This window comes from Balaenoptera borealis (assembly GCF_965194805.1).
Source record: "Balaenoptera borealis genome assembly, chromosome: 8".
Lineage (NCBI taxonomy): Eukaryota > Metazoa > Chordata > Mammalia > Artiodactyla > Balaenopteridae > Balaenoptera > Balaenoptera borealis.
Genome location: NC_138865.1, coordinates 8,851,603 through 9,400,328, shown reverse-complemented (window position 1 = coordinate 9,400,328; position 548,726 = coordinate 8,851,603). Strand labels below are relative to the sequence as shown.

At 43.5% G+C, this 548,726-nt stretch overlaps 3 protein-coding genes, 1 long non-coding RNA gene and 1 pseudogene across 16 annotated transcripts; 3 read left to right on the top strand and 2 right to left on the bottom strand.

Moving 5' to 3' along the window:
• Nucleotides 1-86,981: 86,981 nt before the first annotated feature.
• MSRA (methionine sulfoxide reductase A) lies at nt 86,982-467,714 on the top strand. 8 transcript variants are annotated; one of them, XM_082402904.1, is made up of 8 exons: nt 86,986-87,450; nt 233,995-234,063; nt 271,753-271,872; nt 337,631-337,735; nt 367,604-367,710; nt 464,735-464,885; nt 467,326-467,439; nt 467,539-467,611. In XM_082402904.1, the coding sequence occupies exons 1-7, from the start codon at nt 87,315-87,317 to the stop codon at nt 467,385-467,387; spliced, it is 750 nt and encodes a 249-aa protein (XP_082259030.1). In that variant the 5' UTR covers nt 86,986-87,314; the 3' UTR covers nt 467,388-467,439; nt 467,539-467,611. The 8 variants fall into 8 exon arrangements, with proteins under 8 accessions (XP_082259034.1, XP_082259035.1, XP_082259036.1 ...); XM_082402906.1 differs by having other exon boundaries at nt 464,735-464,895; XM_082402905.1 differs by lacking the exon at nt 467,326-467,439 and having other exon boundaries at nt 464,735-464,895; nt 467,539-467,696.
• On the top strand, nt 122,109-184,307 carry LOC309633704. Of its 2 annotated transcripts, none has more exons than XR_014247670.1 (3): nt 122,109-123,871; nt 124,070-124,144; nt 182,556-184,307. It is a non-coding gene; the product is annotated as an uncharacterized lncRNA (long non-coding RNA). The 2 variants fall into 2 exon arrangements; XR_014247671.1 differs by lacking the exon at nt 182,556-184,307 and adding an exon at nt 125,186-130,849.
• A 46-nt stretch (nt 467,715-467,760) lies between the features above and the next one.
• LOC309633760 (serine protease 52-like) lies at nt 467,761-473,438 on the bottom strand (the record flags this gene model as incomplete). Its single annotated transcript, XM_082403023.1, has 5 exons — nt 467,761-468,162; nt 470,876-471,052; nt 471,886-471,914; nt 472,354-472,796; nt 473,341-473,438. The coding sequence occupies 5 exons, from the start codon at nt 473,436-473,438 to the stop codon at nt 467,893-467,895; spliced, it is 1,017 nt and encodes a 338-aa protein (XP_082259149.1). The 3' UTR covers nt 467,761-467,892.
• PRSS55 (serine protease 55) lies at nt 473,378-524,913 on the top strand (the record flags this gene model as incomplete). Of its 4 annotated transcripts, none has more annotated exons than XM_082402870.1 (6): nt 473,378-473,467; nt 475,295-475,376; nt 511,541-511,730; nt 513,427-513,677; nt 515,086-515,228; nt 524,570-524,913. In XM_082402870.1, the coding sequence occupies 6 exons, from the start codon at nt 473,444-473,446 to the stop codon at nt 524,870-524,872; spliced, it is 993 nt and encodes a 330-aa protein (XP_082258996.1). In that variant the 3' UTR covers nt 524,873-524,913. The 4 variants fall into 4 exon arrangements, with proteins under 4 accessions (XP_082258996.1, XP_082258995.1, XP_082258997.1 ...); XM_082402869.1 differs by lacking the exon at nt 473,378-473,467 and adding an exon at nt 473,479-473,586; XM_082402871.1 differs by lacking the exons at nt 473,378-473,467; nt 475,295-475,376 and adding an exon at nt 506,367-506,520.
• LOC309633759 (growth hormone-inducible transmembrane protein pseudogene) lies at nt 488,827-492,000 on the bottom strand (annotated as a pseudogene). The gene is made up of 2 exons: nt 491,984-492,000; nt 488,827-490,916 (listed from the first exon to the last, which is right to left on the bottom strand). The product of its transcript is annotated as a growth hormone-inducible transmembrane protein pseudogene (transcript).
• Nucleotides 524,914-548,726: the final 23,813 nt, after the last annotated feature.

The following is a 548,726-nucleotide window of genomic DNA, read 5'->3' as shown; positions in this document are numbered from 1 at the left end:
TACTAGGTGTTTCATAAATGATAGCTATTATTGTCATGAATATTGTTAACTATGTAATCTTGGGCAAGTTACTTAACCTCTCTGAGCTTCTCCTCTGCAAATTAGGGATATTTTTAATTTTAACGTAGTCAAATTTATCAGCCTTTTGAGGTCATGAAGATTCAAGCTTCCTATTACTTTTTTTTTTATAAGTTGGTTTATTTATTTATTTATTTTTGGCTGTGTTGGGTCTTTGTTGCTTCGCGCAGGCTTTCTCTAGTTGCGGGGAGCAGGGGCTACTCTTTGTTGTGATGCCCGGGCTTCTCATTGCGATGGCTTCTCTTGTTGTGGAGCACGGGCTCTAGGCACGCGAGCTTCAGTAGTTGTGGCACGTGGGCTCTAGAGCGCAGGCTCAGTAGTTGTGGCGCATGGGCTGAGTTGCTCCATGGCATGTGGGATCTTCCCGGCCCAGGGCTCAAACCCGTGTCCCCTGCATTAGCAGGCAGATTCTTAAACACTGTGCCACCAGGGAAGTCCCCCTATTACTTTTATATTGATGTGTACCTTTCTTGTCTCAAAAGTTTTTTATAGACATTAGCATCACATTGTAATCCAGAGTTTTACTTGCATGCTTCCTGTGATGACTATGAAATATCCAGTGTTTGTTCTGGAACCGGATGTGCCTGTGTGTCCTGTATTCTATGGGAACCATGCCCAATAGGTTCACATCATGTCTATGAAATAGGTGTGCTAGAATTATTGCATTTTATAGATTAGGAAGTTGCCTCACAGTGGTTATGTTTTTTGCTTATGGCAGACGTGTTAACTTCTGCCTTGCATCCTTTGACTACAAAAGGGCGAGAAAGCTAAATACTCATTCTCCCAGCCTCCTTTGCAGCTAGAAGTGGTCATCTGACAGTACTGGCCAATGAGACCTAAATGAGAATCTCTGGATGCTTCAGGGAAAACCCTTGTTTTCTTAATAAAATGGACTACAGTGACATCCCTTCTCCTTTCTCTTTCTTGAATGCAGATGTGATACCTGGAGCAGGTGCAGCTATCCTGAGACCATTAGACGACAGAAAGCCAGCAAACTAAGGATGGCAGAATGGAAAGATAGACCTGGAATTCCTGGTGGCATCACTGAGGTCTAAACCCGTAGAAATAACCATCTACCTCTAGGTGCCTAACACTCTAAAGTGAAAAGCTATGTGGACATCTTGTGGGGGGAGTTGTGAGAACCCTCCTTAAGCCAAGAGAGGGTCGCAGAACTTCTTGGCTCTGTCTCAGGGCAGACAGTAAGGGGCAGCTGAGCATACGAGCAAGTTTGCTTTCTTTGCCTTACTGAGAGTTTTGAATGCATTTCTAGGACAAGCTCCACAGAGGGCCCTGCTATGAGCTGTCCGCCAGGGTGGTGCTGATATTGGATATTCTGTAGCCTAGCTAGTGCAAAACCTGGGCGCTGTGCCTGCAGCTGCCACAGCATGGCAGCAGCCAGGAGAGGACAAGGGATGTGTGTGTGTGTGTGTGTGTGTGTGTGTGTGTGTGTGTGTGTGTGTTCTCTGTACCATTCCAGTGATTCGTCCCTGACAACTGGGAGAATTCACTGCCCATGGCATTTCCAAATATTCTTCACTACAAAGAGAGAACAGGAATCTGGTGGGGACGGAGGGCTAAGGGCTCTCGTGGGGCCCCAGGTCAACTGTGAGAGAGCCCGACTTATTTTCCAGCCCGTTTGGTTCAATGTGGGATACCACAGGGGGTCTAGGAAGACTGATCACGTGGTTTCATTCTGATTTTCAGGTAGGCGATGAATAAAATTCTGAAGTATCTCAAGGAACTGTCCCACCAAGGGCTTTCTGGGGCACACGCTCCTGAAAGTACATCTGGATGCCAGGGATGGCCTTCAGGCTTTGATTTTTCTTTTCAGGACCCCAAGGATTGGACCTTTTGCTCATCTTTTTCCTGTCCCGTCTTGTCACAACCTTACCAAACAGGACATAGTACATATTTTTCCCCCCTTACTTCTCATCCCTCAGTAAATGCACAATCCTAAGGATTTTTTTTTTCTGATAATAACTACAGAGAAACTGACTTGGATAAAAACAAAACAAAAACAAACAGGTCAGTTGCTAAGTTACGTGAGGTCTTAGAAGCTTTTGAGAAATAGCTGGTACTGATCTTGGTTGAAATCTAAATGGGACTTCTTTTGACTCTACTTAACCCCTTTCTGACCCTTTCACTGACCCATCTCTTGGATTTCTTTTTCATCCCTTGAATTCTCTTTTGATTCATTGGACTGGTGCTTCTGTATCTCCCAACCTCCTTCTCATTCAGCCTTGCCCTGTAGGAAGGGGGCATTCTACTTTATAGAAAGTGTGAGTTTCTGAGGATGATCTTAGATGGCTTTTGGGAAGAGGAATATGCTTGGTCCTTATCTCCTCACCCTGGGCTCTTTCTTGGAGTCCCATACCATGCTTATAAATGGATGTATCTTTTTCTTTGGGAGTCCATGACCTATGCTTGGTAACTTAAAGAGAGAGTCTTAAATAGCTATACATCTGGATTTAATTGTTTCCCTTTTTTCCCTCCCTTTCCAAATCACCAAACTTTGCCCATCTTTCAATTTCCCATCCAAGTTCCATCTTTTCTGTGAAGGCATTCCAAGAAGTCCAGCACAGAAGAACAGCTCCTTTTGGCACTTAGAGTCAGGATATGCAAGATCACTTGATTAACACTAAATCGCTTGTCTATTACATTGCTCCCAGCCAGAATGTCTCTCTACCTAGTTAAGAATTCACAGATGCCCCTCAGGTAATTGAATTAACAGAATTTTGAAACATTCTGTATACCAGCACTACAAATCTTGAGATGAATAAAGAAGGATTTCATTGTGATTTAGGTACACTCTCCAGACTTCCGGTGCTCACTCACCCTTTTTTCCGTCTGTCTCCAAGGTGCTGTCTACTAATCCATTTGCTCTCTCCTTATCAGTCTTCCACTTGCTTCACTTGACCCTTGGGTCTTAGATTCTCTTGTAGCCACCAAGTTATGTGTTATTATATCTTTCTACAGATCCACTTTCCTCAAAGGCAGGACTCTATTTCCTTTCAAGGGTGGGCTCCCTAACCACTGGGCTTTCTTTACAGAGCTCATTTCTCTGGCACACAGACAAATTGTACTCCACCAGATATCTGTGGGGTGATCTTCCAGTCACAGACTGTTTGGGAACTTCACCTTTGTAGAACTCCAGATTGAACAAAAGCTTCATTAGTGGGTGATTATCCACCTTACAAAGGATTCCTTTAGATAGCAAATTCCCAGAATGGGCTTAAAATAGGTTTAATTTAATCCCAGTCCAATTGTACACCTCGTTCAATAACACGCTGATTGTTAAAGATGAGGTACAGTTCTGCTTATTTATAGACTAATTGCTTGTTTGTCCTTTTAAACCCCCTACTTCTTACCTAGTAGATCACACTTCTGTTTTCAAAGTCTTCAAGACTCACTTCTGTGGGAAGGCTATTTTCTGATAAAAAGGAGTGCCTTGGGGGAGGCCCAGCTAAGTCCCATTGTCACTGTTGCCCATGATCAAACAGAGGAAATTACCTCCACCAAAGACCCCCCCAAGACACACAGCCTCTCCCATCTCTCTTTTCAGATTCTCTATCTCTGTCTGTCTATCTCTGTCTCTGTTTATGTATCTCTCAGCATAGCCAATCAGCAATTTTAAAGTTCACAATTGATTTTAGTCTGGGTCTCCGATTCCCCACTACCAAGGTAGTGTTCACCCCACATATGGCGTTTGAGATAGAGAAAGACTATGGTCTCATTGCCTATATCCACTAGCAAAACTAGATGAAGGAACTTTTCCTCCCTTCTGCTGAAACTTTACCTGAAATTCCACAATAGATACCACTGCATATTCCAGTGCACATGACCTGTGGTTCTCATGCTGTGGTTGTGTCTATAGCATTCTGGCTAATCTGGTGGGAAATGAAGGTAATTTGAAGAAAAAACTCAGCTTGTCTATACAAGTGTTGCTTGAGTGTTTCACTTATCAGCTGGATGTATCGGATGAGGGTCTATCCATAGGGGTTTGTTAAGAGCTGTTTCAAAGGATGGTTTAACAAATCGTTGCCATAGCCTCCTAACTGGTCTTCATAAAGTTTTATCTCTCTTTTTCATGAAAATTTCTCCTTTTTAACTGTGCACCTCAAACTTTAATGTGCATATGAATCATCTGGGGAGGTTGTTAAAATGCAGATTCTGGGACTTCCCTGGCAGTCCAGTGGTTAAGACGCTGCACTTCTACTGTTAAGGGACACGGGTTAGATCCCTGGTTGGGGAACTAAGATCCAGCATGCCGGTGGCTTGGCCAAAAAAAAAAAAAAACAAACGGATTCTGATTTAGTACATTTGGGATGGGAATTGAGATTTGTGGGGGTTTTTGTTTTGTTTTTTTATTTCTAACAAGCTCCCATGTGATCTTGATGATGCCAGTTTGTGGACCACACTTTGAGTGGCAAGGCTCTATAAACTGCTAGAGTGAACATTCTGAATGTGAACCTGACCATGTCACTTTCCTACTTGAAATCCATTAATAACCCCCATCACTTCCAAGGTTAAATCCAAAATCCTTAGAAGGCATACAAGCGTCTTTAACTTCAGCTCCTTGCCTATCTCTCCAGCTTTATCTGTCACTTGTGTTGTTTCCAGAACTAGTCAAGCTCCTCCTCACTTTGGCACAGGTTATAGACCCCACTGACCTAGCAGACTTCCACCCACCCTTCTAGATTCATCTCAGTTACTGGCTCCAGGAATCCTCATCTGTCATCTCGAGGTCTCTGTGCTCCCTCAGTGCTCCCCAAGTACCTGCTGTGTACTTCAACTACATATTGCATGCCTGGAAAGTTTTGTCTATGTTTCTTTCTCCCCATTAGACAGTCAGTTACTGTGGGAGCATCAGTTATATTCCCTTAATCTCAGACTCTCCATACCCTGGCACAGTGCTTGGCACACTTAATAAATATTTGAGTGGATGTATAGAAATGAGCTCGTAGTTTTGTCTTCTTGTTCCCTACATGGTACTTGCTCAGTCAGGGTCAACCTGTCTCTGATTCTTGTCTGCCAAGCACTCATTCTCGGAAATCCTTGTTCAACCTTCTATCTGGGGGAGATGAATCTGATGCCTAGGAGTCATGTCTAATTCCATGGTCTGAACATTAGCAGCAGTTAATTCATTGCTGTTGTTTGGAAAATGCTAATTAATCAACATGATTTGTCTGGTGCTCAAGGGAAAAAGTCAAACTGCTTTAAAAGCAGCATTTACCTCAGGTAACTGAGTTCTGTTAACTAAGGCAGTAGGTCTCATCCCAGGCTGCCCATTGGAACCACTTGGGAATCTTTCAAAAAATACTGATGCCTTGGCCCAGCCCCCAGGAATTCTGATTTAATTGGTCTGAATTGCTCTGGAGGTAGGGTCTGGCATCAGTATTTTAAAGAACTACCACTGAAATCACTGTACCAAGTTAAGCATCATAACTCTTTTCTTGATAAGGAGTTAACATTTATCTGATGGATTATCCAACTATTGTTCCTCCTGAGAAACTTTTTTTTTTTTTTTAAAGCACTGTGAACACTTGCATGACCAAGATCAGGTTTAATTATTATTATTATTTTTTAATTATTTATTTATTTATTTATTTTTGGCTGTGTTGGGTCTTCGTTTCTGTGCGAGGGCTTCCTCTAGTTGCGGCAAGCGGGGGCCACTCTTCATCGCGGTGCGCGGGCCTCTCACTATCGCGGCCTCTCTTGTTGCGGAGCACAGGCTCCAGACGTGCAGGCTCAGTAGTTGTGGCTCACGGGCCTAGTTGCTCCGCGGCATGTGGGAGCCTCCCGGACCAGGGCTCGAACCCGTGTCCCCTGCACCGGCAGGCAGACTCTCAACCACTGCGCCACCAAGGAAGCCCCCTGAGAAACTCTTGATTTAAATTTCTTCCTGACATAATTAGCAAAACTGATAAAGTTCTTATTTCAACTTATTCAGTAGCTCTCACTTAGTTATGCTCTATGCAGTCTATAATTTTACTAAGAGGCCTTTTGAATTAAAACCCTTTCTTATCAACTCTAACTGGGTTTGAATCAGAAAGAAGGGAAATCAGCTTCGGGTTGTTTTACATCAGCTCTGGAGGTGTTCACTGCTTATCTCTCGAATGGACACAGGTAAGGGAGGAGTTCAGGTGAGGGCAGGGGTACAACTTTTAAGCTTTGCCTGGCTCAGTTTGGATGGGGTGATTTCTCTGAAGCATTTTGCAGTCTTAGAGACACCAGATATGATTTTGGAATTAACTATAATTTTGAAAAATAGCTGCTAATGATATTCCTCCCTTGGCACAGAGAATTGACAATAGTGCTTATAAAACATTACCATGGAACCTTGCAGAATCAGAGGTGCTTTCATAGGGGGTCTGGTTTCTCTTCAGAGGGGATGGATTTTAATGGGGTCAGGTCTGGGAAGGTCCCCTTTACCCCCTGCTTTCCTCAGTTGGCATATATAGGTCAACAGGGTCCTGGGAGCTACCATCCCATAAAGGGGCGTTTGAAGGAGATCCATAAACAGCAGCTGAGAGCACTCTTGCATGTTTCCTAAGGCTGTAATGCTTTCCAGCAACAAACCCATTGGTACAAAGGCTCAGTGTGAGGGAGAGGACATAGGCTGGTAAACTCTTGGTCAACAATTGGCAGTTTAAAGTCACTCCTAGTGCCTAGTCTGGTTCCAAGGAGGGTTAGCTTTTAGGCTCATACATATTCCCAGAAGATTTCCCGCCTCTGACTTATAAAGGTGACTCCTGAATAAGATCAAGAGTTTTAAAGTGGTTTTGACTCAGGCTGGTAACACCTTGATAATCCCAGAAAGAAAGTTGAGAATTTTTTTTTCCTGGAAAATTTATAGGAAAACTTTAAATGTAACCTCACTAGATATAATTTCCTTGAAGGTAGGGGGCTATTTTGTTCTTTTTTTGTATTCTTCTCTCTACCCCTTCCCCACATTGCCTTGTATATTATGGATACGCATAAATGATAGTAAATAAATACAGCTAAAATTTTTGAGCATTTATTATATGCCAAGTGCTTTGTATACACCCTCTGATTAAATCTTCCCAGTCACTCTGAGAGGTAAGTAATATTATCATCCATTTTACAGATGAGACTATTGAGCCTCAGTGAAGTTAAATAACCCCAAGGCCATACAACTAGTGAGTGACAGAAAGAAGATTCAGCCTGGATTTTATGTTTATAAAACATTTGCTCTTAATTCACCTGGTGTATCTTAAATGATCCTGGGAATATCTCAGTTAGAGTCATGGGGTGGGGGAGGTGATTTGTGGAAATGCAGATTTCTGGGCTCTACTCCCACGAAATGCTGATTCGGTTGGTTTGGTGTGAGGCCCGGGAATCGTCAGTCCCGTGCTTGTTGAATTGCTTGGCACACCAACCCGGCTCTCTTGATGAGAAGGCATCCATGTCTTTGTCTCATGTGACTGTTGGCAGGACACCCCAAATGGTTCAAACCTTGCAAGCCCAGACTTTCCTTAGCAACATTAAGCCCTCTACACAGCAAGAAGAGTCCTTGTGTAATGCAAACACATTTCACCTCAGTCTCTTATAAGACAAGTAGCTTCACCTGTTTGCTGAAGTGGGCCCCCATCTCACTCACATCGGTATTAATGTATAAATCACATACAATGAGTGAAAGCTCTTGGAATATATCAAGAAGTTCCTCAATACCTCTATCACTGTAAATTGTGCTCTTGTACGTTTTTTTCAAGTGTGGCATTTCCGTCAGCCTTAAATGTTAATTCTGCGTCGCTTTATAAAGGTGTTGGTTCAGATTCTCAGGTAATGTGAGCTTCTTCCTTCCTGTGAGCTCTAGAATGTGACTTAAGGAAGAATCTTAGACTAGGAGCAATGCAAGGAAACTCTGGATCCTTTCCTGACCTCCCACCTGCCCTGTGCCTGCTGGAGGGGAATGGCTGTACTTGTCTGCTCCATTAGGGGGCGCTCACCCTCTCCAGAGCCTGTGGGTACCATTGGTTGACAACTCTAGTTAGGCTTTAAAAAAAAATACATACATACATACATATATATATATATATATATATATATATATATATATATATATATATATACATACACATATATATATATATATAAATTCAAACCGTGAAATGTATCATACACATAAAAGTGTATAAAATGTGTTGTGTACTGTTGAAGAATCAGAGTAGAATGAACACTTGTGTATATCCCTTACCAGGTTAAGGCATAAAACATGATCAGACCCCAAAGCTTGGCCTGTGCACCTCTCCAATTAATTCCCTGCCTTCCTTCCTCCCAGCGGGGTCTTCCTTCCGGAGTTTTGGTGTTAACCATTTCTTGATTTTCTTTATATGTTACCATTTACATGTGAGTCAAGCTCTTTCTATTATAGAGTCTCAAGACAGAGGTCACTAGCACGAACTCAGGAGCCAAACTTCCTGAATTCTCATCTCACTTGTGCAACACTGGGAAGGTGAGTTATCTTCTCTCTGCCTTGGTTTCCTTATCTGTGAGATCAGAGGAGTAATAGTTTCTGCTTTAAAGGGTCGTGAGAAGTAAATACATTTATGTTGCAAGCCTTTATAACAGGACCTGTTAGATAATAAATATTATGAGAATGTCATTGTTTGTTTACTTTAAGCTGATGTCTACCTTCCTGTACATCAGTGCTTCTCAGTCATCTGTGGTAAAGGACGTAAAAAAATTCCAGGACTTCCCTGGTGGCGCAGTGGTCAAGAATCTGTCTGCCAGTGCAGGGGATATGGGTTCGAGCCCTGGTCCGGGAAGATTCCCACATGTGGCCAAGCAACTAAGCCCGTGTGCCACAACTACTGAGCCTGTGCTCTAGAGCCCGCGAGCCACAACTACAGAGCCCGTGTGCCACAACTACTGAAGCCCACACGCCTAGAGCCCGTGCTCCGCAACAAGAGAAGCCACTGCAATAACTCCCACGCACCACAACAAAGAGTAGCCCCTGCTCGCCACAACTAGAGAAAGCCCGCTCGCAGCAACGAAGACTCAACACAGCCAAAAATAAAATAAATAAATTTATATAAAATAAATTCCAATCCATTGTGGACTGATAATTTTGTAAAATATAATAACACTGAATAACTGGAAAAATGGAATAAAAAACCCAAACATGCAAAATTCAAACTCCAATTTTTTATTATTAGAGTCAACAGAAATAAAATTACTATGTCAAATTGCTATAAGTGTTTTTAAATGATTACTTGCAATTTCTGTACTTACTTGTCATGAACTGGTAGCACACAACTTGTGGACGGCCACCAGCTCAGACACAATCCAAGGTGCTCTGTTCCAGATCTCTGCCCACTGATTTCTGCCTAGTCCTGCAAGAGGCCCATTCCTTGTGCAGGAAGCAAGTTCTGGCAGCCTTTCATCGTATGGTCCACAGAACGTTGTTTTTTTTCTTTCCTTTTTTATTTTTCATTTGTATTTTTAAAAATCGAAGTAGAGTTGATTTACAGTGTTTCAGGTGTACAACAAAGTGATTCAGTTATACATATAAATATATCTATTCATTTTCAGATTTTTTCCATTACAAGTTATTATGAAAAATTGAATATAGTTCCCTGTGCTATACCGTAGGTCCTTGTTATCTATTATCTTGCTTATCTATTTTACATATAGTAGCATGTATCTGTTAATCCCCAATTCCTAATTAATCCCTTCCAACATTGTTTTTCTTATATCTGGCTTTCACCTGCAAGAAACAAAAACGATTTTAAAGTAAACAAACATACTTAATAAGTGCAGATTATCACCAGAGACCACAGTTTTCTTCTTTTTTTTAAGTCAAGGTATAACTTCCGGTGTTAAGGAAATTTCCCCATAAAGACAAGCAGCTATAGGAGAAGTACAGAGCTACATTCTGAGTTTTCTGACTCAGGAATAAGACAAGAGCAAATTTTTAGTTTTCTGCATCTTGAATTTGATTGTAAACTCTTTGAAGCCGCCTGTGTCCTTTTCCTCCCCTCTCCCCTGTTGTGCCTTAAGTCCTTGTGGACACAGTGGGCATTCACAACACAGCTCTTAAGAGACTCATGAATGCTATGACATTGAACCCTGGGAGCTTGCCAGCATTCTACCATTTTTGATTATAAGAAGGCAATTTCATATGGTCCAAAGGCAATTTCATCTGGGGCCTCTCCCTGCAGATCTATTGAGTAATCCTTTCTGGGGAATGGAATCTTCCCATTTCTAGGAGCTCAGAGAAGTGTTGAGTCCTGGGTAGGGAAGCATGGCCTCATCTGGCCTCTGCAGCCGAACTTTTCACAGCTGCTGCCCAAACCCAAGTCCAAGGACCAGCCCTCCCCCATCCCAGGTATCTGTCAAGTAAGAGTCTGTTTCAGCTTTCACAATGGATAAATCCTGTCTGACGTGTGAACAGTTAAAGGAAAATTACTCATGACACTTGTTAGAGATGGTAAGGAAGGCTTTGTTCAGAGGGACTACCAGAGTGGGGTTTTACAGTAGGATAGAGAGATGGGGCCCAACTCTGAAAACAAGAAGGAAGAGTGGAGATTTCTAGCCAAGGAGCAGGGTAGGGGTCCGTGGATGGGAAATTACTAAGAGGAAACATTGGGAAGAGCTGCATTCTTGCTAAACTGACCCAACAGGATTCTTTCTGAAGGCAGGCCCAGGGGAGCCGATACCACTCAGGGGGGTGTTGGTGGGGATGAGGAAATGTGATCAGATATTGAGGGTGAAGATTCACTCTAAACTGACTTAGCAGCATTCTTGCTAAAACTGGAATCTACAAGGACAGAGGTAGAAGCCCAAGGCTGAGCCTAGCTGAGCAGAGAGCTCAGAGAAGCCTGGTTAAAGCTGGTCAGAGAGAGACTCTTTGTCTGAACGTAACCGTGTAACCGTGTTGATTGAAGTCAGGGGTCCAGGGTTCTTTCCCAAGCTCCAAGCTCCATTGTGAATTTCAGCTCGAGCTGTCCTGTCTCCTAAATACAATATTTCTATAGCCACCCCAATACATCTACACTTGACTAAAATCAAGATTTAAATTGGACAGCAGTTCAGAGCTTCTTCTGAGCTAGAAAAATCTGACATATATGTATGTGTGTGTATATATATATATGTATGTATATATATATATATATAATATATTTATTTATTTATTTATTTATTTATTTGAGCAGAGAGAGGTTTATTGCAGGGCCAGGCAAGGAGAACTGGTGGCTCATGCCCAAAATCTGATATTTATTTTTAAACTATTAATGTTCACATAAGACTAGGGGTCAGAGGCTCTGTCCATCTGTTGAGAAAATAACTGTTCTTATTTCTAGCAATTGATCAGTTCGGGAGTGGGGGGCAGTGGGTAAAAATCACAAAGGCTGTTTGAATTTCAGTCAAAAATCGTCAATCTATTGACCGTGGATTAACATGGGTGTTTTCCGGAAGGCCCCAAGAGATGAATTTTCATCATCATCCCATCTGAAAGAAGGGACATGTCAGTTTCTGCCTGCCAAAATCTGCCTTACAAAATTCATGCCTGCCACTGGCCCTCAAACTGCAGGACAAGCCACCAGAAGCTGTCCCAGGTTACTGATCCTGTGATCAGAGATGGGGGCCTGAGAGCCCGAGCAGGGCCACTCGATGGGAACCTCAGCCTCTCTCCTTTGTGGGCCTTCTGCACACACATGAGACTTGCACACATGTAGACACAAACACAGAGATCACCCACAAACATGTACAGACCCACACTCACACCAGGTGCACTGCCACCTACCCCACTGCTAGCAGGAAGGGAGTATGAACAGAAAGACGGTTAAATCCAATCTCAGCTTAATTGGCAGACAATTCTCAAATGGAGTAAAAGTCTGGGCAGTGGAAGATCTGAATCTACGGTAGCTGTGTGACTTTGGGGCAGTTACTTCACCTCTCTGGGTCTTAGCTTTTCCATCTGTAAAAGGTGAGTGTTGAAATAGCACAGTAGTTCTCAGACTTTCACTTGGGGCAGAATCACCTGGAAGGCTTATTAAAACAGAATGCTGGGCCTCACCCCAGAGTTTTCGACTTAGTCTGTGTGGGATGGGGCTCCATAATTTGCATTTCTAACAAGTTTCTAGGTGATACTGGTCGGGGGACCACACTTTGAGAAGCATAGGAGTAGAGGAACTCTCTTGTTTTTATTAGGTCTGAAATTCTTCAACTCCCGGGCAGACGTCAGGACTAAATATAACTCTAAGTTGTTGTGGTTCTCAACAAAGGCTGATTTCGCCCTGCAGGGGCCATTTGGCAAGGTCTAGAGACATTTTTGATGGTCTCGAATTAGGGCGTGTTGTTCCCAGCATCTAATAAGTAGATACTAGATCCCAGAGATGCTGTTAAACATCCTACAGTGCACAGGACAGTCCCCACCACAAAGAATCACCTGGTTTAGAATATCACTATGGCTGAGGCTCAGAAACCCTGCTCTAAGTGATCTCATTCAGCTGGGTTTGAATTTGTATAAGAACGGTAGACATTGGAATACACTGCGTGGTAAGATTGATGTTGACTTCTTATTTCTGGGAAGGAAACGGTCCACAAAAACTACCCGACATTCTCTGAGCTAGAGTTTGCTCCTTGCTTCTGGACCTCACTCAAGGCTGAGCAGGACAGTTTTGACTCTCAGGAAGCTTGCAGATCTCAGATCCCAGGGAAGCCGCCCAACAAAGCACAAGGGCTGGCTCCCAGCAGGGCATATTCCCAAAGCAACATCCATCCAGGATCCGGCAAGCCTTGCCCTGGATTAGGACAGCACTAGGTGTTGATTGCATTGTGTTCCCTTTCTCTGCTTCCAATTCACAGGCTAGCGAATGAGGGCAGCCCTTGTGGGTTCTGATTTAGGGACATATCAAGTCCCTAAATTTGCAGAATATCATAAGCCAGAAAGACTGTGTGTGTGTGTGTGTGTGTGTGTGTGTGTGTGTGTGTGTGTGTGTGTGTGGTAGAACCACATATTCAAACCATTCCCTATTTCTGCACCTCATCCTGCCAATTACAATCTGCTTGGTGGTGTGAAACTGACAGCCGGCAGCAGTGATGGAGACAGGAGAACGATGAACAAGGGCTTTGTGCATTCTCAGCTTTAGAGAGAATGTTCAGTGGGGCGGACAGGCACGTAACTGGCAGGCTTAGGAATCAGTAAAAACCAAGAACTGGAAGTCCTAATTTATCGTCTCTTTCAATACAAGGCTAGACACAGGCTATTTAATATAATGCATTGTTTACAAGTGGAGGAGAGTGGAAGTTATTGATGCATTACAAATGCAGGCAAATGCATCTCATAAGCCAATGGGTAGGTAATAACAATTGCAGAAGACTAAATTTGACTTTAATCCCCTGAAGAATGGCATGCATACAGCTTAAAATGATAAAAGCTGGAGGGGGTCTGGGGAGAGGGAAAGAGGGAGGGAGGAGACCAAGGGAGACTGAGGGAGACAGAAGGAGACAGAGGGGGGGAGAGACAGAGAGAGACAGAAAAAGATAGAGGAATGAGAGCTGATTTTCTCCTGGGATTATGCATTTCTCAATTAGGAAATAGAATGGAAACTGAAAGAAAAGATTTTTTTAAACCCTGTTTTGATAAACAAGCATCACGCTTGGCAGGGTGTTTTCGGTAGCAGTTCTGGTGTCGTGGTCAAGCAGCTCGGTCACTTGCCAATCCCTTGGATAATCCCAAAAGCAGAAATAGAAAACAAGTCTTCTTTTGATTAGTGCATGTAGGCTGTTCGATGTCCCCTTCCCAGGGTCGTTCACACCATGGCCACATTGGCTGGGTGTAAACAAGCTTGCCTAGCCTTTGTGGTTAAAATTCCCCACTGTTGACACCTAGTGCCCGATGCTTTGGACATAACAGGTGTCGCGTGAACATTGGCTGAGTGGACATGGGGTGATGCAGACGCCCACAAAGAAACGATGTAGCTGGACTTCAGATTTCAGAGTCTCAGCAGGGAAAGTGGCTTTGGAGTAAGCAAAATAGTGTCTATTTCCCACCCAAGCTGAAATCTCCTCTGCAATATTATTGACAAAGGGGTCCAAATTCTGAGTGAAAAAGCACATGATAGTGGGCTGAGGTAGCCCACTCCTTCATTGAATGGGATTAAGAGCAGTCAATGTTTATTGGGTGCTTACCACGTGGCAGTCACTGTGCTAAAACCTCCATGTGGTGTATCTCTATGCTCATCTCCAACTTAGGAGGTAGTAAGCAACATTTCTTTTTAAAGATGTGGAAATTGAGGCATGGAGAGTTTTCACAGCTGGTGCTGGTGGAGAAAGCTGACTCTGTAGGGCATCCTCGTAACGAGTGAGGATGTCCTTCCCATGTTGACCTGAAGCTTGCTTCCCATTCCCATCCAGGGTCCCCGTGGGCTGGTGTGCCCAGTGCTGGATTTCCATTATCAACATTGTTCACATTTGCTTGGTTTATGGATGTGTTTGCAGTGTACCATCTGCCTTTTCTGGTGATCCAGTGGCAAACAGAGGGAGAAAGAAGATTGGCACTGGAAGATCTTTCTGTGACAGCTTTCTGAGTGTGACAGCCAAGTGCATCCAGCCTGGGTCATGGAGCACAGAGAGTCCCTGGTCATCACCGCAAGAAGCCACTATTTGTGGATCACTCGGAGAGAAACAAATGAACTTATTCTGGAGAACAAACAGTGGTCTCTGACCCCATATGTGTGCGTAAGCTGGTTGAATCCTAAGGGGAGCCAGTAATGTCACCTCTCTAGGCGAACCCCAATCTGGTAGGCCCTGAGTAAACATTTGCTGACTATCTGATCTGACAGTATTCCAGCTGATAGTCATGCCGCCAGCCTGTGTCCTCAGAAGGGCTAAGCCTGGAGAAAGAAAACATTTTTTATTTGGGAGAATGATCTTGACCATTTGTCTATGACTTTGGGTAATTAGACCTCACAGTCTGGGATCCTATTCCCTTGCAGCTGGCTTGTATTTTTGTGCTTGGTGTTTGCCCTTGAGGTGCCCTTGGGTGTTTGCCCTTGAGGCACGATGGGGGTCTTTGCTTGCCCCTGGTTTCCTATGGGAACCTGTGGACAAGCCACTTCCTCTCTCTGGGATATGTAAGCCTTCCCTGGATGTTTCAAAAAGAGAAGCTAAACTATTCCATGATTGGCATGCCCCAACCATTTTGATTATTTCCTTTTCTTTCTGAGAGCCAGTTCTTCCTCTTTTTTTAAAAAAATTTTTATTGGAGTATAGTTCATTTACAATGCTGTGTTAGTTTCTGCTGTACAGCAAAGTGAATCAGTTATACATCTACATCTACATCTACAGTTATACATCTATCCACTCTTTTTTAGATTCTTTTCCCATATAGGTCATTACAGAGTATTGAGTAGAGTCCCCTGTGCTATTGACATATACACACTACTATACATAAAAAAGATAACTAATACGGACCTACTGTAGAGCCAGTTCTTCTAATGGCACCTTTTTGCAGTCAAACAGGTTTGAAAAGTTGGAGGAATCTTTGTCCTTGCTCCTGACTCTCACACATCCAACCAACCGCCCATCCTAGTGACTTTATCTCGGAAGTGTCTCCTAGGCCAGGTCAGGTCTTCATGATTGCTCATTTGAGCAATGGCAGGAACCTCCGAAATGGTTTTCTTGCCCCCAGCTCTCAATCTGCTTAGCTCCTGCACAGGCAGAGAGAACTTGCAAACGCAGCGTTTACTGGTGATGATTAGCAGAACACCTTTTACCGAGGAATGGTGAGGGAGGTGCGATGGAGCTATGTGACAGTATTGTTGTGTGCTATGGGATGCAGACATCATGGTCACTGCCATCATTTAATGAGCACCTACTACGTGCCAGACACTGCTTCACATGCTAGTCATACATAATTTCTAATCTTTTTTAGCAGCCTTGTGGTATTGTTGCCTGTATTATCATCTCTCTTTTGCAGATAGACAGCTGGGGTTCCGGAGAGAGCCGGAGTTACAAAGTTGGTACGTGGCAGGGCCAGGAATCAAATCCATCTTTCCGGCTTTAAAGCCCATCCCTCTTCCCCCTCCCCTTTTGCCACATCACTGTCGTTCCAGAAACAGAGTCAGAGGTGGAAAAAGGAAACAAATGCGGAATCATCTGCAAAGTTATTGACAAAAAAGGGTAAGGACTTTATTTTAAGAATTTATTTTCATTAGGATTTCATGTGGGATTTATTTTCACTTCAGCTGCCATGTGGTCATGAATATATACCTTATTTAAAGTTGATATCGTCAACAGTTATAAAATTGGTAATGTGGGGACTTCAGAGATCTCTCTTTAAAAGTGAAAATATGTATACGTATATCTTTTATCCCTTTTGGGTAATTGGCTCCTCCTAATTCCTCATTCCTACTCAGTTCGGTGAGCAGAGTATTTTCAGAATGGAGAGCGGTGGGCAGGGTGTGGGGAGCCCCAGCTGGACGGAGGTCTGAGAGGCAGAATGGTACCCAGCGCTGCTTCTGGGGTCACTGGCTCCAAACGAGAGAATAATGCTGCTGTGTGATTTGTCATGGGCGACTGTGTGCCATGCATTTGTCTATAGCCATAAGAGTCTGCTCCCCTTGAGGGTAAAACAATAAGACATAACGTTTTTAATTTTGCAGAGCTGAAAAGCCTTTTAGGAGGGTTGTCCAGAGAGCCAAGAAAAAGCATCAGTGATTTTTTTTTTTTTTTGCTCTGAATGTTCAAATCCTGGTAGCTGAATATCACGACTTTCCTATATTCCCAATGCCTAGATATTCTTTATAGGTTGTTAAGATCACGTGCAGCTAATTTAAGTCATTTGGAAATCATTTCAGGTACAGGGCCAGATATTTGGGGGAATATTAAAAATTCTCACTTGGAAATGAATTTTTATGTCCTATTTTAAAATAATTGTGGTAAACTCTACATCACATAAATCCCACCATTTCAACCACTTTATTTAATGCAGTGGCATTAAGTACATTCACCTTGTTGTGCAAACATCACCACCATCCATCTCCAGAACTCTTTTCTTCTTCTCAAACTGAAACTCTGTACCGTTTAAACACTAACTCCCCATTCCTCCTTTCCCAGCCGCCAGCAGCCCTATTCGACATTCTTTCTCTATGAATTTGACTACTTAGGTATCACATATAATTGGAATCCTACAGTGTTTGTCCTTTTGTGACTGGCTTATTTCACTGAGCATAATGTCCTCAAGGTTCATCCATGTTGCATCATGTGTCAGAATTTCATTTCTTTTTAAGGCTGAATAATATTCCATTGTATGGATAGGCCACATTTTTTATCCATTTATCTATTGATGGGCACTGGTTGCTTCCACCTGGAAATGGCTTTTACAACAATGTTTTAATTGAGAACTCATAGAGACACTCTTTTAAGCTTGCTTTATGAGACCATCAGATACATTTTGATAAAAATACTGTTTTATAGACTCAGCATCCAAACATTTCCTTTAGGTTTGTAGTCAGGTTGCTCGGATTTATATCTAAACCAAATCAGGGGCAAAATATTCTGTCATTTGGATACATTTCATTGCCAGGTATAGATTCTGCCTACGGTAACCCACCCTCAACCAAACCTTAGAAAGTAAAAGTGTATAAAGGCAAAAAAATATGATTATTTTTTAAAGCTCATGTATCCTTGAAACTTTTATGGTCTTAATTGAGTCCTTGATACAATTACAGTGTTTTATTAGAGTCAGAATGCAAGGAGAACCCACTTTAGTTGGAGGCAAATTTGGCAGGTTTGTTCTAACATAACAGAGGATGTGAAATGGTTAAAGAATCAAATCTAGGGTTGCAGGCAGGGAGAGTGTGCCAGAAGTAGCAAGCCAGCAATGTTTTTGCAGAGGTGGGGAAGAGAAACATTTCTATTTGGATTTGTAAATTATTATTCCTGTCAAAAGGAGCAAGCTTATAAATGCCCTATCTTCCTCTAGGATTTTCGGGCAACCCAGAGGTTTCAGAGATATTCAGGGAGAGGTAGAAAGCCACGGTCATGTAGGAGAAAAAGCCAGTCCCAAGGTGACAAATGACTGGCAAATAGACATTCAACAGAGAGCGCTGGGAGAAAAGCAAGCACTCTTCTGTAACTACAATAGATGAAGACTCTTTTGAAAATCTGAAGCTAAGAGACAGACATTTTCTGAAATTAGTGATAATGACACTGATATCAGGGAGTAACCATTCTGGCACAGAATGGCATGGAACAAGAACAGCCTGGGACACAGAGGATCAGTGGAACCTGGATTACATGAGAATAAAATAAATCCCCACAGGACCAGACAAAGACAATTCCCCGCCACCTCTGACTACATCTTTCCACCAGTTCCCCAAAGAGGGGAGATTAGAAGTTAACATCAGAACCTGCTGTACATTTCTTATTGTTGTCAGTTGTATAATTATGTTTAAGTTAACTGTACATTAAACTGTATGTAGCTCTCATTCCACAGGGCAGATTCCAATCAATCTCTTTGTCGTCTTCATAACGCCCTGAGTTAGAGAGCCTCTTCAGGTGTTCTTGTAGATTGATTTGTGGACCAGTTGGAACCTTCTGACTTCTGCAGGTGAGATTCTGGTCCAAGTATTGTCCTTATGGAAGATGGATTTAGCCTGGAGTATTCCTATCTGCGTGCGCTGACCTTGCCAGGCCACTGTTTATGGAAATGACAATTTAGCTGCAGTTTCCTGCCTCAATAGATTTCTGTGGTCTACCTTTTTTTTTCCCAGCTCTTTCTTTTTTTTTTTTTTAAATATTTATTTATTTATTTGGCTGCGCCGGGTCTTAGTTGCATCATGAGGGATCTTTGTTGCTGCATGAGGGATCTTTAGCTGTGGCATGTGAACTCTTAGTTGTGGCATGCATGTGGGATCTAGTTCCTTGACCAGTGATTGAACCCAGGCCCCCTGCATTGGGAGCACGGAGCCTTAGCCACAGGACCACCAGGGAAATCCCTCCATCTCTTTCTTGATGCTCCTAAAGATCTCCAGAGATGCAACGCAGGAGTGGGGAGGCATATACTGGATCAAGAACTGAGTTCCTCAAATGGTTTTGCTCTTGAATAGGAAATAAGAAGGGGAAAGGCCAGGTGGGCTAGTAATTGCCACACTGACTCTGGGAAGTGGGTAGAGGCCATTTGAAATGATAATGCAGCAGCCTGAACTCGGGGCAGAGGACATCTACAGCTGGCTGCCAGTGAGCCACTCCCTCTTGAGGTACAACCCTTAAAGCTTATTAAAGCAATTAGTCTTTTGAGTTGTCTAAATCTTCCTCCCCAACACCTGTTTACACACCCTGGTGCAGAGCGGTTGCTCAGCTAAGGTAACTGGTCCCTTCGGCAGGGCTGTCCTGTGCCAGCCCATGTTCTCCTGGGTCACTGCCTCAGAAGCCAGCATTCCTTGGTGGTTTCCATATACTGAATCACTTAAAATTATGTTTCTCCCCAAATTATTATTATTTTTTTATGGGGAGGATCAGGGGTGGGAAAAAGGAAGATGGATGAGGGTAGGCTCATTTTCCCTAAAGTAAGAACTAGCTGCCTTTTATTTTTAGTTGATTGCTCCGGGGCCTGGCTTCTGGGACAAAATACGGTTTTCGTCCATCAAGCTCTGAGTCACCGTTGGTTGATCACCTCAGATGGGACCTCTTCCTTAGCCTCTGTTTTGACATCTGTTGATTGGAAAATTCCAGGTCCTTTTTCTGTATACTTCATAGGGATATAGAACAACCAATAAGGCTGTGTTCTATACAACCAGTATTTGGGGGGAAAGAGTCTAAACTCAATTTTCTGTGACGTTTTTCATAGATGCAAATGGCAACTTGAGAACATTTACACCTCGGCACCCTCTATTACATGTGACAGAACTACAGTACAGGACTTGACAAAGGTCCTAGGGAGCTTCGTGGCAGGCTGGCTCTAGGACTCAAAGCCTCCAATTCTGAAATCATGCCCCCACTCCATTATACTTTGCTCTTTCCCCATTGCCTTTGTTTAACGTACCTTGTCAATTCTGAAATCCTAGACCTTTAGGCTCCCGTGTGCATCGCTCAAAAACGATTCTATGTAGATTTGAATGTAATTAAACTTGCTTTTCCTTAACAATGTGGTAAGATTGACATTTTTAGCAGCTTAAGTCCTTTTTTTTCTCCCCTGACAGATTATTTTCTTTATTCAGAGAAAGCTTGCATTCTATTTTGAATGCTGGGAAAAAGCAGGTTTTTTTTTTTTTTCATTTGGAGTTTGAGGCAATTAGAGCTACAGATTAATTTCTCACATTAAGAAGAATGTTTTGTCTTTGGATCCACACCTGCTCAACCCCCATTTCTAGAGATTTGTAGGTGGTAGTACTAAAGAGGGAGAGGAAATACTTAGCAGGGTCAGAGGGAATCACTAATGGCTAATCAATAATGGTGGAGTACTTCAAAACTCTACAGAGACGTTGCATAGTGTTGTGGAAAATGATGGAGCGGCTTAGTTGTGGTTTCACTTGTGTGGGGTTACCGGAAAGAGCCAGAACTGACCATCAAGCAGCAAACATCTCCACCTATATGTCTTTTAGTCCCTTCAAACTCAACAACAAATTCATGTGTGCCCCTTACCTCTCTGTGCTATCCCCCAAACTTGCTTCTCCTCTTGTATTTCCAGTCTTTGTTTTCTTTTAAAAAAAATTTATTTATTTATGGTTTATTTGGCTGCGTCGGGTCTTAATTGCAGCACACAGGATCTTTGTTGTGGCACACAGGCTTCTCTCTAGTTGTGGCATGGGCTCCAGAGCACGCAGGCTTAGTTGCTCCACGGTATGTGGGATCTTAGTTCCCCAACCAGGGATCGAACCCACGTCCCCCTCATTGGAAGGCGGATTCTTAACCACTGGACCACCAGGGAAGTCCCCAGAATGTTCTTTTCTGTATCGACCTCTGTCACACCCCAGCTCACACCTAGCACCCCCAAGCATTCTCCTCTTCATTTTGTCCCCAAACTTTCTCTCCCCCTTAACCCCTGGTTAAACTCCACACTCCCTTTTGCCACCACGATAACTTCTACTTTGGGACACAAGCGTTGCCTCGCTGCTATCCCTGGTTTACCTGCCTTTTGGTTCTACCAGAGGTGAACTCTTTGAGGGCCAGGACTAGGTGGCTTTCATCTTTAGAGCCAGAGCTTTGCCTGGCACACAGGGAGCTCAGTCACTAAGTGTGAGTACACGCACGAACTCATCAGAGGGAATAAAGGCTGAGAGGCACTTTGTAAACCTCAAAGTGCAGCAAAGATGGAAGCATATTACCACTATTTAATAAAACTGAAAAATCTAGACAGTCTTCAAATTTTACTTCCCTATGAACATCTATCTTGATGTTCCCCAAGACAGAATCAATGACTCCTTTCTTGGGACTCTCTCAGTAGGCTGTGTTTGGCACTTTTTCCAGATTGCTTTATGCAGATTACCATTTCATGCACCTGTCTCCCTCACTGGCTGGAAAAGTCCTTTAGGAGAGGGATGTGACACCTTCAACCCCAGGGATCCTGGCTTGGACCCACCTCAGCGTTTTGACCATTAATATTAGTGGATTTCCTGCCCTCCTTTCTCCCCAGGGCAATATCTTTATCTGAAACTATCTTCTTTCTTTCCTTGGTCTCAGAGGAAGAAGGCAAACCTATTCTATTCCCCTGTGCCCTTGGGAGTTGAAGATGTAGGTAGATCTAGAGCTTTCTTTAATCACGGACAGCTCGTGTGTCCACAAGTCGGATAAAAACAGAGGCCACTTTGCCTCTCTGGAGAGGCCTTTATGCACATGACTTTCTTAGCAAAAAGAATGAAGAGAAACCAGGGACCAGGGCTGGGGAGGAGCAGGACAGAAAAGAGATCCTGGGCTGTGTTGAGGAACGGACTTGGCTGGCACAGACCTCCTGAGTAGCCGCGGGAACTGGGCCAGGACCTGCTGGTGTCTGTGCAGAGCCAGAAGCACCCTTGATGGAGAAGGGGCTGGGCCTGGGATTGCCTGGACTTAATCAGATTGTGCAAAGCCTTGTAGGAGCAGCCTCCAAGCTGACCTCTGTGTCTAGCCTGAGATTCGGTGCTTGCCTGAGATGAACACGAATAGTGTTACCCTGTTTATTGGTCCCGCCTGCCCGTGATGGGGAGGCTGCTGTTTTCCTCAAGATGGAGGCCTGTGTGAGGACTGTGAACGGATGACCGGCCCAGGGAGGAGGCTGGGGGAAGCGGAAGGGCCAGGGCTTCAGCCACAAACAAAGCCCGAAGCCTTGGGGATGGCAGATGGAGCTGGCCAGCGTGGTACGGATTCACAGGATTCTGGGGGAGAAGAGAATCATAGGGATCACACAGTGTATCCTTTAAGGTACAAGCACCCTTAAGACGAGGCCCGGAGAGGTTAAGTGACTTGCCCAAAGTCATTCTGATAAGCAGAGCTTTAACGAGATTGCAGGTCTCACAGCTGACAGGCTAGTGCTCTGTCCACGCTACCACAGATTGGGCATCTGGGTACCACAGATTGGGCATGGAGGTCAAACCAAGGACAGTCTTTCATCCTCAAGACCTGGGAGCCCATGGATGGGTCAGGAGAGCAGCTGGTTTGGACCAAGGAGATATGAAGATGGGGCAGAGAGTGGGGCGTGACATCTCTCAGCGGCCCTTCTCTCCAGTGATAGATCTTATCTGTTTTATCCAGCAGCTTATTAGCTCAGTTCTACTATGACTTGCTAATTGTCTACTCAGGATGAATAAGGCTGATTTACTCCTTTCCTCTCCCCTTCCCTTCTCCTTCTTTCCCTCCCTCCCCCTCCCTCCCTCCCCCCTCCCTTCCATCCTTCCATCCATCCTTCCTTCCTTCCTGTGTTCTCCCTTCCTCCCTGTCTCTCTCCTTCTTTCCCTCCTTCTTTCTTTCCTGAGCACCACGCTCGCATCAGACATTGTGTACTGTTGATCACAGGTGGAAAAGATCAGTTTCTGTCCTACGTGAACACACAACACAATATAGAAGGGAAGAGATGGGCAGTGGTTGGGTCCTGATGGGGGATTAATCTTTGACCTGAGGGCTCCTGTACATGGAAATAATAAAAGAGAACTTCTAAGATAACTCTGGAAATAAAACAAAATGCTCTTAAAGGCAACCCTCACAATTTGATGTGAGAATCACTCACATATGATTTAATCACATATATGTTTCCCTCTCTTCCCTGATACCTCCATGAATTTATTTATTCATATTTGACCTTCATTGACCTTTCACCTACATCCATGCATTTTTTACAAACAACAAGTAAGCTGAAGGACCACACACACAGATACACGGTTACGGAGTGACAGCCCTACACAAATACACAGCCCTCCACCAATATTCATGGGCATAAATGTATACAAGTGTCAGCTTAGGTAGGGACATGTACACACAGATACAAGCAGAACTACATAAATATACATACATACATACATACAGGAAGAAAGCTGTATTAGCATTTGCTTAACAGTGTCGTGGTTGAGAAAAAGCAGGCCAACGAGAAAAACAACAACACAACAAATTTGAAGAAAGGTGGCCAGGTTTCAAATGATTTACAACTCTGATTTCCTCGATCTCACAGCAGCGCTCATTTGGAGAAAACGCTTCGGAAAAAGCTGGGATCCTTTTAAAAGAAGCAGTAGGAATCTGGTTTGTTCTCTCAGAGGAGAGGAACCCAGTGTGTGCACAGCTTTACCTGGGCTCCCTCAGCACCTGGTGCATGTCTCACTAGAAACCTGTTCTCTGCTGTCACCACCGGCTTCCTGATTTGCTTCTTCTACTAGACTGTGTTTCTTAAGGCACCCGCTGTCATAGGCATCTTGGTGTTCTGAGCCCCTAGCACGGAACCTGCTTCATAGAAGAGGCTCAATAAATATTTGTTGACTAATCAGCATGAGAAACCGAAAGAAAATGTGATACACACACACACACACACAATGGAACACTATTCAGCCATAGAAAGGAGGGACTTCCCTGGTGGTCCAGTGGGTAGGACTCTGCGCTTCCAATGCAGGGGGCCCGGGTTCCATCCCTGGTCAGGGAAGTAGATCCGCATGCATGCCGCAACTAAGAAGTCTGCATGCCGCAGCGAAGATCCTGCGTGCCGCAACTGAGACCCGGAGCAGCCAAAATAAATAAATATTAAAAAAAAAAAAAAAAAAAAAGGAAAGGCTGGCATTTGTGACAACATGGATGGACCTTGAGGGTATTATGCTAAGTGAAGTAAGTCAGACAGAGAAAGACATATACTGTATGATCTCACTTATTTGTGGGATCTAAAAAAGCCAAACTCATAAAACAGAGATCAGATTTATGGTTGCCAGAGGTAGGGGGTGGGGGAATTTGGTGAAGGTAGTCAAAAGGCACAAACTTCCACTTATGAGATAAATAATTCCTGGGGATATAAGGTTTGGCATGTTGACTGTAGTTAATAATACTGTATTATAGGGACTTCCCTGGTGGTCCAGTGGTAAAGAATCCGCCTTCCAATGCAGGGGACGCGGGTTCCATCCCTGGTCGTGGAACTGAGATCCCACATGCTGTGGGGCAACTAGGCAGGCGCACCACAACTACTGAGCTTGCACGCCTCAACTAGAGAAACAGTGTGCCGCAACTACAGAGCCCATGTGCCACAACTAGAGAGAAGCCCACATGCCACAACGAAAAGCCCGTGTGCCACAGTGAAAGATCCCACGTGCCTCAACGAAGATCCCATGTGCCACAACTAAGACCCGACGCAGCCATAAAATGCCATGAACAATTTGCCTCTTACTGGGTTGGAAGTAATATTTCTAAGGTCCCTGCAAGCACTAAGATCTATGGATTTCTTTCCCTCCTTAACTACCATGATTGTTTTAAAAATCAAATGGTACAAATACAGGCTGAACATATATTACATTTATTTCATCATGACTTGGTTAAGGAACAGTATAAAAATAAAAGAGAAGGAATTTTATTAAAATCTTTATAAGCACTATCCCAAGTGTACTGCTCTAATATGTGCTATTATCCTATATTATCCCCTTTAAAATGGATTTTCCCCTACAAACCTGCATAAATTTTGCTTTATAGCCATTTGCCTTCTATTATCTATATATCATTAAAACTTTATTGCTTTAATACAAAATTGTACACTCCTTCTGATTATAACCAATCAAAATTATGTGTTCACATGGACAAAAGCCAGAAGAGAATAAGCCTTGAGTGAGAATAGTGAGACTCAGGGTAGTTCTTTTTTTTCTCCTTTAAATGTTCCTTGAATGCTATTATCTAACATTTATACAAGACTATAATTTCCTATTGATTCGATTTGAAAACAATTTTTTTCTCTAACTAAGAAGAGTTTAAAACCCAGCAGAGCAACCCAGAGAGCACTGACCCCTTCTGGGTGCTGTTGGGTCTCAGTGAAGCAGGCTGAGGGGTGCCCTTGCATGTGCTTCACGTGCTAGAGGATGCAGAAAGGACTTACCTGCCCCAGGTGTCCCAGCCTCCGGGGTCCAGGATTTCAGCTTCAGAAGGGCCTCAGAACTCCCTGGAACTGACCTAATTTGGGGAAAGCATTGGGCAGGGAGGGCTAGGCAGGCTCAGTGGTCAGTCACTGCCATCAAGGCTCCTTTGCACCCCTGTTTATGTCCCTTATTGGCTCTGCAGACCTGATACTATCATTTTGCCATTCTCCCCCATTCCCCCTCCCCCCCCCCCCAAAAAAAGGTTTTGGCTCTGCAGACCTGATATTATCATTTTGCCATTCTCCCCCATTCTCCCCCCCCCAAAAAAAAGGTTTAACACAAACAGCAAAGAATTCAGTTCAGTCCTGGCTCTGCCACTAACTGTTAGCACGTCCTCTCAGAAAATTACTTAACTTCTCAGGGTCCCAGTTTCTTGCACAGAAAAATGGAGTTGTTAACTAGGTGATCTCTAAGACCTTTTCATTTTGGGTATGCCAAAACTCTATGATTCTAAGAATGAGAAAAAGACAGTCATGCATTTTGTTCACCAGGCAGAGCTTTGGGGCTCAATCCAAGAATACTCTGGTTGTGGAGACCAGAGAGGTCCCAAACCCAGAAACTCGATTTAGGCACCAATCCAATCAAATCAACAGGACCTTAGTATTAAAGACAGCATTACTAGATAAACTTAGACTTAGCAATTAAAAGATAATTCTATTATTAATTCACAAAGCAAGGAACTTCCAACTTGTTATGCAAATACACAGCACAAGGCATCCAACACACGGGTTTGCAAAGACAGGAAGGCAAGGCCCTCACCTGGAGGTTGGGAAGGGGTAGAGGGAGTTGGTGGATATTGGGCAATTTTAAGGCAAAGTTCCAGAAATCCAATTCAAAAGCAGACTTACTGGTGCATGCTATGGTGCGAATGTGTTGCCCCAAATTCATATGTTGAAATCCTAACCCCCAGGGTGATGGGTTTTGGAGGTGGGGCCTTTGGGAGTGATGAGGTCATAAGGGTGGAGTGCTCACGAATGGGATTGATACCCTTGTGTAAGAGGCCCCAGAGAGCTCCCTTGCCCCTTCCAGCACGAGGACTCAGTGAGAAAATTCTGAGGAGGCTGGTTTTCACAGGACACCAAATCTGCCAGCACCTTGATCTTGAACTTTCCAGCGTCCAGAACCGTGAGAAATAAATTTCTGTTGTTTATAAGCCTCCCAGTTTATGGTATTTTGTTAAAGCAGCCTGAACGCACTAAATCCAGTTCTGCACTCAGCTTGAACTAGGGGCTCTAACAAGTCATCAGACTGAGATTGTTCTGTCTCTCTGTCTCCCAATCCTGGTTCCTCCATGCAGGTTTCACTCCGAGGCAGCCCCTCCTCTCAAGGAGGCTCAGGAAGTCCAAGGTTACATCCTTCTCACTCCCAGGCTCATTCCCCAGGACAACCACTTTTTTCAACCATTCCTCTTTTGGGTTCTTTCGGTTAGTCACTTTTATAGTCTCTAAGACAAATAGTAATATGATAATATAAACAGGCTTATATCACTGCTTCTTTATTTGTCAATATCAATTTCTTTTCATGATGGCAGACCAGATCATTCTTACACCGTCTGGCCCAGCAGAGTTCTAACACTAGGCTTGGTTTCCACTTCCCTGGATAGTCCGATGAGGAAACCTCTGCTTGCATCCTACCTTCCACTTCTCCCCACTTCCTTCCACTTCAAAGTTGGTAACAGCTACTTTGTATTCTGTAACCACCGTGGACTTTTCCAAGATTGCTCTATATGTTGATTCTATAAGCTTAAAATCAGGAAACATTATTCACATTTTTATGATCATGTAAGTATTGTTCAGTGATGTTCAAAGCACCACACGTGGGTTTATTCTCTGTGGCTGTGATGTCATCCCCCATTTTCTCTCAGCGGAGATTGTGCCTAACATTTAGTTCAAACAGATAGTTAATTTTTCACACTCCACTACTTGTCTTTATTATATACCCACTTTTTTCAAACTTTAAATCCTATGTCTATTGTTGTTGTTATTATATTGTATATTATTATATGTTCTTTCTCTTTTCCTGCATACTTTTACAATCTCTTCATTCTTGGTATTCTGAAATTTCATAATGCCATGTCTAGGTAGGGGTTTCTTTTTTCATCCTTTGAGCCTTCACTCAGGGGCTCACTTTTAAATCTAAAGACTTTTGCCTTTCTTCAGCTTTGGTATGTTCTCTTATATTATGTCCTTCATAGTTTCTTCCCTCCTGCTTTATTTGCTATCTCTTTCCGGAACACTTGTTAATCTGATGTTGAACCTCCTGGGTTGATCTTCTCACTCTTAAAATTGCTCTTATATTTTTCAATATATATATATATATATATATATATATTCTTTCTATACTCTGGGAGATACTCTCAAATTTACCTTTCAATCATTCTATTGCACTTTAAAAATCTCAGCAACCATATAGCCAGATTTTTGAATTCTCAGAGCTCTTTCTTATTCTTTCATGGCTCGTTTATTCATAGAATGTAATTCTTGGTTCTACAGATTTTGTTTTGCTTGTGTTTTTAGCTCTCTTCTGTGCCCTGAATTTTTTGGGGGGGGGTGTTGTCATTTTTTTCTGCTTGAGTTTTTTCATTCACATTGCAAATATTTGTTGACATTTAATACCAAAGCAATAGAGACTGAATTGGGAGTCTGAGCAGAGAAATGGGATTGTGACCTCCAGGCTTTTGAAAGGGGCAGGTGGGGAGCAGGCTGCTGTGCTGGGGGACGTGTACACGGAATTAAACGGGGACTCTGCCCTGTGGTGACACTGCTTAGTAGGTGCCCTAATTTCCCCCCAGACAGTGTTTAAAGTCGAGAATAACTTTTAAAAAAATTAAGAACAACTGAATTTTTGGCAGGGGAGAAATGCCTGGTTGTGGCCATCCTGCTCCCTGAAGTAGGTAGGGAAGGGTTGGGGTTAGGGTCACATATCTAATAGGCAGGCCCTCACTTGCTCCTGGAGTTCTAAGCGCTAGTTCTCACTCCTGTGCTCATGTCACCTGCTGTCTCAGAATCTAGAGTCTTTCAGGTCATGCAGGTCCCTTCATCACATTCTAGGAGGACGCTTCCTTTGTTTCCTTTCCTTGGTCACCATTCTTCCATCTGCCTTACGTCTTCCAGCAATTTATTAAAGCTCTGAACCTACTGTTGGCTCAATTCTTGGTCCTTGTGGGTTTATACCTTTGAAATTATTTTACCATCTTTTCCACAGGATCTTGGGAGGGGCAGAGTTACCCCTGTGTGCTTGGCACCTCACCCTGAAAGGTCCAACTTTACACTGATGTTAATTTTGCGTAGAGATGATGCTCTGGGTTTTCTATTGATTATGGATGTGAAGAGACTTCGAGTTTACTTTCAGATGCTCTAAGGCTGGAAGGAAACTTGGGCTTTAATAAATACATCCCATCCACCTCTTACTTTCTGTATCAGTCATGGTTCAATCCGAGAAGCATGACCACTAGGTATTTATTTATTTATTATAGGAATTTGACCTCACACAATTGTGGGAGGTGACTAAAAGTTCTCTCCATGGCTGTTGTCTTTGATCCCGGGCTTTGAGTTCTGCAGAGTGGGCAGGAGAGGTACATGTAACGCAGGGGAGAGTCAGGACAAGATGGAACCCAGAAGCATGAGCTGGAGCCCACGAGGATGGACTAAAATCTGTGTCTGTTCTTGCTGCCTTTGACCTTGATGGTGTGGATGTTCCGCTGAAGAAGCTGGTGCCCTTCATCACAGAGGTCAACACACATGTAGTCAGGACACGGAGAAGCTGAATGAGGATCTGAGGAAGACAGAGAAGCTTCAGAACTGACCTCTGCCCACACCAACAAGCTGATTCAGCAGATAAACTTCTTGGTCCCCTGCACCGACCCGCCCAGCCTAAGAACAAATATGGAAGCTTCTTTAGTGCCACCCTCCCAATTCTGCAGACCTGCCCCAGTTGGGAACTTACAGGGTAAGGAATTTTAGGAACCAGTTCCGTTTTGTCAAGTTGACACACTGCAAAGCCACCACACTTTCAGATTCGAAAAATTCTGCTCAGAGAGAGGATGTGAATTATTCAAAGCTCAATAACTTTTTTTAGTGGTAGAACTTGGACTAGAAACAGGTCTCTTGATTATCAATTCAAATACCTTTTAAAAAGTTTCCCCCCTTATTATAGATATCATACATTCTTATTAAAAAATTAAAGAACAGAAAAATTGGGTAAGATAAAAGATCACCCATAGTTCCATCATTTAAACTCAATCATTGTTGATATTTTAGTGTATTTCCTTTTATTCTTTTTCCTTGCATATCGGCCTGTATTTCCAGAATTACACTATACATACATATATAAATATTTTCTTATGCATTAAAATCTTTATCACCATTAAAAAATAATTTATTTAACTATCTGTCTAAAAATAGACATTAAGGATATTTCTAATTTTCTTGCTACTACAAATAATACTGAGTATACAAAAAATGCTGAGTATTCTTGTTTATATATACTTTTATTCCCATGTTATCATTATGAGAGAATCTTAAAATTGAAAGCAAATACCCTGATGTTGCTTTCATCATAGATTATACCAATTTACCAGAATACTTGTCTTCCTAAACATTTGACAGCATTGGATGTCATCTTTTAAATATCTTTGTTATCAAATTTTACCTTGTCATTGTTTCAATTTGTATTGCTTTGGTTACTTGAGAGGGTGAAAATTTCACCTGAGTTTTTAAAGCATTTGTATTTAATTTTGGTGAATTGTTTGTCTATCCACTTGTCAATTGAGGATCTTAATTTTTTGTATTGTCTTTTACTATATTAAATATATTAACTCCTTGTTATTTTGTTACAGATATATATTTTTTTTCCTGAGTAATTTGGTGCTCTTAGTCATAACCATACGAGAACAATGGGCCCCTGGGAACAGAAGCACAGCCATGTGGAGGGTAGGGAACAAGCTGACATTTAGAAATATTCTGGTCAAGAGTTCTGATTGGTGTTTGTTGAGGCTGCTGTTGTGAAGCCCAGATGAGTCATTAGGGGTCAAAGGTAACCCCTGAGCAGATTAGCAAGGCCAGGTGGGGACCAGGGAGAGTACAGAGGGTGGTGAAGGGTACAGGCTCTGGAGTGCCCTTAAAATCAGGAAAAGTGTCTGGTGAAGTGTATGTGATGGGAACAGTTGGAGAAAGTGACTCTGACATCTTAAAGTTTATAGGCAAGGACTGTCCTCAGACTTTGGAGAGAGTTTATTTGAAAAAGCTCAGATGACAGATGGATGCAATTCCATTCCCTAGGATGAAGGAAGCTGCTCAGAAACAAAATTATGACAACTGCATATAAGAGGATCCTAAAAATTTAAACTTGGAGGAAGCAGCCAAAATATTTTGGTTTTCAATGTATGGAGAGCAGTGGGAAATATGTTTGGATAGGGATTTTATTCTTGGATGACCAAGGAATTCTCTACACATTGAATGGGAATTTGTATCCTCATCTACATAGCTTGTATATATCACATAGCTCATATATATTGCAAATACATCTTTTAAGACATAAAACATAAATGATTAAGGTGAGGGTATTCCCTTACCCTATCTGAAGAATGCTTTATTTGTTTTGGAGAGGACTGTTGAGGAAAGAGGTTCTGACCAGATTTGAAGTATTCGAGAAGTAGACAGGATAAGAAAGGGGATTTTACTAAATGTAGCTGTAGACTATGTAAATTTCCTTTAATGTTCCAATAGAAATGAGTAAATAGTGGTATCCCGTCGTGTTTTTTTATTGTCTGTTGAACCGTACCTTTCAGTAAAGAGCTCCAAAACTGAACCATCTGTGTCGCAGTTCATAAAGGTTGTGTCTTTTTTCAAGACACTTTTGGGACTTATTTTTAGAAAAAGAAACAAAAGCAAATTCCAAAAGTTTTCATTATATATGTTAAATAGGATTAGAAAGACAAATTATTGTTTTATCTTGAGATGAAAAACATGGAGATTAATCTGAATTTTGCCTGTAACCTCGTTGTATAGAAAAGTAAGGTGCGATAGTATACAGCTTTGTACTCTTTTTTTAAATGTATATATTTGGCTGTGCCGGGTCTTTGTTGCGGTGTGCAGGATCTTTTATTTGCGGCATGTAGGATCTGACCAGGGATCAAACGCAAGCCCCCTGCGTTGGGAGCGCAGAGTCTTAACCGCTGGACCTCCAAGGAAGTCCCTATAGTTTTTTTTTTTTTAACATCTTTATTGGAGTATAATTGCTTTACAATGCTGTGTTAGTTTCTGCTGTATAACAAAGTGAATCAGCTATACATATACATATATCCCCATATCTCCTCCCCCTTGCGTCTCCCTCCCTCCCTCCTCATCCCACCCCTCTAGGTGGTCACAAAGCACCGAGTTGATCTCCCTGTGCTACGTGGCTGCTTCCCACTAGCTATCTATTTTACATTTGGTAGTGTATATAAGTCCATGCCACTCTCACTTCGTCCCAGCTTACCCTTCCCCCTCCCCGTGTCCTGAAGTCCATTCTCTACTTCTGCATCTTTACGCCTGTCCTGCCCCTAGGTTCTTCAGAACGATTTTCTTTTTTTTTTTTTTTAGATTCCATATATATGTGTTAGCATATGGTACTTGTTTTTCTCCTTCTGACTTACTTCACTCTGTATGACAGACTCTAGGTCCATCCACCTCACTACAAATAACTCTTGAAGGGCTTTGCGTATTCGCTTATTTGCGCCTCATTTCATTTCATAAAGAGTTTGAGCCTTCCTGTCTTTGCCCTGCTGCTTCCTTTGCTGGGAATAATTCCCTTCCTTCTCTTCTCCATCTGGTGAACTCCTACACATAATCCACGAGCCAACTCACTTATCACCTGGTCTATGAAACCTTCCCCAGTTCACCTGAGGAGAATGAACTCCACCCTTCCTAATGTATGGCTGTAGCATTGGATTGTTAATGGCTTCTACTAGATTACAAACGCTCTGAGGTCTCATTTATCTCTATATCCCCAGCATCTAGCATAGAGCCTGCAGAGTACATGAGGGACTGAAGCACAAAGCACAGCTGAATGGACGGTCTCTTTCTCTGTGTTTCAATGTGGAGGGACTTAGAGGAGTAACACTCTGGCCTCCCCTCACCCTGCCCCCTCCCTCACGCCTCCTGTGGGAGGACGATGACTCCTCTGATAGACTTGGGCTCCTCCGTCAGCCTATTTTGCAGGCAATCTGCCTTGACTGGGTGGAGAATTTTAATTCTGGGGTGAAGTACGAGGAAGTTCAGTGTGGCCCTGAATCTGAACCAGCTGTTATCTGTAATAAGTCTGATGAATTGATCTGCATCTGGCTGACTCCCCGTGTCTCTCACCATTGGTTACTGACTCAGGAGCGGAAGAGATGCGTTATCTATTGCTCCCCAGCTAAGCCCCCAACATCTGCCATTTGTACAGTGCTTTACAGTTTACAAAGCACTTCCATATCCATTATTTCAAGGGCTGTAAACGAGGTAACGAAGGGCTATGGGAGTTTTGGGGAGGAGTGATTAATTTCAGTTGGGGAAACCTCGTGGAGCTGCCTGTTCGTGAGGCTAGTTCAGCACAGATGTTGGGCTGTAAGGTTCCTGAACTCTGCCCCTCCCAAGCCCTTACAAAAAGAAGGGAACCGGCAGAGGGCATTAGGCCATTTCCAGAATTTGCCTCATCCAACATCTAGCTTGCTTTTCTGGTCCACCGCCTACCTAGTGCATCTGCCCCTGATTTCTTACTTCTATTGGTTATGTATTGGCATTTCTGATTCTTACCTCAGGAAGTCCTGGCTTTGTCAACCTCTTTGGACATGCTATTGTGACATGACCTGGCATCCTCTGCGGGTCAGGACCTGAGGATAACTCTGGATCATGCTCTGTGACTAACGTTCCTTTCCCCTATCACACCCTCCCAAAACACACCATAAATCAGCTGACGCCAGACACCTTTGTGCTCTAATAGACTATCATCTTTGGACTTAATAACCTTAAGGCAACTGGGTCTCTTTGCTCAGTCACAGCAAAGGCTTCATGACATCAGAGGTATTGTCACACCTGAGGCGCACACCGGGTGACTTTGTAGTCACCCTCAGTTTTCCTTAGGATATGGGTCCACCAATAGACACTGCGTTGATGTGAATGTGCTAAAAGGTATTCTGGAACAAACGGCTTCCATAAAATTGCCAAATTCTAATTGACATTGTTTTTCAAAGTGTTAGAGTACAAATTGAATTTCAAGGCAAAGGGGAAAAATTAGAATTGGAAGTCAAGAAAGGGAATTTGCTAGCAGAAATGAAGCAAGTCAATCTAATTTCGAAGCCTGTCCTGAATCAAGGGTAAAATAATAAACAGCGTTTGTGAAAAAAGAGAATCTAATATTTTTATAAGGAGTTCAACATCTAAGGGATGATAAATGGCACTTGAGAGGAAATGCTGCATTAGATAAATTCTATCTTGACACCGAACCCTTTTACATGCCTGTAGAGCTGGTCTTGTACATCTGTTGTAGCCCACATACCAGTCTGTCCCTGGTAGTAACTGAAGGGTTATTTTGCTGAGAAAAAAATCTGTTTGACTTAGAAGCTAGGAGAAAGGAGAGGGAAGCTCAGAGACTGGAATCCAAATGAGTAATAGAAAAATTTCAAATGCCACCACGATGGGGAAAAGATGAACAAGTCTGTGATCATTGACACCTCTTCTTACATTCAATTCTGTTCTATATGATCTTCCCCCCAAAATTCTTAGCCGGGATTAACATCATTTAGGTCTATTTGGAATCATGATAGAGAATGTGACAAAGGAAATCTAATCAGTGGAACACACTGTTGGGTGAAATTACCTATGGAGATACAAACCTGTGGAGATGGGACACTGGTGGTCCTGAGTATCTGTAGCCCTTCCCTGATAACGGGTGCTGATGGGGCAGAAAGGATGAGGAGGGAGGGACTGAGGCCCAAGACGGGAGTGTATAGGTTTGGGTGGGTAGGGAGTAAGGGGCACATACATGTGCTATATGTGTGTGCACACTTACGCACGTGAGCACGTGTAGAGTGAAAATCAGAACCTGAAAGGTGGGGTGAGCTGGTGCGTCAGGTGATGTTCTGGCCAGTAGTTTCTGCTGCAGCATCTCCTTTCTTTGCTTCATGATTCAGCTTCCTTTGTTGGTGATTCCCCTTATTCATTAAAGCTTCAGAAGAGATGTATAAAGCAATGCAGTCTTTAGAAGTGCCACTTGCTGTTATCAATTAATGATCAGTAATGGCTGCTCAACAAACAGGCATTTATGATGAGTACCTCAGTGTGAGAAGTTGGACAAAATGATCTCTTGGGGTCTTCCCCGTGGATGTAATCGATCTAATCAAACCTTTAGACTGAGTTGGAGCACAGAATGGAGCGCTTATCCCCTGTTTTGAACTGTTTTGGAGGAACACATCTTATCTCCCCAAATGGGGGGGCAGAGACAGTTACTTTTTATCCATCTCCATAGCAGAATGGAGCACATAGTAGGTAGTCAGTAAACACTAACTGACTAATTTAAGATCTTGTAACTCCAGATGTTTATAATACCAGGACACTTAAAGTTGGGTCAGGTCAACGAAGGACTTTAAATACTAATCTTTCCGGGCCATTATAAAATGGATTGAGTGTACTCCTCCGGGAAGCTCCACAGACAACATCTACTGCTTTAGATCTAGAAGCCATTTTATTTGTCTTGTTGTTAGAATGGACTTAAGTAAATGAATAGGTCTTTTTTCTCAACTCTGATTCTGTATTGGTCTCAACCCTGACAATGTATGATACAGAAATGTGCCTTTGTCCCTAATAAAGGGAGTTTCTTGAGTTAGAAATACTAATCAGTTTTAGCAGATTTTAGAGATGTGTGACCCAGCATTAAAATTTTTAATAATTGGGACTATGGAAGACATCTTGGTACAGAAGGCAGAGTGAAACTGGATCCCAGGATCTTCCTCCCACGGTACCTAATGAACAAAAACATTCAAAAGTAAAAGCTAAATAAAACACCAAAAATTAAAAAAAAATTACTAGCAGTATTTAAACAAGAAAAAGTGTATCATCTGATACCACAAACATGCAAATATTACAGCTAAGGGAGGAGGTTCTGGCATAGAACCTAACCTTGAAGCTGTACAGTTGGCCTTCTATATACGTGGGTTCCACATCCACAGATTCAAGTAACCATGGATCAAAAACATTACTTAAAAAATTCTGGAAAAGTTTAAAACACAAAACTTGAATTTGCTGTACCAGCAACTATTTGCATGGCATTTATATTGCATTAGGTATTATAAGTAATCTACAGATGATTTAAAGTTTATAAGAGGATGTGTATAGGTTATATGCAAATACTATGCCATTCAACATAAGGGATTTGAGCATCCTGGGATTTTGGTATCCGTGGGCGTCCTGGAGTCAATTCCCCACAATTCCCCACAGTTCCCGAGGGGAAACTCTATACATCCTCCCGAAGGTGATGCTATAAATTGAAACATGCTCAAATCTGGAGATAGTCGAATTGAGGGGGCGTCTTTATACTATTACTGGGATCAGGGAAATGGAGAGAGAGAGGAAGTGAGCAAAAAGGCTCAGTCTAACCATTAGGGATACATCCCAAAACAAAACAGGCAAAAAGTTCTGCCCTCATGGAGCTTACAGTGTGGAGGAGAAAAATGCAACAAATAAAACAAATAAGTATTTTATGGTGTTCTAGAAGGTGATAAATGCTACGGAGAAAACCAGGGCAAAGAAGGGGATGACAGTGTGGGAGCTGAGGGATGCCATTTTCAATAGGGTGATGAGGGAAGGCATCATGGAGAAGGTGATGTTTGAGTGAATCCTGGAAGGACATAAGGAAGCCAGCTATGCAAATAATTACAGAGAGCACATTCCATGCAGAGGGAGTAGCAGGTGCAAAGACTGAGGTCGGAGGCTGCATGGCTTGTTTAAGAAACAGCAAGGAGACCAGCATGCCTGAAAGTGAATGAACAAGGGAAAGCATAGCAGGAATTGGGGTTAGAGAGGTAATAAGCAGCTGGATGAAGGAGGGTTCAATTTTATCCAATTCTTTTTCTGCACCTGTGAAATGATTATGTGAGTTTTCTCCTTTGATTTCTTAATGTAGAGGATTATGTTTTTATAATTGTCTATGTTAAATGTCCTTACCTTCCTGGGCTAAGCTAAATTTGATCATGATATGTGACATTTTTATAATCTAAATTTAGTTTGGTAATTTTTTTCCAGGACGTTTGCATCTATGTTCTTGAGTGGGTCTGGCCTGTAATTTTATTTTTAATACTGCCAAAGTCATACTTGCCCTCATGGAATAAGTTAGAAAGTGTTCCCTCATTTCTCACAGAAATTATTAGCTTGGATTTACTCCTGTTTATCAATTTCCTTGTTTTCATTTCCTTGCATCTCACACCTCCCTCCTAGGGTTATTTTCTTTCTTCCTAGAATACATATTTTAGGGGTCCCTTTAGTAAAACACTGTTGTTATGAAGTATCACACTTTTATTTATTTGAAAATGTCTTAATTTCACTTTCATTTTTGAAAGATAGTTTTGCTGGGTGTACAGTCCTCAGTTGACAGTTATTTTTCTCTCAGCACTTTGAAGATAGTATCAAACTTTAAATATGACACGATTCCAATTTTGTAAACAGACTGGGGGTAAACACACAAACAGTCAAGAACATAGCATCCACATGATTGAAGTCATCTGTCTGTCCCTCCTCAATCCTACTACCTTACCTCCCCAACCAGAAGGCAACTCTCTTGAATCTTGTGTTTACCATTCCCTTACTTTTTAAAAAAAGTTGTAGAACTAAGATCAAACAACTATGAGAATTATGGTGACAGAACAGAATATAGGTATTACTACATATATTTCCACTGGAAAGAAAAATAATATAGCCAACAAAAGTAAGAAGATGAAAGGAAATATGAGAATGCCATTTTCCTTAACTTTCATTAGAGACAGTATTGCTTTTGTCTAAAATTAAAACAAATATAGATCTTAAATGAAACGACTCCAACATCTTTTTTCCTTTAACTTTTTTCCTTATGATTTCATAAAATATCCCTAGTGGTGAAAAATATTTATCTAAACTTCAGCAATTCCTTACGTTTCCCTTTATTTTCTGTTCTTTCTGTAAAATGAAAGTAAAATGAAATGTAATGCTTTTTAATAAAAATAGAACTTATGATCCTATTTTTATGAAAATATTTCTTCTATTTAGTTTATATATGATGGAGAGCTGCCTGGAATGATGTGGACTTTCATATTAATAATGATTTATTTCATGTAGTGGTGTTTGGGTTAAAATATCACCTTATCTTTGTATGTTCTATGAATTCTTTGCTACTTGTATGTGTCATTAAAAAAGTCATTTTAAAAAAAAAATGCAGCATCAGCAACTTCACAGGGCATTGCAGATTTAGACAAACTCCTCCTCCTCGTCTACTCCTGTACTCATGGCCTTAACCCTCAGCTTCACTTCTTTTCTTACTTTGGAGACGAGTCATTGTACGCAGTTAATTATATCTGTAGAATTTCATATCCTCCGGGTTCTGCCCTGCAGCGTTGCTATAGACAGACTGTTGGTGACCCTGGAAATTCATATGTTGAAATCTTGACCCCCAATGTGATGGTGTTATTTGTTGGGGCCTGTGGGAGGTGATTAGGTCACGAGAGTGGTACCCTCATGAATGGAATTAATGCGCTTTATAAAAGAGACTCCAGAGAAATCCCTCACCCCTCCCGTCATGTGAGGACACAGTGGCTGGCTATGAACAAGGAAGTGGGCTCTCACCAGACACTGAATCTGCCGGTACCTTGATCTTGGACTTCCCAGCCTCCAGAATAGAGAAATAAATGTCTGTTGTTCGCAGGCCACCCAATCTGTGGTATTTTTGTTATAGTAGCCTGAATGGACGGACGCAGGTGTCTAGTCTGCCCTAAGCTGGCCTTCTGGCTGCCATTTTCTTAATGTTGGAGTTTTACATTGTTTCTGCTGAGGTTGGTGATTTTAACCTGCCATCATTGTTCTTCTACATAAATCTTTGTTCATAACTTTGATTAGATCTTGGAATAAAATCTTAGAAGTAGGGTCAAAGCATATGACTTTTTTTTTAAATGCTCATGATTTTATATAGGCAAATTGATTTTCAGAAAGGCTATACTGGGGGCAGAGTCAAGATGGCATACTAGGAGGAGGAGGAATTAGCATCTCCTCACAATTAGGGCACCTACAGGCACCCGTGGGGGACCACGGGTGGAACCCCCAGTGACCAGGTAGGACGTGGCATGTGGGGGGAGTGAGGGGGGAGGAGAAGTGGAGGCGGGACAGGACTGGCACCACTGACTGGCAGCTGGGGGAGGGGAAGGGATCCCACGCCCGAAGGGGGAAGTTGGGGGACGATTGGGAGGGCAGAGGATCAAAAGGGAGCGTGGCCAGGTTTCCCCTGCCCGCTTGGGCCCCCAGGAACCTGCTGAGATCCCAGGTCTGATCCTCAGCCCACCTAGACCCCCTCCAGCCACGTGGGTCCTAAGGGAGTGGGAGGGAGGGAAGGGGGAGCAAAAGGCTGGACCTACGGGAACAGCACTCCTGAGGGGCGGCTGGGGGAGGGGAGGAGTTCCTACACCCAGCAGGACCCACCCTCGGTTAGCGGTCCAGTGGGGATGGGGGAGACCCTGGGGGTGATGGGGGAGGGGCACGAAGGAACAGAAGGGAATGCGGCCAGTGCTTTCCCTGTCCACTTAGGCACTGGGGAGCCTGTTGGGCCCCCAGGCCTAATCCTGTGCCCTTGGAACCTCCCTCCTGCTGTGCAGAACCCAAGCCCCACCCCTACACCCCTACCCAGGGCCCCACCTCTACACTCGGAGACCCCCTCTGAGACCCCCTCCAAGATGCTCGGCCTAAACCCCACCCACACACCCTCACTCAGGGCCCCACCTCCAAACTCCAGAACTCCACACTCCAGAGACCCTCCTTTTGACTTGCTGCCTCTCTCCTTCCACGCAGGTCCTAAGCTGAGGCCCCGCCCCATGCTCAAATGTCACCCCCCCCACCCTCCTAGGTCCCGCCCAACCCTAAACCCCGCCCCTGCCTAAGTTCCACCCCTGCCTGAACTCCACCTCCATAGCCAAGGCTTTTTTTTTTTTTTTTCTTTTTTCCTCTTTTAGATTGGGGTTCTGTTTTACCTTGTTGATTCATTGTTGTTGATTCTTTTATATTTTTATTTTTCCTAATAAATCTTGTATTTTTCTAATTTTATTTTATTCTTTATATTTTGTTACTGTTCTCTCCTTTTGGCTTGTCCCCCCGCCCCTTTTTTTTCTTCTTTTTTCTGTTTTGGTTTTATTTTACCTTGCTGCAGTTGTTTCAACTGTACTTTTATTTTTCCTAATATATTTTTTATCTTTCTAATTTTATTTTGTTTTTTATTCTTTGATACTGTACTGTTCCTTTTTTCTTTCTTTCTTTCTTTTCTTTCTTTCTTTTTTTTTTTTTACCATGCCATGAAGTTTGCAGGATCTTGGTTCCCAGGCTGGAAGTTGGACCTGAGCTCCTGTGGTGGGAGCTCCGAGTCCAAACCACTGGACTAACAGAGAACCTCAGACTCCAGGGAAAATTAAGCACAGTGAGGCCTCCCGGAGGTCCTCATCTCAGCACCAAGACCCGGCTGTATCCAACAGCCTGCAAACTCCAGTGCTGGATGTCTCAGGCCAAACAACCAGTAAGACAGGAATAAAGCACCACACATCAAAAAAAAAAAAAAAAAAAGAAATGACAAAAAAATATGTTACAGACCAAGGAGCAAGGTAAAAACCTACAAGACCAAATAAATGAAGATGAAATAAGCAACCTACCTGAAAAAGAATTCAGAGTAATGATAGTAAAGATGATCCAAAATCTCAGAAACAGAAAGGAGAAAATACAAGAAACATTTAACAAGGATCTAGAAGAACTAAAGAGCAAACAAACAGTGATGAACAACACAATTACTGAAATTAAAAATACTCTAGAAGGAATCAATAGCAGAATAACTGAGGCAGAAGAACAGATAAGTGAGCTGGAAGATAAAATGGTGGAAATAATTGCCAGGGAGCAGAATAAAGAAAAAAGAGTGAAAAGAATTGAGGACAGTCTCAGAGACCTCTGGGACAACATTACACACACCAATATTCGAACTATAGGGGTCCCAGAAGAAGAAGAGAAAAAGAAAGGGTCTGAGAAAATATTTGAAGAGATTATAGTCGAAAACTTCCCTAACATGGGAAATGAAATAGTCAATCAAGTCCAGGAAGCACAGAGAGTCCCATACAGGAAAAACCCAAAGAGAAGCACACCAAGACATATATTAATCAAACTATCAAAAATTAAATACAAAGAAAAAATATTAAAAGCAGCAAGGGAAAAATAACAAATAACATACAAGGGAATCCCCATAAGGTTAACAGCTGATTTTTCAAGCCAAAAACTCTGCAAGCCAGCAGAAACTCTGCAAGCCAGAAGGGAGAGGCAGGACATATTTAAAGTGATGAAAGGGAAAAATTTACAACCAAGGTTACTCTACCCAGCAAGGATCTCATTCAGATTCAACAGAGAAATAAAAATCATTACAGACAAGCAAAAGTTAAGAGAACTCAGCACCACCAAACCAGCTTTACAACAAGTGCTAAAGGAACTTCTCTAGGCAGGAAACACAAGAGAAGGAAAAGACCTACAAAAACAAACCCAAAACAATTAAGAAAATGGTAATAGGAACATACATATTGATAATTACCTTAGATGTAAATGGATTAACTGCTCCAACCAAAAGACATAGACTGGCTGAATGGATACAAAAACAAGACCTGTATATATGCTGTCTACAGAGACCCACTTCAGACCTAGGGACACATACAGACTGAAAGTGAGGGGATGGAAAAAGATATTCCATGAAAATGGAAACCAGAAGAAAGCTGGAGTAGTAATTCTCATATCAGACAAAATAGACTTTAAAATAAAGACTATTACAAGAGACAAGGAAGGACACTACATAATGATCAAGGGATCAATCCAAGAAGAAGATATAACTATTGTAAATATTTATGCACCCAACATAGGAGCACCTCAATATATAAGGCAAATGTGAACAGCCATAAAAGGGGAAATTGACAGTAACACAATAATAGTAGGGGACTTCAACACCCCACTTTCACCAATGGACAGATCATCCAAAATGAAAATAAATAAGGAAACACAAGCTTTAAATGACACATTAAATAAGATGGAGTTAATTGATATTTATAGGACATTCCATCCAAAAACAACAGAATATGCACTTCTCAAGTGGTCATGGAACATTCTCCAGGATAAACCATATCTTGGGTCACTAATCAAACCTTGGTAAATTTAGGGAAATTGAAATCATATCAAGTATCTTTTCTGACCACAACACTATGAGACTAGTTATCAATTACAGGAAAAAATCTGTAAAAAATACAAACACATGGAGACTAAACAATACACTACTAAATAAACAAGAGATCCCTGAAGAAATCAAAGAGGAAATAAAAAAATACCTAGAAACAAATGACAATGAAAACACAACAACCCAAAACCTATGGGATGCAGCAAAAGCAGTTCTAAGAGGGAAGTTTATAGCAATACAATCCTACCTCAAGAAACAGGAAAAATCTCAAATAAAAAACCTAACCTTATACCTAAAGCAATTAGAGAAAGAAGAACAAACAAAACCCAAAGTTAGTAGAAGGAAGGAAATCATAAAGATCAGATCAGAAATAAATGAAAAAGAAATGAAGGAAACAATAGCAAAGATCAATAAAACTAACAGCTGGTTCTTTGAGAGGATAAACAAAATTGATAAACCATTAGCCAGACTCATCAAGGAAAGAAGGGAGAAGACTCAGATCAACAGAATTAGAAAGGAGAAAGGAGAAGTAACAACTGACACTGCAGAAATACAAAGGATCATGAGAGATTACTACAAGCAACTATATGCCAATAAAATGGAGAACCTGGAAGAAATGGACAAATTCTTAGAAAAGCACAACCTTCTGAGACTGAACCAGGAAGAAATAGAAAATATAAACAGACCAATCACAAGCACTGAAATTGAAACTGTGATTAAAAATCTTCCAACAAACAAAAGCCCAGGACCAGATGGCTTCACAGGCGAATTCTATCAATCATTTACAGAAGAGCTAACACCCATCCTTCTCAAACTCTTCCAAAATATAGCAGAGGGAGGAACACAGCCAAATTCATTCTATGAGGCCACCATCACCCTGATACCAAAACCAGACAAAGATGTCACAAAAAAAGAAAACTACAGGCCAATACCTCTGATGAACATAGATGCAAAAATCCTCAACAAAATACTAGCAAACAGAATCCAACAGCACATTAAAAGGATCATACACCATGATCAAGTGGGGTTTATCCCAGGAAAGCAAGGATTCTTCAATATATGCAAATAAATCAGTGTGATAAACCATATTAACAAATTGAAGGAGAAAAACCATATGATCATTTCAATAGATGCAGAAAAAGCTTTTGGCAAAATTCAACGCCCATTTATGATAAAAACCTTCCACAGAGTAGGCATAGAGGGAACTTACCTCAACATAATAAAGGCCATATATGACAAACCCACAGCCAACATCATTCTCAATGGTGAAAAACTGAAACCATTTCCACTAAGATCAGGAACAAGGCAAGGTTGTCCACTCTTACCACTATTATTCAACATAGTTCTGGAAGTTTTGCCACAACAGTCAGAGAAGAAAAAGAAATAAAAGGAATCCAAATCGGAAAAGAAGACGTAAAGCTCTCACTGTTTGCAGATGACATGATACTATACATAGAGAATCCTAAAGATGCTACCAGAAAACTACTAGAGCTAATCAATGAATTTGGTAAAGTAGCAGGATACAAAATTGATACACAGAAATCTCTTGCATTCCTATACACTAATGATGACAAATCTGAAAGAGAAATTAAGGAAACACTCCCATTTACCATTGCAACAAAAAGAATAAAATACCTAGGAATAAACCTACCTAAGGAGACAAAAGACCTATATGCAGAAAACTATAAGACACTGATGAAAGAAATTAAAGATGATACAAACAGATGGAGAGATATACCATGTTCTTGGGTTGGAATCAACATTGTGAAAATGACTCTACTACCCAAAGCAATCTACAGATTCAATGCAATCCCTATCAAACTACCAATGGCATTTTTCACAGAACTAGAACAAAAAATCACACAATTTGTACAGAAACACAAAAGACCCCGAACAGGCAAAGCAATCTTGAGAAAGAATAACAGAGCTGGAGGAATCAGGCTCCCAGACTTCAGTCTATACTACAAAGCTACAGTAATCAAGACAGTACTGGCACAAAAACAGAAATAAAGATCAATGGAACAGAATAGAAAGCCCAGAGAAAAACCCATGCACATGGTCACCTTATCTTTGATAAAGGAGGCAAGAGTATACAATGGAGGAAAGACAGCCTCTTCAATAAGTGGTGCTGGGAAAACTGGACAGCTACATGTAAAAGAATGAAACTAGAACACTTCCTAACACCATACACAAAAATAAACTCAAAATGGATTGAAGACCTAAATGTAAGGCCAGACATGGTAAAACTCTTAGAGGAAAACATAGGCAGAATACTCTATGACATAAATCACAGCAAGATCCTTTTTGACCCACCTCCTAGAGAAATGGAAATAAAGACAAAAATAAACAAATGGGACCTAATGAAACTTTAAAGCCTTTGCACAGCAAAGGAAAACATAAACAAGACGAAAAGACAACCCTCAGAATGGGAGAAAATATTTGCAAATGAAGCAACTGACAAAGGATTAATCTCCAAAATATACAAGCAGTTCGCGCAGCTCAGTATCAAAAAAACAAACAACCCAATCCCAAAATGGGCAGAAGACCTAAACAGACATTTCTCCAAAGAAGATATACAGATTGCCAACAAACACATGAAAAGATGCTCAACATCACTAATCATTAGAGAAATGCAAATCAAAACTACAATAAGGTATCACCTCACAGAGGTGAGAATGGCCATCATCAAAAAATCTACAAACAATAAATGCTGGAGAGGGTGTGGAGAAAAGGGAACCCTCTTGCACTGTTGGTGGGAATGTAAATGGATACAGCCACTATGGAGAACAGTGTGGAGGTTCCTTAAAAAGCTAAAAATAGAACTACCATATGACCCAGCAATCCCACTCCTGTGCATATACCCTGAGAAAACCATAATTCAAAAAGAGACATGTACCACAATGTTCATTGCAGCTCTATTTACAATAGCCAGGACATGGAAGCAACCTAAGTGTCCATCGACAGATGAATGGATAGAGAAGATGTGGCACATATATACAATGGAATATTACTCAGCCATAAAAAGAAATGAAATAGAGTTATTTGTAGTGAGGTGGATGGACCTAGAGTCTGTCATAAGGAGTGAAGCAAGTCAGAAAGAGAAAAACAAATACTGTATGCTAACACATACATATGGAAACTAAAAAAAAAAAAATGGTTCTGATGAACGTAGGGGCAGGACAGGAATAAAGACACAGATGTAGAGAATGGACTTGAGGACACGGGGAAGGGGAAGGGTAAGCTGGGATGAATTGAGAGAGTGGCATGGACTTATATACACTACCAAATGTAAAATAGATAGCTAGTGGGAAGCAGCCGCATAGCACAGGGAGATCAGCTCAGTGCTTTGTGACCACCTAGAGAGGTGGGAATAGGGAGGGTGGGAGGGAGATGCAAGAGGGAGGGGATATGAGGATATATGTATGCATGTAGCTGATTCACTTTGTTATACAGCAGAAACTAACACACCATTGTAAAGCAGTTATACTCCAATAAAGATGTTTTAAAAAATAAAGGCTATACTTTTTGATGCTTTCACTAGAGGTATTTATAGAAGTGCCTCTTCCATAATAACTCTCTTACCAACAGGAATCATTTTTTTGTTTGACATCTGTGCCCATTTGATAAGCAAACGTGATATTTAATTGCTGTTTTAATTAGCATTTTTATTATTAGTGAGGTTGAATGTTTTTCATATGAGGATCGAAGTTTTCACATTTCCGTGTAATTTTATAAGTGGGCAGACAACACCATCATATTTATTTTCTAGAACTGTAATTTGGGTGAGAGTGTTGCAAGTGGGTGGCTGGCGGAGCCTGATGTCAGGAGTACCAAAAGGAGACCTCGGTGATTGTCTGCTGATGGATGATGAGGGCCTAAACCAGGCAGGGAAGCAGGAGATCTGAAATCATTCCATCTCCACCTCTGACTTTTCAGGCTTCCCAATTCCCTGTTACATTTTCCACTTTGAAAAATTAGCACAGCAGTAATGCTTTGACCCAATTAATCTCACGATGCTCCCAATCTATTTAAATTTGGGGAGAGATTTTATAATTCTCATGAGAGGTCCATTTCTTCACTTCCCAGCTAGAGAATCAGTAATTCAGAAAGGAGTTTGTCTGCAAGATGATGAATTTTGTCCCCCTATGATTCCTACACTGGGAAAATGGAAAGGGATTCTGTGGATCCAAACACACTGAAGAAATACATTGATCTGCTACTGGCTTTTGCTAGTATTGGTTAGTCTCTTGGCTTTGACTTTAAAGTCCTTACATGTTACACTTTCAAAACAGAGAAATGAAACATACATAGTCAGGTTTTAGCCAGAGCAAACCCTGATGAAAAAAATGACCAGCCCTCTGTAATTCTGAGCTGAATTGTAAATCTTTGTTCTCTGCAGACTTCAGATAAAAGGATTCATGTGGGTTGGTAGATAGGGTGGTTTTAATTTGGATCAACTGGACTTACTGCTGGATTTTACACCAGCCATGCTGAGAGGCAGGGTCTTTGTTTTCAGCAGTTATCAAACTAAGCCTAATTAAACTTGCTTGGCTTTGATGTGCTGTAATGTTTTCCATAATTTTATATTGTGAACCATTTTCATAAGTCCTTGTTTGAAATCAAGGATAGACTATGGATTCATTTTACATCTGCCATGCCGTGATTTCGTATGTATCTAATCAGGTTTTAAGATGCTTACTCTGGGTTGTTAGACTTCAACATTCTTCTTCTTGTGTTTTTGCAATTTGGATGCTTGGAATTGTTTTTAAATAAAATATGCTAACATATTAAATACAATAGATATATGTGGAAGCAAAGTGCAAAGACTTTCAATCCTACCAATTAAATAAAGATCTTAAACCATAGAATACACTCTTCCATCTTGTAAAATGCAATTGATTTCCCTTTTTGTTGTGTTGTTTCTTAAGGGGACTCTTTTTTTTAAAAAAAAACTCATTTGGCCCAGTTGACTCCATGTATATTTCTTTTGTGTAGATGAGTTAAACAAGGTACTTCATTGTCTGTTTTGTATTCACATGTTGTTCATTACCCACTTAGTGGGGCTGCCATTAGATCTCTCTTGCTTTATGGGTGCTAGCATAGAAGATGAGTGTTTTTTAGAGAGAATTTTTCTTCACCATCAAATAGAAATAATTTAAAAACACATTTACTTCATTCAGCTAGTACCCTACTTGGGGTTCTTGTTAGCCTCTGTGTTCTTTGCTGCCTTTAAAAAGGGACTAGCTGTTTTTGTTATTTTACCCTAATTTCCTGTGGCTTTAGGCCTGTCAGTTGGAATGGGCAAAGGCTACAAAACCTGATCAATTATGTGGCATGAATTCCTCCTTAAGCCCACATGTGAAGGGGACTTTGATATGAAGACCCTTTTAAGCATTTCTGAACAAAGTAATGCCTCTCTCTTTGAGATTTGAGAAGTATTATTTTTATCTGTTTCAATAAAAAAATCAGGAAAACTTGGAGCTAAATTATTATCAATGTTAGAAAAACTTTGTATTGCTGGGCACACTTTGATAATATTTTTGTGTTGAAGTATAATACACATAGAGAAAAGGCATGTATTGTAGGCCCACAGCCCCACAGCTCAATGTATTTTCATAAATTGAGCATACCTGTTTAACCAGTACTCAGATGAAGAAAGAGAACATCACCAGCACCCCAGAACATCCCCCCATGCTCCTAACCAGTCATTGCTCCCCCAACCCACCCATGAGTAACCACTTTCCTGACATCTAACAACACAGCTTGGTTCTGCCTGCTTTTGTGCATTACGTATTCAATACATGAATTATACAGTATGCACCCTTCAATGTCTGCCTTTTTTCATTCAACACTATGTGTGTAAGATTCATCAGAATTGTTGAGTGTAGGTGTAGATGTTCATTCTCATTGCTTTGTGGTTTTCTACTGTATGACTATACCACAATTTATTTATCTATTTTCCTGTTGAAGGACAGTTTTACATGGTGGGAGTGAGGGTGAGAAGGCACAGGAAGAGGGGTCAAATGACTGCACGTTTAATATCCTGTACCAGTACCCCATTAGCGGGAATTGTAAGTGAGCTAAATAGATTTGTTCTACCCTTTAAGTGCTTGTTCATTCTATATAGTAAATACCTTGAGGACCTGGACCAGCTTTGCTTATCTTCCTCCTCCCCACTAACTCAGCGCCTCCTACAACGGCACTCCAGTGAAAGCTAATAGGGTTCAAAACAGCTTGCCCAAATGGGGAAATAATAAAATGCAATTAAGAGGATGTAAAACATGCGACATGAAAAAAATAGTGCAGCATATATACAATGGAATATTACTCAGCCATGAAAAGAAACAAGACTGAGTTATTTGTAGTGAAGTGGATGGACTTAGAGTCTGTCAAACAGAGTGAAGTAAGTCAGAAAGAGAAAAACAAATACTGTATGCTAACACATATATATGGAATCTAAAAAAAAAAAAATGGTCCTGAAGAACCTAGGGGCAGGGCAGGAATAAAGATGCAGATGTGGAGAATGGACTTAAGGACATGGGGAGGGAGAAGGGTAAGCTGGGACCAAGTGAGAGAGTGGCATGGACATATATACACTACCAAATATAAAATAGATGGCTAGTGGGAAGCAGCTGCATAGCACAGGGAGATCAGCTCGGTGCTTTGTGACCACCTAGAGGGGTGGGATAGGGAGGGTGGGAGGGAGGGAGATGCAAGAGGGAGGAGCTATGGGGATATACATATATGTATAGCTGATTCACTTTGTTATACAGCAGAAACTAACACAGCATTGTAAAGCAATTATACTCCAATAGAGATGTTAAAAAAAAAAAAAAGAAAAAGAAAAAAATAGTGCAGGACCTTCCAGAAGGAGAGCCTGCTAAAGGATAGAGAAAACGGAAGAAGCTATGACATAAAACAGCATAAAACAAACTTACTTATCTTGCTATCACATAAATGAGCCTAATTAAATAGACTTTGCAGGGCTCTACTAAATCCTCTGATAAAATGTATAAATAAAACAGTGCTTTGGTTTGCTGTTTTCTTGTTCGCTGCTGCATAGTAACTTCCCCTGGTCTCCCATCTTTGATCTTTTAAATGTGTGTTATTCAAGTCACATGATTTTTTTTTTTCGATGCTTAAAGTAACAACTGAACGGAAGAAACCAACAATTGTATAAAGTTGATGTTCATCACAGCAATGTAAATGTTTGGTATTTCAGTCAGTTTTGCTTTTCTAGTTTGCTTTTTGCCTCAGGCTTTACTGTGGATTCTACAAATTTTAGGGTTTTTTGTTTTTGTTTTTGTTTTTGTAAAACACATGATAACTTCTATTCTTTTTTTCATTTCTTTTATTGACTTGATTGAAGTTGCTCCACAATCTCAATAATCAGTACACTAATACATGAATAATTGTTGCCGTGTCCCAGCAAGTGGTAGTAAGATAATTGTAGAGCTAATACCAGTGCAATACATAAATTATTCATTAAAGCATATAGTGCCTATTTCAGCGTATTGCTGCACTCTGCTAGCAAAAGCATCAAATGCTTTATTGGAGTCTCTCATTTTGATTAGAAAAAATTAAGATGGCCCATTCTTTCTGACAATTTTTACATCTTATTCTCTTTGCATTTTTTTTCTGGTAAAATATTTATTAAAAAACTGTAGTCTATAGAGAATAATCAAACACTGGAAAACACCAGTAAACAACACTGAGTAGTATTCAAATAATGTAGTATTTGGCTATTCTAGTAAATTTAACAGTACTACACAGAATTATGTGTTGGCACTGCCAATTTAAGAACTTAGTTTGCTTCCAAAACTTATTTCTTAGAATATCACTTGTAGGATTTATATAATGTGCCCTATGTATTCAAACTTGGTAATAGTCATTTTGTTTGCAAGCACGATCTACTGTTAGTAGGAGACTGGTCCCATGAGCACACACTTATAACAGGGCAACTCTGGGCAGACTGATGACAACTGTGACCATTTTCCTTCTACACATCCTGTCCCGGTTCCCAAAAATGTCAACCTGATCGTGGGCTCTACCTGTCAGCACTTCCTGCTCTTGCTTTTAACTTGGTGTCAGTGGATTGCTTCAAACCAGCACCTTCCTGTCTGATGATGGTTAAGCATTAATTCTCACAGGAGAAATCCCATTTTCTTGACTTTTTTGACTGACTTTTCCTCAGACTCAGAAAAAGGGCCTTAATATACTCTCAGGAAGGAGCTCTTCCTCAAGGCAGGCAGGCGCACTGGCTGGGCCTTAGAATGACACCTTAGTATTTAGAGCGCTGGGACGCTTCTGAGCACAGTGGAACCTCTCTTGGGAGTGGTCCTCCAGCCCGGCTCTTCTGGACTCTGAGTTCCGTGGAGAGGTGGGGCTGAAGGAAGAACACAGGGGAGTGTCTTCACTGTAAGCTCTGTAGCATAGTAAGTTCTATAACACTGCAGGACCAGTGGTGGGAGGCGGGGCTGGCATTTTATGAGCATCAGGAGACGGTACACATGGTATTGACGTTCATACTCTCTTAGTGAGCCCCAGGGGTAGAGGCAGAAGGGAGACGTTAACTTCATGTGGGCTTGTGAGTAGCTAGGTCTGGGAGGCGGGTATCTCTACTGGATCAGAAAAGTATGAAAATTGGGAGAACTCCCTAACACCATACACAAAAATAAACTCAAAATGTATTAGAGAACTAAATGTAAGACCGGACACTATAAAACTCTTGAGGAAAACATAGGAAGAACACTCTTGGACATAAATCACAGCAAGATCTTTTTTGATCCACCTCCTAGAGTAATGGAAATAAAAACAAAAATAAACAAATGGGACCTAATGAAACTTCAAAGCTTTTGCACAGCAAAGGAAACCATAAAACAAGATGAAAAGACAACCCTCAGAATGGGAGAAAATATTTGCAAACAAATCATCGGACAAAGGATTAATCTCCAAAATCTATAAACAGCTCATGCAGCTAAATATTAAAAAAACAAACAACCCAAGCCAAAAATGGGCAGAAGACTTAAATAGACATTTCTCCAAAGAAGACATACAGATGGCCAAGAAGCACATGAAAAGCTGCTCAACATCACTAATTATTAGAGAAATGCAAATCAAAACTACAATGAGGTATCACCTCACACCAGTTAGAATGGGCATCATCAGAAAATCTACAAACAACAAATGCTGGAGAGGGTGTGGAGAAAAGGGAACCCTCTTGCACTGCTGGTGGGAATGTAAAATGATTCAGCCACTATGGAGAACATTTTGGAGGTTCCTTAAAAAACTAAAAATAGAATTACCATATGACCCAGCAATCCCACTACTGGGCATATACCCAGAGAAAACCATAATTCAAAAAGACACATGCACCCCAATGTTCATTGCAGCACTATTTACAATAGCCAGGTCATGGAAGCAACCTAAATGCCCATGCACAGACGAATGGATAAAGAAGATGTGGCACATATATACAATGGAATATTACTCAGCCATAAAAAGGAACGAAATTGGGTCATTTGTAGATACGTGGATGCATCTAGAGTCTGTCATACAGAGTGAAGTAAGTCAGAAAGTGAAAAACAAATATCGTATATTAACGCATATATGTGGAACCTAGAAAATGGTACAGATGAACCAGTTTGCAGGGCAGAAATTGAGACACAGAAGTAGAGAAAAAAACATATGGACACCAAGGGGGGAAAGCGGCAGGGGGTGGTGGTGATGTGATGAATTGGGAGATTGGGATTGACATGTATACACTGATGTGTATAAAATGGATGACAAGAGCCTGCTATATAAAAAAATAAATTAAATTAAATTAAAAAAAAAAAAAAGACTCTGCACTCCCAATGCAGGGGGCCCGGGTTCGATCCCTGGTCAGGGAACTAGCTCCTGCATGCCACAACTAAGAGCCCACATGTCACAACAAAGAACAACACAAAACAAAAAAAAGAGTTGCTGCCTCTCAAGAATTATGCCAAACAGTCCACCATGTTTTACCTTTGTATATAATTTTTTGGCTATAAGAGTCTGTTCAGAGCACAAGGCACCGTCTGTACCTTCTGACTTCGTTAGAACAGTTACCAGAGATGCTGTACATAGTGTAAGCAAGATGATGGAGAACTACTTTCAGGAGTGGTAGGATGATCCCCTCATACAAGGCAGTGTATGAGTAGTCATGTTGAAATCTTGTGAACGGGGCTTCCCTGGTGGCGCAGTGGTTGAGAATCTGCCTGCCAATGCAGGGGACACGGGTTCGAGCCCTGGTCCGGGAAGATCCCACGTGCCGCGGAGCAACTAGGCCCGTGAGCCACAACTACTGAGCCTGCGCGTCTGGAGCCTGTGCTCCGCAACAAGAGAGGCCGCGATAGTGAGAAGTTCGCGCACCGCGATGAAGAGTGGCCCCCGCTTGCCGCAACTAGAGAAAGCCCTCGCACAGAAATTAAGACCCAACACAGCCATAAATAAATTTAAAAAAAAAATAAATAAATAAAGGCAGAAATCTTGTGAATGGTTTAATTTCCTTAAGCAGTTTCTCATAGGCACTCATCAATATTTTTCCCTCCGCATTAATCCTTCAGGCTTCATCAGCCTGAAGAGAAAATGACCTGTGGAGGTGACACATTATAAGCCAAGGTATTCAGTAGTAAATGACTCAAGCCATTCATATTCATATTACTGTAGACAAGCATACAGGTCTAAGTACTAAGCAAACATTTCACCAGTGCATATGTAACTCACACACGGAAGGAGGCATGAGAGAGTAAAGCAGTTAAACCCCATGGGGCAACGGGTGGCTGCTTTTAACTCTAGTTGCAGTGAGGCAAGAGGCTGGGCGCGGTGAGTGAGGGAAGTTTCATGGTGGAGACAGGGCATAATCACAGGAAGAATGGCTGCTGCGTGATGGGGGAGTCTTTCAGGCTGCACTTGGAATTAAAAGCCATTACACCATCTAAGGACGTGCAGAGGCTGTGCAGAGTGAGGGCTGGTAGTAGAGTCCTTCGGCGTTGAAGGGGAATTACCTCCATAGCATTTTCTACATTTCTTGGTTTTGTGAAAGGCAAACAGGGACAGAAATCACTAGAGCAATAAAAATGCTCTTAATGTTTTTGAGGCACAAATCAGGTAGAGTGAATTTAGAGCAGTTGCAACTAGATGGCAACTAGGAGCACTTTGAAACCAGAAAGCGAATGGACTATTATAAAACCTGCAGGGAAAGCAGGCAGCAAGACACATCTATCCCCCAGACGCCCAAGCCAGACCCGGAGTCACTATTCACTCCTTCAGTTTCCTCCTCTCGCCCTCAAGTGAGTTGTTTCTAGGTTTTTTCTCTGAAGAACTATGTTGCTATGGATATTATATACATATTTCCTGGTGCATTTGTGCAAGAATTTCTATAAGATGATGCCAAATTGTTTTCAAAAGTGAATGGGCTGACATAAAAACCAGACACAATGCATGAATCTTGAATTAGGGGGAAAAAAATGTAAAAGACATATTTGGGACAATTGGGAAATTTTGAATACAGAATGAGTATTGGGTGATACTGTGGAATTATTGTTAATTTTAAAAATATGAATGGTATTGGAGTTATGTTTGAAAATGTCCTTTCCTTATCCTTTTTTAAAATAAATTTATTTATTTATTTATTTTTGGCTGCGTTGGGTCTTTGTTGCTGTGCATGGGCTTTCTCTAGTTGCGGCGAGCGGGGCTACTCTTCATTGTGGTGTGCAGGCTTCTCATCGCGGTGGCTTCTCTTGTTGTGGAGCATGGGCTCTAGGCACGCGGGCTTCAGTAGTTGTGGCACACGGGTTCAGTAGTTGTGGCTCACAGGCTCTAAAGCACAGGCTCAGTAGTTATGGTGCGTGGGCTTAGTTGCTCCGTGGCATGTGGGATCCTCCCGGACCAGGGCTCGAACCCGTGTCCCCTGCCTTGGCAGGCTGATTCTCAACAACTGCACCACCAGGGAAGCCCCCTTTTCCTATTCTTTAAGAATATTTAGGAGTGAAGTGACAAGATAGCTATGGTTCATTTTCTTTTCTTTAAAAAAATTTTGTTTTAATTGAAGTATAGCTGATTTACAATGTTGTGCTCATTTCTGCTGTACAGCAAAGTGACTCAGTTATACACATGTATACTTTTTTTTTAATATTCTTTTCCATTATGGCTTACCACAGGATACTGAATATAGTTCCCTGTGCTATACCTTAGGACCTTGTTGTTTATCCAAATGGTTCATTTTCAAGTGGCTCAGCAAAACAGTGTATATATGGAAAGAGACAAAGAGAGAAGAAGAGAGAAAATAGAGGAGAGAAAGAGAGAGAGAGAGATTGAGGGAGGGGAGGAAGCAAATGTGGCAAAACGTTGGTGGACCATTTACATATGCTTACTGATACAGCCACTATGGAGAACAGTATGGAGGTTCCTTAAAAAACTACAAATAGAACTACCATACGACCCAGCAATCCCACTACTGGGCATATACCCTGAGAAAACCATAGGTCAAAAAGTGTAATGTACCACAATGTTCATTGCAGCTCTATTTACAATAGCCAGGACACAGAAGCAACCTAAATGTCCATCGACAGATGAATGGATAAAGAAGATGTGGCACATATATACAATGGAATATTACTCAGCCATAAAAAGAAATGAAATGGAGGTATTTGTAATGAGGTGGATGGAGTTAGAGTCTGTCATACAGAGTGAAGTAAGTCAGAAAGAGAAAAACAAATACAGTATGCTAACACATATATACGGAATCTAAGGAAAAAAAAAAAAAAAAAAGGCCATGAAGAACCTAGTGGCAAGACGGGAATAAAGACACAGACCTACTAGAGAATGGACTTGAGGATATGGGGAGGGGGTGGGGTGAGATGTGACAGGGTAAGAGAGTGTCATGGACATATATACACTACCAAATGTAAAATAGATAGCTAGTGGGAAGCAGCCGCATAGCACAGGAAGATCAGCTCGGTGCTTTGTGACCACCTAGAGGGGGTGGGATAGGGAGGGTGGGAGGGAGGGAGATGCAAGAGGGAAGAGAAATGGGAACATATTGTATATGTATAACTGATTCACTTTGTTATAAAGCAGAAGCTAACAAAAAATAAATAAATAAATAAAAGGTTGTGAGAAGAAAAGGAAAAACATGTTTGAAACAGGGTCCAGTTAGGAAAACAGAAACCACTCTAGGTATTTCAAACAGTGGGATGTTAATACAAGGAATTGGTTCCAAAGGCATTGGAAGGGGTGGAAGAGCAAAAGGAAGGAGGTGGGACTGGAGGACCAAAAGGGTCAGTGAGACCCAGAGATCAGAAGATGCGTGTGCCCTGGAGCTCAGCCCGCAAGCCAGTGCTGGCTGCGGTGAGACATTCTTGCCGTTGGTTCCAGATCCACGGACGAGGCACGACCTCGAGCAGAGCTGGAACTGCTGAAAGCAGTACTGCCTGTGCCCAGGCTGCTGCCGTGCAGATCACCTCCTCCCCACCGTCACCACAGCTTCATTAGTAACTGCCCGCAAGGGCCAGAGCCAGAAGCAGAAAGCTGCCCTCTTCCTCCTGGCTTTTGCTCTCCACCACCATTCTACTACCTGCTGTTTTCTGGTTGCTCTTTCTTGTGCTTCGGGCTCCATTTCATCCTTGTCAGCAGGACCACTGTGTCCCTGCCTGTCCTCTTCTCACTAAACACACTGCTCCCAGGGTGACCTTATCACAGCACCATTCCTTTCTTTCTTTCTTTTTTACTTTTCATTGGAGTCTAGTTGATTTACAATGTTGTGTTAGTCTCAGGTGTACAGCAAAGTGAATCAATTATACATATACATAGATCCACTCTTTTTTTTTTAGATTTTTTTCCATATAGGCTATTACAGAGTACTGAGTAGAGTTCCCTGTGCTACACAGCAGGTTCTTATTAGTTATCTCTTTTACATACACTAGTGTGTATATGTCAATCCCAATCTCCTAATTTATCCCTCCCCCCCCCCCTTTATCCCCTGGTAACCATAAGTTTGTTTTCTACATCCTTGGCTCTACTTCCGTTTTGTAAATAAGTTCATTTGTACCCTTTTTTTTTAGATTCCACATATAAGCAATATCATATGATATTTGTCTTTCTGTGTCTGGCTTACTTCACTCAGTATGACAATCTCTAGGTCCTTCCATGTTGTAAATGCACAGCGCCATTTCTAATAGCAAAAACACGATTCTGAAATGACTCAAGGGTTCAACAGTACAGCACTGGATAAATATAAGTTATTCTTTAGGTGGAATACTATGCACCATTTGGTGAAAACGGCACTGTACATCTGTTGACATTGAGAGATGTTTATGGTATTGCTTAGTTAATAAACCATGTTATAATATTGCACGTATAATGTGGTCTCATTTGTGTAAAAAATAAATATAAGTGACACTTGAATGAATGTTCACCAAAATATTAACAATCTTTATCTCTGGGTGGCAGAATTCTGTGTGATTTAAGCATTATTTCTGCATGTCAATAGTTGCTAGTTTTTCTACAAGGAACATGTATTTCTAGTGGAATGAAAAAGAAATATACATGGTATAAAAAAAATCCTCTTAGGATATGAATCACAGTCAGCCAGTTGACTGCATAAAACTCTGCAATAAATATTCAACCAATCATTTCAGGTGCAGTCAGCTCCGCTCAGGGAAGGAGCCCATGCTCAGTTACCTCCCAGTCTTTAAAGACAGATTTTTAAAAATTCTGATAGAAGTCCACTTCTTTTTTTTTTTTTTCTTTTTTTCCTGGAAACTTGTACTACAGAAAAATAATAAACAGATAAGGAATGATCAGACCTTGAATATAGCATTATTTCATTGTTGCAATTATTGTAAGGGCCAACCTCACTGCAGAGTGTGGGATGCATTCAACCCACGGGAAGGCACAAGACACCAAAGCTCTCACTTTGAACTGCTTGTCCTGCCCCTGGACATATGGAACAGGTACCAGAGTTTAAGCACTTAGATGAATGTTCTTGAAGCTGTGTGTTCAATGATGTTATTTTTATTCAAAGCCTTTTTGGGGAAGTCTTTTTTTGATCAGTAATAATGGCGGTCATTTGGTAAGCATGGGCTCTGTGTGACTTTTCTATATGTGTTTTCTAATTTTAACCATCCTGTGAGATTGGTGACGATCTGATTTTACTGAGAAGGAGACAGGCTCAGAGAGGTCAAGCCACTTGCTCAAGGTCAATTAGTAAGTGACAAAACAGATTTCAGAACCTTTCTTCCTGGCTTCAAATCAGGTGTGGAAACTTGTCCAAGCTGTGTCTAGATCCACCAATCTACAATCTATCCTATATCTTTATGGCCAACCATGTTTTGACCTAAAACATTAGTGCCCAGTTTAATCACCTGCTTTATTCTCCATGTTCTGATCAGAAAGACCTCAGCGTTGAAGAGTTGCCATCAGAGGTAATAATTAAAAGAATGTACATCAGGGGATTTCCCTGTCAGTCCACTGGTTAGGACACCACGCTTTCACTGCAGGGGGCATGGATTCCATCCCTGGTGGCGGAACTAAGGTCCCGCAAGCTGCACGGCGCAGCCAAAAAAAAAGAATGTACATCAGGTTCTGAAGACCTGGATCTTTGAAGAAGCATCCCCAAAATGAAACGAAGAACAGCCAATCATCAGAACTGCTGTTTAACCTGCTAAGAAATAGCTGTGAAGAGCATCGCCTATTTGAACAAGTAATTCCAAGTCTTCTTGTGAAAGACAATTTGTTGTTTTCTTTAACACTTTATCACTTTTGAAACTAACATGACATTGTAAATCAACTATACTTCAATTTAAAAAAATCCCCCCACCCTCCCCCGCCAATTCTATCACTTTGAGAGTCTGAATGGAGTTTTTTAAAAACCCACAGCTTTGAGTCAGAGACATTAGACTCTGTCCCTTAGCAGCTGTGTGATCTTGGGCTTGTCACTTACCCTTTTTGAGTCTCAATTTCACCATCTTTGAAGCAGGTCTTATACCAACTTCATTAAGTTGTTTCAAGGATTAGTACTGGGACACCCAGTCTTTCTCACCTGCCTTTGGAGTCATTCTTCATGGAGCACGAGTGCTGAGAGGTCCTCCTACTCTAAAGTAGTTTTAACCATCTATGGCTGATTAAATCACAGAGGTAGCATATTTTAACGTAAGTTTTATATACGAAATGAGGCACCAAGTTAACAGCCCAGGAAAACAGAAGGCTTATGTTCTTCCACATAATAAACTGTGAAGAAATGAGTCGGGCCAGCTTTTCAGCCCCTCCAGGAGCACGGTGTGCCTGGAAAACACCACGGACACGCAGAGTCTTCTTTATGATACGGTGTTGCTCTGACTGAGGAATGGAATGCTCCGGATCATCCAGAAATTTGCTTGAACCTGTAGCTAAACTCTCAAATAGCCAGGTCTGTTCAGTTCAGCACTTGCACAGGAATTTTATTAGGTGCCAGACACTGGGTTTTAAAGGTTCAGAAATAAATAAGACCACTGTCCCCACCAGAGTCCTCAATATGGGGGAATGACAGAGGCACAGGCAGATCCCTTTAATTGTCCTTGGCAGAGCCAGGAGAGAAGATTGCCCAGGATGTGCTGTGAGCCCAGAGAGATGTTTAACTGATTTGCATACAAGGAGTGGGGTTGACAAAGATCAATGTTATCAACAGCAATACAAACCTCAATGAAGCTCGAAAACGGGCTTCAAGAAAATTTCACAGACATAAGACAGGGAGCAAAGACTCCTAATTTCTCCAGAGAGTTAGCCCCATCCCCATAGCTACCTCCCACATGGGTGTCAAAGGAGCTGCTCAGCCAACACAGGGCAAGGGCACAGCTCTGGGAATCTGAGGAGGAGAATAAGTGCTTCACTTCTTCTGCAGCATCTGCTATAAGACAGACCCTGAAGGGGAAAAGTGAGCAACGCATGGCCTGCCTTCCAGAAGCTTACAGTCTAGTGGAGTGGGTTAGTTCCCTAGAGCTGCCGTGACAAATTACGAGCTGGATGGCTTAAAAGCACAGAAATTTATTCCCTCACAGTTCTGGATGCTAGAAGTCCAACAAGGTATCTGTAGGGTCGTGCTCCCTCTGAAGCTCTAGGGAGATCCTTCTTGCCCCTTCTTAGCTTCCGGCTGTGGCCAGCAATCCTTGGCGTTCCTTGGCTCGAGCTGCATCACTCCAATCTGCCTCCATTGGTCCATGGCTTTCTCTCCCTGTGTCTTCATGGCATCTTCCCAGGAGCACACTAGTCCTATTGGATCAAGAGCCCATCCTACTCCAATGTGACTTCGTCATATCTAATTACATCTGCAAAAACCCTATTTCCAAAGAAAGCCACATTCGGAGGTGCTGGAGATTAGGACCTCAATAAATTCTTTGGGGGCCCTCAATTCAACCTTTAACAGGGAGGTAAGGTGAACGCACAAGTATGAGGGTGTGTCATCACTCCTCCAGAGCCCTGCCTCTTCCCTCCCTCTCTGTGCCCCTTCCCCAGCTTCTGTGTGCCCGCAGGTGCTCTGCTTACATTTTCAGAGCTCCCTGCCCTGCCTGGGAGTTCACATCCCCCAGAGCAGCCCTAAGCCCCTTGGTCCAAGAGGAACAAACTCAGGTGTAATTTAGACTCCACTGGAGATTGGAGGCTGAGACTGGGACTTGCTTGCAACTACACCTTGTGTGGCTTCTTCTCCTTCCCACTCCCAACTCCCCATCCCCTTCCTTAATAAACCAAGTGCAGCTGAGTCCTCACCTAGGGGTCTGCTTCTGGGGAACCCAACCTATGACAACAAATAAGTGTAACACTAGGCAGAATAGAGCCAGGCCAGGCAAAGTGCTGAGGGGCTTCAGGGGAAGGAGGGAAAGAGCATGTTTGGATGAAGGAATCAGGAGATTGGCTGGTAAATGGGATTAATAATGCCTAAATTACAGGGCTGGTCTGAGGAGCAAATGAGCAAAACATATGTAAAGACCTTCCCAGCACATAGTAGCTGCTCAACTAATGTTAGTTCCAGTTCTCCTTCTTTTCAAAGGAAGGATGTTGTGGATGGGCCTGGAGTGGCACAAGAGTTTGGCAGGTGGAGGAAGAAGGAGCATGGAAGGGAGTGTGTGCTTTTTTAGAAGGGAAGCAGCCTGCTTTGAAGTGAGCATGGCATCCCCACCCCCTAGCATTTGGAAGAGCCACTGAACAGTTTCCAGTGACCTCTCCAAATGCATTTCTCTGGTTGGATCTGGGTAGCCAGGGAGTTGGGGGGTAGGGGTTTTCCTCTATTTTTAGGGGGGACGGTTCCCCAAGGATGTACTATTAAGATCCACCCTGTTGTGTGGTGTAGAGACGGAAAGGCCTGGGATCCTGCCCTACTCAATAATGCTGCTTATCTCTTGGGTTTGTGTCTTGCATCAGTGAAATGAGGTGGTGGGGCTACTTGCCTTCTCTCATGTTCTGAGATCTTCAGTGAACTCTGCTCTCTCGACTGAGCTGGACTTTGATGTGCTTAGTAGAAATATTGCCCTGTATAGTCCTTTTGTCTAGTGGAGAGCACTGTATCACCTTTTGAAAAATTATTATGTTTCATCAAGTGTGTCGTCCAACTTTTACTCTATTTCCCCCTACCCCCACCTTTTGGCACCTCCTTGCCCTCCTCTTTAACCTCCTCCTCCAGCTGGAACCAAGAAGAATCATTTAGAATTGCCAATCATCGGTTGATTACTCTTTAAGGTGAAGGAATTTAGGTTAATTTGTTACCTATTCTAGACATTTGAAAGTAAAACCTTCTGACTCTGTGTGCCTCCTCTTAAAGGGATTTAAAGAATCCACAAGCAGGCAGGAACTTCCTTTATTTTTAATTCAGGAGATTTGCCATTATTTCTAAAATCACCCCTTGATGCTCATCAGAGAAACCTGGGGTTACACCAGGCTGAAGCCTACTGGGACGGCTGCAGCTGGGAGAGGCGGGATGGGCTGATCCACCCCCTCTCCTCTGTGTGGAGGAGGCAAGTTGCTGCACCTTTGATGGTCTGCAGCCCAGACACCTGCCAGTGGGGGAACAAGTGCTGGGGCGGTAGAACCCAGCTCCCATCTTGCTTGGGCCTGAGGTGGCTGGCCGCCCTCTCCCTCTGAAGCCTCCCTGGCCTAAGCCCTGCTCCTGTCTGAGCTCAGGGGCAGACCCCAGCCTTTTTCACCACCTCTCCACTCTCTGATTCCAAGAATGCAGACAGAGCCTTTCTGGATTCTCTCTCCCTCTCTATGCAACTAAAGCTGGGAAAAAGTTCTCTCCATTTCTGGGGAGGCCACCCATATAGCCTCCGGGTCCCAAGTTTCTGCTGCCCCAAGCCCAGTGCCACTCAGGACACCACGGAGAGGAAGCAGAGAGCAGCTGACTCTGCTGTTTAAGGACATCTCAGGTAAGAGGGAGGCCAAGGGAGGTACAGAAACAGCCTCAGTTCTGGGCACCTGGGAGACCACACTGCCTGAGCTGAATCCTGTACCTTGTATGAAAAAAATGTTCTCAGTATTGATGCTGACTGTAGTGGCCATAAAATAAGGAGATAACAATTATAAAAATATGTGCTGGCTGGAAGAATAATCCTCCTCATGGCCATTTACATTACTATCATTCAGGTTACACCAAAGTGCCCATAGAACATAATAATACTTAGGTATATATAATTTTTTTCCTGGAATCGGATAACTTATTTGTTTGTTTTATCTTTACTGAAGTATAGTTGATGTACAATATTATATGTTACAGGTGTCAATATAGTGATTCAAAATTTTTAAAGGTTATACTCCATTTATAATTATAATAAAATATTGGCTATATTCCCCGTGTTGAACAATATACCCTTCTAGCTTATTTTATACCTAATAGTTTGTACCTCTTAAGCCCCTACCCCTATCTTGCCCCTCTCCCCCTTCCCTCTCCCCACTGGTAACCGCTAGTTTGTTATCTGTATCTGCAAGTCTGCTTCTTTTTTGTTATATTCACTATTTTGTTGTATTTTTTAGATTCCACATATAAATGATGACATACTTATCTTTGCCTTTCTCTGAGTTATTTCACTTAGCATAATACCCTCCAGGTCCATCCATGTTGTTGTAAATGGCAAAATTTCGTTCTTTTTTACAGCTGAGTAGTATTCCATTGTGTGTGTGTGTGTGTGTGTGTGTGTGTGTGTGTCTGTATAGTCATCTGTTGATGGACACTTAGGTTGCTTCCATATTTTGGCAATTATAAATAATGCTGCTATGAACATTAGGTGCATGTATGTTTTCGAAGTAGTGTTTTTTTTGGTTTTTTTTTTCAAATATATACCCAGGAATGGAATCACTGGGTCATATGGTAGTTCTCTTTTTAGTTTTTAAGGAACGTCCATACTGTTTTCTATAGTGGCTGCACCAATTTACATTCCCACCAACAGTGTACGAGGGTTCCCTTTTTTCCACATCCTTGCCAACATATGTTGTTTGTGTCATTCTGACAGGTGTGAGGTGATATCTCATTGTGGTTTTAATTTGCATTTCTCTGATGATTAACAATGTTGAGCATCTTTTTGTGTGCCTGTGGCCATCTGTATGTCTTCTTTGGAAAAATGTCTATTCATATCTTCTGCTCATTTTTTAATCAGGTCGTTTGTTTTTTTTGATGTTGAGTTGTATGAGCTGTTTATATATGTTGGATATTAACCCCTTACTGGTCGTGTCATTTGCAAATATTTTCTCCCATTCAGTAGGTTCTTTCTGTTTTGTCGATTTCCTTTGTTGTGCAAAAGCTCTTAAGTTTAATTAGGTCCCATGTGCTTATGTTTGCTTTTATTTCCTTTGCTTTAGGAGACAGATCCAGAAAAATATTGCTACAATTTACATCAAAGAGTGTTCCACTTATGTTTTTCTCTAGGAGTTTTATGTTTTCTGGTCTTACATTTAGGTCTTTAATCCATTTTGAGTTTATTTTTGTATATGATGTTAGAGGACGTTCTAATTTCATTCTTTTGCATGTAGCTGTCCAGTTTTCCCAGCACCACTTATTGAAGAGACTATCTTTCCTCCAATGTATATTCTTCCCTCCTTTGTCATAGGTTAATTGACCATAAGTGCATGGGTTTATTTCTGGGCTTTCTATCTTGTTCCATTGATCTATGTTTCTGTTTTCATGCCAGTAGTATACTGTTTTGATTACTATAGTTTTTTACCAGAGTCTGAAGTCAGGAAGCATGATTCCTTCAACTCTTCTTTTTCAAGATTGTTTTGGCTATTCGTAGTCTTTTGTTTTTCCATACAAATTTTAAAATTATTTGTTCCAGCTCTGTGAAAAATGCCCTTGGTATTTTGATGCGGATTGCATTGAATCTGTAGATTGCCTTGTGTAGTATAGTCATTTTAACAATATTAATTCTTCCAACCCATGAACACTGTATATCTTTCCATCTGTTTGTGTCATCTCCAGTTTATTTCATTAATGTGTTACAGTTTTCTGAGTACAGGTCTTTTTCCTCTTTAGGTAGGTTTATTCCTATTTATATATTTATATTTTAAATATTATTTATATAAATTTCCTATTTATATATATATTTTAAGTGTTTGGATTAATATGATTTACACTTAACTCTGTAAACATACTCAGCTTTCTGTTGCCATTCAACCTTTTCTCCTAGCTTCATTGAAATATAATTTACATACAACAACAGTCCTTCAAGATATAGAGCATCTTCATCACCCAAAAATTGTTCCTCCTGCTGCTTTGTAGGCAAGCCCCTTCCCCAGTCTCTGGCCCAAGACAACAATGATCTGCTTCTGTCACAATAATTTACCTTTTCTAGAATTTTGTATACTTAGAATCATACCGTTTTTAGTTTTGGTGTCTCATTTATTTTATTTAGTAGAAACTTTTTGAGACTCATCCATGTTGTAGGATTTAATAATATTTCTTTTTTACAGTAAGTCCCCTACATATGAATCTTCAAGTTGCAAACTTTCAAAGACGTGAACTTGTGTTCATCAATGTCAGGCTTGAGTGACATTGCAGCCTGCCCTCCATCTTCTATTGCTGACCATCCTTCAGCTCTACCATCTCCCACCTCCTCTCCCTCCTCCAGTCAGTAACTCTTTTTGCCTGTTCACTCGATGCCAGCCCCTGTATGTCAGCTGTTGTCTGTACTACTGTACTTTCCAAGGTACTGTACTGTAAGGTTAAAAATGTTTTCTTTATTTTTGTGTTTGTTTGTTTTTTATGTATTATTTGTGTGAAAAGTATTATACACCTATTACAGTATAGTACTATATAGCCGATTGTGTTAGTCGGATACCTAGGCTAACTTTGTTGGACTTACGAACAAATTGGACTAATGAATGTGCTCTTGGAATGGAACTCATTCGTATGTAGGGGGCTTACAGTATTTCTAAGTAATAGTCCATTTTATGGATGTATCACAATGTATTTAATCCGTTTATCAGTTGGTGGATATTTGGGTTGCTTCCAGTTTGGGGGCAATGCACATAATACCTGAGCGATGCACATAATACATGTACATGTCTTTGTGTGAGTATATGTTTTCACTTCCGTTGGGTAAATACAGGGCGACTTCATGGGTGTGCACCATGGGCATCGGCCCTCAGAAGGGCCCTGCACTTGGTTTAGTGTTCCGCTTTGCTGTCTTGAGCAGTTGTACCCTTTTGCATCCCCACCAGCAACTTACGAGAGTTCCAGTTGCTCTGCATCTTCATCAGTTTCTGCTGCTGCTTTCTACCATAGTCATCTGTTCAAACCTTTAAAACTAGAGGAGGAGTTAGTATGTTGCAAGGGTCTTATTGCTCATCCATGAACAACTCCCGCCCTCCATCTCACCTTTGGACTTGGGCTTCCATGAGTTCATAAGACACTAAATAAACTGGTGGGGATAGGAATAGCAGAATTCACAGAATCATGAAGTTTTACAGTCATGGTCCTCTCTTTGTTCTCAAGCTGACATTGTTATTATGTTGTCTAATATCAGCAGTTGTACATTGGGAATTTAGGCACAGGAATGTTTTCCAAGCAAATAGACCGAGAGAATTACATTGCTTTTTACCTGTGATCAGCAGCAACTTTGGAAAAAGTTATTTGAGTTTTCCTATAAGGATAATGTATGTTTGCCATGTGGCTGTGGCCTTTTAATTTGATAAATAAACAAAGAGTTAAGCAGATAGCCCCTTTTCAAGTACAAGTTCTCCAACAATGGAGTCAGCACCAGACTATGTTTATTACATTCTTTGTGTCAGAAGCTTATTCATTAAGAATAAAGACTTCCCCAAATTCAGATGCTTCACATATAATTCTTTACCCTTATCTGAAAGTCAGCTATCCTGCTCCAGAAGAAAGTAGATTGATCTGACGTCCTGTGCTCTTCAAAAAGCACATTTGCTGCAGTCACAGCCACACTGTGATTTTGTAAGTATTTCCATAAAGCAACAAAAATATAATTTATAAAATGAGTTGCTTCTTCATAAGAAAAGATGAACCCCTACATTTTTCTCTATTTTCTGTGATTTCTTAAAATACCATAATAGAAATACTTCAGTTCTTTAAGTGTCACTCTGGCTTGCACTTTTGGACACATTTTAAGTGCAGCAAAGCTGTCGCAAAATAACAGTGAATGAACTTAATAGACCCACATACAGAAAATGCTGTAATTCACTGAGGCAGAAAAAGAAAAAAGAAGAAATGGAGAGATCTATCACTTTCATGGATAGGAAGACTGAAGATGTTTGTTTTCCCCAGGTTATGACATAAAAATAAAAAGATTCCAATCAAAAACCCCTAAGGATTTGGGGGAGCAATTGACAAACTTATTCAAAAAGCTGCCAACAAGAATGAATAGGGAGAAGAACCAAAACAATTTTGAAGAAGAATAATAACAAAGGAATACTTACCTTATTAAATGTCAAAATATTTTATAGAAAGTGCTTGGTCTTATGGAGAAAGCTCTGTTTTTTGTTTATCTGACCATGCAGGGTTTAATAAAGACAATAATAAATATTTGAGCAGAAATGTGGGGAAATAGGTATATATTTTTCTACTTTTGAACATTTCAATAAGGGAAAACTGAACAATAGCTTGTTCTGGTTGGGCTGAGGGTTTTTCCCACAAGGGTCAAATTCATTCCAATACTATCCTTGTGTGGATAGCATCCTTTCCTTTAGGATGGTCTCCACTGATTGCCTGAAAGTGACATGGACCTTTTAATGTTAATAAAGGGGCTTAGTATCTTTCCATTAGTGCATTCCTTATCATGCAAAGATGTTCCGATTGGTTCCAAGAGCAGATGTATACTGAGAGCATTTAAATGATTGAAAAATAAGTGTATTGTTGATACCTAGATTAACAGACAGACTTGGTGAATCACAAGAGCTGCATCCATAAGCATCCTTCATAATTTCTGGCTACTCATTTTCATATTAACTGGAATGAATTTCTTTTTAAATATATAAGATGGAAGATGAGAGGGGAAAATTGACTTATTGATAGAAGGGAAACAATCCTCCCCCCTCAAAGAATTAGGTAGCTTTTTAATTTAAAGTTCCAGTAGATGAATAATGTTGATATTTCCCAGGAGTGACCTTGATTGGAATTTCCCGTCAGTCTGAGGTAGCCAGGAAAAGACAGAGGTGCATTTTTCATAGCTCCATACTGGCCACTCTCATCCCTCCTCACTTTCCGTCTCGTCGTGCTGGCCGGGTCCGGGGTTCAGTGCTCTGAACAAGGGTGAAGATAAGGAGTGACAGCTTGCCCTGGGCAAGAGTGACTCAGCAGTCTGACTTCTGGTGTAGGATATTAATGCAGCTGGACATACACTTGGTGGAAATATTTATTTTTAGAACTATCCATAACATCTTCCCGAATCCAGATCTTCAGATCTCGCTCTGGGTCTCCCACCAGTCACTGGACCCCAATGTCATTTCCAGGCGCTGTTCTGCAGAAAACGCTAGGCTGGCTTCCTCCTATTCAGCCTGCCAGGTGATCTGTACATAATCAGGTGTATATAAGAATGCATATTTATTCATTTGACATTTATTTAACACACCTCTTCCGAGGTGGTTATCACAATATCTTGGTCAGGCTCTATCTCATTACCCCTGAACAACAAAATATTATTGGAGCACTTTCTGCCTAGGAAGGTCTGAGAAGGTTCCTGAGAGGCTGTGAAGTTTGGGTAGAATGTGGAAAGGTAATAGGAATTTACAGATAGATACAAGGGCAAGATTATCCTTGGTCAGGGATAAGCTCTTCCTTTCCCATGGCACTGATGCTGATCTGTTCCACATTGATATCTCCAGCCCTGATGTCTCATCGTATTTCAGATCTGTACCTCCTGCTGCCTATGGGACATCAGTTCATAAGCCAGAAATCTGGGAATCATCCTAAATTCCTTTATATATCTAATCTCTTATATCCAAGTCACAAAGACTTGTTTATTCTACCTGTTAAAGATTTTCTCAAATCCATCCCCACTTCTCCACCTGTATTGCCACTAACTTCATCTGGAAACCGTCATCATGTCTTGCCTGGAGTATATTAACAGTCACCTAACTGGCCTTCTAATTCTCGTCGTGTGTCCTTTCAACCTGACGAAGTGAGGGAAAAGGCCCATCTCTTGAGCATGTGCTGTGCCACCCTCAGGAGCCTGTGCTTGCTTACTGACTGAGCTGCAGCTTTCAACACTCTCTGTTCACAACATCCTCTCTGGCCATCCCGAATTACCTGCAGGTCCCCAAATATGACTTGTGTTTTAATACGTTGCACTGTGGCATAGGTCCCCATTAAACGGAATGGTCTTGGCCTTGTGATCTGAAAATTCCCATCCTCTCTTCCACATTCTGTCCCAACTTCACAACTTCTCAGGAACCTTCCAGGGCAGAAAGTGCTCCAATAACACTTTTCTGTTTGAGGCTAATGAGATGGAGCTAGAGGGGGCACGCTTGCACCCTGGAAAGCAGACTCTGTCTCCTCTTTGCTGTCCTACGGAAGGCTGGCAGTGAAGGTGGTCTTTGGTTAAGTTAAACGAGCACCTGAAAATTTATTTGCCAACCCTGGGGTCCCCATGTCCCTGCTGTGATCCACCTTGGGGCAACATGGCCTTAAGTGTCATGCATGACCCAAAGATATGAATATTGTTGGGTTTTGCCGAAGGTAGGAGACAAAGTTACATAACACACTTACAGCTACATTATTTTGTAATTATTATTTTGAGCTGATTCCAAAATGAACTTTGACTTTATTTTTTGGTATCCTGTGTATTCCGGGAAGGAATAGTGCCCATTTCCCGGTGTCCAGTGTGGGATAAAGGAGCCCAGGGAGGGTCTTCCTGTCTCCAACTCAGCACAGCTACTGTAACACTTAGACTTTGTATTTGTTCCCATATCAGTTTGCCTGTATTCCCTGAGAATACGGGAATTGCATTGGTTTTTCTAGCCTATGAACATTGCCTGGCACATGGTGGGTGCTCAATAAACCTTGTCTTATTATACAACTGTAATAAAATAATATAGTTTCTCTTACTCCATCACCCATAGCCTTCATTATGTTGCTCTTGATATTAATGTGTCCCTGAGGTGAAAATCATGACAATTTCTCTTGGGTTTTTAACACCTACACATTACTTAGGTATCATGTCATCATAACATCTCAGAAGAGACACAAGAAGAAAATAGTGCTCGCGTTTGTTTGGCCATTAGTTGATGTTGTAGTTACAAGGGAAAGCCACCAGATGGCTTAAGGAAATGAGTTTATTTCCGATTGAGATTTTAGCTGAGAAACCTAGGACCAAGAAGTAAAGCATGATTGGAGGGAACTCAAAAGGCTCTCTGTAGTGAACCCCAAATAACCCACAAACCCTCACTTACCAGTGTCACCACCTGACTTCAGAAATGGGTTTGTAGAGGCTTTGCAACCTTCAGAATGAAAAACACCAAACTGTGTATCATCCTTCCAGCGTCTACATGCTTTAAGAATTACAGAACAGTTAACTGAAATTCAATTTAATTCCACAAATATTTATTGAGTGCCTAAGTCCCAATTACACCTTCTGAGAGGCTTATTGAAGCATATGACACAGAAAGCACAGCTTACTCAAGACGGAAAATGTGCAGGAGACTAGAAGTAGAAATGGATGTCTTTTTCTCTTTGTGTACACTAGTGCTGGTTACAGTTTCAAGGAGAAATGCTGGCAGAAGATAATTGTGACCTAGAAAATTTTTGCATATTATCTGTAGGCAGAATAGGTAAAAGACAAAACAAAACAAAGCAAAACAAAACTTTAGATGACCACAGTATTTCTAAATCAACGCGTATTTTATATGGTATTTGTATATGAGAATCAGAGTTGAAATTGTTAGAGTAGATTGAAACATTTTAATGAAGTAATTTAAAAATAAACCTATATATAAAAAGATCTGGGATGATGTATACCAATGGTAGAATATGTTCAAGTGACTCTTTTATACTCTAGATGTTCTGTACTGTGTGAAGTTTTTGGAACAAGCACGTGTTTATTTATAATTTGGGAATGTAAAGAATGAAATATAAACCTAGTTAAAGAGAATTGCATTCATTTATTTGACAAATATACTATGCGGCAGGCACTGTGAAAGAAGCATAGCTTCAAGATAGAGTATGGGGACTTCCCTGGTGGCGCAGTGGTTAAGAATCTGCCTGCCAGCGCAGGGGACACGGGTTTGAGCCCTGGTCTGGGAAGAGCCCACATGCCACTGAACAACTAAGCCCACGAGCCACAACTACTGAGCCCGCACGCCTAGAGCTGGTGCTCCACAACAAGAGAAGCCACCGCAATGAGAAGCCTGTGCACCACAACGAAGAGTAGCCCCCGCTCTCTGGAACTAGAGAAAACCCATGCACAGCAATGAAGACCCAACGCAGCCAAAAATAAATAAATTAATTAATTAATTTTTTAAAAAGCTATGAAAGATATAGTCATGAATTAGAGATCCTAATTTCTATTTATACTCACATTGAGATAGTTAACCTTTTTTTTTTTTTAAGATTTATTTATTTATTGATTGATTGATTGCTATGTTGGGTCTTCATTTCTGTGCTAGGGCTTTCTCTAGTTGCGGCAAGCGGGGGTCACTCTTCAGCGCGGTGCACGGGCCTCTCACTATTGTGACCTCTCTTGTTGCGGAACACAGGCTCCAGACGCGCAGGCTCAGTAGTTGTGGCTCACGGGCCTGATTGCTCCGCGGCATGTGGGATCTTCCCAGACCAGGGCGCGAACCCGTGTCCCCTGCATTAGCAGGCAGATTCTCAACCACTGCGCCACCAGGGAAACCCGAGATAGTTAACCTTTTGAGACTATTTAAAAATTATGTCAATCTTCAATTCCTGCTTTTTAATATATTAAATATATTTAAATAAATAAAATAAACATTTAAAAATATTTTTAAATGCTTGCTTTTTAAAACATATTAAAAGGGCTCTTCAGAAATATTCAATATCAAATCATTTTTAAACTTCTGAACAAATTTGAGGTAGGTATAAAGGAATTCAGCAAAGATTTCTGAGGACACACACATCTTATAATTATTGTTTAGCAATTTAAAAATATTTATTTGCTAATGAGAATTGAATAAAAGAAGCCCAATAAATAGGAAACCATTCCCTTTACAAACATAACCTAAAATTGGACAATTAACCATTGAAAGCACTGATTTCTTCTGAAGGTGCAGAACGAACATTTTCTTTCTTTGATAAAGCAATTTTATCTTCTTATTCAGGTTTTGAATAAACCAAAGGAGATAAAAATCTAACTTAATGAGGTAACCCAGTATTTGAGATTAAAAGAAAAAAATTGAACTGGCTAAGATAGTTCACTTACCTTTTCTTTTTACCAATCTAGAATTTATCTTTGCTGTAATCATTTTTTTTGTTAAATAAACTGTTTACTTTCTGATTAAAAAAGTGATACATGTACAGTCTAGAAAATTTAAAAATAGAAAAGTATAAAAGAAAAAATAAAAATTACCCACAGTCCGATTACAGAGAGAAAACCGCTGTTGGCATTTGGGTTACAGGCACACCTCGGAGATACTGCGGGTGGGGTTCAGACCACCCAATAAAGCAGATATCTCAATAAAATGAGTTGCATGAATTTTTTGGTTTCCCAGTGCATATAAAAGTTATATTTACACAATATTGTAGTCTACTGAGTGTGCAATAGCATTATGTCTAAAAAAGCAGTGTACGTATCTTGATTAAAAATATAACTATACCCCAATTAAAAAAAAACACCCTGTACCCATTAAGTAATCACTCCCCATTTTCCCCTGCCCCCGACCCTGATCAACTGTAATCTGCTTTCTGTCTCTGTTTTCCCAAATCTATGAATTTGCCTATTCTGGATATATCATATAAAAGAAATCGTGCAATAAAAAAAATATTGCTAAAAAATTCTAAACATTATCTGAGCCTTTAGTGAATTGATATCTTTTTGCTGGTGGAAGGTCTTGTCTGGACGTTGACGCTGCGGACTGATCAGGGTGGTGGCTGCCGAAGGCTGGGTGGCTGTGGCGATTTCATGAAATAATACAGCAATGAATTGCCACATTGATCGACTCTTCCTTTCACAAACGATTTCTCTGTAGCGTGCACTGCTGTTGTTTGATAGCATTTTACCCACAGTAGAACTTTCAAAACTGGAGTCAATCCTCTCAAACCCTGCCACTGCCTTATCAACTAAGTTTATGTCATATGTTAAATCCTTTGTCGTCATTTCAATAATCGATTAAGTTGCCGTCTTATATGGGTGCAGTTCGTGGTGCCTCAAAACAATTACAATAAAGATCACTGATCACAGATCAACAGGACAAATATAATAATAATGAAAACATTTTAAATATTGTGAGAATTACCAAAGTGCGACACAGAGATACGAAGAGGAGCAAATGCTGTTGGATGCACGATGTCACAAACCTTCGATCTGTAAAAAAAAAGGCAATACCTGCAAAGTACAATAAAGTGGAAGACAGTAAAATGAGGTATGCCTGTATTTTCTTTCGTTCTTTTTTCCTATGACTCTAAATATGACATATATGTAACTGGATGTTGAGGGAAATCTCACTTGTTTCCCTGGAGCTGGCAAACAGGACCCAAAGCTTAGGACAGAGAGCCATCAAGACCCTATGGTAGAAAGAGATCTTCAAATAGTTGGGTTCTAACTGCTCATCCAGAGCTTATTAAGGATGACCAAACCTTTCCAGTGTATATAAGCAAAAGGCTGATAGAGGGTGAGGGAGATGCATCAGAGTCTAGAAAGGTCTGTCCCATGGGGAGGACTCCACTATCCCTCCCTCCAAAGCTAAAAGGAGTATCAGCACTTTCCCCCTGGGGAAATGATGCTGACACTCTGTCCTTGTAGACCTGCCCTGTACTTCTCCTAGCAGGGAGAAGGAGAATGGAGAGGTGGCCGAGTTGAGAGAGGCGTGGTCTCTCTGTTTGGCAAGGAGAGAATGGATGAGCTCCTATGGGACTAAAGGACAGCTTGGAAGGCAGCTTAGCTTGATTCAACTTGTCTCTACAACACCCAAGAGGGTCTCCTAGTGGCCAGGGAGTCCTAGCAGCCACACATCGAGGACTGTACCTCCAGGCCAGGAGCTGGAGAGCATTTCCTGGCCATGGAGCTCCCACGCAAGATGCCATGCCGTGATGATGCTCCCTTGAGCATTTAATCAGAGTGTCTGAGCGACACTGCTCCCCAGGGACTTCTATGCCAGTGGGCGTGAACCCGAGAAGCCAGTAGAGAAACCTCAGGATAAACACAGTGCGGTCCACTTGAGGAAGGTGTGTCCCGTTTCCCCCATCCTTCTTCCCAGTCCCCAATCCTAAAAGAACTTGATCCCAGAAAAAAAGGGAGAAGATAGAAGAATGAAAAGTGGATCCCTCGCCGCCTTCATGTCTTTTGGGAGGGAAGCCGGGTTTGTTCTGGGCTGAGAGTGAGAAAGGGAGTGAGTATTAAGGAGACGTGAGTGAAGTCTCTAAGTATGAACCAAGTGGACTGAGGTTTTAACAACTGGAAATGAGCAGAAAGCTCAGGGAACCCTGCAGGCGTCAGACAGGGCTGGGAGGGAAGAGCTGGGCTAAGACATTATGACGTAGTCTATGTCTTCTCCTTTACACTTCAGTTTTCCTCAAGGAACTACATTACTTCTACCATTAGGAAGCAAAGAAAGTTAACCATGCTTATATCCCCTCAGTTCAGACCATTCAATCAATGAGTTATAAAGCAGTCTTATTATTTTTTTCTAAGTAAAATAATACACTATAAAAGGATTGCAGAAGAAAATTAAAATTGCCTATATTTTTGCCATCCAGAGATAACTACTGTTAACACCCCAGTGTATATTCATCCAGACTTTAAAAAAGCACTCTCAAAAAGGATAGAAAATAAAAGGCAGAGCAGCACAGGTGTCTGGGTTATAGTCATGAGTGAGTAATAATTAAAAAGACAAACAAACCCAGGTTGTAAAAATGCACTTTAGAATCTATTAGGAGATAAGAAGTTCTAATTTTGTTGAATTCTGGTGAGGGCCGGTATAAAGTTACCTTGGGTGGCACTACAGGTAGCTAACATTTTAAAATATGATAAACTAGATGGATTAAATAAAATTTGTCCCCAGCCTTTTAATTTTAAGCATTAAATTCTCTGGGTTTCTTGAATGACAGTGGAACTGGAAAGTCAGCAATTTAGTCATGGGTCAGAAAGGAAAGAAAAAACTAATTCTTTTTTTTTTTAATTTTTATTGGAGTATAGTTGATTTACAAAGTTGTGACAAATTATTTACGTGCACAAACACAGAACAAAACAAATTTGCAATTATCACATGGTTACTGTAGGGCGTGTCTGAAAATGTTACTGCAAGCAAGGAACAGAGAAGTAGAAATTAACTGAATAGTACCCATGACTAATTAAAGCTTTATAAAATGCTAAAAAAAAGTTCTCTCTTACACACACACACTTAAAAATAATAAAACTCTAAAATGACTGTATTTTGTTAAAATAACATGTTGAAGAAAAAATATGTACTGTACCCTGGGTCAAAAGTGTCTCCAAGAAAGATAGGTTTAACTGACTGAATTATCTTCATACAAGTAATTAACTGAATTATTGTTGATAACGAATAGTCAAATAAATAAGTTATTTGATAATTAAGCTTTAAAAAGCCTATGTAAATCAGCTTTAAATTAGATAACACTCCACCATTCACTATCTCTTCATTTAACATACACTTACTCTCTGTGTGGCTAGAAGTGTTGTTTTCTGGACTATGAACCAGACAGTCAAGTTTATCAAACCTGGACAACTTGGCAATATCCCCTTTAGATTCTGGATGAACTTGATGAACTACCCATCAACGGACAGGTCTGCCTAATGCCCTCTCAGCTTAAAAAGTTGGTGACTCAATGCATTTCGAGAAGTTGTGACTTGTCTCCCCTCCCCCTTCAACTTCACAGATGACAAAAACTAAGAGACATTATATAACTAGTCAAAGGCCACAGAACTAGTTAATCCAAAACTAGTATTATAATGCAGCACTCCTCTTTTGTACTCACTCACTTGGCTATTTATTCATTTAATCTTCAAATGTTTATTGTCTCTCTAATGGTGGTCCAGGCTTCACGGCTCGTCATGTCCCATAACAAAGAGAAATAATAATAATAGCTATTAGGCATTAGGCACTATATTAGGTACTTTCACTTGGATTATCTTGTTTAATGGTCATATAATCTTAGCAAGCACTTAGAGAAGAAAAGATAACGTTGATAAATTACAGTATCCTTAAAAAACCTTCTGGAGGGTCAGGGTTGGGGGAGGTAAGTAGGCAGAGCACAGAGGATTTTTAGGGCAGTGAAAATACTGTGAGTGATATTATAGTCATAGTTATATGTCATTATACATTTGTCCAAATCCATAGACTGTACAACACCAAGAGTGAACCCTAAGGTAAACTACAGACTTTGTGTGATTATGAGGTGCTAATGTAAAAATCCTTGGTAAAAAAATGTACTATTCTGGAGAGTGATGTTGATAATAGGAGAGTAGTCTATGCTTGTGTGGAAACAGAGGGTGTATGGGGAATCTTTGTACCTCTCAATTTTGTTGTAAACTTAAACTGCTCTTTAAAAAGTAAGTCTTACAAAAAACATCCCAAAGAGATATCCTGGCTATTCACAATAGCCAGGACACAGAAACAACCGAAGTTTCCACCAGTGGATGAATGGATAAAGAAAATAGGGCATATACACACAATGGAATGTTATCCAGCCTTTAAAAAGAGAGAAATCCTTCCATTTACTACAACATGGATGAGCCTGGAGGACAATATGCTAAGTTAAATAAGTCAGTCATAGAAAGACAAATACTGCATGATTCCACTTATATGAGGTACCTAAAATAGTCAAACTCATAGAAGCACAGAATAGAATGCTGGTTTCCAGGGGTTGAGAGGTGGGGGAAATGAGATGTTCAATGTGTGTAAACTTTCGGTGATGCAAGAGGAATAAGTTCTAGAAATCTGCTGTACAACATAATGCCTAGGGCTAACAAGGTGTTATTGTGCACTTAAAAATTTATTGAGGGTGGATCTCATGTTGTGTTCTTACCACACAAAAACAAAACAAAACAAAATAAGACAAAACAAAGAGACATAAGAAATTTTTGGAGGTGACGGAAATGTCTGTTACCTTGATTGTGCTGCTGGTTTTACAGCTGTTTGCATGTGTCCAAACTCATCAAATTTATCCATTAAATACGTGCAGCTTTTGATATCAGTTATTCCTTGGTAAAGCTATTAAAACAAACAAACAAACAAGCAAACATACAAAAAAATTCTACCTGCATCCTTTGGGTGACTCTGGTGTGTGTGTGTGTATGCATGCATGTGTGTGTGTGTGTGTATGAAGCAGTTTAATTCATATACTAACTGGAGAACACTTAGATAACAAAGTAAGAGATAAGTCCTATTTGCAATTAGGACCCATCAGACATCGAGGAGAAGTGGTAAGGAGGGACTTCTGGAGGGAATTACGCAGTTGGTTCAAGAGATGCTATGATTGATTCATGCATTCATTCAACCAACATTGGCTGAATGCTGACTGTGACCTTGACAGGCACTAGGATACAACAAAAAGCAAAAAATGGACACAATCGCTGCCTTCCTAGAGCTCACAGCCCTAGTGGAGGAGGACAATTTTCCAACAGTCACCCAAATAAACGTGTATAATAATCATAGCTAATATTTACTCAGGGCTTCTTATGTGTCAGACATGATTTCAGCCACTTTTCCTGTATTAACTTATTTAATCATCACAAAGAAAAAACAAAAACAAAATTAAAAAAAACCTGTGAGTTAGGTACTACTATTATTATCCCCAATTATATTTAAATTATATGGAGGAAGATTTGTGGTGATATGAGATCATTCCTTGGGGAAACTAACCTGGCCTGTGGGTCGACCCCAGGAAGACTGAGAAAAGATTGTCAAAGGCTGCCCTACCTTGTGTCCAAGGTGGGCAGGGTACTCACCAAGAGGTAGGAAAGTGCTGGAAGTGTATTGGTTTGGGACATAGGTGAATTGTTGGCTGAAGGCGAGAGAGTGAAAATGAACATTTATTAAGTACTTACTACTTCTTACACGCCGAAGTCTGTGCAGTACTGAACCCTGCCCCTGAATTGTTCTCTGACCCAACTTGAGGGTTCTGATCCTGAGTTCCGTAAAGGCCGGGGGTGGGGGGGGAATGGCGACGGTTCAGAGATGAAGTGCATCAGGTTACCCGTAGGGGAATCTAATTAAAACGAGGTGACCCCTGAGCCCTGGGGAGTGGCAGCTGCATAGGGTTGGCAGTGTCAGATGCTCTGATGGTGGCAGCAGGAGAGTGGCATCTGTGGTGGCAGAAGGGAGGACACCGGTGGCAGCTGAGGTGAACTCACAAATCACCTGGGACCCTGCCAGGGAAAAAGCTCGAAGTTACTGCTTATTGGATGCTCCCAAAGGCCATCACGGTTTGGGGAGGTGTGAGTTACACACCTGAAGGTTTCCCTGCTTATTCTCTTACAGCATCTTTGACGCTTTCTGGTTTCCAAGCATTCAGATTGTTACTGCCTGTGTTGTCTGCTCAGCACTGATGCCACTCAAAAGTTTACGAGTCCCCCATGGGAATCATTTCCATCTTCAAAAATTGAGCTGTTGCTTCATGTGCTTCACCCCCTCTGCAGCTTTTGATCCTTTTCAAGATGTGCTTGGTGTAGGAAGGTGAACTACTGAAAATTAGGGCTTAATTTAATTTGACATAAAACAAACACACATGGATTAACATGTTTTTAAAGATCCAGTTATAATTCCTAAGAATGATGGATTATTACAAAGAGAAGTTTTGAATTATCTTGATTCCAGAATCCAGATTTTGAGGGTCCAACGAATACAGATGCCATTGGATACACCGTATTTCCTGCTCTCTGCGTGATTTCTGGTATGTTCCAAATCTCTTTAGATTCAGCAGTGATAGCTGTAGACAAATTAACACTGAGCTTAGTTTTAGTTTTGGATTCAGTGTGCTACGTGAAGTGGGTGAAAGCAGTTGAAAATGTCGTTAGATTTCAAACACAAGAGGCGTGTTTATGGAGGGCTAGGACAATGGGTGTACGTATCGGCCAGAACAGTGGTTCTCCAAGTTTGGTGCCTGGACCAAGTTTCAGCATTCCCTGAGAATTTATTAAAAATGCTAAGTCTCAGGCCTCTCCCAAAACTACTGAGCCCGACATTCGGGGTAGGGACAGCAGGCTGTGTTTTAACAAGCCCTCCAGGTGATTCTGGTATATGTTGAAGTTTGAGAACCACTAAGCTATTCAAAACCATAGCAGCTTAAATAAAATCCAAGTTCATTTCTCGCTCATGTACTAGCCTATGAATAAGCCATCTAGGGGTGAAATGGCAGCTCCATGATGCCGGGGACCTAGGGTCACTCCACCTGGTCACTCTATTACTCTCACAATGCGGCATCCATCACTCGGTTTGCAGTGGTTACTCCAGGCTACCTCTCATACCTGCGTTCCAGCTAGCAGGAGAAGAGTCAGAAGGAGAGCGTGGCCTGGGGATTATCACTTACTGTGGCTGTCACTTTTGTGGCTTGAGGTGCGACAGCAAAACTAGCAGGACTTTCTTTTTCCTTCTTCACAATTTTACGGGCAGAAGATTCGTTCTTACCGAAGATCTTTGCAACCTCAGCATACGAGTTTTTTCCTTGCTTTGTTAAGTCGAGAACTTTCACCTTTTCACTTAAAGGAAGTACTTTATGGCTTCTCTTTGGCACATCTGAATTGCCAACATCACTAGTCTTGCCCTTTGGGGCCATTAAGTAAAATAAGGGTTACTTGAACTCAAGCACTGAGATACCTTGACAGTTGATCTAATAACGGAGTCGGCTACTAAGTACCTAACAGATGGGATACGCTGGACAAAGTGATGATACACGTCCCTGGGGGATGGAGAGGGATGGCGAGAGAGTTCATCGTGCTACTCAGTACAGCACACAATTTTACATGTATGAATTATTTCTGGAATTTTCCATTTAATATTTTCAGACCGCGATTGACTTCAGGAAATCGAAACCTTGGAAACTGAAACTGTGAATAAGGGGGGGAACGACCGTATTGTTATTAATGTTATTTCTATTTTTCCTCTTAAAACTCAGTAAAATAATCTCTGCAGTAAATTAGCATACTTAAGACAGCTCTGAATCTTCTATAGATAGACCATAAATAAGGCCATGTGGTTTTAACTCTGCCAGTGTAAAGTGGCGTATTAAGCTTTCTATTATTCATTTATAAGGGTGTCTCTGCCTACTTAAGTGGATTTTTATAAAAAGACCAAAAAAGCCTTATCTCACTTTGAGTCCACCAGGGCGTCCCTGCAGTTATTCATGGTTCGATAAAGAATGGAGACACAGCTGATATGCCTCTTGGAGGGGACAAAGCCTCACCCTTTGCATCATTTGTCCTTGAATTCATTTTCCACACCTGTGACAGCTCTTTTTTCAGCCCTGGAGCATGGCCCCCCATATCCACGACCTGCAACCCTAGAGGTTGAGGAGCTGTTGTCCTTCTCGAAAAGCCCCAAAGCCCTTTGTGTCCAGGGCTCTGCTGTGGAGAAGAGTGAGCACCCCTGGTCTGCCGTTTGGTGCCAGGGCTGGGATGTCTCCCTACTGCACTGAGGCCCTTGGAGTCCTGGAAAGGCTGGACTCTTCCACCCGGTTGGTGTCTTGCATATGGCGTGAGTTCAAGGGTATTTACTAAACAAGGGAGGGTTTCAGCAGAATCTGCATGTAGGGGCATTACAAAAAGCACATTTAAAGCAATACATCAAAAAAAATCATTTAACATATGTAACTGAGAAGCAGGTATGTTCTCAATAACTTAGCTAAATGTCATACCCCTACCTTATATAACAAGTCATTTCCCAATTCCTACTAACTGAAAATGTCTTCATATATTATCTGACTTTTCAGAGAGTATGTTTTTCTTCCTTAGTGTTTTTTTTTTTTTAGTAACCCTGACACATAGTTTTATGAAAGAAAATTAATTAGCAAAATAACTTGGCACTGAAGTTTCTAAGTTTATTAAAGTTTTCAGTAGGTAACTAGGCTCATTTTATCAGTGATGTATACAATTTACTATTAGGATGGAGCTTAGAAATTGAGGGGTGGCACAATTTGATAAATTCTCTGGAGAGACACCTTTCCTTGCCCTCCTCTTTGTTGAGCACTAGTCTCCAAACCCTCAGATTCTTCCCCAGTCCGTGAAGATGTTTCTAAGACCCCCATCCCCACGTGCATCCGAGGGTGGGAGGAGGGAAGACCTCTCATGCCTTAAATCATGTCTTTTACTCTTTATAGTCTACCTGGGGAGAGGCGGCTTGGAACAATGTGCGGTTAGGAAAGCTGAGAGGGGAGGACAAGATGGAGCCCATGGGAAAAAGAGCAAAACTACTTATTAGGGGCTGATCTTTATGCAACGGGGGTGGTAACGGCTGGAGGGAGGACGGGGATGTCTATTGATGGAGTGACTGCTCTGTGTCAGGAGCGATCACACACGTTACCTCAGTGGTACTTGGATGTCAAGGGTTAGCAGGATTGGACCAAATATTTTGGTTTTCCACGTTCTATTTTGCCAGATGAGGGCCTTAGAAGAACAACTGCTATCTCATCACCACCATAGGAGAAGGAAGGACTTTTCGACACCAGAAAAGTCAGGGTATATTATTGTGGACTAAAAGATAGCTTTTCAAATTGAATGAATATATGTTGCTTATGAAAAACTTAAGACACTATCTTTTTTCTTGTACTTTGCCATTTAGTAGTAGATTGGTACCGTACAAGGTTTCATTTGCGCACGTGGTATCCCAGGAAGCAGGCAGCATCCCTACTCCTAGGCAGGGCAGCTACCCCTCTACATGCTTCCATAAACCCCATGTAATGAGGCCGAAATTTAAACAATGACTCAGATGTACAGAAAATGTTAACTGCCCTGTTTTCTATAACTGATCTCATCTTGCTCTTATTGTTTCTAATGATGGAGGAAAACACTTGATCTTGACAAATAAAAGTGTCTTCTTGGCGTCTTTCAGTTTTAAATAGCCTATTCGGGTAACTGGTCAGTCTTTCGGGATTCTCTCCAGGGCTTTCCCTACTCCTTTCAAGGTGCCATCTGGGTACTGGAAGAGCTACGTGTGCTCCTGGTCTTGTGGTCTTCCACTGAGGTGTTTCTCAGCCTTGGCACCTGTCCTGAGCATGTGCATTGGTGTAGCTTGGACTCCTGGCCACCGGGCTCCTGCTCGGCTGAGACACAGCTCTTCCTGTCCATCCTTTGGGCATTAGGCTGGCTCCTGCTCCCAATAACTGAGGACCTTGCTGTTGCGCCTGGTCACACGTTGCAGCACTTGGGTCTCCTTACTCTAACTCCAGGCTTTATCAGGGTCATGGGTTCTCTCTGTCCTTCCACACCCCTGCCCCTCATGGGAGACCTGGCAATGCCCTCCTTCTTTCCCCACACCCAACACAATTGTGCAGGATCCTGTGAGGCTGCCCTCTGGTCTGCCAGCCTTGGCCCTGCCCTCAGTCACTGTTCCTCTGCACACACACACAGCATTGCACGCCTTGCTGAAGGCAAGAGCCTTCGAGAATTTATAGTCTCTTTAGACCATGGCTTTCAAACTTCTTTTGACCAGGAGCTACACTAAGAAATATATTTTAAGTTTAGACACAGTGTATGTACAACACACACGTGTATGTAAGAGAAATAAAAAATACCCCCAATTATGTAGATCCTTCCTACTTGTGGATGCACTCTGATATTTCTTATCTAGTCTAAGTCATTAAAAAACACATTGTTCCAACCTACTACACTGATATATTTTTCTTTTTTTTTAATGTTTGTTTATTTATTTATTTGTTTGGCTGCACCAGGTCTTAGTTGGGCACATGGGGTCTTTAGTTGTGGCATGTGGGATATAGTTCCCCGACCAGGGATCGAACCTAGGCTCCCTGCATTGGGAGCGTGGAGTCCCAGCCACTGGACCACCGGGGAAGTCCCAAGACTGATTTCTTTATGCCCCGATGGCTCACTGTCCTAGGATATGCCCCAGGAAGTGAAGCACTGGCTCCCAAATCTTCAGATTCTTCCCCAGTCCATTTGGAGGTTTCTAAGAGTCCATCCCCAAATTCATCCCAGGGTGGGAGAATAAGATAAAGTTGTTTGATCTTCTTTCTCATCTCTTAAGTCATGGCCTTTACCCTTTCTAGTCTAGGGTTTATTTTAAGGCCAGTCCTCTAGCTTTGGTTCTTATTATGTAAAATCAGTTGTGGGAGTTCCAAGAAAATCCTTTCAACTCTGATAAGCCCTGTTTTCAAGAATATAGTCTCCTTATCTCACCATGAATTTTAAAAACACTTTAAAAGAAACAACAAGAATTTTTTTGTCTAGTGGTTTCTGTGGGTCAGGAATCTGGAGGCAGATTAGCTGGGTGGCTCTGGCTCAGAGCCTCTTATAAGGTTGCAGACAAGATAACACCTGAAAGCTTTACTGGGTCTGGAGAATCTGCTTCTAAGATTGCTTACTCACCTGGCCGTTGGCAGGAGACCTCCATTCCTCACCATGTGGGCTTCTCCATTGGGCTGATTGAGAATCTTCATGATGTGACAGCTTGCTTCCCCCAGAGGGAGTGATCCAAAAGTGAGCAAGAAGGAAGCTGCCTTGCCTTCTATGGTTTAGTCTCAGAGGTCACACACCATCACTTCTGTCTTATTCAATAGAAACAAACACTAAGTCCGATGAAAATGTCAGGGGAGGGAAACTGGACCTTTAAAAGAATTTGTGGGAGAGCGGAGTCAAGATGGCGGTGTGGGAAGAAACCGGGTTAGCGTCTCCCGGCAACTAGGGCGCCTGCCGGCTGCTGATGGGGGACCCTGACGCCCAAGGAGATGGGAGGAACCCCCAAGTGAACTGGTAGGATATGGGGGGACAGAGGGGAGAGGAGAAGTGGAGGCCAGACAGGATTGGTGCTCAACATAGTTTTGGAAGTCCTAGCCATGGCAATCAGAGAAATAAAAGGAATACAAATTGGAAAAGAAGAAGTAAAACTGTCACTGTCTGCAGATGACATGATACTATACATAGAAAATCCTAAATATGCCACCAGAAAACGACTAGAACTAATCAATGAATTTGGTAAGGTTGCAGGATACAAAATTAATGTACAGAAATCTCTGGCATTCCTATACACCAACAACAAAAAATCAGAAAGAGAAATTAAGGAAACAATCCCATTTACCATTGCAACAAAAAGAATAAAATACCTAGGAATAAACCTGCCTAAGGAGGCGAAAGACTTGTACTCAGAAAACTATAAAACACTGATGAAAGAAATCAAAGATGACATAAACAGATGGAGAAATATACCATGTTCTTGTATTGGAAGAATCAATATTGTGAAAGTGACTATACTACCCAAAGCAATCTACAGATTCAATGCAATCCCTATCAAATTACCAATGGCATTTTTTACAGAACTAGAACAAAAAATCTTAAATTTTGTATGGAGACACAAAAGACCCTGAATAGCCAAAGCAGTCTTGAGGGAAAAAAGCAGAACTGGAGGAATCAGACTCCCTGACTTCAGACTACATTACAAAGCTACAGTCATCAAGACAATATGGTACTTGCACAAAAACAGAAATATATATCAATGGTACAGGAGAGAATGCCCAGAGATAAACCCACTCACATATGGTCACCTAATTTATGGCAAGGGAGGCAAGAACATACAATAGAGAAAGGACAGCCTCTTCAATAAGTGGTGCTAGGAAAACTGGACAGCTACATGTACAAGAATGAAATTAGAACACCACTTAACACCATACACAAAAATAAACTCCAAATGGATTAAAGAGCTAAAAGTAAGACCAGACACTATAAAACTCCTAGAGGAAAACATAGGAAAAACATTCTTTGACATAAACCACAGCAAGATCTTTTTTGACCCACATCCTAGAGTAAGGGAAATAAAAACAAAAATAAACAAATGGGACTTAATTAAACTTAAAAGCTTTTGCACAGCAAAGGAAGCCATAAACAAGACAAAAAGACAACCCTCAGAATGGGAGAAAATATTTGCAAATGAAACAATAGACAAAGGACTAATCTCCAAAATATACAAACAGCTCATGGAACTCAATATCAAAAAAACAAACAATCCAATTAAAAAATGGGTGGAAGACCTAAATAGACATTTGACCAAGGAAAACATACAGATGGCCAAGAGGCACATGAAAAGATGCTCAACATCACTAATTATTAGAGAAATGCACATCAAAACTACAATGAGGTATCACCTCACGCTAGTCAGAATGGTCATCATCAAAAAATCTTGAAACAATAAATGCTGGAGAGGGTGTGGTGAAAAGGGAACCCTCCTGCACTGTTGGTACGAATGTAAATTGATACAGCCACTATGGAAAACAGTACGGAGGTTCCTTAAAAAAGTAAAAATAGAACTACCATATGACCCAGCAATCCCACTATTGGGCATATACCCTGAGAAAACTATAATTCAAAAAGACACATATACCACAATGTTCATTGCAGCACTATTTACAATAGCTAGGACATGGAAGCAACCTAAGTGTCCATCGACAGATGAATGGATAAAGAAGATGTGGCACAGATATACAATGGAATATTACTCAACCATAAAAAGAAACAAAACTGAACTATTTGTAGTGAGGTGGATGGACCTAGAGTTTGTCATACGGAGTGAAGTAAGTCAGAAAGTGAAAAACAAATACCGTATGCTAACACATATATATGGAATCTAAAAACAAAAAAAGGTTATGATGAACCTAGTGGCAGGACAGGAATAAAGATGCAGACGTAGAGAATGGATTGAAGACACGGGGAGGGGGAAGGGTAAGCTGGGACGACGTGAGAGAGTGGCATGGACATATATACACTACCAAATGTAAAACAGATAGCTAGTGGGAAGCAGCTGCATAGCACAGGGAAATCAGCTCGGTGCTTTGCGACCACCTAGAGGGGTGGGATAGGGAGGGTGGGAGGGAGGCTCAAGAGGGACGGGATATGGGGACATATGTATGCATAGGGCTGATTCACTTTGGTGTACAGCAGAAACTAACACAGTATTGTGAAGCAATTATACTCCAATAAAGATCTATTAAAAAAAAACAATTTGTGGACGTATTTGAAACCTCCATAATAATTAGTATATCTTTTCAGATAACTAACAACACAAGATAGTACAGGCTATGTGCTACCCGAGTGATGCAAGTGGTGAGTGCTATGGGGCAACCTAGGCTCAATGAATAACCCTGTTTCCTTGTGCAATCAGGGAAGGTTGCACAGACAAGATGAGTCGTGAATTGAATGGTGAAGAATAAGGTCGGAAAACCAGAGAGAATCAGGCAGGCATTCCAGTTGGTATAGACAGAGTGAAGAAAAGACAATGTCCTGCTCAGTGCTCTATTTCTGGATCGTTACATAATAGAAGAAATAAACTTCTATTTTGTTTAAACTGATGTATTTTGGGTCTTTGTTATACCAAAGAGGATGCTTAGACTGCATCCTAAAGAACATACATTGTTAGAATCTGTTGGAAAATCAGAGCATAATCACAAAAATAACACTTCAGAGCAGTGCGTGCCCAATGGGGAATATGGACAAAAAAAGACTCTCTCAGTGTGGAGAAGCTCAGAAGGTTTAGGAGATTCTGAAGAAAACGAAACCTTAGTGATGAAAATGGCATCACTGAAGGCAGGAATATTAATTCTCTCCTAAACCAAGCAACCAAGCAACCAACCAGCCAACCAAGTAACCAACCTCAATGTAACTTTTCTCTCAACTATTCTGGTAAATGAGATAAGAAACCCCTGTTTTATGAAAAAAGGTATTTTTTCTTTTAAAAATTAAAAAAAAAATTATAATAAAAGTAACACAGCCATGGGAATACTTGAGAACACTGGAATAATATGTACCATTTCAAACCAGAAGTTTAAAGAAAGTGAAAACCAGTCAACCATTACCATGAACAACAACAAAACTGCAAACATTTTTTCTAGTCTTTCTTCAGTGGGTGTGCAAGGGGAGGTGTATGCACTATTATATGTGTACTACATACTACACATATACATACTGTAGCTTTGTTGTGGTTTCTTAACATTATGTAAGTACTTCTCCTTGATATGAAAAATTCTTTGGTTTGTGTGTGTGTGTGTGTGTGTGTGTGTGTGTGTGTGTGTGTGTCACGTGGGATCTTAGTTCCCCGACCAGGGATGGAACCGGCGCCTAGTGCACTGGAAGCGCAGGGTCTTAACCACTGGACTGCTGGGGAAGTCCCCAAATTCTTCAGTTCTTAATTTCATACAATCAACCACAAAACACAGAAAAAGAAAACACAGACTATTTCCTTTGACAGAAGAACAATCTTACGACCTAGAAGGGACACCTTGTAAAGCTTTCAGGAAAGGCCTGTAGAACCTACTTCGTATAATCTCATAGCAAAACCAAATAAATCGGAAGTAAAACCCGAGGCACACTACCCAGACAGAGCCCGTATTACAAAACAAACACTTTGACCGAGGTTTTAATGTTACCTGTCTGGCCATATTCTACAATACAGTAGGTCTAATCCTCCTGTCCTCAGGTTACAATCCAGACCACATGAGCACAAAGAGGTAACTAAACAACATAGAGAGGTAACTAAATCCACCGGGGAGGCTGGCTCAAAGCCTTCTCATTTCTCTGGGTGCTAATCTGAAGTTCCTTCCTTCATGAGACTATCCGCCCACTTTGGCAGAACATTCGTGTAAAACCAAAATTTCACATATGCAACTCCCAAGTCACCCATCTGCCTCCACCCACCTTATTTTTGGGGTTGAAAATCTGTCACAGGAGCAAATGTTACGTCCCATGATTTGAGAGCCAAGAATGATCCAATAGAACCCTTAAGTTCACCTCAACTGCGTTAATGGGTTATCAGTGCCTTGTTCCTATTTTTCCCCTTTGTGTTTATCAGTATATTATTTCCATGTGTGTGTGCATATATATATGTATATATAAAACATTATATTGAATTATCTTCCCTATTCTTAACTTTTTGAAAATTGTGCTTAGTTTTCACTTTGGATAATCATCTTTTTGATAATTTATCATCATAATGGCGCCAGTGGAAACAGATATAGTTACTAGTTTGTAAGGTAGGTAGTCGTACAGTTTACTGGGCACACCGAGCAATTGCTAAGGAGACTGTGAAATGCGAACGAACTTTAAAGTCAAAAGCCGGGCATTATTTTTTTGGCCCCTGCCGCTTCACGTACTCTATACCGCCATTAGTACACTTGTCTTCCGCCCGGGAACTTTGCACCGAAGGGGAGCAAGGAAAACTCGCAGGTGCGTCCCCGGACCCGGCCCCACGCCAGGGCGAGAACACGCCCTCGGTCCGGGCCCGCCCGGCCCGAGGCTGAGGTAATCACTCGATTCCGGTGCGGGGGCAGCACAGCCGGCCGCGCACGTGCCCCCGCTGACCCGCCCGCCCGCCGGCCAGTGCACCCGGCTCCCGCCGCCCCGCGCCGGCCGCCCACTCCGCAGCGGCGCCTCGGCTCCCGACCGCGCCGGTCCGCCCGGCGGCCCCTAGGCCAGCCACCCGCCCATGCTCGCCGCCACCAGGACGGCCCACCAGCTCTTCCAGAGCCTCTTCTCCGTCCGGAGAATGGGTAACTCCGCCTCCAACATCGTCAGCCCTCAGGCGGCCCTGCCGGGCCGGAAGGAGGCGATCGCCGTAGCGGGTAAGGACGCGGGCACGCACCGAGGGCGCGGTCGTCGCCGCTATGCACGCGCATCCTCTGGCCGCCGGAAGGGAGCCGGGGGCCAGCTTCGGGAGGGTCGGCAGCCGGGGTTCTGCGCAGGCGCGGAGAGCGCTGGCAGGGGAGGGGGCCAGGGTTAGCTACTCTTTCTTTGTTTGGGTTCTTACCAGCTAAAACAACGCGAAACGCGTTGACTGGACCTACTACGGTGGTGTAATCCACCTACAGTGCAAATACCCCGGCGGCTTCAAACTTGGGGCGGGAAAAGCACTGACCCAATTTTCGCCCTTTCCCACGGTGTGCATCCCCTTTCTTTTTGGCACCGGCCGCTGGGATGCTGGCCACTTGCATCGGTGCTGCGGTGTTGTGTTGTCACTGGAAGCAATGGAATGGTACAGAACGATGAATACTAAAGTTTTGAAATTGTTTCTCACTTCACTGTTCTGGTTGTAGGAATTATCCTTAGGCTACCATTATCCTCCAGGACTGCCCGGTTTCCCCCAGTTGGCAGGAGCTGCCCCTGGCCCTGTGCTCCCGGGTTCGCCTGTGTGTGTCAGCCACGCAGAAGAGCTGTGCTTCCCAAACTTAAAAATAATTTTCTAATCTCATACCAATACTTCTGGAGAATATAATAAAATATGATAAAAATGGAATGCTAGAAACTACCCTAAAAGTTTCGAAAGCATAACTCTAATTTATGTCCCAGCCCCTTAGAAGGTCGCAGATAGCACGTGTCCACCAACCTGAGGACCATACTTTGAGAAGTATTACCTTGGTGCATTGCTTCTCATAGTGTAGTCCCAATGATATCTTTTAAATACGCCCTTCCGGTGATACTAATGCACTCGGTAGTTTGTAAACGGCTGCCTTAGAGGTGTTGGAGGATTAAGCGGTGATTAATCTTTTACATATGGCTCGATGCCAAGATAAATCCTGCATTTACAGTTTTCTAGGGATTCTTCCATCTTTCTTTTCCTTAAAGAATTGTTGAGTATATATAGGAGGAGGTCGTTCTGAGGGTCTGTGTATCATACACAATACTCAGTATGAGAATGGAGAAGGTAGAGGTTTTTGGATTTGAGGCAGTTTAGGAACTGGTGCTGTGTGACCTGTTTCTCATTCACCTACATTAGCAGTTCTATTTCCTGTGCCCCACATCACTTCACTCCCAACTCATTGATAGCCTTAAAAAGCTTATTTTTGACTCAAATTCAGAGAATGAGTTTTGAAAAAAAAAAAAATCCCGATTATCTTTAACTCTGTCTCTAAATTACATAACCCCATTATCTAAACTTTATCTTGAAAGAGAATTCTCTTTTAACAAACAAGGATTCATAAATGGATATTTAAAGGCAATACTTCTCAACGCTGAACTTTCCCAACTTGTATGAAACTTCCTCTTTACACGCTACAGTGTCTGTGGTATGTCCTCCTAGACATCTAAAAACAAACAAACCAAAAACTCCTGATCAGATTTCCAAACTGGTTCAAGGTTAAAACTGACCACAATTTAGTTCTCCTTTATCTTAACCAAAGTCTTCCCACTCAATTCTTTAGTATATAAATGACACTTTTGGTAAAAGATTAACATGACAGAAACAAGCCAACGATTTCTTTTTCTATCCATCTAATAACTCTGACTGCAAAACCTCAGGACTTGGTGCTTGTCCAGGCTCTTCTGCCTTTTTATATAGCCATGCATACATTGCTGTATCTGGACCAGTGAACTGTTTTTTTTGGTGTAGGGCCAAGCCTATAAGGCACATGTCCTTTTTGTTCAGCTGTTGTAACTTCCACCCCCACAAATACTTAAATTTTAGATTGTGGCCTTTCCTATCTCTACCCCTGGTACTGCTGCCTTGACAGGTTGCCGAAGGTTCTGATTGGCCCAAGAAATGGGCAGTGTTACCTCTTTGGTGGGTTTTCAGTGGCTGTAAGATAGAAGCTTAGGGACTTAATAATATTGTTTTGAAAGTTAAATTCATCTCTACTCCAACCTCCAATCTGTTTAACAGCTTTTCACCTTTCTATATTACCTCTGTTTATGTCTGTTGTTATTTGCACCCTACCCTAAGTTAATTTATAAAGGTAACATGGTTTCAAGAAAAATACTAATGATATTTTTATTTTATTCTAGAACAGGATGCACTAATTTAAAAAATTCATATGGAAAAATAAGCAGGAATAGTTAATGGTAACTGTAAAAGAAGAACAAAGAGGGACACCTAGCCCTTGCACATAGTAAAAGTGAAGCTTAATAATTTAAACAGTGTGGGACTGGTCCATGAATAGATAGGTCGATAGAAAGATCAGAAATTCTTAAATATGTATGAGAATGTAGCATATGATACAGGTGACCTCTCAAATCAGTGGGGAAAAGATGGAATATTCAATAAATGGTTATGGGACAGCTGAGTAGCCATATGGAAAACAAACAAACAAAAAACCAAAAAAACCCCCACCAAAGTTGGATCTGTACTTCACGTCTTAAACCAGGAAAAGTTCCAAAAGATATATGTTGATAATAGCTCACTCTTATTGAGTGTTTACTATATGCCGGACACTGTAGTAATTGATTTACATTTACTAATACGTTTAATCTTCACAACAACCTGAGGAGGTGGTAACTGTTATTATCCCCACTTGTAGGTGTGGAAACTGAGGCCTATAGAGTTTAGGTGACTTATACAAGGTCATATAGCTAATAAGTAGTGGATCTGGGATATGAATATAGGCAGTTTGCCGCTAGGGTTTGTGATCTTAACTACTATATGTACTGTTTTTTCATTTAGTTAAATGTACAAAATGAAATAATTTAAGGATGAGCAAGGGAGAATTCCTTTAGAAAGGAAAGCCTTTCTAACCATGACTTGAAAATCAGAAGACTTAAAAAACTGATAAATTAGATCACAACAAAATAAAAATCTTCTGCAGGCAAAAATTACCGCAAGCAAATTCAAAAGACAAACTGGGGTAAATATTTGCAACTCATATCGTAGGTGAAGGACTAATCTCCCTAATATATAAGAAGCTTCTAGAAGATAATAAGAAAACACCAACATCCATTAGAAAAATAGACAAAGGTTATGAGCAGTTTACAGAAAAGGAAGTATAATTGGCTCTTAAACATATAAAAAGATGCTCAGCTTCATTCATAATGAGAATGCAAGTACCATTTTTCATTCTTCAGACTGGCAAAAATCCAGAAATTTGATGATATACTTTGTTGGTAAATCCTTAAGGAAGAAGACACTCTTGTACATAGCTGGCAAGAATGTAAATTGGCTCAACTCTTATGGAAGGCAATTTGGCCATATCTGTCAAAAATTTAAATGCGTATACCTTTTGACCGAGGAATTCAATTCCTGGGAATTTATCCTACAGATATACTTGCATTCGTGCCAAATGATGACTGTACCAGGTTATTCACTGCAGCTTTGCTTGCAGTAGTCAAAGACTGGAAACAACCCAAACGCCCATCAATAGGGGCTAGTTAAATAAATTATGGTTCGTCCTCACAATGAAATATGCAGCTGTAAAAAAGAACATGGAATATCTATATGAATGGGTATGGAGAGATTGCCAAGATATAGTGTTAGGTGAAAAATGCAAGGTCAGAACAGTGTTATATGTTAACTTTTGTGTGAACAGGGAGGAAAGTAATAATATTTATGCACAAAGAAACTTTGGAAGGATAGATAAGAAAGTAATGGCCACGGAGAGGGCAATGCAGTGAGCTGATGGTGGAGGGGAGACACAGCTGGGAGATTTGACTCCGTGCTTTTTTTTTAACTTTTGGTTCTTATAATGTGACTGCATTATTGAATTAAGTAACTCCACTTTGAAGATGATCTCTTTCTGCTGTTTTTAGTCTAATTGACCACCTTTCTATCATCTTTTTTCATCCCTATTTCAAGTTCTTTTTTTTCCTTTTTAAATTTTGCTCTCTTTTTCATGTCAAGTTCTGTTTTTCTTCCCCAACTTGCTTTTGTAATCAAAATCCACATTTTGGCCTGATTTAAAAATCTAAATTTAGAGGGTGAAATTGGAATAAGTTAATCCAAATCATTTTACATTTCATAAATATTCATTTTTATTGAAGTGTCAATTGTGGTGGCATCATTTATACAAAGAAAAGATCCTTGGGGACAAATTCCTTCCACTATTATGTAGAAGGCATTATGTGTATTTCTTTTATTTTGAGTGATGTACATAGACTTTTAAAAGAAAATCATAGAAAACAAATTTCCTTTTAGAAAAATTTTCACCAGTGTGTGATTAACTTCTAAATTGTAGGACACAGAGCTATTATCTCTCCTCTTTGCATCCTGTCTAAAGCTCTTTATTTTACCCTCTGTTTCAGAATCCTCAGTACTTCCCTGAAGTCCCTGGGATAAGGGTATTCCATATCTCCCACCATCTGACCGTTACCTTCCCAGCCTTTTTTCCTACTGTGCCCCTATAGAACCCCATCTTCTGGCTAGCATGTGCTTCAGTGTTTTGCCTCTGGAAACGTTCATGTGATTTTACCCAAGTGGGTTCCACACTCTAATCTTTTCATTTAGTCATTCATTAAATGTTTATTAAATGCCTGCTTGGGTAAAATATTGTGTTTTCCATATATCCTTATCCTGCTCTTCCTCAAAACTTGCCCTGCTTGAATTCCATTTCTGTTATAAACCCATCCTTTTCCTCTCCAACCTAAGCAATCCCTTTCTTCTCTACTAGACAAATAATTTTGAACTATTTTATGAATCCTTCTATCAGATCTTGCGTTGCTACTGAGGTGCTTTTTTGCTACCCAAGTTATTAAATCTCTGTCGTATTGTAGTAGGGGCGGGGTGGGTGTGCAGCCGTTATCATGAGCCCTTTAGCGCATCAGTTAGAGGTCCCGCTCCGCCAACAGTCGGCCTGCCAGTGGTCCTCAAGGCAGACAGTGCAGTGAGAGGCCGATCGTGGCCGTTTCCCCGGAGCCCTCCAGGCCCTCCCGCCTCGGGGCTGGCGGGTGAGCTGGGGGCTCGGGGACAGGCTGAGGGCTATGTCCCGCAGAGCCCCAGAGCCCTCGCCACGGCTGCCTGCTGGCCGGGCCCAGGCCTTGAGGCAGCAGCGAGCCTCTCCCCCGTCCCCACCTCTGCCACCTAACGGGGGTGGCTGTCTGCATGGGTGGCAGCCCACGGAGGCCTCAGCCACTGGAGTATACGGACACTGCCATCCAGGTAACCGCTTCAGCCAGCTTCAGTCTCTCTGTTCAAGTTTCAAAAATTGGTCCAGCTGAGATCAGTTGTCTACCCCTAGGAGGTGGCCAGAGGTCAGGGTTAAGTTGCAAGGACATTGCACGGCATTACTTCAGGTCCACCTCTGTGGTGGGGCTATTCTCAAAGAAGGGCAGTTGTTGTGAGCTGGGAATTCACCTGATGGGTATTTGCTACAAGAGGTATTACGTTGATCCTACACAAATGATTTTCTCCAGTTTAAATGCAAAGCCTGAGGGCCGGCTGGATCCTGGGCGCCTTGCCTCCTCAGTGATGACGGCTGGGCAGGGTCTGGGGACCTGGCCCTGAGGGCGACGCCAGCTGAGATCTGCCTCTTTAGCCTGGCCTGGGCACTGGCAGGAGGACCCAGACTGGGTGCTGGGCGAACGCTCCCGGGCAGGGTAACCGGCCCGCGCAGGGACCCCCTCCTCTTAGCCAGGGCCTGGGCCTTGGAGGGCGGAAGTTGGGCCTTGGGACCTTGCCCTCTCTTGTCAGGGCAGAGAATAACATTTGTTTTGGTGAAGGTTTACAGGAATGTTGTGACCTGACGTGACCCAACCTCAGGAACAAAGGATCTGACACCAAGAAGTTTGCAACAGCTAACCACGCGCCTCCCTCACCTTTCCTATAAAAGGGCTTTGCCGAAAGCGTTCCGGGAGTTCGGGGTTTCTAAAGCATGGGCCGCCTGTCTCCTTGCATGGCCCTGCAGTAAACCTTTCTCTGCTCCAAACTCTGACGTTTTGGTATCGTCTGGCCTCATTGTGCGTCGGGCACACAGACTTGTGTTTGATGACATTATCTCCCCATCTGAGTGTGAGCTCCCCGGAGGGATGTCTGTCCAGAGTGGGGAGCCGTGTTTCACTCCTCAAAGGGTGGGGCTGGACCGTGTTTGATACTTATTTTATCCTGTACTCTGGAGCGCTTCACAAAGGGTCCTGCCTGCCTGCATCAGACACTCAGTAATGTTTTGTGGATATTGGGGGAGAGTGTGGTTAATGCCTGAAAACAAAGACCAAAAAGGTGGTTTTTTTATGTGACCATCGTGTGACCAATGGTGACACAGAGAAGCTAGCAAAAACATAATATGTTTTATCTATGGGATACATATTCTGAATTTTTTTTCCACTGGTGGTGGTGGATTTGTGCTGATTTCAGAATTGCCTCTCAGTCACTCTTGTGACCAGTGGTAAACTTTTCGACTGGCCAGGATGGATGATGGGAAGCCCCTTGTCTTTAGTCTCTGAGCAGGGACGTGCTAGGGACCTGCAGCGGCGGTGGGGAAAAAGGTGGCATGCGCAGCGCAGCCCCTGGGGGGTCCCGTCCTGCTCCCCTCTGGTTCAGGGGACACAGCGAGCCCCTGTATCCGCTGGGGAGGGAGGAGAGTGACGACAGCTGGGTGAGGAACGGGAAGCTGGTTGGGTGAGGAGACTCAGCCTGTGACATGGGTCCCAAGAGAGCCAGCAGCCTCCAGGCCCTCAGCAAGGACCAGAGTGAAGGCCTCTTTGCCGAGCTTGGTCTGGCCCCTTCACAGACCCCAGTGGCCTGGGAGCCATCACCCCTGCTGCCTTGGCAGATGACCAGGCCCCTTCCCATACTACAGCAGCTGGCTGTAGCCCCTGCCATCCTGTGCCAGCCCGGATCTCAAACTCCGGCACTGTACGAAAGACTGAATTCTGCAGAAGATGGTTTCAGGGTGTCAATGTGAGGAAGAAAAGTTGTGGATCTTCTACATCCTATTCTTTCATCTTTCTTCCCTCATAAATCTGTAGTTTGTCTGAGAGCATCAGAATATCTAATGTTTTATGAAATAGTAGCATTAGAGTACAAACTACTTCAGGGCAGGATTTTGTCTTATTCCTTGTGTCTGGAACACAGTAGGTTGACAATAAATATTTGCTGAATGACTGTAGCATATTATGTTGTGAGTTCTTTGATGGGCAGGCCCCTCAAAGCCATACCTGTGTTATGATACAGAATAGATAGTCAATAGCTGTTTGAATGGGTTCTAGGTACTTTCTCCATAAGCATCTTAGCTGTAGACATCTTTGCTGCAAGCATTTTTTGCTGCAGAACTAATTGGCAGTTTTGCTGTGAAAGATAAAATAACTGGTTGACAATTTTTGGTTTGACAGTTTGGTTTTAACTGGTTGAAATGCGTTAGCATTTCTTCCACTTAGTGACATTATTGATGGCTTTACTGAGCTGACAGATGACAGTGATTTGCCCCAAGAGTAGGTTTTTTAGTTTGAAACACACTGCATTGGAGGAGGAAGAGGCTAAGGACCTCAGAGGTGCAGAGTTGAACCCACGTTTCCCATAGAACTTTGGAACCTCTATCAACGGACGTGTGACAACATGCTAAGGACACACAACAGAGTAGAGACTTTCACAAGGAAACACAGAGCTCAGTTACAAATACGCATCCTAGTGTTTGGAAACTGATACCTCTCTTAATGAAGGAAGAAATTTTAGGGAAAATTTGTCTGATGCTGAACAAGGAAATGAATCAACAAGCAAGAATAAAGTATAGAACGCAATGAATGAAAGACTTGGAAGACGAGTTTTCAGGTACAACCCACAAAGTAAAATCAGTTATCTGGGCAGTATCGCCATGATTCTACACTGCTCATGTTTTATTACGTCCTTTTTAATGTCCCTCTTTTATTTTTCATTATTTTATCTTTCAGGGCAAAATTGCCTTATGTCCAATTAGTTAACCCAGTGGAAATGTTTGTGGCAAAAATGCATCAGGCAGCGTTGTCTCTGGCAAGAATGCTTATGATGAAAGCACTAGACACGGGTTGAGTAATGGAGAGGAGAATAGCACATTGAAGAAGACAGGAAGGGTGGGAGCCTGGGGACTTGGGATTGCCACTGTTTGCTGGTTTCCGTGTTAATAGTTTTTCCTATCATACCAGAAAACTGTATTACCTAGATAGCATTTCAACAGCCAAATGGAAATGTATGTGATAAGGAGTGGGCCATATTTGAAGAATTGGGCATCAGTCCACCCTTGGTACGTGATGGCAGCCTCCTTAGCTGTCACTTCTTCCTTCCCGGAGTTCAGAGCACCAGCCCAGGCTCGGCTGCGCAGAGCTGAGTTTTCTCCATGCTGCCCAGACCTTTGGTTACGTCAGATTTCTAGTAGGCCGTGGGTTTGTCATCATGGGGTAGTTCAGTCATTTTAGCTTGTGTCTATCTCCTCACCAACTTTTTTTTTTTTTTAATTTTTATTTATTTATTTTATATATGGCTGCGTTGGGTCTTCGTTTCTGTACGAGGGCTTTCTCTAATTGCGGCAAGTGGGGGCCACTCTTCATCGCGGTGCGCGGGCCTCTCACTATCGCGGCCTCTCTTGTTGCGGAGCACAGGCTCCAGACGCGCAGGCTCAGTAATTGTGGCTCACGGGCCCAGCTGCTCCGCGGCATGTGGGATCTTCCCAGACCAGGGCTCGAACCCGTGTCCCCTGCATTGGCAGGCAGATTCTCAACCACTGCGCCACCAGGGAAGCCCCTCCTCACCAACTTTTAAGCTAAGAGATGGTGAGAGGTTGGGAGAGTCTGACATCTGCCTTGTCTTTGAATAAGTGGAATTGGCATTTGCTGGCATCACCCCTGTCGTTGCCTGCATTTTACTGCTCTACTCTTTGTACCGTCTTCTCCTGGCTGGCTGGCTAGCTTCTTCCCAACCACTCTCATCTGTGCATAGCTCCTGAAAGCTAGATCTCATCTTGCAAAAGTTCCGCTTCCCATTTCCAAATTCTTAGAGGATATGTATGTCCTGCCATAACCCCAAACTCAGTTCTAAGACCAAACTTACCATTTTCCCTTCAAAACACTGGATACATATTTTAATTTCCCCATTTCTGTCGTGGCACTACTCTCCCCCAAACCTTAGCCACATTCATCTTCGATCCTTGCCTCTGTATTTAAACTGGTCCTCTTCCAGTAAGTCTTGATTGTTCCTTGCGTTCTGTATTAGTCAGGGTTTTCCAGAGAAACAGAACAATATATATATAGTATGAGGGACTGGAGCACATGATTATGGAGGCTGAAAAGTCCAAGATCTGCTGTCTGCAAGCTGGAGGCCCAGGAGAACTGGTGATGTAATTCAGTCCAACCCTGAAAGCTGAGAACCAGGGGAGCCAATGGTGTAAGTTCCAGTCTGAGTCCTAAAGCCCGAGAACAAGGAGCATCCGATGGCAGGAGAAGATGGATGTTCCAGCTCAGACAGAGAGAGTGAATTCACCCTTCTTCCGCCTTTTAGTTCTAATCCGATTGGATTGAATGAGCACCGCCCCCCCCCCCCCATATTGGTGGGATCATCTTCTTTACTCAGTGTACCAACTCAAATGCTAATCTCTTCCGGAAGCACCTTCACAATGCACACGGAGGTAATGTTTTACCAGCTATCTGGGCATCCTTTAGCCCAGTCAGCTTGGCACAGAAAACTAACCATCACACTTTCCTTGTTCGCTGCTTTCAGTCTTCCCAGTCTGTCGTGAGCACCACTACGAGGCATCTGTTTAAACCTCAGATTTCTGTCACTGCTAAGAAAATAGCGGTAACTGTGTGATCTGGGTGATGACTTTCTTCATCCTGGGGTTAGACACATTCTTTGACTTGCTGCTAATCTCAGTGTTCCTGATCTCTGCTTCCACCGCTGAGGCTGACTCCTACTCTTAGTACCTTCCTCTGGGAAGCTTGCTTTTTTCCTCACAGCCCATCTCAATCTTCCTGGACCTTTCAAGGCTAATCTCAGTTCTTCCCCTTCCATGCTGCCTTTTTGGGGACTGTTTCAGCATAGATTGCTCTTAGAACTGGAGGTGGAGCTAGGGCTTTGAGGCCCTGTTTTACACTTTCATTCCAATGTGTCTTCTTTGGGACGTAAAGGTTGAGTTCCTTTAATGTATTTGGAGCTCAGAGATTGCCATTGTACTCCCTTGCTTTTCCTGAACTTCTAACCTGGTTATGGTGCCCTGTGCGCATGACCAGAGCTCTTGGATTACAATGGTCAGGCTGCTTGGTCTTCTGGTAACTTCCTCTCTGGATGTCCTATCAAAGCGTTCTTCCCATTTGGTGAGATACTTGACTACTTTGATCATGATGCTGTTAAAATAAGCTGAGGCATATTAAAACTTTTAAGAGTCTATTTGAGCAAAAACTGATTCGAATTGGGCAGCATCCAATCTAGCTGAGAGAAAGGGGCTCTGAGGAGCTGTACAAAATGAAAGATCTTTATAGCCAGAAGGAAGCGGGAACAAGGAAGTTGTACTAGGCAGGGTGGTCATGGCAAGCTTACTTTTCTCTAGGGGATGGCAGGAGGTCTGTCAGGCAGATTCAGCTAGTGCTCATGAGGCGATTCCTGATTGGTTCTTAAACCATTTCTCTCTCATTTCTGGGAGACCCCAAACTGTAGCCAAGGTAAATCTTGGTTTGGTGACGTGGGGCTTAGCATAAGTGACTTTATTTGGGGTCTATTTTTTGTTTTTTTGTTTTTAAACAATGCCAAATGCTTGATTTTACCTTGACCAGAGACTGCCATAGCCTCTGAACCAGCTGGGACCTCTTCTGTAAGCTGGATCGCTTCTAAAATGTTGAATAAGGTTATTGCCCTTCACAGAGAAGGACATGGTTCCTTACATTGCTGTAGGACTTCTGTACCATTTCATGAGAGCATATCTACAGAGTTTCTCAGCAGGGTATATTTCTCATCCACTAGCTTGTTGAATAAGTGTGGTAAATTTACATTATAATAGAGCAAAGACTGGTAATAGTGAAACTGGAAGAAATGTAGAGTTACAATATGTTTTGATGACTATATTATCATTATATTTTTAAAAAATGAGGAATAAAATTCAGAAACATTGAATGTCTTCCCAGAGCATGTATATAAAATGAATTCTTTTGAAAATATTACCATGGTAAGGTAATAACGTTAGTGTTGAATTTTCCTCTGGAACTTTTTCATATTTTAGCTTTAATTTTTTTTTTTTTAATTTGTAGTTTACTCTTAGGTAATTTATAGTTTGCTTAGGTCAAACGCAATGTGAAAAATTAAAAAGCATTGTTCACACGAGGCCAAAAATTATTCTTTGGCCAACTGAAGAGAATTTGATATTTTAACAGACGTACTGCAGTTAGCAGATGAAAAGAAAACCACATTAGGGTTTGCCGAATGAATCAGCCAGCTTTCCAATAGAGTCCCGGAGAAAACACTGCACGGCTGCAAACCTCCATTTCCTCATCTCTTCTTAAGAACCAATTCTCGAAGAGCTACGTCATCTAGCAGGAAGCCCAATGTAACAACTCCTGCTTGGTCCCTGGGGTTCCTGGCCCACCACTTAGCATTCCTCGCACACCGAGCTGTGTGCATTGGCACGAAGCAGCCACACGGAGCTGCCCGCTCCCCCCACCGAGGCTGCAGCCGGCCTGATAACAGCCCTGCTCACCAGCTCACCAGGGTCTCTCCCTGACAACCGGAGGCAGGTTGCCGGGAAACCACATCCCTCCAAGAGGAGACCCTGCACCCAACTGCCTCTGCATGTAAAAGAGGTTGGAGGAGCCCCTTGCAGATAACTTTATTTTCAGAAATTTAAAAAAATATATATTTTTTTCTTTTTCAGGATTATGCTCATCCTAAGAAGTGCTGTGGATTTATTTTGATAAATGGAATAAAAGGGAATAATTATTTTCTGATTAGGTGTTGGATGAGTAAGATTATATAGCTGTTTGCTGCAGTAGTTTGGGGGAAACATATAGGAATAAGCTATATAAATTTAAATATGAAGTTCCAGGGGCAAGATATGAACCAGGGGATTTATACGAGTATGATGGAACTTAAGCTTTAACTATTTTGGTTCATTGAAAGCCCGATGATTATTTATTTCAGAATAAGGAGATTGATTAAAGAGCTGAAACCTAGGTTTCTTTTTCTGTGTATGTTTGCTTTGGAACTTGTAGGATGGTTGATAAACTAAATTGATATAATTAATAAAATGAAGATTCTCTACTGTATACTCTCTTAGAAAGGAACCAAGGGGTCTTTGCTCTCAGCCTCTGGTTTCTCTTCCCAGGAAGTCTGGTAATAGGCTATTCTCGCTGGTCCTACCCCCAGTCTTGACATGGCTTCTCTTTGCTTCAGGGCCTTTTTTACTTAAACGTTAAATTTTTATTCATATTTTTGCTCAAAGTTTGATCTGTAAGTTTTTAATCATTTTTATCCTCTTCTCCCAACTTCCCAAGTAACCACTGTCCAAAACCAAGAGAGCATTCTTCAGTGCCTTTCTCCATATCCATAAAATGATATGTAAACACTCACATTATTTATTGTTGGTATTTTATAAAAATGAATCAACTTATATTCTCTGTATCTCACTTTTCTCACTTAATAGTACATTATGGAAATATCACCAAGTCACCTGGTATATCTTAACATATTCTTTTTAACAATATTAATAGGCTTAATTTTTTGGAGCAGTTTAAGGTTTACAGAGAAATTGAGTGAAAAGTACAGAGAGTTCCCATATACACATGCCCCTCCTCCCCAAGTTTCCCCTGTTGTTAACATTTTGCTTTAGATGGTACATGTTACAATTGATGAGCCAATATCAATACATAATTATTAAGTAGTCCATACTTTACATTAGGGTTCATTCTGTGTGTTTTGACAAAATGACAGGTATCCGCCATTACAGTATCATACAGAATAGTTTCACTGACCTAAAAATCAGCGTGTTCCACCTAGTCTTCCCTCCTCCCTGATGAACCCCTGGCAACCGCTGATCTTTTTACTGTTTCCGTAATTTTGCCTTTTCAAAAATATCATATAGTTGGAATCATATAGTATGCAGCCTTTTCAGGTTGGCTTCTTTCACTTAGCAGTAAGCATTTAGGGTTCCTCCATATCTTGATAGCTCATTTCTTTTTAGTGCTGAATAATACTCCGTTGTATGGATTTATCACATTTTGTTTATCCATTCACCAGTTGAAGAGCATCTTGGTTGCTTCCAAGTTTTGGCAGTTATGAATAAAGTTACTGTAAACATTCTTATATAGGTTTTTGTGTGAACATAAGTTTTTAACTCCTTTGGGTGAATACCACGGAGCACAATTGCTGGATCATGTGGTAAGAGTATGGTTAGTTTTGTAAGAAACTGCCAAACTGTGTTCCAAAGTGGACCATTTCACATTCTCATCAGCAGTGAATAAGATTCCTGTTGATTCACATCCTTGTCAGTATTTGGTTTAGTCAGTGTTTTAAATTTTAGCCATTCTAAAGGTATGAAGTGGTATTTCATTGTTGTTTTAATTTGCAATTCCTTAATGACATATGATGGACATCTTTGCACATGCTTATTTATCATCTGTATATCTTCTTTGGTGAAGTATCCGTTTATGTCTTTTGCCTACTTTTTAATTGGATTTTTAATTTTCTTATTGTTGAGTTTTAAGAGTTCTTTTTATATTTTGGATAGCAGTCCTTTACCAGATATGAATTTTGCAAATATTTTCTTCCAGACTGTGGCCTGTCTTCTTATACTCTTGATAGTGTCTTTTGCAGAGAAGACATTTTAAATTTTAATGAAGCCCAGCTTATCAATTTTTTCTTTCATGGATCACATTTTTGGTGTAGTATCTAAAAATTCATTTCCAAGTCTAAGGTCACTGGTATTGTCTCATGTTACTTTCTAGAAGCTTTATAGATTTGCATTTTAAATTTTGAGTTAATTTTTGTGAAAGGTGTAAGGTCTGGGTCTAGATTATTATTATTATTATTTTTTTGCATGCGAACATCCAGTTGTTCAAGCACCATTTTCAAAAGACTATCTTTGTTCCATTGCATTGGCTTTCCTCCCTTGTCAAAGGTCAGTTGACTATATTTGTGATTGTTTCTGGGCTCTTTATTCTATTCTGTTGATCCATTTGTCTGTTCTTTCACCATTACCACACTGTCTTGATTATGGTAGTGTTATGGCAAGTCTTGAAGTTGGGTAGGATCAGTCCTCTGTCATTGTTCTTCTTCAATATTGTGTTGGCAGCTCTGACTCTTTTGCCTCCATATGAACTTTAGAATCATTTTGTCCATATCCACGAAATAACTTGCTGGGATTTTGATTGGGATAGTGTTGAATCTATAGATCAAGTTGGGAAGATGTGACATCTTGGCAATATTGAGTCTTCCTATCCATGTGCATGGAATATCTCTACATTTATTTAGATATTCTTTGATTTCTTTCATCAGAATTTTGTAGTTTTCCCCATATAGATCTTGTACATATTTTGTTAGATTTAAACCTCAGTATTTAATTTCCTTTAGTGCTAATGTAAATGGTATTATGTTTTTAAATTTCAAATTCCAGTTGTTCATTGTTGGCATATAAGACAACATTTAACTTTAGTATATTAACCTTATGTCCTGTAACCTTACTATAATTGCTTATTAATTCTAGGAGGTTTTTTTTTTCAATTCATTGTGATTTTCTACATAGACAATCATGTTATCTGCAAACAAAGGCATCTTTATTTCTTTTTTCCCAATCTGTTTACCTTTTATTTCCTTGTCTTATTGCATTAGCTAGTACTTCCAGTATGATGTTGAATAGCAGTGGTGAGAGAGGACATCCTTGCCTTGTTCCTGATCTTAGTGGTAAAGCATCTAGTTTCTCACCATTAATTATCATGTTAATGTAGGTTTTTTGTACATGTTCTTTACCAGGTTGGGGAAGTTCCCCACTATGCTTAGTTTGCTGAAATTTAATATGTTGTTTTTAATGGTTGCATAATGGCTCATGGTATGTATGTACCACAGCTTATTAAAATAAACAAAGCTAATCTTTTTATCAGTTATTAAGGGTTTGGCTCCAGTAGCGCTGTAGATATGTTTATTAATCATGGTATGTGATATACGTACTGTAAGCACTTATGAATACCTTCCCTGTAAATCTAGCCAAAGGAGATAAAGTCGGTGCCAGGTTATGCAGTGCCTCAAAGTAAGGAGTTTGGATCAGAATGGAAAATGGGAAAAATGTAGGTTCTGTGGTGATGCATACTCTGGGGGGAAATCAGAGGTTCAGACACGCAGATGCTTACAGTCTGTCTCTGAAGTATAAGCATCCTATGGGTCTTGGATGCTTGCTAGTACAATTTGGATTGGTTTCTAGATACAGCTGGGCAGCCAGGTTGTGGAATTGTTTATTCTGAGAACTTAAAGGTCAGTTTGCATCTAGAGTTACAACCTGGGTACATTTAATGAACTGGACTACAAAGTTTTATACCTTTACTATAAACCAGGGGTTGGCAGAATATGATCTGTGGGTCAAATTTGGCCTATAGTCTGTTTTTTTAAAAATTAAACTTTTTATTTTGAGATAATTATAGATTCACGTACAGTTGTAAAAAATAATACAGAGAGATTCTGTGTAGCTTTTACCCAGTTTCCCCAATGGTAACATCTTGGAAATCTGTTGTGCACAATTAAGATATTGACAATGATAGAGTCAATATACAGAACAGTTTTGTAACCACAAGGATCCCCTGTGTTGCCCCTTTATAGCCACTCCCACCTCCTTCCTTCCCTCCCCACCCCCCATCCCTAATACCTGGCAACCACTAATCTATTCTCCATGTCTATAATTTTATCATATCAAGAATGTTATATAAATGGAATCATACAACATATAACTTTTTGGGGTGGCTTTTTTCAGTCAACATAATTCCCTGGAGATTTGTTGAAGTTGTTGCACGTGTCAGTGTCAATACTTTGTTCCCTTTTATTGCAGAGTAGTATCCCAGGGTATGAATGTACCACAGTTTGTGTAACCATTCACTCACTGAAAGACATCTGGATTGTTTCCAGTTTTTGGCTATTATGAATAAATCTGTTACGAACATTTGTGTACAGTTTTTTTATGTGAACATAGTTTTCATTTCTCTGCGATCAAGGCCCAAGAGTGCAATTGCTGGATCATACGGTAGTCACATGTTTAGTTTTATAAGAAAATGCCAGAATATTTTCCAGAGTGGTTGTACCATTTTACATTCCTATCAGCAGTGTCTGAGTGATTCAGTCTCTTCATCCTTGCCAGCATTTGATGTTGTCACCATTTTTTATTTTAGCCATTCTGATAGGTGTGTAGTGATATCTCATCATGGTTAAAATTTTTATTTCCCTCAAGGCTAGTGATGTTGAACACCTTTTCATGCGCTTTCATGTCATTTGTGTATCCTCTTCAACGAAATGTCTTTGGTAAAATGTTAGACATTTCTATTCGGATTATTTGCCCTTTTACTGCTCATTTTTTAAAGTTCTTTATATATTCTAAGTATTAGTTCTTTGTCAGATACGTGGCTTGCAAATATTTTCTCCTAGCCTGTAGCTTATTTTTTAATCTTCTTAGTAGAGCCTTTGCAGAGTAAAAGTTTTCAATTTTGATGAGTTCCAATTTATCAGTTCTTCCTTTTATGGATCGTGCTTTTGGTTTTAAGCCTAAGAACTCTTTGCCTAGCCTGAGTCCAAAGATTTTCTCCTATTTTTTTCTGAAAGTTTTATGGTTTTACATTTTACATGTGAGACTGTGATCCATTTTGAGTTAATTTTTGTTTAAAGTTTGAGATGTAGTTCGAGGTTCCTTTTTGTTTTTTTTGGCCTATGGATATCCAATTGCTGAAGCACCGTGTTTTGAAATCCTGTGTTCCAAACCTTAGGGGAAAAGCCTTCAGTCCTTCATTGTTAAGTGTGACGTTAGCTGTAGATTTTTTGCAAATGCTCATTATTGTAATTCCCCTCTATTCCTAACTTGCTGAGAGTTTTATTATAAATGAGTCTTCCACCACCCGTTTTTGTAAATAAATTTTTATTGGGACACAGGCATGCCTATTGGTTCGTCTGCTGTCTATGTCTGCTTTCACAGTACAATACCGGAACTGAGTATTTGTGACAGGGATCATGTGACCCTCAAAGCCTAAAATATCTATTATCTGGCCTTTTATAGAAAAGGTTTTCTGACTGCTGATGTAGTTTCACGACATCTTCCTTTTGGTTCCTCCTATCTCTTGATATTGTAAGATGGTTACAAACTCTTAATTACTCTACACATGCATCTTCCATTGCCCAAAACTTAGACCCTGAGTTGTTGGCAGTGCCCACCTCAAAAGAAAGCAGAGTATGGATGTGTGTAGATCTGGCTGACTTCCAAAGGGCTCCCCTACTGTAACATGTCTGTATTTCTATCAGCAGTAGTATTTTGGGTAGTTCTTACCTGGTAACTACTGTTAGCTCCTTACCTTGACCATCCACCTGAACAAATTACTTGCGTTGCACTGGCCCTTCTTTCCTGCCCAGATTCCCTGACTCTTACTGTATGTTGTCTGCATTGCTGTGTTTGAGAATGTTTACACGATGGGATGAATCATGACTTCAGTGATCTCTAAAGGGTCCAGTGGAGCGTGGCATTCTAAACTCAGTGACTCTTTCCATTGTAGGTACATATTTATTATGTTCGTTTTTCTAAGGGAGTTTTAAAGTTTTGACAAGTTGTTGCTTTGGTTGAAAATGAGGACCTGGATAAACGATGACCTGAGTCCTTAAGTTAGGAGATAAGCGAATATGTTCCTTTGATCACTGAAAGGTAAACCACTGTGGTTTTGCACTTATTGATTATTAATCCTGCATCTCTGCATACACATTTTGGTCAATTTCCTTCACCTACTCTCTCTAGAACATGCCTTGACCAATAATATCAATACCTCTGTTTTTTCTCTTCACCAAGCTTCCTTTTACCTATTACCACCTCTGCCCTCAGCAGTGTCTTCTCTTACGCCCCAACACATTTGACCCTCATCTCTTAGAACCTTGAGCATTTTTTTCTTTACTATTCATTGGGTTTGCAGTCTTATTCTTTGAAGACATCTTATATTGTTGTCTTATTGTTTAACTTTATAATACTGATTTAACTTTATATATTTCTCTATAACAGTATTTTAAGTTTAGTGAGGGCTTATTTACTTATTCATATAAGTAGTATACAAATTTGTTTAAGTAGTTTATTTGTAAAGCTCTATACCTGTGCATGTTTATGTTACACATTAATTATTAGTTAAATGAATGAAAGAATGATTGAGCTAATATTCTGTGTAGTATTAAGTTTGCAAGTTGTCTGTTCAATAAAATCCTTTTAGTATGGTACAGGTCAATAGATAGTAATATTAATGAATCTCAATAAATGGATGTTCTGTTTTTAACTTACCTTCCAGCACAAACTATCCATCTTTAGAAATTTGATTATGACCGCTTGTGAGGACCCAGTGGCTGACTTTCATAATAGTTGTTAGAGGAGATCCGAGCTCTTAGCTGCTACACTGTGATTTGTGTTTAATATTTATGGCAGAGAAGTGTCTCTGCAAATATGTGAAAATATTGGTGGGTGAAGGAAATGGTTCCCAGTGTGACAGAGGAAATATCTTAAAAAGACCTGAAGTCATCTCCACTTTTCCCAAGGTTGTGTTTACATAAAAAAGGCATTGTATTATGTTCTAGAATCAAGAGATGATTTTATGATTTAACAAGTTCCACTAAGAGCTTTTGTAAGGTTATCAGTACCAGCATAACTACTACAGAGTTCACATAGCAATTTTAGTCTCTGGATTTATTGAGCTTGCGGCATTCCTTTAGTATCATTCATATTTTTCTGCCAAGGGTACCACTTTCCTCTCTTGACTTAATCCCAAGATATGGAAACTCATTTACGCTGCAGCGTATGGTGCTGGGAAATGAACGCCTGTTTATTATCTCTCTCTACAGGACCGTTCATGACCATAGGTAGATGTTTGCCACCTCGCTATCAATAGGCAGTATTCAGAAATGTATTGTTTAGTGAGGGGCGAGTTGGTTGGGTGGAAAGCACAGGCATTTAACTTTCGGACAGTGACTCTGAACTTCACTTCATGTGCTTACCAGCTGTGTGACCTTGAACAGATTTGCCCCAGTTTTCTCATTTGTAAAACGGAAACAGCGGCACCTGCCTCAAATGGATGTTCCTGGGAATAGATGAGGTCATGGGGAAAGAGCCAGCGTGCTGGCCGGCTCTCGACAGATGCGCAGAATGCTTCGTTCGCAGTAGGATGTTCCAGTGGGGACGTTTAGGGAACAGCTTCCTGCTGTGTCGCTGCCCCTGTCCTGTAACAGTGGCTGTTGGCTGTCTTATCCGCATGCTCACCAGAAGAGCTGCGGTGTGGGTCAGGGAGGCTACCCCGGCCACAGGCCCGTCGTGACCCCAGACTCGACTTCATTTCCTTTCCTGGGCCAGCCTTCCTTCCAGAAGGATGGGCGCTGGATCCACCTGTGAGGCAGGGAGGTTGATCACTACTTAAGGCCATACACCTCTCAGAGGACTTTGGGTGGCCAGCACGGGCGTGCGTGTACCCAGCCTCCACCCCCCACTCCCTGGAGATGCATCCTTCCTGACTGCCCGCTCCGGCCTCTCACAGGTGACCTGCTTTCTGGTCGACGAGCTCCCTGTCAGTAGAAGCGTTCGAGCAGAGCCTGGGTGATCCATTTATTTATTTATTTATTTGGCTGCACTGCACAGCATGTGGGATCTTAATTCCCCGACCAGGGGTCCAACCCATGCCCCCTGCCTTGGAAGTGCAGAGTCTTAACCACTGGACCACCAGGGAAGTTTTTTTTGTTTTTTTGTTTTTTTTGAAGTACAGTTGATTTACAATGTTGTATTAGCTTCTGGTGTACGGCGTGGGTGACTCTTTATTGGGGTGTTTGTGGAGCCCTTGGCAGCAGTGGCGGCTGCGGTTGTTGCTGTTAGAGTGCCTCCCAGCTCTGTGTTCCCTCTTGCAGAGGCCAGCGCCTTTCCCCAGGGTGTCTGCACACAGCTGCTCCGAAGTGCGCAGCGTCAGCAGGAGAGAGAAGAGGGACTTGGGATGGAGTGTGGTGGAATCCCAACACTTAAGAGCAGAGGAAGAAGAGCCACTAGGGATACATTGAAAAGGTTGTTAGAGAAGAGAAAGGAGTACTCAAGAAACCGAGAGGGCAGAGACTATGGAGAAGACAGGATGGTCAGCCGTAACCACTGGCTTTGCTGGGAGTGGGGACGGGAGGGCAGGAGCTGGGGACTGGGGTTCGGTGGTCAGGAAGTGGAGACTAGAACGGATTCCATCTTCTCTTTCAGCAAGGTTGGCTGGAGTGGAAAGGAAATAGGGCAACAGTTAAGTTCAAAAGGGAGGTAGTTTTAAAAGATAGGAGTGACTCAAGAATGCATACATTCTTAAGGGGGAAGATATGGGAGGATGTTAGAGAAACGATGTCCACTTAAATTTGTGCCGCTTTTTGTCATTTTACATGTGGCTTCTTATCTGCTTGACGACCACTCCTCTTTTGTTCTTTTATTTCATGGTATTTTCCTGCTTCCTCTTCCTTCCTTACTCCCTCCATCCCCCCCTCTTTCCCCCTCTTTTCCTCTCCTCCTCTCTCCCCTTGTGAGGTTTGTCTGTTAATGGATTGCTTACAATCCTGTCCTTTTGGGTTTCGTGAGTACCACGAGGGGTCTGGGGGTGGTGCCTTCTTATTGTCCATTTAGGAAGAAACTCCTGTTGGCCATTGGGCCCAGCCATCCATCTGCAGCTTTGTGTTAATCCTTCCTAATGCTCTTTACCTTGTAACTGCATGATTTACATGTATCAAGCCACGTCTCAGGGCATTGTATTCGCCCTGTGTTGTTACTAAGTTTTTCACTTTCATGCTTAGTTCTTTGAAGGTTTTGGGATGCAAGCCCAACCAGTTTTTATCAAGAACAGTGGCACAGGAAATGAAACACACAGAATAGTTTTTTGATTTAGAATTGATACAAGGCCATTGTGGGAAAAGTTAGTTACCACTTTCCAGTAAGTATTTTGTAACTGTCCTCTTTGGAGGGGGAGAGGTGAGCAATGAAGATGTCTCTGCAGTTTCGTTACTTCCTCTCTGTTCCTCTCCTCCCCCTCTCCCTTTCCTCCTTCTCCCCTCCCTCCCTCCTCCTTCCTTCTCCTCCTCCTCTTGTCAGCCGGCATGATATTGAGTGTAATAAGCCATGTTGGAGACAGCAGTGGAAGCCATAACATGAGAGATGCTGGGTATGGGCAGTCTTTGTAGGCATATGCTACGTACACCTGGTGCCCTGGGTGAGAGTGATAGGGTGGGTGCTGTATGCTCACCAGGGGTCATCTCCCCCTGCACCCTTGTCTAGGAGCTGCTTCAGCCCCCTTCACAGGGCTCCTGCCAGAGCTAGACTGTCTACTGTGACTGCCCTGTCACTGCTGGTTCCCTGGGGTAGGATCTGACCTTCCCAGGGCTTGGGTGCCTCTCTTCTAGGGACAGGAGGTGGAAACTGCAATTAAGGAGCTGACCGGGAAGCCCACCCTGCCACAGGGCCCTGGGAGGCTGTAGATTTGCTTCTCCACGGCCTCACCCACAGACTTTGAGCATTTCCCTCCAGGCATGTGGCATGTATACATTTAGGTTTTGAGAACCAGATGAGTGGTAGAACCTGGTTCAGCAATCTGGTCTGGTTCTTCTTCTTCTTTTTTTTTTTTCTAGAAAAATAAAGCTCTCTATTAAAGTAGCATCACCAGTTAGAGCATTCCTGGCTAGAAGAGATGATATTTGCAGAGATCCAAGCTCCTGGTATAAACTGACAGCTTTGTTGTTAAGCCCAACTATTATCGAGTATTGCATCATAAAAGCTTGACCTTTTCTTTTTTCCTACTTCAAGGAAAACTTTTACTAGTCTTCTATATTTTGCATTTCTGAAGTTAATAATCACAGGGTTTATGGCTTATACAGCGACTCCCACGAGCCAGCTAAAGCTTTTCTCGTATGGCCACTTTTGTTCTGCTCACCAAATCCAAGGTGAGAAGCCACTGCAGCCCCTCGGAGTGACCACTGAAGGTAGGCTCATGCTTTTGGGGTTTTGGCTATGCCACTAATGCGCTGTGTAACTTTGGGCAATTTACTTACCTTCTCTGGCCGCAGATTGGCTTATCTATAAAAAGGGCTTGGAAGCAAAGTTCCTGGAGGTTCTTTTCTATTCATGCAAAGACTTACAGTGCTTTCTTTGCATTATGCTTACGATTTCCTCTCTTACCTTCAGAATTAATCTCCTTCCTCAGAAGCTTATTAACTCCAGCTCTGGGCCCTGCATCTTTCTTGCATAGTTGTACTTGCATTTTGCCCCTTTTCTCTTCTGTTCTTTTTTCCCCTTGAGGAAAAGGCAGAGAAAGGGAGAGAAAATGGAGCCATGCAACATGGTTGCAAATACAGTTACAATGTTTCCTGATGGCCTCTTTCTCAATCTAGAGGAAGTTACTTTGGCAACTGTGAATCCATCTCTCTGCCTCCAAACTAACTTTATCCTTCCTTATTTTATTTTGGTGGGACAGCTTCTTACAGAGTAAAAAATCTATATATCTGGTTTTATTCTTGAAAATTCTTAGAGACCAACCTTTTTTCCTATATCTGAATATTTGAAAGTATAGTTGAAGCAAACCCACGGGAGTTTAGAAGTAGAAGTACACCGTGGTTTTCTTAATGAGCAAAGTCCTTCCCACACAGACTGAATGTGGACCTTGTTCTTTGCAGACTGTTGGTCCTGTAGTCGCCTGTAACTCTGTCTCCTAAATGTGAAATTTGTCTACAGTTTTTCCTTCCAAAGTCTAGTGCCCTCTAATTACTGTGGCCAGGTCTTTTGCAGTGCCCATGTGGCCAGCCCTTGTCCTATAAACTGTCAGTCTGGAAAGAGAAGTAGTTAATGGGCTGCAGAGGCAGGTTGAGGTTGGGTGCTGGGGAAATGCTTGGGCAAGATGTCACAACACAGATCGAAGCAGAAGTAGCGCTGGGGCAGGATAGGGCCAGGTCAACACTGCAGGAGGTGGCAGACCTAGGTAGGGCTGTGCACAGATCCAGTCTGAGGGCAGTCCCAGATCACCGTCAGGAAGGGGTTGATCAGGAGGCATCACCGGGGCTAGTCTGAATGAGACCATGTGTAGGGGTCCTCCTTTGAAGCTGCTGGCACCCCTTTGGTGGTCTGAATCTCGCCTAGCTGACTGTATAACTACTTGCATTTGGGGGCCTCCTCCTCTTGACTCAAACCTCAGTTCCAAACCACAGAAGTCCAAAGCCATCCTTAAGAGTCCTCTAAATTCTGTAGTGTGTGTGGGATGCTTGTGTTGTCTTGGTTACCTCTGCCTCCCGGTTCCTGCATCCCCAGGTACTCTCTCTTTTTCACACCGAATTGACCGCTTTAGCATTATATCTACGGAACCCCACATAGCACAGGTGAGGATGTTGCAGACTTTACTGAAGGTTGGGGCAGAAGCGCTGGAGGAGGGTCTGACTGCACAGGGCAGAGCCAAGGGGTGAAAACCCTGTGCACGGTCCAGCTCCCCAGCACCTTTGGCCAGCCCTCCAGGCTGCTTCCCGACGCAGGGCCAAGCCTACACCTTTCTGGTTCCTCTCGCTTCCCCCACTGCTCATTCCTCACTTCTTTTTTTCTCTTTTTATTAAGATTTTTTTGATGGGGACCATTTTTGAAGTCTTTATTGAATTTGTTACAATACTGCTTCTGTTTTGTGTTTTGGTTTTTTGGCTGCAAGGCATGTGGGATCTTAGCTCTCTGACTAGGGAGCGAACCCGCACCCCCTGCATTGGAAGGCGAAGTCTTAACCACTGGACCACCAGGGAAGTCCCTCATTCCTCACTTCTTTCAGCCTCTTTCTAAGAAAATGTAAATCTTCTCACACGGAACAGATCTAGCGCTTCTCTGTGACATGGGTTCCAGCTAATATCCAGATCTAAGGGTCTCACCTTCTCTTTCAAAAACCATATCACGTTGTTTTCTCAGAGACCAAGGACTTTTCCTGCGTTGATCTGGGATTAAATTTTGTAGTATTGGAGCTTCAACTGGCTGCCAAATGAAGTAGATTTGAGACTGTGGAGAGGGGATGGTAAAGAGCGATTGGGTCTAGAGGGCCCTTCTTCCCACTGAGGGGTATTTGTGAACCTCTTAGTCTTGTGTACATTTTATCAGTCTCCCCACCTCCCTCTGGACAGTAACATCTTTGAAGGCAAGGACTGTTTCCGCTTCATTACCTTATTGCTGTGTTGCCAGCAAGGTGCCTTGAACATAGTAGGTATTCAGTAAATACTTACTGAGCAAATAGATGGGTCAGTGTGGTGCTAATGGATGATTTAAAAAGTTAATAATTTCTTCTCTTAAGGAGTTTATAGTTCAGTCAGGAAGACAAAGATAGCATAGATGAGAATAGTTAAGCCAGGAACCTTGTGGCACTGATGCGAGAGTGAATTTTTTAAGAATTTGGAAGTGCTTACTGTTATTTACATTCTTCGTTGTATATATTGTATTTATTTATTTTTAAAAAAATTGTTTATCAAAACAAGTTTTAGGGCGAAGAAGTAACCTTTCAGATTTTTAAAAAGTAACTCGAGTAGAAAAAAATAATTTATATTGCTGATTAGAAAAAAAATAACAAATATATAGCTACCTGCCCTAGTTTAGCTCAATTTAAATTAAAAATAATTAAAGCACAAATAGAAAGCTTTTTAGAAACAATATTTTGTGTCTATCTTGATATTAAGGGAAATTTGTATTTTATTTTATTTTATTTTTTATTTTTTTTTAACATCTTTATTGGAGTATAGTTGCTTTACAATGGTGTGTTAGTTTCTGCTTTATAACAAAGTGAATCAGTTATACATATACATATGTTCCCATAGCTCTTCCCTCTTGCATCTCCCTCCCTCCCACCCTCCCTATCCCACCCCTCTAGGTGGTCACAAAGCACCAGATGAGCTGATCTCCCTGTGCTATGCGGCTGCTTCCCCCTAGCTATCTATTTTACGTTTGGTAGTGTATATATGTCCAGGCCACTCTCTCACTTTGTCCCAGCTTACCCTTCCCCCTCCCCATATCCTCAAGTCCATTCTCTAGTAGGTCTGTGTCTTTATTCCCGTCTTGCCACTAGGTTCTTCATGACCTTTTTTTTTTTTCCTTAGATTCCATATATATGTGTTAGCATACTGTATTTGTTTTTCTCTTTCTGACTTACTTCACTCTGTATGACAGACTCTAAGTCCATCCACCTCGCTACAAATAACTCAATTTCGTTTCTTTTTATGGCTGAGTAATAATAAAAAGAAAATTCAGACTCCTATCCAACTTATCACTAATTCAGACACATTTTTTTTTCCAGATTAAAAACAGAAATGTAAATGCATATTTCCAGGGATTTTTAAAGTGCACCAAAGATTATGAATTTCATCTTAGCATCAGCAAATGACGATCGAGTTTTAATAAGGTATTTTGAACTTAGTACATCTAAAACTCAGGTTAGTTTTGTTTTCTGGCTAATTATTCTAATGGGGAGATATTTCCATGGAGGTATTCGGATAAAATATTGTTTTGGGGTGTGTGACACGTTTCCTTGTATTTTTAAAATCTCTTGGGTATTTTAAGGGAAATTTAATCCATCTAATTTTGATCTAAAGATAATTTACTCACAATAATGGAGAAATATTTGATATCCAGAGAAATCTATTGATACTATTAAAGCTTTTCTCCTGGGAAATAAGAAATCATATTTTTTCAAGAGTAAATCACAAACCTACAATGTTGAATTTTTCTACTTTTTAAATGAAGCCTGAGTTTAGCATCAAATCAGTCAGTACAGATCAGTTATTTTTGTTCTTAATTTTTTTAGTCTTTCTTTTTCCATGCATAGAACATTTTCTTCAAGGAGGTTTTCTTTTTTTCTTATTCTGACAATTTTATCTGCTATCTTATTTTTTTTTCAAGCAACGCTTTTGGAAGATTTAAGGTAATAAAACAATTTTGATGTCTGTGGATGACTGGTGTCTGTGTTCAGGATATTTCAGACCTGTCAGAAGCTTGGAAATGCCATTTGAATGTGTTTCTTAATTTTAATTTTAAAACACTTTGTCTGGGAACTAGATACCAGTCCTAAATGCATATTTTGAATTTAAAGAAGGAGGTTTAGGGCAAGGTACAGCCAAATTTCCTACTCTTGAAAGACCTGAAATCCATTTACAAATAAAAAAAAAAGAGGTCATGATGTCACTGTTACGTTTGGAAGTGAAATGTGGAAGAACTTGGACCGTGTCAGAGTGTGAGAGGGTCTTCGGTGGCAGCCCAAGAACCTGGGGCAGGGTCTGGTGTTTCAGCCACCTGGCCGCTCTGAGACGCTGCTTCTCCAACACCTCTGCCTTCTCTCTGGGCTTGTCCTCACATCCAGGGGTGACTTCTCCTGGTCCCCTATGGACGGTGGTGTCCCCAGCTCTGCTCTTTCCGGGATAGGCTTTGCACCTCTGACTTGGGCCTTAGCCCTGTTTCCCTTCTCCACTGGAAGCCCCTGGCCGGAAGTCTGGGTGGGGGGCCCAGCTCTTCCTCCACAGCCCTCTGCTGCCCTCTGCTGCCCACGGCAAATGGCAATTAAGCCCCCAGGCCCAGCTGGCCCATGGGCTCTGATGCCTGGGCCATTGCAGTAGTCTCCTGGCCTCTCTTTCCTTTAGTTCAGCAAACAAATCATAGCCAGATAAATCTTCCTGAAATATCATTTCGCATGAGAATCAGCTCAATTGTAGTGGTTAAGTTCATAGACTGGAGACAGACTGCCTGGGTTCAGTTCCAGCTCTGCCATTTATTTATTTATTTATTTTTAAAAAAATTTATTTTATTTATTTATTTTGGCCGCATTGGGTCTTCGTTGCTGTGCGCGGGCTTTCTCTAGTTGCGGCGAGCGGGGGCTGCTCTTCGTTGCGGTGTGCGGGCTTCTCATTGCGGTGGCTTCTCTTGTTGTGGAGCACGGGCTCTAGGTGCGCGAGCTTCAGTAGTTGTGGCTCGTGGGCTCTAGAGCGCAGGCTCAGTAGTTGTGGCGCACGGGCTTAGTTGTTCCGCAGCATGTGGGATCTTCCCGGACCAGGGCTCGAACCCATGTCCCCTGCACTGGCAGGCAGATTCTTAGCCACTGCGCCACCAGGGAAGTCCCTCTGCCATTTATTAACTATGTGACTTTGGTCAAGTTGTATGACCTTGGGCAAGTTAGTTAAGCTCTGTATGGCTCAGTTTCTTAGCCTGAAAAATGGGTTGATAATACCCTTATGAGGTAGTATTATTATTATGAGGATTAAATGAAATAAAATGAGAAGTGTTTAGAACAGTGTCTGGCATATAGTAAATGCTAAATAAATATTAATTATTGTTATCATCCCCTCTATCCCCCCTTCTAAGATTTACTGTAGACCAACATTTTCCACAATGTGGGACTCCTAACACAGGGTGATATTAAATGGTTCAAGGGTATGGCAGTAAATGACACTGAACCACGGTGAGAAAACTATTACTTTTTTCAACTATCCTGATTGTATCAAGGTGAAAGTGTCAGTTTGGTGTTTGAATGTTGACTGTTTCTGACCCTTCTCCAGCACTTGTTAATCTTTCTTCTTAAAAGAGATAGGCCTCCAGCTTAGGGACAGCTTCAGGCTTCCGCAATTTAATAACACCCATTTTTACAGTATTTAGTATGTCTCGCAAATAATGCTGGTTTTCATTGTCTAGTTGTATTATAAAGTCTCCTTTAGGAATGAATCTAGGTAAAATAAGCGAGTTTAAAGAACGTTAAGCCAATAATGCACAAGTCATGCTATAATTTTAAATATGGCAGAAATCATAAACGTGGTGCCCAGATGCCTGAGGTTTGAGGAAACACCATGAGAGGGCACAGGCTTCGGGCTTCATGGCTGTCAGGACCCTTTCTGTTCTCACGGGCCTCTGTTTCAGCCAGACTGCCTCACCGATTGCTGACGCGTCTCGCTCATTCCCGCCTTTGGGTTTTTCCTCAACACTGCCCTCCAGGTTCCACTTTTCTGATTATCATTCATCCTGCAAAGGTTAGTTAAAACTAACCTCCTCCGTAAGGCCTCCCCAACACCTCACTCCCCGTCTCTCTCCTTCCTCCAGACTTCATCACGTTCATTGCCTGTTCCAGGTATTGGGCAGTCATTTTTTGATGTGTGATATCTGTTACGTCCATGTGCATCTTCTGTTTCTGCAACTGGAAGAAAGGGGCTGAGAGCTCCTTCAGGGTGGGGACAGTGTCTTGGTCAGTCTCCCCTTTGGGGCCTAATACCGTGTCTTGGATGCAGAAAATGTTGCTAAACATGTGAATTGTTCCGTATTGAGGTATCATTTATATACCATAAAATTCACCTGTGCTGAGTGTACAGTTTGATGATTTTTAATAAATTGATACAGTGGTGAAACAGTCAATGCAGTTCAGGTGAAAACACTTCCATTAGCCCCCAAAGTTCTCTCCCGCCCGTTTGCCGTCAATCCCCTCTCCTACCCCAGACCCGCACCGCAAACGATCTGCTTTCTGTTTCTGTAGGTTGAAACGTTCTGTCTTTTAAATGTGTTCCACAGACATGGAGTCATGCTATGTGTAGTCTTGTCTGGCTTCTTTCCCGCAGTACAGTGTTTCTGAGGTTCATCCGTGTTGTTGCGTGTGTTAGTAATTTGTGCCTTTCTATTGTGTGGTAGTGAAAGGTAGACCGCATTTTGTTTATCCGTTCCCCACATGGTGGACTTTTGGATTGTTTCCAGTTTTTGTCTGTTAAGAATAATTCTCCAGTGAATATTCATGTGCAGGTCTTTGTGTGGACGTATGTTTTCTCACCCATAGACTTAGGGGTGGAAATTGCTGGTTCCTGTGGTGAGTATAAGTTGAACTCTTAAAGGAACTGTGAGGCTGTTTACCATTGTACGTTCCCATCACAGCGTATGAGGTTTCGGTTTCCAGCATCCTTACCAGCACCTGCTGTAATCTTTTCCCCCTTAGCCTTTCTAGTGGGTGAGGGAGGATGAATCAAGGATGACTCTTGGATTTTCAGTGAGCAACTGAGCGTTTGGTATTGTCATTTAATGGAGGCTGAGAGAGGAATGAACTTTTCTGAGAAAAATCAAGATTTCTGTTTTGGCCAAGTGGACTTTGAGGTGCCTATTAACCATTCAGAGGGATTGTTAAGTAGGTAGTGGGATGTATGAGGCCACCTGTGTTCATTGGGTCTTCCTGAGTTCCTTAAGTAATGGAACCTGGAATAGTTGCTTCAGTTTTCTGTACTCTAGATATGTGTCTGATGGTCTGGACAAGTCACATAACTTCTTTTGATGTCAGTTTTCTCATCTGTAAAGTAAAATAACACCTGTCTTCCTCCAAAGGTTGGATGAGTGAATGAATTAAGGAATGTGAAAGTGCTTATTATCATGATTATTATTATTAATGCATGATTACCTTTTGTTTATTTCATTTTTGTGTTCATGGTGGCTTCTAACCCCATAGTTTGTACATAAGCAAGTGCTCAGTAAATACTGACTTAATTAATCAATGAATGCAGGTAACAACTAAGTGTGTAATGTTAGAGAAGGGAGAGAGAGGAGAAATAAGAAAGAAGGAGAAAGAGAGAGGGCAGGAGAGAGGAAAGAGAGAGTGGTTATAATTTGGATTGGCTTTAGGAAGGATGGCCATCACAATTTCACATTCGAACTTTGTAGAAAGGCAATTTATCTTTTATATCATGACACCAGGAAGGAACATGGAAGAGTTAGGATTTGGGGAGATGTTTAAATAATATTTATCACGTAAAGTGTAATATTTTGTAAGTGTCTTATTTTCATACTAGACTTTAAGCTTCTTGAGGGCTGGGGTGATTTGTGATGTGCCTCTGGATTCCCCAGAGTGTTAGCTTACTTCTTCAAGCATAACGTGAACACAACAAATGTGTATAAAATGATTGAGTATACTTTTTAAACTTCTCTCTTCATTCTAACTAGAGTAAAATGTATTTGACTTTTTGTTGGTGGGTAGATGACCCTTCAGCACGTTCTTTCTTTCCCGTGTCTGTAGGATGTTGTGGACATACTTCTCTCATAGCTGATGGATGACCTGAAATTTTACATACCAGCTGTTTACATACCAGCCCCATGACGGCAGGGGCTCCATGTCCTCAGCACACACCTGGCACGTAGTCATTGTTCAGATAATGCTTGAGAGAGTTAGTCCTGAGTGGATGACTGTATTCAAGACTTAATGAATAGCTGGGAAAGAAGACCAGATTCATGCTCTTTGGGGTTTCAGATTATAGATCTAAAGATATAAATCTAGGGAGCAAAGGGAAGTAGGTAAATGGTCCAGTAACTCAGTTTTCTATCTTGTGGACAAGGTAGATATAATCTCGATATGGTTAGGCTGTAGCTCCCCATGACTGTCTTACATTTCAGATGACAACATTAGCTCATACTGTAAATATTCTGAGAGGGCTACAACCTTAGAAGTTATTGTTACCTTAGCTCATTAGGGAGTATTTTCCCAGATTGGCTTAAAGTAAAGGATTTTAAATTTTTTTTTAAGAAAAACTTCTTTGTCAAACAAAATCTGTGTGAACCCCATATACACACATCACAAAAGCAGAACGACTCTGGTCGATGCAGGCGTGATGCCCTGGAACCTTGCCTGTTTATCTTTTCTTTGTCCTCTGTGAAAGCCCTGCAGCATCTCCAAGGATCCCTGCAAGGAAGTTTGAAAAACCACAGGTTTAGAGGAAGTCTGTGCATTTTGACCCCCTGTTTCTTCTGCTACCCTCAATATACTTCTGCTGAGTCTGTAGAAAGACTTAACCATGCTACTATCTGCAACCACTAACTTGTAGGTTAGATAAAACTTCTGACAATCAGTCCCTTCTGACTGTACATTCTATCTGAGAGCTTGAATCAGTAGAAGATTTTGAGGCCACCAGTGAATCAGATAAACAGTACACACATGATCAATATCTCGTGTGGGTGCAGAGAGTAGTGTCCTATTTAAGTGGGTAGCTGGGAGAGGGAACCACAAGGAGGTGGAGGAGAGGCAGGGATTAAAGGGTTGAGTCAGATCATGGGTTAGCACTGAGAAGGCCTTGGTAAGACCTCTGGGATCAGACTGCATGGGAAGAGCTAATGTATAGTGTTTCCTTTATGTAAGGGGCTGAAAGGGTTTTTGAGGGTTTACCATGGGGTATAATCATTTACAACACTCAGAAATACTGGAAAGATGGACTGCACCTTTTTTGCTTATCAAGATATAATTCACATACCATAAAATTCACCATTCTATAGTATATAATTCAGTGGTTTTTAGTCTATTTACTAGGTTGTGCAACCATCACCACTAATTCCACAACATGTTCATCGCTCCAAGAGGAAACCTTGTACCTATGAGCAGCCACTCGCTGTTCTTCTCGCTGCCCAGCCCCTGGCAACCACTAGTCTTGTGTCTATGGATTTGTCTATTCTGGACCTTTCATATAAATAGAAGCATACAATATGTGCACTTTTGTGTCTGGCTTCTTTCACTTAGCATAAATTTTTCAAAGATCATCCATGTTATAGCATGTAATAGTGCTTCATCCCTTTTTATTGCTGAATAATATTCCATTGTATGGATAGAACACATTTTGTTTACCTATTCAACAGTTGATGGACACTTGGATTGTTTTCACTTTTTGGCTATTATGAATAATGCTGCTATGAACATTTGTGTACAAGTTTTTGTGTAGAAATATGTTTTGATCCACTGTGACAATCTCTGTCTTTTATTGGTGCATGTAGATTATTGATGTGCAAAGTGATTATTGATATAGTTGGATAAATATCTACCATATTTGTTACTATTTTCTATTTGTTGCCTTGTTTTGTGTTCCTGTTTTTGTCTTCTATTCTTTTTCCTGCCTTTTGTGGTTTTAATTGAGCATTTTGTATGATTCAGTTTTCTTGCCTTTATCAGTATATCCGTTATACAACTAGTCCAAATCCACTTTCAAATAACATCATACTCCTTCATGGGTAGTGCAAATACCTTATAATAACAAAATAATCCTAAATCCTCCTTCCTGTCTCTTGAATCATTGCTGTCATTCATTTCACTTATATTGTACATTAGCATACATCAGCATATATACATATATGTATATACATAAGCATATATAATTGAGTACATTATTGCTATTATTTTGAACTGTTATCTGTTAGATCAGTTAAAAATAAGAACAATATAAGTTTTTATTTGACCTTCACTTGTTCCTTCTTCAGTGCTCTTCCTTTCTTTATGTAGATCCAAATTTCTAATCATGAAAGGTGTTGTTTTTGGTTTTGTCAGATGCGATATAAGTGGTTTCTGTCCTTTATTAATATAGTATATTACCTTGATTGATTTTTCTCTGTTGAACCAACCTTGTATTCCTGGTATAATCCTTTTTATGTGTTGCTACATTCAGTTTGTTAGTATTTTGTTCAGAATTTTTCATCTGTATTCATAAGGGATATTGGTCTGTAGTTCTCTTGCAGCATCTTTGTCTGATTTTCTGTATTGTTTTTCTATTCTCTATTTCATTTATTTCCACTCTAGTCTTTATTGTTTCTTCATTGGTTATTTAGGAGCATTATTTAATTTCCATATATTTGTGATTTTCCCAATCTTCTTTTCCTGTTATTGGTTTCTACTTTTATTCCACTGTGGTTGGAGAATTACTTTGTATGATTTCAGTTCCTTTAAATTTATTGAGGCTCGTTTTATGGCCTAACATATTGTTTGTCCTGAAGAGTGTTCTGTGTGCATTTGAGAAGAATGTACATTCTGTTGCTGTTGAGGACAGTACTGTATAGATGTCTGTTAGTTCTAGTTACTTTACAGTGTTGTTCAAGTCTTTTATTTCCTTGCTGAATATCTATCTAGTTATTTTATCCATTATTCAGTTGTGTACTTAAGTCTCTGACTCTTTTTGGAGAATTGTCTATTTGTTGAATTGTCTATTTCTTTAATTATTTCATTTTTTGCTTTATGCATTTTGGGGCTCTTAAGTGTATTTATGTTTATAATGGTTGTATCTTCTTGATTAACTGACCCTTTTTATCATTATAATTGTCCTTATTTTTCTCTAGTAATAATTTTTGTCTTAACATTTATTCTATCTGATCTTAGTATAACCACTCCAGCTTTCTTTTGGTTGCTATTTGTTTGGTATATATTTTTCCATCCTTTTACTTTCAACCTATTTGTTTCTTTAAATCTAAAGTGTGTCTCTTATAGAGAGCATATAGTTGGATCATTTCCTTTTATTCATTCTGCCAGTCTCTGTCTTTTAATTGGAGACTTTAGTTTATTTAAATTTAATTAAATACTAATAAGGTTGGGTTTACTTCTGCCATTTTGCAATTTTCTATATGTCTTTGTCTTTTTTGTTTCTTTGTTCTTCCATTACTGCTTTCTTTTGTGTTAAATAATATTTTTCCATGGTAACAATTTAATTCCCTTGTTGTTTTCTTAGTGATTGCTTTGGGCATTACAGTTAACATCTTAATTTATAACAATCTAATTCAGATTAATACCAACTTAATTTCAGTAGTATATAAAAACTTTGCTCCTTTGTAGCTCTGTTCCATCCCTCCTTTATTCTCTTGTTACAAATGACATCTTCATACATTATGTGCCCATCAACATAGACTTATAATTATTGCTTTATGCTGTTGTCTTTCAAATCGGATAAAAGAAAAAAAAAGTTACAAGCAAAAAATATATTTCTACTGTCTTTAACATTTGCTTCTGTGGTTACCTTTACTTGCGCTCTTTATTTCTTCATGTGGATTTGAGTTGCTGTCTAATCTCCTTTCTTTGCAGCCTGAAGGAAAAGTTCCTTTAGTATTTCTTGTAGGGCAGATCTGCTGGTGATAAACTCTGTTTTTGTTTATCCGGGAATGTCTTAATGTCTCCTTGATTTTTGAAGGAGAGTTTTGCTGACAGAATTCTTGGTGGGTGGTTTTTTCCTTTCAGCACTTTGAATGTGTCATCCCACTGCCTTCTGGCCTCCATGGTTTTCAGTGAGCAGTCAGCTGTTACTCTTATGGAGGCTTCCTTGTACTTGAGTCACTTCCAGCTGCTTTCAAGATTCTCTCTTTGTCTTTAGCTTTCAACAGTTTGATTAGAAATCGCAAATCCACCGTTACCCTGCCCATCAGTCCCTATCTGAAAGGATAGTATGGAACACTTTATCGTTAGTACTTTAATCTGACCCTTATGATATCTCTGTAGCATTTCTCTCATCTATCAACTTTATGATTTAGTAGCATGTGGTTTTGTTTTTCATTATTATATTTCATAGTTTTATAGAACTTCAGAGTGATATTTATGTGACTGATCCCCATAATTCATTCACCTAACAGACTTGTTGAGCCCCTGAATATGAAGGGCTCCATGCAAGACTTTCAGTTTTCTTAGGTAGGTGACAAATGGTCCTGCCTGTGAGGATGACACATTTGATTGGTAGAGGACACATACTCAACAAATTATTATACAGTTAGCATGAAGGTGTACCAAGTATAAACAGAGTGTTTTGGGAGCGCAGAGGAGGAAATTACTGATTTTTATATTTGATAGAAGAGCAAACGAAGGATTATATAGATCAAGCAATTTAAGACCTTGAGGTTACCTAAGTTAGAAGGACTGAGCCAAGGACTAGAACCTACTATTCTGGGTTCTTCCTATGAAACCATGTATAGAGTTTGGCTATTCTGTATTTTCAAGCATCAGAGGTAAAAATGATTTCTTAAGTGAAATATCAGAAAATGATTTGGTAGATGTCAGTGCTGTTGGTGCCCAGATTTGGATACCATACCCAAGTTTCCAGTTTTCAAATATATTATTTGATCCACAAAGGACAGGTACATGTGTGAAGCACAGACCGGCTGTTTTGCTTCAAAAGATGTGCATGCTACAAATAAAAATAAACAGTATTTATTTATACTTATTAATTGTACAAGTATGAATTTAGTTAACAAGTGGCTGTGTTGAAACTTGATTTCAAAATATGAAAAGATGCTTAATTTTACTCAGTCCACTCTTTTTTTCCCTTTTAATTGTGTTTTGAAAATAATTCTTTCCCCCCTTCATCTCCAGTAAAATTTTGGATAAGTACAGTTTATATTAGAGTTTCCTTGAGCATAGGAATTGCTGATCAGTCAGAACTCTGCTCTTTTCCCTTAGGATAAAGCATGACTTATTTGGGCATACAGTTTTAATTTCAGTCTGCATGCCTCCTTTTCTGTTCTCCCATGATTCTTTGCCGCAGGGCAAGGGAAAGCAAGCCTTATAAAAAGAAATACAGTATGTGGTGCTTATTAAAGTTACATACATCTCTTCGCACAGGAGAATTTTAATTTACTGCAGGTTGTGCATATGTCGCACATGGACATTTCTAGGGAACAGATTCCTTATCGCTGAACAGCGAATGGCTTCTAGTACTCCATTATTGCTCCGCGAACATGTTAGTGATGATGATGAAAGGTAGGCTACCATGAAATCCGTAAGGTGATTTGGCAGAAGTCGATGCTGTTGGTGCCAGGATTTGGGTACCGTACCACAGTTTCCTGTTTTCAGATGTATTAATCGATCCGCAAAGGACATCTTTTGGAGACAAGAATTCCGACAGGCTGGCACAGGCTGGACCTCCGCCAAGACTGCTCGGAAGGTTGCCATACTGGGAGCAAAAGAGTGAGAGGGAGAAAGAGAGAGAGGGAAGGGGGAGAGAGGCAGAGGGAGAGCTGAGGAAAGAAAAAAGGCAAGACTTGGCACAGCACAGTCAAATCAGCTTCTTTTGTCTGCTTTCTCGGCTTGAGCTTCAGGAAAGAAAACCGTCCTGGGGTACAGAAAACTCAGAACTTTTGGGTGTTCAAACTTAGAAGGCTTTTTAAGTCTCTTGGGCTATTTGAAAGTGTTGGCACATACAATGACGTTTAGTCACCAGTATTAAGGGAAATAAAAGCCTTTTTCAAAATGAAGCTTCCACAGTGTCCATGCATTTGGGAAATACTGTATTTGATTTTTTGGCATGTATGAGATTATACTATGAGAGACAGGATTGACAATATAGAAGATGGCAAAGGCAAATTTCTAATTAGAGAGACTTAATTTTCTACAAAATAAACTTTGTTCATCAGTACAAACCTGCTTTCAAATCCAATCAGACCTCCTTCGGAATGTGTTCAGAACGTAAGTTTTTAGATTTTATTTTATTTCGTTTTTTCCCATTTGTAGACATTCACTTTTTAAGGACCCTTTCTAAGATTTTATCAACACAGCCAGGAAGTCAGAGTCAAAGTTGTTTTATCCATGTGTTTAAGAAAACGTTTTCTTAAAGCAACAGCTTTTATTTCTGCTGCTTCATGCTGTCCTAACTACATCCCCCAGCAATGAGTGACAACACCGAAGACCAGAAAGGCAAGCTGAAGACACCAGACTTCGCTTGAAGGGCAAACAAGAAATGTGAGCTTGGTCATTATTTTTGTGTGTGTCTTTGCTCTGAACCAGTTTTTGGAGGTGGGTGGGGAGGTGGGTGGGGAGGTGTATGTGTCTAAAAGATGTGTGCGATTAGGGAATTCTCATTGTGAGAAGGAAATGATAAAAGGTAATTTTTATGATGTTGGCAGAAATGGCTGGGAATGGCAGAGAATAGCAATTTAAATCTTTGGGATAAGAAGTAGTGAGCTGTGTTTGCAATACTTGGAGAAAAATTCTATTGTTTTTAGCTGATTAGATTGTATAATTAAACGATGACTATAGCCTGCCTCTCTCAAAATGTTTTAAGTAGAAGGAAAATCTAGAAAGTTCATCAATTTTCTTTCCAATACTACCTGGTGTTTTACTTAGGTATATGCCTGATATCTAATTTCTCAACAATAAATACTTCCTATTAGGCCTGGTTATGGTTGGATTGTGATAGTTCTGCTCTTAAAAATCAGCATTATTATAGGAGAGGTTCACTGTAAGGCACGTACTTTTGTCGACCACCCTCATTGTCAGTGAGGATTCTGTTTCTAAAGAAGAGAGTTTGAGTGGTAGGATTAGGTTCTGACTTCCTGTAATAATATATTTTCTTTTACATTTTATATACTAAAAGAATACAGGAAATTCATATATATTCACATAAGCACTAATCATTTTGGGCAGTATAAAACACTGCTTCAGGATCCATGCTTTTGTTTTGAGTATGTAATCATGAATCTGTGAATCCTTTGAGAAAAGAATTTATTTTGTTGTTTATAGCTTGATATTACTGTACGCCTTAGACAATGAATTGTTTTAAATGGTTTTTATGCTATTTTCATGACAACATCAGCAGTTCTGAGGATGGCATTTAGTATATAAATACGATTTAAAAATATGTGAAATTCATTACAGGTGTTTGCATAGTCCAGCTTAAGTAGTTCCTTCAACTTTTTTACTAATCAACATTTTGATCTTCATTTTATTGAAATCACTGGATGTTCATGTGGGTTGCCAAAATGACAACCTTTGTTTTCTAAGCTTCTTTATACACCACCTCGCTGATGCTCTAAAATGGACGCCAAGACATAAAAGACATGCTGATAGGCACTGGAAGGGATGTTTGCGTGGCTATGGTCTTCCCTTTTGAACTGATCACAGGATCATTCACGCCTACACTAAAAACCAACGATATAGGAAACAAAAGGAAAGTTCAGTAAATAAGTTTAAATTAGAGCTACATTTTAATACAGACCGTCTTATTACCGATTTATATTTACTTTCATTTACTTCTTAAACGTTTGACATAACCCCTGGTCATTTAGGTTTGCTAAATGTATAACTTCTTTTGTTTATTTAAGACTATTTTCCCTTTAAGGTAAAAGAATTATTTGTTAGAAGTTATTTCATAACTTCTTTACAGCGAACTCAGTAAGAACAAACTTATATCCAGACTATTTTATGTCCAGCTATTTTCTAACAGTATAATTAAAAATTAGTGAATTGAAAAACAAAGATACCAGAACATACCTTAAAAATAATAAATTTTTCGCTACTCGTAAAGTTACATGTTATAGTGTTTATTAGACTTAAGATTTGATAATAGATATTAGCTGTTATACCCAGTAAAGTTTCTTACTAATATATTCTCTGTGGCCTACTTGTTATATATCTTAAAGTGAAAAAAGTCCTGTATTAAGATGCTCCGTGTTAATTGGATATAATAGAGACTCTTTGTATAACCTTTTTTCAAAGGTGTGTTTAAGAAGTGGTGTTGATTACATTGTCAACACGTGCATTTAAAGTTTAATGTAATGTATTCTTCTTTACATTTAGACCTTTCATTTTACAAACACGTTGACATTTAGGTTATAAATTATTTCCAGATTAGTATTAATATTTCAAATCTTATTTTAAAGTGTGTAAATACTAGTGATATGATTGTAAGTGAACTCTATCTCAGCGTTTATTTGTTGTAGTTTGTATTATATCATATTTTGAAGTAGAATTATTAAGACAGAAATAGATTAATATTTAACTGCTTCTTGATGCCTATTATTAAGTCCCATTTAGATATACCTGAACATACAAGTGCATAATGCTGTAAACTAATGCAAACCTCTCAGGGGGCTTTAGTCCAACATTTTATAATTATTCACTCATTTATTCATTTATTGAACAAATGTTTATTGAGTACCCACTCAAGTATGCTAATATTTTATTGATTTTGGGTAACAGGGAAGGAAGCCACATACATGGTTGGAAGAGAGAATAGATTTCAAATAGAGCCACAAAAGCCTAGGGAGAGAAGAGCACTACTGTAATGAGATTTATTTCACTAGGTTAAAGTATGTTCACGTTTGTCGTACAATATACGTAGTGTCGTGTTTGTTGTAAAACAATCAGGAGATTAGTGGTAGGTAGTCTGTACAGCTGTGAGAATTCTGTTTTACAATTATTTAGGTTTTTGCACCTTATTGACCAGAAACCTTCAGTTGTTCAAGTCTTTGATGGACGTGTAAAATAAGCAATTCAAATGTTGAGAGGAAGAAATTAAATAGGGACGATTGAACCACCGGTCACATGCTAGAATTTTATATATGTCCAAGCAGGTGTCATTGAACCTTTGAAGATGTAGCTACAACATAAATAATAGTCGCTTCTTTATGAGGGATTTTTTCCCTTTCCTTTGTTTTCTTTTGTGAGAAAGAGGAAGAAGAGGAGGCCAACCCCACATCCGTAAGCCAGCATGGTCCTTAGAAAGTAAGTTTGCTAGAGGGCGGTGTACTTTAAATGGACCAATCAGTTCACGTTCTGTGTTCTCTAGTGTTTCGTTTTGTTTCAGTTTTTTCCTAAGCTTTGTTCACTAACATAAAGACTCATAGGCATAAAACATCTCGTGACTCTAGACATAGGGGAATATTTAACTTAGTGGTCTAACTTTATGCCACGCAGTTGGTCTCCAGTATGAAGAGAAGGTATAGGTTCATATTCTGAAGAGGAGATAAAAGTCCCATGAGCCAGGGAGCTGAGCTTGGAGGCGTTTGTGGTGGCCACGACCTGTGTCAGGGCTGGTGGCCGATGGAATGGAGATGAGAAATGTTTCAGCTGCAGGTGTGCGCTGCTGAAGTCATTCCGCGAGTGTTCCCAAAGGCGCTCTGAGCCGGGCACCATGTGGGATGTAGGGGATACAAAGATAGACTCTCTCTGCCCGTAAGGGATTCATGGTCTAGTTGTGGGGAGGGGGGAGATCAGAATAACTGACAACTGTATAGCCCTTCACAGTTTACCAAAGGCTCTCACCCGTTATCTCGTTTAATCCTGGCAACAATGCCCGGCACAGGAGCCGGTACGTAATGGCCGCCCCAGAAGGATTCATGGAAGGAATAAGCCAGGTTGTGAACCAGTTAATTGTCTTCTTGAGTCTTATTTGATGAAGAGAATTCTTCCCCTTCATGCTTTTATCTTGAGTCTGTGTTGCTGGTTACAGGTTTAGGGGGGTGAAGTGTAGGGCTGCATTCTTCGTGACCAAGTTAGAATCCCCGTGTTTGCCACTGCGGACAATACAGAACAAGGACTTGACTGGTCACAGCGGCCCTGACCAGTCCTTCCGAACAGCTCTTCCCTCCGCCAGCCCTCCATCGTCTCTCACTCTCCCGCTCCTAGTTTCCCCGAAGCTCCCAGAACCGTAACTTAGGCCTTGGTGGAGTGGCCTCAGCATGGAACAGACCAGCGTGAGTGTGGGAAGAAGGCTGGGGGCACTGCTGAGTGGCTGGCTTCAGTCCTGTCACTAACTTTACTAGGCGAGTGAGGGTGGATGTGGGGTCTTGGGGTTAGACTGGAATATCAGAAACGGCCAGCTTCGAGGGTGTGTGAGACATGATGAAGGGTTGCTGAGGCCAGTTCATGTTGAACAGCATCTTTCCAGGTCTTTCTCCAGGGGTGTTTTGAGGCCCAGGAGAGGGAGGGGCAGGTCAGGACCATTGTGAACAAGTGTGTACTGCAGGGGTGCGCCCTGTGCCTTGGTCGGCCAGAGGAAGGTACTAAGTCATTGCAGGTGTGAGCAGTAGCCCTGGAGAGAATGGGCATGGGTTGAGTCCAAGCTTGGAGTTGGAATAGCAGGAATGGTAGAAGGTCTGAGGGTTTGGGGTGGGGAGGGCAGCATTCCAGCATTTGATGTTGGGGTCCAGCTGGGGTAGGAGATGTGATTGGAAGAGCTCCAGAGAACATGGTGAAATAGGGAGAGATGAATATATAGAAATTCTGGTAAAGTGAAAGAAAAGGTTCAGAGAATACTGAAGTTAGTAGTTCTTTCTGCAACCCAACAGGTTGTGACTAATAATAATAATACCAACTGCAGATCCTCTCTTAGTTTGGTCATTGGTTGTGTTAAGGTTATTTTATTTCTTTAAAAGCAAGGGTAGAGAAGGAAAAAGTTTACCTGTTTGTGTTCTGTATTCCACAAGGTTATAAGAATTTAAATTCTCTCTTCTATTTTACAGTTACGAATCTCTTGGTCCTGTATAATCAGAATACACCTAATGTGTGGATCTTGACGTTTTATGGAAAATATTTTGGTATTATAGTTCGGCTTTTGAGGAATTAGCCCCTCTATAGTGATGCCATCCTTTTCATCCCATATGTCAGAACCATTTATATCTCTTTTTTCATTAGACACTGTAAGTGATTTTCCCCTACTTGAGAAGATCAAATTGTTCTCAGACTCAGGACTGCTTTATCCTGGTGCCTTTGAAACAGTCCTTTACCGTCATGGCTTAGAGGGAATGGGGTTCAGAGTCTCACCAGCCTCAGGTTGAAGTTTGACTCCATTTTATACTTGTTGAACTTTGGTCAAGGTATATAAATTCAGCTTCTTCATGTATAAAACAGGGATCATGCTACCTTCCTCAAAGGCTGTTGGGAGGAGAGATAAGGAAATATATGCAAAGCTCTTAGTATAATATCTGGTACATAGTAAGTACTCAGTAAATGCTAGATATTGTTATTTTTTAAAATTGTGGTAAAAATACGTAACATAAAATTTACCATCTTAACTATCTTTAAGTGTTCAGTTTGGTGGCATTAAGTATATTCATTTGTTTTTTTTGGTGCTGTCACCACCATAATCCATCCACAGAAATATTTTCCTCTTACAAAACTGATACTCTGTACCTATTAAACAACAACTTCCTGTTCTCCCTCCTCCTAGGTCCCTGGCAACCCCCATTTTACTTTCTGTCTCTATGAATTTGACTTCTTTAGGTACTGCATGTAAGTGGTATCATACTGTATTTGTGACTGGATATTTCACTTAGCATAATGTCCTCAAGGTTCATTCATGCTGTGGCACGTGTCAGAATGTCCTTCCTTTTTAAGGCTGAATAATATTCCATTGTATATATATACCACATTCTGTTTACCTGTTCGTTTGTCAATGGACACTTGGGTTGTTTCCACCTTTGGCTATTATGAATAGTGCTGCTTTGAGTGTGGGTGTACAAATATCTGTATGAGTCTCTGCTTTCAATTCTTTTGGGTATATACCCAGAAGTGGAATTGCTGGGTCAATAGGCAGTATTAGTCCTCACAGCAGTTGATGCTTTTTGAAAAGCTTATTGTAAACTGAAATGCTGTAAGTTGAAGTAGAATTTCCAGCATAGATAATGGTAAAATATTAGACTTGACTTAAGAGCTCATGACGTCTAACTTTTTGTGGAAATAACCCAAACACCACATTCGTCATCTGTAAATTATTTTATAGTATGGAGTTTTGCATGGTGCGTTAATCAGGACAATGCTCTAATGACTCACATAAAATAGTATTTGTACATTATCATGGAATAAAAAGTCATATTTCATTTTTAACACAAAGTATTAACATTACCATTAATGCATTCTTACCATTTCTTTTTTTTTTTAATCGAAGTATAGTTGATTTACAATGTTGTGTTAGTTTTTGGTGTACAGCAGAGTGATTCAGTTATACCTATATATATCTATTCTTTTTCAGATTATTTTCCATTATAAGTTATTACAAGATATTGAATATCATTCCCTGTGCTATACAGTAGGACCTTGTTATTGCATTCTTGCCATTTCTTTTTAGAGATCTTTCTTTAGCCATTCTTTTAGGACAGGTCTGCTGGAAACAAGTCTCTTGGTTTTCCTTCATCTGAGAACGTCTTATGTCCCTTTTTTCCTGAAGGATATTTTTGCTGGATATAGAATTCTGGGCTAATAGCTTTTTTTTTTTTTTTTTCCCCCCCCAGCACTTGAAAAATGTTGTGCCACTTCCTTCTGATTCTGTGGTTTCTGATGAGAAACTGCTGTCATTCCAGTTGTTTTCCCTTCTAGGTAAAATGTTTCCCTCTCTCTACTTTCACAGTCTTTCGCTTTGTCTCTGATTTTCAAAGAGTTTGATTATGATGTGTCTTGGCATGGATTTCTTTGGATTTATCCCACGGTTCACTCAGCTTCTTGGATATGTAGGTTTATGTCTTTTGCCAAATTTTTAGGGTTTTCAGCCATAATTTCTTTGAGTCCATTTTTAGGCCTGCCTTCTTTCTCCTTTCCTTCCTGGACTTGGATGATACGAATGATAGATTTTTTTTGGTTATGGTCCTACAGGTGCTTGACACTGATCATTTTTTTTTTTCAGTCTGTTCTTTCTTTATTGTTCATATTGGGTAATTTCTATTGTTCCTGTCTTCAGGTTCACTGATTCTTTCCTCTGTCACTCTCATTCTGTGATTGAGCCTATCTAGTGAGTTTTAATTTGTATTTTATCTGCCATTTCTTCGCTGAGACCTTCTATTTTTTCATTTGTTTAATGTGCTTGTTGAAACAGTTTTATGATAGCTGCTTTAAAATCCTTGTCGGATAATTCCCGCATCTGTGTCATTTTGGTGCTGGCATCAGTAATTGTCTTTTTCCCATTTGGGTTGAGATTTTCCTTGTTCTTGGTATGATGAGTGATTGTGATTATATCCTGGATGTTTGGGGTGTTACGTTATAAGACTGTGGATCTTGCTTAAGTCTTCTGTTTTAATAGAACTCCTCTGAGTCTCTGACAGCAGGGAAGAGGAGGCACTCCCTCATTACTGCGAGGTTGGGGAGGAAAGTCCAGGTTCCTCATTGGCCTTTATTTACAGCCTGGGTGGGAGGGGTACCTTGTTAACTGCTAGTGGTGTTGAAGTTCAGGTTCCCCTAGGTGATACTGTTATTTATATCTTTTTGTACTTGGTAAAATAACCTGAACAGTCCCTGAGCTGTGTATTCCTTAAATTTAGCTTATATTGTTGGTGCTACTTATATTTGATAATTTATTTAATGATATTTAAATTCTCAAATTAAAGACTAGGTCCTCTCTAATCACTAGCTTCCCTAAGATTGGTATGTGTTTACCATGAGCACACTGAATAAAAGATTTTATGTGAAGAAACAAGATTATAGTTTCCAGTTTATTAACTTTGAAAATTTATCTTTAAAAGGAGGGAAAAGCCTGCCTGTGCAAGGTTTCCATTTTTCCTGTTAATAACATGCTAGATTTTATCAGACTTCTGTAACTTATTTTTAGAAGAGGTCAGTATATTAGAAATAGAATAAATGGATATGACTGGTGGCTTTAAAAATTTCAGTGGTAAAGTATTTCATTTCATTTACTAACTTAACACCTGTGGTTTCGGGTAGATAATGCAGATCTTGAGGATGATGCATTTGTCTTTAGAAAAATAGATTTTCAGGGTTCTTAATGGTCACCTGAGGTAGAGTAATGACAGTACTGAAGCCCAGGACTAGATCACTTACTAAGTAGGTGATCTTGGGAAAATCTCCAGAACTATAAAGGTTGCCTTTTCTTCTCAGAAAAATGGATGTCATAATACCTAAATCAAAAGGTTAAGAATATTAAATGAGGCAATATGCCTGAAAGCAATTTAACTGATAGATATTACACAAATATGAAAGATAGTTATCTAGTCAAGCTACTTCAAGCATGTGACTGATGGGTAAAGATAATGTACCTGATTCTGTATGATTTCTAGCTCTGTGTGCCAGTAGACCATGGGTTACACATATATTTTTAAAATGCTTTAAAAAGTTTTAATTATGAAAACCTTTCGAACACACAGTTAAGTATTTAACAAAAAGAATACCCATGCACTCATTATCCAGAACTAGCAAATGCCATATTTATTTGCTTCAGGTTCTTTTTTTTTTTTAAAGAGAATGAAACATTAGGGATATAAGTAAAACCTTATTCTCTCATCCCTGAAATGGGTGTAGAACATTTCCATGTACATTTTTGTAGTATTATTGAATACATATATACTAAATAATGTACGAGAAATATATTTATATATATATAGCCATAAACAATGTAACTTGTTTTACATAATTTAAAATGTATATAAATGATTTTATACTGTTGCTATCCTTTTGCAAATGAAATTGGATATTTTTGAGATTTATCCATGTTGCTACTGTAGGTCTGATGCTGCAGAGTATTTCGTTTTAGTTTATCCATTCTTCTGTTGATGGACATTTAATTTTTTGCCTTGTGCTGACTGTGCTATAACCGCCAACTGGCACATGCCTTTTACACATATTTGTGATCTCTAGGGGAATTACCTAGAAATGGAGCTGAGTTGCCAAATATGTCAACTTTACTCAGCATTGCCAAGTTACTCTTCAAAGCATTCATACCAGGTAACATCCCTGCACTAGGGCATCAAAGTTCTCATATCTCTATATCACCAATACTTGGCGGTATCAGACTTTGAAAATTTTATCAGTCTAATGTACAAGAAATATATTGCTGTTACTTTTGTTTGTGTTGCTGATTACTTATGAGATCGAGCATCTTTTTATGCTGACAGTCTAGATTTCCTTTTCTGTACATTCTCTCTTCATACCCTTTGTACATTTTTGTTTTGAGCTGTTTTATTCTTATTAATTTGTAGTCTATTTCATATACCTTTTGGGGGGTACATTTTATATACCAAAGTATATACCAATCCTTTATTATATGGGTTAAAAATATCTTCTCAATGTTTGGCTTGATTTTTAATTTTCCTTATGGTGACTTTTTAAAAAATAATTAATTAATTAATTAATTAATTTTTGGCCGCATTGGGTCTTTGTTGCTGCGTGTGGGCTTTCTCTAGTTGCTGCGAGCAGGGCTACCGTTTCTTGTGGTGCGCAGGCTTCTCACTGCGGTAGCTTCTCTTGTTGCGGAGCACGGGCTCTAGGTGCACGGGCTTCAGTAGTTGTGGCGCACGGGCTTAGTTGCTCCGCAGCACGTGGGATCTTCCCGGACCAGGGCTCAAACCCATGTCCCCTGCATTGGCAGGCGGATTCTTAACCGCTGCGCCACCAGAGAAGTCCCTATGGTGACTTTTGAAGTAAACTATTGGTATATGTTTGAAAAATTGGAATGCTTTCAGTTTTCATTTTCAAAGATGATTTTAATGATAATATTTACACCCCTTGCTTTTGGACATGGCAGAGAGGGCTAGTGGGACTAATGTCTCTTTGAATGTTCCAGAATTTTATCCCTTTAATTAATATTTAGAGGATAAAGTTTTTATTTGTGGTGTAGATTTTTGGTCAGTGGAAATCTTTGGCCAGATTCCCAGTTCCTCAGCTCCAGTTCTTGAATTAGTGACTGCTGGGAAGTTTTATTTTGCTGTTTGCAGATCCTCCTGAGCCCGCCGGTAAGATGGGCACGTTCCTGTTGCATCAGCAGCATCACCAAAGAGGAGCTCTCAGACCCTTAGAGAGAATGTTCTGTTGATCTGCTTACACTGATTTCTATACAGTGAATAATCTCGGTGCAATAAGCACTTTCTCCTTTCCCTCACCAGTCCTCTTGCTAACAAAATAACTTAATTGAGAAATTCAAACTGTTGGGGCAAGGGAGATTGAGTTGTGGCTGAGGCTCCTTGTGTATCTTTTGTGGTGCAATCAAGTAGCACTTATTCCCCAACTTTCCATAGCCACCCCGCCTAAACAAAACCCACCTAATCTCCCAAATCGCTTTGCAAAACAAAAGAACACACAGAAGGTCCAGAAACCGGGAGGACTGAGGCGGATGGTGAGTGTCGTGTGTGTGACACGCCCTCTCCTTTCCCTGCTCCTTGCGATTTACATGGAGCTGTTTGGAGATTATGTGTCTGTTTTAAAATCTGCTTGTGAAAGTGTGCTCCCAGGGCAAGCTTGGTTGTTCAGGCCATGTGGCACCGCTGTCTGTCGGATGGTGGTTCATCCATAACTGAGGGTAAAGTTCTAGGTAGCAGTTAACAGCAATACTGCACTTGCAAATCCAGACCTTAAGGCAAGCATCCCGACCTGGACTTTTCAGCCTTGCTTTTTTTTTTTTTTTTTTTTCCTTCCAGTTTTATTGAGATATAATTGACACTGTATCAGTTTAAGGTATACAGCATAATGATGTAACTTACACACACCATGAGATGATTACCGCAGTAGGTTTAGTGAACGTCTACGATCTCATACAGATACAACATCAAAGAGATAGAAAAAATATTTTTCCCTTGCGATAAGAAGTCTTAGGATTTACTCTCTCAACACCTTTAATGTGTGACATACAAGTGGCGTTAATTATATTTAGCATGTTGTACATCACAGCCCCAGTACTTACTTATAACTGGAAGTTTGGGCCTTTTGACCGCCTTCATCCTGTCCCCCTCTCCCCATCATCCCCCCACACCCACAAATCTGATCTCTGTTTCTGTGATTGATTGTTTTTGAAGTATAATTGACCTACAACACTATGTTAGTTTCTGGTGTACAACACAGTGATTCAGTATTTCTATACATTTTAAAGTGATCACCACCAGACTCACCTTTCTTAAGGGCAGTGGCCACGTGCTTTGCTCAATGCATGTTTGCCTTATTACACTTGTGAGCTATTTAGTGCAGTGAATGAGCCTCCCAACAGCACAGAGGGAAGCCAGCTACATGTCCTCTCGTTGGCTAAGCTTTGACATTTCTTCCTTCTCCCACTTACTGAATTCTTCCCTGGAATCAGCATTTGACACCAGTCACCATCTCTGTGTCACTTCTCCACTGTTTAGAAGTTTGGGGAAAACTTTAATAAAGAATATGTGAAAATAACGACTATCTTTTGTTCAGTTAGAAACTTTGTTTTCTCTACATCTACAGCCTAAGTTACTGCAACGGTGTGAGACACACACACACAGTACACACAGCACACCCATTTCAGGCGTGCAAATTGAGGCTCAGAGAGGTGAGGTGCAGTGCCTGGCCTAGTTAATGACAACACTAGGGCTCAATCAGGTCTTCTGCCTCCAAATCCCTTGTTCATTCCATTATTTGGCATTTGTTCCCTCTGTGATGGGGTCACTAGGCGGAGAGTAAGCTGCTACTATTGTGGTAGCTCTTCCATATACCACTTGGGGCTGTGTACTGAGGTTAGTCCTCTGCCCTTCATTCATTCATTCATTCATTCAAGCACTCAATTCATCATTCATTTAATATCTGAGTGTCTGTGAGAGCTAAGCGATGAGGATACAGTAATGGATAAAACAGAAACAACACCCTCTGCCCTCATGGAGCCTGTAGTAAAGTGGTGAAGAAAGACCACAGACAAGTCAATTCAATCAAGTGTAATGATGGGTATGACAGGAGAAGAGGGTCCTGTTTAAAAAGTCTTCTTTCCCTCTTCAAATAAAGGGAGAATAATTAATATCCATGTACTTTAAAGAACATGGACCTCTTCAGATGTGAGACTCTTCTGCCTTTTTAAAATATGACATCGAGTATGGAGCCATAAGATAAACAAAGACGTCAGAATTTTAGAATCCTAGAGGTCATTTAGTTTGCCTCCTTGTAGCCAAACCAATGGGAATCTCCTTTCTTAGCCTCCTGAGAAGCAGATCCTAGACTCTCTAGGCTGTAGTTTCCCATGCTAGACAGCACCTAGCACAGAGGTGAATGATGAATTATTCTGTGTGTCTCTGGCTCAGAACCTTCTCCACACTTAATCTCCATCTAGATTCCTTTTAATGCTTCGGAATCACAGATCAGTGTAGATGAACTTTGTTTGGTTATTTCTGGGATATGTGTTAGGAAAAGAAAAAAAAAAAAAAAAAACCACGAAAACGCAACTTGCAGTTTAAATAAAGAAAAATGAGTTTTACTTCCAAGAGAGCTTATGCCATTTTCTTAATGCTTATTCTTCTTTGGAGAGCTCATTATTGAACAGAGCGTGACAGTAGTTTACTGAGGTGCATGTGTCGTGTCCGGGCCAGGGGATGAGTTAGAGCACTGATAAAGGCCAGAGCAGTGGGCAGAACTGTACCTGAATTACCCCCAGATAGTTGCCAAGCTATTCTGCTTTTTTTAAGACCTCCAGAGAGCATCCCTAATCGACTCTAGTTTCCCTTTTCTGTGTTTAATAACCTTCGCTGTCAGGAACGTCTTCCTCCTATTTAACCCAGTTTTCCCTTGCCACAGTTCAATCCCATTTCTCTTGTTGTCCTTGGTGGCGAAAGAATAGCAGGTCGTTATCTTCTCCATAGTATCCTTAATGTTCTTGAAGGGCCTGGGGAAGTTTTCCCTAAGTGGGCACTTCTCCCAGTGAAATAAACATACTCCTGTTTCCCCTCCCTGACCCCCCTTCTCTGGGGTCCTATTTGGAAGTATAATCTCTGACATGTTGCTCTGAAGTGTCTGGTCCAAAGAGTCACATCAGGCCTGTCTTGAGACATCCATCGATTCCGTCTTTACTCAAAGAGCAAGATCCTTGTCACCTCCTGGGCTATGCGTTCATTCGACGTGGCTGCGGTCTGTTGTCCCCCCTCCAGATGTGAGGTGTGAAGGGGGCAGAGGCTGAAGGGGACGTGACGAGGAGTTCCCCTCTCTGACTTACACCTAGAGGGAGGGACCAGAATGCTTCTTGCCCCTCCTGGTCCTTCTGATAGTCTATCGATTGTGCCTGCTGGTTTCTCTTTTCCACAAAAATGTTTTATTCTGATTGACATTTTGGTACATTTTGGATTTCCGTTGGCCTCATCCCGAGAACAATATGGCACATCAGTAAAGTTGGCATTATCCTGTTACCCGTGCTCTCCTCACTCTTGATTCAGTTTTACAGATGCCGCAAGGGAAGTTGGAACATAAACTTTGCTATGTAAGTGATGAGTGAAGGTGTCTTTCCCATCAGGTTCTGTACAGTCCTCATGAGGGGGTGAGATTGATTTTGTATCTCCCCAGCACTCAGCAGAAATGCCTGATGCGTTTTAAACAGATTTCGTGACTCTTGGTTGGTTGTCAAATGAGTTACTGGGAAATTGCCTTCATTTTGTGTTTTTAGGTTTCTGTCTCCTCACCCCTTCTACCTAAACATAAGAGCAGCTCCAAGCCTTCGCCCGGCTGCCGGTGCAGGCAGCCTCCCACCTCGGCTGCCAGGCTTTTAGCAGATGAAATAAAAATCTATTTATAGCTGGTCTCTGATGGATTTCCTCCCTACCTGTGGTAGTGCTCCATCAGCAGGTGTACTGAACAGATGGAGAGGGGTTTTCATTTTTTTCAGTTCAATTAGATCAACTCTCTGGGTTCAGACCAGTACACTCCCTTCCTCACTTAGTTTCTTCTTCTTGGCATTAAAATTGTTGAGCATGGCAAAACACGAATTAAGACCAGGAAGTAAAACGCGTATAGCGCCTGCCTTTCAGATAAATACTTCGGCAGAGAGACTGCATTTGACATCAGATGAAAAATCAGTTTTAACCCCTTTCTTCCTAGTGCTCAACTTTATCGTTATTTAAGTTAATATTTGGAGTGCTAAAATGCTGGAGTATAAACGCTTTCTTTTTTCTTACGATGTACTTTTAGCATTTGAACTTAACACATTTTGAAATATACTGTTTTTGAGGTAACACTTTGTCTCTGATAGTTCAGTGGATATTACAGAGAATTTTAATGAGAAGCTGAAGTCGCTGATTTCATGAAGCTCATTTGATATTTTATGTCATTGACAGTTGACTTGTCCAGGATAGTTAGTGATCCCATGGTAACATGCAGTCCCAAACCAGCCTGAATGTGACCTTACCTAGCTCTGGGTTTTACCGTCACCAGTCCGTGAAAGATAGGTCACCACAGTTTCTGGCTTCAACATATCCGTAAGTCCCTTCTACTTACCACGCTGGCCCCTGGTACGTTGTATCATCTCTTGTTCCAAGGATCCTAGATTTCAGTTCATTCCTGGCTCTCAGATGTAAGGCCGGCCTGACTGCCTCGTTCACAGACTTTACTGAGCTCCTGCCCGGGGCTGTGACGTTGCCTGCAACGAGGACCACGTGTCTGCCCCGCTTTGCTCCCTCAGCGCCATCAAAATGATGTAGTTAATATCCATTGGAAGCTGGGTTTGAAGCAAGCAAAATTTGGCCTATTTCAGTGTATTTTTTGTTCAGATTCTAATAGAAGCAGGTTCTCCCTCTCCCCCTCTCCCCCGCCCTCCATTTTATTTTACTCAATTCTTAATTATTTCTGGATGAGTTTTTCAAGGATATGCATTATCCAAATGTGTGGCTCATTCTCTAGGCTCTCTCCCATTTTACTGCTCACTAAGATTCATATCGGAGGGTGTCTGGAGCCAAAAAGAAATTCAAATAAGTCATTCTCATTGTTGGCTAGAAGTGAGGTGAGCAGTTTAGATAGGAGAACTGATATGAACACGAGCCACCACTTCTCACCCGCATCATTGTCTGATGCGTCCATCTGAAGAGTCCCTTTAGTTGTGTTAATATGCGCTCATATTTGGATGATAACTGAAATGTTATCTAGCAAAACCACTTCTCTGATCCTTCCACATCCTTTGCAGAATCTGTGTCAAATGACTGTCTTGGTTTTCACAGTAAAGATCTCACTTTCTCCCTGGCTGGCTGACCCATGCAATCTTTGGTTATTCTGTTGAGCTGTGCTGCTGTGATCTTTCTTCCTATACTTTCACCTGCTGATACTCCTTTTACCTCTTGGGGTCATACAGAACAGAATCTAATTCCGACACATGGCAGCCTTTCACATCTTTGAAAAGTGTCCCTCTGTATGCAACCATTTATATATGACATGATTTAGTTACATGGCTTTCCTCTAACCTGCTCCGGCTCAGCTACCTCTTTATTATGGAGTGTCCTCAGGAGAGCGACATCTTACCCAGGTGCAGTCTGACAAGTGCCGAGAGATCCGGACCATCGCTGTGCTCGTTAGAGGTTAAGCGAGTCTGATGGCTTCCTATTTGCTTGATTTGACTCAGTAGAGCCTCTTATTCCCCCAGCAGGACAACGGGGTCTCTGCCATACCCAGGGACAGGCGGGATGTTTCTGCTCTGTGACAGATTCACTTTGATCATTTGGGCCTGGCTTCAGTCATTCCTTGGTACCCACTCCGTGGCCGTGTGATTATGGTGCATGAGTGTATGGCGAATGGTGTCGGATGGGTGCTGAATGACAAATTTGGGGCCGTCGTGAATGCTGATGTGGCCTGTGAATGTGACTCACCCACCTCCCCGCTGGCTCCTTCCCTCACTGCAGTGCCGCACCACTGCCTGTTTCCTCTCCCACAGGACCTCTAATCTTGTCTCCTTTTAAAGACGTTGCGAAAGCCCAAACAGTAGGATGCTAGGCTCTCAAAGTATATAAAATAGATCCCCAGATTGACTCCATTTATGATTTTTCCATCTTTTCTCCTGTAGTGAGTAGTGTCGTCATAGGGAGGGACCATCAGACAGGTTTTGGGGGGATTTTTCTTCATAGCATTAATGTGCCATGGCTTATTTCCAAGGGGAAGGGTATGTGGTTGGGTTGGAAGTGTCTGAATGTGGGAACGCTCGGTGTCCCCAGAAGTACGTGGCACGTGGTAGTCACTCAGTATGTGTTTGTTGAATGAATGAATGCAGGAGCTTTGGTTCCACGCTGTTGCCGCCATTGTTTCAAAAGCTGTTGTGCCACAAGAGTGGCAGAGTTTCCTCATTCGGGGCCTCCTGATGGGTCCCCACCTAATGACTGCACTTGGGTGGCTGTAGCATAAGGGTCTCTCAAATCTCTATTAATATGTCAAACCCCTAAGCTGTCTTAGGTGAAGCCATCTCGCTCTTAGACAAATAGTTGCCTCATGTAGATTCAGTCATACTTAATGTACATCAAATAATATTCCTTCAACAGATATTTTTTGAGTATTTACCGTGTGCCAGAGCTGGGGGGTACAGTGGAGAGCAAAATATTCAGATCTCTGTCCTCAATATAGTGGGAAAACAGACCAAATGTATATTATGTATGTGTCTCTGTGTGTGTGTAATGTATCACTACCAACTGTAAAGGCCAAGTGCAGGGTGCTGTGAGGACATTTTATTTATTAAGCTACTACTATGTGCCAGGCATTTTGCTAAGTACTAAGATTAGACAGAGCAAGTATGTAAAAAAGAAAGAGAAATTTAATTAGATGTAGTTTGTCATCAGGAACTCAAAACCTAGCTGCAGAGAAATATAAACAATTATGATACCATGTGAGATGTCCTATGAGAACTATTATGAGCAAAGAGTTACCCAAACACAGAGGTAGGAGTGACCACTTCTGTTCTGCGGTCAAATTGACATTTGAATTGGATCTTAGATGATGCGTAGAATTGCATCAAGTGTAGAAACCGGAAGGAAACATTCCAGTCAGGAAGCAGAAGCAAAGACACAGAGACAAAACTACTTGGGGTATCAGGCCTAACACACAGTCCTGTGTGGCTAGAGTATACATTGATGGGTGGAGTTCTAGACAGAGATGGTGTAGTTTGTTGAAGACCTTGCTGTACAAAGTTGGGATCCTTGCCGTGGAGGCAACGTCAGATGCAGAGGACGTAAAAGAACACTATGTGAAATGTTATAATTTGAAAATCTTAGGTTAAATGGATGATTTACTAAGAAAATAGAAATTACCAAAATTGCCTTTAGAATAGGTAGAAGAACATAAGTAGATCAAGAACAAGGAAAGAAATTGAGAAAGCCATTAAGAAATTAGGCTCTAATGTGCCATTGGGATCTCACGTGGTTTTAAAAGCAAAGTGTATGAACAGAGAAGGCCTGGGTTATTTAAAATCTTCGAGAACACAGAGAAAGAAGGGAAACGTCCCTGTTCATGTTATTAGACTGGTATAATCTGTTAAGGGCAGTTAAAATAAAAGCCCAAATGAGATAGTAGCAGTTTTTAAAGAGAACTTCTTTTAGTTCCTCTGTGGAGCCGGTGCTGTGCTCATGCACTGGGTGTTTCACACACGTCATCGCATTTTAGCCTCACATTAGTGAGGTGCATAGTCTGTGATTAAAGAGGGGAAACTGAGATTTAGTGAGTGCTCCCTGCCTCTGAGTGTACAGCTTCTTACACCTAACGTTGTGTTGGTTGTCGTTTTTTTCTTGGTCAGATTTGCCAGAAATTTGTCTGCTTTATTTTTCTTCTCGAAGACTCAGTTCTCAGTTTCATTTATTCATCCTAATAGATTTTTTCTTTCTCGTTTGCATTTTGACTGTTCTAGAGAACAGTCAAAATTCATTAGTCAGTTCTGACACCTAAGTCCCAGCTTTTATCCACGATCCTAGACTGCCCCTTAATTTAAAAGAATAATTCACCACAATTAGGTAAAGTTTACTCCAGAAACACAAAGAGAGTTCCATATTAGGATAGCTAGCATTTTAATGGATCACATTAATTTGATAGAGAAGAAACTCTGTATGATCTTCCTGGGAGTTTCTCAAAGCCATTCGATTTAATTCAGCATCTACTTTTTCCTTAAAAAAAGAAACAACAGCTCTTTGTAAGTGAGATATAGAAAGTGACTTCTCTCACATGATAGAGAGTATCTACAAAGAGCCATTAGCAGTGCCATTTATTTGTTGGTGAAAAAAAGCATTCTTACTAAAGTCACGACAAGATAAAATGCCTGCTATCACCATAGTTATTCCACCATGTTTTAGAAATTGTAGCCAGTGCCATTAAACAGTATAAAGAAATAAATACAAATATTGGAAAGGAAACAAAAACATTATTTTCAGATATAACCATCTGGAAAGCTCATGCAAAGATATTTATTGAGCATCTATTTTTTTTATTTTTTATTTTTTTATTTTTAAAACTATTTTTGGCCACACCACACGGCATGTGGGTCCACCATGTGCTAAGCTCCCTGTCTTGCAAAACTTATGATGTATTGGGGAGGACATTTAATTAAACATACAATTCCAATATAGTGTTTTAAATTCCACAATGGAGAAGACACAGAGTACTATGGGAACTATCCTGTAGCTGGGGTTATCTGTGCCTTGGGGGATTGGGGAAGTTTTTCTGTTCTTCAAACTTGCCAAGTTTATTCCTGCCTTTCACTCCTGCCATTCCCTCTATCTAAAAACTCTTTGCCTTGAACTTTTATGGTGGTCCCTTTGAATCACCCAGGTCTCAGCTCAGGTGTCTTCTTCTCAGAGAGGTCACTCCCGACCACCCCGTCTAAAAGCAGCCCCTCAACCACACCAGTCACTCTTTCACATCAGTCTGCTTTATTTTATTCACAACAGGGTCATCCCCTGCAGTGGTCTCATCTCTTTGGTACTTGTTTATTTCATTTTCCACTCCCAGCACCTAGGATGTAGGAACATCACAAGAGTGTAGGTACCTTGTTGGTCTTGTTCACTGTTGTAGCTTCAGAATGGAGAAGTGTATCTTCACCTAGTATTTAGCTTACTAAATATTTGCTGAGTGAATGTGCAGGAAGAGAGCAGGTGTCGACAGCAGATGGCAATTGGCCAAGAGGACAGGGCCTGGGCCAAGTGGGTCTCTGGATGTGCTATGGACTGAATATTTGTGTCCTTCCAAAAGTCATATGTTGAAGCTGAATTCCCAATGTGATGGGATTAGGAGGTGGTGCCTTCGGGAGGTGACTGGGTCGTGAGGTCGAGGCCTCTCCCCATGCTGTGAGGTCGGGAGGGATGCCATGGGCTGGGTTCCAGGGTTGGGTGGCCTGTCGGCTGGCCTTAACAGGGCCCCAGGTGGACTCCCTGACTGGGTGGGGTGCTGACTGTGTTCTGCAGTCAGGTGGGGTCACTAGTTAGACTCTGTAGTCACCTCTGATTGCACGAGGTCGCAGGCTGTGTATCACAGGGCGGTATCACTGGTTGGACTTCGTGATTGCGCAGGGCTGCGGGTTGGGTTCTGCAGTGTTCCTGTTTGGGTAGGGTATCGGGTTGTGCTCCTTGCTGGCTGGTGCCGCTGGCTGGACTCTGTCTTTAGGCAGGGCTGCAGCAGGGCTCTGCGGTCGGAAGGGGCCTCAGGCTGTGCTGTGCAATCAGGTGGGGGTGCAGGCTGTGCCCCAGTGTTGGGTGGGTAGCAGGCTGGACTTGGAGATCAGGGAGATTGCTGGCCATGTTCTGCTGTTGGGCGAGGTCACTGGCTGGGCTTTGTGGTGGGGAGGGGCCTTAGCTGTATCCTTCAGCTGGGTGGGTCTAGGGACTGTGCTCCATGGTCAAGTGGGGCCCCTGTCCAGGCTCCTTAGTCCAGTAGGGCCACAGGCTATGCTTCCCGATGGTGCATTGGCTGGGCTCCCTGCCCGGTAAGGCTGTAAGCTGTGTTAGGCGGTTGAGTAGGTCCGTAGGCTGAGTGAGCTCTGCTGCAGGGCAGGGCAGAGTCACTGTTCAGGCTCCCTGGTTATGCGAGGCCAGAGGCTATACTTAACAATTGGGTGGGGCTGCTGCATTCTTTCCCCGCCTCACTGGGGCTGTCGGGTGGGCTCCGTGGCTGCCTAGGTTCTCTGCCCGGGCTTCCTGGTTGGGTGAGAACGGAGGCTGTGTCAGCAGTTGGGCAGGGCTGCAAATCGGCTCCCCTGCCTGGGCGGGGCCGTAGAACAGGCTCCGTAGCCAGTCCAGCCTATGGCCTGGTGACCCAAGTCAGGTACAACTGCCAAGCAAGCTCCCTGGCCAGATGGGACCATGGCCTGGCCCTGCAGATGGGCAGAGCCGCTGGTTGAGATGTCTGGTTGGGTGCCTCTGTGAGTAGGAATGTGGTCTCCCATGATATGAGGGCTGATGGCACCATCTCTCTCTGGTCTCCAGTGGTCAAGCCCTGCAGATTACCCCAATGATCCCCCAAGAGGTGAGACCCAAGTGGGCCTCCCAGGAAGTGTCCTCCAATGCTGGGGGAGCTGGATGTCCACCTTGGGCTCTCTTTTTACCCCTGGAGAAAACTCTAGGCCCAGGGAGCCCTCTGGGTGTGGTGGTGTGCCAGCCAGGGGGAGGGACAATGTGGTTAAGAGTGTAGCTGCACCTCCTACTCTTATTTATTTTTTTAAATTAATTAATTAACTTATTTTTGGCTGCATTGGGTCTTCGTTGCTGCGTGTGGGCTTTCTCTAGTTGTGGCGAGGGGGGGCTACTCTTCATTGTGGTGCACGGGCTTCTCATAGCGGTGGCTTCTCTTGTTGCGGAGCACAGGCTCTAGGCACGTGGGCTTCAGTATTTGTGGCACATGGGCTCAGTAGTTGTGGCTCATGAGCTCTAGAGCGCAGGCTCAGTAGTTGTGGCGCATGGACTTAGTTGCTCTGTGGCATGTGGGATCTTCCCGGACCAGGGCTTGAACCCATGTCCCCTGCATTGGCAGGCAGATTCTTAACCACTGCGTCACCAGGGAAGCCCCCTCCTACTCTTCTAACGTGGTCCTTCTTGGACTCTGTGGTCCAGGGGGTGCTTCAGCCTCACCCCTGGGTGCTGGGATTTTCATAATGGTGTCTTGTCTATGGTTAGTTGCTAGCTGGTCTTCTTGTGAGGGAGACTGAAGTCAGGAACAACCTGTATCTCCTTCTTGATGATGTTACTCCAGTTTTGTTTATTTGTTTTACGTGGGATAGACTTGAGCTGGTTTTAGTGCTGAGCAAGAGGTTGAGGTTGAAGATACAGAAGAGGGGATGGAGGGATAGTCTTTGGAGAACTGGGATACAGAGCACAGGGATTAGCCTGAAGGAAATGCAGAAACAGCTCTCCCCTGTAATGGGAGGGTAGGAAGAGGGAATTGGTGCAGAAAGTGAGGTTTATAGGCTTGGTAAAAGGAAGTGGGAAAGTCTTCTTCTTTGTGATGATGTTATCTTCTAAGAGTGAATGGGAGGTGGGAGGGTTGGGTTTGAGTAAAGTAGTGCACAGGCCATTAGAAAGAGAGATCTGACTAGGAAAACATGGGAGTTAGCTGGGTACTCAGTTAAAGGTGGAAGGCCATGAATTTATAGTGACAGCAATCTGTGGGTGCAGGTGATTCTCCCTAGAAGCGCCTAGCTGCCCATGTATATGCATGTTTTTTAAAAATTGTTTTTTGTTATTTTACTGAGATATAATAAAACATATTATAAAATTCACATATTATAAAATTCTCCATTTTATACAATTCTGTGATTTCTTAGTATATTCACAAAGTTGTGCAGCTATCACCAGTATCTAATTACAGAACATTTTTATATCCTGGAAAGCAACTGTGTACCCCTTAGCTGTCATTCCTCATTCTCTGCTCCCCTCAACCCTTGGCAACAACTAGCCTTCCTGTGTCTTTGGATTTGTTTTTTCTCGACTTTTCATTGAAATGGAATCATAAAGTAAGTGGCCTTTGGTATCTGGTTGCTTTTGCTTAGCATAATGTTTTCAAGGGTCATTCATGTTGCAGCATTTATCAGTACTTCATTCCTTTTTATGGCTGGATCATATTCCATTGAATGGATATACCACAGTTTATTTATCCATTCATCAGTGGATGGACATTTGGATCGTGTCCACTTTTTGGCTATCATGAATAGTGCTGCTGCGAAGATCCATGGACAAGTTGTTACATGGACATATATATTTTCAATTATCTTGGGACTATAATTTGGAGTAAAATTGCTAAGCCACATGGCAACCTATGTTTAATTTTTTGAGGACCTTCTAAGGTCCTCACAGCAGCTGCACCATTTTACATTCCCGCCAGTAACGTACAAGGGTTCCAATTTCTCTACAGCCTTGCCAACACTTGTTACTGTCTATCTTTTTTATTATAGCCGTCTTAGTGGGTGTGAAGTGATATTTCATTTCAAGTGCATGTTGAAGGTGAGCACTTGGATCAACCCATGGTTGGGATTTTTCTAGAAGACTCCATGGAAAAAGAAAGGCTTCATGCTTGAGAGTGATGGCAAGTGGATGGTTGAAGTGATGGGCCAGGGAGCGAATTATAGAAATGTGCAGGACTTATGGGAAGGAAACTATAAAACTTCACTAAAGAGTGTAAAGGATGCCTTAAATTAATAAAAGGCTCAATATTGTAAAGATGTCAATTCTCTCAAAATGAAATATAATTCCAGCAAAACTGCCAATGAAAATTTTTTGAAGGTTTTACTAAAATAGTTATAAAGTTTAACTGGAACAATAAATGCATGAGAATACCCAAGATATATTTGTAGAAAAAATATGTATTTGGAGGAAAAAAAAGGAACAATAATGACGACTTATATACCAGATATTAAAACATATTATAAAGTTAGTGAGCAATGTGGTTTTAGCAATGGAATAAGCCAATGGTTAGATGGAAAAGAAGAGGAGATCCAAGTTCATATGGGGATTTATTATAAGACAAAGATGACATTGCATCATCAGAAGTGAAAGGATGGTTGATTTCATAAATGGTGTTGGGGCACTATATTAAAAAGGTAAAGTTATGCCCCTATCTCACACATTATAGCCAAATAAATTAGAGATAGATTAAAATTTATGAGAAAAAATGTATCCATTACATAAGAAGATGTATCCAGAACATTAGAAGAGAAACTTCGGCAGTTGTGTGGGGGTTACAGTTTGTGGAATGGTCGGAGGACCAGAGACACAGAGAAGGTCATGTGAGGACCCACAGGGAAGAGGGCCACGTGAAGACACATAGGGAAGATGGACCATTCAGAGACACTCAGGAAAGGGCCATGTGAAGACAGGGAGGATGGACCATGCAGAGACACACAGGAAGGAGGCCACGTGAAGACACATAGGGAAGATGGACCATGCGGAGACACAATGGAAGGAGGCCATGTGGGGATGGAGGCACAGATTGGCGTGATGCAGCTACAAACTGGGGAGCGCCAAGGATTGCCAGGAGCCACCAGAAGCTAGGAAATCACAAAGGAAGGATCCTTGCCTACAGCCTTCAGGAGAAGCACGGCCCTGCTGATACCTTGATTGTGAACTTCGGGCCTCCGGAACTGCGAGAGAATAAATGTGTTTGTTTAAGCCACCAAATTTGTGGTAATTTGTTACTGCAGCCCTAGGAAACGAATGCAGTGACTATCAGATTTGGTTTGACGGAGGGAGTAGTCAGAAACATTACTGAGTTTTCTAAAAGATTAATACCAGAAGCTGTGTTTGATTATTCAGTCCTCCTAAGGAAGACTGATGAATTTGAAGAGTCTGGACTGGTCCCAGAGGGGCAGGAACCTTGTCTTAGTCACCACTTGTTTCCTCAGCATTTAGAACGGTTAGAACAGAACATAGCTGACACTCAATGACTCTTTAATGAATGAATTAATAAATGGAAGATATGCAAAAATACAGTGCGTCAATTTTTAAAACAATGAAGACACTGATTTAAAAAAAAAAATGAGGCTGTGGTGGGACAGTAGGGCCAGAATAGCTGTAGTTCCCATAGATCCTTCACCTTTCTTTAATCTGTGACCCACGGTGACAATAGAAGGAGGAGGTGTCAGTTCAGACGTGGAGCCGCTGCTGTGACCCAGTGCAGCTGAAGTAGTAACCTGGATCTCTGCTGCCATGGCACATGGCTTACAGCCGTGTGTCCGAGAAGGAAAGAACCATCCTCGCAACCAATGACATTAAAGCCCAAGTTAGATTATAGTATTAATGTACCAGATAATAGTTCATTAATTTCATCTATTGAGTAAAAATGTATTCAGTTGACAAGCAGTTACTGAGCACTTACTGTCTGAGTACTGTGCTAGGCTCTAGGGTACAGAGATCAAAGCTATAGTCCCTGCCCTTAGGTATCTACTGTTTGTTGGGGGCTAGAGGCCAGACAACTAAACACATAATTTTGATAGAGTGTGATAACATGTCATTGTTATAAGCCTGGGATGCCACAGGAGCCTAGAGCAAGGTGTGCCAAGGTGCAACTAGGCATCTTAGACTTCAAAAAAGATTAAGTTCTATTTGGGCTGTATATGAGGGAAAGGCTTGGACATTGGCAAAACAGTTGGTTCATTTGCCTCATGGAATAATACGAGAGGTGCTGAAAACACACACCTGCCCCAAAGAGCTCTGGCTGAATAATGCCTGAAATTGTACCTTGGGCAATTATTTTTTTGTCTTAGGCTTTCCAGGAGTCCTCTTTCAGAACACGGATTCCTCTGTAGGACTTTGTGAGGTATTCTAACCAGGCATTCCTGCTTTGTTGGGAACTGATTTCCCAAGTTGGTTTTCAAGGGAAGAGCCAGTGACAAAGGATGGAACACAGTGAGTCTAGAGAAAAGGATGAGTCTAGAAAAAGGATGGAGAAGAGGGCTCCCTGGACCCAGAGAGAGCACTGGGCATTTCAGGATTTAAGAACTGCCAGGGAAGAGAGGAGAGAGCGCCTGGAAGGGGCACCAAAGAGAGTCTGGAAAATCCATAGCCTTCCCTTGGGCTGGGTCTGCCTGGCACTATTTCCCAGCACTCTGGACAGCTGCAGTGTGCATGGAATGGAGAGCGTGGGCTGTTCTGTCCTGTGTGTAAGTGTGAACACATGGCTCTTCTCTTTGGGAATGGAGAAAGAGACTGGCTTTCTGTAAATGTGAGCTTCTATATTCTGGGTATTAGAATGAATCTTAGTTATTGGGATCATGTCTTTTATTAATCCAAGAAAGTGTCTTGTATATATGGATAGCCAAGTAATTTGACAGTGCCGACGTGAATAGAATCAATACCTGTACTCACCCAGTTGTCTTAAGATCGAACAAATACATTTCAGGGTTTTTGGTCGTAGTTGTGACTGTTACTTGCTGGTATTAAAATATTTTAATTTTTGATACCTTGGACTCTCTTTGCTCTGATGAACCAGCTAGAAATGGTGTCAGAAGAAACCTAATTTTTTCCTCTTTTTCAGTTGTGAATGAATCTCTGATTGCTGTGATAAAAGAAAAATCTTGGCTCCCAACTTCCTTGCTTGAATGAACATGAATGTAACATTCCATCTTGATCAGGAGAACCAAAGGCTGAATGTAAACAAACACATGCGAGCACTTCACTCAGGGGAGATGTTTAATTTTCACCAGTCAGGAAAGATGCAGACACCAAATCATAGGTGTTTACAGAATTTTAGTGAAAGTTTCTGGTGATTTTATTTTTACTGGGTTTTAACTGTCCCCCGGGGCTAAGTTGGTTGGCAGATTTGAGCTTTAACTTTAGCTTTTCTTATTCCTCACTCCTGCGTTGGAGTAATGTTTTTATTTCTTTGCCTATATAGCCTTGGCAGGTATAATCTGCCACTGCTGCACATCCTTGATTATAGGAAAGACTTTAGAAATAGTGACTCTTTTGTTCATTTATTCAGCAAACACAGACTGAGTATAAGTTATGTGTAGTGAACTATGGGAAATGCTAAGGGGAAACAAAAGTATGTAAATCCTGGGTCCAACAATGTATAAAGGACCCTGGATGACATAAATAATCACAGAAGACATATCTTCACCTCAAGTGATTTATAATCTCATGGAGGAAATACTATAGGCCTTAATGTCTCTTCTTTCTTCAGAGACCTTCAGCAGCTCTCCGTTTTCCCCACAATCAAGTCCAGACTCTTCCACCCAGTACTCAAAGTTCTCTACAACCTCACCCCAAACCGTCTTGATATCCTCACCTCCTACCGCACCTCCCCATACCCTGTGCTTGATCTTTCTGCCCTTTCCCCAGATTCTACGCTCTTCCCTGCTCTTGTGCCTTTGAACCTTCTATTTCCTTTGCTTAGACTGCCCTTTTTTATTTTCACTAGCTGGTGAACTTCTACACATTCTTTCAAATAGCTCCTCTTGTGAAACTCGTATCTAATTCCCCTCTCTCCCTCCAATGGCAGGGTTGGTCTCTGGGCTTGTGCTAGGACATCTGGGCTGTAGGATCACTTTTTGTAGAAGTCTTTGGCGCCTAGAATATCGGAAGGCAATGATCCTCGGCTTTCCTGGCTCATCCCAGCCTAATTTGGCCCCCTCCAGGAGAATATCAGTCTTTATGAAGGCAGGTTCTAGAGACCCTTGAGGAGAATCCCCCTATTCCTAAGACCCCTTGAATCCCCTGTGGATGTGGAGGACCCGGAGTGTGCCTTGTAGCTCTTGTACATTTGTGTAGGCCCTTGTTCTGCTTCGTTGTAGTTCATGGTTTGTGTCTACACAAGCATTCTATAAGAGCAGATAGTGAATTACAGCTCTTAACTTCATGGCGATCCATTATCCTGGATGTTATTTCAGGTGTGTTTTAGTATCGCTGTATAATTTGTCCATAAAATGCATGTTCTCATAATAAAATAGGAATGGTGTCTGTTGAAGGAAAAGGATTTCTGATGAACAAGATGATGACAGGACACTATTGGAGCCTGTTATTTAAGTCCTTGTTGGTCACCTTCATTCACGTCTAGAGGAGGGAGTGAAGGCCATTTGGCTAATTGTGCTTTCTGTTGCAACCTCAGAGAATGGTGATTCATCCTGTACGTGGGAGTGGTCTGCAGGGGGCTGAATGATTGAAGTGTAGAGTGACTCTAGCATAGAAAAACAGGCATGGCAAGGTATTTTCATATGTATTTGGTTCTCTGATAAGCACTCAGGTTACTGAGATGATTAATACAAAGCCTTGCCCTTTTGGAGAGAAAAACATTCAAATAAATGTGTGAAAAAGGTGTTGAGTGCTCTCATAGAGGCTTGTGCTTGACTGTTGGAGAGTATGGAGCTGTCAGTGAAGAACAGCCTTAGGGTAGAACAGGAGATGGCGTTGAGGGGAGGACTTCCCAGAATTTGGGCCTTGAGTAGAATACCGAGAACAGTAGAGCCTTGCAATAATCTCTCTGCGTAGTGGACGAAGGGACTGTCTCGGTCAGAGTCCTGGCAGAAATACAGTCAAGGTGGATAATTGGAGAAAGCTGAATGAAGGTACTATTTACAAATGTGTGGGCAAGATGATTAAAAGCAATCAACAAGGGATGGTAGAGCCCCCAGGAGCTAGCAACAACTTTACCGCTCCTAGACCCAGAGGGGCAAGAGGAGGGAGCAATTAAGAGGATGGAACTGGGGTTGTTGGAGAGGATCACCCTACAGGAATGTGCCCTTCAGTGCCCTTCAGGAGAGGAACATGGCCACTGCCAAATTCTGGCCTGGCAGGGAGAGACAGCCAGGGGAATACACTCCCAGCAAATCTCTATGCTGTCCAATCTCCCAGCAATGTCTCCCATTGGCTAAACTCAACTAGAAGCCACCAATCAAGGGAGCCCATTGATGCATAGTTGGTACAGCACATGAACAGGGTAGAGAAGAATGGAGAGTGGTTCTGGAAGAGCAAACAATATCCAGCAGAGGAACTTATTTGGCACAAATGAAAATAACATTCAGCAACATTGATGGCTCTGCTCACAATTGACACCATGAATTTGTTGTACCAAATAGGAAGGAGATGGACTTTTCAGTGAGCAAGGTGAGCTTTCTCGTCAATTGGAAGAGATTTGCACTAAGACCTGTAATCTGCCTGTTGGTTTCTGACCCTAGCACTATGGAATGTGTACAGAGGGATAGTGACACAAAGGGTTAAGGACCCACCTCTCTATGTATAGCTCAATCACACCAGAAATGCATCTACAACTTTTTGGATGCTATATGTTTTAGTCAGTACTACCTCAGTTCAGTTCAGTTCAATTCAATTAAATTCAATCCAAAACATTTGCTCGACGTCTATAATTTCCTTGAAACCGTGCTAGATCTGCTCAGGACACCAAAATGAGAAGGCATAGAACCTTTCTTCAGGGAGTTAGACTACAGTAGGAGAGATGATTATGTAAACAAATTATATAAATAAAGCATGAGGAATATAAAACAGGACAGTAGAACTCTCTCAACTGATTTCTACCTAAAAGACTCACTGTATTAATTTATAAGGCTTATTCTCTCTTAAACTATTGTGGCTGATGTATTGCTAGACTGAATGCTTTCGGTTGGGTGTCTGTGTCTTCATGTATCTGTACACTTCTGTAATTTGTGTGCTTTACCAAGAGTCTGCTGTGTTTGTTCCCAAACTTTTTTATGTCACTTGTGCTTGTTACTATGTTTATGCAATTTAATTATATATTAGGCAAACCAACAAAATATAAGTGCCAAAAAAGAAGGTTTAGTTTGCGTTAAAATTAAATCAAACATTTTGGGAAAAGTTAATAAAAACTAGGCACTTTAAAAAATGCCATTGAAATAGGTATGGGTAGGATAGCCCCTCGTCTCCTGAACCTGGCAGCGAGACGAACCTGGCCCCTCGTCTCCTGAACCTGGCAGCGAGGATCTCTTGACACAGATAAGTTTGTTGATGATGAGCATGATTAAGATAGTATCTTCTTGGGTTTCTAGATTTTTCTGTGAGGTAGGAGTGGGCAGTGACATGAGGGGGTGGGGGCTTGGGGAGGGTGAAGAAGGTTTGAAATAGATAATGTAGACTGTGGGAGAGGGAGCTCATTGGAGACATATGGAAAGGTGGCACTGATGGTCCGCCTGAGGCTGGAGACCATCGCATTGTCCTGGCACCAACCTAAGTGACCATGTGACCTCCTCCAGCAGTGGCCAGGAGCTGGTGTAGAAGTGGAAAAATAGATGCTTGTAGCCATCCAGGTGTGGGGTCTTGTGGGGCAGTTGTGGCAGAAGTTTAAAGGGAAAAGATGGTTGGACGTCAGGGCAAAGAGTGATGGAAGCCTTTCGTTGGGAGGTGCCATCTTCTAGTAACTCTCAAAAATGACGAACACAAAGGCGTAGAGGAGGGGCACCTGCTCTGTGTTCTCTAGGCTTTTTAGGAGACATGGACTTATCCCCTGGGCAGCACACAGGTGTGTCTACAGGAAAGGGAATGAGCATTGTTCAAAAACAGCTGGCCCACAGCTGTTATCATGGCCAAACTGGGAGCGTCTGCGGTGTACCCAGCACACTGTTGTTGGTGGTGTAAACAAACATGTTAAGGGCAAGGTTATTGCCAAGATGTTAATGTACGAGTTAAGCATATTAAGCACCTTCAGAGCCAAGACAGCGTCGTGAAATGCTTGAAGGAAAATGACCAGAAAAAGAAGGAAACCCAAGAGAAAGATACCTGGGTTCGACTAAAACACCAGCCTCCTCCGTCCAGAGAAGCACGGCTTGTGAGAACCGATGGAGGAGAGCCTGAACTGCTGGAACCTGTTCCTCATGAATGCCTAGCATGATAGGTGTGCATTAAAAAAGACTTCTGAAAAAAAGTGATTTAAAAGATGAATTGTGATGTATATAGTCTTCTTAGGAATGAAGTGGATCCAGAGGATACAGTGAGGCCAAGGGGATGGAAGTCTTGATGAGGTTAGAGAGCACGTGTGATGAGAGGGGATGTTCTGTGAGGCTGTGGTCCGAGGATGGTTCACTGGCGCTTGGGATTGCAGGGATGGAGGACTTTCCGGCTTGGGTGTCGCTGGGGCGCCATGGGTGATGTAACTGAAGCAGCGGTAAAGGTCAGTGGAACTGAAGTCATCTAGGAATGTAGAGGCAAGGGACTTACAATTCATTCTTTGGAGACAATTGAGAGCACCTCAAATGATGCCAGGATTTGGGGTGGAAGGGTGGATGGGGAAACAGTTGGCAAAGCCATTGACAGTAGTGGGAGCAGTTCCAAGGAAGCCAGTAGGGAAGAGGCATGGACCCCAAAGGGTTTTTCACTAAGGAGGGGAATGATGGTTTCACACTTCTGATCTCTACGTGAAAAATCAGGTCTCTTCTTCTATAAGTGAAAAACTTATGCCTGTAATTGGGCAAGGTATCTGCTCCCCTTTGAGCAGGCATCGGCCTGATATATGCGTGCATCTTAACAGAAAATCTGGAAGTGACTTTCGTGCCATATTTGGAACTAAGGCTCACTTCTTGCTCCTGTGATTCTACTTTGATATTAAATAAGTTTTCCTTTATAAGACATCAGTCAGTAAATAGAACAGAATGTATGGTTAAATAATTAAAATTACTTTCATCATTACAGTTGTAATATGCCTTGCCATTTCAAACCAAATATCCACTTAGCATTCCTGAAATTTTGCAAGAGAGCTATTATTCAAGGGTGCAGAGATGATTTTTTTGGTTGAGTTAAACATTTTTATGGATTAGATATGAAGTAAAAATAATTGAATTAAATTGGACGGCATGAATAATTCATGACGTGTAATTTCATATCAGTTCTAGCGTAAAAATAAGGCTCTTGGTTTATGTGCTGGGAAAATGTATTTTATTATTTAGAAAGGTAGTGAACATTTATTATTTTGGAAGATAATTCACTTTATGATTAAATAGAGATATTAAATTGTAAGATTGAAAGAAAGCATACAATTCGAACTAAGGCTTTGATGCAAGTCACCACTTCCATCTACTTGACAAAACACTAGTTGCTATGTGTTGGTTGTTAGTGATTTCAGAAGATCTGCCTCCATAGCCTTCTAGATCTTAAGGATAAGTCCAGTAATCATGCCAGAACATTCTACGGAGTGTAAAGGCTGCCAGGTGTTTCCTTTGAAGAGCAGAGCACAACTTTCTGGCTAGGTTTGTCTTCTGGGGCTGGGCCCTCAGACCCTTGACTACATGGGAGACGTCCCTCTCCTTCGTCCTGCTTCCCTAGTTGCAGGCTGAGCACCTCTCCTTTTCTGGTTACACTTTAAACCCTTGCCAGGGGAGAGCATGCAGTTGGGCCACTGGGCTGGCTCCTGCTGTGGGTAGAGAGCTGGCCTTTTGCGATTTGAATCTGGTACTGCTTGGGGACAGCTTGTTAGAAAACCTGACTGTGGGAACCGTCATTCCCCTTAACGCGGAAAGTCATTAGTTAACGGCATCACTCATTCATTCAAACACATTTGCTGTGTGCGTACTCTGTGTGTAGCCCAGGATACTGGGACATCTGGGTGAACAAAGCTTGGGGAGTTCCTCACAGGGTTGGACGGGGTCGTATTGTGGGGCTGGGGGCCAGGAGTAGGGAGGCACAGATAGAAGTTTCAATAGAAAAGTGAACCTGGATAGTCCAGCACTTGGCCTGAGCCTTGAAGGGGAGTAAGGAGTTAGCTAAGAAGAAGGAGAAGGGAGCGAAGTGGGGACATCCCAGGAGTGGGAATAACCTGCACAGTGGTACCGGGGAGAGAGGGGATTGGTCTGGACCTGCTGGTGGTTGCTGGAGGGAAGTAGCCTGGGGTGGGGTGGGGTGGGGTGGGAGACGAGGCTGGAGAACTTCAGGGCCGGGTCATGAAGGACCTCAGCTACCAGGCTAACGAGCTTGAACTTGGTTCTGAAGGCCAAGGGGGAGCCATTGAGTGACACTGAATGATAGATACATTCTGTGGGCTTCAAAGTCATCTGAAAGACTCTAATGAAAGTTCTTCCTCCTAAACATTTTTGGCTGTTCAAAATATCATTTGGTCCACAAGGTATTATATTTTATAATAGACGATGTGGTATCTGCCATGATTTAATGATGACCAGATGTTCATTCCCAGAAACTGATACCAATAAGTGTCATTATTTATAGCAATGTCCCATCCTCTATTAGGTTACTAGAGCTTTTTGGCCATTTTTATAGTAAGACAGCCATTATCTCCTTCAAAAGGCCTTTGCCACAACTTGTATGATTTGAGATTAATCAAAGGGTCTGGTTTCCTACAGAACTTGGCCAAATTTGGAGGAAGCCTCTGTATTTATATATCTTTAAAAGGAAAGAAAGGAAAATCCTGGAAATCATGCTACTTCCGTACTAAGAGGACTATCCCCTACGTAGGAATCCCAGGTTCCTGTAATTAATAAATTAACAAATACTGCTGTGAGTGGAGCTGTGTCTTAGGTTGAAGTTGCTGAAGCCAGACAAAACAGAGGAAGATGACAGACAGAATGGGCTCCATTGCCCAGTGTTTTAGTCACTTTTTCTTTTTTAAATAACTGCATTGTTTTTGTTAAATGATGCATGCTTACTCTGAATGAAGTCAAATAGCACCCCAAAATGCAAAGAAAGTAAAAATCACTGAAAAATCCATTCCCTAGAGATAACCACAGATGATACGTTGGTGAATGTGACTTCCAGACATTGATCTAGGATTCATAGTGTTGTGTTCTTAGTCACTCACAGTTTGTAAATCCCAGCGTGCTTTGTCCCCTCTGTAGAATATCCATTGTGATTTTCTAGATTTTTTTTTTAAACTCCTCAACTTCAAAATGGAAAACTATTTTCCGTTTTGTTTCTTCTCTTTACAGTGCTTGGCTTGTTTTATAAACAAAGAAATAATACACACACACACACACACACACACACACACACAGTATGATGACAGGGAAGGATAAACGGAATTGTTTGTAATTATCCTTGATTTGGATAACCCACTTTAAAAAATTTATTTATTTATTTATTTAATTTATTTTTGGCTGTGTTGGGTCTTCGTTGCTGTGCGCAGGCTTTCTTTAGTTGCAGCAAGCGGGACTACTCTTTGTTGCGGTGCATGGGCTTCTCATTGCGGTGGCTTTTCTTGTTGCAGAGCACGGGCTCTAGGCTTGCGGGCTTCAGTAGCTGTGGCTTGTGGGCTCTAGAGCGCAGGCTCAGTAGTTGTGGCACACGGGCTTAGTTGCTCGGCGGCATGTGGGATCTTCCCGGACCAGGGCTCGAACCTGTGTCCCCTGAATTGTCAGGCGGATTCTTAACCACTGCGCCACCAGGGAAGCCCCAACCCACTTTTTTATTGTGGTTAAATATACATAATACAAAATTTACTGTTTAAAACATTTTAAGTGTACAGTTCAGTGGCACTAAGTATGTTCACAATGTTGTACAGCCATCACCACTATCCATTTCTAGAACCTTTCATCATCCCAAGTGGAAACTATGGCCATTAAACAATAACTCCCCATTTCCCCCTCCCCTGAACCCCTGGTAACCTCTGTGTTACTTTCTGTCTCTATGAATTTGCCTATTCTAAGTCAAATAGGCAAATAAGAATCAGTGTTTGTAAGTGGAATCATGCAGTGTTTGTCCTTTTGTTTTATTTCATTTAGCATAATGTCTTCAAGGTTCATCCATGTTTTAGGATGTAACAGAATTTTATTCTGAATAATATTCCTTTGTATGTATATACCACATTTCATTGGATAACCAACCCACTTTTTGAATTTGGTTTAGAGTTCACGCTTGTGCTTAGTGGACCTTTACCAGGGTAAATTTGTTTCACAAGAGTAGATGTCACTAGATGTCACCCAGAAGGCATGGCCAGAGGGTGATATATTAAATGCTATTCTTAGGGAGCCTTCCTGAAGCTTACTATTTAGCATTAAAACAATCAATGCAAATTTGATACTGGGTTTGAGGACACTTGTTATATTTATTGGTAAAAGAGAATTGAGTAAATTAGCAAGTATTTTAGCTAACTTGATTAAAATTCAAAAGGTTGTTAAGTAGAAGAAATACATAATTTAAAAATGTCAGAGTTAGAAATTCAGATATGAAAACTGAATATTATTATCTTTATGGTGTTGTAGAAATTCAAATCTTACTTAATGTCAGATTTCTTTAAATCCATTTAATCCATTCAGGAGGAACGGATTTTTATTGCCCACATGTGGAATGATTTCTCTTTGCATGTGGGCATGCTGCCAGCCTAGTCTTTTCATCTAGGGCAGTGTCCCTCAAACTGGAGTGAGTCATGGACCCTTCCGTGGACTGAGGTGCGGTGGGGAAGAGGAGGAAAGCAGATATATTCTTCCTCTTGATGCATTCTTCAGGAGATCTTTGAGGCATTTCTATTTTAATTCCAATGATAGTAAAACCTTAACATAAACGTATTCAGGATCATGTGGCATTACTGGATTTGCTGTTTCTGATTTTTACTATCTTTTAGTATATCCATCCGTGACTTGTATTAATTTATAATTCTTCTGAGGCATAGCTCTTGAGGCTGGTGTGGTTCCCTTAGCTAGTAGCTGAGCCTTGAAAACTCAGCATTCACCTCTCGGCTTGGCTTTGTTGTCTGTACAGGTACATTTTATGAGGGAAATTCCGCCTCTGGTGATATTCCAAATTTAGGTCAGTCTCCAGAATGGGAAGGGGGTTACTGTATCTTATCTTTTTCCTTTAGACAGTGCTAAAGACCCACTGAAAAGTTCTTTGCTCTCCAACTCTTCCTGTTTATCAGAGATACTGTTCACCACCTCACTTATTCATCCAGCAAATATTTATTAAATGTTCCCTATGCAATGGACATGTTGTAACAAATCAAATCAAAAGCTTGTTATGTTAATTATATTTACATTTATTTTTTTCCAGGACAGGAGTTGAGCAAGACATTCAGGGCTCCTTGGTAAACTTCCATATGCCTTTACTGTCAGCCCTTCTTAGGCAGCAACAATGTATTACATGTGCTTTTTCTAAGTCTTAATTTTCTCATTAGTTTGCAGGGGCCTTCCACACCCCCAGGGGGAGAAGACTGCATTGTAACATCCCAGTTCTATTCTGCGCAACCAGAGGGGCTTTGCGGCTAATTGGCGGGTTCCATCAACCAGAACGTCCTGTGCTTCTAGATTCTGGCTGCCTGAGACTGTACCTGTAAACAGACAGTCAGACACGAATTTGCTGCAGGTTCTTTCCTGCCGTGGACACGCCTTGGCGTTACAGTTACTCTGTCGTTGTTTTAGCGTGATGCTGGCTCGGCATGGCCTGGTGGAGGCACAGATGTAGAGCGCAGCCAGCACGGCTTTGGCGTGAACAGGCTGCCTCCCCGGGGAACACTTACTTGGCCTTAAAAGAATTAAAATATACGTCTTCCATGGTAGTTGAGAAAATTAAAGGAAATAATGTATGCGTAAAATGATGAGGTGAAGAAATGGCTGTGGCAGTAACTCAGCACAATCATTTTCCTTTGTTTGCCCGCAAGCCGCTGCCTGTTCCCCCGCCTTGAGCACCAAGGAGCAGGACTTGGGGGAGGAGACAGAGAAAGACCAGCTGAGATTTTTATCACAGAATTAGAACACAGAGTTCACTGGGTAGGACTGTGCACGTCGGAAGGGGTAGAAGTGCCGTTATTTGGAGATTTTAGGTTTTTCTCCCACCGTGCCCCCATTTTTGAGTCCCAGGAAGCTCAAGAAAAGCAAAGACACTGGCTATTAGGAAAAAATAAAGACCCTCTGTATTTGTAAATGGCAGAGTTGAATCTGTGTCCATACCTGCCCTTACCTGTGAAGGCAGCGCACACCTGGCTAGCTCACAGTCACCGGTGACAAATGTCCATTCCACTCTCCACATCTCCCGTTTCTTTATTTCGTTATCTCGCTAGTGACCCATACATATGTGTAACCCATGACATAGAATATGTAGTTGCAATGTGGATTGTAAAGCATGTGTATCCCCATTGGTCCATGCCCCAGCAGCACTCACCTCCCTCAGGAGAAGCCGGGTGACGGGAATGTTGGAGGGTGCCTTTCTGGTCATCACAATGCCTGGGGATGGCTACTGACTTTATCAGGGATGCAGGACATTCAGCAGAGGGCAGGACAGCCCCCCGCACGAGAGAACCATCCTGCCCCAAATGCCACAGCACGCCCTCTGAAAAACACTGTGTGTTTACAGTGTGGGAAGACTCCTCAGCCACTCTGTGAACTAGAGACTGTTTATAATTCTATCACAAAGGATAACACATTGTCAGGGGAAGTGAGAGAGCCTGTGCCTCGACTGATGTATTACTTGGGTGACAATAGATTGACTACATCTTAATCTCTGCTGTGAAATTCTAGAGATGTTAATTCTGACCTATATGGGAATATTATTTCAGATTTTAGGGCGTTGCTCTCACTGTTCTGTTAATATAGATATGGGTGAAATAAGGGTTGTTGCTGTTTGGATTTCTTCCCCCCAGACATTCTTTCATTGGGAAGCCATTAGATAAAAATTGGGTAGGCTTTGTGGACAAGGCATTTGACCAGAAAAATAATCTTAGCGTCACCGTGAACACATACAGAGACGGCACACACAAAGAAACTTTGGAAGGCTCTTTTGATACGACATAGGGAAACCGACAGTGCCAATAATAGCACAGGGCTATATCTCTCACAGTGCTTTTGAAGGCATAGAAAGCAAATGACAATTCCAGCAGTAGCTAAGATATATTTTGCAGTGGCTGGAAAGAAAGTGGCATTCTTATAGGAGTCCAGGAAATTGTCTTTGAACTTTCGAAGGCACACAGAAAGCTAATGACACCTCAGAGGAATAGCGTTCTCAGGTTTCAGATGCCACAGATGCCAGCGATGCTAAAGCCAGAATATAAACCCTTTCTTATAGGGCCTTTAAGAATCCTCAGTGTGCTTTTATTAGCAGGCTGAGTGTGTATATAGAAATGTTAATGGTCTGTGGAGCAAACTCAGCTTGTTTTTGCAAACTACAGAACTGTAAGAGTTATCCGAAAGGACACCCATTCTCCTTCCTTCCTTTGTTCCTTTGTTTCTTATTTGTTTCTTTCTCTATATAATAATAGAGCACCTATCATGTGCTGGGTGCCTTGGATACAAAGGTGAATCCAACGTGGATTTCTCTCTGCAGAAGCTTGCCATCTAATATGGGAGAAATATGTGTGTTAATATCTACCACGCAAGGTAGAAGGCGATAATGATGCAAATAAAGCACAAATTAAATGGAAGTTTAACCACAGAAGAAATTACTTCTGGCTGATAGGATCAAAGAAAGTGACAGAGAGGAAAGAGTGGAAATGGTATTCAGCTGTTTTCAAGCATACATAGGATTTGGGCAGGTAGCAGTTAGCTCGCAGGGAGAAAGAAGAGGGTGTTGTAAGGGAGGGCACCCCAACCGGTGGAAGACCACTGCAGAGGTTTGGGCAGGCGTGGTGTGAAATGGGCGGCAGCTAAGGGTTAGGAGGGTCCTGGCATATACTTCTGACCATTCAGAGAAGGAGCCTGTATTTGCTGTTATTAATGAATGATTTGGAGTTCTGGTTCTCACATTTTGATGTGCCATAGAAATTCCTATGGAACTTGTTAAAAATTCCAGTGCCCGGGGGTCCCTCTGCACCTCACCGCTTAGAAGAGCTCAGGGATCCTGCCATCCCTCCTGCCGTGGCCAGCGTGGGCCCCGCAGCCAGCCGCTGGAGCCCCTTGCAGTGTGTGTCACCGAGCTGGGACACAGCGCTGGGATGCCAGAGCAGGAGGGAAGTGGAAATTACTTTTTTTTAAGAAGTGTAATCCCCCAATCTCCTCTTAAGCAATTACAATAACGTCTCATATTTTATTTAATTTTCTTTTAATGGAAAAACCAGTTATACTAAATGAAAGCAAATGACTGGTAAAGAAGATCTGAATGATGCCTATAAGCCTTTTATATGATTTTTTTTTATTGAGGTTTTTGGTCTCCTAATTGATGAATAAAGGGAAGATGGGGAACACTGGCATGTGTTATGTTCTGTCAGGGTTCAGAGAGAGTGGAATTATTCCCACCTTGCCAGTAAAATTCTCAAGGTTGATTGCTGTTTTTAATTGACCTGAGCGGTGCTTTTCAGTGAAGTGACACTGGTCCTGAGCATTCTGTAAGTAGGGAATTGTACCTGAGGAGGTGAAGTGTCCTTCTTCACAAATAAATCTGGGCTTTCAGATTGCTTATTTGATGTCAGTGATGGCAGATCATGCTCCACTGCGGTCCTCCCAGGCCACTGTCTGATGTTTTTGTCAGTGGGTACCCTGTAGCATCTTTGGCCCTGATTGGGCCTCTTGCCCCCAAGCCCAGGGTGTGGCTGTCATGGTGTATGTTGTGTGACCCACCCGAGTATGGAGAGCATTCTGCCAGCCAGTGAGCCCTGCACTCACGTCTGAAACACCGAGGGCTGCTGTTCCGATAGCTTGAGTTAGAAATCCTCCGCTCCTCAGCCTGTTCCAGCCCACCTCGCCCTGCTGACATGTCCAGACAAGGCACTTCCCTGTACATGTAAAAGCCCAACCACAATCCTGTGAGTATGTAATAGTAATAAGCATACTACTTACTGTTTACCGAGTGCCTGTTGTTTGTCACAGACTGTGCTAGGGTCAGAAAGGTTTAATGGTTTACCCAGAGTCAGAAAGTAAATAGGTGGCAGAGTCAGTCCACTAAGACATGGCTTTTGACTCCCAGTCTGGATGAATCCCACCCTTAGGGGAACGAGGCCTTGGCCATTTACTCTCTGCCACGTGGGCTAGGATGCCGGAAGTCTCCACAGCAGGCCTGGCCTCACATAAATTGTACTTAAAACAGGCGGAATGTGGGATCCTGCCTTGGAGCTGAGTCCTACAGGAGTGCTGTTTAAAAGCGTAGAACCGTCCGGCTCTCAGGGAAGCAAAGCCATACTGGCTGTTTATATTCTGAGAAGATACCCATGATCCCTGGGTCTGTGTCAGCAAGACCTACGTTTTGAATCCTGTTTTTCACGGACTGTGTGGGGAGGGGGCGAGGGTGGTTGGAGGGGAGGGGATTACTGTTGATTGAGCACCAGCTGCCTGGGGCCGAGTGCTGTACATTCCGACCCGGCTCAGCGTGGCCTCACGACCACTGTATAAGATTCGCAGTATTCACACGTTTTAGAAATGAGCCCTGGCTTCGGGGCTCCCCACTCATGGAGGCGCTTCACTTGGTCCACAGCCAGGCCCCGCTTTGCTTGCTCTGGTACTTCAATGCCAAGGTCCTGGCCATGGGCATGACTGGGTCCTAGGTTTCTTCCCTCTGACCCTCCAGGAAAGATGTGTTAGAGACACACTGTACCAGGGTCAACCGGCCTAGGTTCAGACCTGGGCTTCACTGTTTACTAACCATTCGGCCCTGAACCTATGCAAACCTTAGTTTTATTATCTCTAAAGGAGGAAAAAATACCTAAGTTATAGGATTATCATTAGGCTTCAGTGAGAAAATTGATGTGAAGTAGGATGCCCACGGTCTGGCACATGGTGAGTGCTCAAGAAATGGTGATGGCAGTTATAACTGTGATTCCTTGAGGCTGAGAATATATATCCTGACCCATAAATCCACCTCTTTGGATCCTGTCTGCAAAGAGCATATGTGATGATAAATTATAAAATGTCTTTCCCACGCCATCTGGTTTCCTGCGTTCACTCTTGTACTCTCTCTACCTTCCCGTTGTTTGGTTACAGGTGAGTTTCACAGACGGCCAGATGCAAATCTGTAGCTGTTACCATACAAGAAAACTGGCAAAAGAATAGCTTGCCACTTCCTGGTGGTCACGAGTTGGAAAACCCAATACAACGCTTTAAATTTTTCAGCATCTCCTGTGTAGTCAGCGTTCAAACTGGAGGTAAATTCTTTTCATGGCCAGATAGTTGGTACAAAAAGGGAGTTAAGAATTTTTTTTTTAATTTTTATATAATTTTTAAAGGTTACTTTTCATTTACAGTTATTACAAACTACTGGCTGTAGTCCCCATGTTGTATAAATCATCCTTGAGCCGATCTTATACCCAGTGATTTGTACCTCCCACTCCTCCACCCCTAGATTGCCCTCCCCTCCCCACTGGTAACCACTAGTTTGTTCTATCTATGAGTCTGCTTCTCAACAAGGGAATTTTAATCGTTACCTGTGCTGGCCTTGCTCTCAAATACCGGTGACATTGTGACATATCCATGCCTGTGTCACACACTCCAAGTCACTTTCAGGGGTCCTCTGGTTCGAGGACCCTTTTCTAAGAGGCTCATTTTTTTGCACAATCTCTGGTCTAAATTTACACACGGCCCACGGTCATTTCCTGGACAGCGGGTTAGAACTCTGAAGCCGGTGGTCCAGAAAGGGCCCGCTGCTTTAGAGAGGTCTGAGTGAAGTGCAGAGGAGGGAAGGCTTTTCCTGTGGCAGAACAGAGCAGCAAAACCAAGTGTTTGGTTGAAATATGTCTGTGATGAACCCACTTTAATTTTTGTTTAAAAATGTCATTACATTTTCTGTTCAAATGTTTTACAAGCTGTATTCTGACTACAATGGAGGCTTTCTAAGAAATCAATCCCAAAGAACTCTTGCTGGAATATTCTGTATCCAAGGCAGGCTATAAAAGTTAGAGCTGTTGCTAAGGGAACCAACGGAGGAATTTAAATGTGTAAATCTCGCTATTATATTTAAATTTCATGTAACATCTGGCCCGAGCTTTACTTTGAGGTGAAGAGGAAAACGGAGTAGGAATTATAACAGACAAAGACTAACGAGATGGGCACCATCATTTTTTTAGAACTCTCTACCTTTTGTGTTTATATTTTACTCTTTTAATAAACAATTCTGTTTTTCTTTTTAAAAAGGGCCTAGATATGCTCTCCCTGGAGAGGTACCCTGCCTTTCAGGCCAAGGCCCTCAACGAAGGCAGTTTCTGTTGCTGGGGGTTGCTTACCTTCAGAGAGAGGCAAAGTGATGAGGAAGAAGTAGTTCTCCTGTGCTTTTACCATTGAAGCCGAAATCTCTAGAGTGACAGAAGAAATTCCACAGTTTACTTGCTGTAATTTTTTTCTTTTTTTTTCGCCAGTTCCATTCTACCTAAAATGGTCTTTTGGACTCTTAAAATACTAGATAGAAAGAAGTAATTTTCTTGTGCTGAAAAATAGAGCAATTCCAACAGGTAATATTAATGATTAGTAATACTGAGTTATGACTAATATGCCGGGTATTATCCAGTTGACCCTTGGACAACGCGGGGCTTAGGGGTGCTGACCCTCTATGCGGTTGAATATCCATGTATGACTTTACAGACGGCCCTCCACATCTGCAGTTCCACATCTGTGGATCCAACCAAGCAAACGCGGACCGTGTAGTACTGTATTTCTATTTATTTTTTAATTTATTATTTTTTAAAATTTATTAATTTTATTTTATTTATTTATTTTTGGCTGCATTGGTCTTTGTTGCTGTGCGCGGGCTTTCTCTAGTTGTGGCGAGCGGGGGCTACTCTTCGTTGCGGTGTGCGGGCTTCTCGTTGCGGTGGCTTCTCTTGTTGCGGAGCACGGGCTCTAGAGCATAGGCTCAGTAGTTGTGGCACGCGGGCTCAGTAGTTGTGGCTTGCAGGCTCTAGAGTGCAGGCTTAGTAGTTGTGGCACATGGACTTAGTTGCTCCGCGGCATGTGGGGTCTTCCTGGACCAGGGCTCGAACCTGTGTCCCCTGCATTGGCAGGCGGATTCTTAACCACTGCGCCACCAGGGAAGTCCCCTGTAGTTCTGTTTAGTGGAAAAAGTCCATGTATAAGGGGACCAGCACCGTTCAAACCCGTATTAGGAATTTAATATATATTATTGCACTTAAATTTATACTATGATAAGACAGAGGTATGATTCATGATCCCAAGCATATAAAATGCACACCAGCTGAACAGAAGATGACAGCAATGTTCTCCACATCTGTGTGCCCCTATGCTAAAAAATATTTAGACTGAACCATATGAAATTGCTGTTTTGTGAGTAGAAAGTGTCAAATATCGGCAATTTCATGTGGTTCAACACAGCACGCGTTTCCTTGGGTTATATCTGACGTTTCACAGGCATAAAAAACGTGGGGTTTTCCACAAATGTATAACCACGCAGGAAAGAAAAAACTCTTAAAGATTCTATCTGGTAATCACGGATCTGAAGAGCTAGACAGTTCCCAGGGCTTGTGTGGTGGCCCTGCCTGGCTTTACAGAAGTGGGGTCCCGGGAGGTAAGGAGACGTGCCTGCTGTCAGGGGTGAGTTGGTGCCGAGTGTGAGGCTGGGATGCGGGGCCCATGCAGAGTCTGTAACACCTGCTCAGCCTTCCCCTATTGATTCTTAATTACAGGCCATCAAAGCTAACATTGCCAGTGATGTCTCTAACTTAGAAGTAAACTCCCTGTGGTTGGTTGTACCAGGCACAGGGTTCTAGGCAGTAGGCTGTCCTGTGGCGCAGAAACGAGTGCGGGGGAGGGAGTTCGACATCCTGTGTGGAGGTGACAGAGGATGTCAGCTGACGGTCAGGTGAGGAGGGGGCAGCTAGCCCGGAGCAGGGCCTGTGGGTGCCCTTCTGGGAGCGCCAGCGGGATGGACGGCGTGCACATGAGTGACCAGTGGTGTGTGTTAGCCTGAGAGGAAATCCGCTCCCATCTCAAATCCTTGTTGTACACTGAAGAGGGTACACACTTAACAACCAAACGCGTCCTCTTTGCTGGGATTCCGGGTATCTCAGTAAATCATCAGTGGTGTCTTCTTCATTTTGGCGCCAGCTTTAGGAGATAGCATTTCTGCCTTTACTTCCCACTTTTACTCAAAAGTATATTTTTTAAAAATTCGTTTTCCATACTTGTGTGTAAAGAAATTGTTTTATGGTTTTGTTCAATTTAGGACGTTCGAGGTGCCTGCCATTTTTCATGGCAGTCATCTGAAAGATCCTTTTGACATTCAGAAGTCAAGTGCCTTCTCTGAGAGCCAAAAAAAATACATACTTGGAATCAGCATTAAAAAAAAAAATCCTGTGCCTGTTTCATTATAAGAGGATGGTGGTATACTGGGAAATGAAAGAATTCAGTGAAAACTCATCTTATCGTAAGTGAGTTAAGCCATTAGAAAGAATTGACCGTCAGCTTAATAGGAATTAGTCATGTGACATTGGAGCTAACAGTTAATGCAGCAGTTTTCAATCTTTTATAAAGTGGGAAAACTCTTCTCAATGGACATCTTGGAACCTTATGCTTAACACAGACAGAAGCAGAGTGGCGATTGCAGAGGAGGAGGGAGACCAGAGTCTGGGCAGTGCAGCCCGCCCCTCTCTTCCTTAGGTGATCTCCTCCTCAGAAACTTGCACACCATTGTGCTAATGCATTCATTACCTAGATACAGTAATCCCGTAAGTAAGCCTAAGTGTTATAATTTTCTAGGCATGTTTTTATACATCATTTTATATGACTCTGGAGAACAGACAGCGAAGGCCGTCTTATCCCCGTTGTCCCCATTTTTCGTAAAAGGAAATTGATGATCAGAGAGGTTAGTAACAGGTCCAGGGCCAGACAGCTAATATGTAAGGCAGCAGCGTGTGGAATGTAGTTCTTCTGACTCTTAGTTTAGGGCTCATTTCACTGAATCATATAGGGTTGTACGTGGGCGAAATAAAAATGTGGGCTTTTCTGAATTGGTTAAACTCTTTCTAGAATGTTCTGTTCAGTGGTGGATGGTAAACAGAGGATGCTGAGACTGGGGCGACTGGGCTATAGCCCTTCTCATCGTAGATAGAAGGAAAAGATTGTAAAAATGGACCTCGCTTTGAGAGTTCATTCATTGGCATGAACTGCTTTCAGTAAGTGCACGAGATGCTCAGCAAGGAGGGGTTTGAGGCCTGAAGGCTCGGGAGCCGTCACACAGGGTATGAAAGTCACAGCGAAGGGAGAGAGAGAAGGCAGCCAGGCTTGCACTTCCCGTAGCCCCAGAGATGAGCATTCCTGGCTGAGGGAACACATGCAGCCCACCAATTTTCAAGATACAGCCTTTGTTCCTTTTTCAGGATAAAAATTAAAGGCTGCTTTCATGTTTCCACTTCTCAAATATGTCAGTTTTTTCAATGACAGTCTTTCATTCAATATAGTAGGTAATCTGAACTGTAAGAATATTGTCTATCTCCCCATGGGACCAAATTAAGCTATTTGCCTTTTGAATGGAATAAAAGGCTCTAAAAACATTTTTGTTCCCCTCCTGAATCATTTTTGGAAAGAGAGGTTGCTCGCCATTGATCTATTTCATAATATTATCTGGGTAAAAGCCACTTTGCCGAAAACACACCTACCTGAATGGAACGATGCTAGCATAGAATTCAGCCCAAAGGGTGGAAAATTTAGCGAGAGAGATTTGGGTTCAACCTGACAGCAGCAGCAGCAGCAAAGTCCCCACAACAACAGAGCTAGTCACCAGGAGCAGGTGGCCTTGTGGTCCCAGGCTTCCCATCCCCGGAAACGCGTAGAGGATGCACGCTGCATCCACAGTCCTGGATCAGTGGCGCGTTAGACCGCTCCGTTCTGTCGCGATCCGAGATTCTGTTATTTTAAAGGTTTTCATTGTGCTATCCCTTCAGAATGAGTGCTTTGACTTTCTTGCATTTGAGTAGATGAGGCTGAAGGTTACTTAGGTTTGAGTTTCTTATGTTTCATGAGTTTCTCACTTTTGGAATTTTCTCAGAAATAATCTGAGAACATTATGATGTTAATTGGACCAGGTTTGCTAATATATTTTAAGAGCATGTAATCCGCGAATTAAAAAAAAAATTGATCTGAATATTGGATCATAAAACAATAGTCTATATACTCTTTATTTTAAAAATATCATTTTTAAGTCTTGGAATGACACTGGTGTGGATAAATTTGTCCTCCTTGTAAAAAGTAGAGAGGCGCTGCTGAAAGTTGTGTAAAGTGCCCGTATTTTCTACTGATTTGCATAGGTTTTCAGAGACTTTCTATTTTTATTTTTGATTCATTTTCAGATTTCAAGTAGTTTTCCTAAATGTTTAGTTTTGCCTTTATCAGCTTTAGTCCTTAATGGTCTGTAATAAATTCATGTTTCAACGTACTAAGGGCACAGTATTACAAACAACAACAAAAAAAGAACAAACAAAAAGCCCCTAAGTGAACTCTTTTGTAATATATGTAATTTTTCAATTTATCTATTTTTTAGTTTGGATTTTCTTGCAGCAAAGGTAGAGAGCACTTATTCTGCCGTAAGTCACTGATCCACAAGAAGAATGAATCAAGGTCTACTAAGTAAAGAGAAATTTAATTTCTTTAAGAGAGAAGAGCATTCTACTTCTCTGCCTTAAAAAATAAGAACAGGGAACATAAAACTCTATTTAATAAATGCTAGAGATTAAAATTAAGAGAGATTGAGGATGAAAATAAAGAGGAAAGAGAGGGATCACAGAGAGAAACACGTATACACACACACACACACAGAGAAACAAAGGTAAAAATGAAGACCTAGAGTGAGAGTCAGAGACAAAATGGAACAGACACTGAAAGATGAACGTACAGGGACATATACAAGGCTGGTAACCTGGAATCCTTCTTGGAGGCCAGGCAGGCAATGGTGTAACATAACGAGAGGTGTGGCAAATGCGGGGAATTGTGGAGAGCCTGTCCTGCCTAAAGACACTCAAATCCAACAAAACAAAACATTAGGAAATCCTTCTGTCCCCTGCTGGCCACCAGGTTAGACCCCTGGGTTATGAACACCCGCAGAAATGAGAGCTAACATTTACTGAGGGCCTACTCTGTGCCAGGCCTTATTTCATGTGCCTTACTTTTAATGACTGTCATCCTCCTAACATCCTTTGGAGGCACATGCTACTGCCGTTATTCCCATTTCAAAGGTGAGGAAAGTGAGGCACAAAGAGGTTGGGGACTTACACAGCTCGTACGCAGAGGAGCTAAAGTTTGAACTCAAGGAGTCCGGCTACAGAAAGGGTTGTGTACACAAAGGAAAATCCACATAGACAGAGACGTGCAATGACACTCATATAGGCCCAGCCATCAGCCCTGTGCCTTCACCCAGCCTCATAGAAGTGCAGACTTGGAAATGGCAGAGACAAAGAAAGCATCTCGGAGAACACGCAGGAACCTTCGAGCTAGGTTTTCATGGAATAACATCCCAACCTTCTGACTTTTGCCATGCACATAACTTGTATCATGATTTTAAAGTGGTAGGTACGGCTGTATACCTCTTAAAGGTATACAGATAAGTGGGGCCAGGGTAAAGGAGTCACCCCCAGCAAATGCCTGCCTTTTAAACAATTTTTATTTTTTTATTTTATTTTTTGGCTGCGCAATGTGGCGTGTGGAATCGTAGTTCCCTGACCAGGGATCGAACCTGTGCCCCCTGTGGTGGAAGCGTGGCGACTTAACCACTGGACCGTCAGGGAAGTCCCACTGCTTTTTTTTTTTTTTTTTAATTTTCTTTCTTTCTTTCTTTCTTTCTTTTTGGCTGTGTTGGGTCTTCGTTTCTGTGTGAGGGCTTTCTCTAGTTGTGGCAAGCGGGGGCCACTTTTCATCGCGGTGCGCGGGCCTCTCACTGTCGCGGCCTCTCTTTTTGCAGAGCACAGGCTCCAGATGCGCAGGCTCAGTAGTTGTGGCTCACGGGCCCAGCTGCTCCGCGGCATGTGGGATCTTCCCAGACCAGGGCTCGAACCCGTGTCCCCTGCCTTGGCAGGCAGATTCTCAACCACTGCACCACCAGGGAAGCCCCCCTTGCTTTTTAAATTAAAAAAAAAAATGTTTTTGATTTGTTTGCCTGTTTTGACTGAGTTTGTTAGAGATGATAAAAACTCGGCAGCGTTTTTTTTTTTTGCCAGGTGAAAATGGCGTTCTAGAGGATCATCATGGTTGTGTTGTACCCAGCATGTGGTACACACTCAATAAGTGTTGAATAATCAAATCACAACGTTTAGCAGTTCTTTGACCACAGCCGCCCTCACAATTTTCAGGATGTATTTACATGCGGTATTTACTAATTATCGCAGAAACTTCTTGAGGTAAGCAAGGTAGATGTTGTTATTCCCATTTTACAGATGAGGAAACCAAGACCCTAAGGGCCAAGAGACTTGACCAAGGCTCACAGCTGGGGAGTGATGTAGCTGGTACCCAAGGGCTCTGCCTCTAAATCCAGGTTCTTTTCACGAGGCTGCACTGCTCTTCAATGATTTAAACTGAAAGCCATGGATAAATCTCGAGGAAAAAGTGTTTTCTTCTAGAGTTGTAGCATTTCTGAAAAATGTGAAGCTCTGATTTTTTTCCCTCTGTCTTGGAAGGCGGAATAATAAATATCTGAAGTGTTTAAATTTCCTTAACCCCCTTCAGCCTTTAACCCCCTTTTATTTACTTTTATTTTTTTTAAAAATCTGATTTTATTTTTTATTTTTATCACTATTTTTTATTTTATTTTATTTATTTATTTATTTTTGGTTGTGGTGGGTCTTCATTGCTGCGTGCCAGCAACGAGTGGGGCTACGCTTCATCGCAGTGCACGGGCTACACTTCATCGCGGTCGCTTCTCTTGTTGTGAAGCACGGGCTCTAGGCACGCGGGCTTCAGTAGTTGTGGCACGTGGGCTCAGTAGTTGTGGCTCGCGGGCTCTAGAGCGCAGGCTCAGTAGTTGTGGTGCACGAGCTTAGTTGCTCCGCGGCATGTATGATCTTCCCAGACCAGGGCTCGAACCCGTGTCCCCTGCATTGGCAGGCAGATTCTCAACCACTGTGCCACCAGGGAAGTCCCCTTTAACTGCTTTTAAGAGGATGTTTAGGACGATGATCTCTCTATTTATTTTAAATGTCTCTCTTTTTATTCCTCTGCAATTGAAAGAGAACATTGAATATGATGTTTTCATGCTGTAGATTTTTCCTAGGCTGTTTGATAAGATTTGTTTTATAAAGGTTCACCACCAAAATCAATTGTAGTAATAGCCACAAGAGTTTTAAAGTGATATGGACCAATGCAAATTTTTCTATTGCACAGTTTTGAAATTATGTTGAGTAGGTGTTGGAAGGCAGCATTATTTTAAAACTATGTTCTTATTTTTCAAAATCTTAATTGAAAATTAAACATCATTGGGAACAAAGGAGATATTTACCTTCTTTTTCCTGACCCTCACTCTGCTCTTTTATTTGTTCATCTCTCCTGCAAATTCAGAGAACATTGTTATTTGGAGAGGTGAGTATCATACTGGGACATGCTTCAACGCCCCCCCAACTCCCTAAATCAAGGAATTAAGCATTATTTTATCAAAAGACTGATGTGAAAGGAAGATTCCCTTTGCCGTAATTTTATTTTGTCCTCTCCTTTCAGGGGAGAGAGGGGCTGCAGCGTGCTTACTTTTTTTTGCTACATCTCCTGTGCATACATATCTATCCCCATATTATCTGAGACCAACTGAAGAGGGAACGTTTAGAAAAAAGAGAGGAAAGCTAATACAAGTTGAAAGTAAGATGCTTGCATCTTAATTTTAAGAGAACACAGAAAGCCAAATGCTTTCAGAAAAGGGCCCCTTCATGGAGTAATTTGCCTGGTATGGCATCAGTTTGTTGTATAATTTCAGCCCTGTTACTATGGAAACCTGCTTTAGTGTAGCAGTGATTGTTAATCAGGATTTGTCGTTATTCCCCTTTCATCAAGAGGCTCTATATCCTTATGGATTAAATCACAGTTCTCATTGACAATGGCATAGATCAAACATTATTGCCACACATAAAACCCTGGGCCGCTCCCTGTCATTTCCCCCCATTACCGGGAGCCTGCATGCCAGCTGAAGTGTAACTTTTACAAGGGAATCAAGGCTCCTCTTGGCTCCTCTGCTATCTGCCCTCATGACAGAATGCCAAGTAGCTGAGGAAGAGGGCTACTTTCATTTAAACTCACCCTGTGTCGACGGGAAAGGCAAGCACCGCGTCATGTCTTTGCAAACCCGAGTCTGCAGACATGCAGACCCAGGCAGGAAGTTGTTTCAGGGTGACCGCCGACTTCTCCAGTCGTTTTCCCGTGTTTGCACATCGTCAGGCACTTAACTGAACTCTTCTTCTTGGAGCAGCCCGCTTTCCCTTTCGTTGCCATTGATTTTCTAGAGTCCTAGCTGCGGCCTTGCTCTAGGAAAACTGTGTCAGGATGGGGAGGCCAAGCTGCTACCCCAGTTACTATGGCTATTCTGTGGTAAACACCGGAGAACCCCATGAGGCTGTGGCATGACCTCTGCCCTTCCCACTGTGGAGAGTTGGGCAATGACATTATCTGGATGGGGAAGTTCACAGCCCTAAGGTAGAGTGCCTGACTTAGGAGTGCCAGGTGGCTCCCATCCCTGGGCAAGTCAGCTTGCAGGAATATGGGAATGACAGAGCTCTAGCTACCCGTTGTTCTGGTTTCAGAGCCCTCACCAGCCACTGTGTGCCTTCTGATTGCTAATTGATTTGTTTGGGAGCAAGAACCTTTCAACGGTGCTGGTTCACACATAGCCCCTGGAGCCAGTCTGCCTGGGTTCCATTTCTGGCCCTCCCATTTACTAGCTGTGTGGCCTCGGTAAGCTTTTTAACCTCTCTGAGCTTCCGTGTGTAAAATGAGGATAATAACAGCACCTCCCCCATGGTCGTGAGGATTAAATAAGCTAATGTTTGCAAGGCGCTCAGACTAGCGGCTGGCACGTCATGAGTGCTGAATAGATGTTTGTACATAAATGGAAAAGAAACAACATTGTGCTTATGTGTATTCAAAATATATTCCAGATCAGATTATCCAAATATTAGTAAGGTGTTGAAAACAGGGCTCCCCTCCCCCTCTCCACTCATCCCCCACTTCCCGCGCCCTGCTTTCTCTCTTTCATCTCTGCAATGTGCCCAACCCCCAAGTATAATTCTGATTGGCTAAATTAATTCTGCAGCATCCTGCTGTGAATAATTATGTTGATCCAGTATGTATTCTGATGCCTTTTTTTTCCCCTTAGCCTAAATTATAATGTGACAATTGCAGCTCACAGCTGGCTCATCAGAGGTGGGCAGTTTGGGAATTGGCGCATCTGAATATGCTTCTCTGTTAACCCTCTGCCTTGATTGCTTAAGACAAGACATATGTAAACCCCATGATTATTGCCATTTGTTTGGACTTTGCAAAGGCTCTGCCTTCAAACATAAAGCTGCTAGGTTTGTTTTGGGGGAGGGGGCATATAGACGTCCCCTCCCTCTTTCCCCTCCCCCCCTTTCCCTTTCAGACAATAAATAGCTGTCAGGCTTATGTCAAGGATGAAATTATAGGTGCACATGAGGCCTTGATTACATTGTTTTGGAGAGATTGCTATTAGCATACTGAAATGAAGTCTAATTTTTCACTGACGGAGCTGAGTCAAAACTCAAGTGACAGAGGCAGGGCAGACAGTGTGAGAGAAGAAAGATCCAGTCTGAGCTCCTGTTCCACATGGGGGGGGGGGGGCTTCTCCTTATGGGACCAAACAATAAACACAAAATAGTTAATATGAAAAACATCTCGTTGGAAAAGTAAGGCTGACTGATCAAGGACGAAATAAGACATTTGGGTTAGATAAGGTTCTCTGTGAAATTACCGTGTGTGATTTTCAAGTGTATTTAATCCATTTTAAGGCAGCGTTGAGATTATCCAGTCAGCCTGTGTGTTAGCTGAAGAATGTACCGTCTTGATTTTTTATTTTGCTTGCTGCCCGCGTAATTCATTTCCTCCTGCTACAGTCCCCATGCACGCATCCTCTGAACACGAACGCTTATGAGCACCCGATCTGCAGGGTGAGTGCCCTTGCTGTACTTTTGCCATTTTTATCCATTCTGATGATGTGAACACGAGGCTTGTTCGTTTTCAAAATCCTTTATTTAAAGAAAAGTTCTTTGCGTGTGGTTTCCCTGAGATGTTTGAAGGACTGGTGCCTCATCTGAGGGTCGATTAATAATTATATGTGTTTTATTATCACTGTCTCTGCTCACTGTGGTGCAAATTTTTTTTTTCTGTTTTATTTATTTGTTTTGAATTTTTGGATTTTATTTATTTTTATACAGCAGGTTCTTATTAGTTATCTATTTTATACACATCAGTGTATACATGTCAATCCCAATCTCCCAATTCATCCCACCACCACTACCCCCCCTCCACCACTTTCCTCCCTTGGTATCCATACGTTTGTTCTCTACGTCTGTGTCTCTGTTTCTGCCCTGCAAACCAGTTCCTCTGTACCATTTTTCTGGGTTCCCACTGTGGTGCAAATTTAAAAATCACACACACACATATAAACCATGTGCATGTATGTGTGTGCATATAAAGATTGTGGCATTGTAACTGGAAAGGTTATTCCATACCGTTGTTTCATTATTACTGTTATTAAAGGGAAAGAAATGGAGATTTAGTGTGGATGGGAGAAAGAAGAGGGTGTTCTTCAATTTGAAATCCTGTAACAGCGGAGAAAATGTGTAGACAGACCGAATTTTTATTTATTTGGAATATGTATTTTAAGTGCCCATCAACTGCAAGACACTGCGCTGTAATTCTTACTTGGGGTTCAGAGGTGGATTAGAAATGGTTCCTGCGGTTCCGGAACATGTGGTCTAGACGGGGGAGAATGCTTTTGCCCACATAGCTCTAGTGGAGCCAAGAATAGTGGGGCTGGAGAGGAAGAACTGAGGTTTGCTTTGCTACCTACTGTTCAGGCGATGCCAAAGTAAATTGAAGAAGAGGAGGAATCAATGAAAGTTTAATGGAGGAGATTGTATTAGAAGTACGGGGGGAATTTTAAATAGAGAAACGGAAGAAAAACCTCCCAAGCAGAGTGAAACATGTAAACTGGTGAGAGGTCTGGTTTGGCTGGAGGTTCCCACCCTGGCTATGCTTTTGCGTCACTGGAGAACTAGTAATACTGCCAGAACATGGATGGACCTAGAGATGATCATACTAAGTGAAGTAAGTCAGACAGAGAAAGACAAATATCACATGATATCGCTTATATGTGGAATCTAAAATATGACACAAATGAATTTATTTACAAAACAGAAATAGACTCACAGGCGTAGAAAACAAACTTATGGTTACCAAAGGGGGAAGGGGGGGCAGGGATAACTTGGGAATTTTGGATTAACAGATATACGCTATTATATATAAAATAGATAGACAAGGGGACTTACCTGGTGGTCCAGTGGTTAAGACTTTGCCTCCCAACGCTGGGGGTGTGGGTTCCATCCCTGGTCAGGGAGCTAAGATCCTACGTGCCTCGCGGCCAAAAAAACCAAAACATGAAACAGAAGCAATATTGTAACAAATTCAATAAAGACTTTAAAAATGGTCCACACCAAAAAAAAAAAAATAGACAACTAGAACCTACTGTATAGCACAGGGAACTATATTCAATATCTTGTAATAACCTATAATGGAAAAGAATCTTAAAAAGAATATATGTATGTAAAAAAAAAAGACTGCTGCCTGAAATCTATAGAGACAGAAATCTAGAAAGTAGATTAGAGGCTGCCTAGGGCAGGGGGAGCTGGGGGAAATAATAATGGATATGGGGGTTCTTTTCGGGGTGATGAAAATGTCCAAAAATGGTTGGATGGTTGCACAAATCATTAAAAAAAATCGAATTGTGTACTTTAAATGGATCAATTGTATAGTATGTGAATTTAGGCTCACTAAAGTTGTTATAAAAAATAACTGCAGCCTGGTTCCCATGCTGGACCAATGAGCTCAGAAACTCGGGCGTGGCGGGTCCTCAGATGACTGTGTCAGGTCCCCCTGGGCTGCAGCGTAGGGTAGACAGAGGAGCTAGCCACTGGGGGTGCAGGCTGGAAGGCTGGGTGGGCTTATCTTAGAGAGCCTTGCAGGTCCTGCTGAAAGGTTTGTGTTTCTACCAGCCAAAAGGAACCATTGACAGTTTTGAAGTAGGGCCTTGGTGCCTTTAGACTGTTCTTTAAAAAGCCGCTCACAGGTATGTGGAGGATGGTTTCTGGAAGCTGGGAAGCCAGCTGAGGCTATTTTAGCTTGCCAGCAGAGAAGCAAAGCAGCCCTCACCTGAGCGAGGTGGGAGAGAGGCTCTGAGGGATACGCAGTTTTCCAGGCTGTGTTTCTGGAGGGACTGGGGAACCAGGCCAGACGAGGAGGTGGAGGTGCAGGGAGGTGCAGGTTTGCAAGAGAGGACACGCAGAGCTTTACACATGCCGGACTCGAGGGAACAGCTGTCCATCCACAGCAAATGCTCCGCAAAGAGTTGGAAATATGGCTGTGACCCCAGAGAAGAGGCTGGTCACAGAGAGTTGGGAGTCTGCAGACAGGGGCCTTGGACCATCTGCTTCCACAGTGACTCACTCACCTGGCTGTGGGCAGGAGGACCCAGCCCCTCACCACGGAGGCCTCGCCCTTGGCTGCCTGCGTGTCCTCACAGCGTGGCAGCTGGCTTCCCCCAGAGCGAGCCACCCACGATCCAACAAGCAACCGAACGAGGCAGAAGTAAGTCACAGCGTCTTTAGTGACCTGGTCTTGGAAGTGACGCTCCATCGTTTCTGCAGGATGCTGTTGTTCACACAGACCAACTGTGATGCGGGGTCGGAGGGGACTGCAGGAGGTGTGAGAACCAGGGGCCGCTGGGAGCCCCCCCTGGTCTGGCTACCGCACCCCGATTCCCTGACAGTTGTAAAAGGAACAGCGTGGTCACTGACACTGAAAACTGTGTGACGAGAAGGTCCCTCAGGTGTCAGGCAGGTACAAGCTCAGTGCAAGGAAGCCTGTGCTTCTTGGGGGCACCCCTATGTGCAGAGGCGGGAAAATAAAATGAACAGGGCCCTGTCTCTCTGGACTGTCACTCCTGGGAGTTTATTGTCCCCCAACTCTGAAGGGCCAGCAGGGCAGAGCAGAGATTCCGGACCCCAACAGTTGTCCCCAGTGGCCGGCCATGATGCACAGCTCCAAACGGAAGAAAAATAACTTTGGAGAGACTGGAAAAGGAAGTAAGTTCTTCCATTGTCTGAAGTATTGCCACCAGTACCTGTCCGTTTTGCCACATTGCGAAGTGACTGCCACTAAAAACGCTGCCATAGCGGCTGCCAGGAAAGGCTGAGTGAGTGATCCCAGGCCGACGTCAGATCTAAGCCTGGTGAACTAGGGTGGGAGTGGACAGAATGAATCTTTTCAGCTCTATGGCATGTTCAGTTTTATCCCATGAAGCTGGAAAGGAGAAGTCTTTTTAGAATAAGGGTTACAGATTTATTTCCGGGGACATAGGGATGAGATGAGCCTTCTTAAATGGTGTGGCCTCTGATCCTTTAAAATGTATGTGAAAACTTAGCCCTAGTGAAATTCACCTTATTTTTTTTTTTTCTACTTTCTATACATGTTTATTCTACTTCAAGTAACAAAGCTACGAAGTTCCATGTTGAAGTTCACCCTCTTTTAATTTTGGGGTCAGGGCCGAAGAGTTTGTTCCTATTCAGAAATGAAAAGTGTTGCTTTTAAAATTAACAATAGGAATTTGTTTGTATTTAAAAAGTAGTGGGGGTCTTCCCTGGTGGCGCAGTGGTTGAGAATCTGCCTGCCAATGCAGGGGACACGGGTTCGAGCCCTGGTCTGGGAAGATCCCACATGCCGCGGAGCAACTAGGCCCGTGAGCCACAACTACTGAGCCTGCGCATCTGGAGCCTGTGCTCCGCAACAAGAGAGGCCGCGATAGTGAGAGGCCCGCACACCGCGACGAAGAGTGGCCCCCGCTTGCCACAACTAGAGAAAGCCCTCGCACAGAAACGAAGACCCAACACAGTCAAAAATAAATAAATAAATAAATAAACTCCAATCTCTAAAAAAAAAAAAGGTTGTTAAAAAGTAGTGGGGACTTCCCTGGTGGCGCAGTGGTTAAGATTCCGCCTGCCAATGCAGGGGACACGGGTTCGAGCCCTGGTCCAGGAAGATCCCACATGTCGTGGAGCAACTAAGCCCGTGCGCCACAACTACTGAGCCCACGTGCCTCAACTATTGAAGCCCGCACACCTAGAGCCCGTGTTCCGCAACAAGAGAAGCCACCGCGATGAGAAGCCCGCGCACCGCAATGAAGAGTAGCCCCCGCTCGCCGCAACTAGAGAAAGCCCGCACACAGCAATGAAGACCCAACACAGACATAAATAAATAAATAAAAATTAAAAAAAAAATAGTTGTAGATGGAAAAGGGAGAAAGATAAGAGTGGGTCTCAGAGAGAGGGGACTCGGCGCAGTGAGGAGCCGGGGGCGGGGGCGGCCAGGAGTGCGTTCATCTTCGGTAAATGGTTGTTTACGCCACCTCTGTCCTGTCTGCCTTCCTAGACCCCCAGGTCCCCTTTGGTCCCTCTCCTCAACGAAAGGAGGTCTCACCTTCACTGCCACATGAACACCTCTCTAGTACTCGCTAATTTCCATTTTTTATAAAGAGACAGGAAGGCTCAGAAACTTTGAGTAGGCTAACATTTTAATACCATTGTTTGGTTTTCATTGTGATGTAGCTATGTGAGACCTGCTTTCTGTTTCTGGTCGTGGAGAGGAATTCTCTTTGGAAGATAAATGTGTATACATCTCAAAAGTGGTTTACGTGACAGGTATCACATAATATTACAGCTGGCAGAAATCATGAAGGTGGCAGTGAAATGACTGAAATTTAGGAAACACCACCTTAGATCCTGTTAGTTTGGCTTCATTCGTTGAGTCACAAACAGGTTGTCCCAGGCGGCTCCAGCTGCCACAACAAAATAACACAGAATGGGTGTCTTAAACACCAAACATTGATTCCTCACAGCTCTGGAGGCTGGGAATTCCAAGGTCAGGGTGCTGGCATGGTCTGGTTCTTGGTGATGGCCATCTTCTGGTTTGCAGACGGCTACCTTCTCACTGTGTCCTCACATGGTGCAGAGTGAGCGCTGGTCTCCTCCTCTTTAGAAGACACTCATCCCATCCTGGGGGGCCCCACCCTTAGGGCCTCATCTAAGCCAAATCACCTCCCAAAGGCCGTACCAACTAATACCATCACACTGGGGGCTGGGGCTTCAACATATGAATTTTGGGGGAACGCAAACATTCAGTTTATAGGACGGGGGTTGCGGTATCTTTGTGTCATGGGAAATGGCACTCTGTAAGAAGCACTGGGGTTGGTGTCATCACATCTTAAGTGTGTGGCTACTGACAGATCATTCAGCCTCACTTTCCATGTCTCTAAAATGGTATCACAACACCTGTTCAGGATTGTTTTGAGGCACAAATGAAGTAACACTTGTGCAGGTTGCATCACTTAAGGCTGGTAAAATGCCCCTCTATTAAACTTGGTTTTTTTCATATATGCAAGATGACTGTTAGAATAAGCTATTTTATATTTTTAGAGAAGTTTGGAAAATATTTTAAAATACATTTTAGATCTAAAATCTAAATCTAAGATGCATTATGGAGTGATATCAAATTGCCATATTTTAGTTTTGTCTTCTTGATTTTCAGATGATACTACTGATACCCAGATCTAACTCCTTTTCGTGTAACTTAAGAAGGAGTTATGGACTCCCTTCCTCTCCCTCCCCCTGGCTTTTTCTATGGTTTGCTTTTCATTCTGGCCAATCATGTTCCCTTCCCCCTCAGTCTTTAACTTTATTAAACTAGGAATTTACTCACGCTTGCTCACTTGTTTTATTTTTATGTTGGAGAAGCAGTGAGTCCGGGATTGGGGCGTTCCTAAAATGTGTTTGTGTGCAACCTGGGCTGCTGTGGCCCGGGAGCGGGCAGGCCACCCTTCCTCTGCTCTGCGGAGGGTGACGGTTGGACACTGGTCTGCACCAGTAAATGGTGTCACTCCTTTCTTCCAGCTCGGTTGCCTTTGAGTTCCCACCCTGTGCTGAGAGAGGGGAGGGATGAAGGCAGAGAGACGGACCCGGGCGCAAGCTCAGGGCAGTTTCTCTGCTAGTATCTGGCTGCCCCTCGGGAGATGCAGCAACAGCCTCTGCAGTGCTCACGAGGTGGGGGAGCCCCAGACCACCACATAGCTGGGACTGCCAGGTATTTCTGGAACCCAGTGGGCGAAGGTGACAGGGCAGGGTCTCCCAGGAGACCTCAGTCTGTAACAGCAGTTTTGTTGATGGACAGACAGGCAGGCTGTTAAAACTGAGCCCATAGTATTCATGATTATTTCTCATGAGTTGGGGATTTTTTTTTTTTTTTTTTTTTTGGTAAGGAGAGCAGTTTAAAAGAAAACACTGAGTTTTTTGCCACCTTTCTCTGTTATTTAACTCAGCCCATTGGTAAGTGCTGTATTTTTCTACTGAATGTAGTTAAACCACTATGGGAGGCTTTCCCACTCTTGGATTATGATTACTCTGCTAGGCTGGGGAAAGAGTACCCTAACGATAGAGGAATGCTTTAATACAAACGTTCAGTTTGGTACTGTGGGAATGTCGAGAGCCAACGGAAATGCAGAAAAGCTCTCTGAGTGAGTAATCGGCAAAGAGGGAAAAATGGAGCTCGATGTGGCTTTTAGGATGTCCCCGGCTTCTCAAAGCTCTATTCAAATCCAAGTGAGAGGATGACACAGAGATGTTGTTAATTACATCTGTGAAGGAAGTGAAACAGTGCAACCAGCTCAGAGCAAAGACCAAAGCAACTTCAGAGAGAAAATCAGTCTTTCATATTTGTACAAATATGTGTACTTCAATGATAATTACCATAGTCATTGTTTACTATTGCTACACTATATTAATTATCTATTCAATGATAATTAAATACAGAATTCTAAACATCATCCCCAAACAAATTACCTTTTATCAATTGAAACAAACCAATTAAAAATTTCAAAATGCAACCATGTAATCAACAGCTTAATACATGTTAATTATGACCAAAATTTCAATTAATGCGTTAATATATGACCTCAAATCTCCGGGAACAAACAACAAAAAAAGCAGCCTCACATAGCAATTATGGCCCAGTTTGACTGACAGATATCTGTGAGTTTGTTTTTGTGTCTGGCTTGGTAATTTGACTTATATCAAAAAAACCCGCCTGTTCCCTGCTCTATTCTGAAGCCACTGCATAAAAAGCTCGCAGGGTTGGAAAACACAGCTCTCTTCTCTTCAGCCCCTGCATCCTGTCTTCCTGGCACTTGCACTGTCAGTTGTGTCTTTAGAGCATCGTTTCAGCTGCCCCAGGAACCCGCGGAGGGGGTGGCACAGGCTGTGATCTCTTCATTTTGCAGATGAGTAAGGTGTGGAACGGACAGGTTCATGGCACTACCTGAACACGCTGGTGTAGGTGGTGTCAGCGAGCCCTAGCTAGCGTGTTCACGTGTGAGATTGCAGGGCAGAGGGGGGACAAGACGTGGCTGGGAATGCATCGCATGCTGTTTGTTCCTGTTGGGAGCCGCCGTGAGGAAGGTTAGAAGAGGTAGGAATCACGCATGGCAGCTTGTGAGGGTGTCAGGAAGGGCCTCGTGGTAGAGGCTGGTGGATGGAAAGTGTTTGGACAGGAACAGATCGGGAGTGGAGAACATCCCACCAGAAGGAAGGATTGGGTCAGGATACAAGTTTGACTGGAGCTTACAATCGTTGGAAGAAAAGCGGTGATGAGATAAGTGTGCCTGGGAAGATGAACATATCAATCTTATTTCTTTTTCTGCATGTGCCACTTGATGAGAAGGCCTGAAGTCAAGGATGAGGTCACTTAAAATGTTACCTGGCCTAGGGACTTCCTTGGTGGCACAGTGGTTGAGAATCTGCCTGCCAATGCAGGGCACACGGGTTCGAGCCCTGGTCCGGGAAGATCCCACATGCCGTGGAGCAGCTAAGCCCGTGCACCACAACTACTGAGCCCACGTGCCACAACTACTGAAGCCTGCGCGCCTAGAGCCCGAGCTCTGCAACAAGAGAAGCCAGTGCAATGAGAAGCCCGCGCACCGCAACGAAGAGTAGCCCCCGCTCGCCGCAACTAGAGAAAGCTTGTGCGCAGCCATGAAGACCCAACGTCGAAGACCCAATGCAGCCAAAATTAAATAAACAAATAAATAAATTTATTAAAAAAAAAAAAGTTTACCTGGCCTTTTTATCTGACTTAAAATGTGTTAACACAACTACACAGCATCAGTGTCCCATCATTTGCCCCCTATTTCCTTGGTTTCTTATGACCAATTTATTGTGAGACTATGTTTTATTCAAAAGAAATCTGGGGGTGCTTCTAAAATAGTTCTTTTAGTATGTACATACTTCCACTCTGAAACATGGCTCACTTAACCGCACTGGCAATCTTATTATGTGAAGTTAAATTGTGAGCATATTTTTTTGTGTATTGAAGTGGAAAATCCCCCTGGAAATTCAGCAAATTGGACTTTAGCTTGAATAGGATAGATGAAGAATAGAACTCAGTATGTGTAAATAAATGTATATTTGTGTGTGTATAAAATGTTATATACATACACATACACAAACACATATGCATACATATGTGTATGTAAATAAAAGAAAATTGGATTGAGTCATAAAAGTATAAATATGTCAAATATAAAATCTATTAGAGAAGGAGTTTGTTTTTATGACTCAGAAGGGAGGTGTAATAAAGAAGTATTTTTAAGACCAAGAACTAGTGTGTGTCAATTTCTTTTTGCTCAGTTCCTCATCTTTTTGACAGGAAGATGAGTCACTGGATTTGAATCATAAGGCTGTAAAGAATGCTGGGGCGAACTTATTTCAGGCTGGATATTTGAGTGGATTGGGGAATCATCAAAACAAATATTTCTCTTCAGTTTTTCAGATTCTGTGTATCTCCTGCTGGGTACAGAAGTATCTTTAAAATAATTAATAAAGAGATCATGCCATCTGTACATTCTATAGGAGGTTGTTAATAATGAGTGGAGGAGCATGAACGCCCACTTTCATAGCAGCATTATGCATTGTGGCCAAAAGGTGGCAATGCCCAGGTGTCCGTTGAACAGATCTGTACATACGATGGTATATTATTCAGTCTGAAAAAGGAGGGACATATTGATGTATGCTACAACATGGATGAACCGTGAGGACATTACGCTCAGTGAAATAAGCCAGTCACAGAAGGATAGATATTAGATGATTCTCCTTTTATATGAGGTACCCAGAGGAGTCAAATCCATAGAGACAGAAAGTAGAACGAGGGTTGCCAGGGGCTGGGAGGAAGGAGGAATGGGGTGTTATTGTTTATTGGGTACAGGGTTTCAGTTGTGAAGATGAGAAAGTTCTGGTGATGGTTGCACAATAGTGTGAAAGTACTGAATGTCACTGCGCTGCACACTTAAAAGTGGTTAAGATGGTACATTTTATGTTATGTGTAATTTACCACAATTGAAAAAGTGAGTGGAACATTTTATTCAGGACCTGAGAAAGCGGAAGCCTGAGAAGGTGGCGTGGCTAGATGGTTGTCTGGGATGGAAGACACTGGGTCTTTCTTCCAATGAAATCATTCTTTTCACTATGTCTTCCACTTTCATTTCCCTCCTAATAACTCATCCTGGCTTTCACCTCTTCATTTACCCAAACGATCTTACTCCCTCACGTTTAGTCTTCTTTACCCTCAGTGAACACGCACACCAGTATCTTTCTTCTGCTTCAGTCTCCTAGTCTCTTTTTCCCTTCTTAAGGCATGAGACCAACAGTTGGGTAGACATCTAGTGATGATTCTTTTGGCTGAAAGTTACGGTTTTGATGTTGGTCACTTCCCAAAGCGACAGCAGCTGGTAGCACCGGTGAGGATATTGCCCACGGTCAGAGAAGCACACGAAATGCATTGGCTGCTTTTCCATTACTGAAAAAGTATGGAAACATCCTTGTTGCTAACCATCCTTGCTAAACATGCTTCTGGAAGAAGCAAGTGAAACAGACTTAGAAAAAATTCGAGAAAGGGCATGAAATTGGTTTTTGAATCTTGTATTCTCAATTGCAATCTAAAATTCATTTTTTTTAGGATCAAGGGTTTAGGATGTTTCTTGTTGATGTCACTAATGAAAAATTAGGTTTAACACCATACAGAAGGAACACAGCAGTGTTGTTTTTTTTGTTTTGTTTTAATGATTTATTTATTTATTTATTTTTATTTTTGCCTGTGTTGGGTCCTCGTTTCTGTGCGAGGGCTTTCTCTAGTTGCGGCGAGCGGGGGCCACTCTTCATCGCGGTGCGCGGGCCTCTCACTGTCGCGGCCTCTCTTGTTGCGCAGCACAGGCTCCAGACGCGCAGGCTCAGTAGTTGTGGCTCACGGGCCCAGTTGCTCCGCGGCATGTGGGATCTTCCCAGACCAGGGCTCGAACCCATGTCCCCTGCATTGGTAGGCAGGCTCTCAACCACTGCGCCACCAGAGAAGCCCAGCAATGGTGTTTTGACCATTTTCTTGTGGGTAGTCGATGCCTTGTAGTCAAAGTTTAAATCAAAACTACTATGGTTTTGGCCTAAGAAATCTGTACTTTCAGAGATAGTCATGGAGGAGACGAAATAATAGTCTGGGATCCTCAACGCATATTATATGTTTTATTTGGTGAAAGTAGAATGCAAGGAAGGATAAGACCTGATCTTCAGGAATGAGAAATGGTCAGAGCCCACTCATTAATTAAATCTGTATGGGTGGGGACACATGGTTTCCAACCTTGCAGAGGAGTAGCTGTGTTACCAAGGTCACAGTAGATGTGACCACCCAATTAAAAGCACTAGTTACCAAGATGCTACCAAAATGTGCTTCAGTAAGACGTAAACCTCAAGGCTATGTTTGTGTTTTATAGGAACAATAAATTCCCATTTTAAATAGAACAGTTTCACTTACTTCTTGTGAAAGAATGTTAAAGCATGGGTCAGACTTATTAACTGTTTGAAGGTCATCTTAAGAAGATTACTTGTGTATTGAAAAGGTTTTTAATTTTTTTCTTGGAAATAGTGATCTATTGTTTCGATGGAAATTGGATCCATGGTCTTTAAAAGCTCTGTAATGTTGACTCACAAAAGCTTAACATTACCTATTTAAATATCGCAGGTACTGTAAAACTTAATGTGAAAGCTAATTTTCATAGAGTTTGATTCTTATATGTATATATGTATCGGTACTATCTTAAATTCATATTTTGAGAGAAAAAGTTAATTTTATGATTAATAGAATCATTGAAAAGATCTTTTTTATCCCAAGCTTGCCAAAGAGCCCTATATTTAAAGAATTATACCCACACTGGATGCAGTTTAATGACAAAAGGACTTCTGTTGGTAGGGATATTGGTGATGAAATTCTGAAACTATCATGTGTTTGTTTAGGAGAGAGCAAATGAGTAAATGTACTGATGTGCTGGAAACCAGAATTTCTGCTGCAGATGAGGGAGGGACACAAATATGGAGAAGGGGGAATGTAAGGAAGGGTCTCATGGTATTGGATTTGAGTTGAAAGTATCAGTATGAACTCTTGTTAGACAGACAGACAGACAGACAGACAGACAGACACACACACACACACACACACACACACACACACACACACAGCTGTAGCTACTGAAAGAGCCTAGAAACCATGTCATGCCAGTAGTAATGAGCAACTCTAATGCCTGGGTCTTGGTTTCTAAATCCATATTCCACTGAAAGAAACCACGGGAGAGAATGCAAGCCTGAGACATTTGGTTGTGCCAGAAGCAAGAAAGTGCTAAAAGACTAGTGAGGTCATGTCAAGGGACCAGCTGAAAGGGACACTCAGGAGCCAAACTTGGCACTGTTTCAGTTTCCAAAAATTTTTTCATGGTCCTGGATTCTAACACATTACATTTGTAAAAAACAAACCCATGAGTTAGCAATGATGAGAGAGGAGCAGGAAGGTGGGAGTAGGGAGAAGCTCTACTTAGAGGGGAATGTTAGCTAACAAATATAGAAGGGATTATGGAATTGCAAAAATCATCATTTTGTAACACCAGTGTCATCACTGACTCAGGATGGATACTAACGCTGCTGCAAGAAAGGTCGCTGATGTTGAAGAACAGCGTGTTCTCCTGTCCTCCACGGAGCACTGAAGTGGAGAGACTGGCTGTCAGCACCTTGACCAGATGGTCGGGCTTGACATCGCGCATAGCGAGAGCCCTGACGTGATGGAGTGGGGGGTACACGACTGCCGCAGGACTGGCCTGGACCCCTTTAACGATTTAATGTCTTGAAGGACAGAGGGAAGTGCAGGAGCTGTTTTCGATCAGGGAGACTGAAGAGAGATAACAGCCAACAGCAGTGAATGAAACTTGGTTGGATTCTGGATCAAACAAACAAAATAGCTATAAAGGACATTTTTGAGGCAACTGGGGAAATTTGAGTATGAACTTTATATTGGATGATGATAGTGAGTGAATGTTCACTCTTTAAAAGTTGTGGTTAGATGGGAGAAGGTCCTTGTTTTTGAAGGATGACTGTTGAAGTAAATAGGGTGAAATTTCATGATGTCTTAAGCCCAATTTTGGATAGTTTAGCAAAAGGAAAACTTGTATATATTCATATCAGAGAGAGAGAGATAGAGAGAGAGACAGAGACAGACAGAGACAGAGCGGGGCAGGGGGAGAGAGGAGGTTTGCCAGGATGTGAATAGCTGATGAATCTGGGTGAGGATATGTGAGTGTTTAATGTACTATTGTTTCAGCATTTCTAGTTCTGTTACTAATGGTGTGACCCAGAGGCCTTAGTCTTCTTGAATATAATCATTGGTTGGTCTAGTTGATATCTCAGTTGGTTCAAGGAATTAAGATAGCATCATGACACTTTCAAAGAATTTTTAAAAAGATCACTGTGGCAGAAATAGGGATTGGGGGCAGGGATGATAAGGAGGGCTTGGGAGGAGAGTCGTGGGAGATGGCTTCAGAGAGAGGCGGGGCTAGGTGATTAGGGGTCTGTAAGCCATCTCAGAAGTTCCAACTTAATTATAAGGGCAAGTAAAAGTTCTTGTAGGGTGTGTGTTTTTTTTTCACTTCAGAAATTTGAGAGCAATTCTCTAATATCACCAAATATTAGAGTCAGTGTCAAATTTCCCTCACATTTTCTTCAAATCAGGATCTAAAGAAGGTTCATACACTACAATGGGTGAGCAAGTCTTTCTCTCTTCCGTTCCCTCTCTCCCTCCCTCCTTTTTAATAACAGCTTTATTGAGATATAATTCACATACAGTTCACCTATTTAAAGTGTACAATAGTGGTTTTTAGTATAGTCACACAGTTGTGCAACCATCACCATGGTCAGTTTTAGAACATTTTTCATCACCCCCAAAAGAAACCCTGTACCTGTCAACAGTCATTCCTCATTCCCTCTCAAATCTCCCCCAGCCCTAGGCAAACGCCAGTCTACTTTCTGTCACTATGGATTTGTTTTCTGTGGGCATTTCATATAAATGAAATCATATAATACGTGGTCTTTCGGCTTCTTTCACTTAGCATACATTTTCACAGCTTGTCCATGCAGTAGCATATATCAGTGCTTCGCTCCTTCTTATTGCTGAGTGATATTCCTTTGTACGGATATACTGCATTTTATTTATCCACTCATCAGTTGATGGACATTTGGGTTGTTTCTACTTTTCGTGTATTATGAATAATACTGCTGCAGTCATTCATGTACAGGTTTTTGTGTCTTAAAGTTGTTTTAATTTCTCTTGGGTAAATATCTCAGAATGGAATTGCTGGGTTATGTGGTAGCTATGTTTATTAAACTTTTTGAGGCATTGCCGGACTGTTTTTTTTTTTAAGTCTGCTTACCCCTGCACCATTTTACAGTCCCACCAGCAGTGTGTTCCATCAGCAGAGGGGTCCAATTTCTCCACACCCTCCCCCAACATTTATTATTATCTGTCTTTTTTTTTAAAGCCATCTGGTGGGTGTGAAGTGGTACCTCTCTGCAGTTTTGATTTGCATTTCGCCGATGGTCCCTCGGAGGGTTTTAAGTGGTGGAGTGGCATTATCTGATATGGAAATTAGAATGTTCACTCTCACTGCGTTGTAGAAGATGGGTTAGAGGGGTAGAGGAGATAAGCAGGTGAAGCAAGCCAGGAGACAGACCAAGCTAGTGAAAACGAGGACGGTGGGAAGTGCATGGATTACAGGGCTAAGAAGTACAGGAATTTGGGGTTGATTGGATGTGGGGCTGGGGAATGCTTGCAACTGGATTCTCCTGCCTGGGCAACTGGGTGGAGTGTGATGGCGTCCACTGATGGCAGGCACAGAGCATGGTGGAGAGGGGAAAGCGGTGGATGGCTTGAGTTTGAGGTGACGGTGGTTACTGTCGGGAGGGCAGATCAGGAGCGCTCTCTGGGCTGGACATATGCACTTGGGAATTGTTGTTTATCAGAAGTAACTCAAGACCTGGGAGTGGATGAGATTGTGAGAATGAGAAGAGGCCAGGGTTTGGACCAAGTGTGTTGTTCTAGAAACACAGAAGGGAAGGGAAGAAACATTTCAAGATGGAGCGAGTGGTCAGTACCCTTCAATGGTCGAATAAAAGAAATGACGATTAGGACCTTCCCCGGCGGTCCAGTGGTTAAGACTCCGCCTTCCAATGCAGGGGGCTTGGGTTCTATCCCTGGTCGGGGAACTAAGATCCTACAAGCTGCAGGGTGCAGCCAAAAAAAAAAAAAAAAACAAATTACAATTAAGAATCCACTGGATTTAGCACCAAGAAAGTTGGTGGGTGTCATTTGAGTGATTAAGGAGAGGGAAGGCGAGGAGGGCCTGGGGTGTTAGTGTAACCACAGCAGGGAGTGTAGTGAGACAAGCCCTTTGGAGAACTTGGCTTTGAATGAAGGAAAAACAGAAGCTGCAGCTGGAAAGAGGTGGGTTAGTTTCTTTTTAAGTTGGGGTTTGTTGGAGAATCAGTTGATAAGCTGATGGGAAGAATCTAGCAATGAGGGAGCCGCTGAAGATACAGGAGAGAGAAGGCACCATCCACTGAGATGGGCCCAAGGGAAGGGAAGGGGGTGGGTGGCGTCCAGCACCCAGGTGTTCTGAGGCAGCAGGAAGGTGCCTTTCATTGTCACAGTTTAACCAGCAACCACAAGTGTTTTGCTTTGGCATACATGTAGGCTATACTGGTCGTATAAACTACTAAGTGTTTCAAATGGTGGGTTCTGAGTATGCTGAAAGCTACTGTCTTGACAACTCAGATTAGCTGATTTCCTCTGGTGAAGCAGGTGAATCTCCTATACAAACTAGCTCCATAATCTCAGTGCAACACTATTTAACTAAATCCTTTTTATAAAAATGGAAGCTGAATAGATGCTCTTCATTAGAAATTGAAATGAAATCTAAAATATGCACTCAAATAGGAGTTTTTCTTTTTTCTACCCCAAAATATTTGTTCTGCCTGGAGCATTTCGAATGAATTTGACAAAATTTGTGATGTATCTACTATATGGTTGAGGAAGTGCAAGGGAAACTGGAGGTGTGAGACCCTTTCCTTACCCTCAAGGAGGGGAGATGTGGAAAGGAGAGCAAGGCATTGTCTGTGCCAGGTCCCAGTCCTTGATGCTGGAGCACAGCAGTGACAAGGACAGGATGCCTGCCTTCAGAGGTCCATAGCATTCTAATGGGAGGGAGGGAGGGAGGAAGGGAAAGAGAGAGGAGGAGAAGGGGAGAGGGAGAGATACAATTATGGCTTGGCAACACAGCATCTATCAAAATTCATTATTCATTTAATTAATATTGAGTGTCCACTCTGTTCCAGGTGCTGTTGTATAAGTACTGGGAATCCAGCAGGGAATAAAAGATAAAAAATTCTGCCACCATGGATTTTATATTCATCTGGGATGGGGGCACCAGACTACAAACATTAGGCAAATTACGTATTATGTTGGAAGGTTATAAAACAAGGCAAACCTAAAATCATAAGGGTGGGATTGTGTTGCGGTATAGTTGGGGGGTGGTACAGTTTTAAATAGGATGGTCAGATGAGAAGACGAGGCATTTGAGCAAAGACTTGAAGGTAGTAGGAGAGAATGTCATGCGGCTATGTAGGGGAAGGACATTCTAGTCATAGAGAATGTCAGTGCAAAGGTCCTGAGGCAGGATTATGCCCAGTATGTTCAGGGAACAGTCAGAAGGCCAGTGTGCCTGGAGAGAGTGAGGGAAAGGTAGAGTAGTGGGAGATGAGTTCAAAGAGGAGATGCAAGGAGTTGGGTGGGGGAGGGATGGGGCCTGGTTATGTTGGTTACTGAAGGCCATTGTAAGGATTTTGGTGTCCACTCCGAGATAGGAACTTACTGGAGGGTTTGACCCAAGGAGTGACAGGATATGACTCAATGGCTTAAAAACATCCCCCTGGCTATTGTATTGAGAATTTACTGAACTAGAGATGGCAGAGGTGGTATCAGGGTGACCAGCTGGGAGACTAGAGCAGTCATCCTGGTGAGAGGTGATGGTGGCTTGGGCTGCTGAGGCGAGTACTGGTTGGATTCTGGATTTATTGTGAAGGTACAGCCAATGGGATTTTTTGACAGATTGGTTGTGGGGTTGAGACCCAAGGGAGGAGTCAGGAATGACCCTTGATTGGTCGCCTGATCCAGCGGAAGGAGAGTGGTGGTATTAATGAGTGAGGATGGCTACCGACCTGGAGGTTTGGGTGGAGGGTCGGGCCTGTAAGTTTCCAATGTCTGTTAGAGACCTAAGTGAGGATGCTGAGCCAGGGGTGTGGACTGAGTAGTCAGCCCATGGGGATGAGGAGTTCAAGGCAAGGTTTGAGCCATAGATACAGACGTGGGGCACACTCCCACCCCTGCAGGCAGGGGGATGTGTCAGTTGCACATGGAACACACACCCTACAGGAAAGGAGTATTAGAAGGATGACAGAGTCAGCTCTTTAGTCCTTTTCCTCCTACTACATCACCAGGTCAGAGACAGTTTCAGGCTGGCACGGGGTCGGATGACCTCTCCATCCTTTCCAGGTCTCAGATGGAAGAATCAGGGAAGGGGCGTGAAACCTTCTGTCCTGGGGTATGTGTGGAGGGACCTTAACTCACTTCTAGAGCCTAGTGATGCTTTCCCCCTTCTAAAAACTGCATAGAAGCGCTATTCTCACTCAATACAGAATACAGTGACAGAACTGCCTTTCCTTCAATTTGTTGAAATTTGTTCCAGGATAACATCTCTGTCAAAGCTTTCTTGTAAGTAGATTTGTGTGTGTGTATGCTGGTGGGGAGACGGGAGAGAGGTTGCCTCGTGTAAGGCAGAGTTTAATTGGCATTATCTCTTAAAATCTTATTTCCAGAAAAAATCTTGTAAACATGCTGTTTGGATTTAAATGACGGGTGGACCATATTTGAAGAAGAGGTACACTGAGAGAAAACTGCCTCCAAATACTTAACTTTTTTTTTTTTTTTTTTTTAGGAGATACAGTCCTAATTTGGAGGATATTAATTCTTAATGGACATTTCGTTGTTAAATTTGGTAGAAAATGCATATAAAGTTTCCCTTGGTTTTCCCCAGGAAGACACCTTTATGACTTGAAATCTTTTAAAACCCTTAGAGACACTAGTCACTATAATGCTGAGCAGGGTGTTGAAATCAACTGCTTTTCTTTTCATTCTTTGCACTTTGTCAGTTGAAAATGTGCGAAGAAGTCCATTTGAAATTCTCTTTGGGCCACTTAATTCAGCTTCATTACAGTGGAAGTGGGATAAAAATAATATCAAACAAACCCAATAGGTGACTAGAAATACAGCTGGAGTGAATCAATGGCTTTATTTTTCCATGTCATGAATTCTGCCAGAGAAGGTCCTTTTTAGCTAAAACTGTAGACCACCTTTTACCTGTGCAGGGTTAGTTAGAGTGGAGGGGCAAATAGATTTTAGTTGTTAAAAGTGTGACTCCAAGAAGTCACTTGAATTCCAAATAAATAAATTTATAAATTCACTTACGTTCTAGAATAAATGGAAGTAATTATGACTGCATTAGTGCAGCATTAATTAACATTGCTAATTCTTTGTATGCAATTATGTCAAATAATAACACTCATAAAATGTAAATATCAAATGAATAAGAGAGGCGCCGCCCTTCTCTTTTTAACGCCACCGTATTACAGCGTCAGATTATGAACGCGAAATATCATCAAGCTTCCAGACACCTACTTTCTAAACACAGGCTGTGTGAATTCTAATGAAAACATGAATTCTGCGGTATAAATTTTCTCTGCCGCCTGGTTCAATGAGGGGCTTCCCAGAGCATTGCTGAGAATATTTATATAATTAAATATCATCTGTTTCCCCATTTAATTCCTGGTGTCTTTTTCCCCCCCTGGCTGTTTTTTCGCTGTTTCCTTGGGCAGGAATGGCCGCAGCTCTGATGGATTATCTTCATTAGCTACTTGGGGTGATGAGTCCCCGAGTAACGCTGAACTTGATTTACCGTGTGCGAAAGCCGAACCTCTTGTGGAAGCTCTAAGTAGGGCAGGTTTTATGCAGCCTTAAACTGGGGTATTTGAAGAAGAGAAAAAAAATAAAGTTGTTCTTTTAGGAAACAATTTTGGGATGTACTTTGGTCTCCCAGGAGAGCCTCCTTTTACGTGATATCAATAGACTGCTGATGTTGAAAATGCTTTTTGATAAAGAAAAGGTGAATGAAGAGCATCATGTCCTACCGAGGAGAACATAGGGGGCCTGGGCTCTGAATCTGGGGGTGCTGCGGACACGAGACACAGATTCTTGGGTCTTGGGAAGCAGGGGAACTGGACTGGAGACTCTAAGGCCCCTTCCGGCAAGAACTCGGCTCCTGGGCAGGTCACCCAATCTCTCTAAGCCTCAGGCTCCGCATGGTGAAAATGGGGACACACCACTCATTGCAAGTTACTTGTTAGAGGATTGTCGTGAGGATTAAATAGGAGAACGTGCTGAGAGCAGCTGCACAGCGCCCGGCCTCCAGACAGAGGAGTGGTCTGCCGTGGAACAGGGCCCCGGTTATTCCTGTAGCTCTGAGCCAAAGCTCTCATTCAGTTTACATTTTTGGAAAGGGTGCTGGCAGAATTAGGCTTTGGGGGTGTGGTGTGTGATCTTGAGTGCGTCCTGCTATCATTATGGGTATTTAAACACCCATGGGTGCCAACATTGCTTCTCCTTTAATTCATAGGTGTCTGCTTTCTGTGAGGGCCCGGGTTCTGCTGCGAGGCCCCTGCTGCTGGGCTGGGCATGTGCTGGGTGGAGGGATGGGCAGCTGCCAGCGGCCAGCTCCCTGGAAGGGGACGGAGGGGCTTCTGTTGCCGGCCTTGTCCCCCTGTGGTGAAGGGGCATCTGGAAGGGAAATCTGTAGTGAGGATGGTTGGCCTTAAGTACCAAGTGCAAGATAAGACAGACCAAGAGAACAATTTCCTTTTATACCCCCAGGCCTGGACCCAGCAGCCTTAATCTCCCCTGTGGGTTGAGAATACAAGGTATATTCTAGCACATGAATAATCCATTCCTAACCCTGAGGCTTCCATTGCTCTAGGAAGAGTTGCTCTCTTGGCACTGCTGCCATCTCATTGGCTGCAGGATGTTCCCGTTATTTCCATGGTTGTGCCCTGCGCTTCTTTCCCCAGAGACCTTGGAGAAGGGGAGGGAGATGGAAAGCAATGGCCTGGAGGTGGGATTTTGGGCGCGGGGGGAGGCGTGGTGGGCACAGGGGCTTCTGAAGAACAGAAAAGACGGAATGCAGAATTCAGTAGCCTCCTTGGTCAAGGCCACTTGTAAATGGCAGTAGTGCAAATGGCAAGAAAGATCTCCAGAGAGCCTGGCTAGAACCTGTGTGCGAGCACATGTATACACAGATGCACCCATAAAGTGAAGGTAATAATAGCAGCAAGGGTGGCTTATATTTATTGACCAAGTTCTATGTTTTAGACATTGTTCTAAGTACTTTATATACACCATCTCATTTACTTCTCACAACTCTCTGTGGGTAGGTACTAACATCATTCCCATTTGTAGATGGGGAAAGTGAGGCTCAGAGAGGTGTAGTGACTTGCCCAAGGTCACACAGGTCGGGAACCAGGATTCAAAGGCAGGCACTCTGAGTGGAGCTCTCACTCTCTTAACCACGACTGAAGTGCGAGTCATGAGAGTTCACAGTGTCATGGTGCCTTAGAACCAGGAGACTGGTGTGCTAAGAACCTAGGCTGAATCTTTAGGTGTTACTTAATTTCTCCAATGTAATTTCAGTTTTTTCTTGGATACAATAGTACCCACTTTACAGGGCTGCTGGGAGAAAGAAGCGAGGTCAGGTGTAGGAAACTGCTTAGTATCCTTTTAAGCAACTGCAAATGCTTGTGCCATTTAAATTGTCATGAGGCTGATGATCCTTGAACCGCGCAGCTGGTTATCCTGCCCTTTACCTTGGGGGGTGAGGTGTTAATGCCTTACGTAGCTGGAGAGACAAATCAGATAAAGCCAGTACGTACCTGGAAGTTGGAAGAAGTGTGAAATCAGTATGGCATTGGGTAGAAACAAAATTCTGTCGCATCCTAGTGTACTCTGAGATCAAAGGACCATCTATTTATTGATAGGAGTGAGACACAGGATGCATAATGTGGGAGCCAGAGGCGTCATCAAGGGGGAAGGTGGGCCTGGGTAAGAACCTTCAGCACATTTCCTGGGGTCTGTGTGCAGCCCTCCTGCCTGCTGTGTGGCCTGCCTGGATCTTGGACGTCTGCAGAGCCCAGAGACTTACTTCCAAGTGGAACCCTGGATGCATGTTAAGGTCACCTGGGGCTGGTATCCGTGTTGCTCCCAGTCTCCTTGCCCCCTAATTGAATCAGGCCCTCTGCCGGAGACACTGGGTCAACCTCGTGTGCTCCTAGGGTTGAGAAGCCCTGGCTGTATACACCTAACCTATGTGAAGAGGACAGGGTTACGCAGAGAAGTCAGTCTCATAATAGCTGCAAAAGAGCGGCAGAGCCAAATTCCTTAACTCCTGGTTATCAAGCCTTTTCCATTCTCCCCTTTCTTCTTCTCTCCTCTCCATCCTCTTCCAGCATCGCCCTTGCCCCTAAGCCCCCCTCTCTCACGCTAGGAATTAAAATGTTTTGTCTGGAAATAAGCAGACTTAACAAACACGGCCGGGGCTCCTGCTGCAGCTGCGTTCAGTGTATTTGGATGCCAGCAATGCCAGCTTTCACATGGAGATTGGTGTCCAAAGGCACCTGATATCTCTGTGTCCGTTTCCATTGTGCTGAACATCACGTGGAAACCAATCAAATAAAGATCTTGGGAATGAAATATTCAACATACGATGTTATTAACATATAAAAGACTTATGGGCAAATCACTTTTAAGTATGACAAGGCTTCAAAATGTGTTTCATTTGAGTACAGGGAGAAGGATTTTGGGGGGGTTGTTTATCAGCAGTGCCATGAGGAAGGCTTATTTCTTCCCTTTAAATCTGGGTGAATATGCATGTGTGCGCTGCATGATAATAACAATCACACAGCCAGGAGATTAGCTGAGCTTGTGCTCTAGTGATTCTCTCATGCAAATGCAGAGTGCGAAGAGCGGGCAGGGGAGGTGCGTGCAGCACCCTGTGCTTGTCTACTCCCAACCTTCGTGTTGTGCCCTAGGTGTGTGTCAGCGACATCTGAACGTGGAGCCTGGGCAAAGTTAAAAGCCTACATAGCTGGAACCTTGCATGAATGCTGACCCACTTTCTTTTATTGTGAGACGTACAAACAGAAAGAGTACATGAAATTTAATGAGTAATTATGGCTACCCATGGAACTACCCCATCCCCCCAAGGAAGAGAACATTGCCAGTGCCCTAGAAGAGCCCCCTATGTCCCCTGGTGTTGTTTAAGAAAACTGGGCATATAGAACGGGCACATAGGTGGCCAGGAATGGAAAAACTCTGTTAGGACTTGGCAATGCCACTTCTTGACCGAAAGATAGGTCCTTTCTTTTCTTTAGAGGATCTTTAGGAGGCAGTAGGAAGTCTGGAACCCAGCTGTGAGTTTGAATCTCATCTTTGTGACCTTGGGCAAGACACTTATCCTCCATGTGCCTTAGTTTTCCTGTCTGTAAAATGGGGATAATAAAAGTGCCTATTTCACAGAATTGATGTGAGGATCAAGTGTGTTAATACATGTAAAACGCCTAAAACAGTGTCAGGTACATATATATTTATAGCTACTGCTATTACTCCTTTTGTTAATAGTCTTGGTTCTATATATTTGTGTAATTTTATGGGAATTCTCAGTCTGGCAAATAATATCAACGTATGTAGATTGCTGTGTTATTCTGGTCTATCCACATCACTGGGGTGATATCATCCCAAGCCAGCTCAGATGTCACTGGGTAGGCCTCAGGCATGTGCATTGTTTCTCCCTCCACTCCCATGCAGAACATTGCAGCTTGGCACAAAAATAATTTCTAAGAGAATTCTAGAGCATGAATGTGATTGTTGGGAAATAGGGAGGAAAAAACTAGATATTGATTGAATAGCTAAACGGTGCCATTTAACCCTAGAGAAAAAAATCCCTGTAAGATAAGGTACTTTTAGTTCATTTTACAATTAGGAAAATGAAATTCAGAGAAATGAAGCAACTTGCTGAACCACATAGCTAGGAAGTGGTTCAGCTGGGATTCGGACACGCGTCTATTTTCAGAGACTTAGGGGGCCTGAAGCTCACTCAGTCCAATCTCCCACCCATGCAGGAATACTTTCTTCCACATCCCTGCAAAGTGATAATCCAGGCTTTGCTTGAACAAATCATAAATTTAGAAGAGCATGACATCTTGACTATGCTAAGTATGTATCAGTACACCTGATTTATTGTTTCCAGTCACAGGAAAGGCTAATTGACTTCAAGGCATGTATAGATATTCACGATCAAAAGATGTACAAATTATTTGCTATTAATTACTATGTGGTATGGGCAGGATGTGAGGTGGAACCGAATACAGGGAATATTGTAAGTATACTTTTGCATTTGTATGATTTTTCTCATAACCTTCTCTCATGGTGGCAGGAGATAGCTCTCTTATCTGGATGCTCAAATTGAGACATCAGCCGTAACAACCTACTAGGGCTTCAAAGTGCTGTAGAGAAGACAGTGGTGGAATCCTGAGTCTTTGTGGCTATCGCTGGGGACTGATGTATTCCCTCACTTCTTTATTAGTCTGACTGTCCAACGGAAGAATTTATACAATAGGAAAACTGGCAAGAACCTTATCATATTCATCAACGTGCATTACTATGTAAATCACAGCTCTTTGCCTCAACCGTGGGATGTTAGCAGAAAGATTGATTTAGCTGTGTGTGTACCCTCTGATTTTCATCCATTTCTCAGTTTCCTGTGTTGGTGCCACTTTAGTTTATGAGAGTTTGCTTAATTCAGAAATACCCTATATGAAAATAACTGAAAATGGATCATGAACCTCAGTGTAAAACATAAAACCATCAAATTTCTTGAAGGAAACATTGGAGAAGATCTATGTGACCTTGAGTTAGGCAAATATTGCTAATTCTTAGGACACAAAAATCACAAACTATAAAAAAAAAAAAAAAACCCAAATGCTAAATTGGACTTCATAAAAAGAAATGTGTTCTTCAAAAGAAATTAAGAAAATGAAAAGATAAATCTTGCACATATTTATTCCTAATCACTTCATTTTGTTTGAGGCTGTTATAAGTGATACCTTAAAATTTTTTCACTTTCTAACTTCTCATTGTTAGTACATAAAAATTAACTTGATTTTTATGTATTGATCTTGTATCCTGAGGCCTGTTAAACTCACTTACTAGTTCTAGTAACTTTTTTGCCTATTCCTTGGTATTTTCTATGTAGTCTATCCAGTCTTCTGTGAATAATGATTTCTTCCTTTCCAATCTAAATGCATTTTATTTCTTTTTCTTACCTTATTGCACTGGTTAGGACCTCCAGCAGATGTTGAATAGGAATGGTAGAGTGGATAGCCTCACCTGGTTTTAGATCTTAGGGGAAAATTATTCACCATTAAGAATGATGCTGGCTGTTTGCTTGCTAGCCTCTAGCTAGGTTTTCTGCCATATACTTTTACTTCAGGCATCTCAATGGAGACATTGTAGCCTCCTAACTGACTTTTCCCTGATATCTTTAACATTCTGCTGAAGGGTAGTGAAAGGGAAAGGCTGGACCACATGTAGTCTAGTTAGAAAAAGCTGCTACTTGGGAGTCAGTTTTAATTTGTTTTAGAAATATTTGATCTTTCTTTCCCATGGACCAGTGCAGGCAAACTCCCCTCGGTGTGTCCTTGTTCTTTTCTCCCTCTTCTCACTAGCCCTGAAAAAACTTTGAGAGCTAACATTTTATGAGTGTTATTCCAATTTAAACCTTAGTTTTTGAAAATAGAACTTAAAGAAAATGAACAGTTCTCTACATTTCCTTATATTTGTAATAAGAATTCCTATCAACTTTTAACCCTCTAGTTTCTGTGAGAGAAAACAAGGGCCTTATATATCTTTGTTGATAATACCATCAAGTAACTGGTATTAATGAGCAAAACTGTAAGAAGAAATATACTTTTTAAAACAAATTAATTAATTAATTCATTTTTGGCTGCGCTGGACCCTTATTGCTGCGCACTTTCTCAAGTTGCGGCGAGCGGGAGCTACTCTTCATTGTGGTGCGCGGGCTTCTCATTGCGGTGGCTTCTCTTGTTGTGGAGCATGGGCTCTAGGCACATGGGCTCAGTAGTTGCGGCACATGGGCTTAGTTGCTCCGTGGCATGTGGGATCTTCCCGGACCAGGGCTCGAACCCGTGTCCCCTGAGTTGGCAGGTGGATTCTTAACCACTGCGCCACCAGGGAAGCCCCAAGAAATATACTTTCTAATTTGTCAGTGTTGTTCTTCCCCCAGTGACTAGATTGCTGCACATTTGACAACACTGGCAGCAACAGCAAACTACTGCTATGGAATCACCCAGTTAATTAAATAAAGATTATATTACTGGGAGAAGCTAAATCATCAGCTCAACCACGTGAAAACACTTTTAAAATAATCTTAAAAACGTCTTTGCAATTTGTTTAGCTTGTAGTAGAATTTGTGCAAAGTATCAATCATTGGAATAGCATTATAGTTCTGTTAGCAACTACTTGAAATCAGAAAGTATTTTATCTATTGTTTAGATTTTGCCAAAGCATTTCTTTTATAATGTTATTAGGTGTTGATGTGATTCTTATGGGAAGAGACAACACGGTATCTGAAGTCTGAAGTAGGCAACGGAATCAGAGGAATTTAGGTTATGGGATGGGGGTATATAGATAATGTCCCAAATATAATGATAGTAATAGTAGTAGTGGTGGTGCAGTAGTAGTAATAATAAAAATAATAATAAAGTTGAGAAACTCCCTCCCAGATTTCCACCTGGACTGGGGAGTACCCTCCAAGGTGGGTGGGGTCAGAGGGATGGAAGTACAGCAGAGCTAGGGACATACATTCTTCCCATGCTAGTGTCTGAGAAGGTGACAGGGACAAAGGCAGTGGGACCTGGGAGGAGGGGTGGCTGGAGTGACAGTCACCCTGCATGGGAGATGATGCTGGGCTACTGAAGGAGCTCATGGGTTTCAGAATAGCAAAGGAATGACATTTTAGGAGCGCTCAGAAGGTGTTGGTTGAGGTTGGAGGGACAGAATAGGCAAGAAGTGGGGCTAGGTGGAAGGCCACAGCTGCTGGACTCATTTCTGGGGTGGACTTTGAAGCCCGAGCAAAAGAGTTCGATTTTGGTCATTTGGTGGGGGTGGGGGGATGGGGAAAGAGGCAAGAGACAAGGATAACACGAAGCTTGTAGCTTGGATCACTGGTTGGATGGTAAAGTATTAACTAAGAGGCAGGGGTTAGGGAGGGTGCCAATTAAAGAACCACTTGATGGAGGGAATAGAGGATGGGCTAAAACTCGGGCTAAGGAGGCAAAAGAAATAGGCCAATTTGGTACTGGGAATGGACATTAGAATGGACTTCTAGAAGAGAAGCTAGGGCCATGGTGTTACTTGACAGGAAGAACTGGTTCACCAGAGAGGGGAAACCAAGGAGCCTTGGAGGAATAGAGTTGTATTCTACTCAGAGGCAAAGGTATCAAGCAGCAAGAGACTCTGGATGTCTGCACTCACCTTCTCCTTAAGTGGAATCTTTTGCTCATTAATCAGGCCATACATTTCAAGCACCTATTTCCTGTGCCAGGCATAGTTGCTTTGTTACAAAGATGAATAAAAGAGTCTCCATGGTATGTGTGAGAAGGGGACAGACTGAACAGCTAATTACAAATAGAATATACCAAGTGGAAATTACCCCAACAAAGGTAGGAATAAAGGGAGCTGACATTTGAGTTGGGTCTCTAAAGAGCTTGGAAGGTGAAGGGGAGAGAGGAAGGGGAAAGAAGAACATTCTAGGCAGAAATAAAGAGTATAGAAAGGCCTTTTAAAAGAGCATACTACTTATGCAAATAGATGAGCGTGGAGGGAGAGTTACTTTTTTCTCTCAGCAAACTCTGTCCCTCATGAGCCCTTTTTCTACGCACAGTCTTCCTTGATACAAACTGTTTTATTTAAAATATTAGTACCTTTGGTTTATGCATATGGTTTTCAGCTTTTCAGAGAGAAGGTGGTAAAATGCCAGGGCACCTCTTGAGCTGAAGGGTCTCTGTGCTTGACTATATGTCGTCTTTGTTCTCTGGCCTGTGAGAGATTAAACATGGTACCAGCAATGCCACACCTGGTACTTTGAAATCAAGAAGTCACTCTGGTGAAGAATCTGAGGGTATAGTTTAGACAAGTTGAAATGGCCACTGTCATAGCTTAACTTGGTCCAGCAAAGAGAGGGGTCATTGTCAGTAGTTGGTGTCGCCTTGTTTCTACACTGGGCCAAGTAGTCTCTTTCTGTCCCTGAACTTGAAAGAGTCACCCCTCGGCTGGTTCCAGGCATTGCCCACAAATGGAGGCTACAACTGCTCTCCAGCATCTCCCTGACACCTCAGACTGAGCCCTCCTTGGGCCCCATGCCCAGGAATCTTTCCGCTTGTCTCTTTTCTGGGCTTGCAGCCAGGCTCAACTTTTCAAGATGCTGTCTTCCAAATCCTGCCTTGATTAACTCAATCTGCAGCCCCTTCTTTGTCACTGTTTTCTTGTCACTCTTTTAGTTTTTCCTGCAGTCATCTGTGTTCATAGTCTGTCCCATTTTAGGCATTTGCATTTGCAAATGACTACATTTCCATCTAGCTCACAGGAGGCGGCTTCTGTCTACTGCAGAAAGAGGCACACCTGGACCGCGCAGAAAGCTGAGGCGCTGGGCGAGTCGTCCCAGGTGCTGCGGGTCTGATTGCCTGGGCTCAGCATCCGAGCCGAAGAGGAGTAGTCTGGGCAGATTTCCAAGACAGGCGCTAGGATGGAGGACTCCCAGCCCCATGGTCGTCAACAGAAGATTTCATTTCGGGGAAAGGAGTTAGAAGCAGCTGGAGCCCTCTGCACATTACTAAGAGGGATTTGGGTACTTGTTAACGGACATATTGGTGAGGGTGTGGAGAGGTGGAAGTAGAGAGCTTGTGCCCAACCCTGTAAGAGGGGAGAGGGTGTGAGGGAATGCAGATGGCGGAGCTTATGGTGGCAGCTAGAAAAGGGAAAGCAGGCCAAGTAGTCCCAAGTAGTGCATGGGGCGTATGCGTGAGAAAAGAGATGACTAGGAGTGGACTCAGGATGGAGGAAACCCGGATTGACCAGTAGCAACCGATGTGTTCGGCGTTCATGCAGCCATTCTTTCCCACGGCGCTTCCTTCTTGGATCTTATGACCTTGTCCTGGATCTCCTCTTGCCCCCGCTGATTGCTTCTTCTCCGGGCACCTTACCAGCTCACCTCCCCCTCTTGCTCCCTTTCTTGAACTCAGACCCCAGCCCGAAGTCCTGCATTCTTCTCTGTCTTTCAGGCCCCCCATCACCTATGCTCCTAGCTTCAATTAATACCTTTGTGGCCACAGACGCCCAAATCTGTGTCTGCATTCTTGACCTCTCGTTTAATCCTGCTCCCAATCTGCATTGCTTATTGGACATTTCCACTGGCTGCCCCACTGTCATCTCCGACTCAGTGTGCTGTACTCAGACATCTAATGGGAGGAGTCCAATTAAGTGACCTCTAATATCTCTTCCAGTTCTCAATTTCTGTGGCTTATGTCAAAAAACAAAGTCATCACCTTCACCTCTTTAAATAGCATTTTCTTCTGTTTTCTGGTTTCTGTCAGTAGAGCTAGCGTCCCCAGACTGGTAGACTGATGTTTTCTCTCTCTTCACTGCCTTGTTGATCTTGCATCTAGCTCTTCCCCTTGGGTCCACGTGCTCGCCACCAATTCTGAGCTTTTTCCTAAACATCTGATCTCTGACTCATCTGGTCTTCTGTGATCCACCCTGTTAGCCCCAGCGCCCGTCAACACTGCTTCCACCATCCATGTGACTGGGTCTTGTTTCCTATTTAGCCCTTGGTCCTGCAGCTTTTCCGTACTTATCTGGCTATACTCCAGCCACGCCAGAGTGCCTTCCACACTGCAGAAACAGGCCCTTCTCCTCAGTACGCATGAGATGATGCCACGATGGTCACAGCTCACTTCCTCCTGGAAAGCTTCCCAGCCTATATTGATCATCCCATTTTTTCCTTTGTTATTCTAGAACTGATGATTTCTACTACACAATTTAACATGAACAATATATGTTCATTGTTTTCTATTTCAAGTATATTGGTCCTATTTCTCTAACTTGAACATACACTATTATCAAATCAAATCACAGTGATCATTTTTCTTGTCGTCGCCCAAATGCCGAGAATGTGAAATAGGCTCAACAAATGTTGGTTAGTTGACAAGTGATCACTGAGATTCTGGGTTGAAGAAAAATTTTAGTCTAATGAGCTTAAGACTCTGGGTGGGAAGTCTGGTGGAATATACCCACCGTTTGGGGATGGTTAAAATGACTGTCTTGAATCTCTCTTCCCCTTTCTCTCCTACATTTCTCCCATATTCCTGCCAATGGCAGTTAATCTCTTTGTCATCAATCTCATGTCCTTCCCACTCAGATTAGTAGATATAATTAGTAGATACTAATTAGTAGAGTAGTATCCTGTAAACCAAATGTTTACAGGATACAGTCTAACTCTTTGTTATGGTATTTAAAACCTTCCACGATCTGGCTTCTGCCTTCCCACTTTCTCCAGCCCGACCTCATACTTCTTGCCCAGCCGTACTTCACGGTGACCCAGCCTCCACGTGGTCTCATCACTGTGCACACGTGGCATCCTCTGCCTGGAACGTTGGTAGCCCCTTTCTTCACCTGGCTTAATGCCTCTCCCTTTCAGGACTCATCTCTGGCAGGCATTCCTTCCAGAATTTTTCCATGACTCCATCTCCTCTGGGTTAGGTGCTACAGTAGTACCCTGGTGTGGTCCAATTTCACTCTGCATATATTTCTATCAAATGTGTACCACATTGTGTTATACTAGTTGGTATACTGACTTATCTCCCTAATAGTCCTAAAGCTTCTGGCTGGTAGGGATAGTGTCTCATTAATATTTGTATCCCCAGCACCTAGCGCGGAACCTGATTTATTGAAAAAACTGTTGAATGAATATCTGTTTTAGCTTTTTATGTTGAAGATGTTTGGTACCGTTTAGATCCAGTCCTTGTACTTAGATAAGCATCGTAACTGACGATTGAAGGTCCTTCAAACTGGTGATGTACTCAAGGAGGCATTTTGCTTTCCCCTTTAGTCTAGGTAGACAAAACTCTGTTTTGTATTTTTAATATTTACTTCTGGACTTATCACTCTATCAAGTTTATTTATATTTGATTCATTCCTTACAACTGCTGTAGCAGAATGGGATAAGGCAGCAGCATTTCTTCCGTTCCATTTTGTCTCTTATCAGCATTTTGTTCTTCACGTATAGCTTTGCCTGAGTCATCAGTATTGGGCTAATGGACTGGAAAGGCACAAGTTGAATGGTAATTACTTACTCTGTTGCTGATAGGCCAGATGAGAATAGGACTTATTAGATCTGTAATAATGGAAATCTGTGTTTAATGCAGATCTTTTAAGCAGTTTGAAACGATCTCAAATCCATCTCTCTTTGCCATATGTTAAAATGTCACATTATGGTTTTAAAATTCAGGAAGAGAACTGAAGTTTCAGAAGAAGGCTGCCTGTGGAAAAGTTCTCAAATCTGTCCTTTCTAAAATCAGAAGGATTTGTTCATCTCAAAGCGAGCCTCCACAGAGACCAGCCCTGTCTGAGCAGCCCCCCAGGGCAGGGCGGTTCCCGGAAGCAGACGGCCTCAGTTCACGAGGACCTAGGGACAGACAGGGTGGAGGGGAAGCAGATTTAGAGGCTCCTGGGTGGTGCCTGGGGGCCCTCCTAGAGGCATAAGGCTTGACTTCAGAGAATGTACCCAAGTCAAGAGTTCCTTAGCCTCAGTGCTCAAGGTGGGCCCCAGATCTGAATGCTCACACTTGTGTCATTAGCCTATCTCCTGTTTCAGCTGTGGAAAACTTGAGCATTTCTACCAGTACTGATTTCTTCTTTCTCCCTCTCATGTGAAGAATAAAGACAAGAAGACGTCTGACCCAAGAAACTACCGCGACAGGTGCTTAGAAATCATAGTCCGTCCTCTTCATTTTGCAGACCCAGAGACCAGATCAGTGACGGCAAACGGCTCACCTGAGGGCCTGGGCCATTAACGCCGCAACAGGGTGGAGGCAGAGTCTAGCCCCTGCCCAGAGGTCCTGCTGTCACTTTTATTTTATTGTCTTTTATAAATTTATTTATTTTATTTATTATTTTTGGCTGCGTCGGGTCTTCGTTGCTGCATGCAGGCTTTCTCTAGTTGCAGCGAGCAGGGGCTACTCTAAGTTGCGGTGCGCGGGCTTCTCATTGTGGTGGCTTCTGTTTGTTGCGGAGCACGGGCTCTAGGCGCGCGGGCTCAGTAGTGGTGGCTCGTGGGCTCTAGAGCGCAGGCTCAGTAGTTGTGGAGCACGGGCTTAGTGGCTCTGTAGCATGTGGGATCTTCCCGGACCAGGGCTCGATCCTGTCTCCTGCATTGGTGGGCGGATTCTTAACCACTGCACCACCAGGGAAGCCACTGCCATCACTTTTAGAAATATGTTCCAACAGGGCCTTTGGACCAGCCCAGCAGCTGTGTTTTCAAGTTATTTCCACTAAACTGTATCCTTCTTCTTGACTGGGAAATGGCCCTGCGTAATTTAGCTTCCTCTCTTAGAATAGAGTCTTGTCTGGAGACTTATGAATGGGGGCTGTAACCTCACCGTATTTCATAAATGAAGCAGGGTCTTAAAGGCGTTATTGTTTCTCAACAGAGACCTTAGGAGTGAGAAATGGTTCTGCAGACTGGTCCGGTTTATCATGTGCTGCTTTTCTCTTTGGTTCAGTGAGTCTCATGCCTCTTTGCAAATGGTAGATGTCCTGAGTGGTATTATTATGCTGTTGGAGAACTTGGTGCTGGTAAATTGCAACAAGCATCTATCTCTTCTGGTTTTGAAAACTTCACAGCATTCTCAGACAAAGACAGGTTGATGCTGATTCGTTGGTGAGGGATTGCTTTGGATCCTGTGACTCTAAATTACTATGTACTTCAACAGCTTGATAGACTTGATGTAACTGGTAAGGTACTCTGATGGATATAGTGGGGGATAAAAAATAGGATTTTCTGAACTCAAGGTGCTCATACATACTATATTTACTTGTGTACTTTTCTTTTTATTCTTGAATTTTGATACTTTTTGTTGAAAAGTTTTTTTGAGTTCAGTGAGCTTGCTAGGTGCACATTGCTTTACAATTTTTAGCAACTCCTGCTTTGGGAGAAAATGGTCACATTTTAGTACTTACTCTAATGGCTGTAGAAATAATGGTGTGATGTGATATATCAGCATTGACTTAAAAGTTGCTCGAGTGTATTTGCCCCGTGTTTTGGTGACACGTGCACAATTAGGGAAATTTGAGGTCTTTTTTGGTAACAAAGTTCTCAGCTTATATCTGGTATTTGTTGATGAACTTTTTCCAGCAGTAATCTATGAACAGCCCTGAAATTTCTTAAAACCAGTCTTGGAAAGAAGAAAAGCTATGGATACCTTGGATGCATAGTTGAAAGTTCATGTTACCTGCATAGTATCTTCCTCATTTGTGAGGAGGTCTGTCTATGGCTGAGGTCGATGAGAGTTTTGAAGAACTAGAGGGAGTCTTCTGGGTGCCCAGCTGAGAAAACAGAAATAAAGAGGCAAAGAGACTTCTCCAGAATCACTTAGAACTAGGTCCAGAACCTGGGTCTCCTCACCTCTGGGCCTGTGTCCTTTCCACCACTTCACCCACTTCTTCTATTCCAGAAACATAAACAAATATTTTACATCTGATCACCTCCTAATGAGTACATCTATTCCCGAGACTGGCAAACTTTGTGATTCTATCAGAGCAAGCAATCTTATTTGTAAAGAGGCTGGCTAATTATCCATGACATTTTAACTGTCTGCCTTGTCCTTGAGCTAAGAGTGTGAAAATCAGAAGACTCAGGGGTGTATATACTTAGTTTAACACACTCTGACAGTAAAAACGAATCTGAGCTGTTCAACAACAATAACATTCCAAGCAGGAAAGTAATTTTAAAAACCTGTTAACTGCATTATTGCTAATTTGGTATCACAGGAACTACCAGAGTTGTAAGTATAGCAATGAAGATATGATAGACATATTTTGTCTAAGAAAAATGAAAAAAACATACATTCACTTTGCATAGACATCGATGACAGTAATGGTCATTTTAGTAACTCAGGTTTTGTTTCTTCAGCTGAAATTCAAAGTAACCCAGGGGGATAAGAAGGCTATTATGTTGAAGGATTGGGAGCTCTTGATTTTATCAAGGATTGGAACTAAGTTGAGATACTGCGGGAGGTTTGACTAGGTAAAGCGGTAGGGGAGATGCCTGCTGTCTGTGATTTGAGGAGAGCAGGATGGCACCAGGATCTGTACCCAGTGCTCAGACGTGCTGCCCAATGAAAAGATTCCTCCATGTAGGCTTCTGTTTCCTGGTAATTCCGCTTTCTGTTTTTAGTAGAAGGACACATCTCTTAGTACTTACCCCTGGTTGCAGGTTTCTGGATGTTCTGTTGATTTAGGGACATTAGAAAGCGTTAAAATCCCTTCTCCATCCCAAGCTCTGCCTTGGCCATATCCAGTTCACTTTTATGTCTGTGGTGAGTCTGTGCCCCACCCTTTGTCCATTTGTCATGGTTGCCCCCCAGGTCAGCGGTATCTTTGGTTAATTGAAAAAAATATATTATTTTTAACTCTATAGTATTTTTATTCTATAAAATGATTATTATTTTTTGCCTGTATAGTAATGTGATGATAAGACAGGATCACCATTTATTTTTAAAAATATAGCAACATTTTCAAGTTTGAATCAATCAAATCTTGTAGGAGCTGCAAACGTTTAGATCTGCACACTGAATAGATAGCAAGGACAGAAGCCCAGGGGTTCCACCTGGGCCTGAAGCCCCCCTGGAACCTGTCCGGGACTGGTTTCCAGCATCATTTCCTCTCCCCAGGGCTCACTCCTACCCAGCCACACTGCAGGCTGTCTTTTGAACATGTCACGACTGTTACCCTCACAAGGTCTTTCCAGGAACATTCTTCCCGCAGATATTTGCTTGACTCACTCATTTCACTCAGGTTCACTCTCTAACTGGGGGACTCTTGGCTCTGGGAGATGGTCTCTTCACCCTTCTGGTAAAGGGATAGGGCTGAGTGGTGTCTGTGGTTACTTTCAGCTCACACAGCCCCTCATTTATAATCACAACGCTCGCTGCATCTGTGCACTTCAGTCATTCTGAAAAGAAAGAAGGTTTTGTCTTGTCTTGGCATATCTATTTTTGTTGAATGGCTGCTTTCTGCCTGGTTCTGGTATGTTCTTGTCTCGCTTTCTTCTGTGTGGACATTCCTGGTTTCTAGTCCAGGCCCGAATATGCCACCCAGCTGATGGGACACGTTAGTTAGTAACATGGGCTTGTTAAATCCTGGTTTCTCATACATGTAATGGAGCTGATGCCGACTTTGTGGGTGGACGTGAGATATTGGCAGTAGAGCCCTTGGCACAAGGCCTGGTTCCTAGCCAATGCCTGCCTCGTTCCCTGTCCCCTCCCCCAAGGAAAGGTTTCTCTATGCAGAAATATGAACCCCTAAGTTGTGTACATTTAATATGTTTGTTTGGTTCATATCAGATACTGTTTGAAATTATTTTGTAGCTTCTTTCTGTTGAATGCATTGAACAAACGGACAGGAAACCAGATGTTTTCAGAAGACATAGGATCAAGAGTTGTGCTAACTTGCTCTGCATGCTTCTTTAACACTTCCAAAAATTGCTGGGTTTTCGAGCCTGTCACATCCCTTCTCTTTAGCTGACTTCCTGAACTCAGTCTCTTGTTTGTGACCTCTACGTTTCCATGCTAGTCTTCCTCTATGGGCTTCGCTATCAAACTCACAGTTAATCCAGTAAATATTTATTGAACAGTAGGTGCTGTCCTAGGTACTGGGGATAAGTGAGAATAAGATGGATAATATCGACACCCCCAATAAACTCCATGCAGATGGGAGGAAGGCAGAACATAAACAGAAAGCAAATATACAATTTCTTACAGTGCTAGATGTTACAAAGTAAAATAATGCAGGAGAAGGTATGAGCAGAGGGGATGCTCTTGTAGAAAGGCTGGTCAGGGAAGGCCTCTCTGTAGAGGTTGGATTTGAGTAGAAACCTGAGTGAAATGAGTGAGTCAAGCAAATATCTGCGGGAAGAATGTTCCTGGAAAGACCTTGTGAGGGTAACAGTCGTGACATGTTCAAAAGACAGCCTGCAGTGTGGCTGGGTAGGAGTGAGCCCTGGGGAGAGGAAATGATGCTGGAAACCAGTCCCGGACAGGTTCCAGGGGGGCTTCAGGCCCAGGTAAAGACTGAAATGTATCCTAGACATGATGACTAGCCTCCAGAGACTTTGAAGCTGGGGATGATGTGATTGTATTTACATTTTTTTAAGCTGAGATATAACATTGTGTGAGTTTAAAGTGTACAGTGTGTTGATTTGATATATTATTGTAATTAGCTAACAACTCTATCATGTCACGTAATTATTATTTTGTGGTGAGAACAATTAAAATCTACTCTCTTGGCAACTTTGAAGTTTATAGCACCGTATTGTTGACTATAATCTCTATACTGAGCGTTAGATCTCCAGGACTTATTTATCTCCTAGTTGCAAGGCTGTACCCTTAAATAACATTTCTCCAATTCCTCCACCCCGAGCCCCTGATAACCACCAGTTCTACTCTCTGTTTTTATGGCTCAGCTTTTTTAGATTTCACATATAAATGATATCAAAATTGTATTTACGTTTAAGACAATTACTGTCTTAGTCAGTTTGAGCTGCTGTAATAAACTACCGTAGACTGGGTGGCTTAAATAACAGACATTTATTCTCCTAGTTCTGGAGGCTGGGAAGTCCAGGATCAGGTGCGGGCAGATTCAGTTCCTGGTGAAGATCTCTTCTTGGCTTACAGATAGCCACCTACCTTCTCATTGTGTCCTCACATGGAAAAGAGAGAGTAAGCTCTGGACTCTTTTCCTCTTCTTATAAGGACACTAATCCCATCACAGGGCCCCCACCCTCATGATCTCATCTAAACCTACTTACCTCCCAAAGGGCCCACCTCCAAGTGCCATCATACTGGGGATTAAGTTTTCAACATATGAATTTGGCGGGGGTGGGGAACAAACATTCAGTCTATAACAACTACAAGGTTTGCTCAGTAGAGTATAGACTGGGTGGGAGAGCCCACAGAGAGGGCAAGAGTGGAATTGGCAGGCGTTTTTCTAGCAGAGGAAATTAGATGAACTAGTTGGGTAGTGACGGAGCTGATGAGATGTGGTCATTAAGCCGGTGGGACTTCCTGATGTCAGATAGAGATGGTCTTTCTAGAGCATCAGTGCCCTGGAGGCCTTGCTTCTCTCCTGTGCATCATGCTTTTGCATGGGAATGGCCTTTTCTCCGTGCCCATCTGTCTTGGTCTGACAACGTGATTAGTGTGCATTTTGTGTGGGTGTGGGTAGGGGAGATTAACGTAAGAAAATACTTTCTCTGCTCCTCAAAATATAGATATGTAGGTGAAATGCAGTGTTGCGGTGGGGAGAGGAGATACAGTTCTCTTGGCCCATGACCCCATCTACAACTTCACAGCTCTTTTCTCAGCCCCTACTCCAATTCCAGGTGATCCTTCATATGATGTAGAGAATTCCATAAGAACATCCAAAGTGAGAGGCAGAGATGCAGTCTGTCAAGACCACGGATACAAACAAAGCTATGTGGATTAGTTACCTATTGTTGTAATAAATTATCCCCAAACTTAGTAGCTTAGAACAACACACATCTATTATCACACAGTTTCTGTGGGTCGGGAATGTAGACGCAGCTTTGCTGCATCTTCTGCTTCAGGGTCTCTCACAAGGCTGCACTCAAGATATTGGCCAAAATTGAGATCTTGTCTGAAGGCTCAACCAGGGATGGTTCTGCCTTCAAGCTCACTTATGTGACGTTTGGCAGGATCCGATTCCTCAAGGGTTGTTGGGCTGAGGGCCTCAGTCCCTTGCTGGATGGAGGATGCCCTCAGCACCTTGCTGTGTTGGTCTCTCCAGCCTGGCAGCTTGCTTCAACAAAGCATGCAATAGAGAGATAGTCTTCTAGCAAGATGGGAATCACAGTCTTCTGTAACTTAATCACAGAAATGATATCTCCTCAATGTTGCTGTATTCTATTAGTTAGAAGCAAGTTACTCAGGGAGAAGGGATTACATAAAGCCGTGAAGACCAAGAGGTGAGGATATTTGGGGGCCATCCTAGAGGCTGCCTGCAACAGCTGTATATTGTGGCTTCACTCAGTATATTAGAGCGGAAAGGACCTTAGAGATCATCCTGGACCCTCCTCATTTTTTATAGGTGAGGAACCTGAAACTCAAAGAGGTGAAGTGACTTACCCAAGGCCACAGCGACTCCGAGGTAGAGCTGGGACTTCTGACTTTCAACCCAATGAACTATAAGTGGGCAGATTGTGGCTTTTAAGTTTGCAGTTTCAGCCTCAAGAAGTTTTATCCTTCTGTGCATTTTAAATGCACTGCCACTGCATGGTGACCCCAGGCCTGGATCTGAATGGGATGTAAATGGCCTACCTTGGACTTTGTTTGAAACTCAAGACATAGATGCTCTGCCTAAGCTTATCCAGCTTAATTCCTGTGTTTTCTATTCTTTTTCTCCCCTTTACATCAACATGTCTAAACTATATAACATAGTTTAGAGGGAGTCTTTAAAACAACATGCTCCATGATCCAATTAGCCATCTCACCTGTTTTTAACATTTCTCTTATAGTCTCATTTAATGCTGTAGACCATCATGTTGAGAACCCTCAATTCTATAGTTTATCTTGAATCTTAACTCTGTGTTTGCACTTAGCTCTTGAGGCTGCTTGGCTCTCTAAACTTGGCACTGTGTTGGCCCCTTGAGTCTTGGCTGTGAGTGTGTCATTTTAGGCTGTTGTCACACTAGGATGTAGGAGGCCATGGAGACAGGTTAGTTATGCTCAGGACTAGGATTGCATGAGAACTAACGGAAGACACCTGAGGCATGTCACCTGGAACTTGCAGGGTGAAACGTGAGTGATCGGTCAGGAAGTGGGAGGTTCAGAAAATGGCTGTGGTGCTCCCTGGGATCTACTGATGAGAGCCAGGATCCTACAATGAAGAAGTCAGAGCAGTGCTTGGGAGTCTATTGAAGCATTAGTCACAGCAGACCAAAAGTCTGGGAGCTTGACACAGCAGCAATCAAGGCAGAAATGGTTTAAAGTACAGAAGTTCAGATTGAGCAAAATAACCATGCTGATGAGCAGAGAGCAAGAGCCAGGCCAATTCATAGCAGGGGTATTTGTCCCTCGGCTTTTTTCCCTTTTCTTTACTTTTTATTCTTCAGTGGAAGCTCAGACATAGATGTAGAGGCCTTGTGTCTTTTCTGCTAAGTGGAGAGGAGGAAGGTGTGGCATCAGAGGAGGCAAAACTGAGCCTGGTGCTGTTGGAATTGGTAGTGTTATTGGTGTTGGTGTTGGTGTTGGTGGTGATGGTGGTAGAGGTGGTATTGGTGGTGGTGCTGGTGGTGTTGGTGTTGGTGGTGATGGTGGTGGAGGTGGTATTGGTGGTGGTGGTGGTGGTGGTGGCGGTGGAGGTGGTATTGGTGGTGGTGCTGGTGGTGATGGTGGTGGAGGTGGTATTGGTGTTGGTGTTGGTTTTGGTGGTGGTGGAGGTGGTATTGGTGGTGGTGCTGGTGGTGATGGTGGTGGAGGTGGTATTGGTGGTGGTGCTGGTGGTGATGGTGGTGGAGGTGATGGTGTTAGAGTTGGTATTGGTGGTGCTGGTGGAGTTTCAGTTTCCTCACTACTCTCTGAAATGATTCCCAACCTCTAGGTCCCACCACTCCCTCCTTAGAGATTTATAGACTACAAACCTCTTTCCATGAAGTAGAAGGAATCAGTTTCCTGTCCCTGGGAACAGCACACCTTGATAACTATGTTCTCTCTAGATGTGGAAGGTTTGCTTACTATGTTATATTTAGTGAAAATAGCAGAAAAGCCCTTATCTCTTGCCAGGCTGGGATTAAATGGCTTGGTTTACATTGGATTCTAGGGTTTTTTTTTTTTTTAATACTTCCCTCCCCTTGCCAGTTCTTTTAGAAACTGGCGAGAAAATCTTTAAAGATGAAGACATAATTAAAGAAGTATTGGAATCCTTAGATTTGTCTGCTGCTTTAAGCTTACCATGTCCATCTTCCCATACGTTTTCACCTGACCCACTTAACAACCTTGGTCAGCAGGTAGAGCAGGCATGGCCCAAATGTGATGGATGAAGAGATCTAGATTCAGAAAAGTTAGGTGATATGTCAAAGGACATACACAGCTGTAGGCCATACAAATCATAATTGTATGCAGCCAAGATTCCTACCTAGGTCTTCCCGCTCCAAATCCCATGCTCAAATCACACAGAAAATAGCCAGAGTTTATCACCCAGCCTATGAACGAAGAGAAAGCAAGGATGAACCAAGGGAAAGACAGTAAATGATGTTGAATAAAACATGAGAATAACAGTTTGCATACATAGCCTTATGATTTTTATTGCAGGGCTAAGACCTGATTTTTAACTGTTCTTTCCTTGTGCCTTCTGCTTTTTCTAAATATTCCCGACATTTACCATGAAATCCTCTACCTGAAGGCTGCTGTTCTCTCCTGCATGGCCCCTGTTCCCCTCTCATCTCTGGAGATTGGCTGTGCCCTTAGTGCATGGGAATCCCCCTGTGGACAGTTGGTGATTGAGGGGGTACAGCTGGCTGCAAGGGCCGGTTCATCAGAATGCATCATGACCGGGGCCTGCCAGTTATTAGAATTCATTATAAACTATTCAGAGTCCCAGGAATCTCATTTAGTTCTCACTCAGCAGCTGGAACATGCTACCAGCTGTGGATCTAGGGTATCCCCCAAGGACTTTACCTAAGCGTGGGGGACAAATAGGTCAAATGATCTGACGATGACTGGGTGAGGGTAAAGCAGGAAAGCCTGTTTCTACCTTAGAATAGATGTTTTGCAGATGCCACTGAAGGAATTAATTAGAGCTGTGGGCACAGTTTAGCCCTTGGCCTCTGATGGACCAAGGAACACTCCAGAGTGTCCTTGGAGGTTATTGGAGAGAGGGAACAGAGAAGGGAGAGAAGTAAACAAAGGGAGAGTGAAGAGAGTTGTACATGCTACCTTTTCCATCAAGATCTGGCCCCTGATTGCCTTCTCTGTTTCAGTTGCTGTGACACTTTTCACTGAATCCTAGATGATGGCCTGAACTGACCATTCACTTATTCCTCTGGACCTTTGGGCCCTCTGTTCTCTCAATTTCAGACATTTCCTTTCTTCCCCTGTCTTGCACTTGTGGAAACCTGCTCTTTCAAGGCTCAACCCCAGCAGGCCAGGTACTTTCATGTGGATTTTCCCCTCACAATTCCAGACATGATTCCCTCTGATTTTTTTCAAGTAAGGAAATTGAAGCTCAGAGGGGTTATGTGACTTGCTCAAAGGCACGGTTCTGGTGGGGAGTGGAGTCCTCCGGCCATGGCTTTTCCGCATAATACTGCACTTGTGTCTTACTGGTGCTCCCCTTCTTCTTGATATAATCCTGTACTGGCCCTGACTCAGTGGCGAGGTTAGCCACTTTTGACTTCTGTGCTCCTGGCCCTTCATCATGTAGCCCTTTTCCTGTATATCTACCTCTTCACTAAAGAAGGGTAAAAACCACGACCTCACATGTGGTCCTCGGGTGCTCTGCCTCTTAGAGCTTTGCTCTAGGGCAAGGGTTGGAAAACTTTCCTATGAAGGTGCGAATGGCAATATTATAGGGTTTGCAGGCCTTACAGTCTCTGTCACAACTACTCCTCTCTGCTATTGCAGAGTGAAAGCAGCCATAGACGACAAACAGATGAATGAGTGTGGTTGTGTGCCAATAAAACTTTATTTAATGACATTCAGTTTTGAATTTCATATAATTTGCATGTGTCACAAAAATTTTTTCTTCTTGATTGTTTTTCAGTCATTAAAAAAATATAAAAACTACTCTTGGTTCATGGGTCACCCCAAAACACGTGGCAGGCTTTGGCTGGTGGGCCTTAATTTGCCAACTCTTGTTCTAGAACTAATTGGGTAGCAGTCGTTTACATTTTGGTAATATTGTCACTGTGTCGGTTCTCCCGGAAGCACTGACAGTATAAGCCTTTAACTTCAGGTGAAAGGTTTTGTCACCTCTTAAAGGGATTTTGGGCAGCTGTGGCCATGATGGTGGTGGGGTGGGAGAGGTGATGCCAGGGGAATACCTGCCTCCACGTAAAAGAAGGTCAGTCCTGCTGTGCTCCTGTGTCTCCTCAGTGAAAATGGTAGATTTAAATCCTATATGTCGTTTATCTTTGAGCTTGGTATAGAGAAAAAGGTCTTGCTTTGGTTTTTGTAAAAATACCAGGCTTAGATCTTTTTGTGTGAGCTGTCATCAGTCATTGTGATTGTTGATCTTGTAAATTCATGCTTTTTAGTGCTGGCAGAAGGATTGCTTTTGTTTCTGAACAATTTCATGCAGTGTTTCTTTCAACAGGGACTTGCATTGAATTTCAACTTTAGCTATAGTTTTCATCTCAACTGGATTTTCAGGACATGGGCAACTGCCGTTATGCTACAGAGGAGTGCTTTGGAATCCTTTTGGTGTCAAAATAAAAAAAAATCATCACCAAGACCAATGTCAAGTGGCTTCCTCTAGGAGTTCTATGGTTTCAGGTCTTACATTCAAATCTTTAATGCATTTTGAGTTGATCTTTGTGTATGGTGTAAAATAAGGGTCCTGTATCATTCTTTTGCATGTGGCTGTCCAGTTTTTCCAATACCATTTACTGAAGATACTATCCTTTACCTAGTATATATGCTTGACTCCTTTGTTATAAATTATTTGACCACATATGTGTGGGTTTATTTCTGGGCTCTTTATTCTGTTTCATTGACCTATGTGTCTGTTTTTATGCCAATATCATACTGTGTTGATTATTAGAGCTTTTTAATGTAGTTCAAAATCAGGACATGTGATGTCTCCAGCTTTGTTCTTCTTATTCAACATTGCTTTGGTTGTTTAGTCTTTTGTGGTTTCCATACAAATTTTAGGATTGTTTATTCTATTTCTGTGAAAAATGCCTTTAGAATTTTGCGAGAATTGTAGATTGCTTTGGGTAGTATGGACATTTTAGCAATATTAATTCTTCCATTTCATGATCATGAAATATCTTTCCATTGATTTGTGTCTTCTTCAGTTTCTTTCATCAATATCTTAAAGTTTTCAGTGTATGGATTTTGTTTTGGCTATTTTAAGTCTTTTGATTTTCCATATAAATTTTAGAATTAACTTGTCAATTTCTACAAAAGCTTCCTGAGGTTTTCATCAGCATCATGTTGAACTATAGATTAATTTGGGGAGAATCGACATCTTAAGGATACCAAGTCTTTCAATCCACAACCATGGTCTAGTTCTCCATTTATTTAGATATTATTTAATTCTCTCACTGTTTCATGGTACAGGTGTTATACATATTTTGTTAAAAATCTACCTAAGTATTTCATGTTATTAGATGCTATTGTAAATAATATTACTTTTTTCATTCTATTTATTTGTTGCAACTATATAGAAATAGTTTATTTTTGATATTGTCCTAGTATTCTATGATCTTGATAAACTTAATTATTAATACAAAGAAGTTTCTTGATAGATACCTTGGGATTTTTTATTTACACAATTACGTTGTTAGCATATACAGATAGTTTTTTCTTTTTTTTTCCTTTTGGTATGCTAGGTGTAGATTGCTTGTAGATATTCTTTATCAAATTCTCTTCCTAGTTCACTGAGAATTAAAAAAAATCATGAATAGGTGCTGAATTGTGTCAAGTGCTTTTTTAGCTTCTGTTGAGATGATCATTTTTTTTCCTGTTTGTTAATATGATGAATTACATTGATTGCATTTTTTTGAATGTTAAAACAACTTTCAATTCCTTGGATGAACCCCATTTGCCATGATTATTATACTTTTAAAATATAGTCCTGAACTAAATGTTTATTAAACATATTTATTATTTTTGAGCCTATGTTCATAAAGGGAAATTTGTCTATAGTTTTCTTTTTTTATTAAGTTTTTTCATTAATCTATTTATTTATTTATTTATTTATTTAGGCTGCACCAGGTCTGCCTTGTGGCACGCGGGCTTCTCTAGTTTTGGTGTGCGGGCTCTAGAGTGTGTGGGCTCAGTAGTTGTGGCACGTGGGCTTAGTTGCAGTACGTGGGATCTTAGTTCCCTGACCAGGGATCGAACGTGGGCCCCCTGCATTGGGAGCACAGAGTCTTAACCACTGGACCACCTGGGAAGGTCCCTGTCTATAGTTTTCTGTGTCTTTGTCTGGTTTTGTTATCAGGGTAATGCTGGACTCATAAAATCAGCTGTGAAAGTTCCCTTCTCCTCTATTTCTTTTTAAATTTTTTAACCATTAAAAAAAATTGAAGTATAGTTAATTTACAATGTTCTGTTAGTTTCAGGTGTACCTTCTCCTCTATTTTTGAAGGAATTTACGTAGGATTGGTATTGTCTCTTCCTTAAATGTATCTAGAATTTCCCAGTGAAACTATATGAGCCTGGAGTTTTCTATTTCAGATTTTTCCATTTCTTTTGTCAGTTTTGGTAATTTCTAGCTTTCAAGGTATGTTACTAATTTATTGCCTCTTAGCTCTGAATACATCATTCTGAATATGCTCTGTGATGAACAAAGAAATTTCTGTAGTATTTTTCCTTTACTGTGAGCATGGTGTTAAGCTGTTTCAGTAGAGGGCGCTGGGGAGACTTTGTGGAAGGAGGGAGCCTCTCCTGCTGTTTCTGGTGTGTGGCCTGGGTTGGCGGGCTGTGTGTGTGGGCCTCTAGTGGCGCCTGCCTCAGCCACCGGCCCAGAACTCAGTTCTTCTGTGACTTTATAGTCTTGGCCTGGTGATGACTTTTCTGCAACCCTCTTGACAAGGAAACCAGAGCCTCTGTGCTGTCCACGTACTCTTGAGTCCCTGCAGATGATCTGAGGCTCCTGCGTGCCCAGGATCCCATTGTGCACTCACGCCACTGGGTTCTGATCGCTTACATTCTGAAAGGTAGCCTGTTGTTTGCCCTGTATCTCCAGATAAGCTCTGGCCTACAAACCCGTGAACTTCTCTGCTATCCAGTGGCTTAACTGCACCTTCTCCAAGGAAGTTTGAATCCTTCCAAGTCTGTCCTTCCTTAGGTATGTGCAGTCCTCAGGTAGCATAGAGTTTCCTTAGATTATATAGTTACTTTTTAATTATGATTAATATTCTCTATGTTAGACTTCCACTGTTTGACCTACTGTGTGGTTTCCATCTCCTGATTGGACCCAGACCGCTACACAGGAATTTCTTGTAAGCACTACTTGGGTTGAGACTTTTTGTGATCTGTGGATTTTGTCCTCATTTCAAGAAGGGTAGGAGATATTGCTATGTATTTAACTGGTATTTTTCCTCCTCCCCTCACTCACCTCATCCCCCCCATGTGCTTTAATCTGAGATTTAACTAAAGTGACAGGTGGGGGAGACCAAGTGTGTGGTGAGTAATATTTCTGTAAGAACTGAAATTCAACAAACAATGAGCCAGGAACATGGTTTCCTACGTCACTGAAATGACTAGCTCAAGCTTGACCCTTCCCGTGTCTCATGGTGGTTAGCAGAGATGTTTGGAATTTCTTTTTTATTTTTTTATTTTTTGGCTGCACCACACAGCACGTGGGATCCTAGTTCCCCAACCAGGGATTGAACCCGCACCCTCTGCATTGAAAGCGTGGAGTCTTAACCACTGGACTGCCAGGGAAGTCCCTGGAATTTCTTAATGCACAGTAAGGATCCTTCTATTTTGCTGCTTGGAATAGAGGTACTATGACCTTAAACTGCTATGGATGAAGTGTCCAAGGCTAATTAAAAACCAGGTTTAATATCAGCAACAATTTTCATTTTTAGCTTTTATTTTGATTCCCATAGAAAAGGGGAAAAACTGTGTTTTTTATAGGTACCACCATGGGTAAAAATAATCCAGCTGTCTTCTTACTTCCATCTAGTCAAAGAAAAAAGCCCCTCAACTCAAGCAAACAACCAATCAAACAACCAAGCAAAACCCCATCAAAATACAGAAGATTTTCTCCATTGCAATTAAGGCCTTTGGCATGAATTTAACTTTAGCTTCCCTGGGAATTTTGGAAAAACGTTTTTTTTCATTGTTTTTTTAAGCCCTATGAGGCAAAGGTATAACTTCCCCAAACAAAACAGCAGGAAAAGCAACTAACAATCCTCTGGATGATGCAAATGAATAAAGATTGCCTGAATTATTGCAGAAGTGCTGAAAGCCTTATTCTGGTATTTTAGACACTATTCCTAGATTTTAGTGGTTTAGGAACACCTGTTTTAGCAATCCCAGCACACTAGAGAACAAGTTGGTGGAAAAATAAAATTACATATAGTCTCCAGGTTAGAAATAGATCATCTTCCAGGGGTTGATTTGTAAATCAGTTAGACTGGAAATACCTTTTTCCTTTATAAAGGTGAAAGTTCTATATAGCTTTATAAAAGCTGGTTTGAGTTCCTGCCGTATAATCAGTAGTTGTCCTTTGCTAAAACTTACATTATTTCCCCTTTATTAGAACATGTTATTAGTTATCTACTGCTATATAATCAATTATCCCCAAAGGTAGCAGCTTAAAAGAACAATCATTTATTATCTCACAGTGTTTTTTGGGGGGGGCTGGTGGGTAGGGAATCGGGGTGTGGCTTAGCTGGGTGACCCTGAAGCCGGGCCCCATGAAGCTGGAATCAAGATGTCAGCTGTGTTGCGTCTTCTGAAGACTCAACTTCAGGAGGATCTGTGCTCTAGCTCGTGGAGGCCTGCCAACAAGTGAGCTTGAGAGCAGTCCTTTCCCAGTTGAGCCTTCAGATGAGACTACAGCCCTAGCCAGCACCTTGATTCCAACTTGTAGGAGACCCTGAGCCAGAACTACCCAGCTTTACATCCTCAACTGTGATGAGACCACTGAATTTAAATTGTACTTAGCGTTTGAGCAGTGAGATTTCCTCCTCTTTTGGGAGAAAAAAAGTCTCCTTTCTACAATGATGAATAAAGTGGAGATTTCTTTCTATGGTCAAGTTAGTAGCTGGACAGGTTGGGGAAGTAGGGAAATGTTTCCTTTGTCCAGATGTAGCTTACAGCCAACTTGGCTGGTGTGAAAGCGTGTGTTCTTAGTGTTGCAGGGTAGAACTTAGAATATATTTTCGCGCTGAGACAGTATCTCATAAACGGTGGTTAGAATCCTAGAAAGAGTTATATTTGAGACTCATTATAGGTTGAGTAGGCCCTTGTGGGCTAGCTCACCACCATTTATAACAGCATGTTCATGAGAAAATGGATTCTATATCCCAGATGTCCATCTCTTAAACATGCTTTTGAAATGTGACTCATTTTAAAGTTGGGGACTTGCCTGTATTTCATTAGCTCCTCTCCAGCTACCTTCCACACAATAGTTTACATTTTGAGTTATCAGCCTTTTGGGAAGATAAAGTGGCAGAAAATAGAGATGACTATAATTTACTCTTAGCACTAAGAGCCTGGCAGACCTATCAAGGCATAATTTTACGCAAAATCAGGTTTTCTGCAGGGCCTGCACTGAAGTCCCTTTATAGTTGAGTTATACCAGGTCACAGTCATCTCCTTTTGTAGAATTCTAGGGTCTTAATCAGGTCCCTCCACAATCACTCGATAAGATTTAGTACATGAGAATGTACTAAAATGAGAAATATTCTTGTCCTGCTTTATATCCCCACCACCCGCAACCCATATCTCTACGAAGCTGATGGCCTTCCAGCTGGGAGAGACCATCATTCAGGCCCTGGGTGGGCTCAGTGGAAGGCTGCTTGCCTTGGCCTCCCACGTGCTTGATATTTTCAGACACGACTCTCATTTTATTCAGCAATGCTCCAGTCAGTCATTAGAGAATTCATCTCGGAATCAGCCCATCACTTGAATATCCAAGGATATGCTTGAGCCCATATTCAAGGACGATTACCCAATAGGCTGTGCTCTGCCCTCTCTAGTCCCTGTCCCTCCATTAAGTCAGGTGACCAAAAGCATGCTTGAAGAGCCACCCTGTCTCCACTGAGCTTCCCTGAGTTAAGATGTTCAGTTTTATGTCACTCTTTCATGGTGGACAAGTATAGAAAACATCATAAAATGACTTTCTGTGTCATTTGTAGAACTGTACTTGAAGATTTTGTCCATCATATTTCCTAATATGAATATGCACTGGGTTGTCAGATGTCCCTTAATCAGCCATGTGACCAAACCTGCTCTCTCAGGATGCCAGTCCTTGGGGGACATCTTCAAAGTGGACTAGCTACCTGTGCTGTTGCTCTAGTAAGAGCCGGATTCAAGAAAATTTCACTGGCTTTTTGGAAATCAGTGGAAGGTTTCATAGTAAAAACCTGATTTATCTTTTTTTTTTTGAGGGAAATATAGGATGTTTCAACTGCTTTTAAAATTATGAATGGTGAGCATAATTCCTGTTCAGTAAATCTAAAATAGTTTTTCAAATACCCTTTTCTTCTGTTGCGGAGAAAAGTTACAAGGGAGAGAGAAACAGAAAGGATGAGGGACAGGAGGGACAGAGAAATAATTAAAATACATACCAAATTCCAGAAAGGCAAAGTACTGCTGATGTACCAGTCTGCTTTCCTCCCTCCCTCCCTCCCTGCTTTCTTCCCTTCCTCCCTCCCTTTATCTTTCTCTCTCTGCCTCCTTCCCTCCCTCGTCCCCTCCCTCTCTCTTCTTTGCTGTAAAATAAAGTCAAACCTAGAAATACCTTTTATTTTTAGATAAATAATATTTTAATACCATCTAAAATTTGTAGTGGTTGATCCTCTTAAAATCCTTTTCCTTTTGAAAGGAGGACAATTAACATACTGCTTGGAGAAGGCAGATCAATTTCAGAGAGGAAATGGAGTGATAACTCTGTCTTGAGGCCTTTTAAGATACTATGAACTACCCAGAATTTTAAAGCCTGGTAACAGTTCTGCTGCTTTGAGATACAAGTGGAATCATCTTGGGTGTTTGTCCTGAGCCTGGATAAAATGTAAGCATCAGGCTGATCTGAGCCCAGGGGCTGCTTGCCCGCCACTGGCCACTCCTGTGTCTCAGCAATGCCCTCAGCCCTGGGAAGAGGCTCTCAGGCCGCAGGGGTAATCACGGGGTAGCAAAGACTGGGGACATTTAAAATGTTTTTTATTTCTATTTTCAAGAAAGTAATGCATCACATGGAACAAAATTCAAAAGGTAAAAATAGAATATTAAAAAAAGAAATTGTAGCATATTATACACATTACCTTGCCTGTTGATTTTTCCCCCCAATTAACAATGCATCTTGTAGATAGTTCTATGTCTTTACCTGTAGAGTTACCTCATTCTTTATAATGGTGCATATTGTTCCACATTATAGACTATTTTATGTAAAAGGTTGGTACCAGTCTCTTTACAAACAATCCTGAAATGACTATCTTTGCACATGAACAAAATGTATTGTAGGAGCTAATCGGTGATGGATCTTGTTAATGGTCAGTGTTAATGTTCCATCTCCTTATCAATATTTTATTCCCCTCAGACTCTTCTGTCTCTTTCTCCTTACCACCACCAACAGTAATAACTTAATAAATTGAAAATGTATTGATTTAAATGGAAGCCAAATTGACATCCATGTTTATATCCATGACTGTTCCTCTTTCTTTCTAATTAAAGTCCCGTATTTAGCTGTATCTCCTTCATTTCTAATGTCAAAAGATAATTGAGACAAGTTCCCTGTAAGGCTCGTAACAACATATTCCATTTTTGATTAGGAGCTTCCACTTAGAAATAAAGTCATAATTCGTTTTCATGAAAGAACAGTCACGGAAAGCAGATAGGTCTGGCCTTACCCTGGTGCCGGCCTGCGTGGTGCGTTGAGGAGGATCTTGTGGGGGGAAAGACTGGTGTTGGTCTGGGACAGATTGCAAGGGGAGGTCTGGCCCGTCAGGCTCAGCTGAGCAGAGGGCCCCATCATTTATCACTGTCACGGGGGTGGAGACGGGGGTAGGGGAGTCACTGGACCATTCCTGCCCATCGGCGGCCTGATAGCAGACGCGCTTCACTCAACCTCCAGGCAGATGCTGTGCCATCAAGGGGCTCCTTCCTGCTGGAGGCCGCTGACCCGGTCACAAGGAAGGAGGAAGCAGACCACTGCTTGCTACGGCGCTTTGCTCAAGCCCTGCGCCGCTTCCTCTCAGGGTGTGTATACAGTGTGTGTAAGAGCGTAATCAGTGGTATTAGAGGCATACACGGAGGCTCCAAAGTGTTACTAGACGCTGATGATGGGATGAGAGCATACCTCTGTGGGGCTCATGCTTTAATTACATTTCCAGGACTTGGATGCTCTGCACGGCGCTGATCATTTTCATACGGGCAAACGCTGTCGTAGACGTGGAGGGGACTAAAGCAGCCCAAGCCGGGGACACCAAGTCTCTGAAGGGCAACGGCTTTTACAACAATACTAAAAAGTATGATCTCTGTGTGATCCTTTATAGATACATTTAACATTCATCTTCAAAATCTAAAATATGTTTTAGGATCAATAGGAAACGTACCTTAGAAATCATTTTGGTGTACAGCCACCTTTATTTATTTACTTATTTATTTATTTTTGGCTGTGCTGGGTCTTTGTTGCTGCGCCTGGGCTTTCTCTAGTTGCGGCGAGCGGGGGCTACTCTTCGTTGCAGTGCGCGGGCTTCTCATTGCGGTGGCTTCTCTTGTTGCGGAGCACAGGCTCTAGGCGCGCGGGCTTCAGTAGTTGTGGCTGGCGGGCTCTAGAGCGCAGGCTCAGTAGTTGTGGCACACGGGCTTAGTTGCTCCGCGGCATGTGGAATCTTCCCTTACCAGGGCTCCAACCCGTGTCCCCTGCACTGGCAGGCGGATTCGTAACCACTGCGCCACCAGGTAAGTCCCTACAGCCACAGATTTTAACACAACTGTTTTCAACACTGTTATTCACGGAGATGTCACATTCATCAAGCTGACATGTGGATTTTAATTCTTCAAGTAACCTTATTTTAAATGGAATTTCTCATCTCAAGACTGTCTAATTTTGGTAGTCATTAGGAATTACATGTGTTAAGAGGAGGCAGGGAGATTTCATAAAAGTCAGGTGGAAATTTTTCCATCAATTAATATTATATACTTATCACAGATGCCTAAATTAGACATGGTTCTTAAATGTGGTAATTAATAACAGTATTACACGAGTGAAAATGGAATTCTTCTAAAAATGAAATGAATATTGACGGAATGCTTTTCTTGGGATAATGCAGTGTGAATTGGGAACTCATGCTCGTCTGATAATCATGGGGTAACAGGGGTACCCTGTGTTAAAGAGCTGTAGGCAGTGCCGCTAACACAGGAGCCTCCGTAGGTGTACCTGGTCAGCAGCTCTGACAAGTGCGGCAGGCGCATTGCTGGTCAGTGAAGGATGAAGAGAAGGCAGGCGCTGTCTTACTATCTTACTGTATGACCGACAGTAAGCCCGGTGCCTGGCACATAAGCGATGTTCAATCATTGTTTTCTGAACTGTGATGTTATTTGGATGGAATATGGATCCCTGTGCCTGGACTTGCTGGAGCAGCTATGTCCCCCCAAGTCCCTCTGTCAGCCTCCTTTCCTCCTTCCCCCACACGCCTGCCAATGGGTTCATAAGCTCCGGAGCCCTGCGCATCTCGGCAACAGTGCCCTCGTCAGGGGATTTAATAGGGCAGTCATGCAGCTGGGTCGAGTTGGTCCTGAAGTCCCTGAGCGTCTCCAGAGCTCTTCACCCAGGGGGCCTTGTGTTAAGGAACAAGCGAGAGTTCAAGGTACTCAAAACCCTGGAAAGAAAAGGGTCCTTATGCGACCAAGCAGGAAGTGATCTGCTCATCGGTTTTTCTCACTTAAGAGAGTTTCAGTGGTTTCTCTTGCTCTGTCTCCTTCTCAAAGAAAACAGAGGAATGGGACTAAAAGGAAAACGTTTAGATTTGTACAACTTGAAAATATACCTAATAGGATCTAGATTTCCTCTTTTTTCTTGCTATTCTCCACTTAACTCTATATTATTACTATTTTCTGACGCCGTGGAAGAAACCTTTTTATGATCATACTTTTAAAATTATGAGGTAATATTGCATCTGAGGACTGTGCCACAATTTACTTCATTATCCCCCTTTTGTTGGGCCATATAGGTTTTTTACGGATTTTCACTATTATAAACAATTCTGCTATAAACATCTTTGGAAACCTTTGCCTCCCTTCTGATTATTTCCGAAGGTAGAAATAATTTAAAAGCTTTTGACATTCTTGATGCATATTGCCAGACTACTTTCCAAATAGATTGTAGCATTCCCACTTCCATGAACAGTATATGAGAAAGCCCATGTCTCTACACCCTCACTGGTACTTGGCGTTGGTTTTGTAATTTTGCCTTCACGAATTAAAAATAGTATCTCATTGTGTGGTTGAGCATCTACTCATGTATGTGTTTCTTATTGACATTTAATTTTTTTTTTTATATATTTAATTTTTTATGTGTAATCTGTCTTCCTATCATTCTCCACTTTGTCTCTGGCCGTGGAATCACTGTCTTTTACAGAATCATGGAAGCCTGCTTGGGAACGTACAGAAATAATTCTGACACTGGTTTCTAGGGCATCTGGTCTACCTCCTGGCCTCTCATTGTGGGCATCCCTGTGGTCACTCTGCTTTACTCTCCTGTGCCGTCTTGTGGGGACACAGCAGGATCATTCTGGGCCAGTTTTTCTTAGGAACAGGAAAGGGCTGATGTCTGAGGCCTTGTGCACTTGGCGTTGCTGTTCCGGGTTTAGAGTCACACTTGTGGTCTTATGCCCTGAGCAGACCTCAGAAAACACAGCAGGCACATCACGAAAAGTAAAAATGTCCTCTGCTTGCATAATGCTTTATTTTTAAAACACACTGTCATCCTCAGCTCACTCTTCTGGCCAGAAATCTCCTCTTAGGCTTTCTCTCAATAAGTTTGTTGATTAGATGGATCTCCTTGAGTGTAGGGTCTATGGAGTTTATCTTTCTTCCCACAGCAGCTAGTACCTGGCACGTACTAAACACGTAACTGCTAGTGGGTCTGAGCCGTAATAAGCTCCACCGTTTGGAGCTGATGCCTCACCAAACGTGTCCTCACTGGGGCTGAGCCCAGCCTTGCTCTGCCCTGTCCTGCACTGTCACTGTGCCATTCGGGCTCTGCTGCAGGGGGACCCCGGAGGTGCAGGGCTGCCTGAGCCCGAGGAATCACCACCTTCACTGGCCAAGAGCCGGTCTTCAGTTTGTTGTTCCTGGAGCAAAGGGAAAAGGCATTAACTGGAGGAAGGACAGCGGCTGGGGCATAAGGATAAAATCCTCAATGACAGGTGAATTTTTGTTTCCGTGCTACAATCTAAGATGTTCTCATCTGATCTTCCTGCCTTTTCCATCACGTGTTTTTTGCTTTTAGGGCGGCTCCCACTTAGATACACGGTCACCGGTCACCATGGGAGGCAGACAGTGCGGGCTGGCCCTGCGCTCCCCCTGCAGCCCTGGGGGAGCGCTCGCCTCTGGGTGTTCCAAGCAGGGGGGCACCTTCGGCTCACTCCCGCCATTGCCTTTGCTGGGGGCGCCTCTCCAGCCGCTCCTAGCCACGACTCCCCCTGCCTCTAGTCGCCTGCCTCACCAATCGGTAGGAAGGACTCCAGCTTCCTTGGGCACAGGATGGGTGGAGAGCAGAGGTCGGCCCTCCCCGTAACTTGCCCACCGCCATGGAACTTCCCCCCTCCCCCTCCTCACATACAGAGTACGCCCTGGATTAACGTTCACCTTAAAACCCCATAGCCAAAGTAACAGGCACTGTAAGGAACAAAAATATGATAGAAGCACAGTGCCTCTGGGCAGAGGGGGCCGGAAGCATCATCACCTGACCTCTCCCGGTGCACCTGCCCTGTATCTGGGTGACTGGGCTTCAGCTGCATCCTCCGGACTCCTGCTGCCCTTTCTTTACAAATCAACAGTCGTCAGTTCATCCTTACAGCGCTGTGAAGGGCACCTTGGCAGGACCGGGGCCCAGGATGCTTAGTCAGTGTGATCAAAGGACCCTCTGCTGGAGACAGAGCCTCGGCCAAGGCTCGGGCTTGTGGGCCAGATATGAACCCGCCTTAGTTCCAGTCTGACTTGTCCTTGAGACACCAGGGATTTGGGATCTAGAGAAAGAGCCACAAGGAAACAGACAAGGGGAGGGGCTGTGAGACCATGTTTGGTTTTGGGGCCTGACAGATCTGTGTTACCTTATTCATGAAATAAATGCACTCTTACTCCAGCCCCAGACTGAACCTAATCGCCACCGATGAGCTTCATGGCGGCGTGAATGACTGATAGTAACACAGGACGAGTATGCGTTGGGTTTTGTGGGGTGACTAACACGACGGGGGGGCAGGCACCACTAGATGGTCTGCAGCTCTGAGGCTTCAGTCCGATATACAGCTGTTCCAGTCCTGGGATGATTCTGCGCCCAGCAGTGGACCCGGACTCCCAGGACAGCAGCAGCAGTTCCTGGGATCTCCAATTAGGTGGTGTCGCCATGGTCACCCAGACTGGAGGGGTTTGGCCCTACAGGAGAATCCTGAGGATCTGGGGGCCCACCCTCCAGTCCCCCACTTCCCTGCCATTTACCTGTAAGTCCCCCCGACAACCTTACCCAGAAGATAGGAATTTTAGCTCTCAGCTTGAGCACAGGACGTGGTGCTAATCACCGGTTGGTTTATGTCTGCATTTGCATTACTGCAGGTGCATTATTGAACTGTTTTATTGTATTTTTCTGAAGGAAGAAAACAGTCATAAAGTCTGAAGTGCATTAGACATTCATAAAACAAAACAAAACAAGAAACAGCGTCAGCCTCATCTTCTAAAGCTTTTGAAGTGCCCCCCAAATCCCCTTCAGAATCTCTCTGATAGTTGACTTTGACCCAATCGTGCTCTAATTAACCTCGCTGCTCCTCGAGCACTGGGCTTTCAAGATAAATGGAAATCTGTTCCTCGTTCTCACATGCCCTTGACTGAGGACACGTCATGGCCATCAGTAGAGGTTGTCCTCCTGGAGCGTGGGGCTTTAGAACATGCTCGCACGGAGCCCAGCCGGCCAGATGGGCGGTATCCAGCCTGCTGTGGCCAGGCAGCAGCTGTCCCTGTCACAGACCCCCTCCTGTTTCTGTGTCATGCTCTGCTGGTAATCAATAGTTTGTGCCCAATCAATGAGTGACTTTTCTGTTTAGTCAGTTTGATTGTTTCTGTGGTGAAATGTGCCACCAATTTTGAAAAAAAAAATTACAAATGCTGATTAGGTTCCCAGGTGAGTCTCCCCACCCCCAGTCTTATTTGACCTTTAGAATATGTTTAAAGGGTCTCTGGTTCTTTGGCCCCCAAGTCCTGTACTTGCCTCAGCAGAGTTTCAATGGGAAAATGCCCTCGGTTTGCAGGACTAGCACTGCCATTGCTTGGTTTTTAACAACTCCCCGTTCTTTCCTCATGGAATGGAAGGTAGCACTCAGATTTCCCTCCATTCTTTTATCCGTAAAGCTGTATAGAGTTTTGGAGATTTTCAAAGCATCTTTTTAAAAATTGCAATGTATTATGTAGAAATGAGAAAGAAAATGGCTTTTCTTTGTACCATCTTTCTGTTTTATTCACTTAGACCAGGAATAACAAAGTGATTTCACCACACATGCCCCCCCGAAGGAATAAGAGACCCTGTGGGGTGCTAAGTTGAGAAAAGATTTTGTGGTCATATTTGGGGATCATGAAAGTCTGCTGTGATTGATTAATGATGTCTGCCACGGGCATGAAGGTGGAGGAGAAGTAAATACGTGCCATGTATTTGTCATTCCTGACTCAGATCTTGTGAAAAACAAAGTTCACGTGTAGATGGTAATACTAGCCTGACAGTTAAGTAATGTGTACTGCATGCCAGGCGCCGTTCTAAGTGCTTTGCATATATTAACTCATTTGATTCTCACAGCAACCCACAAAGTAGGTACAAATGAGGAAACGGAGGCACAGCGAGGCTAAGTTGCTAAGCCAAGGTCGTACAGCTAGGAAGTGGAAGGGCAGAGATTCAGGGTCAGGCAGTTTTGTTCCTTAGCCCTGGATACTGTGCTGTCTCTCCTTGGCTAATGCTGTGTCTTTGCTGTCCAGGGACTGAGGTAAGGCTCAGCTCTGGTTCAGGAGAAAATACAAAATCAAGTTAACAGGGCGTGTTATCTTTGGGCCTCAGGCTCTAGAATGAAAGATAAGACAGAGTCCCGGGTAACTTTGGCACTGAGGAGAGAGTTGCATGTGAATCCTCCTTCCTCTCTGGGTAGCATTTCCAATCTCTCCACATCCATTTTCTCAGATGAGAGTAGGTGGATGGGAAGGGAAGAGGAGTGGCGTTTAAGGACTAGAACAGAGGAGTTCCTTGATCTCCAGGCCACCTGGCTGGGGAGACTCTGAGTGGCCATTTTCAGTGATCATTTTTGTGTGAGGGACACATGTACATATAAAGAGAGATATATGTTTAGCGTATCAAATAATATATCTTTCATAATGGCTGAAGAGAGACTTTTTAGTAGTTTGTTTTCCTTCGTTAATTTAGCAACTATTTATTGAACACCTATGCTGGGTCCCACAGTGTGCTGTAATTGTGGAAACAGTGAACCAATATGAGCCCTGCCTTCTCTGAGCTTGTAGTCTACTTGCTGGAATAATGACTAAGTGTAAGGTGCAGCTCTGACTGTAGTAGAGGTAATGAGGGACTGAGGTGGCCAGACCATGTGGGTTTTTGAAGCTGCATTAAGGAGTTCTGACTTTAGCCTAAGAGTGGGAAGCCATGGAAAGTGGGGGAGAGGGTCGGGGACTTTGTGTTACATAATCAGAGTTAGACATATATACACTACCAAATGTAAAATAGATAGCTAGTGGGAAGCAGCTGCATAGCACAGGGAGATCAGCTCGGTGCTTTGTGACCACCTAGAGGGGTGGGATAGGGAGGGTGGGAGGGAGGGAGATGCAAGAGGGAAGAGATATGGGAACATATGTATATGTATAACTGATTCACTTTGTTATAAAGCAGAAACTAACACACCATTGTAAAGCAATTATACTCCATAAAGATGTTTGAAAAAAAAAAAACTACTTAAAAAAAAAAAAGATAATTGTGGCGACACTGAGAAGAATGAATTAGAAAGGGGATGTGGAAGAGCTAGAGGTGCTTGTAGGAGTCCAGGCAAAGAGGCCGTAAGAGTTGGGACTAGGGTGGTTTGGATGGTGAAGGGAAGAAGTGGAAGGATTCTAAAGGTATCTGGAAGGCAGAATTAGCCAGATTTGGTGATAGATCAGATATGGGTAGCAGGGAGAGAGAATGGCCAAGGATGCCTAGAAAGTAGGAGGATGGTGGTCCTATTCCCAGGGGTAGGGATGCTGGAAGAGGGTCAGGTTTGGAGTGGAAGGATATCCTGCTGCATTGGAGGTGCTTTTGAGCTGTCCCAGAGGAGATGTCAAATAGGCCACACTCTTTATGGTAAGTGTGTAGTGTTTCGACTGGACTATACTTAAGTCCTGATGGACTGTCCTGGGAAACTAAGTACTGCAGAAAAAATGTTAGAAATCTATAATTTTGTTGACTTTAAAAATCCAAACAAACATATTTTCATCTAGGAAATAAGACTCTGACAATGACAAAGACAATTGATAGAGATAAATATCTTGCATAATCTTCCTAGGTATTTTTGTTTTTGCATATTTCTCTGCCAGTCTTTTCCCATAAGCATTCATATTTTTGTTAGTTGTTATTATAGTCTACATTCAGCGTGTAATAGGATTGTTTTCACTTACTGTTATCCCAAATATTTTTTCACATTCAATATATCTCTCAAATTCTATATTTAAAATGTTGCATGATATTCCATGCTTGTGATAAATCATGAATTATAATTTTCTAAGCTATTTCTCTGTTTCTGGATATTTAGTTGCTTTAAAGATTTCTTTATTGCCAGTAATACTTTAATAAATATTTTTATGTCTACCACCTTTTTTTTTTTTTCTCTTGCATTTTTCCTTAGATTAAATTTTTATGAGCGGGATTAGTGGGTTAGAGTTTGAAAGGGTTTACACCTCTTGATATGTGTAAAGGCAAACGTTTTAAAACCTCCGACAGGGGCTTCGGGGTCCTAACTGCAGAACAGAGCTGTGGCCTCCACGTGGAGCCCCGTCACGTTCCTTTGGATTCAGTAACCAGTGGTCCTAACCATACGTGAGCACTGGCCAAGGCCCCAGGGCCACCTGTGACCTTCCCTCTTGCATCTGCTGGTGGTGCCAGTTAGAGCCTCGAGGCTATGAGGCTTGTTCTCTGGTTCAGCCTGGCTCCTCGCCTTCTCCCAGCTATTCTGTTCTTCAGGTAGTGCCACCATCCCTCAAGAGTCCGGGGAAGCCGCTGAACTGACGGTACCCTGAAGGGATCGTCTAGCTAGGCTGAGCCTCGTAAGCCTTCAGGTTCTAACATACTTGCAGTGGTGCCGCGGAGGCTGCCTAGGGTCCCCATGGATTTGGGTGGGGTTCTCAAGACCTTCCATGACCTGGTGCCTGCCTCCCAATCCATCCTGAAGCGCCATTGCTTCTCAGCATGTCTCCTCTACTGCGCCCAGACTAGACTCTAGTCTGGCCCAGGATGCTGCCTTGGTTGCACCTCCTCCTGGCTCTCACTCGAGTTGCTCCCTCACCCTCTGCCTTTCCAAACCCTGCTCCTCCTTTTAGACTCGACACTAGTTGCAATTCCTCCAGGCCCTGGCTCTGCCTTGCAGCTTGCTGTCCCTCTGCTGCAAACTCTTACAGAACCTTTAGTCCCCACTCCAGGACTTAGCACACAATGGTAAGCTTTCCGGTAAAGTTCGCTCTTGAAATTTTTTACCTCTTGAAGATAATTGTACACTCCTCGAGGGCAAGGACCATGTCAGTCTTCCCCTCTAAACGCCTCAGAGCCTAGCTTTGGTGCTGAGCCCTGTGCCAGAGCTCAATAAATCGAATGTGACCCATGAAATCAAAATATAAGTGCACCATGATGCAGTGTCAAAGTGTTTTAGCCATTCTTTTCTTATGTATTTTCAACATAAATGCCCATATTCAAACATTCCTGAGGATCTTCTTAGACTACTCGTAGATGGACCATGCTCAGATCTTCTCTATCTGGTTGCAGTTTGGGGGTTATAAAAATAAGTTAATGTTGGAAAACAAGCTGGTCACTTTTTTTTTTTTTTTTTTTTAAGATTTTTAGAAATTTCATGTAATGTCTGAAACATTTATATTAACATATTTCCATACATATTTCCATACAAATACAAATATAAGATTTTTAGAAATTTCATGTAATGTCTGAAACATTTATATTAACGTATTTCCATACATATTTCCATACAAATACAAATATAAGATTTTTAGAAATTTCATGTAATGTCCGAAACATTTATATGAACATATTTCCATACAAATAACCCAATGAAAGTTTAGTATTAGTTGTTTTGTTTTTTTATACTGCAGGTTCTTATTAGGCATCAGTTTTATACACATCAGTGTATACATGTCAATCCCAATCGCCCAATTCAGCACACCACCATCCCCCAAACTGGTCACTTTTTATTTCGAAGTCCTTGATACGCACTCGGGTGGGAAGGATGATTGGTGGAGGTGACGAGGGTGGATGACGAGTAGTAAGAAGCACTGGAATGAAAGTCTGTCTGGTCTTTAAAAGGCAAGCGTCTCTGGCCCCTGGAACAGTGCTTGACTTGTGAAATGATGTCGTCTGCTATCCCGGTTCTTGAAAAATTGGTCCCAGGCTTACCCTGCTGTCTTTACAGCTCACTTTACTTCTGATCATCAGGAGTCCTCAGGGGAAGCCACCTCAGTGCGCCCTGGAGTCCCGAGCTCTCCTTGTTCTCCAGGGTACGGCCCGGCACACAGGGGACCCTCTGGCCAGGAGTCAGGAGCTTCCAGGCTGGGCTGGCTCTGCTGCCCCCCCCCGCTCTGCTGCACGGCTCTGCACGTGCTTGGGTGTGGGCGCGCTCACTTGTAAAATGACATGCCTGAATCAGGCCATCTCTAGGCTCCTTTGTAACTGAGATTAAAAACAAAATAGTTGAAACTCTCTTAAGAGGGTGAGCTTGGGTACCGTTGCTAACTAAACATGAGAACTAGGCTCTCTGACACATTTAATGACATGTGTTAGTATGTGTGTAGAACTTTACACTTAACTTGCATTTCTTTCTTTCTTTCTCTTCTTTTTTTTTTTTTTTTTTTTCTAGCCAAACATCATGTCAATGGCAACAGAACAGTTGAACCTTTCCCAGAGGGAACACAGATGGCTCTATTTGGTAAGATAACAACTCTGAAAGAAAACCCAAATTGTGTGCAAAGCCTAGTGCCAAGTTTCTGAGTTTTAGCAAGTGTCCTCAGGGCTTCAAAATCTGGGCTCTTCTAGATATTTACAAGTTGTTGCAGCCAAAAAACTATCAAGTTCTTAGTATATCTGGGATCAGAAAAGCTCATTCTATAGAATTTAGTATGCTTTCCTTTCTCACTTTGCAAATCAAATATCAAACTGTGTATTTACTATTTCTTATGTCCACACTGTGAATTAACCTGATAATTTAGGAGTTGAGTTTTTCTTTCTCAGGAAGGATTTTTTTTCTATATATATGTATATCTTTATTAAAGCTGGGATTCAAGGAGTTTTGAGATGTTATTCCACAAAAATCAATAATCAATCTAATTGAATGGTCTCTTTCTCTTCCATTATGAATTGAGCATATTCCTTTTGTTTGTTTGTTTGTTTCTTCTGGTTCCTTCCCCTTAGCCTTTAGACAGATTCTATGATCTCTTTCATCCTAAAAACCTGAATTCCCCTTTCTTCATGCCCCCCTCCAGCTTCCATCTTCCCCTGGTCCTGATGGAAGCCTCCTACAAGGGTTTTTGATGTAAAACTGCTTTAGGCATTCAAGTGTCTTTGAGCCAGAAATTAGCCTCCTGACAACACTGTCTCTAAATTAGCATATTCAGGATAAAATGTTTCCCTAATCCCAGAGTTAGTCATCACTGATGATTAACAGTTGGAGAGTTATGAAACAGGGACCCACTTCTGCCTAGGTGTTTGTAAATCTTGCTCTGTATGGGCCGTCACCTTTTAAAATGTACTGGTCAGTGATTAGGAGTTATTATGTTCAGAAATTTAAATGGAGAATTTGGTTTTTGAAGAAAAAAAGCATCGGTGGTCACTATAAGATGTCTGCTAACTATTTGATTTGTTAACTTTCCTCTGAGAAATTATGTTCAGATGATGCCATTTTACCTAAGTTGTAGGCCTAGCACAGTGTCTGTTACCAGGGGACAACAAATGTCACATCAATGTTCAAGGGTTCTTTTGATGATTTTTTTTTGTCTTTCAGATTTGTGAACCCCTAGAAACTAGGTTAGAAACTAGGTTCCATGTCATACTGGGAAATGTAAAATGAGACTGACCTGTCATAGATTTCCCCCTGTCGTGGTATTGGAGGAAAGCCTCCTTCCCAAAGGACTGATGACATCGTTTGCCACAGAATTGGAAATATCAGTGAATAAAGCTCCGTGGCGAGATTATTATTACTATTATTTTGTCAAAGATTTGGTTTAGAGTGGCTTTCCTAAAAATCCTAACCCAAGGCCTTTATTGTTTGACTCTGGGCAAGCGACTCCCCCCTCCAAGCCTCAGTTTTCTCACCTGTAGAATGGGAAGGCTGACGGGGTGCTCTGAGACCCTTCCCTTGGCTTCTGCATCTTCCATACTTGGGGCTGAAGGCTCATCTGGCCTCAGGCAGCCCTGGGAAGCCCACTGTGAATGGCCAAGGGGTGTGGTTTTAAAAGAAATGAATTCTGTGCATAATTTCTACCAATGCAGAACTATACAGATGATAAAATAGAATATCTCTTGACATCTAAGGAATTTTGCCTTATTAGAACTGCTGTTTGGCTCTTCCAGATACTTAAATGAAGGCCTCTGTTTTCATTAAGTGCATGCAAGCATTTTATATTTGTGTTTTCAAAACTGTCCTCACTTGATATGGCTTGTCCACCTGGCCTGCAGTGGAGTGAGGGAGTGGATGGGTTTTGGGGTGAGCTTCTGTCATTTGGGTTGTTTATAGCTGTACTGAAAAAGTCAAACTAAGTGCACCTCTTTGACGTATCTTGGGCATTTAATCCTCTCAGCACCTTGTAAGGCTGGTAGGATTACATAATCCCCTTCTCAGAGAGCTCACATGATTTATCACAGGTCCCTCAGCCAGAGATGGTGGAGCTTGAATTTGAGCCCAGGTCTAACTGACCGGAAGTCCGTGCTCTTTTTACCATGTCCCCTGACTCTTGGCCTGGTTACAGGAGTCCTGGGAGAGTCTGGTAGAGTCAGAAATGCCTTTCAGCTGGATCCATGCACAAAAGCATGATTTCCAGCCGAGCCAATTTAGCAAATTGATTTGTGAATTTCTATGCATTCCCAGAGTGCTCTGAAGGACTCTCGAGACACAGCTTTTGCCAGGAAAATACTGCTTGGAGTGACGTCTCCTACTATTTATCGTTTTCCCCCATTTGATTTTAGTAGCAGGTATTAATGTGCAGGAGAATGTCTTACATTGACTTGACTGTGAGATCACCAAAGCAACAGTGGCACTTTCTGCTTGTCCAGACTCATTCTTCAGCCTGGGAAGTCAGTATTTCATGCCAAAGGAGTATCACCAGTTTCAATTTCATTATCTATTGGTTAATCATTTGAATGTACCTTACAGAATGCTGTCTGAATAGAAACTTTTAAATTTAATCCACTCTGAAAGTGGCCACTGAACGAATGGCCATTAGCATTGAGCTTAGGGTGGATGATATAAGGAAGGGTAGAGTGAGGGTCAAGGGCAGGCTCCGTTCTGAAAAATGTATGAATGTGTTATTATACCAAGTGACCACAGAATATATAGACGGCTCCTTAAAAGCTCTTTCTGGCATGTAATCTTCACAGATTATTTTTAAAACAAAAAGACGTTCATTTTTTCAGGTTTTCTTTCATGGCCCAGTCAGTTTTATCCCTGCCTTGTTTTCCTGTGATCACGGTTCTTCAGCCTTTCTGTTGCCCTTTTCTCTCCTCTGCACTTTAGGACAATGGTAATGAGGGTAATAGGCCTGCTGTCCCGGTGGGCTTCTACTCGTCTGTGTGTGATGCTCTCTTTCAAGTCAGTGGGAGCCCCTTTTTTACAGGCCGGAGAAGCGGAACCGAACATGTTGCAATTACTGAATGTCTTTGTTCCGGGTGGCTGAGTGCCCTATGTCCGCCGTCCCTCTAATCCCACCACAGCCCTGTGAAGTGGGCATCACTGTGCTCTTTTAGAGACGGAGAAACTGAGGCACCCAAAGATGAAAGCAATATGGTCAAGTAGAGGGAATGCTTTCTCTCTCCGGCACGAGGACATCCACGTGACACTTGCCAGCATGCCGTGCCTGACCTAGAAAAGTCCTCTCCGGCTTGAGATAACTTCAGGACGGTGACATCCTGTTGGCGGAGGGTCCCTCCGTCCTCGCAGGGAGCAAGCCTCCGGCCTCTCTGTGGTGGTCGTTCTTAAGCACGGAGCAGCTATTCACTTTATTAAAAGTACTCCATAGTCAGGAAGATTTATCATTTCCAAGTAAAATAGACATTTATTAATTGAGGAGAGTGCAGAGAAGTCAGGGGTTGGGGGCTCCAGTCTTAATTGGTGAAGATTTTTAGTACAGTTTGAAAAAGTGAAATACAGTTTTTTAAAACTTTCGAGTTCAGTACTTGACCATAATAACACTTATCATCCAAACTAGGATACTTTTGAGAGTGAAAAGGGTGCTGGTAAAAATTATGTTAAAATAATGAGGTACACACCTGGAGGACTTCAGGCACATGGGATATAATGTCGCCCTCTAACGAGAGTGTATATTATAAGACATTGTGTCAAGAATAATAAATACACATTGAGTAAAGTTGAAATTGAAAAATAATGAACTTAGAGATATAAAATGAAATAAACAAATGAAAAAATTCCAATGCAGTAGACTTACATTATGTACCGTATAGCATCAACACCAGTAGTTACACAACTTCCAGGATTTTACTCAGTAAATACTGTTATATTCTTTCTGAATGACTTGAAATGAACAGTTAATTCATATTTATGAAACCTGGCTGGTAGCACTTCAATAAGAGATGGGGAATTATCTGATTATACCCTTGCAATTCTAATATTGTACTAATACTGTCCAGTGATGTAGGGTAATGAACTCTCCATCAGTAGAGGTATTCAAATGAGAGATCGTTCCTACCCAGTTGGGAAGTGGAAGTAAATAGCCTTTAAGATCCTTTCTTCTCAGTTAACGAGAATTTTCTCTGTTTCAGAGTGTTAAACCTTTTTGGAAAAATTACTCCTAACTCTAAATTCTTTGATCGTATCATTTAGAAACCCATATCCAGGCTGTTTAGTGAGAGGTAAAATTCTGCAGTGAGAAGCTGTAGTGGTCAGGAATTGGTGGGTACCAAGCAACCACGGCAGAGGTACCTCTGCGAATTCTTAGGGTCGCGGTAGGGTTTAGGCTCCTACTAGCCTGACAGCGATGGCTCTGGGAACGCAAACCACTGCAAAACCTGTTCTCTGTGTCAGGTTCTCTTGGGCTCTTCAAACAAGAGGGAGCAAAAGACAATCCAAGACATCATGAAAGTGTGCTATGATCTTGTTACACTTCTCTGTTTTGAGCCAGGGGACCAAGAATTCGCTAGACTCTTTCCTGACTAGCTGTGTGGAAGGACTGACTGATCCCAGGGCAGAGGCCAGTGGCTGTCAGAGGCCCATAGGCAGGTCTCACGCTGGGGGACTCACCTTCTGTACCCCAAGGGAGAAGAGATCAGTGTCTGTAAGATGAACCAATCATAAGATATTCCCCCCCCCCCCCGACTTGAATTAGAGGCGAATTAGAAACAGCCACAATTACTTTGTCTGCCAGCCAAGAAAACAGCATTGAAAGCAGCAGGCAATACGTCCGACTTCAATGGAAAATATATTGGTGTCTCATTGGCTAGGATCCAACATTATGTTGGTAAATAATCAAATCCCGGTGTGGCATATTTCTCCCTGAACCTTGACTGAAAACTATTGAAGACCATTCTGTGAGCTGTGGGGCTGCAGTCACTCATTCTAGGAAAAAGGCCAGAAAGAATGACTTTGAAATGTGTTTGTAATTAACTAAACAGTCTAAATTCACAAGATCGTTAGAACAGCAGGTTGCTCACTGGCGCGAACTTCTTAAGTGAGGAGGCATTTGGGGAAACAAAAATAGGCCTTCCTTCCATGGTGATCTGAAGCACCTTTAAGGGAGAGCAACAGGTCATCTGGAGACATGTTGTAGGACACATTTTATTTTATGTACCTCTTTTGCGTGTGTGATGATCACATTTCCTTTTTGAGTATGGAAAGGTCTGATGATAATATAGGCAAAGGGGAAGAGACTTTCCAGAGCCTGTGTTGAAAATTCCTTTTGGTTTGTGTGGCACTGCACGGGATGGCCCTGGTCCTGCTCGAGAAGGCACAGGCGTTGTGTTGGAGAGGGTGTCCTGGAGTGGAGAGGGTGACAGCGTGGCAGCAGGAGTGCGGGAGGGGATTTCTGTGCCAAGAGAGAGGAACTGCACCCCTAGTAGGAAGGAGTGGGTCAAATAGTGTCTGACAAAGTAACACTTGTCTGCAGAGCACGTATCCATCAACCTCAACTACGTGGAATGCTTGTAAGAACCAGAAAGTAAGCACGCCCTGCCCACCAAAAGTTGCGGAGAAGTCCCCAGAGAATTCAGAATTCACTGAGGTCTTTGGAGTCAGATAGATCCTGGTGCGTGACTTGAGACAAGTTTCTTGGGCCTTGCTATAAAATGAAATAAGGGAAAATTAAAATATATATAAGAAATGGCAAAATAACATACATTAGAATTAGGTGAATATTAGACCAAAGAAAAATAAGAGAAGTAAAATATGCAAAGAGGGCATGCTATAATACTATATAATTTATAAAAATTGGCCACAAATGTGGCTCTGTATTTCCTAGCAGCAACGTGAAGATCAGTTGGTTGTATGATTGGTTTCAGTTTTTTAGAATTGTGGTAAAATATATATAACATAAAGTTTACCATTTTAACCATTTTTAAGTGCACAGTTCAGTGCACTTAAAAAGTGCATTCACATTGTTATGCAACCATCACCACCATCCGTCTCCTGAACTTTTTGTCTTTCCAAACTGAAATTCTATACCTATTAAATAATAACACTCAATTTCCCCTCCCCACAGACCCTGCAGCCACCGTTTGACTTTCCTTCTTTATGAGTTTGACTACTCTAGGTACCTCGTATAAGCAGAATCCTACACTATTTGTCCTTTTGTGACTGGCTTATTTCACTTAGCATAATGGCCTCAAGGTTCATCCAGGCTGTGGCATGTGTCAGAATTTCCTTCCTTCTTAAGGCTGAGTAATATTCCTTTCAGTGCACATACCATATTTAGTTTATCTATTCACCTGTCAACGGACACTTGAGTTGCTTCCACATTTTGGCTATTGTGAATAATACCATTATGAACATGAGTGTACAAATATCTCTTTGAGACCCTGCTTTCAGTTCTTTTGGCAAATACATCCCGAAGTAGAATTGCTGGATCATATGATAATTCCCTGTTTCTTTTTTTGAGGGACCCCTGCATACCATTTTCCACAAAGACTGAACCATTTTGCATTCCCATCAGCAAAGCACAGGGTTCCAATTTCTCCACATTCTTGACAACCCTTGTTATTTTTATTTGTTAATAGCCAGCCTAATGGGTGTGAAGTGGTGATTTTCAGTTTTACTTAATGATCCTGAAAATCTACATGATTGGGGGAACCGTAAAATTTCTTGATTCTAGAACCAGAAAGAAATTTCTTTCAGGGTACTTATAAGGAGGACACTGTGATGTAAGACAGTCAGCAGTACTGCTGACAGCGCCCTCAGTGTGAGCACTGAGAGGAGATTCATGAGCCCTTGGTCGCACCACTCTTGTCTTTGGGCTCCTGACGTCCACCAGGAACAATTCTGTCCACCTTCCCCCACGGGTGCCACAGTGTGCTTCCCTGGCTTAACCCAGAAAGGAGTTACTTGTATTGTATCTAAAACAATCGATGGACTAGATAACTTTTAGGGAATTTTCTGTCAATATTATTTCTTTCAGTGGAGTTTTAAAAAATATTTATTTTTTCATTCTTTATTGTGAAAAATTTCAACCATACATAAACGTAGACTAATATAGTGAAGCCTCACTAACTCAGCTTCAGCAGTTATCACTCAGGGCTAATGTGTTTCATCTCTAGTCCCATTCACTCTCTCTTCTTCATCCCAGGTTATTTCAAAGTAAATCTCAGATATCAGATCATTTCATCCAGGAATACTTTGGCACATACTTCTTTTTAAGAGCAATTTTTAAGAAAACATACCACAACGCCATTGTCACACCTAAAAAAATAGTTCCTTAGTATCATCAAATATCCCATGAGTCCATATTTCCACTATCGTCTCATAAATGTTTTTTCAAACCACCTGTTTGAATCAAGGTCCAAATAGAGTCCATACACTGCAATGGGTTGATATAAATAGTCTCTTTTAATCTCTAGGTTCACCTCTCTCTCTCTCTTTTTTTAAAAAATAAATTTATTTATTTATTTATTTTTGGCTGTGTTGGGTCTTCGTTGCTTTCTCTAGTCTTGGCAAGTGGGGACTACTTTTTGTTGCGGTGCGTGGGTTTCTCATTGTGGTGGCTTCTCTTGTTGAGGAGCACGGGCTCTAGGCACACGGGCTTCAGTAGTTGTGGCATGCGGGCTCAGTAATTGTAGCTTGCAGGCTCTAGAGTGCAGGCTCAGTAGTTGTGGTGCATGAGCTTAGTTGCTCCGCGGCCTGTGTGATCTTCCCGGACCAGGGCCCAAACCCGTGTCCCCTGCATTGGCAGGCGGATTCTTAATCACTGCCCCACCAGGGAAGTCCCTCTCTCTCTCGCTCTCTCTCTATTTTTCCTTATAATTTATTTGTTTAAGAAACTAGATCATTTATTCTGTACCGTCTCCTTCAGTCTGGATTGAATGAACATACTTGAAAAGCCTCTGTATTTTCTACAAATTGGGAGTTAGAGGCCTGATCCGAATCTATAGGTGGGGTGTGTAAGCCGTCCAGGAGGCATTTAATAACTGGTTCTCTTTCTTTTGGTGAAGTTAGCAGCCCCTAATGATCGTTGCCTTGACCTATTATTTTATTAGAAGCTGCAAGATGGTGACATTTAAATTCTTGCATTTCCCTTTATTTATGAACTGGAATATTTCTAAAAAGAGAAGTTTCTCTTTATCAACTATTTGGTTACCTTGACCTCCAGCTGATTAGGAAAGCAGCTTTGTTTTTTTCCTGGGTTTACCGTTTTGCTCCGTGTATCTGAGCATGGGTTAAATGTATATTCATGAGTCAGAAGCATATATAAGTATAGTTGCTTAAGTGATGGAAACCTCTTTAATTTGACTGAATGACCATTTTCACTTGGGCATTTAATCAAATTGTTGAAATTTGTAACCATTTGGTCAAACGTTTGAAAATAGAGTCACAGTAGACAGATTGCCTCTACAGATTTGGGTAAAACAAAGAAATAGGCACATAGTCAGGTGACAGAAGGTTATGTCTCCAGCAAAGCTGGATCTAAGGGGCAGACATCTTCTCTCCTGTTCTCGCCCCAGATCTTGTGACCAGGGGACGTGCTCCCGTGCGCATTCCAGTCTTGAACCTCAGCAGCCCAGGGTGAAAAAGCAACTCCAGAGAGGGCCTGAGGGCTGGGGGCCGGCTTGCTTCTGGATGTGGCATGCTTTCAGAGTATCAAAATGATGAAAATGGCTAAGCAGCCAAGAAATCACGAAGCCTCAGGAATGCTGCCCACTGCAAAGACGTAACAGCTGGGCTCTCTCACCTGGAGCTCTTTCTCATGCTTTTGGCTTAATATTGTGAATGCGTAGGATGGTAGCAGGAGACATGTTTATCAGAGTGCGTTTTCTCTGCTTTCCAGTTTTCACAGACAGAATAGGTAAAACTATCTGTGGTTCTCACTGCCAAACATTGTGGAATTCAAGATGGGAAACTATTTACTGGCTCACTTATGTTTTTCTCTCATTTTATTTTCATTATTTATTACTTCATGTGTTTTTGTTTGTTTGTTTGTTTTTGGTAAGTTGTCTCAAATTCTTTTGGAATGATGCAGTGTATAAATAAAGTAAATAAAAGTAAAGTAATTCCTATGAATGCAATTTCTTACGTCCAATACAACGTATAGTTTTTTTAAGGAAATCAAAATGAAACAGTGCCAGTTCTGTTTTTGCCAGGGATAACTGGAAATGTTAGCACTGAAACCCTAGGAAATGAGATTCAGTTGAAGTGACATGTTTGATCCATGCTGAGAAACGATCGTTTAGCTTGGCAGGCCTTTGGCCAAAATAGTGTGAGCAATGATGAGAGCCCCTGTGAACTTTTCCTAAATTCTTGTGTCTGGAGGAACAGCAAAACCCCCGGTGTCCATATACACCAGGAGCTATTCCACAAAATACCTTTCATTTTCCCCTTGTGTCATCAGTGCCCCAAGACTTAGATAAAGATCGTAGTTGACCAAGACCAAGTTTCCTTGTTGAGCCCAGTGACACTGGGACCAACAGTGGTGCTTGCCAGATGGATATCCTTCTGGTGTACATCCCACCATATATCCTTCCAAGTCTCAGCTGTGATCCCAAGACTCATGATAATATGGAAAGAATTAACTGATAGCTCATGGTAGACCTTATCATGAACAAATGTGGCTTTCCAGATGTGGCTTTCCACAGTCATGCCTACTCAGGAATCAGTGCTGTTTTGTTTGTGGGAAAAAGACATTTTATTTTTTTAGCCACATCTCTGGTCTCCCCTAAAACCCCCTGTGCAGTCCATTGAATCTCGAATGCCTTTCTATGTGATGACCCTTTTCCATTTTCTTAATTTCCATAAGATGGTCACTTGTCAGGTCAAGATGAAAATGTCTCCATGTGGAAGGCTGCATTCATCTTGCTTCTGACCACCCATGTGTCCATTTAGTACTTGGGAGAATTTCTTGTCACCCTCTTTTCCACCAGGCTTCCTTTTGTTGGTGTATGACCTTTGTCTAGGTGGCAGTGACATTTGCATTGGGAAGAGCGGAAGAGTTTGTATTCACCTCGTAGGGAACATTAAGGGAGGGTGGATTTGGGGCGGGCCATCTGGGGAAATTTCAGGAATATGATGGCACTAGGAGCTTGGAGTGAGAACTGCCAGTGGCCTGTCAGGAACGCATGGGAACTGCTTCCTAGCCTTCCTTTCTTCTGGCTGAATCACTCGCGATTGGCAAGTATGTCCTTTGGCGAGGCCTTACCTTAATAGCTTTGTAGTAGAAGTGTGCAAAGGTGACCTCAGGACGGAGAAGGCCCTGTAGGCACAGGTTCAGCATCCGGCCTTGCTTTCCCACATGGAAAAAATGAGCTGGATTCCCAAGCAAATAGTACGTGCTTTATTCCTGGTGCCAATACAGAGGCCTTCAGTGACCCACACCAACATCTGGAAACAGGTGCACCAGCTGAATGGCAAATAGCTCTCCAATTGCTGTTAATGCATTGGTAACTGGACTGAAATTTCATCCCTGTTTTTTTTTCTTCCATGTAGGACATTTTAAATCTACCTAGTAATGAAGTGGCTGTAAAAACAATGCCACCACCAACAGCCAACTTTTACATTTGGGTAGTAAATTTCATATTATAAAGTGTTTTCATATATATAATTTAATTTTTTTCTTTGTGTTTAATTCTGAGAAGACTGAGGCTCAGAGAGATTAAGCGCCTGTCCCAAGGTCAGGCTACTTAGTTAATGGTAGAACTAGGTCTAGCGCTCAACTAATTTATTCACTTACTCATCACATGATTTATTGTAGCAGGAGACAAACAGAAAAAATACCTCCCTTCAAGGAACTTACACTCTAGTAGGGTAGGACAGAAAACAAGATAAATAGGTAAAATATTTGTTGTGGGATGTCAGATGTGGGATGTGCTATTGATTAAAATAAAGCAGGGGAGGAGAAGAGGAAATGCCTGGTTGGGGGTGGGGTGAGGGATTGCAATTTAAAATAAGACAGTCAGGGAGGCATGAATGAAATGGTAGTCTTTAAGCAAAGACCTAAAAGAGGCACGGGAGGTTACTATACCGAGATCTGTGGGAAAAAACATTCTAGGCAGAAGGACTACAAGTGCAAAGGCCCTGAGGCAGGGGTGTGCCTGGCATGAGGCCTGTGTGCTGCAGTGTAACAAGCAAGGAGGGAGCAGTAGTAGCTGAGGCCAGAGATGAAGAGGGAGTTAAATCATGAAGGGCCTTTGGTAACTGTGGGGACTTTGACTTTGACTTTGACTTTGCATGCCAAGGGGAGCCTTTACAGGATTTGGGGCAGAGGAGTAACGTCATATGACCTATTTTTTAAAAGAATCACTTTTGCTGCTGTGTTGAAGATAGAATGTTTAGGATGGTGAGAAAAAAAGCAGGGATGCCATTTAGGAGAGTGTTGCCTCCTAGCCTAGTACTTCTGGCTTGAACACACACTGTCTTTAATTAATAATAATAATAATAATAATAATAATAATAATAATGATGATGATGATAAAGCTTAACTTGCACTTGTGTATCTTTCTTAAATGCTATATCTTTAGACTTTTAGAATTTTTCTATCCCCATATATTAAACATTTAAATGGTCCTTTAACCTGATACATTAGCTAAAAACAGATACAAATCCTTTGTAGAGAATATTTAGATATTATTGCTCTACTTATAGATCCATATTACTTGCATTTCTAGATGGAATGGATTGAATTAAACCATTCAGAATCATGTTGAATGTGTGCATTGGATTGCATTCAAAATGGGTTGTTCCACAATACATTAAACAGTTTGTTTATTTATTTATTTATTTATTTTAATTTTTGGCTGTGTTGGGTCTTCGTTTCTGTTTCTGTGCTAGGGCTTTCTCTAGTTGCGGCAAGTGGGGGCCACTCTTCATCGCGGTGCGCGGGCCTCTCACTATCGCGGCCTCTCTTGTTGCGGAGCACAGGCTCCAGACGCGCAGGCTCAGTAATTGTGGCTCACGGGCCCAGTTGCTCCGCGGCACGTGGGATCTTCCCAGACCAGGGCTCGAACCCGTGTCCCCTGCATTTGCAGGCGGATTCTCAACCACTGCACCACCAGGGAAGCCCCACTGAACAGTTTAGAAGCACTTCAAATTGTACTTCTGGTATATGCAAAGTGTGCAAGGGAGCGCAGGTCCAGGGACTGTGGTGATGTGATTTAAAATGTGAAATCAATGCTTAAGACTAAAAACTTATCAACGAAATAAATCAGCATTTACATAAATCTCTTAACTCTTCCATCTCCCAAAACTCTTGGGATGGAATGTCAGATATTTGTTATCAGCTGAATTTGGGTTTAAATTGTAAGTCAGCAGATTTCTGAAATTAAGTTTCTGAACCTCCAGCTGATAATAATTTTATCTCTAGACAAAACATTTTTTAAAAATTCAGCTGTCTGAAGGGACTGGAGAGCACCCAAATGTTGGATCTCTGGGCAGCACCTGGAGGGAACACAGTTCTTGAAATAAGGGAAACAAGCTTGGGAAGCACCACATTTAACCAGCCTTTTCCCTGAGGGCACTTCCTAGTTCACAGTTGCTTATTTAAAAGAGAGAGAGAGAGAGCGCAAATAGAAAGTGGCTAGCGTACTAGGCTGAAGAAGCAGGGGTTGAGTCTAAGGGCTGCTAGAGTAGCTGTAAATCAATGGGAAACATTCTGTAAGGAAGGAGCAATAGAGGGGGGGAGCCCCAAACTCTCTGTACCAAGTCCCCTCAAACCTGTGGCTGGCTCTGTGCATGTACAGGGTGAGACTCCAAGGAAACCTTGGAGAAAGCAACCGCTAAAAGGCTGAGATTTCAGCAGGTGCTTGGTTCTATGAGAACGCTGGAGTTCAGGTCCTACTAAGTTAGAGAGAATTGTAAACACTTTAGGCTTTTCCTTGGAACTCTAGGAAGGCCATGTCTTAGGAGTAAACCCAGGATAAAGGGTTACATCTTAGGGCTAAGGGGAAAAAGCAAAATAAACCCATTCTTGTAAAATCTAACACTAAGCTTCCACAGGATCAAGATGACCCAGATTTAATTGCTTGCCAGGAAAAAAGTCAACATTTTTTGGAGAAAAGTTACAAAATTTAGCACATATCATCCACAGTGTTTAATATGCAATAAAATTATCAGACATGAAGAAACAACAACAAAAAAGATTAATAGTTAAAGAAAAAAAGTCAATAGACGCAGGCCCAGAGAAGAGTCAGATGTTGAAATTAGCAGACAAGGACTTAAAACAGATATTATAAGTACGTTAAACAATTTACAGGAAAAGATGGACAGAATGAGGTAATAGAGTAATATAAACTATACTAGAGAAATGTAAACTATAAAAAAAGAAATAGAATTTCTAGGACTGAAAAATATAGCATCTGAAATTTTTTTAAAAAAGCTATTATTGGATGATCTTAACAGAAAGGACCTTACATTAGAAAACTGATCAGTGAACTTGAAGACAGGTCAATAGAAATTATTCAAACAGAAGGACAGGGAGAAAAAATATTTTTTTAAAAAATGAAGAGAGCCTTGGTGATTATGAGACAATGTCAGTTGGTCTGATATATGTGTCGTTGGAGTATCAGAAGGAGCCCAGAGAGAGATACTGGGGCAGAAATATATATTTGAGGAAATAATAATTTTAAATTTGATGAAATGTTATTGGGAGGTAATCAAGATGAATACCAAATATGGAGGGTCAAAGGCAGGGCTCAAATCAGGACCAAGGAATAAAGAGTTTTGAGTGGGCATAAAGATTAAATAAACATAGATGACTATACAACAGGGAAGGTCCATTTTGCTCAAAGACCACCGCTGTTTCCACTTCCCACTCCAACTCCTTTTAGAAGGCATTGTTCCTTCTCCTCTGGTTCCATGGTGACAATGTGTTGAGATGGACTTAGACCTAAGTTCAAACCCTAGCTCTGTTTCTCACGAGCAAATCATTACAATCTGCATCCTGGGATCATCATTTATTAAACGAGAATAGTGGTAACTTTCTCACAAGGCAGGTCTCAGTGGGATAGGGCGTGTACATCTTATAGGGTCGTGCTGGTCGTATAGTCGGCACTCAACAGATAGTAATTTCTTTCTTCTGCTAAACCTTTTCTCATTGTGGTTAGCTGGCATCACTACCCACCCAGTTAGCTGGGTTAAGGAAATTATAGTTTATCTTAAGAGCAACAAGAACCATAGAGATGATAGGACCATGGTTGGATTTTAGAGAGATCACTCAGGCTTCAGTGAGAAGAATGGATTAGTATGATGTGTGATAAGATTTGAAAAGACCAAATTGGAGGCTATTGCACACACCCCCTCTTTATATCCTTCCCAAACAGCTGTATTATCTCCTTTTCTGTCACAAGAGACCCTGCTTTGTGCATTAAAACCATAGCCTCAGTCATTACCAGCAAAAATAAAATCTGGTTCCCCTTTCCTCAAGGGCAGGGATGCTCTTCAAAGGGTGAGGGATGATGGTGGCCTGGACCAGAGTGAAGGCAATGAACATGAAGCCCAGTGGACAGATCCAAGAGTCCCCCTGCTAATCTGTCATCGTCTTTCTATCATCTTCCTAGGGGATTGGATTACATCCCTGACAGAGATGCTTCTCAAAGTATAGATATGACCACATCATTCCTTTGCTGGGAAATCTTTGTTTTAGAAGGGTAATCTCCACTCCTTAGTTTAGCATTTAAGACCTTGTAGAACCTATTTCCGATCTATTCAACTAGCCTTTTTTTTTTTCTTTTTAAATACAACTTCTCACCCAGCTGTGGGGGGCCTCATCCTAGTTTTCTAACCACTTCCCACACTTTCACACCTTCAGCTGAAACCCTGCTCATCTTGGAAGCCTCAGCAACTTTTCCTCAATCTTTCCCCACAACTCCTCTTTGTGCCTTTGTTCATCAGATAAGATTTACCACCTTGCGTTATGAGTAGATATTGAATTGGTTATCTCCCACTGTCTGCCTGCTTTTTGATGATGGGAACTGTGTCTTATTGTCTTTGGGTTACCAGGGCTGAGTCTCAAATATAGGCCCTTAGTATACATATTTGTTAGATGAATCAATGGATACTACTCTGCACATCTGCAGTGGAAGTGGGAGAAACTTTTTTATATTCTGTTATTTAATTTACACAGAGTTGAGTAAGAGATGTAGAGAGAGACTTTCAGAGGAGGTCTCAGGGGACTTGTGGAAGCTTTTGAGGGATTTAGCAGTCAATGGCCCAGTGCATTTTATAGAGGATGGTTTCTCTCCTCAGTGGTGTACACGTGTCACCAGCCCAGTTTTCTGGATACCTGCTGGATGAATGACATTCACGGGGCTCCGAGAGGAGGTGGAGAGGACGGAGGTGCTAGGCAAAAGGAACTAATGTTTATTGACTGTCTGTTGAATGCCAGGCAGTGCTGAAAGGAAGATATTTTCAAGGCAGAAAAAATGGTTGAGAGATAGGAAAGTGAAAGAGGAAGCAGTATATCCATGCCAGAAAGAAAAAAATGTAAATGACAGTGGGGCATGCCAGAGGAAAGATGCAAGTTTCCAAATTCCTCAGATTCACTGGACCAGTAGCCTAGGGTATAGTCTATGATGCCATTAGAATTGCCTTGTTGTGTCTGGACCCTGTGGATCTTGCCATGAGATTTGGTGTAAGCTAGTGGCCGAGATTCACAGCTTCTGCTACAACAGAAGTCTTCTGGTAACACAAAAGCCTTGGTTTTCACTAACTGCCCTCCCAGCTATACCATACCATTCCTTCTTGATGAAATGGAATGATCCAGGCTGACCTTAGCTTCCCTATGTTTTTCTGCTTCTCCGGAAAGGTAAGAAGCAGGTCATGTTGTACATTGTGGTTGCAGATTATTTGGGGGACCTTTCAGGAAGACTTCTTCATCTGGGATTTCTTTTCCGCCTCCACATGTCCTACATTTTCTCTTAGGAGTCAGCTGGAACTGAAGGCATTCTGCTGTGTTAATCAACACCCACTGGCAAATGTCATGGTCATTTGTTCACTGAAATTCCATCAATCTCTTACCCAATGTAGAAGGGAAAACAAAATTGCAAGTACCTAGAGAAGGCAGGGCCCATGAACAGATATATGTAGGAGATAGAGAAATACTAAAGGATGCTTCCTAGGAAAACTGAATGCTATTTTTTTTCTTAAGGCTTTCTTTTCTTTGCCCCAGGAGAGCTGTTGAACGTATTTGTCAGGCCCTGATAAAACGCACAGCTCACTCTAAGCCAGCTTTGTCTTCAGCCTCACGTTCCCGTCCTCGGGAGGAGTTTGCTTCTCCTGCATTGAGGTGCTGCTGTCTGTCAGTCATCGGTCATCCTCTAGTCCAGCTAGCAGCCACTTGCTTTCCAGCAGCTACGAGAACTGTGCTGCTTCCAGTGAGCTGGCTTGGTGAAGCCGGGGCTTTCACAGCGCTGGCGTGGCCACGGTCATCCTGTCCGGCGAACCCACAGCTTCATCAGCCCATACTTGGGGAGCGGTGTGGCTCCGCTGTCCTTGAAGGGGTCCAGACCCACTGGGCACACTCTGAGGAGAGCCGATAGTGAGTGGATTCAGAAATATGTGTAGTGAGGAGCAAATGAAGAAGCTTGTAATCAGCTTACAAGAGCTGTCTTCAGATGATCAAAGGGCTGACAGGTTGTCACGAGGAAGAGGGGCTATGTATGTCCTGTATGACCTTGAGAGAGAGGATCAGAACAAAGGAGGGAAAACTCTAGGGTTTTGGCTCAATGTAGGAAAGAGCTTCCTAACCGTCACTAGATCTGCAGAGGTGGACTGGCCTGCTTCCAAGGTTGAGGGCAGTTCAACCATTTGCCATGATGCTTTTAATACTAGCAGGGCATTTAAGCGAGATGAGAGGTCAGGTCCCTTACAACCTTGGAATTCTGGTTCTTGAATCCTCTTGGTGAATAAAGACCTACTACTCTTCAGAGGCTATTCCTAGGGTAGAGGGTGAAACACAACAACATGTATAAAGAACTTGGAGCTGCATTAATCACAGTACAGAGGCACAGTGGAGCATATGTGTCTATATGGGCATGTTTTAAATTTGGGAAGAGACTGCGAAGAATACTTAATAAAATTAAGGCAGCATTAGGAATTGATGTGGACAGAAGGTAATTGTCACTAAACACTGAAAATATCAATCGGATTCTGATTGCTGTATGGTTTCTTTTCTAGCAGAAGGTATTTAAAAATTTTGTAGTTTTCAAGTAAGTTGTGATAAGGAAAGCATCTTGTTGAATTATTTAATATGATGTAGGTTTGCTAAAAAGCAAAGCTAACATAGGAAGTGTATTGCGACTTCATTTACATTTCTACCTCCTGTATTCATCTTCTTTGGGAGAGTCATGGTGTTTTAGAGCTGAAAATTATCTTCAAATCCCCCTTCTCCTGCCCCCTTCTCTGCTGGACAGCTGACCAGCAGTGATTTACCCCAAGCCATGCACAGCCAGGGTCTGTGAATGTGTGTCTGTGGCCAGAGCCTGGCCGCCTCTTGTCTGTCTCAGGTCTTCTGAGTTGCCTTTCTAGAATTCAGCCAAGCACGGTCCCCATCTCTGCCCAGGTTCCACCTTCTGATAAAGGGCTCACACCTGTCCGATTGTGGCTGGAATTTGGGTTTCAGTTTCTTGCCCTGGTGGGAGCTCTCATCTGGACCAGATGTGACATCATCAGAGTCATAACATCTGGATGTCATCCCTGTGCCTTTAAAGAGGACAAGGAGCCACAGAAAGGAGTGCCTTGAGAACGTGTTGGGAGTAGTGCACTGTGCCTTTGCTGTTGACTCTCCGTATACTTTATTTATATACAGTAAAATCCCGTTACAGAAAATGTAATTCCAGCAGAGTGCTCCATAAAATCATGCTGTTTTCACGAGATCCACATGAACTGCCTCTTATTTACCAGGTGCCACTGAATTCTCTGTAATGGATAAAGTGATGCAACAGCATCACCCTTCAATCCTGCGTCTGTAATCGGCAGGCTCTTAACTCAGGCTGCTCCACAGTGTCCCACGCAGACCAGCTCCTGACATTGTTGCTAGGGGCGCAGCATGGCGCAGCGGAAAGAACATTGGCTTTGAATCCCAGGCATGCCTGAGTCGGAATCCTAGGTCTGCCTTGGTTCCGTGTCTCTGGGCAAGTGACCTAACCTCTCTGAATCTCCATTTTCTGATCCTTCAAGTGGGGCTAATGCCATCTTCCTGGTAGGGTTATTGAGAGATTCCACGTGCACACAGATACTCGTACAACATGTGGCTCCCAGCCACACTTGAAAAATGTAAACTCCTTTGTACCTTTCCCTTCCCTTTCTTCCTTTTTCTTCTTATAATGTAAAGGATACCAGGTTATGTACTGTTTGTAGGAAAAATTTTATTTGCTCACCGATCACAGTCACAAAGTCACATTTAAAGTTGAGGAGAAGAAGAAAAGAGGAAAACAGTTTTCAATTCTTATTATTATTCTCTCCAGAGAGCCCTCAGACCATTCAATGACCAAGCTGGATGTTAGAAGTAACTTAGTTCTACTCATTTTTTCAGATGACACATTGAGGCTTAAGACACCCCTGTGAGCGGTCAAGAGGCACATAACTCGCAGTACGTTCTTTGTGGGTCTGGAGTGACAAAGACTTGGCTGGTGACATTGGGCAGGAAGGAGGCAGTGAGAAGGCAGGAATGTGAAGGGCCGTTAAGCTTTGAAAAAAGTGATGGGCTGAGAAGTAGCTGTTAGAGAAGGGAGGTCTGAGTTGAGTGGTGGTAACCAGAGAGTTATATGCTCAGGAAATGGGGAGACTGGCTCAGAGAAGTTCTGAGAGCTCTGGCAGAATCCAGAGAGGCTGTATATGAGACCATGAGGCTCTCTGTTTCATTTGAGAGTGGAGGGGATGGCTCTCGGGTTCTCCCACAGGACAGTGTGACGTCTCAGAGACCAAGGGTGACAGGAGAAGCAGCTCTGACCTTGGGTGGACTGAGAGAGGGAGTGTTGAGTGTGTGCACGTGTATGTTGGGAGGGAGAAGGTGGAGCAAGCAGGGAAGGTGAGAGAAGAGAATGGAAATGAACACTTATTGAGTACCTACTGTATGCTTGACACTTTTTCTGTGTTATTCATGAAATCCTTTCAGTGACTCTGTGATTAGTAGTATTTCTATTCCTAGTTTATACATGAGGAAACTAAGACTTAAAGAGTATAGGGCTACAGCACAAGAATCTAGCCAATATTTTATAATAACTGTAAATGGATTATAACCTTTAAAAATTGTGCATCACTGTATTGTACACCTATAACCTATATAATATTGTACATCAACTATACTTCAATTAAAAAAAAAAAGAAAAGAAAAAAGAGTATCAGGAGCTTCCCTGAGGCTGAATAGGTAGTAAGTGTTTGAGTGTATAGGCCTGGCTCAAACTGACCGCCTTCGGTGCTTCTGAACCCATGTCTCCAACAGCTCAGGAATTTGGCAGAGCAAGGAAACAAGTGAAATGAGAACTTTTTTTTTCTTTGTTCAGCACTACATTTTCCCTCCATATAATCATCGGGTTTCCACTTCAGAAGCCTCAGGAAGATCTGAGCTCTCCATAAACTGGCACTATGGTTTCTAGGAGTACCTCCATTATAAAGTCCACCATAATTATAAAAGATGGTCCATTCAATTTTCAAAGAATTCCAGTTCAATTCATTAGACACCACCCCCGCCCCCTGCCCCATGCAGCCTAATACGGCAAGGTGCCATGATAGGTGATAGAAGGAAAACCAGGTCCAGAGAGGCGGGCCCTGTGTTCTTAGTTCATGGTGCAGGGAGCCAGCAGTCATCCCATCAGGCAGACCGTGTAAACGGCCGAGTGCAGAGGCTTGGACATGCCTTGGGGTTCCAAGAAGAGACACTTTATGTCTGAATGGCGTTCTGGAAAGACTTAGGGAGAAGGTGATATCTGAAATTACTCAGGGCGGGTCGGCAGGGTTTCCAAAGGTGGAGGTGGGTGGAAGATGCAGAGCGTGAGCGGATGACGTGACGGCCAGCGAGGGTGGAATGGCACAGAGTGTTCTGGTTTGGCTGAGGAAAGGGTATAGATGTTAGAACTTTAATAACCACCTTAATCGTGTTGGTTATAACACACGCGCATTAGAGAAAATTTGGAAAATATATAAAAACACAAAAGGGAGCAACCAGAGGCAACTATTATTCTAATATTTTATTGCATTTCCTTCCAGACTGTGTATCTATCAATCTGTGTGAACATTTAAAAAAAACTTCTTTTTGATTATGACAATTGGAATACATACTTCTTGTGCAGAAATTTGGAAAATACTGGAAGACTATAAAGAAGAAAATAAAAGTCACCTGTAATCTTACTCAGAGTTAATAACCACTATTAACATTTTGATTTATCCCTTGAGTCTGTTTGTCAAAGTGTAAACAGACTAAACAAAACATGAACGTATTCTTCATACAGTTTAATATTTTGCTTTTTCCCCCTCAACATTATTTTGGATATTTTTACATGTAATCAGATAATCTTAGAAAAATGGATACATAGTACTGTACTCCAGATTACGGGTGGACCGTCATTTATTAAATACTTTCTCTACTTTTGAATGTTTAGGTTGTTTTAAATTTTTTATTATTATAAATAATGCTGTTAAAATATTTCTGGAAAATCAATATTTGCCAATTGAAAAATTTTTCCTACAACTGCTTCATAGGAGTGGAATCATAGGATTAAAAGGTGTTATTAATGCTTAAGACTCTTGCATGTTACCTACTCATGGTTTTTTTTTCTTTTTTTAAAAATTTATTTATTTATTTATGGCTGTGTTGGGTCTTCGTTTCTGTGCGAGGGCTTTCTCTAGTTGCGGCAAGCGGGGGCCACTCTTCATCGCGGTGCGCGGGCCTCTCACTGTCGCGGCCTCTCTTGTTGCGGAGCACAGGCTCCAGACGCGCAGGCTCAGTGGTTGTGGCTCACGGGCCCAGTTGCTCCGCGGCATGTGGGATCTTCCCAGACCAGGGCTCGAACCCGTGTCCCCTGCATTGGCAGGCGGATTCTCAACCACTGCGCCACCAGGGAAGCCCCCTACTCATGGTTTTAAAGAAGACAAAGGACACGTTGGAAAGTGTCTGTGACGGAGATTGACCTGAAAGCAATGGGTGGGAGTCAGGGAGCAAAGCTGAGGTGGGAGGACAGTTGAAGAGGCAGCAACTGGCCGGAAGCAGGCTGGTGATGGGAAAGGGATGAGAATATGAGGGACAGATAACAGGACACCAGGAGACTGTTGAGGCTGAGACACATAAAAGGGAAGAAAAATGGTGATTCTCGCCTTTCCTGTTAAGGGTCTGGGAAAATTCCAGTGTAATTAAAACAGAGACATCAGATGAAGATGCTGGCTTGGTTGGTTAATTAGGTATTAGATGTTTTGAATTCAAGGTGTCAGGGAGCCTTCCAGGTGGAGATACCCAGCAGGGAGTTGGAAATGCGTCTTTCTAAAGCTTTCTTAGGTGGATGGTCAGGGGTTAGACCTATGGGTTAAGAGCCATTTCCAAATAGAGGATATGTGGTTTGAACTATATAGAGAAAGGCTGCTTTAAATGCAGAAAAAGGAAAGTGTACCTTACAGCAAGTTAAAACGGGCAAGGTGACTTTGTGAGCTTGAGCTGTCAAACTGCAAACGAGTTGGGGAGGAGGGGTAGTATGTGATCTCAGAAGTGGGATGGCTGTGTCACACTCGCTCTCCCGTCTACCTTTCCGGGATCCTAGTCGTGGAGGTAACCCTGGAAATGATTGCGAACGTGGCTGTGTTCTGAGTAAAGTCTAAAAGTAGGGAAAAGAGCTGGAAGAGAGGGAATATTTGGACAAAATGTGAAAGGAACATGGGTGACTGCACACGTACTGTTGAAAGCCCAGCCTCCCTTTCGGTTTGCAGTCTGACGGGATGGAGCACTCTTCCTAACCCACCTGATGTCTGAAGGCTGTTACTCAGTGACACCCGTCGCAGGCAGAGCGGGAGAAGGGGGCGTGCTAGGGAGCAGAGCATAGAATGTACTAGGGAGCAGAACTTGTTCTAGCCAGTTTATGCAGAGTCCTGAGGCAGGGAAGTAAGACTGCCTTCAAATGTGCCAAAGTTGTAGTGATCAGCTTCTCATTTATTTTTAGAAAAACAGCATTTCAAAAATCACAGATCTTTACTCATCAGGTCAAAAATTGCAGTGTGAATGCAAAGGGCTTTTTGAAAATTTTGAAGTTTCTTTAAAGTTCTTTCTGAAGATTTCAGCTGAGCATCATAAATGCTAAGGGAAAATAAAGTAATTCCCAAAAGTATTAAAAAATCCCATAGCCACAGATAATATTCATGAGAAATGACTGGTAAAAAGTTTGAGTATAAATGCAGGAATCTTAAAGGTAACTCTAAATTTTAAAAAATCCAGCAGGAGTTTGGAAAATTTTTATCAAGTAACAAGTTTTAACGATTGTAGTCTGCAGACCGTTGGCATCAGTATCACCTTGGGATGAAATATTCTTTAAAGAACGATTTGGTTATATTCTGTAAAAGACACCTCTTATGCTCCAGGGCTCTGGTTCACCCGTCTCTTGCAGTAGGCCATAAAATAAGTCTCAACAGATTTCCAAAGAACACAATAAAGACCATGTTCTCTAAGTACAATGCATCAAAATGAAAAGCTAGTATAAGAAACAGGCCATATATTAGGAAACTAAATTGTACACCCTTAACTAATCCTTGAGTTAAAAGGAAGTAACTTGGAAATTATAAAATATTTTAAAAAGAATGATGAGGAAAGTACTGCATATTTAAATATGTGGGATGTATTTAAAGCAAAACTTAGAGGAAAATATATAGCCTTAAATACATTTATCAAAAAACAAGAACACTTGAAAATTAAATAAGCTAAGTATTCATATCAAGAAAGTAGGAAAGGAACAGACTAAAAAGTAAACTGTACAACAGGATAACCATAAAGAAAGAGCAGACATAGAAAACAAACCAAAAAAAAAAAGAGGATCAGTGAAAGCCAAGATTTGTTCTGTGATGAAAACGTCTAAAAACAGAAATAGAAATAGGAAAACTTGAATAAACACATAACAATGAGACAGTTAGTTTTTCCTAATCCCTGCCTTCTCCTCTCCAAAGACACAAGGTGTAGGTGGTTGAGAGAGTTTTACTGTAACTCCAAGGAACAAATAAATTTTTCTAATGCAACATTACATAGGAGAAAAAAAAAGAAGAAAAGAAATGTTAACCGGTCCATTTTATGAGGCCAATATAGCCTTGATTCTAATTCTGGACAAGATAGTATAAGGAAATAAAATTACGACGTATTTTCCTTATGAACATAAATGAAAAAAATTGAAATAACATATTAGGAAAAGTAATTCTTCAATATTAAAATGCATCATGAGTAGGTAAAGTTTACCGAAGGATGGTTCAGAAAAATTTATAAATGTAATATATTACTTTAAGAGATTACAGGATTTGGAAACCCTGTGATCATCTCAAAAGAATGCAAGCATTGTTAACACTCAAATCTCATTCATGGCAAAAAGCTCTTTCTTTACTACTAGGAATGGAAGGAAACTTTCCTAACCTGAAAAAAGAGTATCTGCTGAAAACCTACAGCTAACCTCATCCTTCTTGGAGCATTCTCTCTAACATTAGGATGAGACAAGGCTTCCCACCATCACCCCTGTTTTTCAGCATTGTGTGGAAGGTCCTAGCCAATGCAGTAAAATGAGATAAAAGAAGGAGAATAAGAATTGGACAGGGAGATATAAAACTGTTAAAATAGGTTAGAATCATCCTTGTCTCTCTGTTTCTCTCAAACCCTGCTTCCGACCTGTCAGGAAATCCTCTTGGTTCTACAAAAAGTATCCCAAATCTGATGCTGACTTGTGACTTCCCCAGCTATTCCCAGGTCTGACCCACCAGTATCTCTCACTCGGGCTATAGCAGTAGTTTCCTGAGCATTCCCTGCTTCTGAGGTTAGTCCACTCCAGTCTGTTCTCAGCAGAGAACAGCCAGAGTGAACCCTGTAAAACATGAGTTATGTCATTCCCCTCTCCTGCCCAGAACTCAGCCATGGCTATTCATTTCCCTCAGAGTAAAATCCAAAGTCCTTACAGTAGCCCCCGAGGCCCTACACGAGCCGGCTTACCTGATCTATGTCCCGCTGCTTGCCCCTGCTCACTCCACCCAAGCCATCCTGGCTTCTTTCCTGCCACTTAAGCATAGCAGGCATGTTCTTGGTGCCTTTGTAGTGATGCTTTTCTCTGCCTGGAACACCGCGTACCCCAGATAACTGAATGGGTGACCTCCTTACTGCCTTCAAGTCTTTATTGAAGTCACCATCTCTTTGAGGTCCACCCCAAGACCTTATTTAATATTGCACCTTCCCCAGCACTCCTGATCCCTCTGACTCTGTTCTACTTTTCTTTTCTTTTTCTTTTTTTTTTCTTTTTCTTTTTTTAATAGCTCTTTACCTCTTACTTGCTATATCGTGTGCTTATTTATTATTTTTAGTGTATATTATTTGTCTTTTGCCACTAGAGTGTAAGCTCTGTAAGAGGTTAGGATCTTTGTTTTGTTCACTCATGTATTCCATGTGCCGAGAGCACTTCTTGGCACATGGTAGGCAATGAATAAATATTTATTGAATACGTGAATGAAGGGCAGTGTGTTATTAGTGCAGGAACAGACAATGAATGGAATATAACAGATAGCCCAGAAACAGGATCACTCATAATGATGTAGGATAGAGATGACATTAGAGATAAGTAAGGAAGTAATAGATTATTTAATAAATAATAATTTATTTTGGATACTTGGCTATCCATATAGAAAAAAGTAAATTGAATTCCTACTTCATAACGTACACAAAAAATTATTTCCAGATGGATTAGCAACCTAAAGTGAAGATCAAAACTTTAAAAGTTCTGAAAATATAGGATACTGTCTTTATGACTTTAATGTATAGAAAGAGTTCTTATGCATTATATACAAAAAGCACAAATTATAAAGGAAAATATAGAGAAATTTAACTACAATTAAAATTTTAAATACTTGCACGACAGTAGGCATCATAAATGAAGGTAAAAGGCACATCAGATACAAGATGATATCTGCAAACATAAAATTGACAAAAGAATTAGTGTTCTGAATATATAAAAACTCCAACAAATCAACAAGAAAAATATAATAAGCTAATAGGAAAATAGACAAAAGCAATTTACAAAAGAGAAAACATGAATGGCCAGTATACAATATGAAAAGATGTTTAACCTTACTGGTAATTAGCCAAGTATATGTTAAAATCACAATGAGGTAAAATTCTGAAACATCTCATTGGCTAAAATTTATATAACTTGTAACACCAAATGTTTTCAAGGCCCAAGAGAGATCTCCTACACTGCTTGTGGGTCAGTTCCACCTGGCAAGCTCTTTTTGCTTGCTTGTCCCTGGACGCAAGGAGCCAGAGTGCCTAGGCGACAGCAGCAGCATATAATTCAGTGGACTCTTGCTGTGTCCCCTGATGAACCTGTACCCTTTTGGGGACCAGGACCTCTAACTCTACCTACAGAGCCAAGAGTTCTGGGACAGGAAGTACAAAGTCTCCCAATGGGTCATTAGGAATGATGGTAAGTGGAGCCAATCCTGTTTTCACCCCTTTTTTCTAATACATGTATTTTTCTTTTTTGGGACACAGTACCCCAGTATCTTTGGGGTCATTGATTCCCTGCATATTTAGTGTTCCGAAAGTTAGCACTGTACCGTCACAGAGAATTGTCCCTGAACTGGTGCTGCAACTGTGCCTCGGGGATGTTCCAGTGCTTAATCAGAACGGCAGCTTCTGGGTGGTGTGGTATATAATAAGATAGGTGGAAACTGTAGTCATGGGTTCATTGCTGCATCTTTTGTGCTGTAAACCGGGTCTCCTGGTCTGAAACAGTGTTATATGTAACAGTAGTTGGCTGAGATTCTGAAAGCAGGAGAGTGAAACCCACACTTGGAATATGTCTGTTACTGTGAGAACAAACCACCGGCCCTTTCAGCATGGAAGGAACCCAGGGTTTCCCCTTTGCCACCTAGTGGTTGGTTGTTCCCCTTGAGAAATGGTGCTGTACCAGGTGCTTGGAGATGATATTTGGTGATGGCAATAGTGCATAAAACTTGGTAAGTGGGAGTCCACTGTTGTGCCAATGTTGACTCCATCTCTGCCACCATGGCCACTTTGTTCCTGTGCCCATCATGCCAGTACTGGGGTGGCCAATGGAACAGGCTGACCAGGCTGACCAACAAAGCCAGGTCACTTTGTCAGCTTTGTTGTTTAGTGCCTCTTTCTTGGTGGGTGCCCGCTGACTGGCTTTAACATGTGATGCAGATATCTTCATAGCACATACTCACTCCTAGGTCCATCCACATGTTTCTACCTCAGATTTCCTTGTTCCTGATCTTTCAGTATTTTTGTTTCTGGATTCTCACTAGCCAGCCAAGCCATTTTCTAAAGGCTTGATTTCTAAAGTTGGGCTATTTTCCTTCCACATGAAGTGGGTAACTGGTGCACTGTTTGAAGGTCACCAGTTGGGAGGATTTTCCTTTATCACTATTTATTATGGCCACTCCTGAGTGAGACTACATTGTGGCTGCTATGAATTTTTGGCTTGCATCTGTACATAGTAAGCCAACCATTTATAAACCAAAATCCAACCTTTTTCTTGTCCTTCAGCTGGTTGTATAGCATCCCCTTACATCCATAGGTGTGAACTGAGGGAGTGGTTTTGGTGCAACCCTGGTGGACGCTGTGGGAGTCTGGCTACTTATTCCTACAAGACCACTTGGTCCTGCTTATGTATGATTCCACACGCACAGCTTCTATCTTGTGATGGATTGCTGTTGCACTCTTTTGACATTATGATTTGGTGGGTCTCACAAGACTTAGATTTCGGTGGGCAGTTTTAGCCACATGGTCTCATAGCTGGGCACTCTGCAGTAAGTATCACTAGTACCCAAGTGATGGTCTTGAGGTACCTATTCTCATTTAAAGAAATGAGCCTTCTTGGAGAAATGGCTGATTCCAGACATGGGGTAGGAAATATACAAGCCTGGAACATCCTGTCATACCAGATAGCTAGGAAGCAATAAGAGACTATTGAGAGTATTTCAAAAGGGACTCAGGAGACAATTTGAAGAGGCTCTCCCTAGCCAAAGATATGACAGGTAGAGCTTACAAGAGAGAGGTAATTGAAAGGGTGAAACATATCAAATATGTTTAAATAAATGCGTTTATAATGATGTTTTAAAAACTAGTTGGTCGGACTTCCCTGGTGGCACAGTGGTTAAGAATCCGCCTGCCAATGTAGGGCACACAGGTTCAAGCCCTGGTCTGGGAAGATCCCACATGCCGCGGAGCAACTAAGCCTGTGTGCTACAACTACTGAACCTGCACTCTAGAGCCCATGAGCCACAACTACTGAGCCCGCATGCCACAACTACTGAAGCCTGTGCACCTAGAGCCCATGCTCCACAGCAAGAGAAGCCACTGCAATGAGAAGCCTGTGCACTGCAACAAAGAGTAGCCCCCGCTCGCTGTAACTAGAGATAGCCTGCGCACAGCAACAAAGACCCCATGCAGCCATAAATAAATAAAAAAAATCTTTAAAAAAAAACCGAATTGGTCAACCTTGGAGTGGGCAAGTTCATCATCTTGAAGACTGCTAAGTAAATGGACATACTCCAACATTTATCTTCCCTTTATTTTATGAACTGTACCACTGAGTAACAAAATAATAGTTGAGGGGAAGCTTTTCACTATAAAGGTATTTCAACTAATGAATGAAAAAGAAGTGAGAGAATTGAAAATCACCATTTTGCAGCTCTCAAGGAATTAACACATCTAAGCATTGAGCATCAGTAGATGCTAACATCACAAAAAGAGAGACGGCCAGACATTATGTGCTTCCTGATCAAAGAACATAGAAACCAGTCTGTAAAGACTGGAAGAAGTGTTTGCTCCTTCAAATGCACAGACCGTAGAATGTATATATGTATAACTGAATCACTTTGCTGTACAGCAGAAATGAACACAACATTGTAAGTCAACTATACTTCAATAAAATAAAATTTTGAAAAATGCACAGACACTAATGCAAGGCTACATGGATCATGAAGAATCAGGCAAACATGACACCGCCAAAAGAAATGAATACAGCTCCAAAGGCAAAGAAACGGAGATCTGTGCTTTGCCTGACAACAAATTCAAAATAATCACCTTAAAGAAATTGAATGAAATGCAAGAGAACACAGGTAGACAACTAAACAAAATCAAGAAAATGATGCATGAATAAAGTGAAAAGTTCAATAAAGAAATAAAACCATAAAAAGAGCTAAACAGAATTATTGGAGCTGAAGAATACAATGGAATGTTGAAGTTCAGTAGGGAACTTCAACAACAGATTTGTTCATGTAGAAGAATGAATCAGTGAACGCAAAGACAAATCATTTGAAATTAGCTAGTTAGAGGAACAAAAAGGACAAAGAATGAAAAAGAGTGAAGAAAGCTTATGCGAATTATGTGATACCCTCAAGTGTTTGAAAATTTCTATCATGGGAGTCCTAGAAGGAGAAGAGAGAGAGAAAGGGGTGAAAAGATTATTTAAAGAAATAATAGCTGAAAACTTCGCAAGTCTTGGGAGTGATAATGACATGCAAGTATAGGAAGCTCAAAGGACCCCAAGCAGGATCAACCCAAAGAACATTACTCTGAGATACACTGTAATTAAAATGTTAAAAGTCAAAGGCAAGGATAGAATTTTGAAAGCAGCAAGAGAAAAATGACTTGTCCTATGCAAGGGGATCTCCATGAGGCTATCAGTGGATTTCTCTGCAGAAACCTTGCAGACCAGTAGATGGTGGGATGGTATATTCAAAGTGCTGAAAGAAAAAACTGCCAGATAAGAATACTATACCAAACAAAACTGTCCTTCAGAAATGAAGAGTTAAAGACATTCCCAGATAAACAAAAGCTATGGGAGTTCATCACCACTAGACCTGCCTTACAAGAAATGTTAAGAGAGTTCTTCAAGTCGAAATGAAAGGATGCTAAGTAAACAACGTGAAAATATATAAAAGTATAAAACTGACTGGCAAAGGTAAAAATGCAGTCAAATGCAGAACACCCTAATTCTGTAATGGAGGTGTGTAAATCACTTTAACTCTAGTAGAAAAGTTAAAAACCAATAATATTAAAAATAACTATAGCTGTAGTAACTTATTACCAGATGAACAATATAAAAAAATGTAAAGTGTGACATCAATAGCATAAAATGTGAAGCAAAGAGAAGTAAAAGTATAGAGTTTTTGTACGTAATCGAAGCTAAGTTATCAGCTTAAAATAGACTATTATATCTATAAGATGTTTAATGTAAGCCTTATGGTAACCACAAAGGAAAAAACCTATAGTAGTTACACAAAAGACAAAGGTATTAAAGAATACCATTACAAAAGACAAATTATGAAGGAAGACAGTAAGAGAGGAAAAAGAAAAAAGGAAGTAAAAAAAAAGGCAGTCAGAAAATAATGAGTAAAATGGCAATAGAAAGTTCTTACCTATCAATAATTACTTTAAACATAGATGAACTAAATTCTTCATTCAAAAGACACATAGTGGCTGAATGGATTAAAAAAAAAACAGTATTCAACAATATGCTGCCTATAAGAGACTCACACTAGCTTTAAGTACACAAATAGGTAGAAAGCAAAGAGATGGAAAAAGATACTCCATGCAAATGGTAACCAACAGATAACAGGAGTGACTATACTTATATCAGATAAAATAAACTTTCGTTCAAAATTGGTCACAAGAGACAAAGAAGGTGACTACACAGTGGCAAAGGGATTAATTCATCAAGAGGATATAACAATTGTAAATATGTTTATACAGCATTGGAACATCTAAATATTTAAGGCAAATATTAACAGAACTGAAGGGAGAAATAGGCAGCAATAAAATAATAGTAGGAGACTTCAATACTCCTCTTTTAACATCCGGTAGATCACCCAGACAGAAAATTAATAAGAAAACAGAAGATCTGAATAACACTAGAAACTAAGTATAACTGACAAGACATATACAGAATATTCCATCCAACAGCACCAGAATACACATTCTTTGCAAGCACACATGGAATATTCTCCAGGGTCGATTATATATTGGGCCACAAAGCAAGCCTTAACAAATTTAAGAAAACTGAAATCACATCTAGTATGTTTTCCAAACACAACAGTATGAAAGTGGAAATAAATAACAGGAGGAAAACTGAAATATTCAAAAGTAGTGGAAATCAAACTGTACACTCCTGAGTTAAAGAAGAAATCAAAAGGGAATTCAAGAAAGTATTTTGAGACAAATGAAAATGAAAACACAAATACCAAAACTTATAGGATGCAGTTAAAACATTCCCAAGAGGGAAGCTTATAGTGATAAATGCATACATTGAAGAAAAAGAAATATCTCAAATAAACAACCTTACTTTACACCTTAAGGATTTAGAAAAAAATAATCTAAGCCCAAAGTTACCAGAAGGAAGGAAATAATAAAGATCACAGCAGAAGTAAATGAAATCAAGACTAGAAAGAAAACTGAAAAAAATCATTGAACTTAAGAGTTGGTTTTTTGAAAAAGATAAACAGAATTGATAAACCTTTAGCTAGACTAACCAAGAATAAAGGAGAGAGGGCTCAAATAAACAAAACTATAAATGAGACATTACAACTGATAGCACAGAAATACAAAGGATCATAAAAGACTGCTGTGAAAAAGTATACACCAACAAATTGGATAACCTAGAAGAAATGGATAAGTGCCTAGAAACATACAACCTACCAAGACTGAATCATGAAGACAGAAAATCTGAGCAAACCAATTAAGGAGACTGAGATAGTAATAAAAAAACCTACCCCTTCAGAAAGACCCAGGACCAGATATCTTCACTGGCAAATTCTGCCAAACATTTAAAGAAGAATTAACACTAGTCCTCAAACTCTTCCAAAAAAACTGAAGAGGAGGGGACAGTCTCAAACTAATTTTATGAGGCCATCATTACCCTGATATAAAAGCCAGATAAAGATGCTACAAGAGAAGAAAACTGTAAGCCAGGATCACTGAATAATGTAGATGCAAAAATTCTCAACAAAATATTAGCAAACCAAATTCAACAGCATATTAGAAGGATCACACACCATGATCAAGCAGGATTTATCCCTGGGATGCAAGGATGGGTCAACAGCTGCAAATCAGTAAATGAGATATATCACATTAATAGAATGAAGGATAAAAATCATGACTCTCAATAGATGCAGAGAAATCGTTTGCCAAAATTCAACACCCTTTCATGACAAAAGCTCTCAAACAAATTTGAGAGGTATAGGAGAAACATACTTCAATGTAATAAAGGCCAAATATGACAGACCCACAGATAATGTCATAGTCAGAGGTGAAAAGCTGAAAGCTTTTCTGTTGGGATCAGCAACAAGACACTCTCTATACTCCTATTCAACATAATACTGGAAATCTGATCCAGGGCAATTAGGCAAGAAATGGAAATTAAAGGTATCCTATCATAAAGGAAGAAGTAAAATTGTCTGTCGATGACATGATCTTATATATAGAATACCCTAAAGACTTCACCAAAAAACTGTTAAAAGTTATCAATGAATTCAGTAAAGTTACAGTAATGCAACATATGAAAATCAGTTGCATTTCCATACAGTAAAAATGAAATATCTGAAAGAGAAATAGAGAAAACAATCTCACTCACAATAGCATCAAAAGCAATAAAATAATCAGGAATAAATTTACCCAAAGAAGTGACAAATATTTATACTGTAACCTATAAGACATTGATGAAAGAAATTGAAGAAGACACAAATAAGAGGAGAGATATCTCATGTTCATGGATTGGAAAGATTAATATTGTTAAAATGTCCATACTACCCAAGGCCATTCTATAGATTAAATGTAATTCCACATCAAACCCAATATCAAAATTCCAATGGCATTTTTTACAGAAATAGAAAAAATAATCCTAAAATTTGTATGGAACCAAAAAAGATCCCAAAGAGCCAAATCAATTTTGAGAAAGAAGAACAAAGCTGAAGGCATCACACTTCCTGATTTCAAATTATACTACGAAACTATAGTCATCAAAACAATATGTTACTGCAATAAAAACAGACACATAGACCAATGAAATAGAATAGAATAGAATAGAATAGAATAGAATAGAATAGAGAGCCCGAAAATAAACTCATGCATATATGGTCAACTAACACTTGACAATGGAGCCAAGAATACTCAGTGGGGAAAAGTCTATTAAATAAATGATGTTGAGAGAAATGGATATTCACATGCAAAAAAATGGACCCCTATCTCACACCACTCACAAAAATTAACTTGAAATGAATTGAAGACTTGAATGTAAAGATCTGAGACCATAGAACTCCTAGAAGGAAACATAGAGAAAAAAAACTCCTTGACATTGGCCTTGGCAATGATATTTTGGATATGACACCAAAAGCACAAGCAGCAAAGTGAAAATAAACAAGTGACATTACATCAAACTAAAAAGCTTATGCACAGCCACAGAAACAGCAGAATGAAGAAGCAATGGAATGGAGAAAATATTTGCAAACCATGTATCAGATAAGGGGTTAATATCCAAAATATATAGGGAACTCATACAATTCAATAACCCCCCCTCAAAAAAAAACCTCCAAATTATCTGATTGAAAATGGCAGAGGACCTGAATAGACATTTTTCTAAGAAGACTTACAAATGGTCAAGTACATGAAAAGATGCTCAACATCACTGATCATCAGGGAAATGCAAATCAAACCCACAATGAGATATCACTTCACATCTGTTAGAATGGCTACTGCTGAAAAGGCAAAAGATAACAAGGATGGCAAGGATGTGGAGAAAAGAGAACCCTAGTGCACTGTTGGTGGGAATGTAAATTGGTAAAGCCATTATGGAAAACAGAATGGAGGTTCCTCAGAAATTAGAAATAGAACTACCGAATAATCAAGCAATCCCACTTCTGGGTATATATCCAAAGGAAATGAAATCAGTATCTCGAAGAGATATCTGCACTCCCATGTTCATTCCAGCATTATCAGCCATAGCCAAGAGATGGAAACAACCTAAGTGGCTATTAACAGACTAATGGATAAAGATGGTGTGCTATTGATGTGTATATAAATATGTATATGTATGTGTGTGTGTGTATACACACACACACACACACATATAAACATAATGTAATATTAGCCATAAAAAACAAAGGAATTCTGTCATTTGTGACAATGTGGGTAGACCTTTAGGGCATTATCCTAAATGAAGTAAGTCATACAGAGAAAGACAAATTCTGTATAATTTCACTTACATTGGAAGCTAAAAAAACAGACAAATTCATAGAACAGAGAGTAGAATGGTGGTTTCCAGAGGTTGTTGGGGAAATTGTTTACAAACTTCCAGTTATAAGATGAGTAAGTTCTGGGGATCTAATATTCATCATGGTGACTATAGTTAATGATACTGTACTTTATAGTTGACAGTGGCTAAGAGAGTAGATTTTAAATATTCTCACTACAAAACATTGTAATTGTGTGAGGTGATAAATGTGTTAACTAACCTTATTGTTTTAATTATTTCACAGTATATATGTGTGTCAAATATGTGATGACGTTATAAATGTCATATGTCAATTATATACCAATAAAGCTGGAAAAAAACTTTTAAAAAGTTAAAAAAATTACATAGTACCACCTATAGTTTTGCCAAAGGATGAAACCTGAGGTTGATCACGCCTCTGGATCCAGCAGCAAATTTGCAGGAAATATTGAGGATAGAGGAACAAGTTGAATTGCACCACAAGAATGCAATTGGCAAAATCCACGCTGTGGGAAATTCTGCAGGTCAAGTGGCTCATGTTTTCTTCAATAGAGAAATTAAAAGGAAAAGAATGGGGGAACCTGTCAATTGAAAGAACTTTAAAGACATAATCAGATTTTTAAAAATGAGCAAGACCGAAGTATAGTATCAGGATGGATAACTTGAGTGATAAAAATATAAAGAAGCATAAGGAAGTGAATACTATAAAATTCAGACAGTGGTTAGTTTTGGGGGGAGGAAGGGAGTTGTGACTGGGGTGTAATACAGGGAGGTATGTCTCGGGTGGGTGGCAAAGTTCTAAATCTTGACCTGGGTGGTGGTTAGTAGGCCATCTGAGTAATAATAGACATTGAATTTTGCATCTGTTTTGTGTGGTTTTTCTGTATCTGTTTTACTTTATAATAAAAGGTTAAAATATAAAATATTTTAAATAAAATAGTGCACACTACATCTTCTTTGATGATATTCATGTTGTTTACTAGACTACTGTAAATTCTGAGAAATTCTGCCATTAATAAACCTTGCTTTGTTTAAACACACACACACTCGAAGCCAAATAAAAGAATGCTTAGGTTATACTGGAAGCCACTAGATAAAACATCTGATTGCTTCAAGGAGGAGTTTTATTCTTAGAGCTACTGCTTATCCTAAGTTAAGTACCTTTCTAAAAATTTTGACATTGGTTATATAACAGTTCCCTGGAGGATTATTTCAGCCACACATGGCCCCCCTTGGAGACCTTTGTCCAGCTGGAGCTAGTTCATTCTCCCTGCTATCAGAGGTCTTATCTTGATCCTTATTAAACATAAAAGGGGGTTAAATATCTCTCTACCTGCAATAAATTTTTGTTTGGTCATTTTAAGTTTTATATCACGAGGATGTAGTGAAGACGTAAAAGATACAGACTGGGGCTGTCTGTGTGGTACTGTAGACAATGGTCAGGATAGGCTGGTTGCTAAAATAGCTCGTTATATACCATGTGTGGAGAATACTGAAGGCGTGCAGTACTCTTCGGTACCATCACTTAGTCGCTGTGAGATACAGAAATATTTTATTCGGTGAACTCCTCATATTTCTGAACTTCAGGGGCTACGGTGCCTCAGCTTGGCACACCGCACGGCTCCTGGATGCCTTTGTGGCCTTTTATGTTCAGTAATGCTGCCCAGCTCCTTTTCTACCTGTCCTTCTCCAGAGATGCCCTGTCATCATTCCTGTGATGGTTAATTTTATGTGTCGACTTGACTTGGCTAAGGGATGCCCAGAAAGCTGGTGAAACGTCATTTCTGGGTGTGTCTGTGAGCGTTTCTGGAAGAGATTAGCATATGAGTCAGTACACTGAGTAGATCAACCTCACCAGTGCGGGTGGGCATCGTCCAGTCCACTGAGGGTCTGCACAGAACCAAATGGCAGAGGGAGGGTGAATTCACTCTCTTTGCTTGAGCTGGGACACCCATCTCCTCCTGTCCTTGAGCGTCAGTGCTCCTGGTTATCAGGCCTTCAGACTTAGACTGGGATTCACATCATTGGTTCTCAGGCTTTCAGGTTTGGACTAGAATTATAGTACCACCTTTCCTGGGCCTCCAGCTTGCAGACTCATGGGACTCCTCAGCCTCCGTAACTGTGGGAGCCAATTCATCATAATGAATCTCTCTGTATATATATATTTGTATAAATCCTGTTGGTTCTGTTTCTTTGGAGAACACTGAATAATATGATTCCTCATCCCAGGAATGCAGGGAAGTAAAATGAGCAGTGAATCCTTGTTTCAGAGACTTGAGGATAGTCAATTTTTATAAATACTCAGTAAATATTTAGTTATATTCACTAGCAGCAAACAATTCACTTGTAAACAGGAAAAATGGTATCTAGTGGTGTGTAACTTGAACAATGCATATGCTTATGTTTTTCCTTGAATTTTTTTCTTTCCCTTAAAAAATGTATGTATTTTTTGTTCTTAAAGTAATGTAGGGACTTCCCTGGTGGCACAGTGGTTAAGAATCCACCTGCCGATGCAGGGGACACGGGATCGAACCCTGTTCCAGGAAGATCCCTCATGCCACGGAGCAACCCAGCCCGTGCACCACAACTACTGAGCTCACGTGCCACAACTAGTGAACCCCGCGTGCCTAGAGCCCATGCTCTGCAACAAGAGAAGCCACCGCAATGAGAAGCCTGTGCACCACAATGAAGAGTAGCCCCCGCTCACCTCAACTAGAGAAAGCCCGCACGCAGCAATGAAGACCCAACACAGCCAAAAAAAAAAAAAAATTCCTGGCTTCTGAAAAAATAAATAAAATAAAGTAATGTAAATCTATTACATACAAACTTGAAAAATGAAAAAAATATTTGTATATTCTCACTGCTGTAATATAATCATGATTATGATTTTATATATTTCTTTCTAGTCTATTTTGGTATGAATTTTTTTCATAGTTTTGTAATAAAAACATGCATATAACTGTGATTTTCCCTTTTAAATTTAGCCTTAGGTAATTATGATATAATTATATACATATTTCCATATTGCATTGTTATCACAATAGTAATTTTTTTACTGCATTAAACTTCATCATTTGGCTCCATCATATTTTTTAACTGTTAACCTACTTTTGGTTAGTATGTTTCCCATCACAGTTGAGCAAATATATTTTTTATAATGTATAACATCGTGCACATTTCTTTTTGGTTGTTGCTCTGAATTCTTAAAGTAGTATATTAACAAGTGTCAAGAATTTCAGTAAACTTCTATCTAATTTTTCTTTTAGCTCTGTCATCGAATCTAGCAAATCTAGTGATTGTTAAAGTAGGAGGAATATATTAATTTGCCAACTGTTGTTCTACCCACGATCTTAATTATATATGACTTAATAAAGCCATGTAAAACTTGAGTGAGGCAGAAATCTTGTTTACATCTAGGAATTGACCACAGAATAGCAGTTGTGGACAGTTTAGAAACTCATGGTAGAAAAATGAAGATTCTTTATTTGGAGCCCAGGAAAAGTAATGCAGCATTTTAGATGTGTGTAAGTACGTGCATCCTTGGGAGGTGGTTCTTAGTTTTCATCATATGTTCAGAGGAATCCAATAACTAACCACTGGTGTGAGCACGATGTTTGCTAGGTGAATGGAATGCCATTTTTGTGAGTTTCTTTATCTGTTGTTCCCTCTTTCCCTGCCTTCCCCTGTCTCTCTTTCCTTATTCATTATGTTCAGTACTCGGACTCAGAAAAAGGTTCTTTTTGGTGAGCAGTGATTTATCCCATGAAAGTTTCTAATGACTTCAAAAATGTAAAAAAACTGAACACATGTGAAATCGTTAATCAAATACTGTGTCAATCTGTTTTGATTTGGGGAAGTTTTCCCATTTAAATCAGTAATTTAGTGTTACCTTCCTTTGTTAGAATTTTTAAAGAAAGCACGACCAGGATGCTGATCATTAAATAAATTTCTACTATTCCTACAACTTACTATGTTTTGACAAGTCCATAATGAACTGAGTGTGGAAATCATTCATCAAATGCAGTTATTCTTTTGCTGTGTTATTTCAAAAGGTATAGCTTTACTAACTCCACTAAAATTTGAGGCTTTCTAAGTTTTTGTACAACTAAAGCAAAGAGACATTCTGTGAAAATAACTTTAAATAAAATTCTTTTTAGATGTTAAAAACTCTACTTCTTTAAAAGATAAAATCTTAGTCATTTTTGATTACCAGATGACAGGAACAACTTCTCTTTTCTAGTGTAACAGGGCTTCTGATATGCAATGACCACCTTGTTTTTGATAAAGGACTAATCAGTATCATATTTTTTCTTAGGAATGGGCTGTTTCTGGGGAGCTGAAAGGAAATTCTGGACCCTGAAAGGAGTATATTCAACTCAAGTTGGTTATGCAGGAGGCTACACTCCCAATCCTACTTATGAAGAAGTCTGCTCAGGTAGGAAGAATTTGCTGTATCATATAAGGAACAAGGACGGACTTGTCCCTGTTGGCGGATGACAGGATCTTTAAAACGGAAATAATTTTTTTGTGTGTTTTCTCAGTCTTCTCTTGCCCATTTCTATAAATATACTTGCTGGCCTTTCACTTCATATTTTTAGAAGATAATAGCCTTCCTACAGAATGTGTCATTTAGCTTTTGTTGCAGAAAAATCACCCTGAAACTTAATCGCTAAAGCAATCATTTGTTACCTTATGATTCTGTGGGTCAGCAATTTAGACTAAGCTCAGCCTGGTGGTTCTTCTGCTGGTTTCATCTGGGTTCATTCATGTGATTCCAGTCAACTGGTGGGTTGCCTGGGGGCTAGTTGGTCTTTGATGGCTTCGCTCATACATCTGGCAGTTGCTGCTGGCTGTCACCTCCTCTTGCCTGGGGTGATGGGGATGATGGAACGTATGTCTTCACACACTGGCCTGGGTGAATTCACGTGATGGTGGATGCAGAGATTAGGAGCAGTTAAGAGAGGACAAGCACCATTCTGCTAGTACTTTTCAAGTCTCTGAGTCACATTTACCATTGGTCCCATTGGCCAAAGCAGGTCACATGGTCTAGCCCAGAATCTGTGTGGGAGGGACTTCCCAAAGGCAGGTGTACAGGGAGATGTGAAGAAATTGGGACCATCACCACATCAGTCTATCACCTGGGACAAATATGTCATATACCAGACTTGTTTTCTTGAGGGAAAGACACTAAAAATCAGGCTATAATGAAGGGATTGGCAAACTGTGGCTTGCAGGCTAAATCCTGCCTGCTGCCTGTTTATATAAAGTTGTTTTCTTTTTAAACACAGACATGACTATTTATTTATGTTATCTGTGAATGTTTTCATGCCACAGTTGCAGTTGAGTGGATGCATCTGAGACAGTATGGCCTGTGAAACCTAAAATGTTTATGACCCGGCCCTTTACAGAAAAATATTTGCTGACCGGGATAGGCAGTTGCCTCCATGGCAAATTCTAGCTCAATTACCAGATAACCTTTCTGGAATTTGTTTTGTTTTGTTATTTCTGGCCTTCAAGGATTTCCTTTTACCTTTCTGCCAGCTCTGGTCACATTTAAAACACATTATTTTTCTCTTAAATTTTTTTTTTCATTTTAAATATAAAAATGGTATATATTTAAGGTGTACAGCATGATACTTTGATATACATAGTGAAACGATTACTAATAGTCAAGCTAATTAACATACCCATCTCCTCATGTACTTTTTTTGTGTGGTGAGAGCACCTTTGATCTACTCTCTTAGCAAATTCCAAGTATACAATACAGTATTATTACGTACAGTCACCATGCTGTACCTTGTATCTCTACAGCTAATTCATCTTACATAAATAAACGTTTGTACCCTTTGACCAACATCTCCCCATTTCCCTGGGAACCACCATTCTACTCTCTGCTTCTGTGAGTTCAATTTTTTTAGACTCCACTTATAAGTGAGACCGTGCAGTATTTTTTTTCTGTGTCTAGTTTATTTCACTTAGCATAGCGTCCTACAGGCTCACTCATGTTGTTGCAAATGGCAGGATTTCCTTCATTTTTTTAGGCTGAATAGTGTTCCATTGTGTATGTGCCACGTCTTCTTTATCCCATCATTGATGGACATTTAGGTTGTTTCATACCTTGGCTATTGTGAATAATGCTGCAGTGCACATGGGAGCACAGATGTCTCTTTAAGATACGGATTTCACTTCCTTTGTGTGTATACCCAGAAGAGAGGTTGCTGGATCGTATGATGGTTCTGTTTTGAATTTCTTCAGGCACATCCATACTGTAAAACACATTTTTTTAAAAAAATTTTATTTATTTATTTATTTTTGGCTGCGTTGGGTCTTCGTTTCTGTGCGAGGGCTTTCTCTAGTTGCGGCAAGCAGGGGCCACTCTTCATCGTGGTGCGCGGGCCTCTCTTGTTGCAGAGCACAGGCTCCAGACGCGCAGGCTCAGTAATTGTGGCTCACGGGCCCAGTTGCTCCGCGGCATGTGGGATCTTCCCAGACCAGGGCTCGAACCCGTGTCCCCTGCATTAGCAGGCAGATTCTAAACCACTGCGCCACCAGGGAAGCCCAAAACACATTTTTTAAAAGAATATTTTATTTACTATCTTAAGAGTTCTTAATAGGAGAGTTTATCTAATATACAGTCCACCACATTGACAGAAATGGGATTTTTGAAAAATATGTAAATAGTTTTATCGTTTAAAAATAAAGGTTTGCATTGGTGTTATTTGTGGAGGGCCCTCTCAGCTCTTTGAGGGCACTGCGAATGTAGGCGGGGGGGGAATTGGAGTTTGGGAGTTTGTTCGATAATGAGCATGTCGATTTGTTTGCTACAATATGAATTCTGATTTTGAAATGAAATTTGAACTGTGCAACAATGAAAATATCATGAAAATATACATATTCTTCTTTTTCTTGCTTCTGGAGAAGAAATGAAATATTCTGATCGGTGTTGAGAATGTGGAATATCGAACAAATACGTTAATGGTTAATCCATTTTTTTCCTCTGCTTCTGTTTCAAAATTAAACAAATGCTTATGCAGAACTATAAATAGAGAGATTCAGATGAACCCTGGAGATTACCCAGGTGTATCCTCTTAAGTCTTAGGAATGGAAATGAATAGATTCCTTCCTGTAATTGCAGACATGACTTAATAGCCTAAGAGAAAAAGTTGCTAAGAAAACCTCCAGATATCTACTGCTTATACTGTTACTGTCTACCAGCAAAATGTTAATCATCAATTAGAATATCGTGGTTGCTGGTTTGCTCAGACTCTCTCCAATTCAGTTCTTCACCGTAACAAGAACAACATGATAATTGGCCTTTGTGGAACTCCTACTATGTGCCAGACACTGTAACAAGCACTTTTTGCATCTTTGCTTTTTTCCATCTAATCTTTCAAACAGCCCCATGAAGGGCCTCAGTTTCTGCTTTTTTACAGGGGGAGTGTTGAGGCTCAGAGAGAATAAGTAACTTACCCAAGGTCATATCTCCCGATCTCATTAGCTCTCAGCTCAAAACTTATGCCATTGACTGTGGTGTAAGTCACCCAGCTGTCATCACGGCCCAGCCATTCTCCATCCACCTATTTATGCTTCCCTCCTCCACACATTCTCTTTCATGTATACTTTTGAATCTATCGGTATGCTTTTTAATGATTACTGTAAGGAAAATACCAAGCAGTTTTTTTGGGTCTTTCTGATGTTTACAAGGAAAAAGGAAAAAACCCTTTTAAGATACAGTTCATGCAGACATCTGGTGCGTTAGAGGCCTGTAGCAACAGTGAAGTACAGAAACCACGGAGGTTGGTAAAGAACTCTCTATTTGATGTGAACACTACCTGCTAAGTTAGCGGTGGCATCCGGAAGCATGGTTGTCATGGAAACTTGTTCCTGATTGGAAAAAGATAGTTATAGGGTCTTATCCAGACTCAGAAGGAGAGATGATTTCTTTCCCCAGGCTTTTTTTTTTGTTCTGATCATGAAAGGGAAAAACAAAAAGGCAGAGAGAAGCTGTGATAGAAAGATCTCTCTAGCACAGAAGTGGTGGAGCCTTCAGATCCCTGGGAATAGCGGGGAAGGAGAACAAACAAGGTCCCCAGCTAATTAAAGATTTTTGACCATGGAGAGAGATGGGGGAGACAGAAAGCAGGTTATACTGGCTAGGCCTCCCTACTGGGGCCTCGGGTGCTCAAAGCCTTGTTGAACAAGTCAGCCCTGGAGGGGTCTGCCTTGCAAGAAAGAAAAACCCAGGCTCTGCTAAGATGTATAATCGTTGCTGAGGTTTCATGTGAGAGAAATACTAGTCTATGCTCCAGTATTTGCATTAATTTCCAAATTGCTTACTCTTGTGTTTGCAATTAAGCTTATAAAACTTTGGTCCCAACCAGGAGTCTTTTGTAAAGGTATTCCTTTCTTCCTTCCTTCTTGCCTTCCTTCAAGAAAAGAAGCCCAAGGACCTGGATTGTGTGGCAACTGCCTTCTCTCACGGAGCAGGACGCCTGAGCCTGAGGTGCCATTGGGTTTTTGGGGGGCACGTGCCAGAATTATAGGGCTAGCACTCAGGAAGGGGTTCTCAAAACCCACTGGGCTAGCTTTACCACTCCCTTCTACCCTGACCGATCATCTGGGAGATGCTTCCAGAGTCAGACTTGTGTCAGAGCTTCCACAAGTATTGTCTTGGTGAACAGATTGGTGATCACAAGCCATGGAACCAGAACCATTGGCTGAAGTTGGTCATGCCTGCTTGCTAGTGGGTATGCATGTGAATGTGAAAGCAGGTGTGTGTCCAGACAGGCTGCATATTAATGTCTGAATGGTGTTTCTGTGTGGCTACAGATGGGCCAGCGATTGGAGTTGTGCTTAGGCACGTGGAAAAGACACATGACTTCTAGTAACAGCCAGGAGAGGAGGTGGCCCCCACGGTGACATTTATTAACGGCTCACCAAGGGGTCTGTTACATGCTGGGTGATCTGTGTGAGTCTAGAGCCTAACACATGTAGAAGACCCATGGGGAAAACAGTTCCTCAAGCATTTGCAAAGTTGCCTTTTGGGAATGAAGTATAAAATAAGCCTGTAATGCATCAGAGCCAAGATAGGCAATCACTTAGAAGAGAGCTTGGCTTCTGGGTCTTTGGGACCTCAGAGTAACCTGACGGAATGCCCTGACGTATGTGAAAGGAAAAGAAGAGAACCTTAGCAGGGAGGCTGGTCAGCCAGGTCCGCCAGGCCGGCCTGGGAAAGGGGAGGTCCTGCTGGCCCCCCACGGGTTGCTCTGTAAGGTTTGGCTGCTGGACAGACTCCCAGAGCCTGACACCATGACACTTTTAAGTTCTATCACTAACTCGTCTTGTTCTGATACACACTCTGTAGAAACTTCTCATCTTTTGTCCTCCTGTGGAGGTTATTTACAGGAAGAGAATGCAAGGAGACCAGGTCAGCCAGACAGTTCTACTTCTCGTTTCAAATTCAATGAAATGCTATTCTGAGATGTATATCTCAGTCTATTGTGAGTTTAGTCTACACAGGTCATTCTCTCCATATTCAGTTAACCTTGGGTTACATTCAGTGTAGAAATGGAACTTGACCTTCAGAGCTGGGAGTCAGAAGCCTGACTGCCATGATTTTCCAAAGGCTGTGATTGCCTCCTTGCATTTCCCTAGAGTCTCCGCGTCCCTCACATGTCCATCCTTTCATTTAAACCTGTTTTAAAAGTGACCACCCTCCTATAATAGGCACTTAAACTTCCTTTCCTCAGATTCATCAATTAGTGCTGGAGCCCCAGACTGAGAAACTTGCATCTCTCAGGTATTTTAGGCCTGAATTCTGAGTCCTCTGAGAGCTGCCCACCACCAGCTCCTGCACCAAGAACCCAGTCTCAGCTTGCATGCAGGGTCGCGCTGCTCACAGCCACTGTTCGGCTGTTTCTCGTTGTGCCTCAGATCTGTCTCTAATACACGGGCTGAGAAGTAATTTAAGTCTTAGTGGCCATCATTCTGTTCCTGAAATGATTTCCAAGGATTCATTCATTCACATGGTATTCCTTAACAGCTCAGTGTATATGCCTGGCACTGGAGAACCCATAAAAACCTGGAAGGGAACAGCCAGGAAGAGCCTAAATTTCGTGTAGGCTTTCCTGATGAATTAAATTCACCATTGATTGGGAATGTACTGCATGCAAGACATTGTACTAGGTTCTTCATATCGTTGTATGTGATAGCAAGTTGAAAAATGCTAGTACCTGTCTTCCAGAATTCTTTCTCTATAGTTAAATGAAAGCTTGATCTTTCACATTTAAAGAGTTGTGCTGACCCTGGCTTTAGATACATACACACACACACACACACACACACACACACACACTCACACACTCACACAAACCACACATTTGTTATGCAAACCAACTGATTAACTGGCATGCTGTTGCTCTCCTACGTTCATTTTAGAAGTAATTGAGCTATTCAGTTTCTTGAATACCCTGATAGAGAATTATTCTTACATTTTATAATAACGACTACACAGATGAAAATATGAAAAGACATTCTGCAATGGATAAGCATTCTGGGTTAATTTCAGTGCATTAGCCTAATACACAAATAACCCCATTTCTGGCAAGAAAACCCAGGATGTTCATTCACTGGGTAATATCTTTTCGTATTTTGCTTACAGATGTTCAGAACAATTCCATGTTTATCAGTCTATTCAAAAGCTTTTAGAAATCTGCACAGCCAAGTGGCACCAAAACCAGAAGCATGAAAGGGACTGTACAACTTTCTCTCATAAGAGAGATTTATACAGTCACCATGGAAAATCTTGAGGCCCAGACGCTTTTCTTTATCAACAGAATACTCTGGTGGATTTTCATGCAACGTGTTCGGTAGAAGTCTCGAGCAGGAGCCAGGGCCTGGGAGGAGCAGAGGGTGGGAGGCTCCTGTCACCTTCCGGTGGTGTCCATGCCAAGGCTGTACCACTCTTTGGACTCAGCTGCCTCTCTTGTAAAATGGGGGCAGTGCTGCTTTATGAAGCCCATAGGTTTGTGGTCAGGTTCTTATTTGAAAATAAAATTATTTCATATTGGGAGTAGGAAATCCAGGACATAAGCTTTCTATCACTCTAGCTCTTGTGTATATTAAAGATAGAAGTGATGGGTCAGGAAGCATCGCTTGGCAGGGGCCTGGGCTCAGCCCACAGAATGTGCACGTGGCGCAGCAAGCAGAAGCCGTTTTCTTCTTTTCCTCTTCTGTGTTCTCAGTAGGTCATATCCACCCCCCTCTCCAAATGCAAATCCTTATTTCCTCGATGCTTCAGAGCTCTAACAAAGCATTGAATAATTTCCCCACTAATATAAAAAAAACTCAATATACTTTTTTAGTTTGACAATTTCTGAAGTGTTTGGGTGGATGTGCATGTCTATGTATCTTGCTTGAGATTAATGACCCCATTCTTTTTCAAAGTAGTGATGAGTTCTGTTATTAGCAGATTTTACCAAGCAATGTAAAACTCTTTCTAAATTCCTTGCAGACTACATTAAATCTCTCTTTAGTGCATAGTAAGTCTTATTGTACTCTTTTCAATGTCAGTCAAGGTAAATTACTAAGTTATTGACATATCCCTGAAAATGCCAGAATTCTGGTGTTCAGTTCTTGCTATAAGCAATTTGATCACTTTTTGCTCCTCTTATATTAGACATAAAATTAACCTTGAACTTGTAGCAGGCAGGGTGAAAATGCTTACCTCTCTCAAACCACCAGGCAGAAAGCAAGCCCGGAGGTCAGGGGTCCTGTGACTCCTAGTTATAACCTGGGTTCTAGGATCAAGTACAACTTCTCCACGCATCATGCCCTTTTAAGTGAGGATGGCGATCAAGAATTCAGAGTGGAGGTGGCTGTTGAGTTTGAATTAAGATTTTGAGAGATCAATTATCATTTCAGTTAGGCTGGAATTTTTTTTTTTAATTGAGTACTGGGGTTTTAAAATAGTTCTTCTGTCCGCTGGATGCTCTCAGTGCTGTGTGCTGTAGCCGGGAGCCGAGCTCAGGGTGTGACAGCAGAGCGTGCTGGAGCCTCTCTTGTTAACCAATGTGCTGGCATCTCTCGTTTCTCCTGACCTCGGAACCAGAAAGGAAGTCATTCGACCAGCAGGTGTTGTTGCCTTGCCCTCTTTCAGAGCTTCTGCAGGTCTGGTTTCCAGCCTGGGCTGCGGGCCGTGGGGCCTGCAGAGTTGGGAACAGTCTGCAAATTGATTTGTCCACCAGGCAGGTCCTGAAGGTCTGAGAAACCATCTCGCTCACAGCTACTTCGGATTTTCAGTCTGTAAGGGAGATGACATTGTGCAAATGAAAGACACATTCATGCAGTCTTACTGAACTCAGAGCAGCTTTTGGTCTTCACCAGTATGCCCTTCATCCCTGGATTCTAGAACCCCAGAACGCCTGTACTTGTGCAGAGGCCTGACAAAATCACGTGATCTCTCGTGCTCACACAGCCGTTGAACCACCATGCTGATGGGTTGTCCAAAGTTCCCAAAGCTGAAACAAAATAGACATGTGTGCCCTTTGCTAGAGATATTTTGAGTTTGCTACAATAATTCAATACAGCATTAGACATCACAGAGGAGGAAGAAGATATTTCTATAGCTTCAAAGGGCTGACAGCTGGCAAACACCAAAACATGAGGCAGCACAAGACCTCCCTCCTCAGGTGGTGAAGGAAGCATTCATGCCTTTCCTTCCCTGTCGGGTTTAGCAGCCAAAGACTCCAGTATGTCAGTGTCTGTTGTTTGTCATTTAAGAGAAGAGGTGGCAAATGAATTTTGATTCTTTGTGGAGTCTCTGAAGATATTGCACGTTTAGTATATTCTTCATATGTCCTTGATGTTTTCATTTTCTCTAGGTTGTTTAGCTGTTCCATCACCTCTCTCCTTGAGCAACTTAATTCACTGCTGGGAACAGGTGTAGTGGTCAAAGATCAACAGACTTGACAGACTCTAAGAAGTTAAATGTGTCAATATTTCAGCATATCTGATGGTAAAATTCGAATAGTCCAATTAAATGAAAAGGAACAATAATAAAAACATTCTTTATACTCATCCAGTGCTAGAAATAAGTTGTTCTTTCATTGTTTCGGGATTATATTCTCAAGGATTTAGGAGGGAGGTGAAGAGGACTTTGCTATAGCAAGCAGTTCTTAAAACATAACTGCAAAAGCAATTGATGAATGTGCCTACACTGTTATTTTCAAATCGCATATAATGGAGCCATAATATAGTATGAGAAAAAAACCTTATAGGGGGTTGAGCATCTCTAGGAATTTTATGTGACACTTTGGGTCTTAATTACTTCATAATGACTGGCAATTTTTAAAGCCTGAGAATTAGTTTTCGTTCTTTCTTTTTCCTTTACTCCTTTCTTTCTTTCTTTCTCTTTCTTTCTTGTCTAAGTTACATTAAAAATAAATATCTGGGTCAATTGCTGTCCCATCTGCCAAGTTGAAACTGCAAGGGACTCGTATGAAAACACAGTCACCCATCATGTGAGCGAATCACCCAGTAGGAACGGAGCAGCTTCGGAAGAGGTCACTGCTGTGTGCCAGGCCTGCCTCAGATTTGCTGGGGCCTCATCAGCATGAGAATCAGTCACAGGCCACTGAGTCCTCTCAGCTGTGGGCCAGGCTTTGCTTAATAAATCCTGGGCTCTGATGCGTGGAATTGCAGGGTCTGTCGGGGGCGCCGAGGGACAGAGCTGACCTCAGCCTCTTCAGACTTTGCACATGGGAGCCAGTGCCCCGTCTCTGGGGCAGAAGCTTTCTGAGGAGGATGCCTGCCCACAACAGGGTCGGGCCCTCTTACTTGTAGCTGTCTCCTTCCTCTTCTTCTTGTCATATTCTCTCCCCACTTCTCCGTCCCTTCCCTGTGTTTCTTCTTCTTTCCTGTGGTTAAGGATACATTGCTTTTCTACTCCAGTACTATTATAATTACAGTAGTCCTAGAAAATCACAAGAACTGGTGACTTACATGTTGCCCATCTTAGGTTTAGAACAGTTTATAACACAAAACTCTCAACAGATATTATTATAATAGTAGCTTATGTTAATTGCTAGTTTATAAAATCTACAAAACATTTCCAGAGGCTGAGCTTTGTCACAGGCCTGTGAAATAGGGCAGCGTTGTTGCCTCCACTTACAAGGGTGCCTCTGGAGCAGAAAGTTACTTGGAGTGTCACCCACTAGTTAGAGGTCCCAGCCGTCTCTTCTGATGGCATTTCTTTTGAAGAAAACAGAGTTTGTATTTCAGACTGTGTCCTTCTAAGCTTTTTCTTTAAGCGTTTCCAATAACTGCATTTTCACATGCCTTTCTTGAGCATTTTAGGATACTTCAAAAGATATTAAATTAAGCAATGAAGTTCTTGTAGGAATAAACTAGATTTTAGAGAATGGTTTATTAAAAAATGTCTGGTGGTCTGAAACTATTTAGATGAACTTGACCTATAGAAACATGGATAACACGGATTTCTTTTTCTTTTCATTGGATGTATCTTAGAGGTCATCTGTTTCAGTAAGTCTTGAAACTTTTGGTAAGCATTAGAATGTTTTCATCAGATAAAGATTTTGCACAGAAGTCTATTATTAAAACACAGTGTCCAAGGTACTCTGATTAGTAGAGGGGGCTCCCCCTACACTGTCCTTGTTCTTCAGGCCAAGGAGGTGCTTCCTTGGGGCTAAGTCTAGAAAGCAGTTGAGGACCAGGGACAACTTCACCCTGGGCTGAAACATACATTGAAAAGGAGAAGACCACCTGACCACATTACGCACTAAAGGAGAAGACCTCCCGACCACATTATGCACTAAAGGAGAAGACCTCCCGACCACATTACGCACTAGGGAGAAGACCTCCCGACCACATCACACACTAGGAAGAAGACCTCCCGACCACATCACGCACTAAAGGAGAAGACCTCCCGACCACATCACGCACTAAAGGAGAAGACCTCCCGACCACATCACGCACTAAAGGAGAAGACCTCCCGACCACATTACGCACTAGGGAGAAGACCTCCCGACCACATCACACACTAGGGAGAAGACCTCCCGACCACATTACACACTAAAGGAGAAGACCTCCCGACCACACTACACACTTAAGGAGAAGACCTTCCCAACTGCTTCATACACTAAAGGAGAAGACCTCCCGACCATGTCATACACTTAAGGAGAAGACCTCCCGACCACGTCATACACTTAAGGAGAAGACCTCCGGACCACGTCATACACTAAAGGAGAAGACCTCCCGACCACACTACACACTTAAGGAGAAGACCTCCCGACCACGTCATACACTTAAGGAGAAGACCTCCGGACCACGTCATACACTAAAGGAGAAGACCTCCCAACCACACTACACACTTAAGGAGAAGACCTCCCGACCACGTCATACACTTAAGGAGAAGACCTCCCGACCACGTCATACACTAAAGGAGAACACCTCCCGACCACGTCATACACTTAAGGAGAACACCTCCCGACCACGTCATACACTAAAGGAGAAGACCTCCCGACCACGTCATACACTTAAGGAGAACACCTCCCGACCACGTCATACACTAAAGGAGAACACCTCCCGACCACACTACACACTTAAGGAGAAGATCTCCTGACCACGTCATACACTAAAGGAGAGCTCCCCTCTCTGACCACATTCCACACTTGTGCCTGCTTTAAGGCTGCATACTGGAAGTTACAATGTCCCCAGGATTATCAGGGAGACCATCCAGAGATAAAGTGCTGAAAGGCATGAGAATGGGGCCTTTTATTCTCTACCTTCTCAGAGATACACCCAGGTGCCAAGATGTACCCAGGAGCCCTAAGCATAAGCGTTTTTGTGTGAGTCCTGGGTCTCCCATCAGAGGCCCAGAGCCTCCAGTTTCTCCTAATCACTTGTCTCTGTCCATTTTGTTTCAGCTCTGTGCCTTGAGCATATTTATTTTAAAGCCCTCCCTCCCCTCCTCCTTTCTGGAGGTAAGGAACTGTTGGCTACTGTCATACCCAGGCCCTGTCCCTGAACCTGCCTTGCTGCTGAAGGGTGGGTTGACAAAAAGTCATAGGTGCCTGAACTTGCGTATCTTTGTGCAGAAGAAAAAAAATCTGTCACCTTGTTTAAGGCCTGTTGAGTTGTGTTTGGTAGTTTGAAAATGCTCCAGGGAAAACCATCTGTCCACCTTGGAGAGTCAGCTTACATAATGGCTAAGCCGCATACTGGGGGTGCAGGTGGGGTCGGCATGGGAAGAAGCTATCTGTTTTTGGCTCTCCAATAACATTTTTTAATTAATAAACTTTATGTTTAGAGGAGTTTTAGGTTCGCAGCAAAATTAAGAGGAAGGTACAGAGATTTCCCATATACCCTCTGCCCCCGTCCCATGGTCTCCCCTACTATTACCATCCCCACCAGATGGTACATTTGTTACAGTTGATGACCCTACATTGACACATCAGTATCACCCAGACTCCATAGTTTGCATTACGGTTCACTCTTGGTGTTGTTCATTTTATGAGTTTGGACAAATGTACGGTGACACATATCACACATAGTATATCTTATCTTCCATTCTCTGACTTTGCCTTTGCAGACTGTGACTGCTACTGTCCTGGGTTTTTCTCTTTGGGTTTGTAGCTTTGCTCTGCTCCCTGGTGTTCCTGATGTTGGCGCTTTAGGCTCTGCCTGCCTCACTCATGGTTCCGCTTTGTTATACTCAGGTAACCTCAACACAGAAATTCCAGAAAGGGGTCCTGGACCTGTTTCCCTGAGATGCTGTAAGATACAGAAGTTCCAGAAAAGAAAAATATAACCTCGTTATTTCCGTTTGTTTCCAAATTTGGATTGGAGACAAACACTGCCCAGACAAAGTGGACACGATAACTGTAAGATCTGTCAGAATAAATGGCAAGGAAATGGGAGAAATCAGCGACTGTGTGTAGGCGAGTCACTGATGAATGAGGCTCACTCTGTAACTTGGACCAGTTGCAGCAGAATGAAAGCTCCGCTTCTAAGTGAAGAATCACACATGACAAACAAGCAAAAACTACTGAGTGCCACCGTGCCTGGGCCAGTTGTACGGGGCACAGAATTCTGGTTAGTGATGAAAGTGGAGTGAAAAAGCTGCATGTAGCCCAAGATCCATGGAATAGAGAACCAGCAATGTTTCCTTTGCTCCTTAGGGCGGAGGAGGGGAGAGGGAGAACACCTCACAGCGCTAGCTGCACAAGCACGTACGTGAGACAGCTCCTATGTCGACAGGCACAGATGTGCTGGTCACGTAGCCTGAACTTAGGGCAACAGATGGACGATTCATTGCATGAATTGGATAGCCAGGGACCTCAGTGCCTGCTGGGAAACCCAAGGACGCATCAGCTTGACCTAATGACACCACACTTGGGCAGAGGTAGAACCAGGGTGCCCACCGTTTAAAAGGGAAGTGAGTAGCCATTTGCACTGGTGGGGAGAAGAACAAATGAAATTCAGTAGGAATAAAGGAAATCCCATCATCAGTGTGTATGTTTATAAAGCGTTTTTTGTACGAGGACTTATTGTCTTTCATTTGTCTTTGCAAGACCTGACCTTTTCATGTCAGTTCCGAATGTTGTAATCATATGACATTCAGAGCCCTGGAAGGGGAAATAATATTTGGGTATTTGATATATATGCAAACTATATTTGAAATAAATTTTCTTAACACTGAATTTTTACTCTAAGCACAAAGTGAAAAATAACTTTCTTGAAAAGAATTACAGAATGTGGTTCGGTTTTCAAAATACAGTATAAGATGTAGAAAAGATGAAGCCTTCATTTAAAAACCAAATAGTATTGAACTAAAACAAAAAATAATTCTGTGTGACTCCTTTTATGTCACTTTAATTGTGTACACAGTAGCTGTAGTCAGCTCTGATGGTACTAACCTTTTCATTTGATGATAAAATGAATGAATTGGCACATTTTTAAGCTGCTACACACTCAGCACTTTTATATACATTTAGTAGGTGTGCACACTCATGTTAGGGTCTCCGCTGAAGGCATTTAAAAACTCATCACCTACTCTGCGAAGGTCCCTGTGCCAGATACAGTGGGAGGCAGGAGAGATTAGTTGTTGTTTTCATGAAGGTGCACATACATTGTAATAGGGAAGACCCTTTGTATTCTGTTACAAGGTAATCACTAAAGAGATGTTGCCTATAAGCTTAAATTATACATAATGGCCCATGTCTGGGAACCCTGCCTCCCAGGTAATGAGCATTCAGCTAAAATACCTGTGTTTAGCTCCCAGGAAACCTCCTGAGCAGGCCCACCTGTGAAGGACTGCAGGGAGGAGGAAATGAACACATCCCCTCCGGAGGCTGATGGGAACCAGGAAGTGTTTGACTTTATTCCCTCTGATTTTAGTAGAAAAGAAACCTGCATTCAGGCAAGATGTTTCTTTGGGACCTGAGTCCACCATCTTCTTGGTCTGCTGGCTTTCCGAATAGAGTCCTGTTCCTCTCTATTGACCTGTCGTGCAGCAAGCAGTATGAGCTTGGACTCGGTAACACCATTACTTTTTTAGAAAACAGACTTCAAACTTAGGGATAACTTCAAAGTTTTGACTAAAGAGCTACTCTTCTAGAAGCCAATCCTCTATTAAAATTCACCCTCAAACTATATCTATACCTAGAGTATACTGTTTGCCCTCAGACTATACCTGTGTCATTAAGTCTCTGCTAAACTGGGCTTCCCTCATGTCCAGTAGCTTATGAGAACTCCAGCTGTTAGCCTGTGGCAGCTCACCTTGTGTAATAGTATGCCACTTCCTTAATTGTCCAAAAAATCTTATCGTAGAATGAAACTATTATCAATTATATGCACCTAGTTTAAAATAATTGTAAGATATATTTGATTCTAAGGGTTTTTTTTCCCCCAGAAACTCAGCATTGAATCTTTTTCAAAGTTTTCCATTCTGCAACGTTTCCAGATACATTTTAACTTGTTTGTTGGAACTCTGGCTGTCTGGGCTAGAGCCGGAGTTGCCAGGCAAAGCTGCTGCAGGTTGGGCCCAGGTGGGTGCAGCAGGGAGCTGGCTGTCGGGCTGGGCCTGAGCTGCTTGGACAAGCAGGAGTGAACAGGTGGGTAGGCCTAAGGGCATGGCTGGACTGCTCAGGGTGAAGAGGGAGAAGGGCAGGTGGGGTGAAGGATACCTTCTCGAATACATGGTTACTGAGCTTAGATGACTGATCAGTGAGAAACCTTTAGCCTCGATGGATGGGCCAGGGGTACAATCTTGTATATCAAGTCCAAGGAAATAAAATAACCTGGAATAAAGTCAGAGGCCAAAGGAGAGCATCCTAGGAAGTCAGTTAAATGGATAGATAGGCCGGTGTGTTGAAGAGATTGAAGCGAGAGCCAAACAGGGGAAGTAGGGGTCAAGTCGGCCCTCAGAGGGAGAGAAAGCTTTAAACCCATCTCTGAGTGTGTGCTGCCACTGAGCCGGTGTGAGGGGTGCGTGGGTGAGTCAGGGCGGCTGCTAGGATTAGGTCATGACAAACTGAGGGTTTTGCCTTTGATTCAGGAAAACAAGAGATGGAGTGCCATTGCTCACTTTTCACCTGTGGCTGATTTGATGCCGAGTCTGAATATCCTGCTGGTGTTTACCCAGTTAAGTCCTGCATGTAGGAGAGGCCAGTCTATACTCCAGAATCAGACCTGAGCTCAGGTGCCAAGTGGCTGGCTGGCGGACACTTGGCCAAACACAAGGTGGTGGGGAGAGAAGAGAGAGACAAAGGGTACAGGCTGGTCTGGAGCAGCCACATGGAGTCAAGGTCGATTCTTGACTCCGGGAAGATCACGGTGCACACTGGATGGTGATTTGGACAGAACAGGGGCATCACTGGGGTCTTCTAGGCAGGCATCAGCTCAGGGCCCTTCCTCTCAGCCAGGTCTGTAGGCTCACTGAAAGGTCCCGAGGTCGTCACGAACTGTGATGACTGCTGGAACGAGTGACCCATGGCTCAACCAAATTGGCAGAGCTGGAAGGGCCTTTGGAATCATCTCTTTTTACACAGTGGGAAGTAGAAACTCCAGAAGGTTAATGACTTAACCACTGTCAGACAGCTGGCCTGCTGGCCTATAGCAGGGACTTGGTCAGGACCCTGGTCATTTTTTTTTTTTTTTTAATATACTAAATTTTTAGAAACAGTTCTATTGTGATATAATTGACATATGGTAGACTATACATATTTAAAGTATACATTTTGATAAGTTTTAACATTTGTAGACACTGTAAAACCAACTCCACAATCAATATTGAACATATCCATCACCCTCAAAGTTTTCTCATGCACCTTTGTAATTCCTCTTTCCTGCCTTCCTTATCCCCCCTTGCCCCCTGCCACCAGCACCCTAACCCCCATGCCCAGGCAACCTCTGATCTGCTTCCTCAAATTTCTAGATAAATTTGCATTTTGTAGAATTTTATATGGAATCAGACACATATGATTATCATACTTGTCTGGCTTCCTTTATTCAACACAGTCGTTTTGAGATTCGGTGGTTTTTGTATTTATCAAGGGTTTGTTCCTTTGCATTGCTGAATAGTATTCCATTGTGTAGATATACCATCAGTTCACCTGTTGGTTAATATTTGGATTGTTTTCAGTTTGGCTATTACAGATAACACTGCCATAAACATTCATGTCTAAGTCTTTGTGTGGACATATACCCTTATTTCTTTTGGATAAATACCTAGAAATGGAATGACTCAGTCACATGGTAGGTATATGTTTAACTTTTTAAAACATTGCCAAGCTGTTTTCCAAAGTGGTTGTACCATTTTACATTCCTTCTGGTTATGTGTGAGAGTTCCAGTTCCTCCACATTTTCACCAACACTTCGTATGGTCAGTCTTTTCAATTTGAGTCATTCTAATAGATGTGCATTGATACAGCTTTGTGCTTTTCACATGCATTTCTCTAATGACTAAATGATATTGAGTATTTTTTAAGGTTCTTGCCATCTGTATATCTTTCATAAAATTGTCTATTCAAATCTTTCATACATTTTTATTGGATTATTTTCTAATTTTAGAGTTTTGAGAGTTCTTTATATATTATGTTTACAGGTCCTTTATCAGATATATGATTTGTGGATGTTTTCTCTGAGTCTGTGGCTTGTCTTTGCATTCTTTTAACAGTATCTTTTGAAGAGTAGAAGTTTTCAGTTTTGATGAGAGCCAATTTATCAATTTATTATTTTGTGGATCGTCCTCTTAGATATGACATCATATCTAAGAAATCTTTGCCTAATCCACATTCACAAAGATTTTCCTATATTTTTTTCTAAAAGTTGTATAGTTTGACATGTACATTTAGGTCTGTTATCCATTTAGAATTAATTTTTGTTTATGGTGCAAGAACCCCACAGTCTTGACATATGTGCAATATAGTAAAAGGCATGTGGTCTCTTTATCCACACATGGTTATAGGAATCTTCTACCAACACCATCATGTTTAAATGCAAAGGTTAACCATACATTAAACATGTACGACACTCAAAAAACACCCCACTAAAATACATTGCCCAGTTTTCATAATACATTTAATGAAAGAATAATAAGGTCATTAAGGGCAATCAGTGTTTTGTTATATTCTTGATTATATTCTTGATTATATATATTTCTTGATATGAACATAGTTGGGGTAAGAAGTAAGCTTCTTCCCTTTTAATGGGGACCAACATAGTCCTGGACTCAAGTTTAAAACCTTGACAGCAGCAATGATTACCCATTGTTCACCCACCACCCCCTCCTGTTGTGGTGATTATGGCACTTTAGAATTCCTGGAGAGGATGCAGTGCTTAATCACGTAATTATGTCCCAAACAACGTGGGCACTCTCTCTGCCATTCATAGGAACAGTGCAAAGAGAAGTTTGTTTGGATTCTTATTGTGAAGACCCAGCGGGAGGAGAGGCCGCAGTGGCTGAAGAGAGCAGCTCATAGACAGGGAAAGAGTTGATTTGGAGACTAAATAGGGCCATGTAAGGATATTGGGGGTTTTGTCTGTGCTTGTCAGGTACTTATGAGAGGAGGAGGAGTTTTTAGCACCATTCCATCAACCTTAGTATATAAGTGTATGACTCAGGTTCCACGACACAGGATTGGAGCCGGTCATTTCATCTCTGGGGATTCTTTATGGGCCCTAGTGTTCTGCCTTCCACTGTGCTCCTGACCCCAGGGATGTACTTTCTTTCTGAAAAGCAGTAGAGGCATACAGAAAGGGGCATTGGAATAGAAGTCAGCAGATGGAGGCGTTTGTGTTCTGACAGTCCCTTACATCTACTGGGGGACCAGGAGTAAGGCGTTTAGCGTCTCCTAACACCAATTTCCTTATCTGCCAAACAAGGAGAAGAGTACCTTTTAGTGGCCTCATGGGCACGCTGGGAGAATGTGCTCTCTATGTGTACAGCATTACTGTTAGTGGATGGGCCATGCACTCTTTCATCCTTTCATACAGAAAAAAATTACTTGCACATTTTTTTTCTGGAGGCACCATGAGAACTGGCCTTCCCTCCTCCAGGAACCTTCCCTCACCCCAAGCCCAGGCCCCGAGGCTAGATCAGCTCTCCCTCCATGTCCCCGTCCCCCTTAGCATATTTCCCTCGTTGCACTTAACCTATCACAATGACCGTTTTTCTCCATGCCTGGAGCAGGAGTTTCTTTAAGGGCCAAGACCTCTAATTTATCTTTATAACCCTAGTGCCATTTAATAAATGTTTGTTGAATAAGCAACTAAATGGGTAAATCTGAAGATGAGCAGGACATTCCTGTGTTAAAGGAGTTCATCTTGGATGAATGGAGGAGATGGACGTGTATATGAGTACTTGCCTTCCACTGTTCCAACTACAACAAGCAATTCATTTATTCATTTTTAAACCAAATGGGACCACTTCATTCTCATCTAACAGAATAGCTTCTATTGGCACTCTAGACATTCGGGGGGAGAGTATGTGACTGACAGATGTTTTCTAGAAAGAGTAGAAGAGACAAGGGGAGACACTATTCTTTCATTCCAGTCGTCACTCGTCTGTAATATTTCATGTCTGTGGCATCTCCCCCTCCACTCCCTAGATTAGGTTGCCCCACGCCCACGCCCACGCCGCCCCCCCCCCCGCACTGTACATTCTCACAACACCATCCTTCTCTTTTCTGACAAATTATTTGTTTACTATGTACCTCGGCAGCTGTCTTATTCACTACCCTAGCCTCATCATCTAGAGCAGTGCCCAGCAAATAGTAAGATCTCTGCAAATTGCTGTTGAATAATTAAATACATGTGCAAACAAGTTCTGCACCGTAAAGAATTTAAAAAAACAACCCTGACCTCAAACATTTTAAGGCCATGAGTTGTTCTTTCAGCATCATGGGCTTTCAGTATGGCTCTGTGACCCAGTATCCTTCTGAGCAAGACTACGGGCTGATCTTCTCAACAGGTTACACTAAGCCATTCAGTGGATCTCCAGATACCTCGCTGAGCTGACCTAGTGCATAGAATTATTTCATGTTGTCCTCCTGGAATCCAAGTACAGCTTAGCTTCTTTTCGTTATCACACAACTTTATAACAGAAACCTTTTCCCACCTCTTGGGACCCTTATCTTTAGCTTTCTGGAAAAGATGCAGCTTGGAATGCAATGGCACAGGCAGAGAAGGCAAACCCCACACGCATTTGCAGGTGCTCTGTGTTTCCTCGCATGGTCATTTGTCTTCAGGTTTGAATGTTTCTCCATCGCCTTTATTGGCAGCTGAAAATAGAGTTCTTGCCAGTGTAGATGCATTGTTACCACAAAATGCAATTTGCTGCCACACGTTGTGTTCAGATAATGGGAAAGAGTAGAATTCATCTAAACAATTGTGCTCAAAGCAGTGATACCACAGAGTGAGCCATGCTTGGTTTTTCTGAATCATTTATATGGTTTCATTGTAAGATATCCCTTTGTCAACTATTTTTCAGTGGGAAAATAAAGGCTCAAAGGAATTTCTTTTCTTAAAGAAACAGAACTTAGAGCAGAATCAGAAATATGTCATGTTATATAACCATTTATGAAAAAAGAAACATGTTACCAATGATGACAAGATCACTTTTGTCAAGTTGGAACAGCATTGTTAATTCTTTGAGTTTTCTGGATGCATCAGGCATAGACTTGTGTGGACCACGGGGAAGTGTTACCTGTGGGGAAGCAGGGATACAGTGACAGAAGCATGGAATTTGGAGGCAGAAGACTAGGCTATCAGCTTTGTTGCTCCCACTTGGTCTTTATGCGATCGTGGAAAAATTATCCTCTCACCTACCTTGTGGGTTTGTTATGAGTGTCAAAGAAGATAATGCAGATGTGTAGAGTATTGTTTGAACAGTGAAGGAAAGAAATTTTTTCATTCCTGTAGAAGTAATACATTCTTGTGTGAACTGGAAAACTTGACATTCAAGTTTCACATTGGAGGTTTGGTCTTTCTTTAATTAGATATTATTAGATGGGAATATATGTATATATGTACCTGATTCACTTTGTTATAAAGCAGAAACTAACACACCATTGTAAAGCAATTATACTCCAATAAAGATGTTAAAAAATTAGTTATTATCAGAAAAAATTGTTTTGTTATGTATCTATCTTTGGTAGTTTTACTTGTATAGCAGATTCTAAGTAATAAAACATCTGCCTATCAATAGCTATTTTTGCTTCAAGATAATTCACTGAGCTGCAAAATTCTATATAAAAGGCAACATGATATCCTTTGGTAGAGGGCTATGCTTCTATTTGTTTTCCATAGAAAAGACAGCAAGTATGTCTCTCTTTTTTTTTGAAGAAGAAGACACATAAAAAATAATGTATAACTTACCTGTTGCCTTATTCATGTAATGGAAACTTTAGCCCAAGTTTAATTATAAAAAAATGGTAAAGCGAATTTTGCTAATTAAAGACTGGAAGTTTGAGCGTAGCCCAAGCAGGATCCTCCTATGGATGGCTAGAGGAGGGAGGGGATGGCCCAGGGGCTAGCATAGGGTCACTCAAACCACGTCAGACCAACTTTACTTCCAAACACTTGTGAGGGACGCTGTACAGGGAATCAAGTGTCATAAGGGTGGGTGTATTGCAAATTCTCTGATTTTATGAGCATCTTTATGGAATATTGACACAATGTATGTCATTAGCTCATTCAGGTGTGACTCCATGAAGAAATTAGGAAAGGTTGATTCCATGATCTTTGGGCTTTTTCTTCGGAAGGAAAGAACTGTTCAGTTAGGCTGAAGGTATTGCAGTACGGGAATCTGTGCAGCAGAAGATGGGCATCCAAACATTATAGAAAGCCAGGCGTCTTTCCCCACCCCTTGGCTTCACCATCACTGGAACCTTGAGTTGGCAGAGATCTCATTTCATCCTTGGAAGAGGGCTTTATTTTATTTTGAACCCCCAGCTGCCTGGAGCAGTAAATAACTTAAAGCTCATTTATGAGCTCTCTCTCTCTTTTTCTATTCCATAGAAGAATAAAAGGTTTTATATAAAGAACTCAAAACTCAATAATAAGGAAACAAACAACTTTAAAAAAAGTGGGCAAAAGATTTGAATAGACATGTCACCAAAGAAGACATACAGATGGCATATAAAAACATCTAAAGATTCTCAAAATCATTAGTTTTTAGGGAAATGCAAATTAAAACCACACTGAGCTACCATTATAACCTATTAGAATGAATAAGTTAAAATACTGACAGTACCAAGTACTAGAGAGGATGCAGAGTGACTGGACCTCTCATACATTGCTGGTGGGAATGTAAATGGTACAACCACTTTGGAAAGCCATTTAGAAGTTTCTCATAAATGTACTGCTGGTTCACAATGTAAATGTAAATGTACATTATGAACCAGAAGTCTCACTCCTGAGTATTCACCCAAAAGAAATGAAAACTTATATTTATACAATAACCTATACAGGAATGTTTATAGCAGCTTTATTCATAATAGTCCCAAATGAGAAACAACTCAAATGCCCATAACAGGTGAATAGGTGAATAAATTGTGGTACATCCATTCAATGGAATACTACTCAGCAGTAAAAAGGAATAAATCACTGATACACACAACAACATGGATGCTGAGTAAAAGAAACTCAGTTATGTTCACTCAGTTATGCTGAGTGAAAGAAACCAGACAAAAAAGAGTGCACACTGTATGATTCAATTTATATAAAACTCTAGAAAATACAAACTAATCTGTTGTAACAGAAATGGTTGCATGGGGATGGGGCCAGTGAGGGGTAAGAGGGAAGAATTAGAAAGGTGAACAGGGAAACATCTGGGAGTGATGCTGAACTAAGTTCATTGTCTAGATTGTGGTGATGGTTTTAAGAGTGGATACATATGTTAACACTTCTCATGTACATTTTAAAAATGTGCAATGAACTGTATGTCAATTGTAGTGACCTGTTTCATATATTTTAATTCCCCAAAATTAAAATTAGTTTATCACCAAGTCATCTCTATAGAAGAATTTTGGCTATTAATGCAGAAATAATTGTAGAATTAGAAAGATCACCATTTTGCAATCTCTAATGAAATACAGGCCTACCTCTTTTTATTGCTCTTTACTTTATTGTGTTTCGAAGATACTGCATTTTTTTAAAACAATTTGAAGATTTGCGGCAACCCTGCGTCAAGCAAGTCTGTGGGTGACATTTTTCCAACAGCATTTACTTACTTCGTGTCTCTGTCACATTTTGGTAATTCTCACAATATTTCAAACTTTTTCATTATTATTATATTGTTATGGTGATCTATCTTTGATATTACTATTGCAGAAAGATTACAACTCGCTGAAGGCTCAGATTATGATTAGCATTTTTTAGCAATAAAGTATTTTTAAAATAAGGTGTGTACATTATTTTTTAGACATAATGCTATTGCACACTTAATAGACTATAGTATAGTGTAAATGTAACTTTCATGTGTACTGGGAAACAAAAAAATTTTTATGACTCACTTTATTGTGATATTCGCTTTATTGCATTGATCTGCAACTGAACCCGCAGTACCTCAGAGGTATACCTGTAGTTTCTTTAGGCAGTGCTCACCCTGCTGAAACCATTAGGATAAATGTTGCTGGGAACAGGTTAGATGGCTGTCGCCACCTGAATCCACTGATCAACCTTAGCATCACTAAAAATAGAACAGCCACACATCATTATACATCTCCTGTAAGATGAAATACATAGCACCGTCTTGAAGAATTCTTGCTAAAATAGTTGAATTTAAATAAAGTCAAAACCTTAGATCCAACATCCAGTTAATGGGAAATAAAGGGGATAGAGAAACACCTTGCATGACACATACCTTGAGGAAGCAGTAGGGCATATCTGGAATGTAGGATATGCTGAGGACAGCTGCCCTGGTTTCTTAAATATGCCCATAAGTTACAAAAGCATTGCCGATTACATAACATTTAAGAGACATATCAAGTAGGATGTGTGGATCATGGATGGAAATTGATTTGAAAACAAAACAACCACTTGAAAAAGACTTTTTTGGGCAGTAGTCAGGGAAATTTGAATATGGACTGGGAATTAGATGATGCTAAGGGGTGACTTAATTTTGCTAGATGAGAGTATTGCAGTTTTTGCAGGTATGAACAGAAATATCCTTGTTTTAGCAATTATATATGAAAGTATTTAGGTGTAAAATGGTGCAGGAAATTTGCTTTAACATACTACAGAGTAAAGGAAAAAGGAAGGAAGAAAAAAAGAAATTGATGAAGTAAGTATGTTAAAATGTTGGTAATTTTTGCATCCAGAGGGTAGGTGGGCAGGTTGGGTTTATTTTACTGTTATTTTTCTTTTGTGTATGTTTGAAAACTTTCATAATAAAAATTCTTTATAACTATCTTTCTAGGAATTATGAAGACTATAAAATATAAGTAAACAGACACATAATTTTAGGAATAGATTACTGTGTGTTTTACATGCAAGAAACACCTGCCCATAAATTCAATTAAAAATGGTTTTATCTCCATTAAAAATTTCAGATCTATCAACTGTCTGTTTGCATTACAAAGGGGATTGTTCCTTTATAAAATAGTTTACCATGGAATTCCACTACATGATTTAATTTCTGTGAGTCATCTTTTCTAAATCCTCACAACTTAACTATTCTCTTTCTTCAGTCTCTTCTATTTTCCAGTCAAGCATGCTGAATCCTTTCATGGCTCCAAAGCTTTATGAAAGCTTGCTTCCCCTATCTGAAATGATTTTTCTTCACTTAAAGCTTATTGTATTTATCAGGGTTCCCCAGAGAAACAGAACCAATAGGGTGGTGGTCTGTCTGTCTATCTATCTATCTATCTATCTATGTATCATCGATCTAAGGAATTTATTATAAGGCATTGGCTCATAGGATTATGATCACTAAGAAGTTCTAAGATTTTCAGTCGGCAGACTGGGTACCCAGGAGAGCTAATGGTGTGAGTTCTAGTCCAAAAGCTGGTAGACTTAAGACCCAGGAGGAATGTGTAGACATTCTTCAAGTCCCAGCTTGAAGGCAGTCAGACAGGAGGGGTTCCCTCTTACTTAATCTTTTTGTTTACTCAGGTCTTCAATTGATTGGTTGATGCTGACCCACCTTAGCGAGGGCAATCTACTTTACTCAGTCTACTGATTCACATGTTAACATCATCCCGAAACACCCTTATGGATACACCCATGTTTGAACAATTATCTGGGCACCCTGTGACCCATTCAAGTTGACACAAAATTAACTGTCACACTTATTCATGCTTTAAGACCTAGCTCAAATACAAATTCTGTAGTAAAGCCTCCACATGTCTGTTTTGTATAGACTTACAAGCCTGTATTTTACTCTAAGCTGTAAGTTCCTTAATGCAGAGGTTGTGTCTTATTTGTCTTCCAATCGCTAGAGACTAGTCTAGGACCTGGCATAGAACAGGTATCAAATAAGTGTCTGCTGAGTAAATTAATACATGAGTGATTGCATCTGCAGTAGATTTGGGAGAAACTCTACAAGTTAGAAAGTACCAAATTTTAATGTTCTAAGGTTAAATATGACTCTAGTAAGATTCATATGGGTTTTAGGATTGATATAAGTAACCATGAAGGATGATGGTCTATTCAAAAGTAGACTAAATAAAAGCAAAATAATCAGTTCATTCTTAAAAACAATTCATGTATAGGTTTGAGATTATAGATATGAACAAGTTATTTATTACTCAACAGAATCTATTTACATTTTGTTTTAGTCTAAGTTTTAGTGAATTATTTTATCAAATTTTATATGAACTCCCAACAAACAAAAGTCCAGGACCTGAAGGCTTCACAGGCAAATTCTATCAAACATTTAGAGAAGAGCTAACACCCATCTTTCTGAAACTGTTCCAAAAAATTACAGAGGAAGGAATACTCCCAAACTCATTCTATGAGGCCACCATCACCCTGATACCAAAACCAGACAAAGATACCACAAAAAAAGAAAATTACAGACCAATATCACTGATGAACAAAATCAGTGCAAAAATCCTCAACAAAATACTAGCAATCCGAATCCAACAATACATTAAAAGGATAGTACACCAGGATCAAGTGGGATTTATCGCAGGGATGCAAGGATTTTTCGGTATCTGCAAATCAGTGTGATACACCACATCAACATATTGCAGAAAAAAAACCATATGATCATCCCAATAGATGCAGAAAAGCTTTTGACAAAATTCAGCACCCATTTATGATAAAAACTCTCCAGAAAGTGGGCATAGAGAGGACATACCTCAACATAATAAAGCCCATATATGACAAACCAGCAGCTAACATCATACTCAATGGTGAAAAGCTGAAAGCATTTCCTCTAAGATCAGGAACAAGACAAGCATGTCCACTCTTGCCACTTTTATTCAACATAGTTTTGGAAGTCCTAGCTACAGGAATCAGAGAAGAAAAAAAATAAATAAAAGGAATCCAAATTGGAAAAGAAGAAGCTAAACTGTCACTGTTTGCAGATGACATGATACTATACATAGAAGATCCTAAAGATGCTACCAGAAAACTGCTAGAGCTCATCAATGAACTTGGTAAAGTCTCAGGTTACAAAATTAATACACAGAAATCTGTTGCATTTCTATACACCACCACCAAAAGATCAGAAAGAGAAATTCAAGGAACAATCCCATTTACCATCACATCAAAAAGAATAAAATACCTAGGAATAAGGAGACAAGAAACCTGTACTCCAAAAACTATAAGATGCTGATGAAAGAAATTGAAGACGACACTAACAGATGGAAAGATATACCATGTTTGTGGACTGGAAGAATCAATATTGTCAAAATGACTATATTACCCAAGGGAATCTACAGAGTCAGTGCAATCCCTATCAAATTACCAGTGGCATTGTTCACAGAACTAGAACAAAAAATCTTAAAATTTGTGTGGAGACACAAATGACCCCGAATAGCCAAAGCAATCTTGAGAAAGAAAAACGGAGCTGGAGGAATCAGGCTCCCTGATTTCAGACTGTACTACAAAGCTGTAGTCATTGGGACGTCCCTGGTGGTGCAGTGGTTAAGAATCTGCCTGCCAATGCAGGGGACACGGGTTCGAGCTCTGGTCTGGGAAGATCCTACATGCCGCAGAGCAACTAAGCCCATGTGCCACAACTACTGAGCCCGTGTGCCGCAACTACTGAAGCCCGCGCGCCTCAACTACTGAAGCCCGCGCACCTAGAGCCTGTGCTCCGCAACAAGAGAAGCCACCGTGATGAGAAGCCCTCACAGTGCAACAAAGGGTAGCCCCCGCTCGCAGCAACTAGAGAAAGCCCACGTGCAGCAATGAAGACCCGACGCAGCCAAAAATAAATTTTAAAATTAAAAAATAAATAAATAATTTAAAAAAAAACTATAGTCATCAAAACAATATGGTACTGGCCTCAAAAATAGAAATGTAGCTCAATGGAACAGGATACCAAGCCCAGAAATAAACCCACACACCTACGGCCAATTAATTTACGACAAAGGAGGCAAGACCACACAATGGTGGAAAGACAGTTTCTTTAACAAATGGTGCTGGGAAAACTGAGCAGCTACATGTAAAAAAATGAAATTAGATCATTGTTTAACACCATACACAATAATAAGCTCAAAATGGATTAAAGACCTAAATATGAGACTGGATACTATAAAACTCCTAGAGGAAAACATAGGCAGAACACTCTCTGACATAAATCGCAGCAATAATCTTTTTTGATCCATCTCCCAGAATAATGGAAATAAAAACAAAAATAAACAAATGGGACCTAATTAAACTCAAAAGTTTTTGCACAGCAAAGGAAACCATAAACAAAACAAAAAGACATCCCACAGATTGGGAGAAAATATTTGCAAATGATGTGACCGATGAGGGATTAGTCTCCAAAATTTACAAACAGCTCATGAGGCTTAATATCATCAAAACAAACAACCCAATCAAAAAATGGGCAGAAGACCTAAATAGACACTTCTCCAAAGAAGACATACAGATGGCCAAGAAGCACATGAAAAGCTGCTCAACATCACTAATTATTAGAGAAATGCAAATCAAAACTACAATGAGATATCACCTCACACCAGTCAAAACAGCTATCAAAAAATCCACAAACAATAAATGCTGGAGAGGGTGTGGAGAAAAGGGAACCCTCCTACACTGTTGGTGGGAATGTAAATTGATACAGCCACTATGGAGAACAGTATGGAAGTTCCTTAAAAAATTAAAAATAGAGCTACCAGATGACCCTGCAATCCCACTCCTGGGCATATATCCAGAGAAAAACATGGTCCCAAAGGATATGTGCACCCCAGTGTTCATTACAGCACTGTTTACAGTGCTTAGCCAAGACATGGAAGCAACCTAAATGTCCATCAACAGAGGAATGGATAAAGAAGGTGTGGTATATATATATACATATATATATATATATATATATATATATATATATATATATGTGTGTGTATATATATATATATATATATACACAATGGAATACTACTCAGCCATTAAAAAGAATGAAAGAATGCCATTTGCAGCCACATGGATGGACCTAGAGTTTGTCATACTGAGTGAAGTAAGAAAGACAGGAGAAAGAGAAATACCGTGTGATATCCCTTATATGCGGAATCTGAAAAGAAATGATACAAATGAACCTATTTACAAAACAGAAACAGACTCACAGACTTAGAGAATGAACTTGTGGTTACCAGGGGGGAAGGGATAGTCAGGGAGTGTGGGATTGACATGTACACACTGCTGTATTTAAAATGGATAACCAACAAGGACCTACTCTGTAGCACAGGGAACTCTGCTCAATGTTATGTGGCAGCCTGGATGGGAGGGGAGTTTGGGGGAGAATGGGTACATGTGTATGTGTGGCTGAGTCCCTTTGCTGTGCACCTGAAACTATCGCAACACTGTTAATCGGCTATACGCCAATATAAAATGAAAAGTTTAAAAAAATTTTATATGAACATGGTTAAAAATCAAAATAAAATGAAAATAAAATATAAAGTAAATCAAAATAAAAATCAAAGCAATATTCCTTTTCCTTATTCTACTCTACCTTAAATCCTGCTCTGCAGAAGTCTGTACTTTATTTTGGCTGTTTCTTCTACTCCATGGGTTAAAATAGTACATTTATACAGGCACACCTTGCTTTATTGCACTTTGCTTTATTGTGCTTCATGGATACTGCATTTTTTACAAATAGAATGTTTGTGGCAACCCTGCGTCAAGCAAGTCTGTTGGCGCCATTTTTCCAACAGCTTTTGCTCACATTGTGTCTCTGTGTCACAATTTGGTAATTCTTGCAATATTTCAGACTTTTTCATTATTATTACATTTGCTGTGGTGATTTGTGATCAGTGATCTTTGATGTTACTGTTGTAATTGTTCTGGGGCACCATGAACCGTGCCCATACAAGATGGCAAACTTAATCAATAAATGTTGTGTGTGTTCTGACTGCTTCACCAACCAAACAATCCCTCTCTCTCTCCCTGTCTTCGGGCCTCCCTATTCTCTGAGACACAACAATATTGAAATTAGGCCAATTAATAATGGTACAGTGACCTTTAAATGTTAAAGTGAAAGGAAGAGGCAACGGATGAGGCACACTTCACTGTGGTCTTACTTTAAGCAATTGTCACGGCCACCCAGCCTCCAGCACCCACCTCCCTGATCAGCCAGCAGCATCAGCATCGAGGCGAGACCCTCCACCAGCAAAAAGATTAAGATGCACTGAAGGCTCAGATGATGGTTAGGGTTCTTTAGGAACAAAGTATTTTTAAATTAAGGTGTGTACATTGTTTTTTCAGGCAATGCTATTGCCCACTTAATAGTTAATTATTGCACACTTAATACTGCTGTTTCTTAATTTACCCATTTTAGATATTAATTCTACCCCCCAGTAGTTGTACAGCATTGGGTAAGTTATCTAACTTTGCAGTGCCTCATTTTCAAGTTTTGTAAAAGGAAGAAGATAATATTATTTCATGTCACAACATTTCTGTAAGGACTAAATGTTACTAAATGTAAAGTACTTGTTATGTAATAAGAATCATGTAACTTTTAGCTGTAATGATGATAACAATGATAATATTATCAGCATCAATAATAGATGGAAACAGCCTTCTTATACCACCTTCCCCCTTCCCACCATCTCATCTTCCCTCATTCTTCCTATATAGCTATATCATAATTTTTCAGTAAATCAACAGACACTTATATTATTATGACTATGTCAGTTTATTCTCAACGGAAGTAGATAATAAAACTGTGTACGTTAGGGTCCGTTTGCACATAACACAAACTATTGAAATTACTTTAAGCACAACCTGATAAAGAGGGTTGGGGGCTGAAAGTATGATCCCAGAGCCAACAGCTGGACTAACAGCTTCCTGTCTGCGGATGAACCTGCATGAGCCTTGTGAGAGGAATCTGCTGGGCAGGAGGTGAAGGCTGGAGAGGGCAGCGCCCTGCAGGAGACTGGTGAGGGGGGCTCAGGGGGACCTGGCAGAGGAGACCGTTCTTCCTCTAGTGTCCCTCCCGCGCTCCCTAGTGACGAGGCTTAACATCATGGCATCTGGCAAAGCAGGATATTTACAGAGCCCACCTTCTTTATCACAGAGTGGGAAGGAAGGACAGATTTGGAACCGAGGGGTAATGACTTAATAACTGCTACATCTATTAAACCCAGGAGCCTTCTAACATACTATTACGGTTCAATTCCAAATGCTAAGTCAAAGGCTTAGGTGCCTGTGTTGGGGGATGGGGAGCATGTTAGCTGTTTTCAAATAAAGACCTGTCGCATGAAGTAGAATGTCATTATTGTGTGTTGCTCAGAGGGAACAACTAGTGAAAGGTACAGGGAGGCATATTTTGGCAGATTCCCTGAGGAACTCAGACACTTATCTCCAAATGTTACAGTTATCCTGACACTAAGAATGAGGAAACACAGGCTACGGTGATTCTCTGTGAAGTTGTGAGGGTTCAACCAGGGTAGGAGGTGGAGCCAGACTATCCCCAAGGTCTGTTCCGATCTGGAGAAGGCATGAACTTTTCAGGAGTACCTCTGTTACTAAAGTGAGGCGGGCCTGTATGTCTATCCATAACTACCCCCACTTATTTATCTATCTGTGCATTATCCATCCATCTGTCCATCCATCCCTCCTCTTCTGAGTTGTTTAAAACTCAGTGAAGTTATTTCACTCAGTCAAAACTCATTTGGGCCAACATTTATTGGTTTGCTTCTTAGGGCTGTTACATTAATATTGGAATTAATCGACATTACATATAAATGCATTATTTTCATTTGGTTTAACTAGTGGAATAATTTTTAATTGCTGTCTTTCTATTCCAGGTGTCCTTTTTCTAAAAGTGTCCTGTAATATGCCAAAAAGACAGGAGTAATCTCAGCAGAATATTACTGTTACCAGAATAAAACCACAAACACCCAAAGCACTAAAATGAGAAAACACAACATATTATACAATAAACCGAGTGACTCCAAGGTAAATTCCACACTGAAGTTTCAGAAATGTAGCCTACAGTTGTCTAAGCAGAGGAGCTGCAACCAACGAGGTCGTTGTTGTCTCCCAGGCCTTATTTCCTTAGTTCAAGCCTGGTCTGAGAGAGTTAATAGCGTGATTTTACTGTTTGAAATTGGATGTGTTTTCTTTTCTGACATGTGGGACTTTTAAAGAGTTGGAGAGCTATGACAGATGAAATCAGGAAAAGCTTTACCTTGGTAGGGCCTCTTTGTTGCTGAGTGGTGAAATAAGTAGTAATAATGATAATAGTAACAGCAGTGAGGGGCAGAATTAGTATTCAAACCCAGACATTTTGATTCCAGAGTCCCTGCTACTACCGTGCTATGGCATCTCCTAACACGGTGGAAAATGTGCACGTGTGGGTGATGTGGGAAGTTTGGAGTCGGTCAGCTGTGTTGTTTGCAAGCTGTGTAACACTGAGCTGGAATCTTGGTTTGATTCATGAAGAACGTAGGGCCCAGAGAATAAAGTGAATTGCCCAGCATCACACAGCCAGAGTTGCACATCTAGGATTCGAAATTAGATCTCTTAATTCACAACCTAGAACTTGGGTTCTGTTTTTGACCTACTTTTTCATTTTGTTGCATAGAAAATCATTCAGATAATTGCTCAGGAAAATCAAATCCCCCTGCTGCAAACCTGTTCTCGGAGTTCAGCCCCTTCTGGCTGGCAGATACGGGCAGTGTTTCTTTGTTGGTGCCTGTCCAGCCTCTCTGTCCGTGTCTTGGTCAGTGCAGCCACCATGTCTGTGGAGGAGATAGGAACGTGTGGAGGGTGCCCTCCGCCTTGGTGCTTACGGATGGGCCTTTTTCTAATCGCTCACCCAAAGTAGCGGTCCCTGACTATGCTTCATGCAGCAGCTGTTGGGGGCTCAACGGCTGGGGGCAGAGTCGCAGTGAGTGCACGCCACCCCATCCCGACAGCGAGAGTTGGTTAATCATATACAATCCGCCAACAGTGGGCCGCCTTGTAATTGTTACAGGGCCCTTTCAATTTCTTGCAATTTCCTTTGTCTCAGCAGTTTTGGTCGCATCCTGAAAACTGTCAGGCTTCCTTGTTTCTGTAAGGACCTGACAATTCCGGCCTCACAATGCAGCTTAAATTGGACCAGCTGCTGCCTCAATGCAGCAGTCTGCCCATCTCTAAGGCATTAAGCCCAAAATTATTTCGAAAATGGAAGCCTTTGACTTGCTCTGGATTAATGTGATTAAGCAGGGCTTGCTTTAATTTGTAGCCATCTCTTCCTTTATTAATAACATTTCATCAATTGGAGCAGCACGTCTGTATGCGAGACAACAGAAAGTTAGGTTGATTGCAATTTGTAAGAAAAGTCTTTCATGTTTCAGTAGCAACTGATACGAGGCTTGGGTTGTGGGCAGATTTAGATCTGCTTGTTATTCTTAATTTTTTATGGAAACCTAATAAGCAAATGAGCCCTCCCTCCTTCTCTCCCTTTGTCCCGATGCCCCTGAGGTCTACATTTGATTTACAGCTCCCTTTAGGTAATAAAGGAAGGATCTTTTTTTCATCTGAATTGTATCAGCTGGTGAAATCTGGAAGAAATATCCTTCAGGGTTAAGAAAGGTAGAATTAAAAGGGATTTGAGTTTTTTCTCTGTGTAATTGAAAATGTATAACCAGTATGATGATTAAAAATAATCTGTTAGCTTTGCTAAATAACAAAGTATATACCTCATTACTTGAGACCTAGATTTTTATAATAACAGTGGTGGGTGATAGTAGAAGAAATTAAGGGCAATGTTTTAAAGATGTCTTTAATAATTTTTTTAAGCTCAATGAAATTATTCTTGTAAAATGTATCCTGGCCAACTTAAGATGGTCTGAATTCTAGGTCGCATTTCTTGTCCCTATGGTATAATTTAGCTATTCGAAAGTGTAGTTCAAGTATTTTTCTGAGGTTAAGTTTGATCTTCCTTCTATGTTATCAGAGCCAGGGAACCCAGGTGTCTGGGAGTCAGCAAACCTGGAGTTACTCCATTTTTTTCTCGCCAAAAAGCTGTGTTATGTTGGGAAAGTGACTCAACCTCCTTGTGCCTAAGTTTTCTCATATATGAAATTAGGAAATTGAGGAGGAGGCTTTCTAAAATCCTGTCTAGTCCTATTACTCTATAGATCCAATTTCTAAGGTTCCTTCCCCTATTTAAAAAATAGGATTTACTGAGTCTGATTCCAGTGTAGTCTTTCCCCTTTACAAAGTGTAAAGTATAAATGACCAAATTTACTGATATTTGTGTCAAATATGGTAATTTCTGGAAGTCAAAGAGCCTCAGATAACTCAGTATCATTGCATGTACTTTTTTTTAAATAAATTTATTTATTTTATTTTATTTATTTTGGGCTGTGTTGGGTCTTCGTTGCTGCGCGGGGGCTTTCTCTAGTTGCGGCGAACGGGGGCTACTCTTCGTTGCGGTGCGCGGGCTTCTCATTGCGGTGGCTTCTCTTGCTGTGGAGCACGGGCTCTAGGCATGCAGGCTTCAGTAGTTGTGGCTCGCGGGCTCTAGAGCGTAGGCTCAGTAGTTGTGGTGCACAACCTTAGTTGCCCCGCGGCATGTGGGATCTTCCCAGACCAGGGCTCGAACCCGTGTCCCCTGCATTGGCAGGCGGATTCTTAACCATTGTGCCAACAGGGAAGCCCCTGCATGTACTTTTAATTACTTTTTTTAATTACTTTTTTTAAAATCTAAACCCCCAGATGTGTTCCTTCCCTGTGGTTTTCATTTCTTACACACATACGTCCAGGTTCTTGTGCCTTAGTCTGGTTTCATTTGAAGGTATATATCTAAAACAATCTTTATTTTAAAAAACTTTAAAAATGTAAGAGGATTTAATACCTAGAGTCATCTTTCTTGTAAATGAATGGTCATCTTATTTGTACTTCTTTGGCTACTTACTGAGATAAATTTTGTTTGCATCAAGAACTCTTTAGATGGGCAATAAAAACTGTGTCAAGGAGTAATATTATGCTAGGGCCAAGTTCTAAACCCTTTTGCCATTTTTCCCTCTTATTTTGCCCAATATTTTGCTATCCCTTGTAGCTCAGATGTTCACTGTCTCCTTTAATACTTAGCTATCAATTGAATCACTCATTTGCTTATTCTTTAGATCTCACTTCCAGAAATGCTTTGTAGTAGTGCCCTGGACTGAAGGAGGCTGGGCCTGTGAGCCGGGTTCAGCAGTGGCCTTGGTCTTAGAAGATGTGCTCAGAGCCCCAAAGGAATTCCACAGCACCCCTGCTTTTTGGCCTGGTTATGCTGCTATCTATGGGATTAGACTACCGGCTATAACAAATAAACCCCCCAAATATACAGTGGCTCAGACACAGTGCAGATTTACTTCTTGTTCATGTAACAGCTGACAGTGGGCCTTCCTGGTCAGTGGGCAGCTTTCCTCATGTGGTGATTCAGGGAGCCAGACAGCTTCCTGTCATTTTGTGGCTCTGTTGTCCCCTCTGACCCTGTTGCCATCCACACCTATCAGATGGGCAGAGAGCGCGTGAAGAGGGCACCCCTGCGGCTGAGAGGCCATGGCTCAGAAATGGCACACATCACTCCTACTCACGTTCTTCGTAGAACTCGATCACGTGGACACACTGACTGCCAGGAAATGCCGTGAAGGTGGTGGGCTTGTGAAGACAAGGAAGTACGTTTCTGGTGAAGAGCCTGCAGAATCTGCTGCAGTCCTGAGTTACTTTCAGCTCTACCTTCCTGCACTTTTACGGGAACTCCTGGAAGGAAGTGCTGAAATGGTTATCACTTGTGAGTGCAGCTCTTTGTGGAGACTTAGACGTCTCAGGTGGTCTTTTTAAGTTGACTTCAAAGGACCTAAGCATCTCCAAACCCTCTTCTGACTAGTTTGACTTCTGGCTTGGTCTTTGAACTTTATTTGAGCTCTAAGTCTTACTGGTGCCATTTGGGTAACAAACAGGGCAGTTATGGTGGCCTTGTTGAGCATGTTTAGTAACCAGAACAGATTTTTGCCTTAAAGTAGAATTAAACATTTTTTTCCGGTGGTGGTTGAGGTTTTTTGTTTTTTTGTTTTTTAAACATAGGGCATTTAGGCCATTTATATGGGGATCCTGCTGTTGTTTTCCTTCTTATTTCCTACCATAATTTTTTCTAGGCTCTGCTACTAAATGGCTACATGATCTTGGGTATCTTTTTGAGCCACTGTGTCTTCATTAGTAAAAGTGGGGATACTAATTCTCACCTTGATGGATGGGGTGATGATTAAAGAGTGCATTACATGTCTTCCATATAAACTACTCAGTGTAACGCTGTTAAAAGAATTAATTAATATAAAACAGCTGTCTTTCCAGACGTGTGATGGGTAAAAATAGGAAAGAGTATGAGCATTCATTTAGAAATACACACCTTTAGAGGTTGAAGAGATCAGTCACATCAAAGCTACTTCCCACTGAGAACTCAGTTTAAGCATCTCCTCTTTTGGGCAACCTCCCCTGACTTCACAAGTCTGGGCTCAGTGCCTCCCCCCTGTGCTCTTTCCCCAGCCTGTACATGCCCTCCTATTGAGCACTTGTCCACTCTATCGTTACTGAGGTTTACCTCTCTGACTCTCCCACTACATCAAATGCTTTCTATTTTCTGCTGTATCTCTGGGTCTACCAAAGTTGAAACACACAAATTGCCACTTTTTTAGTAAAAAAAAAAAAAAGGTTGGATATTAGCAATTTCATATGGTTGAACCTAATACATAGGAGGCATGAGATATTTTGTTGGCTCTTGAGTGATGTGTGACACCTGAACGTGGGATCCGTACTACTTTTGAGTCTCATGCTATATTTAGCATCTATTGTGCTATTGTTGACATACAGGCTAATATATGATATCGTCCTTACTGTGTTTCTTTAGCTTTTTCAAGTACTGTCTGTGACTTAGCTTCTCAGGTGAACAAGTTCCTTTCTTTAAGGACAAGCTAGCATTTGGTTTATGGTGTATCTCCCAAAATGCCAAATAGTTGTGGACAAATGGTTGGCACTTAATGTTTTTGGATTTGTCTTGAAATTGCTTGATTTAAATTAGAGTTAAAGAATATAAGACTCCTAATTGAGAAATGTTGAGTGGTTTAACCATAATCCCAGAGTCTTTGACAGAACTAGCATTTGCACTCAGTGGCTAGTCTATTTCCATGATGGCACAGTTTGCCTTAGACTTGTTAAGAATGTCAGGATGATTTGACAGTATGTTTTCTTGCTCTAGGCTTTTTGTGTGTGTGTCATCAAGTTTCATGGGAAGAAACACCAAATTTGGAATCAGACCTGGTTTCAGATCCAGTTATGCCATTTATAGATGTGTGACCTTGGCACAGAAGATTAACTTTTTGCTATTTCGTTTGCTTCATTTGTAAAATGCCTGTTTCACACCATTGTTGTGAGGATTTAATGAGATCCAATATGTGGATTATTTAGGATACTTTTGGTGGCAAATAACAGAAATCTCAACTAAAATTGGCTTAAAAATAGGAACATGTACTCTCTCATAACTAGAAGTCAAGAAGTTCCAGGGTAATTGATTCAGTGGCTCAAAAACAAAATCATCAAGAATTTAGGTTCTTCCCGTCTTTCTACTCTGCCGTTCTGAGCTTTGGCAGCGTCCCTCATTGGTCCTGGGTGGCTGCCAGAATTTCATGCATCAAGTCCTCAATTTCAGGATCCACTGTCAAGAAAAGGGGGTTAATGCTCCATTTTTGTGTCCTTTTTGTAAGAAGGAGAAGAAGAGTTTCCTAGAAGTGCTTCAGAAGACATCCCCTTAAATCTCTTTAGCTAGAATTGTTTCACGTGCCTGTGCCTAGACCAGTCACTGAAAAGAGGAATGCAATGGCCATAAGGAGTTAGAACAGTCAAAACTTACACCTGGTAAGTCAGAGGGGCCCAGCCTGCCCACAATTTCCTGACTGCCTGGCTCCTGAACTGACTTGGTATTCAATAGGCAAGACGTGGATGGTTGTTGGATAGACGGCAAACAGTGTGTGCAATACCATGGGCCAGTGCTTGGCCAACCATGAAATATGATGTAAGTGCAAGTTCAGGATTATAATATTTAACTGGGTGGTTACTGGTGTGTATTTAAAACCCAGATGTGTTCCTTCCCTGTGGTTTTCATTTCATACACACGTAAGTCAAGGTTCTTGTTCCTCAGTCCTGTTTCATTTGAAGGTATATGTCTAAAAATAATCCCTATAAAAAATAGAACTTTAAGAATGTAACGGAATTTTAATACTTAGGGACATCAATTTGGACAAAATGTGTGCTTTCTGGGATTTTGCAATAAGAATAAACAAGCAGCTGTATAGGTGTTTAGACATTCCATTCAATTACATACAAAAGTAAACACAAAATAAAAATAAGATAAAACCTTTGTTATGAAGACTGGGCTCATAAGAGAAGTGTTGCCATAAGATGCTCAAATTTCTCTTACTCATTGTTGTAAACTTGGTATAAGATATCGTTGGCTAATGGGAGAATGGCAGATTTTTAAAACACGTTTCTAAGTACTTCTATGTACATTTTTACTTTCTGAAAAAAGGAAGCCATAAAAAAATCATGACTTTGTTTTACTGCAAAACAACTGTAAAACCAAACCTATAAATCAGACCTATAACTCATACAAGTTAACCCTCTTTGTCAGTCTTTCCCATCACTGAAGAATAAATTATGTGCATTGTTAAAACACACGCATGTTATACAAAAATTCTTTCAACACTTGTTGAGTGCCATCCTATGGTACTTGTCAGCGTGGGTGCTCTGAGGGGTACAGAGGTCCTTATGACATAACCGTATTGTAATTCAAGAAGCTCATCATCTAGTAGAGCAGAGAAGATAATTCTAATTTAAGGTAGAAAGTGCTCAGGGGCCCCAGAACAGATCCAGGTAGACAGCTCTGAGAACTCGGAAGAGCAAGAGGTACTTTCTGGCTGGGACTCAGAAAGGTGTCATGCAGGAGCTGACAGTGGGCAGATTAAGAGGCCGGGAAAGAAGGTGAGTCCAGATTGAAGTCCCCGAGTGTGTGTGTGAGGAAAGTGTTAGGAAAGGGTGGCCCTTGAGTAGAAGTGGAGGGAAAGGCTGGCAGGAAAGGAAGATTGAGGAAAGCTCATATGGCTCACATGCAGCATAAACCTAATAGTCTGGCATTGACTAATTCCCCACAGATACTAAAATGTGTTTTAAAATCGTCAAAGGATAATAAAAGTCCATCAGTTGTCTTCAGTTTTCCCAAGTTTTTCCGTGAACCCCAGCCTAGTCAGGCTCCCACAGGCCTGTGTGTTTAGAACTCAGTTTAAGGAGCGTTCATTGACCATCTGCTGCATAGAAGGCACAGAACTTAGATGCTTGGGGTTCAAAGGCAAAGTGTGACTCAGCTCCTGCCCTTATGAAGACTGGGCCCCAGCGTTTTCCCATCAGCTAATCCCAGGCTCCACCACCCCCGACCTCTAGGGTTCGTCTGAAACTTCTCCCTTCAAGAAACAGGCTAATTCTTTTACCTTGTTACATGGGGAGTAGGAAACAGCTACACTCTCTGGGGATAAGTCATCCAGCCAAACAGTTCAGGGGGACCAGAGCTGCAGAGAACAAGAAGACGTGGAAAGCCACCCGGGCGTGCGGCCTTTGTCAGCCCGTAGCTGGCTTCTTCCCAGTCACTTCTACTGGTAGAGTCCTCCGTCTTGTTACCAAGTCCAGGCTTGTACTGCTTGCGGCACGACAGGCCAGTAAATCAAGAGACGAGGTGTTGGAGCAAGGAATACGACTTTATTTGGAAAGCCAGCAGACCGCGATGATGCTGGACTAGTGTCCCAAAGAACCATCTTACCCAAGTTAGAGTTCAGGCTTCTTTTACTAAAAGGGGAGTGGGTGTGGTTGGTTGTTGCAGACGTCTTGGTGTCAGAATCTTTTGTTTTTGCATCTCTCAACCTCGGTCAGGTCACGATGTTCCTGTAAACCTTCAACAAGACAAATATTATTCTCTGTTCAGCAACTTTTAATCACTATGTGAATGGAAAATTGTTATACCTTTAAAGATCAGAGCCTTGAGAACGGGCTATCCTGTATATTTCAGGTTATAGGCAACATTCTTAACTTGTAGCAAAAGCAATAGAATACAAAGGTTAAAGTAAAAGAAACAGTTCTAACATGGAGTCAGATTTGTTCTTCCCTATTACAATGTCATCTAGGGAAGTAAGCAACAGGAAAGTCAAGTGGAACTGGGTGTTAAATTCTACTCACCAGGGGAGTTCCCTGGTGGCCTAGTGGTTAGGATTTTGGGCTTTCACTGCTGTCGCCCGGGTTCAGTCCCTGGTCGGGGAACTGAGATCTCACAAGCCACACAGCGCGGCCAAAAGAAAAAATAAAAATTCTACTCACCAATGTCAGCAGAGCCCCAGAACCTAGAACAACGCAGGCAGTGCCAAGCCCCCCCACCCCGGGTTCTGTGGGGAGGTTTTAGACCATCTATATAGGACATTCTAGGAAATTGAAAATGCTTTATACCAGCGTTAGACAGAGGGGGTTAGAGTTGAGAGAGAGGATTTCTTGGGAGGAGTTGCTGGAGAATGAGGCATCCTCCCCTACCCAATACCTAAGGAAAGCCCGTAAAGTGGATACTTTATTGTTACCTCAAGCCAAGCGAAGGCGGCCTCCAGGAGAGTACCTCCAGGGAGAATTTCACATCTGCTCCCGGAATCTGGGAAATGTAAGGATTGGTGTGTAATTGCTGCCCGTGGAAGGTAAAGGCTAATAAGGCTGCGGCAGGAGCTGCCTGGCCGGCGATGGAAAGAAGACACAGCCAGCCTGGGGTCTAGTGGTGCTCTCTCCATGGTGGGGCAAAGGTATGTGCTGTCCAGAATTGGACCCCGTGCTAAGGAGGCAGCCTGGGATCTTTTCCAAAGTATCTCTCGCATGAGGACCACGTGGAGGGGCCAGCGGACTCCCACAAAGAAAAACTATGGGGCAGACTGCTGGAAGCCCAGAGGTTACGGAGCAGGTAGGGCAGCTGTGAGTAGCCAGCTGGAGCAGACGGAGAGAGGCCCTGCCCACCTCCAGAGAACAGTGGCCCGAGGTTCTCAGAGGGAGGATCCCCCAGAAACCCACAAAATTACCCAGTGAGGAAAAGAAGCCTTAATTATCCATCTACCACATATAGAGATAACCACAATAGCAGATGTATTAATTTCCTAGGGCCGCCATAACAAAGTACGTCGACTGGCTGGCTTAAACAACAAAAGGCAAAAGGGAATCATGTTTCACTTCGTAGCAGAGACCCTCCAAGAGTCACTGAACAACCTCCAAGCCACCTTTTGGGTTTTATTATTTACAAAGCTTCTGAAGAGTAGCTTTTAATAGAATAGGGAAAAAGAGGTTTGAATCATAGCCTCTGTAATGAAAATGATTATTTTCAGTTCTAGATTGACACAGTATAACTTAAAAAAATTTAGTTGACTAGTAATTAACTCGTGTACTTGTATGCATAATTAAAGTGAAATGCCTAGGAGAGGTGTTTGGGATAACTTGCTCTTAAATGAAAAATAAAAGTTAATATCCATAGTTTCTTTTAATAAAAACAGATATAAGGCTGATGTTCTAGGGATATTATAGGTGTTCCTTTTTAAATAAAATTAAATATATGACCCCTGAAAGGGATTATATAAAGTGAATTTAAATTACAAAGCCTAATAATAAAAGGAACCCATCACTCAAGTTTAAGAACTAGAACTTTACCAATAACGTGGATGACTTTAGCATGCCCCTGCCCTTGCCCCCCATTGCACCCCCAGGCCTTCTTTTTAGCATTGCCCACTGTCTGAACAATGGTGTTTATTGTTCCTTCGCTTTTCTTGGTAGTTTTGCCACAAGCTTGTGCATCCAAAAGCAATATATTATTTAGTTTTGCCTGTTTGGACCATTTTATAAGTGGTCTCGTACTGTATGGATTCTTGCATGAATTATTTTTCTCAGTCAACAGTTTGTTCCTGAGATTCGTCCATATTGAGCCACACAGCTATAGTTCCTCACTGTTTTTCTGCTGATGGTATGTCATTGTATGGCCATGCTGTAATTTATTTTTTCCTTTTCCTATAGATGGCCATTAGGTTGTTTATATTATTTTCCTATTGTAAACAGTGCTGCTTTGTACATCCTTGCATGTCTCCAGGTACCTGTGTGTAAGAGTATCTCTAGGTTCCTTCTGGAATTTTGAATTGTAGAGAACCATAGTTTTTGATTTCCAAAAAGTAGGATGGGCCTATTTCAAGGTATAAAATTTTTGCCGATTCTGTGAGTATGAAATGGCGTCTTGTGATTTTAATTTGCATTTTGATTACTAATGCGATAGAAGTAATTTTCGTATGTTTGTTGACTAATTGTATTTCTCTTCTGTGAAATGCCTATTTAGATCTTTTGCTAATTATCCTATTGAGATTTTTGGCTTTTTCCTTCTTGATTTTAAGGAATTCTTTATATATTTTGGATGCTAATCCTTTGACAGTTATATGTATAACAAATGTTTTTCTTGCCTTTGATGGCTTTTCTTTTAAAAATTCTTTATTGTGTCTTTTGTTGAGAAGTTCTTAATTTTAATGTGGTGGAATTTATTTATCTTTTTCTTCATGGTTTGTGCATTTTGCATCTTGCGTAGATTAACCCAGGATTAACCCAGGATCCCCTCTGTTGGCTTCTAAAAGATAATAAAGGAGTTTTGCCTTTTACATTAAAAGTTTTAATGTAAATAGAATTGTTTTTTGTTTATTTTGCAAGGATCTGAATTTAGTTTTGTTTTTATGAATAATCAAGTGTTCGAGGGATCTATAATGTAACCTCTGTCATGTAGTAAGTTTTCATACTTGCATGGGTCTCTTTCTGGGCTCATTGTTTTATTCCTTAGCTCTATTTTTCTGTCACTGCACCAATGCACTGTCTTAATTATTAATTACATCATTGGTAAGACAAGTCTTTTCAGCTAGTTTTTGAGGAGAGTCTTGGCTATCCTTAGCTCTTTGTTGAACTTTCATGAGAAATTCCTGGTCATGATTTTGATTACATTTTGAGATAAACCTAAGTTAGCCATGAAGTTTTAGTTTTTTAATATATTGCTGGGTTCACTTTGCTGTTAATTTTGGTTTGGAGTTTGCATCTTGGTTCATGAATGAGATTGGCCTATAAATTTTAGTTTTTTTATACTGTCCTTGTCTACTTTTAGTATCAAGTTATACCAACCTCACAGAATGTGTTAGGCAGTGTTCACCCTTTTTCTACTATTTTAAGAGTTTGTATAACGTTTGGATAATCTGTTTCTTGACTATTCTATAGAATTTACCTGTAAAGCCCTCCAGACCTCATGCTTCCCTTTTGGTAGGATTTTTTTTTTAACTAACAATCCAGATTTTTAATGGCTATTGAAGAGAATTCAGTCTTTTTCTTTGTGGGTCAGTTTTGGAAAGTTACCTTTTCTAAGCAGTTTATTAGTATGGGGTTATTATAATGTTTTTCTCATCTTTTTAATGTTTGCTACATCAGTAGTTAGGGTCCCATTTTATTTATAATAGAATTTATTTGTGCTTTCTCTTTTTTCTTGATCAATTTTTGGCTTTGTGATCCTTTCTATTAAATGTTTATTTCATGTTTCATTAGCTTATGCTTCTCTCTTTTACTTCCTTTCTTCAAATATCTTTGTATTATTCTGTAGTTCTCTTTTTGACTTGTTACTTTGTTCATTGATATTTTTACTTTTTGCTCCTTCCTTATAATATAATTGAATTAAAATGATAAATATCCATCAAAGAACCACTTTTGCTGCCTCTCAATAGTTTTGAAAGTAGTGTTTTCTTTATAATTTGGTTTTAAGTATTTAAAATTTTTTATTGTGATTCTTCTTTTTGAATTATTTATTTTCAAAATTACTTTTTGATACTGATATCTATTAGGTCAAAAAAACATTTGTAACCCTTATACATTGCTGGAGGGAAGGGAAAATGGTGCAGGGAAAATGGTCCCTTTGGAATATAGTCTGGCAGTTCATCAAAAGGTTAAACATAGAGCTACTATATAATCCAGCAGTCCTACTCCTAGATATATACTCAAGAGAAATGACAATGTATGTCCACACAAAAGCTTATGCATGAATGTTTATAGCAGCAGTATTTGGCTATTTATAATAGCAAAAAGTGGAAGCAACTCAAATGCCCATCAGTTGGTGAATGCATAAATAAAATGTGATATATACATATAATGGAATATTAATTGGCAATAAAAAAGAATGAAATACTGATACTTGCAACAACATGGCTGACCTTGAAAACATTATCCCAAGTGAAAGAAGCTAGTCACAGAAGACCACATAGTATATGACTCCATGTATTTGAAATGTCCAGAATATAGAAATCTAGAGAGAGAGGAATAAACAGATTAGTGGATTCCTAGGATTGGAGGGGATGGAGGGTTGGGAGGATAAGAGTTAAAGGGTATGGAGTTTCTTTTTAGCATCATGAAAATGCTTTGAAATTGATTGTGGTGATGGGTGCCCAACTCTGTGAATATACTAAAACACATTGCATTGTACGCTTTAAATGGTTGAATTGTACAGTATGTGGATTTTTATCTCAATAAAACTGTTACCAAAGAAGGAAGCATTTTCTACTGAAATCACCAATAAATTATAATAGCTCTTAACTAGCGCTTAAATTTGTATGTGCCAATTCTCATTATCTCTCCTCCCTCTCCATCTCTCCCCTTCCTCCTCCTCCTCGTCTCATTGGAAATGTTAAATAACAAAGTGTAACTTATTTATCAAAAAGGATAAACTTAATGGAAATTAATGAGGAACACTGACATGAACACAGTTTTCCAATTTCCACCCCCATGGACGATCGTATACTAAGAGACTGCGATGGTGCAACCTTGAGAATCTGGTGGTGCTGACTGAGTAGCACAAAGGCTTAGACTATATGATTTTGAGAAAGCAGAATCTTGAAACAGTACAAGTGCAGAGAACATAGGAGCAAGTAGGCTGTATGTAACACACCTTAGAAAATGCTGTAGATGAGAAACAGTCTTTAAGAGACGATTTCTGGCATGTGCCACCGGGGAACATGGTATCAAATCTACACAATGACTGGATTGTGTGGAGTGGCTCCTCTGTGGAGGGTTTTACTTTATTCTCTGTGCCAGAAACCCTGACCCCCCCGCCCGTCTGTGAAGTAGGAGCCTGCTTTATAAAGGGGCACTGATCAAGAAGATGGCCATTATCGAGCTGGGAGCCAAACATCTGAAGCTTATAACCAAGCACAATGGCCAAGGCTTCTTATCCACGTTTCTAATTATATTTTTTCCTGCTTTTAGATAAAGGGACAAAGAAATCTGGGACTGACTTTTCAGGTTTTTCAGGCTGCTCTGAAGCATTCCTTTTTAAGGTAGAGGGATGCAGTTTTGTTTAATAGCAGTGCTGTGAACGGGGTGTGTTCTCCAAGACTGTCCTCTTGTGTACAATAGCATGTGGATGTCAGAGATGCATTAGGAGATAAAATAATTCATTTGTTCTTTCTAATGAATAGTAATAATTTATAATTTGTACTAATCAAAAACCTTTCATCCACAAAAACCAATAGGCTTTACAAACATTATCCTCTCACCAACCTCTGAAGTAAGTGTCTGGCAAGTACAATTATCCCTAATTTGCAGAAGGGCCAGGGTACAGAACATAGTGCAGAAATAGTTATTGATGTATCTTCAGCTTGAAATTTGTATTTTGAAAGTCACTTTGAACTTATTTTCATTAGTTGTCTTGGTGGTCAAGGAATATAATTTATACTAACCTACGTAATGGATATCTACCAGGGTGAAAACTATAAAATCCATGTATCCAGATGTTTTTCGATATTAGCAAACTTAGAGAAGCGCGTACTTTCCAGCCGCTTGGGGGATAGGTGTTCATTCTGTGTCCCATTGGTGTCTAGTCCAGTCGCCTCCGCAGCCCAGTTGTGTCTTCGTGATGTGAGGCAGCCATGGTTGGCAGCACCTGAGGCTCCAGTTAGAATGAATACAGGAGAAATGTCTTATCCACTGCTTTTCTCGGATGATAATTAGTTAATTAGGAAAATTGGTTAAAGGGAGGGTGAATCATTTTTTTAAAAAAGGTTTACAGAAACCTAAAATTCTTTCTTAGCTAAACGTACCTTGTGGCACCCTTTAGATTCTGGGTCCCTGTCTTCCTTTGGTGGCGGGTCCTCTCCCAGGAGTGCCTGCTTGTCTCTTTTCCCTAGGACAGTAGGGATGGGGAAGAGTTCACACTCTGGGGCTAGACTCTTCAGTCTGTATTGCGAGTCTGCCTACTGCTGGTGTTGTGATCTTGGTCGTGCCATCTAACCCCTGTGCCTAATTGTCCTCATCTTTAAAATGGGTATATTAATAGTACCTCCTTATTGGCTTGTCAGGAGGATTAAATAATATATGTAAACCGCTTAGTACCATGCCTCATACAGAGCAAGCTATAAGTGTCCGCCATTGTTATTATCAATGATTTCTGATTTTGCCTTCTTTAAAATCAAGTGAGAACTTAAAGACAAGTGTGAAGCAATCTGAGCACAGCATTTAACCGGATTTTAATGCTTTCCTTCCCAATCTTCTTTTTCTTTTTCTCTTTAATTATGGTAAAATAAATATAACATAAAATTCACCAACTTAATTATTTTTAAGTTTACAGTTCAGCAGTATTCATTCACATTGTTGTGCAACCATCACCACCATCCATCTTCAGGACTCTTTTCATCTTGCAAACCTGAAACTCTGTACCCATTGAACAACAACTCTCCATTCCTCACTTCCCCCTGCCCCAAAAGCCACCCTTCACAATCTTATGTAGTAGTTGTGCCCACACCCAATTTGTTGTATTTTTTTTTTGGCCGTGCCACACAGCTTGTGGGATCTTAGTTCCCCGACCAGGGTTTGAACTTGGCCCCTCGGCAGTGAGAGCACGGAGCCCTAACCACTGGACCGCCAGGGAATTCCCATAATTTGTTGTATTTTTGAACAACTTCCTTTTATTGAGTTTCCTAAAGCATTCAACTTAATTCTTAACAGAAATGACTCTATTTTCTTCTATATGTGATATTTAATGAAGTTTTGTAATTACAGTTTAAGGTACAATTGGTCTAAACAGGGTTGGGAACAAAGGCAACTAACTTGGTAAGTGTATCCCTAAACTGGTGGGAGCAGAAGGGCATGTGTGCCAGAGAGAGCGGGGGGTGTTCTGGTGCTCTGGGCATTGGCACCATGTTTGCCGGAAGGAATGGTGTGGATGAGTCAGTCTGAGCCGTTTGATTGGTTTCCCTTCTCTGCACTATGGTGCTTGTCCGTTTTCATCATCTGAAAAACACTCCTCCTCAGCTCTGTGTATCTAAATTGCACCCAGTTTTCAATGTCCAGTTCAGCTGCACCTCCTCTGAGACCTCCCCTGTTCTCTTCCCTTCCAGACTCGGGAAGCTTACCTGTACTTCTCCAGTGGCACCTCGTACCTTCTATCTTGTGTTAGCGTTTGCAGGAGTCCCCCAGGAGCAGGCCCTGTATCACATGTCTGTGGATTTCTCACATCTTCATTTTGTGCTGTGCGTGTAGCCATGACTCAGGCTTATGGTTATTGAGTTACTGCCTTACTGGGATGGGATGGAGAGAATGAGAAGAGGGAACTAAGTCCTGGAGCATTTTATGGTTAACACAGCCCGAGCACTGTGTGCGTGTGTGTGTGTGTGTGTGTGTGTATGTGTGTGTGTGTGTGTGTGTGTGTGTGTAAAACCCTTCCAGTGTGCCTTTCTGGCTTGACTGTAACTACTTTGCAGGCGAGGAAGCTGAGACTCAGAGAAGTTATGTAATTCATTCAATTCAACTAGTCTGACTGCACTGGCATTGCCGTTGGCACAGTGTCTCAGTGCTTCATTGTTGAAACCATTTGGTTTGTTCCATAAGGCACATTTCTGGGCACCTAAAGTAATTACTGGCTGTTGCCAAAGACCTGCTAATCAAGGCTAAAAGATTTCCAATATCAATCAAATTCCAGCCAAAGTTGGATGTATAGGCAGCTATCATTTCGTTGTTACCCTTAGCCCCATGTTTATGTGAAAGAACTTGAGGTTGTGGAGCCTTGGCTTAAACCTACTGTGCTTTGCCACCTACTGAGTGACCTTAATTCAGCAAATAATTTGACCTCATTGAGTCTCGGTTTTCTCATTTGTAAAATGGACATACGATACATGGAGTTACTCTGAAGACTTAATAGATACCTAATGCATATGAAAGTGTTTCCTGATCTATAAAAGTATTGCCATCATCATCCCACACTTACTGAGTAACAATTCATCTGAAGGTATAAAAAGCCCAGTGCAGAGTTTGTGTTAATGTGGAACAAGCTCCCTTAAGTCCCAAATTAGGACTCTAGTATTAGTTATTATAGGATCCCCTTTGGGACATATGCCCTTTTAATGTGATGTGCTTGGTATTAGTGTCCTGGACTGATCCATTTTTTTGCTCAAGGCCTTGATTCCCTTCATAGGTTAAAATAACTACAGGCAAAGGCATGTGGTCTAGATAAATGCTCCCCATTTTTGTTTTGGATTGCCTGGATGTCTGACAAGTATGAAGTTGCCTCTCAATGAGAGAGGCCTAGGGGTCAAGGGACGCGATTGTAGAGCTTAGTATTAAGAGCACTGGAGTCACGCTCTCCTCTGAGAAGTCTTCCCTGACTCTTCAAGGCTGGCCTTGGTGCTCCTCCCATGTGCTCCTGTGTACCTGAGCACACCCCACTCCTAGCAGTAACTGCTTTATCCTGTACATTCCATTTTACATGTTCCTCTGCCCTCCTGGCCTATGTGCTCCTCTGGCCAGGATCGGTCTTATTCATTATTGTATTAGCTGCACCCAAGAGAGCACCCAGAGCCCATGCTAGCTTCTCCACAAACACTTGTTGAGGGAATCCCATCTCTGGTGGTCCTATTTCAAGCCCCATCCAGAACTGGAAATGAGGCAGGAGATATGGTAAGTTGTGTTGCCATTTTGGTTATACTGATGTATTAACTGAATTAATCAGACCACTGTTTCGCAACCTTTCAAAAATTATAGCCACCCTAGGGAGCCTTTTTAGCCATTTCTTTCTTTTTTTTTTTTTTTTTGAACATCTTTATTGGAGTATAATTGCTTTACAATGGTGTGTTAGTTTCTGCTTTATAACAAAGTGAATCAGCTATACATATACATATATCCCCATATCTCCTCCCTCTTGCGTCTCCCTCCCACCCTCCCTATCCCACCCCTCTAGGTGATCACAAAGCACTGAGCTGATCTCCCTGTACTATGCGGCTGCTTCCCACTAGCTAGCTATTTTATATTTGGTAGTGTATATATGTCAGTGCTACTCTCTCACTTCATCCCACCTTCCCCTTCCCGCTCCCCCTCCCCGTGTCCTCAAGTCCATTCTCTACATCTGCGTCTTTATTCCTGTCCTGCCCCTAGGTTCTTCAGAACCATTTTTTTTTCTTTTCAGATTCCATATGTATGTGTTAGCATATGGTATTTGTTTTTCTCTTCCTGACTTACTTCACTCTGTATGACAGACTCTAGGTCCATCCACCTCACTACAGATAGTTCAATTTCATTTCTTTTTATGGCTGAGTAATATTCCATTGTATATATGTGCCACATCTTCTTTATCCATTCATCTAAGTGTCTTGATGGACACTTAGGTTGCTTCCATGTACTGGCTATTGGAAATAGTGCTACAATGAACATTGTGGTATGTGTCTCTTTTTGAATTATGGTTTTCTCAGAATATATGCCCAGTAGTGGGATTGCTGGGTCATATGGTAGTCTTTAGTTTTTTAAGTAACCTCCATACTGTTCTCGATAGTGGCTGTATCAATTTACATTCCCACCAACAGTGCAAGAGGGTTTCCTTTCCTCCACTCCCTCTCAAGCATTTACTGTTTGTAGATTTTTTGATGATGGCCATTCTGACTGGTGTGAGGTGATATCTCATTGTAGTTTTGATTTGCATTTCTCTAATGATTAGTGATGTTGAGCATCCTTTCATGTGTTTGTTGGCAATCTATATATCTTCTTTGGAGAAATGTCTATTTAGGTCTTCTGCCCATTTTTGGATTGGCTTGTTTGTTTTTTTGATATTGAGCTGCATGAGCTGCTTGCATATTTTGGAGATTAATCATTTGTCAGTTGCTTCATTTGCAAATATTTTCTCCCATTCTGAGGGTCGACTTTTCATCTTGTTTATGGTTTCCTTTGCTGTGCAAAAGCTTTGAAGTTTCATTAGGTCCCATTTGTTTATTTTTGTTTTTATTTCCATTACTCTAGGAGGTGGATCAAAAAGGATCTTGCTGTAATTTATGTCATAGAGTGTTCTGCCTATGTGTTCCTCTAAGAGTTTGATAGTGTCTGGCCTTACATTTAGGTCTTTAATCATTTAAAGCTTGTGTTTCTGTATTTATTTTCATTTTGGATGATCTGTCCATTGGTGAAGGTGGGGTGTTAAAGTCTTCTACTATGATTGTGTTACTGTCGATTTCCTCTGTTATGGCTGTCAGCATTTGCCTTATGTTTTGAGGTGCTCCTGTGTTGGGTGCATAAATATTTACAATTGTTATATCTTCTTCTTGGATTGATCCATTGCTCATTATGTAGTGTCGTTCTTTATCTCTTGTAATAGTCTTTATTGTAAAGTCTATTTTGTCTGATATGAGAATTGCTACTCCAGCTTTCTTTTGATTTCCATTTTCATGGAATATCTTTTTCCATCCCCTCACTTTCAGTCTGTATGTGTCCCTAGGTCTGAAGTGGGTGTCTTGTAGACAGCATATATACGGGTCTTGTTTTTGTATCCATTCAGCCAGTCTATGTCTTTTGGTTGGAGCATTTAATCCATTTACATTTAAGGTAGCTTACTGATATGTGTGTTCCTATTACCATTTTCTTAATTGTTTTCAGTTTGTTACTGTAGGTCTTTTCCTTCTCTTGTGTTTCCTACCTAGAGAAGTTCCTTTAGCATTTATTGTAAAGCTGGTTTGGTGGTGCTGAATTCTCTTAGCTTTTGCTTGTCTGTAAAGGTTTTAATTTCTCTGTCAAATCTGAATGACATCCTTGCTGGGTAGAGTAATCTTGGTTTTAGGTTTTTCTCTTTCATCACTTTAAGTATGTCCTGCCACTCCCTTCTGGCTTGCAGAGTTTCTGCTGAAAGATCAGTTGTTAACCTTATGGGGATTCCCTTGTATGTTATTTGTTGTTTTTCCCTTGCTGCTTTTAATATTTTTTCTGTGTATTTAATTTTTGATAGTTTGATTAATATGTGTCTTGGCGTGTTTCTCCTTGGCTTTATCCTGTATGAGATTCTCTGTGCTTCCTGAACTTGATTGACCATTTCCTTTCCCATATTAGGGAAGTTTTCAACTGTAATCTCTTCAAATATTTTCTCAGTCCCTTTCTTTTTCTCTTCTTCTTCTGGGACCCCTATAATTCGAATGTTGTTGCGTTTAATGTTGTCCCAGAGGTCTCTGAGACTGTTCTCAATTCTTTTCATTCTTTTTTCTTTATTCTGCTCTGCAGTAGTTATTTCCTCTATTTTATCTTCCAGGTCACTTATCCGTTTTCTGCCTCAGTTATTCTGCTATTGATTCCTTCTAGAGAATTTTTAATTTCATTTATTGTGTTGTTCATCATTGTTTGTTCTTTAGTTCTTCTAGGTCCTTGTTAAACGTTTCTTGTATTTTCTCCATTCTATTTCCACGATTTTTGATCATCTTTACTATCACTACTCTGAATTCTTTTTCAGGTAGACTGCCTATTTCCTCTTCATTTGTTTGGTCTGGTGGGTTTTTACCTTGCTCCTTCATCTGCTGTGTATTTCTCTGTCTTCTCATTTTGCTTAACTTACTGTGTTTGGGGTCTCCTTTCTGCAGGCTGCAGGCTCGTAGTTCCTGTTGTTTTTGGTGTCTGCCCCCAGTGGGTAAGGTTGGTTTAGTGGGTTGTGTAGGCTTCCTGGTGGAGAGGACTGGTGCCTGTGTTCTGGTGGATGAGGCTGGATCTTGTCTTTCCGGTGGGCAGGACCGCATCTGGTGGGGTTTTTTGGGGTGTCTGTGAACTTATTATGATTTTCGGCAGCCTCTCTGCTAATGGGTGGGGCTGTGTTCCTGTCTTGCTAGTTGTTTGGCATGGGGTGTCCAGCACTGTAGCTTGCTGGTCGTTGAGTGGAACTGGATCTTAGCATTGAGATGGAGATCTCTGAGAGAGCTTTTGCTGTTTGATATTATATGGGATTGGGAGGTCTCTGGTGGACCAATGTCCTGAACTCGGGTCTCCCACCTCAGAGGCTCAGGCCTAACACCCGGCTGGAGCACCAAGACTCTTGTCAGCCACCCGGCTCAGAAGAAAAGGGAGAAAAAAAAAAGAAAGAAAAAATAAATAAATAAAATAAAATAAAGTTATTAAAATAAAAAATTTAAAAAATTATTAAAAATAAAAAAGTAATTAAAAAAAGAAAGAAAGCAAGAGCAACCAAACCAAAAAACAAATCCACAATGATAACAAGTGCTAAAAACTATACTAAAAAAACAAAAATAGACAGACAGAACCCTAGGACAAATGGTAAAAGCAAGGCCATACAGACAAAATCACACAAAGAAGCATACACATACACACTCACAAAAGGAGAAAAAGGAAAAAATATATATATATATAAACGGAAGAGAGCAACCAAATCAGTTAACAAATCTACCAATGATAATAAGCTCTAAATACTAAACTAAGATAAACATAAAACCAGAAAAAAATTAGATGCAGAAAGCAAACCCCAAGTCTACAGTTGATCCCAAAGTCCACCGCATCAATTTTGCGATGATTCATTGTCTATTCAAGTATTCCACAGATGCAGGGTACATCACGTTGATTGTGGAGATTTAATCCGCTGCTCCTGAGGCTGCTGGGAGAGATTTCCCTTTCGCTTCTTTGTTTTCACAGCTCCCGGGGTTCAACTTTGGATTTGGCCCTGCTTCTGCTTGTAGTTCACCTGAGGGCATCTGTTCCCCACCCAGACAGGACGGGGTTCAAGTAGCAGCTGATTAGGGGGCTCTGGCTCACTCAGGCCGCGGGGAGGGAGGGGTACGGAATGCGGGGTGAGCCTGTGGTGGCAGAGGCTGGCATGACGTTGCAACAGCCTGAGGCGCACCGTGTGTTCTCCCTGGGACGTTGTCCCTGGATCACGGGACCCTGGCAGTGGCGGGCTGCACAGGCTCCTGGAGGGGAGGTGTGGGTAGTGACCTGTGCTCGCACACAGGTGAAGGCCTTTCTTCTAAGGTGAAGAACAAGATGAGGAGACCCACTCTTGCCACTTTTATTCAAAATTGTATTGGAAGTCCGAACCAGAGCAATCAGACAAGAAAAACAAATAAAAGGAATCCAAGTTAGAAAGGAAGAAGTAAACTGTCACTATTTGTAAATGACATGCTCTTATATATAGAAAATCCTAAAGACTCCCTCAAAAAACCGTTAGAACTGATAAATGAATTCAGTCAAATTGCAAGATAAAAAAATGAATACAGAAAAAGTGTTGCATTTCTATACACTAATAACAAACTATCAGAAACAGAAATAAAGAAAACAATCCCACGTACCATTGCATCAAAAAGAATAAAATACCTAGAAACAAATTTAACCAAGGAAGTGAAAGACTTGTATGTTGAAAACTATAAGATATTAATGAAAAAATTCAAGAAGACACATAAAATAGATAAATGGGAAGATATTTCATGCCTGTGGATTGGAAGAAACAAAATTGTTTAACTGTCCGTACTGCCCAAAGCAATCTGCAGATTCAGTGCAATCCCTATCAAAATTCCAATGGCATTTTTCAAAGAAATAGAACAAATCATCCTAAAATTTGTATGGAAGCACAAAAAAAAAAACAAAACACCTTGAATACCCACAGCAATCTTGAGAAAGAAGGGAAAAGCTGGAGGCATTATGATTTCTGATTTCAAACTGTATTACAAAGCTATAGCCATTAAAACAGTATGGTATTGGGCTTCCCTGGTGGCACAGTGGTTGAGAGTCTGCCTGCCAATGCAGGGGACATGGGTTCGAGCCCTGGTCTGGGAAGATCCCACATGCCGCGGAGCAACTTGGCCCGTGAGCCACAGTTGCTGAGCCTGCGCGTCTGGAGCCTGTGCTCTGCAACAAGAGAGGCCACGACAGTGAGAGGCCCGTGCACCGCGATCAAGAGTGGCCCCTGCTCGCCGCAACTAGAGAAAGCCCACGCACAGAAACGAAGACCCAACATAGCCATAAATAAATAAATTAATTAATTAATTAAAAACAAAAAACAAAAAAAAACAGTATGGTATTGACATAAAAACATACACATAGATCAATTGACCAGAACAGAGAGCTCAGAAATAAACCCACACATATATGGTCAATTAATTTATGACAATGGAGCCAAGAATGTACAGTGGGGAAAGGATGGTCTCTTCAATAAATGGTGTTGGGGAAACTGTACAGCCACAAGCAAAAGAATGAACCTGGACCACTGTCTTATACCATACCCATAAATAAACTCAAAATGGATTGAAGACTTGAACATAACATCTGAAATCATAAAAGTCCTGGAAGTAAACATAGGGGAAAAGCTTCTTGACATCAATTTTGGAAAAGATTTTTTGAATCTGATACCAAAATCAAAAGCAACAAAAGAAAAAAATAAGTGGGAATCCACCATACTCAAAAGCTTCTGCACAACAAAGGAAACCATCAACAAAATAAAAAGTCAACCTACTGAATGGGAGAAAATATTTACAAACCATGTATCTGATAAGTGGCTAATATCCAAAACATATTAAAAAACTCTTACAACTCAATGGCATGAAAACAAACAATGTGATTAAAAAATGCTCAGAAGATTTGAATAGACATTTTTCCAAAGAAGACATACAGATGGCCAACAGGTACATGAAAAGATGCTTAATATCCTTAATCATCAGGAAAATACAAATCAAAACCACAGTGAGATACTACCTCACACCTGTTAGAATGACTATTATCAAAAAGATAAGAAATACAGGTGTTGGCGAGGATGTGGGAAAAGGGAATCCTTGTGCACTGTTCGTGTGAATGTAAATTGTGCAGCCACTATGAAAAACAGTATGAAGTTTCCTCAAAAAATTAAAAATAGACCTACCATATGATCCAGTGATTCCACTCCTGGCTATTTATCTGAAGAAAATGATAACAGGAGTTGAAAAAGATACATGACCCTCCTATTTGTTGCAGCATTATTTACAATAGATATAGGAACAACCTAAATGTCCACTGATGGATGAGTGGATAAAGAAAATGTGGTAGACATATACAATAGAATATTATTCAGCCATTAAAAAGAATATAATCTTGCCATTTGCGACAACATAGGTGGACCTTGAGGGCATTATACTAAGTGAAATAAGTCAGAGAAAGACAAATACCATATGATATCCCTTATATGTGGAATCTAAAACAAAAACAAAAACAAAACAAAACAACAACCAAAAAAACACCAACAAACAAAATAAGCTCATAGATACAGAGAACAGAATGGTAGTGGCTGCCAGAGGTGGAGGTGGGGTGTGAGAGAAGTGGGTGAAGGGGGTCAATGGTAAACAGAAAAGAAAGAATATTAAAATTTATATACATTTCTAAAACCTTCTAGTGACCAATTATGAATCAATAGTTTTAACTGATATTTTATAATAGTGATACCAAATGCAGAAAGACATGAGGTAATATTTAAAGCCATTGCAGGAAAAATCATGTGTTTGAACATATTTGACAATGTATTGAAAGGATTTTAATGTTTATTTATTCTTAAAGAGAAAGTTATACAGATCTAGTGTTTGGTGAGAAAGAGAGGGAGAGCAGGAGAGCGGGCGCCAAGGGAAAGCAGTACATTCAAGCAGGTAGAGTTATCAGTTTCAATATAAATATCAAAGTGTATGTCTCATGCACTTTCCTCTGAGGAAAAAAAGCAACTGTAATGTGGTGTGTGTGCAAAATGAATAGGCAATTATTATCTTTGGGTGACTTAAAGTAGCTCTTCTGGAAATTCTGCATAAGCAGTGGGAGTTAGCAATGTTGAGCTTCGTATAGGGGTGCCTTTTCTCATCCATGTTATTATGAGTTGAGTGTAGTTTTAGAATATGGAAAAATTACCTGACTTGATTTTAAAAATGCCTTCTGTTGTCATGATTTCAGGGGTTCTCTATCTGTCTTTTCACTCTGATTTGGAACACTTTTAGAAAACCTTGGCAGCTTACCCAAAGAAACCTATCTTTTCTTGGAGAGCAGTCCATATTGTTCTGTTTGTATTAACCCAGATCCTGAATGTTTGAAAGCTTCTGGCTTTGCATAGTGAAGTTCTGTTATGACGGCATATCCTTAGTAGTGTTACCCAATGCAAGTTTGTATGCCTGACACACAGTGAGGCCAAAAAAACTGGAATGTCGAAGTCTGGAGCAGAGGTAGATTTATTGCAGGGCCGTGCAAGGAGAATGGGGGCTTGTGCCCCCAAAACCCTGAATTCCCTGAAGGGTTTCAGCAAAGCATTTTTAAATGCAAGGTGTGTGTGGGGGCGTGTGGCTGGTTGTTGCAGACTTCTTCCTGTGGAATCCTTTGTTCTTGCAGCCGTCCACATGGGTCAGGTCATGATGTTCCTGTAAATTTCCAACAAGACACATGTTATTCTCTGTTCTGCCACTTTCAATCTCTATGTGAATGGAAAAGTGTTACACCTCTAAAGGTCAGACCCTTGAGAATGGGCTATCCTGTATATTTCAGGCTATAGGCAACATTCTTAATTTGTAGCAAAAGCAATAGAATACAAAGGTTAAAGTAAAAGAAGCAGTTCTAACATGGAGTCAGATTTGTTCTTCTCTATTACAATAGTATATGGATATGGAAAGACTAGTTGTGATATCATAGAGTTGATTACTACCACTCAGTTCCTTTATGTCTGTTATTTAGGGCTTTCAACCATACTCCAAGATTGATGGGACAGGTGTTAGTTCCCTCATTTTACAGGTGAGGAACTTGTGACTAGGAAAGGTTAACTGGCTGTCTGGCAGATTATGCCCTCAAGTTCAGGTCTTCTGACTTCAGAGTCAAGGCCCAGTTAACTACCCCACAATATCCTACACCTTCAGCCTTCTCAAGAGTCATTGTGGAGAAGTAAGTAGACCCCAAAAGGTACAGCCTGGACCTGTGAGTAGGAAGAGGTAGATTTGACTCAATAAAGACAGGACATTCCAACAACCTCATGGACTACTTCATGAAATCCTGTACAACCTATCACTTGAAATGGTCATTTGGATATTGCAATGGGGTAAAACATAATATAGCATTTAGCTAGGTGACCTTTTGTGTCCCTTAAAATTCTGAGACTTTGTTAAAACAAAATCTACTGTCTGGTTTCCTCTCCCTTGTTATAGCCACGTATATCAAATGCCCAGTTTCACGATTCCCTTTCCTAGCTTTCCATCAGAAGTACCTGTCAAGCTTTGTGAGGATACATATGACCAGGCCTGACCCCAGACCTCCTGTATCAGAATTCCAGCGTGGGGCGGAGTGGGAGGTGTGAGAGTATTTTTCCAAAAGTTGCACAAGTGATTCTAAGATGTAGGGTTGTGAACCACTCTTCTTGTGTAGCCCACTAATTACAAGGTACAAGCAGGCCTCATTTTGGATTTTTTGGTATAATTTGTCAGCATCAAGGAGTCATAGCTTCTCAGTGTGCAATACCGTTTTTAATAGTAATCAGGCCATTTAATAACACTGTGTTTGTTCTCTCAGCTGCGAGGATACCATGGTCTCCACTTGGCAGGTTAGTTTTGCTGATATCTCATTATGCCTGCCTATCTCATGGTGGGGTGGGAGTTGGTGCTGGTCTAGGAAATAGACATTGATCAACCCAACCACATAGGTCCTTTCATGTTCTGGAAAAAACAGTTCAAAGGGTGTGAGGGCCAGCCTCAATGACCAGCAGGTTGGATAGAGAAACTAGTGAGCCGCTCACTCCTAGACTAGTTACCTACTATTTAGCTTTGTAGTAGTAAGAAACGTCCAGTAGCATGAAGAATTAATGGTTGTAGGGTATTGTTTTCCTGAGGAATTTTCTTGATAAAGTACTTCACCGTGTTTACAGCACTCCTCTGAGAGAATAATCACTGAAGGATAAGACACCCCCCCCCCCACCGTGTCTCCCCATGGTGGACCAGAAAAAAATTACAGTTGCTCTAACAGTATTTTTTTCTACTTTTCAATCAATAGGATGCTTTTTAAAGCTTACGTTTTCTCTTTGGACACTTTAAGTGACGATGAGACAAAAGAAAAAAAAAAGCCAAGATAAAATGACAGTATAGACACTCCTCAAATCCTATAATGAACTCCACAGGGCATCCAATTTTGATGTATTAGGATTTTTTTTTATAATGAGTACATTGTTGGAAATCACATTTTCTATCTGCAGGAGCTGGAGATGAAACTGAGCTGACATCTTACCTCTTTGTAGTTAATTAGCAAGAGGAAAGTAGTGGTTTGAATCTTGTATGGGAAAGGGTGGTACTAGTCATCCACCTTTCCCCTTCAAACACCTGGATCTTTTTCTGTGCTTTTTGATTTGGTTTAACGGTTTGGTCTTGTTGGCTGGAAAAGATGAGGGAAATTGAAGAACAGTTATTATTTAATGAAAAAATAACTATAGCTCACTTCTCCCCTCCATCTTGACTGTAGGATAAATAAAATAGAGCAGGTCTTTTTCCTCCAAAGAGCAGTTCTTTACCTGTACTCACACCGTAAGCAGCACTGGCGCTGCAAGAGTCTTTTGTTGTCACTGTATTAACATTTGCCACCTTCGAATCCCTAGCACTTAGCACAAGTACTGGAACTTAGTAAGCATTCAGGAAATATTTATGAATTAATGAGTAAATAAAACATCGTGTTGACCCATATAGTAAGGTGTTCAAATTGCATCAATTGTGTCTAATCCCTTTCTCCAGGTAGTAGCTACGTCTGTTCGAAGATGTATGCTGAGGTTTACATAGAACTCAACGGTTAGGGACAGAGGCAGAGCAGGGCATAGAGGTATGTCTCCATTTAGGGCACTGGTCCTCTGTCAGGTGGGCACGTCTGGGGCTGGCACGGACGCTCATCCAGATGAAGGCTAAGTAAGTGGCAGAAACACTTAGCACAAGACTCCTCTGATCTGAATGTGTTTATTAATGTCACATCATGTGCCTGGTCCTGGGGGATGACAGAGAAGAGCCACTTTCCTGGTTCCTCCTCTCAAGGAGCCCGCTTTGTACGTGGGAAGGCTAAGCAAGCACTTGAAAACAGCCAGCACCCAAGTGTTAACACTGTGTGTGGCTGATCCCAAGTGCAGTTAAGAGTCCAGGGGGCTGGGTCAGTGGTGCTTGGTGGAGAAAGATCAGTTTTTTGAGTCCCCTCTGTGTGCTAATTGCTGGGCCCTCTCGGCTACATCCATCATCTCTCTTCATCACAGCGACCCGGTGAGGGACCTCAGGGGACCTGACCCAGTCGAGGAGCCTGAATCTGAGCGCAGTAGATCTGCCGGCATCCCGCCTGCGGTGCTCTCCCCCGTGCATCATGCCTCTTCTCAAGGTCCCGTCCTCAGGCAGGGCTTCCTGGAGGAAGCAGCACCTACGGGGACCTTGAGAGTAGGAGAGGGCTTGGGTTGCAGGTGGCTGGAGGGAGGGCACTGCAGGCTGTATGTGGGCGGGGCAAGAGGGGCTGGGGGCTGATGTGGGGCTGTGGAGTGTCTGGGTCAGGGAGATGGCGTGGGGAGATGAGGTTGGCATACTCCAGCTGTGGAGAGAGAGGAACTCCGGAGGGCAGAGGACAAGTGTGGGCAGCAGGGACGGGGGTGCGGTGCGCTCTGGCCAAGCCCAGTGCGGAAGCCCCGGCCCCGTGCCCCCCAGCCTGGTGGAGCCTGGCCGTCTGGCTCTCGATGGGCAACCTGTTGACTGTGAGGTGTGGCCCAGGGCTGGGCCTTGACCTAGAGAGGGGCGGGCAGGCCTCGAGGTCTCTCACTGCCCTGCGGAGACAGCAGAAGCCCGGCTCACGGCAGAGGGGCACCCATTTGGTGCAGCTTCTGCCCGGGGACCGGGTGCTGTCTCCACGGTCTCCCGCCCTCCGCCCCCGCCATTGCAGCAGCAAGGGCCCCAGCCCCGGCAGGTGTGCACGGTCTCCGTCTCTCTCTGCTTTTGTCTTCTGCGTCCCCACCAAGCCCCCTCCCAGAAGGCAGGCTTCCGCCGCCCTGGCTTCCGCTCTTCCTCACACGCTGGGACCACGCAGGTCTCGGCTGCTCCGCTGGGTGGCCCTGGGTCCCCCCCTAGATGAGCCCACCCCCAGGAGCCCCTCGTGGGCTCAAGCTGCCCTTGGTGCAGGCGGCCCTGCTCCTTCTCCTTCTGGAAATCTCCTGGCCTCGGATTTGCCCACCCCGTTGGGGAGGAGCCAGCACTTTATAGAGAGTTTGGAGTGTAGCTCTCACCTCCCGTCTCGCTGGCTCCGCTCAGCGCGCTCGCTGTGGGATGCTGACCGCCCACCACTGCTGCCCGCCAACCTGCAGTCGCTTGGCTCTGACCAGAGGGAGGTGGCCTCCCGGTGTCCCAGCCCAGGGCGCAGTGGAGGCTTCTGTTCATCTCAGTTCGGCAGCTCCGTGCTGTCTCCTGGCTACACCGACTCTGAGGGACAGAGGTTCTCGTAGGAAGGACAGTGTCGACAGCCACAGGGTGGTAGGACACAGCTTCTCCAGGGAGGCAAGATCCCAGCCCCAGCTTCTCCTGGAGCCCTGCTTCTGGAGGTTTCTTTTTACCCAAATTAAGCACCCTCTCATTAAACCCCTGTCCTTTTATTTCTGATTCTAAAGTGGGGACTCACGCTTGAAAAACACAGTGTTTCTCCACCACCCTACACTTCATCGAAAGAGTGACAATCTGGGTCCTTTATGGTGTGGACGAAGGCCGGACCACAGTCCCCATTGGGGCCGGAAGGCGCCGGCTGGGAATGCACCTCAGCACCCGAGTCAGTGGTTGTAGACACTCGAGTGATATTTGTATCAGTCGAATGGATAAATAAAATCAGAATTATCCACTTACAGAGATATGTGTTTTCTCCTGCAGTTTAGTCCTTATGGGGAGGGGTCCATGCTAAGGAAACATAAAAGGGTGACAACAATAGAAGCGTCACATTTGTGTATAGAGAGCTGGCATTTTCCCCAGAACTTTCCCACATATGACCTCGTTTAATCTTTGTGACTCTTCTGTCACAGAGGTTATTTTTTATTCCTGTCTGAAATAGTAGGAGACCCTGGATCACAGTCGAAAAAAGTGTTAAACTACTTGTTAGAACTATGGCTTAAGTTACGTCTAGTGATGTTAATTCTCATCTTTTCCCACTCCATCACAGCTGAGTAGAGTATAATTCTAATAATTCAGCTTATAATAAGACATAGAGACTTAGACTCCTGTGTGCCAGGCACGGTTCTGACTCCCCATTTTGCAGGTGAGGAAACCGAGGCATCAAGTGGTAAAGTAGTTAAAGGGCCTTTGATAGTGGGTGTGGGCCCCCTAGGTAAGGCGTGGCTCATAGCCAAGGAGCTGTGATTTGAACCAGCATTTTCGTCCCTCCCTGGCCCTGCCCGGGTCACGCGGCTGCCAAGTAGCAGAGCCAGAGCACAGCCCAGGCAGCCTGGCCCGAGTATGTGCTTCTCACCAGAGCACAACACTGCCCCCTGCTCTCGCCCCCTGCCTTCCTGTCTCACCAGCTCCTGGCCTCTTGTCCAGTCTCATCTGCTGGGTAGGCCACCTCCCTAGTTTCTCTTCTCCTCCCCAGCCCACCGGTAGTAAAAACTAATCATGCTGACCTGGAAGAGTTGAAGATCGCATTTTCCCCATGGGATGGATGGAACGCTGTCACACAGCGTTGACTTAAAGAATTGGCTGATTTGTCTTGGGGTTCTCTTTAAAAACACCTGGTTCTGCGGATGACTTGGCTTCCACAAAGCTCTAGCTGACTCTAGATGTGTGATTTTTCTGCCCCCAGAACACTGCCATGTGTGTCTTCTGGGATGTTTTGTCTTGTAAGGAATGACTGACCATAGCCTACCCCTCTGTGTTCCTTCACCTCCCTCTGGGGTCATGAGATAAAGTGACACGGGGGAAATGCTCAGAGAAGACATTCATCCTTTGCGTTTTTCCTTTCAGGGTATTTTTGAATGACAGTGTTAAAGCACCTATAACACTGCTGTGAACTGTTAACAAGCACATTTGCACATCACATCTATCATGCTATTTGCACGATGTTATGTGAAGAAACAGCTCAAAGTATTTTTAAGATATAGCCTTTTATCTTTGGAAGCACCAGAAACTATTTGCAGATTGGTCTTGGGAATCAAATTAGCCTAACACATCGGTGAGTTCCTGGAGGTGCGGGCATTTCTCTAAGTGGTTCCTGGCCCCTTAATCCTTCTGATCATTTGCACTGTGTATTTTTATACAGGCTCTTGTACTTTGGAGAAATAAAATAAAGAAACTTAAAGGTGAGTTTGACAAGGGCTTCTCCACACTGTTTGTCAATGCAGATGGATCCTGAATTTTAATGGTAGTAGTTTCTTTTAAACAACCAAACCTCTTTAAACCTCTCCACAAATAATGTCAGTGCGCAGATTATGTCTAAAAGTGTTTGCTGGTGAGTGGAAGTCTTTCCTGACCCCATACTGCAACCATGAAAGAAGAGCCTAATCCTGGAAAATAGTCTTGACAGCCTGGATGTCAGTTACCTCCACAGCTGTGTTTTCTCATCTGGGCCACTGCCTGTGTGATATTTTGCTGTCACTTGATGACTTCGGGTGTCTACATTCAGGGGCCCAACTTGGGGTCATAGAACGAGCCAGACCTTGCACCTCCAGTTGAAACCTGGTCGGCTGCCGCTTACCGGCTGTGGGATGTTTATGTGAAAAAACTTGTGGAGAGGCCTTGGTTTCCTCACCTGTAAAATGGGGATGGCATCCCTGTTGTAAAATTGTTGTGAGCAACATCTGTGTGCCCATGTTCATAGCAGCTTTATTCACAATAGCCAAAAGGTGGAAGCAGCCCAAGTGTCCATTGACAGATAAATGGATAAACCAAATGGGGCACATGCAAACAATGGAATGTTATTCAGCCTTAAAAAAGAAGGAAATTCTGACACGTGCTTCAACGTGGGTGAATCTTGAGGACATTCTGCTGATGAAATAAGCCAGTCACAACAGGACAAATACAATATGATTCCACTGACATGAGGTACCTAGAGGAGTCAAATTCACAGAGACAGAAGTAGATTGGCAGTCACCTGGGGCTGGGGGAAGGTAAAATTGGGGAGTTAGTGTTTAGCGGATATGAAGTTTCAATTTTGCAAGATTAAAAAAAGTTCTGGAGATGGAAGATGGTGATGGTAGTACAATGATGTGACTGTACTTAATGCCACTGAATTGTACACTTAAAAATAGTTAAGCTGGTAAGTTTTATGTTTTGTGTATTTTACCTCAGTAGAGAAAAATTGGGGAAAAAAATTAATGAGCATTGAAGAACACCCAGTAGGTAAAGTGCCTGCCATATTATCAGTGTTCAGTAACTAGCAGCAGCTTTTACTAGGGTTTGGGATTATAACTAATGGTTGTGTGATATCTCATCATGCGGCTGTACCATAATTTGTTTCTTTTTTGTTTGACTTTTGGATTTCTTATAGTACTCCACCATTGTAGCAATGATGGAATGAATTTTCGTATTTGTGTATGTCTTTTCTATTATTTGGGGTTTATATCTTTGAGGTGGATTTCCTGGGTCACTTAATCAAGGTGAATTAATCTTAGTCTTTGGGGCTCTTGCTTCTTATGCCCATGGGGTTTCAGAAGGGTGCTGTCGTTTTCAGTGTCACCACCCAAGTAAGGGTGCCAGCCTCACAGTGTCCTCATCAGCACTAGGCACAATTTTAAGCAGTTTTACAAAATGAAATGAGTAAGAGATGGTGTTTTAATGTTTAATATACATTTGTTTGCTTTTATTTGATCACTGAAAATGTTGAGAACTTTTCATGCCTGGATCTATATTTATTTTTTCCAATGTGTATTGCCTGTTTACATCTTTTGCCTATATTTCTAGTGTGGTTTCAATGCTTTTCTTATCAAATGTTTTTTTGTCATGTTTGTGACACATTGTTGCCATTTTTAATATTCAGACAGTCTTACTAGTTATGTAGTTAAATCATTCATTTAAACATTTCAGAACACAAAATTATAAGATTTTAAAGTAGATCAAAAATGGTTTTGCAATAACATGGTTATTATACTTAATGAATCTTCTTCCCATAATTCCCTTATCATTCTTTTCATACCTATTAGCATAAAATCTGTTTAGATGTTAACTTACATGACTATAGTATTTGAATTAAAATTATGTAGGCTGACCAATTGAGAATAAAATATTAATAACCCAATATAAAGAACAAAAATTAGAGAAAATAAAAAATTAAAATTATTAATAAGCATGACATTTTTTACCTCACTAATAATTAAATTCATTAAAAATAAAATGATAGGATACTATCTTCCATCTATAAATTTGGTAGGGATTAACAACATTGTGATGGTGACTGAGGCTGACCCTCAGATATGCTGCCAATGGGGAGAGAAAATTGGGTCAACTTTAATGAATAGCAGTTTAGCACAAGGTATCAAGTATCTTTAAAATGTTCATAAACATTGATTTAGAAAATTCCCTTATATAACTAAGGCTAGAGGCAGCCTCAAAATGTAGAAAAAATATTTACATTCATAGATAAAAATAGGATTCAATACAAATGCCCAATGACAGGGAATGATTGAATAAGTAATAGTACGGCCATCTTTGGAGTGTTATATAGTCATTATAAATGGTATTTCCTAAAAATTTCAGTGATATGGGAAAACACTCACGATATGCTAGTAAGTGGAAAAAGCATGATGCAGTGATTACAATAAAACAAATTGTGTGTCACAGTGCGAGTTTGTGTGTGTTTTGTGTGTGTATGTATTTCGTACGTATCTAGAAAGAAGTGCGTAACAAGTATTGATAGTACTTATGTGGTAAGCGTATGGGTGATTTTTATTTTCTTTTCTATATTTCTGCACATTTTTTAAGCTTTGTATTGTTTGCAAATCATCGTTTCTACAATCAGAAATTTTAACTGCTAAGGAAGACTAAAGATAATAAGTAGATCTCTCTCCTTTTCTGGATTCATGTTCCCTTTGCTCTCTTCGCTTTGATATATTGGACAGAACCCTGGACAAGAAGTCAGAAGGTGTTTTTTCAGGTTATGGTCCAGAAATTTGCTAGCTCTGTGACCTTGGGAAAAATCTAACTCATATGTACCTGTTTGCCAGTTTGTAAAATGGGGATTTCTGCCTTCCCTGCGTGTACAATTGGAGGGTTGTAAGAATTAAGGTGAGATTACCAACATAGGGGAAAACACTTTTGCAAACTAACATGCAAGTTCAAAGGATTCCCCAGACCACTGGGAGGTCTGATAATTTGTTAGAAGGACCCACGCAAGTCGAGAGCTGTTATCCTCACAGTTATAGCTGATTACAGGAAAAGGATACAGATCAAAATCAGCTAAAGGAAGCGTCACATAGGCGGAGTCTGGAAGGGTTCCAGTGCAAAGCCTCTGTGTCATCTCCCATGCAGTCAGGATGTGTTACCCTCCTGGCCTCCACGTGTGACGATACGCAGAGTATTGCCAACCAGGAAGCTCTCCCAAGCTTTGGTGTCCAGAATTTTTAATTGGGCCTTCATTACATAGGTATGATTGATTGATTGTCCACATGGTTGAACTCAGGCTCTCGGTCAACCGATACTGTGTTACCCAAAGCCTCCACCCTCAGTCACATGGCTGGTCTTTCCGACATGGCAGCCTCTACCCTAGGACTGTTGGCAGCCCTACCCTGGGATTCAGTGTGGCTAGCCCCACCCTAAGAGCATAGGCGTGGCCTCTCTAAATTAGGACACTCCTATCAGGTATGACCTAGATTACCTACCAGAGCTAAGGCAGAGGCCAGCTACCTGTTTGGGCAAGGCTAAATTCTTTACTACACACAAGGTGACTGAAAGAGATGGAAAACAAATTTAAACATAGAGGTGATGTTAGTATGGAGGGGTCTATTATTTACCGTGTTCTAACACCGTAAAATAAGAGAGGGCATGAATTCCACAGGTACAAGTGGTACTGCAAGTACCCGCTTCCCTGATCCTTAGAACCTGGGGGACCACCTTTGAGAAGGGAGTGTGCTAACAGCGGGGGCCGCAGAGAGGCTTTTGCTACAGTAGTTGTTTACCACAGAGACGAATTAGGCTGAGAAAACACTTAACTGTCCTGCTGGGTGTATGAACCTGACCCTCGCCTCAGTGTTAACAGCACAGCAAATATGTCTCTCTGTTAACGAATTTATCTAATGTGAACGAGTTATAAGCCTGTTTTTTTCTTGGGTTTCTCTATCTGGCACCATCTCCCTCTGTAGTGCAGCTGAGCTTACTACGCACAGAGAAGGGGGGGGTTGATAAAAATAAATTGGCTCGTTCCCCTTTGCAGAGTTTCAAATCTCTAGCACCATGTCAGGTTGGATCCATAAGGCTTTGTAAGAGTGAGATTAGAAAAATGAAAACCCGAGTTTATTTTCTCATGGAATTAAAAAAAAATTAGAGCACAATGAAGAGAAATCATCATCCTCAGGAAACTTGCTCGAGGACAACCGTGTGCTTTTATGGAAAAAGAACCAGCGACAGAGGCTTAGGATGAAAGCATTAAAGTACAATTGTGCTCCCAGCCTGCCTTCAGAGGGAAGAATTTCAGCCTTTGTCTAGTGGTTTTTTGGAAACAAATAACTTGTCATAAATTGATGTTGTCAGTAAATTTGGGTTGTACGTTCTGTTTCTTTCAAGGCAAAACTGGCCACGCAGAAGTAGTCCGAGTGGTATACCAGCCAGAACGCATCAGCTTTGAGGAGCTGCTCAAGGTCTTCTGGGAGAATCATGACCCGACCCAAGGTAGATGAGTGAGCCAGTATTTAATTATCTTACTAATTACAGCTGAGATAATTAGTGTTTGAGCTGCATGGAAGAGATGAACCTTGAAATCACACAGGAGCTCAAGAATATGATTGCAGACATTTATTGACAGAGAAGGGGAGGGGCTGGGGAGAAAGAGGGCGAGAGAATAAAGGCACAGCCACTGTCTGCGCCCCTCCCCCCTTTACAGCTGTCAGGGGTGGGAAAATTCCCACAGAGAAAGACACCAGACAATAGAGATTCGTTCACCTTTGATTATTGCATTATTCCTCCTTAATGCAGTCTTTTGTCTACAAAATTAAAGTGTCTTTCTAGCAGCTCCAAAGTTTTCCTGATTTATGGTTCCTTTATTTCCCTGAATTTATTTAGCCTTTCTCATCTTTTGACATTATCAGCCTTTTTTTTTTTTTTTTTTCTTTTAAATGTCTGTGGGTGATTTAAAAAAAAAGAGAGAACATAAAGGTAAAATGCAGTATTCAGTGGTTCTACAATGCTTGGGTTATTTAAATATTTCATTTGTCTTCTTTGGAATTTATTATATGGAGATATTAATATATTTGGGCTGTAAACAATGGTGGTCAGGAATTTTATTTGAATGCACACACAAGCAAAAATCTCATGTTGGCAAATATCATTGTAATATTCAATAATGGAGTAATTTCCAGATTTCATCTTAACAGCCTTACAAGCACTGCTTTGCCAGTGTGATGATCTGATATTATGAGGCTTATGAACTGAAAAGTCCTGTATATTCGATGTGATTTTCATTTAGCAATCGGTCTATTTAACGGAAATATTTTCCCTTTGGTGTCAGATTTTGGGGGAGTGGGTACGCCATGTTGGCTATTTCCTGATGAATGGATGTGTTTTTCCAAATGTGCATTGTGCTTTGGGGTGGGACCTTACCAAGACCCCAGCAGCATAGGTTGGTGAGTCCTGAGTTCTGGTTCCACCTAATGCCAGGGTGGTTTGCCAGAGGGCAAAGGTCAGAGCTAAGGCAAGAACAGCAAAATGATCGATGAGCCAGGGTCAGGCAGGTCCAGGATCCAGGTACATCCAGCAGGGTGGGTAAAGGCCGGGAAGGAGGCCAGGAGCAGGCTCTCCATGACAGTGAAGTCTGGTTGACATGGGGGGATGAGTCCCTGGTGGGGGAGCAGTGAGGTATGGGGCAGGGGAGGTAGAGGACTGATAGGGCAAGAGTACTATCATCAGAACGTTCTGATGCCACCCCCGTTTGGACTACTGGACTGTCACATCATATGAGAACGGCAAGCCTAATGGCTTAGACACGCATGGCTCAAAGGGAAACTGGTGAGCATCATAAATAAGGGTAGTGACGGCCAGGAACTCATGCCGGGAAGCCTTTGGTCCAGATGGAGCAGCCATTCAGCCTCTTGGCTCTAAAAACCGAGGGTCAGGCAGGATGCTGAGGGCACCAAAGTTCTAAGTGGAGACACCTATCAGGAGCCCAGGCAAGCCTGAAGTCATGGAGGAGACAGGCTCCCCGCAGGCCCACAAGGCTGGGTATGTGGCCTTGGCCTGGCCACCCGTAATGCCACGTCCCGATACAACCACCTTATGCTCGGCCCCCGCAAAATTTCAAAGAGGGTGAAGTCTGTCATCCACTTCTCTCTCCTTACTTCTCTTAATGTCTTACCCATTTTATCACATCTTTACTGGCACACCTCAGTTATTAGGTCACTAGTTCTGGCCCCTGAATCTCAGGGGAATTCCCTCTTCAAAAGAACTTTAGGAGAACCTCTTGTTCTCCCCATCCCATGGGTCAGATTTGTCTCAACTTTGCCTGAGTCCTCTTTGAAATTCTTGGTTTACTATCTGTATTAATCTGCTAAGGCTGCCATCATAAAGTATCACAGACTGGGTGGCTTAAACAACAGAAATTCATTTTCTCACAGTCCTGGAGGCTGGGAGTCTGAGTTGAAGGCATTGGCAGGGTTGGTTTCATCTTGGCTTGTCGATGGCTGTCTTTTCCTCATACAGTCTTCCCTCTGTGTGTGTCTGTGTCCTGACCTCCTCTTTGTATAAGAACACCAGTCAAACTGGATTAGGGCCCACCCAAATTACTTCATTTAATCTTAATCTTTAAAGGCTCTATCTCCAAATGAAGTTACACTCTGAAGTATTGGAGGTTAGGGCTTCAGCATGTGAAGTGTGGGGAGAGGTGGGACACCCTTTAGCCCATAACACTGTCCAATAATGTAATAGGTTGATGTGCTGTGCTTCCAGAGGTATTTTTTTTTCTAACAGGGTGTTCATAGGCTCATAGGCTGGAAGAGACTTTAGAGGTCATCTGGTTCAACTCCAGCTTCAGTTCTATGAGTCAGAAGATGAAGTTGGTAATGATGGAATGATGGGGGTCACAGACAATGGGACTGGAATGTCGAGTGACCTATTTTTTACACTGATATTTTGGACAAATTATACATGTAGGAGGAGAGTTTTTCTACCCTTGTGTATATTTGTTTCTGCTTAGAATAGTGCTTCATGTAATATATACAGTCACACATATTAAATCACAAGATTTCTGATCTTCCCGCATTATTATTAGAATTACTTTTTTAGATAGTCCAGTGTAATGGGCCATGGTAACAATCTTCTTCTGCCTTGTAGGGTTTCCTAGGACCCTTCTGGAAATAGGGCCAATGGAGTGATCATATGATCCAGGCCTGGTCAATCAGTATCTTTTCCTATTGTCAACAATGTTTGATCCAAAGAACAGGCATGTGACCCAAGCAGACCCAGCTAGAGTCCTTCCCTGGGACTGTCGTATGTTCTCAGTTTGTTGCGGCTGCCGGGGTGGGTGCTCTGTATGGGGAATGACGTGCCCACCAGAGAAGCGAGGGAGGAAGATGAGCAGAGACGCTGAGAGATGAGAGATGCGAGGAGAAAACCCTCAGGAGGCTCTGAGGCCCTGGGACTCCTCATTCCTGCAGCTCCTCCTGCAATTCTGAGAGCTCGCCTGTGAGCTCTTCAAGCTAGGACAGCTACTAGGTATTCCCTTCCTTTTTTTAACTTGAGCTAGTTTGTTGGCTTTCTATTACTTCCAACAACAACAAAAACCCTAACTAATCCACTTACTCAATTTAAACAATGAGCATTATGCTCGATCATTATATTCAGTAACTGTTAGTTAACCATGTTCATCTGGCTCCATAAATCAGAGGTCTAAAGCCATTTGAATGGTTTTATCATTGACTCAGACACCGAGGGGCGGACACTAGAAATTGTTTCTTCAAGACCTGTTGGTGGTTTGATTGGAGGTTTCTTGGTAATTCAGAATTAGGATTTAGGATTTGGGACATATGGCCTGAGAACATATCAGATGCCTTTTCAATATTTCTGAAGTATTGTGAAAGGCAAGCATTCATTAATGACATTTATCTTGTGTCTGCTCTTTTTGCCAGGTATTCTGCTAAGTGGTGCTAGATCACTAAGTGGTCTGGAATAAGCAGCAGTAGCCAACATTTTGGTTAACACACAGGGAAGATACATTTCTATAGGAAGAAAATAGTTAAATCCCAATAAACTGAGATCAAATGAGCATTCACATAAATGTGTATAAGATCACAGACCAAAATGTTAACCTGAAATAATTAAAACAAGTATTGGTTAACGCTGGGAGATTAAAAGCAAAAATGTAAGTTCATAAGAAGTCTGGTATCAATGGATTTAATATTTCCAGGGAACTCTGAAGGTCTAAAACGTGTAATCATGTAATTTTTCTGAGGTAAGAATTTGAAGTCCACTTGCTAAAGGATGGGCATGCAGCAGGAGATAGCTGAGCTGCAGGTGAACTTGGCCATCTGAACACAACTTCTTAATTCTCTACCTGAAGTCACATGGTGACTCTTATCGCATTTCACAGTGAAAAGTGGCCCAGAAAAGAAAAGCACCCAGTAGAGCAGGTGGGGGAAGTAGAGGCGTGTAAGACTGATTACTCTTACTCAGAAAATGGACGTTTGTAAGGACAGAAGCATGTTGGCTTTGGTGGAGACTCTGGTCTGTGAAGCAATAGTCCATTGTAGGTTCTTTTCAGAAACAAGAGTAAGTGATTCCTCCACCTGCATGAAGAATGCTCTTACCTGTACCAGAATTACTTATCAACAAACAGACAAAACTTAAGTAAAAGTTGAGATGGCATTGATCTTTGATGTGATGATAGGCCCGCCCCGGACACACACGATTCTCAACAGCAATAGGCCTCAAGAGAAATGTATTTTAATTAGCATGTTGAAAGGCTTTACTGCCTTGTTTATAAAGTTAGGAAGGATTTGCAGGGGCCACTAAAAATCTTTAGTTATAATTTACTTCATTTTGTGGGAGAAGCAATCTCCTAGAGTGGTATTAGCAAATGCGGGCTTCTTGCTAATGACAAGGGTCTAATATAGTAGAAACAGCAAGGATTGAAGCTTAAGTTCCCTTTCAATTAAATCAGATCTTCACGGTATAGACCAGACAGAGAAAATCCTGCACGTTCTTCCCTGCTTGAGGGTACTAAAGCAGCTCTCACGGCATCTGTCCCAGTGGAAAGGAGGAAATCCCCGTGGTCTGCCATTTTGAAGGGAGCAGAGCTGGTAAGAGCTATCAGAAAGTGTGGGCTTGGGCTTCCCTGGTGGCGCAGTGGTTGAGAATCTGCCTGCCAATGCAGGGGACACGGGTTCAAGCCCTAGTCTGGGAAGATCCCACAAGCCGCGGAGCAACTAGGCCTGTGAGCCACAACTACTGAGCCTGCGCATCTGGAGCCCGTGCTCCGCAACAAGAGAGGCCGCGATAGTGAGAGGCCCGCGCACCGCGATGAAGAGTGGCCCCCGCTCGCCGCAACTGGAGAAAGCCCTCGCACAGAAACGAAGACCCAACACAGCCATAAATAAATAAATAAATAAATTTAAAAATGGTCCACATCAAAAAAATCTTTAAAAAAGAAAGTGTGGGCTTTTAACGATATAGGGGGCCCAAGACCCGTGATTCCACAGTCAACAGGCAGTGAGTCTTGAGAGGGGGCTGCTCAATGGATTAGCTTCGGGTGAAGTTTACAGATGACCGGCCAGTAAATGGAATAGTCTTTTTGCTGAATTTACCACGAAACCCCTGCTTTTGCCGAAGCATTCAGATACCACTGTTAAAGCTAATACGTCCTGTTCTGGCTTTGTCTCACTCATGGGACAAATAGAGTTCCTCCAGGCTCCTTCCTGACCGTGTGGTCCCCAAACTCCCCCAGTCTCCAGACAACACGGCAGAGCCCGACAGTTAGATTTGGGTTCTGGCACCAGATGGACCCCTTCCCAACCTCACGACCTTGACCAAGATACTTACTCCGTCTGAAACTCTGTTTTCTCATCTACAAAAAAGGGATAGTGATATCTATCCTGCGTACTTCTTGGGTTGTCATAAGAATGAAATGAAATTATGTGAAAATCACTTGAAAACGTCAAGAACCATGTAGGTGGCCGCTTCGTAGTTGTGTTCTTCTCAACAGAACAATACAACTTCACCAGTTTTATTTAGTTATTTTTATATCCTTGATTTCTGTGGGAAAATATCTACCCTCTGCTTACTAAAGGGTGAGGCTTCTACCCACAAAGGTTCTTTTGTACTTCCTGCTAGTTGAAAAGATTTCAGCATTGTCCGTGTTCTCGTTCTGTGATGAAACTGCTGGTGGTGATGGTGATGAGGTTGGTGGGCAAAAACCGCCTCGTGTTTGCTGCTGGCCCAGTGCTCAGAAGAACCACATAAGATCCCAGCCTCTCATGCTTGCTCTGTAGCCCTGTGCCTAGCATGCTCTGTGCATGAATTCCATCGTTTCGGTCCTCCTCTTCCTGCCGGAGGAGGCAGGGCCCAGACCCTGTACCTTGAGCCAAGCCACAAGCACACAAGTGCACAATGTGGAGACTCAGCTTTGCCTGACTTGATCCCATAAACCTGACTTCTCGATTCCAACCTCTTTCACTCTCCTCAATCCTGGGGAAAGGACAGCACCATTTATGAAGCACCCCTTACGGGCCAGTCTTAGTGCTTAGATGCTTTATACCTATCATTTCATTTAACCCTTACCATAATCTCATGAATTGGGGTTCACTGTCTTCGCTTAACAGAAGAGGAGAAATGAGGTTCCAGAAGACTGACAGTCTTGCTTGATGTTGTTGGCAATATTTGGACACAGCTCTGACTAAAGCCCAAATCTGTTTTCTTTCCCCTACACCAGAGGGGTCCATGCTTCTTGACTAGGAGGACCTCTTCTAAAGATAAACATTTTTCAGGATCCCCCATGTGGTATAGTTGTGCCCTTAGTAACCTTTTTAAAGCAAATATATGAAAATGCTACTGCAAATTTAATCACTTTAAACTGAATGCCTGTTTTATTAACTAGCACAATGTCACATAGCTCTGGAAAATGGAAATGCCCACATGCATAATGCATTCCACAGCCTCTAGGCCATGCCTGCTGCACAGTTGGATTTGTGGACCTCTAGTAGTAGCTCCCGGCCTTCCCAGGGGCTGGGGCCGCAGGTGGGGAACTGCTCTGGTGAGTGGTGGCCTTTCTGCAGAGGCCTTCTGGCTGTGACTGCGAGCTGACCCCAATATCAGTTTCCCTACTTTTGAAGGATTGGAATTTTAGCTGGATGTGCAACCACCAATAAAGACTAAATTTCCCAGACCCCTTATGACTAAGTATAGCCACATGTCTGAATTCTGACTACCAGAGCATGAGTACCAGTGATGGTGTCAAATTCTGGGTTCGGTACACTTAGAGGAAAGGCCATTCTCCTCTTCTTTCTTCCTTCCTGCAAGTTACTTGTGGATGCAGTGATGAACCGTCTTAGACCAAAGGGGTGGAGGCCTCACCCTTGTAACTGAGGAGCTACAGGATCGAAGGCTCCAGAGTCAGTATCCCAGGCTGGACTCTTTAGGCAAGAACTTCTTTAAGCTATTGTTATTTTGGTTCATTTTAGGCCTTCTTTTCTTTTTCTTTTTCTTTTTTTTTTTTCTTACAACAGCTGAACTAATCCTTACTAAAATAGCCTTCAACTGTAAGCTGGTGATGAACTCCCACTCACTCCTCTGAAGATCTTAATTAAAATGCTTCCTTAATTAAAACAGCTTTAATCAAATCTGTTAAGAGTATGGACTCTGGGGTTAGAGGATATGGCTTTAACCAGGCCTGCCACGTACTAGCCATGTGGCCTGGGGAGGTTATGTCACTCACTGCCTCCTTTCTCTCTGTCTCTGCCTGACCACTGGGTCGTGGCTCTCATTACTCTCATCTGGCTGTCACAGTCGCCTCCTGACTGGCCTTGCCCCTTTCCCAATCCAGTACCCATAATGATCCGCCAAAAATACGAAACAAAAGTATGTCCCTCTCCTGCCTTTCCTTTGGGCTGATACACACTCTTTACCGTGGCAGCCTGGCCTGGGATCAGCTGACTGGCGCCTCCTGCTCCGGCCTCAGGCCCTGCCGCCCCTCCCCCTCCACACCCTCACCCACTGCATGTCTGCATCGTGGCCTTCATTCACCCCATTCCCGGAAGACACAAGCGCTCCCTTCCTGGGCCCATACCTACGGCTCCATCTGCCCACAGCTGTTGGCGTGATTGGCTCCTTCCTTTCCTTCAGCTTAGAGTCATGTCCTCAGAGAAGCCTTCGCTGACCCGCCCTAACTGAAGGAGGCTCTCCAGCCCTCCTCCCAGCTTTTGCCATCACTGCTCTCTCTTTTCTTCCTAACACTTATCACAGGGTGGACTGATTTGTCTGTTTATTGTTTATTAACTGTCTCCTCTTCTAGAAAGTAAGCTTCATATGAAATATTTTTTCATTGAACAAATGAATGAACGAACCTCAGTTTTCCCATCTGTAAAACGGTTCCTCTCCCATCAGCGTCCGTCAAGATGTAGGAAGGAATGTAGTCTGTTGTGCAGAGCCCAGTGCCAGGCACAGAATAAGCATGTCATCTATAATAGCCACCATCCTCATCCTGCCCATGTAAGAGCCATTTCACCAGCTCCCACTTGTTGGCCTTGCTCTCTCTTGAACCCCAGTATTCCTCCATTTTTTTCCCTCTCATTTTCCCCATCTTATGCTTTGAATACGCTTGATCATTTCCTGTGCTTGGTTCACACCCTTTATCCTCAATCAACTGCTCAGCATCCCTTTCCCTCCCACACCCACCCTCCACCCTCCCACGGGGAGCTCCCGGTTGCCCTCAGAAGCTTCATCTGGCTGTCCCCATGGGCCACACTGTCTCTGGTGTTGGTTTCATGGAGCCCTAGGACCACACACCCTGGCTTGCTGCCTCACCCTCAGAGCCAAGAGTAGGGGATTAATGTGGTTCCTCAGCCCGTGGTGGAGACTAGAGACCCCAAGGACTCTTCTCCATTCAGTGTCCGTGGACCGCACATCCCCCACCCCAGCACAGCCCCACACTCACTGTGCAGAATCGCTCGAGGTGCGCGGTTCCCAGAGAATCTGCGGTGGGGCTGGTCCGCGCCAACTTTAGCAGGTTTGCTTCATAGCCTCTTTCCAGGTGCACCATAGAGAAGCCAGTGCCTGGTGCTGTCTATCGGGGAATATTAATTGGAGAGAGAAAAATCCTCTTTTCCTTCTGTTTCTCATCAAGTTGGCAATTAAGTGCTGGTGTTCATATATTTGAACTGCCAAATTAATATCTGAACTTCGTTGTGCTGACCCTTTTAAGTTGGTCTTTTAAAATAAGTCACCAGTTTTGAAGGACTATCCTTTTTTTAGCCCACGTACAAGGAATCTATCATCTGCAAATAATTAGACAGTGGGAATTATATTGTATTGCTAATGAGCAGATGTGCATACTTATAGTGGAGGAACAGCTGCACACATACAAAATGCAAAAAAGACCCAAACCCAGCATTATGAATTCTGAAAGAGATTTCATTCTTTTAAGAATTTCAGAAACAGGAAAAAAAAGAAACAAAGAATTTAACTGATATTTTTCTTTATTAATTGTTCTTTCAGTCGTACTTTTCCTTGCATAACATTATCATATATGTACACAGTATCTTTGCTATTTGCAAATGTGCTATTTGCACTTTCAAATCCCTCTCTCATATAATACTATAGAGCTTATATTTAACATTTTTCCTCTGCCTTTCTAGTGCTTTAAGGGTTTGGTGCCTCCAGACTCAATGACAAGACTCCTACCGGGTATTTACTCTGGGCTGAGCATGATGCTGGGTTCTTATGTGCATGTGATCCCATTTGATCCTTAAAGTAACCTGTGAGTAGGTGGTCTTAAACCCATTTTACAGATGAACAGATAGGCCCAGAGAGGTGAAGTGATTTTCCATGAGCCAGTTAGTACTTTATTGTCAGAGCTGGGATTTGGACCTAAGAGTTCAACTTCAAACCTTGTGTTATTTCCATTGTGTGGTATGTGGTCCTACATTGTTACAAGATGCTATCAGCCAACAGAAAACACAACCACACCGTAACTGGAAACAGCAGCACATTATCCAATGAAGAGTATCTGTCCTAACAAGCTTCTTGTAATACATATTACAATTTTATAATCTGTTAAGGATTTTCAAGATTAAGAAGTTCAAATAGGCTTTTTTTTAGGCTATAAATCAAAATTTATTTGTAATGGATAGTGTGGTAGCAGAGGTTAGGAATGCTAATATCTTTTGGCAGCCTATACCAAGGGCAGGTATCCAAGAATTTCTTTTGAAAGATGTGATTAGGGTCAGTAAGTTCAAACAGGCTTTTGAAAACTTTCAGCCAGGAAGAATTCCACATATTTGAGATAGGAGAGTTTAGGTCATTTAAACTTTGCTGATCAATTCCTGAAATAATATAAAATCAATAAGAAGAAATGAAGTCAGAGGAATTACATTACTTCACATAAAAGAGTATTAAATTAGATAAGAGAAAAAAATCAGAGCTGATAACATTGGCAGGAACTAGAATTTCCAGGTTCTTAAATGGCAGGCTAGGCTATTCAGATCAACTTCTCATCAAAAGCAACTCAAAATGTTGGATAAGATATAAAAACATATTAAAAGCATCACATCAAAATCCCGACAAAATGATTAGTAATTACCATGTAAAATTGAAGGGAACAGAGGAATCCAGACTGGTAAGCAGAGGACTAAAACACCTTTGCTCTAGGGAATTTGCCAATTCCAGAAGAGTTGAGTCTTAAGGACCTTATTAAGCATATGGAGACTGTGACCAATGCAATTAAAGCACTCGATCTAATGGACACATATAAAACACTGTACCCTACACCTTTTAATCACACATGGAAATGTACTAAGCCATAGAGTCTCAATATGTTGCAGAGGGACTAAAATCATAGAGATTATGTTTCTCTTATCATAATGTGGTTATGCTGGAAATCAATAGCAAAAAGATATGTAGAAAATCCTTTTATGTTAGAATAGAAGAAATTTTCTAATTATCTTATGGATCAAAGATAAGCCATAATGGAAATCAGAAAATATTTTGAACTGACTGGTAATTAAAATACTACACTTCAAAACTTATAGGGCATGGCTAAAGCCGTTCTTAGAAGGAAATACAGAGCCTTAAATTCTTACATTAGAGGTGGTGCAAGACAGAGCTCAGCATCCATCTCAAGAACTTAGAAAGTCCACAACAACATAAACCAAACAATGAGGAAGAAAGAAATAATGAAGAACAGAAGTAAATGGAATAGGAAATAAAAAAGTAGTAGAGAGGATTAAGGAAGCCAGAAATTGATATTTCAAAATGGCTAATAAAATTGATAAAGCATTGGTTAGTTGATCAAGGAAAAAATGAGGTCACAAATACCCATTATTGGGAAGAAAAAATGGGCTATCACTGCAGATAGGCAACTTTACGTCAATACATTTGAAAAGTTAGATAATTAGATAAGACAGAGTGCTTAAAAATATAACAAAACTGGGAATTCCCTGGCAGTCCAGTGGGTAGGAGTCGGTGCTTTCACTACCGTGGCCTGTGTTCAATTCCTGGTTGAGGAACTAAGATCCTGCAAGCTTTGTGGCATGGCCAAAAACAAAACGAAACAAAACAAAACTGAATAGACCTATAATCATTAAGAAATTGAATCAGTATTTTAAAAGCTTCTCATAAAAATAACTCAGCTGCAGTTTTTTTGTTGTGTTATTTTTGTGGATCTTTAAAGCTGATTCTGATGTTTATTTGGAAAGGCAGAAGTTTAAGAAAAGCAGAGACACTCTTGCATAAGAACAAGAGGATGGGAGGATTCGTTCTTCCAGATATCAAGATTTATTATAAAGCACATACTACCCAAAGCAATCTACAGATTAAATGCAATCCCTATCAAAATACCTATGATATTTTTCACAGATCTAGAACAAATAATCTTAAAATTTATATGGAAGCACAAAAGACCCCAAATTGCCAGAGCAAGCAATCTGGAGAAAAAAGAACAAACCTGGAGGTATTGTGGTCCCTGACTTCAGACTGTAACACAAAACTACAGGAGTCAAAGCAGCATGGTGCTGGCACAAAAATAGACACATAGTTAAATGGAACAGGATAGAGAGCCCAGAATAAAGCCACGCACCTATGGTCAATTAAGCTGTGAAAAAGGAGACAAGAATGTAGAATGGAGAAAAGACAGTCTTCAGTAAGTGGTGCTGGGAACACTGGACAGCTACATGTAGAGCAATGAGATTAGAACACTCCCTAACAACACATACAAAAATAAACTCAAAATGGATTAAAGACCTAAATGTAAGACCTGAAACCATATAACTCCTAGAAGAGAGCATAGGCAGAACACTCTTTGACATAAATTGTAGCAATTTTTTTTGATCTGTCTCCTAAGGCAAAAGAAATAAAAGCAAAAATAAACAAATGGAACCTAATTAAACTTAAAAGCTTTTGCACAGTAGAGGAAACCATTGACAGAATGAAGAGACAACCTACTGAATGGGAGAAAATATTTGCAAATGATTTGACTGATAAGGGGTTAATATCTAAAATATGTAAACAGCTCATACAACTCAATATTGATAAACAAACAATCCAATTAAAAAATAAGCAGAAGACCTGAATAGACATTTTTCCAAAGAAGGTATACAGGTAACTAACAGGCACATGAAAGATACACAACATTGCTAATTGTTAGAGAAATGCAAATCAAAACTGCAGTGAGGTGCCACCTCACACCTGTCAGAATGACTAACATCAAAAAGTCTACACATAAATGTTGGCTAGGATGTGGAGAAAAGGGAACCCTTGTACACTGTTGATGGGAATGTAAAGTGGTGCAGCCACTATGGAAAACAGTATGGAAGTTCCTCAAAAAACTAAAAATAGAACTACCATATGATCCAGCAATTCCACTCTTGTATGTATATCTGAAAAAAATGAAAACACTAACTCAAAAAGATACATGCACCCCAGTGTTCATAGCAATGTTATTTACAATAGCTAAGATACAGAAGCAACCCAAGTGTTCATCAACAGATGAATGGTTAGAGAAGTTGTGGTGTATATATATACAATGGAATATTACTCAGCCATAAAAATGATATTCTTCCATTTGCAACAATATAGATGGACCTAGAGGGTATTTTATGCTTAGTGAAATAAGTCAGACAGAGAAAGACAAATATTCCATGTTTTCACCTATGTGTGGAATCTAAAAAATAACACAAACAAATGTATATAACAAAACAAAAACAGACTCACAGATATAGAGAACAAACTAGTGCTTACCAGTGGGGAGAGGGGAGGAGGGGGGCAAGATAGGGGTACGGGATTGAGAGTACAAACTACTATGTATAAAATAAATAAGCAATGAGGATATATTGTACAGTACAGGGCAATATAGTAATTATTTTGTAATTTTATTTTTTTTAACTTTGGAAAGTTGATATTTCATTTTTAAAAATTTTTTATTAAAGTATAGTTGATTTACAAAGTTGTGTTAGTTTCAGGTGTACAGCAAGTGATTCAGTTATACATATACATATATCCACTCTTTTTAAGATTCTTTTCCCTATAGGTCACTACAGAGAATTGAGTAGAGTTCCCTGAGCTATACAGTAGGTCCTTATTAGTTATATATTTTATATATAGTAGTTTAAATGAAGTATAGTCTATAAAAAATATTGAATCACTATGCTGTACACATGAAATTAATATAATATTATAAATCAACTATTATTCAATAAAAATAAGTTTAAAAAGAAAATCTAAAATATTGTAAGAAGAGTGAAAAAAAAAGTAAATTCCAAGTAGATTACAGACCTAAATGTGAAAACAAAACTACAAAACTTCAAGTAGATAATATCATTATGATCTTGGGTTTGAGAAGCATTTCTTAAACAAGATACATAAAGCACTAACCATAAGGGAAACTATTTGATAAATTTAACTATATTAAAATCACAACTTTGGTTCATCAAAAAACATCATAAAGAAAATGTAAGGATAGGGAGATTATATTTGCCAAAGTATTAATATCCAAGTTATATAAAAAGTAGATTTTAAAATTATCTCCAGTAGATTTTTAAAAATGCAGACCACTGAATAGAAAAATGGACAAAGGACTTATAGTGGTGAGGAAACATGAAATGGTAATCTATGCCATTATTAATCAAGGAAATGCAAATTAAGATCAAGTGAGATTTCATTACACACCAAGCATACCGACAAAAAGTGAAAAGTCTGACATTAACAGACTTTAATGAATTGGCAAGTATTTAGAGCTCTGAGCACTCTCATGAATTGATACGGGTTTATAAATTAATACACCTACTCTGGGAAATGGTTCAACATCTAGTTAAGTTGAGGACATGCAAAGCCAACAAGCCAACAATTTTATTTCTAGGTATGTACTCAAGAGAAATTTATACATATATAACAGAATGCAGGTCAAGAATGTACTTAGCAGCCCCAAGCTGGTAATGTTCATCAGCAGTAGAATGGATAAATCAGTTATGATCTATTCATACAAAGGGATATTACAAAGCAATGAAAATGAAGAAAATAGAAGAATCTCAGGAACATAACAGTAAGTTAAAGATTAAAACCACAGAATAACTTCATTGATGTAAATTTCAAAACTAGGTGATTACTGTTACAGAAATCAGGTGTGGGTACTACTGGAGAGAGGGAAGGTATTGTCATCAGTAGGGACACATGGAGGGCCTCCAAGGGTGCTGACAATTCTCTGTTTCTTGAGCTGAGTGGTGGTTATATGAGCATTCACTTTATAATAAGTATACTAATATTACATATTGCAACATATTATATATAGTATGATAGCATTAATGTAAATACTTTAATAAACTGCATTTATGTTTTATGAACTTTTGTACATTTATGTATCTTTCTGTAATCAGATCTAGAAATTACAAAGGTTAATATATTGATTGCTGTTCCTGTTAATAATATGAACAATGCCCATGATGAAAGAATAACTTTGTCAATGTGTGTGCATATGCGTGCTTGGTACTGATTCAAATGTAAACATCTTATAAATCTCATTTACATGCCTAATGTTCTGTAGGGGAGTACTTTGGCTGACTCATTGCTACAAAACTTTAGGATTTGGATAGGATATAGTGACATAGAAATTTTAATATTTTGAAAGTTTTCATACATTTTGATGATAATTTGAACATTTCAAGACTCATTATTTGGTCAAACTTGGGAGTTTGTAGCATAAGTGGATATGGAGTCCCAGACATTCTAAGAAAGATATCATAATTTAAAATACTTCCTTTGACTGACCAGAAATAGAATTTCTCTTTCATAAAAGGAAAAACTATACTAAGATAAATTTTTTTTGCCTTTTAGGAAGACATCACCACATCTTTTCAAAATAATTTATCTATGATTATAGAAGTAATGTTTTTTCATTACTGAAACCCTTCCTTTTAGGTACAGCGTGAATATTTGACACCTCTGTCATATAGCAATTTTCTTTTATCTCTTTTGAGATGCATTGCATTAAAAAATAGAAACAATATTGTGGAAATGGTAGGGAACACAGAATACTTTCTTTCAGAAGAGAGCCATGTAATATCTTTCATAGTTCACTATTTTCTACTTCAGTTTTTTTGCTTAAGTGATATATAATTTACAAATTGAGATAGTAGTGGATGAGAGCATGGCTCTGCAGTTAGCACTGCAGTTAGCACTTTGCAGATCCAGCACTGGCCCTGGGCAGGTGCTCAACCTTTCTCTGAGTGTTATTCAGTGTTTCAACTTTAAAATGAGATGTCATTTAAAATGGACAGAATTAATTTTCAGTCAGGTAATGTGAGATTATTCCATATTAATAAGACTTGTCTCAAACACCTGAGCTAAAGTCCGGGTGTGCCAGGAGGAAGGGTCACATGGGTGATAATAAGAGGTGCCAGCTGTTGCTGTGAGGGATGCAGGTTCATCTACCTGTTGGAGGACTTCAGAGTCCTGTGATGTTTTGCCCCCGTGGAGGCCCTATTCTCCAGCAGGAGGCAGGAGGTCATCCTTGAAGCAACACTCCACCAGTGCCACTCATCTGTGGTGGTCTTCCTGTGCCATCTCTGGGGAGGTGGGGTCAGTTTAAGAAGCAAGGAGTAGAGGTGCTGACTCTGTTCATGTATTTGGAATGTTTGAAGTTCTTTTTTTTCTTGCTTTTAAAAAAATTTTATTTTATTGATGTATAGTTGATTTACAATGCTGTGTTAGTTCCTGGTGTACAGCAAAGCGATTGTTATACATATATATAATAGTTTGCATCTGCTAATCCCAAACTCCCAATCCATCCCTCCCCCGCTCCCCCTTGGCAACCACCAGTCTGTTCTCTATGTCTGTGAGTCTGTTTCTGTTTCGTAAATAAGTTCATTTGTGTCATATTTTAGATTCCACATATAAGTGATATCATACGGTATTTGTCTTTCTCTTTCTGACTTACTTCACTTAGTATGATAATCTCTAGGTGCATCCATGTTGCTGCAAATGGCATTATTTCATTCTTTTTCTATGGCTGAGTAGTATTCCGTTGTACATATGTACTACATCTTCTTTATCCATGGAATGTTTGAAGTTCTGAGTCATTCATTGGTTGTTTCATTATTCATTGAGAGAAATTTTGAAGAAGCAATTAGGAATGTTCAAAATCTAGTAAACAGAGTTATAACAGCTAAGCCTCTGCTTATGCTAATCCCACAAAGTGAATTAAATACAGTGGAGATGTACCATCCTGAGTGCGACATTTCAGCATGTAGGCCAGTGGTCTTCCTCTGAGAATGGTGGCCCTTGGGCATGTGTAAGCCAGATGCTGACCACAAGAACTTTGATCTCATTAAGAGATCATTGTAGCAATTTAATAAACTCGTCTAATAATACTTTAATAAACATATCTAATAAGAGTTCATCTAGGAACCTAAACAACTAAAGTGATGGAATGTAAGAAACAACATAGCCCTGGAGGTGGGCAGTAAGGTGGCTTGAATGAGAGCAAAACTAGATGAATAGCTTGAAGTCTTAGGTTAGTTTCCCTAGATGCAGAGCCTGAGACAGGGATTTAGTACATGTGATTTATTGAGGAAAAAGAAAAGAACCTGTAAGGGAGTGAGGAAAGTAGGGTAGGGAAGGGGAAGAAGCTGAGCAAGGATGGGACCTCAGGTAGCCTGACCTTGGCCTGCTCCACAGCGGAGCCGGGAGAGGGGAATTATGGAGGTGTGGTCATATGACTTGTTTCACTCAATGAGATATGAGTGAAAGTATGGCTTGGAACTTCTGGGAAGTCTCTTTAAAGATAGAAGAAGTAGGAAGAAGTGTCCTTCTATTTTTCCTTTTTCTAATCTACAACTTGGATGTGACGGTTGTAGCACCAGAAGGCATCTTATGTCCTTGAGAATGAGAGCCATCTGCTAAGGATAGTTGTGTAGAAAGAAGAAATCTGAGTCCCTGGTGACCATGTGCCACCCGACCACCACTAGATCACCTAACTCAGTACCTTTCACTTAAAGTGAAAAAGAAATATAATTCTGTCTTGTTTAAGCCACTGTTACCTTTGTTCTCTGTTAACCTGATTGCAGTGCCTAAGTGGTATGGTGAGATGGGGCTGTACCAATTTTTGAGAGATATGAGGCTTTCTGAGAGATATGGTAAGATATTCTAGTCACCAGGAAACATGTTGTGATAACAACTTTAATGCTTCTTTTTTTCCTGCCCAAGCTATTAAATAAGACGGAAAAAAGGTGCTTTTCTTGCCTTCTCCATAAAATTGAGAACTTTCTCTCTTTCAGACTATATGCATGTTGATTTTAATTTGTGCTTATGTTCTTCTCTTCTTTGTGGACTTGCAATGTGTAGCTTAAAATGCTATTTTACCAAAAACGGAAAAAAAAGGTATTGTGTTCTCTAATGCAAATCTCTTAAATTTGGGAGTAAAAAGTGAAACCAAACTGGTAACCAATGAAATAAGCAGATGCAAATGAAAATATGAATACCAAAGACCTCTGATACTCTTTTATAACTGTTGGTTTCCACATATCCTAGAGCTTTCACTTTTCACATGTTGCTTCATTTAGCTGCTTTGAATATGTAGGCTTTTATAAGCAATGATATCAAAAGATGTAGTTCATTAATATACAGCAGTGGGTCTCAATTTTGCCCCCTAGGGGACATTTGGCAATGTATGGAGATATTTTTGGTTGTCACAACAGGGTGGATTCTGCTGGCATCAGTGGATAAAATCAAGGGATACTGCTACACATCCAACAATGCGTAGGACTGCCCCTCACAACAAAGAATTACCCAGGCCAAGATGTCAATAGGGCCAAAGTTAAGAAACCCTGATAGGGAATCCTTGGTAGTCATCCTTTTATTTTAACAGTTCAGATGCCCAACGATGTCTTTAAAATCACTTAAATTTCATTTCTAGTATATTAATTAATTTCTTAGCTTTTTCTTCCCTCTTTAAAATAGCCCAAGTACTCTTGCCTCCCTCAAATGACCTAGTTAACACTTTCCCTTGCTGATGCTTTATCATCTCCTGGTATGCAAAAGAGTGGCTGAGGTTTATGCTTAACCAAAATCACATGGAAGCAAATTTCAATGTAATTTCCTGGGGTGCCGGAGCTCATGTTCTTCTACTCCACCCTCTTGTCTCCATCCTATTCCTGGGGTGCCTGGATTAAAAAATCAGGAATTGAACACATTTTTATTCTAAATCCAATGGCTACTTGGAAGGAAATTTTACTTTACTTGCCTTCACTTTACTTTTCAAAGGCATCTTACTTCAGTGAATATTAATATGCAGAATAACTGATGAATGTACTGGCTTTCATAACATTTAAAGGAATAATAAACAAGTCGAAACTCTAAGTCTAGTGTGAAAAATATGAAAATGAGTATGTTTCATAGCAGGGAGTTGCAGCATTATATCACCTTTCTGCATCTGTCACCTTTCTGCATGATGTTCACTCTGCTCTGAGAATGGAAAATCTGAAAAACGATGCCCTTAGGCTTTGTTCACGGGAAGAAGGGTGAAATATTAGGCTTGCAGTACTGGGAACAATGATAGGATTATGTAGTGAAATGACCCACTATTGCAAGGAACTACCAGTTCATTTATTCAACCTACACAAGCAGAGACAGCCAGGAAACATTTGTTAAGCAGCCCTGAATTAGGGCTCTGCAGAAGATCCAGGTGTTCGTACTAGCTTTATCATCACACACCATGAAGTATCGACTCTAGATCAGGGAGGAGGCTGTGGAAAGGGAAAGAAAAACGTTACTGAAGGATTTTACAGAAAACAAAGGTAAAGCTAGGTGACTGCCTGGCTTAAGGCATAAAGGAGACTCAAATGAAACATGGATTACTACAAAATTGAAAGCTTGGGTTGCTAGAAGAATGGTCCAGTCAATGGATAGAGATGAGAATGGTGGGGGACAATGAAAGATAATGAGGTCAAGTTGACAATCCAGGGACGATGGAGCCTAGATATGTAAACGTCTAACGGGAATGTGGCTCTACATGGCTGATGCCTGGAAGAGAACTTGAATCACAAATTCAGACTTGTAAGTTCACAGCATAGAGAAGGAAGTTTCATTGGAGGACACATGGAAGGGAGGATGATGGACAGAGACCGAGCCCAGGAACATCTGTAGTAAGGAGGATGGTGGGGGGGAAATGGAAAAGCAAATAGACATAAAGTGGTCAAGAAATAGTGAAATTCTGAGGTGAGTACAGTGTTACAAGGCCAAGGGAAAAAGCATTTAAGGAGGGAAGGCGCTGTGAACACTGTTGGATCAGAGTGATTGAGAAGAATGAAGATAAAAGGGTAAAAAAATAGATAAAATTATTTTTTTTGATTAATCACGGTGATTTAAAAATTTTTGTCACCATCCAGATGCTGTTCATATAAATTTTTAATCTGAATTATTTTACTGAAATAAATTTACAGAGTCCATTTGTTAACAGAATAGAACAAAACAAAAAATACACCCAAAACCTCCACAAAAACCTTAAGGGAATTTTTTCAGTCTGTCTGTCTGTGTCCCCATACCCATTATTTTAACTATAAATGGTTTTTTTTAAATTAGGGTGAGAAGATATTTGGAAAATATTTAGCTCAAAGCCTTCTGTTTATGATCAAGAAGGAGTAATAGGGACTGGATTTACTCTCCCACTTGAAATAACTAAAAAAATCAGACAAAACAATGAAACAATGGTTCTCACACGTTAGACATAAGAAAAACAAACAAGTCCTACAAATGCCCTACCTTATTTCCTGGAGAAAGTTTCTAGGCTGCAAAGCAAGGAGGAGGAACCCAGGCCAAGTCTCCCAGTCTCCATGGGTTCAGGAGATGGCACTGGGAGTCCAGGGATGCGCTGAGGAAGGTGGAATTCACAGAACAGAAGAAGGGAGGAGAGAAACACTCAGAGAGTGGGTTCTCTGGGGATCTGCAAAGGGTTCTCTTGAGTAATTGTCTGAGTACTGACCGGCATATGTGTGATTAAACAACCTGAGGCCAGAAAAAGGATCACCTTGAAGAATTAGAGGGAACAATTCCCAGAGCTCACACAGGGTTGGGAATACTGCCCATTCTCATTACCTAGAATGGAAAATATAAAAACTCATTGAACATCAGGTAGAGTACTTCTGAAGGCTTTACCTCATTAGTGGGGCAATTAATGTAGATTAAAAGTTTTTCTGGTCCAAAGTAACAATGCTTGAAAGCAAGAATCAAAAGGATATGTTATTTTTGCAAAGTAACTTAATCTCTCAGAACAAACTATATGAATACATATGTAGGAATAACAAAATATCCAGCACCCGACAAGATAAAATTCACAATTTCTGGCATTCAACAAGCATGCAAATAAGCAAGAAAATGCTATCTTTAATGAGAAAAATCAATTAATTGAAAATGATATAAACTTGATGCAAATAATGACACTAGCACAGGTTTTAAAGCCATTAAAACTATTCAGTATGTTTAAGAAGCTAGAGGGAAGATTGAACATGTGAAGTAGAAAGACAAAAAATAAAAAAAAGACCCAGTCCATCTTCAAGAAATGAATACTACAATGCCTGAGATTAAAAAATTGAATAATGTCAGAAAAAAATCCAAATTTGATAAAGACTATAAAACCACTGATCCACGAAGCTAAATGAACACCAAACACAAGAAACATGAAGAAAAACATCACAACACATCATAATCAAATCAGTAAGATAAGTGATAAACAGAAAATTTTAAAAGCAGCCACAGGAAAAGAAGATAATTTCATACAGAAGAACAAAGATAGGAAGATGGCAGATTTCTCATCAGCAGCAATGCCAGCTAGGAGACAGTGGAGCAATATCTTTAAGTACTGAAAGAAAAAGAATTGTCATACTAGAATTCTTTGCTTGGTGAATACATCTTTCAAAAATAAAGCAAAAGTATTTTTTCAGATGTACAAAAGCTGGATTGAATTCATCACCAGCAGACCCAAGCTAGAAGGAAATGTTAAAGGAAGCCCTTCAAACAGAAAGAAAGAAGATGATGCCATTGGGAAATCTGGATCTCCACAAGGAATAAAGAGTACTAGAAATGTTAACTACATGTTAACTAAATATAAAGATTTTTAAAGTTTTAAATATCTTTAAAAGATAAACCACTGCTTAAAGCAAAAATAATAAGTGTATTTTGAGGGTTATAAGATATGTAGAAGTAAAGTGTTAGGCAAAAATAGCACAAAGTCAAAATATAGATCAATGGAACAGGATAGAAAGCCCAGAGATAAACCCATGCAGCTCTGGTCACCTAAGGTCACCTAATCTATGACAAAGGAGGCCAGAATATACCTGGCCAGAATGGAGCAAAGACAGCCTCTTCAATAAATGGTGCTGGGAAAACTGGGCAGCTACATGTAAAAGAAGGAAATTAGAACACTCCCTAACACCATATACAAAAATAAACTCAAAATGGATTAGAGACCTATATGTAAGGTGAGACAGTATAAAACTCTTAGAGGAAAACATAGGCAGAACACTCATTGACATAAATCGCAGCAAGATCTTTTTTGACCCACCTCCTAGAGTAATGAGAATAAAAACAAAAGTAAACATATGAGACCTAATTAAACTTAAAAGCTTTTGCACAGCAAAGGAAACCATAAACAAGACCAAAGACGACCCTCAGAATGGGAGAAAATATTTGCAAATGAAGCAACTGACAAAGGATTAATCTCCAAAATATACAAACAGCTCCATGCAGCTCAATATCAGAAAAACAAACAACCCAGTCCAAAAATCGGCGGAAGACTTAAATAGACATTTCTCCAAAGAAAACATACAGATGGCCAACAAACACATGAAAAGATGCTCAACACCACTAATTATTAGAGAAATGCAAATCAAAACTACACTGAGATATCACCTCACACCTGTCAGAATGGCCATCATCACAAAATCTACAAACAATAAATGCTGGAGAGGGTGTGGAGAAAAGGGAACCCTCTCGCACTGTTGATGGGAATGTAAATTGATACGGCCACTATGGAGAACAGTATGGAGGTTCCTTAAAAAACTAAAAGTAGAGCTACCATGTGACCTAGCAATCCCACTACTGGGCATACACCCAGAGAAAACCATAATTCAAAAAGACACATGCACCCCAATGTTCACTGCAGCACTATTTACAGTAGCCAGGACATGGAAACAACCTAAATGTCCATCAGCAGAGGAATGGATAAAGAAGATGTGGTACATATATACAATGGAATATTACTCAGCCATAAAAAGGAACGAAATTGGGTCATTTGTAGAGATGTGGATGGACCTAGAGACTGTCATACAGAGTGAAGTAAGTCAGGAAGAGAAAAACAAATATCATATATTAATGCATATATGTGGAATCTGAAAAAACTGGTATAGACAATCTTGTTTACAAAGCAGAAATAGAGACACTGAGGTAGAGAACTAACGTATGGATACCGAGGGGGAAGGGGGATAGGATGAATTGGGAGATTGAGATTGACATATATACACTATTGATACTATGTGTAAAATAGATAACTAATGAGAACCTACTATATAGCACAGGGAACTCTACTTAGTGCTCTGTGGTGACCTAAATGGGAAGGAAATGCAAAAAAGAGGGAATCTATGTATACGTATAGCTGATTCACTTTGCTGTACAGTAGAAACTAACACAACATTGTAAAGCAACTATACTCCAATAAAAATGTAAAAAAAAAAAAGAAAGAAAGTAACAGAGGCAGTACAAAGATGTGGTTAAGAGCAGAGTCCTGGAACCAGACTATGGAGAAATAAAAAATAAAAGCACACAATATATACTATTAAAAAAAATAGCTCAAAGTCTGGGAGGAGAGACTACAAAGTGGAAGAAGGATAGTGTTTTCCAAACATGGCGCTGGAACAATTGCATTTGCAGCAAACAACTACAAACTACCGCCACCACAAGAAAACCAAAACAGCTTTGATCCATATCTCGCACCATATACAAAACATAAGATGAATCATAGCCCTAAATTTAAAACCTGAAACTATAAAACATCTAGAGGGAAATATAGGAGAAAATCTTTGTGACTTGGGTTAGGTAAAGATTTTTTTGATACAACACCAAAAACATGATCCATAAAAGAAAACACTGATAATTTGGACTTCATCAAAATTAATTTGTGCTCTTTGAAAGTCATTGTTAAGAGAATGAAAGACAAGCCACAGATTGGGAGAAAATATTTTCAAGTATATATCTGATAAGATATTTGTATCCAGAATATATAAAGAACTCAAAATTCAATAATAAGAGGCAATACAATTTAAAAATGGGAAAAAATTGAACACTTTACCGGAGAAGGTGTACAAATGGCAAATTATCACATGAAAAGATGCTCAACATTATTAGACATTAAGAAGTTCAAATTAAAACCACAATAAGATACCATTACACATATTTTGACAATGGCTAAAATTAAAAGTACTGACCATGACAAGTGTTTGTGTAGATATGACAACTGAGCTTTCATACATTGCTGGTAGGTAATGTAAACTGTTACAACCACTTTGGAAAAAGTTTGGCAGTTTCTTAAAAAGGTAAACATAAATGTACCAGCCATTCCACTCCCAGGTATTTATCCAGGAGAAATGAAAGCATATGTGCATACAAAGACCTGTACATGAATAATCACAGTAGCTTTATTTTAATAGCAAGAGGCTGCAAAGAACCCAAATATCCATCACCAGGTCAGTGAATAAACAAATTTGGCATATCCAATCAGTGGAACACTGCTCAGCAATAAAAGGAAGCAACTGTTGCTACATACAACAGCATGGTTGAGTTACCAAAAACGAGTACACGCGACGTGATTCCAATTGTGTAAAACTCTAGAAAAATACAGATGACAGAATGAAGATCAGTGTTTGCCTGGGGCTTTAGGATGGGGGCTGGGAGTGGTGAGAAGGGGAGATTTAAAAGGGGTATGAGGAAATTTTGTAAGTGTTCATTATCTTGATTGTGGTGATGGTTTCATGGCGTATACACGTGTCAAAACCGATCAAATTATACAGTTTAAATAGATACCATTTATGGTATGTCAATTATACCTTAATAAAACTGGTTTTAAAAGGATCTAACCCAAATCCTTACTGATGCTGAATTGAGGCCAGAGAGGTTAAGAGGCATGGATTCTAGATGGATCCATGTTCATCCTAGTGATCACAGCTTGCCTCTCTGCATTCATATCTGTTTGTTGATACATTCTAGACATTTCCTGAGACTGAGATCAGGCTCAGTGGTCTGTGTTTTAGCTGAATCTCTAGCAAGGTTCCTGAACTCAGCTAGATGCTTAGTAGCTCATTTCTTGACAGGAATTTTTATATTCTTAAGTAGTATGTTGAAAACTTCTCCTGCTTGAATTTCTGCATTAGAAGTCACAAGGGGATGGGGGAGATATGTTTACTGAGCTCCTATGTAAGATACCTAGCAAACCTGTGAGGTACGTATCACCATCCCCACTTTTCCAAATGAGGACACTGAAGCTTAGACGGGTCTAGTACCTTGGCTGAGGTTACACAGCAAACGCAGAGATGGAATTAGAATCCAGAACCATCTCATGGCAAAACTCATGCCAGTTTCCCTGCTTCATGCAGCAGACCATAATCAGGATCCATTTTTTCCTAGCGACTGGCTGTAGAAGAGAAGAATATAGATTCATCCTGGTGGGAGTCACCCGGTCTCTGTAGCCAACATGGATAGTCCTCTAATGAGATTGCTCCTTTGAAGTTCCCTAACACAGAGTCAGTAATTTCAGACCATTAGGAATATGTCCTTCCTTGCCCTGATGTTCATTATCAGCTGGTGACTCCTGAAATTTCTTAATTACCTCACAACAGCTCACAGTGTGAACTTCCCTTTAAAATTTCCATGTGCAGGCCTATTTCTCATCTCTCTAGTCTGAATATATAAAACAGGACTAGTACCCAAAGATGAGCCAAAGTTTAGAGGGCCACTGAGCAGGTGAGAACTCATCCATCTTTTCGCTTCATTATAGGTTAAGCATTTCTCTGTTTTCCAGCATTTTCTCTGGCTCCACTGAGAGGGAAATCTTAGAGGAGTCTCATGATGGTTTGTCCCTTTCAAATCTTATTTGGAGAAGGTGGATGGAGAAATCTCAAACAGTTGGTGGATGCCAAGAGGGCAGTTCTTTTCAAGAATGCCCCAAAGCCCAGTCCTTATTAATCAGTTTAGAGAGTGTTATGGAAGAATTTTAAGCACAAGATGTTGTTTCTGAGCTGGTTATTCTCTTTTCACCCCCTACAGCAAGTCTATTGCTTACTTTCCTGGGATGTGAAGACAGCCAAATAACATCAATAATTTATCCTCCTAGTTTTTCCAAAGCCAAGTGGAAGGCACAGTGAACTTTGCAACACATATTGAATCAATGTGAAAGAGAGCTCTGGATTCGTGATGATTATGCTCACCCAGGGTTCCATGGAATTCTGTGGCTCCCTTGAAACTGATCTTTCCATACGTCCCTGGTCCCCCGTGTGTCCTGTCAAGACACCCATGCGGCCTCGTGCTTAACCGACTGGCTTCATTCCCTTCCAGGACAATTGGCAGAACCCAGGCTCATCTCCTCACAGCCCTCAGCATAGACCAAGCTTCTTCTTATTTCTGGGTCTTGGGCTGGGATGCTCCACTCCCCACCAGATGCACCACACACGCACACTTTGTTCCGTTGTCTTCGATTGTTTTGCTGTAACTTCTTGTGCATCAGTCTTGAAAAGAGAAAGAGCTTCCGTGTCAGGTAGATCTAGGTTTAACTCATAAGATGGCATTCACCGTACTAGGATGGGGACCTAGTTGAAAAATGGGACCGTCTTATTTCTGAATCCCAGTATCTAGTACCTTGCCTTATTCAGGGAAAGACGGATGAATGAGTGGAAGGAAGAAAAGAAGGCAGGAAGTCAGAAAGAAGGGCTTTAAAAACTTCATTTTTCAATAATTTTTAATTGTTTTTGTTTCTTTCTATCACCCACTCTGCAAGTCTTTCTTTCCCCCTTTTTAGTAATCCAGTGGGTGTGAGCTTGAGAGATACAAGATAATGTTAACAAGCTTGATTTTCCTCAAACTTCAGATCAGAGGCCAAGCGTGAAGACATTGCATTTGAAAGCGCTTCATGGGTAGGAGCAGGGGAGGGAGAATTCACTCAAAGAATTCTTCCCCTTTCTTGGGTTTGTTTTCCATGGAAATGAAGAACTGGGATGGACATGAGCAGAGTTAAAATTTAACTAGGAAGGTAATTCTGTTAAAAAAAAAATGTAATAAACTAAAAGTTTAGTTAAAAACTGAACAGTACATTTCTACACACATAAAATGAATTCTGACCCTCTCTTTGGATTGTTTATCTGTGAGACCCCTGCTGTGTGAGTATCTGAGAAATTAATATAAATAACGCTTTTCTGGGGGAAAAGGGTCACTCCTAAAGTATCTTGTGTGACGTCATTCGTTATTTTTATTTCAAACTAGTTGTTCTGAACTATTCTAAGATTTTGAAAAGTTGTAAAAATGAAAGTATTTAACCCCTACATAATTTTTTATAGTCAACAAAGCACTTTACAGATTCCATCTCATTTGCTCCTCAAACAAACCTATAGCTTAGGCCCATATAATCCTTGTTCTACAGAAGAGGTTTGAAGCTCAGAAAGATTAGGAAATTTGCATAAAACATGTCAGTGGCAGAGTCCGACTTAAAAACAAGCTCTTGCAGCTCTAAGTCCTAGGCTTCTGACAAGAGATTTAGTAAACAGGTTTTCCTCACATGTGAATTACTGTTTTGCGTTCATTATGTAAACCAATAGAGGTTGAAAGAAATGGTGAAAAGTTTAATGATGCTAAACATCTATAAATGCAATGTATTAAAAATAATGAGAAGAGAAAAGCCCTAGTTCTATAGGTTTCTCAGTCTTTTGAGCTTCAAATCGTATTTCCCAGTGAACCATCTGCTTTCAAATTTGAAGCTTCTATCCACTTAATAAGCCCCTTCATTAGTGAACCGAAAGGTACATGCATTGGAATTAACCAAATACGCACACGTGTACGTGGATATAGATGTATGGTTTTGACTTAAGATATTATACCTTCTCCTCAGGATGAACTGTGATGGAAAAATGCAATCAAAATAACGTTATCCTTGAGTAGACCAGAGAGTTAATGCCTAGTCCAGTGTCACTCAAGACTCAAAGAAATCCAAACACAGGCTTTCATATTTTCTCTCCATCCCCTAGTGTATCTCTTTAACACTTTCTTGTCTTCCTTCCTGGCCAGTCAGGGGTTTAGCCAGAGTGACCAGGAAGAGAGGGTATGGTTTCTGACATGAAGAACTTTTAGTTTTATTAGAACATCCAAGAAGGGATGTGATTAGAAGGTTGAAGCTGTAAATTCAAAACTGAGAGACTTCTGCCCACAGATGTGACTGTTAACTGTGTGAATAGCTCCCATCTTTCCAATGGACGGTTAGTTTGGGTTCGTACAGTGGGAGAGGTGCAGTGAGTCTGGGGTAGGGCTGTGGGTAATGCCCACGAAGTTACTCGTCTTTAAAGCTGTCCACAGTGTGTTGGGGACAGCCCAGACCTGCACAGGAAGACAGCGACAACAGTGGGAGGAGCCACATCAGGATTACAGTGTTCCAGTGAATAGGCGATCAAGTTAGAATGTAGGATCGAGGGATCATGGCTTCAGGGAAGGGCCCATAAATCCCCATCCCCGATTACAGTAGTAGTATGAACTCTAATTGTATAAATAATGCATGGATTATTTTTTTATAGAAATTCATTACCTTATATACTTGCCCAGCATGACAGCCATGTGCATTTTTTCTGCCCAACCACACAATTTTGTGAAGTCTTCCAGATGTTTCTACCCCTTAGGTTGTCATGTCACTGCACTGCAGGTTCTCTTTTACTCACATGCTAATTTCTCTTTTAAAAAAAGAAAACTTAAACAGATTTACACAACTGCACATGGAGACAGTGTTTTTCGGCATCTTGTTCTGAATGGAGAGGGGTCTGACTTTACTGAAAATCAGCCATCCGGCAATATTTTTTCTTCGTGGAGAATGTTTCAGAAGGAACAATGATGCAGCCATCTTGCCATTATGCAAATGGATGTTAGGACAAAAGGATGGGAAGTAGTCACACGGGAAAAGCCCTACTTGTAAGGGAAGGAGGGAAAATTGAAAACAAAGAACATTCTGGAATGTATATTTTTCCAGTCTCTTACCCTTCACTAGAATGTGAGCTCTGTGAAGGCAGGGTTCTCTTTCATTCATTGCTATATCCTCAGCATCTGAAAAAGTACTCAGCATGTATTAGGTTCTTAATAAATAATATTTATAATAATACATACTGTATACTGTAGATAATACTTACAATATATATTGTACACCGTAAGACTACTACTATAATACTTAAATGAATATATAACTTAGAAAGAAATGAAATAGATTACCCTGATTTGGTATTAATCGATGCTTATTGGAGGCATGGGCTGGTTTATTTTTATTATATAATATTGAATTAATATTTTGATGTCATTATTGGTATTGGCTCTTTAAGCCGCTTAGTTCCTGGTCCCCATGTGACCTTTGTGCATTGAGGAGAGGAGGGGGCTCTGAAGGTGGGAGAATGGCGTTTCTAGGAAGTCAGCTAAGCTGGGGGCTCGAAAATATGGAACTGTTTGTTTTGGAAAGTTGCATCTTTTACTGGAGGAGTTTGGGGGCACTTGTTAAAACTGAAACTGATGCTTGAATGATGCAGTAAACATGTGTGAAGTTCATTTTACAACAACATGGGGATCTATAGGGGATCTATGGCAGGCCTGTGGCTGTTTAACTTGGGGACTCTATCATTCAGTTAGAAATTGACCAGCATCTACACTTCAGCTGCTGTGAGTGGGTGGAAAGTACGCTGGGCTGATTTTAAGTGCTAGGTTTTTCTTTGATTAGGTGCATGACCTTAGGCAAACTCTTTAAACTCACTGAGCATCAGTCACTTTGTCATTTATTAGGCATCTCCTGTGTGCAAAGCACTAGGCCAGGCACTTCCACGTATATTATTCCATTTCCTTATCTGCCAGTCGAGGGACGGTAACACCTGCCACACAGAATGTCTCATTAGGATCCAAGGAGACAGTGTGTATCACAGTGCTTTGCAAGCGATACATGGTTATGGCTTAAATATCTGCATAGAAAAATGCATATTTGCAGAGCATCTACTGCGATGCAAGGCCTGTGATAAATTTACCTTAAGTTCAAAGATATTTGTTACAATTAAAATAGGCAGGGGCTTCCCTGGTGGCGCAGGGGTTGAGAATCTGCCTGCCAATGCAGGGGACACGGGTTCGAGCCCTGGTCTGGGAGGATCCCACATGCCGCGGAGCGACTAGGCCCGTGAGCCACAATTACTGAGCCTGCGCGTCTGGAGCCCGTGCTCCGCAACAAGAGAGGCCACGATAGTGAGAGGCCCGCGCACCGCAATGAAGAGTGGCCCCCGCTCGCCGCAACTGGAGAAAGCCCTCGCACAGAGACAAAGACCCAACACAGCCAAAAATAAATAAATAAATTTTAAAAAGGTAGCAACAATTAAGACAGAGAAATAGGGGTAGATATAAACTGAATAATTTTTTAAAAAAAGTTAAAAAAAAATAGGCAAAGCAAAACCAGGTACGTTGCATGCTTGTTTAAGGAGAGTGGTGTCAGGACGCAGTTAAAACAAGCACTTAGCAGGACGTGAGTCATGGAGAATGCGTGGCACCGGCCTCGTTGCCCAGGCCACCCCAGTAATCCTCTGCTTTCTGCTTCCCCAGGCTTGCGCCAAGGCAACGACCACGGCTCTCAGTACCGCTCTGCCATCTACCCGACCTCTGCTGAGCACATGGAGACATCCCTGAGGTCCAAAGAGGACTACCAGAAGGTAGGGTCCCCTCTCTCTCCCGGACCCCACCTGTGGAGGGAGAGTCTGGTTCTTGGCACCTGGCACTGTGTTCTGTTTTCACATGTTTTGGAAATTTCTGTCAGCCTGTTGGAATAGAGCCTTTCTGCTCCACAGAAGAATAGGCCCTTATGCCATTTCTCTTTAAAGTCAGCTCCTCCAGATGAATATACAGCTTAACATATAATCTCTCTTGCTCTCTGAGTCTCTCTCTTTTTTTTTCTCTGCCTGTCTTAATCTGCTCAGGCTGCCATAACAAAGTACTACAGACTGGGGCGGCGGGGCGGGGAGGCTTAAACAACGGAAATCTATTGTCTCACAGTTGAGGAGGCTGGGAGTTTAAAATCACGGTGTTGGCAGGGCTGGATCCTTTGGAGGCTGTGAGGGCAGGATCTGCTCCAGGCCTCTCTCCTGGGCTTTTAGACGGCCGTCTTCTCCCTGTGTCTTCACATCATCTGCCTTCTAGGTGTGCCTGTTTCTGTGTCCAAATGAACACCTTTATGACAACTCCAGTCATATTAGATTGGGGCCTTACCTAATGACCATGTTTAACTTGATTATCTCTGTTAAAGACCCTATCTCTGGGAGGGAGGGAGACGCAAGAGGGAGGAGATATGGGGATATACGTATATGTATAGCTGATTCACTTTGTTATACAGCAGAAACTAACACACCATTGTAAAGCAATTATACTCCAATAAAGATGTTAAAAAAAAAAAAAAACCAAACCCTATCTCCAGATAAGTTCACATTCTGAGTTCCTGGTAGTTGGAATTCCAACATCTTTTTGGGGACACAGAATTCAACCCATAGTGCTCTGTCTCTTGCTTGTAACAGTAGATTGAATTATAATAAAAATACTTCTCAGAAATATAGACATTACATCATCAAATAATGATTTTTCACCATTAACTTGTATTACATTTAAAAAATCTCCTCTGATAGAGATTTAGTTCTTTTAAAAATAACTTGAGTTGCTTTAAATTTTAGAACTTAGTGATAATGTTTAAATTTTAATTATCTTTATATTTTCTAGAGAGTTGGATCCACATTTAACAGTAGAGCCAGGAGCTATGGTAATGCTGATCTATTTTAGAATTATGTAAAAAGTCTGCTACGCAGCCTTTCTCAGGAATGTGTGGGTTCTCCACCTATCCCCGTGGTGGCAGAGGTGGTAGTGAGGAGGGGGCAGGGACAAGAGTACATCTGTTGAGAAAAAGGAGCAGGACATGCAACTCATGGTCAGTTCAACTCCGAAAAGCAGAGAGGGCTAACGGAGATGCCGATAGGACCCCATTTATTCCTTAGCACGTCCCCTCCCTCCCTCCAAGGCTGTGAGGTCTGCTTGGATGATAATAGTAGGCAGCCTCGAGGATGGCCCTCAGTGGTTGCTGCCCACGTGGAATCCCCTATCCCTGAGTGTGGACTGGATTTAATGACTCCCTCTGAATGAATGACAGAAGCAATGGGATGTTACCTTTGTGATGAGTTCATTACGAGATTGTGGCTTCCATCCTGGGGGCCCTTTCTGTCTCACTGCCTCTTGGATCACTTGCCCTGGGGGAAGCCAGCTGTCATGTTGTGGGGCAGCCCTGTGTAAAGGCATACATGGCAAAGGGACCAAGGCCTCCAAGAGCCACATGCGTGAGCTTGGAAGCCCCTCAACCCCAGTCAAACCTTTAGTTGATACTGCAGCCCCAGTTTGATAATTTGCTCACATTGGACCTCAAGCCAGAGGCACCCAGCTGAACCGTGCTGCAGAAACTGCAAGAAAATAAACGTTTTGAACTCATTTAAGCCTGTTTATATTTCCATTCTAAAAAGCTTTTAAGTATAAATTATCCTTTCTCAGATCTCTTTTTATGATGACTTTTCTTTTTTTAAGTTTTTTAAATTAAAAAAATGTTTCCATTATAGTTTATCACGGGATATTGAATATAGTTCCCTGTGCTATGTAATAGGACTTTGTTGTTTATCCAGTCTATATATAATAGTTCGCATCTGCTAGTCCCAAACTCCCAATCCATCCTTCCCCCACCCCCCCGTCTCCCTTGGCAACCACAAGCCTGTTCTCTATGTCTGTGAGTCTGTATCTATTTCATAGATAAATTCATTTGTGCTATATTTGAGATTCCACATGTAACTGATATCTTATGGTATTTGCCTTTCTCTTTCTGACTTACTTCGCTTAGTATGATAATCTCTAGGTCCATCCATGTAGCTGCAAATGGCATTATTTCATTCTTTTTTTATGGCTGAGGAGTATTCCTTTGTATATATGTACCACATCTTCTTTATCCATTCCTCTGTCAATGGACATTTAGGTTGTTTCCAGGTCTTGGCTATTGTAAATAGTGCTGCTGTGAACATGGGGGTGCATGTATATGATGACTTTTCTTTCTCTTTTTTTTTTTTTTGAATTTTATTTATTTATTTTTTATGCAGCAGGTTCTTATTAGTTATCACTTTTATACATATTAGTGTATATTTGTCAATCCCAATCTCCCAGTTTATCCCACCACCACCCCTCCCCCATGATGACTTTTCTGAGAATGGTAGGCTTACCTGGGCATGGGTGCTGGCACTTCAGCTTGTGACCTCCAGCCTTGAATTGCCTCAACTGGTATGTCAGCTGCATAAGTTTTTATCAGATGCCTGACACTTAGAAAGCCATGTATCATATTTACCTCAGGCAGACACATAAGGATGAGAGACCTCTGTCACAGAACTCTAGGCCAGAAGTGATGGGAACTTTGTCTAGGATGGTGGAAGTATGAATGGAATGAAGGAATATTTAGGAAGGAGAACTAATAGAACTTGGGCCTGGATTGGAAGTGGAGACTAGATGAGGGGGAGGAGTCCAGGGTGACTTAGGTTTCTGGCTAGTGATGTTTTATATGAAGGTTTGGAGGAGCAGAGGCAGGTTTGTGGGGAGGGTGAGTTAAGTTTGGAAGGGTGGTGTTTAAGGTACCCCTGATATGTGCATCCACATGGCTATTAGGAGGAGACGTGGGCTGTTCCCACCTTGCAGGGAGGGTTGTTGTGACTATTAACTGGGTTAATGCTTGTAAAGCACAGGGCGTAGCACATAGTAAGTGCTCAACAAATGGTAGCCGTTATTGCTATTGGGATTATCAACTTATATTTGGTAAATGAAGCCTTAGTTGCTGAAACGATCACTTAGAAAAATGATAAGTGATGAGAAGAGGAGGCTTAGGACCTGAGGAACACCAGCATTGGAGAGATGGGTAGGGAAGTGCCTACACCAGACAAGATGCTGTGGCAGGCTCCAAAGAGAACTGGCCCCATGCAAAACCTGAAAAGTTAGTTCTGTTTGATTTAATCTCTTTATATTTAATTATAAAGGCTGTGTTAGTAAGTAATAGTAAAAGTTACATATGATTAATGCTATATATCGATTTCCTAATGTAATGATTTACAGTCTCTTAAGGTACAAACAGTATAATACTTAGAGACTCTGGAAGGATATTAATTTCCCTGCAGAATATCTCAAAATGAGTTGATATTCTGGTGTTCACAATGAAAATTTTAAGTTCACAAGGTCAGTGCCTTCCACGTGATGATGAAGAGGCTAACTTACACCTAATTTTCTGGTTTCTACCCCAATATAGTTTCTTATCCTGAGCTTTGAGTGGAACCCACATTGGTCTTCGATAACAGATACACATATGAAGTAAAATTTAGATATTAAATATTATTTGTTTTCATAATTTCTCCATTATTTTTGTAGATTTGGGGAATGTTAATCTTATATTCTAGACAGTTGTTCTAACCTAGTGCTTTTTGGGTGCTCTGTACCTAAGCATATGGGAATTAAATACATTCCTGCGTATACATGTATACGTATTTTTTGCTTGACTTCTAAAGGTAGGGTCTATTTTTAAAATAAAGATTGGGGCTTTCTTGTGCCCCCAGCATCCAGATATCCATTGCTATTAACATAATCACATAGAACTGCTTTATCACCAACTCAGAGAACAAATACTGTCACGACTCTTTTATACATAAATAAAAACTGGCCCTGGATTCCACTGATAGGTGAGTAGAAAGTCCAGTATTTCTCTCCTGGCAAACTGACTAAAACCCATAGTCTTGACTCTAGACCAGAGCCTCCGTACAGCTCTCTACCCAATGGCAGTGGTCTCTCCTGCAGCGTCCGGCAGGAGCCACTAGCCACATAGGGATGTTGAGCACTTGAAATGTGGCTCATGCAACTGAAGAACCGAACGTTTTATTTCTTTTAACTGATTTAATTGTGTATTCACATAGCCACATGAGGCCAGCGGCAGCCTGATGCGACAGCACAGCAGTGTAAGGGGTGGGGCGCTGTGTGTGTGTTGCAGGGGGCGGGGCGTCAGTCTGACTCCCGGGCTGGCAGACCCAGGGTTACAAGCCCTCTGCTCCTGGGCTGGCTCATTGCGAGAGCTCAGGGCTGCTCGGCCGTCGGAGGTGCCGCCTCAGGAACTGCTCTCTCCTCTCCTCTCTGGAGAGGCACAGCATGAGGGTCAAGCGCTCTTCCTCCAGCCACCGCTGGACAGAGCTGAGGACTGAGAGCCATGGCCCTGGGGACCCGTGGCTGAGCTCTGTCAAGTGCAGAGATCTCTTCCTCTCCTGACACAGCCAGTGCCCAAGGGTCCCCACCCGGAAGCTCCAGGTCAGGATTTATCCTTCTGTCCCACCTTGAGCAGTGAGAACTACTGTCCTTTGCCCCCTTTCCCTATCTATGCCATGAGGGGTCAAGCCATTTTCCTTTTCAGGAACCAAAGAACAAGGTGTCTCATGGTGTCACCTACCTTGTTGAGCACTGGCACACAGGTGACCCCTGTGATTTTTGTCTTAGTCTGGGTCCTGTAGGAAGGAGAGCCCGTGAAAAAGGCTTGTATGTGAGGACTTTACTGGCTGCCACGGAGCAGGAGTGAGGGGCAGGGGAGTGGAAGAGAAGAGGAAGGAGAAGCAATGTAAGCTGGCCGCTGCCCTCGGTGATGGGGTGTCTGGTCCTTATGAAATGACGGGTCCTTCCCGGGGAAGAAGGGAAGCATCTGTCCGTTGGATGCCACCCCCCCATGGGTTCACTCCGCACTTCTGGGCTGCACACCTGTGGGCTCAGGATACTGTGTCCCCGGGGCAGGAGGCAAGAGGCACATGGCACGGGTGTGAGTGAGACCCTGCATGAGGCTCCTCAGAGTCCGTGCAGAGCTGGCCGCTGCAGCAGGGACTGCAGGAGAGAAAGGCGAGGCCGAGGGGATCTGAGCTGGTGCACGAGAGGCGGCTGATGCGACGACGTACAAAGGGTCCTTCACCCACCCCTGCCCGGCCCACGCCAGCCAAGTGACTACAGTGTCTCCAGGATGATTTACTATGATTTAGTGACTTTCTGGCTCCTCTGTTAGAGCAGAGAATGAAAAACACGAGTCTAATTTTAGCAGGCATCCTGCTACAATCGTGGAATTACATAATATACAGTTATGTATGTATAGAGTTGATATATCTATATGTACATATAATAATGACGTTGATGATAATAGAACAGCAACAGTACTGAGTACTTACTACATGCTAATTACTGTTTTAAGTACTTTATACAAATGGAGCCATTTCTATATCTCTGACTATATGTATCAGTATACATACATAGATATAATGGATATGTTTAGATATAGGTGTGAATATATCTCTCTGTATCTTTATGTAAAATCGTATGCATTCATGTATTTCTTGTTTCTAGTTTTGAATCTTGTATCAATTTCTAACTGTCCATGCAATTGTTATAATTGATAAATACATACCAAAAGAAGAAAAAGAAATCAGCAATTCTCAGTGCTGGTGGGAGGCAGTGTAATTAGCTTTTACACCATAAAGAAGTTGATCTGTCCTTTGACATTTACCTTAAAGAGTAACGTGGTTTTTACTAGGTCACTCACTAAGTAGGGAAAGAGTCTCAGATTGATATCTATCACAAGTTGCCTTCACAGGTGAGTGAAGGAGAGGAAGAAGTTGGGAGGTGACTCCTAGAATTGGCTTCCTGGGTTTTCTCTCCAGGATAACCTTGAACAGATTCCTGAAGCAACAGGGGTCTTTAATCTGGGAGAGTCATTCTTAACAATACTGGATGAGGGTCTAGGACTCCGTAATCTACCTCATTGCAAACATTCGGGTTAAACCTCGGGGAGGTTCTGCAGATGGCTTTCCATCGTTTTATATGTACTGTTTTCTCTGGTAAGAGTTGGCATTTCTGGCGCTGTCACCACATCCTGGGAATTCATCTTGTTTGAGCCCTGGCGGGACCCCTCTGTACTAACTATAACACTGACTGAAGTTACTAATTTAATAGTCTTCACTGGTTTGCCCCCAGTGACCCCCTAGTAACCAGCTTCTTCAGCAACTTCTTTATGCCACGTGAAGTTGAGAGTGACAGTATTACTTACCACGGAACAGCCATTTGAACATAAAATTAGCTGATTTTATCACAGGGACCAATTGTTGAGCTAATTAGATGTGCGGTACTGCTGATGAGCCAGAAACCCGAAGTGATTTTCCATCTAAACTGTGGTTTTCTGCAGAGTTGGCTGGGTTGTAGATACCAGGCTCACCAACAACCCTAGGAAAGGAAGAAAGGCTGAAGAAGTTTGCTAATTTTCATTCAGATTAGAGGAGGCTGGAGAATCTTATAGAGGAGGATCAGAGTGAAACTTCAACTTCACGCTGGGTTCCTTGACCTTGAAAGGGTGGGATTCTGTTCACAGAATCTGACAGCTGCTTCACATCTTTGGCGAGCTGCAGCCTTTGCACAAAATGTGAGGTCTTCTTGCCTTTGGACAAAGACTTCGTAATCTTTTGTTAACAGCATTTTCATATTTTTTCCTCAGAGTTTCACGGTGGAATTCTTTGCTTATGGTATTAATTAGAGGAGACAATTAGATGTATTATTAATTGTCTTTGGATCATGAGATATAGACAGTTTACCTCTCAAGTGAACCTATGATGACATTTTCTAATATTCTAAATTGAATAGTGGCCTGTGGCAGGGAGGGAGGTTGTTCACTTATGATTTTTATGTCCTGAAAATTTGACTCTTCCTCATTTAGGAATTAAATCTTTTGATCACCAATAGATTATGTTACCTGAAATTTGATAGAGAATTAATAAATCTAAAGATTGTTCTGGCCACATGGCCTGCTTCCTTCCCATCTCCTCAAAGCTTCATGAACAGGAAGCACAAGCTTTCCTCTGGATAACCTCTTTGGGTGAATGTTAAATTACCCACCATGTGTCAGATATAAATCAGTGCCCTAACATCTGCCTCTGTCTCTCAGCACCCCACCTATCCATCCATCCATCCATATCTTCAGCATAGCTATAGTCTCTATTTGCCATATTTCAATTATCTAGCAATCTGTCACTGTACTCTATGCAGTGTCATTTTTTTTAAAAAGTACCCAAGTGAAAGATAAAAAACAATATGCAATGATTGGATTACAACAAGTATTTTTTAGAATTGCTTCAGCTTTGATTATTTACTTTGATTAGTGGCTGCCGACATTCCATGGCATTCGCCACGTCCTTTCAGTCTCTGTCTAGGTGGCCACATTGCCTCCTTCCCTTCTATGTATCTAATCTCCCTCTGCCTCTCTCTTACAAGGACCCATGTGATTACATTTAGGGCCCACTGGATAATCCAAGATAATCTCCCCATCTCAAGGCCCTTAATTTAATCACAGCCATACAAAGTAACGTTCGCATGTTCCAGGAATCAGGGCACCAGGGGGCACCATTATTCAGCCTACCACAGTCTGCGGATCTGGTTTCCATCCTACCACGGCACTGTCACATGTCCAACCTCAAATAGGCTGAAACTGGGAGCTCTTCTTTCCTGGGCTGCTCACCCAGTGGGTGTCCATCTGGCTTCCTCTGGACTCCAGGGCCATCCACAGAACACGCTCAGTATCCCAGAGAGGACAGGGCTTGCTCTCCTCTCTCTTGGGGTCTGTATCTAGTTTTGAAGGGAGGTACAAATTTTCGTAAGCTTATCCCCCTTTCAAACATCTCTACCTTCAAAAAAGATCCACCTTCATCCCCATCCTGCTTACCAAAATAAAGTAGCGTACTAAAAATAACAACAGGAAAAAACCCCTAAGAGCTAGATTTGGGGGAGAAAATTATGCGTGTGAGTGAGTAATCAAAATAATGTTTGAGTGGCTGGGGAGGGTGTTCTGGTACTCTCCTGGTGACTTACTACCCGTGGATCCCTGACTTCCACTTCCGGTCTTCATTTTTAAATTACCTGCGTGTGGATAGCAAAATTTCCTCGTAGGCTTGTTATAAGAATTAAATAATATTTTCTATATGTGTAAAATACCTCTTGTTATGGACCGAAAAAATATATATATACCTACTATAGCTAGCCTGTAGTATCCACCCAATATGCATTAATCGAAGCTGAGCCCCTTCAGTCTTCCAATCAAGAAAGTAGTTCTAATTATGCCAACTCAACTGAGAGAAATTAAATATAATTGATAAATATCCAGTTATGCTATAATCATCATAATATAACTGGACCTGATAATTCCCTACCAGGAGGTACAGATCGTTTGTGTTTCCTTGTAAGCATCTGTAGGCTGAAAATTTGAAAATTGGTCCTTCCTTCCTTACCTTCCCCCCATCTTCCTCAGTAAATTAATACATTAATTACCTTATCAAATATTAATTGTGTACTGATTAGCTGCCAGACTCACATTATAGTTGTTTCAAACACAGCTATCTGAAGAAGGATCTCATGAAGTTTCTTGTAATAAACTGTGCTACACATGGTCACAAAAGCCCATTTGTCACAAATGCTCTTTCCTGTAGACCATTTGCTGGGAACTATCCTGACATTAAGTGGGCTGTTTGGGGGCTCCTGGTCATCCTTGTTTCCCCCAAGACCTGGTTCTGTGCTTGGCACCTAGCAGATTGTCAGCAAATATTTGTTGACCCAAACGAAAAAGATGTAGCAGAATAAAGAAGCCCACTGTTACCCCTTGTTACAGACTGAATATTTGTGTCCTCCCAAAATTCATATGTTGAAGCCCTAACTCTCAGTGTGATGGCATTAGGAGCTGGGGCCTTTGGGAGGTGTTTAGGGTTAGATGAGGTTATGAGGGTGGAGCCCCCATGATGGGATTAGTGTCCTTGTAAGAAGAGACACCAGAACCCACTCCCCCCCCTCCCCCCTCTCTCCCTCTCTCCCCCCAACGAGCACACAGAGAAGACATCACATGAGCACACAGTGAGATGGTGGCCGTCATGAAAAGAGTCCTCACAATGAAACCTACCCTGCTGGCACCTCCCTGCCTCCAGAACTGTGAGAAATAATTGTCTTTTGTTTAAAGCCACCCAGTCTGTGGTACTTTGTTATGGCAGCCCGTGCTGACTAAGATACCAGGGAGGGGTGGGGAGAACCATAGCCGTGTGTGAGAGCACCTGGGGCCCTGCTCTGCCCTTACTGACCCTGACCTTGCACAAGTCTTTACAGCTCTACTTTCCTGTGTATAAAATGGGGAACATAAGAACAACAAAAATTTTTATAAACCTTAACAATTTCCAGTGCTTTGTCCCGTATCATATGAGTGGTAAGCCTCACCCCACGCAGGGAAGTAGTTCAGGGTCTGTCCTCCTACCTGCCTTAGGAAGAAACCGAAGCTCAGATGGACTTCATTCATGTTTCCAAGATGACCCTGGTAATACATTTAGACAGAGTCATCTGACTCTGAATTCCATATGCTTTCCTCACACACTGTCCTCGGTAATCTGTCAAGCATTTTATGAATATCACGGTTTAATGGGGTGACTCCAGAGACAAGGCTGTTGGCAATGACTTCATCCTGCTTTTCCGGGGGCCCTCAAATCTCAAACCATTGTGGAAATATAGGATCTGAGAACCTTCCTTTCGGTCATGAATAGAGAAAATGGCAGGATTATTCCTGTTTCTTTGTTTACAGGGAAATGGGTAGGTTGCATTCTAGAAATATCCCTTCTCAATCTGTTGTGTTCTCTGTGCTCCGATGTGAAAACCAACGACAGCACTAAAAGACTCACCAACACCAAAAATCATTTATTTGCATCAAAGCCCCCTGAGTAGACGTGGCTAAATGTCAGCTGATATTTTATGGTTTGGGGATTAACCAGCTCTTCCTCGTCGTCTTCTTTTTTTAAAAATTTGTGCTATTGTTTAAAGCATGGAATTATGATTTTTAAATGTCCGTGGAAAAGCCCTGAATAATTCACTCACCTACTTTAGTCAAAGAGAAAAATCCCCCTTTGTCTGCCCAGCGGTAAAGATGAAATTCCTTACACCCCTCTTGTAGCTTTGGTTGTCATTACAGGTATTATTATGAACTCTAAATAAGAACTTGTGAAATAAATGTTTTTATAATGCCCCTTTCTGGGAGGCAGGCCTCTATATTTCTATGTATGCAGCCATACAGACAGATAAATCTTTTAGTTGCATCTGGGTGATTATTTTCATTTCCACTTATTACTGTGTGCTAGACTCCCCTTGTATGAGTACAGATTGCCCTTTCTTGCACTGTATTTAGAAATATCTGCATTACCCCTGGGCATTTGTTCATTAATAGGGGGTGGGGAGAGAAAAAGCTTGTAATAATGGGCTTTACATATTATTAAACTGTGTGCATTAACATTTGGGTCCGAATGAAAAATCTGGTTTGTGTTACTGCCCTCTGGTGGTTGTAGTCTGTTGCTGCAGTGGCAGGGAAGTGCGGCCCTGGGGTGGAGTTCTGCCTTTGGTGGCAGCGTCCGGGAGCTCTGCAGACTAGGGCATTGCTGAGCCATCAGTCTTTGATTCACAGTCACTGCTTTTCATCCAAGTGCACGGCAAGCACCCTAGGATTCCACTTACTGGCCAGAATAATGATACAAGAAGGCATTCTTGTGAGGACCACGGAGACATTTTCATTTTAGGGGAGGGGAGGTATACACACAAAATAACCCTGACCCGCGTAGGGTGACATTTGAGTGAATTCAAATTCTCCATGGGCCGCACTCCTCCTCATCCTTCAAGGCCAGCGTGGGAAAATTCAGTGGCTCCCTATGTGTGACATATGTACCACTTGTGGTACCCGAGGTGACTTTAGGGTGTATCCAGATGAGCATTTTCAATGTTAATAGTTATGTGTGAATACTTTAATATGTTTTAGGAACAATGCAGTGAGTGAGTGAAGCCCACGATTCCCTGGGCGTTATTGCTTAGGTGATGCCCAGGAGATGGGGCCCACACACAGCTGCTTTCTTTGCAGTGATAACGGCACTGGGTTGATGAGCCATTGGCTGGTGGGGCAAAAGCCCCATGGAGGTGGGGGGACGACTGGGGGCCGCAGCAGCTCAGCCACCTCTCTAAGCCTGGGGTTCCTGATTTGTTAAATAGGATCATAATGGCTCCTTCTTAGGGTGCTATAGCATTATAAGGTACGGTGTACATGTCAGGCATCTGTCACAGAGTAGGTGCCCTCATCTCCTCACACTAGGGACACTTCTCCGAGCCTTCCTCCCTGTTCGCATCCTGCTTTGCTTGCCACACGCATTCCACCCTTCATCGGCCCCTTGTAAGAGTTTCTGTGTTCTTCTCCCTCTAGATTGTAGGTGGGGCCTGCCCTGTGGAGTGAGCCCATGCGGCTCTGTGCACAAAGCAGGCTCTCTCCACGTGCTTGTGGCAGGAATTAAGTGCAAAATCATTCTAAGTGACGTTTCCCGTCCTCGGACACATTCAGTACATTTCATCTGTCAGATGAGGACAGGGCCTATACGTGGTCCCTCCTGTCTCCCTGGTTCATGTGGTCTCATAACCGGGACCGGATTAGGTCCCTGTCCATTTGCTGCAAACAGGGGGAGAAAAGGTCTGCAGTGTCTAGTGCCTGCCAGCGCTAATATCGCTCTTATCTTACCAACTGATATATATAGGTTTATGGTCTGCGCCTGCGTGCACATGCTCTACTTGTTAATTTCAGCGGCAGGTAAACGGAAGGCAGTGGGAACATTTTAGATACAGTATTTCAGCTAGGATAGGATCTATTCTGGAGACAACAGAAGAGCCTTTGTTGCTCAAGCAGGTAGATTTATAAGGCTTGCCCTGGTTTAGTCTATATAAAATGGCCTTAGGAGTGGTCCAATCAGAGAAATAACCGGGGCGGGGGTGGGGGGGAGGGGAGTAGGAGCCCTTACAGTTCAGGGGCAACCGGAGTGAAACAGGGTTTGTTGTCTGCCTGTGAAATTCCCATGGATTTTGTCTCAGCTCCGTGTGGTTCTAAGTTTCTCCGATTGCCCTCCACAGAGCTTCCCAGCCTGTTCCTAAATGACTGCAGAACGCCCGCTTGCATGTCCGCAATGGAGGCGATGTTCATTTAAGGCTTCGAGAAATCAGAGCTTTCACGATTGCCATGAAAGCCAGAGAGCCACAAGCACCTCAGTAGCGGAGATGAAAGGACATGTGTGTGCATGTGTGTTTGGAACTTAAAGGACAGGGAGAAAAAGAAAAGAGATGTTACCGCTTTGCACTTCCTTCAAAATATGCCTGACTCCCTCTGGTGGGACCATTTAACTCCAAATGCGTCCCCCCCATCCCCCTCGGCCCCTGCCACACGCTCCCCGCTCCCACGACATTCATCTTGGCTTCTGTGACATCTGTTCTGGGCACTGCGGAGCCGTCTTCTCGTTGCCATGGCAGCCGGTGGAGAGAGCCCGCCCATTGGCTGCTAGCGGAGAGGAGAAAAAAAGGCCCGCAGTGTCAGGGGTCGTGTGCCTAGTGCCCGCCTGCCACTGTTTTCAGTCAGCTGCTGGCTTGGCCACATTAACAGAGCACGGGGCAGCGGGCAGAGGCCCGCAGGGACCGCCCGCCACAGCTGTGGACATTGCCGGGGGAATGGGGGCCCCCGAGGTCAATGTCATTAGTTTCTCCCTCAAGTGTGAAGTGTGTGAAGGACAAAAGCAGCGCCCGTCAAGAAGAGTGGGCTGCCTTTTCCTTCACCTTGAACTGCTCTGAGCTCTCTTCTCTTTTGTAGTGTTTGGATTGAAATTCGTAGGATGACCCTTTCTACTCCCAGCCGTCCCCATAGTGAGAGGGCCTGGGCCCAAGTTAAGCTGTCAGAATAAAAGCCTCTATCAGATTCCGTTTACCTTGACCATTACCCTGTCACTCTAAAACGAAAAGAGGACAGCATTCCATTTCAAAATCGACACCCGAACCTGATTGTTTTTAAAATCATTTTCCTCTTGGAGCCACCTCTGAATTTCACAATGTGATTGGAATCATAGCTGCGGGTTATCACAGTTCTGGCCTCAGAGCTGTAGGTCACTCGCATCCTTACCTCATGGCCGAGGGAATCTATGCCTCCCGTGCCTCATCGCACACCTGGCCCATCGGACAGGTAGAGAGAGGTACAGCCATGAAAGCCTCGCTGGCGGAACCCCAGCTGCCTCTCTTGGGCTCCCTCCTCCGGGTGGGTTTTAGGTCCCCGCCGATGAGTGATGGATGGGGTGTCCTGTGCATCAGCTACACCTGGGGCCTTCAGTCTCCAGGGTCCGGCACCAGTTGGGATTTGGCTGTGGGTGGTGACCTTGCCCCCTGGGCCAACACTGACAGCTCCAGTCAGCATAGTTGAGGCTGGAGAAGGAACTTTCACGAATATTCTCTCATCTGCTCCTCCCACGTGTGGTCCCTGCTTCACAGGAGACTGAAGCCGGTGGTTTCCAAGGTCACACCACTTGTGAATGGGTGAGCCCAGAATGCATACTTCAGTTCCTTGCTTCCAAACTCTGTGCGTGCTTTCTCCGTCTGTCACACGGCCGCAGTGGGCCCCTGGATGTTTAATGCCCCCGCAGACTTATATATGGGGAAGGTAGCCTCTGATGAAGGCCATTCCTCCCATCTCTACTCATGCTTTGTCATGCCTGTTTTACACTTGGTAAGAATGTGTCATTGGTGTTTAATTTGTCGAGATCAGGGGCTAATGGCTTGAGGAATTCTTTTTGTTCCTTGTGGCGGCTGCTTGTGGTTATAATCTGACTGAAAGCACTGTATACATGTACTTTAACTGAGCAAAATGCTCCCGGCTGATGACAAGGAGGGGGTTTGTGCCAGAACCAGTGGGACAAAGTTAAAAATTATTGTCCCCTCTGCTTCCCTCTCTCAGACTTATTTTGGTCCCTTATTTATTTTGGGATGGTTTGGGCTTTATCAGAATAGAAATTGTAGGGGAATTCCCTGGTAGTCCAGTGGTTAGGACTCCAAGCTTCCACTGCAGGGGGCATGGGTTCGATCCCTGGTTGGGGAACTAAGATCCTGCAAGCTGCGCAGCACGGCCAAAAAAAAAAAAAATAGAAATGTACCACAAAATCATGATGGAGAAGGTCTGTGTTATTAACGTCTGCCTCTCTGCCATCTTTGCTCATCCCTTTTGGCCTGAATCTAGAAGTTTGAGGATTTACTCATAAATCTTGGAAAGAACTATGGAACAGAAAAAAAAAAAAAAAAAGTCCTGTCACTTCCCTGTCTTTTTGTATGATTATAAGAGAGCTACTGCTTCTGCAACTTGGTGTAACCAGGAATGTTACACGTTGCCAGTGGTTCACGTACTAGTCTTTCTATCCGTGTGCTGATCAGGCCAGGAAAGTGAACAAACACTGGATCAGGTTGGAAACGAGGCTGAGAGTCCCCAAGCTTACTCTCAAATCCAGTGTCCTAAGTCACTAGAGGCTATTAAACCTACCAGCAAACTGAGTTCTTCCCTTTCCTCTCTCTTAGACTGGGTATAGCACCCACTTAGGGAAAATTAAGCAAAATTGAGAGCCTTTGCATTTCTAGAAATAGGACCTTAACAAGCATTCAAAAGAATGTGCTTTAGCGGCAAGAATGCTAGAATATTTCACATTGCAACTCAAATGATGCTTTTAGCAAAACTTGAGTGAAGTTACTTTGAGTAATATTTTGCCCCAAAAGATAGGATCAAGTGTATGGAGTAAAAATAGAAGGGGGTAGATTTTGACTTACAAAACCTACAAGCATCTGTTCTTCCGATTGTACTTTCCACTTACCCCCAGCTTTCACTGCTAATCTTCCAATTACCATCCTTGATCAGTATTTATGAGGCCATAAGAAAAAATGTAGTGAGAAACAGGTTTAACAGTGAGTTTTCCAGAGAGAAAGTTAAGTAAAAGCCAGAGAGGTTCCTGGTGTCCCATTTAAATACCTGGAAAAGAAATCGGTCTAAACTCCCTGAATTGGTAAGAAATCTCCATGGCCTGTGATCACAATTTACTAGAGACAGGAATAAGACCACTAGACATCATTACTCCTGCTGCCCACTCTACATCAGAAAAATGGCCAGGCTTCCTTTTTTCCCCATTTTCTTATCTGTAATTTTAGACTCATCTATCTGGAGAAATTTCTCTGAGATATTTAGTTCAACATTATTTAGCCACAGGATGTAGATTAATGGTTGTATAAAATGACCCTTAATTTCCTCACTGATTCTCAGAACGTATAACATAACGATGGTGAGAAACTATAGACTGGGGTTAGAGCTTGATGTTTTCTCAATAGAGATTTATCGGGCACCCACTGTATACCAGGAGGCTAAAATTACAGCATTTGTTTTTAATCTAAACACTAAGCTCTTGACACCTTATGTTCTTTGCATGTTGTATAGAATATCAGTTTCTTACTGGGCAATAAACTCAATGTACAAAATCCTCCAAATGTAGATCTAATGTTTGTTTTATTTAGGCATTCTCATTTCCTTAAGGAAAGCACCAGACCCCTTGTGCCACAAGGATTCATTAACAAGTTTAGAAACATATTTACCAATACGAACACTTTATTACGAGATAGCAAGATTCAGTAGGAAAGAAAAATAATTGTGGGAGGAAAAAGAACCTGGTTTCAGGGATATCATTGTGCCAAAGACAGTTGAATGAAACTCTAATTTATTATTTTTGTACATATTCGCCCAAAGGGTGTTGTTTGGTGTCAGGAATCCACAGAGATTAACACTCAAGCACTTGTGATAGGAAAATGGTATTCAGCAAAGTGCCCTTCTTTCTGCTAAATCAGTTTGTAAAGTGGCCCGAAAAAATGCACACTTTCTTTGTTATGACAGCATGGCTTTGTGTTTCTTTTGTTTTTTTGTTTTTTTTTTTTCATTTTTGGGGCACTCTTTATATTAAGCCATTTATTTAATCTTCTTAATAATTCTATAAGGAGAGTACTATTATTATCTCCATTTTGAAGATATGGAAAATGAGGCACAGAGAGGTAAAGCAACCTTCCCGAGGTCAGACAGCTAACAGGTAGCAGTGCCACCCAACCTGGCTTAAAAGTCTATATGGCTTTGTGTTTCTGATGCATGACTAATAGGACGTAAAAGTAGAGGTAAATTAGGAGCCTAGGAAATCAGGGGTTGGGGGTTGATAAAAGGTAAATGAACAGTAGGGATATTCAAAGAGCAGCGGAAGAAAAAGTATCCTTAGGTAGGAGGTAAAGGCAAATAGGATGTGTTGAGGGATCAGGTGGGACTAAGAAAGAAAATCCAGGCCACTGTGTGTACACTGTGTGAAAAAGGAACCTAGGAACATAGACCTGGATAGAGAAATAGAGCAGAAAGTGAAAGGTGGGCCAGAATCAGTGTTTTCCAGTAGAAAGAAACACGACGTATTTTAGGATTGAGAGAACGCTGGGAAGATCACACAGACCAAAAAATGTCTATCTGAGCAGAGTCTTCAGTGCCCAGCCCTGTCCATGTCAATGCCACGAGGTTGTTGAACTAGATTTTGGTGATTGAAAAGAATTTGTATCCCAATCCTATTTACTGTGGAAAAACTGTGAGCCATCACATTGGGAATTATCCAGCCTACTTTACAGAGTTGTGAGGATTATATACGATCACATTTCAATTCAGTTCCCAAGTATTTACCAAGTACCTGCGTGTTGCAGGGGAAGGACGTGCTGGAAATGCATATAAATCAAACTCTAAAAGCGTGTATGCAGGGCTTCCCTGGTGGCGCAGTGGTTGAGAGTTTGCCTGCCAATGCAGGGGACACGGGTTCGAGCCCTGGTCTGGGAAGATCCCACATGCCGCGGAGCAACTAGGCCCGTGAGCCACAACTACTGAGCCTGCGCGTCTGGAGCCTGTGCTCCGCAACAGGAGAGGCCGCGATAGTGAGAGGCCCGCGCACCGCGATGAAGAGTGGCCCCCGCTTGCCGCAGCTAGAGGAAGCCCTCGCACAGAAACGAAGACCCAACACAGCCCCACAAAAATAATAAATAAATACATAAATAATATTTTTTAAAAAATCTATAAAAGCATGTCTGTAAGAAGAATACATGTGTATGGATAACTGAATCACTTTGCTGTACAGCTGAAACATTGTGAATCAACTATACTTCAATTAAAAAATAAATAAATAAAATCTAAAAGCACATCTGCCTGACAGCTCAGAGCCTGGGAGAGCATTCTGCATCAGCTTGGCTGCATTTATTGGCTGAGTCTCCAGTTAGCTTCAGGTAGAGAGCAAGGCTCATGATGTAATAAAAATACTATTTTTTCCAGGAAAAAAAAGGCAGAGAAGAAAGCCAGCTAGTAGTGCTGGTGTGGAAAAGGCTTTCAAATGTGAAATTACTTATCCAACTAATGATATAGCTGTTTAAAAGCCAAACTAGAAGTTGACTGTTTGTAGGGCTCTATGAATTCTGGAGTCCCACCCAGACCTACTGAATTAGAATCTTCAGGGGTGGAGCCAAGAATTGTGAAGTTTTTAAAACCCCCCAAGTGATTTTGATGCGCAGCTAGGTTTGGGAAGCTTAGTATAGTGGATGAGTCCTTAGTCTTGGGCGTCCTTAGTCCTTAGTTCTCTGACTTAGGGCTTAGTCTTGGGTGTTTGAGCCTGGATGACTCACTGAACCAGTCAGCTTCAATTTCCTAACCTACAAAATGGATCTAATCACGTGTACCTGGGAAGTTTTATCGTATAGAATAAATGAGCCGGCACGTACCAAGCCCCTGGTTTGCAGGAGGGCTTGATCAGTTGTAATCGTCTTCTCTGCTCTGGGGCATCCCGGCACCTTGTCCTCAGTGTATACTGAGATCTTGAGTTACGTCAGCAATTGGCATTAGAGGCAAACGACATGCTCAAGAGATTCGACCCTGAACACTCACGTGTTGATGAGGAAGGGCTGGGCCAAGACAGTTGCTGACTGAGGTATGTTGATGACTCATTTTCCACCATTGCATTTCCCCCCTGATGTAAGCTACTCGCTCCCCCCGCCCCGGGTGCCCTCCATCCCACGAGGTGCTCTGCACACAGCTTTCTGTCCCACTTTCCTGTGCCATGTGAGTTGGCTGGATCTGCTCAACTCAAGGAATTAAAAATGGCTTGTTAGTAATCAGCTGCACCAAAGCAAACAGCTCTTTTTGTTCTTGAGCTCTGTTCTGTAGTGTTTGAGATTTTAGGCGATTTCGTGTCCATTGTTCTTACAGGCGTGACCTTGAGCAGCGATTCTCAGACTTTTTGGCCTCAGGACCTCTTTAAACTCTTAAAAATTATTGAAGGCCCCAACGAACTTCTGTTTTTGAGGGTTGTATCTATTGATATCTACCATATGAGAAATTAACACTGAGGTTTTGAAAACACAAGCACACATTCCATTAGCCATCAGAGTGATGATGTCATCACGCTTCATGTAGCTTCTGGAAAATTCCACCTCCACTTGTGAGAGAATGGGAGTGAAAGAAGGAAATATATCTTAGTATTATCATGAAATAGTATTTGGCCTTGTGGACCCTGGAAAAAATCTTGGGGTCGGGGGGTGCTCAGGGGTCCCTTGGCCACTCTGAACTGTTGATGGTGAGTACTCAGGGTATGTTTTGTCTCAGAGAAGCACAGAAATGAAAGCAGAGGACACTGAACCACTCACCGATACAGCTGGGAAGGCAGCTTCAGGAAGGCCTCAGAGCCCAGTTGCCAAACTGAGCTTATGATGTAGAGCTTCAACCAGTGGGCTTGCCGTGTGTCTCAGGTTAGTGGCTTAGGGCCCAGGCTCAAGTGAAAGGTGGCTGGGTTCCGGTCCCAGCTGTGCTCCTTGTGACCTTGGGCAAATTTCTTAGCTTCTGTGGCCTCAGCGTCCTCACATGTAAAATGTGGATCATAAAAATACTTACCTCATAGGCTTGCTGAGAAAATTAAACAAGATAATGTATGGAAAGGGACAGGCATCTTGTACAAGCATCCAATGAATATTAGCCATAACTGCACTCCCATAGAACCCCCCAACTTGTTGATCCCTTTTATATTGCTCTTTTAGCTTCACAACAATGACTTCTTGGAGGTGTACGTTTGTAATAGGTAACGGCCACCACTCCTGGGAATTACTGCAGCTTTTCCCCAGCTCTTATCATCTCAGTTGCTCCTCTTTCTGACAACACCCAGGCTGGCTCAGCAACCGAGCCATGCGAGGGGATTCCAGGCTGCACGGTGAATGCCGTCTCTCTCTGCCTTCCCATCAGGCTGCCGTCTCTCTCTGCCTTCCCATCAGGCTTCCCAAGAGCTAAAATCAGATATGATGAGTTTACATGTCAGACCCAACAATCCATGCTGTACATCATGCTGGCGTGATCAGTGTTTTCAAGGTGGTATGAAACTCGTAATGAGCCAACGAATAGTATTATTACAGCTGAATAAACTGAAGCATGATTTATGATGCTTAAAATTTGTTTGTAGCATATGTTTGTCTTTTCTTTTTTACCCCTAAGTGGAATGTGTGTTTCTGTAGCACCATCCATGTTGCCAGTTGCATTCCAGACCACTTTTTAATTGTCTACTCATCAGTTCATGGGAGAGCTCAGCGATGGTAGGTGACCCAGTTTTCCTTATTTGACAAATGTAAATGTAACGCTTCGTTCCTTGTGGGGGGAGGTCCCTGGTGGCCCTCACATACAAGTCAACAGATTTCTGCTGCAAAAAATGTTAATATTGTTTTTAAACACTATAGGTGAATATGAAGACTTTACTGACAAACAAAAGATTTTAAAGTGATATCCTATAAATAACTAGTGTGATGTATCCAACCAAATGAGATAATCTCCAAGCCAACTCAGACCCTGTTCAGCACATATGTGGGTATCAATAATGAATCAAGAAATGAATTCATCCTCAGTCTTTCTGAGTGTCTCTCTGGGAGACACCTCTTGCGGCTCTGTTGGTCGGACCCAAAGGTCTTTGAAGATAACACTCTATAGTCCCAAATGGCAGCATCATGTCTAGAACTGACATGTGATCGTTATCTCTAAGCCGTGGGATTGGAGCTTCTTCTTGCTCTTGCTAGGGAGGTAGCATGTATCACCTAAAATGTATTGGCTTTGGATGGGAAGACCTGGGTTCTCATCCTGTCCCTTGTACCTACAGTGTGACTGAGGCCAGTGCCTTTGTCTCTCTGGTCGTCCTTCTTCCCATGTTTTAACAACCATCCCCTCTAATGCTGGTCTAGGGAGTGGTGGCTGGTTCCCTCCACCCTCAGGCATGCAAAGCCAGCCATGTCCAATGGGCTTGAGGGGAGGAGAAAGTTGCAAAAAGTGAGAATCAAAAATCATTAAGCAGCTAGACGAGCTGACCACAGTGATTTTGAGTGAATCTGGAACTTGGAATCTCAGGTTTCCAAGGCAGGGAAGCTCAGTTGAGCAACATATTCTCCATTCCTGTGTGAAGTGGTGTACTTCAGAGACCTCAGGTCCACTCTTGGGCCTGTGAATGACTGGCATGGACAGACTTCTTTTTCCTTAGTATATCAGTTATCTATCACAGAGTGACAAACCACCCCAAAACTTGATAGTTTAAAGCAAAAAATGATTTTCTATTTTTCATGACTCTGTGGTTTGGCTTTTGTTGATATTTTGCCTGGGCTCATTCATGTGACTATGTTTAGTTGGTGGCTGGGCTCAGTTGGGGCAACTGGGATGTCTGGACCTCTTTCTACTTACAGGGACTTTCCTTCTCCAGGAGGTTAGCCCAGGTTGGGCTGCCTCACAGGGTGATGGCAGCATGCTAAGCCCTGGTGTGCAGGTGCTAACCAAGCCTCTGCTGACTTTGCTGATCTTCCATTGGCTAAAGCACATCACGTGTTCAAGCCCAAAGTTGGTGGGGGGGGGGGACTGCCCAAGAGTGTGGGTATCAGTAGGTGTGAGTCATTGAGGCTATTAGTGTGCATTCTATCCCCTCCCTCTTAACCTCAGTCTTTTGATCAGTAGGATGGGAATGGGTTACTAAGAATGGGTTGTATAGAGGGCCAGCCTGGGAGTCAAGAGATGTGTTTTTTTATGTCCAGTCTATTTCTAAGTATGTGTGTGATCATAGGCTCCATTTTCCTCAGGAGTAAAGAGGAAGTCTTGAACCAAATGTGCCAAGGGCCCACCTCTTAAAACACACACACACACACACACACACACACACACACACACACACACACACACTCCCTTTTCCACCTCCCATGCAATGTGGAAATCAAATGTTCTTGGAAGTATCTTGAAAGTGGTACAGAGCTATACAAATGTAATTTATTATTACAAATAATATTTATGGAGAATTGTGGTAAACGTATTTTCAAAAAACTTGTGATGAGATTGTAAACCTTTCTATGAAAATATAGCAGAATTAAAAGAAGCACCTTATTCAGAGTCCCATTTCTCTTCTGGTGTGTTTTTTTGTTTGTTTGTTTGTTTTGTTTTTTTATAAATTTATTTATTTATTTATTTATGGCTGTGTTGGGTCTTCGTTTCTGTACGAGGGCTTTCTCCAGTTGCGGCGAGCGGGGGCCACTCTTCATCGCGGTGTGCAGGCCTCTCACTCTCGCGGCCCCTCCCGTTGCGGAGCACAGGCTCCAGACGCACAGGCTCAGCAGTTGTGGCTCACGGGCCCAGCTGCTCTGCGGCATGTGGGATCCCCCCAGACCAGGGCTCGAACCCGCGTCCCTTGCATTGGCAGGCGGACTCCCAACCACTGCGCCACCAGGGAAGCCCTCTTCTGGTGTTTTAAGTTCACTCTATAGAAGTTTGGCAAGTCAAGGTGTGTTTGTATAAAGTTAAACAGAATAGAGGGGGACTAAAAGGTCAAATCCACCATTGGGTTGGAGCCTTTGTTCAGAACAGAGATGTTTAGCTAATTCAGGTTTTCCTTTGCTCTAACCATTTGCCAGCCTACTCTGACACAGGGTCATAATTCAGCCCTTCTCTCCTGTCTTCCTCGAGTTTTGTTTATTTGCTTGGTTCGTTGTGTTGTGTTTGGTTCTATATGTGTGTGTGCATTAGGGCAGCTCCAGCGTCACCTCTTACTCAGTGTTCCAAGTTTGCAGAGCCCCCTAAGGGGACCAGGGCATCCGTGGACCCTTTGCTTCTCATATGGCGGGCAAAGACTGAGTGACCCAGTAAGTGTAGTCTCTTCCCCACCCATCGCTTTGTTCATTCTCTGAAGACTCGTCCTGACAAGATGGGACTAAAGATTCAGAATCAGTTCTCACCTCTGCATGGATGACTTTACACTCAGCATAAACTTTATATTCCTTCTTGTGGCTTTAAAGGTCTTTCCTCCTACGGCTGCTGAGTCCCCACTTTCCTTCGCCCAACTCCCTTCCGGATTCTGCTGACCCTCCACCCCAGCAGGCGTCCACTGCATTCCAGCCCTGTGCAATCATGCACTGTTGTGAAAATAAAGGAAGACCACCAACTGTGAACGAGCAACGGATATTCCTTCTGAATTTACTGTAGCGATGGAGGGGGTCGGCCACCATCATTTGTGTTTGGCAGAGACTCAAAGGCAAGCAGGAGTGGGAAGGCTTTAGGTGGAATAAAGGGAAGGCTTCAGATGTGCCCTGCTTGGAGGCTGTGGGCATGGGGACGCTGCTGGTGGGCTAACTAGTAGTGGGATATCCTACGTGGTTACTTAGGGGGGCATATTTGGCTTTCTCTGGTTAGTCCTAAGTTGGAAGTGGAGGCAAAAATTCATGAAGCTATCAGTTATTAACCAAGTCCTGGCTCTTTGGGGCCAGTTGCTACAGGGGTTATTGTTTGGCTTCCTGGGCTGGTTGCAGCAGGTTGTGGACCAGAGTTCTCTTTTCATAGATGGTCTGCACACTGTCCAGCTGTATATTCTGTCTCTCAGCATTCCCCCAACTGAAGGTGCTGGGGTGCTGTTCCTTGTTCTCTTTCCTCACAACCTCTTTCCTGACTCTGTAACTCTGGCTTAAGTCCCCCTCCTATGTGTTTTCATAGCACTGCATTTTTATCATAACACATATTCCCTTTTATTACGATCGTTACTGGTTTGTTTCCTCTTTCAGTCCAATAACTCCTTTAGGGCAGGGATTCTGTCTCGTTCACCTTTGTATCTCCAGTCCCTAGCACAGTCAGCTTATAGTAAATATAAATGTTAATTAAACAAATGATCGACAAATATTGAACACAGCCCAATTTATCTCCCACTTTCCAACTTCTGGTCCACTTTTCCCACTGTTTCATGGATATTTTCAACTGGATACCCCACTTGCATCTCAAAAGTAACATGTCTGCAACCAAACTTTTGATCTTTCTCCCAAGCCAATTCCTCCTCAGGACACCCCCATTCATTAATTCCTACCATTCTCCTAAACACTCTCCCTTGTCCCTTACAGCTATCAGTCACCAGTGGGTCTCCTTCATCTTTATCTTTTCATTTCTGTCCATTCCTTTTCATTCCCATCTCAACCCTGGTTCTGGCTTGGACTGTTACCTCAGCCTCCGACTGGTCCCTGGGTTCCAGTCTCTGTATTGTTCCAAAGTTCCACTTTGGTTATGCTTCTCTCTTGTGGAAAACACTTCTGCTGCCTCATACTTCAGAGCCTGGCATTCAGAGCTCTGTACAATATGATCTTAAATGATTCCATCCACCATAGTGCTCACTACTCCTCAACACATACCTGACTTTCTGATTAGCTTGTCCTAATTATCATTTCTAGGACCTCCCTTCCCTTCCCTCCTCTATGCTGCCTTTACCGTCACAGCCTAAATGAATGACTAAACATTCCCTGCATCTTTCTGATGGCAGTTCTATATCCTGCCCTATATCGCAGTTATCAAAGCAGATGTTTTCTCTCTCTTACTGGGCTAAGCTCATTGAAACACCCACCCTGACCAGTCTTTGCCTTGTATACAGAGTAAGCACAGAATAAATAGTTGTTGAATGAATCAATGATGCATCTCATCTGTGCATCTAGAAGAGCCCTCACATAAAATTAGTTCATCCGTAGATTGATTTGGGATTGATTAATTTAAACCTACAGTTGAGAGTTCCTTGTAACTCATGGGATCATATAGACAAAGTATCAGAGTAATTGCGTATCTGAACTATCAGCATTTACTCGGTCCTTCCTTTCATAGTGCTTGTAAATTGCTTTGTATTTGTGTAAGTGCTATGGCCCTCTCCCCAGGAGATTTCTCTTTTTGAGGTCTATACCAGCACCATAGCCAAATGTCTATCTTCCCAAGTTGTATCCAGAGATAATTGGTTTCTCTTTAATAGAAGTTCAGTTCATACCACCAAGGCATGTAAAATACTGATTTCCTTACTCATTAACACTTTGCAGTTATATGCTGTCCTGGAAAGAGGGATTGGTTGGCAGAATTTGGGACCAATAGGTAGCTGGGATCTGAGAGGTAGTAGGGGAGAGAAGGCCTCTTGAAGCAGAGGAATGCATAACAAAAGGCCAGCATGGTGGAAAAGAAGGAGATGGCTGCACTGTGGCTTGCACTATCTGAACAAACTGCGTAGAATGCCAGCCTAAGAAAGTGGAATGAAAAGAATGCCTACAAGGCATAGAGGGAACTTTCCTCAACATAATAAAGGCCATACATGACAAACGCACAGCCAACATCGTCCTCAATGGTGAAAAACTGAAACCATTTCCACTAAGATCAGGAACAAGACAAGGTTGCCCACTCTCACCACTATTATTCAACATAGTTTTGGAAGTTTTAGCCACAGCAATCAGAGAAGAAAAAGAAATAAAAGGAATCCAAATGAGAAAAGAAGAAGTAAAGCTGTCACTGTTTGCAGATGACATGATACTATACATAGAGAATCCTAAAGATGCTACCAGAAAACTACTAGAGCTGATCAATGAATTTGGTAAAGTAGCAGGATACAAAATTAATGCACAGAAATCTCTTGCATTCCTATACACTAATGATGAAAAATCTGAAAGTGAAATGAAGAAAACACTCCCATTTACCACTGCAACAAAAAGAATAAAATATCTAGGAATAAACCTACCTAAGGAGACAAAAGACCTGTATGCAGAAAATTATAAGACACTGATGAAAGAAATAAAAGATGATACAAATAGATGGAGAGATATACCATGTTCTTGGATTGGAAGAATCAACATTGTGAAAATGACTATACTACCCAAAGCAATCTACAGATTCAATGCAATCCCTATCAAACTACAACTGGCATTTTTCACAGAACCAGAACAAAAACTTTCACAATTTGTATGGAAACACAAAAGACCCCAAATAGCCAAAGCAATCTTGAGAAAGAAAAACAGAGCTGGAGGAATCAGGCTCCCTGACATCAGACTATACTACAAAGCTACAGTAATCAAGACAGTATGGTACTGGCACCAAAACAGAAATGCAGATCAATGGAACAGGATAGAAAGCCCAGAGATAAACCCACGCACATATGGTCACCTTATCTTTGATAAAGGAGGCAAGAATATACAATGGAGAAAAGACAGCCTCTTCAATAAGTGGTACTGGGAAAACTGGACAGCTACATGTAAAAGAATGGAATTAGAACACTCCCTAACACCATACACAAGAGTAAACTCAAAATGGATTAAAGACCTAAATGTAAGGCCAAACACTATCAAACTCTTAGAGGAAAACATAGGCAGAACACTCTATGACATAAATCACAGCAAGATCCCTTTTGACCCACCTCCTAGAGAAATGGAAATAAAAACAAAAATAAACAAATGGGACCTAATGAAACTTAAAAGCTTTTGCACAGCAAAGGAAATCATAAACAAGACGAAAAGACAACTCTCAGAATGGGAGAAAATATTTGCAAATGAAGCAACTGACAAAGGATTAATCTCCAAAATTTACAAGCAGCTCATGTAGCTCAATATCAAAAAAACAAACAACCCAATCCAAAAATGGGCAGAAGACCTAAATAGACATTTCTCCAAAGAAGATATACAGATTGCCAACAAACACATGAAAGAATGCTCAACATCATTAATCATTAGAGAAATGCAAATCAAAACTACAATGAGATATCATCTCTCAACAATCAGAATGGCCATGATCAAAAAATCTACAAACAATGAATGCTGGAGAGGGTGTGGAGAAAAGGGAACCCTCTTGCACTGTTGGTGGGAATGTAAATTGATACAGCCACTATGGAGAACAGTATGGAGGTTCCTTAAAAAACTAAAAATAGAACTACCATATGACCCAGCAATCCCACTACTGGGTATATACCCTGAGAAAACCATAATTCAAAAAGAGACATGTACCACAATGTGCATTGCAGCACTATTTACAATAGCCAGGACATAGAAGCAACCTAAGTGTCCATCAACAGATGAATGGATAAAGAAGGTGTGGCATATATATACAATGGAATATTACTCAGCCATAAAAAGAAACAAAATTGAGTTATTTGTAGTGAGGTGGGTGGACCTAGAGTCTGTCATACAGAGTGATGTAAGTCAGAAAGAGAAAAACAAATACCGTATGCTAACACACATATATGGAATATATATTAAAAAAAAGTTCTGAAGAACCTAGGGGCAAGACAGGAATAAAGACACAGACCTACTAGAGAATGGACTTGAGGACATGGGGCAGGGGAAGGGTAAGCTGGGACAAAGTGAGAGTGGCATGGACATATATACACTACCAAACATAAAATAGCTAGCTAGTGGGAAGCAGCCGCATAGCACAGGGAGATCAGCTCGGTGCTTTGTGACCACCTAGAGGGGTGGGATAGGGAGGGTGGGAGGGAGGGAGATGCAAGGGAGAAGAGATATGGGGATATATGTATATGTATAACTGATTCACTTTGTTATAAAGCAGAAACTAACACACCATTGTAAAGCAATTATACTCCAATAAAGATGTTAAAAAAAAAAAAGAAAAGAATGCCTATGAAATCTGAATAATCATACGCAATACATGTTAGTTTGTGTTTTTTTTTTAATTAATTTATTTATTTTTGGGTGTGTTGGGTTTTCGTTTCTGTGTGAGGGCTTTCTCTAGTTGCAGCGAGCGAGGGCCACTCTTCATCGTGGTGCGCGGGCCTCCCACCGTCGCGGCCTCTTGTTGCGGAGCACAGGCTCCAGACGCGCAGGCTCAGTAGTTGTGGCTCACGGGCCCATTTGCTCCGCAGCATGTGGGATCTTCCCAGACCAGGGCTTGAACCCGTGTCCCCTGCATTGGCAGGCAGATTCTCAACCACTGTGCCACCAAGGAAGCCCCATCTGTTAGTTTTAAAACATGATTAGATAATGAAAATTGTACATGGTAATCATAAATTAAAACAATTACAAATAAAACAGAATACACTTATTGCTTAAATTGCTGAAGTTTATATTTAGAAATTGCTTTTGGTGGCATCAATATTTGCACTGCCAGCGGATTCACCTTTGCTGCCACAGGTTGCAAGGCACCATTTCAGATGGGTTTAATAACATGCACAGTTATTGCATCCTCTGATGCAATGAAATGTTTCTCTGATCCGCTGTGCTCGTCCCCATTCTCCTTGGTTGCATCATCATATGCTTTTATACATACTGTTCCCTCTGCCTAGAATAACTTTATCCCTTCTCCATGTTTTTTTTCATTCTTCAAGATTTAATTGAAACCCAACTCTTCAGCAGTGCCACCTCTAACTCCCTTTGACGTTGCCTTCTCCTCTGCAACCACATGACCTCCTGCACATTTGCACCCATGACCGTGGTGATGTACCCTTGAGCGTGTGTGTCTCTCTCTCCCTCTGACTACTCGACGATAAGGAGGCCTTGCCTTAGTTGCTTTTGTAAACTCCCACCACGCTATGCCTAGCACAGGGCCTGACACTTACTGGAATCAGCAAGTGTTTATTGAATGAAATTGGACTAATACAGGATTGGGACTCTGTTTAGTTAGAGGACAGCTGTCCTCCATTTCTGCTCACTTGACCCTCTAGCCCCACTGCCCTTAATGTCTGTGGAGGCTCACTCCTGAGTTTTCCGTGTGAGGCCCTTGAACACGAGAATGTTAGAGCCCAGGCGGATCAAGGGGCTCTTCTCATATAACCCCCTTGTCTTAGTCTGTTCAGGCAGCTTTAACAAAATACCACAGGCTAGGCGGCTCACCAGCCACAGACATTTACTGCTCACAGCTCTGGAAGTCCAAGGTCAAGTAGCAACATGCTCAGACTCACCTTGGGCCCCCTTCCAGGTGGCAGGCTGCTCACGTGTCCTCACGTGGTGGAAGTGGTGAGGGAGCTCTGTCAGCCCTCTTCTGTAAGGGCGCTGGTAATCACATTCCTCCTCACCTCCGGAGGCTCCACCCGCTAACACCATCCCCTTCGGGGTTAGGTTTCCAATATATGAACTTGGGGGTGGAGACAAATATTCAGACCCTAGCAGCCCGCATTTTATAGGTACAAACCCCATTAGGTGAAGGGACTAAAGGAAGGTCACAGGTTCCCTTCAAGTTGCCATTTAAGCTTTTGACTTTGTTAAACAAGCTGCCATAGGAAAATTGGAGACCTAGCTTTTCATTTTAGACTTTATGTTAACTAGCTGTACGATTGGGGCACTTCCTCTCTTTTTAAAAAAATCCTTAGTCACAAACCAGTGACTTGTGAGTGGAATTTGGTCTGTAGTCTTCTTTTTTTCTTTTTTTTTTTTAATCTTGAATTTTAATGCTTTTCAAAAGGCATCTGCTTTGCAGTTGGCTGTAGTCTCTGTACTTCCCCGTTGCTCCAGACCAGCACTGTCCCATAGAAATATAATGTAAATCACAAACTGAGTTACATAGGTAATTTAAAGTTTTCTAGCATCCCCATTAAAAGCATTAAGAAGAAACCAGAGAAATTAACTTTAATAGTTTATTTAACCCAATATATCCAAAGTATTTTCATGTCAACATATAATTAATATAAAGCTTATTAGTGAGCTATTTACATTTTTTTCTTCTTCTATGCCTTTGAAAAACTTTGTATTTTCTACTTACAGCGCCTCTCCATTTGAACTAGCCACATACTGAGTGTTCAGTTGCCACCTGTGTCCAATGGTTGCAGAACTGGACAGCCCAGTTCTAGATCCTTCTCACTTAACTCATTTACTGTCCTTACTGCCTCTGAAGGCATTTGAACCTGAAAGCCCTGGATGAGAGGTTCATATAAGGTTCTTTCTGCTTTGACATCCTGTCATTCTCTTGTCAGGGTGAATTTCTCAGTTAAATTAGTCCAGAACCTCCATAGTTGTGTCACCAAATTAGAACTCAGCAGCAGCTACAGTGTTTGAGCCGGAACCAGAAAGAGCCTGTCAGCTTTGCAGGGTCGGAGTTTTGGCCCCGAGCTGAGTGGGCTTGTAGCTGGTTCCTCCTTTGTTCTGGCCCAGGCACGGCGGCCTGTTGCCATGGTGGGCAGCCCCGCTGGGCTGAGCAGCCCCGAGAGCAAGCCCCAGCATCTCACCCCCTGTAGCAGCGCCCACAGAGGCCTCTGCCTCCCCCCACAGCAAGAAGCTTCCCTCACGTGTGCCTTCTGTGGATCTCTGCTGGCTCCAAAGCTCACGTCAGACCCTCTTAGCCATTTGCTGTAGTCAGCCTGGCGGGGAAGGGCTAAGTGGGAGCTTCCGGAGCCCGCAGAAGCCTTCTCACTGCCCCTCCTGCCGCTGGCTCCCAACAAGGTGACAAAGAATGTGTTTTTTAAACCACCGCACAAAACTATTATTTCCTGTGAATTCTATGAATTTCCAGCTCCAGGATTGGCTGGAAAGAGAACCTCTTTTAAGCTGCCCAAGCAGGAGAAGGCTGTGAATCAGAAGACATCTTGCCAAAGGCAACTGGAGATGCTTCACTGGAAGTTTATCTCTTAGTAGTGACACTCTATTTCCAAGCTCATCCATTCAAGTGAAAAACAGTATGCTTTTCCTCCCTGTGCTAATCTGTACCCAGAACACTTCGTAATGAATGATGTTTTTTTTTTTTCCTTCTAAACAACAGAGAGACTTCTATTTGTAAAGATGATCACTATGAAAAAGTCAAAGGTGTCTGTTCAAACCTGGTACTTGTAAAATATCTTTATAAGGAAGGGTTCTAGATGATTAAACTACTTCTGCATTAAGACAGTACAACCTATAAGAACACTTGTGATATGGATTCAAACATTGTTTTACATGATTAGATGTCGGTAAGGCCATGCTTCTTAAGCTTGCATCTATGTAGGAATCACCTGGGGATCTTGTTAAAATGAATGCAGATGTGGATTCAGTAGGTCTGGGATGGGGCCTGAGATTGGGCATTTTTAACCAGCTCCCAGGTGAGACCCAGGTTTCAAGGCTATAAGGACTTTGTCTGGACCTTGGCTGAACGGTTCAAGAGAAGAGAATCCGATTATGTGGCTGTTGGTTTTGCTGGGAGAGAGACAAGAACTGAGCTGACTTGGGAAGCTGTGACTTGAATGTTTGTGAGCTAAATCGCTAAGATTCAGTAAAATAGCAGTAAATGAGGGGGTTTAGAGAAGGGAGAAGGGGAGCCACACCGAATATCTTCCTGTTTCCTAATTCATTATTAGGAGTCCACTATTTTGTTTGCTGGTAGTGATGACCAGGAAAATACTCAGCTGAACCAAGTTCTATCCCAGTCGGACAAGATGGAGACCTTGCAGAGTTAATTTAATGAATTTTTTCTGGATCCTAAAATTGTTGTTATATATAAGAACATGTAGATTAAAAGAACATGTAAAATTGTGTGTGTGTGTGTTTATACGTACCCCATGACAAATGTTTTTGCTATTATGTAAGTGAGAAAAATCTTGTGTTTGGAATGAGTTCCATGTTGTGCTTTGGGACCACAAGTTCAGCTTGGGGCAGGGCAGGTGGGTTGGAGAAGGGGAAGGGGCAGGAGGGCGGGATGGAGCCATCATTCCCAGACAGTTCGTAGCATATTACTTTAATTTTGGTTAAAGCCCGATCTGAGAGCTGGCTTATCAACGTGCAGGAGATTGCAGTTGCAATTTGCTGGTTAGTCTCTGTTCTTTTAATGCTTTCCTGAAGTGCCATTTTGTCTCAGTGAAATGCTCCCTAAAAATACTCAAATATTTTTAGTTGGAGAGTACAAATCAGATTGAGCTGCACATTTCCCTGGTGAGCAAAAGGGATGAGTTTGTGTTCATTAACTCAAGGCCATCTGGTGCAGACACGCAGCAGTCTGCGAATCAAACGTGCACCAAACTCCAGGGATCAGAACCCGCGCCAGACCCAGTGTTTTGGAGAGTCAACAACCAGGGGGAGTAAAAGGGCTCAACTCCCTTTTTCCTTATTTTAAAAATCAGCTCCGCCTTGCAAAATATCAGAGCCACATCGCCTCCTCTTCATTGCCCATCTGAGCCGTCTTTGGAGGGTGCTTCTGCAGTCGAGGTCGTTACCTTCCCCATCTCCCTTTGGGTGGGAGGAGGAGAACGAGAGCCTTAGTATCCCTCCCTCCACTTTGGGCCAGAACCTCGGCCTGCGCGTGCGCCCACACTCACACTCCTTCTCACTGCGAGACAAAATGCGGAAGCGCAGCGATGCTCAAGGTAGTTGGGAGAACTGCCCCTCGCAAATAGCCCATTCCTGGAGGAGAGAGCACATGCTTCTTGCAGCCTTACTAATAAAAAGCCACTCAGCAGCAGCCAGCTTTCTGTTTAAGCGTGCTCACCGAAATATCAATAAAGGAAGTAAATTGCTCCACTGATTTGTTACTGATGCCACCAGACCCCTGAATGGAGTGTTTGGAGAACACTTTCCTCCCATCTGTGTTTCCCGTATTGGAAACTGGGTCCATGTGTTAAAACGAGCGGTCAGTGTCTCCAGCAGAGCAGCACAGATGACTTTCCTGTGATCAGATGCAATCTTCTGGGTAGGGTCTGTTCTTTAATGCTTTCCCAAGTACCACCTTTCCAGCTCTGCAGCTCTTTTTCAGGCACCCGTGCGTGTTTGACCGAAGAAGATTAAGTAGAGGGGCTGCCCATCCGGAAGGTATGACTAGCGACTCTTCCTCTGTCAGTCTCTGCATCGGCCAGTGCCCTCCCTTCTACGTTCTAAGATGCCAAGCAGGTGACAGAGTTCCATTTGGGAAATTCTTTTGAATCCCACACAGGACAATAATAAAAAGAAATAAGTAAGCAGCTATTTTCCCATGTCTTGTGACATGTCTTAGGAAACTGCATTTCAAAAATCATAAAGAAAAATGATGAGACAGAAGACTTTATTTTTTTCATGGGAATGCTTATATCAGCTTTATTAATTTGAACCATTTTCCAGTCTCTCAATTTTGCTCATATGGTGATTGGTTTATGGAGAATTTCCAAAATAATTAGTGAATACGCATGTCTATTGTGTATTTTCAGTTACATAAACCCACTTTCTGAGGCACCTTCAACCTAAACATCTTTGTCACCTCCTCAGCCCCAGCACAGACAACCTCTCCCTTGGGGTTTCTGACATACTCAGGCGGAGGTTTATCACACTGTGTGTCTTTTTTTTTTTTTTTTTAGGGTTTAAAAATTATTATTATTTTATTTTTTAACACCTTTATTGGAGTATAATTGCTTTACAACGTTGTGTTAGTTTCCACTGTATAACAAAGTGAATCTGCTATACGTATACATATATCCCCATATCCCCTCCCTCTTGCGTCTCCCTCCACCCTCCCTATCCCACCCCTCTAGGTGGTCACAAAGCACAGAGCTGATCTCCCTGTGCTATGCAGCTGCTTCCCACTAGCTATCTATTTTACATTTGGTAGAGTATATATGTCAGTGCTACTCTCTCACTTCGTCCCAGCTTACCCTTTCCCCCCTCACACCATGTCCTCAAGTCCATTCTCTATGTCTGCATCTTTATTCCTGTCCTGCTCCTAGGTTCATGAGAACCATTTTTTTTATATTCCATATATATGTGTTAGCATAGGGTATTTGTTTTTCTCTTTCTGACTTACTTCACTCTGTATGACAGACTCTAAGTCCATCCACCTCACTGCAAATGATTCAATTTTGCTTCCTTTTATGGCTGAGTAATATTCCATTGTATATATGTTGCCACATCTTCTTTATCCATTCATCTGTCGATGGACACTTAAGTTGGTTCCATGTCCTAGCTATTGTGAATAGAGCTGCAATGAACATTGTGGTACATGTCTCTTTTTGAATTACGGTTTTCTCAGGGTATATGTCCAGCAGTGGGATTGCTGGGTCATATGGTAGTTCTATTTTTAGTTTTTTAAGGAACCTCCATACTGTTCTCCATAGTGGCTGTATCAGTTTACGTTCCCACCAACAGTGGAAGAGGGTTCCCTTTTTTCTCCACACCCTCTCCAGCATTTATTGTTTGTAGATTTTTTGATGATGGCCATTCTGACCAGTGTGAGGTGATACCTCATTGTGGTTTTGATTGGCATTTCTCTAATGATTAGTGATGTTGAGCATCCTTTCATGTGTTTGTTGGCAATCTGTATATCTTCTTTGGAGAAATGTCTATTTAGGTCTTCTGCCCATTTTTGGATTGCGTTGTTTGTTTTTTTGATATTGAGCTGCATGAGCTGCTTGTATATTTTGGAGATTAATCCTTTGTCATGGATGCAAACAACTTTATATTAATGGAAAGCAGGAAACCCATGTGTAAGAAAATTTGCCCAAGTTCTGTGAGGAAAGCTAAAACTAATTCTTTTTTTCTTTTCAATGGGTTAACTTTTAGAAGTATATATTGTTCAGTGCAGTGCATTGCAATGCTTCTTATTACAGCCTTACCAGCCCCAGGTCTTGTCATTGTTTTTGATGTTTGCTGATATGATAAGCATAAAACCACACCTTGTTTTGTTTTGCAAATCTTTGGTTAGCACCAGAGTTTAAATTTATTGGCTTTTTTAAAGCCCCGAATAAAGGTTTTCTTGTACTTAGGAAAGCTCATCTTCTAAAATGCAGAGAAGCTAGCTCAAGGTCCCGTTAAGACATTAATTGAATTATAATGTGTTTCCTTTGGACTTGATCTCTAAGTCGGTGGAATCCACATTGTCTGCAAGATCCAAGTGTAGAGCACATCTTTGAGAACACACAAGTGAGGATGAGCGAGAGAATCAGATGAGTTTTTAAGTTTTCCAGAGGAATAAAATTTAGTTTTAATTGTTTATTGCACAACTAAGGTATGTTTATTGTGGAAAACACAGATAAGCAAAAAGAAGAGAATAAAAATTACCTTTAATAATCATATTTTTAAACATTTTGGTATATATGTTCTGTTCCTTTCTCTATGGGAATAAATGCCTTAAACGATAGAATCTTAGTATACATTCTGTTTTGTTACACGTGTTTTCACTGATCAGTATTTCATGAATATTTTTTATACCATTACATGTTATTTTCCTGTATATTTTTTTTTTGGCTACATAGTTTCCACTGAATGGATATACCACAATTTATTTAACCAATCCAGTATTGTTGGACATTTCACAATCATAAACACTGCTGTGGTGAGCATACTTGTAGTGAAATCTTTTTGTGCATCCATGATTATTTCCCTGGATAAGTACCGGAAGGGGAATTGCTGCATATATGGGCATGCAGACTTTTGTAGCTTTTGACACATGTGTGTCAACAGCACCATGTCCTTTTTGTACTATGGCAGTGTTACAGAAGAAAAGTATTCATGACGTTTGTTGAAGGGGGCCATGGTGGAGGTATAGGGACCACTGCAATGAGGTCTTGCAGTGGGAAAGAGACTGGACTCAACTCCGAATACAGCATGAGCAAATGGGAATTTATAGTCAGGGAACAGAGTGGGGATCAGTGGATGGAAAATTACTGAGAGGAAACATCAGGGGCGAGGGAGGTTCTGGATAAACCAACCTAACAAGATTCTTGCTGAAGGCAAGTCAGGTGATCAGACATCACCTGGGGGATGAGGAACCTGATCAGGTGTCATGGGTGATCACGTATTGAGATTGGGAGGTTCTGTTAAACTGACTAAGCAGGAGTCTTGCTAAAGCTGGGTGATGCAGAGATGAACATAGATGTCCGAAAGTCAGGCCTGGTTGGAAAAGAGCTCAGGGGAGTCTGAGTAGAGTTTGGTCAATGAGAGAGTCTGTGTCAGCATTTAGCATGCTCTCTGGTAACGTCTTGTTTATTGCCCTCCTTGTAAATCTTTATTAGTTTTAGGGCAGGACCGTAGGTACCTTGTTCATCAAGCTACAGCACTGAGATACCCTCCCGGCCCCCAGCACCACCTCTGCCTACCCAGCATCGTTCCTGGCACAGAGCTAATGGCAACTTGCATGGAAGTGCTGAGTATTAATGCACATTTGAAAAGAGGCAATGGCCAAGGATGGATGGAGAGGGAGGGGTGAGAAAGTCATTGTCGGAGACTCCTGGGTTTGGTACAAGCTTTATCAGATAGATGTGGGATCTGCCAAATCCGCCGTCAGTTCTTTGATGCTCAGTTTCCTAACAAACGTAAATGAGGTAATTTTAAAAAGATGATCTGTCTGAGGGCATTTCCAGATCTGCAAATTTATGAGTCTTTGATTGTGAGTCATGTGTAAGGGATAGAAAAAGCTGGCTTGAGTCGGGTGAGAAAGATACTGCATTGAAGCTGGAGAAGTTTACCTAAGGGATGAAGTCCTTTAGAACAAAAGTGACAGCAGAAGGGCCTGGGCTGCAGCAGGACAGTCATACTTTGGGCTATCAGGGTGACTTGGAAAGAGGTAGCATCTGAAAGTTGACTGGCTAGAGGCCAGTTTCAGGCTCCCGATGGGCTCCTTCAGAAGGTAGATGATTGGTGGTCCTGGGTGAGGACTTCCAGAAGCAGGTAATGGTCAGAGGTCTAGCCAGGCAGATGGCCTACATCGGGGAGACCCAACAGTCACAGAAACCCAATTTCTTAGAGATCTGGAGATGACAAGGCCTGGCCTTTTCCCCTAGGAACTGGGATCTTGGCAACAGGAAAACTGGTAAGCCAGGCTAGAAATGAGTTTTGAAGAAAGGCACGTTCAAAATGGTCAGGGTGGGACCAGCAGCCTAGACTGCTGAGCTGTTGACCTGAAGCTCCTTAACTTACCTGGGGAGCTGAGATTAAGTGGTCCCAGCTGTGAAGCTTGAGTGATTAGAGCCAGGAAATCCAGACATTCCCTACTCTTAACTCTTTAGTTGGCAACCTGATCTCTTGGCTTTTTTCTAGATGCTGCAGAGTTTAAAGCATTCTGAACATTCTTAAAAATTGATCCCTGTTGGAATTTTTTTAAACTTTTTTTCATCTTTCTATTGTGAAATAAAACAGGTACAGAAAGCAATACTAAACAAATCCATAGCTTAGTGAATTTTTATAAGGCAGACACTCTTGTTCCCATGAAACTCTGCCAGCCACCCTAGAAGCCCCTCCATTGTCCCTCACAATCAGATCCCCTACCCGTCTCAATTTTTATGGCGATCAGTCTCTTGCATTTCTCTGTAGATTTGTCACATTAGTGTGCATTCCTCACTATTAGTTTTTACTATATATATATATAATTGAAGTATAGTTGATGTACAATATTATATAAGTTTCAGGTGTACAGTATTGTGATTCACAATATTTAAAGGTTATACTCCATTTATAGTTATTATAAAATATTGGCTATAATCCCTCTGTGGTACGATATTTCCTTGTAGCTTATTTTATACATAATGGTTTGTACATTTTAATCCCCTACCCCTATATTGCCCCTCCCCTTTTCCTTCTCCCCACTGGTAACCCCTAGTTTGTTCTCTATATCTGTGAGTCTCTTTCTTTTTCGTTATATTCACTAGTTTGTTGTACTTTTTAGATTCCACATATAAGTGACGTCATACAGTATTTGTCTTCCTCTGTCTGACTTACTTCACTCAGCGTAATACCCTCCAGGTCCATCCATGTTGTTGCAAATGGCAAAATTTCATTTTTGTTTATGGCTGTGTAGTATTCCATTGTGTGTGTGTGTGTGTGTGTGTGTGTGTGTGTGTGTGTCTCACGTCTTCTTCGTCCATTCAAGTGTTGATGGACAGTTAGGTTGCTTCCATATCTTAGCTGTTGTAAATAATGCTGCTAACAACATTGGGGTGCATGTATCTTTCTGAATTAGTGTTTTTGTTTTTTTCAGATATATACCCTGCAGTGGAATTGCTGGGTCATATGGTAGTTCTATTTTTATTTTTAATGAGAAACCTCCACACTGTTTTCCACATTCAACACTGCTATTTTTTAGTCTTGCCCGTTAAAAAAAGATACGTATTTGAAGTCTCTTTTAAAAGCTGCAGCATCCCCTCCATCCCTTTCTTTTCCTTACACTTTTTCTGTGGAAGGACCCAGGAATTCTTAATCTGCAGAGTCCCACAGCTTCTATACTTGTGGTGCAGTTCAACATTTCCCTCTGTCTTTTATATTTCCTGCACCCTGGCAGCTGCTTCCAGAGGCTTGACCAGACTCTGGTTCAATCTCTTTGGCAAGGTGATGATGTTTTTCATCAGGAAGCCCATAACATGTGGTTTTCACTTTTTCATGTTAACACTCAGTGATGCTCAATGTCTCGACCCGCCACTTCACTGAGGGCTGCAAAATGGTGTCGTTCTCACTCTATAATTTTGTTTTTATATTAGCTGGGATAATTTTTTAAGGAGAAGCTTCCATTTTTCTACTACTTGGTCACCCAGTGGTACAGTTCTTACAGGAAATGCCAAATAAATATTCAATGCATTTATATATCCAGTTTTCAAGATAATAAATTAGCTTCCTGTCATCTTTAAAATGTAACCAATTAGTTCTTTTAAAATAGTATTATGAACTCATGGATTTACACATATTTGATGGGTTTCAATCCACTGCCAGTTGGAGCTTCTTCAGTTGGCTCCTGGGTCCCTTTGACATGACCTTAGGAAGTTTCTGATCTTCCTTACTATCTGGTACATGAAGATACTCCAGGCTCATGTTGTGTATTTCCTGCCCCAGACTTGGAATCAGCCATTTCTCCAAGAAGCCTGGTTTCTGTTAATGGGAAAAGGTATTTCAAGACCACAATCTGGATATTTTGGATGCTTATTCCTACTGGGCTGGTCCTTATTTCTAGCTTTTTCAGCAGACATAGCATACACATGTGTATGTAATATGTGTGTGATCAAATATTCTGAGTTCAAAGTATTTCAGACTCAGATTCAAAACTATAGAGTTTTTACCTAACGACTTTTATATTGCATTTGTATCTCCTTTATTGCAAACCAAGAATCCTGGTTCTTAAAAAAGCAGAATTAGAACATCTCATAATTATTACAAAGGTCTCCGAATAACAATAATAACAGTACTACCACCATCAATTATGATTACTGAAAATAGCTAAATTTTTAAATCTCCAAATTCTCTTCCCTTCCCCCAACTTTTCTGGTCGTATTTGTGTGATCAGATAGCCAATATATACTGTAGTCTATCCCTTTTAACCCTCATTTAGTTTTAGTTCTGTAGGTAAATATATATTTAACACTCACTATCCTTATGTTGATGCCAATTTAGTTATTTTGCTCCTCTGAAGCTAATTCTTTAGTAGATTCCTTAGTAAGTTTTCATTTCATGGAAACAGTATTCTCTGAATTTGTTTATGTTGATAACAATTTGTGCTCTTCGTACATGAAGTAAGTTTTGCTGGGTGTAAAATCCTTAACTCACTTTTTTTCCTTTAAATATCATAAATATGGGTATCAAAAGTAAAATAGTACAGTTTCTTCTAGCATAAAGTATTATTATCAAAAAGCATGTGATAATCTAGTTTTCTTTCCCTTATAAGTTATGTATTATAAAGTTATTTTTCTTTATCTTTAAAGTCCAATAATTTTACTAAGTCATGTCTTGATGTTAATAGTTCTGGGTTGAGAGTTTCAAGTATGTGGTGTGCTCTTTCAATGTGTAGTTTCAAATCTTTTTAAAAAAGAATTTCAGGAAAATTGTCTTGAATCATACATTTTAATATTTTTCTATTCCCATGCCTTGGTTTTCTTTTTTAGAGACTGACTCCTATTCTCCACTGGTTGGATCTTCATTTCCTATCTTCAGTATTTGTCCCTTTCTTGAGATCATTTTTTATCTTTTTCTTCATTTCTTTTTGATTTTGAAAATTTTTATCCTTTTTACCTTTCATTTCCCTTATATATTAGTTGTTTTATGTATTAGTTTTGTGTTCCTTCTAGATTACTTTTCATTTCTAAAATAATTTTTTATTGTTATTTCAGATCTTACATCATTTTCTGAAGGCCTTTAGCTGCTTTTGAAATAAGGTGCTACAATTTTGATAGTTTTCTGAGCCTATCTCTCTGGTATGTCTTCATTATCTGTAGAGATGCTCTTCTGCTCCTAATTCTTTCTTTCTTTATTTTTTTGTTTTTTGATAATAGCTTTGTATGAAGTTTTACCTACATACATACCACTACAGAGAGGCTCTTCTCCAAATTCCCCCACCAAACCTCTCTAAGAGGAGGGTAATCTCAGATGGGGGCTCTTGTGCAAAATGTAAATTTTTATATGAATTTGCTTATCCTGAATTTTTAGGAGGAAGATTGGTTTATTTAGCTTTTCTAACTTAACGGTATTTCCTCTTCTGTTGTTTCACATAGTGTTAAAAAAATATGGCAGCTTTCTTTCTGAGATTTCCTGTTTACGTTTTGATTTCACTCCCAGCAGTGGACTCGCTGGAGGAGTTCACTGAGAGTTCATAGGGACCAAGCAGCTCCAGCCTCTTCACTTCAGACCTTCAAACATTAAGTCCTTCCGTGTCCCTACTATTAGAGTGAGCAAAACTGCCCCCAGTTTTAGCTGCTGTTCTCAGTTATGTGTGCTTTCCAGTGGATTCCTGTTGGATAGTTTGGTGTTTTGTTCTCAAGTCCATCACATGCCCTGTTGCTTCCCTCTCCTTTCTCTAGCACAGATAGATACCAATGACACACACGTCTTGTGGCTATTGGTAGTTTTGTCCCTTGGCTTGTCTTTTGGAGGTTCATGGGGATACCTTGTCACTTAGTTTTATGGTAAGCATTGTCTGTGCATTTTTGATTTTGCATTTAGTTTCTCTGTATGCTTTTTCTGTGAGGCATTGGGAGGACATCACTGCCGCTGCCCTCTTCCTAGAATCCCCCAGCAGGGTTTTAAGCTGATGAAGACAGCTCACGGTTGAGTCTCCAGCAGCACTTCACACATTGTCCTGTGTAAAACATGAACCTGATATATGTTCGTGGAATGAAATGAAACTGTCTACCTCTGGATTAGGATCCCAGCCCACCCACAGTGCTTTTGGTAACACATCCTATTTCCAAAGAGGCTTGCTGTTCATTGGGACGCCAGGGACACAGGGTCTGTGTCTGGTGCTGGGGGAGTTCACCCTCTAGTGGGAGGACAATGTCTCCCTGCTGCCTGTTACATGGAGATAATGAGCTGCAAATGTCAAATTGGCTTTTGGAGTTCACAGCCTGCCACTTTGAACCATGACCAGGGTGGAAAGCAGCTGGGCAAGCTTGTGACTCCCAGTGCCTTTGTCTATTAAAGCACTTTATATAGCAATAACTTATCTGCTTCTTTGCTTGGGTCCCTAATTAAAGCTGTTTTCAACCCAATAAACAGCCAGACCCCGGCTAATAGAGTTGGACAACTCCTTGGTGGCCTCTGCCTGTGTCCTCTTAGGCTCCGCGGTCCAGGATTAAGTTCCTGCACCTTCAGCAGGGCCACCCCCTGAAACATTTAATGAGAAGAGTATTGTCTCTTGGAGACATAATTACGAGAGACGATGCAGTCTTCTCTGAGATAACAGGTCTTTTGCAATACAATGTGTTGGGGGAAGATTCAGCCCAAGTCAGTGACTGCCTTAGCTGTCATGACTCCTGTTAATAGTGCCACGTTTCTGCTTGGCCGAAGGGCCCTGGGGTCTGCACCGAAGTTCATTAACCTGTTGTCTGAGAGACTTGTGCTTGGGACTTGTGGCTCTATGTCTTTTTTTACCGCTTTTCAGGCTGTAACTACAAGTTGGTGGTTGTGGCTGTAAACACAACTGAGGAATAGGTAGCTTCCCCTTTGAATCTCCCGTTACTGTATGACCCTTATGTTCTAGATGTTGGGGGCACATGAGCCTAGTTTTGCATTCTATTAGGATTCCTGAAGACTAGAAACTCTGGATGCAAATAAAACTACTGCTGGGAGACACATTTGAGGACTCCAGTTTTTTTTTCTGTCTTCTCAGGAGCCCACCTGTCTTCCTCAGAAGTTACATGCGAAAGATTTTCATTTGGCAATTAGTTTAAATGTACATGGGAAATCATGTATCTAAAGTAACTCCTAAGAGAATCACTTTGTGAAGTAAACATGACTTTGGGAATGTGAAAAATGTCTCCCTAATTTATCTGTCTTAAAATTTCAACTTTTTAATATCATATTGTCATCTATCAAGGCAAAGCTGTGTTTTATTCTTTTCTTTCTTCCCACTTCCTCCCCTTTATTTCCTGGGAAGTGAATTAGTTTCCTTCACATGAGATAGATGACTTCATCTCCTATGTCATTGTTTCACTGTGCTCGAATCTTTTGTTTGTGAGCAAACAGAGGAAAAATCTTGGACTCGGAGTGAGAGAGCCTAGTGTTCCCATCCAGCTTTGTCCTAACTTGCTCTGAGACATCGACAAGCTAGTTAACCTCTCTGAGCCTTAGTTTATTCCCCTATAAAATGGGTATAAAAAATCCTCACGTGACTTTGTTGCTGTTGGATTAACTGTAATAATATATGTAAAGCACTTGGTACCTGGCACAATATTGATGCATCCCAAATAATCGTCCTTATTTGGGAACTCTCCTGCCAATGAAAAAGTGACCTCTTGCCCATGAGAAATAGTTTGTGATAACTTGTTCTCACTCCCCCTGCCCACCACGGGTGGAGCTTCATCCCTGTACTGTTGAGGATGTGTTTCTCTGTACAAATACATCTATAGCCACTAAAACAAATCAGAAATACCCATTCACAGTGATACATAAGCGAAGAAACCCAAGCCAAACACGTGGGTGTGGATCCTTAGCAATGTGGGAGGTGGCATGGGGGCGGAGTCACGGTGACATCTCTTGTTTCTGCTCCCACTTCTGAGTTTTTCATGCCTCAGCTGTTTTCTCTTCATACACGTGATGGGCTCTTCTTTACAGACACGACTCTGCCAAGCAGTCCCCCATAGACTCAGAGAAGCCCCTTCTCTCTCCTCCCACCACCATTGTGTTCCAAGGGGAGGGTGGTCTCAGATGGGGGCCCTTTTGCAAAATATTGCTTGAGAGACTGGAAAATCACGCTCATGCATGCTGGTCCTGATTTCTCTCCTGGCCTCCCGTCCCTTCATTTTCCCCTCCTGTTCAGTTTTTAACGCAGTTCCCTCCACCAACCTAAGCTGTCCCTGATACCACCCCACCCCTCCTGGTCCCCAGCGCTTTTGTTCTTTGGTCCCTGCCTCCACCCCAGTACACTCAGCTTCACTGCTGCCTAAATGTCATTTTTGAAACAACAGAAGGACATGCTGTTTTTGCAGCATCTCGGGGAAAAATTTTTTTTTGATCCATTTGGTGTTAAGAGCATTCACAAGAAATGTATTCAGGGACCCTCGCCAGCCTCTTTCACTGGCGTGGTTCACATTTGGTGGTTGGTGATATAACAAGCACAACATTTTTCCTCCAGAAATGTCCATTCTCCTATCATCTGTATCTCTCTTCCTTAGATTTCTTTGTCTTTCGGCTAAATCTGTATTTGAAGCACCGCAGTTCCTGATTAATTTTCAAGCTGGGGAGCCATCCTGATCCCTTCTCAGGGTCTTGAACCAGGTTCTTGGGAAAACTGGGAACATGGCCAAGTCCGGCTTGCTTCTCTGGGCCGTAATGGAGGGGAAGGCTTGAGACACTTTGCCCCATCTTGACCCACAGGACCAATGCAGAGCGTAAGAGGAATCTGTCAGGCTCCTGTGTCAGGACCTCTCTTCCAGAAGGAAACAGTGCATCTCCTCCGAAAAGCAGGAACTTGAGTTCCCTTTGTTCTTTATCTGTCCGTCCTCCAGGCCCCATCGGTGATGATGTAGCGTCACACCTTATTATTCCCCTCAGGTGGAAAGTTCTTGAGGGCAGGATCCACGCCTGACACATCTTCGTGTCCTTCGGTGCCTGGAACTGGGCCTTGTAGGTGGCCCGTGGGTGCTAACAGCAAGAACATACACCCCCAGCCACTCAACCTCGTGTGTGACGAGGAAGCGGGGAGCAGAGCTCACCCTCCCCAGGCTTCTTCCCGGCAATGCTCTACTGGAGAAAGGGCGCGCACGGGCTCAGAGCATTATTTTGAAACCCAGAGACCCTTTGCTCATTGCTGAAGGTCCAGATGAGCCATTAAGTTATGAACTGGAATTTTAAGGAGATGTTGTTCTGGCCAGAACACCTGACTGCCACACAGTGAGCAGATCACCCCTACCCGTTTGAGTAATTCACAGCCACTGAGACTGTGGCGCTCTGGATTTAGTGGCTGTCATCCACGGACACCCAGAGTGGGAGGTTTGCTGCCTTTTGTGGTCATCAAGGCCGACTCCTCAAGACTGGAGCGCACCAGAGGACCCTTAGTGCAAGAGTGGTTTGAGAGCTATTGTTAAGTCTCCAAGTCTTACCTGGCAGATCTCCATCCCAGCTCCTTTCGCGGGGCTCCTGTCCACTTTGGGCACCCCAGGAGAGAACTGCAGGGCGCCTACACCAGGTACTTCCCTACTGGCTTTCTAGTCCTCGTACGAATTTGGAGGAAATGAGAAATAGTTCAGTTTTCACACACACACACACACACACACCCACCAAGAGTTCTTGTCCTAATGACTTGTTTTGACATTCCACTTGATAGGAGTCTTGACAGTTTGAGGTTTGCAGCCTGAGTGACCTTCTTTAAAAGGACCCTGTGTCTTCCCTGACTTTGAATAGGGCTTCGTTGATGGGTAAGTCTGGGCAGAGTTCAGACCCTCTGCAGATGGGCACACCAGACAGCATCCGCACCGCCTAGAATCCAATCGAAGTGCGCAGTAGACACGACCTCCCTCCAACTTTGGGGCAACTCCCTGGATGTAGAAACGCTTGTGTTGTCCATTTCACGTGTGTAGGTCTTTCCTAACTGTGAATCCTAGTCCTTTCTTCCCGAAATATCATGGAATTGATCCTGTCTTAAAAATCAGCTTGGAGGTGGGCTCCTTATGTAACGTTGCTCTTGGCATCTCTTCGTTGAAGAACATGTTTGAGCTTCTCTTCATCCGCTTTTTCCTCACCTTTAAATTCCTCATGGAGGCTGAGCTTTGCCAAACAGACAGCTCTGGAGCAAAATTAGAAGCTTTTCCCTGGGCCAGCTTCTAAGGGCCTTCCTGGTTTTCTAAGAAGCAACCAAAAAAAGAAGAAAGAAAGAAAAAAAGAAGAAGTAGAGACTGCAAGAAGCAAACTTTCAGCTAATTATCATCTTTTTTCCCCTCTGAGCTCAGAGTACTGTTCTTAATTTCCTGACCAGCTTGCGCCCCTCCCCCGCTCCCTCTGAGCATCTGTGTTGGTTTCAAATTGAACTGCATACCTGCTGCTCTGAATTTCCAACATACCATACCAGTTGGTTTGCCAAACAGTGAACTGCCAGCCATCTGCCATCCAAAGTCAGAATTTACATTGTTTCATCTTAAAATAACGCCTCCGGAATAGCAAGCCACTCTGTGCATCAGGTTTTAAAGTTGACAATCAGCCAGAATTAAAAACAAATACCAAATGGGCATAAAAAAAGAACATGGTGGGGAGTTGGGGAGGGGGGGCTGGCATTTGACAGAGAGTTTATTTTTCAGCATTTTTACCTGATTTTCCACCAAAATAGCCATGCCATTTAATTTTATCTGCAACAGCAGGAACTACTTATAGACTGAGAGCGTTAACTTTTTACTCGCCTGGCTCTACACGAACAGGATCAGGACTGCAGGGCTGGGGCCGTCGTCCGCATCTCAGGGAGGGCGGATGTCTTCATATCCCCCAGGTGTAGGAGAGGAAGACCTGTCTTAACCTCTTCTCGTGGGGCTTCCTGGTTGCTCAGACGAGAAAGCTAAGATGCATGAAGCCTGGTCCAGGGCCACACGCTAGTTAATGGTGAGCCCAGGACTCCTGGCTCCAGGCCTGTCCTCCCACCCCTCACCCCCCAACTGCCTTGACCTGTCAGTGCGGATGTGGGGTTCCCTCCACACCCTGCTAGCTCTTGCCTGTAGCAACCCCTTTGTGCCTTAGTCCCCTGCTCCTTCAGGACAGACAGGAGAGAAGGGGTTTCTGCGGGACTGGGAACCCCTGGCGACCTGTGATGGTGGCCTTGTGGCAGAGCGACCACTGAATCTGGGTAGCTTTCCAGAGCAGATGGGATCGCAGGAGATTTTTTTTTTAAAGAGAGAAAGAAAAGAGGTTTCATGTTTCTTTTAGGGAAGCTGTTCCAGGCGAAGGCAGCTTGGGGAAAAGTGTGAAGTTATGAGTGGGCAGAGGAAGCAAAGGGCTCTAAATTTATACCAAAGCCACCTGCCTACAGTTTGGAGCCCTGTGCCACTGGCCTGCCGGCGAGGAGGGCTTGTACCTGAGCCTGGGCTGGGCGGGGCGCTGGGCGAGCCCCGCGCCAGCCTCGTGCAGCCCCTGTAGAACTCTCCCGGGGCCGACCTCGGACATTCTGGGGTCCCCTCATGCAGCCCCTGTGGAACTCTCCCGGGGCCGACCTCGGACATTCTGGGGTCCCCTCGTGCAGCCCCTGTGGAATTCTCCCAGGGCCAACCTCAGACATTCTGGGGTCCCCTCGTGCAGCCCCTGTGGAGCTCTCCCGGGGCCGACCTCGGACATTCCGGGGTCCCGGCGAGCCTCGTGTTCAGCCCGGTCTTGCTGTGAGTGTCAGAGGCGGGGGCTGTGGTCGTAGCTGCGCGTAGGTTTGCTTCGGGGCCAGATGGTGGCATCTCCTCCTGGAAGCCATCTCTCAACCCTGGCCAGACCCTGGGCCCATCTTCCGTGTTCCCACGGCCCCTGCCTCTAGCTCTGACCGACCTGCCCCATGAGCCATCTCTGTTGCTGGCCCTGGCTGTCCTTCCCGCTAGGCTCCTTGTGATCCGGGCCGTCTCCCCCATCTTTTGGGTCCTGCACACCATTGGTATGTGTTCCACTCACGCTCACTTAGCGAGTGAATCAGTGCTTTGCTGGGATAATGCAGAACTTAACGGGTTGTGCTGACCGCTGGACTCAGCCCCGTAGTATTTCTGCAGTGAAAGCTACTTTTGACTTACCCGAATTCTTCCAATTTTGTTGTGTGCCAATTAGCATTGTGGTTACTAGCTACACGTTACTGAGAGTACTCAGGGGCCAGTCACTGCACGAGGTACCCTATATATGTTCTTATCTACTGTGACAATTCAATTTATTAATAACACTCGGATAACTAAGATGAGAGGGGCCTTGTGAGGAAGGTCCGAGAAAGCGGTTCCATTTAGCCTGGGATGAAAACACTGAAGTGAGAAGTGTGAAGGCTGCATAAAAAAAAAAAAAGATTCCAACGACAGGCTGTCCTTGGAGGGGGGATAGGGTGTGCTGTCTTACTCCCGGGCTCAGGAGCAATGAGGCAGATGCTAGGCCATCAGGAAGGATTTCCAAGCGAGTGGAGCCGCCCATCAGCAGAATTTCCTGCCTACAAAGGAGTGAACACCCTGCCCAGGAAGATCAGGCAGCAGCAGAATGACCGTTTGCCACGAAGCCATAGAAAGAGTGTCTCACTGATATGGAGCTTGGTACACGTGTGCCCTAAAACGTCCATTCCGACTCCCAAATTCCTTAGTTCTGTCTTCTTAGCTTAGAGCATAAAACAATGACGATTGTGATGATACATTTTTAAAGCTTAAAATAGTCTTAACTCCTTTTTACAGAATGAGTCATTTTAAGGCCTCCTCCCTACTCCTTGCCTTGAAAGTCTAATCAGAAGAAGCCCAATTTTTTAAAAACTTAAAATTTAGAAACAAGATCTAAATGCAGCCCTATCATTTGATTTCCTAAAAGGTGTTTTCCTTTGCAAAATCAGAAGGTGAGGGAGTGACCGCTCCAGGGACTGGAGACGCTGGTGTGCAGGCGTCGTGGCGGGAAGGCTGTAGGTCCCGCTCAGCGGAGGGTTGAAGAGGTACTGCTCAGTCCGAAGCCACTGTAACAGGGCCTCCCCTGCGATGGCTTCTGGGGATGGAACCCTCTAGATGCAAGTTTAAAACTAGCTATCTGCACAAATGCTATTTGCCAAATGCACTGTTTTGTGATACAAGATAAAAGCTCTTTTCTAAAGCAGTTGTGAGACAGTTTGTATCTGACCCTGGGTTAGAGTCGTTACTAAGGGAACCACAGAGAGAGAGAGCTGGTATTTAAATGAGCTGACATCTCAAGATTCCCTTGGGCAGGAGGCATGTTTCTCCTCTTAGAAAGAACAGAACATGACTGTCTTCCATGTAGTGGAAGGATTCGTGGTGTTTGCTGCCCACAGGTGCTTGTACCTGTCTGTTGCTGCTTTCCCCCTCTGCCTGGGAGATGGAACTGTCAGCTCTGAAGGGCCTTCCAGCTGATCTGATAGCCAGGAAAGCAAAGCAAGGCTTCCCCTCCAGTGGTCTCTGAGCAGCTTAGTAAGATGGTAGAATTCTTGTGGTTATAGGACACAGCTATGCCAACAAGGGACCGCATCCCACAGGTGTGTGGAAGCAACGGGCATGAAGTTCAAAGCCAAAAGGGCAAGTGTCAGAATCCAAGCTCAGGATTCTTAGTGAGTTTGAGATGAACTCTGCATTCAGTTCTGGGGGAGAAACAGTTACATTAAGTAGTGACTGAGTAATTAAGGATGAATAGTTAAGGTAAAGATGATAATAGTTTAATACTACTTTATCTTAAATATTAAAAACTAAAGTGGTGTTTTAAATACTGTTGAAATGTGGGTCTTTTTGTAATTTTTTTTTTTTTGAGAAAGAAAATTAGGTTCTTCCTCTCAGCTAAGAAATCGTCTATTGTAGACAGACTCTTACATGGATACAGCACGATTATAACACTCCTGCCACCTAATGATGGAGTGCCTTAATTGCAGACCAAGTACCCAAAGAAATGAGCAAACACTAATTTCAAAACTAAAGTACAGCAAACCCAATGCCACCTATGGAGACCGCTCTTACATGCAGTGTATAATTTATTGTCAGATGCAGTTAAGAGGGGGTCATCTTTTAATATTTGCTTGCCTTTGATTTGTGGTACTTCATGTTCTCAAAGTCCGTCAGAAACAAAGGCAATGTAAAAGAATTATGGGAATTCACAGTATATCAAAATTTGGTTTTGGAATGAAAGCTGTCATTAAAAATGGGGTCTAGATTAAAGTAATTATTAATATGTGCTAGGTTATGGTCATCAATAGTCATCCTATTTGTGCATTATTGATAGGTCAATCATTTCTTCAAGTTAATTAAGGCCCATTATAAATAAATAAATGTTTTTAAAAACAGTCATAGGAAGAAAAACACATACATGAGAATTATTCATCAGGTTTCCAGGTTTAAAATCATCATTATATAACTTGTAGCAGATACAGGAGGAACAGCCATTTGTACATTCTCCTATGTGGTTATGAAACCATGAGTTCATCCGGAAGTATCCACACAGGCAGAGTTCCATCATCTCATCCCTGATGGATATTTGGCACAAATGTTCTGTTCTTGCTGAAGAAGAAACTTGATGTTGAGCCCTCAGTAAGTGGTAGACAGGGACACCTTTATAAACTTTTGTTTTGTCATTATTTTTGCCTTCTGGTTTAATAACAACCAACATTGGTATCACGTTCTGCAGCTTCAAAATGCTTTCACATGTCATTTTCATTCTCTACCACTAGATAATTAGTGCCTTTCTTTTACAACTGAGGTGACCATTATGTTCATAGAAATCAAATGACTCGCCCAAGATCACATAGCCAGTCAGTAGCAAAGGCAGGGTGTAAATCTGGATTTTCTGGCTCTAAATTTCATGTTCCTTCTACTCTCTGGCACAGCTTCCCAAGAGAAGATAAGAATCGTTCTCAAGATGGAATTCTTTGTTTCTGTTACATATGGTGGCAGAGCGTCCATGTGGCCAGTCAAGACATAGCAAGTTAGGCAGAGGATCAGCCAATGTCTGAGGCTTCTAAGGAAGGACATTTCACACTGAAACTGTTAGATATGCTCTTCTCTTAATGAAATGTCAGTTCTCATTAATTCATTTATCTACCCAACAATATTACTGTAAGAGTAGCAACCATATTGCCTGCACTGCCAGCACAGAGAATGATGGCCTGGCCCCGTGGCCTGGAGGGACCCACATTGTGATGACCTGTAAATGCCTCTCCCTTGTCCTGAACCCTTTTTCTCTTCACCTGCCATCTCCAGTCCATGTTATGTACCTGGACTACCAGGGTAATGTCCTTGTTTGTCATGGTCAACAGCAAGGAGGGAAACATATTAAAAATGCCTTGAGACTCACAAGGTCTTGTAGGTCAGCCTGTGGATTGGTGCATGGATCTGTTCTCCTGCCAAATGTGCCAGGGTTGCCGCGGAGACAAAAAAGCAGCTGTATTTTGTTCTGAGACGTGCTATCACATGCTCGTCGGCACACGCGCCGGCTAGTCATTAGAACACGTGTCTTAAGTATGATCCAAGTCTCCTCTCCATAATTCTACTCCTTTCCTGACTTTGATCCTTCCTACAAATGAAGATTTCTTTTTCACCATCCTGTGTTGTATCAACCTGGGCGTATCTTAGTCCCCTGGGGACGCTGCCAAGCCATGCTTACCCACTGTACCCCCTCTGCAACCCTGACTATGAAACAGAACTCTCTGTGTCATGAGGGGTGATTGATTAAACTGAATTCATTGGTTATTTTAGGGTGTATTATTTTGGGACAAGATCAGGAAGGAGATAAATACCAGAAGGTACTTGAACGTCAGAAAGGAGGTCATTTGCCATCTCAACCTTTAGAGGTGGTGCAGATTTAAGACTGGGGAAGCCCATCTATTACGGGAGAAGTCCTCTTCTGTGGCTCTTCTTCATGTTGGACACGGAAAGAGTGTCACCAGCTCCCACACCTCATCTGGCCCGCACCTTGTTCCCCAATTTCCCTGACCCCTCCCATGATGAATTTGAGATTGACACAGGCCTTCCCCAGATGGTCCCTACACTTTGGGAATGGCACGGCTGTTTGTCAGGTTCTCGGCTTTTGCCTGGGCGAAAGTACACAGCAGCAGAGAGCCATATTCTTACCAGTTGGGAAGGGAGAAGAGGCCGGTCCCCTGGCCAACATAGAGCTTGGACTCCTTTGCGTGGCAGGCGAGGCCGTACACAGTTCGCCAGACTCCCTGTCCCCTGCCAGCCCCCTTTCACTGTACCATGAGCTTCTTTGCTTTGATACCTCTGGCCTCTGCCCACAGGGTCTCCTCTGCTTTGGAGGGCGCTGCGAGCTACTGTCACGCAGGCTGTGGACCCCACCGCCTCTCACCTCCAGCGCTGCTCCAGGCCTTCTCGCCGGGTGTCACTGGCCCTGCTAGGCAGTGGCTGCCATCTGAGCCAGAGGAGTCCAATTAAGAATTAAGAAATAGACTATTACAGTCGCAGGCCTCATTGAGCCGGAAGTGTTTAGAGTAATTTTCCAAATGAACTCCATGGAGATTATTTTCACCGTGCTTGCAAATCAGATAGATTCCTCACGCATCTGTAGTGCTTTGTAGTTAGAAGATGGCCGTACCTCTACCACTTGAGTTTATTTTGCTCCCTACAAGAATGTTATGAGGTAAGTAGGGCAAATGCTATTTTCCCTATTTCTAGATAACTAAACTGAATCGCAGAGAATCTGACTTAAATACAGCCACTCTGTTCCAGGTGACATGGGTCACTCCCACCTGGGTCTCTCTCTGGATGGGAACAGAGGGAGGAAGGCTACAGTTAGACAAAGCGAAGATAGGAACAACCATGGTGAATACAACTTGAGTGGTGGGAATCAGACTACAGGCTCTACAGTGATTGGCAGGAAAGGTTGGTATAGTCAGGGAATAATAATTAAAATTTTTGTGGGCTTAAAAGTTGAGGTAGAAATCTAAAACTGGCTTAGAAACTCCAATAAAGTTAAAAATAGGATTTCCTATAAAGGTTTAACTCTGTTGCAAGCCCTGTGCTGAGTGAGTGTTTACAAACACGATCTTATTTCGTCCCCCATCCGGCCCATGAGACTGTTCCTATTGTTGAGGCGCAGGGGCAGGACAGACGCGGTTTATGGACCTCTGGGGACACCAGGAGAGCGGGCAGGTGGCGGGGGGCTGTGGGGATCAAGTGGGAAGTGGTGAGGATGGGCCAGATTAAGATGGGACCTCAGAGCCAGCCGACGCACTTGGACGTGATGGGGTGGGCCGTGCAGCCTCTGGAGGGTTTTGAGCAGGTGCGGGACCTGAGAAGGGGCTGGATGTAAAGACCACTGAAGCGAAGCCTTGGCTGTGGGGTCCGTGTTGTGGCCACTGGCTTCCAGAATCCAAGAGAAGTCCGTGGACCCGGCCTGAAGGCAGGTGCATGGGTCACCGCCACGTTAACATCCTGAGAGGGGGCGGGGCTTGCCCTCTCCCGGCCACTGCACGGCCCTTTCCTGGCTTATACGCAAACTCGGGGACACCCGTGGAGACGTTTTCCCCTGCCATCAGGCTGATTGATGGAGGAATCAAGCTCCTTCTGTTCGGTGCGGTGAGCTGATGGGCTTTTGTTCTCCAGGCCAAATTCCTAGGATCCTTTTGGTCCCAGAACGCTTCGCCTGTGGAGTTTATAATAAGAAAGTACAGAAGTGAACTCGCAGAATATAATTTGGGGATTATGGATAGAGATGATACGGGGGAAAATGGTGATTCTCCTAAATCCAGGGCCTTGTGCTGTGGGATCCGTTGTCTGCCTTGGTGGGAGCAGGCAGACCCTGCATGGCCCTGGGCTGTGTTAGAGATGAGAGTAACCACTAATTATGCGAATCCTGCGTGCCAGGCCCCAGGCTCGGTGCCTTACAGGTGTGCCTCACAGAACTCTCTGAGGAAGGTGTTCTGAGTCCGATCTACAGATCAGTAAATTAAGTTTCAGAAATCTTGTGTAACCTGCCAAGGCCTTACAGCTAGTAAATGACAAGTAAAATCACAGCGTAGGTCTCTCTGTGTCCTTCCCACTGTACGCTGGAGGAAAACACTCACGCAGATGCAGCTGGCTGGACCAAGGGTCTTTGCTTTGAAACGTTCAGAGAGCTTAACCATTTAGTTTCCATTTTCCCCTCAATTTTGCCTTTGCAATCTCTTGTCCATTTGAATAGATAAGAGACTTTTGCATTTGGCTTGTACGGACATATATTTGCTCCTCCTCTTCCTGCTTTTTCCTCTCTTTCTGGCATCTTCCCTCCCTCCCCCCCCCCATCCCCAATACATTTAGAAAAAGTAAGGCCAGCATCAGCTCTGTCGCAACATGACTTATCGTTAGGCTTAACCTGACCAGGAGTTATTGGCACCAGGCACCACAGATGGACGCCCCGGGGTGGATCTTTAGCCCTTGAGGTAGATGAACGAGTCATAGGCGGGGCAGTAGCACAGATGTGTTTGCAGAGCTGAATTCACATGCTTATGTTTCTGTCTTAATGCAGCAGTGGGATGACGTTCTGTGGGGCCGGTGGTTCTATGGGTGCGTCGGTAGGAACAGGCTGTGTTTGAAGGCACAGGGACCGAGAGGGCAGGCGCAGAACCTCGACAGCCGAGCACCGGCGGGGAGTCGAGGATTAACGGGAGATGGCTTAAACCCGGGGCTTTGGGTTTTCCAGAATGGCAACCTAATGGTAAATAAGGCGCCAAGCCCGCATCTGTCCCTTTGCCTGCAGAAGGCCACATCACTAACGGGAACAGAGGGACCCACACGGGTATATCCTGCAGGGACCTGCCACCCTGCGGAGACCAATATCGATCTGCGGGGGCGGGGCAAAGCCAAGTCGAAGGACTTGGTACCAACGCCGGGTGATAGTCTTCCCTGTTCTTGTAACTGTGGTTGGCCAGACTTGGCCACTCTGCAGGAGGGAATCTCCCCTCCCTTCTTTGCCCTGGAATGGAATTGTCAGGTCAGTAGAATCAGCATTATGTTGGAGGTTGCTGTGTGGCTTTTCAGATGGGGTGGCTTCCTACCTAATAATGGTGCCCCCTCCCCCATCAGATGAAGGGCTTTCTTCTGAAGGGCCCTGGAAAGAGTGTGTCCTCCTGGAACCTGACATGATTTCGTTCAGCTTTCCATGAATGACTTTTCTTTCTGGGTTGCAGACTTACATTCCTGATGGTCTAAGCAGCTCATTGTTACTTCGTGGACAGATCATCTATTCCTTTAACTGAATCATTTGGCAAACATTAGTGCAACTCATACACAGAAGATGATGTATTCCTTAGGACGCTGGTGTTTCCGGCGTGTTTTTTGAGGATCCTCATAGCCTTTGCTTCTACAATCCAACCAGAAACAGCAAAAACCACTTGGACTGCTTAGCTGCAAGGTGTCTTTAGAACTGCCCTCCATTTCCAGTCAAGTGTAGATTAAGAAAGTGCCTAATTAGAGACAGCATAGCACAAGGTTAATGTCACGGGTTCTGCTGGCATATTGTCAGGGCTTGAATCTCTGCTCTGCCACTTACTATGTGCTCTTCAGCATGACATGCTCCCTCTCTACCCTGCCTCAGTCTTCCAATCTGTAGAATGAGGATAACGAGAGTACCTGCCTCCTAGGGTTTGGTAAATAATAAATAAGTTATCCCATGTAAATCATAGAATAGCACCTGATACATAGTAAGTGCTCAATAAATGTTAGCTATTATTAAGCACCTCAAACCCCAAGGAAACCCTATTTTTAAAGAAGCAGAAGGGGTATGGGGCTCAAGAGGACTGAGTCTAAGCCCAGATTCACACATTGTAAGGCCTCAGGTGAGCCACTCATGCTTCCTGGACGTGACTCAGGCTCCTCATCTGTAAAATGGGGCTGCAAAGTTATGTCCTAAGCGATCATGGCAGTTCACATTATGAGGCTGTGTGTGGAAGGACCATGGCAATCCGTTGCACTGAAAGCGATGATCACAAGGGTTTTTTTGGGACTAAGTCACAGGTGGACCCAGCCAGAGGGTAAAAACCAAGCCAGTTTGCCTGTGTGATTTTACATTAATTACATGTGACATTCTTGGCTGGCAAAATCCCAAACCTTAAGGTGGCCTGAATCCCCTTTAAGGAGATTTCTGCCAGCATCTCTGTGGGGCCTCCGATTTGAAGCACAGTTTGACCTATTAGGAGCCAGATCCTTTCCTATTACTAGTAGCCATCTTTTTCCATTAGCAGATATTGATTCTTTGTTTCTTACGGTAGCAGTAACTGGCTTTGTTAGAAGGATAGCCTCTCTGTAGCCATAGCCTTCGGGTGGGTGAGAACGGCTGTCCGGGTGAATGAGGTAAGGAGTGCAGGTAGTTTTACCCAGAAAATGCACTGTGCACTTCCGACCTTCGGATTTGGTATCTGCCCAGCAAGATGTAGCACCGAAATGTCTCACGGAGACGGCTGGGAGCCTGTGAACTGGGGCTGGGGGCAGCAGGCTGCGTGTTTCTTTCAGAATTCTGGGCTGACTGATTTTAGGCTCTGAAATCAGATTTGACCCTCTGCTGGGTCTCTCTGGGCAGCTTTAATTATGGCAAGTTCACAGGGCCAACTCCTGCTGGCAAAACACTTTGTCAAAGGAGGGTCCTGAATGTGGAGGTGCTGGGTGTGAGGGGGCCCTGCATCTCCCAGGGCCAGCCAGATGGGACCTGCTTTGCACAGACCCCCGGCCCATCCGGATGAAGCTTCCTGGTGGTGCTGGCGCATGTGGTCCAGGAGGGTCTCGGTGTGAACCTGGGCGGTGGTGGCCGGCTGGGAGCGCTGGCCCCGGCGCGAAGCTTTCATCAGCAGCACCTGCTCGGGGTGAAAGGCTCCAGGTGGCCGGGCCAGCAGATGTCTCTGTCAGTGACTGAATGTTGGCAGAGAGACTCTGCTCACTCTTGGGGGCACAGGGCATCACAGGAGAGGAAGAGCTGGGGCCTGGGGGCCGGGAGCCCTGGGTTCTAGCCTCCGCTCTGCCAGGAGCTGCCTGCGTGGCTTCTTCCCTCTGGCCCTTGGTTTCTTCACATATGAAAGCTGGCAGGGGGTCTCTCTGGTGCTCGCCCCCATGTTCTGGGCTCTAGGGGACCATAGGGATGAGCAGATATGGAAGAGCAACCACCCAGTGAGAGATTCCAGAAACTAGGGGGGCTGGTAGCTAACCCCCCTGGATTAGTCTCTCAGTCTCTGTGAGCCGGGAGGAGCTTTCCAGCCAGGACGTACACCCCAGGGGCCTTGCTGAGTTGGTGACCCTGATGGGGGCAGGGTCAGGATGGGGGTGAGCGGGCTTATAGCATCCATCAGAACATAGACCGGCATCATCTCCTGGGCCAGCTGGAGCCTTGGCACACGGGCTCCTGATATCCTCCTCACCGTCCCCAAGTTCATACTTCCATAGAGAACCACGCGCTAGCTCAGTGGTTCTCAAAGTGTGGGCCCAGTGGCACCCGCATCATCTGGGAACTTGTTGAAAATGCGAATTCTCGGGCCCCACCCCAGACCTACTGACTGACTCAGAAACCCTGGGTGGGTGGGCCCAGCAATCTGTTTAACAAGCCCTGCTAGTGGTCCGAGGCAGGCTGAGGTCTGAGAACCACTGCACCAGCACAACCCCGTAACTTGAGAACCACAGTCTGTCTCTCCCTCTTTTATGTAAAACTATTTTTAATTATTAAGACAAGGCTCCAGCAATACTTGGAAAAATTACTGCAGCCCCACTGCCCCGTCATAGTCACTGTTTTCATCTTTCTGGGCTCCCTTCTGGTCTTTGTTCATCTGGACACATAGTTTTTACACAGATGGCATTGGATAGAGACTTCTTTTTGTAGCACTTCTGTCACTTACACATTATTAGTGCGTTTTCCCCCATCGCTTCATCACCTTCGTACTTGTCATCTTCAGTGACTGCAGAACACTTCCCTTCCGTGACCGGCTTCACACGCTTGACTGCCCTGTCCCCAGACATTTGGCGACTTGCCGCTTTTCACCATTGGAGAAGCCTCCTGCCTGTCCAGGGCGAGGTCAGCTTCTGGGATGTTCCACGTGACCCCCGTCAGCCCAATGTCGACCTCCCTGTAAGTCCTCAACCTGAGGCTATCTGGAAAAGATTGCTTAGTGGAAAAAATAAACCAGAGAGACCCCCTAAATCTGCGGTGATGCATCGTGACTGAAACAGCCCCGTCCGCTGAGTTCTGTTAACCGAGCATCTTCTCACTGCGCTCGCAGGTGGTGTCTGCAGAGGGGGGCACGCTGTGGGCATGGGGGCGGGAGCCTCCCCTGCCCCACTGGGCTGGATGCCCGTGGCCTCACCCTGTGCCAGGCCTGCTGGCGGTCATTTCCTGAGCATCCTGGTCCCCAGCAGGAAGGCCCCTCCTTCTCTCTCGTGCTGCCTCCACCTCCCCCCGCCCTACACCTGTGTATCTCTCTCTCCTTCCTTCTCCCAGCCTGGCTCAGCCCGGGGAGAGCCTGAGACACACAGCTTGACCAGCATGGCCCCTAGTTTTGACAAGACCACTGACCATTCTTGGGTCATATAAATAACGCTGTATCTTTTGAAATGATTTCATTGGGGGTAAATCCTAGATATGGGCTAAGGGTAATCCATAGGGCATCTTGTGTGTCACTGTCCCTTCCGTTAGTGGCGATATGCATTTGTGCCCTGTCAGTGGCTCTACATTGCTCTTCATGACCTGGCAAACTAGGGTCTTCCTTATTTGGCTCTTGGATCACAAACTCAACTCAGGTGCCTCGAAGGGGCACGCTGGTGACATGAATGTTGATTGGGCCAGACCATGGGAGAGAGAGGGGCTATAATGAACTGAAAAGACACCCAACCGAAACGCCCTCATGTGCAGTGGGGAGAAAAGGTGGGGAGGAAAAGGGAAAGATAAATGACAGAGGATGCACACGGCTCTTCTCTTCAGCCTCACTACCTCACGCAGCCCGCACATTCCAGCCACGCCCAAATGGGCCGCGCTCACTCTGCCTGCTTGGGGTTTGGTTTGGCCTTGTGGCCTTTTCACAAGCTGTTTCCCTGCCTAGACTGTCTCTTCCCCTTTATTCGTGGATGACCCCTACTCTTGATTTAAGACTCAGCCCGCATGGTCTCCTCCTACAGGAAGCTTTCCCTGGTCAACTGCCACGGGTTAGGAGGAGGCTTGACCTCTGGGTGGGCAGCTGGAGAGGGCGCTCCCTGCACTCTGCATGGGGGGACTGCTACCGGGTGCTAGGCCTTAGTTCCCTTTGAGAGCACTGCTACAATTCAGTTTTGAAATTTCTTTCTTTAATAATATCGCAAGGGAGCTATGAAGGATGTGATGCTGTGGCCGCCTTTCCTGTGCAGTTTTCCTGGTTAGCCCATAACTGGTGAAATGCCCTGGGTTCTGGACCCTTCCAGGGACAGTCCAGAATAAGAAAATGCACTCACAATTAGCTTACACTCCTTTCCTTTTCTAGACTAAGGATTATGTTTTTTTTAATCTCTGTGTCTCCAGAAGCCAGTAAGCTGGCACACAATAGGTACTTAGTAATTTTTTTTGGATGGATGAATGGATGGATGGATGGGTAGATGAATGGATGGGTAGATGGATGGATGGGTGGATGGATGGATGGATGGATGGGTAGATGAATGGATGGGTGATGGATGGATGGATGGATGGGTAGATGGGTGGATGGATGGATGGATGGATGGGTAGATGGTTGGATGGATGGGTAGATGAATGGATGGATGAATGGATGGGTGGATGGAGTGATGGATGGGTAGATGGGTGGATGGATGGATGGATGGATGGATGGATGGGTAGATGAATGGATGGATGAATGGATGGATGGATGGATAGATAGGTGGATGGATGGATGGATGAGTGGATGGATGGATGGATGGATGGATGGATGGGTGGGTGGATGGGTGGGTGGATGGGTAGATGTATGTATGGATGGGTAGATGGATGGGTGGATGGGTAGATGTATGGATGGGTGGATGGGTGAATGTTCTATATCTGGATGCCCCATGGCCCCTGGAGGCATGCTTGGGCAGTGTCTCCCCCAGTGGGTCTCCCCTAAGCCTCTCCCTCACTCATCTTCCCCACCTCTGTCCTCCTTCCCTCCCACTTTGCACTCGCCTCTGCTCATCATTTTAGCTTTACCTTGATTTCATTATTTTCTCCCTCCTTCCTTTTCTCTCGGATCCACCCCCTTCCTAACATAAATCAGTCCCTTCCCTACCTTCTCTAGCTGTTTCATCCTGACTAAATAGCCAGGAGGTCTTTTGTTTAGGGCTCATCCCCAGGGACTCAGGAAGGAAGTGGTCTGAGGGTCAGAGTCCCTGGAACATTTCAGAAGAAGAGCTGGGAGGAAGGGGGCAGTGAGGCTTAGATCCTGGAGCTGGCTCTGTCATACTGGCCCCTCCCCAGGGAGTTTCCACCACCTTTCACGTTGGCGTCAGGCCTCTCCAGAGGCCTGGCTGGTGGGGTGGGAACACACATGTGCCCAGCCCCTGTGGTGGAGGCTCTAGGTTTCGGCCCTCTCTCTGCAGTTGCTGGATTAAACCACCAAGGGGCGCACTTGCCCCACCCGTCCTGTGATGGTAGGGGTGCTAGATTCTCCCCCATCCGCAGTGTCGAAGCAGAGGCAGGGCAGACCCTAAGGGAGCTGATGGGACTCGTGCTTTTCCTTAGAGATCTAGGAACTGTGGCAGGGACCCCTGATGGCAGGGCCATCCCTGGGGGCTGGGAAAATCACCCTGGGTTGGTCTGCTCCCTGCCCCGCCTCAGGCACTGTCACTGTTGTGACCCTAGGGGACCAGAGGTACACCAAGGGCCAACTTGCGGGGGACAAATCACGAATGGGCACCTGGAGAGGTCGAATGTGACTGGAGAATGGTACTGCGAAGCCATTTCGTGCTGTGTGGCGTGGGGTCCTCCTGCCCACTCTACAGGTGAGGAAGCTGAGGCCCGGTGGGGTTAGGTGGCCTGCAGTGCCCGCTGGGCCGGGGCAAGGACTGTCGTGTGTTACTTGGTTGTGGGTCTTTAGTTTTGCCTCAGCAGGTGGGGCTGCCTCCTTGCCCTCCTCCAGCTGCTTCTCCAGCTCGTCGAGCACTGCCAGCAGCTCAGGAGCCTTTGGCCTTGGAGACAGCTCTGCCCACAGGTATCCCCTCCCCCTACCACTGTGCTTCTCGCGCTGCGGTCGTTAGGATGCGGGTCCAGGGCCAGAACCTCGTTAATCGTTCTCCCCTGACCCGCACCGGTTTATAGGAGATGCCTGTCACCAGAGTCTCCCTTGAACTGCTTTTCGTGCCGAGACATGGGTAGCAGCTGGCGGACAGGCTCAGCTTGCCCTGGGAGGGAGGCGCACCTTGAGTGCCCTATTTGCAAAACGACCAGCGGCTGTCATTCTACACCTGCCTCTCATTTGGAGACCTGATCTAAAGCTGTAAAGGTGGTGCCAGGAAAGGGCTTTGCCAAAGCGTCTCATGAAAATCTGGCCAACAGGCCTTTGGGGTCCACTAGCTACAGCTTCATGTGGCAGACACCTCAGCTCTGTTTTCAGATTTGGCAAGTGGCAGAGGTCTTGACTAGGCTGAAGGTCATTCAAGGGCCAGAATGGCATTCCTGGACCCTTCCTTTAAGTGGATGTACCTGCCCAGTCATGGAGGGACAAGGCCGTGCTTGGAAGAGGCCCAGCTCTGCCTCCAAGTGGCTGGTAGTGGGACTGGAATCACCCCGGCAGCCCCGGCCCGATGCTGCCCCGTCCTGACCCGCCGTAGACCCCGCTCTCCGCGCTGCCAGCACGCCCCCTTGTGGATATCAGCTTCCCACCAGTGTCTTCCTCCTTAGAGCTTCTGCCTTCTCCTGGGGTGCTGGATGGGAGAAGAGAGTTCCCGGACCTTCACTTCTTCTCCCTAGAGCTGGGGCAGCGTCCATGAAAGAAAACTAGTTCAGCCACCTGACCTTCGAGGCGGAATATTCGAGGCCTGGTGATTTGCTCGGGTCCGTGGGGCCAGTTGCTGGGAGAGTCAGGACTGTCCAGGGAAGGGCGCTGCCATCTGGAGAGCAAGAAGTCTGCGGGGGAAGGGAGGGGGGTTCAGGCTTCAGTAGGACTGCTGGTGTGAGCCTTTGGTCACGGGGAGCTCAGAATGGCAAGTGGGGTGACGGAGGTCCTGTGACAGAAAGAGGCCCCAGTTCATCTCCACAGGTTCCACTTAAAAACAAAATTGAGGTATATTAAGACAATTAAGAATTGTACATGTTGAAGCTGTATAATTTGATGATTTGATATACATATCCACTGTGAAACGATCACCATGTTTAATCTAATTAATCTCTCTCTTTAGATAGTTGCAACGTTTTTTTAATGGGGACAAACCTTAAGATCTACCCTGTCAGCAACTTGGCTCAATTTTAAAGTGTAGGGGGGTTGGGGGAGTGTTTTGTGGTCTCTTCTTACTCAGGCGGCTTCTGGGCTCGACTGAAGCAATTTCAGTTTGGTTCTTGTGGCTTAAAAGGTCCCTGAAACACTTCAGTGAAATTATAGCTCCTTAATTTAGCTGCCTGTCAGTTATTTTTTTTCCAGGTGGTTTAGGGTTGACAGTGAGTTTGACATTTGTAAAAATGTTTTGGAAAGCATATCAGAGGCCTTGAACTCAAAAAGAATATAAAGTACATTATTTGGAGAAGTGCGATTGGAATTATTCTTCTGGCCACTCCAAATCCCGTCTCTCTTCTTTCAGCGGTCTTTGCAGACAAAGCCCAGTGATGGGTTGTGAAATTGTAGGCTACTTCTGAGCCTGGCTGCCTTTGTGAATTTCCTTCCGGCTCCCTGTCACCCTCATTTTAGTGACTTCTGCTTTGTTTGCGCACAGCTAAGGAGAAAGCACTTCTATTTTGTTGGTCAGAGCGTAGTAGGATGTTAGAGATGGAAAGAACTTTAGGGACCTTCTTCACCTGCTCACCCCCACTCTTTTCCCAAGGGCTCGGAGGGCATGGGATGTGACCAAGTTCACGTGACAGATGCCTGCTGAGCTGAGATTCACCCCCAGATCAATGACTCTGGACCACGCTTGCTCCACGAAGCTACACATTAAAATGCTAACCGTGACATTTACCTGCCGCTTTTAGGACAGTTTACGCGCCCAGAGCTTGTACCTTAAATTAGAATATGCCTGGCATATTGGGCTGTGTCACCCTGGAGAACTGTGTGACTACACCGTCTGTGCCCTTATGGATGGAGAGAAGTAGTAGAGCCTGCCTTGAACTTGGAGACTCTCCCTCTACCCCAGCCTGCTTGCTCTGCCTCCTTCCCGTCAGTTCAGAAACATTGCCAGGCACCCACCCTGCCAGCGCTTGGAATCCAGCGAATGAAAATTCAGAATTCCTCCCCTCCAAATAATGACAGTTTAACGTGGGAATCATCGCAGTGCCGGTCAGCGTGGAGCTTCTCCACACAGCCCCCTGGCAGAACTGCCTTCTTCGTCTAGGTGGGAAGGCAAAGGGTTTTCAGGCCAGAGGTCCTCAACGCTGGCCGCTCAGTGGGCTCACCTGTGGAGTTTAAAAAACTCCTCCTGCCCACCCCTCAACCCCATTCTGATGGTTAACTCCAATCTGAGGTAGGGCCCAGGCATGAGAAGTTTTTTGTTTTTTTTAGAAGCTTCCAGATGTTTCCAGGATGCAGCCAGGATTGAGAACTGCTAGGTAGAAGGACTCACATTTGAGTCTTATTTGGGAACTGTTAAGAAATAAAGTCAAGGCCTTCCCTGGTGGCGCAGTGGTTAAGAATCTGCCTGCCAATGCAGAGGACACAGGTTCGAGCCCTGGTCCAGGAAGATCCCACATACTGCGGAGCAACTAATCCCACGCGCCACAACTACTGAGCCCGAGCTCTAGAGCCTGCGAGTCACAACTACAGAGCCCACGTGCCACAACTACTGAAGCCCGCGCGCCTAGAGCCCGCACACCACAACAAAGAGTAGCCCCCGCTCGCCACAACTAGAGAAAGCCTGTGCACAGCAACAAAGACCCAATGCAGCCATAAATAAATAAATAAATAAATAAATAAATTTATTAAAAAATAAAAAATAAAGTGTGAGTTGTTAAAGGCAATAAGGAAGATGTTATTCGAGGGGGGCCTCTACCATGGGCTTTGCCGTAGGGGAGAGCCGGGGCTTAACTCCCAGACAACAGGACGAGGGGGGACTTCCCGCCATGGAGCAGGGTGGGGCTGAGGGGATGGAGATTACTGAGAGGACCTATCGGGGTAAAGCAGCCTAACTGGATTCTTGCTGAAGGCAGGCCGGGGTGATCAGACATCACCTGGGACACCCCATCAGTTAGGGTTATCCGACATGGAGGGCGAGGGTTCTGGTTAAACTGACAGAGCAGGATTCTTGCTACGACTGGACAATGTGGAGACCAACACAGAGGCCCTGAGGTCAGGCCCTGGTTGAGAGAGTTCAGAGGAGCCTGAATAGAGTTTGGTCAAGGAGAGAACCTGTCGCAACGGTGGGAGGCACGTTGCCGTGGAGGGTGTGCCTGGGGGTGGGCAGAGAGAGGGGTGGGAGACGTGACAGGACGGGCTGGACCTTTATGACTGGGGTGGGGTGGGGCAGGGGGTGAGGCGATCAAGTCTGTGATTCTAAAGGATTATTCTCTTGTCGGGAGATTAGGGGGGTGCATTCAGTGTGAGGCGTGTGGCAGCTGAGGTCCTCACTGGACAATCCAGGAGGGCATTTCCAGGAGGCACTGAAATAAAGGTCGGAAGCGGGGCGTGCTGGCAGAGGAGATACAAAGGTAGGAGTTGTTAGCATGTCAAGACTGGTTAAACGGTTTCTGCAGCCAAGGGAGTGAATTGTGAATTTTCTCACCCACCCAGGGGAAGGTGTCCTATAAAATCAGGTCAAGGGCTGAACATCAGCAGTTGTGGAGAGAGCAAAAAAAAGAGGCGCTTGCAAAGGTGACTGAGAGTAAATAGTGACAGAGGAGAACAATGGGGTATCTTGGAAGCCAGGAGAGGAAGGGGGGCCTTCTGGAGACAGTGCCCCTCCCTTTGTTGTAACCCATTCCTTAATGGCCCCGTCTGTGGGAATTTCAGGGAGGGTGGGAGGGACAGACTGTCACATGTCAACTCTTAAAATTTCAGAGCAAAGGCATCATGCAGGTGTACATGTCTGTATTGTTTCCTACTTATTAAAAGTAATGATAAACTAATGGATATTGAGTTTCCTTTAATTTTCGTATGTTCCATGAGATAAGTATTATCGTCTCCAGTTTGCAAATGGAGAAGTCAGAGCTCAGAGAGATGAAATAACTCCCCAAAGTGGAAGAGACTGTCTCGGTCTGTCTGACTGCAGACTCTCCCGCTGTCTCATGTGATTTTTGCACCAGTTACTTTTCTCTGATTAGACTTTAGGAAGATGTTGAAGGCAGCTAAGGAACTGGGGCAGGGAGGGTCATGGTGATGAAACACGTATACCTAAAGCAGGAAAGGAAAAGACTTCTGTAGGATAATGTTCATTCTGTTTCCCTTGCCCACAACCAGACACTTTTGCCTGAAGTTCAAGGCCATTCCCTAGTAGCCCCCATGCGCATACTAACAGCCTGGGTGTCCGACTCTCCCACGCCTGCTCCTGTGCTCTGCTCACTTTGTCCTTCCCGCCGCAAGCCCAGCTCACCTGCCACCTCTGCTGTGTCCCCTGCTTAGAACCAGTCCCTCTCGCTTCTATATTCCCAAGATTCCCAGCTGGGCCACTTTCAGAATTTCCCAGAGTCTGTGTGACTTGGGGATACTCTATGCCCATGTTGGGTGTCATGCCCAGTTGGGGTCTTGCTGTGAGGAAACGAAGGGGAGGCGGCGTGTCCAGGTTGAGTGGAGGGGGTCCTGGCGTGGTCTTGTGTTGGCAGCCTGTCGTTTCCTTGTGCAAAAGTGGGGGCCTGGCAGTTGTCTGGTGAACGGGTCCATCAAGGGTAGGTGAGCAGCAGCTAGTCTGGCGAGCTGTCAGCTCTGATTAGGCGCATCCGTTAGGGCTCCCTGCCCTTTGGATCTCTCAGCCCAGCTCCTGCCCCTTCTGCCACCCACCCCCGGAGGCCGTCGGCATCCTGGCGGGCACTGGTGACGTCACAGAGGACAAAATGAAAACTGCCAGTTAAACCACATCCTTATACGGCTGATCATTGTCACACGATGCTGTGGGAAACTTTTAGATATTTACCAAGGCAAAGTAATAATTACAACAATAAAATGCCACCTTCCATTTGTTTAGAGAATTATGGCTGTCGTATTGTTTTTGTACATTTTATCTTACTTGAGTCTCCCAAGAGGTGTGGACACACATTAACTCCATTTTAAGTTGAAAAAATGAAGGATATAAAATTACGTTTTAAAAACAACACGAGATGCTGTTTTTAAAGGTGAATTCTACCCATTCTTAAATGGAGCTCATGTTCTGGGGCTTCAGAAAACAAAAACAGAGTGAAGTAGTTCTGGAACTTACTTATCAATATTCTGAGTTCATAGGAGTCAGCTTTTATAAAAATATTAACTTAATTCTGCATTGACTTTTATTTCCCCCTTCAACCTTTAATCAACCCAGCCTGACCCATTTAGATAAGAACTTTATTTGTCATCGTTGTGACAGCAGGAAACCCAGGTTCCAGTCCTGCTCTGACACGGAGGAGGCTTTATGTCCTTAGCAACTTCAGTTCCAATTTCTTCGTCTGAAAATGGGCATCATTCTTTAGATTGGCCCTGTCTGGGGCAAGGCACTAGACTGTCTATGAGGTGTCTTGTACACTGCCTGGAACCCAGCAGACAGTTGTAGGTATCTGTGGCATTCTGGGTGGTTAAACCAAGATCATATCTTTAATGAAAACTCTATTAAAATATTTTTCATCACTCACTGATAATTCTGTGCACATTTTACTAGTAGTAAATCCAATGACTGTGTCAAAGAGGATTTGCTAGAGGTCACGTAAAGCCAACAGTGACGTGACAGAGATGAGGATGCTGAGGCCAGAAGAGGTGGGTGATTCCCAGAGTCACACCTCCTGCCGTCTGACCCCTGATGAGCCAGGCTCAGAAGCCCGTTCTCCTTCCACCCACCACACCTAACACGTCTGTCACCCGCTGTCCCAGCCTGCCCTGCCCTTGAGCCCAAGAAGAGTAATTCGTGGCCTCATTTGTCTGTGGCTTCACGTGTCCCACGTAAAAGGAAGTGATGGAGCAGTGAGTGGGCAGATGGTGACAGCTTTTAAAATACTGCGTTCCACTTCCTAGGGACTTGGGTCACTGGCCTGGTTTTGCCACAGGGCTGGTCATGCAGTGAACATGTCCTAATCTATAGAAACCTCTGAAACATTTCTCTACATTTCTAAAAGTTGGTGTTTTAGACTCAGTTTTCAGACTTTCGTATTTAAAAGAATTCACTGCATGAACGTAGGGTGCTCAGAAAACAAGGTGAATCACAACCTCTCCTCCTGGCTGTGCAGTGGCAGGTTCACCTCTGTGAAGGTAAGGAGGCCGAGGATGGTCCTTCTGTGTGATGATAACAGTTGCCCGAGGCCGTCACAGTGAGGGAGGGGTCATGAGGCTGGCCACAGCTCAGTGGATGGATGTCTGTCTCCTTCCCTTGTAAATTTCATCAGGCTGACGCCAGGGCTTCCTTCCACGATGAATGATGCTTATACCTCCTGAATCTGTCTGAATTGTGAGTGTGAAGGGATCGTAGAGGCTGACTCCTTCCGTTTACAGCCCAGGAAGCAGCCGGCCAGAGAGGGAAGGAGGCTGCCCTGAGACCACACGGCTGGTCAGAGTCAGAGCCGGGCACTGAGTCCAGCCCAGTGTCCCTCCCTTCTGGACCCTCCCACCTCCAACCTGCTCTCGGTCCTGAGCCCCACATACCACTCTCATCTCCCGCTTCCTTCCTCTCTCTGGGTCTGGCCATGATGCTCTTTTTGTTATCAGTAAATGTGCTCAGTAGCCAAGTGTACACTGTAATTAAAAATTAATCTGGTGGCTAAGCGTGTCACTGTGAATACACATCAGCCTTTAATCAGCAGTGTGGCCAGCAGCCATCACTGTACCCCTCGGCCTCAGCTTTTCATCTGTGATGTACGGAGGGTCAAATCAGCTGACCTCAGGGGAACATTCCTCATGCTGAAGAAGTGTTCTGTAGTTTCTGAGCAGAGTTATACAACGAGAACGGAACCGACCTCAGCTGCCCGTAGCTACCCCTGAGTCCCGGGAGAAGGGATGGGGGGACGATGCAGAGCCCCTCCATTCTTTCTGTCCAGGGTATAAGGAGGCGTCAGAGTCCCTTCTGCTTTTAGAGTGGATGCGACACCAGCTTGATGTGTGTGTCCTTGCCACTGGGCGCATTTTTACACCATTTTTCCAACTAACCTGCCATAATGGAGTTTTCAGACTTGAATCCAAAGTTATTACAGCAAATCCTGCTCTGTCCCTAAGAGATGTTTCTTGGCTTTTGGTGGCAGTGGGCCTTGTGGTCTAGGCAGAAGGTCTAGGCACAGTCATTCCGTGCCTGGCACACGTCACCATGACGCATGAAGCACTCCTGGGTGCTGTGTGAACAGTGCTGTGACAAGACACAGAACGCTTAGTTATACATGCACAGAGGGTATATGGAAATACTCTGTGCGTTTGGTTACAGCACGGGAGTGATAAAAACTCGGGACCAGCCAGCATGCAGCTGTCCTGTATGGTTAATGACCTGCCCCAGGCAGCGTGACTCCCTAGCTCTCTGGTTAGCCCGTGCTTAGCAAGCATGCGCGGCGGCGCACTGACAGGTGAGCGTGCCGGTATTGAATCGAGACGGTTTGGAGACTGGCCCCTGGGCATCACGTGTGCCTCTCTACTTGGTCACTATGCGGGCTTCGGGCATTTACATGAATCAGGCTGGCACGAAGACGCCCCAGGGGCAGTCACGTGGTCTGCAGGCAGCGTGATGGGTGCACAGCCACACAGCTGGCCCCTGGGTCTGGTGTGGCGTAAGCTTTCTGCCATCAGTGGTAAAGTCAACGGCAGGTGGGAGAGACCCCGAGACCGCGTGCCCAGTGTTAGTGGTTGAGTTTCTAGGGAGCTGATATGAACTGTTAGCTAGATGACATCTGTGTCTTGTGTATTTATAATAACATTTAAATATTTTACCAGTCTCTTCATCTTCCTTGTTACGATGAGTTTTTCCTCATTGACCTTTCCAAAACCAAAAGCGACCATTCAATGTTTTCATCGTAGAGAAACCAAAGTTAACGCTCTGTATCTGTATTTTGGGCGGCCAGAACCCTGTGGTCCCCAAAGATAATAGCTTGCATTTTCAGAGAAGCTGTCCCAAAGTATCAGACCCATAACCAACACAGGGGTGTTCAACAATAAATAGAGCTCCCCACTCTATCTATCCCATCCCTTCTTTACCCAGGCCAAAAAGGGGGATTAACGTTGTATTAACTACAAAAATTTGCTTATCACAGTAGGATTCACAGAATGGTTATGTAAGTTTTCTCATTTGAATAGCACATTTTTAGTTCTTAAATCCCTTTTATAAATATCATCTCATCTCTTCTCTGAGCAGCCTTGTTAACGGCGCAGAATTCTCACATCCGTGTTATGGATGGGGAAACCAAGGCTCAGAAGGGCTGTGGGACTTACCCGAAGTCACAGCTCTGGGAGACAGAGCCGATTCCACGGCCAGCTCATTTTCCACCCCTCCCACTGCTCTCAATAATAAACTAGGACCTCTTCTTTCAAATGGCATCAGTTACTTTCTAAATAATGTGGACTGAAGTACAAATGTGGGTTGGCTCATCCAATATCTATCTAATATTGGAGTGGTTATTTGTCAGAATTGGATCCAGAGTCCCTTTCAATATTGTCCATGCTTATTGACTGTAAATCAATGATCTGCAATTACAGACTCAATTCAATTCATACACGGACTGAGTGGCTACCATGTTTAAGACACTGCCTTTAAGCCTGGGATGGGTGGGAGGGTGGTGGGACTAATGAAAAGGATTTCAGCTCAGTCTCTGCTATCCAGCTGCCTTACATTCAAGTGGCAGAAACTAACACACACACACAGCCACCTAGAACACTGTGATCAGTGTGACATCAAGGGTAAGCTCAGGATGCTCTAGGAACACACCTAAGGGAGCATTGAATTCTAACCCAGGGAACCAGGAAGGCCCTCCAGAGGAAGCATGCTCCAGAGGAATGTGCCTGGAAAGATGAGTAGGATTTCAACCAGGTGTGGAAGTGTGTGTGTGTGTGTGTGTGTGTGTGTGCATGCACACATGCATGCATGCACCTGCACACGTATTTGCAAAGGGCTGTGATGGGTAAGGGAGGAGGAGTAACCTAACCAGGTGTGATTCTGGGAAGTCAGCGTGTCCACGGGGGCAGAACCACGGGATGTATGTAGAATGGGGGTGGGGAGTAGAGGGGTTGAAATTGTAAAGTTTGGTTGAGGCTGAAATGTGGAGGAAACATTTAGCCATATTTTTGAGCGGAGGGATGACATGGCCAAGGATGTGTTTTAGGAAGAGCAGTCTGACCGTGGTGAGGTGAAGAGGGCAGGGGAGGCAGGTGCTGAGGGCTGAGGCCAGTGTGAAGGCTCTTGCAGGTCTTGGCAGAGCACGGGCGAGCATCTCAACCGGGGCCGAGAACGGTCATTGCCGCCACTCCTCTATTTGTAATGAAATGTTGAGAATGTCTGCATGTCTGCTGACCCTGGGTCCACCCTGCCTACCGACATAGCCTTTCGGCAGAGGACAATTTGAATCCCTCCCTGATCCAGCGAAAAAGCATTTGACTACTTTTGAGAGTGTTTCTCAGCCTCTTTTTGTCTTGTATCCCCCAAAATGCCAAAGACTTGAGGTTGTAGATGCCCGATCTTCTGTGGGTCTCAGAGGCATATAATCTGTAGTAAGACTGTAAAGCAGTGCTCCCAAGCACACCACAAAAGCTGGAATCAGAAGTTGCATTTCACCAAGATTCCTGTTTCTGTCCATCTTCACGGGCCCTCCAAGTGGGGTCCAGCTCACGTGGGCTGCACCTTGTCCACTGTGGATTGTGGTTTCTGCTGGAATAGCCCCCTTGTACTGCCGCTCACTCCCCACCCCCTTCCCACAGTCCCTTGGCTGCACCTTTCAGCTCCCAGGCTGGGTGTCCCCCTCCGAGGCCGGATCCTCCACCTTCTTTTCCTGCAGGGTGTTGGTTTTTCCGCTCGCTAACTGGGACCGTTGGCCCCAACCACCGGTTGAATTACAGGGACAAGCAGAAGATGGTGTTGTTATTGAGGGTCCCGTCCTTGGTACAAGTACTAGGCCTCCCCGGGGAGATGACGCACACGCTTAGCCGGGGCCACTGTCTTTCAGACCCATCTGTCCTTCACCTGGGAAGTCCTCTCCCCTCCCCACCACTTTTCTCTCTACACATAGAGTGGCAAGGGCTCTGAAAGAAGATGCAGTGCTTCAATGGGAGAAGATGCCACTTTTCAATAACTTCTCACGTTCCTTTATTTGGAGTTTCAGTGCAATAAGAGGCTTTATCACTAGAGGAAAATACTATTTGGAGGAAAAACAGATAAGCATTCTAGCGCAACTGGGATTAGTTTTTGAAGTTTATGCATTGAGTACTCACGTTGTGATCCCTGAAAGAGCGACCTGGCTGCTAAACCTTTGGGGAATGACTGTTGGTCATTTCAGATTCCCTAGAGTGACGGACTTCAGGTGTGGGGTGAAGCTAATTTGGGGATTATAACTTTCTAGATGGTGGTGTGTTTCTGACTGTTGAATGACCTTGTCTCTTTACCCAAAGAAACTGCCATCAGAAGGGTTCCATGACCAGTACCCCCAGGTAGAACCTCGAGGTTGTTCAGTGAATGGCATTGCCCAAGCCTAGGGAATTGCAGATCCAGAGTGTGGCCCTGAAACTCAGGTTCCAACCCCTATGCTGCCAGCACGCCCTGTTTAGTGGGGTCGCCATTGCTTGAGGAGTTGTGTGGCATTTTTCTTCATAGCACCACTTCCATCCTAGATGACTGGCTTGGGAACTTTGGGCAGTCTCCCCATCAAAGTAGCCCAACGGAGATGAGACCTCTTGAGCAAAGCCTTCTCTGACCCTCCCAGCCCAAGTTATTCAGCTGGATGTCGTGCTTTGAGGAGTGACCTTGTGTTCTGATGCCCCAGTCGGCATCTAAACAGTGAATGCCTAGAGCATCCGCCGTGTGCCAGCTTCTATGCTTTTATACCAAGAAATTGGTATAAGGGCTGCTGTCCATCCCCAGATGGCTTGGAGACTATGTCCTGTTCATCCACAGAGTCAAATTTGTGGTTTTACTTTACCAGCCATGTAGGACTCTGTGATGTGCGTGTGTGGTGTGTGTATTCCTCCTTTGTCTCCTGGCTTGACCTTCCCTTAGAATGTCGATTTTCCCTGGTCCTGGTTTATTTTTGTAAGCCACCTCTAATGCTTGGGGAATAAAGTGGAGGTACAAACAAACAAATGGACACATATTTAGAAGCTACTCACCTTTGAATCCTACGCCTCCAAGGTGCTAACATTGACCCTGGTACTTTGTGAGAGTTTAACAAATGTTGCTTGGATTGAGCTTGTTTGAAATAAAAGCAACCAGAGGACAAACCTATTGACCTGCAGAGAGTCCATGGGACTGGGCGGGGGGTGCGAGGAGAGGTGAGAACAGCCCAGGTGGGCAGCGCACTGGGTTGAGTGCCATGGAGCGCGTGCGCCATGTCCCCAGAGGACAGGGTCCCATCTTTGGCGAGTCTTCATCAAGGTGGTAGCTAAGGGGGGGCCTGACACATAATGGGTAACCTCTGAGTTTGAATTGGAGACTCTCTGCCAGTGAAAATTATTTTTTCTTCTACCGACTTCATGTTCTCTTGCTTTGGATTTCTGTTATTCCACATTGAATATGAAGATGTTTCTGGAGTACTGGATATCTGGATGGAATATAAATGCAAAAGCTTTCTTTGAAGACCATTGTTTTCTCATAGTCTTTAGGACTTTTTAATCCTGTTGTTCTAAATTATCACAAGTGAAAAAAGCAGAAGCAAAGAAGCGAGCCCATTATAACAACTTGGTGAAAAGCAGAAGTGGGCAGAGACCCTCTGTTCTCTCTCATGTTGATGTGGAAAGCCTTGAACTTGGGCTGTAGCATCAACATTACAAAAGATAGCGTGGATTCAGCACAAAGTAAAGAAGATTGGCTCTTACTCTGTGGTTTTAATCAGAGAAAATCAACAAATGTGTAATTTTGTGTAAAAATCCACTTTGGAGTCTATTAAAATTTAGGTGTCCCCTGTCCAGTTGCCTGTCCACAGTGATAATTTTCATCAACTCCTAACTGGTCTCCACTGACCTTCCCAGCTTTAAGAAACTAAGTTCCTTTCACTCCATCCAGGGATCCCTCATAAAATTTCTGGCAACTGGTAAGCCAGTCAGCCTCTATTTACACAGTTCTAGGGCAACTCATTCCACCGTCAGAGACCTCTGGATGAGGGGTTTTCTCTTTGTAACGAAGTGGCTACATTCTGCCTTTATGGGATCCCACCTGCCGGTCCTGGTCTCGGGTTTAGAGCAGGACAGAGCTGGTCTTCTCCCCTTTTCCAAAAGAGAACTTCCTTTGAGGCCAACAGTGAAGTTCCCCTGGAGCCTCCTTGTTGGGAGCTGAGCACCCTTTTCTCCTTTAAAGGCCCCTCAGAAGGTCCTTGGCCACCGGGGTTGCTTTGGCCCCGAGAAGCTCCGACTTGTCCCTGCGAAGCTAAGGGCCGGGTACCCAGGCCCGGACGGGGAGTTCTGCTGGGATGGCGCTGTTGCCGCTGCATACTTGCAGGGAGATGCTGCCTGCTGCCAGCAGGTCCTCCACCAGCTGTTTAGCCAAAAATAAGTTCTCAGCTGCTGAGGGCTGATCTTTCCGCTCCCCTTCTTCTCGGAAGCTGAGAGTCCAGCGGTCTGCCAGCTGGAACTGGGAGATTGGGGATGTTTTTTTCAATTCAGCTGAAAGGAAAAGCAGGATGAGGTTTTTCCTTTCTTTTTTAACCTTATTATGTCAAAGGAGTTGTTTTTAAGGGGGAAAAAATACCACCATTGCTTCTGAATTCGCTTTTAAAATAGCGCTCAAAATGCCAGGGTTGCACGGGGCCTCTCCCCGTTCCCTGGGAGAAGCCCCTGTCGAGAGAGTCGGATGTGGCGTCCGCTGGGGTGGAGGGCCGGCTCTGGGAGAAAGCCTGAGGACTGAGTTCCGCTCAGCAGATCTGCTGCCAACCTTGGGCGTGATGAACTGCCTATTTGCGCAGAGGCTGTGAGCAGCTGCCCAAACGGTGGAATTTTCCAAGGGCTGCAAAACTTTAAAGTGGGCACTTGAAGTCATTCCTTTATTTAGCAAATAAGTATTAGCATCTGCTGGGTGCCAGATCCTGTGCTGGGGCTGCAGAGAGGAATAGAAGACAGTCCCTGTCCTCACGTCTCTCACTGTCTAGGGAAGAAACGTGCAAGAGAACAGCCGAGTGTGGCATTACTGTGACAGGTGGTCTCCAGGCGTCCCCGTAGTGTTGCAATAGACTCCACTTTGGAGTCTATTAAAATTTAGGTAAATCTTTATGGAGGTGGGGCTGGTGGTGGTGGAGGTTATGTAGATTATTACCGTCGTTGTGGTAGCTAATAAACCACAGAGGGTGTGCAACACGTATGAAGGAACAATGTGAAGTTCTGCTTCAGATGGTCTCGGGGGGATGATCCAGAACTTGTCACGAAGGAGGTGATATTTGAGCTGCTTTGGAACAATAAGGTGGACGGTGGGAGCAAAGACTCTCCTGACAGGAGGAGAGTAACGTGCAAAGGCCTGAGGATTAAAACTGGATATTTAGGGACCAGGAGCAATTCCGGTGTATCTGAGGCAGTGCGTGCGTGTGCGTGCGTGTGTGTGTGTGTGTGTGTGCGTGTGTGTGTGTGTGTGCGTGTGTGTGTGTGTGTAGGGTGGAGGGGTGATAGACTGCCTTCCTTCCTAGAGGGGGCATCTTTGAGGAACTCTCAAGTAGCAGGGGCCACGTCAGACTGGCATGTTCCGCGATCACTCTGGAGGAAGTGTTGGGGGCTGGGCTGGCTGGGTGGGCCTCGGGGCGGGAGATGGGTGATGGGTGAAAACTGACGAGAAAGATCCTGGATTAAGGCAGTGGTGGAGAGAACGGAAGAGAGGAGATAAATTTAAGAAACAAGCCAGAGATAAGATTAGGAGGACTTCATGACCTATTCAGTCTGTGTGGGGAGTCGTGGTTATAAACGGTGCGTGGATGAGGGCTTTAGCGTTAAGGTTCCCCCTTGGGTGGCTGGCATTGGAACTGAGAAAGGGAAAACAGGAGCGGGAACAGATGTGGGAGAACGGAGAGAATTATGTCATCCGTGCTGACTTTGAATAGTGCACCTGCTTTTGGGGGCCGTGGCCCGGAGGCAGTAACGACCTGGTTGGGAGATGCAGGAGATGAGCGCTCGTCAGCCTTTCAGGGCAACCACGATACTGACATGGCGGCAGAAACGAAAGGGTAAGGGACAGTACTGAAAAGGAAGGCTGGACCCTCACATATACAGTCAATTGATTTTTGGCAAGAGTGTCAAGACCATTCAATGGGGAAAGGACAGTCTTTTCAACAAACGGTGCTGGGAAAACTGGATATCCAGTTTTGTGACTGAATGTAAGGGTAAAAGAATGAAGTTCCCTTACACTGCATATAAAAATTAACTCCAAATGAATCAAAGACCTAACATTCAGAGCTAAAACTATAAAACTCTTAGAAGAAAACAGAGAGGAAAATCTTCATTGGATTTTCAGTGGATTTAGTGCAGATCTACATTGGATTTGGCAATGATTTCTTGGACGTCACAACAAAAGCACAGGCAACAAAAGAAAAATAAATTGGACTTCATCAAGATTTAAAACTTTTGTGCATCAAAAGACACAATCAAGAAAGTGAAAGGACAACCTACAGAATGGGAAAGAATATCTGCAAATTATATATCTGATAAGGGATTAACATCCAGAATATATTTTTTTTAAAAAATTTCTACGACTCAACAGCAACAAAACAACTCAATTAAAAATGGGCAAAGGACTTGAATAGACATTTCTCCAGAGAAGATATCCAAATGGCCAATAAGCATATGAAAAGATGCTCAAATCATTAGTCATTAGGGAAATGCACATACCACAATGAGATACCACTTCACACCCATTAGGATGGCTATTGTCAAAAAATCAGAAAACAGCAGGTATTGGCAAGGATGTGGAGAAATTGGAACCCTCTCGCATTGCTGGTAGAAATGTAAAATGGTGCAGCCACTGGGGAAAACAGTTTGGTGGTTCCTCAAAAAGTTAAATGTAGAATTAGCATGGATCTAACAATTCCACTTCTAGATATATGCCCAAAAGAATGAAAGTAGGGACTCAAACAGATATTTGTACACACATTTTCATAGCAGCGTCATTCACATAACCAAAAAGTGGAAACAACCCAAGTGTCCATCAACAGATAAATAGATAAACAAAATGTGATATATACATACAATGGAATATTATTGAGCCTTAAAAAGTAATGAAATGCTAATACATGCTACCACATAGATGAACCTTGAAAATATGCTGAGTGAAATAAGCTAGACATTATGTTACGTGAAGTAATCCAGTGCGTGATTCCACTTATATGAGCCAGAATAGGCAAATTCATGGGGACAGAAAGTGGGTAGAGGTTACCAGGGTCTGGGAAAGGGGGAAATGGGGAGTTATTGTTTAAAGGGTACAGAGTTCCTGTTTGGGAAGATGGAAAGGTTATGGAAATGGCCAGTGGTGACTGTTATACAATAATGTGAATGTTCTTAATGTATTGAACACTTGAAGATGCTTAATATGGTGAATATTATGTATATTTTACCATTTAAAAAAAGAAAGTAAGGCAGGACAGGCCCCGAACTTGGGAAGCTCTTTGCTTCGGCTCCCGGAGTCTCCCATCTGAGTGCATTTGGCTGAGGGTCGCTGCCCACTCCTGCACCATCCTCACCTCCCGGCGCTGTGCTGTGGGTTCACGCCCCGCCATGCCTGGGCGTTGGGCTGAGAGGGAGCTGCTCCCAAGCTGGGGGAAGCTCTAGTGAGGTGACCTCTCCTGGAGGGTCCTGGCTCCCACTCCAGCCCCTGCCTGGGATGGGAGACAGCCCTGCCAGGCGACTCGCACTGAGGGCAGCGCCAGCAGGCTTCAGCCTCTACAGTTACTGGCTGCTTTCTTCCTCTGCTCACAGCTTCCGAGCACCCACAGTTTTCCCCGGAGAGGAAAGCCCTGAGTCGGTCATCATTCCAAAGCAGCGAACTCTCAGGACCCCGCGTGCACTGTCCCACACCCGTGACGCTCCCCGGCGGCAGCTGGAAGCGCAGGCACCCAGATCATCCTTCCCGAAGCCGGCTCCTTGCTCACGGGGCGGGTGGGAGCGGGACGGAGGGGTGGGGAAGCAGACCAGCCGCAGAAACACCGTGCCCACAGAGGCGGGAAGAGCCCCTTTCACAGAGGCTTTAGTTGTGGGTCACCAAGCTCTTTTTTAAATTTTTTTTATTTTTGGCGGCGTTGGGTCTTCGTTGCTGCATGCGGGCTTTCTCTAGTTGCGGCAAGCGGGGTCCACTCTTCATCGCGGTGCGCGGGCCTCTCACTATCGCGGCCTCCCTTGTTGCGGAGCACAGGCTCCAGACGCGCAGGCTCAGTAGTTGTGGCTCACGGGCCCAGCTGCTCCGCGGCATGTGGGATCTTCCCGGACCAGGGCTCGAACCCGTGTCCCCTGCATTGGCAGGCAGATTCTCAACCACTGCACCACCAGGGAAGCCCCACCAAGCTCTTTTAAAAAGTATAGCAAAGTGTTACTTTGGGGTGGTATTTGTAGTTACTTTGCTTTGCGACACAGAGTCAGTAGGGAATTTTCCAGACTTGAGGTTTAAACCCAGAGTTGTATTTTCCCTGCACTGCATGGCCCCGACACTGGGGGAGAGCTTGTGCCCTCCTCCCATTTGGGATACGTTGTTTCTGGGAAATCAGAGAGACCACCATGCCTACCTTGGCCCCTGAACCCACGGCCCAAGCATGGACCTCCAAGTTACAGAGTAGCTTCAAGTACCGTTTCCAAAAACCACAAGAGAAAACAGCTTCTGAGCGACCAAAAGAAAAGTCACGAAGTCCCTGCAGTCAAGCCAGGGCCCTCTACCCCGCAGGGCTCTGGTGTTAGGCCTCCACACGTATAAAGCCAGAGATTCTCCTTTACCAGCCCTTGCAAGTTAGAAGCCGCCCATTCAGATGTCTCGGGACTGCTTTGAGGAAGGCCCTCCGAAGGCACCACTGAAGCCTCTGGAAGCTTGGCAGCCTGAGCAGAAAGAAACAGCAGCCAGCAGACCAGGGGAAGCCGATGTGAAAATTCCAGAAGGAAGGTGCCTCGCTGTTTGACATCCTGGGAGAAAAATGACGTTGACCAGCCAACCAGAAGTCCCCCTGTGCCGTGCGAGGAGGTGGGACGATGCCTTACACGCTTCAGCAGGCTAACCGTGCAGCAGCTGCAGGGAACCAGCCTCTAATAAATGACAGACACTTAAAGACACGGTGGGCAGGGGAGTACATACCTCACTTTGGAGAACTTGTTTATGAAAAGTGATAATATTAAAGGTTTTAATTTCACCTCACTGAAGTCAACTTTGTTTACCTGGAAGCAGATGCTTCAGAGGACCCGACCCCAGACCACGTCATCCTCTCGTGCTCGTTCCAACTTTCGGCTCACCTCCGACCCCTTGATGCGGGGGGGACGTCTGGCTGCCCGTGGGGCCAGGAAAGCGGAGTGTCACTGCCCTTTCTCCACAGACAGCGAGGCAGGGACCCTGGCGTGGGAGTCTCGGGCTCCCAGCTCCAGGGGAGAATTGCCCCGGAAGTTTTCCTGAATGCCTTTCTCCTGGGCCCCTGTGACAAGCGACGGTCACGCCCGGTGCTGAGGAGGGAAGGGCATCGCTGTTCCTCCCGCCCTGCCCGCGAGGAAGTGATGAGAGGCGCGGGATTTCATCGCACCCCTTCCGAACTGGCATGGGCTTCAGAGTGAACAGTTGGCATTTCTGCGGGGACAGGCGGCGTGCTCCCTGCAACAGGCCATCGGGGTGGGGCTGCTCCCCTCCGTCACCTACGGGCTGCCACCAGCAGCTGTTCCCGACAGGTGCTCGGGCTCTCCGCGGCAGATGGTGACCAAGACGGACCTGTTGGCAGGACTTGCCGCACGCCGCCCTCTCACCACACGCTGATGTGTGTACAAACACACGCCTGAGCGCGCGGCTTTGTTCTAGAGGGCCCAGCTTGGGGTTCGGGTGACGCCAGAGGGCTCATTCCAGGGAACACTCCTGGTCCCCGGGGGCCCCCCTTCAGTCGGAGACCCCTCAGTGTTCGGCCACCACGCGGGACGTGGCCTGTGCCCGCCCCCAGGCGCTGCCTTCTCCCTCCTGCGTGTGGCAGCCGCGTGTCTCCTCACTGGGGTATTTGCCCAGGGTTCTACCTGCTTCCCCAGGGCGCCCAGCGAGGCTTTGGGCTCAGCCTGGATGAGGCCCGCGAAGGCCAAGCTGCGGTGGCCACGGCACAGGACTCCAGAGCAGGGGCTGTGCCCCGCTTTGCTCCTGCCATCTGTATCCCAGAGTGTGGTCCTACGGACATAGGATGGGGACGCCTATGGGGGTCCCAAATGCACCAGGAGCCTCGTCTTCGTAAAATAGCAGGACACGTCTGTGCCCCGGTGCTGGGGACGGGACCCGGCAGCTCACCGTCAGGAGGGAGCCGGAGCGGTGAGCGGTGGGCGCTTCCAAGGGCCCCTTAGCGTCTGAGCGAGAGCCGCCCTCTAACAGACCCGCCCCCGGCCCCGCCCCATGCCCCCCGAGGAGCAGGGCCTCACCAGGGCCGGCACCAGCGTCGTTGCCCGCAGCCTCCAGGAGCCCCCCTGCCCCGTGTTTGGGCTGCTCTTTCCAAACAGCTAACCAGCCAAGGCAACCAGATGAGGGTGACATCTGGCTTGAGACTGTTGCCAAGTCACTACTGTTCCATCCCTGACAGGAAGGAGGTGAGCTCTTTGTGCCAGATTCTTAAAGAGAGAGAGAGAGAGAATAAAAACGTGTGTTCCGTACCCCGCATTTCTTTCTTCTCTTTACCCTGACACCTCAGCTGCCACTTTTCTTTCGCTGGAACTTGGACGCCAAGGACCCAATATCCATAACTATTTAGAGCAGACTTTTACCACCTGATGGCGATCAGGGCACTGGAGTGAATGATGTGAACGGGGCTGGAGTGGCGCGATTTGAAGGTGAGCTCTGAGGGAAATACACACACACACACACACACACACACACACTCATACACGTGTACAGGACGCATCAGGGGCAGAGAGTGACAGAGAGGAGCTATTCACAGTGTTTTCCGTGGTTAAGGCTCTCAGCAGCGAGTGCATTTCTAGTGAACTGAAAAGAATCAAAATAATATAATAGAAATGAAGGCCCATGTTCCCTGCGTTTTCACGGTATGGAGAAGAAATGTTAATGATTTTCACTGTATCCAGTTCTTTGTGGAGTGACAGGAACAGCCTGGTGCCTAGGCCAGGCTGGAACTAGAAGCAAGACCCATCCATTTGTGTGGGGCAGGGATAGCACAGAGGGACTGTATGAGCTCAGCCAGGGCAGCTAGAGAAAGTCCAGCTGGCAGGCTGAGTGTGGTACCCAACAGTCATGGCAGCTTGTTAGCTGTGTGACCTTGGGCAAGTTCCTTAACCTCTCTGAGCCTCTGTTATCCATCTGGAAAATGAGATGTTTTGTGAATTTCCAACAAACACCTCTACAAGGTGATATTGTCATTTTTATTTTAGAGATGAGAAAATTGAAGTACAGACAGGATAGGTGACCTGGCCATGGTCATGCAGGTAAGTGGGGTAGCCTAACAGGAAGAGAAAGCACAGAAAGGGGAGAGGCGGCGCTGGGGGGCCCAAGAGCAGGCACTCTAGAACTTAACCTCAGGAACATCAGGCAGCAGATGTGAGGCAGCACAGCCCAGGGTGTGTTGGCCCTGTCCCCTCTGCACTGGCAACGATACCTCGCTTACTTACCTTCAAGGCACCCACTTTTCCCTCTTGGCATAAATCAAGCCGATATCTTACTCCCAAACAAAAAAAATGTGTTATTTTTCACATGTGAGCTGTGTCTCCCCTGTTCCGTGCTTGTTCCTTTGATTTCTATGAAGCGTAGTGGGGGTTTTCTTTATCCCTCTGAAACATGTTGTTTGGACCTACTTTTGTGGCGAACTGAGAACACCTAGAAATACGTACAGTTCAAGGAACCAAGGTGAGATTTGTGCTGAGGACGGCCTTGAGTCTTGCCTTGTCAGATGTGACATTTTCTTTGTGTCGTTTGTGAATGTGACAGAGTTATGTATTTCACAATGTGGAGGTTGACGAAGCACCCCCAGCCTTTCTTCAGCTCCCCTTGGCTCCTGGTCAGGGTTGGGGATAGATTTGAGGGTCATGACGTCAGTCAGCAGGTCCAGATGTGGAGCTATAGCAACGGTCGAGGCAAAGGTTGGTGATGGCCCAGCCTGAGAAGTGTCACTGAGGATGGGGTGGACTCGTGCACCATTCAGATTGAAGTGTCAAGGTTTGCTTGATGAATATGATTTGCTGGGAGACATCAGCGAGGAGAGAGTTGACAATGGCAGTGAGATGTATGGCTTGGGGACTAGGTGGCTGGTTGTGTCGTGTACAAAGAGAGGGAGCAGGAGAAGACGAACAGCTTTGGGAGAGGAAGAAGAATGGCTCCAGTTTGGGCTGTGCCGTGTCTGAAGCTCTGGGAGGGTACGTGGTAGGATTCAGTAAGGAAGTAAAGAGAAGGGTCTGGATCCCAGGAAATATGGAGAGTGAGTCATTCTTGGTCTAAACAGCACAATACCCGGAGTGTAGGATGGTTTGTATTTTTATCAAAATTCTTACTTGTTCATTGCATTTCTATTTTATGCCTATTCTGCCTCCTATGATGATTGCATTCTGAATCCAGATCAGATATCAGTACTGGGAGTTTCGTCACAGATCCCTTAAATCTTTAAGCTGCTCTGGCGATGCAGAGATTTTCTGAGTGGATTAATAGGATTGTAAAGAAGAGCCAGTAGACATAAAATTCTTTCTCAGAAGCAGTGGACACACTGACAAGCTTTATTTCACGGGTGATCCTGAGATCAGCAGCACAGCAGAAAATCTGTGTTGTCACAAGCAGGGAACTAGTTTAATGACAGGAATCAAAAGCCAGAGATAAATGGCCACAGCTCTGGGAGGAGAAGTATCAAAACGGAGGTTCTCAGGATCACTAACCCGGACCAGTCTTAATTGACATCCTTATAGTGATATTCAAAGGGGAATATGTAATAAAAACATTCAAGTTTTTAGATGAAGTTAATTTTTTTCCATCATGTTGAAAACAGATAATATAAATATTCCACTGTGGGCAAGGTATATTGTCAGTGGACCTGAAATACTTTTTAGGTAAAAGGCAGCCACAGTGAGCGGTTAAGAACCAGGGGCTCAGGGGTCGGTCTGCCTGGGTTCGAATCCTGGCCCCCCACCTCCCTGTGCTGAGTCAGAGGGGCTGTCACGAGGATGGCACGCGTGATGCACGCAGGGCAGTGCCTGGCACAGAGTAAGGGCTCAAGGGACGTCAGCTCTCGGCTCCTCTTCACCTCTGCTGCTCTCCCTGCACACACATTCTCTTCCTTGCCTGCCAGAAACACGGGATTTTCAGTGGGGTCTTAATCGACTTCAGTCAAGATATTTCTTCATAGAGAAAATCAGAGGGAAAGAGATTATCCCCCGAGGACTGTGTCCAGGTTCTCCCCCAGGAGCACTGCCAGTGTCCTGCACGGCTGTGCAGCTGCGACACCCAGCGCTCGTGCGTGGACCAAGCCCCAGGACTCTGGTGCAGCAAGTCGGGTCCCCAGGCAGCCTCCGAAGTACCGAAAATCTGCATGGCATGTAAAACATGAAGTCACTCATTGGATGTGTCTGGGAAAACAGGAAAGGGTGAAATGAGGCTTCAGTTAGTAGGCTCTGGTTTTCTGACCTTCTCTGGGTGTTAATCCCTGCCACTTCCCTCAGTGGGACATTCCAAGGGCTCAAAAAGATCATAACATCTTAAAAAATAACTAACACCATATGAGCAGGGCTGCTGGAATGGAATATGTAATCTCATCTTTTCCTCAAAACAGCACTGAGAGGGAGGTCACTTATCCCCATTTTGCAGAAGAGATGGCCAGGCCTCAAGGTCACGTGGTTTGGTAGAGCCAGGAATAGAATTCAGACCCGTCTTGTCACTAACATCTATACAAACATGATCTACTTGAGAACCCCTGAGATACTGTAAGGAAGTTTTGATACTTGGGGATACAAAGTACTGCTTTAACTATATAGCGCCGTTGTCTTCATTGTCTTACCTCCGGGTTACATGGGCTCAGATCGCCTTCACCGGAAAACGTGCCGGTTATATGGTGGCGTTACCACATTGAAGTTGTATAATTAGCTTATGTTCCTGCCATCTTCTCTTGAGAGAGTTCCAGTTCTCCCACTGGTTCTGAGCCTTGAAGAAAATTTAAATTATGCTTTGGCAAAGAACACCCATAGCCTATTTCAGATTCCTTCTTTTTTATGTTCCCATTTCTTTTCTCCCTTCTTCTCTCCCTTCCTTTCTTCTTTCAAAAAAAAAAAAAAAACCCTGACTGTACTTCACTGCTAAGAAGCTTAAACAACCTGAATAGAGAGTCTTCATTAATCCAGACCCCTCCGTCTTATCTCCACTTGGGTGTCATTTGTTCCTTTGTGATTGTATTAGCAATTAGAAGAAATGAAGAGGCAAGAGTCCTCCAGTGATGCCTGCTTAGAAGTTGAGATGCAGTTGAAACTAGGAAGCAGCGCAGGTTCGTCACCTACACAGCTCCTAGACCGCACACTGAGAGTATCACAGGGAACAGCCTTTTGTGGGCCATCCTCCCATTGACTTGCACTGTGTCAGCTTTAAGCCTTAGAGGAAACCAACAAAAGCTTCTTTTCTTTCTTTATTTAGCATCATCATATATTCTCTACCATGTGAGGCTGGAAGTGAAAGCATTAAAGCAAAATAGATCTTAAATGCATTTTCTCTTAGAGATTTTATTTTACTTCATAGTCCTATTTTTAGTTTCCTTTGATAATAAAAAATTCCAATCATTTCATTCTTAGCCCTAGACAATACAGTGCAAGGTTATACATATTGCAGCCCCAGGAAGAATTTCTGCTTGCAAGCTGGCCAGCCTGTTTGCAGTTGACAGATGTAACCTGCTCCAGGGCAGAGGAAGTCTCAAGGGAGGTTTTAATTTCTTAATATTGAAATGAGCACAACTTTTATTGTCTTAATCAGTGAATAAAAAAACAATAAAGTTGCTAAGTCTCATTTTTTAAACTCAGTGTAAGAGGATTTTAAGAAATCACAATTGCCTTTTAAGTTACTGTTGAAAGTTAATTTTCTCTGTGTTCGAGAAGATTCTTCCAGTGGTTCTGCAGATAGACAGTTGTACTGCAATTACGTGAAACATTTTTCTGAGCTGCTCTGTGGACACCCCTCCTCGGCAGGGAAAGGGTGTGTGCTAAGATGTGCAGAGTTGGTGTACTTTTGTCTTTGAAGAGAACATGACTTGGCTTTCATCACATTTTATGAGCTCAGAATACAGAAGCATTCATTTCAAATTGCAGCAGAAATCTTTTCATGCAAAGTGCATTCTTTCACAATATATGCTACTTTAGGCAAGGGACTATATGAAGAATACTTCTGACTATAAATAAAGAAAGGATTTTCTAATGAGAATTAGTGGCCTCTATAAAGTCATAATAAACATGTTTCAACTGTTTGTCTGAACAAATAATTAATTTTATACACAAAAAGCTGATGTATTACATGCAGTCATTCTTATGTATTTCTCAATTTAATCCAACTTAAGACCACGTTTCTTAAAAACTAAAGTTCACCAATTTCTGGGACCATATGCTAGTCAATTCTGGTTCCCTGGTACCTTGTATGGTGCCTTCATAGGGACACAATAAATGTTTCTTGAACTAAATTGAAAAAGAAAATTGCTTAAGGTGCTATATGTGTGTGTGTGTGTGTGTGTGTGTGTGTGTGTGTGTGTGTGTGTAGAGAGAGATACAGACATTATATACAATATAAAATATGAAACAATATGTTACAGATGTGGAGCCAAGATGCTCATGGGAAACATAGAGTTTCAGGGTAGGGGTTGTGCCTTTGAAATCAAAATGCAACTTTAGAATATATATTCTCAAAACTCAAGAATAACAACAAGTAAATCAATTTAAAAATGGGTAAAAGATCTGAACAGACACTTCACCACAGAAGATATACAGAAGGCAAATAAGAACATTAAAAGATGCTTGACATTATTAGTCATTAGGGAAATGCCAGTTACAACCACACTGAAAGACTGCTACACACCAGTTAGAAGGGCTAAATTAAAAAATAATGGCAATACCGGGTGCCGACAAGATGCGCGCAGTAGGAACTCTCAAACATTGCTGGTGGGAATGCAAAACACTCCGGAACTTTCTTATCAAGTTCAATGTACATTTGTCACATGCCCCAGCAGTCCCACTCCTAGGGTTTTGCCTAAGAGAATTAAGACTTAGTTCAGACAAGCCCGATACCTGAATGTTCAGAGCAGCTTTATTCATAACAGCCCCAAACTGGAAACAACCCAGATGTCCTTCAGTTGATGAAAGGATGGCCAGACCGCAGTATGTATATACCCGAGAAAGCCCTGCTCTCTCACCTCTGGCTGACCTCAAAGCCCTGCACAGGTAGGGGAATTCCCTGGTGGTCCAGTGGTTAGGACTTGGTGCTTTCACTGCCGGGGGGCCCGGGTTAGGGTTAGGGTTAGGGTTATGGCTAGGCCCAGGTTCAATCCCTGGTCAGTGAACTAAGATCCCACAAGCCCTGCCGTGCAGCCAAAAAAACCCAAAAAGCCCTGCACAAGTAAAGAGAGAGAGAAAAGGCAGAGTTAAAAACCACTGTAGCATTGAAGCTGTGTTTGCTCCAACACACAGAGGGCCAAAGGGTAGAAGTCTCGTTGCTTCCCGACAGGTAAGGAACCCTGTGCCCAATCATTAGCTGACCAAGCAGAGACACCAGTGACACACATGAAAGGGAGCACACACTTTACAGAACTAGTCCAAGAAGTCAGCGAACAAATGAATAGCAGCTACAGCAACAAACTGAGGGGGAGGGTAGTCTGATTTTCAGTTACCACTATATTATTTAAGATGCCCCGTTTTCAAGAAGAAATTATGGGACAAACAAAGAAACACGGAAGTAAGACTTACTAGACAAAGACTTTAAATCAGCTATTGTAAATACACTCAAAGAACTAAAGGGAACCACGACTGAAGAATGAAAGGAAAATCTGAGAACAGTGCTTACCGACAAAGAATATCAATAAGGAGATAGAAATTGTATTAAAAAAGAGAGCTAAATAGAAATTGCAGAATTAAATATAACTAAATAGAAATTCAAAGGTACAATAACTTAAGCAGAAACAAAATCACTAAAGGTGCTGAGTTGGTGGAAGAAAGAACAAAGTTAGGTTACTTGGAATCAGAATTGTCCAGTCTGAGCAGTGGAAATGAAAAAAAATAGTCACAACTCTGAGACTATTCTAAAAACCACTGAAGTGTCAACTTCAAAAGGCTGAACTTTATGGTATGTGGACTATATCTCAATAAGATAGTTATCTGAAAAAAAAGAAGCACAGTTTAGAAAAGGCTCTGGAACACATGGCTCAGAGAGACAACATGGGTAACAGAAGGGTGACGTCCTAGTTGAATCCTCTCGTTTTACCGTTGGGGAAATGGAGGCGCAGACCCAGACAGGTGAAACAAGCTGCCTAGTGCTTGAGGTGTGATGACAGGAACTCTTTACCCATTTTACAGTCATGGTGACCAGCCAGCCCAACTGACCGCAGACTTCCCTAGTTCTAACACTGACAGCCCCGCATCCTGAGAAGCCCCTGGTCCTGGGCAAATCAGGATGGTTCAGTTCACGCTGGGACAAATATTCTTTCCTGTGGCTCTGAATCCCTTAAATTCATACGCAAATGAGAGATGGTGGTACTCAGGAAAGTTCCTTTGCCTTGCTGAACTCAATGTTCTAAACTTAAGCAGCTGGCATTTTGCTTTAAGTTCTTTTCTATTCAACCTTTCAGAATGAAGGATCTTTCCTTTTAAAGAAATCTGCATTTCATCCACAAGGTGAAAGCCAGTGTCCTTGGCTTCCTTGAAAAGTGACAAGTGGATTCTTTTGTATACTAAACGCTAAGGATATAACAGAAACAGAGGTTGCCGTTAATTGATTTCAGATATGAAAAAGCAGATGATAACCCCTTAGAGATATATTCAGAGGAGAGGGGGAGAGATCCATTTCCTGTAAAACTAAAAGCCATGAAAGGAAAACATTGTATAGGAAACGTCACTTGAATTCCATTTCAAAACCAGCAGACCTCAAAGGCAAGGGAAAGCAGCAGTCCTTGAACGTGTGACGGATGTCGGTCCCCTCGTGGCTGGCGGAGACGCTGCCGAAGCCAGAGCAAATGGGCAGTGGCACGTTTCAGCCACACAGCTCTGCGCCTCTCCCCCTGGCCTGCAGCTGGGGTGCCCAGCTCAGCCCCCCTCCTTTCCAGGCCAGGGCTGCCACCCAGCCCAGCCTGACACGGGGCTCCTCCTCTCAAGGCACTCAGTAGAAAATGAGGAAGGACCCAGTTCCTCTTGCCCCCAGGAAATGGTGCTTGGAAGTTATAAGGTATGGGGAGGTGAAGGACGACAACTGAGTCGTGGAAAAATGAGCAATAGCCACCTCCTTCCCATCGTCCCCACCTTGGCTCACTTTGCCTTAAAGCCGTGGCCGCGGCCAAGCAGATGGAACTGAGAGGCATCTGCCGGCTTTGCCTTCCTCTAATCCTGTAGAGTGTGTCCACGTGTCCCTGTGATCGCAGGGCAGCGGATGGACAGAAAGTGTGTAGCTGGGTTACCTTAAATGGGAGCAAACAGAAAAATAGGCCATAAACTTGATGCCTCCAAAGGCCTCTCCCCCCATCCGCTTTCATCTCTTCCTGCTGTTCAGCTGAGCCCCTTTCAGCTTTCGCCCGCTCCCCATCCAGGCCCTTCAGCACCCCTCAAATATGCCTCATGACCCCCGCCCTCCGGGTACTCGGAGCAGACCCATCACTGCCCTCACAGCCACCGTCGTGAGATTCCCACATCAGCATCCACCTCCTTCAGGAGCCCTCTTCCCAGCTGGACTGGTCTTTCCTTCCTCCACAGCCTCAATGGAGTCTGCACCTCCAGTGTTCCAGCACATTCCCTCTGGCTTCACGTGCAGGTATGACCTGTCTCCTCGAGCTGAATTCTGACCTCCTGATGTTGGACAGTGGTCCTCTGCACTCCCCAGCCTGTGGGCCTGGCTCCCATTTTGCCACCTGTCAGCCATCACTCCGCACCCTCAGGCCATCCCATCCTCATCATGTGACCCGACTCCCTGCCTAAACCATAAACTCCTTGAACGCAGGGAACTTTTCTTCCTCAGTCCGGCCTCACAAGCACCTGCTACGTGTGATTGCTCGCATGCCCGTCATTATTGCTACTTTAGCGATTGCTTTATTCACCTCTCTATCCCTAATGTCTGGCACAGTACATGGCGCCTAGCAAATGCCCCACCATGGTTGCTGAAATTAGTTAATTAAGTCAAATTGGAGAGTTAAAAAAAACTTATTTGCGGGTAAGTTGCACGACTGGCTCACGTGAGCAGTGCCTGCCTTCCCGGATCTTTCAGCATCACACCCCGCACCAGGGAAAACCCGGGTCTGTAATAGAGGAGATAGAGTATTCCGTGTGGGGACTTGCTCCAGATTGTCACTGCCTCACAGCAGGGCCAGCTGGGAGCAGTGCCGCTGCTGTGGCAGAGGGGAAGCACGGAGCTCATGCTGGTGCCGGACGGTTTCTTTCCAGGAGGAACGTGAGTCCCTTCCTCTCACATCCTGGTGATCAGAGCAAGTCACACGGGCAACCTGACATCAAGAGGGAGGGCAAGGGATGCTGGTGACCATGAACGCAGCCTTCCATGCTTGTCTGCTAGAGCACAGTTTCTCAAATCCATGCACGTGGATCGCCTGGAGACGGTTTTAAAACTCAGATCCGGATTCAGTAGGTCCGGGAAGGGGGCCAGATTTTGCATTTCGAACAAGCTGCTGGCCCATCGTCTGCACTCTGAGGACCAGGGGGAAAGCTTCAAATCCTTACTGGCCAAACCGAACTCCTTTCCTGTCCCCTTCTCTGCAGAGACAGAACTCGGCTCGTAGCTCTATCATTTTGTGTTGCAAACCAAGAAAAACCTCTTTGCCAGTCAGCAAACACTTGTGGTTTACCTCACAGGCAAGGGGGACACAGAGGAATAAATAATGAAAGTCATTAATAGCTCAACACAACTGCAGAGTCTGGGGAGGGACAGAGCACAGGATGCTGCAGCTGTTCTAAGAAGCCAGAATCCTTCCATCCAGAGGCCACCATTTGCATAAGCAGGTTTGGTAAATGGACCAAATTAGACCTAATTGTGTCACCTCTCTGTCTCCTGTGCCTCCCATGGTTTCACGGAGCTGGGAAGGGTCAGTGCAGCTCTGACTGGGCCTCATAGAAGCTTCAGCCCCATCGAGCACCCTCCTCGTCCGTGTCACGTCTCTGTCTCAGGATCTCCTGCTCGCCCTTGCAAGGGCTGACGGCCACTGAGGCGTTGCAGGGGGTGGTGCTCATGGGCCCAGCGCCTGGAGCTCCTGTTGTCCCAGGGTCCTCCCTGGCACCGGAGGTGGGCAGCCTGTCCACCGCCTCCTTGTGGCTGAAGCTGAACCACTGTGGGCAGTGGCAAACCTGCTCCCCACGCAACTGCAGTTGCATGGTGCTGAGCTGCCAACACACGTGCCTCTGCTCAGCTCAGAAGAGATGCTGTTTTTCTTTCGAGTGGTTTTATTTAAAAGCCATGCCAGTCACTTTATATCCTTTCTCCGAAGTTTTGATTGATGGCAATCTGGTCGGCCAGAAGCTGCCAATGGAATAAAACTGCTGACTTGGGCATTGGCATTGGCTGAGCTTATTAAACCTGCACGGGTGTGTGGGGTGTGTGTGTGTGTGCACGCATGCACGCGCAGGATGGAAACATAGCACGGAATTCGATGGAGTTAGATCTGGAACGAACTGAAGGGCCTTCAGTTCAGAAGGGCAAAGTAGGAACCAAGGAGGGGCTGTGCCTGTATATGCTCCCTGCTGCCACTAGAGGGCAGAGTGCAGGCCAGCATCAGGGTCTCTTGGGTCCTGCCGGGAGCCTTTTCCTCTAAAGGAGAGCTGGTTGGCCTTTGGGGCAGCAGTCTCAGGTTGATCTGTTAAAAGCCAAACCAAACCCTAATTTCCTGTGGGCTCAGTATCATAAACTGGATTTCAGTTCTAGGACACTACTTTCTTACCATTAAAATATCTTTAAAAAATGATCATAAAATAAAATGAAACACACTTACACTTTACAAATAATTACATAAAAACCGAACACTTAAGGTAAGGCTAATTTCTTTTGGTGGGTGGAGGAGACGGGGTTTGATCAGACTTAATGAGGCTTTAAAAAATATGCATCTGATGAGGGTTGAACTCATCAGGTACCTTCTCCCTTCCTGATGACTTTCTCATTGTCAACAGAGCCATTTCTCATTGGGCCTTCAAACTGCCTTGAAAATGCTCATTGCCCGTTGGACATGCCGCCGGCATGTTCCAGCGCCCTAAGAAGGGGGGGTGGGCAGTTGCCGTGATGACTTTTTGTGTCCAAAGGTTCTGAATACAGGGCCCACGGGTGGACTCCAAAGGGTCATAAGATACTTTGAAATTATAAGCAAATATTTGATCATGAGTTTATGTGGGAAGAATGTCCATAGTGTTTATCAGATCCTCAAGGGAATCCATGACCCGCCCCCCAAGATGTTAAGATCCACTCTCATGAATTGGGGTTTATTTTTATGATGATATATTTTCTAAAAAGAGAAGGTGTCCATAGGTCACTCCATCTAACATGGGAGTTGAATGTATATCACTTGGCATTCTCATGTGCACTTGTATTCACATACGTGTGAGGACACACTCACATGCAAATGTGTGCATACATCCTCACCCACACACGTGTGTACACACACGTGTGCCAGTGTCTCTAGAGCCACCCCCCTCACCCCTCCCTGTCCTGCTCTGTAGAGTTCCAGCTCAAGGTTCCTGGTGGGTTCATACTGACCTTCTGTACCTCAGACACGTGTGTGGCAGGACAGGGCAGACTCAGCTCCCTGGGGTCTCACCCATCCTGTATTTCCAAATTCCCGGGACAGCATGTATGTGGGAAGGAGCATGAAATCCAGAGCCAGACAGATCTGGATTCTTATCCCAGACCCACCACCAACTCTCCAGGCACATGAATTTGAGCGTGATTCTTAACCTCTTTGAGTTTCCTTGTGGGTGGAGTCAGAATAACTATTCCCCCACCCCTACAGGATTCCTAGCATGATGAAATGAGAAAATGAAAGACAGGGCATCCTAAGCTTGCGTCTGCCCCTTTGGAGGGCCCTGCAAGCCCCTCCTCTGACATCCATCAGAAAATCAATGTGGAGCCTAGCATTTAACATGCAAACTCTGCTTTCCTGACACTTCGAGTAGGTCTTCTGCCATCTCTTGGAATCAGGTGATACTTGGAAAGTTTGTGGAACTCAGTATTTTGTGGGGGGTCATTTATCCCTCGGAGTGGATGGGAGGCAGGCAATGCCAGCTGTCTATCAGGGGGCCTTAGAGGAGCTCTCTGATTGGCCCTCCGTCTTTACAATGCAGTCATTGATAGGTGGCATCAGTTGAGGTGGGACAAGATAAAGAATAACCGAACCACACGTTTGCAGCAAGTCTTTTTACTGTTGAACTCCTTTTGCACTTCCTTGGAGGAGATTAACGTTAAAACAGCAGGCAACTGATAAAAACAAGCCAGGAAGGATCTGTGTAACTGTCATGGGGTGGGCTTGTCATGCAGCAAGCTGTGTTATTTGACAGCTAAAAAACGATGAGAAGCAACCAAGTGTCCATTGATGGATGAAGGGGTAAACAAAATGGGATACATACATACAACAGAATATTATTCAGCCTTGAAAAGGAAGGAAATTCTGACACAGGCTACAACATGGATGAACCTCAAGGACATTATGCTGAGTGAAAGAAGCCAGTCACAGAAGGACAAACACTTTAGGATTCCATTTATGAGTACCTAAAATAGTCAGATTTACAGAGACAAAAAGTAAAATGGTGGGTATGAGGAACAGTGGGGAGGGAGGAATGGGGAGTTGTTATTTAATGGGGACAGAATTTTAGTTTTGCAAGATAAAAAGTTCTGGAGACTAGTCACGCAACAATGTGAATGTACAAAACACTACTGAACTGAATACCTGAAAATGGTTAAGATGGAGAATTTGAAGTTTATGTGCATTTTCCCACAATTTTAAAGAAAGTCAGTGAGATGACCAAGAAATATGTCACATGTTTTGAGTTCCAGGGATGTGAGCAGGGTGGGGAGAGTATGATCCAAATATAGGTGTCTAGGTCTCTTTTGGATCTTTTGAAATAGTGACCTGTCCCTCCCTAAGGGGAGGGTAGCTCCTTCATCTGGCCACGGTGGTCGTGTAGCAGTGCTGGAAATAGTCAGGGGACGGGTTCTCGTCCTGTCACTGATGAGTGGCTCTGGGCAAGCCTCCTCTCTGCCTGCGCCTTGGTGTCCTGCGCTGAGACATAAGAGGATAATTCTCCCCTCTTCAGTCAGTGAAAGCCTCACGTGGACTACGGCGCGTGCGGAGGCCCTTTGGAGACACTGCAGTTCAGGGCGAACACGAGGACTGGGGATTGAGGCCGCTTCTCTGCCCTGATGCGCTTCTCGCCCTACCTGTTGGTGCTCCAGCGCGGCCTGCACTGCTGTGGCCTCCAGGGTGGCCTCAGAGTCTGTCGTTTCCACGCAATACGCTGAGTATCCCTGGGCACCTGGAGGATCTCAGCGACGCTAACAGTGAGCTTGTTAGCGGGTTGCAGTAAGCAGAAAGGTCACGTGTTCATTAATTTTATTAAAAGAAAGGCTTCCTGCCGGCAGCCCTGGAAGGGTGGGTTGGGCCCAGGACACTCCCGCTGGCAGAACATCTGTAAGGGAACGGCCTGGCCACCTCCTCCACAGGCTGGGGCTGGAGACACCGCTTGGGAGCTGGGAGCTCTGCCCCAGCTTATTGACCCCCCACCTCTTTTTCCTGCTCCACAGAGATGGGCTGTGCAGCTGTAGAAGTAGGGCGTGCCCGCGGGTGGAGATGGAGGCCTGCCTAAGGAGGGCAAGATGGTAGGCTCCTTTCCCCCAGGGTGGGCATTGATGGGAAAGTAGGTCAGGACTACCACGTAGTCAGAATGTGGCAGGATGCTCTGCGCCATCTTGGACTCTCATCATAGCACATTGAGGGAAGTATTGTGCCCATTTTACAGATAGAAAAGCTGCTTCCGGGAAGAAAATGGTAAGAGAATAAAGGCATAGGAGGCTTCCTGGGGCCATCTAAGAAAAGGGTGAGGTAAGAGTCTGTGAGAAAAGCATCTGATCAGTTCCACTAGGCACCCCTCCCACAAGAGATCCTGAGCCAGGTGTCACACTGATGTGCGTTATTTCACGTTAGACCCCACTTACTTCCTTCTTAAAAATCAGCAAAAAAAAGTAAAAATAAAAATAAAATGCAACAAACAAGGAGCTCTAGATAACTGTTTTGGCGTCAACAAGAGTGGAAGGTAGAAAAATGAGGGCCGGGGGTGGGGGGCAGTTAGGCCCGGTAGCTCCTGCTCGGGGGCTGGTCCTGGTGAGGAACCGAGCAGAGCAAGCGGGCGTGGAGGGCTGCCTTTCTGAGTGGCAGTGGGTGAACAGCCCTGGAGCCTGGAGTGACGAAGGATGAGTTGGGCCTGGGGTTTGACCAGCGAGAGAGGGTGTTTCCTGGAGGCATGTGACGGGGGTTTGGGCCATCTGCGGGGGTCACTTTGACCTCACGCTCTGCACTCCGTTTCAAAGGTGGCTCTGTAGAGTCTGAAGGAAGAACACAGAGTCTCCTGGGGCGACGTCAGCCCGGTCTGGAGGCAGGGCCCGCTAGCCTGGGGGCCCCCAGGGATGCATCCTGAGAGGTTGGCTGTGCTTGAGGCCAGAGCGTTTGCTGCAGCTGCTTTCAGCTCTTTATCTGCCATGATTTTCCTATGGGCAGCCCACTCTCATGGGTACAGCTTCCTTTTTATAAGATACCAGGAACCTCTGTGGGTGATGTGATTCATCATTTCTATAATCAGGACTGGCCTGTCATCGGTGTGGTCCCTGTCGTGGACGATGGGGGAGGCCACACGTGTTCCAGCTCTCCTGACACTCCCTTCCCTCTCACGCGAGTGGGCAGGTGAGCGGGAATGATGCGAGGATTGGGGTAGCCTTCCATCTGCCCTAATTCATGAAGGAAAAGTAAGCTACAAACAACGACACAGCTGTTATCAGTCACAAAGTACTTATGACACCCCCAGTAACTGATTGGGGACCTGGCGTACGGAGATGCTGTAGGAGAAGGGTCTGGAGACTGAGGTGCACCCATCAACACCAGCACAGCTTGGGCATGAGGCCAGATTGACCACTGGACTTCGGGGGCCAGAGGGACCATCTATAACCCGGTCTTCATCGCCCACCTCCTGCTGCTCCGCCATCACCTCAGTCACCCCCGCCCCCAAAGAGTGAAAGGGCTTTTTCAGGAGCTGCAGGTGATGCTGAGGCCATCCTTCTGTGGAAGATGATTGGCCGTCTCTCCACGGACACGGCCGCTGCAACGCATGGTCTAAAGAGTAAACCCATCCTGGGGAACTGGCCGAGAGTCTGTGACAAGGAAAGTGACGGACAGACTCAGCTTCCTGGTCCCCGAGCTCCTCCTCGCTGCTCCTTCCCAGGTCCCCAAGGAGGTGCTTTGGCTTGAGGCAGCAGCAGGGACACAGGTGGAAACCCGAAGGTTAAGAGGAGCGCCAGGAGATCCCCAAGACTCGTTCACTCATTTCTTATATTGATACATTAAGCACTGAGATGAGGTAGAGAAACAAGACAGTCCATACTGTCAAGGAGCACGCGGTCCAGCACGTGTAATGCCAGAGGGGAGTGGAAGTGGATAATTACGATGCGACGTCTCAAGCGCCATAAGGGGTGGTAGTGTCGTGGGAGCCTAGAAGATGGAGTAACTTCAGCCCTAATGAATCAGGAAAGGTTTTATACAGGTGGGGACGTTTGACCTGTGTCCTGAGAGGTGGGTAGGAGTTTGTGCCATAGAGAAGAGGGAACATTCTAAGGAGGTCGTGTGCAAGGGAATGGAATGTTCAGGAAATATGTAGGGGTCAACACGACCCAAGAAGATAGTACACAGAGAGGGAAAGAAAAGAGCTAGAAAATGGGGAGGGAGTGAGGCTGAGGAGGTGGGGTGGGACCCAGCAGGAAGAGGGAAGGGCCTGCAGGTTCTCCCAGGGATCAGGGTTTAAGGAGGAGCTCTTACCAGCATCCGGCTCTCCCAGCAGCTCTAGGGTGTGTATGTGTGTGTGTGTGTGTGTCCCTCCGGATGCCAGTGAGGAAGCAGAGGGCCGGGGCTCTGGGAAGGAGGGAAATAGAGACAAGATAGGGTTTTCGTTTTCCCACTTCCTCTGTTTTACATCCAGTTTCTTTTGGGCGCTTTTGTCCCCTTTCCCCAGTTTCAGAGCGAGGTTGAGGACAGCCCCGTGCTAAGTGAGGCCTCAGCCTGGAGGCTGCTGGCCCAGTGCACGGGGGCGACGTCCACCGCAGAGCAGACGTGGCCAGAATGTCCCAGCCTAATGGGAAGTGCAAGAGGGCAGCGTGTGGGTCTGTCTCCTGCGGGTTTTCATCGCTTTTTAGTCTCGGTTTTTCCTGCCATCTGGTGGTGGAGCCTGGTACTGCACGCCCCCTCCCCACACCTCCCTTCCCGCTGCTCCCGGAAGGATGCTGCCCTGGGGTGGTCGTGGGCAGGGGTCGCTCGGAGCCGGCGTGAGAGGGGGAGGGGAGCCGGGAAATAGCGCCCACTGGCGCCGGCCTCCCTGCCTCGGGGAAAAGAAGCTTCTGGAGACGGCGGCTGCGGCCTCCAGGGCCTCGGGAAGGCCGTCCTTGTTCGTACCAGGAGGATGGCCGTTTGTGAGGGAGACAGATGCGGGCAGGCGGGAGGGCGGCGAGTGGGGAGGAGGCCCGCGGAGAGGACTCGCCGGGATGAGGTCAATCCCGACCCGAAGTCTGACCAGACAGTTAACCAGTCCCGGGTCCTCGTGCTCACGCAGGTTCTGGTTCCGGAAAACATTCCTGGCACTAAACGCCATGTTCATCGCGGTTCATCACAGAAACAGAAAGTGCTGGAGATATTTTAAGCGGGGCGGGTTTCACAAAGGGAATTTGGTGCTTCCAGAATCATTTGAAAGGCTGTTGGAGTGAAGGTCAGGGAACAGCACCTCTGGATTTCAGGGTGCCCGGAAGTTACAGAAGTGGCTGGAAATCATTGCGATGGCTTTGACTGCCCGCAGCACGGGAGTGAATGATTCTCAGGGGCAGCTGTCAGAGCCCCAGGTCTGCTCTCTGCCGTGCTCGTGCCCGTCCCCACAGCTGCACCTGGCCGATAACAGCTTCTCCGTGGATTTACCCGCCAGCTGTCACGTGCCCTTCTCCCGTCAGTGGGATCTAAACCGGGGCGCGGCTGGCGGTGAGATGTGGCAAATGCAGTTTCCCAGCTTGCAGCCAATGCAATAGCAGGGCGAGCCGAGGATGTCAGGGGCCAAGACGCAGTATCGGACACAGACTTTTAAATATGGACGATAATAACAGCATCAATACTTCCTTCAGACGGCTGCTGTGAGGCCGAAGTTAACCCAGAGCGTGGCATGTGGTAAGCCCTCGATAATTGCTCGCTTACAAAAAACTGTCAAAACTGAAGTCAGAATGGCTCCCCATTCTCCTTTCTAACCCTTGTAAGGAAACTGGCCGCCTCTGAGCTGCGGGGTCCAACCCGCCCGCCTTAGTGAGGATCCTTCCTTTACCCCTCCTGGGCCTGTCTGGCGTCAGATCCGCAGTCAACCTCATTCTGGCTCAGAGGGCTGGGAGGAGATTCAGGAAGAAGGTGAAGGTTCTCAGGGAAAATCAGTGACTCGTGCTGAGTATTAAATTGGATTCCCTGTGCTGTGCCGATTTGAGGACTTCATCTTAAACGGACCAATGACGGTCAGAGCCTGGTCAGTTCCGTCATGAAAACACAAGTTGGGGCTCAGCCGCGCACCCCTGTCCAAAATGGAATCAGTGAACCCGGGTCGAGTCTCTGCGGCCTTGCACTCAGATACCCCGAGCAGCCTGTACCGGGAAAGAATTAGGGCACAGCTGAAACCCAAAAGGGAAAGGAAACGGGCTAAGATCCACGGGGAACAGTGACTAGTTCTTCATCCGTCTCCTGCCCCAAATAGCTCCGCTCTCCTCCCCCACTGGTGTTTACATGTGTTCCTTGCCTGGCAGCAGATGCCACCGGGCCTTAAACTGGGTCACAGAGGGCGGTGAGGAGCCGACCAGGCCCTCAGGCCACGTCCTCCCCTGCCCTCACTGCCCAGAGGCTCCAGGCTGGAGTGGCAGAGCCCGGACCCCAGGTGGCCCCTGCCCTCCAGGGCATCCTGGCAGGGTCCCTGCTGCCCAGAGCCACAGCCGGCGAGGGGGATCCTCCGTCCAGCCTGTGAGGGGGCAGAGGGGTCGGCGCTGGGTGCGGCTGCAGCCTCCCCGCCCCCTCCTGCCCTGCCATCCCCTCTCACCGCGGCCGGGCGCGCATCCCCTCAGGGACCCCAGCCGCCCCCGGGCAGCCGGGAAGCCACACGGCCCTGCTGCTTCCCCTGGAAACAGGGTGGCTTCACACAGACCCACAGCGCCCAAACCAGGGCTCCCGACACCCACGGGGGCAGAGGTGGTGTGGAGGGTAGAGCATAACTTACAGTCAGAACCAAACCCAATCAAACCCAACCCGGATTTCAGACCCCAGCGCCCTGGGGCCCACGAAGGGAGATGGTCGCCCAGAATAACCCAGCAGGGAAGCGGCCGAGCCCGGGCCCCGAGGACCATGCACCCCCCAGCCACGTGTCTGCCCTCCCGTCCTGACCTCCTGGCCCTCCTCCTTCCCAGGATCCCTGCGCTTCGGGTCCTGATGGCGCCTTTCCCTCCGCAGGTTCTGTCAGAGCACGGCTTTGGCCTGATCACCACCGACATCCGGGAGGGACAGACTTTCTGCTACGCGGAGGATTACCACCAGCAGTACCTGAGCAAGATCCCCAACGGGTACTGCGGCCTCGGGGGCACCGGAGTGTCCTGCCCGCTGGGTATTAAAAAGTAATTTCTTCCCACATGGTCAGCCCTTGAGGTCACAGCAAAAATGCTTCCAACAAATCGGGCAGTTCTTTTGTGGTTCATTCACATCAGTTGCTTTTTGAAGTACACAAAGGCATTCATAAAAATCTGGTTTATTGAGGTATAATTTACAGGAAGTGCAGTGGCAGGTTGATAACGTGTAATTTATCTTCTAATAAGTTATGGTGGGAGGAGAGGTGTGAAATCTTTTGGATCATTTGGTGTCTGAATGAGAATAGTGAATAATTAGTGTTCACCCTTCTTGTGCCTGGGTGCCTGCCATGGATGCTAGAGAACCAAGCTGGGAGGTTGTCGGAGGAGATAGGGCATCCTTTATCTGTGCCCTGTCCCACCTCGCAAGCCCTCCTGCCCTCCGGTGCCTTCAAATCTGCAAACATTTGTAGCCACAATGAGTCGTTCACTGAAATACTTTGCTCAGCTGATCCTATATTTGTGTAAAGGGCTTTCTCACTCTTTTCGGCCCTCCTCGTGGCAGAGAAAAGATGTGAGTTAGCTTGATGAATTTTAACGCTTTGCTCACAGCTATGAGAAATGCTTGTTCTAATAAAAGTCTACAGTCTAATAATACAAACTGTCTGATATCTCATCTGTCTGTTACTTGTTTAGGTAGGATATTTCTAAGTATTGTAAGATAAATTTTAGAGCTCTCAAAGAGCTTGTGAGGGAAAAAGTCTTAAGAATCATTTTCCCCCAAATGGGAAATCTGATTGAAATCTTTAGAAAACAGGTCCACCTCTAGCTCCTTGCAACTTTAGTAATAATAGCTGTTTTCAACACGCCTATTACAACCATCACATCAGGGGCTATTCTAGAGAACAGACACATGGAATCCCTGCCCTTAAGAGTCTTTATATTCAAGACCAGGGGTGGGGGAAGTACACAATAAACAAGTAAACCCATGAATAAGTAAGATAATTGCTGGTCCTGAGAAATGATAGGAAGATGGTGAATAGGGTAAGATGTTAAGTTGTGTCTGGGTGCTGTGGAGTTGTATTCAGAGCTGTGTTAGCCACGCTGGTCAGGGGAGGTGGTGAAGCGGTGAGGTCCGGGAGGTGGTGACACGTAAGTTGAGAACCGAATGATCTGAATGATGCAAAGGAGAAACGGACACACGAGTTGGGAGAGGAGAGCGGAGCTCTGGGGGCAGGAGATGGACTAAGAAATAAGACATGGTTCCCCCTGGATATAGCCCATTTCTTTCTTTTCCCTCTTGGAATTCTGCTGTGCCCTAAACACATCAAGAATACTTAAGTGGAGTAGCTATCCCTCATCACTGTTGGCATCCCCACTGTGGTGCTTGAAGGAAAAGCTTTCCAACTACAAGGACCAGGAAGTATAAATGGCCCAAGACAGGGGGGATTTTGTGGTGTTTGAGAAACAGAAAGGCCAGTGGGGCTGGAATAGTGTGAAAGAGGAAGGTATTGGGGAGAAGTATCTCAGAGAGGTAGGAAGAGCCAGACCATGCAGAGTCTTCTAAGGACATGTTAATAGGATTAAAAAATTTTATTCTGATTTATCCCTCCCCCACCCCCTTTCCCTTTGGTAACCGTTAAGTTTGTTCTCTATGTCTGTGAGTCTGTTTCTGTTTTGTAAATAAGTTCATTTGTGTCATATTTTAGATTCCGCATGTAAGTGATATCATATGGTATTTGTCTTTCTCTTTCTGATTTACTTCACTTAGTATGGTCATTTCTAGGCCCATCCATGCTGTTGCAAATGGCATTATTTCATTTTTTTATGGCTGAGTAATATTTATATATATATATATATATATATACACACACACACACACACACACACACACACAGACCCCCCCACACACATCTTCTTTATCTATTCATCAGTTGATGGACATTTAGGTCGCTTCCATGTCTTGGCTATTGTGAATAGTGCTGCTATGAACATAGGGGTGCATGCATCTTTTCAAATTAGAGATTTCTCCAGACATATGCCCAGGAGTGGGATTGCAGGGTCACATGGTAGTTCTATTTTTAGTTTTTCAAGGAACCTCCATACTGTTTTCCATAGTGGCTGTATCAATTTACACTCCCACCAGCAGTGTGGGAGGCTTCCCTTTTCTCCACACCCTCTCCAGCGTTTGTTATTTGTAAACTTTTTAATGATGGCCATTCTGACTGGTGTGAGGTCATACCCCATTGTAGTTTTGATTTGCATTTCTCTAAGAATTAGTGATGTTGAGCGTCATTTCACGTGCCTGTTGGCCATCTGTATGTCTTCTTTGGAGACGTATCTATTTAGGTCTTCTGCCCATTTTTTGATTGGACCGACAAGGGCGTAATTTCCAAAATACACAAATAGCTCATACAACTCAATAACAACAACAACAACAAAACCAGTAAGCCGTGTGTTTCTTTCGCACCTCATCTCTAGGACATTTCTACGTCAGTGATTTCCTGATCCTGGATCTCAGCACTGTTACTCATGGTCTCTGAGAGCCAAAAGCAGCATTTACTGGGGCTCTGAACCAGGTAGAAGCAAAGGAAGGTAAAGAACAAGGACCTTTCTAGGGACCAAGTCTGCAGGTCTCAGGGATGAGCTTACAAATGAAGGGGAATCGAGGAGCTGGAATGTTTCTCATTGCAGGAGCAAAAGAAATGGAAAATGAAAGAAGCTGTGGAAGATACCTGCTTGTGAGAGAGGAAGAGAATAGGCCTTCTGTTTCAGAGATCCTTGGCATACCCCCGCCCCTGTGGAAAGACGCTCCATCCAAACCTTTGGAGAGGCCGCAAGCTGAAGTTGGTGACCTGCCTCTGAGTCCCAGGGGAACCATAGGCCTTTGAGTGGATCCCAGGTATATTTTAAGCGCTCCTATAAGTATATGATTATTTCAGGCACAGCTATTTCGTATGAGAATCCCTCCTTGCAACCTGCACCTCACCTTGACCTTACTCCACAAACTGAGACGGACACTTGGTTGTGAGGCAATGCAGTGTTTAATCACGGGGATAATAGAAACATCACAAAATACAGTAACAAGGTGGCCCAGGGTGATAGAAGCAAACTGTCCCCGGAGTCCGGTTCATGCTTGTAGGGCCTTTTTAACAGCTTGGTCTCCTTCTCAATCCATGACAGATAACTAGACACCTTCGTGTATACTCCAGGCAGTTTCTTCCGGCCACAGCCCACTCCCCAGCTGACAATGCCCAGCTGGTACCATTTGCTTGTGCTGGGTTTTTTCTGGCAAACCAGAGGCCCCCCACTGTCACCCTAGGAGAGAAGAGTTGTTTGGGAGTGGAAGGGATGGTGGCAAGTTGCTCTTACAGCCTATTGAAGGGTGGGCGCCTGGCACGAGGCACAAAGCACTTATGGTGTCATTGGAGGACGGGTGGATGTTTCTACTTTTGGTTCGGCTCTCCAACAACATGCCTATACTCCCAGCTCTGTGACTGTCAGAAAAGGGAGCGAACAGTTTGGTCAAAAGCAATGGTGATGAATGACAATTTGGTCAAAAAATAAATATCCATCGTCACCATCATCATCATCCAGTGACATGCATTCATTCTGATATACCAAGGAGTGGTTTTCTAATCCGTTTTGCCTCTAAGCACTTCTTTGTTTTTCAGAATTCTTTCAGTTTCCCCAGAAAGACCTCATTTTCCTCTTTCTGTGTTGTTCACGATAGCAAAAAGTAAAAACTGAAACCCAAAAACCATTATGCTTTATACTAGGTCATTGGTTGAAGACAGCAGGCATACAGACTGTATATACAGAATGCAAAAAGTACAAAAATTGTGTCAAAATGTTAGATTGTGGTTCAAAACATCAAATTTTAAACAATTTACAAATTTTAAAGCATCATGAAAGAGATTGCCAAATAAGCACAGGTGGAGCAGACATCATTGACATGAAAATGAAGGAATGCACTACCTTTCATGCCCCCAAACCTTTTGGACCATTTAAAATTTTCTATTAAAGAATAATGTATCTTCAAAAAAAAAAGAGAAGAATGTATCTTCATCAAAAAATCAGAAAACTGGGATATGGAAAAAGAACATGAAGAATACCCATAATTATATAAGTAAATTTATATATAAGCGCACACACGATTGTGTATAAGAAGAATTTTCAGGTAAGATACAGTTAACATTGTTTCTCTGGGGAGTGAACAGGAGAACAATTGTAAGAGGTAAACTTCCTCTTCACTGTACACCCCTCTATACCCCTGGAATTTTCTTTACTGTGTACTGAAATAAATAAGTGAAATAAACAGCATTTCTAATTTCAACCATGCAGAGGCAACTCTTTAGCCAAATGTAACTTTCTACATCCTCATGTATGCAAATACGTACACGTCATTATTATTTTACAGAAATAGGATCAGGCGGTACATAGTGTCTCACAGCTTACAAAGATCTATTTTTGAAAATATTAAGTAACACATAGAAGAGTCAGAAAGAAGCACCATTTAATAATATGCCAAAAATCTAAATACAAAACAAACAACAACGCCCCCCAAATAGGATGTGGGTTTATTTGGTTTTTTTTAAACCAGATTGTTATCATGAACAAATTGCTGTGCCCATCAGCTTCCTTTGAACCAAACTGTTCTTCATCCAGTTCTTTGAAGTCATTGGAAATTCCCATGACCTTTCTTTAAAATGAAGAATTACACTCGCTTCTCTAAGGATGAGGGGATCTATGTGAAAGATGTACAGTTAAGAATTTAAATTTCTGGAGCCAAACAGACCTTGGTTCAGATCCCAGGGTGAATACTTAGTTGAGAGAATGTGAAATTTTTCTTCAGCATTTTGAGGCTCGTTTTGGTGCTGGTGATGACTGTACCTTTCCTGCAGGACCACGGTGTGAAGGTAAGCAAATGACACCTATAAAGCACTATGCCTGGCCCTAATATAGAGCAAGCCTGTACTCACTGGCAGCTCCCACCATTTTTGTGGTTGGTAAACCAGGCATATCTGGGCGGGGCCATGCTGGGCTGCTGGATTTGGAGCCCTGTCTCTATTGGAACCCAAAAGATGGCTCTCACCCCTGAAGTCAGCGCGCCTTGGTTGGAACTCGGGGTCTGTAATTTACCTTGTTGGTGTGTCCTCCGCAAGGCTGTCAGCTTTCCTGGTCCTCCTATTCCCATCTAAAATAGACCTGCTTCCTAGAGCTAGTTTGACGTATTTGTGGAAGCAGTTTGTATGCTACTGAGCACTGAACAGATGTAAGAGATGATGATGGAGAAAACAATATTCGTAGTGTTTACCATGACCCTCCTCTGCGCCATGCTCCTCTAAATGCTTTTGTGCATTGACTCATTTTATCTTCACAGCAGTCCTAAGAGGACTCTTAGTAGTCCCATTTTACAGATGGGGAAATCTGAAAAGGCACAGGCACAGAGGGGACTCCAGGCAGTGAGTAGAGGAGCTGGGAGGGAAGCTAAGGGAGCCCGCAGCCCTAACCACTGGCCTGCACGGCCTGCCTTTGGTTACAGAGCATCCCTCCCAAATTCACGTCCACCTGGAACCTCAGAATTCGACCTTACTTGGAAATACGATCTGTGCAGATGTAATTAGTTCCATTAAGATGAAGTCCTACGGGATTAGCATGGGCCCTACTCCAATAACTGGTATCCCTATAAGAAGAGAGAGCAGAGGAGACACACGCATACAGGGGGGAAGGCCTGTGAAGATGGAGGCACCGATTGGAGGGCTGCACCTACAGGCTAAGGAGCGCCCAGGGTTGCCCGCAACCACCAGAAGCCAGAAAAGGCAAGGAAGGATCCCCCCCTAGACCCTCCAGAGGGAGCGTAGCCCTGCCGATGCCTTGATTTTGGACTTCTGGCCTCTGGGAGAGAACACGTTTCTGTTGTTTTAATCCACCTCCTATCCAGAGGAGAAAGAGGGCAGCCAGGTAGCCTGGCACTGTTGGCCAGCTTTCTGGGGCAGCCCCTCTGCAGGCCATGGAGAGGCTATGTTACCTGGCAGGTGTCCTTCCCACCTTGAAGGTCCCCGGCGCACAGCATGCTCTTGGTGAGCAGAGGCATCGTGTGGAAGCACGTTTCCCACTCGATCAGCTGGATGTTGACTTTCCGCAGCGCTGTTTCCGTACTTCGCTTAGGAACTGACCCAAAGAAGAAGCAGATGGGGAGAGGACCCTGAGCTCAACGTGGTCCCTTTGGAGGACCCACCCACATCATGTCTTTTCACCTCAACAACAAGGGAACTGTTCTGTGGCCCCGGCAATGACCCAAATTTGGACTGGGTGAGGAGGGGGTAGGAGGGGTGTCCGGGAGACTCTTGAGCCCACCCTCTGTGAATCAAGAGCTCCTAGGACTGGGTCTGTACTGGATTTCAGACTCAGTGAACCATTTTCTCACCCTGCCGAGGGTGCCAGGTTCCAGCTAGGGTCCTAAAAAGGAGTTTCATTCAAATCCATGAGGATGTAAAGAGAACCCACGATGACAAGTTCTGTCCTGGGACCCACGGCACAAAAAGATGGGCTTGAAGCTCGTGTCGGGGTCCTTGAGGAGTTCACTGCCTGTGGGCTCTAGCTGAGCCCAACTCCTAGAATGTCCACTTCCGAAGATGGGGGTGTGTGTTCCTCTTTGTATGTTGCTGAATCCCCGGAGCCTACAACACTGCCTGAATCATAGAGGAGTTTCAAAGAAAATGAGGTAAATGAAGCATGAGGAACTCTAAGTTGAGAAGGTGGCCTTGTTTTTGAAGCTCTCGAAAAGCTTCTAAGAGCAATTCCCAAGGAGGAATCTAACACAGCTCTGAGTTTTGGGACCACGTGGGAATCCATGTAGAGCCATTTGGGTGCCTCCTTGGAAGGGCAGCACCGAGTGGAATGTGACTTTTCCTGCTCTGTTGATTATGGGGAAAGTCACGTTCACCAAGAAGGAAGACAAGAGGACACCATTCTGTGGGATGGCTGGGCAAACCGGCAGGAGTAGGTTACAGGTTGACTCTAGAAGGACAAATTTACGTTCGGTTTATCCCCTCCTTGGCCTGGATCTGTGGTTTTCAGAGATTTTAGCCACAGAGCCCTTTATCACAGGGGGCGGAACTGGCCCCATCAATTGGAACGGAGCTGCTCTGACTGACACTGGCGTGGACTTCCAGGAGCCCAGCCCCTTTTCCCATTGGTATGTCCCTCCACCTTCCTCCAGGTCACCCTGAAGACTGAACACTTCTGCCTGGCTTTACCCTGAGGCCCTGTTTAGGGTTCCTGTTTCACAATGTGGACCTAAAGCTTGCTCCACGCGCCCAGGGAGGATGTGGCTCCCACGTGGACTGGGCAACAGGGTCATCGTGGGACTTCAACTGAGAACCGGAAGCGCCCAGGTGCACGAGGCAGACCTCCTAAGGCCAGCAGAGCCTCCAGACTTTGCTTCTCATTGCAAACCTCAGCCAAGGTGCCACCCCCACTCCCCGCTGGGCTATAGTAACTTACTAGTAGTGCCCCATCCAGTCACCCAGCAGTTTCTCCATCTCCCTATGTCAGTGACCTCTGAAAGGCAGATGGGTACCTTCTTGACACCCAAGTTCAGTGGGGATTTGAGCAACAGCAAAGCTATGTCATTAATGTAGAACCAGCTGTCAAAATAATAGTGAGTAATTAGCTCGTCCACTTTTATCTTTGTCAAGTTCTCGGTGTCAGGATTTCCTTTACCATGTACGACCTCCAAGGTAGATCTTGTTCCAAAACAAAAGAAAGAGAAACTAGGTAAGTGGTGGGAGGATGAAAGGTGAGCCTTAGGGGAAAATAACGGCACTCGTGTGAGACTGCGATCCTGAGAGCATCTGCGGCTCTGCACTTGACACTGAGCGCCCAGCCTGCCCTCTGGCCAACCAGCTCTTGCCCTGATGGCTTTTCGCTTGGGCAAATTCACTTGTAAATTTCATCAACAAATGTCTTGGAAGCCATACTATGGCATGAGTCATTGAGGGACTTGACCTTGATTTGCAAGAAAAGCTGACTGGCTATATCACAGACACCTTGGAAGTTTTGCAAAACTATTTTGTAGACAGGGACTCAGCACCTTCCGTCATGCAGCCAGGCCTGGCACCACCCTGCCCTCGGGGCCTAATCCTTCTCTGATTTCCCCAACTCCGTGATCTCTGTCAGCCCACTCTCTCCCTGAGTGAGAGCAAATGCTTAGGAAAGGACTCTCTAGGAGTTTGGGCCAGGACTACATGCACTTAGCAAAATGCTGAGAAGCCCAAGGAACATTTGCTCTGCAGTGTACGTCCCACACAGCAAGCTGTGCAACACCCTAGGAAGAGAACGGTTTCTTTCCACCTGCAAAGTGTGATATTTAACACAGGTGTCTACCTCCTGGTATTTTGTTTTATGGCTGATGAACGTGAATAATAGGCATGTCGGGGCAAATATTCTACCACACTGGTTTGAAAAACAAATTCTATCTGCAACACTTACTTATTTTTGTTTTTGAAGCAATGGGCTGCGGTTAGAACCCACCACTCACTGAGGATCGATCCCCCACAGAGATGATTCCCACTGTCAAGGATACGCATCTGCCATGGGAAATCTACAGTGTCTGCAGGTACCCCGCCTATGATATCCGAAGCTTCTGACTTCTCAGAACTGTTTATTCTTTGGCCACATTTCACTAAGAGCAGAAAGAAGGAAGAGGGAGGAGAGACCCAGAGCCCAACAGTCAAGGTTGGTTGGCTTGGAAGACACTTAAGTATGATGCCCCTTTCTCACCCCCCCAGCACACAGACAGCAGTGGCTCAACCAGTTTACTACCAGGTGGGAGATCCATCAAACAAAAACAATACCCTCCATGCCTACCAAGGGCACCGCAATTATGAGATTGTACTTTTGGGTGCCTTCACCATAGTTGTGCTTCTTGGAAGGGTGTCCGTCTGAGGGCCTGTGGGGAGGGGCACACAGCCACAAGCCCTGGGGCCGGATCTTGCTCTTGCACCCTAGTAGGGAAGCCCAAGGGAAATTGCCCAGCCCCTCCTTTCCCAACTGATTCCTTTCCTGCATTTTTAATTGTGATTTATGGCACCACTGTGTTTCACCCAATTTTAATTCTAAAGGTAATCCCAATTGCACCTTGAGAGAAATTAAAATTTTGGCATTTCCTATGTGATAGGATTGTTTTGACAGCTTCTAATGGGTTTCCAACATCACCTGAGTAATGGGAAACAATAAACATCATAAAATCTAAAATGTTGAATGCTTACTATTTACCAGGCACCATTCTGTTTTGTCTAAATTAATTAATTTAATTCTCGTACAAACCTCACAAGATAGTTGAAATTATCATCATCTCATTTTAAAGGGTAGGCCACAAAGGCAAGTTTAAGATTAGGACAACTGGCCAAGACCAACAGCTAATAAATGACTAAGCTAAGATTTGAACCTAGGCAGTCTGGCTCTGGAGTCTGTCCTCATAACCACTGGGCAAACTGCCTAAGTGTTAACCATACTTATACCCGGGGAGAAAAGTCCATGACGTTCATAATATTTCACAGAAGAGTCTAATCTGAGAGGTGTATCTATTCAAACCGTCTCTGCAGCACACATGGTGCCATCACCACACAACCTCGCCGCCATGTGTGTCCCCACCACACGTCACCGTCAATCACACCGCTCATCACTACGCGTTTTACCGCCACCTTTGCACGTCGGCACCACCACTTCTGCCTGTCATCTCTGCCTTTGGGTTTCTCTCCTCCGACTTCCCTGGCCCTTCAGCTCCCCGGAAGTGCCCTGCTGCTTCCTACCTCGGGGCTCTTCCCCGTGCTCCTGCCAGAAAGAGAGGCTCCTCCCTCATCTGTCTCGCTCCTCTCTGCCTGTTTAATTCCTGTGTATCCCTCATATCTTAGCTCCTTCCTTGCCTTTTAAGATTACACCAGCTGCCCTCAGTATAACTTTCTTACTCAACACCCCACCTTCCCCGCAGGACACTAACAACGGTGACGAAGCATTTGTGAAACTGTTAAAGTCTACTTCCCCCGCTAAATTGTAATCTCTATGAGGGATTCCCATTGCTCCTGTCAAGGAAGACCACACATTGTGAGGAACCTGCAGCCCAATCTCAGATGAAAAGGTTGAATTTTCAGAGCCAACAAGGGAATCTTGGACTTAATATACAATAAAACAATGTTGGATCTCTGGAAAATTTTTTAAATACTTAATTAAAATAATAATTTGTGAAAATTTAAACAAAATTACCAATGATTAGTAGTCAAATTGGATTAATAATTAAAAAGCCCCATATATTAATCTTTTTGCTATATAATGATAGCCACTTACTGAGCACCTACCATGAGTCAGCCTCTGAGTTGTATGTGTGAGAGACACTTAATAATGCCAGCAAACCTCTGAGCTATGGTTTATTATCCCCATTTCACAGATGAAGAAACAATCTTGGAGAGTTCACGTGATTGCTCAAGACCATTCAGCTTACAAGAGACAGATGGGGATTTTTCGGCCAGGTATGTCTGGTTCTAAAGCCCAGTTGTTTATTCATCTTGCTCGTAGCTTGCATGGTATGTCTATATTTTGACAAATCATCCACTCAATTCTTTGAGAATCTTATTTGGCTAAAATGATGGTATGCGGTTTGGATGATTTCTCTCTAAGGCGAACATCAAACTGGTTGAGATATTATATCTAAAGCATTGATCATTGACTGTATCCTGGAAGGGAGGCTTTCTGAGTGAGGTGGGAAGAAGGTTTCACCTGGAGAGCTATCTGATTGGTGGGCAGTGGCAGTCTGCCATCCTCTGTGTAGAACAAGATGTTCAAAAGAGAACAAAGAGAAAGAGAAAGCAAGATCTGTTAGCAGTTTCTGCTGACGGTTCGGAGGTGTTGGAGCAGCAGTAGGATACCAAGCCAAGCTGGTACTAACAGATGCCTTTAAAACTTAAATGGGTAAAAAGTCGTCTTACACTTGGGGAAAAAAGTGCATGATAACGCATGACACAAAACTGAGCAAGAACTAATATTTAATAGATTACAGAATAGAGATTGAAAACTATCTGATCACATCTGAATCCTGGGCATGAACCATCAGTACTGAACTCAACAAGGACTAGAAATAAAGTCTTGCAACTCCAGTCAAAAAAACTAATAGATCCCAAACTCGAGGTTGTGAGAGGAGCTTTGACTTGGAAGTTTTTCATATGAAAATATCAACCACAAGATGCTGATGAGATGACCTGACCGATAAGCCCTCCACTTCCTAGACTGTAGCATTTGATGGTCGTTGGTCTGGGGGCTCGAGGTGTAAGAATAGCGTTAACAAATGGAGCGTGTTCAGAGGTGAGTAACTAGCATATTGGGAAGCCTTATTATAGGGAACATAAAAGGACGGGCCTTCAGACTTCTGCAGGGTTTTCTTAAAGACGTGGTATCAGACTTGCTCAGATCCAGTGTCAGTGGGTGAAAAGCATATGTTGGCATGAAAAGATCTTACAGTATAAAAATTCTGCCGTACTTTTACATTCCACTTTGTTGGACGTTACACAGAATTGAGGGTGACCTGGACAATCTGGGGCCTGTGGTTAATTTAGGGGAGTCCCTGGGAGTCCAGGGAATTTGTATATTTTTCAATATAAAAATGCACTTCATTGAATTCTCTATAGTGGAATAGGCTACCTCTAGGTTCTTCAATTTTCTCACCTTAAAATGAGGGGACTCAATAAGATCATCTCTAAGGTTTTTCCCAGTTCTAAAATACTCTACTTTTACAGTTTAAAATGACGGGGGGGAAACATTTTTACTTAAATTACATTAATATAAAACATAACTATTTTTATTAAAATTCTTATATATAAACACTGAAGCAAACTTTAGCTTCCTTATTCTGAATTTTTCCTTAAGAGGTATGTGATTTTCAGTACAACAGTTTAAATGCTGTATTGATATTGATATCAGGCTGCCAGTGGTCATGCAGACTGAAACGTGAATGTATTTATGTGAAAAGTCTTATGCAAGTCCAAAAATTCTTCTATATTTTTACATGCTCAATGGCTCAACTTTGTTGAAAATTAGAATTGGGGCTGGCCTGGAAAAATAAGAGACCCATGGTTGTGAATCTTATGAGAGTTCCTGGGAGCCTAAGGGGTTTATATAGTCTGTAGATAAAAAACCAAATGAAGTCTTGGGTCTGCCAGCACTACAGAGCAAACTCCTGGTGGGGGAGTTCGGAGATCTTCCCTTGCAAATCCCACTGGAATGAAATCACTGCAGACTGTAGATTTTTGCCAAGTGACTGGTTGATCCAGACCCAGAGATGTGACCAAACAAATTAAGACAGGGAGGTCTCATCTCAGCTTTTTAGTTGAGTGTTTTCTCTTTGCCTGCACCATCAGGGTGTCTCAGAAATTCTTTTTGCCCCAAAAGACCCTTTCAATATATTGGTCACCATGAGAGAAAGAGAAGCATGACTGGAGAAACCACTCAAGTCTGCAGAAGGCACTGGTTTTAGCCTGGCAATTTCCTAGCTGGCAGGGCAGCTGGTGAAGAGGGAAGGAGTGAGATTGGGAGTCAGAAGTTCTGAGTTGGCCCTGTTGGCTAGCTGTGTGACTTGGAGCCACTGATTTAACCTCTCTGTGCCTCAATATCCTCATCTTTAATACAAAGATAAGTATTAACACAGTCTAATGCCTATTTTTTCATGTCACATCGATTTAGAAGGATGACATTTGGTTTCATTCTAGTTTGGACCAAGGAGAAAGAAGTCTGAGTTTTGCCCAGGACTTTTGGTTCAATCTGGGGTCATCTCTGGGCAACATTTCAGTGGGAGAAAGTACCTGCTGGTCGTCTTCCTGCATCAGTGGCCATTCCTTCTCATACTTTTCTGCCAAATCCACCTCCTCTTCCAAAACTCACAGCTTAACCCTCAGACCACTTCTTTCTCTATGCACTTTGGCTAGAGTATCTCATCCTAGCCAGACTTCAAATATCGTCTTTATATAGGTGCTCTCACGTTTACCCTCTCAGGCCTCTCCACTGAGCTCCCAACCCATTAACCAGCTGCCCTACTCAGTATCTCACAAGAACGTCTGAGAGGTGCCTCAAACTTGACGTGGCCCACACTGAACTGTGGAACCTGACCCCACTCCACATCTTTCTTGTAAGCCTTCCACAGTTCCATGGATGGTACCACACCCGTCTGTTTGCCCAGGCAAGAGTTATCCTTGACGTCTCCTCTTTCCCTCACTCCCCACGAGCAGTGCATCGGTCAGTTCCATCAACTTTACCAAACAATGTCCTTCGCCAGCCATCCTCTCCATCCGCCCTGCTATAAACCCATCCAGGCCGTCATCCTGTCCTGCCCGCTAACTCGTCCCCCTCCTTCCACTCTTGCATCCCCACTCCTACACAGTCTATCCTCTGAGGCAGCCAGAGTGTTTTCTCAAGCACCTCTCATTTCTCACTCTCTGATGGCTTCCCACTGTAACCAGAATAAAATCCAGAGTCCTCACTGTGCCTTTACGAGCCCGTCTTTCTCCAGTGGCCCCTTCCCATTCACTCTGCCCCAACGTTACTGGCCTGTCTGCCTCTAAAACATACCCCGCGCACTCAGTCTCAGGGCCTTTGCACTTGCTGTCACTTCTGCTTGGAAATACGTCTCCTTCTCATCAGGTGGGTCTCAACCCAAGTCTTGTCATCTCAGGAAGGCTTTCCATGACCACCTCTTAGAACAGTCTCAACTCCCACCTGCAGACCTCCCATTGCGTTAGCCTGTTTCATCTGCTTCATACCGTTTAACGGGACCTGGAATTAACTTACTTATTTATTCATTTCTATGTTTAATACTTCCCTCCCCTCGCTAGATAGCAAAACTGCTTAAGGGTAGGAATTGAATATGTCATTCTCTGACATAAAACATCTCTCTCCTAAAACAGCTCCCAGCACGTGATAGAGGTTTGATATCTGTCAACCAGCAAATTGACAGCATAGCACAAGACGCCATAAATTCTCTGGACTCAGGGGGATGAATGCATAGTAGGTATTAAGACGCTGCCTTCCTTACAGTTATATTATTTATGTTTTGCATTAGACCAGTTAGGCTCCAAATGATCCTTCAGGATGTTTTCAAAGAGAAAGCAGCAGAGAAATTCCTTTTTCTGATGACACAGGGCCTTAAAGCTGCAGGACACGGCTAGTTAACATCTCCAGATGGACAGCTAGTTACCCCTCTCAAACGGTTTACTTTACATTGGCCCTTCACTCTGGAAAACTCTGGTACCTAACGTAGATGTGAAATACACAAACACACACACATACACACGCACACACGGCTTCTCCACATGTAACTTTAAAGTTGGGAGTGCGTGGGGAGCAATGATCTGAAGGTCTGGTCCAGGGACCCCGGCGTCAGATTCACTGGAGGGGCCTTGTTAAAAGTGCAGTTCCTCAGATCCCACCCAGTACTACAGAATCAGCATCCTAGAACTTGACCTTTTGAACAAGCTCCCCAAGTGATTCTCCCGGCCGCCGAGGAGAGAGAGCCCCGGAGAGGCCCAGACCCGAGAACACCATGAGAGACCTACGTGCCAGGCCGCTGTGAGACCAGGGCAGCAGCAGGGCGACTGGCAACAGAAGCACCGCTCTTCCGTCCCTCCGTCCTGTCATCGGCCCTGGTCTTTACTCAAGTCGATGGAGGAGCTTCAGGCGAGACTGCGCATATTCAGTTCAGAAGGACCGAGTCAGGGCCTCGCTCTCCGTGCCTGCAGTCTCACAGCCCAGCCTGATGCCCAGGTCACAATAGGGCACTGGGTGGAGCTAGCACAGTCCAGACGAGGCAGCCAGGGGGCCTCCTGGACCAGGACCTGATGATTCCACGAGCCAGCCCTCTGGGACGTGGAGGCCAGTGTGGAAGCGGGGCAGAGGCAGTGGGGCGGGAGGGCTCCACACCAGTTGGGCTCCTGCAGATCAGGGCATCTCAGACCCACTAATGCATCAGGAAAAAAGAGCTGAAGGCCTTCCTCAGGAGAAGGGACCTGAGGCTGCTGGTCCAAACAAGTCAGGTGATACAGCAGAGCAAGCACAGACTCAGAGTCCTCCAGCAGAGAGCTCACATCACCAGTGGGATCTGAACTTTGAGCCTCAGTTTCCTCATCTGTAAAATGGGGATAATCATAATATTTCCATCAATATATTGTTGGATTAGTGAGATAGTGCGTGTATCTAGGACCTGGCAAATACCAAGCCCATGATTTTAATTCTCTGCCAATTTCATGTCTTCCAGAAAAGGAAGGCACATTGACCAAACGTTTCTATGAATAAGACGTGCGTAAAGTACAAAACCCATGCATAGATGGGCTGCAGGGTGGCTTTTGTTCATATATTTCATTCATTTGTTCGTCCACTAGGTGACCTAGCACTTTACAGAGCATTTTCCATACGCCAGGCTTGGAGAATGATGCAGAGATAAACAATATTTGTTCTCTGTCTCCTAGAATCTGGGAGAGACATGTGAGCAGAGACACCACCTTAATACACTGGGACAAGTGTATCACTGGGAGCTGCAGAGGGGCACCCAACCCAGAGTGGGGGGAGCACAGGTGTGTGGTGGGTGGGGAAAGAGGACACCAGGGAAAATTCTCTAGAGGAAGAAATAAGCCCTGTCTGGGCTGAGTCAATCCACTGAGAGAGATGATGCTAAGGAGGGGCCAGAAGGCATATGTTACGGGTTGAATGGTGTCCTCCCCAAATTCATCTGTTGAAGTCTTAACCTCTAGTACTCAACATGTGACCTTATTTGGAAACAGGGTCATTGCTGATGTAATTAATTAAGATGAGGTCATACTGGAGCAGGGTTGCCCCAGTCCATTGTGACTGGTGTCCTTACCAGAAGGGAAAATTTGGATACATAAACCCACACAGGGAGAGCACCATGTGGAGATTGGAGTTATGCTGCCACAAGGCAAGGAACTGCCAGAAGCTGGGCGAGAGGTCTAGAACAGATCCCTCCCTTCCGAGGGGGCACGGCCCTGCCAACACCTTGATTTTGGACTTCTGGCCTGCAGAACTCCAGACAATAACTTTCTGTTGTTCTGAATGACCCAGTTTGTGGCACTTTGTTATGGCAGCCCTAGGGAACTAATACAGCATTCTAGATGGGCAGAAAATGTGTGCAAAGGTATGGGAACTGTAGGAAGTTTTAAGTTAAACCATATAGAGTTGCTGGTTTAGTAGCTCAAAAATGGTCTAATACTGGCAAATTCGAATAGTTCAAACTAAAATGTTGAGTTGGAATAATGTGCAAGATTGAGCAGTTGACAGGCCAATTTATTAGATAAAGTTCGACTCTGAATACAGTCTTCCCCACTATGCAGCCACAGAAATATTCTCATGAGAAATCACCATGGACGTGACAGGTGTGTGGAGAACAAGTATTATTACTAAAGATTGGCAAGAGCTGTAGGTGTACATGTTTTCCAAAATTCTATACATAATGGACTTCCATTTTAGGGAAAATGACTGTGGGACTTTTTCTTTCCCTAGCTCTTTTAAGGCTTTACAATTTATTTTTAAAGCTCTTGGGGATATCCTATCGGAATAAGCAAAAAGCAGATGAAATATTAGAAAGTTAGTTCGTGTTATTGGATGTGGAGTTTTAACATAACAAGCATTTACTACCCATCTCATAGCTATAAGCAAAGCATTAGAATTCATCAACCTAACATATCTTTTCTCTGCCAGGAGGAGGCCTGAAATGGGAGACACAGCCTCCTTATCTCTGTTCTTTAGAAAACAACACGAATTTGAGCTCAGCAGAGAGAAACATTTCATTGCAGCTATAAGTGTTTGCAAACTCTGGGGCCCTGGAGGGCACGTGTTCATATGAGGTGGAACAGGGCATAGATAAAGAATTCCCAAGGTCACCAGGCTTAACCACGTGGCTTCCATGGCTGGCCCCAGAGTTCTGAACAGGATAACACAGCATATGCATGATCTTCATTCAGATCCCAAAGAATCCCCAAGTCTCCCAGCACATATGTGCATGAATTCACATTTTTATCAAAATACCATTGCATGAAGACACATGTCCACACCAAGACCCGTACACAATGTTTATGGTGTTTTTTATCCATGAGTACTAAAAACTAACACCCTACATGTCTGTCAGTTGAGTGGATAGCCGGTGGTCCATCCAGACAACAGCAATAGTCCTCAGCAATAGAAAGGAGCAGACCGCTGACTGCAGACCACATGCTATAACCATGAACCGCCAGTGCCTTCTGCTGAGTTGAAGAAGCTGGATAACTGCTACCTTCAGTATGATGCACAGACAGGCAGAGACAGCACATCAGTTGTCGCCAGGGGCTGGGACTTGGGGAAGGGGATGGGTTCCAAGGGGCACCGGGGGACTGTCTGGGGTGGTGAAAGGTTGTGTGTCTTGACTGTGGTGGTGGTTACACTTGTCAGAATTCACGGAACCACACCCCTTAAAAAGGCAATTTACTAAATTTAAATTATATGTCAAAAACCAGACTTCTAAAAAATGCCTTTGTGCACTTCAAAAAGCCACTGTGAACCACAAAAGAATTGCCTGCTTTATTGAAAGTGTTTTTGTTGTGATCTCAAGGGCTGACCACATGGGGAGAGATTCCTTTTTAATTCTGGCTTAGTCTGCTCAGGCTGCCATAACAAAATACCATAGACTGCTGGCTTACGCAACAAAAATTTATTTTCTCACAGTTCTGGAGGCTGAAAGTCCAAGATCAAGGTGACAGCCTACCCGGTTCCCGGTGAGGCCTCTCTTCCCGGTTTGCAGAACGCTGCCTTTTCACTGTGTCCTCTTACGGCCTCAGTGCTGGTTCACGGAGGGAGAGAGACCACTCTGCTATGCCTTCGTGTAAGGACACTAATCCTATAGGATCAGGGCCCAGGCTATGACCTCATTTAACCTTAATTTCTTCCTTAGTGGCCCCATCAACAAATACAGTCACACTGGGGGATAGGGTTCCAACATGTGAATTCTGGGTCCATAATAAATACCCAGCGGGCAGGACACTCCGGTGCCCCCGAGGCCGCAGTACCCGTTGGGGATCTTGCTCAGGTACTGCTGGTGGTAATCCTCCGCGTAGCAGAAAGTCTGTCCCTCCCGGATGTCGGTGGTGATCAGGCCAAAGCCGTGCTCTGACAGAACCTGCGGAGGGAAAGGCGCCATCAGGACCCGAAGCGCAGGGATCCTGGGAAGGAGGAGGGCCAGGAGGTCAGGACGGGAGGGCAGACACGTGGCTGGGGGGTGCATGGTCCTCGGGGCCCGGGCTCGGCCGCTTCCCTGCTGGGTTATTCTGGGCGACCATCTCCCTTCGTGGGCCCCAGGGCGCTGGGGTCTGAAATCCGGGTTGGGTTTGATTGGGTTTGGTTCTGACTGTAAGTTATGCTCTACCCTCCACACCACCTCTGCCCCCGTGGGTGTCGGGAGCCCTGGTTTGGGCCCTGTGGGTCTGTGTGAAGCCACCCTGTTTCCAGGGGAAGCAGCAGGGCCGTGTGGCTTCCCGGCTGCCCGGGGGCGGCTGGGGTCCCTGAGGGGATGCGCGCCCGGCCGCGGTGAGAGGGGATGGCAGGGCAGGAGGGGGCGGGGAGGCTGCAGCCGCACCCAGCGCCGACCCCTCTGCCCCCTCACAGGCTGGACGGAGGATCCCCCTCGCCGGCTGTGGCTCTGGGCAGCAGGGACCCTGCCAGGATGCCCTGGAGGGCAGGGGCCACCTGGGGTCCGGGCTCTGCCACTCCAGCCTGGAGCCTCTGGGCAGTGAGGGCAGGGGAGGACGTGGCCTGAGGGCCTGGTCGGCTCCTCACCGCCCTCTGTGACCCAGTTTAAGGCCCGGTGGCATCTGCTGCCAGGCAAGGAACACATGTAAACACCAGTGGGGGAGGAGAGCGGAGCTATTTGGGGCAGGAGACGGATGAAGAACTAGTCATTGTTCCCCGTGGATCTTAGCCCGTTTCCTTTCCCTTTTGGGTTTCAGCTGTGCCCTAATTCTTTCCCGGTACAGGCTGCTCGGGGTATCTGAGTGCAAGGCCGCAGAGACTCGACCCGGGTTCACTGATTCCATTTTGGACAGGGGTGCACGGTGGGACCTCGGACTCGTGTCCCCAGTAAGGGAGGTGCTGTCTGCTGACGGCCCGCTGGCTCATGGGGATGGAGTCCTCACCTCTGCCAGGAAGGGTGGGTGGGTCTAGTCTTTGAGTCCAGCGTGAATCCACGGCCTGACCTTGTGCTGAGCCCTGTCATGACTTTCTGAATGTCCATCCAGCCCACTGAGGTGGAAGCAAGGAGGCTGATGGCCTCAAAACCTTAGGCCCGGGGTGTTTAGGAAGACGACCTTGAGCAGGGGGAGTCGAGAGGGTCCCAGAAGGAAATCAAATTCCACTCGGCAAGTTGAAATGAAGCTACTTTCATGAAGGGACAGAGAGCTGTGGGCATCGATCGTGAAGTGTCCCAGTGAAGGAGGGCATTTCAGAGACTGGCCACAGCCTTCAGCCACAGGGACAAGGGCAGAAAGTCTAGCCGCTGGAATCCAGTGAGAACGGCAGGTACGGAGGAGAGATCTCGGCAGGAACTGGGTCAAGGAGGGACCCTGCCACTGGCAGCACAGTGGCCCCAGCCAGAAGGGCCAGGGAAGAAATACCCCAACCCCTCCCCTTCCTACCTCGTGCCTGCGGGTGCCTCCCATTGCCCAGGGCAAGCCACGTGACATTTAGGGTCCCCCAGGTGACCAGTCCTCAGGAGCCAGCCTCCCGGGACGCAGGGAAGGACAGCCAGGGCATTTGTCGTGGTAAAACGGGGACAAATGGAAAATCACTGCACAGCATCGTCTAGTGCTCCCTCCCAGAGAATAGAATTGAAAGCTGTGAGCCATTCTATCTCAAGATAGCCAGCTGCCCAGTAAGGCTTTTCATGGTGATGTGTTGGTCTCAGCCTATTGATAGCCCGGCTGTCAGCTAGGAACGCTGGTGGCACTCGTCCAGACCATATTACTTGCAGCCAGCCCCCGCGGATATCTCCCCCAGTGTGTGGCTGGACCAGCCTTTGTGGTTCGTATTAGGATTGCAGGATGTGCTTCAGCAAAAACCATCAGGGAACTTTGAGGAACAAGATTTATTCCTCACAGGTCCTGGAGGGTACACAGCACACCTGAGGGGCCACACAGCCAGGTTGCAGGGAGAGAGAGAGAGAGAGGTAACAGACCCGGGGATCTGCTTTTATTAGGGTTGAAGGTAAGGTGTCTAGGGTCTCACGAGTTCATTCTTTATTGACTAATTTAAAGCACACGACCAGGAATTAGGGTGCAGGAAGGAAGAAATAGGTCACTCACGCAGTTATGTAGGTTACCCGGGGCTTTCTGGAAAAGGGACCTTCATGGGTGAGGACCTTCACAAGCCTGATTCCTTATCTGGTTGTTTTGCTAGTGGCTGTGTCATACAGCTGGCAATATGTTTATTCAGGATGGATGTCTTTCAAAATGGATGACTCAGCAACCAAAAACTTAAAATGTCAAGCACTTAAGTTACACATATATAATATACTGTGCTTAGGACTTTGCAGGTGTTATCTCTCTTAATTCTCATAGTGACTATTTGAGGGATTGCTCGTCTATTTTCCACATTTAGTTTATCAGTGTGCCGGATATTGTATCTTGATGTTTAGCCCCATCTCTGCCTTTCTAAACTGTCCCAAGAATTGTAGTTGCTGAAAGCTGGTCACATTTCTCAGAGTCCCAACAGGCTTCAAATTTAGATTCTCAGGCGAGTTTTAGGAGGCAGAAGACAGAAGCATTGTCTGCCCTTAGCACTGTACACAGGCATGCAGATTTCAGCAGAAGATGGTTGTGAGGTTTTGCCATTAACTTTGGATGTCCTCTGGCAAATTGTTACTCTAATGCTGAAGAGAATAATAAGATCATTAGCAGTGAGTTCCTATGATTCCTGAGGCTTACAGAGCTTCTCAAAGCAAGCAACTGTTTTTCCTGGTCTTTGCACTCAAACCCTTTTAATGGTTCTGTAAGCATCCATCTCTATGTACTATATCCCTTTCAGTTTGAGATACATAGAGTATTTTCTGTTTTCCTGATAGAATCCTGACTGATACAGTTATTTGGTATTGAAAGTGGTTTCAGGAAATACAACTGCAAAGATGGGAATCAAAGATTTCTTGTCAGGCTTGATTTGATTTGAAGGCAGTAATGACCTCGTCACTGGTGGAAAATGCGATTCTGGGAGTCCAGGGTATGCAGTGTCAAAACAGTCTCTCAAATTATTACCTGTCATTCTTTGAATCCTATTAAAGGAGAACAAGTGGTTTTTGCAATAGAATTTTCTGGTGGAAGAGATAAGTACAATGGCTACTGTCACCGAATGCAATGGAAAGTTTATCAGAAAAACAGCAACAATAATATTGGAGTTTTACATTTTCAACCCAAAGGCATCATCTAAGGCCCAGAGAAGTTTCTACAACTGCCCTAAAAGAATCTCTCATCTACTGTATTAAAAATCAGGCCCAGAGTTCTTCCTGCAGGTAGCAGAATGACTACATAACTTGAATTCACAACTTCTTTAGGTGCTTACATGAAAGGTGATTAATTGGAAAAGAAGGTGACCAAGAAAATTGCAATGGAATATTTGGATGGATTAAGATGAATTAGTGTACTTTAAAACCTCAAATCCCGGGACTTCCCTGGCCGTCCAGTGGTTGGGACTTCGCCTTCCAAGGCAGGGGGTGCGGGTTCGATCCCTGGTCGGGGAACTAAGATCCCCACATGCTGCACAGTGCGGCCAAAAATAAATAAAATAAAATAAAACCTCAAATCCCACTGAGCTTCCGTTCCTATTAGAAGCAGCCCTTCTACCCCTTTCTGGGAAGGCTAGTCTCCGTTTCCATGAAGACTTTATAATGACTTAACTGAAATACTTTCCCAGGGGATGCTGATTCTCCCCATAACCCACCCCTACCACCTCTCAGGGCAGTCGGAACCATAAGTAGAGCCATCACAATAGACTTCATAGGGGATCAGTTCATCTGACCCGGCAGAAGATATTATACACATTAGAAGAACTGCGACATTCTGCTAATGTACGTTTGTAGACACCAGAGGATTATGTGGGAGAAGAGATTCTAAAGGAGTTAAGCAAAGGATAAAGTAAAATGTGATTTGGCCAAATTTATCAATTTGGGTGCGCTTAAGAGAAAATCTGTGTTCAAATGAATTATCTGGAGCAGCTAGCAATGGCTCTGTTTGTTTAGTTGACAGACTAAAACCCTGGACAAAAATAAATGGCCTACATTAAATGGAATTCTTCTGTAGAACATAAAAGAAGGAATACAAAATCTTGGATAGGAATGTCAGAATGGATTTATTAAGTGTGACCTGCTCACCCATGCCCTAACTCCATCCCTTAAATGAGTCCTGGGGACACCATGTTAAATTAGGCATTGCAAAGTACATTTCCATAAGCAACATCAGCATCCTTGAAAGACCCTGTTGTGGCCGTCGTCTGTAGGCTGAGGATGATGTAACACGTAACCTATCTTGTGGGAGGTTGATTACACTTGACTTCTTCCCTTGTGGAGTAAGCAGTAATTTTTCATCATAGAAATAGGCATTTATTCTGTATATGGATGTGTCTGCCTTGTTCACAAAGCTTCTGCCACCCCACTAAATGCCTAGTTACTCATCATATGGTTTTCCACTGGGCACAACTTCTGATCAACTGGTTATAATGCAACAGAAGTGAGGCCACATGTTCGTGCCCGTGGGATTCACTGCTCTTATCATGTATCCCAGCACCCGGAAGCAGCACGCCTGCCAGAAAAGAGGAGCGGCCTGCTGAAGTTTCTGTAACTGAGTCTGTTGAGATCTAACAACTTACGAGGTTGAAGTGCTCTTTTACAAAGTATGGTGCATCTCAAGGGCCAGTATTCAATATAATGTGCTGATTCTCCCATGACCAGAAAACATGGGTTTGTAAATCAAGGGTTAGAAAAGCAACTGGAATAGTAATTGATTCCAATTACTATTCACCTAATGATCTGCTCTAAAAGTATTTTGCTTCTTATCACAACTTTGAGCTGTGAAGGTTTACAAGTCTTAGTTCCTAAGGGAGGAATGCATTTATTGAGAAACACAATGGATCTATCGACCTGAGAGTTGAGACTCCATCCTGGCTGCTTGGAGCTCATCAAGCCATTGAACCAAAAGGCAAAGAAGGAGTTAATGTGTTGACTGAGATGATTGATGCTTCTTTTTTTTTAAAGACTTATTATTTATTTATGTATTTATTTACTTTATTTTTGGCTGCATCGGGTCTTAGTTGCGGCATGCGGGATCTTTCGTTGTGGCGCACGGGCTCTTCGTTGTAGTGTGCGGGCTTCACTCTAGTTGTGGCGCACAGTCTCCAGGGCACATGGGCTCTATAGTTTGCGGCACGCGGGCTCTAGTTAAGGCATGCAAGCTCATTAGTTGTGGCACGTGGGCTTAGTTGTCCCGCGTCATGTGGGATCTTTAGTTCCCTGACCAGGGATCGAACCCGCGTCCCCTGCATTGTAAGGCAGATTCTTTACCACTGGACCAACAGGGAAGTCCCTGATTGACGTTTATTATCGAGAGAATAGAGCTATGCTGCAAATAGAGTTTGAACAAGGAGGAATATGTCTGGGGGGGGGGGGTGGTCCATGTAATCCTCTGGGGATGCTGTTAGTATTTCATTATCCATAGGGAGAAATTAATGGAAAAGTATAGTAACCCAATCTAGGCAAACCACCAAGAGCTCAGAAATGAAAGTTTAGGTCACCCCACCAAGTAAAGAACCACGATCAGCTGAGCTTCATTCAAGTTGGAAGAAGGAATGTACAAATACCAACCTCAGAATCAGCTGTAGACTTGAGAAGTATAGTAGCTATCCAGAAGCATTTTCTCCATTACATTTTTGATTGATATATTTCATGAAAGAAGCCTTGCTTTGCCTTCCTTTTTTTTTAGTGATTCCTCTGAGAGGGAATGCAAGAAACTAAATCTGAGGGGGAAGACTGCTTTCATAATCTCAAGTGTAAACCATGAATAGGCTTTTCTGATAAAAGCTTTAAAGCCTGAAGAGATAAGAAAGGCAAGCATGTATTCCTTTAAACATTTCAATAAATTTGCAAAAATATTCAGCAACTATGCACATATTGTTTGTATACTTAAAAATGCAACAATTTTCATGCTTCCAATATTTTTTCCTGAGTGTTTTAAGGATATTTTGTTCTAGACCATTCAAAAGTAAGACTTACACACACACATAATATATATAACAGGAATTCTCCATATGATTAGCATTGTGGACAATCCTAACAGTGTCAAACAATGAGAAGCCAAACCTGATCACATCCGTATCGTAAGGAGAGCCTGGAGAATCACCTGTGTCTTTGTTTTCTGCTCAGTGCTTCTGGTAAGTTCAGCAGACGTACAGCCATGACTTGTTTCCAAACATCCAGACCCCCTCACTGGCTCACCACAATTACACGAATGCTAAGTTCTAAGTATTCAAAGAAAGACTGCAGGTGTCGCTTTACTTCTCTCTGGTCCCTTTACCAAACCCCTACATCACTTATGACATTACTTGTTAATATTCCGCATTCCAAAATGAAAAATGCAGGTACACAAGTTTGCTAAATTTCACTTAACCAAATAAATTTAAAAATAGATAAAATACTTAAGTTCCTGCAACACAAAACTTGGTTTTCATATTCATTAGAACATTTTAGAATTACTCAAACACGAGAATTGAAAATGTGTGTGCTATTTGGAAGAGAACTACTGAATTTATTCTCCAGAAGAAAAAGCACACCTGAAGCATCACATTACAGGAACACCTGAAACACGCTGACAAGTTCTTACCTTCTAAACTTCAACGAAAGCTGCTTGCACAAACTATTTAAAGAATATCTGCCCCTATTAAACAAGCCAGATACCTGATGTATTAAGGAAGTCAGAAGCTGAGTCACTTCATTTCTTTCTGTTGCCTCCAGTTGCTAGAATACTGGCCACTCACATAAATATGTTTAATATATCCATGTAGATTCCCAGCATCGAATTGATGGGATCATATTTTTGAACTGCATACACTGGTACTACTTCTGCACGCTTGATTACCTTCTGTGTACCATACAGAAGAAACATGCTGAAAAGAACTACTCCACCATAAATTGCCACTGAGTACAGAGTGGCGCCAGCCACAGTGGTAGGTGGAAGAAACATAGATCCTAGTGAGGACACAAAGACGACACCCAGGCCCACGCCCAGGGGTGCTCCCATGTTCAAAAACTTCTCACTGGGCGCACATATGGCCACAGTGGAGAGGCCTCCCACAACGCCAGCTGTGTACCACGCAGCTCTGACGAGAAGAGGCCCCCCTAATATCGTCAGAGGAGCCACCACTGCACCCATCACCCCAGAATGTAGTAACCAAGCAAGATGCTTTGGGCCTGGGCTCTGATCATATGATATCGACTGTACCAGCATCCCAGCTCCAATCATGGCTGCAACTGTTGCACCAATTGTCACCCAAGAGCCTCTCATCATGAAGTCACGAGGGCACGAGTTCTGCTCCCTGCCAGGGCAGACAAAGCTGTTATGCCAATACTTCCTGCTAAGTACACATAGGTGGTATGAATTCTATCCTTCACATACTGAGGCCGAATTACAGCTTTTTCAGTAGCTCCAATCTCATTAGACATTCCCAAGCCATAGTAGCACAAACCTCCAAGGCCAACAGTAGCCCCTCCAGCAATAAACCATCTTCCCATCTGATCAATTCTAAGTATTTTTTCCAATGATGGTTCCAAAGCTGCCTCCTTGAGTTCTTGGCTAGTTTTCCCACGCCGAGTTCCAATTCTTGTCTAGGTGGCATATCCCCTGCTGGGTGTTAAGAGCCATCGAATTTTTGTGATGGAATTCTTCACAACAGGGGAGGCCTTGGTGAAAGCTGGGTGGAAAACCCGGGAAGGTAGTGTCCGGAGATCTGAAGCAGATCTGAAATGCTCAGTCCCTGGTCAACTCAAGCGCGCAGTTCCCCTTACGGGCCGGCGAAACACAACTGCACCCACCAACTGTACCCTCCACCCACCTCTTACTGATAAAGCATTTTTTAAATCTGCTTTACGTGAATGATAGTTTGGTGTAGACAATTTAAATATGGTATTATTCCAATATCTTTTGGCTTCCATTGTTGCTGTTGAGAAGTCTGTCAATTCAGTGTTCCTTTATAAGTACACTCTCTCTTGCATGTGCTGATTTTGAGATTTTCTCTCTCTGTTGTTTTGCCATTTCACTAAAATGTGCTTAGAGATATATTTCTATAAATTCTGCTTGGGATTTTTGGTTTCCTGAACTGGAAGATTCATATCTTTCATCAGTTATGGAAAATACTTGGTCATTAATTTATTGGACATTTCCTTTTCTCCGTTATTTCTGTTTGTCTCCTTCTAAAACCCCAGTAGTCATATGTTAGACCTTTTCAATCTACCCTCCTTATTTCTTAACTTCCCTTTCACATTTCTCATGTCTTCTTTTAGCATTTTGGGTAATTTGTTCAGATTCATCTACTGGTTTACTGATTATATTTCTTATTTCTATAAAGTCTGTTTGATTCTTTTTCAATTCTGCCTGGTCATCTTTGACATTATTTTGCTTTCAGTGTCAAGTTTTCAGTTCCCTCTTTTTTGAAATATAATTGTTTATATTTATTATCTAGTAACTTATATGGCTGAAGTCTTTAGATGTATAATCTTCTATTCTTCCTGCACTTTCTCATGATGGCTGTTTCCTATATGAGTTTAGCAATTTTACATTTTGGAGTCATGTTTTGCTGAACTTAATCTATGGGACTATGTAGGGAACTATGATTAGAGTTGCCAGAATTAGGAGAAAAACAACAACAGGATACCTAGTGAAATTTGAATTTCAGGTAAACAACTAATATATTTTGTATAAGTATTTCTCAAATATGTTATGCTGCATATTTATACTAAAACTTTTTTCATTGTTTATTTGAAATTCAAATTTAATTCTATGACATGTATTTTATCTGGCAGCCCTACCTATGCTGGAGATACATGTCTCTAGAGAAGATTTGTTCTTCTTTCTTGAATCTCTTGAGAGATTAAATTAAATTAAATTTTCAGTTTGGTGTTTTTGATCTATGTACATGGTTAACTTTGAACTCTAGACACTTTTGAGGGTAGGGTCATGTTTGCCATTTCTCTAAGGAGAGTTCTTCCCCCTTCTGTTGCTGAGGCTAAAACAAAGAATAGTCTCCTTTCATCAGAGGATTTTTTCTCTGAGCCCACACTTTCTCTGAGACTATAACCCATTAAGTGTCCATTCTTTGTGAATGGTTCTCAGTTCCTACAACCTACCCTCCAAGAGCTCAAGCCCTTGTTCCCTACATCAAGGGTCCCCAACTCCCCAGGCCACAGACCAGTGCCGGTCCTTGGCCTGTTAGGAACCGGGCTGCACAGCAGGAGGTGAGCGGCCGGCAAGTGAGTGAATCTTTATCTGTATTTACAGCCTCTCTCCATGGCTCGCATTACCTCCTGAGCTCTGCCTCCTGTCAGATCAGCGGCAGCATTAGATTCTCATAGGAGCGCGAACCCCACTGTGAACTGCGCATGTGAGGGATCTAGGCTGCACATTCCTTATGAGAATCTAATGCCTGATGATCTGAGGTGGAGCTGAGGCAGTGATGCTAGCGCTGGGGAGCGGCTGCAAATACAGATTATCATTAGCAGAGAGGTTTGACTGCACAGAGACCATAATAAGTCAATTGCTTGCAGACTCATATCAAAACTCTATCAGTTGACTTCCCTGGTGGCACAGTGGTTAAGAATCCGCCTGCCAATGCAGGGGACACGGGTTCGAGCCCTGGTCTGGGAAGATCCCACATGCCTCAGAGCAACTAAGCCCATGCGCCACAACTACTGAGCCTGTGCTCTAGAGCCCGCAAACCACAACTACTGAAGCCCACATGCCTAGACACCGTGCTCGGCAGCAAGAGAAGCCACCGCAATGAGAAGCCTGTGCACTGCAACGAAGAGTAGACCCCGCTCTCCGCAACTAGAGAAAGCCCGTGCACAGCAACGAAGATCCAACGCAGCCAAAAATTTTAAAATATTTTTAAATTTGAAAAACCCATCAGTGAGTGGCAAATGAAAACAAGCTCAGGGCTCCCACTGATTCTGCATTATGATGAGTGGTATAATTATTTCATTATATATTACAATGTAATAATAGAAATAAAGTGCACAATAAATGTAATGCGCTTGAATCATCCCAAAACCATAACCCCTCTGGTCCATGGAAAAATTGTCTTCCACAAAACTGGTCCCTGGTGCCAAAAAGGTTGGGGACCACTGCCCTACATGACCATTAAAACCCAAGAGTCTGGATTTATACCTCTTGTTGGCTTTTTAGTCTGCATAACAACTCTGGACTCTTACTTCTGTTTTGATTTTGATTCCCTAAACATTTCCTTTCCTGTAGGCTCAGGATTTTAAAGGAGCTTCTGGCCTTCTCATCCCACTCCTACATCCTTGTCTGGCCAGCCTGGTGCCTTGGGAAAGGAGCAGAATAATTGGTGACTATGCTTGGTTGGGGAATCACTGTCTCAGAGTTATCTCAGGATGGTGGTCTACATGAGCTTCATCCGATGGTAAACAGTTGGGGAGATGCGATTATAAAACAGCCCAGGAAGGAAGAATCCTAACTTTCTTTCTACAATGCTTCTGGGTACTAAAAAAAAATTACCATCATTCTCATGTTTTGAAATTCATCTGTGTTCCAGGTTTCTACTAAGGACTTTACATGTGTAATCTCATTTAATTTAATCCACATAACTTATTTGAGGGCAGCATTACTGTCATGCTACAGATGAGAAAAGGTGCAGCAGAAGAAGGTGAAGGAGCTAGGTCAGAATCACAAAGCTAGAGTAGTGAGGCCAAAATTCAGACCTGAGTCTTCCAAAGCATCATGCTATCTAGCCCAGGGAAACCTAATTGTGGGCTTTCTGTGGGTTCAAAAGGGAAGGCACATACCATACATGGGTGGCAGGAGCCAGGGGTCTAAACTCAGGCAGAACTCTGAGCTAGTGAACAGCCAGCCCAGGGACACTTCCCCATCGAAAGGTAGTGGGATGACTCTGCCCAAGAGAATAGACTGTGAGCTCCTTGACCACAGGGGTCTTGACTGTCTTGTCAACCACCATATCACCATCACTTAGAACAGCACACGGTAGCCTGGATGTGTACGATGAATGAATACAGTGTGTTGTCTACACAGATGGCAGGCAGGGGAAGAGAAACTTTGTACTGATTTTCCAATACTGGGTGCATAGTCGCAACTAGCAGCCAACCTTTGGATATGGTTAACCTCAGAGGAGAGAGTAGGTGTAGAGCAGATACTTTTCAGTACAAAGCCAATGGGAACACACTTGGTGTAGAGCCCACGGCTTCACAAACCTTGTGCACTAACCCACTAAGCTACCCAGCCCAGACAATATGTTGAGGAGACCTGATGTAAATTAAGACAATGCGTCAGGAACTTACAGAGTTCTTGAGAAGCAACGTGCAGCCGTCATAACCCACCACCGATGTATGACTGAGCCTCCACAGAGGTGTTTCCGAGAGATCTGGATACTCACTTGCCATGGGAACTCACCTTCCTGGACTCCAAACAGTTCATGAACTTGAACCAATGTTGAGTTTGAAAACTTGGGTCTGTAGCCACATGGAGCTTCATCTGAAAGGGAAAAGAAAGAGCCATTCGCACATGAGAAGCACTGAGAAGTCCTTCTTATCCCGTATTCCCAGCATCTTCCCAGCTAAGACCGGTGATGGAGCTGAGTGAAGTGAGCTGGTGCGGGGGGGATAGACCTCAGACAACACCAGCCAAACACACCTCCTTTACTGTCTGTCCCTCACATTCAGGAAGAGCTGTGAGATCTGGGGAGGTCAGGGTGGAGATCCATCAGAAACTGTGAAGGTGTTGGTGGCAACGGAGAAATGCCAAAGATGTGCCGGGTCCATTCAGGAAACAGGAACCATGAGGACTGGAACAGGGCAAGCTTAATATCAAGAATTATAAACTACAACAGAGGAGTAACTACAAAGGGTCAAGAGGACTCCAAGAATACCTCAGGGTTAGGGAAGAAAGGAAGGACCAAACCTGGCGGGGGAGTCCCTCCGCAAGGTTGGGATTCACAACTCACTTTGCAGCCCAAGAGAAGGCAGACGTTTGCTAGTCCCCACTGCTACACGTGCAGGAAACACCCCTCCAGAGTACAGCTGGGCTAGAGCATCCTTCCTGGGTGCAGGTGGACTGATGGCTGGGGGGCAGGTGCATGGAGGGAGCTGAGGTATGCTATTTACTAACTGTTTTTGTAAAAAGCTATTTAGATATTAGGGATAGTAATTCTTTATCTGAAAAAATATTGTAATTACTTTACGCAATTTGTCAATTTCTTTTGTCTTGACATTCAGGAAATTAAAATGTGTTGCTGGGTCAAAACTTTTCCTTTATAAATTTTCCCTTAGGTGCTTAGAAAGTCATTCCCTTTGCTAAAAAAATTATTAGAGGAGTTTCTCTTTAAGGAGTCTGCCCAGGTCCATCTGTCATGGTTGCCTTTGATGTGGCATAAGAACATCAGTAATCTCTGGAGTCCCTCCTTAGCCAAATCAGCTGTATCATTTCCTCTAATCCTTCTCATCCAATACTTCATAGGAAGAGTTTACCCAGTGGCCTTCTTCGGTTGATTCAGGGTGGATATTTCTTATCTCATCCCTTGCCCCTGCTTTTCATATTGTCTCTGAATTTTGGAATCCAGACTTGAAATATTACTCAGCCATAAAAAAGAACAAAATAATGCCATTTGCAGCAACATGGATGGACCTAGAGATTGTCATACTGAGTGAAGTAAGTCAGACACAGAAAGACAAATATCATATGATATCCCTTACATGTGGACTCTAAAAAAAGGGGGGTATAAATGAACTTATTTACAAAACAGAAGTAGCGTCACTGATGTAGAAAACAAACTTATGGTTACCGGGGGATAAGAGGGGGAGGGATAAACTGGGAGATTGGGATTGACATACACACAAGTGTATATAAAAGAGATAACTAATAAGAACCTGCTGTGTAGCACAGGGAACTCTACTCAATACTCTGTAATGGCCTATATGGGAAAAGAATCTAAAAAAATAGAAGAGTGGATATATGTATATGTATAACTGATTCACTTTGCTGTACAGCAGAAAGTAACACAACATTGTAAATCAACTAGACTCCAATAAAAAAATTTTTTTAAACTGCAAAAATAAATAAATTAGGGCTTCCCTGGTGGCGCAGTGGTTGAGAATCTGCCTGCTAATGCAGGGGACACGGGTTCGAGCCCTGGTCTGGGAGGATCCCACATGCCGTGGAGCAACTAGGCCCTTGAGCCACAATTACTGAGCCTGCGCGTCTGGAGCCTGTGCTCCGCAACAAGAGAGGCCACGATAGTGAGAGGCCCGCGCACCGCGATGAAGAGTGGCCCCCGCTTGCCGCAACTAGAGAAAGCCCTCGCACAGAAACGAAGACCCAACATAGCAATCAATCAATCAATAAATCAATAAATCTTTTAAAAAATTAAAAATTAATTAATTAATTAATTAAATTAAATACATAAATCAGTTTGAAGGGTCCCTTTCTCTCACCTTTGCCCTTGACCTCCTTCTCTCCTCCCCACCATCTCCCCCACCTCCTCAGAGTCTCTCACATTCTCAGGTGAGCACACACATACGGATACACACCCGTCACGTGCTCCCAAGGTCGATTTGGGTGAATACATGGCAGTATTTCAGCGCAGCTCTTCCAGATACCCCAGGCTTGCTTCAGGTTGGCTTCTTACACTGACACTCTGTGGCAGGCATTCTTCTGTGTACTCTGGCCGCCTCACATACAGCATCTGAGACAAATGTTTGTTCTTACCTTAGGAGATTTAAAGTAAATCAGAATTCAGTGCTTGAATCCTTCATCCAGGCTTTATTTCAGTCCTCTGAGTTTGTTGCCACCACGTTTAGGAACATGTCAGGTAACTGGTTGCAATGGCTGAATTAATGTATTTTGCTCAAATCACTAATGAGAGCTCTACAACTAGGAGCATGTGAACAAATGATCAACATTCGCTTCCTGTCTAATGCTGACAAAATGTTTAAAATGAAATGAAAAGAGTTGGCTGAGTACACTGAGCTTTATGACAATAAATTAGGAGATATTTATTTTAGGAGATGTCACTTTCCAGAAACTGGCACTGTCTTTTTTTTTTTTTTTTTTTGCTCCTCCTCTGCCGTCAGAATATTGTACTTCAAGTCAGTTGTTCTTAACGTTTCTCTTTTCCCTCAGTTCATCCCCGGGTGAATGCGGGGATACAGGGAACATAAATTAGCTCTGGCCCATCTTGCCCGCAGACCTTCTCTCCCCCACCCCCCCGGAGCTGTCACTTCTTCCACACAGCCCCTGCCACCCCGACATTCCCCCGCACCCAGACCCTGACCCCGGGCAGATTCGGGCCTGGCCGCCATCTTCTCCTGTCTTGGCTTCAGTTCAGCATCTCTTTTTAGGACCTTGGCGATGGTCTTCTTACTATCGTCCTGGGCTCTGGTACCTCACTGTCTTCTCGCTCCACCTGGTACCTTGCACGCGGCTGTCTCAGTTCTCTTTCCAGCACCTCAACATGACCTTGCTCATTTTCTTCTCAACACCCTGGGAGGGCCCCAGGATAATAAGATAACAGAGGTAATCTTTATCAACTTCCCCAAAACACACACACACACACATGCACACAAAACCGGAGAGAGAAAGGGAAAAGAAATGTGGAAGAGATGCCACAAATAGTGTGATGCTGGATTCAAACTTCAATGTATCAGTAATAAATTGAATCGAATTAAATTAAACGTATTTAAAAAACAAAACTATATTCTTTGCCTTCTGTTATTGTTTTTGGCTTGAAATCTATTTTTTCTGATATGAGTACCCTCACTTTCCTTTTGTTTCCACTTGCATGAAATATCCTTTTCTGTCTCTTCACTTTCAGCCTTTGAGCTGAAATGAGTCTCCTATAGGCGGCACATAGTTGGATCTCGGTTTTATTTTCATTCATCCCACTACTCTGTGATTTTTGATTGGTGAATTCAATCCATTTATATTTGGAGTGTTTATTGATATGTAAGGACTGACTACTGTCATCTTATTGTTTGCCTTCTGGTTATTTTGTTTCTTCATTCTTTTTCCCTTGTTTCTATCTACCTTTGTACAGTGGTAGTTTTCCATGGTGATTTGCTCAGTCTCCCCTTTTTTTATGCTTTGGGATTCTACTTTTGGGACTTTTGCTTTGTGATTACCATGTGGCTTACATAAAACATCTCTTAGATAAAACAGTCCTTTTTATGCTGATAGCTCCTAATCTTCATTTGCCTATAAAGTTTCCACTCTTTTACTCCTTGACTTTTATATTTTTGATGTCACAATTTACCTTTTTTTGTCCTGTGAATTTGTTGAGAAATGTTAGTACCTATAGTTATGTTTAATGCTCTTTTCCTTTAGCCGTTATACTATAAGTGGTTAACAACCATTCTCATACAGAGTTAGAGTTTTCTAATTCAGACTGTTTTTCACCTTTGCTAGAGTATTGTGTACTTTTGTTTACTTTTATGTCACTAAGTAGCATCTCTTTATTTCAGCATGAAGAACCTTTAGCATTTCTTGCAAGGTGGGTCTAATGGTGGTGAACTCCCTTAGCTTTTGTTTTTCTGGGAAAACCTTTATTTCACCTTCATATCTAAAGGATAACTTTGGCAGATAAAGTATTTGCTGGCATATTTTATCTTACGACACTTTGACTATGTCACTTCACTCTCTCCTGGCCTGTAGAGTTTCTTCTGAGAAATCCACTGATAACCTAATGGGGGTTCTTTACAGTTACTTTCTTTAAAAAAAAGAAAAAAAGTTAATCTTGAACTCTACCTTATATTGTATGCAAAATTTGAAACCAAACGAATTGTAAATCTAAATGTAAAAGATGAAAATAAAACTTTTTGGAAATAACATACGATAATATCAACTTGGGATGGGGAAATGTAAATTTAAGAAGTAAAATCATAAACATTTAGGAATAATAACAGCTAACAAATTTTTGGTATTTACAGTGTCTGGCACTGTTCTCTGAGCTTTGTGCATATTTAACCCTCACAATAACCCTAATATGGCCATTTTACAGATGGGGAAACTGAAATGCAGAGTATTTAGAAACTCCTTCTAAGGTCCCATAGCAAGTACTTGGAGGAAAAGTAATTAGAAAGCAGACAGTCTAATTTCAGAGCTTACACTCTGCTACAGGTCTGATTGTGTTTATAATTTTGGAATGAAGAGGTCCTTCTAAGACATCAAATAAAAGCCAAGAACCATAAGTAAAAATATTGCTGAACTTCTAACATAAATTTAAGATTTGTTTAGTCCAAAATAGAATTGGAAGAGTATTAAAGAATTAGGAGAAAAGATTTTGTAGCACACATAAGAGACAAAGGGCTAATATCATTAAAATCAAAAAGGTTCTGCCAATTGACTTACGATACCCACTCAAATAGAAATGATGGGAAAACTATACAAACAGGTCATTCTCAAAAGGATAAATAGAAAATGTTACTTATTTATAAGGCTGGGAGTTAGGGTAAAGGGTAGCCTTGTGGGCAGATACATTTCAGAAATACTGGATTAAATAAAATTAAACCACTTTCTCACTGTGAGATTTCTCAGAACCTTTAACATGTGGATATCCACCGTGACTCCAAGGAAAAGTACTGAAAGGAGCATTTCCAAATTTTGTCTAATCTTAGAGCTTTTTTGCTATGCAGTTTCTAACAGAACGTGCTTTGGAAACTGCTGTGTTAACTCGTTTGTTCCCCACAATAGCCCTTTAAACTTTTCCCACTTTATGAGATTACATAATCTAATAAGGTGCTCTAAATTAATAAGGCCCTTATTCTACCACAACTCTGCTGCTTCTCCCAGAGTATTGAGCCCAGAAAGATCCTTAATGTGTTTACAAGGAGGGCAGTGGAGACTGGAGAAGCAAAAGCATTTGCTAATTGTTGCTCCAAGTCCCCTGTTCTTCCAGAACTCTGGGTCCAGACACTGGGGGGTCATGTTAACTGGCATGTTCACTGAGCCCAGTACATCTTCTTCGATTAATCAACTGTACTCTCCTCATTTCCTGAGCCATTTGCTCTGACTTAGCACCCCCTTGGGCCTCTAAATCAACTCTATAGGAGCCAGGTAAGAGGTTGCAGGCTTCTGCCCATCCTCCACTCTGGCTTAGACTGGCACAGACCTGGAGCTTCCTGGGCACGTCCCTTGAGCGCCATGAGCAGTGGAATTAGAAGCTGCAGCATTTTCTTTTCATTCCAGTCCAGAATTTCCCAACCTGGGCCTCTAGCCAAAGCTGACAAAATGCCAGCTGCAGCTGCTTCAGTGGGGGCCATCACAAATGCATGGCAGAGCTGGTCCTGGGTGACATCACAGTAAGCCCAGGGTTAGAGAGGAAGCAGGGGACAAAGGGCAGCCTGGCTCAGTGGCGTCCGCACAGCCCAATCCTCCCCTGTCTGCATTCTCTCTGCAGCGGGGACTAAAGGGGCACCGTATCAGGCACTCGTGTCTGTACCCACCCCTCCCAGCATAACTCTGAGCCTCTTGAAGAGCCATGTGTTCTAGTGTCTGCTTGGGCATTAAAGAGCTTTGGGTCTTTGGGTGAGTTGTCGTATTCTCTGGAACCAGATCTCAAAGCCTGCTATGACTTGTTAGGAGACTTGGACTTTATTATGAGGTTAATGGGGAGAGCAGTGGAATCAAAGCAGGTCATACAGACACATGTGCATTAAAAGATTACTCTGGGAGATTATTTTAGAGAGGATAAAACTAGAAAAGAGACTGTCATTTAGGAAGTGGCTCCAATAATACAGATGAAAGATGGTGATGGCCTCAAGTAGGAAAGAGGACAGGTAGTTTGCCAAGGCTGCCATAACAAAGTACCACAGTCTAGGCAACTTAACAGAAATTTCCCAGTTCTGGAGGATGAGAAGTCCCAGCTCAAGGTGCCAGCAGTGTTGGTTTCCTCCTGAGGGCCACAGTGGAAGGCTCTGTTCCAGGCCTTTCCCCTTGGCTTCCAGATGGCCACCTCTTGCTGCCTCTTCACATGGTCATCTCTCTGTGCAGGGTACACTCCTGGTGTCTCTTCCTCTTTTTTTTAAGTTTTCTTTTGTTTTTTTTGATGTGGACCATTTTAAAAGTTTTTATTGAATTTGTTACAATATTGCTTCTGTTTTATGTTTTGGTTTTTTTGGTTGCGAGGCATGTGGGATCTTAGTTTCCTGACCAGGGATCAAATCCACACCCCCTGCATTGGAAGGCGAAGTCTTTACCACTGGACCTACAGGGAAGTCCCTCTTCCTCTTCTTATAAGGATGCCAATCATATTGGATTAGGGCCCCACCCTGAGGACCTCATTTTAACAATTCTTTAACGATCCTATTTCCAAATATGGTTACATTCTGAGGTACTGAGCATTGGAACTTAAACATGAGAATTGTAAGGGAGACACAATTCAGCCCAAAACAGTGGAGTTACCAAGAAACAGATGTAATTGAGAGAGACAGAGGAGGCTGAATATAGAAGTACTGTGATTATTAAGCTACACAGGGTGAGTAGGCAGATACACATACAGTTCTGAAGGTTTGGGGGTGGAAGTAGACACTGGAAAGCCATCAGTCTGTTGAAATCACAGGAGTGGATGAGCTTGTCCACAGAGAATGTGTGGACAGAACAGCAAAAATGGCCTCAGGCTGAGCCCGGAAGAACTGCTGACATTTATGACCATGTCCAGGAAGCAGAGCTGGAAAAGGAGGCTGGAAATTGCCAGAAGTGCTGGAGGAAAATCAGGAGCTGGTTTGGTGTGGAAAATGGTACTAGAATGTTCCAAAGAGGAGCAATGCCTCCTGATTAAGGGAAATCCCTCCCTGTGTCCTCTAAATCTCTCAATCCTGCTGAAACTGATAGGTGTCGTTTCCGGGGCTCTCTGAAGAGCCCGGTCCTTTATGTCTCAGTGCAGAAAGAATTCAGCGAGAGTCAAAGTGATAGATAAGCAGTGATTTATTAGAATAGGACGCTTGTGAGGCTTACAAGTGGGTGGGCGAGAAGGTGCCACGCCCTGAGAACTTAGTGGGCTACCGTTTTGTAATCAAAGGAAAAGTGGGGAGGGTGAAAAGACCACCTTCTTCCTCATTCTTGAGTAGACATCATGCGTCCATCATCAGCTCCTCCTCCAGATTGGGCAGGGGAGTTTTCTTGTCCCTACGTGGTCAAGCCAGGACTGTCAAAATTATTTCAGGTCGCTGTACAATGAGCACCTTTCCATAAAGTACTGTTTTTTATGTGTGCAGAGAGCATGTCCTAGGGATCATTGACTTACTGAGCTCACTGGGCAGGATGTGGGTCCCATGCCACCATTGTTTTATTGTTTGGGGCTTCTCTCATGCTTCTGCTGCATGGGTTTTGTTGCTAAGCAGGCCTGCTTGGTTTTGCGGTTAAGCAAACCTGCTTTCTTGAGTGATCATTAACTTACAGGGGTCTCCCATACTTTTTTCTTTACTTACAATCCCCTAGTGGGATTAACTATTTAATTGCCTAATTTGTCCCTTTACTCTGTCCCTATCACTCCCACAGGCGCGGGAATCTGATGCTATCAATCACATACTCTCCCCCGCCCCTCTTCACCCTCTTCCACATCTTCCTCACCTCTCTGTTTTAGTCATCCCCATCTTAAAACCTTCTAAATAAACGAGAGCCCCCCCAAAATGCCCTCCCTCTGCTCTGACCCCCCTTCCTCTCCACCCATACCCCGTCTCTTCTCGTTCACAACATCCCCTGTTGTCCAAAGAATGACTGTTTGGAGGATTGAGTGAAGGATGTACACACTGTTATCTACATGCGAAGGGAACACTCCTGCTTTCCTCTACTCCCACAAAACTTCTGACACCAGGCACTTCCCTGGGGGTCCAGTGGTTAAGACTCCACGCTTCCACTGCAGGCGGCACGGGTTCGATCCCTGTTCAGGGAACTAAGTGCGAGCCGTGCACCGATGGGCGGGGGAAGGAGTCGGGAAGCGCCTGACACCAGATGTGTGGGTTTTTCCACGCCGAGCTCTTCTCCAATTTCCGGTGGGCACTGACGGGGTGCCCTACAGTTTAACTCAATTCTGACGCTGCCCGCCTGAGGTCCGTGCAGACCCCACGGGTCACCGGCTCAGCCCCACAAGACCACCCTCACTTCAGATGCCGACTGGAAGCCTAGGTTGTCACCTAGACTTCTAACCAACTGGCTATAGATCAGGGGCTCCCACGACCCCCTCCTCAGGTTTGCTAATTTGCTAGAATGGCTCACAGAATTCAGGAAAGTGCTGTATTTACTACTACCAGTTTGTTAAAAGGAGCCAACTCAGGCACAGCCAGACGGAAGAGATGTGCAGGGCAGGGTGTGGGGGAGGGGTGCAGAGCGGCCGTGCCCCCTCCAGGCGTGCCATCCCCCGTTCCGCGTGCACACCAACCCGGACGCGCTCAGAACCCTTTCAGTTGGGGTTTTATGGCGGCTTCATTACACAGCCATAATCGGTTAAATCACTTGTCATTGGTGATTAACTCAACCTCCAGCCCCTCTCGCCTCCCCCAGAGCTCAGGGGGTGGGGCTGAAAGTTCCAACCCTCTCATCAGGGGGTTGGTCACCCTGGCAACCAGCCCCCATCCTTGGGGCTTTTCAAAAGTCACCTCGTTAACACAAACTCAGGTGGGGTCGAAAGGGGCTCGTTATGAACAACAGAAGACACTCCTTTCACCTTCATCACTTCCGTGGTGAGCGCCGGGCGGTGGGGATGCGTGGGCACGCCGTCGTACCAGGCGTCTGCCTCCCTGAGTGACTTGCCCTGGCTTGTAAGATAGAGTCAGACTTCCACGGTCGCTGTTCCGCAAACGGCTGTAAATGGAGAAACGATGACGTTCCGGGTGGGCCGTGAAGGCACCGAGGCACGTGATGGAAATGCACGTGCGTCTTGCCTCCCTCTGGCTTTGCAGCTCCACGGGGCGGTGACGATTTGTCCTGCCCAGATGGAAAAGCCCCAGGGACACCCTCGGCTTATCCTTAGATCGTAGACCTGCAGTCACTTGAGTCCCAAACCAGGTTTCAATTTAGGAATTAGAGCATCCAAGCCCTCATCACGCTCCAGGGGGCGCTGAGTCTAACTCTAAATCAAACCTCCCCCGGGCCTGGGTCGGGTTAGGGCCTGGGCGGGGTTAGGGCCTGGGTCCAGTTAGGGCCTGGGTCGGGTTAGGGCCTGGGCCGGGTTAGGGCCTGGGTCGGGTTAGGGCCTGGGTCCGGTTAGGGCCTGGGTCCGGTTAGGGCCTGGGCCGGGGTAGGGCCTGGGCCAGGGTAGGGCCTGGGTCGGGGTAGGGCCTGGGTCTCCTCTCACCTCTGGCTCTGCTCACCCTCCTCCTGCTCAAGCTGCTCTTTTGCTCCTGCCAGGGATCAAAGTCAGGGGAAGATGTGTAACAGGGAAGAGCCAAATCAGACTACATGTTGGATCTGTTTCTTTTCCTTTAACCTTTGCTTTCCACTGCTTTTGTTCACTAAAAGGATACTGTCTATACATAATGGCCAGCCTCAGGGAACCCTGCCCCTCCGCCTGAACGTTAAACCAAAGTGCCTTTGTTCAGGGAAACACCCGGACCCTGTCCACCTGTGGATGGCTGCAAGAAAGAAGAAATGAACACATCCCCTGGCTTCCCTGGTGGCTCAGTGGTTAAGAATCCGCCCGCCAGCAAGGGAAACCATAAACAAGATGAAAAGACAACCCTCAGAATGGGAGAAAATATTTGCAGATGAAGCAACTGACAAAGGATTAATTTCCAAAATATACAAGCAGCTCATGCAGCTCAATATCAAAAAAACAAACAACCCAATCCAAAAATGGGCAGAAGACCTAAATAGACATTTCTCCAAAGAAGATATATAGATTGCCAACAAACACATGAAAGGATGCTCAACATCACTAATCATTAGAGAAATGCAAATCAAAACTACAATGAGGTATCACCTCACTGGTCAGAATGGCCATCATCAAAAAGTCTACAAACAATAAATGCTGGAGAGGGTGTGGAGAAAAGGGAACCCTCTTGCACTGTTGGTGGGAATGTAAACTGATACAGCCACTATGGAGAACAGTATGGAGGTTCCTTAAAAAACTAAAAATAGAACTACCATACGACCCAGCAATCCCACTACTGGGCATATACCCTGAGAAAACCATAATTCAAAAAGAGTCATGTACCACAATGTTCACTGCAGCTCTATTTACAATAGCCAGGACATGGAAGCAACCTAAGTGTCCATCGACAGATGAATGGATAAAGAAGATGTGGCACATATATACAATGGAATATTACTCAGCCATAAAAAGAAACGAAATTGAGTTATTTGTAGTGAGGTGGATGGACCTAGAGTCTGTCATACAGAGTGAAGTAAGTCAGAAAGAGAAAAACAAATACCGTATGCTAACACATATATATGGAATCTAAAAAAAAAAAAAAACGGTTATGAAGAACCTAGGGGCAGGTCAGGAATAAATACACAGATGTAGAGAATGGACTTGAGGACGCGGGGAGGGGGAAGGGTAAGCTGGGACGAAGTGAGAGAGTGGCATGGACATATATACACTACCAAATGTAAAATAGATAGCTAGTGGGAAGCAGCCGCATAGCACAGGGAGATCAGCTCGGTGCTTAGTGACCACCTAGAGGGGGTGGGATAGGGAGGGTGGGAAGGAGACTCAAGAAGGAAGAGATATGGGGATATATGTATATGAATAGCTGATTCACTTTGTTATAAAGCAGAAACTAACATACGATTGTAAAGCAAATATACTCCAATAAAGATGTTTAAAAAAAGAAAAAAAAAAGAATCCGCCTGCCAGTGCAGGGGACACGGGTTCGAGCCCTGGTCCGGGAAGATCCCACATGCCACGGAACAACTAAGCCCGTGCGCCACAACTACTGAGCCTGCGCTCTAGAGCCCGCGAGCCACAGCTACTGAGCCCGCGCGCCTAGAGCCCGTGCTCCGCAACAAGAGAAGCCACCGCAATGAGAAGCCCGCGGGGCCGGGCGCGACCCTGGCCTTGCTCTCTCCCTTCCATCCCGCCAGGGCTGAGCCTGAGGGGCTGAGGGACAGAGGCCTGGACGATCCCACGAATCAGCTTATGGGCCACTCCAGTCTGACTGGAGTCAGACTCCAGTCCCCAGCTTCCCAGGGATCCCAGGAAGCCCTCTACCTTTGGCCTAACTGACATTTCTCCAGGTGCTCCAGAAGGCTCTGTCCTGGAATAATCTGGAAGCAGCTGTTAAAGTGCTGAGACCTGGCTCCCTGCCCTCCCCAATCCACTGGATCAGAGTCTGAAGGGTGAAGCCTGGAAATCAACACTGGGGTCACCAGCTAAAATACAGGATGCCAGGTACACTTGAATTTCAGGTAAACAATGATTTTTTTTTTTAGTATAAGAATGTCTCAAACATTGCATGGGGTACATGTGTACTAAAAATATTTGTTCTTTATCTGAAATTCAAAATCAGTTGGGCAACCTGTATTTTTTTAACTCTGTTTAAAAAAATATTTATTTATTACTTATTTGGTTGCGCTGGGTCTTAATTGCGGCAGGCGGGCTCCTTATTTGTGGCACACGAGCTCTTTAGTTGTGGCATGCATGTGGGATCGATTTCCCTGACCAGGGATCAAACCCGGGCTCCTGGCATTGGGAGCTCGGAGTCTTAACCACTGCGCCACCAGGGAGGTCCCAGGCAACCTGTATTTTTATTTGCTAAATCTGGCAACCCGAATCTGTACCAAACAAGCTCCCCGGGCTGCACACCAAAGTTAGAGCTCTGCCGGCTAGGACTGTGGAAAATAAAGTCACCTCGATAAAGCCACCCTGGGGAATTCTGGAGCGTCAGGCAGGCAGTGTCCCTGTGCAACCTATGTCACCATGTACCTGCTTTCCTCTTTGGATTTCTATAGATTCCTTACATTCCTAAAGTTTCTCTCCATACTCGGGCCATGTTTGCCCAGTTCCAGGGAGAGCCATTGCCATTGGAGTCTACAGGAATGGCGGCCTCTGGGGCTGTGCACGGTGGCTCTGGCCCCGCTGGTCGGTCCCTCCACCAGCTCAGACATGGTGTGATCCACTGTTACTGTGAAGAAGCTCAGCCAAAAAATGTGGGGCAGCGAATGAGTGCTTCGCAATAGACAGGGCTCACGTCATGTCAATAGGAAGGACACAGACCCAGAAGGAATGCATCTTCCTAGAGATGAGACAGAGATGATTCTGTCCAGATACTTTCATAGAAAATGGGCAGCAGTTTAGGGTGGACGTGCCCATCAATCATCCTCTATTCTCCCGATCAGACATGGGGCCCAGGCTCCTCCTTCCCTCCACACCCCACCCCCAGAACCCGAGCAAAGAAAGCCGCCAGCATTCAGGGTGTGGGTAACACGTCCAAGGGAGGGAGAGCGCTGAGTCCAAAGGAAGAGCGGAGGGAAAACTCAGAGCTTCTCGGGGCAAAACCGGGGCCAGGTGATGCAATGTGCTTGGGGACATTTCCCTATGCCAGTAGAGAAAGGCTTAGCCCTTGATCAAGGCCAAGGCCCATGAGGTATTATTCAGAACAGGTGGGGAAAGCTGCACACCAGGCCTTGGCCCACCACTCAGGGTTGAACACCTGGACTCTGCTTTCTCCCGATCTTGGAGAAAGTGTAAGTCACACGTCCTGGAATTTCTCCTCCCAGAAGGTAGCTGGAGCCACAGCCTTGGTGTAGTAAAGAGGGCCCACCACCCAAAACATATGATCTTGTCTTGAGCTTCACAGCAACTTTACTGTGAGCATTATTTTTCCTTTTCTGCAGAGGAGAAAACCGAGGACGTGAGGCTGGGCAGAGTAGACAAATCAAGTCTAGAAAATGACCAGCGGTCACTTTGGGAGCTGAATTAGCACATGATTCACTTCTAACCATTGGGCCTGGCCAGTGGCCAGGAAGGCGTTACTAAGGGTGCTTGGGTAGAGTCCACCCAAGTCTGTGCACTAAAAGTGTCCAAAAAAAACCCACTATATAGTAAGGTCCAGATCCCATGGCTAAGCCGCTGACATAAGGGGAAGACTTGGGCTGGGCACTTGCATCTCTGAGTCTGATCTTTCCATCTTTAGAAATGGACAGGGGCCTATCTGGAGATTTGGGGGCCACGTGGAATAAACCCAGACAGGGTGGGAGCAGGGATTGTTGCCTGCTGGGCTGAGTATGCGGGGAGGCCAGGGCCTCTGAACCCAGCCTTCGGGTCCGCGCCTGCGGCCCAGATCAGAGGCCTGAGCAGAGAACCTGGCACCTGGCCTGACGGCCGTTCAGGCTGCGCAGGCCTCCGGGCCTCCTGGACCACCTCCCTGTTCCCAAGGATCGCACCCGGCAGCCCCTCGCGCAGGCCTTCTGCGCACATTCACAGGGGACCCCTGACAGAACAGGCCCTGTGGAAGAGCAGGCATTTGAGCCTTAAGAAACACGGGGTGTGAGGGGGCCACAGCAAGTTGCCCACTGAGGACTCGTGAAGCGCAGGCCGTGCCCAGGTCAGGAAGGGAACCTCAGCCAAGGAGGCGTCAGGGATGGGGCCCATCTCGGAGCAGAACGGCCAGAAGAGAAGCCTGCATGACTCAGTCTGCGTTCTCAGACCCCCAGCGCATTGTGACATCACCGGCAGGGCTGGCTGTAAGGGGGAGGCCCCGTCAGAGTCATTCCCCTCTGCCCCGGCTTCCGTCACCTCCCAGGCCAACAGTCATGCCCAGGGCCATGCTCCTGTGGTCCCTTTTGCTGCTCATGACCCAGGCCAGGGACGCACATCTGGGTAAGCGGACGCCTGCCCAGGCCCGAGCGGCTCTCCAGGCGGGGCTGGGCGCGACCCTGGCCCTGCTCTCTCCCTTCCATCCCGCCGGGGCTGAGCCTGAGGGGCCGAGGGACAGAGGCCTGGACGATCCCATGAATCAGCTAATGGGCCACTAAGAGGCCGGCTCACAGGAGTTGTGGCTTCCTGTTCCCCACACACCCCTCCTGGAAACCACTTCCCTTGCCCCTTCTCCTGCCCCAGCCCCAAGTTCAACCTGTCTGACCTTAAGTTTTGGTTTTGAAACCCGAGACTTTATCCTTGAATGAATAGTGGAGCGAAGTGAAGCAGGGGCCCAGAATGAGCTGAGCATCGGTCCGGAAACTCAGATGCTGAGCAGATGCCCAGGACATCCATGTGCATGGGAGGTGGGCTGGGGGTGGGCCGGGGGTACCTGTGCTCCACGGCAGCTCCTCGCAGCTCCTGATGGGTTGTTTCTCTCTCGTGGGGGGTGGCAGGTGGCTGAAGTGGAAAGGAAGCTGTTACGGGTCAGGTACCGTTAGATGCCCACACTACCCCAGTGGGCTCTCCACTCCTAGCCCCACACGTGGGTAAGGATCTCCGCGCCTCAGGGAGGGTGAGGATTGGTCCAGAGCCTCACAGCAGGGAAATGGGGGAGCGGGGACTGGCCCCAGTGTGACTCCAGGGCCCGCATTTCCCTCCCTGCCCTCGGCCTCATGGAAAGAACACAGCCCATGTCCCCGGCTTCCCTCATTCTGGCCCGGGCTTGGCCACACGGAGTGGGTGGGGGCTGGTGCGTGGTGTGGGCAGAGAATCGGCAAAGCTGGCCTCTCTGCGAGCAGGTCCAAGTGCCCCCGATGGCTCACATCTCTGCTTACCGTTTTGGCACTGCCTCCGTCACTGCTTAGGGCTTTGTGTTCCAGCGTTAGTCTATATGTCTGCATGGTTCCACGCTGGTGATGTGGGTTGTTCTCAAGACCAAGGAAAGGGGGCCCTTGGTGCAAGGTGACATGAGAAATTCTGACAGCTAATGTGGCTTGAGGGTTTACTCTGTGTTGGGCACTTCAACACCCGTTATCTGTTCTGTACATCTGTGCATCTGTTCTGTAGGGTAAGTATTATCTTCTGCCTATTTGGGAAATAAAGAAAGGGATGATACACAAGAATAAGTCGTTTACCCTAAATCATTCAGCAGATAAGTAACAGAGCCAGGATTCAGACTCAGGCTTTGCGACTCCAGAGCATATAATGGTGCCCAGACACATGGTAAGACTATATGTGTTTGGTAAATAAAGGAGGAAGTGCAGACCCAAAAGTCCTGGAAAGAGCCTCTATATGTTACTGACAGCTGAAGGCTATGGACACATATTGATACACTTTCACTCCATTTTTTTTTTTAACTAAAAATAACCACCACTGGGTCCCTCCAACCCATACTACAAAGTCCTCAAAACCTCTGTTGAGTGGGTATTTGGAAAAGTAGCCTCTAGAAAGAGAGAGGAGGGGGTCTTGGGCTCGTTAGAATCAAGCTCATTCTTTGTTCCAGAACAAGACCACATTCAAGTCAGAAAATACTAAGAGTGTCTCCTCCTCCTCGGGGTTAGGGGTTGGATCTGGACTCGTCCAGAAGGCAGGTTTCTCTTCCAAACAGGCAGCTGCAGCTTTGTTCTCAGCCTTCCAAGAAACAGAGCTGCTCTGCCTGGAACAGAATGTTCTAACCTAGAATAGCTCAGGGCTTCCTGTAGGTTCAGGCCCTCTCTGGGCCACCCTTCTGGTTTCCTGTGTGTATTAGTTTCCTCTTGCTGCTGTAACAAACTACCACAAACTCAGTGACTTAAACAACACAAACTTCTTATCTTACAGTTCTGTAGGACAGAACTCCCACGTGGGTCTCCCTGGGCTAAGATCAGGGTGTCAGCAGGACTGCGTTCCTATCGGAAGCTCTAGGGAAGAGCCTGTTAACTTGCCTTTTCCAGCTTCTAGAGATCATCCATATACCTTGGCTTGTGGCCCCTTCCTCCATCGTCAAAGCCAGCAATATTGCATCTCTCAGTGCCTTTCTTCTGCAGTCACATCTCTCTTCTGCTTCCCTCTACCACTTTTAAGGACCCATGTGATTACATTGGGTCCACTCAGATTATCCAGGACAATCTCCCCATTTTAAGGTCAGCTGATTAGCAACCTTAATTCCATCTGCAAAGTCCCCTTTGCCTTGTAAGGTAACATATTCACGAATTCCAGGGCATGGTCCATTAGGACGTGGACATTTTTTGGCAATAGAGGCATTATTCTGCCAGTCACTCCAGGTTGGCCCTGGCCAATTATTTTCCTCTGATTTCTCTCAGATGAGAACAGAAACAAGCTCGGCAAAGTGACTTGCCTGTCTGGAAAGGAGACAGAGCCAACACTTCCGAACACGTTCCAACAGATGTGAAGCATCTGTTGGCTTACTCGTGTTTCTAAGGGTGCTTTACTGGGCCAGCCTCAGTTTCCCCATCTCTAGAATGGGTATAATGATAGCTACCTATGGGTCTTCTATGGATATTGACTAAGTGTTTCATCGTTTCCCTTCCTTTCTCTTCCATTCTACCAGAATGCGGTGAAAGACCCGTTTTTGAGAGAGGAGCTCAGTTTTCCAGAATCATAGGAGGGATGGAGGCTGAGGTGGGTGAGTTTCCATGGCAGGTGAGTATTCAAGCAAGAAATGAACATTTCTGCGGTGGCGCCATCATCAACGAGTGGTGGATTGTCTCGGCGGCTCACTGCTTTCACTCTGAGATCTCGTAAGTACCGAGTCCATCCCCTTGCTTCTGACAGTGTGCCCCCCTCCCTGGGGAAGCCCCACATGCCCTAGGGAGGAGGAGGCTGTGAACCCAAGGCCGGCTCCACTGTGCCCTCTTTGTTGTCACCCAGAACCAGTAACTGCGGCTTCCCTGAGGTCACAAACTGTCCTCTCCAGGGACATCTGTGGCTTGGTGGAGCCAAAGGGCTTGGTCAGTCTACCTCTCCTAGGACATTCAAGTCCTTTTAGGAGGAAATCCTCCTAATTCTGGAGGTCTGGATTCCTGGGCCATCTGACAACCTACCTCCCTCCTCCTTATAGAGTTTTCTCTGCACTCCAGGAGACTGGTGGAAAATAGAGCATTTATTGATTCCTAATCGTGTGCCAGCGACCTGCTAAGAAACTACGTGCATTAACTTATTTAATCATACAAACAACCCTGAGGCAGGTAGAATGAATAACCCCCTTTTAACTCATTCGATCTTACAGAAACCCTGAGGCAGGTAAAATGAGCATCCTTATTTTATGGAGAAGGAAACTGAGGTCCAATAAGGTTAGCTGACTCACCCAAGATACACACCTAGTAGACAGAAACAGGATTTAAATCCGGTTCCAGCACTTGTGCTTTTCCACTCCACCACCTCGACAAAGTTTGAAGATACACAGAAAGATGAACTTTAAAGGGTTAATCAAAAACCTGGGGAAAGTTTCACCCTGGGGTAACCAAGGAAACTTGTTGCATCTGCTCCCATGGGATACTTAAGGACTGGCTGTTGGAAAGTTCCTGGTCATTCTGCCTGGAGGGAAATTCCTGAATTATTACTGCAGATTCTTTCTGCTTCATCAATGGCAGGTCTGGATTAAATTCTGTTCCTGATTCTTGCATAGGTCTTCAGGTGCATATGTGCAAGAGTTTATTCCTAGGAGAGAAGATATAGAACCATAGGACTTGTGCATCTTCAAGTTTATTAGAAAATCCAAATGATTTTACAAAGTGTTTGCACCCATTTAAATTTCCACCAGCGGTGTATAAGTGTTAAAATCATCACCAATACTTGCTACTTTTTCAGAATTTTTAATTTTTGCTTTTCTGGTGAAAAGCATGAAATACTATAATAATTGTAGTCTTAATTTGCATTTTTCTTACTACTGCTAAGTTGATATTTGCAAGTTTGTTGGTATATTTTCTCTTTTGTAAAGTCTGTTTGAGCTTTGACAATTTTTTTTTAATTTGTAGACTCTCTTTATACATTCTGAATGTTAAACTTTGGTCAGTTGTGTATGTTGCAAACAAAAAAATTCTGTTCCTGAGTCTCTAAATTGCTGGTAGACAAATTGATGTGATAATCCCTTCCTATCTGAGGGCTAGTTTGATCTGTGCCAAGTGGTCTTTTATGGGCTCTTTGGGGGCCCAAAGCTAAGTCCTGTCTTTGCCCCGTGAGGCGGGAGTATCTCATTCGCATCTCTGGGATGATTCTGGAGCAGCCACAGAGCTACGGTTGGCCACAGTGGCTGTTTCAACCTCCTTCTCTACCTTTTTCAAATGCTCACATCTTCTGAGCAACAGCCCCAGTAGGACAAATCCAAGAGGCCCCTACAGCTATGTGGGATTTAGGGTTTTCAGGCACAGCAGATTCTGTGCACCTTGTGACTTTCCTTCCCCTCCTATTTCTCCGTCTCTGGTTCCCCGCCACCAGGCCAACAGAACTGAGAGTCGTGCTGGGAACTAATAGTTTAAGCAGCCCATCTCTGGAAATAAAGGGGGTCACAAGCATAATTCTGCACAAGGACTTTCAGAAACTCAACATGGACAATGATATCTCCTTGCTGCTGTTGGACACGCCCATCACATTCAGCGAACTGAAAGAACCCATCTGCATGCCCACAGAGCCCAGCCTCTCCAGGTGGCACAGATGCTGGGTGGCAGGATGGGGGCAGACCCAAACTGGTAAGTAACGGCTCAGCATCTCTTGGGAGCACCTGGGGGAAGAGCCACATCACGGGTGTCTGAGGATGGGCCAGTAAACCTAAAGGAGAGGGGAGAGAGGGTGAAAGGGGAGAGGGCTGAGGAAGGAGGGAGGAGAGAGGAGCTTGCATCGGAGCAAATCCCTGCACACCAGGAACGCACAGAGGCCTGATCTCAGCCTCTTCCAAGTGCGAAGGAAACATCCCCCAAGGCCCCGAGCTGAGATGCCGGGTGTGGTCCTATCCCACCATCACATGGCAGTCTTGTTTGTTTCATTGAATATAAACCCTCCAGTTGGCCAGGGGCTCTCTGCTTTGCTCTCTCACATCTCCCTGATTCACTCATTGATGTTTTCCACCTGGTTCCTACAGGCATTCAAGACGCCTGCCCTGGCCTAGACTTTAGATGGTCCTGGAGTGTTGCCCAGCCATTCTTAGAAATGAATCTGTTGTTGTTACTTGTTGTTACATTGTTACTTGGCCAAAATAGGAGGAACTGGACTGGGGTAATAAAGGGATTATGAAAGCCCTGCTGGACTGTTCCCAAAGAAAACTCAACAAAATAGGTAGGGGAGGCACGGGAATAGCACAGCGCTAGCTCAGGCCTGAACAAGACTCCAGGTCCTCAGGGATGCTTTGCAACGACCTGGGGTCTAAGAGGTGGTAGGTATTTAAGGAGTTTGGTAACTAGAGGGCAACTGGTGTAACACTGATTCAGGGCTCTGGGCAAGACTCAAAATCTAGAAGTGAGGAGAGGCAGGTGGGTGCCTGCACGATTAAAAATACTCAGTGTGGAGAAGTGTTTTGAAATCTCCATGTGGTCAGAGTTAATGAGATGGAGAGAAGTCCAAACAAATTCCTGGAAGCTGGCAGTCCAGGAAGGGCCTTGGCAAACCCCCTGTAAAGACTCTCAACCAACCTAGCTTTGTCTGGGGGACCTGAAAGCTTCTTTCACTGGGAGTGCAAACCCAGTTTCAGCGGCCCTGTGTTAGACGTGTCACACTCACATAACAGAAAGTAGCGAGAGGCAAATATGCTGAAGAGGCAGGATTATGCTGAGAATCGATCGAAAGCCAGTTCTAAGAAGTCAAGTCTGTAGCGCTGTTGGAGCCAAGATGGAAGTCTTCTTGGAGGCAGGAATATGATTTTGAATGGGAGGGATAATTCAAGTAGGCGGGGACTTGTTTGGAAGAGCCTGGGGTGGTGGAGTGAGTAAATTGCAAGGGATTACTGGAAGGACATGGAGAGTGAGGGTCTGTAAAAATGTGAAAAAAAGGTGGATGTGTGGCTGGCGGGACACTGGGCAGGTTGGTCTCGGGCACGTCAGCTGCATTATCGGCACTGGGGCTCCTGTCCAGTGACTTTCCTAAAGGGCCTTCTCTATGGGTCAGGTCTCAAACAGCCTATGGAAACAGAGCTGCTGAAAGTGCCCATGACCATCATGGATTGGGAGAAGTGTTTAAAGGAATTTCCAAGACTTACCAAAAATATGCTGTGTGCCGGATACGAGAATGAGACCTACGATGCTTGCCAGGTAACTGGGATGTAGCCCCTCCGTCCCCTCGGGCTGCCAAGGTAAAGGCATCCTCTCTCCATGGGGAATAGACAGTAAGAGTTTGGAAAATGTGTGGGAATCAGGCTTAGATATGGGAATGAGGACATGGATTCAGGAATACTTACTGTCAGGTCCTTGGAATATCAGTGCTTCCCTGGAAGTCAGTATGCAGCAACCCTGCATAGATATTTCTGGTCTTCTCCAGGTAGGGCCCCAAGACTTTTTCCATTTCTGAGACTTCTTTAAAAAACAAAAAGCCGGGCTTCCCTGGTGGCACAGTGGTTGAGAGTCTGCCTGCCAATGCGGGGGACACGGGTTCGAGCCCTGGTCTGGGAAGATCCCACATGCCGCAGAGTAGTTGGGCCCGTGAGCCACAATTACTGAGCCTGCGCGTCTGGGCCTGTGCTCCGCAGCAAGAGAGGCCACGATAGTGAGAGGCACGGCGCGCGCGCCGCGATGAAGAGTGGCCCCCGCTTGCCACAACTAGAGAAAGCCCTCGCAGAGAAACGAAGACACAACACAGCCATAAATAAATAAATAAATAAATTTTTAAAAGCCAAGGAAGATTTGAGATCCATACAAGGAATTATTTTACTTCATTAATTTTAGCTACCTTTGTTGAGTGCACTAAACCCTGGGATTCAACCATTGATGAGACATGGTTTCTTGCCTAAAGGAGCCCACAGTCTCCTGAGCAGGCAGTTGGGTAAACAATCATAGTGTATTGGATAATGCATGTGAGTTTCACTGAAGAAAAGTCTGGTAGCTTAGCTTCTCTTTAATAAAATTAACACAAAAATTTAAAAAGAAAAACATGTTTTGATTGATAGTAGAAGAAACAGGGGGAAAACCCCTCATAAGTTAGCTTCCTCTGGCTCTAAGGATGGGAAGGGTACATCTTGGGAAGGATCATTCTGGGAAGCCCACTTAGTCCTACTCATTGGCTGGGCAGTGGATCTGGTCACTGGTATAAAACTGTAAGTGCAGATGTTAAGTGTTCTGCAGAGTGATGAAAAGGCTGTCTCACAGAAGGGCTCTGAGGTGAGAAAGAGTGAACACTAGCAGCAATGGCACCAGGTTTAGAAGGAGTCCCCCACGAGGTGGTGAATATCATGAGGACCACAGAGAGAGACAGAATCAATGTCACACGAGCCCTGTGTTTTCCCCACATTCTGGATAATTTAAAACATTACAAAACAAAACAGAGGATTGGGACTTCTGGTTCTGGGCAAGATGGAGTAGACACATTTCTCTTGATCCCTTCCACTAAATACAGCTAAAAGCACTGGACATTATATTGTGAGACAAAAATAAAGGCTCCAAAATGTGAAGAGAAGATGAAACTGGAAACAAATATCCTAATACTTAAGGAATGACACAGCAGTGAATTCCTTGGGTTTTCTTTCTGCCTCTTATATCCCAGCCTGGATGGTAGTACATTACAGCTCAGCATCTCCTGGGAGCAGCTGGGGGAAAAAACACCATGGGCACAGACAAACTAACAAAACAAAACAAAACAAGATAGCCTTCCTCTCTTTGGACCAGGAAAAGGGCAACCTAGCAAGGTGGAAACTTTTAAACAATAATCATTCTATTCCAGCAAAACACCAGGAAAAGCCCCACAGCGCTCCTACCCCAGCAACCCAGCAACGAGTGGACAATCTCACCTTCCCCCCCTCCCCCTGTCCACTATGGTGGTGTCAGAGGAGGCTGAGTGGAAAGCCAGGACTTTAAGTACAATCTAGTCATAATGAGCCATGCCCTGTCCCCCTCAATGTCAGTGGAGGCCACCTGAGGAGCTTGGGCTCCCACCCAGTGGTAGCCGCACTCCTGCTCCTCCCCTTGGTGTCATCGCTGGCCTGAGTGGCGGGTCAAGACTTCCACCCCAATTCAATGGAAAGGAGTTGGCATCCCCCTTCCCTGACTCCAGTTTCATAAGAGGCCTGTTAAAACAGAAGATTCATATGAGAACCTGAGTCTCATAACCTATTACTCAAGACAGGATCTCTAATAGAATAGAGGGTTTCACTAATATACATGGATTCCATTTATTAATACACAGAGGATAAGGAAAAATAAAGCTAAAAATCTGAGTAAAGAATCTTTTTTAAAAAATTGAGAACCATTAATTCCTAGAATAAATTTCAATTAAAACAAAATGGATCATGCACTTAAATGTAAAACTATAAAATTGTTTAGAAAAAAAAAATAGAAAGTCTTTGGGACATAGAGTAACACCAAAAACACAACTCATAAAAGGAAAAATTGGGGCTTCCCTGGTGGCGCAGTGGTTGAGAATCTGCCTGCCAATGCAGGGGACACGGGTTCGAGCCCTGGTCTGGGAAGATCCCACATGCCGCAGAGTAGTTGGGCCCGTGAGCCACAATTACTGAGCCTGCGCGTCTGGAGCCTGTGCTCCGCAACGAGAGGCCGCGATAGTGAGAGGCCCGCGCACCGTGATGAAGAGTGGCCCCCGCTTGTCACAACTAGAGAAAGCCCTCGCACAGAAACGAAGACCCAACACAGCCATAAATAAATAAATAAATACATTTTTAAAAAAAGGAAAAATTGATCAAATGGACCTCATCAAAATTAAAAACTTTTCCTTTATGAAAGACCATATTAAGAGGATGAAAAGACAAGCTACTGATTGGGAGATAATATCCAACAAAGAAACTATACCTAGACTATATAAAGAACTCTTGCAGTCAACTGTAGAAAAACGTACTATCCAATTCAAAAATGGGCAAATGACAGGAACAGACATTTCGCTGAAGAGGATATACAGATGGCAAATAAGAAAATGAAACGATGTTCAACATCATTAGCCATCGAGCAAATGCAAATTAAAACCACAATCAGGTATCACTACACATCTCAGAATGGCTAAAATTAAAAACTAAAAAATAGTAACAACACCAAATGCTGATAAGAATGCAGAGAAACTGGATCACTCATACATTGCTTGGGGGAGTTTAAAATAGTCTAATCACTCTGGAAAACAATTTTGTAGTTTCTTTAAAAACTGAACGTGCTCTTGCCATATAACCCAGCAAATGCCATTCTTGGGCGTTTATTCCAGAGAAATGAAGGCTTGTGTTCACACAGAAACCTGTACAGGAGTGTTTATAGCAGATTTACTCATAATAGACCAAAATTGGAAACAAATGTCCTGTAAGACGTGGATAATTAAATACACTAATAATTAAATACACGGCATCTATTCCATGCAATACCACTCAGCTGTTACAAGAAGCAAACTATTGTACATGCAACCACGTGAATGTGTCCAGAGACTCATGCTATGTGCAACAAGCTGACCCCCAAAGGTCCCACACTGTGTGATTCCATTTACATAGCATTCTTTATTAAAAAATTTTTATTGGAGTATAGTTGACTTATAATGTTAGTTTCTGCTGTACAGCAAAGTGAATCAGTTATATATATATATATATATCTCCACTCTTTTTTAGATTCTTTTCCCATATGGGTCATTACAGAGTATTGAGTAGAGTTCCCTGTGCTATACAGTAGGTCCTTATTTGTTATCTATTTTATATGCAGCAATGTGTATGTGTCAATCCCAATCTCCCAATGTATCCCTCCCCACCACCCCGCTTCCCCCCCGGGTAACCATAAGTTTGTTTTCTACATCTGTGACTCTATTTCTGTTTTGTGCCATTTGTACTGTTTTTTTAGATTCCACATATTATCAATATATGATATTTGTGTTTCTCTGTCTGACTTACTTCACTCAGTATGACAATCTCTAGGTCCATCCATGTTGCTGCAAATGGCATTATTTTGTTATTTTTTATGGCTGAGTAATATTCCATTGTATATATATATACCACATCTTTATCCACTCCTCTGTCAATGGACATTTACATAACATCCTTGAAATGACAAAATTATAGAAAGGGAGAACAGCTTAGTGGTTGCCAGGGCTTAAGGAGGGTTTAGCGGTAGAAGGAAGTGGATATAGCATTAAAAGGGCAACATGAGGGATCCTCGTGATGATGGACATGTTCTGTGTATTGACTGCATCAATATTAATACCCCAATTGTACTATTGTACTATATGTAGTTCTGCAAGATGGTATCATAGGGGGAAACATGTAAAGGGTACATGGGATCTCTCTGTATTATTTCTTTCAACTGCACATGAATCTACAGTTATATCAAACTTAAAAAACAAAGAGAGGACAAAGCTTCCCAATAGCAATGGTTAAATGAAGATCTCAGATCCTAGCCATGCCACAGACTTAGGGAGTAGCCAGTTCATACTGGAGCAGGAGACAAAGGGCTCCAATATCAATTGAAAAGGGGAAAACAACATTTAATAGTATGATTGGAAAGAGAGAGCATTCCAGGGAGAATTGGGGGAAAATCACAGAGGCTTGAAAAAGTATCTTGTGTTCAGGGAACTTTCAATATTTCAGAAGCCAGTGATAACCAGGGTTGAGTGTGGAGAGGTGAGCAGAGCAGGTCACTAGGGCAGGGTTGCCATGCGTGGGAGACCAGATGTTGTCCCAGGCTGTCGCCCCCACTGCTCACCTTCATCAGTATTCACAACTATCCTTTCAATCTTTTCGATTCATCACCATCCCATATTCAAATGGCCAAAACCAACTGCAGCAACACTTGAAACAAGTGTCATCTTTGATGACATTTTCTGTCCCCTTTGCTTCAATGGCTGGATCTACCATCTGGAGTCTAGGATTTTTGCTCCAATCCCTCCCCTATCAAAATGTACTTTAATGAAAGCTTCTAAAATTAATCATCTATTACTTGAGTACTATAAATAAATGTGCTGTTATCATTTTAAGCCTTTTTTAAGAAAAAAATTGTGAAGTGAAAAGCTTTGCTCTCTGTTTAGAAAGCTTTCTATTGCCGAGAATAAGCTGACAGTGATCCAGGCAAGGAAAATTTTCTGAAATTATATAATATTATCATCACTTAAACCCAGGTAAGCCAGGCAGAAAGCCCCTTAGGGTTTAAAAATAATTGCCCTTAAAAATATAATCACACTTTTAAACTTAGCAAACTTGAATAAAACACATAATCACATAATGAAGGGAAATTATAATTTTATGATGGAAACATTTAAATATGTTCAAAGTAATGGCAATAAGATTATGCTGTCCTTAAAATACAAATTAAAATCAAATCAATTGAATTTTGTGGTTTACTTTTTCCAGCACTTTTCCTCTTCGTAATCCCCTAAGGTTACACTATGAAAAAACAAAGTTCAACTTAAAAAAAATAAGTGACACCGTGCAGCAAACTGTAAAATCAAATATGTCCCAAGCTAGCAATGCAATACTTCTTGTGAAGGACCAGCAAGCATCTGAGAAACAGGCATTGCAATGCTGCACAGTTTTCTTATCTTTCTTCTCAACTCCAGCGGAAATTTTGTCTTATTCATGGCTGGATTCCCGGTGCCTAGCACGGTGCTTGGCATGAAGAATACTCAACAAATGTTTGCCAAAGAGATGAACCTTCCAAGGAAGCTGGAAACTGCCTGTCAGTTACAGTAGCCCTAGCGGAGGGGACATCCGAGAGAGACCTAGACAGAGGCTGCCTTGGAGGGGGATTAAGAGCTGGCAGCCAGGGACTTCCCTGGTGGTCCAGTGGTTAGAACTTCGCCTTCCAGCACAGGGGGTGTGGGTTCAATCCCTGGTAGGGGAGCTAGGACCCACATGCTTCGCGACCAAAGGACCAAGACATAAAGCAGAAGCAATACTGTAACAAATTCAATAAAGACTTTAATAATGGTCCACATCAAAAAAAAAAAAAAAAGAGAGAGAGAGAGAGCTGGCAGCCAGCTGGGCTGTTGGGCAATTTGGTTATGGGGATGCCAAGCTGACTTGGATATCAACCTGAGCAACTTTCTTTAAAGATCTTATTTTATGGGGGTGGGGAGGGAGCAGTTTTAGGTTCATAGCAAAATTGAGAGGAAGATACAGAGATTTTCCATATACCCCCGTCCTCACACGTGCGTAATCTCCCACACCATCAACGTCCCCATCAGAGCGGTACATGTGTTATAACTGATGAACCTACATTGACACATCACAATGACCCAAAGTCCATAGTTTATGTTAGCGTTCATTCTTGGTGTTGTCCATTCTATGGTCAAGTGTATAATGACATGCGCCATCACGAATACTATCACATAGAGTGTCTTCACAGTCCTGGGCTACTTTCCAGGGTGTTATCTTGAACCCATCCTCACCCATGACACTTGCCTGAAAATCTTATCTCACTCCATAACATCTTAGACCTCTAGAGCCAGAAGGAAATGTATAAAAGTATTTAATTGCAACTGTTTCACAGATGAGAAAACATGGTTATTTTAATCATCGATCATTCTCTTCACTACCTGAATGGATCCGAAGCCGTGTAATAACTTCATAGCTCTTTCACACATATTCAGTAATTTCATTCTCTCCACTATCCTGTAAGATGGGCTGGGCAGGTCTCACTCTCCCTGTTTAACAGATGAGAAAACAGGGATTTAGAATTTAAGTGGTTTGCCTGAGGTCCAGGAGGTAGTGGGGCCAGGCTGGAAACCAGGTCATCTGCTTCTCACCCAAAATGGACAGAAGTGATCACGCCGTGTAAATAACACAGCAGTGAACTTAGGAGGCTCTGTGGTCAGTATGTTTCTAACCAGACAAGTCTCTGGCTACCAGCCTTAGTCTTTGGAAGAAAGTTCCCCTTAGGTGGGCTGTCATCAGTCCCAAGTCCTTGCTAGCTGAGGCCAGACCCTCCTTTGAGACATCCTTTCTTTCTTTCCAATTGGAAGACAAAAAAAATTAAGACTCTATGTGTGAAAGGACATGAATTTACAGCTGTCCCTCTGGTGTCCCAGCAGTCCGAGAAGGGGATCTCTGTTTCCTAAGTATACAAATAATGTTTGTAATGAGTAAGGCTAAAATAATAATACTAATACATTTCTGGAGCATTTACTACATAGCATTTACCCTATGCCAAGTGATTTATAGATTTTAAAAATGTCATTGCCAGTAACGTTGGGAAGTAGCTGGTATTATCTCCATTTTTTAAAAAATTTTATTTATTTATTTTTGGCTGTGTTGGGTCTTCGTTTCTGTGCGAGGGCTTTCTCCAGTTGCGGCAAGCAGGGGCCACTCCTCATCGCGGTGCGCGGGCCTCTCACTATCATGGCCTCTCTTGTTGCGGAGCACAGGCTCCAGACGCGCAGGCTCAGTAATTGTGGCTCACGGGCCTAGTTGCTCCGCGGCACGCGGGATCCTCCCAGACCAGGGCTCGAACCCATGTCCCCCGCATTGGCAGGCAGACCCTCAACCACTGCGCCACCGGGGAAGCCCTATCTCCATTTTAACGATGCAGAAACTGAGGCTTAGAAGTTACTTGTCCAAGCACAGTTCTCTCCCTGTTATGTAAGGAAATAACAATCAACATATTAATAGGCTTTTTATAACATTCATGCCATGGTAACATGAAGAAAATGATAAGGACAGCACTTATGGAAGGAGCTCTTTGAGTGGCAATCCTATTGATTTGGTTCTTGCCCCATGACCTTGAACTAGAACGCGCACAAAGAAAAGCACACACCCACAAAAACCAGACAAGCGTTAAGGGCAATGTTTTGTACTGGAAAGGGTGGTTTTGGTTTTGGCACCACGCTTGCTGGGTGTCCTTGAGCTCCAACCTCTCTGTTCATTCCGCTCCGTATATCCCTCTGCTTGGCGATGTGTCCCACAGTCAACATAAACTCCCCTTGAACACGCTTTAATCATTATCTTCCCCTGCACTTTACCCGTGTAAACCATACCCCGTGACCTTGGAACTAGGCCTCACCATCCGTGTGCAATGGCACCAGTCACCGGCTCATGTCAGTGTCAACGCGTCCCTCTGCCTCCTGACCGTCTTGAGCCCCGGTTCAGGTCCTCAGCATTCCCATCTCCTCTTAAGTAGTCCCTCCACCTCCTGCCTAATTCCTTTCCAATCCGTTCCCCCCACTCACTCTCCCTGTCAAATTCTTATTCATCCTTCAAACAAAATGCTTTGAAGGCTATCCTGGCAGACCTTTCCCTCGACAGAGTCAATTCCTGCCCGCCCTGCACTGCTTCCATATCTTCTTCCCACTTCTCCTGTTTCATCAAATGCAGTTGATTCTGTTTGTTTGCATTGCTGTCTGCCTCCCTAGACCATCAGATATTGTATCCCAAGTGCCTAACAGTTTTTCCTCCTTGAGGATGTGTTCAGTGGAAGTGAGCAGATCTCTTCTGACTTTCCATTTTCTAATTATAAAATGAGAATCAAAATACCTACCTCACAGAGATGTGAGATGAAGGGGTGGATGAGAAAGAAAAGTCAGGGGACCAACGCTGGGCCTCGTGCATCATGTCCAGAAGGTGTTGACCCTCCTCCTTCCCGTTAGATCCCATTCCCGGTCCTGTTGATGACCATGGAAAAGGAGGCCATCTCTCCGCTGAGAAAGAAAGATCGCTTGAACAATTGTAGCTCCCCAGAGGGAAAGAACATGTGCTTTGGCATCAGGAAGACCTGGTTCCAACTTTGGCCCCAACACCATGTAACCCTGAGCAAGCCCTTCATCCTCCTTAAGCTTCATTTTCCCTGTATTAAAATGGACAAAAGGAAGCCATGTACGTGTGTGCAACACGGTGGGGACTTGGTACATACTTTCTATATAAATAGATAATCATCTGAGTCATAGACCCATGTGATTCGACCCTGGAGGGGTCACACAGTCAGAAAAGCTTAGCTCACTTGCCCCCTGCAAACACCCACAGCAAGGAATTAAAAAGAGACATCCTTCTCCCTCACGCCTCCGGAAGAACATCAAAGGAGACCCAGGTCACATCCACAGCCCTAACAGCACTCCTCGCGTCCTCTTTTCCTTCCTTCCCTTTACAGCTCTGTCCAGAGCTTCTGATGTAAGACACGCAGAACTGGTCCCCGCTCTTCCTCAGCCTGGGCGACAGGTCCTCCGTGTTCCGGCTCCCTCTCTCCGTGCTGTGCATGGAGTTATTTTCTCGCCAGCCCTCCCCCTCCTCCTCCTCCCTCTCTAGTCCTGTCCCAGCCACTGCCCACGCTCCACATACCACGATTCCTGGAGCCGGGCTGAGTGCTGCACATGCCCCGCGTGCGGCCGGGATAGGGTGGGTGTTGATCTGCAATGATGTGATTCCCCTTGGCGGCCTGGAGTCGGGAGGTCCATGAACCCTCTTCCATGAGTGAGCTGAGCTCTGCCTCAGATGGATAGTTTCAAATGGGACTCGCTGCTGATCTGTGTTCTCTGTCCACAGGGTGACAGCGGGGGGCCTCTCGTCTGCACCACAGAATCTGGCAAGAAGTGGTACCAGGTGGGCATCATCAGCTGGGGAAAGAGTTGTGGACGGAAGAACATTCCAGGAATATACACCTTGTTAGAAAACTACCACTCCTGGATCAAGAAGGTGACTGAGTTAGAGGGACGGCCCTTTAGTGCTGAGAAAATGATAGCCTCTCCCGAACAAAAATCAAAGAGCTCTCAGGCTTCAGAATTCCCAGAGCCAGGCAGCCCCAGATTCTGGCTCCTGCTCTGCCTTCTGCCCTACATGGTGTTTTAAGCTATTTTTCTACAAATAATAAAATAGATGCTATTCGTTAACCAAGGAGAGTGTGTGAGAATGAGCCACCAGCACAGGCACTGACTACAGATTAGAGGTAAGGGCGAGGCACTGAGGCTGCTAGCAGACAGTAGAATCAGAAGCCGGGCAGGCTGGGGCCATGGCTCAGGGGCTGGGCTTTGGGTCCCTGCAATAGTCAGGACTCTTTCCATTGCAGGTGAGTTACCAAGCTCAAACCATCTAAAGCCAAAAAGGGTTGTTTACAGAGGTACATAACAGAAAAACAAAACAAAACAAGAAACAGGAGTGGTATGTTGATGGCCTTCAGGCATGGCTGAATCCAGGAGCTCAGTAGATGTTAACAGGGATCATTTCTCAAAACGAACTTCCAAGCAGTGGCTATAATGGCCACTAGTACCTTTAGTTTGTATCCTACCAGCCTAGCAGCTCCAATAGAGAGAGCCCTGTTCTTGATAATTCCAGCAAAAGCCTGTGGTCTTGCTCTCTTGACACACAGGCCCACAGCCCATTGCTGCTCCAATCACTGTGGCCACCAGTGGCACATTTCTAGGCTAGGCCCGAGTCACACGCCCACGCCAGGAACCAGCAAAGGGCCAGCCGTCCAGAGCCATGTGCCCTGATTGTGGGTGCAGGTGATGCACCCACACAAAAATCAGGATGCTGGGAACAGATAAAAGGGTCTGGCTACTGAAGATGCCATTTGATGGTGGACATTCTGAGTGACTGACCTCCTGGACAGCCGAATCCCAGGCTCTCAGGAGCTCCCTAAGAAACAAAGAAATAACGTCTAGAGACTGTTGCTTTAAGACCATTGGAAGAGCAGGGTTAGAGTGGGAAAAGGGAGAACTAGGAAGTGTTTTCTCTCACAGTCTCTTTCTGAAGAAGGATCACCACTGCTGTAGGTCATGGACGGGCCCAAGCTTTGCGTTTCCCCAGTTGCCACTGCATCTTGAGTGGGAGCCCAGGGAATCCAATAAGGGCCAAAACCAGAGGGATGAGGCACATGGCAGCCCCGAGTCGTTCAGTGCGTGAGTCGTCTTGAGAGCTCACAGTGTTGCCTGCCATGGGGGATGCAGCTCCCCTCCTCAAGGAGCTTCCTGGCAAATGGTGATACAGCTACGCCCAACCCTTCCACTTGAGTGCTAGAGGGTGTGGGGAATCCTGCAGGGTGCAGGGGGCCATCACCAGGAGCTGGCAGGACCCGGAAGCCTCCTCAGACGGGCTGAACCACGGAGGAGGACCAGCTGAAGGGAAAAGCGAGGTCTTTGCAAGCATGGAAAGAGGGCAAATGAAGGGCAAGCGGGAGATGAGTGACGTCAGCTTGGCTCAAGAATAACCTGCAGTGAAAACTGGTAACAAGCTGAGAGCAGGGAGAAAAGGGAGCAGACCCTTCTCCAAAAGAGGGGAGTCCCAAGACAGAGAATGAAAGTCAGATGATTAAAAAGGGGGGTGGGGCTGAGGAAAAATTAAGGTTGCTCAAGAGAGAGGTGAAAATAAGTTGTCTCAGAATAAACGTAAGCATGGGCACTTTGTTAGTGCTAACGTGGGGAGCTAACATAAAATACCATTTGAAGGATACCTGGGGGAGTGCAATGGTTACTTTTATGTGTTAATTTGGAGGGTGGTTTTGGATGAGATTAACATTTAAATTGGTGAACTTTGAACAAGCAGATTGTCCTCCATAATGTGGTGGGCCTCATGCAATTAGTTGAAGTCCTGAATAGAACAAAAAGACCAGCCTCCTCAAGCAAGAGGGCATGTCTCCAGCAGACTGCCTGTGGATTTCATCTGCACTTTTGCCTCTCCTGGGTCTCCACCTGCACCTCAGCTCTCCTGGGTGTTGAGCCTGCCAGCCCACACTGCAGATTTGAACTTGCCAATCTCCCTAATCACGTGATCCAATTTCTCATAACAAATACACCCACACAGACACACACACACCGCCTTACACCTTTCTCTGGAGAACTCTGACTAATACAGATTTTAGGTCCAAGAGTGGTTCTAGAGAAACAAAATCTTAAAGATGAATTTTCTGAATTGGTGCTGTGATTTCTAGAATCAGCTCTCTAGTCAGATTAGATTCAAAGACACTAATGACTCTATTTCCAGTAGGAAAAAGCACTGACAGTCCATGAAGTGACGGGGCAAGAGAGACAAGCAAAGTATCACCACTGGAAACTCCTGATCCAACACTTGTAAGAAGCTAGGATCTGGGTGACCATGTATATGATACTTTCAAACATTTTTTTCAAACTGATGAGTATGATGAGATTGGCTGGTTGCTTCTAACGTTACTGGACAGAGTGGGGAAAGAAAGGGATGAGCTCAGGGATTCGAATTCCTAGCTCAAGGGCCCCGTAAATGCCCTGAAACCTTCTATGTCTGCCCTGAAGGAGACCCTTACCCCCCTGTAGCCGCAGGGCTGGGATTGCTGAAAATCAGACCCGCCATCTCCCCCTGTGACTGGCTGAATTACAATGGGAGTTGAACTCCCAGCCTCCCAGGGTGTCTCCTGCTAAAGCGAGGACACGGACTGGGAAGGAATGGGATCCTGCAAGTTGGAATGGGGGTGTGTGGGAAGACCCTGATGGAGCTGAGGAACTTGAACCCTAAATTCTGATGCAGTCTCCTCTGCAGCAGTCTCTCTGTCCCCAGGAGAAGTGGCCTCTCCACCCCCGCCCATCCCAGGGTATTAACCCTGCGTTACCTGAGGAAAGGGTAATGACCGCCCCTGAGGCAGCTGACAAGCAAGACACTGCTGGTTCTCCTCAGTGTCAACCCCACCACCCCTCTTGGCTTCTAGACCTATGAGCAGACTCAAGTCCCAGCAGCCCCTACAGGTGAGGTACAAAGTGTGACCCGTGAGGAGGTGTACTACCCTCTGAGTGTTCTAACTCCTGCAGATAGAAACCCGGGCCGCACGTGTGGGGATGGGTATTAAGGCTGTGGGATAAATCGTGGCAGGAACGTAAAGTTGGATCAGGCGGCATTTACTGCCACGGGCTCACTAAGCAGGGATTCTGCATCTAACTTTGCATCTTGGGGAGGAAGAAAGGGCTCTAACAGTTTGCTTCGTTGCTTGGCTGAAATATGGCCAAAAGGAGACCCACAGTGAGTGAATTAGAATTGCCAGACCTGCTTTGGTTTAATGTAGAGAAAGGGATTCCATGACTTAGGGAGACTGGAATGTTAGAGTGAGTTTGTCATGTGAAACCTACTCACTCACCCACCCTGGGAAGGTCCAGAAGACATGCCTTTCACCACGACTGTGAGAGAGGAACTTGAGAGGGAAGCCCGGGCATCCCTGGCTCTTCCCTGCGGGCCGGACTTCACAGAGGGCACTGCAGTCACGGAATTGGGAAACGTAGCCACGGTGAGAGTGATTGGATCCGTGGTGGCAGGGACCAGTGGCGGCACTCAAGCCCCGAAGGCAAGGAGGGCGTGGTCCCTGTGATGGACAGCAGGGTCAATGCCGCAATCAGAATGCCCTGAGTCCTGCAGACCGATGGCATTGGCTAGCTCGTCATGGGGTTCCTAGAAGTGAAATAGACAGGAAGCCTACTAATTCTTACTTGTTCTGTGTAAGCAGAAAATAGGTCAAGTGAAAAGAGTCTAACTTGAATCATAAAAACAAGAGTCATGGCTCGTTAATTGTCAGACTTGAGCCACTTTATAGACTCAGAACCCCTTGAATGAAGGACCCTAGTACTCTATGGAATATTTATACTGTTAATCATTCTCCCAGCCTTCCCCGAAAGGACCCACAGGCTTTTGCCAACTGTGCATTGGGAAGAGGAAATAATCAGACCTTTTGGGGACTACTGGACGCTGACTCTGAAGTCACTGGTTCCCTTCTCTGTGGAGTAAGAGAGATTATGATGGGAAAGGCCAAGTGGAAGCAACTAGAACTGCCCCTACCTAGGAAAAGAGTCAACCACAAAAGCAGCCCTGCATTCCTGGAGGGATTGCAGAGATTAGTGCAATCATCAAGTACTTAAAAAACCCAGGGCTGGTGATTCCCACCACATCCCCAATTCAGCTCTCCCATCTGGCCTCGGCAGAAGACAGCCGGGTCTTTGAGAATGACAGAGGATTATTGTAAGATTGCCAAGGTGGCGACTCCGATTCCAGCTGCTGTGTCAGGTGTGATGTCATTGCTAGAGTGAAGTGACACCTCTCTTCCAGTATCTGCTATGTAGCTCTTGATCTTGAAAGAATGCCTTTTTCTGCATTCCTGTCCGTGAGATCCACCAGAAGCAGTTTGTTCTCTGCTGACCAGGCCGGCATTACACCTTTACTGTCCCACCTCAGGTGGATATCAACTCTCCGGGCCTATGTCATAGTTTAGTTCACAGGGCTCTTGATCACAAGACCCCATTCACTTGCACACGATAGTGCACTGGTGCATTACACTGATGACGTAATGCTGACTGGACCTAGTGAGCAAGAAGTAGCACCTGCTCTAGACTTATCGGTAAGACATTTACATGCCTGGGGGTGGGAAGTAAACCCAACAAATTTCAGGGGTCTTCTACCTCGGTGAAATTTCTAGGGGTCCAGTGGGGTGGGGCATGTTGAGTTTTTCCTTCTAACCCTGGCAGCAACTTCATTTTGGCCGCGAGGGAGGAAAGGGAGAGAGTGACAGCAGATCAGAAGCCGGGGAAGGAGGCGAGGGGCGCGGCAGCGAGGCGGTGGCGGAGATGGAGTGGATGGGGGGGGAGGGGTAGGTGGGGAAGTGTCCGTGTTTCCTGCCGTCTCTGCCATCCATCATCCTCTCCCGGAGCGGAAATCAATATTCCTCTCTCTTGTTCTCTCCCCAAATGTTCTGAATTTAGAAAAGAAAGAGCAAACCCTGACAAATGCTTATTGTTTTCCAAATATAAATGCCGCGCCGCTTCCGCCCCCGCGCAGATGTCACCCCCTCTTCCCGGCTGCCCGGGTGTCGGTGTCGCCGGCCTGGGCGCTCTGCCACGACCGCTGTGGGCGCAGATGGAGCCCATGAAGTGGACTGCTGGCCGCCACTCGAGGTCACCTGGTTGCCTAAGAAGCAGATTCTCGGCAATTTCTCGCAGGAGGAGCATTTGCAGCTCAAAGCTCTGCTGGCATTCTTCCCCCGACCCCTCCCCGCCCCGCACACAGCTCGCTCGTTTGGAAAGTAACTGTGAAACCTTTTACTCCCCCTGTTGCAAAGCACCTTCTGGCCCATCCCTTTGGCCTGTAGAGGTAGCAGGGCAGAGAGGACCACCCCCACTGCTCAGACGCGGAAGCCGAGGCTCAGAGGAGGGAAGGCGTTCACTCGGACTGAACAGTGCCAGGAACTGGGATGGGGGCAGGGGGGTGATGCCGAAAGCTCAGCTTCTCTGTGCACCGGCGCTGAATCAAATCTCGGAGACAGAGCTTTGGGTGAAGTAGGAAAGAAGAGCTTTATTACTTTGCCAGACAAAAGGGGACACAGTGGGCTCCTGCACCGAAAAACTATGTGTCCCCACCCAGGAGGATGTGATGAGTTTTATAACAGTACTTCAAGGGCGGGGTGCTGACAAGATGAGGGGGTGTGCAGGGTCTCAGCTGGTCAGTCTCCTAATCCTGATGAGTTTCTCTGGCCCCTTTAATCTTGCCTCGGGTGGTTTCCTGGCTGCTCCTTCCCTGATTAGCAACTGTTCGAATCTGCCCTTTGGAACTCAGGGAAGGTCATGGAGACTGGAGTCTTGCTTACAAGAAACGGGGGACAAAAAGAGGCCTCCGTGCCCAGGCCCCACTCGGTTTCAGGGGTAGACATGTTGGAGCCCCCAGGACACCCCAGGAGCCCAAGTGGCCTGGGTTCTAATTCCACTGCTCCCTTGCTGCTGAAGTCCGGAATGTCAGATTCCCTGGCCTCCAGGCTCCCAGAGGAGCGGCTCTGAGCAGGCAGAATACACACCATGCAACCCTCCTTGTTAATAAAGGCTGCCATGTGCGTAATGCTTCCTATACGTCAACCGCCCTTGTAAATACTCTTATACATATTAAGATCTTGTTGCTGAAATCTCGGCTTCTGTACACCGATGCCAAATAGAAATACGGAGACAGAATTCAGGAGGAAAGCGAAAGAATAGCTTTATCTCTTTGCCAGGCAAAGAGGGAACACAGCAGGCTAGCACCTCCAAAAACCGTGCCCGCCTTGGAGAGGGTAGCGAGAAGCTTTATAGTAATGGTTCAAAGAAGGCGTGATCAGCTTGTGGACATTTTTCTGATTGGTTGGTGGTGAGATAAGTGGGAGCTAGCATCATCAACCTTCTGCTTCCAACTGGTCTGGGGTCTACATGCTTGTGGGAAGCATACCATGGTTAATTGTTAACTTTTCCTACCTGGAGGGGGTATCTGCAAAACAGCTCAAAGATATTGTTGTGTCCGTTGATGGGGAACCAGGACCTTGCCCCAAGGCGGCACTATTGTTTCTCTTGAGGGTCCCTCCCTTGTCTCCCATCCCTTCCCTTCCCTAATTAACAACTGCTTGAATCTGCCCATTGGGACTCAGGGAAGGTCATGGAGGCTGAATGAAGCCTATTTCCTGTAATCAAAGAAATGAGGGACACAGAAAGGCTTTGTGCCCAGGAGCCCCACGGGGCCCTGCTCAGTGTCAATCCCCCTCAATCCTCAGAGTAACCCTATGAAATAGGTACTACCACTGGACCTTGTTTACAGACTGAGGAAACCAAGGCCCAAGGTCACAGGGCTCTGAGGAGGTGGGGCTGTATTCGCACCCAACCAGTCTGGTCTAGATGGAGGTGGACTGAGCCCTTGGGCCACCCTGCCTCTGGACACTCTCCAAGGCAAGGACACTGACCCGCAGGTCTGATACCTGGGTTCAGGTATCACTCACTCTTTGAGGAATTTGGTCAAACTGGTTCAAACTTTGTGTCCTCCTTGGTCAAAGGAATCTCTAGAGAAAGTTCCAGAGTAAAAACCCAGGATTTCTCGTGTGGGCGCATGTAGCGAGAGCACCTCAGGTCTTTATCCTGCATCCTGGAGGAGCAACGGAACAGGGGAGGGGGCTCCTCCTTCCCCTCTAGACTGAGGTTCTTCCACGGGGAACATGGAAGCCATCAGTCAATAAGCCACTCAGTCAACACACACTTATTAAGCACCTACAGTGCCCCCAGGTCCGGGCATATCACTGTGATCAGGTCGGCATGGTGAATGTCCCTCTGGAGCTTGCACTGTGGTAGGGAAGCCAGCATTGGACAGGAAATGACAGAGTGACAAATCTCACTGAAGGGAAGCCCAGGGCTCGATGTTGCTAACATGCTACAATTCCTGTAGCATTCCAGAAGTCTCTGTGCTTTAAGCTGCTTGCAGTCTGCAGTCATCTCCTAGAGCAAGGTCAACGATGGAGATGGTTAGCTTGGATTGCTGGGCTGAGCAGGGTAATGGGGACATGAGCAAACCTGTGGACAATGAGAGGACTGAATAATCTACATAAGGAAGGGCACGTGGTCACGTGGAGGAGAGAAGATGAAGATGGGGCGCAGGTGTCTAACCTGGAGACCAGGGCTTCCTGCCGCCTTTAGTGATACCTGGTCCCCTACACTTATTCCACGGACAATACAGGATGACAGGCTTTTTACAATAACGTTCAACCAACATTTGATGAGAACAGAGGAAGTGCTGGCACTTGCTAAACAAAGAACAAGATAGACAAGGTCTCTGAGCTACTCACCATCAAAGCTTTGTGTAACGCAAAAAAAAAAAAAACAGGGCTGCCTTGAGGCCAGCCTCAGCTGCTGTTGCATTCGGAATAAATACAGATCCCGGTCCAGAAACTCTGAGGTGCATCAGAGGTCTTTACTGGAAGTTTTCTTGAAGAGATAACACTGGATTCACATCAGAACTTGCCACAAGGCGTCTAGTAGCAGCTCTCTTTCCCAAAATGCACATTTAACAGCAGCTGCTCAAATTCATCCCTCCCCCCTTTCGAATTCCCAGCCTGCCTGGTCTTCGTCCCCACTCCTGCCTGTCCTGTGGGCAAAAGACCTTCCGCACCCTCTTCTCCTCCCGAGTATCTCATCCCCTCTCTTACGCATTTCACTGGAGATTCTTTCATTTCTTTCAAGTCCACTTTTGCACACGTGTCCCTGGCCAATGTCACAAAAGCCAAATACAGCAATCCAGGCTCCTGGTGTGTCTTCCAGGTCTCCTCCTCGTCCTCTCTCTGGTTGGGGTATTCACTCCCTCGTTCTTCAGTCCCCAGTCTCTTCTTTCTCCATCCTCTCTCGATCCATAGCTGGGGGACTCACTCGGTGTCCTGCCTTCCACCAGGAATACGTCCCACCTCTAGCAACCTGATTTGCATTTCTCTCAGCAGAATCAACCAGCTCTTCCTTGATGATTCCAGCAAGTCCAGTCCCTTGGCTGTAGTTTCTCCAGATAGTAGGTAGGGAGAGTGGAAATCTCATTTATCCATTTTCTGCTAAACCTTTTCATTTATCTTTACTCCCAACTCCTAAAACTCAACTGACTACACACACTGTCTTACTCACAAAAAGTACACCACCTTCACTGGACCTGTTTCTGTTATAGGCACCAGCATCATTCTCTTTTGGCCAGACCTGAAACCTTAGAGCTGATGTTCTGCACCTGTGCCCAGGGCGAAGACTCAGACTCATGGATGACCTAATAGAGGGCTGTAAAACTCCTTGAAATTGTATACACTCACAAAACTAAAGACCACATATTGGGACTGAGAGGAAATATTTGCAACACATATGTTACACAGAGGACTTCTATCCAGAATATATAAAGAATCCTTGCAACTCAATTTAAAAATGGGCAAAAGATTTAACAGGAACTTTACAAAAGATTTATGAGTGATCAATAGGCACTTGAAAAGATGCTCAACTTTATTAGTCACCAGAGAAATGCAAATTAAAACCACAAGGAGATACCACTATGTATTCACTAGAACAGCTAAAATTTTACACTGGTAGTACCAAGTGTTGACAAGGATATAGAGAAACTGGATTTCTCATACAAGGCTGATGGAATTGTAAAATGGTACAAGCCATTAAGAAGACAGTTTGGTAATTTCTTAAAAAGTTTCACATATACCTACCTTATGACCCAGCCATTCAATTTCTACATATTTATCCAAGAGAAATGAAAGCCCACGTTCACACAGAGACTTTGCTTCAGAATGTTTATAGCAGCCTTATTTGTAATAGCAAAAGCTGGAAACAACCCACATGTTTATCATCAACTACTGAAAGGGTAAAAATGGTGTGGTATATCCATGCAGTGGAGTACTGTTCAGCAATAAAAGGAGCAAACTACTGATGCATGCAACCACAGGGATAAATCTCAAAATCATTATGCTGAGTAAAACAAAGACCAAAAAATGTGCACACTGTATGATTCTACTTGTATAAAATTCTAGAAAATGCAAAGTCATCTATATAGTGACAGAAAGCAGATCGGTGATTGCCTGGGGGTCAGAAGTAAGGGAGAAAGTGGATTTTGAGGGGGCCCACGAAACCTTTTGGGAAAGATGGAAATATTCAGTATTTTAATTGCAATGACAGCTTCCCAGGTAAAGGCATATGTCATAACTCTCCACAGTTGACGCTTCAGATGTGTACAGCTTGTGTTAAATTAAACCTTAGTAGAGCTGTAAGAAAATGTGACTGCTGGATGCCAGTGTCTCTTCTGTGTCTAGATTAAGAAATCGCCTTCCACGTGCTGTGAAAGCTTGCTTAGAACTCTGACCTTGATTGCACTGTGTAAGATGGGCATCTCCGTGGTCCCCAGAGCCAGTGTTGGAGTCCCATAATGAGAGAACCGGAAGCGCCCTTAAAATGATGAAAAAACCTGACACCCAAAGAGGGAAGTGACTTGCCCAAGGTCACCCTACAACTTCGTGGCAAAGTCAGGCTTTGAGCTCAGGCACCCCGATTCGGTCACTGGTCTACAAGCCCTGGGAGGACACTATGGGGCCAGGAGGTCAGCTGTGGTCACCAGCTAAGGGGTCACACAGCCAGAGCCCAGCACGTGCCAGGCACAGAGAGCCCCGCAGCGAATGAAACGCCCTGTATGGGCGTGAACCCTGTGCCCTGCAGCCTGGTGGTGGTGAGCAGGAAGGGCCGTGGCCTTGGACCCGAGCATTCAGACCGTCTGTGGGGAAGGACAGAGCTTGTGGGTTCTTCTTTTAAATTTTTAACTTCTTGCAAACCAATACTTTCATAAAGCATAATACAATTAAATTACTAGAAAAATGAACCAAAAAATGAACATATAAAATACAAGCTCAAACTTTTATTATTAGATTCAACCCACATAAAATCACTCGTTAAATTGCTCTGAAGGTTTCTAAGCATTTACTCTCCATTTCTGTACTTATGTCTTCATGGACCAGGAACCAGCAGTGGTCCGTGTTCCACCCTTTGAGAAGTATTTCCCTAAAAGATCCAAACTTTAATTACCAAGAAGTCAGGGGCCCCTGGCTTTCTAAAGTCTAGGAGGATCACATTAAAACACGGGTGAGATTGAAATGTGACACATGAGTCATCATTTGAATTGAGACTGAACAGACTTATATATTATTCATTGTCTTGAGCAATAAAAACTCACAAAATGCCTAAGCGCCCTCAGGCCCCGGAATAGCTTAATTGGGCAGTATTGCTCTGTGATGTCAAGCACCTGTTTAATTCTGAGTTCTGCAGTTTTACATCAGAAGAGGCCCAGGAAGAGGCATTTTCCATCTTCGGTCCCTGGTTCCTGTCTCTGCTTGAGTGCGTGAAGGGGCCACCCCTCCCCATGGAGTATCCTTCCAAGGTGCTGAGCCTAGATTACCCAGGGGTTCAGATGCTGTGTGAGCAGCTGCCGGCACAGACGAGGAGAGGAAAGGAAGCCTCGTCTGGAGTTGGGAGAGCGGAGCCAGATCCCTGTCACCCACACCAAGGGGGCAGGCCAGGCCTGGGCTCCCCTGTCCTGAGTTGGCCTTGACAGCCGTGGAGGGTCAGATCCAGAATCACCCTGGCCGAGGCTCAGGGGTTAGGCCCCAAGGGCAGGAGCACCTACGCCCCAGGTTCCTGGCCTGTGAAATGGGGGTTTGTCACATGGACTGCCTAGGCCAACGCCGGGCCGTGATGATGCAGTTGAAGTGATGCAAAGCCAGGCCCGGGAAACGCTCAGGAGAACCCAATGCCCGTACGGGCTGAAGCTGAGTGACAAGACCTCAGGTTGGGGTGGGCCCTTAGTGAGTTCTCACTCCTCTCCCCACCCCTCTCTGGCCTGGACTGAGTCCCCTTGAAGTTCTCTGTATCAACCCCCAAGCTGTTTGGCTTGAATGCCACAATTGACAGGGAACTCACCACCCAAGGTCAGCCCTTCTCAGCTCCGCACAGCTTTGACCCGGAGAACACAGTCCCAGGCTGAGCTGCATTGGCCTCCCCGTGGCTCTCACCCCAGCACTGGCTGCAGCTCCTGGGGGCCAGCCCGACTGCCGTGTGCACCCTTGAAGACCAGGCTCCTGGCCTCAGTGAGCCTTGGCTTCTGCAAGCTGCACACCCTAGCTCCTTGTCACACCTCCTGTTTATACTTCTACAATCGGCACCATCCTGTCACTCAGAACACACCCCCAGGTGAGGTGCCTCCCCAGGTAAGACCCACTCCGCCCTGCTGTTACGGGGTCTCTTTGTAGAGCCTAAGGTGGGCCTTACTCCTGACCTTTTAGAACTGCAGAATATGTACAGCCTATCTCAGTGCCCCCAGCTACCTTGCTTTTCTCTTCTTTACACCCGAAGACCCCTCCCTGAGTCCCGGGGCCTCTTGGTCCTTCTCTTCCTCCTACGGACCCCCATTCAGCAGGAGCCCTCCTCATTCGGGGGCCACACTCAAGACTAAAGCTTAAGCTCCCGCCCTCCCAGCTCTTCCCTTTCATCCTGAGCGATTCAGCCCCAAAGCCCTGATGGGACGTGGAGTGCTGCTGTGTCCTCAGTTCAGGGACAGGAGGGCCGCAGGGTCTCAAGGCTGCGTGGGGACAGCGGGGAGGGCGTCCATGGGACAGGCGGCCGGGCGAGGGGCGTGGGAGCCCACGCGGCGGGTAGGGAGGGTGGTCAGAGCCTGGGTGGGGCAACAGCGTGTCCGTGTGGTAGTGTAGGCGACTCGGGAAGTCAGGGTCCAAGCCAGCTGGCCCTGGCGAGGGGGCCTGGCATCGAGGAACAGTCTGCAAAATGGCTGGACCAAAATCTTCAAAAGTATCAAGGCCGTCACTTGTCTTTTTCCCTTTTTTCTGGTTAAAATTCTGAATTTTAATGAAACACACTTTTTTTTTTTAATTATGAGTTTACTTATGAGTTCTCTATGATCACTATTGCTTTCTGCCATCTTATTCATACCTAATTATAAGTCCAATACCTGGGGGAAAAAAAGTACCAAGGCCGTGATAATCAAAGAAAAACAAAGGAATTGCCCCAGACTGAAGAAGACCAAAGAGAAGTGACAGCTTGGGGCAGCGTGTCATTCTGAATGGATCCTTTTGTTATGAAAGGAGTCATTGGGCCAATTGGTCAGACCTCAGCGGGTCTGAGGACTATGTTGATGGTGGTGTATCAGTGTTAGCCCCCTAGTTATAAAGGAGAGTGTCCTTGTTTGTAGAAACACACACTGATAGAAAATCAGGTCAGCAACTTACTCTCAAAAGATCAGGAAGGAAAAGGATTTATTATATAACTGTAATTCCTAATTTTCTGTAAGTTTATAATTGCTTGAAATTTGTTTTTTTAAGAAAAGAGGATTTCAGAGCTGGCACTGAATTAGAGATTACCTGATCCTCAGCTCTATTTATGAGACAAGAACGAAGTTGCAGAAAGGCTAAAGTGACTTGACCAAAGTTACACAGCTAGTAGGTATTGGTTCTGGGACCCAAACCCTCCTTTCAAGTCTTATGGTTGGATCTAGTCTAAGTCCCTCATTTTACAGGTTAAGAAATTGCGGTCCAGGGTCACAAAGAGATTCACCCCAAAATGAGCTGAACAAATTTCAGGTGTCAAGTTAATTGGGACAAATTTGGAGAGTTTCTTAAGTGTCTGAAATTGAACTCTGGGTGCTTTCCTCCTCTGTCCACTTGCACAGAAAGTTCTCCTAGGTGTTGGCCTGAAGCCATTCCTCTCAGAAAGGAAGTCCTCTGCCACTTGCTCGGGGTTTTAAATTTGTTGCCCGGCAAAGCGGTCATAGTGTACATGAGCAACTTTCCCTGCAGGGGCCTCTACAGTTTCTGGGGTTTTCCTCCTAGTCACTGACAGCCTGGGACCTTGCCCTTCCATGTGCCAGCCATCAGCCAACCAGCTGGCAATTCTGAAGAAGCAGAAAAGCATCCAGAGGCCCTCTAAGGAGGGCACAAGCCCGTGGAGAAAGAAGGTGACATGTGTCTGCTAGGGGACAAGGGCAGGAGGCGGAGTGCTATGAGCTGAACTGTGTCCCCCAAAATGCATATGTTGAAGTTCTAACCCCCAGTACATCGGAATGTGACTGTATTTAGAATTAGGGCCTTTAAAGAGGTGCTTAAGGTAAAATGGGGTCACTAGGGTGGGCCCTGATCCAATATAACTGGTGTCCGTATAAGAAGAGGGGATGAGGACACAGACACACACAGAGGGACAACCATGTGAGGACACAGGGAGAAGACGGCCATCTACAAGCCAGGGAGAGAGGCCTCAGGAGAAACCAACCCTGCTGACACCTTGATCTCAGATGTCCAGCCTCCAGAACTGTGAGAAGATAAATTTCTGTTGCTGAAGCCACGCAGTCTGTGGGACTTTGTTACAGCAGCCTAACAGATTAATACAGCAGGGCTGAGGAACGCCGGAAAACAGACTTTCCTACAGACCACAGGCTCTTTGCACAGATCCCTTCTGCCCACACTGTAATGTCACCTTCCCTCAACAACCCCATCAGGTGACACTCTCCCCATTTGGACCCTAATTGACAAAAGCAGGGAACGGAATGTTCAGTCTGGAGCCAGAAGTCCCAGCACATCCATTCAGGGGCTGTGTGATCTTGGGCAAGTCATTTAACCTTGCTGAGCCCCAGTTTCCTTATATAAAAATAGGATTCATAATTTCTGTTTTTAGTCTTTCATAGAATTGCCAAGATCAAGTGTAGAAACTGATAGAAACTATAAACAGATTATAAATGTGAGGATTGCTATTAATGACAGTAATACTATAGTGTTCATAATTTAAAAAATGTATCTACTGAGCTTCTGTTTCAGTTAGAAAATGCAAACATAATCTCCAGAATTTGCAATCCAGGAGGGAATATGAGAGTTACACACAGAAAGCTGTGTAAAAGTTGGCCCAGAATGAAATACAGTCCACAAAACAGAAATCAATGTTCAGAGAAAGGAAATCATCATGGTCTGGTGTGAATCACTGCTGTTTATTCCTTCATCAAACATTTCTTGGGAGGCTTTGTGTGCCAGCCTGTTCTACCAGGGGGGTAGAACTGTGAACAAGACAGCATGCCCTCAGAAAGCCTAGGTTCTAGTGGGGGGACAGACACAATAAACAACAGATGTTTCTGAGTATGACAGGTGGAGACAGTGCAGTGAAAGGAAGGAAGGACGGGGGTGAGGGTGGAAAGGCTGTGTCGGTAGAAGGACGGCTGCTTTATGGGGGTGTCTGGGAGGACCTTGCTGACAGCTCACACCTGGAGGGAGTGAGGGCCAGAACCATGCTGCTACACGGGAAGAGAGCATAGTAGATGCTATCAGGTGCCTTTACAAGTATGGATAGGACTCGGGTTTCTGGGGTAAGGCTTTGGAAGTGCAGGAGCCCAGCCAACAGGCTTAGTGCGATTGGCCCGGATGGGGCTGCGATTCCCAGATACAGCCACCAGGTGGCAGAGTGACTTCAGACAAAAAGTCTACCGAAGAGTCCGGGGAGAAACTTCTTTCTTCCCCCAAATGAGGAGTGCTGGCACAGGTTCGCGATCCCCGGAAGACCAGGGGAGCAGCAGAAGGGGAGCTTTGAAGGTTGAGAAGGAAGAGGAGGCTCCTTGCCTGACAGCTGGGTGGAGCTTTCCCGAGCCACTGGATTCCCCATTGTCCCAACGGCGGCCATCCCCGGATTGGCCCCCACAGGTGGGGCTCTGGGCTCAGAGCAGGTAACTGACAGATATTCCTGAGGGAGCCTGGCCCCATGGGGCCCCGCTCAGGACTGGGAGCTGGCGAGTGGCTCCCCTCGCTCTGTGGCTGGCTCACTTCGGGGCCTTCTCTTCCCTCTGCCCTAGCGAGCCAGGAATCTCACCCCACCGCTTACCCCGCGCTCGTCCGCAAAGCCTGGGGCGCCTCCTGAGATGAACGCAGGGTGCCTGGGAAGCAGAAGCCCTGGTCTGGCGCGGAGCGGAGCGCCGCCGCCCGAGCTTGCTCACTCCGCCAGCGTGAGGCTTGCATCCGCAGAAAAAACACGTTTTTCCCCGCCGTGCCCCCCCCACAGCCCTCCTGGTCATACCTCCATTCATAACTTTTATGGATGATCTACACATGCCAGGCAGGGTGCTGGGGACCCAGGGGTCTGTGAGACAGACCGTTCACAGAGCGGGCTGCAAACTATACCCCGAGGGCTGAATCCAGGCTGCTGCCTGCTTTTGTAAAGTTTTACCGGCGCACAGCCTCCCGCATTTGTGTACATAGTGTCCGCGGCTGCTTTGTGCTATAAAGCAGGGTTGAGTGGCTGCTGCAGAGACCATATGGTCCACGACCCTGAGGCACGTGCTAGCTGGCCCTTTATAGAAAACACTTGCTGACCACCCATCTGGAGGGAGAGACAGGGAAGTGAACAGAGGATCGCGTCACTATAAAGGGAGCTGTGATGGAGGCGGGGCCACGATGGAGGCTGGGCCAGGTGAGAGATGAAGTTGAACGGATGAATGGACTGAGGAATGGATAAAGAAGATGCGGTACGTATATTCAATGGAATATTACTCAGCCATTAAAAAGAACGAAATAATGCCATTTGCAGCAACATGGATGGACCTGGAGATTATCATACTAAGTGAAATAAGTCAGACAAAGAAAGACAGATATCATATGATATCGCTTACATGTGGAATCTAAAAAAAAAAAATGATACAAATGAACTTACTCACAAAACATAAACAGATTCACAGACTTAAGAGAATGAACTTATGGTTACCAGGGGGAAGTGGGGGGGGGAGGGATAGTTTGGGATTGACATGTACACACTGCTATATTTAAAACAGATAAACAACAAGGACCTACTGTATAGCACAGGGAACTCTGCTCAATATTCTGTAATCACCTAAGTGGGAAAAGAATTTGAAAAAGAATAGATACATGTATATGTATACCTGAATCACTCTGCTGTCCCACCTGAAACTAATACAACATTGTTAATCAACTATGCTCCAATATAAAATAAAAATTTTAAAAACATAGGGCAAAAAAAAAGAGAGTGCTGTGATGGAGGTGGGGCCGTTATGGAGGTGGGGCAAGTGAGAGATGAATTTGAGTGGGAAGCTGGGTCGGGGAGTGTCCAGGTGGGCCTGCCTTTTAGGATAGTAGCCATGGGGAGCAACTGAAGGGTCTTGAGCAGGAGTGACGAGATCCTATCCCAGGAACTACTGTGTGGAAAGTGGAGGAGGGGACAAGAGCAGAGCCAAGGGGCCCAGTAAGAGACTGTGGTGGCTGCTTAGGAGGGAGAAGAGAGAAGAGAGAGGGAGCTGTGGGGATGGAGAAAGAGTCGGTGCTGGCGGGATTTCGAGTGCGAGGGAGGGAGAGGCAGGGTCAGGGCTGAGTCTGTGTCCAGCCTGCATCCCCGAACTCTGGGATTGCACAAGGTTCACCAAGCCATGCCAGATGCTGCAGTGGATGAGCCACTTGGATCACCAAGAGAAGCCCCTCCTTCGAAGGTGGGGAAGCGAGGTTGGAGGTTTTGAGGCAACGTTCGGAATGCCGGCCAGGAGCCTCCTGATGTTAGTTTCTGCTCTGCGCCCCTTTCTGGTTGAGTGCGTGGTGCATGGTATCTTCCAGGAGTTTCCTAACGAGTGACATCAGCATGGACCTCTTAGGATGCCCTGTGGGTGGGACCAGGGCTGTGTGAACTCAGGGAGCCTTGAAAACCCAGCACATCCCGGCCCAAGTCCTCTTGCCAAAAGGGAGAGAAAGGCAGAGGCTGAAGCATGTCTCACACTTTTCCCCCAGGGTTCCCAGGGTGGTGCAGAGGAGCTAACAGACCAGCCCTGGGGGCTGGAGACAAAGGGCTCCACAAGTATGAGGGGTTGCTGAAGCCTCAGGGGTTTTTTAAAAAAAATTCAGGTGCTTTTTGCATTCTGTTCCATCATATATCTTTTGTGTCTTGAAATAGAAGAAATTTTTAAATAACTTACTAACAGTGATGCTCTAAGGAGATGCTTCAGGAGCGTGTTCAGGTTTGTTCTGTAGCTGCTGGTATTTCCGTCTCAGCCAGGTGAGGGTCTGGGGCAGGACGATGAGGACATGACTGCAGCCTGGAGGGAGAGGCAGCTATTTGTGCTGATATCACAGCAAAGGTATAAGGAGGGACAGCAAGGTGATCAGCCCGAAAGCTCCCTGACAGCAGGGACACACTTTTTTACCCCTGAGTCCCTTGAAACCCCTGACACATAGCCTTTACACGTTGTGACTATGCCTCAGATCAATAGAGAGGATTAAGATAGAATGCCCTGGGCCATGAAGCCGCTGAAGCACCGCCAGCTGCTCCCTTCTCTCTGTAATTTCTCTAAACCGCAATTTTCCTACCTGCAAGGTGGAAGTAATGACCTCTTCCTGCCTAGCTGTCAGTCCTGCTGCAATGCAGTAATGCAAAGGCAAGCACTTTAAAAAGTACAAGGCATTTTAGATATCCAAAGAGCACCATTATCCCATAGAGAAACACTATAGTAAAACCCTGCCATGAGGCCATAAGCGGGGCAAGGAGGGGGGAGCTGAGAAATCCAAGCCCCTAAAATGCAAAGTTGGGGTGTGGCAAAATCGATGAATGAATTGGTGAGCCTTGGGTCTGTGGCAATGTATGGCCTGTCCCAGCACAAGCTCTTGTTTGGCGCCACCTGGTGGCAGCTGTCTGCCCTGCCTTAAATATCAAAGATTCTGGGTCCTGGGACTTTGGCAGGGACTTCCAAGACATAGACAGACTCCGGGACTCCCTTAATTGAAGCCACTTTGTTGGCCTTTATGGAGAAAGTTGGGGTGCAGGGACCTATCCTCTACCTCCCCACTTCTGAATCAGGATCACCTGCAGTTTCAGCCCTATCCTCCCAGCCTGCCTATCCATGAGGATGTTTGATGACAACTGTGCTATATCTAAATTCCTGTTACCCTGAGCTTTGGCATCTTGGTTTTCTTCTGTATTAACCTCTTCGGAAGAAACGACTTTCCATTTGATACCTGTGTCTTCCACATGATCTATTTCCCAAAGGAGGTAATATGTGTGCATTTGTGTTTGTGTGTGTGCATGCACACATTTGTATGGGGTGGAGGGACAGCTTGGGGGAAGGATGTTTGCTCAGTTATCCTGTCTTCTATCACATTCAGACGGGTCTCAGTCAATCAACTACTTCCACTGAGACTCCCCCCCACCAAATCCCACCACCATCAGCCAAAATGGACCAGCCTCCCTCCAGGACTGCTTTGAAATTCCCCACCACTGCCACCTTCCCTTACTGTCTTCTTATTTCAGAGCACACGCAGAAGGTCCTGAAACTGGGGACTTCCCTGGTGGCGCAGTGGTTAAGAATCCACCTGCCAGTGCAGGGGACACAGGTTCGATCCCACACGCCACGGAGCAACTAAGCCTGTGCGCCACAACTACTGAGCCTGCGTGCCACAACTACTGAAGCCCACGTGCCTAGAGCCCGTGCTCTGCAACAAGAGAAGCCACCGCAATGAGAAGCCTGCCCACCACAACGAAGAGTAGCCCCCGCTCACCGCAACTAGAGAAAGCCCGCGCTCAGCAACGAAGACCCAACGCAGCCAAAACTAATTAATTAATTAAAAACTTAAAAAAAAAAAAAAAGAAGGTCCTGACACTGGTGGGCTTTGAGCACCATCCAATCTCCCCTTCCTTCTGGGAGGGCAGTGGAAGGATATCCTTTAAAAGCAGTCTGTGCTCAACAAGCGGTAAAGGTCACGCTTCATCGCTGAAGGTCAAAAGGCACAGGAAGCAATCCTGCACATGGGGCTTCTTACCGAGCTCCTTCGCGTCTGTCGGCTTTCCTCACAAGACAATGACTTTGTGAGGCAGAAACACCCATGGCTCTAAAACGCACGCCTTCACTCACTCACTCATCTTGTTATGGAATCAGAGGGAGTGCTAAGTGTCTTGCTCTGTGCTGGCAAACACGACAGACAGCGCCCGGTTACTGTCTTGAGGCAGCTCAGCGTCTGGTGGGGAGGCAGCGTCTGCGGCAGCACCGCAGGTCAACGGATGCAGCAGCAGGAGCGCCAGCCACATCAGAGGTGTCCCTGGGGCCACGTGTCCCGGAGGACTGAGGACTGGCTTTCCTGTGATGTGTTTGCCTCGGTAAGCAAGAGGGGCTGAAGGGGACAGCCGAGGTGATGGGTGGACAGCCGAGCGTCTCCTCATCCTGCAGTGGCCCGGAGGCTCCCACCCCATCCTTTTAGGGGGCAAAGCATTGCAGATTGCTTTGTCCTGGGTCAAGTCCCAGACTATCCTCGCTATAAAGCATTCCCCTTTTCTCTCCTTGTGTTTGATGGGAGCCAACAAACCACTTCCAAAAGCAGAATGTTTGCAAAGTCTCCACCTTCCAATGTTCCTGCCCAAAGGGACAGTTAATGAGCAGAGCCATCACACATTTGGAGGACAGCCGTGTGGAGCCACTGGGGGGTGAGACACACTGCAGAAAAGGCTGGAGATTGCTGGGGAAAGGGACTTTCTCCTGTCTTGCAGCAGTCAACCTTAATGTGAATCCTGCAAAGGGAGTTGCTTCACATCTTAGGAGAAAACGTATTGGGAGCTACTGGCCGTGAAGAAGCTCATCCTCCTTTTAGTCTAAAGGCTGGGGACCGTCTGATTTAAACCAGAGATCCCATTTCTAGCTTAGTGATGCCCTAAAGTTGGAACTTTTGAGAAATCCCTTTTTTGGGGAGAGTGAAATCACGGGAATGTTGATAAGGGCAAAGCCCCACAGTGGCTGGAGCGACTCCAGGGAACGTCTTCCTGCTTGTATCCATGGAGCATTGGCTTGAAAAAGCAAAGCTGTCTTGCCACTTTGCAAGAACTGAGCCCAGGAAGCTAGTGACCGAGGCCCACGTGGATCCGTGCCTTCCATCTGCAAAATCTGTGCTTTTCTTTTTCTTCTACATCGGTCATTTTTCAGGCAGAAAACACATTCCTTGGGTGTAGTCTCAAGTTGAAAGTCTTCGAGGGCTTGTTCTGTCCAAATGAATGCAAAAACCAAGTAAAGCCTATCCACTTTGGTAATCCTTGCACTCTGTGGCAAAAGTAGCCTCAATTCGTTGTTAAAGGGCTCATTTTTCCTGCCTAATCATGAAATTCAGGCAATTACCAGGACAAGGACCAAGTTACACTGCTGAGAAGAATTAGGCGTCTTCTCGATAGTGACACTGTAGGGTAAATTCCGTGACAAGAGTGGGGTGGGAGTCTGCCTTGGTGAACCCAAGAATTAATCATGTTGTTTATTAGACTTGTAAGATGTGTGCTGTAAAATCTCACTTAAAATTCCATACGACCCAATGAAGTAGGACCTACTATTTGTCTCCACTTGACAGATGAAGGAAATGAGACATGTAGGGGTTTGGATAATTTGTCCCAGGGCACACAGGACAAGCGGTGGACTTCCCGTCCCAGCCACACCACGAGGTTGCTGAGGACCCCCAGGAAAATTCGAGCCCTGTGTAGCCTGCCAGGTTTGTTCCAAACCGCACGTGGCCTCCAAGCCTAGGGCCCAAGGCCTCCGGCCCTTGCTTCTTGACCTGGGTCGCATGGCCACCCTCTGGCCTGCATGGGGTCTCCTGGAAGGCTTCCTGAGAAAGTGACATTGAAAGTGAGATGGGAGGGAGTTCCCTGGTGGTCTAGTGGTTGGGATTCTGGGCTTTCACTGCTGTGGCCTGGGTTCAATCCCTGGTCAGGGAGCTGAGATCCCACAAGCCACGCGGCTTGGCCAAAAGAAAAGAAAAGGGAAAAAAAAGGTGAGATGGGAGATGGACCTAGAGATGATCATATTAAGTAAGTAAGTCAGACAGAGAAAGACAAATATCATATGATATCACTTATATGTGGAATCTAAAAAATAATACAAATGAATCTATACAAAACAGAAAGAGACTCACAGACAAACTTATGGTTACCAAAGGGGAAGTTGGCGGCGGGGGGGAGGATAAATTAGGAATATGGGATTAACAGATACACACCACTATAATAAAATAGATAAGCATCAAGGATTTACTATAGACCTCAGGGAACTATATTCAGTATCTTGTAATAACCTATAGTGGGAAAGAATCTGAAAAAGAATATATATCTATATATACATAGAGAGATATTGATATATAACTGAATCACGTTACTGTACACTTGAAGTTAACACAACGTTGTAAATCAATTTAAGAAAAGAGAGAGAGAGAAAGTGAGAGGGGAAGGGATGAGTAGGAGAACAAGACGGAAAGAGCGTTCCGGGCAAAGGGAACAGGACGGTCCAAGACCTCAGCAGGAGGGAATGTCGCAAACCCAGGGGTCTGAAGGAGGGTCAGTGGCTGTGGCGCCAGGGCGCAGGGGCGCGTGCGGGTGAGGCAGCTGCAGAGCTGGGCTGGGCAGAGCACGCAGGACCAAGGATGCCGTGGGACAGAGTCTTGCCCTCCTCTTATGGGTCCGGGGAAGCCACCTGTGGGGTTGAACAGCCCGTGATGTGATGGAATTTGCATTTGGGGGCCCCTGTGTGTATAGCAAGGAGGGGCTGGGAGTGGAGCCACGTGGGCGCCTGTGGATCAGTTGGGCGCTGTGATGTGGTCCAGGGAAAGGTCGATGGCCTGGGAGGGTGGGATGGGAGGAGGTGGGAGGAGCTAGTTCGGAGGCCAAACGCATGGGAATTGATGGTGGGCTGGACAGGGTTGGTGGGGCAAAGGAGGACGATTGACCCTGGGACAATGTGGGTTTGAACTGCCCGGGTCCACTTCTCGGTGGATGTTTTTCAAGAGTAAACGCTATGGCACAACGCAGTCCACGGTTGGTTGAGTGGCGGATACGGAGGATCCTTGGATACCGAGAACCGCATCCCTTGTTGTTCAAGGGTCAACCGTAACCTAGATTTCTGCGGGGAGGAGAAGGCAACCCCTCGAGACAGGGAAGGAGAGTCAGCCGGGCCGCCTCTGACTTCTGCAAACGGATGAGATGCACACACACAGGGGCGCAGGCTCACCTGGCCAGCCTGTGGCCGCTCCTCAGGACAGCCGGGACTTAACACACTAACCCCTTCCTACCCTGAGTGACCTCCTGGGTGTTTTAAAGCAAACCCACGCGCCGGAAAGGCCCAGGCCACTGCTGATGTCGCCACTGACCGCTTCCATCCGAGGCTCACGGTCAACCTCCGCGACCTCTACCGTCTCCTTGCCCCCGCCCTTACCCCTCCCCCTCCACCACAACCGTGTGCCCAGCAGGAAATAATACCTGCAAAATACAGGCAGACGCGGGGAGCAGAAAAGCTGACATGTTTGGAGAATTCTGGACTCATCAAATTCTGTTGCAGTCTATCTAAAATCCCATCACCCCCTGGTTGTCTCAGCCTTGAAAGGAAAGGCCAAGAATATGCAGAACCGTGCTGGGAGATTGGCTCCCCCTGCAGCGATAGGAAACTCATACCCCCGTGTAACAACTACGTCCATGTTCTGCCCTCTTTTAATCCCCATCCCTGTTCAGTTACTTACCCTCATTATTATCCACTCATTATCCTCATTTACAGGTGAGGAGACTAAGGTCCAAATGATCCCCCGACACTGCCTCCTGGAGATGTCTTGGTTCTTCTCTCCAACCCCTCACCAGCGGGGCCTCTGCATCCTTCCGGCAACTGCCCTGATGCCAGCTGCCTGCCTGGTACTGTGGATGGAGGGTCCCCCTGTCTTCCTGGCGTTTCTCTGATCAGCTGGAGCTGCCTCACTCTGTGCCCCTCCCGCCTACCCTCAGGAAGGAGATCTGGGTTCAGGAACCTTCCCAGACTGGCTTGGCCCTTGGCCGTGAACTTCCCTACTTCCCTCACTATGCCAGGGCCAGAGGGATGGGGCCAGCAGTGAGGCGGGCGTGAGATGACCACTGGACCTCACGGGGCACCTCTGTGGCACAGAGCATTCCCTACTGACCCTCCCTCCCGGGGGTCTGGCTCCTGCTTCCGTGGGTGCCGACCCCCAACCCCTCCAAGGCCTGGGCTCTCTGCTCTCCCAGCTGGGGGAGGGTGAGACCCGCAGCCCCTCGCTCGGAGCGCAATGCGTGTGTGCCGGAGAGACCCTGAGCCTGCAGCCCTTGGCCGGTTGTCAGCACCCTGCTCACTACAGAAAGTCTTGGCAAGGGGGTGGGTGTCTGAAACACTGCACAGGAGGCAGGCCCAGTGTGACACCGGCTCCCTGGGCCAGGCCTTCTGCTGCCCTGAAAGATTTTCAGAGGGAAGAGCATGTTGATAAGAGGTAGATTCATAATCACGGAAGGTTCCAGGCTGGAGGTATCCTTAAGATTATTTAGTCCAATCTTCATATTTTATAGATGAGGAAACCAAGACCAACAGAGAGAAAAAAATTCATTGAATTTGGGGGGAGGAAGCTGATGTTGGATGGTCA

Excerpts from the sequence above, each read along its gene's own strand:
- MSRA (XM_082402904.1), top strand. The coding sequence starts at position 87,315 with ATGCTCGCCGCCACCAGGACGGCCCACCAGCTCTTCCAGAGCCTCTTC. Across the intron at positions 234,064-271,752 it reads AACACAGATGGCTCTATTTG|GAATGGGCTGTTTCTGGGGA; the intron begins GTAAGATAACAA and ends ATTTTTTCTTAG. Across the intron at positions 464,886-467,325 it reads CGGAGTGTCCTGCCCGCTGG|GACATTTCTACGTCAGTGAT; the intron begins GTATTAAAAAGT and ends CCTCATCTCTAG.